The sequence below is a fragment of the Mustela nivalis genome, assembly GCF_964662115.1.
Source record: "Mustela nivalis genome assembly, chromosome: 2".
NCBI lineage: Eukaryota > Metazoa > Chordata > Mammalia > Carnivora > Mustelidae > Mustela > Mustela nivalis.
The window spans coordinates 152560294-153004756 of NC_139021.1; the positions used below are offsets into that span (position 1 = coordinate 152560294).

The 444463-nt window shown below is 39.0% G+C and overlaps 4 protein-coding genes across 30 annotated transcripts; 2 read left to right on the forward strand and 2 right to left on the reverse strand.

Annotated features, from left to right (window-relative positions):
• Nucleotides 1-32933: 32933 nt before the first annotated feature.
• Nucleotides 32934-163313, reverse strand: FGFBP3 (fibroblast growth factor binding protein 3). 6 transcript variants are annotated; one of them, XM_082721973.1, is made up of 3 exons: nt 163096-163313; nt 150589-150662; nt 32934-34137 (listed from the first exon to the last, which is right to left on the reverse strand). In XM_082721973.1, exon 3 carries the CDS (start codon nt 34056-34058, stop codon nt 33306-33308), a length of 753 nt encoding a protein of 250 aa, XP_082578099.1. In that variant the 5' UTR covers nt 34059-34137; nt 150589-150662; nt 163096-163313; the 3' UTR covers nt 32934-33305. The 6 variants fall into 6 exon arrangements, 3 of the variants coding, with proteins under 3 accessions (XP_082578099.1, XP_082578100.1, XP_082578098.1); XR_014309267.1 differs by lacking the exons at nt 32934-34137; nt 150589-150662 and adding exons at nt 155660-155813; nt 162231-162345; XM_082721974.1 differs by lacking the exons at nt 150589-150662; nt 163096-163313 and adding an exon at nt 73403-73563.
• Nucleotides 46199-144656, forward strand: BTAF1 (B-TFIID TATA-box binding protein associated factor 1). The gene is made up of 38 exons (XM_082721929.1): nt 46199-46556; nt 61352-61475; nt 66341-66455; nt 69332-69478; nt 75059-75222; nt 78575-78711; nt 81303-81432; nt 81691-81759; nt 83022-83111; nt 84006-84101; nt 84199-84375; nt 85428-85568; nt 86986-87110; nt 90520-90640; nt 98746-98850; nt 100102-100251; nt 100531-100673; nt 100928-101102; nt 102601-102804; nt 112092-112518; nt 113637-113827; nt 115471-115624; nt 115703-115812; nt 117270-117471; nt 118485-118633; nt 124914-125066; nt 125294-125415; nt 125507-125674; nt 127446-127523; nt 127662-127791; nt 129157-129298; nt 129386-129516; nt 131870-131995; nt 133728-133880; nt 139484-139695; nt 140898-141057; nt 141442-141612; nt 143106-144656. The coding sequence occupies exons 1-38, from the start codon at nt 46543-46545 to the stop codon at nt 143247-143249; spliced, it is 5550 nt and encodes a 1849-aa protein (XP_082578055.1). The 5' UTR covers nt 46199-46542; the 3' UTR covers nt 143250-144656.
• Nucleotides 163314-164270: 957 nt separating the features above from the next.
• Nucleotides 164271-358051, reverse strand: CPEB3 (cytoplasmic polyadenylation element binding protein 3). 21 transcript variants are annotated; one of them, XM_082721964.1, is made up of 13 exons: nt 357821-357951; nt 347455-347563; nt 322294-322407; nt 321067-322079; nt 284529-284688; nt 273671-273727; nt 254908-254931; nt 241419-241586; nt 239624-239713; nt 214942-215060; nt 200647-200761; nt 190584-190765; nt 166174-170033 (listed from the first exon to the last, which is right to left on the reverse strand). In XM_082721964.1, exons 4-13 carry the CDS (start codon nt 322066-322068, stop codon nt 169806-169808), a joined length of 2145 nt encoding a protein of 714 aa, XP_082578090.1. In that variant the 5' UTR covers nt 322069-322079; nt 322294-322407; nt 347455-347563; nt 357821-357951; the 3' UTR covers nt 166174-169805. The 21 variants fall into 21 exon arrangements, 20 of the variants coding, with proteins under 20 accessions (XP_082578090.1, XP_082578089.1, XP_082578078.1 ...); XM_082721963.1 differs by having other exon boundaries at nt 347451-347563; XM_082721952.1 differs by lacking the exons at nt 322294-322407; nt 347455-347563 and adding an exon at nt 357097-357182 and having other exon boundaries at nt 357821-358051.
• MARCHF5 (membrane associated ring-CH-type finger 5) lies at nt 358043-410277 on the forward strand. Of its 2 annotated transcripts, XM_082721969.1 has the most exons (6): nt 358043-358423; nt 377481-377683; nt 400290-400420; nt 406130-406313; nt 406438-406604; nt 407360-410277. In XM_082721969.1, exons 1-6 carry the CDS (start codon nt 358389-358391, stop codon nt 407474-407476), a joined length of 837 nt encoding a protein of 278 aa, XP_082578095.1. In that variant the 5' UTR covers nt 358043-358388; the 3' UTR covers nt 407477-410277. The 2 variants fall into 2 exon arrangements, with proteins under 2 accessions (XP_082578095.1, XP_082578096.1); XM_082721970.1 differs by lacking the exons at nt 358043-358423; nt 377481-377683 and adding an exon at nt 395309-395463.
• Nucleotides 410278-444463: the final 34186 nt, after the last annotated feature.

A 444463-nucleotide genomic window follows, 5' to 3' on the forward strand; every position in this document is an offset into this window, starting at 1 on the left:
TATCTTTAAGAGGAAAGCTTATTTTTAATGACTGCATAGTGAATAAAATATTTTATTTTCATGAAATAATTTTTATTGAATAAAATATCTTACTGATATTTTATTTAGGAATAAAAATCAATAAAATGATATTTTATTGAATAAAATAAGAATAAAATATCTCAGCCTAGGTTGCATTAAAATGATATTTTATTGAATAAAATATCTCAGCCTAGGTTGCATTAGCCCAAGCAGTGTGTTTTACTTCTGGGGACAATGTGCATGAACAAGCATGTGCCACACAAAGAAGATGAACTTTAAGACTCTCCCCCTGAATTTAGCCTGACACTAAAAGGCTTTAGGAAAGGGGGCCTGGGTGGCTCAGTTGTTAAGCGTCTACCTTTGGCTCCGGTCATGATCCCAGAGTCCTGGGATGGAGTCCCACAATGGGTTCCCTACTCAGCTGGGGGCCTGCTTCTCCCTCTCCCTCTGTTCCCCTGCTCCTGCTCTCTCTATCTCAAATGGGTAAAAAAACTTAAAAAAAAAAAAAGGCTATAGGAAATTATATTAGGCTAAAGGATATTCTAAGTCTATAATAATTAAAATATGGGCTATCATTGCAAGAAAAAAACGACTGAAAATTATTGAAATAATAAAAAATGATATTTCAAATCGATTGTGGAAGAATGAATTATATACCGATTCTAATACAAGTAATTAGGGGAAAATTTAAATTAAATGCTTACTTCATATCATATTCTAAAATAAGTTCCGCGGCGCCTGGTTGGCTCAGTGGGTTAAAGCCTCTGCCTTCGGCTCAGGTCATGATCCCAGGGTCCTGGGATGGAGCCCCACATGGCATCGCATTGGGCTCTCTCTCTGCTCAGCAGGGAGCCTGCTTCCTCCCTCTCTCTGCCTGCTTCTCTGCCTACTTGTGATCTCTGTCTGTCAAATAAATAAATAAAATCTTTAAAAATAATAATAATAAAATAAGTTCCAAGTGGGGCACCTGGCTGGCTCAGTTGGAGGAGTATGTGACTCAGTCTCCAAGTAAGAGTTCGAGCCCCACCCACACTGTGTGTAGAGATTACTTAAAAAAATAAAACCTGGGCACCTGGGTGGCTCAGTGGGTTGGGTCGCTGCCTTCGGCTCGGGTCATGATCTTGGGGTCCTGGGATCGAGTCCCGCATCGGGCTCTCTGCTCAGCAGGGAGCCTGCTACCCTCTCTCTCTCTCTGCCTGCCTCTCCATCTACTTGTGATTTCTCTCTGTCAAATAAATAAATAAAATCTTTAAAAATAAATAAATAAATAAAACCTTACAGGGCGCCTAGGTGGCTCAGTCAGTTAAGCCTCTGACTCTTGATTTTGGCTCAGGTCATAATCTCAGGGTCATGATCTGAGCGTCATTGGGCTCTCTCTGTAAAATAAACAAGGGGCCCCTGGGTGGTTCAGTTGGTTAAGCACCCAACTCTTGATTTCGGCTTAGGTCATGATCTTGTGGTTGTGGGATCGAGCCCCATGGTGGGCTCTGTGCTCAGCTTGAGATTCTCTCTTCCTCCCACTCATTCTCTCATTCTCTCTCTCTCAATCTCTCTTTCAAATAAAAAAAATCTTTTGGGGCACCTGGGTGGCTCAGTGGGTTGAGGCCTCTGCCTTCAGCTTGAGTCATGGTGCCTGGGTCCTGGGTTCGGGCCCTGCATCGGGCTCCCTGCTTGGGAGCCTTCTTCCCCATCGCCTACTATGATCTCTCTCTGTCAAATAAATGGATGAAATCTTTAAATAAATAAATCTTTTTAAAACTTAAAAAAAAATAAGTAAATAAATAAAATCTTTAAAAGAAAAAAAAAAAAATACCCTCCCTTCCCTCTACCCCTCATCCCCCGCAAAGAAAATAAAAGGAAATAAAATCTTGGGATGCCTGGCTGGCTCAGTAAGTGGAGTGTGCAATTTGATCTCGGGGTTGTGAGTTCAAGCCGGATACTAGGTGTAGAGATTACTTAAAAAGTAAAATCCAGGGCACCTGGGTGGCTCAGTGGGTTAAGCCTCTGCCTTTCGGCTCAGGTCATGATCTCAGGGTCCTGGGATCGAGACCCATATCGGGCTCTCTGCTCGGCAGGGAGTCTGCTTCCTTCTCTACCTTCTCCTTTCTGCCTACCTCTCTGCATCCTTGTGATCTCTGTATGTCAAATAAATAAATAAAATTTAAAAAACAAAAAAGTAAAATCCAAATAAGTAAAAATAAAATTGGGTGCCTGAGGTCTCAGTTGTTAAGCCTCTGCCTTCGGGCTCAGGTCATGATCCCAGGGTCCTGGGATTGAGTCCCCCATCAGGCTCCCTGCTCAGCAGAAAGCCTGCTTCTCCCTCCCCCACTCCTGCTTGTGTTCCCTCTCTCACTGTCTCTGTCAAATAAATAAATAAAATCTTTAAAAAAAATAAAATAAAATAAAATCTTTAAAAAAAAATAAATTCCAAGTAGATTAAAAGTCAGATATTCTTTTTAAAGATTTATTTATTTATTCGACAAAGAGCACAAGCAAGGGGAGTGGGGGGCAGAGCGAGAAGCAGGCGCCCCACTGAGCAGGGAGTCTGATGTGAGGTAGATGCCAGGACCCCAGGACAAGAGAGGAAGGAACCCACTGAGCTACCCAGACACCCCATATGGCATTTTTTTTTAAAAGAATAATAGTCTGTAGTGATTGTGCTAAAAAATGGGTCCTCTCATACTGCAGGTGGGAGTGTAAATTGGTGGAAGCCCTCTGGAGATCAATCTGTTATATTTAACACCACCCAGTAGATGATATTTGTTACTGTTTCTTTTAATATCTAAAAAGGAGGGCTGGGAAATGCTATTTGAGGATTTCCAGATTGTATAGTGGTTAAAATAGCGAATGCCATTCTATTTTGTAACACTGCTTTATGCATTTGTGGGTTAGCAAACGGCTGGAGAGTATGAGAAGGTCTGGTTGTGACCTGGGAGATTCTCGGTGGTATTGACCATAGGCCAGAGAAGAACACTTCACCTTGTTACAGAGCAGTCATGAGGTGTTTTGAGTCCTAGGTCATATCCAAGACCTAGTTATAAAAGGAATGCCAGTCTGTGCCCTGAAACAAGGAGACCCACCAAGGCAGACCAAATGTGCTCGAGACAGGCAGAATTCCACATACCCAGCAAGATGTTTGATTTTGAAGTTCAGCACAATGTTGTGCCCATTGTAAGAAGGAATTATCAGTATCAGTCGGGGAAAAGAAAATGAGATAGAGAGGTACAACCTTCATTGTCAGTTGAAGAGAAGTTTGAGGTCTTCCATGGGTTCACAGGAATGAGAAGGCATGTTCGCTGGCCCAGTGGATCCCTGTGAGGAAGATACAGGTTTCATGCTTGATATGTGAATCCATGAGGAATGTCCTAATTTTATGGCCATGGGAGAACATAAAACAACCTAGTAGGGTCTCTTCCATTCCGCCTTGTGCGGCTTGCTTGGCTGCATGGTCTGCCAAGTTATTTCTTTTCGATTCCAAAGACACGTCCTTTTGATGTGTGACTTCCAGCCACTCCCCTGCTGTATTAGACTTCCAATCCTTTAAGTAAACCATGTCTTCTGGGTTTACATGAGGGAGGTTGTTAGTAACTGTGAAATCAGGTGTGGGGAGACATGGTCTGGGTATTCATGTAGAGATTAATGAATTAGCCCAGCCTCAAATGAATAATTTATCAGAGCATTATGGTCTTCATCTACTGGTAGGTCTACAGTGAGAAAAGTCTTCCCATATAATAATTCAAAGGGGCTTAGCCGTATTCGTGGTTTTGAGCAATTCTCATTTGGAGACACCGTACTGGTAAAGAATAATCCAATTTTCTTGAGTCTCAATGCCGCGTATAAAGGCTTTTCCTGTATCATTTGTAAACCAGTTATCATTTGTAAACCAGTCTTGGGCATTTATTTATTTATTTTTTAAAGATTTTATTTTTATTTGTCAGAGAGAGAGACAGAGAGCGAGCATAGGCAGACAGAGTGGTAGGCAGAGACAGAGGGAGAAGCAGGCTCCCTGCCGAGCAAGGAGCCCGATGTGGGACTCGATCCCAGGACGCTGGGATCATGACCTGAGCGGAAGGCAGCTGCTCAACCAACTGAGCCACCCAGGTGCCCCAGTCTTGGGCATTAAAAAAAAAAAAAAATCCCTGTTCCCGGGCTCCTCGGATCTCCTGTAGACCAGGGCTGCATCTTGTGCTGGTATCGGGACTAGTGTGAGACACAGGACTTTTGCAGGCCTTGTGCGGCTTGCTTGGCTGCATGGTCTGCCAAGTTATTTCTTTTCGATTCCAAAGACACGTCCTTTTGATGTGTGACTTCCAGCCACCTCCTTAGGGTTGTGTCCAGCCTCTAAAAGGGCTCTTATTCCAGGTGCATATTTAATGGGACAGTCACAACTTGTTAATAACCCTCTTTCCAAATTGCCCCATGCACGTGTAGGACTAGGAAAACATAATTAGAGTCGGTCTAAATATTAATCCCGAGGCCTTCTACCAATTGTAAAGCACGTGGGAGTGCTGTTAACTCCACTTTCTGGACACATGTATTTGCCTGGAGGGTTTTGGCCTCAAGAGTCTGGGTTAGAGGGGCATCTGGGTGGCCCAGTTGGTTAAGCCTCTGCCTTCAGCTCAGGTCATGATCTCAGGGTCCTGGGATCGAGCCCCACATCAGGCTTTCTGCTCTGGGCGGGAGCCTGCTTCTCCCTCTGCTCTCATCTCCTGCTCTCTCTCCTATCTCTTTCTCTCTCTCAAATAAATAAAATATTAAAAAAAGAAAAAAAAAAAAAGAGTGGGTTAGACTGACTAAAGCATACCCAACTTTCCTTATTACCTTTTCCATGAAACCACTGCCAGCAATAAACCAATTTTCATGTGCATTATCAATAGGAGAGTCTTTCAAGCCTGATGTGCTAGCATAAACAACACCAGCAATTTCGAGACAGTTATGTTCTTTGGAAGTACGATGGTCAGGTCCCGGCATAAGGGCAGCTGGGTTTAAAGTCTGACAGATCTTCAAGACCACCTCAGGCATGTCTAAGAGCACAGCCTAAGAGCACAGATCGCAAGGAGGCAGAGAGGGGGAGGCAGGCTCCCTGCTCAGCAGAGAGCCTGATGCGGGGCTCAATCCCAGAACCCTGGGACCATGACCTGAGCCGAAGGCAGAGGCTTTAACCCACTGAGCCACCCAGGTGCCCCACAGCCTGGGATTTAATCAGCCCCACGACCCCTTCTTCCATTGGTACACTTTAGTCTTTAAAACATTTGCAACCAGACGTGACATCATCAGTCAGGGACTGTCCCATAGAAAGTTCCAGAGGCTTCCTCCAGCCAGAGGGCAGTTGCAGCCACTGCTCAAAGACAAGCCGGCATCCCTGTGCTACATCATCAAGTGGCTTTGAAGAAAGAGCTGGTCTTGTTTCATTTCCTGATTTCTCGGTAAGAGCTCCCAAAGCTTGACCCTATTTCTCGGCTACATATAAAGTGAAAGACTTTTCTTTTTCTTTTTCTTTTCTTTTTTTTTTTTTTTTTTTTTTTTTTTAAGTGAAAGACTTTTCTAAATTTGACAGAGCCAAGGCTGGGCTAATAAAAGCTGAGTTCTTACTGTTTGAAGGCCACCTGCCGGCCTTTAGTCCAGAGTAAAGCTTCTTCATCGGGGCATTCAGTTGAATCATAGTGTGGCTTGGCTAAGAGGCCAAATCCAGGAATCCCAGGTGGCAGAAGCCACGCCTCGGAAAGTGTGGAGTTGCTTCTTTGTAGCTGGGGGCTCAAGATCTAGTATAGCTTTTTTTTTTTTTTTCCTGTCAGTAGATAGAGTACAATGACCTGCTGTTATTAGCTCATATCCTAAGTATTATACTTTCTATTTAGATATTTGTGCCTTTTTAGGGGAGATGCAATACACTCTGTCTGCAAAGAAATCAAGGTTATAGCATTGCTGCCAGACATTTCCTTGGTGGGACTACAGATTAAAATATCATCCACAGGGCGCCTGGGTGGTCACTCATTAAGCGTCTGCCTTCAGGTCAGGTCATGATCCCAGGGTCTTGGGATTGAGTCCCATATCAGACTCCCTGCTCCTAGCAGACTGGGGAGTCTGTTTCTCCCTCTATCCCTACCCCCGCTTGTGTGTGCACTCTCTCTGTCAAATAAATAAATAAAATATTTTTCTTTTTGAAGATTTTATTTATTTATTTGACAGAGAGATAGATCACAAGTAGGCAGAGAGGCAGGCAGAGAGGGTGGGGAGAAGCAGGCTCCCTGCCGAGCAGAGAGCCGATGCGGGGCTCAATCCCAAGACCCTAAGATCATGACCTGAGCAGAAGACAGAGGCCTAACCCACTGAGCCAACCAAGCGCCCAAATAAAATCTTTTAAAAAATAAATAAAATATCATCCACATATTAAATGATAGTCCCTTGAGGCAAGGATATGTCAGGTCCTTACTAAGTGTAGTCTCGAAGAGGTGAGGACTGTCTCTAAATCCCTCAGGCGAGACGGTCCAGGTTAGTTGAGCAGCCTGTTGACTCTAAGGTGAGGTCCATTCAAAGGCAAACAGGGGCTGCATCTCTTCACCTGGAGGGATACAAAAGAAAGGGTCTTTTAAATCAAGTGCTGTAAACCAGTTAGCATGACCTGGGTGAGAAGAGTGTATGGACTTGGCGTTCTGGGACGAATATGCCCGCTGCCTCATCTATAGCTCTTATATCTTGTACCGTGCACCGCTCTCCATTTGGCTCTTCTACAGCTGGAGTGTTATAAGGAGATTAACAAGGCCTTAAAATACCATGTTTAAGAAACTCATCAATGTGTGGTTGTACCCCAGGCTTTACCACGAATTTTAAAGGGTATTGTCTTTTTTTTTTTTTTTTTTAAGATTTCATTTATTTATTTGACAGAGAGATAGAGATCACAAGCAGGTAGAGAGAGGTAGAAAGGCAGACAGATAGAGGGGGGAAGCAGGCTCCCCTTTGAGCAGAGATCCCAATGCGGGGCTTTATCCTAAGACCCTGAGATCATGACCTGAGCCAACCCACTGAGCCACCCAGGTGCCCCAAGGGTATTGTCTTTTATGAGGTATAGTAGTTGGGTCCTTTAAGGTCATTTTAACTAGGTGGACTTTATTTTTTTTTAAGATTGTATTTATTAATTTGACAGAGAGAGAGACATCACAAGTAGGCAGAGAGGCAGGCAGAGAGAGAGGAAGGGAAGCAGGCTCCCCCCTGAGCAGAGAGCCCGATGCGGGGCTCTATCCCATGACCCTGAAATCATGACCTGAGTTGAAGGCAGAGGCTTAACCCACTGAGCCACCCAGGTGCCCCCTGGGTGGACTTTAAAAGCCCATCCTGGGACATCACAATTCCAGATCTGTGAATTTTCTTCCCTCCAGACATTAGAAGGGATATCAGAGTAAGGTCTTGGTTCCCCAGTTAAAGAGAACAAGCTGTCCTTTTCTTTAATAAATACAAATCTGCTCCCTAGTTTATACATCAAGTCTCATCCAAGTATTGGAGCGGGACAAGAGGGAAGGACCAGAAACACACAAGTAACCAATCGACTTTTGTGTTTACAAGTCAAAGGCATTGTCTGATGGCACAGTTTAGTTTCTCACTCTATGTATAGTTTTACGGTTAGAAAGACAAGTAGGACCAGGAATGCTGAACAGGGATGGAAAGTGCTCCTGCATCAGAGAGAAAATGAATGAATTTACCTCCTGCTCCAGGGTAACCTGGGGCTCAGTCATTTTGCTGTCAAAGGGACCCAGACCAGCCTCAGGGGCCCGTCATGCCAGATCCTTTGTTCCTGCTCTCAGGTGGGGAAGTGGGGGCCTGACCTCCTGTCTCTCTCTGGAGACAAGGACAGTCTCTCTCTTCCAATGTCCTTCTTGTTTACGCGCAGGACATGGCCCAGAAAGAGAACCTTTATCAGGACGTTTTCTGGTCCATCTGAAACATGGGATCTTACCGGACTTCTCCTCTGCAACTGGCCGTTGCCCCTGCTCAGTCTGGTGGAGAGGGGGGTGGTCCACAATAGGGGCACCCAATACTCCAGCCTATATCTTACCCTATAACTAAGCCCTTCTGTCCTTTTCCCATCTTATTATCATATCTGTGTAATTAAAGATGCCATAGGTACCTCCAGGATGTATTCGGTGGGAGTTTGAGGGCCTTAAGCCATTTTAATTAATTTTTGGCTGATGTCAGGTGCCTACTGATTCATAGAACACATGTTTAAAATAGTTATTCCCCAAGCCTGGCTTGGTTGGAGCAGTGTGGGACGCTTACTCTCAGGGTCGTGAGTTCGAGCCCCACATTGGCTATAGAGATTAGTTAAAATAAATAAATTTTAAAAAATAAATACAATAATTATTCCCTCAGGTGTAGAAAGGTCCAGGTTCACATACTTACAGAAAGCCTCTCTTAAGTGACCCTGAGACAGAGCAGAATTTTCATCAGCTCTTTGAGCAAATAGGTGTTATATTTACCATGATTAAAAATTATTAAAGTATAAAAAGGTATTCAATAAAGTCTCTCTCCTATCCTCATTCCCCACTCACCCCACCTCCCACATTTGGTAAATGCTCTTATGGTTCTAGTGTACCCTACCAGAGATTTTAATGCATACACAAGCAAATATGAATGTCTATCTATGAATGTGTTTTATTCCCCCCCCCTTTAAAATTCATATTATACACACTATTCTACTTTTTCCCTTTTCACTCAATGACTGTCTCGTGGATCTTTCCACATTAGTATATGGACAGCACCCGCAGCTTCTTTACAATGCATGACATTCCCTTTTGTGGATCTGCCACAATCCATGTTACCAGTCTTGTATTGCTAGACAGTGACAAAGTTTCAAATATTTGTCATTAAGAAAGAAAGAAAGAAGGAAGGAAGGAAAGAGAAAGAAAGAAGGAAAGAAAAGAAAAGGGAAGGAAGGAGGCGAGGAAGAAAGAAAGAAAACAAGACTTGTGGGGGTGCCTGGGTGGCTCACTCAATAAAGCCTCCATCATGATCTCAGGGTCCTAGGATGGAGCCCCTCTTCAGGCTGTGTGCTCAGCAGAGAGTCTGCTTGAGATTTTCTCTCCCTCTCCCTCTACCCTACCCCCACCCCATGCTCTTGTTCTCTCTCTCTCCCTCTCTCAAATAATCTTTAAAAAAAGAAAAAAGAACGCTTCAGAACAACTATATGATCACATTTTCCCTGTGTGAGTATATCTGTGGGATGAATTCCCAGAAGTGGAATTATCGATCAAAGGGCCAGAGGGAGTGATGGGAGAAACCAAAGTGCAATTTTAAAAAATAAAATTCATATAATGCAAAATTCAAAAGGCATAAAAGAGTATAGAGGGAAAAGCAAGTCTCCCTCCCACCCCATCCCCTGCCACTCAGTTCCCTTCATAGAAACAGCCAGAATTATTCATTTCCTGTGTATTTCCCCAGAGATTTTGTGCATAATCAAATATATATATATATATATATATATATATATATATATATTCTTCTTTCTTTTATTCTTACTCTTTTAACCCAAAGAGTAGTACACAAGACACCTTGCTTTTTTTTCTTCTGTACACTAAATCTTCAAGACATTTCCATGTCGACATAATGTCACTTCCGTGCAAAGGGGTATTTTCTAGCCATACTCGGTGTGAGGCAGTTGCACATGTTCCTTTTCACTGTGTTTCTCATTCCAGCTAAAAAGCAAGTTAGCTCAAGCCTGAGATTCTCAGAGAGTTGGAAACACTTTTAGACATTACATCTGTTTTAAAGATGTGTGTGATGGGGTGGGGGGGTATTATTTAAATATCCTATTTGCATTTCCGTCTCTGAGCCCTAAGGTGGGAAGAAGGAGGTTTCAGGAGGGCAAACCTGAGATGAAGCCTCATGGATGCTCTGTAGTGTGGGACTTGCCCAGTCCGGGGCACTCCTGGAATCTGTCACTTCAAGCTCCCGCAAGTCTCCCGTCCCGCTCAGCCTTGCCCTGCTTTACGCATTGGTGTTCAGCATACGATTTTGTTCGAAGCAAGGATTTGTGTCTGATACACGCCCGTGGATTTCAGAAGAGGATCGTGAAGCCAAGAGAGATGGTGCAACCTATTCAAGGTCACCCCGCTGGTAAAAGCAGGGTCGAAACCTGAGTCTCCCAAGCAATGCCTACATCCTTTTCCTCTCTCCATGCCAGGATCCTCAGCCACCTTCTCAGGGCAGATTGCGTCCTCACTTGGAGGCAGGGCGTTCAACCAGCTCTTCCAGATGGCTTGTGCGCGTGTCATCACGCACCACCTGAGCCAAAATAACTGCTTGCCCAGCGACGTCCCGGGCGTCCCAGCAGCACTCCAAGGACAGGGGAAGAAGGCCGTAGGCAGATGTCCCGTCCCGAGTCTAATCAGCGCAGGGCCAAAGAAAAGCCAGATCCAAGAGCTCACAAGAACCGGGAAGCACCAGGAGACGCCCCTGGGCCTCGTCCGGACGGGCTGCGGGGTGGTTAACCCATCGCGGCGCTCTCTGCAGAAGCGCCTGGGCAATGCACCGGTTGAAACTCGCTCCCCAGGTGGGCCGCACGGGGTCGCTGCTGGGAGATCCGAGCGCGGCCGGGAGCTCCGACTGTTCCCCGGGCTCGCTGAGCCGTTTCCCAGAGCTGCTGAGTGCTCGGCCCCGAGGGGAGGAAATGCAGGGACTAGAAAGAGCACTCGAGTCGGATCCGGGCTCGGGACAAGACAGCTGCCCCGAGCCTCAGTTTCTCCCAATGTTAAATGCAGAGAGAGAGAGAGAGAGCGTGCATGCCTCGCGGGCTGGCTGTGAGGTTCCGATGAGGTCATGTCTGCGAAAATATTTGGCAAATTATACGCCGCATACAAATGTGGGGAGGCGCTACCTCCCTGTGCCCGAGAGGAAGCTATTTGGAAGAGCCTGGATTAATTTTCAGAGCTCGGCAGCAGCTCTCAGTTATCCTTGGGAAGTCGGCTTGCAAATCCACACTTCTTTCCCCCCCGGAGCGTCCTCTCCTTCCTGGGTCGGCGGGCCGTGCTTGGGGTTTCATTTAAGATCCGCTTCCCCCTCTAGGGTCTTGGCGGGTTGGTTGGTTTCCGAGGCTCGGACGGCTTCTAGCGTCAGGTGTGGGACAAAGAACAGGTCTCTCCCCGCAGACCCATTCCCGGCCCTGCCCCTCAGTGTACCCTGGATTTAGGAGCGACTTTGTGGCTTGAATCTAGGCCCCAGGATCGCCCTTGGGGATCCTACGGGGTCACGGTTGCTCCCAGTGCGTCAGGGGCCGCCGAAACGGAATAAACGCCTGACTTTTGCCTCCCAGCTCCCCCACGGAGAGATGCTCAGGTGCCTAAAGGTTCATCGGATAGAGCCGGCGTGAGGCTGGCTCCCCGGGGCTCTCTCTGAGGACCGTGATGTTGATTCCCAGGTTGTTTAGCGAGGCCTTCAGTGGGTCTCTTAGAATGTCAGATAATAGCCTACGCCCACCCTCCGCCAAAAAACAAACAAACAAACAAAAAAAACAAAAAACAAACAAACAAACAAAAAACCCCGAGTTCCTACTCTGAGGTCTCCCATCTAACGAAAATGCAGCCTGCCCCAGCCTGGATTAAAAGAGACTTTCCTTTTCTCTCTCCCTTTTAAAGAGTCTGTGGGAGGGGCGCCTGGGTGGCTCAGTGGGTTAGGGCCCCTGCCTTCCGCTCAGGTCCTGGTCCCGGAGTTTTGGGATCGAGCCCCACATCGGGCTCGCTGCTCAGCGGGGAGCCTGCTTCCTCCTCTCTCTGCCTGTTTCTCTGCCTACTTGTGATCTCCATCTGTCAAATAAATAAATAAAGTCTTAAAAAAAAAAAAAAAGAGTCTGTAGGCTTGGAACTACCATTTAAAACAAGAGATAAATTGCAGGAGGCCATTTCCTGCCGAGGTAGAGTAGAATCTCAGAAAAGGTTAGTTAGGAGAGGGGGATGGGCAAATGCTTCCCCTCCCACAGGCATAGAAAGTGGCCCTGCGGGGTGGTGGGGGGTGTGCCCTGCGGGGTGGGGGGGGGGGCGCCTAGGTAGCTCAGTGGGTTAAGCCTCTGCTTTCGGCTCAGGTCATGATCTCAGGGTCCTGGGATGGAGCCTGCATTGGGGGTCTCTGCTAGGCGGCGAGCCTGCTTCCCTCTCTCTGCCTGCCTCTCTGCCTACTTGTGCCATCTCTCTGTGGAATAAAAATCTTTAAGGGGGAAAAAAAAAGTGCCCCTGGGCAGGGAGAGCCCTGATTTCCCACCTGCACAGCTGGCCTCAACTGGCATGAAGGACCGTTCCTTCCTGTGGCCTCCTCCGTAGGCTGGCTGTTCTTGACCTTTCAGGACTAATGTACTCATCATTTTGGCAGGTCTTGTAATTTTTTTAACAGAAAAGGGGAAGCCATGTTCATCAGCTGTTGTCTGCAGATGGACAGTTACAGCACACAGCTGAAGATGAAGCAGGAAAACCAAGAAAAGAGTACATTTTCTCCAGTTGTCAAAATGCTGCATTTTACCTTCTCTTTAGGTGAGGACCTGCCAATGCAAGATTTACACCGAATTAATCCACAGTGAGTGTGAAAGGGCTTTTTTTTTTTTTTTTTTTGGAAGACCCAGGTTTTTTGCTTTTTTTTTTTTTTTTTAGATTTATTTATTTATTTGACAGAGAGAGATTACAAGTAGGCAGAGAGGCAGGCAGAGAGAGAGAGAAGGAAGCAGGCTCCCTGCCGAGCAGAGAGCCCGATGTGGGACTCGATCCCAGGACGCTGAGATCATGACCCGAGCTGAAGGCAGTGGCTTAACCCACTGAGCCACCCAGGCGCCCCTACTTTTTTTTTTTTAAAGATTTTATGTATTTATAACAGTGAGAGAGACAATGAGAGAGTGAACACAAACAAGCAGGGGTAGTAGGAGAGAGAGAAACAGGCTTCATACTGAGCAGGGAGCCCAGTGTGGGGCTAATTCCCAGGATCATGACCTGAGCTGAAGGCAGATGACCAGCAACTGAGCTACCCAGGGCCCCTCCCCAGGTGATTCTAATGTTCAGAGTTAGGGAACCACTGGCCTAACTTCTATCTCTTCCTTCAGGAAAACTTCCCTGATTTTCCCCCTCTCTTATCATCATACACATTCATGACCCTGACCCTCTGGGGTAGTTCTCCCATGGGCTCCTGTAGGACCTGCTACTTGGCCTTTCATAATACTGGTCACTTTACTCAATGCTCATCCTTGGGAACACTGGGAGATCCTTGAGGGCAGGACAAGTGTGAATTCCCACAGCAGGGTACATCCTGAGCTCTCTAAATTCTAGTTGAAGGAGTGAATTAATTTTCCTTGTGTGTGTGAATTAATTTTCTGTTGGGATATGTCATTTCACTCATTGTGACCATGCCAATTTACTTTCTGTGGTCATAGATAATACATGTAATTGTGTATTGCCCACTTAATCACACTTGGTCTAATTTTCACGGTCTTTAGATAATGACCATGTAATAAAAATGAAGTGCTTACGGTGTTTTCTCCTTAAGGTATTTTATAAATTATTTGAGGAAATACTGCCAGCTCAAACCATCAAATAAAAGATCCAAAAATGTTGGGCACCTGGGTGGCTCAGTAGGTTAAGCGCTGCCTTTGGCTGATGTCATGATCCTGGATCAGGATGGAATCCCTCGTGGGCTCCCTGCTCATAGGGAGTCTGCTTCTCCCTCTGACCCTCCCCCTTCTCTTGAGCACTCTCTTAAATAAATAAATAAAATCTTTAATTAAAAAAAAAAAAAAACCCCAAATGTAGTTTTTCACAGGAGAAGGTTAAATGATTAGAGTTGATTCAGGAGGGTTACATATCAAAATACGTATTTTTATTTAGGTTTTTGTAGACCTGAAATTTGGTTTTTCCCTTTTATTAAAAAAAAAAAAAAAGTTCACAAGTTACGCTTTACAAAATTAGGCAAAGGCAAATCAGTAAAAATGTCCATTTTGCTCAGTCCATATGGATTTGCTCAGTCCATATGGATTTAATGAAAGGGCGTGCACACACACACACACACACACACACACACTTCAGAAGTTGAACCACGCTTTATTTCCAAAATCAGACAAAGACACAGATCTGCAAACACAGGTCCCCTGTAACATTACGGAAGGCGTCAGATTACACCGCGGGCAGGCGGGGGGCCCTCAGCAGCCCCCGTAATTGTCTCCACGTTCCTGGCCCCGCATTTCCAGATTCTGGGACGCCCGCAGACTCCTTAATGCCCCGCTTTGTCACCCCGCCGGGCCGCGTGAATGGCAGCCAAGGTAACGTGACGGCGCCGCGCGGGGTCGCCCCGGGAGGGGGCCGGGCCGGGCCAGTGGGAAGGTCGGACGCGGAGCGGCGACATCACCCCACCGGCATCAGGCCATCGCCTCCATTCAACAGCGGAATGTCGGAGGGCGGGGGGCGCGGGCCCCTCCGCCTGCGGTTAACCCTGTGTTCGCCCCAGGCTGAGCCCCGCCGGCGCCCGGAGCCCCGGCCGAGTGTACTGGTCCCCACGTGGGCGCGCAGCTCTTTCGGGGTTGTCTTTTTGGGTTTTGATCACTTCCCCTACCACCATATATTCTCGCTGCAGTTCAAATAATTTGGAAAGCATTTTAAGGTCATGGGGGGCGCGGGAAGCCAGTGCAACGTTGGTGGCTTCTCTTTACTGGAAGTCCTGGCACAAGCGCCTGGAAGAGGAGTCGGTGGCCCGGCCCGCTCTTAAAATGCTGCCTCCTCCACACTTGGTACCTGGGAGCAGCATTGAGGGAGAAGCCCGGTCTCTTTCTTTTCCCCCTTCTCTGTAACGTCATTATTTTGCTAAGTAAAGGCGTGCTCATTTTCCAGTGTGGGTTTTTTTTTTTTTTTCAAACTTTTTATTTAGGAAATATTCACATTTACAGAAAAGTTCACAGTATAGTGCTATAATATAAATGAACATTCCTCTATCCATCTAGATTCACCGCTTGGTAGCATTTTGCCTTATTGCCTTTATCATCCATCTCTACAGAGAGATCTCTTCCCCCTGCGTCTTTTCAGAGTAAATGGCTGATCGCATGACATTTTGCACTGAAGTAATTTCCATGCAGCAACTAAAATAACCACGGTCTCCTTCATAACCGCAATTATCACACTTAAAATTAACTCTAGTTAAATAGTATCACTTAAAATACGGGCCACATTTAAATTTTCTCAGTTAAAAAAAAAAGCAAAAAACTTTTAACTAATTTTTTAAAAATCCAGAATCTAGGGATTCCTGAGTGGCTCACTGAGTTAAAACTCCGCCTTCCACTGAGGTCATGATCAGGGTCCTGAGATCCAGTCCCACATCTGGCTCCTTGCCAAGCTTCTCCCTCAGCTTCTCCCTCAGCTACTCCCCTTGTTTGTGTGCTGTCTCTCTGACAAATAAATAAAATACCTTGTGGCTAAGCTTCTGGTACAAATCGTGGGTGTCATATGCAGACCAGTGGGCCTCTCTGCCCTGAGGTCTCACCCAATGCTTACTTGATAACTCTCCCTTTCAGAGACCATTTTCTCCAGAACCAAGTGTCCCCTGGCTCTTAGTCTTTCCATTTTCTCTTACTTCTCCTTTGGATCCCAATGATTTACTTGCCGCTTTACAACAATTCTGATTAAACCCAAATTAAACCATTCTGTTTTCTCTTTTTACACTGACCTTTAAAAACATTTTTGAACTTCCCTAGAGTCCTGTCACTCTTGTCCCATCCTGTCACTCTTGTCCCATGTGTGGACCTCAGAATTAGTTTCCTACAGTCTGTATTGCCTTTCTCTCTTGGCTTAGATACAATGCATGTGTATTGAGTGCTTGTTACATCGAAGATACTATATTAAGGGCTTTATCTGTACCGCACTTAATCTTGAGAGCAGTCTTAGAAAGTTGGCATCATTAATGTTACCTCCATTGTCTTAATATTTTTTTTAAGTAAGCTTAATGCCCAACTTAGAGCTTGAACTCACCACCCTGAGACCAAGACTCTTGTGCTCTACCGACTAAGCCAGCCAGGTGCCCCAATGTTACCTCCACTTTGTATTTATTTATTTATTTATTTATTTATTTATTTATTTTTGAAGTAGGCTCCATGGCCCAGCATGGAGGAGCCCAACATGGGGTCTGAATTCACACCCCAGAGATCAAGACCTGAGCTGAAATCAAGAGTCATATGCTTAGCCGACTGAGCCACTCAGATACCCCTTTTACCCCTATTATATTTTATTTTATTTTATTTTTAAAGATTTTATTTATTTATTTGACAGACAGAGATCACAAGTAGGCAGAGGCAGACAGAGAGAGAGGAGGAAACAGGCTCCCTGCAGAGCAGAGAGCCCGATGCGGGACTCGATCCCAGGACCCTGAGATCATGACCTGAGCCAAAGGAAGAGGCTTAACCCACTGAGCCACCCAGGTGCCCCACCAGGTCACTTTTCTGTGTCACTATTTTCATAAGTCGTTTGGTAGAAATTGGTGGTAGTCATGTACCAGAGCTCTATGTTGAACACAAGGCTAACATTTTAGCAAATGACATTTAGACGGTTCTTATTAGCTAGATTTTGGCTCACTGAGGCCATAGAACACCACTGTGATGCTCCTGGGGTCAGAGAGTGTTAGATCACTGCCTAAGTCAGTGATTTACCAATTTCTGGAATTCAAAGACCATTAAAACGGCCTAACACCTTCTGGGGAAAGACACAAGATTGCCACTTTGCCATGTGAAGACATTAATTTATTTTAATTACCATCTATGATACTAGTATCACTGTTTTATAAAAGAACAGTCATTTATTTATTTATTTATTTATTTTTAAAGATTTTATTTATTTATTTGGCAGAGAGAGAGATATCACAAGTAGGTGGAGAGGCAGGCAGATGGGGGGGACAGAAGGGGAGGGGGAGCAGACCCCTGCTGAGCAGAGAGCTTGGGGGCTCCATCCCAGAACCCTGCCCTGAGATCATGACCTGAGCTGAAGGCAGAGGCTTAACCCACTGAGTCACCCAGACGGCCCTAAAAGAACAGTCATTTTAAACATATTCCCCTCCACCCCTACAAAAAATTTTGCAGTAACTGAGTATTACTACATTTAATTTGTTATTATTACATTTGAGGGGTTATTTATTTATTTTGAGAGAGAGAGAGAGAGAGGGCAAGCAGGGGAAGGGGGCAGAGGGAAAGAGAGAGAGAATCCTAAGCAGGCTCTGCACTCAGCTGGAAACCTGATATGGGGCTCCAGCTCACTAATCTGAGATCACCACCTGAGCCAAAATCAAGAGTCAGACACTTAACTGACTGAGCCAGGTGCCCCCAAAGATTAGTCTCTATTCCCAACATGGGGCTTGAACTCACAACCCTGAGATTAAGAGTTACATGCTCAGTGGATTGAGCCAGCCAGGTGCCTTCCATTTCTTTCTCCTAAGGGGTGCGGGGGTGCCTGGCTGGCTCAGTCGGTTAAGTGACTAACTCGTAATTTCGGCTCAAACCATGAGTCTTGACATCAAGCCCCACTTTCGGTTCTGTGCTCACCTGGGAGTCTGCTTGAGATTTTCTCTCTCCCTCTGCCCCTCCCCCACTCTCTTAAATTCTTAAAAAAAAAAAAAATCCTAAAGCAATAAGACTTCATTTAGACAAGATAGAAGATGTGTGGAGTGCCTGGTTGGCTTAGTTCATGGAGCATGTGACTCTTGATCTCAAGGTTGTGGGTTAGAGTCCCACATTGGGTGTAGAGATTACTTAAAAAAAAATATATATATATATATATATTTCTTTAAAAAAAAAAAAAGAAGGAATGCCTTGGTGGCATAGCCCATTGAATATTTGACTTCTGATTTCAACTCAGGTCATGGATATCAGGGTCATGAGATTGAGCCCGAGCTGGGCTCCAGGCTCAGAGGAGCCTCCTTAAGATTCTCTCCCTTTCGGGCGCCTGGGTGGCTCAGTGGGTTGGGCCGCTGCCTTCGGCTCAGGTCATGATCTCAGGTTCCTGGGATCGAGTCCCGCATCCGGCTCTCTGCTCAGCAGGGAGCCTGCTTCCCTCTCTCTCTCTCTGTCTGCCTCTCCATCTACTTGTGATTTCTCTCTGTCAAATAAATAAATAAATAAAATCTTTAAAAAAAAATAAAAAAAAAAAGATTCTCTCCCTTTCCCTCTGTCCATCAGCTCCCCCCACTTGCATTCTCTCTCTAATAAAATTTTGCAAAAAATAATTAAATAAATAAAGATTTTAAAAAGAACATTCAACTCCTGATCTCTGGGTTGTAAGTTTGAGCCCCATGTTGGTTATAGAGATTACTAAAAAATAAGAAAGAAAAAGTTTCCTTATTTAAAAAATACTTTAGGGGCACATGGGTGGCTCAGTTGGTTAAAGCCTCTGCCTTTGGCTCAGGTCATGATCCCAGGGTCCTGGGATTGAGCCCCAAACTGGGCTCTCTGCTGGGCAGGGAGCAGGCTCCCCACCCCCCCCACACACACCCCTGCCTCTCTGCCTGCTTGTGATCTCTGTCTGTCAAATAAGTAAATAAATGTCTTTAAAAAAATACTAAGAAAAAGAGAAATATTGTATGATTCTAGATACTGCTTTAAGAAATGAAACATTGGGGGGCGCCTGGGTGGCTCAGTCGGTTAAGCATCTGCCTTCAGCTCAGGTCTTGATCCCAGGGTCCTGGGATTGAGTTCAGGCTCCCTGCTGAGCTCCCTGTCTCTCTCTCTCTGCCTTCCACTCCCACTGCTTGCACACTCTCTCTGACAGATAAATAAATAAAATCTTTTTAAAAAATTAATAAATAAGGACACTTGGGTGTCTCAGTCAGTTGAGCATCTGCTTTTGGCTCAGGTCATAATCCCAGGGTCCTGGGATCAAGCCCCATGTCAGGCTCCCTGCTCAGTGGGGATCCTGTTTCTCCCTCTCCCTCTTTAGCATGCTCCCCCTGCTTATGTTCATGTACTCTCTCTCTCTGTGACAAATAAATGATTTTTTTTTTAAAGAGAATCTTTAGAAAGAAAGAAAGAAATGAAACATTGCATTATGGATAAGTGATAGCAATTTATATGATGAAATTAAATTATTTAATATTTTCTGCAATGTCAGCTTATCATATGTAATTCCAATACAGTTCTTGAATATTATCGCCCTCGACGCACAAGGACAAGAAGAAGCCCCAGTTCGGATGCATCTTCTCTCTTTATTTCCTCAAGTCTACACACTTATATACATTTACATGACCAATCAGCGAGCAGGGTACAGGAGGGAGCGAATCAGGCTGTGCACCTAAACGAACAACTTTGCTAGCAACCAACGCTGTTTACTTCCTCTTTGGGCGTTCTGCTTAGTCTCACGAGGCAATCCTAACCTGGCAACTAGCCAAGCGCCATCTTGTAATGGTGGGGACTTTCCCGGGCCGGAGGCGGTCCCCAACAGAAGATAGTATGCAAAACTTAGGGTTCATTTCTGAACTGAAGAAACTTACAGACAAATCCAGTCAGCAGAAGGACAGCTACTGCCTTAGCAGAATGAAGTATCTCAAAATTGGATTGAATAAAAACCATCTAAGAACTATACAGACTCAAAAATTATTCTCTAGGGGTGCCTGGATGGCTCAGTGGGGTAGGCATCTGCCTTGGGCTCAGGTCATGACCCCAGGGTCCTGGGATCAAGCCCTGCATCAGGCTCTCTGCTTAGCAGGGAACCTGCTTCCTCCCCTCTCTGCCTGACTCTCTGCCTACTTGTGATCTCTGTCTGTCAAATAAATCAAATCTTAAAAAAAAATTATTCTCTAATTTGGCATTTCTGGCAATAGACCACAAATTATGCTGTTCTAATCCTAACAGCATAATTAGTAATTTTGCTGAAATGAAGACAAAAAATATACAATAACTTGTGAATTCTGTTTTGCTTTTACTCATCCTACATTCACTGCCCTATCAACAGTACACCAGACATGCACCAATGCACCATAATTATTATATTCCATTGTCTTGGACATTTTGCCAACTTTTACTCATATAAAATCATAGTTTTCATATTTACATTTTAAAAATTTTGTTATTTAAAGGTAGAGTGAAGACAGGATAGAATATATTATAGGCTTTAGTTATGATTATTTAATATGTAGACATATATGTGAACTTCCCTCCATTGGAACTTTCCCCCCAGGCCCTGCAAATGTTGGAGAGAGACCTAAAGGGGCAACTGCTACTTCGTGTGAGGTTTCTGCCTGGTGCTGTGGCACCTGGCATCTGGGCATCTCAGTTGTTTAAACGTCTGACTCTTGATTTCAGCTCAGGTCATGTCCTCAGGTTCATCATGGCACTGAGCCCCACAGTCAGTGGGGAGTCTGCTTGGAATTCTCTCCCTCTCTCTGGCCTTCCCCCTGTGCTTTCTCTCTGTCTCCCTCTCTAAAAATAAATAAATACTTAAAAAAAAAAAAAAAAACCCTCAGTATTGTCCACCCCTATTTCTACAGCTCTGAGACCCTTGCCTCCATGACTTTTCCTGGTGTATTACCCTCTCACTCTTGGGTTTCTAAAGAGACATTAGTGGGACAGAGCTTCTAGGACACATACTCCTCGTTCAATGCAGCCCACTCCTCCCTGAGGACCCAGAACCGTTTATTGGGGGGTTGGACCCCTGTCTGTCTGAGCAACACCACAAAATGTGAGGCACCTTTGATTCCCACAAGCTCTTCTTCTTTTTTTTTTTTTTCTTAAGACTTTATTTATTTATTAGACCCAGAGAGAGAGATCACAAGTAGGCAGAGAGGCAGGCAGAGAGAGGGAGGGAGAAGCAGGCCCCCTGCTGAGCAGAGAGCCCGATGTGGGGCTCGATCCCAGGACCTGAGATCATGACCTGAGCCAAAGGCCGAGGCTTAGCCACTGAGCCACCCAGGTGCCCCCCCCCCCCCACCAGCTCTTCTACATGAGAGGTTAATAGACAGCAACTGCTGCCCAACCATGTGCAGGGCTGGGATTTGGGAATAGGCCCTGGCCAGGCCACAAGCTCAGGGAGTACAGTAAGTTCCCTCCCACACTTAGAGCTCTCCTTTTGGTATTTAGCAAATACTGGGAGGTCTATGAATTTCAATTCAGAACTAATGACAAACATTGAGATAAACAAAATGATAAACAAAGGAGCTTTTAGGTCATTGATATCAAATTCTGTAAAACTGCACTACCAAAATAACACACGGGGCATGCATAAATGGTTTAACAAACTATTTTCAAAATTCAAAGAAGATGCTTTAGACTCTAAACAGTAGTTGTCTGTGGTGGTTCTAGTGGCAAATGGTGGTTCTAGTGGCAAATGGAACTGCATAGCTATTAAGAGACCACCTCATCTGCTATTTTATTTTATTTTACTTTTTAAAAGATTTTATTTATTTATTGGGCAGAGACAGCAAGAGAGCACAAAAAAGGGTAGCAGCAGAGGCAGAAGCAGACTCCTGCTGAATAGGGAGCCCAATGCAAGGGGGGGGGGGGTTGATTCCAGGACCCTGAGATCATGACCTGAGCCAAAGGCTGAGGCTTAACCAACCGAGCCACCCAGGCGCCCCATCTTCTATTTTAAACAAATTTACCACTAAGTAGTTGTCAGATCTTGAGGCTGCTAGGAGTTTAAGACTGCAGCCAAATGCCCCTGCCCGCCACTTTGGCCCCTCCCCTCGGACATCCTCACAACCAGGTGCGAAGCCTTCACAAGGCATAGCCCCCTTCCCCCACCCCCCCACCCCGTCCCCACCCCCTGCCTTCCCCAGGCTCCCCGCTTGCACACGTGGGAGCATGCAGGCTTGCAACGAGGTCCCCCGTCATTCTGGGTGACTCACTTGAAGTTTTTATAACACTGTAGGTGCCAGCCATTCACAGTTACTCAAAGTGGTTTCACCCTCCACATTTTACCAAGGGTTTATGTTGCCGACTTCACAGGGCTTTGCAGGAACATCCAAACCCATCTAAGGAAATGCTTGCATACCCGCAGGTTGAGGCTACTGGGGTGAGCTAAGGAATTAAAGATAGGACTGTCCTCATTATCTTTCCTCTAGACACACTGCTGCTGGTAAGTTTTCAGCATACTCCTATCGTGTGTGTGTGTGTGTGTGTGTGTGTGTGTGTGTGTGTGTGTGTTTGCATGCGCTGTTGTGTTATGTATTGTTTTGCCGTTTTTTTGTCTTTTTTCTTTAAGATTTTATTTCTTTATTTGACAGTAGGCAGAGAGACAGGCAGAAGCAGGCTCTCTGCTGAGCAGAGAGCCCTGATTTGGGGCTCAATCCCTGAGACCAGGACCTGAGCCAAAGGCAGAGACTTAACCCACTGAGCCACCCAGGCACTGCTCCCCACCCCTTTTTTTTGTTTAAAGTGAGAGCATTTCCGAGCCTTGGGGCAGGGAATGGAAGGGATAAGACAATAGGAGGGTAAATAAGTCCCCTAAACGCTGGTAAGTATTTCATCCTGGAGCACTGCGAAGGAATACTTGTTCGTGGTGGAATATAAACTGTGCCATCTCCCCATTCTGGGGATCCCACACTGGCCATCTTCCCTTCACCCCTCGCCCCACGTCATCAAATCAAAGCACAAGGGCCCTCTCCCTGTCTCCATTGGGAGAAGAATCCTTCTCATTGTGATCATTGTGTGTGGGAACAAAAGAACATATGGATCAAAGGTTTAGGGTCTTCAGCACCACCACAATCACATGACCACCCAGCTCAAAGGAGGCAACTGTCAACTGAAGTATTGGTCAGAAGCTTCGGGCTTTTCACGGAGAGTCCCTGTGGTTACCTAGAAACAGTCCGCTCACGTCATTTACATTGTTCTACACTGTGCTGCTAACAGTCCTTGGAAAGACTGTATTTAGTCATTTCAAGTTGTATGCTTAATGAAAGCACCCTTTTTTTTCTTTTTTGATCTCTCTGAAGCATACAGTCCTGCATCCCTCCAGCCCCCAAATTAATTTTGGGTTTCCTTGAGAGCTTTTGAATCAGTGGCTTCATGCTCCCAAATCCTGTTTGTGGTTTTAGTGTCATCATTTTTGCATGAGTAAATATTTTACAGGATCTAAATGTAAATATTGTTTTAAATGAATAGATTATTGACAGGTTGACATTTTTTTAAAATCTTAGGACTTCTTATCTAATAATACACTAAATCCATCTACGTCTTCCTTTATTCAGGTCTTTCTTTTCTGGCCTGGGAAGTGTTTCTGTGTTCCTCATATGGCTCTTGAGAAAGTCCTGAGTTTGTTCTTAAGAATTTTACCTTGTTGGGGCGCCTGGGTGGCTCAGTGGGTTAAAGCCTCTGCCTTCAGCTTGGGGCATGATCTCAGGGTCCTGGGATCGAGCCCTGCATCAGGCTCTCTGCTCAGCGGGGAGCCTGCTTCCTCCTCTCTGCCTGCCTTTCTGCCTACTTGTGACCTCTGTCTGTCAAATAAATAAATAAAATCTTAAAAAAAAAAAGAATTTTACCTTGTATTGCTGTTATTAATAGCACTTTCCTTGATCTTTTCTAACTGCTGTTGTCTGTATAAGATGACCACCCAATAATATTGCTGAAATGGCCTTCTTGCTTTAAAGGAGAGAGGAGGGCTTTGCTCGGCTTTTGTGCCTGCTTTTAAAAATCGAAACAGGAAGAGTTTGAATGTGGTGAGCTAGAGGTCACAGGAGGGACACACTTGGGGTAAGTCCATCAGGGCCCTGCGACTATAAGCATCGGTCAAGGAGTAAGGACAGTGGCTCTTTGAAGTTGTAAGGAAGCTGTGGGGCTGGGAGGTCAACTGTGATTCCCCAAGCCTCCAAGGCCACAACTGTTCTTATCTCTTTTCAGGTCTTCCTCGTGATAGGAGATCTCACATAGCCCCTTGCTTCCACATCGGTGGTGTGAGCCCTGGATATCGTACTCATCAGATACCTCTCTCTTCTACAGCTACACATTTCTTGCATATTTCTTTTTATCCTGTCCTTAGCTAAGGGGAAGGGTTGCTGATCCCTCTTGTGTAAGTGTGTTTGAAGGCTGTAGGTACGCCTCCGATGCTTACACGGGTATGCCGAAGGAAATGGGGGCACTAATGGGGGCATGTTTGCAAAGTGCCAGGAGCTCTGCTTTCCATGAGCATCTCACTTAATTCGCCCAACAACCCTATGAGAAATTACGAGTATCTTCCTCCCTACTCTAAATGAGAGAAAACTGAGGCTCAGAGAGATGAATACATTGTCGAAGGTCACACAGTTGGTAAGTGGGAACCCCAAGATTTGGACCCATGCATAGTGATCTCTGTCACCTAATCGCCTTTTGTGGTAGTGGAAGAAAAAAGACCTAAATTATGCCTCAACCAAACGGAAATTGTTTCTTTTATTAAACTTGTGCAGCAGCTGTGGGGGATCACTGCTCAGATCTCCCCTTAAGTGAGAGCCCGGCATGAGTAGGGTAGTTAGCTGGCCATGTCCAGCAGCAGCGCCTTCAGAATCTACCCCAGTGTTTACACAGAGAGCATGTTCCTCCCAGACCACTGCTGGCTGGTGGCGGTGCCTGCAGGAGAGCTAGAACCAGGCCATTCCTGTCCACTGTGGCGCTCCTCCAGTCTCTGTGTTGGGGCCCTGCACTGGCCTGGCTGAGGTCTCCTCAGACTGCAAGAGCCAAGGCTCTTCCCATCCAATCCTCTTTCCTTCCACTCTCCCTGCCTAGGATTCAGAGGTTTTCCCCAGCATGAAGCTCAAACTCACCTCCTCAGAGATCAAGAGTAGCACTACCTGACTGAGACAGCCAGGTGCCCCTGTAATGTCACTCTTTCCCCTTTTTCTTTGTGTTGGAGTTTACTTTGTTGGATAGTAACCTAGCCCCTTGGGGGTAGGCAGAATAATGGCCCCCAAAGATGTCCATGTCTTAATCCCCAGAATTTGTGAACAAGTTGCGTTCAACAGCTCTAGGGAATTAAGGTTGCAGACAGAATTGAGGCTGCTAATCAACTGGCCTTGAGATGAGGGGACTATCCTGGCCTATTTGGGCAGGCCCAATACAGCCCCAAGGGTCCTTTTTTTGCCAGAGGGGGAGGCTGGAAAGTGAGAGAGCAGGAGATGTGTTAATGAAAGCAGAGGTCAGAGTAAGGTGATGGCTGACTTTGAAGATGGAAGGCAGCCATGAGCCAAGGCATATGGGCAGTCTCCAGAAACTGGAAAGGCCAAGGACATGGATTTGCCATTGTTTCTTTTTTCTCAGGTTGGCCTGACTGCCTACTGCTTCTTCCTTGACCTTTTTGTCAAGGAATCTTGTTTTGTCTTTGAGCCTTGTCCTTTTGAAGTTTACCCTTAGAATTTTCTTTCTGTCATCAGAGTGCTGAAAATTAAGACAGATTTTTCAGGTGACAGTCTGCCCAGGTAATGAGATATGGTTAAAAGTTGGCATTTTGTGGGCCCAATAATATTCCTGTACATATTTGCTTTTTGTATTGAAAATTCAGGGCAGGGGTGCCTGGGTGGCTCAATGGGTTAAAGCCTCTGCCTTCAGCTCTGGTCATGATTCCAGGGTCCTGGGATCGAGCCCCACATCGGGCTCTCTGCTTGGTGGAGAGCCTGCTTCCTCCTCCTCTCTCTCTCTGCCTGCCTCTCTGCCTACTTGTGATCTCTGTCAAATAAATAAATAAAATTAAAAAAAAAAAAAGGAAAAGGAAAAGAAATTGCAGGGCAGACCAATGGAATGCCAAGTATAACATGACTAACCATTTCCCATGGGTGCCAAGCAAAATTACATCTCTAAATATCTCTTTCTAGTTAAATAAAATTGAGAGAGGAAAAAAATTAATCAAAACTGTATCCATAGGAAAAGGGAATATGTTTGTGTATAATAACAAAGGACTGATTTTTTTTCTTTCTTTCTTTATTTTTTATTTATTTTCAGCATAACAGTATTCATTATTTTTTCACCACACCCAGTGCTCCATGCAAGGACTGATTTTTTTTGTGGCAATTGAGGGGGGCAGAGAGGTTTATCACTATATGTAATGGGTTGAATCATGCCCCCCCATTCAGTTAAAGTCCTCATCCCCAGTGCCTCAGAATGTGACCTTATTAGAAATAGAATCATAGCAGTTGCAATTAAGATGAGGTCCTATTACAGGGGAATGGGCTTCTTAACTGGTGTCTTTTAGTAAGCTCTGGTATCTTTATAAAAGGGGACATTTAGGGGAGCCTGAGTGGCTCAGTGGGCTAAGCCTCTGCCTTCAGATCAGGTCATGATTCCCAGGTGCCTGGGATAGAGCCCTGTATTGGGCTCTCTGCTCAGGGAGGAGCCTGTTTCCTCCTCTCTCTTTGCATGCCTCTCTGCCTACTTGTGATCTCTGTCTGTCAAAAAAAAAGTAGACATTTTAAAAAGGGGAGTACATTTAGAGACAGACACTTACAGGGAAAATGCCAGGTGAAGAAGGTAGGAATCTAAAAGCAAAGGAATGTCAAATACCACCAACAAAATGACCAGAAGCTAGGAGAGAAAGATGGAACAGATTAGGTCTTATAGTCTTCAGAGGGACTAAACTTGCTGATACCTTAATCTGGACTTCTAGACTCCAGAATTATGAGACAATAAATTTCTATTGTTTAAGCTACCCAGTTTGTGGTACTCTGTTATGGCTCCCCAAGAAAATGAATGGAATTACTATTTAAAGAAATGTAAGTGTAGAATATAACTTTATGGAAGTACTCAGGTGATTTCATCTTTGGGATCATTTCCTATGAAGCTGAAGAGATTTAGTTTTTGTTTGTTTATTTAAATAACAATTTTTTTTAACAGCTTTTCTTTTTTCTTTTAAGTAATCTCTATACCTACGGTGGGGCTTGAACCCATCACCTGAAGATCTGGAATTGCACACTCCACTGACTGAGCCAGCCAGGGCCTCAAGAGATTTAGTTTTGTTCATGAAGAGGGAAGTGGTTACTATGGAAAACAGTATGGAGATTCCTCAAAAAAAATTAAAAATAGAAATACTATACAATCCAGTAATTTTGTTATTGGATATTTACCCAAAGAAAACAACACTGATTTAAGAAGATCTATACACCCCTATATTTATTGCAGCATTATTTATAAAAGCCAAGATATGGAAGCCAAGATATCTATCGGTGAATGGATAAAGAAGATGTGACATGTTTATACAATTAAATATTACTCAGCCATAAAAAGAATGAGATCTTGACATCTATGACAACTTGGATGGACCTAGAGGGTTTAATGCTAAGTGAAATAAGTCAGACAGTAAAAGACCAATACCATATGATTTCATTTATATGTAGAATCTAAAAAAATAAAACAGAAGAACAAAGCAGAAACAGACCTATAAATACAGAAAACAAACTAGTGGTTGCCTCAGCAGAAGTGTGGGGGGATGGGCAAAATGGTTGAAGGAGCATGGCAGACACACGCTCCCAGTTATGAAATAAGTCACAGGAATAAAAAGTACAACATAGGGAATGTAGTCAGTGATATTGTAATAGAACTGTATGGTGACACATGGTAGCTACACTTGTGGTGAGCATAGCATAACAAAGTTGTTGAATCACTATGTTGTACACTGAAAACCAATGTAATATTGTGTGTCAACAGTACTCCAATAAGAAGAGGGGGGGAGTATTAAGTACAACTATACTTATTTTAAATTCATACTTTGTACTATATACCAATGAAAAAGCCTGAGGTATAATTATATTCACATGTGCTAATTTAGAAACATCTTGAAAGGGGCGCCTGGATGGCTCAGTGGTTAAGCCGCTGCCTTCGGCTCAGGTCATGATCTCAGGGTCCTGGGATCGAGTTCCGCATCGGGCTCTCTGCTCGGCAGGGAGCCTGCTTCCTCCTCTCTCTCTCTCTGCCTGCCTCTCTGCCTACTTGTGATTTCTCTCTGTCAAATAAATAAATAAAATCTTTAAAAAAAAAAAAAAAGAAACATCTTGAAAATAAAACTAAGTGAAAAGGAAATTGTAGCATACTACATATAGCATGAGTCCATTTATGTAAGGAAAAAAACAGTATATTTGTACATACATATATGCACTGATACTGAACAATTTCTGATACTTTACACATACCCTAGGTTAAGAACCCAGGACCACTTCTCAGTGGTCTAAGTATCTATCACATCCAGAGGGGAAAAACAAAACCCTAGCGGTTCCCACCAAACTATAGCAGTTGGTGGTTACTGCTATGAAGAGGAAAGGGAGGAGAGAGACAAGCTGAATAGAGATTTTCACATTTTAGTCTACATCAATATTTTATTTTTATTTTTTATTTTTATTTTTTTATTTATTTATTTTAAAGATTTTATTTATTTGGCAGAGAGAGAGAAATCACAAGTAGGCAGAGAGGCAGGCAGAGAGAGAGAGGGGAGAAAGCAGGCTCCCCGTGGAGCAGAGAGCCCGACACGGGGCTCGATCCCAGGACGCTGGGATCATGACCCGAGCCGAAGGCAGAGGCCTTAACCCACTGAGCCACCCAGGCACCCCAATATTTTATTTTTAAATTATTACTATTTGTTAAGTAGGCTCCCTGCCAAATGTGAGGCTTGAACTCACAACCCTGAGATCAGGAGTTGCCTGTTCCACCAACTGAGCCAACCAGGCACCCCTACACATTTGTAGTTTAGAACATTTCAATGAAAATGTCTTTATCAGAATTTTGTTAGTACAAAGTTACGGAAGGCCTTTGAAAGGTCTCAATACCTTTTAAAGTCCTAAGGGCAGGGTTCCTGGGTGGCTCAATTAGCTGAGCCTCTGACCCTTGCTTTAGGCTGAGGTCGTGGTCTCTGGGTCATGCCCAGTTCGGTACTCTGTGCTCAATGCAGAGTCCACTTGGGATTCTCTGTCCTCTCCTTCTGCCCCTCCCCATGCTCACATGCTCTCTAAATAAATAAATAATTAATTGATTAAAAAAATTAAAGCCCTAAGGGCTTATGTCCTCATGTCCTTAAAGCCACAGATTCCATGTATAATAATTTATCTTTTTTTTTTAAAGATTTTATTTATTTATTTGACAGACAGAGATCACAAGTAGGCAGAGAGGCAGGCAGAGAGAGAGAGAGGAGGAAGCAGGCTCTCCGCGGAGCAGACAGCCTGATGCGGGGCTCTATCCCAGGACCCTGGGATCATGACCTGAGCTGAAGGCAGAGGCTTTAACCCACTGAGCCACCCAGGCGCCCCTATAATAATTTATCTTGCAGGGGTACCTGGGTGGCTCAGTCTTTCGGCGATTGCCTTCAGCTCAGGTCACGATCCCAAGGTCCTGGGATCGAGCCCTGCTTCGGGCTCCCTGCTCAGTGGGAGGCCTGCTTCTCCCTCTCCCCCACTTTCCCTGCTTGTGTTTCTTCTCTCTCTCTCTCTCTCTCTGTGTCAAATAAAATCTTAAAAAAAAAAAAAAAAGAATTTATCTTGCAGATACAATTGCACAGGTGCACAATAAAATAATTTCAAAGTTATTTTTATGTATTTATATTTGTTATCTATTGCTGCATAACAAATTGCCACAGTCTTAGAGGCTTAAATAACACATATTCATTATCTCGCACTCTGGGGGTCAGAGACAGCTCTTTGGCTTCAGAATCTTTCACGAGGCTGCAGTGGAAGTGCCATCCTGGGCCGGAGTCTCAGCTGAGGCTCAGCTGGGGCAGAATGTGCTTCCCAGTTCAGAGCTGTTAGCAGGATTTCGTTTCCTGCAGGTGGCAGATTGAGGGCTTCAGCTCCCTGCTGGCTTTCAGCCATAGTCTGTTTTCAGTTCCTTGCCATGTGGGCTTTTTCTTTGGGGGGCTTACTTCATCAAATTCAGCAACAGAGAATCAATAGAGAGTCTGCTAGCCAGAAAAAAGTTACAGTATTATGTGATGTAGTTATGGAAGTGATACTTCATGTCCTTTGTTGCATTCTATTGAGGCTGGAAGCAAGCCACACGTCCTGCCTGAGCTCAAGGAGAAAGGATGACACACGGATGTGAATCCCAGGAGGTGGGATAAATGTAAGTAAATATATATACTTATATGCTCATACGCAGTCTGCCACAGTATATAGCTCATAAAGTTGATAAAAAATAATATAAACATTTATTCCTATTGGAAGAATTTGGATTTCACTTTGATTTCCTTTAAATAGATTTTATTTTGTTTGTTGATCGTGGTCAGAGGTGTTTAGATTGCAAAGACCAAGAACTTAGTTGTTGTTGGTTTTTTAAAGATTTTATTTATTTGACAGAGAGACACAGTGAGAGAGGGAACACAAGTAGGGGGAGTGGGAGAGGGAGAAGCAGGCTTCCCGCTGAGCAGAGAGCTGGATGTGGGGCTCGATCCCAGGACCCAGGGATCATGACTTGAGCCTAAGGCAGACTCTTAACGACTGAGTCACCCAGGTGCCCCAAATCTTTTGTTTTTTAAGTGACCCCATAGTATTGTATTAAGTTGAACCATATAAAATTGTCATTTTTTATAGGTCAAAGTGGTCCAGTAATAGTTTCATACGTATTCTGTGAAAGTGAAGTGTATACAAAATGACCTCCTGTGGGTGAAAGACCGTAAGAGGGAAAAAAAAAGCCAAGAAGTCCAGTTTGACAACGAATGGCTTATTAGGGGAACTTAACAGAAGCCAAGTCTTGGGCTTTGCAAAACCAGTAGATCTCCTTGATCCCACCTCCCTTAACACCTACTTTTATAGCCCTGGAGGCAGAGAGTACATGTGGGGGATCACCCAGGGGGAAAATGCTTTAAGAATAGGTGAGTGTCATAGTCAGAGCAAGGATGTTATGCCCCTAGGGTGTGCTTAAGGGTGTGGTTAAACAAAAGGAAAGAATGTGGGAGAGAAAGGACCTGTGCTCATGGAGTTTTGAGGTCACAGTACAGTCATTATGGTGGATTTGTCCAAGATGGCTTTAGTTTGGTTCACACAATATGGTTCATCTAACATAAATGAATTGCAACTTCCTTAATCAATTTCCAATTGGTTGCAGTTGTTTCTAATTTTTTGCCAATATAAACAGTGTTTCTTTTTTTTTTTCTTTAAAGATTTTATTTATTTACTTGACAGACAGAGATCACAAGTAGGCAGAGAGGCAGAGAGAGAGGAGGAAGCAGGCTCCCTGCCGAGCAGAGAGCCCCATGTGGGGCTCGATCCCAGGACCCTGGGATCATGACCTGAGCGAAAGCAGAGGCTTTAACCCACTGAGCCACCCAGGTGCCCCTCTTTTTTTTTTTTTTTAAGATTTTATTTATTTATTTGACAGACAGAGATCACAAGTGGACAGAGAGGCAGGCAGAGAAAAAGAGGAGGAAGCAGGCTCCCTGCTGAGCAGAGAGCCCGATGCGGGACTTGATTCCAGGACCTTGGGATCATGACCTGAGCCGAAGGCAGCAGCTTTAACCCACTGAGCCACCCAGGAGCCCATAAACAGTGTTTCTATTAATAACTTTGTATATGTTTCGATGTGTCCTTGTACTAATAAGCCTTAGGATGAAAATAGAGAATTCCCAGGTTAAAGAGTATGGATGTTTAAAATTTTGCTAAAATAAACTGCCAACTTGTCTTCCATTAAGGTTATACCAATTTATACTCCCGGAAGTGTTACCTGAGAGTTCTTGTTTTCTGGAGCCTTCTACCGTGTAGTATACATTTTTTCCTTATGCCATATTGAAGCACAGACATTTTTATGATTTGCCCAGAATGAGATCTAGAGGCAAAGCTGGGAGTTGGCTCAAACATTTCAGATTAATATCATTCTTTTCATCATTTCATTTAGGGTTTCACACATTTTCTACACCTGTTTTTTGAGTTACATCAAAGTTTACCTCAAGCTAACATCTTCCAGGTGGGCTTCCCAGATAACCAGACCTACACTCACCTTTCATCTTTCTAATCTCTTACATGTAGAAGCCTAATTTCTTTGGTTGTTCTCATTGGTTTCTAAGGGTTTCATGGGGTAATCCCAAATCCCAGCTTGTTGAAGGCTACTACTCTGTCAGGGTACCCACTGTGGAGGCCGAGAAAAACCAAGGCCATCCCACCTCAGGTTTAGCTTTAGCATAAGTACAGCCATCTTAGCTCTGGCAGCCATCTCAGACCCCTGTGCCCAAGAGCTGAACTTTCCCCTACTTTACTTTAGTTCTAAGGACCCCCACCCTGCTTTAGTAATAGGAAGCCCCACCCTGCTTTAGTTCCAGAGACCCCCCCACCCTGCTTTAGTAACAGGAACCCATAAATACCCCTGCCTTAACTAAGCTCGGGGTCCAAGTTCCTTCTCCGCTGTGTTGGGTATACTTGGGCCCAAGCTTAAGCTTGTCAAATAAACCCTCGTGTGATTGCATCGGTGTTGGCTCCTTGGTGGTCTCTCGGATGCGAAAACTTGGGCATAACACCCACAGCCCGCTTCCTCAGCCCCAAAGTCCTGGGCACCTGGCCCAGTATCAACAATTATTTGTTTATTGTTTAATTAAGCCATTTTTAAATGTATCATTCTCTAATGGAAGAAGATGTAATAATATTTATTGGGCACCTATTACAATGTAATATGTAAGTAGGTAAATACATACTTAATTTCAGCTATTTTTTAAAAGTGATAAAAAATTTAAAAAATTTAAAAAATATATGATCAAACACAAAGAATTCTTTTTAGAAACCGACCAGAGCACTACCATTCTTAAGAGGTCAATGGGAAAGTTTCAGAACATAAGGCATCCCTGTATTTAAAAATAGCACTTCTAAAAGAATCCAAGGGCAGCCAACCTGAAAATCTTCTAACTGGAGGTAATTTTGATTTCTGAATGGCTTCTAACCCAATAGAGGTCATCTATGACACCAAGCAGTACCCAAGTTCATACTAATGCCAAAAGGTGGGGAGGGGGGGGAAAGGTCGGAATCTTGTCATCTGACTGAGTGGGAAGTCACTAAACAATTCAGTCTGGCTCAGGTTACCAATTGCTGGTGATTACATTTTAATATGTGTGTTAAACAATATACATTGTATCCTGCTTCCCACATGAGACAACATAGCTTTCGTCACTTTTTCCCTCTTATTTTTTTTTTTTTTTCCCCAGCCTTTCTCTGTACTCGCCTCTCTCCCAGTCTACAGTTTTTGTACACTTAAGGTACTTTAGTACCTACTTCTGTTTCCACCATTTCTTCTGCTCTTCATCAGGATCGGACTTTTCAAAAAGTTAAACGTCTTTGCTATCTCAGAGATTCTCCACACCCCTTACACTCCCAACCCAAGGCCCATGCCCTCCCATCCCCCACCCCCAGCCCCCAGCCCCCCACCCACGTTCTTCCCCAGGCTGGCAGCCTCAGCCATTCCAGAAATTGACAAAGAAGTTGCAAAGGGAGTGCCACTTCTCAGCACAGTAGGTCTCCGTGAGCTTCGCGTTCTCGTCCAACCCGTCCGGATCAGGCCGCGTCCCCAGGGGTCGCTCCTCTTCTGGGTCCGAGGTTGCCTTCCTCTTGCCCGCTTTGGTCTTCTCAGAGGGCTTCCCTCTGGGAGACTTGCTCTCGGGAAGTCGGGACCCTCCTGCGGGACCGGGAGCGGGCTCCCGGAGCCGCCCCCGGCTCCTTGCTGGGGGCTCGGGATCCCGGGCGAAGACTGCCGCAGTGGGGCGCACGGGTGAGGACCCGTGGGGCACGAGGCGCAGCTCGGCTCCGTGGCCCTTCTTGCCTGCGCACAGGCGAGCCTTGAGCGGAGCCGGGTCCTGGCACGGCCGCCTCTTCTTGCGCAGCCCGCCCAGCACCTGCTTCCAGTAGTGGGGGCCGCGGGCGACGTAGGCGGCGCAGCGCTCGGGCTCCCCGCGGTAGGCGCACTGCTGGAGCGCCCCGGCCGGGTCCCGGCAGCTCAGCGCCAGCTCGCTCCCCGCCGCGGGCCCTGGGACGCGCGGCAGGAGCTGCCAGCTGCACGCGTGCCGCTCGGGGCTGACGAAGCGGCCGGAAGAGCCGCCCGTGGGACCCGAGGCCAGCTCGGCCGCGCTGCCAGCCGTCCCCTTGGCTCTCCGGGCGGCCACGAGGAGGCAGCCACCCAGCAGCAGCAGCAGCGGCCTCAGAGGACTCATGGTCTGTGCTCAGGTCGGGTCTTCGGGACGCCTGGGCGATTCAGTGGTGCCTGGGCCGGCAGAGCCACATCCCTCGGACCTGGGGACAGAGGCAGAGACTGCTGCTGCAAATGCGTCTTCCCACACCGTCTACCATTCCCACACGCTGGTGTCCAGTAGGCAGCAGCAGCCTGAGAAGAAACTCTCTGAGAAAATCGCTTACTGTCTAAATAACCGTTTAATATCTTTTTGAAACCCGGTGCAAAGACGAAAGCAAAGCGAGGCCTGAAAATCGCCACCTTCACCCCCTCCCTTCTTCACCCTCCAATAAACTACAAAATCATTTCAGATTGTTTTTTGGAAACATGCATTTTTACTGCACTCTGAACTTACCGAGTTCTGGGAGAGGTGGTGGAGTCCTAGCAGGGTAGAGGGAATGACTGCATGAGAGATTAGTCCGTTTTTGCCAGCTCCCAGTGAATGAACATGTAATGAATGGGACAGGAGGGGCCTCCCCCACTCTGCCCCTCCCAGACTTGTCTCCCACTGGGAGATTTCCCACCGCCACCACACGCAAAAACACACGCCCCAAATGTGTGAGAGAAGTGACACTGTGACATGAAATATAAATCTTGTATTTGTTTAAAAGAATCACGCAGATTTTAACAGGTCATTCTTTTCTTTCCAGTTAGGTATTTAATCATACAAACATGAAGTTAAACAGAAAGATCTAAGTTTTTAAGAGTTAAACAAAAAAATTCATATTAGAAACAAAACCACTGTCAATATTCTCAGCCAGGCACTACATTCTCTTCATATCATTCTGAGTTCTGTGTTCTCAGCCAGATGTTGATAGTCTTTCTTATCCTAACAATGTAATTTTAATCCTAATAACTGCTAACAACTAATAAAAATATACCCTCATTTATTAACATACTATAGTGTCCCTCAGTTCATCCAGGGGTGGGCATTCGGGTTTTGGATTATTTTTAGATATTATAAATCAATTATAAACTACTTGCAAAAATTAGAAGTTTAAAAAATAATTTATTTAGATTATAGTTACAAGGTAACATTATCAATTCAAGCGGTATAATCTTTAAGAGTTATTGTGTTCTTGCATCTTGAGAATCTTATATTTAAGCAAAGCATAAAATATTCCATCATCTTTTTAAAAAATGTTCTCAGTAACAAATTTTTTTTCATTTCAAGAGTTTTTATACTGCTTTACAATTGTTTTATACATGTGAGTAATTTCCTAATTACCCAAGATGTCAAGAAGTCTCGTTATATTATTTCCCAATGTTTTCTTGCAGACTATTTTCTATTACTGAGCTCACTTTTAATATTGTATTTGAACAGTTACAATTTGAATACTACTATAAAAACCAAAATATTTCAGAATTAGAACATATTTAAATATATATTAGCATATATTAAATATATAGTAGTGTATATTGACCTAAGAAAGGAAATTTTACTACTCTTGTGAGATTAGAAAGATTAAATGACTTACCAAGGTCACACATCACTTAGTGATAAAGCCATATGCCACCTAACTTTCAGTTATCAATAATCTTTACATTTCAGGGGTGCCTGGGTCGCTCAGTGGGTTAAGCATCTGCCTCTGGCTTAGGTCATGATATCAGGGCCTGGGATGGAGCCCTTCATTGGGCTCCCTGCTTAGCAGGGAGTCTGCTTCTCCCTCTTTCCGATCAAGCACTCTCTCTCTCTCTCTCTCTGTTTCTCGCTCTCTCTCTGTCTCTCAAATAGATAAACAAAATCTTAAAAAAAAAAACACTTTACATTTCAGCTTTGTATTATTACATCGCTATCATTTTCAAATGATACGTTTTTGTTACATCAAACTGATTTATAATGAAAAGCTATTAGTACGTATTAGGTTAATAAATAGTAATGTAAGTTTCATAAACAAGAGTAGTTCACTAATGTTCTTCAAAGATGCAAACCTTCTCCTTCCCAGAAAACTGTATCTGTGGGAGTAAAGCACTGATGAAGAGAGTTAGAGGCTTTTGTCTGCTGCGTTGGCTTTACTTACTGTGATAGCTCCCCAACTGAATTGGAAGAGTTTTCCAGCTAAAGAGTGACATCTTGTGACATTGCATGTTAATTACAATGAAAAAGTTCTTTACCTGGAAAGTCATCATCAAGAGGGAAATTACAGAGACCCAAGTTTTCTGTCAGAAACATTGTTCTCTGAGGAAAGGGGACACACAGATGTGCTTTGCCACATCAGAAAGTGGTATGTCTTACCACAAGGTAAATTTTAAGATTTTACTTATTTATTTTGAGAAAGAACTTGCGAGCGCAATCCAGGGTGGAGGGCAGGGACAGAGGGAGAGAGAGAATACCAAGCCAACTTTCTTCTGAGCACAGAGCCCAATGCAGGCTCAATATCACCACCCTGAGATCGTGACCTGACCTTAAACCAAGAGTCCAGCGCTCAACCCATGGAGCCACCAAGGCGTACCCCTCCAAGTTACTTTTTGAAAACTGTGGTAAAAAATATATATCACAAAATTTGCCATTTTAACCATTCTTCAGTGTGCAGTTCAGTGGCATAAGTACATTCATACTGCTGTGCAACTATTACTACCATCCAGCTCCAGAACATCTTTTATCTTCCAAATGTAGCCATTAAACAGTAACTCCTCATGCCTTGCTTCCTCTACCTCCTGGTAACCATCATTCAACATTCTGTTTCTGAGAACTTAACTGCTCTAGGCATCTCACAGAAGTGGAATCATACAGTTTTTGTCCCTTCATGACCAGCTGATTTCACTCAGCATGATGTCTTCAAGGTTAGTGCATGTTGTAATGTTTGTCAGAATTATCTTCCTATTTAAGGCTGAGTAGTATTCCACTGTATGTATACATCACATGTTGTTTCTCTGTTAATCAGTCAATGGGCTCTGCAGTTGCTTCTGACTTTGGGCTCTTGTGAATAATGTGGCTTGAATATGGCTGTACCAAAACCCGTTTGAGTTCCTGTTTTCAATTCTTTTAGGTATTTACACAGAGTGGAATTAATGGTTCATATTATAATTTTCTTTTTAGCTTTTTAAAGTAAGGATTTTATTTATTTTTTTTAAAGACAGAGTGCACACAAGAGAGCGAGAGCTAGTGAGTGAGAGAGAGAGCAAGCATGGGGGTAGAGGGGCCGAGGGAGAGAGAGAAGCAGACTCCCAAATGAACAAGGAGCCTGATGCTGTGGGGCTAGATCCCCCGACCCTTCGATCATGACCTTAGCTGAAGGCAGATGTTTAACTGACTGAGTCACCCAGGAGCCCCTATGTTTAACTTTTTGAGGAACCCCTGTACTGTTTTCCATAATGCCTGAACCATTTTACCTTCCTGCCAACAGTGCACAAGTGTCCCTATTTCTCCAGATCCTTGCCAATACTTGTTACTGTTTGTTTACTTGCTTGCTTGGTTTTGTTTTCATAATAGCCATCCTGATGGGTGTAACCTGATATCTCATTGTGGGTTTCATTGATATTTCTCTAATGATTACTGATGTTGAGCATGTTTTTTATCTGCTTATTAGTCATTTTTATCTCTTCTTTGTAATATGTCTGTTGAAGTCCTTTGCCCATTTTTCAATCAGGTTGTTTTATTTTTGTTTTTGTTGAGTTATAGGAGTTCATATATATATATATTCTATATATATATTCTAGATACTATATATTCTAGATATTAATCCCTTTAAAATTTTTTTAAAGACTTCATTTTTAAGTAATCGCTACAGCCAACATGGGACTCAAACTCCCAACTCTGAGACCAAGAGCTGCATGCTCTACCGAGTCAGACAAGCATCCCTAAATATTAACCTCTTATGGATATATGATTTGCAATATTTTCTTCTATTCTGTAGGTTGTCTTTCATTCTGTTGACTGTGTCCCTTGATATATAAGAGTTTTAAATTTTGATGTAGTCCAAGGGGAGACATTTTATTTTTTTTTATTTTTATTATTACTATTTTTAAATTTTATTTATTTGACAGACAGAGATCACAAGTAAGCAGAGAGGCAGGCAGAGAGGGAGGAGGAAGCAGGCTCCCTGCTGAGCAGAGTGCCCAACATGGGGCTCGATCCCAGGACCCTGGGATCATGACCCGAGGTGAAGGCAGAGGCCTTAACCCACTGAGCCACCCAGGCGCTCCAGGGGAGACATTTTAAAAAATATTAGGATGTGAGATATGTAAGAAAGCATGAAATGAATATTTCAATATTAACTTAAAAATTAATCCTGGGGGGCGCCTGGGTGGCTCAGTGGGTTAAAGCCTCTGCCTTCCACTCAGGTCATGATCCCAAGGTACTGGGATCGAGCCCCCCGTTGGGCTCTCTGCTCAGCGGAGAGCCTGCTTCCTTCTCTCTCTCTGCCTGTTTCTCTGCCTACTTGTGATCTCTATCTGTCAAATAAATAAATAAAATCTTTAAAAAAAAAGAAAAGAAAAAAATTAATCCTGGGCTGCCTGTGTTAAGCGTCTGCCTTCGGCTCAGGTCATGATTCCAGGGTCTTGGGATTAAGTCCTGCATTGGGCTTCCTGCTCATTGGGGAGCCTGCTTCTCCCTCTGCCTACTGGTCCCCCTGCTTGTGCTTACTCACTCTCTCACTCTCACTCTCTCTCTGACAAATAAATGAAATCTTCTAAAAGAACTCAAAAAATGTTAAAAAAAAAAATCTCGTTTGCACCAACGATCCAACAGCTGTTTGGATTCATACCATATGCTACCTAATAGTTTACAATGAGGTGAATTTCGTGATAATTTAAGTGATTAATTTCTTAGTCCTGCCCTGTGAATAGTAGGAAGGAAATATATTACCATAACAACTATGTTGCACCTCCTTCCCTTCTTCTAGAGAAGGTTAGCTGCAGCACCTGACCCACAAACTTCTATGGTGAATAGGCCTCCTGCCTCTTGGTCTTTCTTTCTTTCTCTTTCTTTCTTCCTTCCTTTCTTTCTATCTCTATCTCTGCACCCATTGTGGAGTTTGAACTCACTCTGAGATCGAGAGTTGCGTGCTCTACTGACTGAGCCACTCAGGTGCCCCAGGTTTCTTAAGACTACATAACTCTTTCTGCATGTAAAATCAGCTTTGCATAGTTCAAGAGTCTAATTTTCCTTGTTTCATCAGTATTTGCCAATTGTGCAAATTATAATGTAAGCTTTTTAGGCAAGGATAACTTTTTTAGTTCTTTTGTAACTAAAAGAACTCTTGTACCTAATACAATGCTCAAGGCAAAAAGCTGGTTGCTTGAACTCTCGCTCACTGCTGGTAGGAGTGTAAAGTGGTGCAATCACTTTAGAAAACTGTTTGACATTCTCTTACGGAGTGAGTTACGTACACTAAGATCCAACCATCCTTCTTCTAGGTATTTACCCAATGCAAATGAAAACTTATGACAACAGCCAGACAGGTAAAAGGATATTTAAAACACTTTATTCATTGTAATAGCCCCAAAGTGGAAACCACTTAATTATCCATCAAGTGGGTGGATAAACAAAGTATAATAAAAATCTGTTTTTTACTTAGCAGTAAAAAGGAATGAACTGCTGCAGCATGCCAAGAGTGTGACTTAATTTCAAAACCACTGTGTTGCTCCAATGAAGCCAGGCACAAAAGAGCCCATATTGTATGACTGAATCTATATGAAGTTCTAGAGCAAATGAAACTAATCAACCGTGGAAAAAAATTAGAATAGAGGTGCCCTTGAGGGATGAGTGCTGCTTTGTGTTACCCAGGAAGGGATATAAAGGAACTTTCTAGGGGTTATGTATGTCTATATATTATATATCTATATTCTAAATTTTCTGTATATTTTATTTTGATAGAGGTTTAGGTTACACCTAAGATTTATACATTTTATTGTATGTCAATTTTACCTAAAAAAGAAGCCAAATAAATAATTATTCAACCCAATTTAATGATATCAATGTTGAGTGTTTAGGGCTGAAGTGTATTGATGTTTGCAACTTGTTTTTTTTTTTTTAAATAAAGATTTATTATTTATTTGACAGACAGAGAGAGAGAGAGACAGATCACAAATAGGCAGAGAGGCAGGCAGAGGGGGAGGAGGAAGCAGGCTCCCCGCTGAGCGGAGAGCCTGATGCAGGGCTCGATCCAAGGACCCTGAGATCATGACCTGAGCTGAAGGCAGAGGCTTAACCCAATGAGCTGCCCAGGCGCCCTGCAACTTGTTTTTAAATGTATAAAAAATCTGGACAATATGAATAGAGGGAAATAAATAGTAGTTATGTTCTAAAGCTAATAGAGTAAAATATTAATTGTAGAATATAGGTCATTGGCATATGGGTGTTCACTGCATATTTTTTCAACTCTCATATTTTTGAAATATTTTACAATAAATGTAAAAAATAGAAAATAACAGAAACAATTTTAAAAATTATATTCCTACAATTAAGAATTAACATATATTAAAATCTTGTTATATTTGTGTTCCACATTTTTTTAAGGAAAAAATGTCACATAACTTTTCCATTTTCATTACCCCTATCAAATCCCATTTTCCTCCTGCCCCACTCCCAGCCAGGATAACCTGCATTTTATCGTAAGTTTGGGGCTTATTCTTTCAATACACTTGTATTTTTAGATTGATTTATGCATGTATATGTAAAGCTCATGTCAAACATACTCATTGCAGGGGCACTTGGCTGGGTTCAGTCTGTAGAGTGGGCAAACTCTTAATCTTGGGGTTGTTAAGTTTAAGCCCCACATTGGGTGTGGAGATTGCTTAAAAATAAAATCTTAAAAAAAAGGATACTCATTTAACTTCATTTATAATAATGTAAAATTGGAAAAACCTAAGTATCAGTCAGTAAAGAATGAATAAATTATGGATTTTCATATAATGGACTAGATCTTGGAAACATAATGTTAATTAATTAACTATGAGCTTATAAATGATACTTTTTGTTCTTTTTTTTTTAAGATTTTATCTATTAATTTGACAGACAGAGATCACAAGTAGGCAGAGAGAGAGAGAGGGAGGGAAGCAGGCTCCCCACTGAGCAGAGAGCCCGATGTGGGGCTCAATGTGGGGCTTGATCCCAGGACCCTGGGAGCCTGACCTGAGCCAAAGGCAGAGGCTTTAACCCACTGAGCCACTCAGGCGCCCCAACTTTTGTTCTTTATGGATACACATATATTAGCAAAATGATAAAAACATGGGACAGGAAGCATATACACAAACTTGATAGGTTATATCTGGGAAGGTAGGGAGGAGAATGGTATTATGGCCTTTTGCACCATATATATTAAGGAAAATTTGAAACAAAAAGAACTTTAGTCAAACTCTCTTCCTCCTCCAGCTTTATTGGATAGTTTAAAATTACATTTCTATTTTCTAGGACTTCAGTTGCTTTTTTCCATCTGACTTTTAAAAACTGAAACACAGTTGTCTAAGTGATATAGTATACAAAAATAACAGCTTGATTTCCGTGAAGATGCATTTCTCTGCAATTCCTGAATAACTCCAACTTATGCTAACTCTGAGCATAAATGTTTACTCTGGGTTTTAGATGTAGTCTTTGAAAAGTGTGTTCTAAACCTTTGCCATCACCTTATGTATATCCAGCCTAATACTGTGATGAAGTTGTTCCTGTTTAAGCCTTTATCCCAATTTTTCTCACACAGCCATTAACACACACATTTGTCTTTTTATTTTGTTTACTCCCACTCAACTGTATATTCTATGTAGGGCCTGATACAGATGTTACTTGATATTATCTAATAACTACCGAGGTCAGATAATCCAGGGCCATTGTTATGCTAAAGTTAAAGTTATTTATGAAAACTCATAGATACTCCATAATTGGTTTACCTTCCTACATGGGAACATATCCAAGAAACCAAAACAGGCTTACTGGTCTGACTCAACTCTTCCCATTCATCAATCCCTATTCACCAGTGGGGGGGGGGAGGGGTTCTTTAACAAAGAATTATACATAACACCTCTAGCAAACTAAACAAACTTTTTTGTTTGTTTGTTTTGTTTTTGGTAGTTAAATGCAGAAGTTGGTTTTTTCCCCATCCTTTCTCTTTTTTTACATGGCAAGTAAAACTCACTGTCCTGGGAGTAGACTCTGCCAACCTTTGGCCAGTGAAGAGGATTCAGAGAAAATAGTGTGACCTTCAATCAGAAAAAGGAGAAGCAACAAAGGAAAATAATTAAGCTGTGACTATAGTCATGCATTCCCGTGCAAGGTCTCCTCACTTGCCACAGTGGTCAAGGTCAACTTCACTTGTTCTCCTGCAGTTGATGGCTATGTAACCAGTCTCACCACACCTATCGCACTCACTTTGGGGCAGTCTTTTTGAATGTGTCCAAACTGTCCACAAGAATAGCGCTTCTGCTCATCCTTATGGTCACGGTCATGAGCCAGATGGCCTGGTCTGCTACAGCTGTAGCAGAATTGCGCTCTCTCTCAGGATCCTGACAGTCCTTGTTTATGTGGCCACGTCTACTGCTATTATAGCCAGGTATCCTCATGAAGACCACAATCATCTGCAAGATAACCAGACTCACCACAGTGATAACAGGTGTCTGGAAGAGATAAGGAACCAAACTGGAAACCTCTATGAAGGTTTCCACCTCTGCCATGGCTTCTTATTCCAAGACCACAGCCTCCACCTGTAGGGCATTCCTGAGCCTCATAGTCAGATCGTCCACACTGGAAACACTCATTACTGCTCATGGCTGTAGTTAGATCTTCAGTATCTGAGCAGGGATGCAGTGGTGGACACTCAGACACAGGACCAGGAAGGCCTGCCATTGATTTTTTGAAACCACTTTTCTGGTGATAAAGTATAATAGCTAATATTTATTTAGCAGTTAGTATTTTTTAAGTGTATCATATCTTGCTCATTTAATCCTTACCATCACTTTACAGAGTATAGGTTCGTAATCCATTATTTACAATTCTGAAACTGGAAAGGGTCTAAAAACCATATTTAAAAAAAATTCATTTGGCAGCAAACCTGATCTGAACTGGCTTGCAACTATTTACAGTCTTTGCTTTATTCCTCTTAGTATGGCTGACTATTCATACCTTTTGCTGTGGAGCTATAAATGTATTTGATTATAGGATGCTGCCCTAGAAGCTGTTGGGGTATGATGTAATACAAGGTATATGAGCTGGATTACTAAATCCAATCAAAACCTAAAATTGAAATCAAAATCTAAAAGAATTCTTGGGGCACCTGGGTGGCTCAGTGGGTTAAAGCCTCTGCCTTCGGCTCGGGTCATGATCCCAGGGTCCTGGGATCGAGCCCCACGTTGGGCTCTCTGCTTCCCTTCCTCTCTCTCTGCCTGCCTCTCTGCCTACTTGTGATCTCTCTCTGTAGAATAAATAAATAAAACCTTTAAAAAAAACAATTATTAATTCAGAAAACCACCTGGTAGGCATTTCAAATACGAATTGTGGACCAACTGATGATCGTAACCATTTTACAGATGAGACACAGAAGTTAAGTCACTCACTCAAGATCATATAGTTAACCAAAAGAAAAATCAATGTAGTTAATAGTATTTTTGCATGCTTATTGTGACAGTCACTTGGTTAAATGCCTTTAATTCATTATCTCATTTAATACTCACTACCACAATAGGAGGTCCTATTATTTTTTAAGATTTTATTTATTCATTTGACAGAGAGAGAGAGAAAGAGAGAGAATCACAAGCAGGCAGAGAGGCAGGCAGAGAGAGAGGGGAAGCAGGCTCCCCACCAAGCAGAGAGCCTGATTCGGTACTCCATCCCAGGACCTTGAGATCATGACCCAAGCCAAAGGCAGAGGCTTAACCCACTGAGCCACCCAGGTGCCCCAGGAGGTGCTATTATTATTCCCATTTCACAGATGAAGGAACTGAAGCTTAAAAGGGTAAAACTCCCTTAACAGCTGTGTTAAATGTGGTGAGGAAGGATTTAAAAACAAGATGGACTGACATCAATATATTTGATTATTACACTACCCTTGCAAACCTATGATACTAGCCATTTCCTGTCTTCTAAATATTATTTTGAACTATATATCTACTTACCTCTGAATATTAAAGAGAAAGATTTCTGATCAGATTATTTTATTCACATGTTAAAGCTCTCCTATGACTTCCTACTGCATCTAAGTAAAATCCAAATTCCTTACAATGGCCTCTATCTTCTAGTTCATCTCTCCACACAGCAGAGTTCCCTTAGGCTTTTACACTTCCTCTACCTGGAATTCTCCCCAGATCTTCACACAGCTGGCTCCCCACTGTTTTTCAGGCCTGAGGTTAAGTGCCTCCTTGGTTTTTCCCTAATTACCCAGTCTAGAGTCTCTAATCATCCTATTTATCCCATCATTCTGCTTTACATGAAATATAAACATGACATTTTCTTGTTTACCTGTTTACTCTTTTTCCTTCCATTAGGATGTAAGTTTAACCAAATGAGTACCCTGAAGCTCCAATCTCTAGTAGAGTTCGGCAAATGGTAGGTATTAATTTTGGTTGAATAAATGAATGTAGTACACAATCAGTTAAGTAGTACCTGCTTTTTTGTTTCATTGGTGGGAAATATATTGAGAAGGTGGGTGTGAGATGACTGTGAAATGTGAAGATACTTGAACATCAGCTTAATTGGATTTTGTCTAACAGTACAAACAGTGCCTAGTGAAGTGTTAGGACACAGAGCGGGTGCCATATATATTTACTGAATGAATGAACAACAGTAAGTATTACTAACTTGGATCGTGGGCAAATTAAACTTTCTGAGCTTAGTTTCCTTACCTCTAAATTAAAGATTAATAGGGTGCTTGGATTGCTCTGTTAGTAGGGCATGTGACTCTTGATCTTGGGGTTGTGAGTTTGAGCCCCATGGTGGGTGTAGAGATTACTTAAATATAAAATCTCAAAAAAAAATAAATTGAAGGTTAAAACTTACTTTACCGGTCGGCCTAGAAATTATAGGAGATAAATCATGCCAAATGCTTACCACATAGCAGGAACTTGTTTGTTTCTTTTCCCTTACATTTATAAACTACTTTATGGTTTACAAAGCTCTTGTAAGCTTTCCTAGATACATGACATCATTTTATTCCCATAACCTTCTATAGTACTTCTCACTAGCTTCATTTTATAGATGAAAAGCAGACTCAGGTGTTGAGACATAGATTCTTCAGGTAATGAGAAGCCAGTGGGCAAATTTTATACGCAGAGTGACATGATAAAAGCAGTGGTTTTGTGTGTGTGTTTTAAAGATTTTATTTATTTATTTGTTAGAGAGCACAAGCAGGGAGAGCGGCAGACAGGGAGAGGAGCAGGCTCTCAGCTAAACAGAAGCCCGAGGTGGGGCTCATTCCCAGGACGCTGGGGTCATGACCCCAGCAGAAGGCAGCCGCTTAATCAGGCACCCCCAAAGCAGGTTTTTCTTTTTCCTTTTTTTTTTTTTTGAATACGGATCTGTTAGCGGCCTCAAGATGGACTTGACTTTAAAAGCTAGAGAAACAATACCTTAGCTACTATCATAAAAATCAAGTTTAAGATGGTAAGGACTTGCACTAAGTGACAGAAGAATGTTTAAAAGACTAATGAGTTAAGCAACTCAATAGCCAGATAAGGCACCAAAAAAAAAAAAAAAAGTCGGGGTGGGCTGGGAATTTTTACACGGGACTGAGAAAATCATCGTTTTTTATCTATAACGTAGACAGCTGAGGAAACAAACTGGGTTTGGCAAAATCGCTGGCAGAAGACCTTCCCTACGATAGCAATGCAGAACTTCTGGCGAATATGGCTAACATTGGAGCCGTGTCCTAAGTGCCCTGGCAGATCTTCCCTGCTTTCACCCCTCCCACTGGCATCGCCCCCCTCGAATAGAACACCTAAGGTCTTCGGGATCGTGTTTCCTCTAGCAGCCTGGTTGGATAAGGACCAGGGCAGTAAGGAATTAGATACAAAGTTTTTCGAATTTCTAGAGGCTTGGCTAAATCGCCTTTCTTTTCTTCTCTAGGAAATAAGGGTACCTTTATTTGTCCTTCCTGTCTGGTTAACGACAGATAGCCACAAACTTTTTCTTTCGGGTGCACACAGCCGAACAGAAACTACCCTCACGCCTTCCCCTCACTCGCACAGAGGAGGCCGTGGCGGGGAGCTGACGTCACTTCCGGCGCGCTGACGCTCAGTTCAGCGTGCCGACGCCTGCGTCAGCAAAGAGCGGGGCTGGGGGCCCCCGGTTTGAAGTCGTGCGGGTCGGAGGACTGCCGCCTCCGCCGCCGCCTCAGACCCTTGCTCCCCGGCCGCGGCGGGGACGAATTCGGGCAGGCGGCGGGGCAGATGTTCAAGGGCTCACGGCGGGACGCCCCGCGCCGCACCGGCCCTCTCCTCTGACCGGGGCCTGGGCCTTCGTCGCTCTGCTCTCTGGAAACTAGCGCCTCAGCGGTGCAGCGCGTAGCTCGCGGCGAGATCCGAACCGCCGGCGCCCGGCCATGGCGGTCTCCAGGTGGGTCTCGTTCATTAAGAGAAGACAGGAAGGTAGCCCAGGCGAGGCATGGTCTCCTCTCGGTGCCCTCACTCCCAGAAAGGAGCGGTTCCCATTGTCACTGGGCTTGGGCGCCTTCTTCCACAGACTTCGGAGTTCGCTTCTCGGTCTCTGAGGGTTTGGGCTTCAGAAACGTCTTTTTCTTGTGCTCTGTGCCACGTTAGAACTAGTTTTTCTCTTTCCTCACCATGCTTCGCTTCTCTGGTTTCTCTTCCCCCTTTCAGTTCTAGAGCCTGTTACCTCTCTTAGTGCTTCTAAGGCTGATCCCTAACCTCCATTTCATGGGAAAACTTGGTAGTAACTGTCGAGGTCTGGGAGATTTGAATTACTATTATCCAAGTGAACTTCTAATTATGTTAGAAATTATTTATGGCTTTAAGGATATGTTCTTTCCTGAGGACTTTTTTCTTAGAGTAGAATTCTTTTGTTTAGCAGTAAACATTCAGTCGTCAGCATTGTAATTTTTGGCAAGTTATTGTATTAGCAACGTCTTTCCTAACTGAGGCGTGAAAGAGATCATAAATCTTGTTATTTTAAAATGTTGCCGATCAAGAGAAACGTCTGGGAAAACTGTAGAAAAGCCAATAAGACGTATAGCTATGGGAGGAAAGTCCTTTCCTCCAATATGACCAGAATCGTGGGAAAACTTTTTGTTTTGATTGATTTTGTAAATGTCAGTAGGGGATGGTCCTTCTGATGTTACCAGTCAGGAATCACCAAGTTCGCTAGAGTTGATGAGGTTAAGTTTTCATGAGAACTGGGTTTTTCTGTCAAATAGACTAAAGGAAGCAATGACAGTTAAGAAAATAAATAGTTTTCATTCATTTTTCACAATAAGTTGAAATTCATTCTCTTGACACAGTAGGTGCTCTAGCAAGCTGTTTTGCAAGCCAAAAGGATAGCCCATTTCTCACAGACTCACTAGATAACTGATGAAATAGCATGTTCCGGGAGAAGTCCATGGGAGTTGGTTTAAGGGGGTTGCTAGATACCTGTAGGAGAGAGCATCTAATTTTTATTTCATACATTAATTGAATCCAGTCATTGTGAGGAAAGTCTTATTTTGTGATATATAAAATTACCTTGAGAGAATAAAGTGGTGGTTTAACTTTTTGTAAATACTGAAAAGTGTATCTTCTCTAATTTGTTACCTTCTATATAAATATATATAGGTTATAAATACATTGATACAGCAACTTAATATGAGATTTGTTTATTAGGATACAGTGTTTAAGAGAATGAGTAGCTCCTGGGACTCCACTTGGTGGAGCATGTGGCTCTTGATCTAGGGGTGGCAGTTCAAGCTCCATGTTGGGTGGAGAGTTTACTTAATAAAAATATTAAAAATCAAGATTAGCTCTTGAAATTCCTCTTAGAGCAGACTGTTTTCACAGTATTGGATATAGCTTTATAGAGACAAAATGAAAGTATTTAAAGAGAAACTAATCTGCTTGGCCTTTGCTAATCTATTTACAGAAGTTTAAGGCATGTAAATTTCTCAGTGAATTCGTGGGTTTTGAAAGCTACTGCCTTTTGTTCTTGACACTGGATTTCAAAGGGTAGTGCTCTTTTTTATGTAGATTTTTTTGCCAAAATAATGTTAAATCCTAAAAAAACAAAACAAAATCTGTCATGGTTTTAGGTAAAAGCTACTCCTGTGTATAATTTAGTAATATCAGGGTCCAAGAAAGACACTTTTGAGACACCTTCTGTGTTTTGGGGGATACGGTCAGTTCTTGCCTTTTTTTCTTTTTCTTTTTCTTTTCTTTTTTTTTTTTTAAGATTTAGTTAGTTATTTGACAGAGACACAACCCAAGAGAGGGAACACAAGCAGGGGGAGTGGGAAAGGAAGAAGCAGGCTTCCCCCTGAGTAGGCAGCTTGATGTAGGGGTCAATCCCAAGACCCAGAGATCATGACCTGAGCTAAAGGCAGCTGCTTAACGACTGAGCCACCCACAAGCCCTAGCTCTTTTTTTTTTTTTAATTTTTTATTAGAAGATTCACTTCGAACAGCAAACTTTAATGTCAAGCTGCTCTTTTCCATACACTCAGCATGTTTCTTTACTAACTGAATTTCCTTTCTTATTGGTGTATGCTTGTAGAATACAGACTTATTTGAATATTTTATGCAGAATAGGTAGAAGATAGCTTAAGAGATAAAAATTATATTTGCCAGAATCAAATCTAAAATATTTTTTTGCACTGTAATATTTTTAGGACCTTGTAAATATTTCCAACAGAAGGGAAATGGTTAGTTAGTACCATCATTCCCTCAATTGCCAGGTTCAGGAATCTGGGAATAATAAATAATTTTTCCCTCTCTCCTCTTCCCGCCAATCCAGCCAGTTACCAAACCCAATCCTGTTAGTCTATTTTTCTAATCTTTCTCTGGCCAGTTGTCTTTCTTTCCATACCAGTTACTGCAATCTTGCTCCATGCCACCATCATCTCTGATCCAAGACATCTGCAACAGCAGCCACTTGTTCTTCCTGCCTCCCATGGCCATCTCTAATTTTTTCTTCACTTCAGCCATATTTTGCTAATATGCAAATGTTAATGTCTTTTTTTTTTTTTTTTTTTTTTTTGCTTAAAACCTTTAGATGTTTTCTTTTGCCTTGGCATATAGTCCAAATTCTGTAACAGACTTATCTTACTAGGTTCTTTGTGATATGGTTTCTGCTTCACCTTGTGTCAGGTTCTCTCCATCTTTCTCCCTTTCATTTTGAATCTGTTCTCACCTTCCATTCTTTACGTCTGGAACATTCCTTTTTTGCCCTCCCACCACTCACCCCAAGTCTGGGTAACCTTAGTTTTGGAGTATAAGTTTATATGTCACTTTGGGAAGCTTTCTCTGGTTTTACCTCATCTGAGTTACTTGCACCAATATGTACTTCTCTCAGTCATTATATATTTCATAATTGCGTAATTGTTCTCCCTGCTTGGATTTAGGTACACTCTGGAGAGAAGGGAGTATGTCTGATCTTTCTCTTCCCAGGAGAGTGCTTGGTTCCTAGTAGATGCTCTACACTCCTTTTTAAGCGAATGAGTGATTTTTGTTTCTTGTTTTAGTAGCTGTCATAATTTTACCATAGTTTATGAATGTAGTAGAATATTCCCAGGGTTTTTTCTGTGAGTCCTTAATAGTTCAGCTATAGTTTTTCCTTAGGAAGACAAACTTTCGCTATACCTTTGAATATTAGCCAGGATTATAATTTTAAAAAACACAATTTTATCAGAACTATTTTTAAAAAGTCTATAGCATATTGAATTCTGTGATAGTGTGGCCTTTTATAATCCAAATTAGATATAATACAACTTTGCACTCTGTGTGTTCAAATTTTTTAGACCCTGCTTATAGTTTTTATAATGGTCTAGTTTTATCATACTTTGAATTGTAAGAATGTGGCAAAATTATCAAATACACGGTCAACTCTTGATTTTTGGGAGAGTTAAATCTTGCAAACAAATAAACTTTGAAACTCTTTAAAATTGCAAATATAGTTATAGCATTTGAAGTTCTGAAAAATGCAGTGAAGTACGACTGAAAAATGTATGACGCCCTTAGACCCTTAATAAGAGACAAATATACAAATGTAGGAGTAGAGAACAATGTTGCCCTTGAGATATGAATGTTGGAAGGTCAGCTTAGTTCATTTACTAGCTACTTACTCCCACAAAACCAACTTCAGCAAAAAGACAAATTATATATACTAACGGTTTTCAGTGTTGCTTGCAAATAATTGAAATAGTAATTGTTAAATATCTTTTAAAATTTATTTTTTTACAATGGTTAGCGAACATATAGCATCGTTAGCTTTTTCTTTTCTTTTTTAAGATTTTATTTGTCAGAGATTAAGAGAGAAAGCACAAGCAGGGGGAATGGCAGAGAAAGGGAGAAGCAGGTTCCCACTGACCAGAGAGCCTGAGGTGAGGCTTGATCCTAGGACCCTGGGATCATGACCTGAACTGAAGGCAGATGCTTAATCAACTGAGCCACCCAGGTGCCCCACTGTTAAATCTTTGAATAATGCTGTCTTGATTTGTGAGCCTTTCTACAGTTGGGGTTGGGCCATCAACAGTAAACACAGCCTTAGAGAAACTGTTAAGATATGTTTATTACAGACGATGGTGAATTTGTGACAGTGTTGAGTACCATGACTTACTACACGTTTGTTTGTGTGTGTGTGTTTAAGATTGTTTTTCATACCTTTGCCAGATTATGCCATAACTGGTTGAGGTGACTTTTGTATATTGATTAGCTAATAGGAACATAGTTTTCCTTTGATCATACAAATTTAAAAATATTCTTCTTCAGTGATCTAAGCTATAGAGGCCATGTCTAAAATGTCTAGACAGTAGTTATGATTTGACTGCATTATTAGAAACTTTCTCAGGTCTGTGACATTTTTGCATTTGAAAATAATGCAATGTTCACAAAGGTTTCTGGAAAAAAGGGAGCACACCCTCTTATGGAAGAAACAAATTGCTACATTTGATCAGAACTTTGCTCAGTTTTGTTAATTCTCTCTGTATTGCTGATACTATAGAGAAACATTGTTTCAATAGCCCTGTTCTACTCAAGTTTCTTGAGGGGGAGGTTCCAGTGGATCCTTCCTGCTGATGGAGAAACCATAAAATGATCTTGCTGATCTCTAGGACAGCTCAGGTTTCTTGTGTTCGTTAGGCCTCTTCCTCTGTTATTGCTAATTTCAATCAATTATAGGATTGATAGAATTGTTACAAATATTAATATGTCAAATATTTCATAATTAAAAGCCAGGAAAGGTAGAAGAGGTATATGGAAGCTTTTACATTTCAGTCTGTATGGCAAATGCTTCCCTATTTCTTTGCTTTATTCCTCAGGGTACTTACATAAAGCATTTTGTTGTTTGGTTTTTAAATTATGCTAAAATACACATAACATAAAATTCACCATTTTAACCATTTTAAAGTGCACAGTTTTGTATGAACTTTTAAAATAACACATATTTCTTTTGAAGAACCTAGATTTTATCTTTAAAGTCATGCAAAAGGCTGTAGCTTGATGGGTGGATCAAGAGTAGAGGTTAGAGGGCGCCTGGGTGGCTAAGTGGGTTAAGCCGCTGCCTTCAGCTCAGGTCATGATCTCGGGGTCCTGGGATCGAGTCCCGCATCGGGCTCTCTGCTCGGCAGGGAGCCTGTTTCCTCCTCTCTCTCTCTCTGCCTGCCTCTCTGCCTACTTGTGATCTCCCTCTGTCAAATAAATAAATAAAATCTTAAAAAAAAAAAAAAAGAGTAGAGGTTAGAAAAAAAATGTCCTAAAGGAAATAACTGTTCGGTTGTACTATTTCAGCATTGATTTAATGACTAGTTATAGAATGCTTTCTATGTTCTAGGTACTAGAGATACAGCAGAGAACAAAGACAGAGTCCCCATTAAAAAAAAAAATTAAAGATTTTATTTGTTTCAGAGAGTGTGAGTGCAAGCGTGATGGGGGGAGGGAGAAGCAGACTTCCTGCTGACCAGGGAGCCCAGTGCTGGGATTGATACCAAGGTCCTGGGATCATGACCTCAGCTGTAGGCAGACACTTAACCGACTGAGCCACCCAGGTGCCCCTAGAGTCCCTGTTTTAAGGAATTAATGTTCTAGTGTGGAAGTAAGGGAATACAGTTTATTCTGGCATGCACCTGGCTTTGCACCTGGCTTTCATGTGGTTTCACATCTTCATACTGATTCTCAGTGTACTGTGTGGTGTCTTACTGTTCCTTGTTGAAAGAATATAACATTAGCATAGTTTCAAATTACCCACAATATAAATTAGAAGGTATACATTTAAAAACATCAGTTTAGAGAATTTCTTTGAAGTTGTTTATTTTGACCATAACTTTCTTACTTAATGATAATATGTGAAACTTACTACAGTGTTTATATTAGATATTTACTTTTTTCTTATTCCCTAAGTCACACAGAAAAGTAAAAATATTCAAATAGTTTCTGTTTTAAATTTTACTGTACTTTTGTTAAATGTAAAAACAAAAGCATTACAAAATGGACAAACTTGACTGATAATTCTTAGTTAAGGTTACATAGCTTTCCTTGTGAAGTGTTCTAGTTGACCTTATACTGTTTTTCGAAGAGATTAAGTTTAAATTTATTCTAAGAATACGGAGGTCGGAAGTAGATAGAAGAAGTTATATTTGTACTTTTTTTTTTTTTAAGATTTTATTTATTTATTTGACAGACAGAGATCACAAGCAGGCAGACAGGCAGGCAGAGAGAGGGAGAGGAGGAAACAGGCTCCCTGCTGAGCAGAGATAGCGATGCGGGACTCGATCCCAGGACCCTGAGATCATGACCTGAGCCGAAGGCAGCGGCTTAACCCACTGAGCCACCCAGGCGCCCCTATATTTGTACTTTTTAAAAAAAGTATTTTTTTTTAAAGTGTTTTTTTTTTTTTTTAAATCTCTGCTCCGCAATGTGGGCTTAAACTCATGATGCTGAGATCATGAGTTGCTTGTTCTAGTGACTGAGCCAGCCAGGCACCCCTATACTTTTTTTTTTTTTTTTTTTTTTTTTAATTTTCAAATGGCTTAGGAATGGAAATCCAGCATGTACTTGTTTGTTAATGATGAAGTAGTAACTTAGGACATAGTTCAAAATGCCTATGATTTATTTTTATATCTTTTTATATGTTTAGTTCATGAATTATCATAATGCAAATAGCTGAAGAGAAGAGGGGTTAGATTGCAGCTGCCAGCATAATCTCTGCAAACTTTCATGTTCTCTTTCCTTTTTCTAGTCAGTCTTTAGAGCAATTGCCTGAAGTCATAGTTTGGTAAACAAAATATGAATCATCTTGTATAATTCTCTCTGAATTAAAATCCAGATTGAAAATGGGCCAGATTTCTTATCAGTAAATTCATAACCAGTAGATATTGTCAAATATAATTGCCTTCTATTCTATTTAAATTATTCTTCCAGTCTTTGGTACCTTTCATACAGCTTGACATCTATTCCCTCTTTCTCCTCCATCTATCTATCCTTCAAAGAATGAAGAATGGTATTTTTTTCCTACTAGCTGTTCTGCAAGAGAAGTTTTAGCCAAAAAGAAGTATTGTGGTAAGTACTGTGTTTCCACAGTTAGCCCTTCTTTTAACTTCCTTTCTCTTCTGACCACCTAGCTTCTGTCACATTCTCCTTCACCAAGGGCCCTACCTGCCCTCCAACATAATTCTGACCTTGTCTCATGCCCTTGCCCTTCCCCCCACCAGTTGCCATACCAGCCTTTTCCTGGTATTGTGTCCTGGCCGTGATGCTTGCCTCATAGCTGGCTGCCTTGGGGTAACAGGACAGATTGCCCTCTTGTCAGACCCTGGTCTGCTCATCCCTTTGTTCTTCCTTTTGTGTGGTGTTTATTCTGCTATTCTGGATAGAGGATGAGAGATCTTCAAAAAACCAAAGACGTATTCTTATATCCCCATTCCTCTATTCAAGGAGGCAAGTTTGGTTACCACCAGCGTGGAAGATGTGAGGATAAATAGGCCTGGATTGGGTGAGAGAGTGGACTAATCTGTTATCCCAAGACAGTTGGCTGCTGGAGGAGCATAGGTTACATGACACGGCATTGGAATAAAAGGCTTTGCATAAAGGAGAGACGAGGAACTGCGTGGTTATGAGACAGGATCAGCATTAGGTTAGAGAGGAGTCAAAAGGCCAGGAGTGTGGCTCTAATGAAGCTGGGTAGCAGGAGACTAAAGGAAAGTTTAGGAAGGGTGGAGATTTTTGAAGGAATACAGTGCCTACTTCATGGTCTCTTTCTCATCTTGCTTTTTGGAGCAGGTATAACTGCCTTGATGTTCTGAATGCTGGAATACTGCTGGGCTGATTTTATCACTTACTGAAACATTACCTTAGCATCAGTTTTGTTTTTTGTTTTTCTTTTTTTAAAAGATTTATTTATGAGAGAGAGACAGAGCTCATGTGAGCAGGGGTGGGTGCAGAGTGGGAGAGAGAATCACAAGTAGACTCCCTGCTGAGTGTGCAGCCCAGGGCTGAGCCTGATCTCATGATCCTGGGATCATGACCTGAGCTGGATGCCTAACTGACTGAACCACCCAGGTACCCCAGTCTCTTATTTTTACAACTTGTATTTATATAATATAGCTATTACAAATTAAGGATGTTTCTCAAAGGAAGCAAAAAAAATTCTAATATAGCTCACTTTTTTTTAGCATACACTTTGTTTACTTAAAAATGATGTATAAACGTGGCCCTAAGAAACTTGCACTTTAATACTAACTAAAGAATTGTTTTAATACTGAGCAAAGAATCTTTGGAGGAAGTGAAGCCTCATGAGCATAAGACATCATGGGATGAATTAGTGTAAGAGATGCCCCCAAAGAGCATAACAAATACCAAAATGGTTATTCAAGATGAGAATTCATGTAGATTTCAGAAGAGGAATTAATCTCTATGATACAGCAACCTGAGATAGTTTCAAGAGGGTAAAGGACTTTAAATCTTGATGGATGGGAGCTAGTTGAAGAATTGAGACAAGAAAAGACATTCCAAGTGGAAAATGGTATAGAAGAAATTGTGAAAATCATAAAGGTCCATGTTGGGGAGGTACTTATTTGTTTTTGATTAGTATCTCTTAGGCAATGATGAGCCATTGACAGTTTTAGAGTAAGGTAATAATTGGATCAAAAGATGCTTTAGGAAGAAATCTGGCAATAAGATCACGTTACCTTGGAGTTAAGTTCACCAGGCAGTTGAAACTGTGTCTCCCATATGGACTAGATTGAGGATGATTTGTGATGTGTTATAGTTCAAACAAGTAACACTATAGTTTCCTCAGGGAACTGGTGAGGTGAGGAGCCAAGGATTGATTATGGGAGAATGTACATATTAAGAGTTAGGGATACCAGAGGAAGAATTGAGAATTCAGATATGAACAGGGTAATATAATGTGAAAACTTGGGTAAAAAAGTATCTTTAAAATGGGGTACTTACTGATATCAGATGTGATAGAAGAATCAAGAAAATAGGACTTAACCAAAAGAAATTGAATTTGGAGTTTACAAGTTCATTAGTGACCATCAGGTGTGCCATTCAATAGAAGAGAAGAATAGAAACTTGACTGATAAGGATTAAATTGTGTGTAGTGAGGAAATAAAATAAGTGATTTTTTCCCCTAGATTTTATTTATTTATTTGAGAGAAAGAGAAAGAGAGAGCATAAGCAGGGGTTAGTGGCAGGCAGAGGGAGAGGGAGAAGCAGGTTCCCCACTGAGCAGGGAGCTTGATGTGGGGCTTCATCCGAGGATCCTGAGATCATGACCTGAGCCGAAGGCAGAGGCTTAATCAACTGAGCCTCCCAGGCACCCAAAAGAAATGATTTTAAACATTTGTTCATGATGCTTGACAATAAAAAAGAAAAAGCATGCTAGAAGATGAAGGTCAAGCAGTTTATTTCCTTTTCAGAGACCTTTGCATATTTGAAGGTAGAAGGGAATGGGTTAATAAGGCAGTGATTTAAGGCATTAAAGAAAGGATAATTGAATGAAGATAGAAGGGGATGGTATCAAGGAAACAGTAGGATAATATCTAAGCCTTGAAGAGGGGTGAGGATAATCTTTCCATTTGAAATAGAGAGGATGAGTGTAAAGAGCAATCTTTGGAGATAGTGAGGGGAAAACTTAAGACAATTTATGTTCCAAAGGCTAGAGATCCACTCAGTGAAGTATGTAGTCCATTCCTTTTTAAGGCATAGGGAATGGTATTTGGGGCTTGAGTAAAGAGGATATGATTGGGGAGAACTTTGGAAACTGTCCATTTTCTTTTAACTTTTTACACACAGATTTATAAACAGTCACTTCCTTACAGTGTTCATTTTGCAGCTAGTTTTGCTTTTGATCAAAAAGGCAGAAGAATCTGGGATACCTGGGTGGCTCAGTTGGTTAAGTATTTGCCTTCAGCTCAGGTCATGATCCCAGTGTCCTGGGATTGAGTCCCACATCAGGCTCCTTGCTTGAAGAGGAGCCTGATTTTCCCTCTGCCTACTGCTCCCCCTGCTTGTGTGCACACTCTCTCTCACACACACACAAATAAATAAATAAAATCTTTAAAAAACAAAACAGAGTCTCTGTAATGGAAAAAGAATTATGTAGTAGTTGAAATCTTTCTAGAGGTGAAGTCTAAGGAACTTGGCATCAAATAAGTCGAAGATACGACAGATGTTATGTTACATAAGAAAAAAAAGTGAAAAAAAAACCCCTCACAATGATGCAGAAGTGTAAAATACACTTAAATTATCTAGTTTTACCCTCCAAAGTAAGAGGTTAAGCGAAGGTAACTTTCTTAAGTCCTCCAACATGTGACAGAAGTAGGACCTCTAAAAGTCTCCTAACTTCTAGAGTAGTTTTCCATTTTGCCCCAGTTTTCTGGAGGAAAGTCCTAAATCTATGTAAACTGTGTCCATATATGAGAGGCCAGTATTGTGATTTTTTTTTTTTTTTTAAAGAGTGGGAGAGAGAGAGGGGTCGGGAGTGGGAGAGGGAGAGAGAATTTCTCTCTCCAGAGATGTCTCTCTAGCCAGAGACGGGGCTAGATCTCACAATCTGGAGATCATGACCTGAGCCGAAATCAGATCACCACCTTGGTGCCCCAAGAGCCTGATACTGTTTTTGTTTTTGTTTTTTTTTTTTTGACAGAGAGAGCACAGGCAGAGGGAGAGGGAGAAGCAGGCTCCCTCCTGAGCTAGGGAGTCTGACACGGGGCTCAATCCCAGGATCCTGGGACCATGACCTAAGATGAAGGCAGATGCTTAAGTGATTGAGCCACCCAGGTGCCCTGAGCCTGATATTGTTATAAAGAATACATGCAGCAAGTCCACTTACAGTAGCATAAACTTGATCTAAGACTAATCTGTTCTTTGTAATAAAACTAACTTAATTTTTTTTTAAAGATTTTATTTATTTATTTGACAGAGAGAGATCACAAGTAGGCAGAGAGGCAGGCAGAGAGAGAGAGGAGGAAGCAGGCTCCCTGCCGAGCAGAGAGCTCAATGCGGGACTCGATCCCAGGACCCTGAGATCATGACCTGAGCCGAAGGCAGTGGCTTAACCCACTGAGCCACCCAGGCGCCCAAACTAACTTAATTTTTGATAATTTTGCCTGCCATATAATATGGAAGATATTTTGGTAAAGATTTTATTTATTTATTTTAGGGAGAGCACAAGCAGCGGGGAGGGGCAGAGGGAGAGGGTGTTGCAGACTCCCTGCTGAGCAGGGAGCCCAATGCAGGGCTTGCTCCCAGGACCCAGGGATCATGACGTGAACTGAAGGCAGATTCTTAACAGACTGAGCCACCCAGGCATCCCAGATGTTTTGAAATTTTTTTTTTTAAGATTTTATTTATATATTTGACACAGATAGAGAGATCACAAGTAGGCAGAGAGGCAGGCAAAAAGAGGGGAAGCAGGGAGCCTGACATGGGGCTCGATCCCAGGACTCAGACCATGACCTGAGCTGAAGATAGAGGATTAACCCACTGAGCCACCCAGTGACACCCCTCTTTTTTTTTTTTTTCAAGATTTTATTTATTTATTTGACAGAAACAACGAGAGGGGGAATACGAACAGGGGGTTTAGGAGAGGGAAAGCAGGCTTCCTGCCAAGCAGGGAACCCGATGTGGGGCTTGATCCCAGGACACTGGGATCATGACATGAACCAAAGGCAGCTGCATAAATACTGAGCCACCCAGGTGTCCCTATCTGAAATTTCTTTTCTGCAAATTTCATGGACAATATCATACAGTCAGAGCAATGTGCAGATGTTTGTTGTGGAGGTTCAGAGATGATCCTCAAGAACTTTAACATCACAAGTTGATTTTTTTTTTAAAGATTTTATTTATTTATTTGACACAGAGAGAGATCACAAGTAGGCAGAGAGAGAGAGAGAGGGAGAAGCAGGCTCCCTGCTGAGCAGAGAGCCCGATGTAGGCCTCAATCCCAGGACCCTGAGATCATGACCTGAGCTGAAGGCAGAGGCTTAACCCACTGAGCCACCTAGGCGTACCAACATCATAACTTGATTTAAAGATGAAAATAATTTAAGGGGAATTCTGAGAGTTATATATGGGATGGGTAAGGGAAATCATTTTATGGGGAAGGGACTTAGTCTTAGAACTTTTAAATAACACCAGCTGTCAAAAAATTTTTTTCTCCCTTTTCTTACTGTCTCTGAGTCACTGTTCACCAAATCCTGTAGCAAAACCTGATGAATGAATGGGTAAAGGCAAGTATTTAGATGGCCTTGAATTAATAAGGAGAAATATTGTGTTAGCAAGTGGGATGTGTCTGTATATATAAAGTAAATTAATTTTTGTATGTCTTACAAAAATTAATTTCTTTATAATCACTCTGTGTGCCATTCAGTATATTGGAAGCAGGAACTGTTATATTACTCTGGTTTATGCCACTGGCTTTTTTATTACCTCACATATTTTTCTTAAAATTTGTCCTTCCTATATACCCTTAACTATAAATTTGAACCTTACCTCTTAGTGTTTTGTTCGGAAGCAGTTAAGAACTTTTTATAATACTTTTGGCCGTTCTTGAACGTTCTTGTATTTTAGTTCTATTTTTTATTAATTACAATGACTTTGTGCTTGTTAGTGACTGGCTAGTTTGATAAATACTATCAGAAAAAAGAAAAGAACAATTCTGTCCATTTCCTCTGCCTCTAAAGCTTTATCTTTTCTTATAAAAGGTTTTCAGAGCTTTGTTGTGTAATTTTTTTTAGCTCTTTGTGATAGAAAAATAATCCCAGAAGTAAAATATGAGCTTCATTGAGACCTTACTTTCTATTTCTTATTAGATAAAATTTGAAAATATATTCACTAAATCTTCCCTCATATAGGATTTAACTTTGCCCCTTGTCATCCTCTATCTTTTAAAAAAATGTTTTTACAAATTTATTTATTTATTTTAGAGAGAGAGTGTGCAAGTGCACAAGTGCAAATGGTGGGGAAGGGCAGAGGGAGAGGAGAAGCAGACTCCCACCTGACTGTGAAACCCGACTCAGACTCCATCTCACCACCCTGAGATTATGACCTGAGCCAAAACTAAGAGTTGGATGCTAAGCTGACTGACCCACTGGACCCCATCCTCCATCTTTTTAAAAGTACCCATTTATTCTATATATGAAGTATGAAGCTGCCTTCTTCTCATTACCTACAGCATTCATTTTGCCTCACTAATTAGTAGTATGATAGGAAAGCTACATTTATGATATGTACATGGTTGGTGGTAATTACTTGTGACTTTGCCCTTCTAAAACCTTAGGATTTTCCGTATTCCAAAATAATAGTAACACAGTGTTCCACTTCTTATTACCTATTTCAGGTATAAGGCATTGTGGCTTTATTCATTGGATAAATGGCAGAATTGGAATTTGAACTGTGGTGTTGTAGCTCTAGAATTGATGCCATTATGCTATATGCCTTTCGAAATATTTTACTCAGAGATCTTATTTATTGCCATATTTGTTGCTTCTATACAAATGGCCCCATATACCTTTATACCTTTAATCTCAACTCTTCCTGAACTTAAGATCTTTATTCCAGCTATCCTTTTTGGTCTCTCCTAGCTATCTTGTCCCTGCCGCTAGTAAACTTACCAGCTTTTCCCATGGTATTTTCTCCACTGTTTCTTCCCATTTTCAAAATGACATCTTTATTTTCTAAGATTCAGAGTTCGAGAGTCCTTTAATTTTCTTGACATTTCGTTATTGTACCATGTGTGTTTACTGTCTGCAGCCTCTCTCTCAATTTCTTCTTTTCTTTAATTTTTAAATTTTATTTATTTATTTGAGAGAGACAGAGAGTGTGCGTGTGAGCAGGGGGAGGGCAGAGGGAGAAGCAGACCCCCCCCCAAGCAGGGAGCCTGATTCCAGGCTGTGTCCCAGGGCCCTGAGATCATGACCTGAGCCAAAGGCAGCTGCTTAACTGACTGAGTCACCCAGGCACCCCACTCCCAACTTCTTTCTAGGCTTCTTGCCTAGATGGTAGTTCAGGTCTGCACTTTTAACCTAAGACTCTCTTAAAGCTTTCTTCCATTATACTTCATGCTTCATACTGCTGCCAGATTAATCTTCCTAAAATAGAGTTCCAGTTCCATTGCTTTCTTGAACGCAAACCTTCATTCATGATCGACCTATTAAGGTCCATCTCTTTTATTTTTTTAAAGATTTTATTTATTTATTTGTCAGAGAGAGAGGAGCGAGAGTGAGCACAGGCAGACAAAGTGGCAGGCATAGGCAGAGGGGGAAGCAGGCTCCCTGCCAAGCAAGGAGCCCGATGTGGGACTTGATCCCAGGACGCTAGGATCATGACCTGAGCTGAAGGCAGCTGCCCAACCAACTGAGCCACCCAGGTGTCCCTAAGGTCCATCTCTTAACACCATTTATTTCATGAAGATATTTCAGTATTACACAGTTGGGGTTATGTAGTATTTATTACCTCTGTTCCCACTCTTCAGAGCACATTTGTACTTCTTTTCTGACACATATGTTACTGTCCCCTGTATTCTAATTATTTGTGTACTTGCCTTCCTGCTTATCCTACCCCCAACTGCAGGTTCCTTAATCATAGAAATTCTCTCACAGCCCTAGAATAGGTCTTCTTCATTCATAAACGCTCAACACATTTATTGACTTAAACTTATACCTATGAGGAAACATGTTTCAGAATAATCATTATATTTTTGTTATTTTAGGCTTGATCGTCTTTTTATCTTACTGGATACTGGCACTACTCCAGTTACAAGAAAAGCTGCTGCACAGCAACTTGGAGAAGTGGTAAAGCTTCATCCCCATGAACTAAACAATCTTTTATCTAAAGTAAGAACTCTTTTTTAATTTTAGTATAAAGCGATTGTAGAAGTTTGTCTGTGGATAGGAGTAGAACAATAGAAATTGTTTTATTTTAGTGGCAATTTGTGGTCTTCCAGTTCCATTAACTATCTTACTATTTCTCCAGATTTTTTTTTTAATTTGGTCTTTCTTTTTTATCACAAGATTTAAATTTTTTTTCTTTTTATACATCAAGTTTAATTATCTTAGGGATTTGACAATATATAACCTTTTGCCTGTGGTACAAATTTGAATCTGACCCAATTTGGTAATGAACTAAGTTGTTAATCTAGTCTGTTAGTGGTCTGACTTGTTCCTAACGGCTAGTAATTATATCATAGTTGACAGTCTTAAAATGGATTGAAACTCATGGGAAATAATGGAAATATATGAGAAACTAGTTACTACATTTTAAGTTATCACCTGTTTGAAAGTGGAGGTTTTCTGCTTTGATGGATCAGTGTTTTCAAAATACTAGCCTATATTCTTTCCCTAAGCAATGACTGTATTTTTACTGAACTCTCTGGGCTTGTAGAAGTGTGCTTGATAATGGTAAGCAACACTTTCCATGTGTTTAATAATTCTCTGACATGCAGGGGCGCCTGGGTGGCTCAGTCAGTTGAGCATCCAAGTGTTGGTTTCAGCTCAGGTCATGATCTTCTGGTTTGTGGGATTGAGCCCCATGTGGGGAGTCTGCTTGAAGACTCTCTCCCTCTGCCCCTGTCCCCAACCCTCCCTCCTCATGTGCATGTTCTCTCTTTATCTCTCTATCTCTCTCTAAAACAAATCTTGAATAAAATCTTTTTCTGGCATACGAAGTAAAAACTGGAGTGCTTTGTGTGTTGGGGGCTTGGATTGGAAAGAGGGTGGGAATAGAGGATAGGGTTGGGATACAATATGGAAATCCCAAGGTCCCTTTCTTCCTGCTGGTCTTATTCCCTCCTTCCTTCCCTTCCACCCACCCACCATTTCTTCCCTCCTCACCCTTTCCCTCCCTCCCTCCCTCTCTTCCTTTCTTTTATTACCTTTATTTACTTATGTAAGAGGGAAAGAACATATGAGCAAGGGTTAAGAGGAAGAAGGAGAAGCAGACTCCCCACCAAGCAGGCAGGGAGCCCAGTGTGGAGCTTGATGCCACAACCTCAGGATCACAACCTGAGCCAAAGGCAGATGCTTAACTGACTGAGCCACCCAGGTGCCCCTTATCCCTTCCTTTCATTCTCATTTGTCCCTTCTTGATTCATATGAGTAAGAGTTCTAAGACCTTTTGAATATACAAATCTCTGTGATATGGTTCCCATCATGAGGGCTGACAGTAACTTTTCCAGTGTATTTACAACTTAGATATTATCAGAACTTTCTAACTAATACGTAGATGAGGAGACAGCGACTTGATTTCCACAGCCTCCATGTTCTCAGAGTGAAGAGGGGCATGTATTAGACACTATTCTACTCATGCATAAGGTAGGGTATAGAGAGGCATACCCATTTCTTCTCACCCTAGGGTTTTCCCCTGAATGATCTGAAACTGGAAACAGCAGAATTAATTTGTGCTGAACTGAGGAAAGGTTTCCAGCCTTCTGAGTTCTGGTCTTCTTAACTTAGATCCTGGCATATTGGCTGTCATCAAAGAATTCCAAAAGAGGCAAAGTTTGTATTTTGTACCTTCTCCCCTCTTACCTTCTCTTCTCTCCCCTCAGTGTTTTCCTGTTGCATTTTGGTTTTGTTTTTAAAACTCCTTGTTGTGTGATTCAGTTGTTTTATCTTACTTGTTTAAAGACTTTTTTAAGTTTTCTTTTAAAGATTTTATTTTCAAGTTATTTATTTTTAAGATTTTATTTTTAGTATAGTGCTTGTATTTACAGTCCCAAGACCAAGAGTCAGATGCTCCACCCACTGAGCCAGCCTGGTGCCCCTCAATAATTTTAGATACGTGCAATCATCACCGCAACGTAATTTTTAAAACATTTTTATTTCCTCAAAAAGAAACCTCATGCTCATTTTAGTAATTCTCCATCACTGTCCCTCCCATATCTACTCCTAGGTAACCCCTCATCTACTTTCTGCCTGTAGATTTGCCAGTTCTGAAAATTTTATATAAATGTGACCAGTTTATTTCACTTAATATTTTTAAGTTTCTTTCATATTGAAGCTTGTTTCATTACTTCATTCCTTTTTATTGCCAAATAATATTCAATTTTATGGATATGATATGAATATATTATGTGGATATATCACATCTTATCTGTTAATCAGTTGATGGACAGTTGAGTTGTTTCCCCTTTTTGGCCTTTGATGAATAATACTGCTATAAAAATTCATGTACAAGTTTTTGTGGGGCATATGTTTTATTTCTCTGGGGTTTATATCTGTGGATAGAATTGCTGGATCATATAGTAACTTTTTTTTTTTTTTAAGATTTTATTTATTTATTTGACAGACAGAGATCACAGTAGGCAGAGAGAGAGGAGGAAGCAGGCTCCCCACTGAGCAGAGAGCCCAATGCAGGGCTCGATCCCAAGATCTTGAGATCATGACCTGGGCCGAAGGCAGAGGCTTTAACCCACTGAGCCACCCAGGCGCCTCTATAGTAACTATTTTTAACTCTATGAGGAACTGCCAGACTGTTTTCCAAGCTGGCTCCATTGTTTACATTCCTAACAGTAGTGTATGAGAGAGCTGATTTTTTTTTTTTTTTTACATCCTTGCCAATGCTTGTTATTAACTGACTTTGTTCCCGTACTAGTGAGTGTGAAGTGATGTGTCATTGTAGTTTTGACTTGCGTTTTTCTGGTGACTAGTGATTTTGAACATCTTTTCACATGTTTATTGACCCTTGGTATATCTTTTTTGGAGAACTCTCTCTTCAGATCCTTCACCCAGTTCTTCTTTTTTGTGGGGGAGGGACAGAGGGAGAGAGAGGGAGAATCTTAAGGCTCCATGCCCAGTGTGGAGCCCAGTGTGGGGCTTGATCTCACAACCCCTGAGATCATGACCTGAACTGAGATCAAGAGGCAGACGCTTTACTATCTAAGTCACCCAGGCTCCTCTAGATCCTTTGCCCATTTTTTTTTTTTTTTTTTTAATTTATTTGACAGAGACAGCGAGAGAGGGAACACAAGCAGGGGGAGTGGGAGAGGGACAAGCAAGCTTCCCGCTGAGCAAGGGAGCCTGATGTGGGGCTTGATTCCAGGACCCTGGGATCATGACCTGAACCAAAGGCAGACACTTAATGACTGAGCCACTCGGGCGCCCCTCCTTTGCCCATTTTTAAGTGGAATATTTGTTCTTTTAATATCGAATTGTAATAGTTCTCTATATATTTTGGATACAAGCTCCTTACGAGGTATTTCATTTGCAGATATGTTCTTCCAGTCTGTGGTTGTCTTTTCACTGTCCTGATGGTACCCTTTGAAGCATAAAAGTTATCAATTTTGATTTAGTTAGATTTATCCCTTTTTTATATCCCTTTTGCTTTTTGGGATCATATCTAAGAAATCTTGCCTAGTCCAAGGTCACAACAATTTACCCCTGTGTTTTCTTCTAAGAATTATATAGTCTTACTTTTAGTCTTTTGGCTCATCCTGAGTTATTTTGTTTATATGTGTGTGGTATTAGGTGTTCACAATAATTATTTTGTTGCCCAAGCACCATTTGTAGAAAAAACTATTCTTTCCACCCATTGAATTATCCTGCCACTCTTGAAAATCAGTTGACCATAGACAGTTTTTTTTCTAGACTCTCAATTCTATTCCATTGGTCTGTGTATCTGTCCTTTTGCCAGTACCACACTGTCTTGATTACTGTTGCTTAGTAGTAAATTTTGAAATCAAGAAGTGTGAGTATACCAACTTTATTATTTTTTTACAAGATTGTTTTGGTGATTCTCGGTCCCTTGCATTTCTATATAAATTTTGGGATCAACTTACTCATTTCTGCAAAAATCTCAGCTAGGATTTTGATAGTAATTTTATTGAATCAGTAGATCAATTGAGGGAGTATTACTTACAACAGTATTAAATTTTTAGATCCACAAACATGAGGGGAGGTGTCCTTGTGTTTGTTTATTTAGATTTTGTTTCATTTCTTTCAATGGTATTTTGATTTTTTTCTGTAGTTTTCAGTATATGAGTCTTGTACTTTGTTAAGTTTACATTTAGATATTTTATGCTTTTTGGTGCTATTATAAATGGGATTTAAAAAATTTTATTTTTAGGGGCGCCTGGGTGGCTCAGTGGGTTAAGCCGCTGCCTTCGGCTCAGGTCATGATCTCGGGGTCCTGGGATCGAGTCCCGCGTCGGGCTCTCTGCTCAGCGGGGAGCCTGCTTCCCTCTCTCTCTCTCTGCCTGCCTCTCCATCTACTTGTGATTTCTGTCAAATAAATAAATAAAATCTTTAAAAAAAAATTTTATTTTTAAATTGTTTATTGAAAGCATTTAGCAAAACAGTTGATTTTTGTATATTGATCTTCTATCTTCCAGTCCTGCTGAACTCACTTGTTCTTTCTGCTAGTTTTTACAACTTAACCCTTTGCATTAAGTAATGGGACTTGATGAAAATAAACCTTTTGTTTTTTACTGTATTAAAAGGTAGGTTATTTTTTTAATGTATTAAGTAATTTTTAACTAAAAGTTTCCTGTTTCCTTTTTTTTAAGGTATAGTGATATTCCTGTGAATGATAGAATTTGTAAATAATATTAATAATTCCAAGATGTTTTATATAAATTTGTATGTAAAGTCCCAATAGCTGCTAAATTATAATTTAATAACAAGTAACTTTGTATTTCTCTGTTCTGGCTACTTTGAACAAACAATATTTTTGGTATAACTATTCTATCTTATAATTTTTTAAGGTGTTGATATATTTAAGGAGTACAAATTGGGATACCCGGATTGCAGCTGGACAAGCTGTTGAAGCTATAGTGAAAAATGTACCTGAATGGAATCCAGTACCAAGAACCAAACAAGGTGCTTTTAAGTGGTAAAAATAGTTTGTAGTAAATATCTACCTATAGAATTAACTATACATTTTATATTTTAATAATTTCAATTTTATTTTAAAGGCTTAATTTTTTCAGATACAGTTTGTCAGTGATTTTCACCATGCATTTTTTTTTTTTTTTTAAAGACTTTGAGACAGAGTGCATGTGAAGGGTGGGAAGGGGCAGAGGGAGAGGGAGAAGCAGACACCCTGCTGAGTGCAGAGCCCCATGTGTGACTCAGTCCTAGGACCCTGAGATCATGACCTGAGCCGAAGGTAGATAGCTGACTGAGCCACCCAGGTGTCTCTTCCACAATGCTTTTAAATAACTACTAGATAAACTATGTTTTCATATATATATATATATTTTTTTTAAATCAATCTTTTATTTATTTATTTTTTATTAACATATAATGTATTATTAGCCTCAGGGGTACAGGGTTTTCATATATATTTTTAAAATTATTAACTATGCAGTATGCTTGATTGATTGATTGATTGATTTTAAGATTTTATTTTTATTTATTTGACAGAGAGAAATCACAAGTAGGCAGAGAGGCAGGCAGAGAGAGAGAGAGAAAGGAGGAAGCAGGTTCCCTGTTGAGCAGAGAGCCCGATGCGGGACTCGATCCCAGGACCCTGAGATCATGACCTGAGCCGAAGGCAGCGGCTTAACCCACTGAGCCACCCAGGCGCCCCCAGTATGCTTGATTTAAAGAGATTATTGCTTCTGTCAGGAATTTATGTCTTTAAAAAAGAATCTAAACCAGTGCAGTGTAAATATTTGAAGCAGTGTTTTTTCTTGTTGCTGGGAGAATAGTGTAATTATTTTCTAAATTTAAGCACATTTATGTATGGGTATTTGGAGGGGTCTTTAGTTTCTAATGTTTCCTTTAGATGTCTTTTAATGGAAATTATATTTCTGACTGCCTGAAATAATATTTAAAAATGAACATATGCTTTTAAAAATTTGTAAAGGTATACATTTTAATTAAACAAAAAAATTTTTTTTAAAGATTTTATTTATTCATTTGTCAGAGAGGGGGTGAGAGCACAAGCAGGGGGAGAGGTAGGCAGAGGGAGAAGCAGGCAGAAGGAGAAATAGGCTTCCACCTGAGCAAGGAGCCCAATGTGGAACTCGATCCCAGGACCCTGGGATCATGACCCGAGCTGAAGGCAGACACTGAACTGACTGAGCCACCCAGACATCCCTAAATGAAAATTGCTTTAAAGATTTCGTTTGTCAGAGAGAAAGAAAGAGAGCACGGGAGGGAGCACAAGTAATTGAGGTGTCAGGCAGAGGGAGAAACAGGCTCCCCCCTGAGCATGGAGCCTGATGTGGGACTTGATCCCAGGACCCTGGGATCATGACCTGAGCTAAAGGCAGACACTTAACCTACTGAGCCACCAAGACATCCCTTAAGTGAAAATTTAATGTGGTGCAACCTGATTTCATTTTCAAGTCATTTTGATAACATCACTTTTATCATACATTTTAGCTTGTCTAAAATTTTTGCTTTAATTATTTGGCACCTGTTATGTTGAGAGACTGTATTAATTTGTTCTCTCTCAAATAAAATATGTAACTAGAAGTTATAACTTGTTTTAAAAAGGAGCTCTTTCTTTTTTAGCTTATTTTCCCTGCTTATTTTGGTATATAGAGATATTAGAACTCAGATTCTTTTTATAAAACATTAAATTAGTTAAACCCGCATTAAAATTTATGGTAAGGTTGCTTGTCATCACTGAAAAAACTAAAATAATTATAGTTTAGTTTAATAAATGGATTATATGCAAGTACTAGCTAAACAAACTGCTAAATGAACAAGGTAATATATTTAAAAATTTATAATGTCATAACATTTTTTGGGGGGAGGAACGCAAAACATTTAATGATACTTTTAGGGATGAATATATAATTTTAGCAATTTACCAGGAGATTTTAATTTGTTCATATTATGAGGAGTCCTCTTGAATGAATAGCTGCTTCATATCATAGATACTCCTTAGGTGTAGGAACAGATGATGCTTATTAGTTTTTATATGAATAAGTCTGCTTGTTTTCCAGATTAGCACTGTGATGAACTCAGTCTGTTACCTTGGTAGTATTTTCAAACAGTTAAACAGTAAATGGGTGGGCGCCTGGGTGGCTCAGTGGGTTAAGCTGCTGCCTTCCGCTCAGGTCATGATTTCAGGGTCCTGAGATAGAGTCCTGCATTGGGCTTTCTGCTCAGCAGGGAGCCTGCTTCCTTCTCTCTCTCTCTCTCTGCCTGCCTCTCTGCCTACTTGTGATCTCTCTCTCTGGGTCTAATAAATAAATAAAAAATCTTAAAAAGTTTTAAACAGTAAATGGAGATAATGTATTATAAAGATTCTATTTATCTATTTGTCAGAGAGAGAGAGAGTGCATGCACACAAGTGGTGAGAGCAGGAGGCTGAGGAAGAAGCAGGCTCCCCACTGAGCAAGGAGTCCGATGCAGGACTTAATTCCAGAACTCTGGGATTGTGATCTGAGCTGAAGGCAGATGCTTAACTGACTAAGCAACCCAGGCGTCCCAATACAATATAATATTTAACAAACATTTCAATATGGGATCCATTTCTTCATAGAATAATGTGCTTTTGTAATGAAAAACAGCTATACATACACCCAGCGACGTTCTCATAGTTTGTACAAGAGGAACCACCAGTTAAATAGTTTATTCATAAATAAGTGCTGATCATAAATAAATCCACAATAGTTTTTCTACTTCCTCTGCCGTTTACTTTCCTTAAAATGTTACATGGCCACCACGGGTGGCTATTTTCTTTCATTCTGCACTTGGTTTTATGATTGAATTAAATATTTTTCAACCTCATTTAGAATCTACTTCAGAAAGTGCTATGGAAGATTCACCTACTACAGATCGATTGAATTTTGACCGATTTGATATATGTAGATTGTTACAGCATGGAGCATCACTTTTGGGATCTGCTGGTGCAGAATTCGAAGTACAAGATGAAAAATCAGGTATGTAGTAGTCTTGTAGAAGAAAGTTTGAAATGTTTGTGTTCAGGCTGGTTTATTACTTTGTATGCTACATATCAGTCATGCAAAATCTTAATAGATGTTACAAAATATAATTTGATAGACATTTGCTGTTGGGGAAGGGGAGGCATAGTGGGTGGAGAAGACAAGCAAAAGTATTTGGTCTAAAACTATACCATATGAATATTTTCCTCCTTTTAAGTGAATATGTGCCATAATTATAAATTGTTAATAAGTTACATATTAGTATTTCAGCAGGCATTTTATTATAGAGAAATTATAAAGTGTACCTCAAGAGACTGGGTCAAATAAATTTTAAAAGCCAGGATTAGTACAGTTTTTGATACTGTTTTCATAATTCTGGACATTTGAGAGGCTTTATGACAGCTTTCTTTTTATCATGTGTTTTAAAAATTTAAATAATTGGATCTCATGCTGGTGACCAGAGCAAACACTAAAAATGAAAAGATAAATCTTGGAAAGGAAATCGTCCTATTGTCTTTAAACTTACTGAATCCATCTGGATATAAAATAAAATTTTTGGCCATTCAGAATTGATGCCTTGAGTAGAAAAAATTGATGTTTTTAATGGGTTTCTGAAAGTAAGTTGCTCTTTTGACTAAAACCAAAACAGAACAGTTTTTGTTGCTAATAAGATTAATTACTCAGACACATCTGTCTAGCTAAATTAATGAAATGATCACTCATTCATCTTAAAAAAAATGTTAAACAGCCATTTACTCTTGCTTAATATAGCTTCTATCGAAGGATTTCTGGTTAACCTCAGAACAACATAGGTTGTTGAAATGTGCAGGTCCACTTATGTGCAAATTTTTTTCGGTAAATTCAGTACGGTACTGTAAATGAATTGTCCTTATGATCTTAATGTTTTCTCTAGCTTAGTTTATTTTAAGAATATAGTGTATAATGTACAGATATGTGTTAATTAACTGTTTATGTTACTGGTTTTTGATCAACAGGAGGCTATTAGTATTTAAGTTTTGGAGGGGTCAAAGTTATACACAGATTTTCAACTGCTTTGGGCGTCAATGTCTCCAATCTCTGTCTTGTCCAAGGGTCAATTGTAGTTTACTTATTTTGGGGAAAGAAGAGGAGAATTTGGTTAAGTTCCAGAAAAGCATAGTTTTTCTAATAAGGGAGGTAGAAGTCATTTCAAAAACTTACTGATTTGAAAAAAATTATCTCTAAACAGTAAATTTTGTTTACTGATTTTACTGTTGTACTCATATGAGAGATCATTGGCCCTTATCCAGGAGTAAAAGTCAGTGTCACCATTGTTACTTAAAAAAAATATGTATTTGGGTCTTATCCTTGAGATTCAGATTTAATAGCTCTGTAGAGAGTTCTAGGACATTGTATTTATTTAATTTTTATTTTAATTAAAAAATTTTTATTTAAAATGAATTTAGTTAACATATAGTATGATAGTTGCCTGTAACACCCAGTGCTCATTATCAAGTGCCTTCCTTAATGCCCGTCATCCAGTTATCCCACCCCCCACCCCAACTCCCTTCCAGAAACCCTGTTTCCTGTGGTTAGAGTCTCTTGTGGTTTGTCTCTCTCTCTGTTTTTATTTTATTTTTCCTTCCCTTCTCCTATATTCATCTGTTTTGTTGTTTAAATTCCACATTGTAAGTGAAAACATGGGATTTGTCTTTTCTCTAACTTAAGTCGCTAACTAGTTCCATCCATATCATTGCAAATGGCAAGATTTCATTCTTTTTTTTTTTTAAAGATTTTTTTTTTTAAGATTTTATTTATTTATTTGACAGAGAGAGAGAGAGAGATCACAAGTAGGCGGAGAGGAAGGCAGAGAGAGAGAGAGGAGGAAGCAGGCTCCCCACTGAGCAGAGATTCCCGATATGGGGCTCGATCCCAGGACCCTGGGATCATGACCCAAGCCGAAGGCAGAGGCTTTAACCCACTGAGCCACCCAGGCGCCCCAAGATTTCATTCTTTTTGATGGTTGAGTAATATTGCATTGTATATATACCACATCTTCTTTACTCATTAATCTGTCGATGGACATCTGGACTCTTTCCATAGTTTGGCTGTTGTGGACACTGCTGCTATAAACATTGGGGTGCAGGTGCCCCTTTGGATCACTGAATTTGTAGCTTCAGGGTAAAAACCTAGTATAGTGCAATTGCTGGGTTGTAGGGTAGGTCTATTTTCAACTTTTTGAGGAACCTTCATACTGTTTTCCAGACTGGCTGCCCCAGCTTGCATTCCCACCAACAGTGTAAGAGGGTTCCCCTTTCTCTTCATCCTTGCCAACCTGTGTTGTTTCCTGACTTCTTAATTTTAGCCATTCTGGCCAGGGTGAGGTGGTATCTCATTGTGGTTTTGATTTGTATTTCCCTGATGTTGAGCACTTTTTCATGTGTCTGTTGGCCATTTGGATGTCTTCTTTGCAAAAATGTATATTCATATCTTCTTGGGCTCTTTCCATATTTTGGCTGTTGTTGACATTGCTGCTATAAACCTTGGGGTGCATGTGCCCCTTCAGATAATTATGTTTGTGTCCCTTGGATAAATATCTAGTAGTACAGTTGCTGTAGGGTAATTGTATTTTTAACTTTTTGAGGAATCTCCATACCTTTTTCCAGAGTGGCTGCATCAATTTACATTCCCACCAGTAGTGTAAGAGGGTACTTTCTCCACATCCTCACTAACATCTGTTGTTTCCTGACTTGTTAATTTTAGCCATTCCGACTGGTCTGAGGTGGTATCTCACTATGGCTTTGATTTTGTATTTCCCTGATGCCAAGTGATGTGGAACATTTTTTCATGTGTCTGTTGGCCATTTGTATGGCCACTGTCTGGAGAAAAGTCTGTTCATTGTTCATGTCTTTGCCCATTTCTTGACTGGATTTTTTGTGGGTTTTTTGGGTTTTGAGTGTGATGAGTTCTTTATAGATCTTGGATATTAGCCCTTTTTCTGTTGTTTGTGAATGTCTTCTCCCATTCCGTAGGTTGCCTTTTGTTTCGTTGACTGTTTACTTTGCTGTGTAGAACCTTTTAATCCTGATGAAGTCTGAGTAGTTCATTTTTGCTTTTGCCTTTAGAGATGTGTCTAGCAGGAAATGGCTGCAGCTTAGGTTGCAAGGGTTACTGCCTGTGTTCTCCTCTGGGATTTCGATGGATTGCTGTCTCACACTGAGGTCTTTCATCCATCTTGACTCTGTTTTTGTTTATGGTATAAGGAAATGGTTCAGTTTCATTCTTCTGCATGTGGCTGTCCAGTTTTCCCAACACCATTTGTTGAAGAGACTGGCTTTTTTCCATTGGATCTTCTTTGTTGCTTTGTTGAATATTAGTTGGCCATAGAGTTGAGAGTCCATTTTTGGGTTCTCTGTTCTGTTTCATTGATCTCTGTGTCTGTTTCTATGCCAGTACTATATTGTCCTGATGATTATGGCATTGTAATACAGCTTGAAGTCTAGGACATTGTATTTAAAAGAAAAAAACCTCTACGGGTAACTAATACATAACAAGGATTGCTGATTAGTGCTCATTTAAAATTCTCTAATTAGATTTTCTTTACATGTCTGTTTATCTGTGTTTGTTTCCTCATACATGAAGGACACATATATTATTAGTATAGGTGCTAGGCTGCTCTTCCTTTGCAGTTGTGTAGGTTATTTCCTCCTTTCCCTGGAATGAGAAGTCTGATTTTGGGTTCTGTGTGCGTGTCATGGACTAGTATTACCAAACCATGTATGTACTATTTCTTCTTATACATACAGAACTATGATAAAACTTAGTTTATAAATTACATGTAAGAGATTGACAACAATAATATAAAATAGAACTATTATAATGATATACTTTAATAAAAATTATATAAATTTCTCTAGAAATGTCTTCCTGTAATATACTTACCCTTCTTGTAATGATGCGAGGTAATAAAATGCCTAGATGATGAGGTGAAGTAAGGTGAACGACATAGAGATCATGGTGTAAGTGTTAGGCTACTATTGTTAGCCTAACGACCTGAGGATATGTCGAAAGCAGGATCATCTGCCTCTGGACTGTTGACTGTGGGTAACAAACCATAGAATGTGAGACCACAGATGAGTGGGGATTACTGTACCCCAGTTCCCATTCCTCCCTCCCTCCAGCCCCTGGCAACCACCATTCTACTTTCTGTCTTTATGAATTTGACTACTCTAGGTACTTCATATAAGTAGAGCCTTAACAGTTTTTGTCCTTTTGTGATTGGGTTGTTTCACTTAACATAATCTCCTCAGCATTCATCTATGTCTTAGTATATGTCAGAATTTCCTTCCTTTTTAAGGCTGAGTAATATTCCAGTGTGTGTTTATACCACATTTTGTATATTCATCCATCAGTAGATACTTGGGTTGCTTCTACTTTTTCGTTATTGTAAACAATGCTGCTATCTTTGAACATGGGTATACAAATATCTTTTTGAATCCCTGCCTTTATTACTTTTGGTTATATACCCAGAAAAGGAATACTGGATCACATTGTATTTCTATTTTTAATTTTTTTAGGAACTGCTATACTGTTTTCCATAGTGGGTATACCATTTTACATTCACACCAGCAGTGGACAAGATTTTCAGTTTCAGGGTGCCTGGGTGGCTCAGTGGGTTAAAGCCTCTGCCTTCGGCTTGGGTCATGATCCCAGCGTCCTGGGATCGAGCCCCGTATTGGACTCTCTGCTTGGCGGGGAGCCTGCTTCTCCCCGACTTCTCTCTGCCTGCCTCTCTGCCTACTTGTGGTCTCTCTCTCTCAAATAAATAAATAAATAAAATCTTTAAAAAAAAAAAAGAAAAGGATTTTCGATTTCTCCATATCCTTGCTATGTTGGGGGCCCATAGGTGGTGTATTAAACTAAGAACATGCAGATTATGACCTGCTGAATGAGAATGTATAAACGACCCACATGGAGTTGGCATGTAGCTCCCCAGCATGGAGTTCCCATTTGGGGAAAGTGAAATACTCAGGTTGTTTTGATTGAAGACATGATTTTAGTTCACTCGCACAAAGGAAACAAAGTCACATTGGGCATGGAGCCTACTTAAGAAAAAATAAATAAAATCGGTTTATTTCTCCAGGAGTGGATCTCATTTTATATATATTTGAAAATTAACAGTATGGGGGGATATGTCAATGAAAAGTCCTAGAGTGTTTTGTTAGCTAGAACACTATTTTTTTTTTTTAAAAGATTTTATTTATCCATTTGACAGAGAGAAATCACAAGTAGACAGAGAGGCAGGCAGAGAGAGAGAGAGGGAAGCAGGCTCCCTCTGAGCAGAGAGCCCGATGCGGGACTCGATCCCAGGACCCTGAGATCATGACCCGAGCCGAAGGCAGTGGCTTAACCCACTGAGCCACCCAGGCGCCCCTAGAATACTATTTTTAAATCATAGTTAGGACTCAAAGAGATTGTGAGTATGGTTTGTTTTGTTGTAATTTTAATAGTTAAAATTTTTAATCAAGTTTGGTCTTCATTTAGTAGAAAACTTCTTAAATGAGATTTAGAGGAAATGCATATCTTTTCTGTTTAAAGGTGAAGTGGATCCTAAAGAGAGGATAGCACGCCAGAGGAAACTATTACAGAAGAAACTTGGTCTTAATATGGGAGAAGCCATTGGAATGAGTACTGAAGAACTCTTCAATGATGAAGATTTGGATTATACCCCAACTTCAGCAGCTCTTGTAAACAAACAACCTGTAGGTAAAATCTTTGGTTGTTCGATTGCAAGTAAAAACACAACGGTTTTGGCTCATATTGCCATTTAATTGCAGTTTAAAAAAAAATGCTGTTCTGCTAATTGCTGCTTGTACCATCATATTTTAGTATCTTCTTAAATGGATTTCTAATACCAGATACTTTTTTTTTTTAAGATTTTATTTATTTATTTGACAGAGATCACAAGTAGGCAGAGAGGCAGGCAGAGAGAGAGGGGGAAGTAGGCTCCCTGCTGAGCAGAGAGCCCGATGATGCACAGGGCTTGATCCCAGGATCCTGGGATCATGACCTGAGACAAAGACAGAGGCTTTAACCCATTGAGCCACCCAGGTGCCCCTAACACCAGATTCTTTTTTTTTTTTTTTTTTTAAAGATTTTATTTATTTATTTGACAGAGAGAAATTACAAGTACACTGAGAGGCAGGCAGAGAGAGAGAGAAGGAAGCAGGCTCCCTGCTGAGCAGAGAGCCCGATGCGGGACTCCATCCCAGGACCCTGAGATCATGACCTGAGCCGAAGGCAGTGGCTTAACCCACTGAGCCACCCAGGCGCCCCTAACACCAGATTCTTAAGAGACAGAAGTTCAACCTACCTTGCAGACTCTGAGTTGACTATGGGAGATCTTTTAGGAGTTACTGCTGTTGAGAGATCCTAGTTGCTTTTTCCTTTGTTTTTTAGTGGAAAAAAAGAATAGTAAAATGCTTTGAGAATGTGGAAGATAGTAAGGGCTAGTATGATGGTACTAAAAATCTTTAGAGCTATGACTTATTCTTTTATTTGAGAAAGTAACAGACATGGTAACAAGGACACTTTCAAACAGTGCAGAAAAGTATACAATATGAAGTAAAAGAAGTTTTCAGTAATTGAATCCCATGTCCTCGTGCCCCACAGACAACCCTTTATAAATTACTTATACATATATACATGAGTATATGTGTCTTTTTAAATCATATTTACCTTTTCCCATTTCATATAGCTGAATGTATCAGCATATACAGATCGATTATACATTTTTTTGATAGCTTCATGCTCTATTGTTGTATTGGCTGTACCATAACTTTGCTCTGCATTCCTCCCTTTTCTCTATTCTTCCAATTTCCACTGGATGCCTACATGCTGCTTCTGCCCTTTTCTTTCTTTCTTTCTTTCTTTCTTTTTTTAATGTCCCAACAGTAAAAGCTATGACTGTCTCCTCAGAAAAATTCATGCAAGTGAAATATTACCATTCGAGCGGTTTGGCATTCTTTCCTCTTGCCCCTGCAGTATCTTTTAGGGTTTTCTAGTCCTTGTTAGAATTCCTGCTTTGTAGTCATGGAACATTTACCTTCTCTTCTTTTGACCTTTGCCTTTGCCTTTATACTGGTTATTCTCCGAACTATCAGATTTTGGTAGCTTTTTAGGGTTAAGGGAGTATGTGTTGATGAATAACTTTTGCAGACAGGAAAATAATTGGAACATTCTAGAGGAAAAAAAGAGTATAAAGAGGCAGAAGGTATAATGACATCAGGAAGGAACAGAGAGAAATGGGGTACAAAGGGAAGCATAAGGTGTAAATAAATAAAGAAGACAATAGAATAAAGGAGGATGAAAATATAGTAATGTGATCACAGTGTGGTAATTGTGTATGATACCAAAAAAAGGTGGGCCAGGTATATTAGAGAAAATAGGCTGTAGACGGAATAGTTGTATATGGAATGGACAACAGCCAATTTGAGGTTTGCAGGATCCAAGTTGGGTTGGTCTTATAAGTCATGGACCTATGGTAGGAGTTGTTTAATGTTGCCCTTTGCCCTAGGTTCATCACTGTTTATATTTATGCCAGTGGTCCCTAGACCAAGACTATAGCAGGGCATCCATATGAGTGACCCTGATTGGTTATCAAAGTGTGAATTTCAGTTGACTCTTAATCTGTTGTTGAGAGCAGAGAGGATTTTTAGGCTTGAGTTCAAAGCATTTCTATCTCATAGCCTTTATAATGTCATGAATGGAAAAGAACAAAAATAGGAGACAGGGGCCCCTGGGTGATGCAATCTGTTGAATGTCCGGTTCTTGGTTTCTGCTCCGGTCATGATCTCAGGATTGTGAGATCTCGAACCTGGTATCGGGCACTGAGCTCAGCAAGGAGTCTGCATAGTTTCTCCATCTCCTCCTACGCTTCCCGTGTGTGCATGGGTGTGCTCTCTCTCTCTTAAGTGAATATATAAATCTTAAAAACTCCAAAAAACACAAAAGCAAAAAACAGTAGATAGTGACTGCTTTAAGAAGAAAGGAGCAAGGGGCGCCTGGGTGGCTCAGTGGGTTAAAGCCTCTGCCTTTGGCTTGGGTCATGATCCCAGGGTCCTGGGATCGAGCCCCAGTTCGGGCTCTCTGTGGAGAGCTTCCCCCCTCCCTCTGCCCGCCTCTCTGCCTATTTGTGATCTCTGTCTGTCAAATTATAAATAAAATCTTTAAAAAAAAAAAAAGAAGAAGAAAGAAGTAATATGGGCTATGTTGACTATAGGATGCTGGGGATCACTTATGGCTGTAATTTTTAGTTCTTTCAACAGATGGTTATTAGTATATTGATCTTTATTATAACTTTTGGGTGGTGTTATGGTTGTTATTCTGTTTTTATTTTAAATCTGGTATAATTTAACATACAGTCTTATATTAGTTTGGGGTGTACAATTTATTGATTCAGCAATTCTGTACATTACTCAGAGCTCATGAAGATAAATGTACTCTTAATCTCCTTCACCTGTTTCACCCATACTTCCATCCACCTCCCCTCTAGTAACTATCAGTTTGTTCTCTATAATTAAGAATTGAGAATTGTTTTTGGTCTGTCTCTCTTTTTTTTTTCTTTGTTTGTTTTGTTTTTTAAGTTCTACATATGAGTGAAATCATATGGTATTTGTCTTTCTGTGACTTACTTTGCTTAGCATTATCCTCTCTAGATCCATCCATGTTACTGGAAATGGCAAGATTTCATTTTTTGTGGCTGAATAATATTCCATTTTATCTATATACTGCATCTTCTTTATTATTGTGGTTATTTTGAAGTATTACCTTTTCTGTGAAAACCCTCTCTGTGGGTTATGATCCTACATTTGTACCACATCTGTGACAATAAAAGTTAAGAACACAAGCATCTTTTGGGAATTGGAAGAATAGGGAAAAATAAAGAAGAGAGTGAAAATATGGTAGAGCCATACAACAAAATAGCATGATACTGTTAAAATGTGGTCAATTTGGATATAGTGAAATTTATAGTCATAGTCCTCTTCTGAGGCTAAGATTGTGGGTATTTTTTTTAACTTCCAAAGTTAAAACAGCATTCTTTTGTTCTTTTAGACTCTCCAGGCAGCTGAATTGATTGACTCAGAATTTCGAGCAGGAATGAGCAATAGACAAAAGAACAAAGCTAAAAGAATGGCCAAGTTATTTGCAAAACAGAGATCCAGGGATGCAGTGGAAACTAACGAGAAGAGGTAGTAATCTTTTTTTGCTTATTCATTTAAAATACTGATGCTTTGTAACTTAAATCTGTGTCTGTTTGATTTTTAAAAACATTTGCTGACATTGTCTTTGGCATGGAATACCATTTGGATTGTTGTGCTCAATTTTCAGAGATTATTTACTAGTTCTAGGGAGGAGGACAGCTGCCCCAGAATAATTTACATATGAAGATTTTTTTTCTTACTAATTGACCTTTGGGTGGAGGCTGAAGCTCTTCCAAGGGAAGTGCATTCCAGGTAGAGAGAACAAGTATAAATGCCTTAATCATAGACTGTTCAAGAAACAGAAAGACAATATGTCTAGGATGAGTAGACAGAAGTGAGGCTAGTACAGTGAAGTCAGAGAGAGATGGTCTAAGGGCCACAAGTTAAGAAAACTATGTGAATACAGAACTGTCCCAGCATTACATCATCTGTTTTCCAGCTTGGGGGCTAAGCCAAATAGCAGGTAATAATAAAGGTTGGTTTACCTAATCTTGTTGTAGGAAAAACTCCAGACAAAATCACTGTCCTCATTTTTTTTAAATGTAGTAATAAAAGTGGTATCTGTGTATGATTTGGAGCAACATTTCTCAGAGTAGTTCAAAACAGCCTTCTTCTGAAGCACTTTGAGGAATGTATTAAAATACTGTTTTTGATGCTCCACTTAGCTGTGTTGAATCAGGATCTTTAGTGGTGGGCTAGAAGTGTTTGAGTAAAGAATAAATTAAATGCTTGAGAACTTAAGTTTTTTTGCAGGTGACAGAACCTTTTGTTTTTTCCATTCATATAAAGCTAAAAAGTAAGTGTCCACGGCATTTATTTAAAGACTAGGCACAAAGGGGGAATAAATAACAAAAATCTACTTGCTATACATTTTTACCTGGGGTTAAATTGTTTTTTTGTTTGGTAGGGGTTTTTTTTAGTATGAAAATTTTATGAAGCCTTATTAAACTATAAAGTTTTTTAAGTGAACAACTCACTAGGATTGTATATAGTAATTAATGTTTCTATTGGCTTTGTTCATATAAGCACATTTACAAATATTTGAATATTGAAATAGTTTGACCTTATTTTTCAGAGTTTAAAATAAATTCATTCCACAAATATTTATGACTGCCTTCTAAGTGCTAGATACTGTTTTAGGCCCTCAGGATGCATTGATGAATAAAATAGATAAGAATTTTGCCTTCATGGAGCTGGTATTCTCTAGAGGGAAAAATAAAGGAGGAAGATGAGGGGCACCCAGCTGGGTCAGTCATTATAGCATGCAACTCTTCATTTCTGGGCTGTAAGTTCCCTACGTTAGGTGTAGAGATTACTTAAAAATCTTTTTTTTTCTTTTTTCAATGATTTTACTTATTTGAGAAAGAGAGCACAAGTGGGGGTCGGGGAAGAGGCCGAGGGAGAGGGAGAAGAAAGCTCCCCAGTGAGCAGGGAGCCCAATGTGGGGCTCAGTCCCAGGACTTTGGGATCATGACCTGAGCTGAAGGCAGATGGTTAGCTTAACCAACTGAGCCACACAGATGCCCCCAAAATAAAATCTTTAAAAAAAATATATAAGTAAGTAAATATACTATATATATGCATATATCATGTTAATGATAAGGGTCAAGAAAGACAAAGGAGAAAAAACAAGGAAGGAACATGTGAAATGTTTTGTGGGGAGTTTGAAATTTTAGGTAGGATGGTCAGAGAGGGATTCACAGAGGTGGCTTTCATTAAAGATCAGAAAGAAGTGAGGATACCAGTCCTATGAATATTTGGAAAAGACATTCTAAGTAGAGGAACAGCAAGGGCAAATGCCTGGAAGGAGAAACATGCCTAACAATTTCAAGGGCAGTATGACGACCAACCAGTGTGGCTAGATTGGAGAGAGCTAGGGGAAGAATAAGAGGGAGTGAATTAGGGGAATAATAATTAGGAATGATATTCAGGAGGGTCAGATTTCTTTCATCACCTTTAGAAAAAATGGTTGGTCAAATAAGTCATTGAGATGGGGAGGATATTTATAGAGAATAATGCTGTGTATACCTTAACTGTGCTAATTTTCCTTTCTGTTAATACTGAATAAAATAGTTTTTATTTACCTTCTCTTTTGTAATGCTTTACTATACTATTTACTGATTTTTTCAAGAACTAGTATGATTATAGTATGTTACTCAGTGTATTAGTTCCTCCAGGGTACAAAAGCCTAGTAAAACTGGGCCAGATTTAGGTTGTTAGACAAAGACAGTTTAAAAAGGAGAAGAGCTGGTTGTTGAGAAGAAGTAAAAAAGACTTGTTAGATTTGAGATTCAGTTTGAAAGCAAGAATTCACAGATCTGTTTTACATTTAGCAGTGAGGGTAGGAAAATATAAATATATATATATATATATATATATATACATATATATATTTTTAGGAGAATATATTTTACTCAAAACTTTTTAAGTGGTTAATCTTATTTGGTATATGAAATTTTAAGCAAACCGTATAAGTAGAATATGGCAAAACATTTGTTCAAATGATGAATTCTCTTACGTTCTTTGTGGTTCACATTATTCCTTATTAACTTTTTTAAATGGTGCCTTTTATTTTTTAGCAATGATAGCACTGATGGGGAACCAGAAGAAAAGAGACGAAAAATAGCAAATGTTGTTATTAATCAGTCTGCAAATGATTCCAAAGTCTTGATTGATAATATTCCAGACAGTTCTTCCTTAATTGAAGAGGTACTATTGAAATGTCCTAAGGTGTCTTTTGAAGTTGTTTTTTTTTCATGCTAATATGTCGGTAGATAGTATTTAATAATCTAGCCATTGACAGAAATTTTATTATAAGTATCTTTACTTCATTAGTAAAAAATTTATTTAAAATTTTAAGGCCTATTATTACTAGATCTACAAATAAATACACTTTATTAAATTACTTAAATTGTTAGCATAAAACAGATCTTTTGGATTAGTAGTAATTCTGTTTTTCTTATTCAGACAAATGAATGGCCTTTAGAAAGCTTTTGTGAAGAACTTTGCAATGACCTTTTTAATCCCTCCTGGGAGGTAAGATTTCTTCATTCCAGCTTCTCTCAGCTCTACTTTTTTTTTTTTTGCTAATAAAGGGAGTCATGTCCAGCACAGTCTGTTTTGTTAGGGCCCCTTTTCTTCCTTGTGTACCTCTCGGAACCACTGACCCAGGCACTTCATATCAATCACCTTCTAAGTAGAAAACTTGAGACAGATTTTTATCTTCCATACACATAATTGTCATATTTCTTTGGTGAATGTTCTTTTCATTTTTTTTTTTAGCTGTAGTATAAGGACTTGCATATCTCTCCTAAATAGTAAAAACTTCTTTTTTACATGGGCAGTTTTGATTAAGAGCAGTAGTTTCCAAACCAGCTTTTTAGTCTCAGAAATACTTCTTTCAGTCTCAGAAATACCTTTTTTTTTTTTTAAGATTTTATTTATTTATTTGACAGAGATCACAAGTAGCAGAGAGGCAGGCAGGTGGGGGGTGGGGAGCAGGCTCCCTGCTGAGCAGAAAGCCTGATGTGAGGCTCAATCCCAGGACCCTGAGATCATGACCTGAGCTGAAGGCAGAGGCTTAACCCACTGAGCCACCCAGGTGCCCCTCAGAAATAAATCTTAATCAGATCCCAATATGTAAAAGAGATGAAAGTGAAGTACCTCTGATTGAAGTTGAGGATTGGTGGTCTCAAAGCATTCTGTCCTGCGTTGGTTGGCTTCTGGGTAATTTAAAAAGCACTGCTTTGGAATACCTTTTAGCATTTCTGTTCCTTGGTGTACTTCTGTTTAAAGTTATTCAGTTCTTAAATTGAGTCTTGAATACGTGAGTGCAGCATCAGTGGCCCATTTCCTTCTTTAGATGACACTTCAGAAGGCCACGGGGTGACAGTGAGGCATTAGTCATGAGACAGTTGAATTATTTTCTTTTCACATTTATCCTGGTAGGTTTGGAACTTAGTTTTAATATATATATTTCTAAAATATCGATGTTGGACTTAGAGGATAATGCTGAATGCAGATAAAGGGTAGGGAAGTGACAGCCAAATAGATTATTATCCCAGAAGGATTTTAGAATAATTGTATTCTTAGTTTGATTTTAGAACAATTTGACATAACCAAATTGTGAAATTAATATATATAATTTTTCTTAGAGAACAGAAGAAAAGCATTTTTTCGAAGTGTTGCTTAAGTTTATTCTGATTTCTTAAAAATGTAATATCCTTTTTCATATGGAAGAAAAGTTAAACTCAGTTTCTTAAGCATTTAGTCTCTGACATTTTTTTCTTTGTTTTTAGGTTCGGCATGGTGCTGGCACTGGACTTAGGGAAATCCTTAAAGCTCATGGAAAAAGTGGTGGTAAAATGGGAGATAGCACTTTAGAAGAGGTAAGTGTAGTAAAGGACTGGTTATTATGAAGTTTCAGTAGTTGGCTTCCTTTTCCCAAGACAGGAAAGTTAACAGAGTTTGGGCCATGACATAGAAGTGATAAATAGTTAATAATAAGAAATATGGAAAGATAAATATGAAGAAGAAAGTAAAAAGGTTAGGAAGAAGTCTGTTTATTAACAGAAAGAATGAGTTCATGGGAAAGATGTTCAGAAACACTGAGTGGAAAAATATGTAGAAACAGGAGTATTTGAGCAGGATATAGTGGACTGGGAAGTAAAGTAAGGAATAAGAGGATAGTTTGGAGGTCACTAAGCAATATGGTGTAGCATGAGACACTGGTAATAGGATAGATAATAGATACATGACAGATAAGACTGAAATCAGCAACTTTGAGTAGTTTCTTAATTTCTTTTGGAGTGCAAGTAACATAATAGAATTCATGAATTTTAAAGATTTTGGTATGGTATGTTTGAACCTAATCAACCAACAAATATGATGTGGTTAATATTAAAGGTAGTAATTGGGACTATGCTATGTTTTGGTTATTGTCAGACTAAAATAGTCTGTCCCAATTTTTTTTTTTTTTTTTTTAAAGATTTTATTTATTTATTTGTCAGAGAGAGAGGGAGAGAGAGCGAGTACAGGCGGATAGAATGGCAGGCAGAGGCAGAGGGAGAAGCAGGCTCCCTGCCGAGCAAGGAGCCCAATGCAGGACTCGATCCCAGGACGCTGGGATCATGACCTGAGCCGAAGGCAGCTGCTTAACCAACTGAGCCACCCAGGCGTCCCTGTCCCAATATTTTAGATTTGATTTTCAACCTGATGTTTCCTCAATCCCCAATGTGAAGTATGATCTTGATCTGTTAACTAAAAAATGTTTGTTTTAACAGATGATTCAGCAGCATCAAGAGTGGTTGGAAGACTTAGTTATTAGACTCCTTTGTGTTTTTGCACTAGACAGATTTGGAGACTTTGTTTCTGATGAAGTAAGTATCACCAAAAGGAGACTTTGCCCAATCAAATTTCAAATTCAGCAGAAAAAGTTTTTTGTAAATATGAGTTTTCTTCCTTTCTCATTCATAGGTTGTGGCTCCAGTTCGTGAAACTTGTGCTCAGACATTAGGTGTTGTGTTAAAACACATGAATGAAACAGGAGTTCATAAGACTGTGGATGTACTGCTTAAGTTACTGACACAAGAACAGTGGGAAGTTAGGCATGGTGGTTTGCTAGGAATAAAGTATGCTTTGGCAGTTCGTCAGGTAAATACTTCAGTTTTTGAAGCATGTATGGGAGAGTTTTTTTCCTCTCTTAGTTTACTTTCATTAATTATATGAAATGCTCCTAGATTCTTTATGTTACAGATAAGCCAGTATTTCAAGATTTGCCTTCTTGAGGTAGTGTCATAGAACTAGGTGGAGCTAATAAGAATTAAAGTACAAATCAAAAGATGGTTTGTTAGGTTTGAAGACCTGTTCCTGTTTTATAGCAAGACCAGTTCTCAGGGAGGTTTTGTAGTGTAGGATCATACGAGTAGCCTGGGTGGGCTAGCTCTTTTGGGGAGATTGAAAAAATAGGTTGGAGTTAGGAGAAGCAGGAAAGGATGACTTTCCTGCCTTCTTCTCTGCCTGCTTTTGGTTATCTTGGTGTTGAATAAGGAATAGAAGCTGAGGTTCCAGCACCTCAATATAGCCTTACCTTGAAAACATGTTCTGATGTTTTAAGCCACATTGAATAATAAAGTACTTGATACTGTTGTAGTCTTTTTCAGACGAGATCGGGCGCGTTCAGGGTGGTATGGCCGTAGACTGTTGTAGTCTTTTTCAAATGGGATTAGTTACACATAAGCTTCTATTAAGTTATTTTTCTTTCTTTTTCTTTTCTTTTTTTTTTTTTTACATTTTTATTTGTTAGAGAGTGAGTGAGTACTAGTGGTCGGGGGAGCCAGAGGGAGAAGCAGACTCCCTGCTGAGCAGGGAGCCTGATGCAGGGCTCAATCCCAGGACCCCAAGATCATGACCTGAGCTGAAGGCAGATGCTTAACTGACTCAGCCACGCAGGTGCCCTATGTGATTCCTTTTTAATAAAGATTGGGATTCATGAGGTGCCTGACAGGCACAGTCAGAAGAGCATGTGACTTATGATATCAGGATCGTGAGTTCGAGCCCTACCTTGGGTGTAGAGATTACTTAAATAAGTTAACTTAAAAAAAAGATTAGGATTTATGCTTTCTTACAGTAAATTTAATAAAAAATGTTTAAGCACAATAATTTAATTACAAAAAATTAATTTATTTTGATGTACTGTTTTACAGGATGTAATTAATACTTTATTGCCTAAAGTTTTAACTAGAATAATTGAAGGACTTCAGGACCTTGATGATGATGTCAGAGCTGTTGCTGCAGCATCGTTAGTACCTGTGGTAGAAAGCCTTGTGTATCTTCAGACACAGAAGGTAAATTAAATATTTTTCCATTTTCTTCTACAGAGCTTGTTTACATTCGGGGTGTAGAGTATTGGGAAAAACTGAGTATTTTTTACTCCTTCATCCTCCTATTTTTTTTTTTTAATTTTATCTTTAAGTAATCTCTATACACAATATGGGGCTCAAACTTACAACTCTGAGGTTTTTTTTTTTTTTTTAAATATTTTATTTATTTATTTGACAGACAGAGATCACAAGTAGGCAGAGAGGCAGGCAGAAAGAGAGAGGAGGAGGAAGGCTCCCTGCTGAGCAGAGAGCCCAACGTGGGGCTCGATCCCAGGACCCTGAGATCATGACCTGAGCTGAAGGCAGAGGCTTTAACCCACTGAGCCACCCAGGTGCCCCACAACTCTGAGTTTGAGAGTGTCATGTTCTACCATCTGAGTCAGCCAGACACCCCATCCTCTTATTTATTTTTTTTTAGATTTTATTTATTTGCTAGAGAGAGAGCAAGAATGAGAGAGTGAGTGAGCACAAGCAGGGGGAGCAGCAGGCAGAGGGAGAAGCAGGCTCCCCACTGAGCAGGGGGCCTGATGTGGGACTCGATCCCAGGACCCTGGGATCATGACCTGAGCTGAAGGCAGATACTTAACCAACTGAGCCACTTAGGCATCCCCCATCCTCTATTTTTCTTATGATAGATTGTGCTCTGATGTGTACAATTTCACTTACATATTATCCTTGAAGGAGTGAACTTTGTCTACTAATCTACTTCCCTTCCGTGTATAGAATATACATAGGGAACATCTTTGAGAATAAAGCAACCCTTTCTTCTTTATTTCACTCCTGGTTTTCAGACATACGGGATTCTTTTTTTTGTTTGTTTTGATTTTGGTTTTGGCTTTAGATTTTTTAAATCTGGTTTCATTTTTTGAAATGGCCTCTTTTACAATCTGTCTGACTTTCTTTTCTATTATTAAAACCAGAATACATATATTTGGAAGTGCAGCAAGCAGTATTTACTTAAGAGCTCAAAAACTAAATTTGTCTTTTCTTGATGATTAGTATTGTTTTAAATAAAGTTACTTTACACAGAGCGTCATGTCTTGTGTGTGTACACTGTATTGTTTTCAGAGTTTGTTTTTTTTACACAAAATAGAGTATTGGCATAAAATGGAGTGTTGGCTATCTTAATTCCTGAATTCTCCCTTCCATTATGAGCCTGGTAAGAAAGGGAAGTGGGAAGTGCCAAAGTAGAGTTGAGTGGCATTTGAAGAGGAATAGAGAATTACTAAAGGCAAATAATGTCTCCTTAATTTTGCTCAAAACTGGTACTGTCAAAGGTATGGGGATTATAAATGTTTTTGAATCATTAGGGGCTACAGTCTGGTGTGGCTTGTGGATATTTTGTGTAAAATAAATGTTTTCTTAATAACTGATCTTATAGGTACCCTTCATTATAAATACATTATGGGATGCTCTTCTGGAACTAGATGATCTTACAGCTTCAACAAATAGTATTATGACTCTTCTTTCATCCTTATTAACTTATCCTCAGGTCCAACAATGCAGGTAATTATTTGTAGTTAGTGGGAGTAAAGTAAAAAGTGTTTACATACATTTCCAGATAATGAAACCTAAAAATGAAAGCCTAGCATCTTTAAGAACAGCACCATAAGTTGGGGATGTCAAAGACTAGTATTTTCAAGCAGCCTTTTCTTTTACTCTCTAACCACCAGTATATTTGGGGCAGGAAGGTAAAACGGTCATATTCTTTACCTTTTGGCTATTTTGGTTATATAATTTTTCATCTTGCTCATCCTATGATAGTTAACTTCAGAAATAGAATCACTGCACATTATCTTCATCTCTAGCCCCAGAATTTAGAGTTTCAGCTTTATTTAGAGACATTTAGCTAAAGAATTATCATTGAATATCAGCATTATATTTTCCAATATTTGCTCCTCTGTGAACTTTTTCTTTTTTTTAATAATGTCTTTTTTTTTTTTTTTAAGATTTTATTTATTTATTTGACAGAGAGAGAGATCACACAAGTAGGCAGAGTGGCAGGCAGAGGCAGAGGGAGAAACAGGCTCCCCACTGAGCAGGGAGCCTGATGTGGGACTCAGTCCCAGGTCACTGGGATCGTGACCTGAGCCGAAGGTAGAGGCTTTAACCCACTGAGCCACCCAGGCGTCCCTGAACTTTTTCTTGTAATGTTCCTTCCAGCTCTTGCTCTTGACTTCAATAATTACTCATCAGGAAGGGAATACATAATAATGTAATATAATGCCAAAGGTAGAGATTGAGTGAGGCCAAACATAAACCAAAAATTTTAAGTGTCACCTGTTTTCTTCTCCTGATAATTGAAATAAAGTTCAGCTCATTAATGTTTTCCCTACCTTTTAGACTGCCACTGAATTATACTGTTACTATTAACAGTATCTTTGGAGAAAAAAAATAGCACACACACACACAAATAGTATCTTTGGAGATATTGAAGAAAAAATTCGTATGCAACTCTAAAAACCAGAGATGAGAAAATTAAGTACTGTTCATTCTTAGCCTAGTGAGGATGTTTCATAAATATTCATATGATTATGATTATAAATGATTTCTGGCTCTTTGAGATGTATTAAAAATATGTACAGAATATTTCAAATAATAACCTTCTGTGAACACTCTGTTAAATTTAGGCCAGTAGGACAGCCTACAAGTTGGGATAGCGAAGTAAGTGCCTATAAAAGCAAAGGAAGAGAAAAAGTGGTAGTGTATATATATGGGATTTTATCATTTTCAGGTACTTTTTTTTTTTTTTTTTTAAGATTTTATTTATTTATCGGTGGGGGGGAGAGCGAGCACAGGCAGACAGAATGGCAGGTAGAGGCAGAGGGAGAAACAGGCTCCCTGCTGAGCAAGGAGCCCGATGTGGGACTCGATCCCAGGACGCTGGGATCATGATCCTGGGATCATGACCCGAGCCGAAGGCAGCTGCTCAACCAACTGAGCCACCCAGGCATCCCAGGTACTTTCAATTAGTAGTGAAAGCTATAGGGATTTTTTTTTTTTTTTAAGATTTTTTAATTTATTTGACAGAGACACAGCAAGAGAGGGAACACAAGCAGGGGGAGTGGGAGAGGGAGACGCAGGTTTCCCGCTGGGCAGGAGCCTGATGTGGGACTTGATCCTAAGACCCTGGGATCATGACCTGAGCCGAACGAAGGCAGATGCTTAACAATTGAGCCACCCAGGCACCCCAGAAACTATAGAGATAAAATGAGTTCATCTATGTGAATGCCCTTTTCAAGCTGCAAAATGCAAAAGTTTTTAATTACCCTACATCAGAAGTTGTCAAACTTTTACTGCAAAAGCCCAAATGGTGGTAGTTTTGATTTTGTAGGCCATATCATCATTGTCAAAACTACTTAGCTATGTCATTGTAGTGCAAAAGCAGCCATAGAGAGTATATAAAGGAGTAAACATGGCTGTGTTCCAGTAAAACTTTATTTAAAAAAAAACAGTGGGTGGAGTGGGTTTGGACTATGAGCCTTTATTAACAGCAGCCCTAAATAAGGACTTAGGACTTAAAAAAAAAAAAGTTTAATAGATAGTGTCAGGAAAGCTAGATAATATAAGAAAATGAAAAATCTGTTAATTCAATGTGAAATAATAAAGGTTTTAATTTTTTTGAAGTTGCATTTTTGGAAAATTTGCTTCATATGTTATGTTTGGCAGATACTTTCCAGCTTATGTAAGAAATGCAGCATGTCTTTGGGAGCATGAGCAGTCATACTATTAAGACCTTGTTATAATGCTTTTACATGGATCAAGTCTGTTTTAGCATCTCTGTGCATGTGTTTAAGTTAGAATTTTATGAGTAAATTTACTAAATGTGTAAGTAAATGTAAGAAGTGATGTTGCATATAAACTGCAAGTAATGAGTATAGTGTTAAAAGATAGGCCTCCTCAGGAACCACAAAAGAATATATAGTTACACTTGCTGTATTTTTTATTCATGCCTTTTTCTACAGAGTTACATATTTCAAATGCTATTTATAGATCATTTTCTAATCTAAGGTAATTTTTATAAATGCTCATGGTTGTGGCAGGAATCCTGTGGTCCAAGTTATTAGCATTGATGTGGCTTTGCATGTTTTTCCACTTAAATTCTAATCTGTGAAGGAAGATATTTGAGGTTTCTTTTCTTTTCTTTTTTTTTTTTTTTTTGAGGTTTCTTAGTAATGCTAAATCAAGATGAAAAATTTCAAAACTATTACCATACCACCGCTTGCTCATTTGATATGTGACAGAGGCGACCCCAAAGAGGGGAATGTAAATTCTGTGCATCTAATGATTACCCATTGGCATTCACCATGGGAAAGAAGGAACAATTAACAATCTTGATTTTGTGTAGCCTGATTGCCAGTTGAGATACATGTCCCATTTTCCTGAGTAAGGACAGATTGAAAATAAGGGCAGTTACATTAGAAAGTTCTTTTTTTTTTTTTTTTTTTTTTTTTAAAGATTTTATTTTTTTATTTGACAGAGAGAGATTACAAGTAGGCAGAGAGGCAGGCAGAGAGAGAGAGGAGGAAGCAGGCTCCCTGTGGAGCAGAGAGCCCGATGCGGGACTCGATCCCAGGACCCTGAGATCATGACCTGAGCCGAAGGCAGTGGCTCAACCCACTGAGCCACCCAGGCGCCCCCATTAGAAAGTTCTTATTTTAAAAAGGTAACTCATGGCATTAGTGCCATAGAACTTAATGTTCATATTTTTTTTTATGACTGTTTGCTCTGGCTACTCTGGTGCTATAGTAACAGTTGTGAATGAGGATTGTAAATGAATGTTCTTATGAAACTTGTATGTTTTTAGAATTTATCCATCAAGAAAGATACTAGGTTCACAAGGACATGTTTCGATAATATACCAACAGAGTTTCAGCTGAGAATGAGTAAGATTAATTTGTGTTTTCTTTATTAGTATTCAGCAGTCACTCACAGTTTTAGTTCCACGTGTCTGGCCTTTTTTGCATCACACTATATCATCAGTTCGAAGAGCAGCTTTGGAGACTCTATTTACCTTATTATCAACACAGGACCAGGTAAGAACTAATAACTATAGTGATCTTGAAATTATATAAAATAAGGCTGTATTTGGAGTTCTATAGTATGACCCCTAAAGACTGATGATGAAATTGCTAGGCACTTGCCTCCTCTTAAGAATTACTTAATCTTGGGCGCCTGGGTGGCTCAGTTGGTTAAGTGTCTGCCTTTGGTTCAGGTTGTGATCCCAGGGTCCTGGGATCACGTCCCGTGTTGGGCAGGAGTCTGCTTTTTCCTCTGCCCTCCTCCCACTGGTTCTGTCATTCTCTCTCATTCTCAAATAAATAAAATCTTTTAAAAAAATTATTTACTTGAGAGAAAGAGAGTGCGCACACAGAAGCAGGGGTTAGGATCAGAGGGAGAGTGAGGAGCAGATTCCCGCTTCATAGGGAACCTGGTGTAGGATTCAATCCCAGGACCCTGGGATCATGACCTGAGCCAAAGGCAAATGCTTAACCACTGAGCCATCCAGGTACCCAAGAATTACTTAATCTTAAGAGCATGGTATTTCCAAGGGTAGTGTGTACTTCAGGAGTCATTTCCCTTTTTATAAGCATTTCCCCTGCTTATAAAACGTCAGATTTCTATTTTAAAAATAACAGTAGGTCAAACAGAATACTAGAATTTGGGGAAATACCATAAGGAATCCATTCTGACATGCTGTTATTAGTGGGTACTACAGTTTGAGCCAGTCATATTTAAAAAGCAGTGGTTAATTATTTATTTTTAGACAATAGATTATAGTATGGGTATATGTCTTTCCTGTTTTCACTAATCATGCATTCTCTGTGAATTAGGAATATTAAAAAAGGTGGGAAGATATTCCATGTGGACTTGCTTTAATCTGCAGCATGGTATTGTGTTGCACTTCTGTGACTTAGTATGTGTAAATTTTGTTTTGCCTTATTTTTTTAATTTTATCTAATCACAGTCTTCTGAGGAAGAACTGTCAGGTTTGTTTTATAATCCTCAGTTGATCAGGCATGACAAAACTGTCATGGGTTTTTCTGAATTTTCACTTCATTTCAGTTTTGTGGTTTTGTCCAAATGTTTTGATGGAAGCATTCTTAAATTTACTTTGGTTATTAGCCCTCTTGAAGTTACCAGATTTCTTCACTTCATGTTGTTCTTTATTATTTTTCTAATAGACTTTACATTTTTTTTTAAGATTTTATTTATTTATTTGACAGACAGAAATCACAAGTAGGCAGAGAGGGAGACAGAGAGAGGAGGGAAGCAGGCTCCCCGCCGAGCAGAGATGTGGGGCTCGATCCTAGCAGGCTGGGATCATGACCCAAGCCGAAGGCAGAGGCTCTAACCCACTGAGCCACCCAGGCACCCCTAATAGACTTAATTTTTTTTTTTTTTTAAAGAATTTATTTGGTTATTTGACAGAGATCACAAGTAGGCAGAGAGGCAGGCGGGGGCGGGGGGAGAAGCAGGCTCCCTGCTGAGCAGAGAGCCTGATGTGGGGCTCCATCCCAGGACCCTGAGATCATGACCTGAGCTGAAGGCAGAGGCTTTAACCCACTGAGCCACCCAGGCGCCCCTAGACTTTACTTTTAAGAGCAGTTTTAAGTTTGCTGAAAAATTGAGCGAAAAGTACATGGTTCTTTTTTTTTTTTTTTTTTTTTCCAAAGTACATAGTTCCTAATATGCCCCTATATGCCTGTACACACACACACAGTGTGTATTGTAGTGTAGTACATTTGTTATACTTGATGAACCAGTATTGATTCATTTAAAAAAATTATTTTGGCAGGGGAGTGCAGAGAGAGAGAAAATCTTAAGCAGGCCCCATGCCCAGCATGGAGCCTGCTGTGGAGCCTGATCTCACAAGTCTGAGATCATGACCTCAGCTGAAATCAAGAGTCACATACTTAACGAGCTGAGCCACCTAGGCACCCCAGTCTTGATCCATTATCACTTAACTAAAGTCCATAGTTTACATCAGAGGTCACTCTTTGTATTGTAGATTCTATGGGTTTTGATAAATGCCGAGTGGTATGTATCCCCCATTACAGTATCATACAAAATAGTTTCATTGCCCTAAAAAAATTCCTTTGCTCCATCTAGGGATCCCTCTTTTCTTCCTCCCAAATTCTTAACAATCACTTCTTTTTTTTTGGTCTCCATAGTTTAGACTTTTCCAGCATTTCAAATAGTTGGAATCATATAATATGTAGCCTTTTGAGATTGGTTTGTTTCATTTAGCCATGTGAAATTAAGGTTTCTTTATGTCTTTTTGTGGTCTGATGACTCATTTATTTTTATCACCAAATATTTTATTGTATGGATGTACCACAGTTCATTTACTTACCTATTGAAGGGTATCTTGGTTACTTCCTGTTTGGGGGAATTATGAATAAAGGTTTTTTTTAAGATTTTATTTTTATGAGAAAGTGTACATGCACACGAGCAGAAGAAAGGGCAGAGGGAGAGGGTGAGAAAGAAGCAGACTTTCCTCTAAGTGAGGAGCCTGATGCAGGGCTGGATCCCAGGGCCCTGGGATCATGACCTGAGCTAAAGTCAGACAATTAATCTACTAAGCCACCTAGGCGCCCATGAATAAAGTTTTAAACATTCACGTGGAGATGTTTGTATGGGCACAAGTTTCAGTGCACTTAGGTAAATACTAAAGAGCACAAGCAGTATGTTTAATTTTATAAAAAAGTGTCTTCCAGGGGCGCCTGGGTGGCTCAGTGGGTTAAAGCCTCTGCCTTTGGCTCAGGTCATGATCCCAGGGTCCTGGGATCAAGCCCCACATCGGGCTACTTGTTATCTCTACCTGTCAAATAAATAAATAAAATCTTTAAAAAAAAAGAGAGAGAGAAAGTGTCTTCCAGAATTGGCTTATCATTTTGAATTACCCTCAGCAGTGTGACTTTCAGTAGAGAGACAATCTGAAGATATAAGCTAGACAGAAATGGGAAATTTTATTAGTGATACCATTAAAAATTTTTAAGGAGAGATAAAGAAGTTAAAGGCATAGATAACTAATACAAAAGGGTATCAGAAACACAACAAACATTAAAACTCAAAAAATAAAGGATCATGCACATACCAGAATAACGAAGAAAAACACAAAAGCAGGATACATCAGTGTTTTATTTTTCAGAGTACAGGTCTTTCATTTCCTTGGTTAATTGTATTTCTAGGTATTTTATTATTTTTGGTGCTGTCGTAAATGGGATTATTTTCTTAATTTCTCTTTCTTTTGCTTCATTATTGCTGTATAGAAATGCAGATTTCTGTATATTGATTTTGTATCCTGTGCCCTTACTGAATTCATTTGTCAGTTCTAGTAAGTTTTTGGTGGAGTCCTTAGAGTTTTCTCCGTATAGTATCATGTGATCTGCAAATAGTTTTATTTTTTCTTTACCTGTTTGGATGCCCTTTGATTCCTTTGATGAGACTATTTGGCACATGGCTCATCACCAGCCCCCTACAATTCCTTCTACACATAGCCAGTGTCCTTCCAGAATATCATCTCCCTTTTTTCCTCTCTCTGTCTTTACTTCAGGGAACAGGTGCTGCAAAATAGTTCTAACTTGTTCAGCTCACTGTGATTTTTTTTCCCCTTTATCTAAAGTCATTAATAAGTGAACACTTAATGGCTTTTGTTACTTCTATGATCTCAGCAACATTATTTGCTTTCTGAGAAAATAGACTAAACCATGTCTGATAGTTCTGTTACTGTATTCTTTGCCACAGCATTTCCTGATGGTTACTCATGTTCTTAAATTTTTTATAAAGATTTTTATATATCTATTTGAGAGAGAGCGAGCATGCACATGAGAGAGGCAGACTGAGAAGCAGACTCCCCCATGAGCAAGGAGCCAGACATGGAGCTCAGTTGCAGGACCTTGAGATCATCATCTGAGCTGAAGGCAGATGGTTTTAGCCATCCAGGCACCCCTCCTGGTGGTTACTGTTGATTGCTTCATAGCTATCTGCAAACTATCTTGTAATACAAGTTCAGTCTCTTATTTGCGGTTTTGAAATCCAAAGATTTTTTGTAAGGTACATAAACTTACAAAACTGCTTATTTGGTGGAAAAACGTGTTCATTCTGAAGAGAGACTGTTCATAAGTCTTTAACCCACTAAATGTGCCCATTCACAAATTTTGCTTCAGAAATATTAACATACTTTGTTTGGGTACTACCTCAGACCCTGTTGAGGATATTATATAACATGCAGCAAATACAACTTCATTATTCTAAAATTTAAAAAACTCTGAATTTAAAAGCATACTTGGCCCCAGAGAATTTGGATGAGAGATGATAGACCTGTGGTGATAAAAATCTGTTCTTACTTTAACTTGCCTTACTTATTCTGAGCTGCTTTCACTATTGTTTCTTTAGTGGTATAATGAAAAGATCGCATAACTAAGTAAAGAATCTGGGTTTTAACCTCAGCTCTACTGTTTGTTAAATTTATGACCTTGGTCAAGTATTTTAAACCTTCTGGTGATAATCTCCATCCAGTCTTTCTCAGAGTTACATGGACTAAGTAAGAGAATATACATGAAAGTGATTTAAGATATTAATGCTATAAAAATATAAATAATAGTACATAGTAAGAACAATAATTACACTTCTGGTTCTGGGAATTCTTTCCGAAACAGTTTGGAATTAAATATCATTCTTATGCCTCATATATAAATGAATGATATTTAATTATAGTAATAATCCAAGTTACTGTTGAGGGCTTAATTTATGCTGTGAAACCTGGTAAGCATGTAACACGGGTGGCTACTGCCATTCCTGTATTGCAGATGAGGGAACTGATGACCAAAAATTAAACTTCCACAAGTTTGTGTACCTACACAACTCATAGTAAGTTATTTGGCTCAGACTCAGGTCCAGTTCTGGCTGACTTTCAGTTTTAAATTTTACGTGGAGACAGAATGGATTAAGTATCTGTTGAATTGCTTTTTCACTTTTATATATGAAGTCATCTTAAGTACAAAGTGAAAAAAATGAACCCATCTTTAAATTACTGGTAGTTCTATTCTGGTTTCATTTTCTAACTTCTCAACCCTTTCCTCTCAATAACTGCAATGTTGAGGCTAAGCCAGGCTATTGCTCAGTGCAACAATACCCCTTAAAGACTGATGCCTTTATTTCCTTGAAAGTATTCTGATTATCTTCAGTGATTTTTTTGTTTTATTTTGCTTTATGAAACCGGAAGATTTTATAACAAAAATGTCCTTAATCTTAAAGTTTATCCCATGGTGAGTATGTATGTAGGCATGTACATCTCTAAAATATCCTTAAATAAAATGACAGTTAATACCATAGCATCTGTGATGTTAACATGTGAAAGTATTGGCAAACTTGGCTTCTTAGGGATCATTAAATAAGAACTTTTAGGCAAACCAAACTAATTAGGGCATAAAATCAAGGTGTAACTTTTTTTGTTAAACTGGCAGTTTGGCAATCAAAGTGAAGGACTTTACCACTTGATTTTTCCTTTCTGTATTGTCTCTTTAGCCTATGACTATGTTTGTACATAAAGAGTATATCTATGAGTCTATATGTCTATCAGTGAACTACTTTACTGGAATATCAGGATAACTAGCATTGTTACCAATAAGTGTTGTAGTTAGAACTTGACTCCTCAATCTAGAAAAATATGTTGGACATCAGTCTTTTGTTCTCTTGACTGGGTCAACTTTTCCGTTCTGCTTGTATCACAGCCAGTTTATGAGACATTCCAAAATTTCAGTTACAATATTGACTTGTTTGAAAGGTATGCTTTAGCATGAAAATTTAGCATGAAAAAATACGTATATGAGATTAAGTTGGAATCTGAGGATCTAGGATGTAAGAAATGTCTCATAAGCATATGTAGAGAGGAAAAGAAAGACCAAAAGAACATATTTAACTAAGATTGGCGTTAGAGAACATTAACATAATTAGGTATTGGCCAGATTTTGCAAAGACATTAAAAGCCAAGAGCAAAGGTTAAATATTTAGCTGACTTTTAGTAAATATTGGTTGGGTAAATGAATAGAACAGGCATTATAAATTATGTAAACACAGAGCTTGGTTCATTTTTGTGTGTGGGTTTTTTTTTTTCTTCTTCTTTTGGCATTGGGCCAAAATGGGATTTCAGACCAAATTAATGAAAGAACTCAGTGTGATTCATCACTTTATGGTATCTTTTTTCCAAATCTCCTCCCTTGCAACTCCAAATCATTTGATATGGAGATAAGAAATGATGATGAATTTGCCTACAGGCAGGAATCAGCTGTTCATGTGAGTGATGATCAGACAGCTGCTTTTTTTCACATCTGACCCTTTTGTTGGAAGGTAAAAGATGGGGTATAGGAAAAGGGTACTGGTAAAAGCTTACTCTGTCTGTCAATTTTGCAAATTAGGGATTTATTACCAACTACAGTTGTGAGAGATTACACATATTACTAACTACTGTCTGACATGGACCATTTCCTATAAGAAATTACGGATTTATTCAACTAATATTTTAGTGCCTACTAGTTGCTTAAAATTCTTTGGATACTGATCAGTGAAAAATAAGGTCTCTGCCCTCTGTAGAGCTTAAAACAGGAAACTAAACAAGATAGGAGAAAAATAGACAACTAGACAAGCTCTAGTAACATAAAGAGGTAAGTACCTGGTAGGGGAAGTAGAGGATGCTGTTGGATCCTATCTAGTGAGGTGAGTGAAGGTTAGGGAAGGTACCCTTCCTGCTAAAAGTGAAGATTAAGCTAAGATCTGAAGAATGAGGAGAATTCCCATAGTAACAGGTGAAGAACAGAGTCAGGAAGGAGCAGGATGTGAAATTCTGGAAGCAAGAGAGTGCATGATGGCACTAAAGAGAAAGTGAAAGGAAATTGGCTGGAGGGTAGTGTGAAGGAGTATAGATGGCTGGAAGTTTCACTTTGATTGTCTAGAACAGTGAACGGTCTGATAGTCCTTTATTTCCGTTTTCATCAACTCTATTCTGAGTTCCAGGAAGGCCGAATACAGCAAGGAACATCATTCTTAATAAAACAATTGGGAAAAAACTACCCCATCTGTGTCATACTCCATAACCATCAGTCATTTTCTTCAATAATTCCCACAAATGCCCCTCTCCCTCATCTGATGCTCCTTACAAAAATGTTGGAGAATACATTTAGTACTAACATGAAGTGCTAGTAATTACTCTGTTAATTATTTAACACAGACCAAAGAAATTTTTTTCAAAAGCCTTGTAAAGCTTAAATTCACTTATGGCTTGAGTAATAGTGTTCCTGATTATAGTTGAACTTGGTCAAGTATACACACTGTGGTAGGAATTTTTCTGTATTTTAGTTTACACTGTGCTAGAATAATGCTAAATTATCATCAGCACTTTGTAGATATTCCCTAAGATTAGGGGGGATATTTTTGATAAGTAGAGTCCTACTTAGTAGCATATAAAAGGCTGTTAACTACTTTTTAAAAAGTTCCAAAGAGAGGAATTTCAAGGAGGACAATTTTTAAAGGATTGATAAATAGTAATACACTCTTCACTGTAACCTGTTCCTTCCCCCACCAATCTAATTAAATAAAGCAACAGCATTAGATCTCCTTCCTCAATAATTGTCTCCTGGAAGACAGGTGCAAAATCATGAAAATAAGTGGGTCGACTTTCAGATTTGCAAGATACAGATTGGCCCTGGATGGTCCAGATTATACCTTGCAGTATTTTAAGATAATACTAATAGTGAGCTAAAGCTCTATTACTTTTTGCAATGATATTGAAAAGGAGATGCTTGCACGTTGTTCAGGTGAAGTGAATTTGGCCTTCAGATGTTTTCCCAGTCTTGTCTTGTATTTTCTACTAAGTAGACTCCATGCTGTGCTACTAGAGAATCTGCATTTTAAAAATACTAGTTCTTATGATACTTAATTTCTCCAGACCATTGGAATAACAAATATGATACGGTTGCTCCAAAATCTTGTAAAAATTTATCACCCAGTCGAACCCTTTTGATAAAGCTATACCTACCATCTTTTTTGGTAACACTTGTATTATTTGACTTGTAGCTCTTCAAATAAGCTAACACCTAAGAATTCTATACTATAGATTTGATGCTGTTTTTATTTTCAGAACTCTTCATCTTGGCTTATACCTATTCTGCCTGATATGCTGCGACACATTTTTCAGTTTTGTGTTTTAGAAAGCAGCCAGGAAATTCTGGACCTCATTCACAAGGTACACAGTGAATATATCGGTATTCTTTTCCCCAGTAACTTAGTAGATTTTTAAATTTTTTCATAATTGCTGTACTGTTGTTGCTCAGAGATTTTAAAAAATTGGAAATCAACACATTTGAAAAGTGGAGATCTATGAGACAAGGAAATAGGATTCTTATGGAGTGAAATAGTTAAGTCTACTAGGCAAGTGTTTTAAGCACTTTTTTCTGATAGCCTCAATACAGAAAATAAAATGAAAAAAAAAACTTTTTTGTATCACTTATTTTGCTGTTTATCTGTATGGTTATTGATTCTGCAAGTATCTTTTGGGATTCATTGGTAATATATATAGAATCTGATTTTTGTGGTTTAGATTTATTTTTTCCCCTTAGCAAGATTGGTTGTATGTGTTAGAATCTTTAAAGAAGAGTAATTTGATATATTTAATAATGTTTATGGAGGGAGATGGTTGTTGTCGCTGAGGCAGCTCATCTTTAATAGCCTTGGATTAACAGTGGTGTTATTTCTTTTTATTTTTAGTTACATTTATGTTTGGCATCAAGAAAGATACCTTATTAAGATCACAAATCAACAACTTTAAGTTGTTCTCTTTATTTATACTAGGATCTTACCACCTCTAACTTTAGCAGAGGTTATATATTAGGAACTGTTATATCTTGAAGTGTGTGTGTGCGTGTATGTTTGTTTTTTTTTTTTTTACATTTATTTATTTGAGAGAGAGAGAACGCATGAGTTGGGGGAGGGGAAGAGGGAGAGGGAGAGGACGACTCCCTGTGAGCAGGGAGCCTAGCCTAGCCTAGGGCTGGATCCCAGGACTGCAAGATCATGACCTGAGCCGAAACCAGATTCTTAACCGACAGAGCCACTCAGGTGCCCCCAAAGCATGTGTGTTGAATATAGGGCTGCATTAGTATCAAGCTTTATGATATATGCAGAGGATTTTAATGACTAGAATTTTGACAATTTTTATTGTTATGGGTATCTTATATTTTAAAATTAAGATTTTCACAAAATATTGAAGGAAATTCTTTCTATTCCTCTCTTTAAAACTTCCTTTTGTGTTTTTTAGTATACAGACCTATCAAGCAATATTTTAAAATGAGCCTTTATACTGACTTCTAAAATTCATCTATGTACTTTCCTTTTTCTTTTTTTTTTTTGCAATTCAGTGTCCCTAAAAATAAGTATTAGGTCTTATTAACCTTCACTCAGAAAATGTCACTTTTCATGTTTCTCTTTCACTCTGTAGGTTTGGATGGAACTGTTGAGCAAGGCTTCAGTTCAGTATGTGGTAGCAGCTGCCTGTCCATGGATGGGAGCTTGGCTTTGCTTAATGATGCAGCCTTCTCATTTACCTATTGATTTAAATATGTTGCTAGAAGTAAAAGCCAGAGCCAAGGTAAGTGTAGAAGACATAATGTATTTATATGTTCAGCTCTAATTAATACGGTAACCATGTAAGAAATTTGTATCTTTATTTTATTTTAATTAATGTACAGAGAAATTATTTTATGAGGAACTTTACAAATGCATAATAATTTTAATGTGTTAAAATTTTGTGAAAAGAACTATATTTTATTGGGAGAACAAATGAGAGTATTTTTGTGTACAGAGGAGAATCGCCTATTAAATTTGATTATTAATTTTTACTTACTCTTTTCCCCCTCTTTCCCTCTAGGAAAAAACAGGTGGTAAGGTTCGCCAAGGCCAAAGCCAAACGAAAGAAGTCCTTCAGGAATACATTGCAGGTGCAGACACCATCATGGAAGACCCCTCCACTAGGGATTTTGTGGTTATGCGGGCCAGAATGATGGCAGCCAAGTGAGTATGCAAAAATTCAGAAGCTTTTTAACCAGAATATTCTTCTGATGTGTTTATCAGTATTTCCTCCAGGACACTGGTTACAGAGTAAGAAGTGTAAGAAAACAGTTTTCATTTTCTTAAAAGTTTGAAATGAGATTTCTGTCTTCTTATGAAGATAATATAGGAGTTAGGTCTTTTTTGGGAAAAGTTATAGCTTCAATAAGGGAAACTTTAAGTAATTTCTGTAGTAACTTCTTTTTTCTCCCTCATAGATTGTTAGGAGCACTTTGTTGCTGTATTTGTGATCCAGGTGTAAATGTGGTAACCCAAGAAATTAAACCAGCTGAATCCCTTGGCCAGTTGCTGCTCTTCCATTTGAACTCCAAATCTGCCTTACAGAGAATTAGCGTTGCTTTGGTAATCTGTGAATGGGCTGCTTTACAAAAGGTAAGATTTTGCCCCAAAGTAATGAAGACAAGTAAACCTTTAGCTGTTAGGATTATTTTCATTGTATTTTACAAACAGAAAAAATTTTTCTCTGTATAAAAATGCAACAGTTACAGAAAAGTATTCTAAATTATAATGTGAAACATAGTCTCTCTTCTACTTGCTTTTAACCTTAGACTTTTTTCTTATGACCCCTAATTTGGTACCTGAGACTACTAACTATGACCATACGTAATGGATGTTTGCTCTTGAAACTACAGTCTGTTAAGAAAATTCCCTCCTAAAAACACATGTTTAGTGTGGAAACAACAACTCTAAAATTTTAGAGTAGTTTGGTCATTCATTCCTTTATATCTCATATGTTCCTGAAAACTATAAAAGATAAGAGGCTTTGAATAATAGAGATCCATTTGTTTTGAGTAGTAGCAAGGGCAGAATTTTGGGTCACAGGAAGAATAAAACCTCCACATTTAAATGAAAATCTTCATGTTTTCAAATAAGCCATTTCCTGCAGCCTCTTTACACCTTTAACTTCTAATAAGATGTGTGATTTTGTGTAAGACTGACTTCTGTAAATCAAAGAAACTTCCTGCTGGCTTTGTTTGTTCCATTAACTGGAATTCTGGAAATTTAACTGTCTGCACTTGCTGTGAGAGTTTCTTGTTACTGCCTCTTAGCAGTTTGTCAAAGCTATAAGCTATGTCTAAAAGTAATTGAGCCATGCTTTGTTGCAACTGAGACCCCAGCTTTGCCTCTGGAAGGAAGCAAGGCTCATCTGTTTTTAGGCAGGACTCGGTGTGCTGGAGAGGCAGTGATGCTGTGTTTTTGTGCCTCTCAGACTCAGCAGCAAGTGTTGACAGTTCGGTTTCTGGACCCTCACAGAGCTTCTCTGGACTTACTCTGTGAAGCCCAGGCTGATCACCCAGATCCCACAGAACCCCTCTTGGCTCACCACTGAGGCCATTCCCCCTCTGGTTGGGGCAGGCAACAACCAGAGAGAGTGGGAAGGGTTAGTTAAATTTGGGGGCAGGTAAGTAGCTTTTAAATTATATATCCATTTCTACAGTATGGCATGTGAAGCTATGGGTTCAGCTGTTAAGAAATCTAATAATGAGTTTTCAAATAACATTTTTAATGCATGCTAAGTGTTCTTTTCTGACTGATTTCTTTTTACAGTTATAGATTTTTTAAAATATGTGCTATATGTATATAAACTTCATGTAAATTCAGAGTAAAGTAGGAGTAATTAGGTGCAAAATGTAATGGAATTGTAACAGTTCCATGTGCATGTTCTGGAGTCATTCATATTAAAATTTTAGAGTAGTTTGGGTGTGATACCTTTTCTCTGTGCAACTAACGATGTTGTTCTGGGAGGTAACAACACAGATTCAGAATGAATAGGAATTTAGAACGTTGTAGTTTGCAAGTGAAGATGTATATATCTCTAGAGTTATGTTTATATATTTGCCCTGAATGTTTTTTGTCTGTTACATTTTAGGAGTGTAAAGCTGTTACCCTAGCTGTGCAGCCACGTTTACTTGATATCCTTTCAGAACATTTGTATTACGATGAAATTGCCGTTCCATTCACGCGAATGCAGAATGAGTGTAAACAGCTTATTTCATCATTAGCTGATGCACATATTGAAGTTGGTAATAGAGTAAACAACAGTGTTTTTACAATAGATCAAGCTAATGACCTGGTGAGTAAAAAAAAATGACCTTCTTAATTTTAGATTGAGCATGAAATAAAGATTAGAAATTTGTCATGTGAGCTAACCGCAGAAACACTAATTGGTTGAATCTGTCTGTGGCCTAATAGCCTGCCATCCATACTTTGTAGAAAAGTTATTTCATTGTATTGACTTTTTTTGAACTTTGGGGATGGGGAAGGAATTTTCTTTAAATCTCTGATTCTGACAAACCAGCATATCTCTATCAGAGAAAGCTGTTCCATTTTTGGGTCATTTCTCAGTTTTGCTTAAAACTGGTGGAGTAGAGGGGTGCCTAAGTGGCTCAGTCGGTTAAGGGTCCAACTCTTGGTTTCGGCTCAGGTCATGATCTCAGGGTCCTGAGGTCAGAGCTGCATCAGGCTCTGCACTCAGCATGTAGACTGCTTGACTCTTTCCTTCTCCCTCCTCCTCTGTCCCCCCTCTGCTTGTGCATGGGCTCTTTCTCTCTCAAATAAATAAAAACCTTAAAAAACAAAACAAACTGTAGTAGTATAGAAAAGACTGCTTCTGTGTAAGTTCCTGAGTGATTCTCCTCACTTCTCTCAACTTAAAATAAAAATACTCCCAACGTAAAGAAAAGGTAAGAAGAGAATTACACAGTGAACATTCATATACTCACCAACTAGATTGCATAGTTAACATTTTAGTAAATTTGCTTTATCACATATATATGCAGCTATTTACTTACCCAGCCATCAGTCCACCTTATTTATTTGATGCATTTCTAAGTAAGTTGCAGATATTGGTATACTTCAGCATGTATATATATCATTAACTAAAATTCAGTATTTGCATTTTGCTTTATTGTGAGGTGAAGTTTATTTACTATGAAGTACACAAATCTTAAACTATTTGATGAATTTCAACAGATGGGTATACCTATGAAACCCAAACCCCTATCAAGTTACAGATACACACACTTCAATTCCTGCCTATCGTGCTCTCAAGTTCTGATTTTTCCTCCACCATAGATTAGTTTTGCTGATTCTAGAATTTCATATAATTGGAATCCTACACTCTGTGCTGTTTGGTATAAGGGTTTTTTTCAGCATTATTATTATTATTATTTTTTAAGATTTTATTTATCCATTTGACAGAGAGAGATCACAAGCAGACAGAGAGGCAGGCAGAGAGGGAGATAGAGGGAAACAGGCTCCCTGCTGAGCAGAGAGCCCAATGCGGGACTCGATCCCAGGACCCCGAGATCATGACCTGAGCCGAAGGCAGCAGCTTAACCCACTGAGCCACCCAGGCGCCCACAGCATGATGTTTTTAAAATTCATCCATGTTGTTATGTGTATTGGTGATTCATTATTTTTTTATTGCCTTTTCTTATCTCTAAATTGTGAAGGTATTCACTACATTTTCTTCTGAAGTTTTGCAGTATTAGCTTTTATATTTAGATTTGTCATCCATATTGAATTAATGTTTATAGTGTGAAGTGCATGTTGAATTTTTAATTCATTTTTTATTTTAATTAATTTATTTTTTAAGATTTTATTTATTTATTTATTTGACAGACAGAGAGAGAGAGAGATCACAAGTAGGCAGAGAGGCAGGCAGAGAGAGGAAGGGAAGCAGGGTTCCCGCTGAGCAGAGAGCCCGATGCAGGGCTCAATCCCAGGACCCCGGGATCATGACCTGAGCCAAAGGCAGAGGCTTTAACCCACTGAGTCACCCAGCTGCCCCTTTAATTTATTTTTTAAAGATTTTATTTATTTATTAGAGAGGGAGAGAGAGACAGAAAGAAGGAGCAGGGGGTGGACAGAGGGAGAGGGAGAAGCAGACTCCCTAGTGAGCAGGGAGCCCGACATTAGGCTCAATCCCAGGACTCCGAAATCATGACTCGAGTGGAAGGCTGATGATTAACTGATTGAGCTACCCTGGCAGGCCTCCTCCTGCCCCGCCTTTTTAAAAGATTTTATTTGAGACAGAGTGTGAGAGAGAGTGAGTGAGCCTGAGTGGTGGGAGGAGCAGAGGGAGAAGCAGACTCCCTGCTGAGGCTGCAAGGAGGTGGGGGGCCGCCCTGGTTGCTGAGGGTGGGCAGTCTGTCCTAGGACTGCTAGGATCACGACCTGAGCCAAAGGCAGACATTTAACTGACTGAACCACTCTGGCACCCCTGCTTTTTAGTTTTGATATAGTCCCACTTGGTTTTTGGTGTTTTTTGTGTGGGGGTTTTTTGTTTGCTTGCTTGCTTTTGTATGGAAATGTTTTCTTTTTAAAGCTGTCAGGGGCACCTGGGTGTCTCCGTTGATTAAGTGTCCAGGTCTTGATTTCAGCTAAGGTCATGATCTCGGGGTCATGGGATCCAGCCCCACTTTGGTCTCTGTGCTCAGCACGAGTCTGCTTCTCCCTCTCCTCCTGCCCCTCCCCCTACTTGAGCACAGGCTAGCTCTCTCTCTTTAAAATTAAAAAAAGGGGCGCCTGGGTTGTTCAGTGGGTTAAGCCGCTGCCTTCGGCTTGGGTCATGATCTCAAGGTCCTGGGATAGAGTCCCGCATCCGGCTCTCTGCTCAGCAGGGAGCCTGCTTCCTCCTCTCTCTCTCTGCCCGCCTCTCTGCCTACTTGTGATCTCTCTCTGTCAAATAAATAAATAAAATCTTTAAAAAAAAAATTAAATATATAAATTAAAGCAAATCTATCAGATGACCCGTTCTTCAAGCTTTTCACTTTTCACTCTTATTCAAACCTTACTCTTTAGTGAAACTACTGTTTCATCAGCTTAATTAGTCCATGGTTTTGACCTGGCACATCAGAATCTCAGAAAGAAAGTATTGAGGGAAGGGCTATTTATTTTACTTTAAAGTTTTTATTTTATGCCTGCATACACAAGAGTACATACTATAAGATTCCATTTATATGATGTTCTACAAAGGCAAAATTAACCTATAGAGATAGAAATTGGGAAACTGGTTGGTTTTTTTGTTTTTGTTTTTGTTTTTTAAGATTTTATTTGTTTGGGGCGCCTGGGTGGCTCAGTGGGTTGCGCCACTGCCTTCGGCTTGGGTCATGATCCCGGCGTCCTGGGATCGAGTCCTGAGTTGGGCTCTCTGCTCAATAAAATGATTTTATTTGTTCATTTGACAGAGAGAGAGATCACAAGTAGGCAGAGAGAGAGGAAGGGAAGCAGGCCCCCCACTGAGCAGAGAGCCCAACTCAGGACTCGATCCCAGGACGCCGGGATCATGACCCAAGCCGAAGGCAGTGGCGCAACCCACTGAGCCACCCAGGCGCCCCAAACAAATAAAATCTTAAAAAACAAAAACAAAAACAAAAAAACCAACCAGTTTCCCAATTTCTATCTCTATAGGTTAATTTTGCCTTTGTAGAACATCATATAAATGGAATCTTATAGTATGTACTCTTGTGTATGCAGGCATAAAATAAAAACTTTAAAGTAAAATAAATAGCCCTTCCCTCAATACTTTCTTTCTGAGATTCTGATGTGCCAGGTCAAAACCATGGACTAATTAAGCTGATGAAACAGTAGTTTCACTAAAGAGTAAGGTTTGAATAAGAGTGAAAAGTGAAAAGCTTGAAGAACGGGTCATCTGATAGATTTGCTTTAATTTATATATTTAATTTTTTTTTTAAAGATTTTATTTATTTATTTGACAGAGAGAGATCACAAGTAGGCAGAGAGGCGGGCAGAGAGAGAGAGGAGGAAGCAGGCTCCCTGCTGAGCAGAGAGCCGGATGCGGGACTCTATCCCAGGACCTTGAGATCATGACCCAAGCCGAAGGCAGCGGCTTAACCCACTGAGCCACCCAGGCGCCCCTTTTTTTAATTTTAAAGAGAGAGAGCTAGCCTGTGCTCAAGTAGGGGGAGGGGCAAATCAAAAAGATTTTATTTGTTCATTTGACAGAGAGAGAGATCACAAGTAGGCAAAGAGACAGAGAGGAGGAAGCGGGCTCCCCGCGAGCAGAGAGCTCAATGGGGGATTCCATCCCAGGACCCCGAGATCATGACCCGAGCCGAAGACAGAGGCTTAACCCACTGAGCCACTCAGGCTCCCCATTGGCATCAGGGAAACTGGTTGGTTCTTAATCAGATGGGGAAAGGTGTTGACTAAAAAGAGGCAGGACTTTCTGGGGAATTAAAATGTTCTGTATTTTGATGAGAGAGGTAGTTACATGGGTGTATCAACAAACTTTACACTTTTGTTTTCTGTAAATTATGTGCAGATCATTCTATATAAATTATATCTGACCTAAAAGTACTGGTAAATAAAAATACTAGTCTTGGCTTACTTAAAAAAAGTTTTTGTTTTAATTTCAGTTAGTTAACACGGTGTTAACATTAGTTTTGGGTTTACAATGTAGTGATTCAGCTTTTTTTTTTTGGTAAAGATTTTATTTGCAAGACGATGAGAGAGGGAATACAAGCAGGGGGTGTAGGAGAGGGAGTAGACTTCTCCTGCCAAGCAGGGAGCCTGATGCAGGGCTTAATCCTAGGACCCTGGGATCATGACCTGAGCCAAAGGCAAATGCTTAGCAACTGAGCCACCCAGGCACCCCATGATTCAGCAGTTCTGTACATCACCTGGTGTTCATCACAAGTGAACTCCTTAATCCCCATCACTTATTTCACCCACCTCCCTGCCCAGGAAGGGCAGTTTTATATTATTTCATTTTTTTTTTTTCAGGAAGGGCAATTTTAAAATGTTAGTCTTAGTCTTGGCTTAGAGCCACTACTTCATTAATCTTTTCATTGACTCCCTATTTTTCTCTTATCTGTCAAAAGCAAGCATTTCCCTAAGATGTTTCTTTGTCACCATTCTCAAAATTTAGTTCTTACCCTTGTACTATGCTCTCTTTCTCTTGATCTTTTGAAGTTCTTCTGTTAGGGATTTTTAGTTGGATAGCTCACTGTCACTTCAGCTTAGCATAACTAAAACTGAAATTTTTTTTTTTAAGATTTTACTTATTTATTTGACAGAGAAACAGCAATAGAGGGAACACAAGCAGGGGGAGTGGGAAAAGGACGAGCAGGCTTCCTGCAGGGAGCCCGATGTGGGGCTCCATCTCAGGATCCTGGGATCATGACCTGAGCCAAAGGCAGATACTTAATGACTGGATCTTTTTTTTTTTTTAAAGATTTTATTTATTTTTTTGCCAGAGAGAGAGAGAGAGTGTGCGAGTGAGCACAGGCAGGCTGAGTGGCAGCAGAGGCAGAGGGAGAAGCAGGCTCCCCGCCAAGCAAGGAGCCCGATTTGGGACTCCATCCCAGGACACTGGGATCATGACCCGAGCCGAAGGCAGCTGCTTAACCAACTGAGCCACCCAGGCATCCCGTGGAATTTTTTTAACAGTAAAATGCCTTTTCCAGTTGCAAATCTTGCTACCATTTCCTTTCAGAAAGCCTCATATGTTTATCTTTTCTCTGATTTCATTGCCACAACCTGAGGACCTTAGTACTTTTATGACTAGGTCCTGAGTCATCTCTAAAGCTCCCCGTGATCTCTGGTCCATTTCATCTCCCCTGTTTTGCTAGGCTTGTAAAGTCCTTTAGTTCCACTCTGAAGGCATCCCTCTTCTACTTAAAAACATTATTTTTGTTTTCCTTGATTTTTTAGTTTTTTCTTTCTTTTCATACCTTCTCTAAATTCCTCATCTCTTTTCATTATTTCTCAAACTTTCGCCCTTTTAGCATAGTTCACATTTTTCTTACAGAAGTCTACCATGCTCACTCACCTTTGGACCTCACTCGTTCTCAGTTCTGAGTCTGAGCTCCTGTTTTGTTTGTCAGGAATTCCCTACCCTCAACCCTCTCTGTGTTTATCCTAGATTCATCTCTTTAACATTCTTCCGTCTGCACCCTATACTCAGGCCATGATTAGCTGTTCTCAGTTCCCTGGACAGTGCCTCACTTTGCACTCACCACCTCACCCTCTTTGCCAAGATGTCCTTACAACTCTGGACTTAACCCATCCGTTAAGAACCATATCACAAGAGGCCACCTGAGTGGCTCACTTGGTTGAGCATCCAAGTCTCGGTTTCTGCTCAAGTTTGGGCTTGAGCTACTTTTCCCTCTCCTTCTGCCCTCTCCCCCTGCTTGCGCTTGCACCCTCTCTCCCTCTCAAATAAATAATTAAAATCTTCAAGAAAAATAAAAATCACAAGTGCTGACTTCATCTTGCAAGCCTCCACTAATCTTACCCTCTGAGAAAAGTTAAGCAACACATGTGTCCCACAGTAACTTGCATTTATCTCAGTTATATGTTGCATTCTCTTTACTTATACATCTTTCTCCTTTATTAGTCTCTGCATTTTTTGAGTGTGTGAAGACATTGGGTCTTACTCATCTTTTAGTATTTTTCAGTAGATACTTGTTGAATGAGTGAATGAATTAATGAATATGGGGTTATTGGAAAGCTTTTCCATAGCTTAGAATAATTGAAAATTGACAGAATCTTAGTATATTTAGGACAGCATTTTCTTTTTTTCTTTTTTTAAATTTTTTAATTTTTTTAAGATTTTATTTATTTATTTGACAGAGAGAGATCACAAGTAGACGGAGAGAGAGATAGAGGGAAGCAGGCTCCCTGCTGAGCAGAGAGCCCGATGGGGGACTCGATCCCAGGACCCTGAGATCATGACCTGAGCCGAAGGCAGCGGCTTAACCCACTGAGCCTCTCAGGCACCCAAGCATTTTCAAACTTTAAGCAGTGAAATCTTGTTTCCAATAAATCTTAGGCAGAACGCAAATAAATAAAACGAAGTAGAAAGTATAAGCTATATTGATTGTGTTTCTTTGTAGTGAGCAAATGGACGAGGTCAAAGCAGATATAGCTCAACTTAAAGAGTTTTGTATTTTATAAGCATAAAAGGAGCTCTTGATGGTGTGCCTGTTTTGTTTTTCATAATAAGAGGACAGTATTATCAGTCTTGTTCATAATAAAATTATTTGTAAGTCTGAAAAATTCTCCATTAAAATTTAAAAATTAAAAAAATAAATTAAAATTTTTTTAAAAATTAAAAATTTAATTTAAAAAATTAGAATAAATTAAATTTAAAAATTTAATTCTCCATTAAAAAAATTTCTTCAATGTTACAGGCTTCTCTAATATTTATCAGACTGGATCTATTTATAGAGCCTCTAAGATTACAGTTACCTATCAAACAAGAAGACTATTTTTGTTATGTAAGCCGTTACACAGTCTTTAGATGTTAATTTAAAAAACATGCTCACACAAAAACTTGTACATGAATCTTCATAGAATCATCATTCAGTATAGTAGCTAAGGGGTGGAAATGTTTTTCAACTAATGAATGGATAAATACAATATAGTGTGGGATATTATTTGGCAAGCAAAGGGAAAGAAATACCACATTCAGGATGCCTGGCTGGCTCAGTTGGTTTAGCATCTGCCTTTGCCTCTGGTCATGATCCCAGGATCCTGGGATAGAGTCCCATGTTGGGCTCCTTGCTCAACAGGGAGCCTGCTTCCTCGCTGGACACTCCCCCTGCTTGTGCACTCACTCTCTCTCACTCTGACAAATAAAATCTTAAAAAAAAAAAAACTATAAAAAAGGAAATCTCACATTCATCTCTACAACACTGATGAACCTTGAAAGCATACTAAATGAAAGGAACCAGTCACAGGAGATTCACACACTGTATTAGTCCATTCATATGAAATGTCCAGAATAGGCAAATCTATAAAGATAGAAAATATATAAGTGGTTGCATAGGGCTGGAAAGAAATGAGGAATGGTTGCTAATCACGTATGAATTTTATATTGGGGATGATGAAAATGTTCTAAAATTGTGATGTGCAACTCTGTGTAGAATAAAAATCGTTGAAAAAAAATCGTTGAATTATACACGTTAAGTGGGTGTATTGTATGTCAAGTATATCTCAAATTGTTAAAGATGTATTGAACAGTCATTTAATGTGGCTTGTAAAGTAGTCTGATATCACAAGGTTATAGCTTTAGGCAACTCTTGGTGAGTAAAACATTCGTGACTGTTGCACTAGTTTCTTTCCCTTTTTTTATGTATTCCCCCAAGCCCCCGGCATTTTCACGAGAAGGGAGGTCAAAGAAAGAATGAAAATAATGCAGTTAATACTTAGCCACTTACCGATAGCTGGCCCAAAAGTTTTTTATTTTTATTTTTTAAGATTTTATTTATTTATTTGACAGAGATCACAAGTAGGCAGAGAGGCAGGCAGAGAGAGAGGGGGAAGCAGGCTCCCTGCTGAGCAGAGAGCCAGATGTGGGGCTCTATCCCAGGACTCTGAGATCATGACCTGAGCCGAATCACCCAGGCGCCCCTGGCCCAAAAGTTTTTAAATTGAGAAGAGTATTTTTCTGTGAAAGGAAGTTGGTGAGATTTGGTATTTCTTTTTTTTTTAAAGATTTTATTTATTTATTTGACAGAGAGAGATCACAAGTAGGCAGAGAGGCAGGCAGAGAGAGAGAGAAGGAAGCAAGCTCCCTGCTGAGCAGAGAGCCGGATGCGGGACTTGATCCCAGGACCCTGAGATCATGACCTGAGCTGAAGGCAGAGGCTTAACCCACTGAGCCACTCAGGCGCCCCAGATTTGCTATTTCTTAATTTAGTTTATATTTGCTGATAGATTTCTCATTTCACCAAACTACTGTGTTGGCATTCTGTGTAATTTTCTATTAAACTTATTCGATATATTTAAAGGATAGGTAATTTTGTTAATTTCCGTAGAGAGAGAGAGAGAAAAAGAGAGAGAGAGAGAGAGAGTGTGTGTGTGTGTGTGTGTGTGTAGTTGACACACCAGTGTTACATTAGTTTCAGGTATATGACGTAGTATAGGCTATGTAGTCAGTGGTATTGTGGTGGTGGTACATGAACACTTATAGAATATGGTGTTATTGTTAAGTCAGATTAAAGTTTAAACTTGGGAGATTTTATTTTATTTTTTATTTTTTTAAGATTCTATTTATTTATTGGACAGAGAGAGAGAGATCACAAGTAGGCAGAGAGGCAGGCAAAGATAGAGGGGGAAGCAGGTTCCCTGCTGAGCAGAGAGCCTGATGTGGGACTCAGTCCCAGGACCCTGAGATCATGACCTGAGCCAAAGGCAGAAGTTTAACCCACTGAGCCACCCAGGAGTCCCTAAACTTGGGAGATTTTAGACATTTAGTTTACTGAATACTAAAATAATACTGGATATTGTGGAACTTAAAATTGAAACAAAGCTTTCTGTTGCCCTTTAGTTTACAGACTATTTAGGATTGATGTCATTAATGATTTTTAATTTCTCTTTTTTTAATAGGTCACTGCTGTTTTTAATGAAGTCACATCATCTTTTGATTTAAATCCTCAAGTGTTACAGCAGTTAGATAGTAAACGACAGCAGGTCCACATGACAGTTACAGAGACCAACCAGGAGTGGCAAGTGCTACAGTTGAGAGTGCATACTTTTGCTGCATGTGCAGTTGTGAGTTTGCAGCAGCTTCCAGAGAAATTAAATCCTGTCATAAAGCCATTAATGGAGACAATTAAAAAAGAAGAGAATACACTAGTACAAAACTATGCAGCTCAGTGCATAGCAAAACTACTTCAGCAGTGTACAACAAGGACACCCTGCCCCAATTCAAAAATTATTAAAAACCTTTGTAGCTCACTTTGTGTGGACCCATATCTAACTCCTTGTGTCACATGTCCAGTACCGACACAAAGTGGCCAGGACAATTCTAAAGGTATATATCTAAACCTACATTTGGGGTAGAGAACCATTTAAATTTGTTTTCATTTACTGTAGGTATCATTTAAGCACAAATCCAGTTTATGTTGGAGTTTTTTTCCCATTTTGCATTTCCTGGTAATCAAGTAACAACCCTCTAAACTCAAACCACTCCTAGAAGACCTAAAAGACTTGATATTTCATATGACTGAAATCTGTGAGATAGGTTTAACCCTACCCTCTCTTTCCAGACCATTATTATAAGAGTTTACTGTTTATGGGACTAGAAAACTTAATTGTATCAAATGTTGAATAAAAATTTCATCGTATAAAACTCTGTTTCTCTAATTTAGTGCATGTCTTATAAATGAACTCTGTTACCTTTAGCAAATAATGTGTAGCCATTCTGGGGGGAAGATGTGTAGCCATTCTGATTTCATCTGGAAAACAAGAATTGCTCTCTGCAGGCTAGTATCAAGGACCAGTGTTTTTTTACATGCCTTAATCCTATGTGATTTATTTTTTGTTTGTTTATAAGATTTTGGAAAAGCAAATTACTCAAAATGTAATAGATTTACAAGTTTGGTGCAGTGTAGGTCATAACAAAATGTAAACAAACTGGAAGAGAGGGTGGCATTTTGAATATCCTCATCTTTAAACTATAATAGGGTAACAATCTCCCTCCCTTCCCCCCTCCAACCCCTAGTATTATTTGAGCCAGTAATATTTTGCACAGTGGTCAATGTTTCTGAATTTATGGTGACCATGGACATTTCTTTAGAACTTGCTTGCAATGTTTTTTGTTTCTTTTTATGCCTAGAAGCAGTCATTTATTTTTTAAAAATTAACATACTTAACTGAAGGCTCAAAATAATTTTTGCATGTCATATTTCTTATTAACATGATTTTATAATTTTATATTAAGTATGGTCCTATGCAAATATTCAAAACATTTAATATTGTAAATTATTGACTGTTTTATTATTATCTCATTGACTAAAGAAAATGTCATCTGCTTATAAAAATTGAGGTTTAAAGACATAGTTTTAAAAATATGTTTTATCTCTTTCGGAGCAGGAAGCATTTGGTCACCTCTATTATGCTTAAAAAGTTATTTAATTTTTTTCCTTTTAGGATCCAACTCTGAAAAAGATGGGATGCACCATACAGTCACCAAACACAGAGGTATAATTACACTCTACAGGCACCAGAAAGCTGCTTTTGCTATCACAAGTAGGCGAGGTCCTACCCCCAAAGCAGTAAAAGCTCAAATAGCAGATCTTCCTGCAGGAAGTAGTGGAAATATCCTTGTTGAACTTGATGAGGTAAATAGTTGTTTTGGGGTTTTCTGATGACTATGCTTTTTAAACAGATATGTTATAGGTTGAGAGCTAAATTGTCATATGAGCATCCATTATTATATTTTTAAGTGATAGAACTGGAATTAACCTTTTGTAGTAATTCCACAACATGATCCAGAAAGACTGCAAACTTCTAGTGCCAGATAATTATCACCTGCTTGACTTTTTAGTCAGCCTGCAATTTATTAAATGTGTGATATGAGGGATCTAAATTTATTTTTCCATATGAATAGCTAGTTATTCCACTGTTGAATCCTTTCCTGCATGGTTTATAATGGCACCTCTGTTATATATCATGTTTTATATATGTGAGTATCTATTGGGCTTTCTTTTCTGTTTCATTGGTGTAGTTGTTTACAGCACAGTCTTCTTTAAGGACAATTAAAAAGTGGTTTTTGAAATGTTTATAGTCACAGTATTAATGGTAGAATGATGCTCTAGGTATCTCCTTTGGTTGGCATGACATAGAAACTTAGTTCAGGGCACCTGGGTGCCTCAGCTGGTTAAGTGACTGCTTTCGGCTCAGGTCATGATCCCGGGATCCTGGGATTGAGTCCCACATCGGGCTCCTCCTGCTTTGTGAAGAGCCTGCTTCTCCCTCTACTTCTGCCTGCTACTCCCCTTCTTGTGCTCTCTCTGTGTCAAATAAAATCTTTAACAAAAACAAACAAACAAAAAACTTAGTTCCGCAATAAACTACCAGTGCTAAAAGACATGTGTCTAATATATTTCTGTAAAATATATTTTAGCTTTCTTTTTAATTTTTTTTTAAAGATTTTATTTATTTGACAGAGAGAGAGGTCATAAGTAGGCAGAGAGGCAGGCAGAGAGAGAGAGCCCGACGCAGGCCTCAATCCTAAGAACCTGAGATCATGGCTTGAGCTGAAAGCAGAGGCTTAACCCACTGAGCCATCCAGGCGCCCTAGGTTTCTTTTTTAAATAAGAAATCTTACCTTCTTACCTGTGTTTCTTTCAAAATATTCTGTATATATCTTTTTCACTGATTCTAATCTTACCATAATAATTTTAATTAAAAAATTTACTGTGATTTTGGTATTTATATCTCTATGGTTTATATAGTTCTTCCTTTACTTAAAAAATAATTGTAAAAATATATGCATCTTTCTGGGGGGATAGTTTTTTTGTATTAGGATGAAATTATTGCCAAGTAAGAGTATATTAATCTTATTATTAGATTCAACAGATGCTTTTATTATATCCTTTAAGTGAATATAAATATAAGGACAGTTTATTTTATCTCCTTCTCCTTGGCTGGTAAGTTTTCTTTGGGGGCAGGGAGCAAGGGAAAAAATTGTCACTTAGGACTGTCTCTAGAAACTGCATATTCTTCTTCTCCTTATTTTTCAGCTCCAAAGGAGTATTTTACTTTGGATGGGAAAATCTAGTTTGGGGTTTTATGCCCATGTAAATTTAATTATTGAAAGACATTTGTAGTGATAAATACGTTTATAATTGCTTAATTGGTGAATGGTAACACCATGAGTTCTTAGATGGTGACTTTTAAATTCTCTTAATAAAATTTCAAACCCATTATGCTTTTTTTTTTTTTTTTTCAAACTCTCTTATCAGCTAATATTTCATTTTAGGCCCAGAAGCCGTACCTGGTACAGCGAAGAGGAGCTGAATTTGCCTTGACAACCATAGTGAAGCATTTTGGTGGTGAAATGGCAGTGAAGTTGCCTCATCTCTGGGATGCTATGGTTGGTCCATTGAGGAATACAATCGACATAAGTAATTTTGGTGTGTACATATTTCTGTGTTGGACTTTAAAATATTATTTGCAAGGTGATACACACTTAAATCGATATATCTTAATAGATGGAAAGTCCCTCTTGGAAAAGGGAGATGGTCCTGCCCAAGAACTGGTGAATTCTCTGCAAGTTTTTGAAACAGCAGCAGCTTCAATGGATTCTGAACTTCATCCCTTGGTAACTAACTAATGCAAGTGTAATTTTCTTCTAATAAAACAAGTGGTTTTATTAAAAAGTCTTAAGGCTTAAAATGTGTAACTTTGATGTCATCCCTAGCAATTGCATTGTCTTTTACGTGGTATAACTAGATTCCTTCTTTATTGACAGCACATTTCTTGTGGGCTTTGAGGCAGAGTTTGGTGCATGAATGTTAGAAAACTTACTCTGGGAGCTTAGAATATGGAGCACTGGGGACAGGGCTCTGATACAGAAGTCTGGTATAAACAAAAAGTTACAGCCCTATTAATTTATGCCATATTTAATAATATAGCTCCAAGAAAGGAAGAACACAGGTAATAAAACTTCTTCCTAAGATAAGTGTAAAGGTAGAGGAAGTTACCTGAGTTGAAGCTGTTCAATGGCAAAGAACATTGGTTTGTGTTTTTTGACTATTAAAATAAATATTTCTTTTTAAAAAATTATGACAGAGGAGAAAAACAGACTAGAGAATTAAATATATGGGTTTTCCATAGAAGGAAGCAGTATTCTTTCCATATAACTGTAGTAGGAACTCTGCAATTTACAGTGCTGTTAAGTGTGCTAGCTCCCATTCCCTATTCATATCTAACAGAAAGGAGTGAATCTAGGAGAAAGAAGAACAAACCTTTTCTGTTTATATTATATAGAGTAATGAAGTTATATCTTTCTACTTGTTAAATTTTGCTGATTTATCATTAGTAGAGAAGGGCAGAATCCATCTGTATGCTCTCACCCTTCTATGATCAGCTTAACATTCATCTAAGGTGTAAGGCTAGTCTGTTCACCATTAAGATTAATCCTGGTATTCTATGCAGCAGGCATTTATTAATGACATATATCATGCTTTTGTGATTATAATGCCTGAGGTAAGCCAGGAAGCTGAAGTGGGAAATACCTACCAAAGGATGGTGCCTAGAACAAATTAGGATCACTTAACCCAGTGAGTAAAAAGTATGTATCTAGGGGTGCCAGGTTGACTCAGTTAGTTGAGTATGTGGCTCTTGATTGGGGTCATGAGTTCAAGCCCCACATTGGGCATCGAGCTTACTTGAAAAAAACAAAAACAAAAAAAAGCATATGTACCTAAACCTAGCCCAGAGCTACCAAATTGGGAAGGGACTGGTGATCACGTGTGGTGTCATTTCTCCAATGTCAGGGGAATTTACAGGTACCTATTTTGTGCACCCTGATACCTTAAGAGAAAAGAAACAGGAGAAGTGATGTACCTTTTCGTTTAAAGAGTTTCAGTTCCTTAGATTGGATTTAGATTAATTTTTTATTGAGGATGTTTTGACAATAATGTTTGAGGAGCTATTGGAGATATTCTTGGATTTGTCATTTAGAATATTAAGAACCTCTGAGTATGGGCTGTAGTAGTTATATTTTAAACAGTAGATCCCCTAATATTCTGATTGTCTTAAACTTTTTGTTTTTAGTTGGTACAGCATTTGACCCATCTTTATACGTGCCTTCAGTATCCCAGCACTGCAGTGAGGCACATGGCTGCTCGTTGTGTAGGCGTCATGAGCAAAATAGCTACCATGGAAACAATGAATATTTTTTTGGAGAAGGTTCTTCCATGGCTAGGAGCAATTGACGATAATATCAAACAAGAGGGTGCAATTGAAGCACTTGCATGTATCCTTTTTTATTTTTAAAACTTTAGAAATTGTATTCATTTTACTTAAGGTTGGCTCTAGTAAAATTCATTAATTCATTTAAATGTTCATAAATAACCTGTCTTGTTCCAAAAAGAAAAATACTCTATTTTGAAGTATCTTTATATTACATTATAAATACATTGCAAATATATTTACATTTTATTTTGAAAATTTTCGCAGAGTTTGAAGAATTACTATTTTAAGAGTTCTTTTTTAATAGGCAAAAATAATTTCAGGTACTTTATAAAATATATTTCTAGTAACTCATCTATTGGTTTATAATCAGTGTTGTATTAGTACTAATCAGACACTGTGTATGTAGTCTGTATTTTATAAACATAGTATGTTTTCAAAGTTCATTATATGGGTGGAAAATGACTAACTGTACTAAATAACTAGAAATACACAGACAAGCTTTTTGCTGTGGGTACAGCATCCATTGGCATTCTTTAACTCGAAGTTACTGAAAGAAATGTGGATGGAGAGCAAATCAGTAGAAACTCTGATTCAGAAATGCTGAAGAATGCAGGAGTACTAAACTTATTGGGCCCTGCTGTGTCCAGTTTATGACTGTCAGGATTTTGGTTGGAAATTTGGAATTAATCTTTGAGTGGCATTGAATTGTGCTCCCTTGCTTGCAGTGTTACTCGTTTTATTTTGGTATTGGAATTCTAGCAACGTATGAGAATTTCTCTATGAGAAAAACCTAATTAAAACTTCCTCCAGCCTCTTTCAGGTGAAAAGCCTGATTTTATAGTCCTTATCAAGAGAAAGTTACATAATACTTACAAAGGAGAACAGTGTACAAATGCAGTTATAATTGAATCATAGATCTCAAGGGATAGTCTGTTCCCTTGTGATGTAGATGAGAAAATGGAGAACCATTTTAGAAGTTAAAATCTTGATATATTTTAATATATCAAAATATATATTTTGTTTGTGAAAACATTAACCTCAGAAGTTTGGAAATTTCCTTAATAACTTACTCAGGTGTAATGGAACAACTGGATGTTGGTATTGTTCCATATATTGTCCTTTTAGTTGTGCCTGTGTTGGGAAGAATGAGTGATCAGACAGACAGTGTAAGATTCATGGCTACACAGTGCTTTGCAACACTAATTAGACTCATGCCACTTGAGGTAAGTTGAAATACTTGGTTTATAGACTTAATGTTTTCTATAATTTCATCTGTAATAACTGTAATTTTTTAAAAACAATGTCAGGTTAAAAACATTGTGAATATATGCTTTTATTTATTTTGAGCCGATGTCTAGAAATGGAATAACTGGATCATATGATGTTGAACTTTTTGAGAAATTGCCAAACTGTTTTCCAAACTGTATCATTTTTGATTCCTACTTCAAAGTATAAGCATAAGTTGGAAAACCTCTTTTAAAATAAAGTTTGCCTATGCCTGCTGAACTTGAAGATTCCCATCCCAATAACCCAGCAAATTCATCCTAGATATATGGCCTAGGGAAATTCATACACATGTAACAAGACCTATCTTTAAGAACATTTATTATAGCATTATTTATTGTAGTCTAAAACCACTTAAATATTCATTATCGGTGGAGTAGATATGTTTAATTGGATGACAATGGTGATGATACTACAATAGAATGAAAATAGAAAAAACAATATTAATCTTTAACATAAGATTCTGTTTTTATGATGTTCAAAAATAGATAAAGGTACATGGGATGCATACTTATGGGGTAAAGGCATAAAGAAAAGTAAGAAACAGGTTGCCGTGAAAGTCAATAAAGTGATTACCTCTTGGGGAAAGGAGAGTGGGTTGTCACTGAGAAGGAGCGTATGGGATCTTCTAGGATTATGGCAGGGCTATTTTTATTGACATGGTAATGGTTATAAAGTTGTTTGTTTTATAAAACTACATTTATTTATATATTCCTCTGTATGGCTTATTCCACAATAAAAAGTATTAAAATAACTACTATGACAAAAAGAAATACTAGACTATGGGTGCCTAGGGTGGCTCAGTCAGTTAAGTGTCTGCCTTCCGCTCAGGTCACGATCCCAGAGTCCTGGGATTGAGCCCCGCATCAGGCTCCTTGCTCAACAGGGAGTCTGCTTCTCCCCCTGCCCTTCACCCTGCTTGTTCTCTCTCTCTCTTTCTCTTTTTCAAGTAAATAAATAAATACTTTTAAAAAAAAGTACTAGGGACGCCTGGGTGGCTCAGTTGGTTAAGTGGCTGCCTTCGGCTCAGGTCATGATCCCAGTGTCCTGGGATCAAGTCCCACATCGGGCTCCTTGCTCGGCAGGGAGCCTGCTTCTCCCTCTGCCTCTAGCCTGCCACTCTGTCTGCCTGTGCTTGCGCTCTGTATCTCTCTCTCTCTCTCTCTCTCTCTCTCTAACAAATAAATAAAAATCTTAAAAAAAAAAAAAAGTACTAGATTACTCTATTGAAAGACACAAGTCATTTCCAGAATAGTTTCCATCTTCTGCTTCCAAGGTGTTACTTGTATTTTTAAATTCTTCATGCTTGCATCCTCCTCTATTTGTAAACTAAATTGTTAGTTCCCTTTGGCCCTTTGTCACTTTGGAATCAATGAGTGATAGGAAACCACCATGTGTTCTTTGAGCAATAGAGGAGATGCTGAAAATGGTGTTTTAGGAAAATTAATCCTAACAGCTGAAAGCAGTTTAATAGTTATTAGGAAAATCAGTTTAATGGCTGTTTATGGATTAGAATGGAAATACCCCCAAACAGTGCCCAGTCCACTGTGAGGTGCTAAAGTCTTTTTTAGAATTTATTTTTAAGTAATCTCCACATCGAACCTGGGGCTTAAACTTATCACACTGAGATCAAGAGTTGCACATTCCTTCACCTGAGCCAGTTGGGCATAGGAGTCTTTTTTTCTTTTCTTTTTTTTAAAGGCAGGGGGGGACTAACAATATTTGGTAGCAGATTGGCAAAGTAAAGAGACTTTGACCTTTAGAGATTGAGAAAAGATTAGTAAAATTCTCTTTGATGTCAGAATTAAAAGAATGTGATCTATGTTTTACTTTTGACCATGACCAAAACACAGGGACCAGGGCACCTGACAGGCTCAGTTGGTGGAACATGCCGCTCTTGATCTTAGAGTTGTAAGTTCAAGTCCCATGTTGGGTGTACAGATTACTTAAAGATAAGATCTGCAAAAGAAAATAGAAAAACCAAATTTATCTTCCTATCTTAACTAGAAGACTAAACAAAATAAATTAAAAAGTGGTTTTCAGGTATTAAACAATAGGCAACAGAGGACAGTGATTCATGAGAGAAGAGAAACAAATGAAGTCGGGCGCCTGGGTGGCTCAGTTGTTAAGTGTCTGCCTTTGGCTCAGGTCATGATCCCAGAGTCCTGGGATCGAGCCCCACATTGGGCTTCCTGCTGGGCGGGGACCCTCTTCTCCCTCTCCCACTCCCTTTGCTTGTGTTCCTTCTCTCTCTGTGTCTCTCTCTGTCAAATTAATGAATTAAATCTTAAAAAGAAAAGAAAAGAAAAGAAAAGAAACAAATGAAGTGTCCTAGCTTGCTGCCTGAAGTGAGTTTCCAAGCCGTAGGATAGGGAAGTGAAACCTAAACAGAGCCTCAAAAGCATTACCAAGTTGAATGGTCAAGACTTCAGAGTGTAGGTAGGACAAGATGGTTAGAATTTGAAAGGCCGAGTACCCAAGAGTAGTACCTACATGGAGAAGAAGCTCCAAAAGTCCACACTAAGGTTCAGTACTCATCTGGGCATATTTATGTTTGAGACTAGAAGAAAAGGATGTTTGAAAGGCATAGGTGGAACAATTCCCAGAGCTCACAAAGGGCTAGGAATAGTTTGTGTTTCCATCAGGCTGAATCAGAAGACCTTCCACCATTTAGAGCATTAACGACGGTCTTTAGAAGTGTATTTCCTGTGTAATGGGATCAAATGAGCCCTTCGCAAAATGCTTATTTGGACCTACCTTAACAAAGCTTTAAAATAAACCTCAAAAGGAGGATTTAAATGATTTTGAGTAACTTAAACTGTATCCTAGAAAATAACTCCGATATTAAAACCAAAAAAATCCAGCACCCAAGAACATAAATGACGTTTGGCACCCACCAAAAAATGACCAAGTATGAAAATATATCCAATAACCATCAGAAAGGTCAGTCAATAGAAACAAACCCTGAAATGACCCAGAGAATAGAAATAGTAGACAAGGACATTAAAATATACCCCATGTGTTCAAGAAGTAGAGGAAAGCATGAATGTAATGAAGAAAGTAAAAGGTAAAAGGACAAACCAAATTGAACTTCTTTTTTTTCTTTTTAAGATTTTATTTACTTATTTTACAGACAGATCACAAGTAGGCAGAGAGGCAGGTGGGGCAGTGGGTGGGGGAAGCAGGCTCCTCACTGAGCAGAGAGCCCAATGTGGGGCTCAATTCCAGGACCCTGGGAGGGTTAAGGCAGAGGCTTTAACCTACTGAGCCACCCAGGTGCCCCCAAATTGAACTATTTAATGAAAAAATGTAATTATAAATAAAAACACTGGATGGGATGGATAGCAGATTAGATACTGCAAAAGAAAAGATTACTGAGTTTGAAGATGTAGCAGTAGGAACAAGAATATCATGCAGGTATATTTCTGTTCCACTGTATCTTGATTTCCTCTCTTACATCTTCATAGGAAGAATGTGTACTTTTCTGAAATACACACTGAGAAGGGTTCAGGGAATATCAACCAGTGATTTTGACAAAAGCTTTAATTCCCTGCACTATTAATAACTGTTGCTGATTTTACAGGAATTGGAATGAGGATGATACTCACAAGAACGATTCCTGGCACTGAGTAGCATTTATGACGCTTGGGCTTAGGGTTTCGTTGTTAGGAAATGGACCTCGTTATACAGCCTTATAGCTGGTTGTCACCTATTAAAAAAATTCCCTGAAGACAGATGTTTGAAAATTTTGTTACTTCTTTAAGAAGCACTGTGCTCATTTTGATAATTATCATTATGCTATTGCTATTAGATGTGCGAAAGTGTTAGTTTCTATCTTACTACATAGAGTTGTTAATTCCAAAACCTTTTGAAAAATATAAGGAACCTATTTTTAAGACTCAGTGTACATACTTTTTTTCTCTGATACTATTTCTCATATTATATGGAATAAATATTTTAATTGACTTTAATTGAATTGTTTCCAGAATTGTACATTTCTTCTCCCCCCCCCCCCCCCCCCCCCCCCCCCCCCGCCTCCAGGATTTTGCATTTCTTAACTTTAGAGACACCACAGGGCAGTAGTTCTCAAACTTTTTTTTCTGAGGATCTCATTACATTCTTAAAATCAAAGACCCCAAAGAGCTTTTATTGTATTTTCTGTAATAGAAATTAAAACTGAGAAATGTAAAAAGGATTTATTAGTTCATTTAATAAACCCATTAGATGTTACCATCGGTAGCATTTTTAAATGAAAAATAACTTTTTTCTAAAATGAAAATAAGTGAGAAGAGTGAAATTGTTTGATATGTTTGCCCTAATAATAGATAACTTGATTCTTGTATTTGGGCATTCACTCTGTTGCAAAAATGCTTCTTGGGTTGAGGGTATATGAAAAAAGTCAAGCCTCAGAGATGGTAGTTGAAAAAGTGAGCAGTATTTTGACAGCCTTTTCAAATAATTGTGGATGTTCTTTTATCTGATAGCATACCAAAACTCAAAAGGAGAAAGCTTATTAAATTTATGTGCAGTGTGGAATCTAAAATCCTATCAATGACTATAAAATCTATGTTAAAATTTATTGGTTTATCTTAGACTTTTCAGTAGCTCTTTTACCCATACATGATTTTTTAAACATAAGCATTGGTCATTTGGAAAACAGTAGTTCACTGAGTTATGTAAATCTTTTAAAGTTGGTATATTTCATCCTAAAATAGCAAAAAATCCGATTCATAATATCACCAACAGAAATTCTTTTTTAAGTATTGGGAAGCTTAGGGGTGCCTGGGTGGCTCAGTGGGTTAAAGCCTCTGCCTTCGGCTCAGGTCATGATCTCAGGGTCCTGGGATCAAGCCCCGCATGGGGCTCTCTGCTCCTCGGAGAGCCTGCTTCCTCCTCTCTCTCTCTGCCTGCCTCTCTGCCTACTTGTAGTCTCTGTCTGTCAAATAAATAAGTATTGGGAAGCTTATACATAAGTTCAGGTTCACAATGCTGTTTCTTTTGAAAGATTGCATTTTATGACTAACAACAAGTTACGTTGTTTTCCTTGAAGTGACAGATTGATTTTTGAGAAAATGTTGGCCCAGTAGTCAAGTCAGAATAATTATAGTTTGTCAGTCCATTCAAGTAAAATTCTGTTCAATAAAAAATGGCTCAGTCAGATCACTATTTAAACAGTCTCACAAGTGTTTTTCCTCATCATATTGTATTTTGATAAACAGCAAAAGTGCTTTATAGGAACTTCACATTTTGTTGCACAGAATGTTAAGATGGGCATTCAAGGGTTGAGGTCTAATAAAATTATTTTTACTACTTTAAGGACACTCTCAAGTGAAACTGGCTTTAAAAAAAAAAAATGCTGGTGCATGGCTGTAACACAGTGCCTTGATTCATTCTGAGACATAAGCAGTTTTGCCCACCATTACTTTTGTGGCATCAGTGTAAATGTCAACACAGTGAAAAAAGCAAACAATGTCTTCCATTTATTTCTTTTATTATGAAATAGTTTTGACCTCAGTGGCCCTTTGAAAAAGTCTTGGGGATCCTGAGGGGTCGGCAGAATACATTTTGAGAACTGATACCCTTGGGGCATCATAACACTAAAATTGAGAAGCTCTAGTATCAGCATTGTATTTAAAATAAGTTACAGGATTCTATCTGCCTGTTTATCAAGTAATGCCTGGTGTGGGAAAAAAGTTGTAACTGTTCTTTAAAAATACCTCAGATGTGTTTATTTAGTAGTCCCATAACACTTTTATTTTTTAAGATTTTATTTATTTATTTGACAGAGATCACAAGTAGGCAGAGAGAGAGAGGGAGAAGCAGGCTCCCTGCTAAGCAGAGAGCCTGATGTGGGGCTGGATCCCAGGACCCTGAGATCATGACCTTAGCTGAAGGCAGAGGCTTATTAACCCACTGAGCCACCCAGTCGCCCCCCCATGGCACTTTTAATACCCGTCAAATTTAAACTCTATTGTCCAGTCTTTAAAAGTATTTATTATTTATTATTGGGGCACACTTCCTCCGCACCCCCATGTGCTCTTTCACATGTTCTCTCAAATAAAATCTTTTAAAAATATTTACTTCTTGTTATTGCTATTTTTGAATCATTTTTTTCTCTACATTTATATTTTAGTAAGATTTGAAATTATCCATAATTTTGAGTATGAAAAAATTAACTTTGGTAAATAGTTTTAATACTCTTTAAAAAAATCACTTCAGGCAGGCATTCCAGACCCTCCAAATATGTCAGAAGAACTAATCCAATTGAAAGCCAAGGAGCGACACTTTTTGGAGCAATTATTAGATGGGAAAAAATTAGAAAATTACAAAATACCAGTACCAATCAATGCTGAACTCAGAAAATATCAGCAGGTAAAGTTTTATTCTTATAAATAGTGATTATCCCTTTCAATGTATTTTGAAGTTTATAAAATTGACTTAGTAAAAGGCTGTATTTAGTGTCTTATACCCATTTATTATTTCTCTTTTGCCTATAAAAATAAAGATTTTTGGTCTGTACGTACGTACATGTTTTACAAGAAAAAAATTTTTATGTTCTGTTCATATCTCTAATTTTCCTCTTTCTCCCAACCTTTCAGGATGGTGTGAACTGGTTAGCATTTCTTAATAAGTATAAACTTCATGGAATTCTGTGTGATGACATGGGCTTAGGAAAAACTTTACAGTCCATCTGCATTCTTGCAGGAGATCACTGTCACAGGTAATTTAAAATACTGTTTTTTAAAAGGAGCTTTCAGATGCTAAGAAATGTAAATAAGCCAGTTAATTCGTTATGTTCTATTGTTGTAAAGGGCCCAGGAATATGCAAGATCAAAATTGGCAGAATGTATGCCACTTCCTTCCTTGGTGGTTTGTCCACCAACATTAACAGGTCACTGGGTGGATGAAGTAGGTAAATTTTGCTCCAAAGAATATCTCAATCCATTACACTATACTGGACCTCCTACTGAAAGAATAAGGTAAGAACTGTACAACAAAAAATGTTTAATCTTTTGCTTGAGAACTTTAGGATAAAATTTATTAAAAATTCTAGTTTTTTTAGTTGTCAGATGAATATACATTATAAAATCAGTGAGACTCATCAAAGTTTAAGGACTTCAACCATTGTTAACAGTCATTTGGGCTTTTTTTTTTTTTTCTTTTCTTTTTTTTAAATTAAATCAGGCTCCCTGAGGAGCGGAGAGCCCGATGCGGGGCTCCATCCCAGAACCCTGGGATCATGACCTGAGCCAAAGGCAGAGGCTTTAACCCACTGAGCCACCCAGGCGCCCCTCATTTGGGCTTTTTAAGTATTTGACCTAGGAACTCTGCCCTTCTTGGGAGCCTTGTGATCATAGCATAGCTTTCTCTAAGAGCTCCCTAATCCCCAAAATACTTTGCTTCATAGTGACTGCTCTGGCTGCCTTGATACCATAGCATTGCTAGAGTTCTGTTAGCTTTACCCTTTCTCTCTTAAACTAGTACATCCTTTATGTTCCTAAATACAAATTTTGAAGAACAGAATTTCATTGATTTCAGTTCATCTTTTAAAGCATGGAGAATCATAGGTTGCTGATTAGTCCATAGATTTGCTGTGTTTCTGTATCTATAAGAGCATTTATTAGCCAGGCATTATTCTTAGTAGTTTCAAATTTATGTAAAATTATGTATTATGTATTTGCACAATCACCATATGAGGTATGGTTATTATTTTTGTTCCCAGTTTACAGATAAAAGTCTAAAAAAGACATGGGGCCTGGGTCCAAGGTCTTAGAACTAATTTAATGGGCAGAGTGAGGATTTGAACACAGGCAAGTCATCAGCTTGCACTTTTAAAAGAATTTACTGTAGTATCTGTCAGAACTTATTAATTTAAAAGTATAGAAGCTCAAACTAGCTTAAACAAATAAATTCATTAATTCACTAAACTGAGAATTTCAGGGGTGAATTATTGCTTCAGGCACATCTAGATTGCTCTCATTTTGTCTCCCCCCCCTCTCCCCCCCATTCACAGCTTGTTTTATTGGTCTCTGCTGTTGGTGGATAAGATGATCATACTTAGGGGCGCCTGGGTGGCTCAGTAGGTTGAGCGTCTGACTCTTAATCTCATCTCAGGTCTTGATCTTCAGGTTGTGAGTTCAAGCCCTGTGTTGGGCTCCGTGCCAGGCATGGAGCCTACTATTTAAAAAAAAACAAAAAAACAACCATAGATAGTCTTAGACCCACATTCTTCTGGCTTGGCAGCTATAGTAAACAGAAATCTTCTCTCTCCCATCATGATTATATCAATACTGGAAATGACTGACAGGCCTTGTTTGGGTCATGCTCCCAAACCAGTCTTTGTGGTCAGGGGATAAAATATTGTGAATGGCTCAACCTGATTTAGTGCTTTATCTCTTTGGTGATTATGGGCACACGTGGCTTCCCCTCATCCCCCAGCACAACGTGGAGTTTGGAAGGAATAGTGCCTTTAAGGAAGAGATGTTAGCAAATAAAGTGTCCACCACGGTTTGAATCAGGTACCAGTCTCTTTCCTAGCTAGACTGAGTTAGGCTAACAGGACCAAGTCAAAAGAAGAATGGTCTTCAAGTGGCAAGGTCATGGATGTAGAACAAGCACAAAGGAATGTTGGGCTCAGTAGGCATATTGAAAACACCCTATAAGATGGTAGCAATAGCATCCACTTCAAAGTTATATTATGGACTTTGCAGGTTCCTTGCTTCCGATTAATTTATTTCTTTTTAAATACAGGTTACAGCATCAAGTAAAAAAACACAATCTGATAGTGGCTTCATATGATGTTGTGAGGAATGACATAGATTTCTTTAGGTAAGAATTAAAATTTTTTTGTTTAGAAAAACAGTATCAAATTTGAAGAGAGTTAATATTTTCCTGCCTGAAAGTCTCTTCGTATAGTTCTTGCCATATACTAAAACACACTATATTTTTTTGCTTATTCTCCCTTAGAAATATTAAATTTAACTACTGTATTCTTGATGAAGGCCATGTCATCAAAAATGGAAAAACAAAATTGTCAAAAGCAGTAAAACAACTGACTGCTAATTATAGGATTATTCTTTCTGGAACACCAATCCAGGTAGTTATTTATTGTGCTGTCTCTGTATGTATTTGCCATGTGGAAAGAAGGCTTGATTTGACATTTGGCAGTGAATTAAAGAAGTATTTTCCTTCTCTTTTCATTTTTTTTTTTTAAGTTTATAGGAATGATAGTTTCCAGTAATTGCATTTTGTAATGGTTCATTTGGTATGTAACAGTATCTGAGCAAACTGGGTTTTAAAAGCAATATGAAGGGTTGCCTTGGTGGCTCAGTTTGTTAAGTATCCGACTCCTGCTGTCCACTTAGGTCATGACCTCAGGGTCATGATGCTTGTGCACGCTCACTCTCTTTCTCTCAAATCTTTTTAAGATTTTATTTATTCGAGGGGCGCCTCAATGGCCCAGTCTTTGAGTGTCTGCCTTCAGCTCAGGTCATGGTCCCAGGGTCCTGAGATCGAGCCCTGCGTCGGGCTTCAGCTCCTGCTTGGTGGGAAGCCTGCTTTTCCCTCTCCATCTCCCTGCCCTGGTTGTGTCTTCCCCACCCCACTCTCTCTCTGTTAATAAATAAAATCTTAAAAGATTTCCTTATTCAAGAGAGAGAGCACAAGCAGGGGGAGGGGCAGAGGGAGAAGCAGACACCACACTAAAGCTCCACGTGGTACCTTAGGATCCACACATATTGGGAATGCATCTAAAATGGAAAAGTGCTGATTTTTTTCCTTCCTTTTTTTAAAATGAAACTTCAGCAGTAGAATTGGAAGGAAACTGTGCCTGTTTCATGGCCCTTGAGTACTGGATAGACTTGACCTATAACAAAATTCTTCTAGGTTTTCCTTAAATTGTGATGTCAGCCAAGTTCTTTAAATCTTGCTGTTAACTTTAGTGTCAAAGATAAAAGATTCAGAAACATTCATCTTTCTGCTCTTCTCTTTATTACTTGATATATGCCACCAGTAGAATTTAAACACCATGGACCAAGGCTTATTTTGATGGAAGAGGCTTGAAAATTCCACCCAGTAGAATAGAATATTTTCACCAAGGATACTGATGTGAATTTTACATATTAAAATACAGACTTACACAATATATATAAAAATGTGATTGATTACCCCTCATCTATGTCATCATAAATGGGCTTTCATTAATATTCCATTTTTCAAGTGTAAGGAAATAATCCCAGTACAAAAGATAACTGACAGGGCGCCTGGGTGGCTCAGGTCAGGATCTCAGGGTCCTGGGATCGAGCCCTGCATTGGGCTCTCTGCTCAGCGGGGAACCTGCTTCCTCCTCTCTCTCTGCCTGCCTGTCTGCCTACTTGTGATCTCTGCCTGTCAAATAAATAAATAAAATCTTTAAAAAAAAAAAAAAAAAGAAAGAAAACTGACATTCCTTTCTTCTATTCAGAACAACGTTTTGGAGCTGTGGTCATTATTTGACTTCCTCATGCCAGGATTTTTGGGGACTGAACGCCAGTTTGCTGCTCGATATGGTAAACCTATATTAGCAAGTAGGGATGCTCGAAGCTCTAGTCGCGAACAAGAAGCAGGTATGAAAAAGATATAATTCTATACCACGCAAGTGACTTTATCTTATTCCTAACTCTTTTGAAGCCGTTTTCTCTTATTGTTAAAAGGTGTTCTTGCGATGGATGCACTGCACCGCCAAGTCCTGCCTTTTCTTTTGAGAAGAATGAAAGAAGATGTTTTGCAGGATCTTCCACCCAAAATTATTCAAGACTACTACTGTACTCTCAGTCCTCTCCAGGTTAGAAATCTGGTGATTGTGGTTGGTGGTGGTATGTTTATTAGGAGAATGCTTTGAATAAGCCATGCAAGTATTGAAATAAAGGGGATTAGACTTTGGTTTTATCACTCAAATTGAGCTTCTACTTTCATAGACTTTAGGAAGATTCTGTTCCAAACATGTAGAGATAGCACCTGAATCAATCTGTTTTGACATGTGGATATACATTTGAATATATGCATTTTGAATATGGCATCAAAATAAAAGCCAGTATCGTAGTTGCTTTCTTACATGTTGAATTAATTGGAAAAGTTGCAAGGTTCAATTGTTAAAGAAATGAGTGAATATTTATAAGGGCCAAAAATCTACTGTAATGTCATCATATTTTCACAACAGCATTATAGGAATTATCAGTCTCCATTTTTGCAAATAAGGAAAGGGGATCTCAGAAACACTAAGTAACTTGCTCAAAGTTATATAGCTAATAAATATCAGGGCTGAGTTTCATACCTGGGAAGTGGACCACATCCCTTTACAAGACCTGAGCTATAGGGCCTCCACATCCCTTTAAAAGTACTTCTGCACTGCCAGTAAATTTTTGGAATAAGACTTGGCTTTTGTACAGTTCTGATTTTATTTAATTAATTAATTAATTAATTAATTTTTTTATTTATTCATTTGACAGATAGAGATCACAAGTAGGCAGAGAGGCAGGCAGAGAGAGAGGTAGAAGCAGGCTTCCCGCTGAGCAGAGAGGCCGATGTGGGGCTTGATCCCAGGACCCCGAGATCATGACCTGAGCTGAAGGCAGAGGCTTTAACCCACTGAGCCACCCAGGCGCCCCTGTACAGTTCTGATTTTATACAGAGACCATTATCAAAGGAATTTATTTTTTTTTAAAGGAATTTTTTGTATGCCTTTCCTTGTGTAGTATTTTGTGAGGAGAAACTATCCCTTGTCTTAGTAAGATATGGCCTATAGTCAGAATTTTCTGTTTTTTAACTTCAGGTTCTAGGTTAGTATGGCATCCATTTATCCATTTCAGTATTACGTGTTTAGTATAATAAAATGAATAAAAGATATACAGACACACTCAGAAACTTGGATTCTTTCCTATCTATACAACTGGAGTTTAGAGCTTAGCAGGACACTAATCTAGAAGCTGAGATCTCTTATGACCATTTATATTACCTACCTCATTTGTCTCGCCTCCATTCCTCATCTGTAAAAATGGGATTGGTATTTCTTGAAAGGAATATTTTAGGAGCAATGAGATGAAGACTTTTTGAAGTAAGTACAATAAAGGAAAGGTGACGCATGAAAAAAATTCATGGTAGGGGCACTTGGTCTGCTCTTTCAGTAGAGCATGCAACTCTGGATCTCAGAGTTGTGCCCCACGTTGGGTGTAGAGATTACTTAAAAATAAAATCCTAAAAAAAAAAAAAAAAAATCCATGGTATGATGGTGGTATAAAACACATTTAAGTAGCCTGAAAGAGGATAGTTGGGAGGGAAGTGACTTTTGGCTTTTCTGTTTCTTGGCACTTCCCTTTCATAGTGTTTTAGCATGTACAAGGCAGGAACCCAGACCCCAAGGTAATGTTTCAACGTTCATGAGTTCTCCTTTTAGGTAGCAGTAGTATTCTCTCCTTTTACCTTTTTAAAAAAGTTTTATTTATTTCAAAAGTAATCTCTGTACACTGCCTGGGCCTCGAACTTACAATTCTGAGATCAGGAGTCACATGTTCAACTAACTGAGCCAGCCAGGTACCCCAGCAATAGTATTCATTTAAAACTTGGGTCTTTCGGAATGTACTTACAGGGTACCACATACCTTAGAGAAAGTTTTCTCACTTGTAGGGGTTCAGGTTCTCTTTTATTGGTAATGTATTTATCTTCCTCAACAGAGTGGAAATACTGAGTCTAGGACTGTTTGACTAGTTTTTAATATTTTAGCAGCTAAGCTTAAAGTGTTATACTTGTTTTCTAAATGTAATTTTTTAAAAAAAGATATTTTTATTTATTTGACAGAGATCACAAGTAGGCAGAGAGGCAGGCAGAGAGAGAGAGGAGGAAGCAGGCTCCCTGCTGAGCAGAGAGCCCGATGTGGGGCTCAATCCCAGGACTCTGGGATCATGACCTGAGCCAAAGGCAGAGGCTTAGCCCTCTGAGCCACCCAGGCACCCCTCTAAATGTAATTTTAAAGGAATTTACCAAGATGCAGTGGGTAATTTGTAATCAGGAGTAAAGCATAGATATCATACTTTCTTTAATGAGGACTGGTCTGAATCACTGCTCTTATTGGCATTTGCTAGCCATGTTTTGAACAGTTGAAAATAAATATACTTACTGCTTTTGGGGGTACAATTTTACAGGTTCAGCTCTATGAGGATTTTGCTAAGTCTCGTGCCAAGTGTGATGTTGATGAAACAGTTTCTTCAGCTGCACTTTCCGAAGAAACTGAAAAACCAAAGCTTAAAGCTACAGGCCATGTATTCCAGGTATAGATTATAGTCTTTTTTAATTCTTAAAGAATCATGTTCTTCAGTACAGCAGTTTTTACATGGAATACTGAAGTATAGATTTATTTACATTTTTTCAATACTGTGTATACATTCTTGAAAATAAAAGTACTAATTTATTTTTATAATTAGAAATAAGTAATTTAATATTAAAATTATACAAAATGTTGGAATTGGAGGAGATTATGCTAAGTAAGTCAAGCAGAGAAAGTCAATTATCAGATGGTTTCACTTATTTGTGAAACAAGGAATAGCACAGAGGACATTAGGAGAAGGAAGGGGAAAATGAAGAGTGGGAAATCAGAAGGGGAGACAAATCATGAGAGACTATGGAGTTTGGGAAACAAACTGAAGGTTTTAGAGATGGAGGGGTGTGGGGGGATGGGTTAGCCTGAGGGGGATGCATATTAAGGAGGGGGCACGTATTGAGTGGAACACTGGGTGTTACATGCAAGCAATGAATCATGGAACATTACATTAGAAACTAATGATGTACTGCATAGTGACTAACATAAAAAAATGAATAAATTATACAAAATGCAATATATTTTTGTATATCACATGAAAAGAGTTTTTAGAGACTCTTTTGCTTTACATTAAAAAAAATTGGAATGCCTGCTACAAGGCAGGAATTTCAGGGGTTAAAGCATTGGAAAAAACAAATTCCTTCCTTTATAGCATTGAAAAAGCAGTAAGTAAAATACATATTATGTAAGAGAAAATGAAGCAGCATATGGTGTTATATAGTATAGGAGTTGTGGTTTTTAGTACAGGGATCAGGAATGGCTTCACTGAGACGGTGACATACAAGCAGAGATCTGGAAGATTGAGGCATGCAGATATGTGGGGGGAAGTGATTCCAGGCAAGGATACCCAAAGTACAGACGTCTTGAGATATTTATGTCTTGTGTGCTCAGGGGAATAGCAAATGAAAAAGAGAAAGTGTCAATTCAGTCTTTCTGTCCCTTTTGAAATTTTCTACCAATATTGCTACCAATAAATTAAATACTGTAAACCTTTTTAAAGATAAAAGACGGGAAGAGGTAGTTGTGAAGGCTAATACCTCTCCTATAGTTTCTATTATAGTGTCCAGAAGTCTCTTGAGCCTTGTCAGTCGAGCTAATTTAAGAAATATCAAGACCCAAATAATAAGCCAAGTAAAAGGCAAGAGAAAGAATGTAGTTGAATTAGAGAAAAGAAAGAAGGACCGTATAGGGTTCTGATTCTTAACCAATTGATATAACTACCTCGTTCCACCTTCCCCTCTCCCTGCTTTGCTGAATTAGAATACTATGTAGGGGAGAGATTTGCAGATCTATAAGGTCCTCAAGAAATTTCTGTACACACTGAAGTTTGAGAAACCCTTAGGAAATCTTTAGAAAATGTTGCCTTATTCCAAAAGCATTTGTAAGCATTATCAGGCACTTTGACTGGGAAAAGGGTCTTTTTGCCATGAGAAGCTCATTATCTAGTGAGGGAGACAGATGTAAACTGTAAAATTTATACAAGCTATAAATGCTCTCATATACTTCACAAGAAGCACTGATGAGGGCATCCCAGATGAGACATTTGAATTAATTTTTGTAGAATGAGTAGGAGTAGCAAGAATAGGAAAAAGGGCATTCTATGGATGGAATAGAATAGGAAAAGATACTGAGACATGACATTTGTGGCATGTATGGACTTGTATATACTTTTTCCCCCCTTGAAGGCATTACAGTACTTACGTAAACTGTGCAATCATCCAGCATTAGTCTTAACACCTCAACATCCAGAGTTCAAAAGTACTACTGAAAAACTGGCAGTTCAGAATTCTTCTCTTCATGACATCCAACATGCCCCTAAACTCTCAGCTTTGAAACAGGTAAGTAGGTCTCATGAGTGTTAGATGTGTGTTACATATTCTTGATTGTAACACTGGGTAAATTTGATTTTCCAAAAGATTACTGATGTGTTTACCATTTCTTTTATTTTTTAATTTGTACCATTTCTGTCTGGTTTAGCTTTTTTTAAAGGGCAAATAGATATAGTATAAGATATGCCATTTTAACCATGTTTAAGTGTACAATTCTATGTCATTAATTACATTTACAATGTTGGGCAGCTATTGCCACTATTTCCAAAATTTTGCTATCACCTAAACAGAAACTGGGTACCCATTAAGCAATAATAACTTCCTGTTCTCCTTTCCTCCAACCCCTGGTGCCCTTTAGTCCACTCGATATCTGTATGAATTTACCTAAATACTTGCGCTAAATATACTTTAGTAAATACTTGCACTAAATACGTTACTATAAATACTTGCACTTTTGTGACTGGCTTATTTCACTTCATTTTTCAAGGTTTATTTGTGTTTGTAGATGTATCAGTACTTCATTTTTATGGCTGAATAATATTCCATTATTATTTATATATCACATTTTATTTATCTGGTCATATGTTGATGGACACTTGGGTTGTTTCCACCTTTTGGCTATTGTGAACGATACTGCAATGAACATGGGCTAATAAGTATCTGTTTAAACAGCCCCTCTTTTCAGTTCTTTTGGATGTAGACCAGGAATGGATTTGCTGGATCATAGAGAAATTCTATGTTTAACTTTTTCAGGGCCTCTCAGATTTTTCCACGGTGGTTGTACTATTTACATTCCCATCAGCAAATATGTTAGTGTTCCATTTTCTCGATATCCTAGCCAACATTTTTTTATTTATTGTAGCCATCCCAGTAGGTATGAAGTGCTATCTCATTGTTGAAAATGCCTTTTAAGTTCTTGGACCATTTTTAAATTGTATAGTCTGTCTTGAGTTTTAAGAGTTCTTTTATATTCTAGATATTAAGCCCTTATCAGATACATGGTTTTGCAAATATGTTCTCCCATTCTGTAGATTATCCTTTCACTTTCTTCAATAATGTCTTCCATGGTTTCTGATGAGAAGTATTGAGATCCCTTTTACATGATGAATTCACCTTTTCTTGCTGCTTTCAGGACTTTCTCTGAATGGTTTGATTGTAATGTGCATCAGTGTGGAGCTCTGAGTTTTATCAGGAGCTGCCTACTCTGCCAATTTGCTCATGTTGCTTTCTGGGTATATAGCTTTCAGAAACAGAATTTTTGAAAATTCTGAGATTTCAAAAGGTTAAACTTTTTTTTTTTTTTTTTTTTTTTACTTATTTATTTGATAGAGATCACAAGTAGGCAGAGGGGCAGGCAGAAAGAGAGGAGGAAGCAGACTCCCGCTAAGCAGAGAGCCCAACTCAGGGCTAGATCCCAGGACCCTGGGATCATGACCAAGGCAGAGGCTTTAACCCACTGAGCCACCCAGGCACCCCCAAAAGGTTAAACTTTTTAAAAGAACCAATTTCAAGCACGAAAATGTTAAGGCTAATACATTTAGTTCTACGTTGTCTTAAAAATTAAGAGCTTAAGGGGGCGTCTGGGTGGCTCAGTGGGTTAAGCCTCTGCCTTCAGCTCAGGTCATGATTTCAGGGTCCTGTGATTAAGCCCCGCATCAGGCTTTCAGCAGGAAGCCTGCTTTCCCCTCTCTCTTTCTGCCTGCCTCTCTGCCTACTTGTGATCTCTGTCAAATAAATAAATACAGTCTTTTAAAAAAAAAAAATTAAGAGCTTAGGGGTACCTAGATGGCTCAGTTGGTTAGGCAGCTGCCTTCAGCTCGGGTCATGATCCCAGGGTACTGGGATTGACCCCCTGCATCGGGCTCTCTTCTTGGCGGGAAGCCTGCTTCTCCCTCTCCCACTCCCTCTGCTTGTGTTCCATCTCTTGCTGTGTCTCCCTCTGTCAAATAAATCTTTAAAAAAAGAAATTAAGAGCTTACTATAAAATCTGGACTTTAGTAATTTAGTAATTGTTCTTTCTGTAGTCATTCTGGCCTAAATTTCATTGAAAATAACTAATGAAAGATTTTTTATTTCACATTGGTTAATATAGAATATGTTAAATAATGACATATGACATCCAGGCATGTATCCTTATATTATTAAATACAAATATAAAAGGATGCATTTTCCATAAAAAGGAAGAATGACTTTTGTGTTTAGGTGGTTTATATATGGAATAGTTTTATTTGACTAAACTAAATTTGTATATGAAGTGTTCACAAATTTCTTAACATAGCTGATACATTTTTTAAAGATTTTATTTATTTGAGAGAGAGATCACGAGTGGGGAGCAGACTGCCCACTGAGTAGGGACCCCAACATGAGACTTGATCCCTGTACCCTGGGATCATGATCTGAGCTGAAGGCAGATGCTTAACTGAGCCATCCAGATCCCCAACATAGCTGATATATTAGATGAAGCTCTAAGATATACTTAGTCAAGGGATCCGCTAATTAGATTTCAAAAAAATGTTGAATTTCATCTACACTTTAATTATAGGCTTGAAATTATTTTTAGTTTATCCTTTTGCACATTATTTTTTTCCCCTGCAGTTATTACTTAAACTGATCTCTCTCTCTCTCTCTCTTTTTTTTTTTTTTTTTTTTTTTTTTGTGAGTAAAGTGACAGAGATTTATTAAGATACTGAAAATGCTCTTAAGAATGAGAAGGGTCTGGACAGCATTCTGATCTCTCACTTTAAAATGATTCTTGTCATTCTGAAGTGTCTGGAATTAAGATGCTTAGGAACTCTGCAGCTTACATATTATTTCTGGCCATACTTATGGAGGGCTTTTCTAGAACCTGACTTTTCTATTTTCCCAGTTCTTTTCAGCCATTTAGAGCAAAGTTTCTGCCTTAGGGGATAGAGAACTAGCTTGCTTTCTTGTTTGCTTTCATCTAAAATATGTCTATTCTCTGAATTAGGGGAGAAGTCATATTTACTTTTTAAAGATCTGGCACTAAGGGATGCCTGGGTGGCTCAGTGGGTTAAAGCCTCTGCCTTCGGCTCAGGTCATGATCCCGGGATTCTGGGATCGAGCCCCGCATCAGGCTCTCTGCTCAGTGGGGAGCCTGCCTCCTCCTCCCTCTCTCTCTGCCTGCTTGTGATCTCTGTCAAATTAATAAAAAATAAAATAAATCTGGCACTAGAAATACAGAAACATGTTTATAAGCAAGTAATAGTGCCAGAATTATCTAATATTGCCAGAATTTTAAAATTTCAGGATACTGGAAGGATAAACTGAAACTATAGGTGAAATTTAATGGAAATAAGCAAAGTCAGTTTTAAAAAACTTACAGATTCTGTCAGACTTGGCAAACATTTCATATAGTGTGAAGTTGCATTTGATTTGATGGTAGGTTCACTATAAACTTGTTGTATGAATTAGTTACTGGTAAGTAAAGCTCATGTGATCTTGGGCAGGATTAATAATAATATAATGGCCAAAATGAGGGCATCACAGTTTCACTGTCTTTTATATCTATCACACCAAATTTTGAGTATCATTTATGGTTCTGGGCCATAAATGAGGAACAGTTTGAAAAACCTGGGTTAATTTAGCTGTACCGAAGTTAGGGCAAGATTAAATTGCTTTCTAGGAAGGCATCTGGCCTCTCCTACACTCCTATCAGGGGTCCTTGGTAACCATTTTCCTAGAGTCTAGTAATCAGCTCTTTAAGGCTGCAAACTAGATTTTGCCAGAATACTTGGATTTCATCAAGCCTCTCAGAGCAAACTCAGGTTATAAGACATTATTGGGAAAACCAGAATATCAGTTCTGCTGCCAGACAAGAATATTTAGTCAAATGATATGTCCATATATCCAGTAAGATAGTGCTACACTGAAAGAATGTATCAGGAAGATTGTATGGTAAATATGAAGTCTTAGATGGATGTTCTTAATATGAATGGTTATCTGTAGGGTTTGATATTGTTGCCTAAGATAATTGAATGTGCATGGCAGACATTCTGATAAATTACTATCTAGAGCTCCTCTTTTATACAAAGAAGCCATGTAGAATTTCCCATTGGTATCACATTCTTTATACTGGATACCGCCTAGTTATAGTCTTTTAAAACACCCCAGATTTTTAAAAACAAAGATCGTAATATGATTGCAGATTTAGAGGCATGGGATAGAGATAATTACATTCATCAGTTTTCCTTATTCCACCTGGAGGAGTTCCTTGGTGTAGTAGACTATGTACTTTATATCAAGGAGGGAGGGAAAGCTTAGGGCAAAAATTTACAATTTAAGGGCTATTAAGGTAGAAGAGAGAGAACATTTGTTTTTCCCCCAGCATCAAATTATGACAGTACATGTGAAATATTACTTAACAGGTGGGCTAATTAGAGACTCAATGCCCAAAGTTTTTATTGGCTCCGATCATGTAGATTCTCTCTGCCTAGTATATACCAAAACTCTAGGCTCCCAGAAAGCAAGCCAGTCTCAGCATAATCATATTGTTTGTATAACAGTTTAAGCACAGTAGGCCATCCTTATCAGGTAGGGAACAATAGAAAGACTCAAAACCCAAATTTCAAGACTTGTTTCAGCCAAGGACAGACCTTGCAAGCTGGACTTTCTAAGAAAAGCATTTCAGGTCTGCTGTGTTAACTTTTTTCTGCATAGTAAGTTTTACACTGAATTTGGAGTTTACCTGGTTGCCCTTTTGGTTATCTTGTCCAGCTGAGCTTTTGGTTTTCTGAGTAACTTTATAGATTAGAAAGGAGAAAGCCTCCTGCATTGAGGTCTTACGTTTTGGGCAGAATTTACTATCTTAAGGTCCTAGGAATGAAGTAGAGTAAATACTGGGTACTTTAGTTTCCCAAACAGATATACACATGATTTTCTTGGATTTTGTTCACTTACTTGGATATTTTTTCATTTGTCATACCTGCTATATGCCAGGCACTAAACCATAATGTAGCAGGAAATACAAAAGATCTATAGCAGCATGGTTCTTGCTGTTAAAGATACTGGTCACTAACTATATTGTAGTAAGCTCAGGAATCCAGATCTCACTAGATGCTTTTGGTTCTCTTTTCTGTAATTTTGATTTCTGCCAGATTTAGCTGCTACGATATGTTTTCTTCATACTGTTCTATCTTTTCTTTCTTTTTTTTTTTTTTTAAATTAAGTACGCTCCATACCCAACATGGAGCTTGAACTCATGACCCTGAGATCAGGAGTCGTGTACTCTACCAACTGAGCCAGCCAGGCACCCCCACTCTGTTCTTTTATAACTTTTCATGAACCATTTGCCTGGAGGTCTTCATTTTCAATAAACATTTATTGAGATTCTACTGAGCCTCAGGTAACTCAGGAAAGGGGAGAGGGGCCTATCAGAGAACCTCCTGAAGAGGTGATGAGGAAATTCTAAGCCTGAACACCTCACAAACTAGTTCCAGAGGCTGCAGGCTAACAGATTACAACCCAGAGTGCCAGTCTGCTTCCCAGGTGACAGATGAGCTTAGCCTTTTCTTACCACAAGAAGTATTTGTCACAGTGAGATTGGTTGCCTCCTTTATTGGACACCTGTGTAACAGCTGATTCTGTTTTTCAAGTTGCTGTTGGACTGTGGTTTGGGAAATGGCAGCACTTCAGAGAGTGGCACAGAGTCTGTTGTGGCCCAGCACAGGATACTGATCTTCTGTCAGCTTAAAAGCATGCTTGATATAGTGGAACATGATCTTCTCAAACCTCACTTACCCTCTGTCACTTACCTGAGATTAGATGGCAGCATACCTCCTGGTCAGAGGCATTCCATTGTTTCACGGTAAGTGGCTTCTAAAACTCTTAGAAAGCAAGTTATAGTCAGTTGTTATTTACATAGAAGTTTGCCTCATGAAACATTTTCGTTGGCTAAATATCTACACATGTGTTTTGTTACGGTATGATTCAGCCCAACTAAACCCATTTTAAAATATAGAACTCCAAAAATAGAATTGATAGTTTTAGTTAAAAAAGAAAAGAAAAAGCATGGCAATATTAGGAAGGCACTCTGAAGGGCATGGAAGAAATTTAAGGCATCAACAGAAGATAGAGACAATGACTTTCCTCCTTATCTTTTTTGGGAGGTTAGGGTAGGAGGACACAAACAAGTGGCTTAGCTAAGATCTCTGACATCCCTGTGTCTCTGCTGAGAACAAATTGGAAGCTGGCCCAGGTAGAAGGCAGAATTGGTGAGTGCAGTGTTTAAGGGTTCTCTGCATTCTCTACTTGAGAAACCTTAGGGGTTTTCTAAAAGTAGGGGTTTCTTTTAAGATTTTACTTATTTATTTGTCAGAGAGAGAGAGAGAGCACATAAACAGAGGCGGAAAAAGAAGCAGGTTCCCTGCCGAGCAATGAGCCTGATGTGGAATTCAATCCCAGGACCCCGGGATCATGACCCGAGCCAAAGACAGCAGCTTAACCGACTGAGGCACCCAGGCATCCCAGGCGTTGGTTTTTTAAATGCAGATTCCTAGGTTTTGTCCCAGACCTGCTGACCATAAGAGTGAGCATTTTTTATAAGCATCTCTAAGAGATTATTAGGCACAAGTTTTAGAGACCCACAAAGAGGCTTTGCAGGTAGAAAAACCCAGGTTTGACTCCTGACTCTAGACATGTTCTGTTGGGCTTATTTATCAAAAATGGTAATATCTATAAGGACAATGATAATATCCTAATAGAGCTATTATAACAACATAATGCACACAAAGTATAAAAGCCCATCGTTTGATTCATGGTGAAAATGGAATAAATGGTAGCTTGGTAATAATGTTAGTTTTTCTTTTTCCTAGAAGCTCTTAGATGTCAGAACTTTTATCAGTATCTTCTAGGATTAGCATAATAGTAGTAACCCCCTCATCCTCTGATTTTCCTGACTGAGCTAGCCTTTCCCCCCAACTCTTCTGTATCTACATGTTAAAGGCCCAGTTTGTTACTGAAACCTTAGAAATATACTAATATATTTTTTTTTAATATCTATACTTTCAGGTTTAACAATGATCCATCCATAGATGTTCTTTTACTTACAACTCATGTTGGCGGCCTGGGGCTTAACTTAACAGGCGCTGACACTGTAGTATTTGTGGAACACGACTGGAATCCTATGCGTGATCTACAAGCCATGGACCGGGCCCATCGCATTGGGCAGGTAAAAAGTCATCACTCACAGGTGTTAACTTGTACCCTGGGAAAAATACTTACCCAAAAAAGCCAGGAAGCCTTGGTTTAAGTTTATTCTCAGAAGCTAAATGTTGTGACCTTAGGCAAGTCACCCAATCTGTGGCACCACCTCCTCATGTATTAAATAAGGTACTTGGGCTAAGGAAACTTGGACACTGTCCTTTCCTAATACTTAATTCTCTGCAAAATGATAAAATTTTAAGCTCATGAAGCCTGTTAAATAAAGAAAATCCAATCCTAATTAGGTTGTTGTTAAGTACTTGGTTCAAGTATGCAAGCCCCCTGACTTGGTGAACCTCAAAGCTTATCAGTTTATTTGTGCTACAGTTGTTTACTTCTTTTTGTCATTCAGAAACGTGTGGTTAACGTGTACCGATTGATAACCAGAGGAACATTGGAAGAGAAAATAATGGGTTTGCAGAAATTCAAGATGAACATAGCAAATACTGTTATCAGCCAAGAGAATTCTAGTTTGCAGAGTATGGGGACAGATCAACTTCTTGATCTGTTTACTCTTGATAAGGTAAAGAACTTATATAATTTGCTATATCTTTAATGTGTTCAGGGACTTCCCAGGACTGCTTGGTGAAAGTATTAAGGTAAGCAGCAAAAGGCATTCACTTTAGTATTATTGAGACAACCCTCTGAGGGATTTTTGATATCCAGATAAAACTCTTAGATTTCTCTCTTTAGTGTCCTGCCTCGAGGTTTCTTAGCCCTTTCCTACTAAAAGACAGCTATCACTGGAGTCAGCTAGATGTGGGTCTGTGTTTCTTGCCCTGCCTCCTATTAATTGATGACCTTTGGCAAATTAACTTGTCTGCTCAGAGACTTCTGTGCCCGTGGGAGGATAAAAATGCTGGTATCACTACATGGTTGTAAAGATAAAGTGAAATAGAATATGTAAGTGCTTAGAAAAGGTACCTAGTATAAATTCTCAAATAGAAGCCATTATCATTATTTTGGATGATGGAACTAAAACATCAGATAACAGTCCATAATCAAAGGATACAACATCTTAGAAATATTGGTGTAATAATGTAAAACCAGTAGGGTTGGATTTAAAGTCCTGCATAGGTTCAGAAAAATCCACTGCAAACTTAGTATAAATTATGGTGAGAAATGGCCTTAGATAATTAAATGAGCTGTAAAGAATTATAATGTCCAAATATGAGAGAGAGTAGTTCCATTGTATTGTGTGTGTGTGTTAAGTCCACATTTAGAATATTGTGTCTGGTGCTGGGTGCTGCGTTTTAAACAGTAATTAGTAAGTAAGTCCCCAAGAGATGGCCCAGTGCGGGAGGTTCTTCAGTCACATCATGTAAGTAAAGTTGAATAAGATACATGTAATCTATAAAAAAGAAGGATCAAAGAAACCTGGATTCCTGTTTTTAAATAGCTTTTATTCTCTTTGAAAGAATATTCTTATGGGTGACTTTTAAGAAGCAGAACTATGCTCAGGAGATACTTCAAGGAAGCAGAAGCCATTGCTGTAAAGGGCCTTATTGTGATATTGACAAAATTTGAATATGGACTACATAGCAGTATTAAGTTTAATTAAAATAAAATTGTTTATAAATAATTATAATTATAAATAAAAATTATAAATATATTAAGTATAAATGAGCATTATACTATGATTATGTAAGAGAACATCCTCGTTCTCAAGAATACCGGCTGATTCCTGTCTAGGGATAAAAAGACATAACATCTACAACTTAACTCTCAAATGGCTTGGGAGAAAAGCTGATTTATATATCTAATATATGTACATACACAATTAATGAGTTCTTTGTAATGTTCTTAAAATTCTTCCTAAATAAACAGGTTAAAATGATAAAACTGTTAGGACTGGGAAAATAGAATTAGGTTATGAGATCACAGATTTATGCATTGCTTGAAGTGTTTACCTGTTGAATGAGTGCAGTGTTAGAAACAAGTATGATATTTTAAAGTAGAATATTATTTCTGAAGTTCATAATTTTTCATTTTGTCTTTCTGCCAATTGTTCTTAAGGATGGCAAAGCAGAAAAAGCTGACACCTCTACTTCCGGAAAAGCAAGTATGAAATCAATTCTTGAAAACCTGAGTGATCTTTGGGATCAAGAGCAATATGATTCAGAGTACAGCCTGGAAAATTTTATGCATTCTCTCAAGTAACTATCAAATATTGTAAATGCAATTGCTGCTAGTTCAGTTACATTTCTGCTGATATTCAGCAAATTTCAAAGTTTATGGTGAACTTTTAGCTCAATGTGTAAATAGATCTGAAGAATATTCAGCATAACGCTGGTTCTTGTTTCACTGGGGGGAACAAGTTATTCTCAAATATTTGCACTGTATTAAATTTAAATGTTAATGTGAAATGGTTTAAATTTTACATGCTGAATAGCTGCAGAGCAGAGGAACCAAACCAGGTTTACATGTGCTACCATGAGGTGTTCTTACTGGGAACGAGCCTCTTATCTTTACATAGTCACTTTGTACAGGATAATATCCATGAGTACTTTAGTGTTCATGTACATTTTTTCTTTTAAATAGAACTTGTTTTTATAAATGATTAAAAATAGGGCTTTTTTTGTATAAAAGCCTTAATGAGCCATAATTTTAAGAATAATGACTGATATTGGTCACTCTTGGAACATGAAAATCTTAGACAATGAATTGAACCTGGCCCTTGGTGAAAACCTTTATATATTTAATGCAGATGCATAGTGTTTTTCAAATCTTTAACATCATTTTGTCAACTTTTAAAATATATCAACTATTCTAAATACAGGTAATGGTCTATTTAAGGCTATCATAACATCCTATTAATAGGGTGTTTTTTTAATTTATCTAATGGCTAGGATATAGCCAGATTCAGAGAACATATGTACTCAATAGGTTTCAATCATATATATATAATATATTTTTTGTAACTATGAACATATACAGTTTTCCAGAAGTAGATTTTACACTGTTTAGAATTCTAAAACCTATGGTGAAAAGACTGTTTATTGTAGTAATGCATGACTGAAGCATAAAAGGGAGAAATAATTCCTTTATATACACAACATACATAAATACACATATCTATATGCACAGACATACCTATCCTGCATCCTGTAGGGTGCTTGGTATTGGCACTAAAATCATGTAGTTATACTGGGCAGCAATAATAATTGGGCATGAAGCTGATTAGTGTTAGAAAAGTGAGCTCAATGGTGAGGGTGGGTATATGTATATAGATATGCATGTATGTGTATGTATATAATTTTATAAATTTCACACATAAATTAATACATGCCTGTGTGCATATTTATGTATGGGATATATTTGTATATACATGTACAGGTAATAAACATCCCCAGGGTTTGTGGCTGGCCATACACATAGGCATCGGTTTAAAAACCATCAGACCTCAACTGTAAAGTAACAACTTTTTTGTTTAAAATCATTAAAGTTATACTGTTCTGCAGCATTTAGACATGGACATTTGTCACATTTCAGTAGCTTTGACAACCATACTGTAACATTAAACCTAGCATTCCACAGAGAATAAAAAGTAAGATTGAAACTGTAAAACATATGCAACTGTGTGTTATTTGTAGGAAATACCACTAGAAAAAGCAAAAGCCTAAAATTATTCAGATATAAGGGTTCTAAAAAAGCTTAACACTTTTTTTTTACTAAGTAGTTATTTCTTCACCGTTTAATTCTTTTTTTTTTTTTTTAAAGATTTTATTTATTTATTTGTCAGAGAGAGAGCGAGCACAGGCAGGCAGAGTCAGAGGGAGAAGCAGGCTCCCTGCAGAGCAAGGAGCCCGATGTGGGACTCGATCCCATGAAGCCAGGATGATGACCTGAGCCAAAGGCAGCTGCTTAACCAACTGAGCCACCCAGGCGTCCCTTCTTCACCGTTTAGTATTTATATTCAGATTGTAGAAGACCAAAAGGAAACTCTTATCTAGAACATCCATCGTAATATCACTGAATAGCTGAATGGGTATACCTGAGTTAAATCTTTATTTGCCCTTAACATAAGCCAGCTAATTAACATACCTCATAATGTCTGATGTTTTCTAAGAATATGTAGGTGACAGTATATAATTAAATAGGAAGGGGGGGGAGAAGAATTCACAAAAGTTAAAGGTCTTTTTCCAATTTGAAAGGTTAGATATTTAGGTAGTTTAAATTCTCAGAGAGTAAAATATTTCTAGTAGCAAGCATAGACAGGAAAATGATTGCCTCTCAATGGAAAAAGACGGGTTGGAGGTCAGGGGAAGACTTAGTGTGACTATAACATTAAAAAAATAACCTTTTGAATTGTATAAAATTAAATCACTCATTCCAGCTTTCCAAATTAAACAGGTAAGAACTAAGTGTTCTCAGTTAATTGACCCATTTAGAGTCACAGCAGTATAGCTTAGGAATAAAGGATACATAGGGAAAACTGAACTGAGGAGTATATAATATTATAGTTAATTCTGTGGATGTGATAAGGATATGGTAGTTAACTTTTTAAAAAAGTGTGCATGTGGGATACAAAACAAGCATCAGAAAATGCTGATAATATTTTTAGCTGAGTAATAGGTTCATGGATAGTCATTGTACTAGTTCCCTTGTAGGTGTTTTTGACTTTTTGAAATTTTCCATAATAATCAGTAGTATTTTCTATAGGAAAATCTTAAATTTTTTAGCATTGAAGAAACATTAAAATTTTGGGTTCTGGGTATAAATTTTGTTACATATATATCCACAAACATGTCTCCAAAACCTATTCTAGTCTCAATAAGAGCTTATTATAATGGTAACAAGGGTAAAAGTCTCTCATGTGGGGACCAATTGAACCAGTATGATATAGCCTTATTCCTTCTGGTTGGTTATATAAGCTTATTCAAAAGTAAACACTTTTAATAACACTCTATCAACTATATAAAATAGAGGCAAAAGTGGGGTAACTATAAGAGTGTAATAGAAATTAGAAATATTTAATCCCAATACAATCTTGTACCTCCTGATTAAAGGTAGACCTCAGTTTCTCAGAATACATACTGGCTCTGGTGGAATCTAAAATGAAATTGATTGTAGAAACATCTATTATCAAATATCAGAGTACTCATTGTGAATCTATAAAGCAAAAACTTGAGTTTTGCCACTTAACAGAAAATGTTTGCTATTCACACAAATCAGTGTCAGTCATCATCTCTAAGGTGACAAAAATTGCCTCCTACTTCAAGACAGAATTCCTGCCAGTGTGTGGTAGATTCCCTCAAATGAGTGAAGTGAAGTTCTATTGAAGAATGTAGGGGCTGAGATCCTATATAGGGACAAGAAACTTGATTTCAGGCTTTAGCAGAAAATGGAGCTATAACTTGATTCCCTTTATAAAGCCTCATAGAGCTCATGTATTCAAATAGGACTTGCATAATTTGTCCATCACCCCAGAAAAAGTCTCGAGAAATCAGAGTCCTAGGCTTGTACCATGGGTAAATTTATGGGTTTATGCTAAGTGTTTACTGTAGGAACCACAAATCAAGAAAACAATTCTGGAACCCTAGCAGAAACAAATACAACAGTTTCAGATTAAGGTCCCATTAGACTACCATGGGGGAAAGATTCTAAAATAGAAGCTTACACAGACAGTCTACAGGAGGCAGTGAACTACTGGGAAGAAAAGTCAGTAGATGCAAATAGAAGATTTAATCTATTACAAATAGAATAATCTGAGTTTTAAAATCTGTTCACCTTTCTCCTTTACTGCCTCTAAGATTCCCATCATCTCAACTCTCTTGAACTGTTGTTTCCTAGCTGGTCTTCCCTGCTTGCCAAATCCTCCAGTAGCTTCCTCTAACACACTGAATGTGAACTCCTTATCATGGTCTACAGGGCTTACAGGTTCTGGCCCTGGCCTCTCTGATTTTCTCTAAATCATATGCCTCCATATTTCCCCCACTCAAGTCAATCTGTCCCCAACATAAAACCAGATGTGTTTCCATATTGGTTGGGTTCTTGCACAACAGTGGTGTGATGGGAAGATATAGAAGGCTAAAAAGGGAGGAAATCTGGGAGAGAAGAAGGATTAGGAAATCAGGAATTGTCTTTTAATCATTAAATTTGGGATTTCTGTTACATACAAGGTAGAAATGATGAGCAGAGTCTAGATTATAGCAGGCTACAGGAATTTAGAGCTCAAAAGGTCAAGACTAGAAACAAATTTGGAAGATAATATTTGAAGGTGTAAGACTGAAAAAGATCTGGGAGTTATTTACATAATGAAATACTATACAGCAGGGAAAAATCAATGTGTAAGAAAACATGGATAAATTTCTAAAATGAGGGTGAATGATAAAATGTATAGTTTGCATCCATTTATATAAAGACAAAAAACAGGCAAAAATGAAACACTGGGAAAATACAAAATTGCCTATATGGCTATCTCACATTTGAAAAATAGAAAATTAAATGGCAGTCATCTGAGTATCATTTTTTCATCATTTTCTACTCTGTGCCAAGCAATGGGAGAAGCTCAAAGACCACTGAGGAGGGAGGATTCCAAGGTCAACAGGTGGTACAGTACATTAATTTCAAAAAAAGTACCCTTCAAGGCAAATGGTATTACTTGTAATAAGAGTATCTCATACTGATGTGATCCAGTTAACCTATTATAACAACTCCAGATTGATACACACCTCAAAATCCAAGATGCAAAAATGGACAAAACTACAAAAAAGTTTGGACCACTCAAAGATAACGGTGAGAGATCTTAACACACCTCCTTCAGTAGAACAAGCAGAGCGGATATAGATAAGTCACAAACATGACTTAGTGGACATATGTAGAAAGAGGTACCCAACAACTCCAGAATACATTTTTTGGAAGCTTCTGTGGAATATTTGCCAAACTGACCATATGCAGAACCATAATGCAAGTCCTAGGCAAATTTCAGGAAATAATTATATTGTGTCTGCTTCTTCCAAGAGAGTATAGTATTGGCATAAGGATAGATCAAAGATATACTTAAGGCCCTACCCAGTGCTGTAAGGCCATTAAAAAAAAACATGATGATGATTATATACATTATATAAAATTCCAGAGACTCTACCCCCCCCCAAAAAAAAAACCACTAGAAGTAAAGGAGTTTAGCAAGTTCGTAGGATACAAAATCAATATACAAAAAGTTGTATGTCTATATACTAGCAATAAAAAATTAGAAATGGAAAATTTTAAACACACTTTATATAATAGCACCAAATCCCATGAAATAGGTATAACTCTTATAAAATCTGTTTTTAAAAAAAAATCTGCTGAAAACTGCAAAATGCTGATGAAAGAAACCAAAAAGACCTTGAAAAATGTAATGGCTTGAAAATTCAGTATTAAATTTTCAGTTCTTCTCCCCAGACTAAACTATAGACAACAAAGTAGTTCCAATCAAAATTCCATCAGGGCATTTTGTAGAAGTCAATAAACAAATTCTAAAATTCATATGGAAAGGCAAAAGAACCAGAGTAACAAAAAAAAAAAAAAAAAAAACTATGAAAAGCTATAGTTGGAAGACCTATATATATATAGATAGACCTATATATATAGATATATATATATATATATAGATAGACCTATATATATATATCTATATTAGTTAGATTTTAAAGTTTATAAACAGGATAGTAATCAAGAGTGTAGTATTGGCATCAAAGATAGATTGATGGGACAGAATTGATTACCTACAAATATACTCACACTTTATATAGTCCATTGATTTTTCTATAAATGTGCCAGAGCAATAATAAAATAGAGAAAGGATAATCTTTTCAAAATGTGGGTATTCATGCTTAAAAAAAAAAAAAACTCAACAGCCCCAGACATACCTTATACCTCATGCAAGATTTAATTCAGAATTAATCATGGATATGCATGATAAAGTTTTGGAAGAAACAATTTCTATAATGTTGCATTGGGCAAAAGATTTCTTAGGATACCAAAAAATCCATAGAGGAAAAAAATATAAATCATACTTTTTAAGAAAAATAAAACTTCCATGATTTGAAACATACTTTAGAAAGAATGAAGGAGCCAGGGAGAAAATATTTCCAAATCACATCTGATAAAAGGCTTGTATCCTGAAGATATCAAGAATATTATAATGAACTCCCAAACCTCAGTAAGTAAACAACCCAAGGTTTTTGTTGTTGTTTTTAAGTAACCTCTGCACCCAGCATGGGCCTCAAACTCACAACCCCAGGATAAAGAGTTGGCATGCTCTTCTAACTGAGCCAGCTCCTAAACAACCCAGTTAAAAAACAAAGATTTGAACAGGCACATCACCAAAGATGATCTCAGGAAGCCAAATAAGCAGGTGAAAAGATGTGTCAGTGTAGTGGTATATCACCACCATTACGTACATATGAGAATAATTCAATAATGTAAAAACTGACAATATAAACTGTTAACAAAGACGCAAAGCAGCTGGAACTTTCATACAGTGCTATGTAGTGTGCAAAATGATACAGCCACTTTGTAACAGTCTGGCAGTTTCTTACTGAGTTCAATATACACTTGGCAGATGTCCCACCAATCCCATTCTTCAGAATTTACCCAAATGTAATAAAAACATGCTCATATAAAAACTTGTACACAGATGTTTATAATAACATTACTTATAAAAGATGTAAAGAATACAAAAAAAAAATCCAAATACTCATTAACTGACTGAAAAACAGAATATGGTATATTCTTACAATGGAGTATTTGGCCACAAAAATTAATAAAGTACCAATTCATGCTACAACATTGATGAATCTTGAAAACACGCTAAGTGAAATAAGTCACAGAAGACCACATATTCCATGATTCCATTCAGATGAAACATCCATAACAGAAATCTACAGAGATGAAAACTAACGATTGCTTAAGGCTGAGAGTGTGGTATAGGGTGGTACAGGGTAGTAGTGGGTGATGGGTGATTTGAGGTGATGAAAATGGTCTAAAATTGGCTGTAGTGATGGTTGCATATGTCTGAAGACATAAAACCCAGTGAATTACACAGTTGAACATGGGTGAATTGTATAGTATGTGACTTATATCTCAGTAATTGTCATTTAAAAAGTTTCTAGGGAAACCCAAAGGCAAGGGGAAGACAAAAACAAGGCATAGAGGAACTTGAAGGCTGCAACACCCACAACTACAGCAAACATTAGAACCTAATGCAGATAAAGTCTTATGCTAAAGGCCCACTGATCATTCATGTCCAACTTGCAACAAAAATTTACAAAACATGCTAAGGCAAAGACACGAAATGAAGAGACAAAGCAAGCAACACTACTCGACACCTATGGCAAAGATTTTGGAATTACCAGAAATTCAGAATAACTGATTAACATGCCATGGGCTTTAATGGAACATACAAACAACATGGAAGATAGATGAGTAATGACCAAGAAACTGAAACCTAAGACAGAATTAAAAGTAAATGCTAAAAATCAAAGCACTATAACAAATGAAAGTACCTAAATACCTTTGATGGGCTCATCAACAGACTTGACACTGAGTCAGCTGAACTTGAAGATACGTCAAAAGAAACTTCACAAACTGAAATCGAGAAAGGGGGAAAAAAAGAATGAAAAAGATGGGACGTCTGGGTGGCTCAGTTGGTTAAGCATCTGCCTTTGGCTCGGGTCATGATTTCAGGATCTTGGGACACAGCTCCACATTAGGCTCCCCGCTCAGTGTGGAGCCTGCTTCTCCCTCCATCTGCTGTTTCCCGCTACTTATGCTCTCTCTCTCTCTGACAAATAAAAATAAAATCTTTTTTTTTATTGTGTTATGTTAGTCACCATAGAATACATCATTAGTTTTTGATGTAGTGTTATGTGATTCACTGTTTGCATATAACACCCAGTGCTCCACACAATCCGTGTCCTCAATATCCGGCACCAGGCTCACCCATCCTCCCAGCCCCTCCCTTCTAAAACTCTCCTGTTTGTTCCCCAGAGTCCACAGTCTCTCGTGGTTCGTCTTCCACTCTGCTCTTCCCCCCCACCTTCATTTTTCCTTTCTAATGTCCTCCATGCTATTCCTTGTGTCTTTAAAAAAGAAAAAGACAATATCCAAGAACCGAGGGACAATTACAGTGTACCATATGCATAATGGAATATCAAAAGAGAAGCAAAAGAAAGATTTTAGAGTAAAAATGACTGAGAGGGTTTTAAAATTAGTGTCAGGAAGCTCAGAGAACAGCAAGCAGAATAAATACCCAAATATACACCTAGGTGTATCATACTTAAACTGCAGAAAGTCAAAGACAACAAATTTTGAAAGAAGCCAGAGGAGGAATACTCCTTACCTATAAAGGAACGATGATAAAGATTTATCAGACTTTTCTTCACAAACCAGGCAAACAAGAAAAGAGTGGAGTGAAATCTTCAGTGGTGAAAGTAAAAACCCCACCAACCTAAAAGTCTGTGTAGAGCAAATTATCCTTTAGAAATAAAGGCGAGAGAAAATGAAGGAGGGGGCGCCTGGGTGGGTGCCTAGGTGGCTCAGTGGGTTAAAGCCTCTGCCTTTGGCTCAGGTCATGATCTCAGGGCCCTGGGATCGAGCTCCTCATTGGGCTCTCTGCTCAGCGGGGAGCCTGCTTCCCTTCCTCTCTCTCTGCCTGCCTCTTTGCCTATTTGTGATCTCTGTTTGTCAAATAAATAATAAAATTTAAAAAAATTCTTCAGGGAGAAGGAAAATGGTAAAAGTCAGAAACTCTGATCTGCATAAAGGGAAAACATGAAAGGGAATAAATGAAGATAAAATAACACCTTTAACTTTTTTTGTGGTTAACTGATCTAATAGAGAACTGTTCAAAATAATACTATTAATACAAAAACCAATTCAAAGGGCTATATGCTCCCCCATGTTTACTGCAGTATTATTTACAACAGCCAAACTATGGAAGTAGCCCAAGTGTCCATCAACAGATGAATGGATAAAGAAGATGTGGGGTGGGGCGCCTGGGTGGCTCAGTGGGTTGAGCTGCTGCCTTCGGCTTAGGTCATGGTCTCCGGGTCCTGGGATCGAGTCCCGCATCGGGCTCTCTGCTCAGCGGGGAGCCTGCTTCCCTCTCTCTCTCTCTGCCTGCCTCTCCATCTACTTGTGTTTTCTCTCTGTCAATAAATAAAAATTTTTAAAAAAATCTTAAAAAAAAAAAGATGTGGTGTGTATAAATAATAGAATATGATTCAGCCATAAAAGAATAAAATTTGCCATTTGCAATGACTTGAATGGAGCCAGAGACTATAATGCTAAGTGAAATAAGTCAGAAAAAGACAAGTAACATACGATATCACTCATAAGTGGAATTTAAGGAAAAAAAAAAAACTAAAGGGGGGACAAAAAGACAAACCAAGAAACAGACTCTACCTAGAGAGAACAAATTGATGATTACCAGAGGGGGGCTGGGTGGCAGGATGGGTGAAACGGGTGACAGGGATTAAGGAGGGCCCTTGTGCACTGCTGGTGGGAAGTAAAATGGTGCCACCACTATGGAAAACAGTATGGTGCTCCCTCAAAAACTGGGAATGTAATTGCTATACAACCCAGCAGGTCTAAGTATCCAATAGAATTGAAAGCAGGATCTTGAAGAGATATTTGCCACACCTATTTTCATAGCAGCATTATCCACTACACCCAAGAGGTAGAAGCAATCAAAGTGCATCAGTGAATAAATGGATAAAGAAAATGTGGTACAGACCAACAGTGAAATATTACCTTTAAAAAGGCAGGAAATTCTGACATAGGTTACAATGTGGATGAACCTTTGAGGATATTAGGCTAACAAATAATCTAGTCATAAAAAGACAAACACACTTTATGATTCCATTTAAATGAAGTATCTAGAGTAGTTAGAGTAAGTAAATTCATAGAAACAAAAAGAATGATAGTTGCCAGGGCCTGAGGAGGAGGAAGTAGGGAGTTGTTTTTTAATGGGTATAGAGTTTCAGTTTTGCAGGATTAAAGAAGTTCTGGAGATTCATTGTACAACAATAAATATACTTAACACTATTGAGCTGTCTACTTAGGAATGGTTAAGATGGTAAATTTTGTGTTATGTGGCTTTAACAATTAAAAATTCAAAAAATTTTAAAGTAAAAAGATGAAGGGATGTCTGCATGGTTCAGATGTCTGCGTGGTTGGTTGAGTGTCCAACTCTTGGTTTCAGTTCAGGTCATGATCTCATGGGTCATGAGATCCCCACGTTGGGGCTCCACACTCAGGGGGGAGTCTGCTTGAAGACTCTCTCCCTCTACCCCTCTCCCCACTGGCACTCTTTTTCTCTAAAACAGTATTTTTTTAAAAAAGTAAGAGATGACGATATACCGTGCTAACATAAATCAAAAGAAAGTTGCAGGGTAGTGAGAGGTGGTGCTGGAGGCTGGATGCAGGGGTGGGAAGGCTGGACTCTTGGGTCTGAGGGAGGAGGGGCAGGGAAACAGGACTCCTGGGCTGAATGAGGACCAAATTTGGAATTCACTCTCAGGTTTAGATGGTATAAGACCTGGAGACTTGGGTTCTTGACAGGGAGTAAGGAGCATCTTTCAACTGACATGATTATAAAAATTTTTTTTTCAAAGATAAAAAATGGGGCGCCTGGGTGGCTCAGTGGGTTAAGCCGCTGCCTTCAGCTCAGGTCATGATCTCAGAGTCCTGGGATCGAGTCCCGCATCGGGCTCTCTGCTCAGCGGAGAGCCTGCTTCCTCCTCTCTCTCTCTCTCTGCCTGCCTCTCCATCTACTTGTGATTTCTCTCTGTCAAATAAATAAATAAAATCTTTAAAAAAAAAAAAAGATAAAAAATGAAGTTTCTAGGGTACCTGAGTGGCTCACATGGTTAAGCATCTGCTTTTAGCTCCAATCATGATCTCAGGGTCCTGGGATCCAGCCCTGCATCTAGCTCCCTGCTCAGCTTCTCCCTCTCCCTCTGCCTCTCCTCACCACTCACCACTCATGCTCTCTGACAAAGGAATAAATAAAATCTTAAAAAAAAAAAAAAAAAAACTACTCCAAAGCCACTCACCGGAATCACCACTGTCAACAACAACAACAAAAGAAAGCTGTATAGTTATATTAATTTTAGACAAAGCAGATCTCAGAACAAGGAAAATTATCAGAGATAAAAAAGGGGCATTACATAATGATAAAAGGATCAGTTCTCCAAGAAGACATAACAGTCCCCAAGATATATGTGCTAACAACACAGCATCCAAATATGTGAGGCAAAAACTGATCGAACTGCAGGAGAAATAGACAAATCCACTATCATACTTGGAGGCATCAGTATATCTTTAGTGGTAATTGACAGATCCAGCGCACAAAAAAGGATATAGTGGTGGGGCGCCTGGCTGGGTCAGTCAGTAGAGCATGGGATTCTTGATCTCGGGTTTTCCAATGTTGGGTGTAGAGATTACTTAAAAATAAAATCTTTAAAGAAAAAAAAAAGGATATAGAAGAACAGAACAGGAGCACCTGGGTGGCTCAGTCATTAAGTGTCTGCCCTCAGCTCAGGTCATGATCCCGAGGTCCTGAGATTGAGCCCCACATTGCGCTCCCTGCTCAACAGGAAGCCTGCTTCTCCCTCTGCCCCTCCCCGTGCTTGAGTTCCCTCTCTCACAGTGTCTCTGTCAAATAAATAAAATCTTAAAAAAAAAAAATAGAACAGAAGAATACCCAACAGCAGAATATACATAATTCTCAAGCTGACATGGAACACTGACCAAGATAGGCCACATCTGGGCCATCAATCACTCCTCATAAACTCAAAAGAACAGAAATCATCCAAAGTATGCTCTCAGACCACAGATTAAACTGGAAATTAAATATGCATAAAAATGCTGAAAAATCCCAAAATATTTGGAGATTAACAACATATTGATTGATGGAGAGGGAGGGAGAGGGGCAGAGGAAGAGGGAAAGAGAATCCCAAGCAGGCTATATGCCCAGCACATGTGGGGCCGGATCCTACAAGCTGGGATCATGATCTGAGCCAAAATCAAGTCAGATGCTCAATTGACTGAGCCACCCAGGTGCCCCGAGATGTTTAAGTAATTTCTATACCCAATGGGACTTAAATTCATGACCCCGAGATTCGGGGTCACGTGCTCTACTTGACAGAGCCAGCAAGGCATCCCAAAGAACACAATTTTAAGTAACATGGGTCAAAGAAGAAATCTCAAGAAAAATTAAAATAATTTTGAATTAAATGAAAATACAACATCAATTTGTGGGATAAAATGAAAAGCACATAGAGGGGAAATGTATAGCATTGAATGTGTACATTACAAATGAAGAAAGATTTCAAATCAAAACCCTAAGCTTCCACTTCAGTGAACTATAGAAAAAAAAGAGTAATATTAAAAAAAATAAAGAATAATATAAACCTAATGCAAGCAGAAAAATAAAAGTTTGAGTAAAAAAATCAATGACATTAAAAACAGGAAAGTGATAGAGGAAAAAAAAATCAATGAAACCAAAAATGTTGGTCTTCAAAAAGATATTTAATAAAATTGTTAAAACTCTGTCTAGCTAGAAAAAAAAAAAAAAAAGAGGGGCGCCTTGGTGGCTCAGTGGGTTAAAGCATCTGCCTTCGGCTCGGGTAGTGATCTCAGGTCCTGGGATCGAGCCCCGCGTCGGGCTCTCTGCTCAGCGGGGAGCCTGCTTCTCCCCCTCTGCCTGTCTTCCTCTCTGCCTACTTGTGGTCTCTGTTAAATAAATAAACAAACAAAATCTTAAAAAAAAAAAAAAAGAAAGAAAAAATAGAAAATAATTATACTATTAGAACTGAAGGGGAAACAGTAGAGGCCACCACTACTGAGCCCATGGACATTAAAAGGATAATAAAGGATTGTGTACAACTCTTTCCACACAAATTTGATAATTTACATGAAACAGATCAATTGTTTGAAAAGTATAATCCACCAAAACTCACACAAGGAGAAATACATACTCTGAATAGCCACATATATATTAAAGAAATTGAATCAGTCATTAATAATTTTCCAAAATAGAAAGCACCAGACCCAGATGGTTTCACTCATGAATTCTACCAAGCACTGAAGAAAAAAATAATACTGATCCTCTACAATGTCTTTTATTTATTTATCTATTTTTTTAAAAGATTTTATTTATTTATTTGACAGAGAGAGATCTTAAGTAGGCAGAGAGGCAGGCAGAGAGAGAGAGAGGAGGAAGCAGGCTCCCTGCTGAGCAGAGAGCCTGATGCGGGACTCGATCCCAGGACCCTGAGATCATGACATGAGCCGAAGGCAGCGGCTTAACCCACTGAGCCACCCAGGCACCCTACAATGTCTTTTAGAAAATAAAAGGAGAATGAACACATCCCAACTCATTCTATGTGGAGAGCACTATGTTCATAGCAGACCAGATGAAGATATTACAAGAAAGGAGGTGCACCTGGGTGGCTCTGTTAAGCCTCCAACTCTTGATTTTAGCTCAGATCATGATCTCAGGGTCATGAGATCAAGCCCCAAGATAAAGGCCCACATGGGGCTCAGCCCAGAGTCTGCTTATTCAGCTCTCTGCTCCTTCCCCACCCCACGCCATCTCTAATAAAATCTTTAAAAAAGTATTCCAAGAAAGGAAAACTACAGATCAGTATCTCTCATGAACACAGATGCAAAAATCCTCAAAATATTAGCAAATTGCATCTATTATACATATATATATCTCCCATATATATATATATATATAAATATATATTTATATATAAATATAAATATTTATAAATATAATATAAATAAATATAAATATAATATATTATATATAATATATATATTCTGCTGTTGGGTATTCTTCTGTTCTATTTTTTTTTTAAGATTTTATTTATTTGACAGAGACACTGAGAGGGAACTCAAATATAAATATTTATATTTATAAATAAATATAAATATAATATAAATATTTAAAAATAAATATATATTTATATTTATATATATAAATATAGAACTCGGCTTCTTAGAATCATGAAATTGATCTCTTAGAATTAATGAAAAATTTCTTGAATAAACAGAAAAGGAACATAAGATATCTGCAATACCAGCTTAGCTATCAGGAGGAAATAGAAAGGCTGTCTGGGAGGGAAAGCACACCTGAACGGTTTTTGGAAACATGGGGCCAAGAGGCTTCAACATCTGAAGGCCGCCCAACAAGTCATCCATAGATATATATATTATATATATATAATCCCACTTGGTCATAATTATACACTATGACCAAGTGGGATTTATTGCAGGCATAAAAGGCTGATTCAGCATTCAAAAATCAATTAATATAATCCATTACGTCAATAAGCTAAAAAGAAAAATCATATGACTAATAGATGAACAAAAACATCTGACAAATCCCAACACCCATTCATTATAAAAACCAGCAAACTAGGAATAGAGGGGGAACTTCAACTTGATAAAGAACAGCTACAAAAAACCTACAGCTAACATCATACTTAACACTAATGACTAGATATCCTAGTTTTCCCCCTAAAACTGGAAACAAGGCAAGGATATCTTGCCTCTCACCACTCTTTCCTAGTCAGTGTTATACTGGAAGTCTCGCTAATATAGTAAGAAAAGCACAGAAGAACCCATGGATTACGAAGGAAGATAAACAGTCTTCATTGGCGGATGACATAGGGTTGTCTGTAGACACTTCCAAAGACTGAGACAAAAAACTCTCCTGGAGATGATTATAGGAGGGTTTTTTATACCAGCTGTTAGCACCCCCAAAATGAAATGCTTAGGGATACATCTAAACAGTAGGTATAGGGGCACCTGGGTCGGTTGGGCGTCTGCCTTCAGCTCTGGTCACGATCTCAGAGTTATACGACTGAGCCCCTTGTTGGGCTCCATGCTCAGTGCAGAGCCAGCTTGGGATTGTTTCTCTTCCCCCTGCCCTTGATTGCACACATGTGTGCACACACACACTTCTCTCTAAAATAAATCTTTTAAAAATACAGGCATCTGATAAAAAGTCTAATGAGAAAATGGGCAAAAAGATTTCACTGAAGAGGAAATGGAGATGACAAATATGCATGTGCACATGAAGAGATAGATGTTCAACATTATTAACCACTAGGGAAATGCAAATTAAAACCACAGTGGTTTTACTGCACACCTAACACAATGGCTCAACTAAAAAGTAGTGATAAAACCAAATGCCAGAGAAGATGCAGATTAACTGGATCATTTACACATGTTGGTCGATACGTAAAAAAGTACACCCCTCTAGAAAACAGTTTGGTAGTTTCCTTAAAAACTAAATATGAGCGGCACCTGGGTGGCTCAGTCAGTTAAGCATCTGCCTTCCGCTCGGGTCATGACCTTGGGATACTGGGATGGAGTCCCGCATCAGGCCACCTCCTCAGTGGGGAGCCTGCTTCTCCCTCTGCCTCTCCCCTAATGCTATCAAATAAATAAAATTATAAAAAAAGATACAAAAGTTCCTTCCTTTAAAAAAATAAATCAAAATAAATTTTAAAAAATAAACACTAAACACAAAACTGCCATATTACCTTGCAATTATACTCCTGGATTATCCCAGAGAAGCTGAACACACATTCACATAAAAACCTGTACACGAATGTTAGTAGCTTCATTTGTAATAGCCCCCAAAGCTAGAGACAAGCCAGATGTTCTTCAACAAGTAAATGGTTAGACAAGTTATGGTACATTAATACCAGGTGGGATAGTACTCGGCAATCAAAAGGAACCAACTATTGATACATACAACAACCGAGATGAATCTGTAGAAAATTATGCTGATTGAAAGAAGCCAACCAGGGGCGCCTGGGTGGCTCAGTGGGTTAAGCCGCTGCCTTCGGCTCAGGTCATGATCTCAGGGTCCTGGGATCGAGTCCCGCATCGGGCTCTCTGCTCAGCAGGGAGCCTGCTTCCTCCTCTCTCTCTGCCTGCCTCTCCATCTACTTGTGATCTCTCTCTGTCAAATAAATAAATAAAATCTTAAAAAAAAAAAAAAAAAAGAAAGAAGCCAACCAGGTTATGTATCATATGTTTTCATTTACATACCATTCCTGAAATACAGCCCTAGAGCTAGGGAACAGGCTAGTCATTGCCAGGGCTTAAGGGGGAGTGGGACGAGTGGGTGCCGCATGAGTGCTATTCCTTGCGGTAATGGAAATGTTCTTTGTAGCAATGTCAGGATTCTGGTTCTGATATTTAATGTAGTTTTGCAAGACGTTAAGGGAAACTGGGTAAAGAATACATGGGATCTCTGCCATTTCTTCACTCTTAGAATCTGAAGCTACAAGTATTTCAAAATAAAGTTTGAAGGTTAAAAAAAAATAAATCGAATTGGAAAAAAAAAACCCAACTCTTTGGAAGTAGGGCCAATAGATCTTGGACAATAAGGCTTTTTTTTTTTTTTTTTTTTTTTTTTTTTATAATAAGGCAGCTGGCACATGCACTGTGAAAGTAACCGGCTTTCAGTGTTTCATGTTCAACCATCCAGTACAGAGATTCATGGATGGGTGTTTGTTTTTTTATACTTCTCTACATATCCCCACAAATTGACTGAATAAAATCAAATCAAACTCTCCCAGATGTTGGTAGGTTTAAGGAAGGGCAGAAAAGAGCCTGGAGAGGAGAAGGGGGAGACTGGGAGCAGGGAAAATGAGGTTTGGGGGATTGGGAAAGCAGGCCAGTCCGGAGGAGCAGCTAGCAGAAATGACCAGTGGAAATCACATCTAGTTATTCAGGAGTATCAAAGTGGATTATAGGGAGGTTGCCTGCAAAGAATTCCATGTTGTCCACACATCAGCTTTTACCTTTCACAGAGCCTTTTTTTTTTTTTAAACTTTATTTATTTGACAGAGTGTGGGAGACACAAGCAGGTAGAACAGCAGAGGGAGAGGGAGAAGTAGGCTCCCCACTGAGCAGGGAGCCCAATGTGGGGCTCAATTCCAGGACCCTGGGATCATGACCTGAGCCGAAGGCAATTGCTTAACTAACTGAGCCACCCAGGTACCCCTACAGAGCCATTAAAAAAAAAAAATAAAAACATTCCATTGAACACAAAAGTGCACAGCTTGCAACATACAGCTCCGTGAATTCTCAAACTGAACACACCTGTGTATTCAACACCCAGATCAAGAAAGTCAACAGCACCCCAAAAGTCGCCATCATGCCCCTTTTCAGTAACTCCTGCACCCATTTATATGGATGGAGTCCTGTGTGATGTACCTCTTTGTGTCTGGCTTATTTGGATCACCGTTAACTTTGTGAGATCCTTCCGTAATGTTGCACAAACTTGTGGGTCTTCTCCCACTGTCAGACAGGATTCCATTTGTGGATCTACCATAACTTCCATTCTAGTGTTGTAGGACATGTGGACAGCTTCCAGTCTGCGGCTATCTGAGTAATGCTATGATCATTTTTGTACATGTCCTTGGGAGCAGGCCACATAGTTCTGGGGGCATATGAATGAAAAAACCCAAATCATAGGATAATTACACATTGGGCCCCTGTGAAACAGATTTCTAGAATGGCTGTGCCACTATCCGTTTCTACCAGGATTTATCTAGAGCCTTCCTAACGCTTGGTATTTTCATTTTTATTCATTCTCATGGGTAAGGATTGGAATTATGTTTTGTTTTGTAAAAGACTTATTTATTTTCGAGATGGGGGGAAGGGCAGAGGGAGAGGGAGAGAGCATCCTAAGCAGACTCCCTGCTGAGCAAGGATCCTGACTCCAGGCTCCATCTCCTAACCCTGAAATCACAACCTGAGCTGAAACCAAGACCTTAATGGACTGTACCCCTAGGTGCCCCAGTTGTGTTTTGGTTTTAATGATGAGTAATGAAACTGAAAGCTGAGGCCATGCACCCAAGACAGCTTCTCATACAGGGACCAAACCCTGAGAGCTAGTCCCCCATTCACCAGTCTCATGGGTTTTGGCAGCACTGAAGGTGACAAGCTGGAAGGTTTCCAATATACTTAACAATTCAGCTCAAGCCATATTATTATTATTTTTTTAAGATTTTTTCTTTATTTTTCTGACAGAGATCACAAGTAGGCAGAGAGGCAGGCAGAGAGAGAGGAGGAAGCAGGCTCCCTGCAGAGCAGAGAGCCCGATGTGGGGCTCGATCCCAGGGCCCTGGGATCATGACCTGAGCCGAAGGCAGAGGCTTAACCCACTGAGCCACCCAGGTGCCCCTCAAGCCATATTATTATTATTATTATTATTATTATTATTATTATTATTGAGGTATAAGTAACATGCTATACTGGTCAGGTGTTGGTCTGTATTGTCACAGGGTCGCCACAGTGAGTCTCTTTACCCTCTGTCCCCTTAGGAAGTCAAGGCAATATTCCCGACAACGTTCCCCGGGCTGTGTGTGACTTCCTCGCGACTTATTTCATAGCTGCAAGTTTGTCCTTTTTAATCCCCTTCAGCCATGTCGTGTCTCCCCTCACCCCCCACTTCCGTCCAGTGACCACCAGTCGGTCCTCCCCATCTGGGAGTCTGGGTTTTGTTTTGCTCCGTGTTTTAGAGTCCACAGGTAAGTGAAATTACAGTTCACACCAACTAAACCAAAGATTTGACCAGTAACAACGAAGAAGAAAATGACAAGCCTTGGGCTGCCCCTGGCGGGGCCGGAAGGAAATGCTGAGGTGGGTGGGTGCGCCCGCGGGCACAAGCCAAGGCCTCTTTCCCGGAACCCCGCAAAGCCCAAAGGCAGCCCACGTCCCACTAGATGGCGGCACGGATAAAGGCTAACTTGCAGTTATCCGTGCTAGTGAGAGCTTCGTTCCAGCCGTTCATCTGTGGGGGCCCCCCTGGGCCCCCAGAGTTGATGGGGAGAGGATTTCCAACCGAAGGCGCTGGAGATTCAGGAGATGCCGAAAGCAGCTTGGTCGGAGCCTCCCTTCTGCGACTGAGGCCGGAACCCCCGGAGCAAGGCTGCGGGCTCCGGCCACGGGGAGCGCACGCGCACCCGCGTAAACCAACTTCATCACCAACCTGCTCACTTCTTCTCCTGAAAACCCACCGTCTCTCCTAAAGAAACCATCTGAAGCTCTGTTCTCCCCTCTCGCTTTCTCCCATGAGGTTAGGTGCTAAACCCCACCCTGAACTCACTCACGCACAGGAACTACCCGGGGCACGGAATATGCTCATCCACACGCAGGAGACTAAGCTCTGCCTCCCCTCCCGCTAATCTGTCTTTTGCCCGTTAATTCGAAGGATCCTCATCACTGGCACCTAAAAGGGTAGAAGAAAGGGTTTTCTCAGCAGCCCCGCGAACAGCAGTGGGACCCGTCAGCCGGGCACCCTCCCCGCCTCCCGGCGCACGGCCCTGTAACGCACAGCCGGTCCAGCTAAACTAGGATGTTGAAAGGGCCGGAGGGACCCGAACCCCATTTCAAAGCCGAGTGTTGGTCCGCGTTTGCGGGTGAGGAGTCCCCGCCCTCGGCGGCACTCAGGCCTGTCCCCTGTCCCGCACATCTGCTCCGCGGAGTTCCTATGGAGCAAGGGTGCTGCTTGGGGCGCCTGCAGACCTAGGCGCGCACCAGGCCCGGCCTCTCGACCTCTGCCCCTGGAGGGGACAGGCTCCTGCTCCCAGAGGCGCCGATCACTCCCCCCAGGCTACCTCCACGCCCAGAGTTAGGGCAGCACAACGCTTTTTGCCAGGGACAAATGGGGGTCCCAAGTCAGCCCAGCATTCTGAAAGTAGGATTCCGTTTGGGGCTTAGCGTAGAACGGTCTATTTTTAGATAAAGCCGAAGTAAAAGGAACTTGAACCTGAACATCCCTCCGCGCATTTTGGAGGCGGCTGCACGAGGGGTCCAGAGCTCCAAACGTCACGCGCGGCCCGACGGCTGGGCTCCGACTCCGGCCTCTCGCGTCGGCGCCGGGCTGTGCGGCGCCCCCCGGGCGCGCAGGCGGAGCCGGGCCGCCCGAGCCGCCCCTCCGGAAGCAGGGGGTGCGGCGGTCCCGCCGGGGTCAGCTTACCTGCGGGGCTGGGCAAGGAGCGAACGGGGGCCTCCTCGGGGGCGGGGCGGCCGTGGGTCCCGGATCCGGGCACGGGCTGCAGGTCGGGGTCCCGGGCAGAAGCTCGGGGGTGGGAGCCGGCCTGCGGGAGCCCGCGACGACGGAGCGTGTGCGCAACCGGGCGCCCCTAGGCCGCGGCCGGAGCTGGACTCCAGGAAGCCTGCGGGCGCCGCTAGCCGCCCCCATCCCCTCCCGGAGCCGAGCACCCTGTATCGCTATCTGCCCCCCCCCCCCGAGGGTGGGGCGGCGGGCGGGTCGCGGCTGGGCCGAGAGCTGCGCCGCCGCGGGTCCCCGCCAGCCCCCGGCGCCCACTCACGGCCCTGGGACTCGGTGGGAGGCCCGGGAGCTTGAAAACACCCGCGCCCGACCCCACCCCAAACCCGTGAAACTAATCTCTGGCGTGGGCCGCCCGCACCTGCAGTTCGTAAAAGCTCTCCATGGGATTCTTTCCTGCAGCGACCAGTGATCCATTTTCTAAAAGGATTAAACTCAGCGCCCAGGAGAGAGCATCTAGCGCGTCCAAAGTCCATACGGGATTTTTAAGACCCATTTTCTGAAATGATCAGAGAGAGTCCAGGGTAAAAAGTAAAAAGAAAGGGGCATACTTATATTTTCATTGACTTTCTTGGTTTTGATTTGGAAAATTGGTTTCAAGTACTGGCATAAAAACCTAACTGCCCCACTACAAACCTTGCATTGAACACACATGCACCGTGTCAACAAATGCCTTACTTTTTCAAATATACCTGTGCTTCTTTGTTTTTAAAGTTTTTATTTATGTATTTAAGAGCGAGAGACAAAGATAGCGAGAGAGAGGAGAGGGAGAAGCAGACTCCCCGCTGAGTAGGGAGCCCCATGCGGGACTTGATGGTAGGACCCTGCGATCAGGACCCTAGCTGAAGACAGACTGTTAATCAGTGGAGCCACCCAGGCGTCCCTATACTTGTGATTTAAAAAAAAAAAAAAAAAAGTGGTGTCAGAGAAAAGGTGAATTTTGCTGTATTTAATCTGCCATCATGTGTCCCCCCGCCCCTCCAAAAAGGCAAATCAAGCAAATCTGAACGTGCAAATGTTCCCAGATGCAATCCGTATACTCCGAGCTATTCCTTAGCAAATGCAAAGGATGACAAGTGTCAGTACTTCATACAACTATATTTAATAAGTTGTTATTACAGAAAAAAAGGAAGTCCAAACTACAAAGTTTAAGCAGTTGTAAGCAATAGCTGCATTGAGCTCCATGGGTAGTCACAGTACTGCAGTTCCATACAAGCAATATTAGTCCAAGCCCCAGAGGCGGAAGCTGAGTCAGGGTTACTAGCAAAAACAATCTAAGAGAACAGGTAATAAAAGATACAATACATTTAAAATTAGTTGTTAGTTGAAAAACAAATACAGAGATCTTAGCTGTGAACACTCTAAAAGTTATGTCCATTATTTTGACAGCAAAAATACAAATACCTAATACTTTATACCCCAACAGAACTATATCCAGAAAAGAGAGAGAGAAGTTTTCCTGTATTAGCACCCGAGTTTTCTACTTGTTGCCATTAACTTGCGTCATACAAATTTAAACATCCCCAAATCCCATATCCACTTCTTGACCCATTTTGGGGTATAAAGTCAACAGCGTTAATTATAAAATACTCTGTGGTAAAATGGAACACTATTGCAGCTGAGATAGAGAAGTTTGGTTATTATTTAAAAAAAAAAACCAAAATGTTAGCTGACATACCATACAAACTGGTGAAAAAGCAACAATCCATACAAATAAGCCAGTTTTAACAAAAAGATACTTTTTTTTTTCACTAATCTGTGACTAATCTTTCACTCAAACCTTGCAAGTAGAGATGTCACAATACTCAAATATTTAGGTAGGAGCTTTACCCAGTTAAATGCCATTTTGTTGCTAATATAATAGATAAAATGAAAACTAGCAGTTACTTGCTAATTGCATAAATGCAGTACACTCTGCATTAGCCCATGCCTCACTAACAAGCTATAAAACACAAGAAATAGGCAGAAATCTAAGCATAATCTTTATACCACTAAGCAAGAATTTTCCAATTTCTTTTCTTCTGTTCCTAATCACTTATTTGTAGTTAATGTAAAATTCCAACCAGTAGTACCCAATTTGAGTTAAAATTTTACATCACGACTTGATCTAATCTATATATTATTTACAAAACTGAATACATAGAGCATACCCAAGAGCCAACTCTGGACACGTTTCTCCGCGTTATTGATAACCTTGCCTCCAAGACCACGGAGCTGGAAGGGGACCATCAAGGACGAGGAGAAACACACCATCCTTCTAGAGCAAGTCATTGAATGTTCTGTTTACGCAACACCAGTTCTGCAGTCCTAGGTACTTTGTTTTCATTTTAGGTGCCGTTACAGGGACGCGCTGCCCTAACGGCACAGCTTCAAGGTGAGGTGAGTGTTGGAAAAGAAGCAGGAGGGCGGACAGATCATGCTCGGAATGGCCAGATGTTGCCACAAGGAGGGACAAACAAGGGGCACCGTAACGGGGTGGAGGAAGACAAAGTCTGAGACTGTCCATATACAGTGGTGACGTCTGAGCGTGCTTCCTCGGCCGCCACCCACGCCAGCGGGAGGGAAGGCAGGAGGGACACTGCAATCCAAGTCACTACACAGAAGGTGGCGTCCCCCTGGCAGCGTCCTTCTGCTCTCGGCCGTCACCACTGTAAATGTTTGGGGAAGATGTGGCCTGGGCGAAAGACACCGTCTCGCACATGGACACCAGTTGGTGGCAGATTCTCTCTCTCTCTCACGCACGCATGCACACACGCACATAATGACAAGTTAGAGGGGGAAAAACAATGAATCATTCTGTTGACCTAGCCGGGTTTTCCACCTGGTGGTATTTCGGTGGGGATGACTCCATTATCAGGGCCCCAGATCTGGCTGCACCTGGTGTTGTATAAATCCACTGTGACATCCCTAGAGAACTGTACTGTGACATCCCTAGTCTTACACTAAACCACTGTAATAAAGGAAAAGGCTTGTCAAAATCTCACATGTTCTGCTCATTCTGTCATTTTATTACCCAATTATCCATTACATTTTCCAATCACTTTACATAACCAACCATGTTCATCGTTGTCACACTATTGTAAACCACATCAGCAAGTTAATACATAAAGCTTTGCATTTCAAAAAACTAGACACTTTAGTAACAATATTACAAAGGTTTTAGCTTCAAAAATAACTGAAAATGAAAAAAATAAACTTTTAAAGAATTAGCATCATAAAATTAATTTATTCCAAGTAAAAATACAAAATAATATTATGACATTGACCAGATATGAAAGTCCCTCCCAGAAACAACTCTATTAATGATTGAGAAAGCACTCCTTAAAGAAAATACGAAATAAAATGAAAAATATGTAAATATGTTTAATTTTTTTCTTAGCAAAAAATCTTTCTAAAAATAACAATGAAAATTTGTCTCAGTACAAAGGCTACATTACTATTGAAAAAATACCAGCATGAAGAAAAGGTACATATTTGACAGTAGAAAAATGATTTCAGTGAATCACAATGTCTAAAGTTTGCAATGAAAATAAATCTGCAATAAAGATTTATGCCTTTTTTCTTTTCTTTTTTTTTTTCTATTTTTTATACAAACAGTACAAACAGTATTGCACATAACAACAAATAGTCGAGGTTAGGTTTTAGCCTTCAAAAAATCGACTAGTTCAAGTGTCACATCAAGGAAAGGCCACAACAGGACCTGTGATACCCAGGGGCTTCCCAGTCAAGTTGCAGGTCAGAACACCTCTTGTGTTTTAAAAAATAATTTTTTTTTTGAAGGACCCTCTCTTTTAATATAACATTAACAACTTGGGGGCACATTTATTTACAAAACAAAAGGGAACATGTTATAATTTAATAAACTAAAAAAGTTCTCTTTAAAAAAATACAAACAGAAGAACTCTTTCACAATCCTGGTCAGTCGTGCACAATCAACGCTTGATTATAAATATACAAATGAAGGGAAAGTAGTTTCCACCATCTATCCACAACTTTCAGCACCAAAGGGAGTTTATTCTTTATTCTTTGTAACCTATTCTTCGTGACCATGGTTTTCACCTCCACATCAGCTTCCCGCTGTACAAGCTTCCAGCTTTTTTTTTTTTTTTTTAAATCTCAGTGTTGTTTTAGTACATGAAAGAGGGGTGCTTCTTCAAAAAGTTTTGCTTCTTTCACATAATTAGGTAGATTTCTGTAGGTTAGATATGATCTTTAATATTATAGTTATAAAGCTCTAACTTCTTCATTTTCAAAAAACACAAATAAGCATGAAAAAAATAAAGTTACCCATCTGTTAAATCATTTTTCTTGCAGAATTAAATTAATATATATTTTTCTGAATAAACTTACTTAGAAAATATCATTTTCTTTCCTATATTTCAAAATTGAGGTATTGCAAAAGATCATGTCAGTCAGAAAGCATGCCTTTTTCCTTAAAAACAAACAAACAAAAAAATCTTCAGCCAACTTTTGAAAACTGTCTAGAATACAAAAAGTAGTAGTGCATAACAAAATTTCTTGTACAGATGAAAGAAACCACAAACATAGAAAAAAAACCAAACAAACAGAAAACCACAGCTGGGCTGGAAAAAAGCAATTATTACCAAAAAGCCCAGAGGTAACCTCAAAGGGGAGGGGGGAGTTCTAATAAGCATTTTTAATCCAGTAAAAAACTATGTTGTTTTTTCCTTTTTGAAAAAAAACTATAGTTTGAGAGCTGGCAATTGCAACTAAACACTGGAGAAACAAAACAAAACAAAACAAAACAAAAACAAGCAGTCTTATTAACTTAAGAGACAGGACAAGGACATCACAGCACATAAAACACAGCGACTTAAATCTATTCTGCAGTGTCATATCCAGTCAGATTGTCCCCAGAATTCCAAAACATAGGAAGAAGATTAAAAAAAAAAAAAAAGATTTACATAGTCTCACAATCATTGTGTGTGTTTATATATTACTATCTGCAGCCCAAGAGTGAATGCTAAAAAAATGTCCACGGTAGTTCTAGCAGGTCTTAGTTCTATTCAAGCTTTACAGGATAAATCCAGGGAATTAAGTAGTTAAATTTCTCACCCAGACAACCAGCCCTGCCCAGGCCATCTTGTTTTGGATAGACATTTCTTTAGCATCACCGCCACGCAACTTTCTTAAAATGTGCCTAGTTTGTCAATCTGACAACTTATCTCTATATACTGTATATATTCCTAGTGTTTGTAAGCTAAGATGAGCTCTTTGGTTTTCTGGACAAGGTCTGAAGCTATGTAAAATGGTGCAAGCACTAGGAGATTGTAGCTAAGAGCTCATGTGTTAGTTAATAATATACCAGTTATGAACTGTCAAGTTCGTTAATGTCTGACACAGAGGCTTTAAACAGTTAAGTTTGATCACAGTTAGACATAATCACTTTACTATATAAAATAAATTGCACAATATATAACAGAGCACCGCAAAGTACTTCATCTACCATCCACAAATTTGCTTTAAGAATATCCTACACCTAGGTTTTATATTGGTTGTAATATAGGTCATTCTGTCAGGGGCTCTTCCTAATGTCAGAAGCATTCCATTTATTGAGGCATGCCTTCCTCCAGTCAATTACCAATTCTTTGAGTGAAAAAAACTCTTTTAAAAAAATCAGTATTTTATAGCTTATATAGATTCTTAATTTGTGCATTGTGGGAAGGTTTTATACTAGACATTGGATATAAAATTTATTGCATGCAGCAACCTGATTAAGTAAACATGCAGTCAGAAATAGTGACCTTCCGTTGAAGCTTTCTGTAGTCTATTCTGATCTCCATTCGGCAGCTGATTCTATCCCTAAATCACAAACGTGTGTTGTTGGGTTTCTTTAAATTGATACCTTAGCCTGAAGAGAGTATTATGGTATTAATAATACCATCTTAATAGCAGCAAAAGCTATTGCAGCATAAATTTACATAACACTAAAAGATCTAACCAAAATCCTCAGCAAAACAAAAATCAAACATGAAGGGAAAATAAAGATTCAGCTTATGAGGTATCCTTACATGTCAAAATAGAAAACTAAAGGCCTATTTTCATTAAGGGTTACTCTTACTCTAAATGACCCCAACTAATGATTGCTGAACTGTTGTGAAGTTTTTGCTACATCTGCCACCTACTCACGAGTATTACCTTTGGTAAGTCTTCTCCTAGGGGCAACTCTCTAAGTTTCTGAAAATAAGTGCATGCTCCAGTTCAAAAACAATCAGAACAACAACAACAACAACAACACAACAACAACAACAACAACAAACAAAAAAAAATCACAGACATCAACCTGATGGCCGCTGATGAGAATGGCAGTCTACGAGTGACAGATCAGGTGTAAGAAATTAAGGTACCAAGCAGACAAAGGTGAGAATCAAAGTGCAAATCAGTACCGTTATACACTCTGCAATTTTGCATTATACTGGACACTGAGTTCAGTAATATGACTGTAAATAATAGTAATAATAAAAAGACCCATTTCTTCTTTAAAAATCGAGAACGAATGCACAGATTTCCAGAACACTGTAAGCCCTGAGGCAGTGCCCTCTCTTTTTCCCTCCTTGTTATCTACTCCAGTACTTGTGGCTGGGTCTGCCCTGGGCTCAGCTCCAGCGGAACGGGACGTGCCGAGGGCGGTCGCCTCCCTCCTTCACCAGCGGTTTGTGGAACTCCCGCCCGGCGCGGGAATGTATGCTCGCCCAGCAGTATTCACAGTAATACTGCAGACACGTGACGTTGGCACAGAAGAACGGGGCAAACTTCCCACCACAGCGCGTGCCCTGGCACTCATCACACATCTGATCGTCCAGCACGTATGGCTTCACTTCCACCTGGACCCAGAGAGGAAAGACAGGAAAACATGTTTAGCAAAGCTTCCTCACGTTTCTTCCCTTGAGGCCTTACAGTAGAGCTTAATGACAGGTGTCGGGCAGACAGAGGCGTGAGTCAAAGCGCAGATCAGGGCTTTGGAACTGCTCCATTTACAGGTGGTGTGATCACAGGCAAATTCCTAACCTCCCTCTGTGCTTCTGTTCGCTTTGTGGGTCTGTAAAGTGTGTATAATTTATACACAGACGTGCACACATATTTGCCTATCTGTAAAATGGGTACAACAACGTCCACCTCCAAGGCTGCGGGGAAGGATTAAGAGAGGCAGTGCGAGTAGAAGCACCTGAGCGGAATCCCGAAGGCCAGGCAGCCCCTGGCCGGGTGGGGTGAGAGAGAGCGTGGGTCAGGGAGAGGGGGCAGCTGGGACAAAGCCCACAAGCAGGCAAAAGCAGGGCGTGTAGGTGGGGAATGGTGTGGCGCGAGCCAGGCCCGAGGGGAAGAGTCACGCTGGCTGGCCAGACAGGATGAGATGTGACATCACGGTGAGGCTCTGGGCCTCCGTGTTTCAGTGACAAGGCTTCCAAAAGTCTATTACCCAAAAGTCTATTATCTATTATTCCAAAAGTCTATATTAAAAGTATATTATTACTGGGATAATAATAATAATAATAATAATAACTGGGATAATAATAATAAATGCTAAGCTACTAATAATTGAGACTTTCTTATTTTTTGGACTTTATTGCCTTAATCTCCCCCTATAACTGGAAGCTTTACAGAGGAGAGCTTTTCTTCACAGCCCTTCGAGGGGGGCATTTCATAACTGAAACAAAGCAAAGCTGTGCATGTGGAAACCAAAAGCAAGGAAGAACAGAGTTACCAGAGTTTCCCCTCGTCCCCTTCCTAGAACCTCAGAAAAGGGACATTATTCATGTTTTCAACTTGAATGTTGGAAATTAGCATGAAGGTGGCAAGTCTGTGATCGGGCCCCTTCCCATGCAGCCCTCCAGAGCCATTCGGGGGAAAAGCAACCGTTGTGGCTAGAGAGACAAGGACCCGGGGCTTTTTGATAGGCCCTAACTCCTGGCGATTCAGGCTGCCTCTGGGTGCAGCCGGGAGGGTCTAGCCGGGCATGAGGCAGGGTACAGGAGAGGGGCAGCAGGGTGGACAGTTGGGGGGGGAGGGAAGGGGGCCTACCTAAGATCAGACACTCCACTTTTCCTGGCTCTCCTCCCCTTTGGAAGGACTCCTGCTGGCCGCCTCTGGGTTCTGTCTCTAGCCATGACTCCAGCCTATAGGACCATGGGCTAGCCGGGTACTCTGACTTGGAAGACCCGCTCGAGAAGACCTGTATCAGCTCTTGGTTACCCGGGGGTAAAGGTCTTCACTCTGGCTCTAGTTCCCTTCTTCCAATTTCCTCCTCCTCAACCTGCGGCTTCCAAAAAAAATCTCTTGCATCGATCTCTGCATCATAACTAGAACTGTTGTGGCTCTGGGGTCACCTGCCTGGGTTCAGATCTAGGCCATGTTAGGAGCCGTTCAACCTTAGGCAAGTTTCTCTCAGGCAAGGCCACTCTGAGCCTGTGTCCCCATCTGTGCACTAGGGGAGAAGAAGAATTCGCACTTGACAGGGTTCCTAGGAGGATTAAATGAGTTAAAGAACAGAAAGCCTCGGAACAGGCTTGGCACAGCCTAAGCACGAAGCATGATTCAGATTCCGGCCGCGTCCCCTCCAGTCCAGGCCGTCCCGGGTGTGTTCAACACCGACAGCCTCCGCGCTGGCTACCAAGCTCCAAGCTTTCCCCGGCTCATTCTCCCATGAACATGCTGACATTTCAACTCATCTACTTCTACAGTGTTCCTGGTCACAAGCCATTCCAATCCTCCGCAAGCCCAGCTGCCTCAGGGACAGGGCGCTCCCCGTCTCCCGTGACTCCGACACAAGCCACAGGCTGCACTGTCTGCCCCAGGCTCCCCGGCGGGGCCCCGTTCACACTACAGGGCCCCCATCTTTGCTTACACTTTCTTCCCACTTTCAATGCTCGGCCCACTCAGTTTTATGTACGCAAAGAGGCCAGGTCTTTCCTTTCTTTTTAACATAAAATTAACAATTTTAAAGTGACCATTCAGTGCCATTTAATACACTCACTGCGCTAGACAGCCACCACCTCTATCTGGTCCCTGAACAGTTTCATCCCCCAAAGAAGGCCCTGTGCCTACTACTAAGCAGTTATCCGCCCTCCCCAACCCGTTAATGGCCAGTCTGCCTTCTCTCCTTCTGGATTTAGCTGTTCTAGATATTCTATATGTATGGCATCACACGAAAGTATGTGACCTTTTGTGTCTGATTTCTTTCACTTATCATCATCATATGCTGTTCAATCCATGCTGTGGCCCGCAGCAGTATTTCATTCCTTTCCATGACTGATAATATTCTAATGTGTGTGTGTGTGTGTGTGTGTGTGTGTGAGAGAGAGAGAGAGAGAGAGAGAGAGACAGAGACAGAGAGAAACAGACAGACAGACACACACACACATTTTATCTATCCATTGGTTCACTGATGGACACTGGGTGGTTTCCACCTTCCAGCCACTGTGAATGATGCTGTTATGAACACATATGTACACATATTTGTTTGAATACCCGTTTTCAATTCTTTTGAGTATATACCTAGAAGGAGAACTTCTGGGCATGTGGCAATTCTGTGTTTAACTTTTTTGAGGAACTGCCAAATTATTTTCCATAGAGGCTGTACCATTTTACACTCCCACCAGCAAAGTGGCAGAGTTCCAATGTCCCTATACACTCATCAAAACTTGTTGTTTTCCATTTTGTGACCTGCCATCCTAGCAGGTGTGAAGAGGTATTTCACTGTGGCTTGATTAGCATTTCTCTATGGACTAATGACATTGAGCATTTTTCATGTGCTTGCTGGCCACATGTAGATCTTCTTTGGAAAAAGGTCTATTCAGTATGAATGTATTAAGTGCTCTAGATTGTTCACTTTAAAATGGTTAATTTTTTATGACTCTAACTTCAATTAAAAAAAAAATTAAGCTCTTAAAAAAACTAGAGGGGGGAAAACTCACATAACCATATTCTATTATAGTTATTTTTGGGACGCCTGGGTGGCTCAGTTGGTTTTTTTATACCTAAACATAAGTAATTTTCTTTAAAAAATACCAAAAAGTCTCTCTGTGCTAAACTTGAATCTCCTTCATTGCTCTTTTCATATTTGTATTGTTTTAAAAATGGCTACTGCCGTTCTTTTTTTATTTTGTTTTTTTAAAGATTTTATTTATTTATTTGATAGACAGAGATCACAAGTAGGCAGAGAGGCAGAGAGGCGGGCAGAGAGAGAGAGATGGGGAAGCAGGCTCCCCGCGGAGCAGAGAGCCCCATACAGGCTCGATCCCAGGACCCTGGGATCATGACCTGAGCCGAAGGTAGAGGCTTTAACCCACTGAGCCACCCAGGTGCCCCGCTATTGCGGGGCATCTTTAAATTGTCTGCCCATCTTTAAATTGTCTTTTTGTTGTTGACTTGTAAAAGTTCTTTATATATGCTAGATACTAGACTTCCATCAGACATATGATTTGCAAATATTTTCTAAATTGTTTTACTTTGTTGACAAGGTCCTTTGACACACAAAAGTTTCATTTTGACAAAGTCCAAATTATCTATTTATTCTTTTGTTGCTCCTCCTTTTGATGTCATATCTAAGAATCCACTACCAACGCAAGATCATAAAGATTTACCAGTCCAGTTTTCTTCTAAGAGTTTTCTGGTTTTAGCTCCTGTATTTAGGTTGATTTTTAGTTAATGTTGTATATAGTGTGAGGCAGGGGTCCAATGTCATTCTTTTGCATGTGGATACTGAGTTACCCCAGCACCATTTGTTGAAGAGAACTCTTCTTTACCCATTGAATGTCAGCCTTGTAAAATATCAGTAACAGGCTTAGCCTTCCTTAACTATTTCAGTCTCACAGGGATCTATTCCATTCTCCTTTGAGCTTAATACTCCATGGTTCTCCTCTGGCATTTCCTCTCTATAGTCCTTCCTTGTCAGCATCTCTCCAGAGCGTCAAGTGACTTGATGATACCTGGTCCAGAGAAGAAGGTGGTCTTCAGAGACTGTGGCTCCTGGAGAAATGGAGCTGCTGCTTATGAGAATGTATCAACTTGGCCTGACCTCCTTGCATCTGAAGCCAAGAAAGTCAAAATGGTGGGATGACCCCCTGCCCTGAAGTTGGAGGACCACTGGCAGACGCAGGGCATTCAGGGAACAGCTTTCCCATCCCCAGTCTGCCGAAGACCACTTTGATTCTGCCACCAGGCAGAGACTATGCTCAGGGGACTCCAGCAACCAGATCAGAGCCTCAATAAGCCTAGATCAGAGAGGTAACTGGTCTGAACAATCAGAATTCATATTCAGTGAAAGAAAGCTGCTGGAGGAGAAAGATAATAGCCATTTATCATACATACAAATATCAAAAGAGCATGTAAGGAAATTCAAGTCTAGCACAAAGGAGACACTCTGGTAATATAATTTTTAAAAAGGTTACTTTTTTTCAGGTATAAAAAAGGTATTGCGGTTATATGGGTTTTTCTTTCCTCTTTTTTTTTTAAGAGCTTAAATTAATTTTTTAAAAAGATTTTATTTATTTATTTGAGAGAGAAACAGAGTGTGAGCAGGAACAGCGGGAGGGGGAGGGAGAAGCAGACTCCCAGCTGAGCAGGGAGCCCAATGTGGTGCTTGATCCCAGGATCCTGGGATCAAGACCTGAGCCAAAGGCAGATGCTTAACTGACTGAGCCACCCAGGCATCCCTTAGATTAATTTTTTTAATTGAGGTTAAGTCATAAAAAGTTAACCATTTTATTTATTTTTATAAAGATTTGAGAGGTAGACACAAAGAGAGACAGAGTGAAGGGGCAGAGAGAGAGAAATCTTCAAGCAGACTTCCCGCCAAGCACAGAGCCCAACAAGGGGTTCGGCCTCACAACCCTGAGATCATGACCTGAGCCAAAATCAAGAGTCAGACGCCTAACCAACGGAGCCATCCAGGCACCCCTGAGATGTTGTACTTGACTATCCAGGTTAATTCTGTTTTTCCCAATACACAGACATGCAGCTATTAAAATAAAAATAAAAATGGGTTTCTCTGTTACCAATAAACTACAACGCACGGAGACACTAACTTATGGGGATCATATTACTGGTTTCCACTTCCATTATTAAAGTCGAAATAGTACAGAGTGTTATGCAAAGCCAGTCATATCATGGAATGGACGTTCTGTTTTAAAGGAACTTGCAGGTACAGGAGCTGAAGACTTCCTAGAGAGACACCTGGATTCATCCCACACGCCTAAAGGCGATGACCATGCCCAAGGCTGCCGACAAACGCATGGAACTTACTGATGAGCTGTGATAACCATTAAGGATAAGGAGGACTGATGTGGATAAGCAGCTGTAAGCTGGATAAAGGGAGTGATATATTTAGAATGATATAAACAAAGAGAAAGCCATACCTAAACTGTTCTCAATGCTGACACTGTTTTGCATCTAACAAGCTAGAGAGAATATTTCTGTCTGCAGTTTTTTTTGATATCAGTCAACAAAATGACCTCCCAGTGTAAAAAAGCAATGACCGAAGAGCTCTTGGTGGCAGAGGGGAGTTACCTAGGGACAACATAAACCATTCCCAGATCCAGAATTCCCCTCTCCTTAGGCCTGAAAGGTTGTAGAAAAGAGGAGGGGGGCATTAGTCAAGGTTAAAGCTCAGTTTGAATGACGTACTAACTGTCCTCTTAAGGACAGCTAAAGAATGGACCCTGCTGCTGTCTGCCCCGTGGTGACAGGAACCACCGAATGAAGTCTGCCAGATATCCAGCCACCCCAAGCAGGTAAGGCATGCTCACAGGGGACTGGAAGTTGAGTAGAAGCAAAGATTTTAGGTAATTGAGTGAGAGTGGACAAGCTGAAGAAAGAGGCCAGGAGGTAATAATTTAATAGGGAAACATGAAGAGTCTTGCTCAGAAGTCAGGTAGGCCATTTCTTATCATCTGCAACAACACGCTTCCCGGACAAACCATTTTATTGGGTGCACTAAAGCTTTTAAACATGATGTGCTCCTAATCTCCTTGGCATGTGTCACAGAGAACATCTATCCATGCCTAAAAACCACAGCAACCTCATTAGCATTCCCACTGAACACGGTGTCTTCACAGTTGCTAAAGCAGGCTCTCTACCAGCAGGCAATACAAAGATTGTTTAGACATAAATTTTTAGTTTTTCAACGGACCATGAACTGGAATCCTGCTGTTTAGAAAGCAGATGACAGATGCCCAAGGCAATTAAAGCAGCGATGCGAAAATGGCTTTTCCTTAGCAACAAAGTTATCCACAACCTTCCAGATATAGCAAATTCACAGTTATTTAATTTTAGAAGCAATCTGGGGGTAGATTAAAAAAAACATACGGGAAATGGTTTGAATTTTCCTTTTACCTTTCAAAGGATGGGACTTACTTTTTTTCATATTCTCAAGTGTGAGGGAAAGAAAGGTTTTAAAGTTGTCCTTGTGCCTTTCCCACAGTTCAGAGCGTGCTCGTGTGTGCTTATGTTGACACCTTTGCCATATGTTTCTGGAGTGCGGAGAGATCTGTGAGCACTCTGCTGCATGGAACCAAGAAGGGCCAGCTGACAGTAGCCCACGCAATCCATGGATTCACCCCTAGTCTAGTTTTCTTCCACGCTGCTTGGGAATGGGGCGGGGGATGAGGATCTGAACCAGCTCCAAACCACGTTCTAGCAGAAGAGTGTACCATGTGGAGAACAAATGGTAAGAAAATCACGACTGCTGTGGCGTCACCACCCTCCCAGAACACAGAAGGGCAGAGCACCCTGGCTCTCTCCACTCACTGGCTGTCACGGTCTTGCAGGCCTCAGTTTCCCCTACCCCGTGAGAGATGTGCACCAGCTCTTCCAAGTGAGAATCAGCACTCACCAACCAACTACTAACTGACTAGTACTCTTGGACTTCTGGGGTTAAAGAACTTGAATGTCCTACTGAGATAACTACTTAGAAAAATGGGAGCGAGCCTTTTCCCATTAGTAGTCTCACAAACAGCCTCTATGCTCAAATACAAGAAGGAAAGAACAACATTTAATCATTCTAAAGAGTCTTCATATTAAGAATTATCCCAATTCCAAGAGAAAATACATAAAAAGAGATAACGGGACAGGAGAGATGAAGGGTCAAGACTAGGAAGGAGAGACAAGACAAAGAGGTTCCACCCTCATCAGAGAGGAGGGACAGCTTTCTTTAGATGACCCAACTCCATTTAAAAAACTATTTCTAGCCAAAGGCTCTGAGATCCCCAGAGCTTCAAAATAAGCCCAGGAAGGATTAGTTCAGACAACATTTGAACTCACTTCTAGGTGCTGCTTCCTCTCAAAGGGTCCAATCAAACATAGCTCTGACTACAGCTGGGAAGTTTTCAAGCCATATCCAGCAGGGCCAAGAGCAGCAGCAGAAGAAAGGCTGGGCTGTCGGAGCCCCGGGCTAAGGCTGGCGGCAGAACTAGGCTGAGAACAGGCCATCAGAACCTGCACACCGCTTGCTATTGAGTCATCGTATATATTCCAGCTGGGGCTGAGGACAAAGCGTAGTATCATCAGCATTTCTGTTCATATGGTTACTGGGTCATATTAATCTCTAAGCAGGCTAAAAATATAAAGCCTTTGATAGTCTATAGCTAAAATTCAGGCCCAACATGTTTCTAGGGAAGAGAGAAAAAAAGATTAAATATGTGAAGTACTTGAAGTGCCTGCAAAGAAACGTGCAATGGATAACATCTCATTAAATAAAAAATGGGTTATTCTGAAGTATGCTATTCAAAGCAAATATTATGCGCTACAGCTTAGCTTTCACAATGTTCCTTAAATAAAAGTATCAGAAAGCCCCACATTAGCTAACTGAAAGGCAGTCTCTCTGGTCCTGTGTTCAGCTAAAACAAAACAGTCAAGGGAACGTTATTTGTCAATGGTATATTGATATTAAAAGTACTGATTTCCTTTCTTATATAGAGACTTGTATGTTACAGAGAGACACTAGATAATCTCAAGTAATCAAAAGACAAAGGACTCTGATTGCTAAAGGGAATTCTTGAGCACACCTTCAGTGTCCCACCACCAGCGTGGCCGTGCCACTGTTCTTCCCCTGGCTCACCCCAGCTCTCTGGAGACAGAAAATAGATGCCCAGAACCCCACTTCTGGCTATTTATTCAAAACAACTGCAATCAGGCCCATGTCCACTGTAGCGTTATTCATAACAACCAAGATGTGGCAGCAACCTGAGTGTCCACAGACCAATGAATGATAAAGAAAATGGGCTCTCTTGGGGCGCCTGGGTGGCTCAGTGGGTTAAGCTTCTGCCTTTAGCTCGGGTCATGACCTCAGAGTCCTAGGATGGAGCACTGCATTGGGAATCTCTGCTCAGCGGGGAGCCTGCTTCTCCCTCTCTCTCTGCCTGCCTCTCTGCCTAGTTGTGATCTCTCTCTCTATCAAATAAAGAAATAAATCTTAAAAAAAGAAAAGAAAAGAAAAAGAAAATGGCTCTATCAACATACAATGTGATATCATTCAGTCTTAGAAAGGAAGGAGGTCCTGACGCCCGTAACAACATGGATGAACCTTCAGGACATTACGCAAAGTGCAGTAAGTCAAACGCAGAAGGACGGATGCTGCAGGAGTTCATTTGTGTTTCCAGGTAGTTGCAACATAAGCATCTTCGCCCCAGGGATTTTTGCTAAAAAGTTTTTTTTTGAGTAACTAATTGGCCATGAGATCATTTCATTATAAAAAATAAAATTACGAGACACTAAAGAGGGACATTCATTAAGAAGGACATAAGAAAACATGAACATGGTAACAAAATTAAAATGACTTTATTGTGAAATACAAAATATTTGAATACATTCAAAATGTGTAGTGTAAATATGGGGCAATACTGCGTAAGTAACTGATTTTATTTTGTGGATTATACCTAAGCACTTGTCTTCAAAGACTTTTGCTCAGAGTATTCAATCTTTTTTCCTTTTTGCTTGTTGATTCATCTCATTTGGCATCACGCTTTTTCTTTTTTTCCACTGAAATTCTTTCCTTCATTAGGAAAGGCTATCAGTTTCCAAATATTAGGATGCATATTTGTGAGTGAGCATAGTATTGCTCTGTGAAAGCCTGGCATGTTGTCACATGTCCACTGACAAACGTCCCAAAGTTCTATGGCAAATGTGAGTTCAAAACTGTGTCACTGTGCAGACCATTAGGAGGGCTAAGATCTATATAACATAAAAACGGGAGTACTGCATCAATGGAGAAGTGAAACCCAATGTTCAACCAGCTGAGGAAACCAAACTGTCAAACCAAACTGCCAGCCAATTATTTTTTTTATCTTTTAGGGCAAAACTGCCTTATGGCCAATTTGTTATGTGGTGAAAATGCTTGTGGCAAAAATAACAACGGCAAAGATGCTTATAGAGGAAAAACTGGACACATCCTTTTATAGGACAGATCTAAAGTAGTAAATGCATAGAAAGCAGGAAGTTGAATGTTGGTTGCCAGGGCTGGGGACAGGGGAAAGTAGGGAGCTGCTGTTCAAAAGGTATCAGCTTTCAGTTATGCAAGATGAAAACCTTTTAGAGATCTACTGTAGACATTGAGCTTATAGTTAACAATACTCTACTGTACACTTAGAAACTATTAAGAAGGTAGATCTCACATGCCTTTTCACCACAATAAGAAAAAAAAAAAGAAAATACATGATGGGTAGGACACACTTGGGGAAAGGGGATTAAGGAAAGGAAAAACAATCACTACTTATGAAAAAGAGAACTACCCATAAGCCAGTAATTACATACTAGGTATCTGCCCAGGGGATACAAAAATACAGATTCAAAGAGGGTAAATGTACCCCGATGATTATAGCAGCACCAAACTATGGAACGAGCCCAATTGTCCATCGACTGATGAATGGATAAAGAAAATGTGGCAGATATACACAAAGGAGTATTATTCAGCCATCAAAAATAATGAAATCTTGCCATTTGCAGTGATGCTGATGGAACTATAGAATATTACACTAAGTGAAATAAGTCAGTCAGAGAAAGGCAAATACCATATGACTTGACTCATATGTGGAATTTGAGAAACAAAACAGATGAATATATGGGAAGGGGGAAAAGAAACAAGCCATAAGAGACTCTAAACAATAGGGACAAACTGAGAGTTGCTGGAGGGGAGGAAGGGAGATGGGATTAATTGGTGCTGGCGATTAAGGAGGGCACTTGTGATAAGCACTGGGTGTTGTATGTAAGTGATGAATCACTAAATTCTACTCCTGAAACCAATATTACACTAATGTTCACTAATTAGAATTTAAATAGAAATTTGAAAAAACAAAACCCCAAACCACCGCTACATACCTATTAAATTTCTGAATTTGAACATGAAGAAGCTGAAAACACAGTATTTTTCTCAAGTAGGTTCCCTAAGACATTATTCCCAAGAAATAACAAATTTCAGAAGAGTTCCATGATCAAAAAATTTGTGAAAAACTGCATATTGTTTCCTTCTTGCATTTTCACAATGAAGATTGGTACATAAAAGATTCTAAGAAGTCCTAGAATAAACTTACCTACTTAACATTCTTCAAAAAAGCATTTCCAAACTCACTTGACTTAGAAAAAAACTTTTTAAAAAATAAAATAGATATTAAAATCAAAAGGGGCTAATATTTGACAGAGAACCATTTAGGAAATGGTCATTTAGGGGAACTAATTTTAGGGACAGATTTTGAGGCAGGCCAGACCTGCCTACTGAGAGCTCCTTCTCCTGTTTCAAAAACTGAGATAACCAACCAATGTTACCCCTGTCTTGCCTGACATATTTAACTCCTTTTATTATGTAAAATTCTTTTTTTAAAAAAAATATTTTATTTATTTATTTGACAGAGAGAGAGATCACAAGTAGGCAGAGAGGCAGGCAGAGAGAGAGGGGGAAGCAGGCTCCCCGCTGAGCAGAGAGCCTGATGTGGGGCTCAATCCCAGGACCCTGAGATCATGACCCAAGCCAAAGGCAGAGGCTCAACGCACTGAGCCACCCAGGCACCTTTGTTATGTGTAATTCTAATTAGATTGTCTAATGAATATCTTCCAGAAGAGTTCAAATAATAGTCAAGGTTTCATATAAATCAAGTATTCTCAGTATCACTGTATACTGACAGAACGCTTTTAAGTTTTTAAAATTGCTTTCATTAACACACACACACTCACACACACACACACACACACACACACACACCCTATCCTTCCTTCAAGTTATACACTAAGTGGTTTAGTGAGGACTAAACTCCAGATTGGCTTATTCTAGCCTATTATCCCTTCTAGTAGTAAAAAGGTCTCTGTGAGCTGAGTTGGCAGACTTAAACAAATGTCTGTTGCATGATGCATTTCAAGTTACAAACACCTAACTTAGAAATTTCGAGGAAGGGACACCAGGTGGCTCAGCTGGTCAGGTGGCCGACTCTTGATTTCAGCTCATGTCATGATCTCAGGGTCATGGGACAGAGAGCCCCACAATGGGCTCCACGCTCAGCATGGAGTCAGCTTGAGATTCTCTCCCTCTTTCCTCTCCCTCTGCCTCTCACACATGCTCTCTCTCTACAATAAATTAATAAATCTTCAAAAAAAAATTTCTAGGAGACAACATGGCAAAGTTGTGCTAAACAATAACTGTGTGGTGGGAGCCCCTCAGATTTTTATTTTTATGTTATTTATTTGTATATTTATTTTTAAAAAGATTTTATTTATTTTTCTAAGAGAGAGAGAGAGAGAGAGCACAAGTAGGCAGAGCAGCAGGCAAAGGGAAAGGGAGAGGCAGGATCTCTGCTGAGCAAGGAGCCCCATGCAGGGCTCCATCCCAGAACCCTGGGATCACGACCTGAGCCAAAGGTAGATGCTTAATGGACTGAGCCACCCAGGCACCCGCCCCTCAGATTTTTATAAAGAAATTATTCCTATTAATCAAATATGCTTTTGTTAGACTAAAGGAGATTCAACTGATTCTATCCTTATAAATATTCTCTGGGCCACACAGAGTAGACAAAAGGGTAGAAAATGGCCATGTAAAAAGATTACCTCTTTTCTAATGATCTCATTTTTCACACTACAAAAATCTTTCAGATGTGAGTGATCTAGCCTTGAGTTACAAAGAAATTTATATTTGAAAGCTCTGAATTTAGCAGAGCTTTCACATCCTAAGTGTTCATTTGGCATCACTTCTAAAAATACCATTAAAACAGACAGAATGAGTACAGGTGCCCTCTTTTGCCCTTATTGTACTTAAATACTTTAAACTGTTCCAGTTTTTCACAGAAATGCTGTTCATGGATTATAAGCAAAATTTAATCCTAACCTATTCAACTTTAGGTTCAAAATCTTTTCATTATTAGAGAAAAGATAGTGCTAAAAATACTTCTTTCTGGACAGGACTTTTTCTTTCTTCAATCCCTTGCCTGGAAAATGCATTTAGGTGTTTACCTCCATAAAAGAGACTTGCCTCTATGTGTGTCTTGACTAATATCCAACCAGCATGTTGGCAGATCAGCAGCTGTGTTAACTCTGTGTGTGTGTTGTTGGGGTCGATTCCACGTTAAAACATGTTAACCCCCTAGGGCCTGCCTGGGCCTACTTAGCCATAGTGACTCCATGTTGCCTAGGTAGACATTTTGTTGTTTAATAAATGCCTCAACAGTTATTGATATCAGTTCCAGGTAACTGTTACTAAAACACACACCTAAAACAAGGCCATTTTGTTTATATTGGTTCCAGGTAACTATTACTAAAACACATACTTAAAACAAGGCCATTTTGTTGTTTAATAAACCCTCCAACAGTTACTAGTATCGGTTCCAGGTAACTGATACTAGTAAAACACACAGGTAAAAGACATCCAATCAGCCAAAGCCACATATGCAGATGTCTGCGGTTGTGCACTATAAAAACTAGCCTGTAAGACCAAGGGGCGTCGCTCTCTTCGGAGGCAGCCCTGGCCAGTCAGTCTGACTTCTAATGCTTGGCATAGAATAAAGCTTTACATAACTTTCACTTTGTCTCAGCCTCGTTCCACTGGCTGGTCAGTCTAACTTCTAATGCTTAGCATAGAATAAGGCTTTGCATAACTTTGTCTCAGTCTCATTCCTTTGATAACGGACCCAACGTGTGTGTGTGTGTGTGTGTGTGTGTGTGAACTTCAACTATTCCATTGTCTCTGTATTAAAGATCCTTGGTTGGGGGGTGCCTGGGTGGCTCAGTGGGTTAAAGCCTCTGCCTTCAGCTCAAGTCATGATCTCAGGGTCCTGGGATCAAGCCCTGCATTGGTCTCTCTGCTCAGCAGGGAGCCTGCTTCCCCTTCTCTCTCTCTGCCTGCCTTTCTGCCTACTTGTGATCTCTGTCAAATAAATAAAATCTTAAAAAAAAAAAAAAAGCTCCTTAGTGGAACTAAGTAGGTGCTTTAAAAGAAAAAAAAAAAAAAAAAAGGAGCAAGAGAGTCAACAATTAGCCTTGAATACATGATTAGGTAACCACACACTTTAAATCAGCTAGGCTCAGCAGTAAAGCAAATCAACATCAGCACAGCCAAATAACTTTCCAAAGCGCTTCTCCATCTGTCATTGTTTATCAGCCCCACAAACTGTAAGACAGCTTGGTCTTCTTACTACTATTGGAAAATAAAATCAATAAAATCAAGCCTCTAAAAAGTGATAAATTATCCAAAGTCACATAACTGGGAGAAGAGCTAGGAGTGTTGACTCAGGCCTCGAACAGAACACTTTTTCACTATGGCCATGTTCTCCGCATGGTAAGGACAGGAGTGGGCCTGGGGTGTACCCCTTCTAAGATACTGATGGCCTTACCCCAGAAATGCCCCACTCTTTAGTGTTCTAGGGAACCTGTTAACCAGAAAAGTGAATCACATGCTCGTGTGTGCCAAGGCAGAAGATCAATGGGAAAACTCATTTATTCATCTAAATACAAATAATTAATGTGTGTCCACTATGTGTCAAATATTAAGTATACAGTAGCTAACAAGAAAGACACCAAGAACTGCTGTGCTGGGCATCACACAACCTTAATATTGTCAACACAGGGACAAATTACCAATTGGCTAATAACTGGTGAATATTAACCATAACATATGCATAATGTAACCTTTAATGTATTTATTTCAAGATGGTAATAATGTTTCCTTGGAAGTAAAAATAAGCATAAATTGTATTTGCGTCATTTAAAACATTTTTATTTTTTTAATTTTCCCCACCCCTTGTGTCATTTATGACAATAATGTTCCATAACAAGGGTCATTATAGCAACTTAAAATGACAAACTTTTCAATCAAATGCTATAATCCAGTGGTGTTGCCCTGGTTCACACTCACTTGTAAAAGGTTTCATGTGAAGACAACGTAAAAGTGAAAATCAAAAGCAAAACAACTAAAAAAGGGCACAGAAAATTTTCCAGTTCATTTTGCTAATGTTAAAAATGACCTACAGACATATCAGAAACTCCTGATAACAAATCCCAGATGTGCTCTGCTCTGTGCAGAATATGTTCACCTGGAAAGTTATGTGAACTACTGAAATGTGCATAAACCCCACAAAAGGACCTATAATCTAACTCAAGACGTTCTGAATCTAAGGTCTGTGGAAAAACGACTTCATGGAAGAAGTGGGCTGAAGAGACATTAATCCCTGGGTTAGCCCAAGGTTCTGGGAAGGAGTCCTGTGAGCAGAGGCAACTCTGCCCTTAATTGACAGGTTTCTTCACAGTCTCCAAAGCTCTGCTAGATTCTCATTTGCTGCAAAATAAAGGAGGTTGGACCACTTCCCATCTAAGGTTAGTAAATCCAGCTTCAATGTCAAAAATACTTTAAATTTCTTTATCACATCAGTGTTTTTTCTTTTTTAAAGATTTAGTTATTTGAGAGAGCGACAGAGAGCTTGCACATGTGTGTGAGCGAGTGAGTGAGCAGGGGGACAGGCAGAGGAAGAGGATCTTAAGCAGACGCCCCCACTGAGCGTGAAGCTCCATGTGGGGCCCATTCCCATGACCCTGAGGTCATGACCTGAGCCCACATCAGGGAGCCACCCAGGGCCCCCACACAAGTGAGTATTCTTAATGAAGTAGAAAAGGAAAGCTGTGCAAAGTGCCCTTTGGCGGGATTGGCCAAAGGTTGCTATCTAAGGGGTTTCATCTGGGCTACTTCTCAGTGAACACTCATTCGATAACTCACTCATTTATTCATCTGAAAACAAATAATTACTGTGTCCATTACATGTCAAGTATTAAGTATACAGCAGCTAACATGAAAGACAGTCATTGCTCTCATAGATTGTATAGTCTAACAGAGTAGATGGACATTAAATGAAGCAATATTTCATTACAGAGGTATTTAAAGCCACAAAGGAATGGTAGATGGTATTATGACAATGATTTATGATGGAGATGTAAGTTCCATGAAGAAAGGATTCCTAAAATACTATAAGTAAGCTGAGATGCAAAGGAAAAGTAGGTATTAGGCAGGCAGAAGAAACAGTACATATAACGACCCTGAAAAAGAGAGAAAAGGTCCAGTTATGATTGGCTCAAGAGGAAGAAGAGAGAGCTAAGGCAAAAGACGTGTGTAGTTTAGTGAAGGGGCATGGGGGAGTATTAATTAAGGATTCTGACCTTTATCCTAATGGCAGTGGAAAATAACCGAAAGGTTTAAAGGAGGACATTAGGATTTTAAAAGGTCACTCGGTTTTATGTAAAGAATGTACTAGAGATTGGCTAAGCTGAATTGGGGAGACCAGTGGGAAGCCTCCTCTAGATATGCAGGTGAGAGATGAGAGTGACTCACTCTAGTATCCCCAAGAGCCTTCTGTGGTCACTTCTGGTCCTTGTTCTCCCATACATCATCCTGATCTATTCTGCACACTTACTGAGCACCCCCCGTGAGCCAAGACCTCTGGGCACATGCGGCAGAGTCAAGATCCTGGCAGTTCTGTAAGGAGGTACCATCAGAAGCCTGTTCCTCCTCTGGGAGTCCTGCCGTTGCTAGCCAGACTGCAGCAAGAAGTTTGATGTGTGGATTTATCAGACGACTCCAACAAGTCACATAGTCTTGGCGGACTCTAATTACACGTAGAGCATGGGTCAGAAGCTTTACATTCATAAAGCCAAAAAGTCTCTGAGACGGTGAGACAAAATAAAACCTACAAAGGTTGTATTTTCTCTGTAGACCACTCCATCTAAAAACTTAGCCAAAGAGCAGCAAGAACAACAAGATAATAATTACAGAAACATCTAAATTCTCAAATGAGAGGTCTTTTTTGATAAAGCTGGTTGAATACAAAAGAGGTGAAAGAGATGCACCAGTCAAATTCTTCTTCATGGACCTCCCACAGTTCACCTAGGAAAGCTGCAACCTGAGAGCACAGCCCACAAACAGTCCGAGAACTTCCAGGGTTCCTGGCATTGCTGCTGTGCCAGGGACCCTCTCCCACTCTCCATATGGAGCAAAAATGAAAGGGCTAAAGGGCTAGGAGCAAGCAAGTGGCCCATAAAATGTTATCTGTAGCGTCTGTCTTGTTTTGGTTCACTGATTACACTATATCTGTATTCATAATGATGCAGACAACAAAGGAAGTTCCTCTGACCGGAAAGGTAAGAAAAGTTGATGCTGTTTAAAATAGTCAAGGTCTTGGTTTAAAGGCAACTGTAGGCTAACATAAGAAAGAGAATAGAACCGTAGCATCTTGGAATTTGCAATAGTAAGGGAAAGGGATTATGGGCATAGGAAGGTATCTGCTCCTGAGTTTTAGGACAGCAAGTTCCAAAACCTTAGCTATGAGACTATTGCTAAAAACTTAGAGGGGTTATTCAGGAAAGAAGGTTGTGCCTAATAAGAAATTCTCTGTAGACAATCAAGAACAGAGCACCCAAGAGATAGAGCATTACTTATGGAAATACTGATGTGCTTCTATATAATGGGGGCTCTCTGGAAAGCTCAAACTTACATTTTAGGAGAAAGAGAAATAAAAACAAAACTGGGGATGAACTTAAAAAGCGTCTAAGAAGGATGCAGTTAACAGAGGCTCAAAATGCCAGAGTCAAAAAAATCAAGCATTGTTGGCTACATTCAAATTAAGAAAAATCTGAGAGGACAGAGCAACAATTTGGGGAAAGGGAGGGTAATGTTCACAGAGGGACAGTGAAAGGGGAGCCTATCTCAGGATGGAAGCTGGCTTGTATCTCTCATAATGAAGAAAATGGTCTCCATATTAGGCAGGGCGAACAAAGAGCATGGGAGGCAGAGGACAGGAGGGGCTGTGCCACTTTGAATCATTTCTAATTCTCTCCCTTAGATGATTCTCAACTCTGGGCACTGCAGAATGGACAGGTCCCTTGTAGACACCATGCGGATGGAGGTGGCCTTCTTGTGACTGTGGCAATAGTCCCACTATACAGTGTGTTATGTTGTATATATTGCTTCCTCTTCCGGGTTTCCCACTGGGCTATTACGACTGCCTTCATTATACACTGAAGCTCAGCATTTAAGTGACCTACCCAAAGTCACACACCCCACAGGGGATAGGACCAGATGTAGACCCTGCTATGTGACCCTGTGCTCTTTTCACTAACCAGGTTGTCTGTTCACTACATCTTCAGCGAGCAATTGATAAAATTCAAGTTACGTAATATTAACAACATAAGTATTAATTGCGTTTGTAGCAAACTGAACACTGTTAACCATCAAGTGCTAGGTACTAAACATCTATCCAAAGGTCATACAGCTCTGGCTGTTCAATGCTCAAATCTCATTTATTCTTCAGACCATCCCCCAGAGGGAGTTACTGATGAGGACCTGAAGCTCCTGGCATTAATTAACTTACTTGGGGTCACCAGTGACTAGTGCAGCAGAGATTTAAAAGTACTGAAATCTATTCTAGCTCGAAACTCCATACTCTTTCCACTACAACTGGCTGCTACTCTAAATGTTTATCAAGGACTACTCTACAAGAGGGAAGATACAGTTAACCCAAATGAAGTAGGCAGAAATAGTCAATGGCTTTCTTGAGTCCTCAGAAGTCTGATGTTCCAAATACATTTTCATAAGCAAGGCCTATGATCGTGGTCACTACCTCTCTCTATTTTACCTAGGTCCAAGTCTTGTGGGAAAAAATACTGAGGGCCTGAATATAGCAGGGGAAGGAGCAGAGGTGGGCAACAAAACAAATAGCATCTGAATTTACTGTGGTTTTAAAATGTGCTCAAAGATTGCCATATTCCCTGGGGCAAGTGTACTTCCCTCCATTAAGGAATAAGCCAGGAGGTTGTTAGCAAAGGGAAAGGGGCAAAGGGAAGAGAGATGCATGGGGAAATGGAGCTTTCTCTATAGTCCCTAGTATGACCCCATCCAGTCACTAGTTCTGGCTGCAGAGAGGAACAAAGAAGGCACACAGAAGAGAATCCAAGGCTCTACAGGTTAAGGTTACGGCTCACCATGACCAGTGGTGAGTGCCATAGCCGTCTAAATGTTTGGTGTCTAAATATCTGGTGTCTTAGACTCACAAAAGTGCAAGCACAAGAAAGTCCACCAGCACCAGCAGCAGTAAAGAAAATCCTCGAAGTATAACCATTTGCCAATTCAACAAGGGTTAATCAAGCACCTACTACTACTTCAGCTACACATCAAGCAATGGGTAAGCAAGCACTGGGAATGAAGCAGAGAATGAGACAGACACCGTGCCTGACTCTGCAGAGTTTACAGTCTGTGGGGGGTGGGGCGGGTGGTTTACTGCTATGAAAGCGGAAGGTCAGGACACTGGGTGCTTGAAAACTAGGAATGGAGCTGAATCTTTATCACACCTCTCCATTAATTCAAAGAGTGTTTCAAAATTCTGAAAAAGAATTGTTGTTCATTTTGATTAAAAAATAAACAAACCACCACTACTTATTTTTAAGGAGCCCAGTAATGTAGCAACTGTTTATTTTAGGCACTGGCTTTTGAAATTTGATCAGATATATGTCTTAATAAAAATATAACTTGCTGAATATCTAAAAATCTACCAACTGAAACTTTCAACTTCTAAGAAGCTTGAGTCAGCTACCCAAAATTAGTCAAAGTCTACCATAGAGAGTAGAGATTAAATATCACAATAGAGGGGCGTCTGGGTGGCTCAGTGGGTTAAAGCCTCTGCTTTCGGCTCAGGTCATGATCCCGGGATCCTGGGATCGAGCCCCGCATCAGGCTCGATCATCAGGGAGCCTGCTTCCTCCTCTCTCTCTGCCTCCCTCTCTGCCTACTTGTGATCTTTGTCTGTCAAATAAATAAAAATAAAATCTTAAAAACAAATCATAATAGAACATATTTGGGGTGCCTAGCTGGTTAAGCACCGCACTCTTGGTTTTGGCTCAGATTGTGATCTCAGGGTCCCGAGACCAAGCCCTGTGTCAGGCTTTGCACTCAGCATAGAGCCTGCCTAAGACTCTCTCTCCCTTACTCTCTCAAGTAAATCTTAAAACAAAAAACAAAAACACCACAATAACATATTTCCTACTTTATTTATTCCAGGTCAACATATGCCCCCCAAACAGCCTTTGCTGGAAGTGTTAACAGCCACTGTACAATTGCAAAGGGAGGTGTTCAATACCTGATCTGTTCTCCTACTTGTTCTATTAATCCATTAACATAGGTCTCAGATGATTTCCTCCTACCACCTTCTATTTCCCCAAACCTCCAAAGAGTGGCAGAGCTGGGATTTCGGGGACTTAGACCTATGCCTGTTCACGAAACCAACTGAGCACACCAGCTCCCTACATTCTGCCATGTGTCCCCTCTTTAGATCAGAGGGAGCAAATCAGGATACCTCTAGGGGCCCGACAGGTAAGACCATGAAGCAGGAGGGCAGGTAAGGCATATGCATATGTGTTATGAACAGGATTACAGGGACTTGGAGGACTATAGGGAATTGGAGGGGACTGAAAGAGACAGCAGTTATCTCGCTCCAATATGTGATCTTGCAATGTTAAGAGAAATCAGAATTTCAAAATTTTATGTATACTCCCTGAACATTAACATTTAGTGTGGGTTCAAAGTGAACTTGTTTTAAGAGCACCACATGGGTCAAACAGGTCACCAGCTGGCAACCTTTGTTAATGCGCTGTTGGCATCACCCTTTAAACAGCACCAGTTGGGTATGCTAAATTCTGCACGGTTATTTTCATAAGCGTAACATCACCCTGGGGATAGGTGAGGCACAGAAGGTTCGTTAACGCCTGGCAAATCGTGGGTACTCTCTTTTTCAGGCAGCCTAGAGGGACTCATGGACTGATACCAAGTAAGGTAAGCTGCTCACTTATGATCATGAGGTGCTTTTCTCCCCAGGGGCCCAGAAAATAAACTTCGTTTCTTTCCCACAGCAGTTATGCCCCAAGCGGTCGCTTACCCGTTTGTCAATGTCATTGTGTTGGAGCTGCACAAAGCGCGCGCTGATGGCTGCTATGTAGCTCTGCTGATTGGAGAACGCCACGCGGCCAGCACCTTTGGGGTACTTCAGCTCCGGGTCCGTGTCGATGCCGGCATAGCAGACACCACCATACAGACGGTCCATGATCATTGCCAGTTCAACTGCAAGAAAATAAACACAATTTGGTATAAATGTTTAGAAGGTACTTTTGCCCAGGAGAAGGAAGAACTATTTAAAGATCATGCAGTATAATTAAGAAAAGGAAAACCCATGTTAGGTATCATGAGGGGTGTCTGCATCCATCTGACAACTCAAGGAAGGGAGCGCCTCATATTTAAAAATAAAATGAAAAAAAAATTAAGAATTTACATAATACACACACAAATTTACATAATCAGAACTTCAGCAACAGTATAAAAGGAATGATCTATCGGCAATCCTCCTGTTCTAATTTCTGTTTAGTCAACTGGAGTGGGCCCTGGGTAGGCAAAGCATTTCAGACAATGCACTTACAATTATAAACAGCCCTATTTACTGACCTCTAAGACTGAAAGCAATTATTAAAGTCATACTGTTATATTAAGATTAAGCTATAGAAAGAATTAATTGCTCATTTTAACTGGAGGCAATATATTTATAACCTTAAGATAAATCTCTACAATGAAAAAAATACTTATTTTTTAGTATATTCTATTCCAACTGAGAAATCTCCACACTGGCCTCTCACACTGAATTCTAAATAATAATAATAATAATAGTAATGATAATAGTAGCAATGAACATTTATTGAGCACTTAAAATAATATACCAGGAAGTATGAAGGCAGTAAAAAGACACACATCCTGTACTCTGCTTAAAATCCAGAGGTCTGTCTAAACTCCTTGCCACATTTTTTCTAAATAAACCTTTATATTGGTATATTTACAAAACACCTATACAGAAGGCATTTGGAAATTGGACCATTCCAAAGGTCTGATATCCTAGAATTATCCTCACCAATGGTGTCAAGGAGAGACAGATAGCAATTACTTACCTGGATCCAAACTGCCTGAAGGTAATTGTTTACTTGATACTGGATGTCACTTCCACCACGTGTGACCATTTCTTTCAGGCTACTCATATGACTTAAGTCCAGAAGACTTAGCCTTAGCCCTGGGGAATGACCTAAGAACCCACATCCCTCAAACACCTACATGTGGTATTTAGAAAGAAGAAGACAGGGTAGGTGGATGATGACCTGGGTTGTAGCCAGTGTGCAAAGACCATCACATCACACAACAGACCTCCATGGGAATCAGTATTTGGGGAGAAGGAAAGCAGCCGAAGCTGGTGGGGTAGGGGAGGAACTTTGTAGCAGATGCAGAGTTGAAGAGCTGAATGGTAAAAAAAAAAAAACAAAAACAAACAAACAAAAAAAAAAACCCACCAGATTTCTTTTTTTTTCTTTTCTTTTTTTTTTTTTTTTTAAGATTTTATTCATTTACTTGACAGAGATCACAAGTAGGCAGAGAGGCAGGCAGAGAGAGAGAGAGAGAGAGAAGAGGAAGCAGGCTCCCTGCTGAGCAGAGAGCCCGATGTGGGGCTTGATCCCAGGATCCTGAGATCATGACCTGAGCCGAAGGCAGAGCCTTTAACCCACTGTGCCACCCAGGCACCGCTCCCCCCCACAACCAGATTTCTATGAACAGAAGGAAAGTCAAGCATTACTGGTTTCTGTAGTATGAAGCTGCTGAGCCAGTAAGAAAAGCTTTGTTGCTAACAGAAAGGATGTCTTTCTACTTAACTTCTTCAAAATTTATCTCCATACCAGACTGCCTAATATTGGTGATTATTTTCTAAGTGCCTGTTTTTAAGAAGATTGATCTGCAACCAACAGGTTCTGGAATTTTCAGAAAATAACAAGTTAGCAATAACTAGGCCCTAGAATAGGTACTACTGAAGACAGAACAGCAGAAAGCCATCCCAATTATCCCATTATGATTAGAATTTCCGAATCATATCAACCAAAGAGCACTGCTCATTACAGCCCAAGTGGACTCTGACTGCAGTCTTAGGGCAGGATCCAGGAATCACATTCATTCAAATTATGCAATAAGAATCATGTACATACCCTGGGTATCAGAGTTCAGTGGGTCCTCATACCTTAGCCCAACAAGCTCTGATGGCTTGAGGACTTCCTCACATGGCTAATAGTATGCCAGTAACAGAGACCAAGACATTGAAAGCAGAAATAATTAAATTCAGTCATTAATGAATTTCCATTATTGGTCAATGGACTTACTAAAATAAACAACCTTAGGAACTGGAAATTAAACCCCAATTTTCTAAAGACCAAGCTTCTCATGGAATGGCATAAGAGAGTAAACACTCCATCAGCCTGGTGAACAGCCAGGAGAAGAATGCTGGCAAGGGGCTAACTGGCACTTGTCTTCCACCCTTAGAAAGGACTCAGGAAAGCATCTGATTTAGAAAGAACGTTTACCACCTGTAAGCTTGAAGCTCCAGCTAAGAAGAGTTACAATAACCACAGGTTCTTCTATAGTATGGTGGCCTCCAAAGGAATTTTAGGGATCCTGGGCTGTCAGAGAAGGTGCCCTCCAGAGCAGAAACATTCTATTACTTCATGAATCTAGCTGCTAGAAAATCATCTTCACATGCCAAAGATGAGGTCATGATTGATGTTGCTAGCAGTTAAGTACTTTCGATAGGAAGCAAACCCTCACTCACTTAAGCTAATTATAAATAAATCATTTCCACTTATAACCTTATATACTGTCATTTTCTTGGCCACCAAAAAGTCTGCAGACATTTGAGCTAATAAAATCTCGCTCATGTGAAGAGCAATTTGTTGGGAAGCTAGAAGAAACCGAGGTGACTGAAGAGTTGTTTTGGGAAAGAGTATGAAGATTTCCCATCTCTCTTTCTACACTAATCCATGTTTTAACTACAGAGGGTCTAAGACTATGATCACCCTTGAAGAAAAGTAAATAACAGTCAAACAACTGCTGTTTATATTTGGTCCTTTACTCAATCAGCAAATCATCACTAAAAGCACACTTTCTGCAAGCTAACCTCATGCTGGGCTCTAACACCAGAATGGTATTATTTAAGTACTAAACAGAGTTTCTAATTATTGAGAAAAGTAGCCATGCTTGGTAAAAACAGCCTTAAAAAGAGACAGAGAGAGACTAATTTAATTCATCCACAACATAGGTGACTAACAGAAACACAGAACAAGCCTTGCTTAAGTCCTAAAAATTTCTAATCTGGAATACTTTTGTGTATGGAACATAAAAATTCACCTTTAGATGTCAAAATGTACAACTAGTTTTAGAGACTAGGTTTGAAAGGATTCTTTAAAGTGAATATCACCACTTAATATAGTAGATACCCATAAGGATTCCCTTCCTCTGAGGTGGGTGAAGCTAAGCCATGAGTAGGGCTACCCACTTTGACTATCTGGGAGGAGGAGAGAAAAATAGAAGAAAGGCAGTAAGGATCTGGCAAAAATCAACTAAAACCTTCATGGATTTTTGTAAGCCTTGTGATCTCAACCTTCCTCATGAAATGTGAGCCTTTGATCAAGGACATGTCTTATTCAGAAAATAGAGTCAAACTGCCTACCAAGCCTCTGATAGTGAATCCTCATTCTAAACCATCCTCTGTAGAAGGGGGGGACAGCATAGCGCCCAGGAGCAGGACATATGGGTAGAGGCTGGGATTCAGACAGATGGAAGTGACAGCAGGCATAGCCAGAGTCCATGTGGAGGCCAGGAGTTTTCAGACCACTTTTTATTTTTTCCTTCCTATCTGGACAGTTTTCTGGTCACCACCATGGGAATGAGCAGGTCCGGTAGCCATATCCAGTGGCATTTTATACTCTGGATGAGACGCTCTGTGCTCTTGAGACAACTCCAGTCTTCTGATGAAAGGTAACAGCAACACTATGACTCTAACCTGCATACCGGCCCTTGTGATGAGCTTTACTGTGCCACAGCTGGAGAGGGAAACAAGAACACTGCAGTTGTGTGTAGCATCTAGAAATCTATAAATTCCTCTTTGTGGGGTTGTGGGGACTATGCCTCTGAAATCGAATCTAAACCCCAATTATGATTCCTTGGATTTGCTTCTGAATCTTCACAGAGAACTGAAAGGGACTTTAGCTCACTAGAGAGAAAATCATGATGACGCTTATATCCTACCCTACACCAGGATCCTGTTCCTATCATTTAATTATATTTCAAAGCCAGCCACAGGCAGTGTCTAAGTCTGAGACACTATGAGAACCAAATGGGGTACAGCACGAATGAGAAGTCTCCAGGGAAATATCAACACATTCATGTTTCCAGATTCTAAACTATGAGTCTAGAAACCACATTTTCTTCCCTTTGGAGATAAGAACAAAGCAGACGGGAAAGAAGTATAAGGCACCTCAGGCGGATGAAGGGGTCTGGACTTCAGAAAGAAAGCACAATTCAACTACAAGCTGGACTGTCTAGGTTTTCCACAATGCTGCATCGGTTCACAGGGCAGTTCAGACATCTTAAGTGGAGGAAATGTGCTCATAAGCTTCCACTCTGCATCAAATGTCGGGAAGTTAAGAATACTTTCAAATAAGTTGTATGAACAACCAACTACGTCAGAGAGATTGAGTGTTGCACTTGATTAAATCAGACTGGTACCAAGTTGACTGTTAATAATGTTACTGAGACAACATTTCAGATCTCAGCTTGATGAAGAAGCTTTGCTCTGTGCAAAGAACATCCATACTTGAAGTCTGGAAATCGGAGTTTAAATCTTGGCATTTTTACTTATTGTGGCCTTGGCCAATCAGCTCCTTGGAACTCTGCTTCTTATCACTAAAGTGAAAAGTCTACCACTTACAACCTCACAAGGTTATCAGAACAATTAAACATACATGAGAGCTCTGAACACACGGCTCAGCAGAGACTGGTGCTCAAATGTTTAGTTTTGCTCAGGGGGTGCTTTTCTCGCTACTCATAAATCTTTGCTTAATATTAACTTGGCCTGGTTTCTGCTCCATAAGCACCAATTCATCCCAGTCTTACTTTGGCTTTATGCTAATGTTACCCAACCTGCCAAGGACATGGCAAAGTTTGACATCAGTTGTGGGTAAGCATTAGCTTTTTTTTTTTTTTTTTTAAAGATTTTATTTATTTATTTGACAGAGAGAAATCACAAGCAGATGGAGAGGCAGGCAGAGAGAGAGAGGGGGAAGCAGGCTCCCTGCTGAGCAGAGAGCCCGATGCGGGACTCGATCCCAGGACCCTGAGATCATGACCTGAGCCGAAGGCAGCGGCTTAACCCACTGAGCCACCCAGGCGCCCCAAGCATTAGCTTTTCAGGGGGAGAAAGAACACAAGCATGTACTAGCATTAGAAAATCCTTAACCATGGGGCGCCTGGGTGGCTCAGTGGGTTAAGCCTCTGCCTTCGGCCCAGGTCATGATCTCAGGGTCCTGGGATTGAGCCCCGCATAGGGCTCTCTGTTCAGCAGGGACCCTGTTTCTCCCTCTCTCTCGGCGAGCTGCTCTGCTTACTTGTGATCTCTCTCTCTCTGTCAAATAAATAAATAAAATCTTAAAAAAAAAAAAAATCCTTAACCCTAAAGGAAATCCAGTCAATAAGGTCAGTGTGCCAAATCTGGAGTTTATCTGGGACAACTTATACTGAACTTGGGACTTGGTGAAAGAAAGAACTCCTACTACTGGGAAACCTGGTATGATTGCTGCCTGCTACCACTTCACAGAACAACAGAAAAAAGGATATGGTTATGATATTCCTATTTCCTAAATCACAAATCAGGATGTGGTTCCTAATACATATGAACTACCAGAATGTTTATACAGAATGTCTGAAATAAGTGCTCTTAGAAAAATTTAGAATGTTCTCTAAGTGTATGTCATATATCACTAAATTTTTACCTCAAAAGTATTTTTTTAAAAAGATTTTTATTTATTTATTTGACAGGGATCACAAGTAGGCAGAGAGGCAGGTTGGGGGGGAGGTGGGAGGTGGGAAGCAGGCTCCCCGCTGACAAAGAGCCCGATGCGGGGCTCAATCCCAGGACCCCAGGATCATGACCTAAGACGAAGGCAGAGGCTTTAACCCACTGAGCCACCCAGGTGCCCCATACCTCAAAAGTTTTTCTATTGTTTTGTTTTCCTCCCAGAAAAGCCATCCTCATAATAGTCGGGGTGGGGGGGAGAGGCAGAGAAGGAAATTTCAGCATCCATCACAGAATATTAGTAGGAGAAAAACAGACAGGAAAGACTTATCAGAGCAATGGGAAAGGCAGGAGACCCAAAGATGATGAGCAAATGTAGGCTCCAGGGACTCAGCTGAACAATCCCTTAAGACTGATCTGTTCTGCAGGACCTGGTTAGATAAACTGTCAAAAGAAAGTCATGAAGTGGAAGAACAGCTCACCTGTTCCTAATGAGAGAGGAAGTCTGAGGGTTTCCCAGGCATGATTAAAGTTGAAAGTAGATGGGTTTCAAAGCTTGATCACTGAGGTGGTCTTCAGATTAGGTATCTAAGCCTCTTGGGGTTAGAGTCTAAACTGGGGTCAGAACACTCATGTTTATAAATTATAATCCTCAAGCCTGGCACTCATTTCCTCTCAGAGCAAAGAGATGCATTTTAGAGAGGTCCTGATGCCGCAGGGAAATACACTAGGGCTATTCCTGTATTGAGATTCAGAAGACCTTCTGTTTACATTACTTGAATGAAGGGTGGTGACACGCTGTTGTACTTTCAGGTGGTAGTAAGTCGAGAACCAGACAAACTACCCCTTTCCTGGTACTGACTCTGAAGAATACATAAACTTTAGCCACATGATGGCATGGTGAGTCTACCTATAGCCTTTCCTAGGATAGGGGTGGGAAGAGGTGAGGATTGGAAGAAGAACAAGACCTGAAAACCACGGAGAGACTCAAGGCAAACCATCCTGGACTTGTCAGTGTCACTGAGGAGCGATGGAAGGGAGGGACAAGAGGCAATAGGAATGTGTATTCAACCTAGAGCAACCAGCAATCAGGCAATCTAACATTAGATAAACATCTAAATTTTCCATTGATATTTTCCCATTTTCAGGTTAATTTTTTTAGGCCTATGATTTTTTTCTCTACAACCTGTATTTTAAAAAGGCAGGCTTGTCAAAAAGACTAGAAGGACCAACTTAAATTTAACCAGGGCAATACTGCTTAAAGCAGCTTGCCTTGTTTCTTTAGAATGGTTTGTGTGTTTCTGATTGGTAGGATAAGGACTATATTTAGAATAATTTATTAGTGATAACAGTTCCTATCTAACAATGGGAAAATATCAAAGAGAAAAAGCCTCACAAGATTGATTCAAAGGAATAATTCTTGAGTGATAATATTTTAAGACACTGTAACATGTTAAAGGATAATTTTTGGCCTACGGTGAGGTGAAAATCAATCTGGACACCTAAAATTCTCACCTGTTGAGTACTATTCAACCATGTCTAGTCTAGGCTCATCCTACATACAGTGCCTAAGATAGTTTTAAGACTTTTCAGAATTCCATGACCATAATACCATCCAGAATTAATAAAAAATGCCCTCAAGTATTTAAAAACCAAATCTGAGAATCACTGTGTTGAAGAATATAATTTAGTATCCAATTACTTCTGAGTTAGAAGTCTATTAATACATTTCTGGTTCTCTTCTGAAACCTCTGATTCTGTAGATGATGACCTGTTCAACACCGACAGAGGGATGTTCATTCAGTTTGGCATGGAGGTATACTGGCTCCGTGCCAGTAACAAGGGATGCTCAATAAATGTTTATTGTTCAAGTCAACTGCATTATATTCAATTCAAGATTGCATAGCAGAGTCAAAATGAATTCCTTTAAAAATAGTCTTCTATTCCAAGGCACAAAGCAGTCCACAAAGCTCAGTGTGTTGCAAAGAAACCCAGTTCTGTGCAAATGGATAAAAGCTGCAGAGGTAAATTCTTTTTTGTTTAGATTACATGGATTCCAATCTGGAAGGCTTGGAGAGGGAGTAAAACGCTGAGATGCTAATATAGATTGCTTAGCCATCTAGAAACTAGCTACACTTATGGGAGGTGTTGGCATGGGGCAACACTCTCACGAGAAGAAGGGAATGTAGATTCCTATCCACTCAAGTGTAAAACAAAACCATTTTAGAACAAAAAGCTTTAACTTAGCTTTAAAAAAAAAGAGAGAGAGAGAGAGAACTTTGAGACTTATAAAAGGTATACTGTCTAGGTAGAGAACACAAAATCCCATTTCTGACTAGACAACTAAATTTAACTCTTGCCTAATCCTAGGATTTGGAGCATCTTGTGAAGAATAGTAAAAAGGGTGAATAATAAAAAAGGGAATTTAGTTTTTAAACTTTTGTGTCTGTGACTTAAAAACAGACATAAAAAGTTAAACCCAGTTCTGTTCTTTTTATAACTATGGGACTTTTTCTTTCAGAATTGTTTTTTCAGATTCCCAACTAGAAAAAAAAGAGAGGGACCAGAATATGAAAACTAATTTGTACTTGTAGTTTGCTGCAAAAAAAAAAAAAGAATAACTAGAATGCTAGCAAGAAATGTCCGTTCTTTTAGAATACATATGTGATTAAAAGACGATCAAAGGGGATTCTTCTCCCTCTCTCCTCCTAAACATAACACCAGTTAGAAAAAGAATATTCCATGCCCCCACCCACGTTTTTTTTCCCTAAACACAAGCAGTTTAGAAACAAAGGGCTACATTTGCCCTCATCTCATGATGCAGTTCACGTTTGTGTTAGCCCTTCCTAGACTCTGTTCTGACAGCTGATAAAAGGGAGGCATCTCTGCCGCTTGGTTTTCTTCCTCTGGACCCAGTTTTCCATTCGAGTGAGAACAAGGCCTAAAAATATTTGACTTTCTGGAAAACTGTAAAATTACAAACTTCATCATCACAATTAATATGTTTTAAAGTCCCTCAAAATGGAAACATGAATATAACTTTAGATAGGCCTACAGTTACCTTTCAGGAGTGTGCTGAAGTTGAGATTTGAATAAATACATTAGAAAAGCTGATGAACATTCAGAACTAAGAGTCATCAAAGTCAGAGACAAATAGCTGTAATTCTTTTTTATAATTCTTGTTATAATTATTTTTTTCACTACTTCATTTTAATGGTCTCTGCTTTTTCTTTTTTAGGTCGGCCTGCTTATGAATAACAGAGAAAACATTGCACTTTTGCAACTACAGGGCAATAGTGACCTTATTTTTTCATTTTACTTTTGAAAAATAAACTCAATTATTTTAAGCATTTTAAGAATTTCGTTCTTACAAATAATTTTATTCTATTCTACTGGTAGAACACTGTTCTGCAACTGATTAGATTTATCTTTGGATTTAAATACTGAAGTCATCGGCTCAGCATCACTTCAAATGCCCCAGTCAGTTAGGATTCTGCCCAATCTCAGCCCATAATTATTTTGTCATTGGAAAGCAACTTAAAAAAGAAAACAAACCAGGGAAGCTTTTAAAAAGTCGTAATAAAGATGCTCGAACATCACTCATTTTTCAAAGTGCATAATAAAGGGGGGGGGGATCTGTTTCACTTGGGAAGAGTTCAGTTTGCTTCCCAGTGACACAATTCCTAAGCAGTGGTTTGGCTTGTCACTGAGGGGTACACAGCTGCGCTGGACAGCTTTCTGATGGGGTGACTTCTTTCTCTGTCACACATAACAATGCTGACTAGCATGAGAATGCACACTGCCAAATGTATTGTTATTATTTTTAAAATATGTGGTTGAGAACACTAAATAGAATTCATCCTTTCAAAATAACAGTTTAATGAAATTGACTCTCGTACCATAGGAAAATAAAGCATTTGGGGAGAAAAAGTTTAATCCTGGAAGAGCTCAGTGAAACTTCTTTTTGGACATTGTGTATAGCTGAGCAGAAACCTAGAAAATATTAAAGACTAAATACAATGGGGATTTTGTTGTTGGTGGTTTTGTTTGTTGTGGTGTTACTATTTCCACTCACCAGCTCGAAGGGGTCGTGGAACTCCCCCAACAAAGATAGTTTTTCTGGGGTCCAAAGGCTGAGAACCATCCATTACAAAGTCACTGTCACTTAGGTTCCATGGTCGAATTTGCACCTGAAAAAAAGTCGTTTACTTGGTCCTTACTTCATTTCCATCAACCCCAAATGAGAATAAGGTGACTAAAGACAAACCCGCTGATTTGTGCATTTTACACATACATAACCCAAACAAAATCCAGTTATTAATTTATGTTATCTGCATTAGGTGCCTTTCACCAGAACTCGGGGGATCTACTTACAGGTACTCTACTCAGCACTCTAAGACATACTATGAAACCTTCAGAAACCACCGTGGTTTTGAAAAAAGGCAGACTTTTAGAGATAGACTTGGGGTTTTGAATCGGATCCATTTTAACACATGATAGACAGTTTATAACCTGTCACAGTTGAGCACTTAGCTTTTTAAGAGCTCACCTATAGAAAGGGAACAGGAATATGAGGAATATGTTCTAAAAATTATCTGTAGGTCTGGCTTTTAATTTTTTTTCAAACCCTAAAATTGAAACATTCATCTTTCAAAAATAGGTTTAACACAGATCAATACTCATCGGGTTAGCATGGAATTACCAGCAATATCAAATACTGAAGCACACAGTGTTATCTATTTTTGATTTACCTGATTTTCTTAAACCAGTTTGGTTAAATAAAGGTGAGCCTAGAAATTGAAGTTATTTTTCAAAGAGTAGAAAAAGAAATCTTTATGGACATACTTCTTTCTATTTGGTACTATCTCTTCAGTGGTACTCTGACTTCCTGCCTACAAAAAATAAGGTATTTCATCAGAATTGTAACCTTAAAACATATTCCTTTCAATCCTTAACTCAGTCATCAAAGAATAACTTAAAACAAAACCACACACACAAAAAAACCCTCCTATACCAAAAGGAGAGCTTCAGTACTGCCTGAGAATCAACCAGTTACTCAGCCGGGCAAGTGCTCTGGGAAAGCAGGTAGGTAGAAGCAGAGAACCAATGTCTATCTTTAGGGAACATATCTCTCCTTTCCCAGTCTCTCTGATAGGATAGGAAAAGTAACAGCTGAGTTTTCATTTCCTTAGTATCAACACAATTTTTCATTTTCCCCATGGCTCAACTGTCAACACTTAATGCAAAAAAACACATACGATGATTTCTTATGTGGCTTGACTGGTATCTAGAAGTACTCTCATTTGAAAGGTAGTACATCTGTCAATTACAGTTTCAAACCATCTTGAATCAACTCTAGAACTGGCATTGCTCAGTTAGAAACAGTCCACAGATTCCTTATGATTGCTAAGTTCAGCCCCTCCCCAACTTTTTGCCATTTATGACACTGTTGCCTTCACTAGTTTGTGAGAAGCAGTAAAATCTCCATTTCTTCCATAGACCCTGAAAACATGGACCTGTTTTCAGTTCTGCTGACGTTTAAGCATTTGCTTCACCTTTATCATGTGGAAAAAAGAAAACAACAACCTTGTTCTTCTCTTGAAATATTTCATCTATTTGACCAAATTACTGTTCCCTTGACATTTATCACACAGGTGGATTCACGAATACCATAAAGCACCACTTTTAAATTCCTTCATGAGGGCCCACTACTAATTTTTAATTAAGAACATAATTTCTTCATAATGTAAGAACAAAGATTCTAATGTCCCCACTAACAAAAACATAGGACATGTGTTTTTCTACACAGAGCCCTATCTTCTTCCAGCCTCATCCTTGATAAATTTAAGGCAGCTTCAGGACCTGGTAAAGGCAATTCCAATCATTTAGTGATGACTGAATTTAATTGTGGGTCACTTTGTTTCACAAATGAAAACAATTCCCTTGTAGTATCCATGGCATTGTGGTTTCATTTAATCAGAAGTACAGAAAATGCAGCCTTCTATAATAGCTGTAGGTTACTGCTGCTCAGAAAAACTCCCCAGAAGATCGCAAACCTTCCCACTGAGAGCTTTCATTACTGCCTCTTCTCCCGCCCACCCTTGCTTTGTTACATCACACAACCCATTCCCTTAGCTATTCTTGTATTATAGATTAGGTAAAAATACAGGAAGAAGACTCAAGAGACAGTAATGATTAAACCCTATTCACAGAACCTGCATTTCCCAGCTGCCACGAGAAAAATAGCTTCTCAGAGCTGCCACCACCACAGAATCAGAGAAAGTCAACATAGGCCAACATCAGCACATTCTACACGCTAAGCAAAAAGTAATATTGTGGTACTGTTTGCACTGGGAAGTTCCATTCACACTCTGTTTTCCCTCTGAAATATAAACTTGCTCTCACATAAGGCATGTTCTCCACCTTCAAAGTTTATTTTCAGCCCTCAGGGCCTGATACCTATATTTTATCTTTCTGACTTACTCTTTGAATATATTTTCTGGTCCTCACTTATATATGTAGGTATTTCTCTACCTTTTAAATACCATGCTTTCTAAACTGACTCAAATATACTGTAGAAAGGGGCAGAATACAAATAAAAGAATGGCTTTTTGATTATCTTCATTTATTTAATAATTATTTTTGAGACTGGATGAAATTAGAGCTCTGTTCTAATTCAATATAAACTTCCCCCAGCAAAACAACCTTTACATATATAGGCATCACTGAGTGTACGTGTGAAACAACTCTTCCAGTATGTTGTCAAATAGGCTATACTCTGGGCGGTAAGAGCCTCAACATCCCGAGGACTGGGAGTTTAGGGACTTCATCAGAGAGGGTGGAGATTCCCTTACATGAGCCTGACAGTGATTCCAACACTCCTTCCTGGAGGAAACTGACCACATTTGCTTAAAAAGTCACTCTAGAAAGAGGCATGGCCCACTGGTCTTCAGCCATGCCATATCCTCATAGTAGGAGTTACGTAAAACCAAATGTCCATAGGGATGGACAGGTAGCTCAGACTTATCAGCCACCAGAACAGTTAGCCGTTAGGCAGGCAAAGACACCCGGGAGTAAAATATTCCTTTTAAAGGAAGCAGACACTTCTCAGCTCCAGCAAGTAATTATTGTTTGTGAATGTGTTGCCAGATTTTTCCATTTTTGAAAAGTAGCTAGAAATTCAGATTTTTATGTGGAACTTCAAGGTTTTAATTTTATGCTGAGAAAGAATTAAAATGTTAAAGCCACTGTACAGCTAAACCAAACTAACGGCAGACCAGATCTATCTTGTGGGCCTCAGACTTGTGATCTCTGACTGAAAGGTTTACTTTCTAGTAAACCCCACAGCTCCTAATGGAATGTTGTCTTTCATAAACAATCATGAGAGAAAAAACAAAAATGGCTTTTCCTTGGCTTCTTTTTTAAGCGTGTATTCCTATGGAAGCTCTGGTGAGGATTGTGAAACCTACTCTTTGGCTGGATTACTTGCTTCTTAATTCTTAAGAATAATCTCAATTAATATCTGAATTAATAATCTTCCTTGAATAATTGCTTATCTCCAAAAGGCAAATCTTTTTAAGGATAAAGACAAAAAACAACATAAAGGTGGTGCTATTAATATATCAATTTGTGCCATAGAGTGTCTCTAACAGACTTCAAGAAGCCTAAAAGTATGTAACATTAATCATATCAACAGTTAGTACTGAAAGCACTCATTTTCCTTTTCAAGGATTCCCAATGTATGTTCTGTGAACAGCAGGTCTGTAGGGTTGTTCTGTCAGACATGCAGTGTTTAGGAAAAGTTACAGGCTCTTCCTTCTTAGAGTTTCATGGCACCCATTGGTGTATTGGTGGGGTTATGGACAAAGGCCCGTGGTGGGGTTATGGACATTGTGGAGGGTATCAGCTACGGTGAGTGATGTGAAGTATGTAAACCTGGCAATTCACAAACCTGTATCTCTGGGGCTAATAATACACTGTATGTTTACTAAAAAATTAAAAAATTATAAAAAAAACCATGTTGGAGTAAATACAAAAAAAAAAGGGGAAAAAAAGGCTCTAAGAAATTCTACAGTAAAGAAATCTATTCAAATATTGTTTAATCCAGCATTTCCAAAATTTTTCTCATAACAACTACTAACATCCACACTTTGGTAATACTGCCCAATTATATCTTACTCTTAGTATGTAACAAAATATGGCATAACAAGGCTGAACCAACTGAACAAAATGTAGAAACCACTCCAATCACGCTTTTTTTCACCTATTTCCTGCTATTGCTCTAAAAGGGTTGTTCTTATAGAAATTAACTTTAAGTGGTTAAGAGCATAGTAAATATAAATAATAGCTCAAAAAATTGAAAGCTTTCTGACTAAACTGCACAAAAGAGATGTTTGGCTATCTTGATACCAATAAAGAATAAAATATTTAATTACAGTCCCATGTAAAAACTGAAGCGTCAGCCTATGTAAAACTAAAAGTCATTCATAAGGATAAGAGCAGGCCAAGTGTTAGGGGAAAAAAATTTAAGAAATAGAGTGTGGGTCACTTATTTTGATAAGAAAATATAAGATCATTTTTTAGAAATTAATTTCATCAAAAATATGCAAAAGCCTCTAAGTAAAAATTCAATATAAAATACATTTTTATTGTATCTTTAATAACTGGGTAAGAGAAAACACATAGCTTTAGTAAGAACAGTTTTTTAACATAAACCGTAGGGCTTTAAGTCTTCACACATGACCAAGCCACCCTATGGCTCTAGAATTCTCTGTTTAGACCACTATTTAGAATTTAGACATTTATCTACTAGTAAATAACAGTATCTTGAGCTTATTGTGAACATCTCACCTATATTTCATGCTCGTCTGATCACCTCTTTAGGTTACAAACATCCAATACAGGAACGTTCCACTGCATAGGGCACTCCTTTTCATCTCTTCATCTCAAGACCACGCCACAAAGCAACGAAACTGTTCAGAGTCAACAGTGCAATCTGGTGGCCAGCACAGGAAACTACCTGATCAAAACCCCTTTCCTGCTGTTTTCTTTCCCTTGAATTTCCCATAAAGTATATGGTGTAGCCTCCCTATCCCCCATTTCCTCTTTCATTTTTCTATACCCTTCAAACTCCTACTCAGGAGGAGGTCTCCATTTTTCTCTCCCTAGTCATATAATCCTTTCAATCTACATGAATCATAAAAGCAATACTGCAGAAACATCAGGACTGCTCTCCCGAGCAACCAGCAACATCGCTGCTCTTCTGATGGCCAGGATGAGTCAGCTAAACTTAGGTCCCCTGACATACAGCTGCAACAGCTCGGCTGCACGGGTAATGAACTCAGGCCCACCCCAGCTGTCAGCAATTCTATTTTAAGCATCACAGATCTCACAGAATGACTGGAGTGCCCCACAGTATCACGAATAAACAAGTTTGTGGTTTGTGAGGCATCTTTATCTCTTCCATTCTGAAAGGGGTTGTTTTATTATTATTATTAACCACCAAAACTAACACCATAACAGCAATAATTACGGTCTGGATTCTCCAAAGAACATTCATATTTGGTATCTCATTTCAACCCAATTTCTTTTTTTTTTTTTAATAATTTTTTTAAAATTTGACACAGAGATCACAAGTAGGCAGAGAGGCAGGCAGAGAGATGGAGAAGCAGGTTCCCTGCTGAGCAGAGAGCCCCGTGTGGGGCTCGATCCCAAGATCCTGAGATCATAACCTGAGCTGAAGGCAGAGGCTTAACCCACTGAGCCACCCAGGCGCCCCAACCCAATTTCTTTTTTAAAAATTAATTAATTAATTTTAAAAAGATTTTATTTATTTATTTGTCAGAGAGCAAGAGAGAGAGCACAAGCAGGGAAAGAGAAATAGGCTCCCTGCTGAGCAAGAAGCTGGTTGCAGGACTCGATCCCAGGGCTTTGGGATCATGACCTGAGCTGAAGGCCGATGCCTAACCAACTGAGCCACCCAGGCGCCCCTCAACCTAATTTCTACCATACAACTCCCTAACAAAAAGGTAAGTCAGTTTCCAGGAGTTTAGATGCTGCTTATTATTTTCAAGTGCTGCTCTCCACCCAATGGAGAGGAGCAGAACCCTCCCTGTATCTTCTGGGGCAAGTGGCCAGAGAGCAACCTAATAGTTCATTGGTTTCACTGCTCTTGATAAGAGTTTTCTACTCTGGTCTGCTCTGGGGCCTCCAATCAGAATCCCACCGGCCCTCTAAGCAGAAAACTAGCTCTCAGACTCCAACTATTTCTCCCACTCCGTACATAGAAACAGATTACAGGCCCCAGAGAGCTTCAACAAAATAGGCAGGATTCTTCCTAGATAGGGAGCTAAAAGTAACCCTGGGAAATTCTCTCATGCCCTCCCAGAATGCTCCAGGTCCACCATCAGGGTCAGGAAACGTGTACAAAAAAGAACTCTCTACCATCTGTACCAAGCTGCACAGCCTGCCTGATGTAGGGAAACCACAGGCTTTCAGTCCTTCAGCTACTTTTGAACAATTCAAATAGCACTCTGCATACTGCTTTCCTAAGAGCACCCAATACTCAAACCAAGCATGCATAAACTGCCCTGATAAACTGCCCTAAAGAGGGTGATCTACATCTTTGCTCTGTGCTTGACTTAGTAAGGCAATTACCAATTAAATGTAGTGATCAATACCCATACTTGTAACTGGAAGAGTCGATGGAAATCTTCTCTCTAAAGGCTTTCCTGACTCCTTCAGGAATATCTGACCACTTTGCCTTTGAGCCCCCACCCTACGGCCACTCCTTATAAAACTTTTCTCATAGCACCTTGGACTCCTTACTTCACTTAATATTTACATATCTATTTCCTTCCCCCGGGCTCTAGGGTCCTCTAAGGGGGAGACCATATCTCTGTGTGGGTCCCAATTGCCTGGCAAAGCACCCAACAGAGTGAGCGCTCTGTGCTCCTCAGCGTTCTGGTGAATTAACAAAGGTTTTCCTGCGGGGCAGGCGTTGATGCCACAAGATGTCCAGCCACTGCCCTTCTACAGCCCCCTGATCACTCTCCTCACTCCACTGAAAGCCACCTGCCCGGGATAGGGAAATACAGTGTGTCTGATCACCAGTGGGAGCCCTGAGGCCTCGCCTAATCAGCACAAATTTCTGATGTCCCTCCACTCCGGTGATCTACTCAGTGATCAGAATTGCCCAGTGCTCATCATCGCTGCTGATACTCCTACATCCTTTAGAAAATATAAGCACGATAGATGATTTCCATTTTTTTTTTGATGATTTCCTTTTGAAAGAAAGAAGGAACTAGCACTTTTGAAGACATATACTACCCCACCGTGCTAGGCATTTGAACACACTGTCACACTTAAACTCACCATAACTTAAACTCACCATAACTTTATGCTAACATTACCCCTACTTTAGAGATAAGGAAACAAGGGCTAAGAAAAGTAAAGTCAAGTCAGAACTGAAACCGACAGTCTATATAGATACTCTTTCCAATGCAATGATGTCCTGTGCCTGCAAGAGTCCTTGTCCTTCACGCTACTTGGCCACCAGCCATGCTTCCTGAGAGTCACCTGAACAAGCCAAAATGCATTTTTATTTGTGAATGATTAATTTCTCTCTTCTTTCTAAGTTCATTCTGCTCCTTTTCAATTAAGGAATGACTGGTAGATTCTTTTTAAACCTACTAACAAAATCAGCAGTTAGAAAAGCTGAAGAAAATGATTTAGCAATGAACTGGCACTGTATTCAGCTATTTTAACTTCCAGGTTCATAGCCTCAAGCAACTGTGCTCTTGCAGCCAGACAATTTTGTCCAATGTCTGCACAAATGTGTATTTCCAGCTCCACGGTACTAGGACAAGGATGTTGTTACTGGCATGCTGATCACTAAAACTCTTGAGAGTAATATACACATAAAAGTTCAAGTTACCTAAGTTTTTCCTGGGAAGAAGCCTATTCTTTGAATGAGCTTCATGGAATACTAATTCCACCAAAACCTTCACATGTATAATCCCCAAACAGGTATATCAAATGCTGGATTAAAAAATATTACACAAATTTATTTACTGCAAGACTTCTCAGAACCTTAATATATCAACTTTTCCCAAATGTTCTTGCCTATGGAATGCTTAATTGAAGGAGAAAATGGTATAAAATGCACAAAATTCCCAACAAATGACATCTATTATTGTTATGAGCAAACCTTTTGGCAATGATGCTCTCAAGAAACAAGTGTCTGATGGACCAGGTGTTCTTCAGAACACACTCTGGAAAATACTAAATATGGTCCCTTAAGGGGACCACTAGAAACTATTTTAGTATATCAAAACTGCAGCATCGGGGCACCTGGGTGGCTCAGTGGGTTAAAGCCTCTGCCTTCGGCTCAGGTCATGATTCCAGGGTCCTGGGATCGAGCCCCGCATCAGGCTCTCTGCTCAGTGGGGAGCCTGCTTCCTCCTCTCTCTCTCTCTCTCTGCCTGCCTCTCTGCCTACTTGTGATCTCTCTCTGTCAAATAAATAAATAAAATTTTAAAAAAACACAAAAAACTGCAGCATCTTATAGACCTCCTAAAAAGGAATATTAGGTCCGAAGATTCAAATACTACGAAACTCTGGACTCAAATGCAAATTCAGAGAGTGGAGAGAGGAGAAGGCTTTATTATGAATAAGAGGTATTTCTCTCATTTTAGAGGAGAAGTTCCTCCTTTGGAGAAATTCCTATGATAGAAGGTGCCCAAACCATGAAATTTAGACCAAAAGGAACAAATAAATAAATAAAGAAGATTAGAAATGCTGAAGATTTCCAAGGAGGGATATGACAAATCTGATTTGACTGAGCCAAGATAAAATTATAGTTATTGTCTTAGGAGGTAATAGGTGGAGAATGAAAGAGTTTAAGTAAATATACCACAAACCCAAGGGCTGAGGCCATCAATCAAGGAGCCCTGTAACTTAGCCCCTACTTATCTTCCTGATTTAATTCCCCCTGCTCCTTTTCATACATTTGTGCTTCATCTAACCAACTTAAATGTTCTCCACTCATTCTACACAGTTTCTCATTTCTGTGTTTATACTTTTGCCTTTCTCTGCAATGTCCATTTCCCACAATTCCATAGCTCCACCTCTCCCCTGGCTAATCTCCAAACCCTTTTCAACTTTCAAGGCCTAGTTCCAATGACACATCATCCAAGAAGCTTTCTTTTTCACTCCAGGTAGGTATAAACACTCCAAAGCACTTAATCTTTATCTTCATGGTATTTGTTATTTTTCCTAATTTGACGAATGTTTGAAAAACTTTTATGTTCCAGGCTCTATAGGTTCATATATTTATATATTTGTTTTATCTACCCATTATACTTTAACTTTCTGAACACAGGATTTTGTCCAATTCATAGTAACCAGCTCTAATGTCTTATCCATAGTTGGCACTCAAACATGGTCTAAAGGAAGGAAGGCACATTACTTTGAAAAGATGGCTGAATGTGGGCTGGAGATAGCTATAATAGTAGGTGTGAGTCACTATAGATGGTGTAGTGATCAGAGAAGGCTTCAGGAAAGAGATGGCATTTGAGAGGCATCTTAAAATAACTGTAGCAATTAGAAATTGAGACAGGAACAGAAATATTTCAGTCAACTGGAATATAGGGTTCAGAAGGAAAGCAGAAAAAAGAAAGGTTGAAAAAAACTTTAAGTCACACTGGGAAGGTTTTAGTCCCAGGCAAAAGGATCTGGACTGTCTGTGTGTCTAAAGAGGAGGGCCTAAAAGTGTTAGCTCATATATTAACAGGAGTAGGAAAGACCAGAATTATAGAGAGATTGGACAGAATTAAAAATTAAAGAACTAAACCAGCCTCCAACTGGTTTCCAGCTTCCTTTGCGCTCAACATTTTTTTTTCAATTTTTCTCAAATTTTGAGTGGATGATCATGTTACCTGAGCAATAACCAAAATTCAGTTTTAAATATACAGTTGACCCGTGAACAACACAGGTTTGAAATGTGCAAGTCCACTTAAATGCATACTTTTTTTGATAAAGGCAGTATGGTACACTTTTCCTCTTCCTTATGATTTTTTAAAAAAGATTTTTATTTATCTATTTGAGAGAGAGAGAAAGAGAGAAATGAGAGAGAGAGAGAGAGAGAGAGAGAGAGTGCGTGAGCATGAGAAGGGGGAGGGGCAGAGGGAGAAGCAGACTCCCTGCGGAGCCGGGAGCCCAATGCAGGACTCGAGCCCAGAACTCTAGGATCATGACCTGAGCCGAAGGCAGTCACTTAACTAACTGAGACACCCAGGTGCCCTTTATGATTTTCTTAGTAACATTCTCTTTTCTCTAGTTTACTTAATTGTAAGAATAAGGTATAAGAGTATATATAACATACAATATGTTTAATCAAGTATATATGTTATTGTTAAGGCTTGTGGCAATAGTAAATATCAGTGGTCAAGTTCCTGGGAAGTCAAAAGTTATATGTGGATTTTTGAACTACATGGGGGTCAGTACCCCTAATACTCCCACCCCACCCCATTGTCCAAGGGTCAACTGTATAGCAAAATCAATCTGTCATATCTCAGGATATTTATAAATTAATGACTATGCTATAAATTGTAAGGAGGGGGAAGCAGGAAACTTCTAGGATACTCCTTCCAAAGTGCCTACTATGCCACATCTCTGGCCAAAGTGTTTTAGAAGGTAAGAACCATAAACATCTCCTTCCACACCCTGTCTTCAAGGTTACTGTTTTTCAGTCCTTATCTCTGTTAGTCTCTGGCATGTTTCCTGCTCTATCAATTTGCTATTTTGAAACTTCAGGTTCAGCCTTTTTATATGTTCAAAAAGTGGAGTCACTTTGACAAGAGAAACCACTGTCACAGTGTCTGTCTGCTTCACTGGAAGTCTGGGCAAGAACATAGCTATCCTTTGGGATGCCTAGAATATCTGAGCAATGGAACTTCTCTTGCTGGAGGAGGGGAAAAAAATCACACAGCTAGGAGCTCTGCAGTAACTCCTGCTCTTAACAATTTGTTTACCCTTCTTTGGGACTGAGAAGTCAATCAAACAAGCTATCAATACAGTGTCTTCTGCCATCTTTCAGGATCAGACCTATACATTGGGTAGGCTGAGTGCTCATAAATGAAAGGTAATCACTGACCAAAAGTATCTTCCTAATACTATCTGAAACCCACTGATTAGGGATTTGAGTTAAAAAACAAACATAATCTTAGAGAGGTGAGAGGGGACCTTGCTATCAGGCTATGTATTAGGAAAACAATCTGATTAACCTAATCCACAAAAAGGGAATGTGGGTTTGACTGGGGGGAAGGGATAAGGGAGAAGGTCAAAGGATAGAAAATCTGTGAGATCATTCTGGAACACTGTATGTTTCCAAAGAGAAATCCAGGGAGGACCAGCGAGAACTAAACAACAGAACGAGGGCACTAGGATCCTGAGAGGTAGCCAAGCTAAGAAGCAGAAAAATCAAGAAAGAACCATAGCTCAGAAGATTTGGTGAACGAGTTCCAAAGGCTGACTTTACATTGAGTTATTGCCAAGGTCCTCATTTACTCCCAATAGTTTAACCCAGCTCTCACTTTCTGTGGGAGCATCCAAAATGAGGTGGAATGTACCGAAACTTGGGTGGGGAAGTGTGGCCAAATGAGTTTGGGAGTGATAGATATGAACTGAAGCCAAGAAAGAGAAGGTTTCAAAAATGGAGCCAAAAGAGCTGGAACCCAAAATGGGATCCAGTTCATTAGTATTACAGGTATTGGGGGACTTTCCTGTTTCCCATCCTATGTTATATTTAAATTATTTTTGCTGGAAATTTTGAGTATGCCTGGGTTAAAGAAATACGTGATCAGCAGCCACCATTCAAAATTCACCAAGCTCCAATAAAACCTCTTCACTTGAGTTCAGAAAATGAAAACTGCAATAAGGCAGAAATTTGTAGAAACACAGTGAAAGTTAGTTGCCCATAAACATTTCCAAAACAGATAATTACACTAATTATTTTCAAAAGTCCTTCAAGCCCAGGGTAATACACGTATTTGGAGGGAAAACAATCAACATACCACAGCCATCTGCAACTGCCACTGCTCATTCCCTTCTCAAAAGATGTCCAGTCCTGGTGAAGCCTTGCCCTGACAAGGCATAATACCCTCCTTCTCCCACAGAGCCAGGAACATGACCCTTCCAAGGTTCACAAGCCCATCTGCTCATCTCCATTCTCCTCTCCTCAATTCAACAGCTGCTTCTTCTTCTTTTTTTTTAAATTAACATATAATGTATTATTTGCTTCAGGGGTACAGGTCTGTGAATCATCAGTCTTACACAACTCACAGCACTAACCATAGCACACACCCTCCCAATGTCCATAACCCAGCCACCCTATCCTTCCCCACCTCACCCCACACCGGCAACCCTCAGTTTGTTTCCTGAGATTTAGAGTCTCTTATGGTTTTTCTCCCTCCCTGGTCCCATCTTGTTTCATTTATTCCCTCCCTTCTCACCCCCCCCCCCCGCCCTGCCTCTCAAATTCCTAATATCAGAGAGATCATATAATTGTCTTTCTCTGATAATTCAACAGCTTCTTAATCTACTTTGGGTGTAATTATCTCTATGCATACCTCTACCCCTCTGCCTTTTTTATGTATAAGTAATTTCAAATCCTCTCCTACAGTGACAGAGACTCTCTGGAGGTTGACCATTTACTTTTCAGACATCTGACCCCACCAGATTGGGATTAGTCTTTCTAATCACATGCTATTCCAAAGAGATTTAGAGAAGTTACCTCAGTGTTCTCATTATTTACTCAGATGAAGCACTGCATACTAGCATACTCCCATCCTAGCCACAAAGCACAGATACTCCATATGGTTTAAATTCAGACTAAAGTTGACAAAGGTTCCTTACTCTTTTTCCTGACCTTATCCATGTTGGTTAACTGCTATAAAAATTTGGTAATGGCCTCAGAATTTGAAAAATATAGGGGCATGGTCACACTTGCTTAAATCCTGCTTTTTCTGCATCGATTATTCTATGACTCAATATCCCCATTCTTTAGTGACTCCTTCTGCTTTCCATGCTGCAGTCTCCCCCTTATAGGTGGACAAGTCCCAGCCATTCTTTCGCAACCAACTGTAAACCCTGTTCTAGAGGTCACCATTCCTTCCAGCAGACCTTACCATGTACATAAACTCTAAACTTGCTCTCCTAACTAAAGCACTATTTGGCACTAGTAGCATCATCCAATTATACTTGTACAAGTCCCAAATACTTTCACATTCATTTTTCTCTTACCTGAGCTGCTCAACATCCCAGAGAGACATCATATTCCTGCCATTTTATAGATAATGAAACCAAGATTCTACAAGTATTAGGTGACTTATTCTGAGCCAAGCAGATAATTTAAATGAGCTGGAGTCAAGATTTCTACTTCTGACCCCAACTCTTTCCCCATGCACATTTCTGAGAATAAATCTAACTGCTAAGCAAGCCACACATGGCTGGTATCAGTCTGACAGGATGTGCTGCAGGCCCTGTGAGAGATACCTGCTTTGGTCCCTTAATCTGTATCACTATTTTTAACCCTATTTCCCACTCCTAGCACCGGTTCTTGATGCACAAATTCATTCCCTCCCAATTTCCCTCCATCCTACTTCTACCATGTTAACCAATTACTTTTTTTGTTGTTATTCTGAATATAGTCTTTCCCTTCTCCACTGATAACCCCTCTCTCAGGAGAAAGGAAGCAGTCTTCTTCTCTTACCCTATGACTTACTCATACTCCTTGGTTCAGAAACTACAAACTCTGTATACACATACATTTATTTATGGTTTTGGGTCCATGTTCTCTGTCCTTGCCTTCTCCTGCCCTGTTCGAAGCTATCCATTTGAGAGTGTAAGCTCCTGGCCCAGAAGGCTCTAGCTAGTCCATTGTGGGTACCATCTAGCACAATGCCTTGCATTCACGGGATCATAAACGCTGCCGATTACGATCTTTTTAAAAAAAATAATAATAAATTATTCCTGTCCTTGATCTGAAATAATGACAGAAACCAGTTGCCAAAACCACTAAGAGCATTGTTTACTTCAATTCAGAGTTACTGAATAGGAATTAGCTTAAAAGAGCTGTAAAGTGAAAGACAAGGACATATTTGTTTACACGCAGTCCCAAAGGGATAAAACGAAATACTGAGTAATTTGTTATTAGTTTCCCATCCACAAGAGTCCAGCTCTACTGCATAGCAAGGTCACCCTGGGTAAGAGGATCCTAGTTACCAGCATTCCCATTACAGAGAGGATGTGATCAGTTATTCCAAATGCATACGTGCTCTCGCAAAGCATCCGCTGGCTGCGTATCGCTTACCGGTTTATCCTTGATGGTGGGGCTGGACACGCACAGGTACAGCTTCCCGTCTTCTTCCAGGCAGGCATCTATCAAGGCTTGCACTGAGCTCTCCTCCTGGAACAGCAGAAAGGCATAGCCTTGGGAGAGCAAAAACAAAAGGATAGAGAGAGAAATCAGTACGTTAAATTCAAAGTACCAAATAAAAATTCACCCGCTGTTTCACTTTGGCAAGTTCTTACTAAAATCCAAAAACTTGAAATGGGACACAAGGAAGTAATAGTCACTGAGACTTTTTCGTATGCTAAGCATTGGGTTGGGTACTCGTAGACATTATCTTGCTTAATTCTCATAAGTACTCAGGGGAGCAAGTTCAGAGCTCCTCTATGGAATTTCCATGAAATACAAACATACCTCATTTTATTGTCCTTCACGTTATTATGCTTTGCAGATACAGCATTTTTTTTTTTTTAAACAAATTGAAAGCCTGTGGCAACCCTACATCAGGTAAATCTTTTGGAACCATTTTTTTTTTTTTTTTAAGATTTTGTTTATTCATTTGACAGGCAGAGATTACAAGTAGGCAGAGAGGCAGGCAGAGAGAGAGAGGAGGAAGCAGGCTCCCCACTGAGCAGAGAGCCCGACGTGGGGCTTGATCCCAGGACCCTGGGATCATGACCTGAGCCGAAGGCAGAGGCTTTAACCCACTGAGCCACCCAGGCGCCCCTGGAACCATTTTTCCAACAGCATTTTCTTACTGTGTGTCACTCTGTCACATTTTGGCAATTCTCACAGTATTTCAAACTTTTTCATCATGATTATTATATTAGTCATGGTGATTTGTGATCAGGGCTTTTTGAGATTACTATTGTGATTGTCCTGGGGAGCCATGAACCAGGCCCATATAAGAAAGTGAACTTCATAGATACTGTGTGTGTTCTGACTGTTCCAGTGACCAGCTATTCCACTGTCTCTCTCCCTCTCCATGGCCTCCCTATTTCCTGAGACATACCATATTGAAAATAGGCCAATTAATAACCCGACAATGGCCTCTAACTCTTCAAGGAAGTGTCACGTTTCTCACTTGAAATCAACAGCTAGAAATGATCAAGCATAGTGCAGAAGACATGCTGAAAGCTGAGAGAGGCTGAAGGCAAGGCCTCTTGAGCCAGTTACTCAAGTTGCAAATGTAAAGGAAAAGTTCTTGAAGGAAATTAAAAGTGCTACTCCAGTGAACACATGAGTGATAAGAAAGCAAAACAGCTTATGGCTGATATGAAAAAAGTTCTAGTGGTCTAGATAGATCAAACCAGCCACAAAATTCCCTTCAACCAAAGCCTAACCCAGAGCAAGGCCTTGACTCTCTGCAATTCTATGAAGGAATGAAGAGAGGTGAGGAAGCTGAAGAAGAAAAGCGGGAAGCTAGCAGAAGCTGATTCATGAAATTTAAAGAAAGAAGCCATCTCTGTGACATAAAAGTGCAAAGTAAAGCAGCAAGTGCTGATATAAAAGCTGTAGCAGGATATCCAGAAGATCTTCTTAAGGTAATTAATGAAGGTGCTTGCATAAACAGCAGCTTTTTCAATGTAGATGAAACAGCTTTCTATTGAAGAAAATGCCATCTAGGACTTTAACAGCTAAAGAGGAGAGGAGAAGTCAATGCCACCTTCAAAGCTTCTAAGGGCAGGTTCACTCTCTTAATAGGCATTAATACAGCTGGTGACTTTATGTTGAAGCCAATGCTCACTGACCATTCTGAAAATCCATAGTCCTTAAGAATTATGATAGATTTACTTTGTGCACTATAAATGGAACAATAAAGCCTAGATGATAGCACATCTGTTTACAAGATAGTTTATTGATGATTTTAGGTCCACTATTGACCTACTGCTCAGGAAAATAGATTCCTTTCAAAATATTATTGCTCATTACAATGTACTAGGTCACCCAAAAGCACAGATGGAGATGTACAATGAAATAAATGTTGTTTTCATGGCTGCTAACACAATGTCCATTCTGCAGCCCATGGATCAAGGAGCCATTTCAACCTTCAGGTTTTACTATTATTTTTTAAAGTTTATTTACTTATTTTAGTAGAGATCTCACACACCAAGATCAAGAGTCACAGGTATCTCCAACTGAAACAACTAGGCGCCCCAGTCTTATTTAAGAAATACATTTCATAAGACAATAGCTACCAGAGATTCCTCTGATGGATCTGGGCAAAGTAAACTGAAAACCTTTTGAAAAAGATCTACCATTCTAGATGTCATTAAGAACGATCATGATCATGGGAAAAGGTCAAAATATCACCATGACAGGAGTTTGGAAGAAGTTGATTCCAACTTAAGGATGACTTTGAGGGGGTCAAGACTTAAGTGCAGATGTGGTAGAAATAGCAAGGGAACTAGAATAAGTATATTTTAAATGAAGATGTAACTGAATGGCTGCAATCTCAGCCAGTTTTAATGACAAAACTTTAACAGATGAGGCGCTGTTTCTCACAGATGAGCAAAGAAATGGTTTCTTGAGAGGCAATCTATTTCCAATGAAGATGCTATGAAGACTGTTGAAATAACAAAAGATTTAGAATATTACATAAACTTGGCTGATAAAGCAGAGGCAGAGTTTGAAAGGATTGACCCCAATTTTGAAAGAAGTTCTACTGTGGGTAAAATGCTATCAAACAGCATCATATGGTATAAAGAAATCATTTGTGAAAGGGGTCAATCAATGTGACAAAGTTAATTGTTGTCTTACTTTAAGAAATTACCACATCCATCCCAAACTTTAGCAACCCCCACCCTGATCTGTCAGCAGCCATGAACACTGAGACAAGATTCTCCACCAACAAAAAGATTACAACTCACCAAAAGCTCAGATAATGGTTAGTGCATTTTAGCAATAAAATAATTTTTAATTAATGTACAGTTTTTTAGATATAATGCAATTGCACACTTAATAGACTACAATATAGTATAAACATAACTTTTTTAAAAAAGATTTTATTTATTTATTTAACAGAGAGAGAGAGATATCACAAGTAGGCAGAGCGGCAGGCAGAGACATAGGGGGAAGCAGGCTCCCTGTTGAGCAGAGAGCCCAATGCGGGGCTTGATCCCTGGACCCTAAGATCATGACCTGAGCTGAAGGCAGAGTCTTAACCCACTGAGCCACCCAGGTGCCCCAGTAAACATAACTTTTATATGCACTGGGAAACTAAAAAATTGGTTTGATTCACTTTATTGAAATATTTGCTTTATTTGGGTGGTATAGAACTGAACCCACAAAATCTCCATGGCATGCCTATAAATCTGGTCATCATGAGAGCAGGCAGATTCATCATTGGCCTGAGCCACAACCACCCGCCAAAAAACCAGCATCATCTGTCCCCCAAACTCTATTAAGCTTTAGGCTTGACACATGCTACAACTTGGATGCACCTTGAAAATATTACGCTAAGTGAAAGAAGCCAGGCACAAATATTGTATGATACCATATATATAAAATGCCAAGAACAGGCAAATCTATAGAGACAAAAAATAGATTATGTTACTTCTGATAATGATGCTTGCTTTCTCCAAGGATACTCTCCTAACTCATGGAAGAGTATACAACTGATAAACATGGATACTAGCTGTAGAATTTCCAGAGAGACAGCTAGCTTTGCTCACTTTGATTCAGTAAGATTTACTGAGCAATTGTTACAAGTGGGACACACTCTATGGATTATGAGAAAATGGAGATGGAGGCGAGTACTTCCTACTAAATAGACATTTAAAGAATTGACTATTTGCTACAAAGCTGAATCAGATACATGGAGACAAAGTGCCTTGGAAGCACAGAGAAGCAAGGACTTTGACTTGAGAGAATGTCAAGTCAACAGATACTCAAGGGACTAATTCTGGCTTCTGCTGCCATACCAGGATTCATGTATCGCAGCTGGGCAAAGGCCCATCATGAGCTAGTCTAAGTTTCACTACTCAACTATTCAACTCCTCTGCAACCCCTCTAGCTTTGCTCAGTCTCTCAGCTGTCACCTCCATTCCCAGTCCTACTACTGACCTCAAAAAAACCACCAATAAATATGGTTCTATCCTGGTATGCTGCATGCCAGAAATGTGTAAATGGTGGAGAATAAGAGCCTCCATATTCAGAGGATTCTCACACATCAAACAAAGACGTTAATCAACTGGCCTAGAAGCAATGCCCTTGGGAGTCCTGGGCAGCACATAATGACAGGAGCAGTAGATAATGAATAATGGGTACTTTTAAAAAATCCTTTTTCTCAATTCCTTGTCTACTACACACAGCACCCAAGCAAATATAGAAGAAGAAGGTTAACCCTACCATCTAAACAAACACAGTAGGAAAAAGATCAACCACTACCTGACACACCAAGAGTGGCCAATCCAAAAGGCAGAAGTCAATGCACAGGGACAACACCAAGCCCACAGAAGTGGGTATGTAGACACAACAGGGAGGTTGCCTACATGGGCGGGGGGGTGCCCAGAGCTGTTTTCTGGGCTCTGTTCCTAGGCTCGATGGGTCAAAAGATTCAGCAGGTGGCTAGGCAAGAAAAATAAAACCTAACAGCAAAACTAGAAAAAATATCATTTCTTCATATCTTCATTTTACTGGAAACAGTATCAAACAATCACCAAGCCCCAAGGAATCTATTAAAAATTCAGTGTTTTCATTTAATGTGAGAACATTAATTCCACTTGCCAAAGTGAATATTAGAGATGAGTGAGTTAAAACAAGCAAATCATAAAGAGGGGGTCTCAGCATGTCCTCTCAAACCTCCTGCCTCACCCTGTTAAACCCTGGTACAGATGGCCCAAAAAGGTCCTAAAGGCACACTGAATATCTTGTTCTTGAAGAGGATCCCATCTGTGTACATTATGCACAGATCCATCAAAAAAGCCTGGGATGGGAAGTCTGGGTTGCTCAGTTGGTTGAGCATCCGACTCAATCTGGTCTTGTGTCTTGATCTCAGGGTCATGAGTTCAGGTCCCGGGCTGAGCTCCATGCTGGCCATGGAGCCTACTTAAAAAACAAACAAACAAACAAACAAACAAAACTGCCTGGGAATGAGGCATGCTCACTGAGCTGGTGATATCTCTAGCTCCTTGCCACCAGAAGGCCACCAGACTGACTACATTTTTCCGGCACATTGTTGCCTACCCTCTGATACCTTCCACGTCAATTCCTGCACTGAGCTCAACCTGTGCATCAGAAGAGGAGAGTATCTCCCCACAGAAGCTGAGTAGCTACCACAAAGACATGTAGATCTTCAACCGGGCCTCTCTCACAGCCATAAATGTTAACATGAGCAGTATACAGAGTAAAAACAATGGGGAGTCAGAAGTAAAAGCTTGCTACCAATACTATTATCAAGAAAAATATCCATAAACAACAACTTCTCCTTTTAAGGAATGGCCCATAATACCTTACCAATTCCTTCAGGATAACTCTTTTACAACAAATAATCTTTTATAATAAATCATTTCTACTCCCTGATCAGCAAGCTGCCACTCTCAGTAATGACAATATTCTCCTAGCATTACAGATAAGGGGTGTGTGACTCCACGTCAACAATTTCCTTCAAACCTACTTCACACCTCAGGCCTTCCAACCAAAACAAAATTCACCAGAAACACCCAAAATCATTATAAATGGAACAACTTTATTGTATCTTCACCTACTAAAAACACCTTCTGACGCCTCAAGATCAACCAAACTCAAAGGAAGAATCTTTCAAATATATTTCCCTTTTGATCTTCAGAAATTTAAGGTCAAATTAAAGTATAAAAAGAGTCCTTCTAGAATAACAAGGTCAATGTGAGATGAAAATTTAAATTAATTATTTATTAAAAGGCAAATTCCACATGGTACTTTTGAAAAGAGTTCTGGACTAGGAGTCAGAAGGTCTAGATTTGGATCCAAGTTCTAACATTTAGTTATGTCTAACATCTAGCTATGTGTAACAATAGCTAACATTTTCTGAGCATCTATTTACTGTGTCCCAGGCACCATTCTAAGTGCTTCCATTCACACCCTGTAAAGTAGGCACTATGTTTAGTTGTTTCACAGTTAAAGAAATCACATAGAGTGATCAGGCAACTTACTCAAGGTAACCCAACAAGTGGTGGAACCATGAATTTGAATATTAACTTAAAGTTTCTGAGTCTTGTCTCTTTTCTCTGTGAAATGAAAAAAGAATTTGTCTTGATTAACTTACAGAGGGGTGGGTTATAAAATAACACATGTAAAGGTGCTTTGTAAACTAAATATTGTGCAAGTGTCAATTTTTCTTTCTGCATTTTCAGTTATTTGTGTGATATGTCAAATGGAGTTTTACATACAGTCTCACAAAAATTGGAGTTCGAATTAAGGATATGTATTTTCTATGTGCATTTTCAAGTGTTTGGTGAATAAAGAGCAGTAATCTAGATACTAAAGGTAAGCCTTAAATTTATTTAAATAATAGACTGAATACTATGGTAAACAAATAATAAAGTGACTGAATTTTTTTTTCATATATAACTAGCCATCTCCACCAGGAAAGAGAATGATCAGATGTGATATTATTTGATGATTCTAATACATTCTTTAAATAAATGCCTATTATTGAGGTACCTGGGTGGCTCAGTCAGCTGAACATCTGACTCTTGATTTTAGCTCAGGTTATGATCTCAGGGTGGTGGTATTGAGCCCTGTGCTGGACTCCACACTTAGTGGGAAGTCTTCTTGGGACTCTACCCTTCCCCCCTACTCTTGCATGGGCTTTCTCTCTCTCAAATAAATAAATTTATCTTCCAAAAAAAAAAAAATAGAAGCCTATCATACTTACAAATAGAGCTCCTCAAACTGTCACTATGAGGGCAGGTTCTTCTGTTAGTATCAAAGGCATATAAAAAAGCTTGGTCAAAAAATTATCAGCTCATTCTTGCCCTCTGAGCCACTAAGAGACAACAGGATCATAAAACTCAGGTTTCACAAATGGTGACTTTGTTTCCCACATACCTAAGGAGTCTGAGAGGGTTTCAGAGATGTGGTGAGCTATGGGAGGCCCTCAGCTCAGAACCAATCTGTGGGTGGAACTATGAGCTCTGGGGGAAGCTACAGGAACTCTAACACTATCACCATCACGACTCTGGGTTGGGCAGAATGGATGGCAGGAAACTGTTTGCTTTCCCACTGGTGCCACATAGGTTGGGGGGTGGGGGAAGGACTTTTAGACAAGCCTGGACTGACCACACTTCTCTGGGGTAAAGAGGAACATGAAGTTGTGGGGTTGGGGGGACTTAATTGGGATAATTCCATTTTATTTGGCCAGGTTTTTACAGGGTAAATTTAATTAAAAAATTTTTTCCTCTTTATACCTGAGAACACATTAAATATAACAACCTCCAAAATGTTCTTGGCTACCTGTCACAAACAACGCTTCCTGAGCTCTTAAATACATAATTTTTCATGTTAGATTTTTTTTATACTTGATCCCTAGTACAAGTAACCATCACCACCAACTTCACCACCACAAGCACAAGTTAAAAAGTGCTTACAGTGTGCCAGGCACTTTGCTAATAATAAATACTTTACATCTGCAATCTCTTTTCGTCCTCACAGTAATTCTATGAGGCAAATACAGTTGTTATTCCCATTTTACAGATGAGGAAACTGAAACTCCAGGGTTAAGGGACACCTCAGACTAAAACCCAGGTCTGCTTACAGAGCCCTCATTCTTCATCCATTCACTTATACTGTCTTGCCTAAAAATGATGAGACAAGAATATCATTATCATTAGCAAATGAGGACTGGCTTGTTTATTATTTATGGTTACTTTTGAGACTGTGATCATTTCACAGTGTTTTAAGTAGCAGAAAGTGGTCACCTATGCTTTAGTACTACAATTTAAGGTCTATGTAGATATATTTGCTCTAAAGTCCACAGACATATATTAAGAAGAACTGAAATGATGAATTTCAAAATCATCAGGAGAAGTTTAGATTTAGTTTTATTAGTCAATCAAAATGTTATATTTAGTAAAGATGCTTACTATCTTTCAATATATGTCTAAGTTATGTATTTATTTTTTAAAGATTGTATTTATTTGTTACTTGAGAGAGAAAGTAAGAGGAGGGAAAGAGAGGAAATCTGAAACAGACATAAGGCTCAATCCCACTGAGCTTAAACCAAGAATCGGATACTCAACCAACTGAGCCACCTAGGCGCCCCATAAGTTATCTATTTAGAAAAAGGCACTTGAGGGAGCGAAGAAGCAGGTATCTCACTAAATTAAATAAGATTTTAATAAAATGAATATCATCATCACAGTAATAATTGACTGAAGCAAGAGTCATCAATGAATTCTAAAACTATTGGGTGAATTTGGGAAGGGGATACAAGATATTTAATATACTCTTAATAAAGTATCACTTCATAGATTAGTCAGTATTTAAAAAGGGAGAAAGAGGCATTTTTAAAATGGAGAAATCTGGCAGACAGCAGTTTAACCAAATGATCACACTTAACATCACCAACCATGGGGTAAATTGACTTAATGTGCCTCCTGTACTATGTCCTTCTCAGTGCAACAGATCATCTGCATACTATTCCTGCTAACAGTGTTTTACCTGAATCTCATTATGAGGAAACAATCAGATAATTCCAAATTAAGTGATATTCTATAAAACCTCTGAAATACACCTATCAAATGATACAAAAGATAAAAAGCCTAGGAAACTGTCTAAATTAAAGGACAGTATAGAGATATGATAACTAAGTGTAAGACTCTATTGGGCTGGGGACACCTGGGTGACTCAGTGGGTTAAGCCTCTGCCTTTGGCTTGGGTCATGATCCCAGGGTCCTGGGATCAAGCCCCACACTGGGCTCTCTGCTCAGCGGGGGGGCCTGCTTCACCCTTTCTCTCTCTGCCTGCTTCTCTACTTACGATCGCTCTTTCTCTCTCTCTGTCAAATAAATAAATAAAATCTAAAAAAAAAAAAAAAAGACTATATTGGGATGTTAAGGCTACCTGTTTAGATCTTGAAGTAAAACAAACAAACAAACAGGGGCACCTGGGTGGCTCAGTGGGTTAAAGTCTCTGCCTTCGGCTCAGGTCATGATCCCAGAGTCCTGGGATCGAGCCGCACATCGGGCTCTCTGCTCAGCAGGAAGCCTGCTTCCCTCTCTCTCTCTGCCTGCCTCTCTGCCTACTTGTGATCTCTGTCTGTCAAATAAATAAAATATTTAAAAAAAAAACAGCTCTAAAGGATATTACTAGAACAATCTGGATATTTCTTGTTCATAGGAGACATCCAGAAGCACTTAGGAGTGAAGAGTCCTTACTTCTACAACTTACTTGCAAATGATAATCACACACTCACACACATACACACACACACACACACACACACACAGGAAAAAGAAAAGAGAATGTGGCAAAATGCTGACAACTGGTGAATCTAGAAAAAGGTTATATAGGTGTTTGTTGCATTTATTCTGATAGATTTTTTGTAGGTTTGAATTGTTTCAATTTTTGTTTAAATCCCAGTCAACATGTAGTGTAATATAGGTTTCAGGAGTAGAATTGAGTGATTCATCACTTACATATAACACTTAGTGCTCATCAAACAAGTGTGCTCCTTACTGCCCATTAGCCTTTAAACCCATCCCTCCATCCTCCTCCCCTCCATCAACCCTCAGTTTTTTCTCTACTGTTTAAGTGTCTTTTATGGTTTGCTTCCCTCTTTTTTTTTTCCTTCCCATATGTTTGCCTGTTATGTTTGTTATATTCCTCATACGAGTGAAGTCACATGGCATTTGCCTTTGTCTGACTGACTTATTTTGCCTAGCATAATGTACTCTAGCTTCACCCATATTATCACAAATGTCAAGAGTTCGTTCTTTTTCATGGCTGAGTAACATTCCATTGGTACATCTGCCACATCTTTATCCATTCATCAGTCGATGGACATTTGGGCTCTTCCCATAGTTTGGCTATTGTAGTTAATGCTACTATAAACACATGAAAAGGTGCATGTACCCTTTCAAATTTGTATTTTTTTATCCTTTGGATGAATACCTAACAGTGCAACTACTGGGTCATAGGGTAGTTCTCTTTTTAACTTTTTGAGGAACCTCCATACTGTTTCCCAGAGTGGCCTTATCAGCTTGCATTCCCATCAATAGTGTAAGAGGGCTCCCCTTTCTCTGCATCCTCACCAACATCTGTTGTTTCCGGTGTTGTTAATTTTAGCCATTCTGACAGGTGTGAGGTGGTATTTCATCATGATTTTGATATGTATTTCTGTAGATTTTAAATATTTGAAAATAAAAATTTGTTGGAAAAAAACCCACAAGGTCTTTCTGGGGAAGAGAGTAATATATTCTCCCCTTCTCTCAAGGACTGTTTGGTATTTTTCAAAAAAGCTTTATTTATTTATTTGACAGAGAGAGACACAGTGAGAGAGGGAACACAAGCAGTGGGAGAGAGAGAAGCAGTTCTCTCTCAGCACTCACTGAGCAGCGAGCCTGATGTGAGGCTTGATCCCAGGACTCTGGGATCATAATCTGAGCCAAAGGCAGATGCTTAATGACAAAGCCACCCAGGGCCCCCATTTAGTATTTTTCTTTTCTTTCTTTCTTTTTTTTTTTTTTTAAGATTTATTTATTTATTTGACAGACAGAAATCACAAGGAGGCAGAGAGTCAGGCAGAGAGAGAGGAGGAAGCAGGCTTCCCGCCGAGCAGAGAGCCCGATGCTGGACTCAATCCCAGGACCCCGGGATCATGACCTGAGCCGAAGGCAGAGGCTTTAACCCACTGAGCCACCCAGGAGTCCCCCCCCCTTTTTTTTTTTTTAAGATTTATTTATTTATTTGAGTATTTTTCAAAGACCCAATAGTTCTTAAAATTAACTAATGCTCTTAGTGATTTAGATGTTTCAAGTATCAACTACAATGGGAAAACAATTCCGGCTTGTAGGGCTATGCCCCAAACCACTGCTACATGCATAGACCAGTAGCTGGCCAAGGGATAGCCAGTTTCTGATTAAGTCTGATTTTCCCCAGAAGGAAAAATCCAGGGTCTGGACACACAGAGAGAGAGAGAGAAAGAGAGGGAGAGAGAGAGACAGAGAGACAGAGAGAGAGCACGCTCTCCTTGCACAGAATCCAGCCTCCCTGATTTCCTGTGACCTTCCTAGACAGAACTGAAGGGCACCTCCCCAGCCAGAGCTGCCTGAGTTCAAACACTTTTTGGCACAGAGGCTGTTCCAAACATTCTCACTAACCTTGGCTCTTGTGTCAGAGGACTTACCTGGTTTGCCTCAGGAGTCTTTGTCTTTGGATTCAATTCAATAGAACCAAAAATATTTATGAGGGACAGGGCATGAAGCTAAGCAATGAAGCTACAAAGATGAAGCAGCTAAGTCCCAGAAAAATCCAACCTATAAATAAATGACTAAGGGACACGATGAAAAGTGTTGTGTTGGGGGTGTGTCCTACAGAACACTGGTGAATGACAAAGAGCAAAGGTGTCCAAACATCTGCAAAAGCCATAGAACAAAGGCCATATATGAGCAGGGCAATAATTAGTCTTCCAGGAAGAAAGAGGATTCCAAGTTCAGGAAAGAGGGCAGGCCCAAGCACAGAAGGTCAGTCAAAGGTTTGGCTCACTTGGAAAAGAGACTAGAGTTCATTAGTTAGAGTATAGGATTGGGGGCAGTGGATGGGAAGAGCTGAAGCACCTCATCAATTTCCTGCCTCCTGCCTGGAGAACACCGTAGTTCTCTGAACTGGATTCCCAATTCATTCCCTATTTATTCATGAAAATAAGTGATTTCCAAAATTTACTGAACACTTACTATGTGCTCTAGGCACTACAGAAGAATACTAACATAAGCCTTTGTTCTTAAGGAAATGGTAAGCTAGTACAAGAAAGTAATGAAGAGTAAGTACATATAGAACCATAATCTAGGAAGAACACATTAAGTATCCCAATTTTTTTTTTTTAAGTATTTGTAGAAACTGGACTTCACAGAAAGAAGACAGATCTTTCAGTGAAGAAGACATGGATAGAGAAATCAGGAAGTCTATCTGTAGGTGATAGCAGATCTTAACGGCATGACTGAATGAAAAAAAAAAATGGAGGCCATTCCAAGTGAAGGAATTAGCCTAAGATAATATGTAGAAATGGCTCTGCAGATACTGTCCAAATCCACGGATTCCTGAACGTTTCCTGTGGGTTCAGAACTAAACATATTTCTTTGACTATATTCACTACATAGGGCTGAGGCTCAAACATTTTGGGCTAGCCTGTTTTGTGTTTTTTTTTACTGCACTAGTAACTGTTTCTTTGTGGACTTCTGGCTTGGCAGGCGGGGGTGGAGGAAGGTAGGAATGGACAAGAAAACAAGTCTGATGGGTAGAACCACCTCAGAGCTGAAAACTGGCAATCTACTTCCTGTGTTCTTAGTAAAGTCCTATAATCCAGGGCAGTGACCTGGGGCATTTGGGCTTAAAACTTGCTCTGTTTATGTAACCTCACATTTCCTACATAAAGAGGTCCTTGTGAAATCGGCCAGTCTGTCAGTTCTAGTCACAGTCAGTTCTAACAAGCACCTGACCATGAAAACTGAGCTCAGACTGAGGGTGTGGGAGGAAACTGGTCAAACTAGTTGGGCAGTTTTATTATTACTGAGCATTACATTTTCATGGGGGGGGCACTAATATTACTTAATACCTATTAAGTCTAAGTACTGTGTTGGTATGAATGTGCCCTATTTCCCATAATCCATTTAATAACCCAATGAGTAGTATTAACATAGATGAGTAAACTGACGTTCAGAGATTAAATGACTTGCTCAGTGTCACACACTAACTACTGCCCAACTCTGAGTCCACAAACACCCAGCTCTTGCCCTACTGGTTGTTATCTCCCTCATTCAGCATCACACAACTTTTAACCTAACAGACACTTCCATGCAGATGAAGTTTTGGTCCAAACTGCTTGTACAGTGCTTGAACTTTGACAATCTAGTTTCTCCTCCTTCCTGCACTTTAATACTCCTCTGATGAATTCCTGATGCTGCTGCCACAGGTTTTCTCTGTGCCACCATTTCTCCTTCACAAGATGAAAGCCTTGACTAAAGCTATCCATCCTATTTTGAAAGACAACCCAAGTCTTTGTTCTCGGCTTTCAAAATTGTTCACCAGATCCTTTCATTTTCCCATTCCAAACCTTTTCAACTGATATATCCTCTCTTGGTCTCACTTGTTCATCCAATTCCTGTCAGCAAGTCCTGTCCCAATCTACACCCTCTGTGAAAACACTCACCCTGCCTCAGCCTGTCAAATTTGCACCTTCCATTTCAGTTCCTGAGAGCTACTCTCTTCCAAAGAACATTCTCATCAGGGGTGGTTTTGATTTCTCTACACTATACAAGCATCTCCCCCACTCCCAGCACTTCGGTCTGGACATAGCATCAGGTATTGCTCTGACAGAGTACTGGGTATCTCCATTATGTATGTGGCTGCTCAGGCCCTATCCTGTTGCCGGCACCTTCCTCTGCCTACTCCTTTCTATACAGTCCCTCAAACAACACGTGCTCTGAAACCAAAGACTCGCTCTTACAGTTCAACTTCAATACAATGCAGAAGAGGTAGGTGTTTAATAAAACAGTTTAAACCGAGGGTGTGCTAAGCTTCTGAAAGCAATAATAAGTCAAAACAAAACGAAAAGACCACTCCTGCTAGCCTGAAGTACAGTTTCCATGTTTTTATAAGAAAATCCTTCTGAGAAAGAAAACTTCAATCAATTAAAATACAGAATTCACTAAAAGGCATGAGTATTATAAACCAGGATCTGCTTTAAAAAAAAAAAAAAAAGGCAAAGTACTACTCAAAAGCTTATAAACTGCAAAAGGTTAGGTACAGGCTAAAACCCTTGAGTTTCCCAACTTGGATCAGTTTATGTAACTCAGAAAGTAGAAAAGCTTGGAATCTGGGCCTAAAACAACAGACTTATTTCCATTCAAGTTATACTACAAGGGAAAAAAATGTGAAATGTGAAAACTTTCCTTTCCAGAGCCAGATTTAGATAAGCTGAAGGAAAAAGAAACAGATGCCACGAATCCAGCCGATGCAGCTTCACAATGACCTATTTTTGTCCATTTAGAGTCCTCTTTCCTGTTCTTCAAACAGGATCTCTGTAGCTGGCTGCCTCAAAGTGAATCTGAAAGCCATGTGGCCTGGCTTGTGCCAGGTTCACAAACTACGCTGGTATTATATACCCTTCCACAATGACATGACCTTGGTCTCAAGGACCAGCAGCCAAGCTAGCCCGTCCAGTGCAGAAGAAATATATGATCGCCCAAACAAACAGCCACTGAGAAGTACACCCTTCACCCAAGGTGGGTGGGAATCATCAGATCGAAAGGCATGAGTTATTCTTGCATAAATCTGCATGCCTGTTACTGTTCCTGCTCACCTGGCTATGCACCTGAAACCTGTCCTCCCTCTCCACCCCCGGACGGCCAGAACTGAAACTGGCTGCTCAAGTGGGCTGAGATGACCTCCTCCGCTCCACTGCCAGCATCACCAACTTCTGAATAAGGTTTCAGAGCCATGTGGTCAATCTCCTGTCCAACATCTGCAGCTGGCTGCTCTCCTTACCTCTGTCCCACAAGTCCCTGCCAACAGCAGTAGTGCAGCTGTACGGACTATCCAGGAGATGCCAGTTCTTTTCTTTTCCCTGGCCCCCGCCCCACCACAAGAGCTCAGACCACTGGCAGTATCGAGAGCAGCTGCTTGTACAGAATGAGGGGAAGGCGGCTCAGGGTGGGCAGAGATTTTTCTGTAGCTCTAGTGATAGCAACTTTGGACACAGGCTAGTCTTCCAAGGAGGTCATGATAAACACACTTATCCTCATAAAAGCTTGTCATGCCCACCTTATCCTCCTAGTAATCACATTCACAGCCCCACGTTCAAGGAAGCAGAACTAATAAGCTGTTTCTTTACCAAGCAGCCAAAAATTCTCCGACCACTGTCTTTAGGATGGCCCTATGTCACAGCTAGGTAGGTTATTAAAAAATGAACTGGGCCAATCAATTCCCTCTTTCTGGAATTTAAGAAATATGAAATATGAAAATAGTTTTCCCACTGGAAGCACAGTCAGAGACGAGCACACGGGCAGAGAAGAGCTGAGTCACGATAATGGTGGAATATTATGATGAAAAATTCACAGTTCCCACTGCTTGGATCCCTGCAGCCTGCCACTCCCTAGCATGATACCTCCATGATATCTGCTTCTACCACAGCTCCTACTTTTGGGGCTTTCCTTGTCACTTTTTACCACATCCCTAACTTGAGGTAGTACAAGAGAACGTCTGAACCTTGTAGTCAAAGAACTCAATTACAAAGCAGTGCACTCATGTCCAGAAATGATGGTATGGCATCACCCAAGAGCTATATGGGATGTAATCCCATGCTCATAGCTACAGCTAAAGGGCATCTCAGACCCACAGCCTCATCCTAAACCAGATCTTGGAAATACCTCCGTTATGTCAGTGTGACTAACAGAACAGAAGAATTTAGGAAAAAGCCCAGGACCACTTCTGTTTTTAAGCTGTGAAAGTGTCCCATGGGTCACACAACTGAAGTTGTTAATTTTTATATAAAATCCAGTCTTGTAAATAACAACATAATATATCAGATTTTCGAGTTTAAACCAATATTCCTTTCCCACAAATGATACACATTAGTCAAACAAATAAAAATAACTTCCTTTATAATTAATTCACCAGATAAAATAGCACAAACTCTTGGTCAGTCAGGTCTAAGCCGTCTGATAAAAACTATATGATCTTAGGAAAAGACAATTCACCTCTTCAAATCTCAGTTTAAAATAAAGATTATATTAAAATGAGATGATCTTTATGGAACTTTCCAGCTTTAAAATGTGATAGACTTCTATTCTCTGAGCAAGTAGTGAACTCATCATTTGCAAAGATAAAATCTATTCATTTAACAAATATCTGAGGGCCAGCCACTGAGGCAGGTATGCAAGGTACTAGGCGTAGAACAGTGAACAAAACATAAAAACACTCTACTCTTATAAAACTTACATTCCAATCTAGAAAACAGAGAAACATGTCAGTTCTTCAGGTCATAGGCACTTTGAAGAAAAATAAAACAAGAGCGAAAAAGAAATAAAATGAGTAAGAGGGTAAGAGGGACAAAGAGCAAGAGAATAGAGGGACTGCCATTTTAGATAAGGAGATCAGGAAAGGGCTCTCTGTTAAGGTAACAGTTGAGGAGAGGTCTGTCTAAGGGAAGAGATGAGCCGTCCACTCAGAAATCTGGGAAAAGAGTTTCAGACAGAAGGAAGTACTAAGGCCCTAAAGGGCCTGAGGAGACCTCAAGGAATAGCAAAGAAGTCAGTGTGACCAGAGTGGGTAAGGGAGAGAATGATAGGAGATTAAGTCAATGAACACCAAAGATTCAACGGATGTGACCCAAGAGGAAAGGTTTAAATGCTTCAAGTAGAAGATTCATACCAATGTGGTTTCTGGCTTTTGTGGGGGTCCATCACATTTCGGATCCACAGGCAAAAGGTAAGTCCACACTGCAATGTACCATCTCTCTAACTTGGAACTAAGCAAAAATGGTGCTGCAGATGTCCAAATTAGCATAAACATCATAGAGAAAATTGCTTTGGGAAGCCATGTGATCTCAAATCTGGACTCATCAAGAATTTCATTTCTTTTTACTCTAGTTAAGCTCCTGCCAATTTATTCTAAAGAGAATCCTATGAAAGAAAAAAAAAAAAACCCCACATACAAGGATATATTAACAGGAAGGAACATCATTTATAATAGCCTAAATAACCAACAAGCCAGTGAATTAAGGTGTAACAACAGGTTAGGCAGACTCTTGAAAAATATGAAAAGTATATAGTAACATGGCAGGGAAGAAGGAGGATAGAAAACTGTATTTCTGCTATAATTATACCCTCCACAAAAAAGGATATATATGAATAGAGACTGGAAGGAAACAAAAAATGATGGTGGCTGGTTCTGCTGGGCAGGCAGGATTATTTTTATTTATAAAATAATACTCATTCAGTGCAAACTTGATTTCTTTGTTCTGGTTTTCCTACTTCAATACAATACTAACATCGAGAATTACGATAACAATAGAAATTCCTGTGATCATGTAGTTGACAAGAAGGCCACACTCATTTCTATTCCATGGCACTCTTTTTTATTTTTTAACATTTTATTTATTTTTTAATTAAATTATTTTTTTCTTAAGTAATCTCCACACCCAACATGGGGCTTGAATTCATGATCCTAAGATGAAGAGTCACACACTCTATTGGCTGAGCCAGGCACATACCCTTCATGGAGACCTTCTCAGTAACCCTATAATATCTGATGGTCCTGATACACTTTTTTGAACCTACTTTCCTTAGCCTCCAAGGTCACAAATATGCTCCTAGTCCTTCACTCATCCACATCTCTACTGACATGTTCTCTTCTTCCTTTTAGTTCCTAACAACATTTACTTATTATTTGTCATTTTCTTCTCTCTCTCCTCTATAAAGACACTCTCAAGAGATGTGGGTCTCCAGCTCCTGTCTCTTCTTTCAAACTACGTAACCACAATCTCAATGGCTATTAGTAATTTCCTCTCAGATCAGATATGAGGACACACCAAACTCTACATGTCTTTAATCAAACTGTCACATCATCAAATTTGTTTTCTCTCAATTGATTTCCCTACGTTCAACAGTACCATGACTCTCCCATTCAGTGGAAGTAATTTTAGCACAACCCTATCATCAAAGTCTACCATCATCATGATCTACTCGTTTAGAACTACTGTTCTATTACTGCCTCTGGTCTAGTAAAATCTCAATGCTAATATCTTAGGTCTTTGTGGTCCTTATTACTGCTTATAAACTGGATTACAGAAAATTCCTAAATAATTTTTCTAACTCTGGCTAAAACAACAAAATCAAGTATAAAAACCTCAATCACCTCTCCCCTGCTTAAAAAAAAAAAAAGGCTTTAAAGATATCTAGGTACTATGAAAGTATTCTCTATACATTTTCTTATTTAATCCTAACAAACTAGAATTAGACACTATATTGTTTCCATTTTGTAGATTAAAAAATAGAGATTTGGGAAAATAATCAGCTCAGGGATACACATATGGTAAGTAGTGGAACAGGAAATCCAACCCAGACAGCTTGCTCCAGAGCCTTTCTTCTTGATCACTGTTTACTTGGCCTTGGTGGGAGGCTTGGCCGTCAGGCTACCACATAATCCTGCCTTAATTAAGCACGCTGCCCACCTCTGGGCCATCCTTACTCCAAAATGAGACTAGTAGAGTGCTATATTTAAGGGCCTTGGATTCTGAGGCCAGCCAGTTCAGGCTCAAATCCCAGCTCTACCATTTAATACATGACCATGGACAAATAGCCCTCCTCTAAATCTGTTTCTTCTTCTGTATAAAAATGGGAATACTAAAGGTGTCTATCTACCTTGTGCAGTTGGGAAGAATAAATATGATTTAGAAAACAGTATCCCAATGCCTGGCTGATGGTAGCTCTTAGTAAAGGTTAGCCATCTTAATTATCCTAACTCTAGCCTCCTGCAATTTCTGCCTATTCTTTTCCTGCCCAGTTTTGAAGATCAAGGTCTTACATAGCCCACAGCAATCTGTTCCTCTTCTGCCTGCACAGAATATTTTTTGCTCACTTGTCATTAAGCATAAGTTGATCTGTATTTTAATAAAAATAACAGTATCATTCAGAATATCTACTGTATGCAGGGACTGCTTTAATCACCCCACATGAACTTACGTACTTGTTTTAATTCTCATCATGACCTTCTGAAGTAGGTACTATCATGATCCTTCTTCTGCAGATGATGAAACGAAGGCACAGTAAGGTTAAACAATAAGCCCAAGGTCATACAATAGGTGGAGGAGCTCAGCACGTCTAGTTCCAGAACCCAAGCTCTTTACCATTACTTAGCATTTCACATCTGTTATTTCCAGGTCTCCTCCAAGAACTGCAAACTGCAACCTTCTCAAAAACAAGAATGGTAAGCTTCTCTAGATCCCCCAAAAGGCCAAAAATGGACTCTTTAACAGATGGACAAGGAACAAACATTGGATGGATTGATATTCCCAATGCTGCATCATCACTTGCATCAGGACCTCAGCCCTCTGCATTTATTCTGTTCTCTCACCATCTTTTTTCAATAACTATCTTAAATTACCTGCATCCAAGCTATTTTTAAAAATTATTTATTTATTTATTTGACAGAGAGAGAGAGAGAGTGCGCACAAGCACAATGAGTGCACATAGAGGGAGAGGAAGAAGCAGGCTCCCCACTGAGCAGGGAGCCCGATGTGGGGCTGGATCCCAGGACCCCAGGATCATGATCTGAGCTGAAGGCAGAAGCTTAACCGACTGAGCCACCCAGGCACCCCCTGTACCCAAGCTATTATAAACATAAGTGACATTGATTACTATTCTGTATGAATGTGGGTTTGGGCTCATGTCCTAAGACTTGGAAGAACCTCTTTCTAAACCTCACAATTGCAACTCTGCTATTCCAGAACTAAGAAGTATGCAAAGATGATCTTGGAAAACTTTTCCTCAATAGTTTGGCTAGAGTTGGATTTCTTTTCATCATCAAGAACTAAATGCAGGAAACGCAAAGCAAGACTTTGCTTCACTTTTATCAATAGCTATTTGAAAGTATTTTAAACTGATATTTCTACTTGACCCAACTCCATTCTTCCACCACCCCAAAGACAAACACCACACAAATGCCTTCATGTCCACCTCTATGGGGGATGAAATTAATTTAGGGAAGAAAAATAAATCCTATTGTTTCAAGTCTCATTCTTTTGCATCATTTTCTCCTAACATTCCAACCACACTTCATTTATTCAAAGGTACTAAAGCCCTTTCATACTCAGTCATTCCCATATGGTACTCCTCTGCTTGGAACCTGCTTCCTTAACTCTCTAGCTAACTCCTCAATTTTCAGATCTGCCTAACTGCCATCTTCTTAGAAAAGCTTTCTCCATATCCGCACTCTAAAATGAGATACTTTTAGAGATACTGCCCCCTTTTCAGAGATACTGCCTCTCTACTTGCCCTTTACAGAAATATCACAATTTGTAATTATGTTTATTTTTTGACTGGTTGACTAATTTCTTACTTCCTCCACAGGACTATAAGTTATGAGGTCTGAGACCAAATTATGAAAACACACATTCCGACTTCCAAGCCTTCCTCCACCTTTCCTTGTTCTCAGTGTTGCTCTGCAGAACGAGCAATCACCTGCTTGTGGCCTACAGATAAACTGGTCCACAGGACTTTGCATATCTTCAAATGCCTGATCAAATACCCCAGTGGTCTTTGTGCTGGAGAGAGCCCCAGATTCCATTATCTCCCATTGTGTTGGCCCAACAACACTTAGAGGGACAACTGATGTGCCTGGTCAGTGCTTCTCTACATGGATTTTAAGCTCTGCACAGTCCATGAAAGGGTCATGGTTTTATAAACTCTACCCTATATTTGTATAGGTAAACCTGCCAGATGAATGAATGTGTATTTCATTAGGCATATACTTTCTGAGAAAAAGGCCAAACAGCTCAATAGGGAGTGGTTCCAAAATGGACAGCCAAACAAACTGTAGGTAATAGCCAATCTAAGGTAACCTAAAGAAAAGTTCACTCAGCATGAAGGGCATTCCCAAGAAGGCGTGGACCTGTATTAAAACCTAAGGAATTTAAGGAAAAGTAGAAACAGAGCAAGGGGGCATTATTAAGAAGGCACAGAACAGTTGCAGTGAACTCCTTAGATGGTCCCAACATTCAAAGCAATGGGCATGGATTCTAAAACTTACTTCAATCTTATAATAACACCAAATCTCTTTAGGTACTCCCTAATCAGGTCAACTTTCAGACTAGCTGAAAGCCAAAACACAAAAAGGAGTCAACAGTATAATCATTATTTCTCTTCCTAACCCCTAATCACAGGGAAGGCAATCCACTCTGCAAGGATGCAAGCCTGTGGACCAGAATTGGGACATCCAGATTTTCCTCTTGGCCTTGCTGTCACTGACCCCTCTCAACACTTAACCTCAGGTATAAAATAAAGGCATCATGTTCTACAGTTTATATTATTATGCTGTTATATAGGAATGGCACCAAAAACCATGGAGTTAACAGAACTGCTAAAATTCGTACTGCTCATACCAAACCAAATGTTTTCTTTTAAATTCTTAGTAACAAATTTAAGTAGGATATTGTAAACATGATAAAACATCACCAAAAAAATGGTGATGTGGAAACCATTAGACATAAGGTACGTCTGAGAGAAGTGAAAATATCTATATTTGAAAAGAGATGACATAAAAAGAAATGAATAATCTTTTAAAGTACGGAGAGACAGATGTCACAATGGTAATTTATTCTATTTTACTTTACAGGACACAATTTATCAATAGGGTAAAGGTTGCAGGGAAGCATTTGACTCCATTGAAAAACAAACTTAAGAATTACCTAGGTCTAGCAAACATATAGACTTCCTCTAAAATAAACTGCCTCCTTTGTCAATGGATGTCTCAGAAGCTACATGAGTAGCTCAAAAGACTATTTTAAAGCAGGAGGCAACAAACTTTCTGCAAAGGGATTTGAGGATCACATATAGTCTCTGCTACATATTCTTCTTGCATGTGTATTTTTACAACTTTTAAAAATATAAAAACCATCCTTAGCTTACAGTCCGTATAAAAACAGGTAGTTTGCAGATTCTCATTCTCGAAGTGCTTTCCAATAGAAAGATGAGTCATATGTATCTTAAAATTTTCAGAAACAAAAAAGTACACAAAAAAGCAGACAAAATTTTTCTAATACCTACGTCTTAAAGATTAAAAGAAACAGGTGAAGTTCATTTTAATGCATTTTCGTTCAATATACCACAAAATTACCAATCTAACATGAAAACAAAAGTACTAGTGAGATATTTTACCTTTTTCTAAAACTATGTCTTCGAAATCCAGTGTATAATTTATACTTATAGCATATCTCAATTTAAATTAGTCACATTTCAAATGCTCATTAGCTACATGTGGCTAGTAGCTATCATTCTGGACAGAGCTGTTCCAGAGAAACTTGTGCACTCCACAGAGAAACAGAAGAGTTAACCTTCCAACCAACACTTATTTTTCTTTCTTATACTTACTTCTTTTTTTTTTTTTAAAGATTTTATTTACTTATTCGACAGAGAGAAATCACAAGTAGGCAGAGAGGCAGGCAGAGAGAGAGAGGAGGAAGCAGACTCCTCCGCCAAGGAGAGAGTCCGATGAGAGGCTTGATTCCAGAACCTGGGATCATGACCTGAGCCGAAGGCAGAGGCTTTAACCCTCTGAGCCACCCAGGTGCCCCCTCTTATACTTATTTCTAATGATCCAAATTGATGAAGAAAAACTGTATTAGTCAATAAATGACTATTGAGATAACTGGCATGCTACTTGGAAAAAGAAAACTGGATCTCTTCTTGTGCATTACTTCGATATGAAGTCAGACAGAAATGAAAAGTCAATCTAAAAAAGTAAAATACATTCAAAGGCAAGTAAAGAGAAAAGAATGCCAAAAAAAGGAAAAGGGGATGTTATTTAAACCATCAGACTGGCAAAGATTGAAAAGGAGTCATTTCCTCAGACTCAATAAAACTGGTTTACAAATCAGATATTACTGGTGGGAACATAAACGTAAATGACCTTTCTTAAGGGAAGCTTTGCAATCTGTATAAATATGTACCTCACTTCTGGAAATTCACCCTAAGAGGTCATGACAAAGAACAAAAAGATGAAGGCACAAGGATATTCACTGAAGCATTACCCATGAGAGGCAACAGCTGGAAGCAACTTAAGAGTCCATCAGTAGGACAGATTAAATAAAATAAGGTCATTAAAATTATGTAGGTCTCTTATAGCAAGATGTTGACATGGCGGAGGGGAAATGAAGGTTACTGAACAACACATACAGTGTGATCCCATTTATGTAAAATGCAAAATTTCATGTAAATGTTCGTATTCATAAAGAGAACAGCAGAAGGAAATTTAATAAAATATATACAGTGATTATATCTGATACAGGTAGGTTTGAGATCATTTTCTTTGGACACAACTATATATGTTTATCTTCATTTTTTATGACCACCTGATACCTTTTATCCTTCACTCACTGAAATAACTCTACTCCAACTCAGGAAATTATTAGCACTCTTAGAAACACTGTTTAAACATGTGTCTTTACATAGCGTCACACATGTCCTATGAAGTTGTGAATACATTCCTTCAGTGGAATAATCAACATGGTGGTTTTTATCTTTTCTGATTAATATAAAACTTTATTTTTTAACTTTAAAAATTTTTGGAGAAGATCAAAAAGGAAATGACTAAAAACTAAACAAAAAGCCTCTATTTAGTGAGTAACTTCTTTTCATAGGTTATAGAGAGACTGGGGAGAAATAATGTCAAAGAAACCTAATAATCAGACATACGAAGAAGCCACCTGCCTTTCCCAGGTTAAGCCATAAATTCATTCCTGTACAAAGCACAGGAAGGGTAAGTATGTTAACTCCACCTTCTTGTGGTGAGCAATGTTATATGATAATACATAACAAAAAAAACAATTCTTTAGAGATGAAAGACATCCTTAAAACATATCTACAGAATATAACACATGAAGAAAGCTTTTTATTTTTAAATTTATTTTATTTCTTTAAAGATTTTATTTATTTATTTGACAGACAGAGATCACAAGTAGGCTGAGAGGCAGGCAGAGAGAGAGAGAGAGGGAAGCAGGCTCCCTGCCGAGCAGAGAGCCCAACTCAGGGCTTGATTCCTGGGATCATGACCTGAGCCGAAGGCAGAGGCTTAACCCACTGAGCCACTCAGGCGCCCCAGAAAACTTCCTTTTTAAAACCCAAAACACTCATCTATATGATTCTAGGAACTTACTCAGAGTTAACATCACTAGAAAAATTCCCTGAATTTTGCGGAAATGGCAAACAATGAAAAAAGTAATATATTTTCATGTCTTTGTAAATTACCAAAATAGCCTACCAAACATAATGGATGAGTTCATGTGAAGAGTTCTTTGCTAGTTTGCCCTCCACCCCTCAGCAAGCTAAGTCACTTAAAATACAGAGGTGAATAAAGGTAATTTCATACAATGTCACTTTTCAGCCACTAGGTTTTCCAAGTTTGGAGTTTACAAGAACTATAAAACCACAGGATTGTGGGATACAAATAAGATTTGATACAAAATAATCTTTTCCTCTCAAATCACTGACATTCTTCAAACCCCTAGATTTTTTTCTCTCAAATGATGAAAATTTAGTACAAGGCTCATTCACAATGGACTCACAGGATCTCACCGTGAGTACAATGGATGCCTGAAACCATCAGTGCTCTCCTGGGGGAAGAGTCTCCAAAAGAAAACAGTATGACACAAAAAGATGATCAGCATTAAAATATTTTCTTCATTAGGGGAAAAACTCCAACTGCTATTTCAAGAATTAAAAGGCTGTCTTTTATTGAACTGTCATGCTAGCTCTCCAACAGGCAAGCACTGGAGACATTTTAAATGCATTACCTTTAGGAGGAAAATACGACTTGCTTTCAGCTTTGTGAGGCCAGTCTACAACGAGAGGTCCAAACCTGCGAAAGCTGGCAGTGATCTCATCTACAAAATAAAGAAGCAATGTTAGAAAGAGAAAAAGAAAATATTGCAAACAGAATAGCATAAAGCATGTCTTTTTATTTAAAAAATACTTTGAAAACTATTTCTAAAGCATTTTTATAGATGTCAAACCTACTAAGTGAAATACAATTGTTTATTGGGTACATTTGGTTATTCACTTTCAACCATGCAGAATAGTGTTTCTAACTATAATTTATTGCTCTTCACCACCAACAAATTTGATATTAGAATTTGGAAGAAAAAAATCTGACATAACCAAGGTGACCTCTCTGTCGGGTTAAAAAAAAAAAAAAGATTCCAAAAATAGAAATGTTCTCTGCTTTTAGAAAAAAGGGAAAAGTACGCAAAATATTTAAAGTATGCTTTCATTTATGTAAAATAATCTCTAAAATATCCAAGATCATTAATATTAGGTTTTGATTATTAGTAATCTAAGATTATCTATAAGATTATTTTAGAAATAGATACAATTCTTTTGGTGAGGAGTAGGAGCAATAAGTAGGTAATTCTATTTGATGATAAAAAGTTAAAACCAATGATCTCTTTCTTTCATACTTACCTATTACATATTCCTATAAAGAAAATGTTTCCAAAGTTATAGCTCAATAAATTTACCTTTTCCTTCTGACTTCTGACTCAAAGCAGAAGGTTATAACTTAGCTCTCACTCAGAATTAAGCTGCTACCCTCTCAGACATGATATAAACTTTGTATTTAAAAAAAAAATCCCATTGATAGATGAGATTAACACTAGTAAAAGAATAGTTTGGAGGGAAATGAGTCTCTAGCTCTAAAGCATTAAGTCTTTAAAGCATTAAGTCTTAAAAAAAACTATTTTTAGACTATGTCTTTCTCATCATGAAAAAAGAAAATCATGATAAGTTGAAGAAATGTCACAACTAGAACAATGCTGACAAAACAACTGTTTTAACAATATTTTTTATAGAAGTTCCATAGCCTACTAGAATTAGAATTGTTGTTTTTTCCCCTTAAGTTAACTGTCACAATTTTACTCCATTCATCTGTACAACAAATATTTATTGATAACCCACTATGTGCTGATTGGGTTTGGGCATTATTGAAAACTCACTTTTGGATTGACAGTATCTCAAAAACATTATTAAGAAAAATTCTAATTAGTCTTTATTCTTTCAAAGGCAAGGGGGGCTTTTAATTAATAGATATCTATATTAAAATATGAGATGGGATAGTGATGAACATGACTGAAAGCACTGGAATTGGACTAATTTTGAATGCCAGCTGCACCATTAGCTACATAACCCTGGACAAACTGTCTGCCTCTAATCCTCAGTTTCCTTATCTATAAAATGGAGTTGGTAGGATTTGCCTTAAAGGATGAATATAAGGGTTAAATGAGATAATATAATGTGAAGCACTTAGCACAATTTTGGGCATATAGAGAGTTTCATAAATACTAACTTTCATTATTATTTTACAGTTTATCCCCAAATTAATGACTGGGAAACATGAAGCTGTTGGGAGGCTGCCCAGTATGAACACAAGAGCAGACCTGAAATGCACCATCTATTACTTCCTCATCTTTTGAATATTTTCATCCTCCAAACACAAAAACAGGAATGTCCCAAACTGCTTGGAGAGGAGAAGCACGGTCAAATCACACAAAGAACAAACCTGGCCTTTATAAGTCCTTAATGAATGCATCGTACCTTCATCAATATCAGGAGGAAGGCCTCCAACAAACACCTTTCTAGAGTAACGTTCTACGCGTTCTCCGTTTTGACAGCGAGTGGGAGAACTTAAGCCAGATGACAAGGATTGATCGCCGTGACTGTCGTCCAGGAAGGCATCTTCAAAGGGAAAGAGAGAAGACCGACCTGAAACAAACGTGGAAGTTTCTAGAGTTAAAATTATTTTCTTGGACAACAAATGCTTTATTAGGAACTAAAGTGTAGAAAAGATGTATCCTGAACTGTGACTTTTACAATAGGGTAAGCAACTGCAGATTGCTGAGCCTAGACAATGCCATCATTTTTGTGTAAAGGTATGCATAGCACAGAAATAAATGGACTGATAGTCAGGAGGAAGAATCTAAAATTACAGCTGCTTCCGCAGCTAAAAATCACCACCTTTTACGCAGAGAGTTCCTATCACTGCCACTAAGAGTATTCAGCAGCTATTTTTCCTTTCCCCAGACATTTCTTAAAATAAATGGAAAAGTAATCTTTATTCAGTAATCTGAATCTTTATTCAAAAGTAATCTTTATTCTTTATTTTATTTGCTCAAAGGTCCAGGCTGGCTGCAGAGGGAATATTACACTGATAACAAAGGCTGATCGCCTCTCTGATAGAAGGACTAAAGATAATCAATTTTTCCCTGCCACTCCGAACTGATCCAATTTAGGAATAAACATCTGCAGTAATCACAGATGGCACAAGTAAATGAGAAGACACAAATTAAGGTGTGGGAGTACAGATGCAGATGTGGTTATGACATTTTTTACCCTACTAATCTAGGCAGTATTTTGTATCACTCAAAAAATTATTTTCATTGTCAACTCTATAGCCAAATAGAGTTTATACAGCAAAAGCATCTACCCATTCCACATGACTGTACGAAAGATGCCAGCAGTTAGAGTCTGTTAATAAACATAACACAATAACGCCATCCGGCATTACAAAATAAAATCTAAGTTTAAAGCAAATATATTTCCTGTTTGAGTCAGTGAGTTCCTGGTAAAACTTTCCATTAGGTTACACTCTAAAAATGAACCATCTTGAATACGCTAACTTTTGAAAAAAAGAATAATTCCCCTTTAAAATATATTCATACACTCTTCAAAAAAAGAACAGTGTCTTCCCCATTTAGTCTATCCTGTCTGTATTTCCCTGAAACCTAGTTTCTGCGTCACTACAGCCAACTCTCTAAAACAGAATATAAATAGCCTTATAAAAATACTGAACATTTATTTCTTTTACCAAAAAATGGCTACTAATATAACTCTGTTTATTTTATGAACAACCCAGGTGGTAGAAGAAAGGCACTATTTTGATGTTGGGAGTTAACAAATAAAAGGAACTAAGAATTTATTGTTCAGCTCTTCCTAGATTAGCTACAAAGAAACAGAATAAAATTTGTCACCTCATGTCACCTAGCTTTCTTAGCCGGGGTGGGGGGGGGGTGTGGAACAAACAATAGGCAGTAAATTCTCATCCTGTGAAGTCTGTTCTGATCACTGGGGGTAAAACAAATAGAGTTGCAGCAACTATAGGCAAAATGACTTTCCCAAAGACATCCAGAGATGTACTTGCACAACTGTCAGATTTGCTTCCCATGGAGTCCACACTCAGTGAATTATGTGCTTACTCTGGGACACGCTCACACCCAAATCAGCATTTCCCACAGAAAACTCCTATCCCCATTTCTTGCCCTCAAACTAGTAACATGAAATGCTCAGAAAACAAAGGCTGCTAGGGGCAGGGAGTGGGGAGACAACTAAATAATATTGGAAAATACTGCACACCTTATGCCCTTCCCAGATTCACAATCCATATCAGAATATAAACGGCTGGGAAAAGTTCTGCAGTAAAATAAATTGACCCAGCAGTACCTGGATTTAAGATTTAAAAAAAAAAAAAAAAAAGTTAACATATGCAACTCAGTGGAAAACACTTGAAGAAATATTTATCTATATTCTAGAATCACCAAACTAATATGAATTATTTGAAAGTTCTTGACAAAGAAATCAAGTCTGGTCAGAGATAGGCAAGTGCATAAGTATAAGACAGAAAAAATTAAGTACTAAGTGAAGACGATACAAGAGCACTATTACTGCCCTATGGGAGATGGGGTGGGTGGTGGAGACCTTTGGAGTGATTTCACACGAAGGCAATCTTGAACAGAATCTTGTGGGGCTGGGGTTTCTAAGGTAAAGAACAAGAATCCACAGAGACAGAACTTTCAAAACAGCTTTGACCTTTCCCTCCAAACCAGGTCCTCTAGCATTCCCTTCAATCTCAATAGAAATGATTCACAGACCTGTACCCCTGGGGATAAAAATATATGTTTATAAAAAATAAAAAATTAAAAAAAAAAAAAGAATTGACTCAATTCAATCCAGAAATCCAGGACTCCCCCTTGACACCTCTTACTCCTTTCTTTCTTTTCTTTCCTTTCTTTCTTTCTTTCTTTCTTTCTTTCTTTCTTTCTTTCTTTCTTTCTTTCTTTCTTTCTCTTGCTTGCTTGCTTGCTTTATTACCCCTCATCTAATTTCTCTCTCACTAGCTTCTATCAATTCAATCTATGAAGTGATTCTTCAATCCATTCATTTCTCCCATCTCCAGTCCTAACATTCTGGGTTCCAGATCGTCATCATCTCTGCCCTGAACTAATGGGTTCCAACAAGTCTATATGACAGCCTATTTAGTCTACTGGTTTCTATCTTGAACCCCATAGGCTTTTTCCACACATCAGCCCAAGTCATCATTTTCAAATATTAATCTGAACATATAACCACACTCCCCACCTTCATCCTTAGAACCCTTCAATAACACCAAACTCTTTTTCAATAAAGTACAAAAACATCACTCTATAAGGCTTATGCAGTCTCCTGCATCACAGTTGTTGCCTCTCTCCTTCTGTCCGGTTCACTAACTTCCAATCACTCAGACCTCCTTTGAATTTCCTGATATTTCCTCCTTGCCTCAGGTACCAAGGACAAGGTGTTTCCCCCTTCTCCCAAATAAATACTCTCCTCCCAACTCCCCACTTTTCTAATTAATTCCCACCAATTCTTCAGGTCTCAACTGAAGAGTCATTTCCTCAGGTAGAACTTTCCTGAACTTCTAGATTAGGTTAGGTTCCTTTTTCTATCCACTCACAGCACTTCCCCTGACAATTTTTCCAATTGCCATTATACTATCATGTGGGGAGTAGTATTTCACTCCCCAGCTCCATTAAATTGTAAGTTCTATTAGGACAGGGACCAATTTAATCTTATTCACCACTGTATCCTAACATCCTAATGAGGGCCAGAAAAGGTATTCAATAAATATTAAAAGTGAGGCAACATCCAGAAAAGGATAACAGTACATGCAAAGACACACTGTTCCAAGTCTATGCTGGAACACAGCACGCAGGTGTGAGAATGGCAAAAGAAGGAACCATGTCCTAGGAAATTGAGACCTTTTCTATTGCTTCTATGTGTCAAACATTATATTCTATACTTTATATTACAAAAGCAATAGGGAATTTCCCCATGTTCCAAGTCAATATTTCCTTCTAATACTAGCTTTAAAAAAAAAAAAAAACTCTCACTTTCTGGAGACTGATACTCCCATCTAATTCATCTTCCATCCTGTCAGAATGACTTTTCTGAGATGCCTATGACCATGTGATTCCCTCTACCTCACATCCTACAATAGCTACCATCACTTTCACCAGCAATTTGCACCCAGGGAAAGAGGAGATAGAGTGAGAGTCTGTAGAAATTTGGGACTGTCCAGACAAGTGATGAGGAAATCTTGAACAAGTGTGGTGAAGGAGGAGAAGTAGATATTCAAGATGTTCCAGAACAAAGAGAACTTTCTTTGTGCATGACCAATATAACCACAGCTTCCCAGAATATTCTGACAAAGAAAATAAAAGCTAGAGTTAAATGTAAAAATTTGGACAGTTTTAAAAATTGGTTATGGGTACTTAAGAAACTTGCCAAGGTTTTAAAACCAAACCTCTTATTAATAGTATTTAGAGTACCATAGACTTTAGTAATTAAGTTGCCCTAGGAAGTGAAACTGCAAAGAATCCATACATACATGATGTTTTCTCTGTGGATAAAAACTAAGACTAAGGGGTAGGGGGAGGTGCCTGGATGGCTCAGTCCATTAGGCATCTACCTTTGGCTGGGTCATGATTCCAGGGTCCTGAGATCAAGCCCCATGTCAGGCTCCCTACTTGTTGGGGAGCCTGCTTCTCCCTCTCCCTCTGCCACTCCCCCTACCTGTGCTCTCTCTCTCTCTGTCAAATTAGTAAATGAAATATTTTTTTTAAAAAAAAGAGGCAGTAAGACAGGCATTCTTTTTTTTTTTAATTTAAAAGATTTTATTTATTTGACAGACAGAGATCACAAGTAGGAAGAGAGGCAGGCAGGGGAGGGGGGAGAAGTAGGCTCCTTGCTGAGCAGAGAGCCCGATGTGAGACTTGATCCCAGGACCCTGGGATCATGACCTGAGCAGAAGGCAGAGGCTTTAACCCACTGAGCCACCCAGGCACCCCAAGACAGGCATTCTTGAGTCAAAACCTCTTTGAGATCGTAGGCAACATAAAAAAAGACAAACCAAACAAACAAAGACTATAGGTCTCAGAGTCCAATCCCCAGATCTACTTAATCTGAATGCATGGGGTTCAAATTTGAAAATCTGCACTTTTAATAAATTTCCCCAGTGATCCTTACATTCAAGTTTAAGAGCAACTAAAATGGAGATTAACTGTCTATAGCAGGCATCCACTGAAAGTGATATTATGTGAAGTATATGGAGCCCTGGGAAACATCCAAGTTCAGTCAAGTTAAAGAACAGAATGTAAAATCTATGATCTAGTCAACCATACCGTAATAAGACTGCCTTAAGTGCTGATGGAACAAAAAGTTAGTCTGTAGGAAGCGTTTAAAAGACAGAAGTGTAGACCAAAAAAAGTTAAGAGAATTTTATCATACTGGTAAGATTACTCCTCTGTGGACAGAATGGTTCATTTGATGTTTCCATAGCCTGAAAACCACCTATTTCCTTATGCTCTAATTATAAGCTCCTAAAGGATTGTTCTAGTAATTAATTTAGTACCTTGCCACTGTGAAGAGGTACCACTGTGACTCCTTAAATAGCAGACAAATAATCAGCCACTAAAACTGTCTTCTGTTACTTTCATCTGCTTAAATTAAAACATTGGTATTCTGGTTTGTCCAGGGTTCCTCATGAGGTTAGTATCTGTGCATTCATTTGGTTGGTATAAATCAATTCCCCCCCCGGACAAATCATCACTGGGAAGACTAGTAAAATTTTAGTTCCCACATATGTTACTAGAAACTGAAACTTGATGAGGCTACACCCAAACTGTGTCCCATGAGGCACGCTATTTCACTAGCCAGCATCTCTCTGACATACTACTTTTCTTTAATAAAAAAATCACCCAGGACCAAAACATTTTAAATAAGCCATGTTACTTCCCCAAAATTAAATTCTTATATACCTCGCATATTAGTATGCTTTAGAATCTAAACTTTCATGTGAAATATTGAGTATTTCAAGAGAAGCAGGAGAATACTTCCCAACAGCTTCAGTTTGGCCATTTGGCTTTCCCTTCCACCAGTGGTCTGGTTTGTGATATCTATTTTCAATTAATAACCAGAATGTAGTTTTTTTGGTGCAGTAATTGAAAAAATAATCTCTGAATGTAGAATAACTTAAAGCTATGCTGAATGCTCTGTAAGAGATAAGAGCCTTGTAAAGAAAGTGCAAAATAAGAAACCCACAAAGCATGAGCTTAGGACAAAGTCTTATTCAAAACTCTTGCTTACTTAGGAGGCTCCCTTTCCTGCAGCTTATGATGGGGAAACAAAAGCCCAATGGCCATGATGGGGTGCCAAAGTGGCTCAGGTCACCCCTCTAAACTCCCACCAAAGACTCTGTGGTCAATCCAGTAGTTCCAGCATACTTCTGGCCCAGTACTTCCATTCCAAGCCTGACCATTTTCAAATCAGTTTTTGCAAGTAGCTCAGAAATTAGTTGCTTCAGGAATTTCGGGGCTTTTGTTTGTTTGTGTTTTTAATGGTTTATGAGGCATGACTTCCCTAAGGAAAAAAAAAAAAACTGCCTGAAAATCAGGACAGTCAGGTCCCAGCTTTACTATGTAACCCTGGACAAAACATCTCACACATCTGAGTCTCATTTACATAATGAGAGATTTGAACTAGATGAACGGTTTTCAAATCTCTGGGAGCAGAATTCCTTTTATTACACAAAAATCTTTCATTAAACCTTAATATACAAATATTAAAGTGCATCTTATGTGGCATTACTATGCGGGAATCTCTTAGACATCACAAACTTAATGTGTTTTTAAATGAACTCTTGACATCCACCTTGAACATATTCTCTCCCAGTCCCATTTCAATACGTGGCATCACAATTCACCCAACTGCTCAAGCTAGAAGCTGAACATCATTTTTGAGTCTTCCTTCTTATTTACTTCTCACATTCAATTCCATTAAAAAAGGTTCATTCTATCCTCTAGGATATATTTTCCACTTGTTCATTTTCTTTCTCTATTGCCATTACTCTATGCTAAAACACCATCTCTTGCCTAGACTACTGCTACCTTCTTTCTGAAGTAGACAGCCCACTTCTCTTCTCACTTCATTTATTTTTTTTAAAAGACTTCATTTATTTATTTGATAGACAGGGATCACAAGTAGGCAGAGAAGCAGGCAGAGAGAGAGGAGAAAGCAGGGTCCCCGCTGAGCAGAGAGCCCAACGTGGGGCTCAATCCCAGGACCCTGGGATCATGACCTGAGCCACCCAGGCGCCCCTCTCGCTTCACTTTAAACAGTAGTAGCCAGAGTCTTCTTTTAAAAACATAAATCTGATCATTTGACTGTACTTTAAAACATTCATAGATTTCCTCTTGTACTTGGCCCACATTCAAAATCCTTACCAGGAGCTAAAGCGCAGCAGGATCGTGTTTCCTTCCGTCCTTCGGCTTCATCTTAATACAGCCTCCTCTTTCTCCTACCAAGCTCAGTCATTCTGGTCTCTATTTCCTCAAATACACAAAGCCCTTTCAGGCCTAAACTATCTCCCAATTTTTAAATAAAAGCTTTATGAAGATATAATTCACCTATCATACAACTTATCCATTTAACCCATTAGCTGCCACTCTCCATTTTCCTTGAACTCTCTCAGGTCTAGGCAAAGGCTAGTCTACTTTCTGTGTCAACAGAAAGGACATTTCATAAAAGTGGACTCATACAATACGCAATCTTTTATAATTGTCTCCTTTCACTTAGTATAATGTTTCCAAAGTTTATCAATGTTGCAGCATCTATCAATACTTTGCCTCAAGCCTCTTAAAATAGCTGTCTTTTAATGTCTGCAATTCCCTTTAAAACATTCTAAGGTGGAGGCAGGGGCGGCGCCTGGGTGGCTCAGTTCATTAAGCGACTGCCTTCGGCTCAGGTCCTAATCCTGGAGTTCCTCAGGTCCTAATCCTGGAGTTCCGAGATAAGTCTGGCAACAGGCTCCTGCTTGGCAGGGAGCCTGCTTCTCCCTCCAACCCTCCCTCTTCTCAATCTCTCTCTCTCTCTTTCTCTCAAATAAATAAATAAAATCTTTAAAAACACACACATACACTAAGGGAGAAAAAAGAAAGAACATATGAAACAAGATTGGCAAAAATGAAGGTAACTGATGGGTAGATAGCTCAATAAACTATTTTATTTTTGTATATGTTTGAAAATTTGCACAATAAAAATTCTCCTTTAAAAATACCTGTCTTTCCATCCTTTGGGTTTCAGTTTAAATATCTTTTCAGAGAAAACCACCGTAGGTTAGAGGGAACCTCCCATTTTTCTTGCCTAGTACTTTCACAATTATTGAATATGGAAATGTATGTTTCACTGATTGTCTCTCTCCTACTAGAATGAACACTATATAGGGAAACAGAACACACCTAGAGTCCAGTACAGCATCTGACCTGATTATAAGCACACAAATTCTTAATATATGAAATTAAGGTGGACAGCCCAGAACCCCTCCATCATTGTTTAAGACCCTCTAGGCCAACTTCTTGCAAAAACAAAAAAGTGTGATCTTATTCTCCCACCATTTCCTATGCTCAAATTTCCGTATTACTATAAGGAGTAACATTTCAGATAATATAGCCATGAACAGTCAGAAATTTCCTCAGCTGTTCACGTTTCATTGAGGGACCAACCATTCCTTTAGACAAGAAAACTCATGTAACTGTGTTTGAATTAGCAGAATGACATGTTTGTATCACAGTCTCACTGATATGTGTGATCCCTCCACCGTTAGGAAGGCTTTTGGCATAAAGGTCCAACATTCAACTTGGCACATAAGTTTGTTTCATTGGATTTTTTGAATCATTGTTATTAAACTAAGATTAATACTCATATCATGTCAATAGATTTTTATGGATTAAATATACACAGAAGTATATGTTTTATGATAGTAACTCTAACCCAACAGTAACTCCAATAGTAAAGTAACTGATCATTCTTTGTATTTCCTCATTTACATTGTTTAAAAAGATCTTTTATATTTTTCTTGCTTTTAAAGCAATTCTACTAAACATCAAGAGCACTGGAACAGCCAACATGCCTACTTATGAACGGAAGTCTCCCAGACACCTTAAGAGCTCATGTGAAATGAAAAACACAACATACATATTAATCAGGTGTAAAATGTGCAGGCAAAGTTCTTTTATGACACTACTTGATAGACTAGTTTCGAATAGGGTCTGCAGTTATACAGAGACGCACATATCAAAGCTTTGAAAGTCAAAATAGTCCAGAAAGAAAATGTTAAAATTATTTGGAGTTATTTCGATTCCATAAGGGAATATGGGAAGAGAAATCAACATTTCTCTAAAGGAACATATCTTTAAATTAAAAGTGGGTATAATAGGAAATATATTTGGCATTTAAATACTTTATATATAAACACTCATTTTCTAATTCAATTCTTACACATCTAATTTTGCTTCCCTACTACTGTTTCTTTTTTAAAAATTTTAATTGATTAATATTAACATATAATGTATTATTTGCCCCAGGGTACAGGTCTGTGAATCATCAGGCTTTCACATTTCACAGCACTCACCATAGCACATACCCTCCCCAATGTCTGAAACCCAGCTACCCTATCCCTGCCGACCCCCAGCAACCTTCAGTTTGTTTCATGAAATTAAGAGTCTGTTATGGTTTGTCTCCCTACTATTGTTTCAACTATACTACTAGAAGTACTTGGATTGCCAAGGTCTACTCTTCAATACTTGTATCTCCAGCTAAGCCTCTAGCTGATGTCCAGGTTCTTTCCTGTTTTTGTCACTTGATCATGAAACTCTCTTTTAAAAGCCTGATATATCTCTGTCTAGGAGTCTACCCTTTTGTTTAAAAAAGGTTCGTTAGGGCAGCTCATTTTCATTGCAAATATCTCTTCTTCAGCTGGCTCCCAATGCATATACTCAGGGATATAAGCAACAAGCATCTGGTCATGCTAATCTCACCTTGAAGCTTTTTTTTTTAAACATTTTAATTTTTTTTTTTTAGATTTTATTTATTTATTTGACAGAGAGAAAGAGATCACAAGTAGGCAGAGAGGCAGGCAGAGAGAGAGGGGGAAAGCAGGCTCCCTGCTGAGCAGAGAGCCCGATGTGGGGCTCAATCCCAGGACCCTGAGATCATGACCTGAGCTGAAGGCAGAAGCTTAACCCATTGAGCCACTGAGGCACCCCAATGCTTTCTTTTTTAAGGTGAATCATATACCTGGTGAAGTCTCCTTCCCACTCCTCTTCCATTATCCAAATAGTTCCTGAAATTCTATCTGTTCCAGGAAGCTTTTCCATGTTTATCAGGAGAAGTGAAAGAGTCCACTAGTCTAATCCTTATTGACAGATCTCAAAACTGTCATAGGTAAGTCCCTTTGGTTTCTATTCCTAAAATATTTACCAACATGTGTATGTGATGTATAGAATATGAGTTACAGGTAACTATTAATAATAAAATAACATACATCAGCAAGTTCGGTTTTTAAATTCTTTATTTAAATTCCAGCCAAGTTCATTTTTTATGTTTTGGGAAAGTCTAAGCTTTGTTTGGAGGAAAGAAGTCAAGCAATAACATAATCCCTGATTATACAAATAAATGAGCATGAGGAAATCTGCCAATTCATCAAGTGTATACTATGCAGTGGCCCAGATGAGTAGGTTTTAGGAAATGAGAGAAAATATGAGGTACTGCTGCCCCATCTCACATGCTATGTCACCATATTTAAGGAAGATGATTTCTTTTTCACCTTTGGGAATAGAAGACTAAATAAATAAATAAATAAATAAGACATGAAACAAAAATCTTCTATCTGTTCTTTTCTCATTACAAAAAGTCAGCCTTCAGCCTTTTAATGTTCTTGCTTGTGCTCTCTCTCTCTCTCTCTCTCACACACACACACACACACACACACACACACACACACTCTCTCTCACTCTCTCATCATTATCTTCTTCATCTGCACTTACAGAACTGCAGACTTAGAGAGAAGAGGGACCAAGTCATTCTAGACTGTGTATAGCCTAATACTTGATGCAAAGATGACCATGCTTGTGAAAACAATTAAGTCAAACTTTACAAATAAATAGGGGTAAAGTAACATGGAAACAGGAAGAGTAATTTTTTTAGGCACTTAGAAATTATTGGTGATCTTAATATTCCTGATGTCTGGTACTTAATATACTATGACTTGTAAAAATAAAATAATTTTTAAAAATATGATGCCTCTGAAAAACAATCTGAGGGTTTTGAAGGGGCGGGAGATGGGAAGTTGTGTGAGCCTGGTGGTGGGTATTATGGAGGGCACGTATTGCATGGAGCACTGGATGTCATGCATAAACAATGAATACTGGTACACTGAAAAGAAATTTAAAAAATTAAAAAAAAATTCCATTGAAGAAAAAAAAATATGATGCCCAGGCACCTGGGTGGCTCAGTTGGTTAAGCATCTGCTTTCAGCTCAGGTCATGATCCCAGGGTCCTGGGATTGATTCCTCCATCAGGCTCCTTGCTCAGTGGGGCGCCTGCTTCTCCCTCTGTGTCTGCCTGCCACTCTGCCTGCTTATGCTTTCTCTTTTTCTCTGACAAATAAATAAATTCTTTAAAAAAATATATATGATGCCAAACTCTGGTCTGCATAGATATAGGATGTTACTTCAAAAACAATAAACATTTAATAAGAGCTAATTATATGTAGGCACAAGATACAACTGTCTTCAATGAACTTATCTCCAGTTGAAGAATCAGAGCATACAGGAAAAACAAGAATTAAAGGCAGTAGAAGCAGAGGAAAAGACTGCCTGCAAAGCCACTGAGCAAGGCTTCATGGGAGAGATAAGGCTTTTTGGCTTAAATGCACAAACCAAGGATAGGCGTTAGGTAAGTAAATGAAAGGAAGGGAGGCCAGTACATGCGTGCAATGGCCAGACTGTGGGAAAGTAGAGAGACTAGTTAGGGGACGGTGAGGTAAGGAAAATAAAGATGATGAGGCCGGTGAAACAGGGAGAAGGCAGACGATGGAGATCCTGAATGGAGGACAACGACTTGGACTAAATAATGTTTCAGAAAGAAAAAAACAAAAGAAGTGAAAAACAACAGAAATGAAAAGGGAAGGATGAGGCCCAAGACACTAAAGGAAAAATTTCGACAAGATGTGGTAACTGATCAGTGTGTAAGAAGACGAGAGGCTAGTCCCTGCTATCTACCTTCCAGATGGTGTCTATTTGCTGTGTAAATCTGTCTATTCCTTACTCCTTCCCAAGAGTAACCAATTTTCTAGCAACATGAAAAATTATATGTATAGTACAAAATGATTTTCAGTAGTAGTATTGCCTATACTTTCAATTAAAAAACAGTAAGGTTAACAATATTAAATGCAATTTTTTCCATAGCTTAAAAATAACCAACTAGGGGCGCCTGGGTGGCTCAGTGGGTTAAGCCGCTGCCTTCGGCTCAGGTCATGATCTCAGGGTCCTGGGATCGAGTCCCGCATCGGGCTCTCTGCTCAGCAGGGGGCCTGCTTCCTTCTCTCTCTCTCTCTGCCTGCCTCTCAGTGTACTTGTAATTTCTCTCTGTCAAATAAATAAATAAAATCTTTAAAAAAAAAAATAACCAACTACACAAATATTTTTTTTCACCATGATTTGAAAACAAAACTGACTATATGATTCCACCATGAAAGAAGTTTTGAGTAGTAATTTGAATACATACTAGATTCTGCCAATTTTCATCCACTCAACAAATATTTATGGTAGAATAAATAAGAAAATACTATGAACTTGGGGTGCCTGGGTGGCTCAGTTGGTTAAGAGTCCAACTCTTGGTTTTGGCTCAGGTCATGGTCTCAGGACTGTCAGATTGAGCCCCACATTAGGCTATGTGCTCAGCACAGAGTCTGCTCATCCCTCCCTCCCTCCCCCTTTACTCCTTCCCCAACTCTCCCTCAAATAAATAAAAATAAAATCTTTTTTAAAAAAGAAATGAAAGTGAGTACTTTCAAAGCAACTTGTGTGGAATGCTTTTAGTGTACATCAATAGGGTTTTCTCTCCCATTTTTTACACTATAATTTCATTAACAATCTTAAAGTTAGACAAGATTGGTTTTACTATTTCATGATTTACACATGATACCAGACAGAAGTAATAAAGCAGTGATTACAACCTAGGTCTTTGATCCTAAGTCTCATATTCCTTTGAAACACTACATTAGGTTTATCCTACTACTTGAAAAAGTTATTTGAATGAACTACAGATACCAAAATGAACAGCATTACACAAATAAAAGCAACATTATTTTGTTCGGGTGTGATCAGGAGAGAATGCAAGTTTTATGGGGCTTAGAGCCTATACATGTTGGGGATCCACATCAAGAAAATGAACACAAAGATAAGGTTAAGAGTTTGGAGGGGGTCCCCTTGAAACTTAGGCTTCTTTAGCTTCAAGGTAAATCTGCCTCTGGATATACCACAGAATTCACCAGTCAACCTATCAAGATCAAGAATTGCCCTCTAAGATCTAACTTTTGCCTTCTAAGTAGCATGAAAAGAACACTGCAGATAAAGGACAAAAATATATGTATGCTTGGCCTTTATTCTCTCAAGATCATTCATAATAAACCATGTAACAAAAATTTCCAGGTAGAAATAATCTTTGTTATGTCTTTATTAGGATTAAAAGAACAAACTACTAACTACCAACAAAAAATAACTATAATAAAAATGAGGAGAATTATTTTGCTAAAATAAGCTAGAACATCATACCATATAATAATTATTGTTTTACACACACACGATATAAACACGCACACACTCATATTTACTCACAATTTGGCAAGTAAAAGATCTCATTAAAAAAAATTTACCTCGTCTCCGCCCATAGCTCCTGGCTGCATGTAAACACAGAAGAAAACCATGGGTATCTGTATCAAAATGGTGAATTTAGAAATAAAAAAAATATTCACATAAACCTTTTCTAAGTATTTTCAGTATTAATTAATCTGGAGATACTGTTCAACTTGATGGCAGAGATACTATATTTTTAAAAAACCTTTATGAAGCACAAGTTAAAACACAATCTTTAAAGAGAAATTCACCTGGATAAGGCAGCCACTGGAAAAGATACAATGGGTGCTTAAGTTATACAGTTTTATAAGGATTTATGTTGTGGTCCATTATCTATATCAAATATAGATAAATAGAGTTCTTTTAAATTTTTTTTCTAATTTATAAATCTTCATTTGTGCTATATATTATCATTAAACATCATTTTAAAGAAAATCCATTCATTCTAAATTCAAAACTGTAGCACGTGGTAGTGATTCTGAATTTCTTCATGCATGCGTGCACACATACCTACACACACACACACCTCATAAGTACAGTCACCTGAAAAACCACATAGAAATTTTATACATAATTAACTCTGGTTTTACAAAATATGTTTGCATGAAAATTTCAATGAAGCTTCTCATGATCTCCCAATTTACTTTCCATACTGTAACACAGATAGGGAGAAAGCAACATCTTTTCACCTAAGAAGTGAACTGAAAAAGTAGAAAGAGATTAAGGTACTAGATACCCAGGTCAGGATGAAAAATAGAGAGAGTGCTTTGAAATATTCTTCCCTTTCAAAACTTAAGGCCCACAGAACACATTATTACATTTAATAGAGTTAGGCTATGGTATCAGACATAAATTGCTAGGAGATCCAGTCATCTAAAATAACTTTCTTTCTTTCTTTTTTTTTTTTTAAGTAACTTTCAAAGTAGAAAGTTTTTTAAAAATTTGAAACCTCAAGATCTATCAAATAAATGAGAACTTGATTTAATTCATTTTTTAAAGCATGACATGTTATAATATTAGCTTAACACAAATCAAAACAAAAAAATAAATTTGTGATGACATATGTATTATAAGGTAGTACTGAAGAAAAATATTTCCCTCCTAGAAAAAGAATTCTGACTTTTCAGTTAGAAAATTGGAATATTAGTTGGCCAATCTCATCTTCTGCTAGTCCGCTCTTTTCTTCAGACAGCATACCCTCACCTACACACATTTGGCCTCTTCACTTTCCCATTACATAAATAATAAAAAGAATTTTCCAGTTCAAGCTCTACTTTCCCCTTAACTCCTTCCATCACTATAATTCTCAATTAAAAAAAACATAATCCCTTCTGAATTTATATAGCAGTACTGTTTACATCACTTACAAAAGGAACATACTACAGAAAAATTAAGGAGCTTTTATACTTTTCATTATGTAGAGCCTGGAATTCATCTCCCCACAGAATGTATAATAAATGGTAGTTGGTTTCCCAGTTTGGCCCCCCAAAAGCTTACTACATTTATAATAATATGAGTGGGTTAATACTAATGGACAACACATAAAAAGAGATTAAGTATGGGGGCGCCTGGGTGGCTCAGTCAGTCGAGCAACTGACTCTTGATTTCAGCTCAGGTATCGACCCTATGTTGGGCTCTGTGCTCAGTACTGAGTCTGCTTAGATTCTCCCCCTCTGCTCCTACCCCTGATTGAGCTTTCTCTCTCTCTTTCTCTCAAATAATACATAAATAAATAAAATCCTTAAAAGGAGAGATTAAGTATGTTGTGATATCATCCCTTTATTTCTCTGTCCCTTCTCCCATTCCCATGCCCAATGATGTCATGCTGCCCAACACCCCCACTGCAAACTTTTTTTAAGAGAGGAAATAAAACATTCTGTATTTCAAAATTACTCATTTCTCTCCCAAACAACAAATTCCCATTCTTTGATTATATCTGATTTTTGTCCAGATGCTCAATGAAAAAGAATCTGATTACAATTCTAAGGTACAAATGACTCATCAGACCTTAATACCCTTAAAAGATAAATGAGAATGCTGTTCAACAGAGTGTTCAACTGCCAAATTTTCAGATAATAGAGAACATGAAGTGAATTGTTCCAGTCTCGGGGGTGAGAAGGAGCATCCTGAGTTGGGGAAGCAAGATTCGCAAAAGACATACTTGGGAGTTTTAGTCAAAGCTTCCTTAAATAGTTCATGATTTTGATGTTTTTTTTTTTCTTTTTCCATTTCTAATTAAATACAGTAAATTGGCTCACATCAGCCTGGTGACTGATATGGGGGCAAGATAACATATGGAATAGGCAGTCAATTTAAAGTGGTGACATGAGATGCTTCAGTTTGCTTTCATCATTCATTGTAGAATTTAATTATGTGCTACCTTGGTTCTAACTTCAGTATTTTATTTATGATCCCTATGGTGATTATTATTATAGCAGCTACCACTTAATGAGTACGTGCTATGTACCAGAGCAGTTTAAATGCTTTACATGTATTAATGCCATTTGATACACCTGATAACTATGGCATAAGAATTCTTATTAGCCTCTTCTTAATAGATGAAGAAAATGGGACACAGAACTAGGTAACTTGCTTAAAATCTTACAGTGAGGAAGTGGTGCATTTGGAATATGAATCTAAGCACTCTGGCCCCAGAGTTCACACTTGCAACCACCTCACTGTACTGTTAAATTCTTAAAGGGCAAGGTCAATATCTTGTATTCCTTTTAATATCCTGTCATGTACCTGGTAGAATGCTCTGTACCAACCCGGTATTCAACAAATGCAGGTTGTTAGCTGAATGTGTAATCAAGGGAAGGAGTAATACACGCCTTTAGAATGTATGACATCTCTGTTGGTGATTAAAAGTTTGCTCATATGAAGGCCACTTGCAAACAGACTAATTAGAGTCAAACTCTGCCATAAGGGAAAGGTAATGAAATGAACACCATGGAGAGAAATTTGGGAGCACAAAGTGCTTTCCCTTGAGAATAAATATAACCTTTTTTTAAAAGATTTTTTAAAAAATTTGTTTGACAGAGAGATCACAAGTAGGCAGAGAGGCAGGCAGAGGGGGAGGGGGGAAGCAGGCTCCCCGCTGAGCAGAGAGCCCGACTTAGGGGCTCAATCCCAGGACCCTGGGATCATGACCTGAGCCGAAGGCAGAGAGGCTTTCACCCACTGAGCCACCCATGTGCCCCAAGAACAAATATAACTTTTAAACAAGAACACTGGGCACATAAACTTCTATGAGTTGGCACAAAATCATTTCACATAAAAAAGGGGGGAGTAAATCTGACTAATTCCATCCGCATAATACATCCTATGCTAATATAGATTTATACCAGATATAAGATATATTTTCAAAGTCCTAAATAGTTCCTCCAAGAACTTTAATTCTTATTTGTCAACCATCATCATCATTACAGATAAAATTCATTTTGCCATTTCATATGTATTACTTTCAGTACTCAAAAAATTACATTTAATTTTTACAAGTCATGGTAATGGTTACCCTTGGGTAGGGGTATTAACCAGAATAACCCTGAGTGGGGGTTCTGGGGTGTTGCTAAGGTTTTGTTCTTGATCTAGGTACAGGTTATATGGGTGTATTCAACTTGTAAGAATACATAAAGTTACATATTTATAATTTGTGCATTGTTTGAAATGTATGTTATAGTTTAATAAAAAACAAAATATCACAAATCTTTTAGATCATTTCACTAAGATAAAAGATTATAAGATTAATGTAGAAAATTCATAATGCTAATATTTACAGTCTTTAAATCATAAATCTGAATTCAAAATTGAAAACATTAAGGATTTTTTCATCCATCACAATAAATATAAAAAGGTATATGTACCAACTATGGAAAGAACAAAGATGCCCTTCAACGGACGAATGGATAAGGAAGATGTGGTCCATATACATCAGAAAGGATGAATACCCAACTTTTGTATCAACATGGATGGGACTGGAGGAGATTATGCTGAGTGAAATAAGTCAAGCAGAGAGAGTCAATTATCATACGGTTTCACTTACTTGTGGAGCATAAGAAATAACACAAAGGACATGGGGAGATGGAGAGGAGAAGGGAGTTGAGGGAAATTGGAGGGGGAGATGAACCATGAGAGACTATGGACTCTGAAAAACAATCTGAGGGTTTTGAAGGGGCTAGATTTCTTACTGTGACAAGTTACAACGCGGGGGTGGGGGGGGAAGTTGGGTAGGCCTGGTGGTGGGTATTATGGAGGGCACATATCGCATGGAGAACTGGGTGTGGTGCTTAAACAATGAATTCTGGTACACTGAAAAGAAATTTAAAAAATTAAAAAAATTTTTAAAAAGGTATATGTAGTTTACAGTGCAATATGCAGAGGTATTCTAAAAATAAGTTTACATGATCAATGGCTAGTACATTGTGAATGATACTTTCACATAAATGTTATGGTTTATTAGGCATATGAGGCAACAAAATAAAATGGATCATCTGTTACTCTTTACGGCTTGGCCTACACTGGGTCTTAAATGGCTGTACTCAATACATGTGATTCCTTAAGAGCACGTTATGATCTGATTTTAAAATCTAAACTAATTCTTCAGCTACATGGATTCAAGCAGATTTCCTAAAGTTTCTCTCAGCAAAGTAACAACATAAACAGATTCTACCACAGAAGCTCGAAAATGACAGAAGGAGAGAGAGACAGAGAGAGGGGAGAGAGGGAAAAGGAAGAGGGACAGAGAAAGATCTCTATTCTACTGTGTATTAAAGTAGCTTGCAACATTTCAGAAACTTAAGCAGAGTTCCTGGGATGCTGTATGGATGTAAAACAAGTGAACAAGATATAAAGACCTTAGTACAACATTTTACTAACTGGCTTGGAAATACCTGCCAAGACTGTTAAAAGTCAACTGGAGGAACAAATTGTTAACTACTTTTCTTGTATAAAATCAGTTTCTTAAAAACACCTTGTAAACTTGGGGCACTTGGGTGGCACAGTCAGTTAAGTGTCTGACTCTTGATTTCGACTCAGGTCATGATCTCAGGGTTGTAGGATCAAGCCCCATATCAGGATCCACATGGGGCATGGAGCCTGCTTAAGATACTCTCTCCCTCTGCCCTTCCACACCCCCCTTAAAAACAAAAACAAAAAATAAAACCTTGTAAACTTATGTTTTTGAATACCATTTCAGTATACAAAATTAAATTCTATTCAAACCTCTAATGGTCCCTTTCAGTTTCCATCTAAGTATTAGTCATGCAAAAAATTCCACCAAAGGGGCACCTGAGTGGCTCAGACACTTAAGCATCTGACTCTTGGTTTCAGCTCAGGTCATGATCTCAGGGTCATGAGATCACACCCTGAGTTGGGTCCTGCACTCAGCACAGACTCTGCTTGAGATTCTCTCTCTTTCTCCCTCTGCCCCTCCCTCTGCCTTTCTCTAAAAGAAAGGAAGGAAAGAAGGAACAATGAAAGGAAGGAAGGGGAGGGAGGAAGGGAGAGAGTGAAGGAAGTAGGTCTTAAAAGAAATTCCTCCTAAGATGGGTTAAGATCTTAAAATTAGTGCAAAAATACCCCCAATCCCTGATTAGATTATCTTCCAAAGAGCAGGAGTGATGGAGTTTGTCCCATAAATACTCCTCCTCTATCTTTGTCTTTATAATGGCGGGGAAGACACTTTTCGCCCAGTAATTCCCAAATATGGCAAATTATAATTGAAAAGTGATCAATTTTTCTACAAATATAAACTTAATGAGTAAAGATGATTCTTGAAAAGATGGGATATATTTCCAACTGTTATATTCACATAAAGTGAATATAAGGAACACAGGAACACAAAAAGGCCATGGAAGGTAACAGCAAGAAGGCATCCTTCCACCAATCAAGGAGAGAGGCCTCAGGAGAAGCCAACCCTGCCAGCACCTTGATCTTGGATATCCAGCCTCCAGACTGTGAGAAAATAAATTTCTGTTGTTTAAACCATACAGCCTATGCTATTTTGTTATGGCAGCCCTAGTAAAGTAACACATCAGTCCATGGACACTTGGAAACCTCTTACTCTTAATTTAGCAAGACTGAAGAGCCAGTATTTCAAACCTATAAAGTCCCTGAAAGTATTTAGAAATTCCCTTTAGAATTTCTACAATTTTGTCATCCTTTAAGGAACTTCTCCAATTTTTTTTTCTTTTATTTCATTATGACTACCACAGCACTATTGTTTTCTATAAATCTTTATACTGCTATTTTATAATTAAAATCAGTATTTTTAATAGGCATTTTTGTGGATAGGTCAGAAAAATTTCATTGTCATTAATAGCATATGAAACTGTATCCTACATCCTAAACAACTAAACTTTTGCAATGTTCTGCTCCACTGCTTACAAAATCTTATAGGAAACCTACAGATTTTAATATTGCAATCTCACAAACAAAACAGGAATTCCTTCTTTAACCAATACAAAGGTGTTCTACCTAGTTCAACTAGAATACCTTAAAATCAAGAGTTAAAAGACTAAGGAGACTCACTTCAGCCTCTTCCAGTCATTTTTTTTTTTTTAAATGCAGAACTCTCTCCTCCAAAAGCTGGGCCCCAACAGATGTGAGATATTTGTTCCCCAAAGCATTACAACCTGTCACGTATCTTTCCCCCACAATGGCCTTTAAAGTACCTCCTTGGATGTTGGGTTTCCACAGAACATGATTAGAAAACTAAAGATCTACACTCTATGGTAGGACCATTCTTACTAGGTAGAAAGTTCTTCCTAAAATGTACCTCTCTACTATCCTTAACCACAGATCCCAGCCTAATCCTACTTTTATTTGAGGGTCATTGCTTTATCTCCTTTCAGTTTTCTCTTTTCTATAAAGAAAATATATTTAGCTACTCTCCATAAGAAATTGTTTTCCATAACCCATATCATCTTGAACATTCTCCCTTGGATAAACTGAATTTTCCAATAACACAACACTTGTCTTTCCCAAGCTTCTCATGGGAGATATCCAAGAACCTTCACCATCTGACCCCTAACTACTTTTAGATCCTCATTCCTATTTTTTTATAAGCCTTTTATTTTTTTTAATTTTTAATTTTTTTCCCATTTTATTTCTTTTCAGTGCTCCAAAATTCATTGTTTATGCACCACACCCAGTGTTTATGCACCACACCCAGTGCTCCATATACCCATCACCAGGTTCACCCATTCCCCACCCCCACCCCTCCAAAACCCTCAGTTTGTTTCTCAGAGTCCACAGTCTCTCATGGTTTGTCTCCCGCTCCGATTTCCCCCATCTCACTTCTCCTCTCCACCTCCCAATGTTCAAATTCTCATTCCTATTATTCTACAAATCAGACCTATATATTCCAGTCACACCAATTCAACCCACTCTTCCCATAGTATCAATAAAATGTAAGGACTTTTCTGTTCAGCATAAGAATCTAGATATTCATGTCTTGACACATATTCTTCTCTGAACGTAAGAAACCCCTAACCCCCTGGTCCATTTCCACCCACTATTATTTTTCTCCCATCTTGTTCAAAATATAAATTTAATTCTTCTCTATACCATCTTGCAAGATCCATGCATACTGAGTATTAAGTTAGTTTCCAAAGTATATTTACCATATAGGTTACTTATAGAATCTCAAATGTGATGTGTTATCAAAGTAATCACTTTAGAATTTCTAAGCCCATTTCCTAAATTCCTCATGAAAACAGAAAAAAATAAATCAAAATCTGTTTGTCTAACAAGACTTCTCTGGAAATAAACCTAAAGAATCTCTGCATTATACTGCTATCCCTGCTTGGAGAAAGTGGGGCATCGACCTCTACTCACATCAGGTAATGTTCATGCACCTTCACATCTGTAGCCTAATAGCATTCCACTGTGAGTAACAACCACCTCACTTTCAGTAGAACTTTACTCAATGATAGAATAAATGCCCCCCCACCAACCAAAAGAGGGAAGAAATCAAGAAAAGTCCTGAGAATTCTAATCACATGACACAGTATTTTGTATTTTACACAGATCAATCTGTCCAAATCAGGTCAGGCCTCCTATAGAAGTATGCACCCAAATATTTGGCATATGTTCGCAAAATCCATTGTCTCTGAACCACTCTGTCAAAATCTGATGAGGTTTCTTCAAACTTTATAGAAAACTCAATTTCTAGACTGTTCAGGATAAGTAATACTTGTTAATCCTACATTTTTGAACTCCAAAATAATGTATGGAACTAAAGAGAAAAAAGGAAGTGTGAATAAAATGGGTACTAATGTGCTCAGGAGCCTAAGCAGAACCAAAGACCCAGCCCCTTGGTCACTATTCCTTGTGTTCTCCTTATGAACAAGGCTTTACTCATGTGGGAAGGAGGGTTCCTTCATGGAAGAAAATTATGGAAAGGAAATAACTTGAGAATTTGGGAAGAGCTCCAGCAACATGGAATGCTGCTCATTCAACTCACCCCTGCCTTGACCTTCGCTTCCTTGAGCTTCCTTTTCTGACCTGGACTTGGGAAAACCTCAGTGAACAATAAAGGCAGAGCATGCTCCAAGAGGGAAGAAAGAATAGAAGGGAATGCAGAGCATAGTCCTTATGCTACTTGATTCCTTCATGCTCAGATAAAGACAGATGTCGGCAAGGAGGAGTGGCACTGAATGTCCCAAGAGGTAATTTTTTTTTTAAGATTTTATTTATTTGACAGACAGAGATCACAAGTAGGCACAGAGGCAGGCAGAGAGAGAGGGAGAGAAGCAGGCTCCCCACTGAGCAGAGAGCCCAATGTGGGGCTCGGTCCCAGAACCCTGGAATCATGACCTGAGCCGAAGGCAGAGGCTTTAACCCACTGAGCCACCCAGGTGGCCCCCAAGAGTTAATTTTTAATTGTTCTTTTCCATCCACCCCTTGCTCACTGCTCACAGCCAAGTTTCATCCCAAATCAATTAAATTACAGTCTCTGGTGTGATGTCAGAGGTATTTTCTATTTTTTTTTTTTAAGATTTATTTATTTATTTATTTGACAGTCAGAGATCACAAGTAGGCAAAGAGGCAGGCAGAGAGAGAGAGAGAGAGGAGGAAGCAGGCTCTCTGCAGAGCAGAGAGCCCGATGCGGGGCTTGATCCCAGAACCCTGGGATCATGACCTGAGCCGAAGGCAGAGGCTTTAACCCACTGAGCCACCCAGGCACCCCGGTATTTTCTATTTTTATTCCCATTTTGACTGTATAGCTGGGATTAAGAATTACTATTAACTCTTAAATTTCACATGACTGAAATCATATGGTATTTGTCTTTCTCTGACTGATTTGTTTCACTTAGCATATCCTCTATTTCTAGCCATGTCATTGCAAATGCAAGATTTCATTCTTTTTGATGGCTGAGGAATATCCATTGTGCACATACATGTATATGTATATGTATATGTATATGTATATGTATATGTATATATATCTCCAACATCTTTATCCATTCATCTGTCAATGGACATCTGGGCTCTCTCCATATTTTGGCTACTGTGGACATTGCTGCTATAAACATTGGGGTACATGTGCCCCTTCAAATCACTATGTTTATATCCTTTGGATAAATACCCAGTAATAAAACAGATGAACATAGAGGAAGGGAAGGAAAAATAAAATAAGATGAAAATTGAGAGGGAGGAAAACTGTAAGAGACTCTTAACTCTAGGAAACAAACTGAGGATTACTGGAGGGGATGTGGGTGGTGGGATGGGGCAACTGGGTGATGGACACAAAGGAGGGCGCATGATGTAATGAGGACTGGGCGTTACATGCAACTGATGAATCACTAAATTCTATCTTTGAAACTAATTAAAAAAGAAAAAGAATTTCTGCTAACTCAAAAAGGAAAAAAGGGAGACTAGGGGGTTAAGAGAAAAAAAGCAGAGCCTAACATTTGTTAGGTGTGTACTTCTTGCCAGATCTGGGAACAGAAGCATTGCAACCTTCACCTTACTATTTGTAAAGAAGGAGTTAATAACTACATTTAAAATAAAAGACACAGGTAACTTGTCTAAGGTCACAGAGCAAGTAAGTGATGGATCTAGGATTTACATTCAGATTGTTTACCCACCACCCACTGCCCCCCACAAACTTCATTATTTCCACTTACATTAGGGAAAAAAAAACCCTTTGGTTAGATATAAAAGGTGTAAGTATGCAGAGGATAACAGAGAAGACAAAGTTTCACCTACTTAACTTTACTCAGGGGTCATCTGTATACTAAGTTTTTGTTCAAGTCTCAGACTCCCTGTTGGCACATACTAAAAGTCTGATTGGAAGGGTGGTTAAATTCCTGCCCTTGACAAGGGAGACTATGTTCTGAAAGTAAAACTGATCACTCTTGGAAATGCACTCATTCTCCACAATCAATAAAGAATTATTTAGCTAATGTTACTAAAGAAGCTAAATGAAACCTAAGTGATTACTTAGGAAAATCCAAAAGAGTAGAAGTCATACTAGAGTAAGGGGCTGGGTGGCAGAATAATCTTTATGTCCAAGCCATAGACATATGGTTGGTTGGAGGAAATCAGCAAGTTCTTTCACCTTATTCAGAAAATGAAGATACTGCCATGTTTTAAACAAGGCTGCAATAAAGATGAAATGAATGACTGTGATTCTCAACTTTTCTATCAAAGTGCCCCCAAAGCAGAGGGAAATAAATCACACAGCATTCTTAAATCTCATTAAGATCTCAGGATACCCTTTGAAGTTGTCAGCTTTATCTTAAAAATTGTCTATCAATTTCATATATGACTCTATCACATAACCCATGTTTTGTTTGGATAAGAGAAGAATCCTGGGTTGGCACTGCACTTGAAGCCAGTGAGGAGCTGTGAGTAGAAGCTAGTCTCAGCTCTCTTGAGGCACACATATTAAAGATAAACATTAAATAGTACAACTGTGGGGGTGCCTGGGTGGCTCAGTGGGTTAAGCCGCTGCCTTCGGCTCAGGTCATGATCTCAGGGTCCTGGGATCGAGTCCCACATCGGGCTCTCTGCTCAGCAGGGAGCCTGCTTCTCTCTCTCTCTCTCTCTCTCTCTCTGCCTGCCTCTCTGTCTACTTGTGATCTCTGTCTGTCAAATAAACAAATAAAATATTTAAAGAGTACAACTGTGGAGAGTGCCATAAATGGGAAGTCCAGGTTCTATGGCCTACACAAGTAGAGAAGCAAACATGGAGGTCTGCAGAGGAAAGTAGGTGTAACTTTTTAGTTTCCTGTGTATTATTGGGTTGGAAGCACCCAATTCCTAGCACTTTAGACATATTCACACACACAAGGAACTTCTTCCAAAATCCAATTAATAAGTCAAGAATATTTCAGACTACACTTATTTACAACATTCAATGTCAGACCATGTAGACCAGGTTTATCACTCTATTTTTCAGGAAAAGAGGCTTTATGAAGCAATCAGAGCATAAGCAAGGTGCCAAGTAACATTAGAAAAACAATCTTCCCTAGGACAATGAATTTGTGTGTTTGTGATAAACTAGTATAAAAATAATACAACCACTCTTAACAATTAAGTATTTAAAGCAAAGGTTATCACCCTCACCCTGGAGGCAAAAGGTTCTGCTTCTTCCTCACTCGTCACCCTACCCAATTCGCATAGTCTCTGGAACCTCAGCTTCCCCATCTATAAATGAGAAGGCCAAAACAGAAACAGCAATGCCCTCGGGTCCCCTATCATGTTCCTATACAGCATCCACTTAATATGGTTTAAAACTTCAGTACGTAAAAGATATAGAACATTACATATCCCTATAATTACTATTTTCATTTTTAAATTAGCCATCTTTTACAATATATTCATAGCCACAACTGTATACTAATTTTACTCCTAAGTCTGCTCATATGGAAACAATAGCACTAGATCTTGTCTCGAAAAGTTCAAAATACTCAGAGATGACGTCTTTAATCTGAGAATATCAAAATAATTCCTTCAGTATCTCATTACTCTGTAAAAAAATTGTTTATTTATATCCACTCATGGTGAGCAGAAATACAACGTACTCTTCAAATTTTGGAAAATTCCATTGGAATTCTAGCAAACCTGGCTCTCTCCCCATTTTGGCATAAAAGCATCATGTGTTCTGCTCCCTCTCTGCCACTTCCTCTCAGCTGAGCCTTTCCCCAAGGAGCTCACTCCCAGCAGAAAGAAAAGGGGGAGGAAGAGGAAGCTCTGGAAGCACACAGGAGTCTCTCCCCAACTTGAAAGTTCAAAGAAAAACCCTTTCACATTTCCTCTTTTGACTCAACAAATGCTCTAGCAGAACCACAGTTCAACAGAAATATAAGCAAAATCTTCCAAAATATTTTCAAGAGGAAAAAAGTAGAAGATGCCATAAAGTAAAGCTTCAAGTTTCCTGGTGCATCAGCTATGCACAAGTTATTTAACAGCCAATGACCTCAGAGTTTCTCAAGCAGGTGAATGTCTTTGTGCTTTTTATAAGATATTAAAAATTTAGGTCTTTACCTCCTGTAACTTAGAATAGACTCTAGTTACAAACTGAAAGATACCAGAAAACAAATGCCAAGAGAGTTTTTAATTTAAATAAAATTGAAACACTGTTACATTACAAAACTATTATCTTAAAAAAAAAAAAAAGTCATTCTCTGGCATATCTTCTCTGAATAAGGCTATGCCCCCTACTTTCCAAAGGTAGCAATATTGATACCTTACATGTACATGTACATGTACCTAGCCTCATCCAAATCTCACAAAATGGGGGCTCCTGGGTGGCTTAGTTGTCAAGCATCTGCCTTGGTCTCAGGTCATGATCCCAGGGTCCTGGGATCAAGCCCTCATTGGGCTCCTTGCTCAGCAGAGAGTCTGCATCTCCCTCTCCCTCTGCCCCTCCCCGTGCTTGAGTTCCCTCTCTTGCTGCCTCTCTCTGTCAAAAAAATAAAATCTTTAAAATCATTCAAATCAATCTCACAAAACAATGAGGTAGCATATCTTAACTGTCCTTTCATAGGCTCTTAAAAAGGAGAGACTTATGAGATGCAGAGACTTGCTCAGCCAGTTGCCATCCTTATCACATGACTCCTCCAAGCTCTAAGCCCTTATATTTGTCCTCTGAAAAAAGGGAGACAATATTACTTCAAAATATCCTTGAAGCTGTCATATTTTTGTCACTCTATATTAGTTGACATTTCCTAGAATTTTATATTAATGGAATCATCTAGAACATACTCTTTGTCCAGCTTTTCAACTCAGCATAATTATTTTGAGTCATTCATGTTGTTACGTTTCAATAGTTCACTTCCTTTTATGGCTGAAAATATTTCATTGTTTCAATGTACCACAATTTGTTTATCCATTCTCCAGTTGAGAAGCATCTGGGTTATTTACAATTTTGGAAATCATGGGTAATGCTGCTCTGAACATGTGCGTACAATCTTTACATGGACACACATTTTCATTTTTGCTCTTAAGTAAACTCCTAGGAATAGAACTGCGGCATCATATGGTAGGTGTATGTTTAACTTTGTGCGTGTGTATGTTTAACTTTTTAAGAAATTGCCAAAATGTTGTCCAAAATGACTATACCATTTTACATTAGAAACGTTAAAGTATGGCACCTTTAAAGGTGCCAAACATCACCGGAGATGGAGCACCTCTAGGCCCCAAAGAAGATGCATGTCCCAAATTTAGGGGACAGAGGCAGAAGGCATTTCATACAGAAAAAAAGATTCATTAAAAAAAAGTGACATTGCAATTGGAGAAAGACAACTATCATATGATCTCCCTGATATGAGGAAGTGGAGATGCAACATGGGGGGTTAAGGGGGTAGGAGAAGAATAAATGAAACAAGATGGGATCGGGAGGGAGATAAACCATAAGTGACTGTTAATCTCACAAAACAAACTGAGGGTTGCTGGGGGGAGGGGGTTTGGGAGAAGGGGAGGTGGGGTTATGGACATTGGGGAGGGTATGTGCTATGGTGAGTGCTGTGAAGTGTGTAAACCTGGTGATCCACAGACCTGTACCCCTGGGGATAAAAATATATTATATGTTTATAAAAAAAAAAAGTGACATTGTACCCTGGTACAGTCATTGTAGCTTATAAGCCACTTGTAGGTCTGCTGCCTTAAATCACATCAGGAAAACACCTATTTTTTTAAAAAAAGATTTTATTTATTAAAAACAAAAAGATTTATTTATTCACTTGGCAGTCAGAGATCACAAGTAGGCAGACAGGCAGGCAGAGAGAGAGAAGGAAACAGGCTCCCCGCAAAGCAGAGAGCCTGATGTGGGGTTCGATCCCAGGAAAACACCTATTTTAAAGCAACCAATATAATATAGACTCAAGTTTGGAAAGTCACACGCAAGGGAGAAAAAAAAAAATCTTTAAAAGGCAGCAATAAAGCTGATGCAAGCAATCACAATAGCAGCTCACCAGAACATTATCTCCTAGTCAGGTACTATGCTAAACTTCATGAGATTTATATAAGGCCACTTCAGTGGTCACTATCTCCACTTTCCAGGGAAGAAACCAGAGGCAGAGGAGTTAAGAATGTGGCCCTTAGGTCATATGGCTAATAAGGCACAGAAGGAGAACTGCCGGGCTCTAGACAATGTTTTCCATGGCTATGCTGATTTACTGCTTCGTCCTCAGGTTCTACATGCCTTCCAGCCTGCTGGAGGATGCCTTCTTGAAGCTGAATGATCCTACCCCTTCAGCAACACTTCTCCCTGTTTCCAATTTCATACTCATCAAACAACTTTCTGATATTAAACTGGTTTTCCAAGCCCAATCTCTACTTGGAAAAAGAAGAGCTGACCAGTCAAGAAACAATGTGCATACACTTGGCAGTGATTATCTCTTAGAGTAAATTACCAGACCAGGCATTTTAGTTTTGAATGTTAATTTGACCATAAATTTGGTTCACCTGACTAATCATGGAGGTACTAAACATCCTTTTCAGAAATCATCATAATAGAGGAAATATCTACTACGTCAGGTATCAATGCTATACAGGCCCACAACTGCTAATAACCTCAACTCAATACCTAAGAGTTTAACAAAACAAAAACAAAACCAAAGGCTACTGCTGGTATTAGAAAAAATCTGGCTGACAGATACTACATATATAGCTGGAAGCATTCTCAATAGCCTCCTTCTTCCTCCAGCAGGAAAAATAAAAATACATTATGCAAACTTTTAGTGTTTTTGGTATAAATGTGAAGAGATGAAAGGACAGAATTATTACAAAGTTAAGAAAAATATATTTCCAGTTTAAATGGGACTTATCATTTCAAAACTGACTTTATTTTGGAAATACCAGACAAGTGGCAGTTCTTACTAATGGATCAGAATTTCTTTACCCAATCTTCCCATCCATACTCTATAATGCTTGAGGACCTCATATTTTGGGGACAAGTCAAGATGGGGCCTTAATTTCCTCCCTGAAGGCTGGCCTGCTAATTCTCACTAGATTCATGGTCTTGAATAGGAAAAATCAATAGATTCTTTGGTTTCACACAAAGCTTATTGTTCTTCCATACCCTACATATCTATAGGATTACTGTTTTCTAAAGTTAGAATCCTATCTTCCACACCCATTTTCTGTCTTCTAGATGACATCGGTGGCAGTGATTCTCAGAGGAAAGAATAACTGGAAGGCAAGCTCTAAGAAAACCAAAACATGGAAAACTGGCCCATTCAAAGCTGGGAAGTAGTACTGAGAAGGGAGAATGCTCAGCATGGCACCTCTGTTATCCTCCTCAAGTCAGGAGAGGTTAGAGCATGGTGTCTTCAGAAGAGATTTCGGTTTGGTAAGGTCAAGGAAATAAAATAAGGATGGAAGTTTTTTGAAGACATAATGAATGGCAGCATTATGCACAGAATTAGGAAGCATGGATTTTATAAAGCAAAAAAGGGTAACAAAGAAGGAATTATAATTGACATTTTAAAAAAATGTTTTTAGCTTGATTCAATTCTCTTTAATTTTCTTAGCCAGTCCCTTGTTGTCTGAAAATACAATTCAACCCAGTTGCTTTCAATAAGCAACAATAAAGTTTCAGTGATTTCAGCTATGTCTATATGAAGGCTGAGGGGAAGGAAGGACCAGCAAGTCACAGGACAATAACCATGGGGCTGACAAATGGTAGATAAAAGAGGAAAGACAGGGACGCCTGGGTGGCTCAGTTGGTTAAGCAGCTGCCTTCGGCTCAGGTCATGATCCCAGCGTCCTGGGATTGAGTCCCACATCGGGCTCCTTGCTCAGCGGGGAGCCTGCTTCTCCCTCTGCCTCTGCCTGCCATTCTGTCTGCCTGTGCTTGCTCTCCCTCTCTCTCTCTGATAAATAAATAAAATCTTTTAAAAAAAAAAAAGAGGAAAGACAATACATAGATGTGCTTGTGCATGTGTCACATACATAAGTCACTGGATGAGTTAGGTTCAACCACACAGAAGGGAAGAAAAGCTTCATCACACCAAGTCTGTCAAAATCTGTAGGTCTCACAAGTATCTTCCAAGGAGGATATTCTGTTTATTCTGATCATTTCAAGTTGGAGTCAACTTTGAAAGAAAACTGACAGTATTGCAAATGTCAAATTCTGGTTGTTTTTATGGTTTACTTTGAGGTGCCCGCTAGGCAGTACCCAGAGTCATTTGAAGATAGATATACTCTCATATCTGCCATAATGTAGCAAATATGCACCATTCATCAACATTTGATATAGATACTGGCAAACTGACCCTTTGGTGCTTTAAGAAAATATCATATGGGGTGACTGGCTGGCTCAGTTGGTAGGGCATGTGACTCTTGATCTCAGAGTCGTGAGTTCAAGCCCCAAGCTGGGTGGGTGTAGAGCTTCCTTTAAAAAAAAAAAAAAGAACAGTAAAAATAGGAAGTAAAAATAAGAAAATCAAAAAATATTACAGACTCACAGAATCTTCATTCTGAAACAATCATTAAAGATGACCTATTTCAGTCCCCTTCTCTTACAGATGAGGAAATTTAGATGCTAAAAGGGGGATTTAAGCATCATGCACAAACTGGAAAGAACATAAACAAAACTGTATTTAAAAGCAGAGAATTAAAGAGAATCAAATCGAAGAGAATCAAAACCTTTTAAAAAGAAAAGTGTCTTCTGGCTTCATTTTGTACACAGAACAATGGTAAATTATATCCTCTCCCTCTTGCAGAAGAGGACTCACACCACAGCAAATCAGGTCTTTTCTAAAATACACATTCATACCTTCAGGCAGACACACTACCGTACTGTTTTTTTCCATTAACATTCAATTCTAGATCCCATCACCTAAGTGAAGTGTTTCCACAAAGTTTCACAAAATTGCTGAAGCTCAGCAAGTTAAGCATGTTTATTAATCCTCACCCCAAAGTACCTGCTTCTGGGGGTGGGGGGAAGAGTTGCCTTAAACTAAAGATAAAGTGACCTTTCTTTTAGAAATTAGAAAATAGAGGTGGATAGTCTGGAATTTTTATGGTTTCCAAGACCCTCCAAAAGAGGGGATACCAGCTATTTAGAACAAAATACACATGCAGTGGATTAGGACCTGCATCACCAAGTTCTGCCAGTGGTTCTCAGCAGTGGCGGCTGTGAAGTAGAAAACATGTCGGAACCAAAAGAAACGTGGAATATGTATTTTAGAGATAACTTAGGTAAAATCTACTCTAAGGAAATACAATGGTAGGAAGGAAAGGAGTAATACTGTACACAGCCCTAGAATTACCCAGTATGTCTCCTATGGGTACCCATAGTCCGGTTGTGTATCTGGGAGGATGACAGGGAACAAATTGATGTCACTCATTTAATAGAGGAAAAAACCCAAGTCCTGAGAGATTCAATGGCTTTTATGATAGTGACAATGGACAATTTCTATTTAGAGACTGTTTTGCAAAGCTATTTGGTCCACAGACACTAGGAAGGAGAACTGATGCCAGCCAGACATTTTTCCCAGAATTAACTAATACAATGACTTTCTGGTTAATTAGGTTTTGATGCTCCAGAACTCAATCCAACAATTATACCGATAAAACCATTTATAACCTGCAAAGCTGCTGACCAGACCACCTGTACCACACAAATTCCACTAATGGGAGATCCCTGATGTCCAGTTTGAAGCACCTGTTGGCTATCTACCAAAATGAGAGAAGTCTGAGTTATATATGAATAAACTGATCTATTCATTCATATTCGCTATCCTACTCCCTCTCTCTCTCTTCACCTGCTTCCTTTCTTCCTCTCCTCCTTCCTTCTCCCACCCCAATGGTATGTAGCAGGGGTCTGCAAACTTCTCTGTAAAGGGCCAGACAGCAAATAGTTCAGGCTTTTTGGGCTCCACCACTGTGGCACAAAAATAGCTAGAGATAATCCATAAATGAATGGGCGTAGCTGTGTTTCAATAAAACTATAAAACCAGACAATGGGCCACAGTTGGCTCAAAGGGCTGTAGTCTGTCAATCCCTAGTATAGAGAAGCAGTTCTCAACTTTTAGGGTGCAACAGAATCACCTATAATTTGTTAATACCCAGATTTCTCAGCCCCAGCCTTAAAGTTTCTGATGCAGAAGTCTTTAGTGGGTCCTGAGATCTTGCATTTTTACTAAGTTCCCAAATGATGCTGATGCTGCTGGTCCAGGGACCCCACTTCGAGAACCACAGGAATAGAATAATGGTCTATCCCACACTAAGTGGAAGGTTGAAATGTAATGAACAATTAAGAAAGTGGAAATCACATGCTGTAACCTTGACTGCTAATTTCATAGAATATTTCATATGAAAACTTACTGTTAAGTGCCATAATATTATCTGTTCCTGGATGATGGAAATTTATTCCCATGCGTCCTAAAAAAGAAAATAATTTTATTTTAAGCACAAAGAAAAGAATGCTTAATATAATTTCAAATACATTGTAAAAGATAAACATTACAAAAAGCTAAAACAGATTAATCTATAACAATACTATAATCTATAACAAGGCCATAGCAGTTACAAGTTTTTAAATCAAGTCATAAAACATACAAATGAAAAAAATATTAAAAACAAAGCCAAAATATCATTAACAACAAATAAATAAAATAAAACAAAATGTAAAAGAAGCTTTCCTTATAATATACTGAAATTTTAAAGCATCTCTCGCATTCCAACTTAAACATGCCAACTGGACTAAGCATTTTATTTAAATAACCATTCATACTGCCCTTCAGATTCAAGCCACAAAAAAATGAATTCAAAGAAGTATATAAACTTGATGTTTAGAGGGAATAAAAGCTAAATGTTTCACAGTGGCTCAAAAATGCAACATAATTATCAGAATGGCTACCAGAAGAAAGACGGTAAAATTTATACAACAGCTATAGTGGGGAACAAAGACTGGCCTAAAAATCTAGGGTTCTTATGCTTTCCCTACCACTAACTAGTTACACAACCTTGGGGATAATGCTTATCTCCAGACCTTCATCCTTATAGTAACGGGTTTCAAATGTCTGCCCACACTGACTGGCTGCCTGTTTTTGTACACCTAAGAGCTAAGAATCATTTTTACATTTTTTAAGGGCTGTAAAAATAAAAACTAAAAAAACAAAGAATAATATGTGACAGAGACCATATGAACCAGAGGCCTAAAATATTTCCTCTCTGGCCCTTTACAGACAAAAGGTTGCCAACCTCTGGCCTGTAAGATGTAAGTCTGAAACAGATGTTTTAATGGATAGCCTCCAGGGTTAAGAGTGGAAGACGTAGACAACTGGTATGTTTTTCATGAATTATTTGGGAAAAGAAAGTGGATATATTAAAAGAATAATGAAACAGAGAGTCTTATATGGAAAAAAATGTATTTAAGTTTTCTTGACCAAGCTTTCCAACAAAATAATTATTGATACAGTGCTTCTGTGTAAAGCTATTATACATATGACCTTGGTTCTGCAAAGGTCTTCGTGTCCAGTTAGGTGAAAGGTTATCGTGAAATTCTCAGAAAAATGTCAATTTTATGTGATTACTACTGTTAAATAAATGCCAACAGTATGGGGGGGTGGTAGAGAGAATGCTGGAGATATGTAAAAGTGATGACTTTTACAACAAATACAGTGTTATAAATAATTGCAAAAGGTCAATCATCATTTGGTATTAATCTCCACTGTGGGGTACTGAAGGCAAACAGCATTATTAGCTCTTCTGACCCAAAAGAGAAGAATCACAGTGGACAAAACAGAGCATTTGCTTCAAATAAAAAGGCAGAAAAATGAACTGCCAGCCAAATCAATTTTTTGCCTAGACAAGGCCAACCTTGTCTCTTAAAAAACCCTCAGGTGATAGTAATTATTGGAATGTCATTTGTCATTAAAGGATAAGGAAAAAATAAAACTCTCATAAGTGTAATGTTACTTGTACTGCTGGATGCATGTGTGTGTGTATGAGAAAGAAAGTAATTAAGAATGTAAAACTCATCAATAATTGATGGATTCTAAGGAGATTATTCTAATTTTACCATGAAGTATTATAGGACTTTCACTAAAAATTATTTTTAGTTTTTACCATTTAAACTTATTAGGAGGAAGATATTACATATATCTAACTCTAATTTTATGGAAATATTTTGCTAGCATTTATATTACAGTGCAATTATTTTTTAGAATATATTTTAATGTTTTCTAGAGAAAAAATCACCCTATTAGTAAAGAACCATTTTTTAAATAATAGAATTACCTGTTTTATTTTGTACTGATTCCATAGATCTTTTCATATCTACTAGAAACTAACCATTGTTTAAAGACACATTTAACAGTATCTATATATGTAATAACTCTGTCTTATGTTTCTCCAGCTCCTAAGTCATCTTAGAGTCTCTAAACATATTGTCTACCCCATACACAATGAGTGCTACCTCGTACCACCACCTGATCAGAATCTGTAATAGGAAAATTTGTCATGAGAATAAGGCTTGCGGCTTGGCAGGGAGAATTTACATTCTGGTTTTAGTTAGCTGTATCAATATTCTATAATTTTCAGATAATCAAGACCTTATTTGGATTCATTACCACCAAATACTAACATCCATAATAACTAGATGTTATTTACTCATTGTATTCTGACATATCCAAATTTAACAGTAAATAGACAGTCACTGGAAAGTATGCCTACAAACCAGAGTTGAGTTCAAAATCACTGCAGAACCTAAGGAAATTGTATATAGAGATGGTCTCCTCAATCTCTGACCAAGGAACATTCAGACATGGGTTTGGTTCCTAAAAAGCCAGGGGTATTCCCTAAAATAATAAGGGGTTATCAAGAAAACTAAGCAAGTCTTGGGACACGTGGGTGGCTCAACGGGCTGGGCATCCAACTCTTGATTTCGGCTCAGGTCATGATCTCAGGGTCGTGAGATCAAGTTCCACATCTGGATCTGTGCTCAGCATGGAGCCTGCTTGGAGTTCTCTCTCTCCCTCTTCCTCTGCACTTCCTACTCCCTCTAAAACAAAAACAAAACCCAAGCAAGCCCAGATTTAATTGGTTCTCATTAGACTTCCTGTATTTCCTGTGCTACAATCATTTATGGTAAGAATTATGTGGTCTTAAAATTGCTACATCAAGTAATAGTTTTTATATGTTTCTGGAACCATTGCTGTTCCCACACTTAAAGGGTGCTCTCTCTGCTGTCCTCCAGAAGCTGGGTCCTTTTTGGGCTCTTTCCAGATCTTAGGACTTTTCAGCTTGAAAAGATGAAACTGAAAGGAAGCTCGGTAATTTTCTGATTTTCATCCCCAGCACACACTGATGACTTCCAATTTAATCTTTCTAAAGATGCAGGGGGGAAAAAAAGCCTTAGGCAATGTTTTGTAGATGAAGGCATCAGGATTTGCTGAAAAGCAAAAAACTTTTTGCCTTTCTTGGTATCCTCCCTGATTCTGTTGGTCTGTCAGACTTCAGTAGATCTCTGCATCAAAATCACCCACAAAAAGTTTTATAAGAAACTCTGTGTCATGCCAGACCCAACAGAACCAATTATTTAAATATAATCTAACCGTTTCCCAACTAAATGCAAACTCTTTCTAGTAAAACCACTTACAGCTTCTTTAAGCTACTTTCTTTACCTCTACAAAAATTAATATTTAGATTATAAAATGCAGTATCTTTTCATTGAAGAAAAATGGGAACCTCAATATTCCATGCATTTAAAAAAATGCAAAAAATAAGGTCACCAATTAAAGACAAGCTCTATTAACATTTTGATTTATAGTCTTTCAGTTGAAGGAGTGTTTACGTGTAACAGTTCTTTTCTAAAAGGAGAATTATTTTATGTTTTTTCTTAATATATTTTGCATCTTAAATTTTATAGTTATTATGAGATTTTAAAGGAGAAAATATATAACAGCAAAAGAAAAACTAATTCCAAATACAGATGAGGCCATTTCTTTTTTCTTCCTTTTAACCAACAAATACTGCTGTTTAATCAGCTGTGAAAATAGAATCAAGTGTGTGACGTCTGGTGATTTTTGTTAATGCAGTCTGGTGTTGCCAGTGTGACATTTTGTCACCTGTCCATGGGATGCTATTTTTAAATTGTTCTTGTCAGCCAGCTATCTTTTAAGTATAGTGTAAAATATAAGGTTTCGAAAACTGAAAGGCATACTTGGTTTTACGGAGTTAAATGATGCTGTGGAAATCTCAGACTGTCCCACTTTCCCCACTGCACAGGGCTTGATAAATGGGGGGTGAGGGGATGGAGGGAGAGGTTAGAGAATAGGGTTACATATGTTTATCCGACTCTGAAAATCGCAGTCTCATAAGCTCAAGTCAAATTCATATTTAAAAGGCTAGTTATAAAAAAAATGACCTCTACTGTTATTCAAAGTTTCAGAGTCCAACCAACCCATATTTTTATATGTCCAAGATAAAACTTGGAATTTTCATGAATTCATAATTATGAAAGTCACCTCTTCATTTCCGCAATATGTTACAAGATAGGGAATAACTATCTTCCTCTAATCATCCCTATCTGCTCTAAAAAGTCAAGTCTTTCAGAGACCTTCACATACTAGAATTTTAATGCTGTATTTTAGAAAAGGTTATAAGAAAAATGCATATTCTGCTTGGTTGTATTTTCCACCAATTTTCTCTATAAAACTGAAAATACCTTCCTTCAGAAAAAATATCCACAAGATGAAATAATATATTATGTAAGAATATAATAAAATGGTGTTTTAAAGTCCTTTTAAGGAAAAATGATAAAATTTTGGCACTAAAGTATTCTAAATCTGTTTCAAAGAATCAAGAAGCAAAAGCTATGAGCTTAGACTTGAGGTCAAATTCTAGTTTCTTTTCATAGCAGCAGTGGATAATTTCTGGCATGCTTTCAATTCCTTTGTTCCTATGTTTCCTCATTTCAGGCTATACTCTAAAATACTTAAATCATTCTTTTAAAACTCTCAGATATGGGCACTTGGGTGGCTCAGTGGGTTAAGCATCCAATTCTTGATTTTGGCTCTGGTCAAGATCGCAGGGTCCTGGGACAGCAGGTGTGTTGGGCTCTGCACTCAGCAGGGGGTCTGTATGAGGGATTCTCTCCCCTCTCTCTCTGCCCCTCCCCCTGCTCACATTCTCTCTAAAATGAATAAATAAATCTTAAAAAAAAAAAAACCCTCTCAGGTGACTACACTACTATATAGAAAGGACCACTGGAAAAATAAATGGGAGATATTTATTTTTAAAAAATCATTCAACTTGTATTTATTGTCCCCTTCTTGAATAGAAACAAAACAATCACTTCTTGCTTACTCAGAAACTGCCCCAAACAATTGTAAACTCTGCTAACTTTTATGCAAGACAAACTTCTATGGGCCAAAGGTATGTAGCACAAAAATAGAACTGGAGCAACAATGCAAGTAAAGAGACAGCATATTTTTCTGGAACAAACTAAATGTAATGAAGATGCACTTTTTCTGAAACAAGGGAACCTCAATATTCCATAAAAGGGTCCAATTTTGTGAAAGGCTATATAATACTAAATTTAAATTATGATGAATAAAGAAAATTGCTTCCATAACACCCAAAAGGTGTGGCATTTATTTCTTCCAAGTTTCTCTCAATTTAAATATTTTAAAGCGCTATTATCAGAAGACAGCTCCTCTCCACCCCAGATTCAGTACACATTTGAAAAGCAAACCCTTAAAAAAAAAAAAAAAAAAAAGCAAACCCTTCAATATCAGTTCTCAACTGACACCTGCTCTTTTCATTTTTCAAATTTCAGTTCCATGAATAGTGAGGAAAAAGAAAATTCAAATACACAGAAATGTTTCATCAGGTACTACACCCAAGTAGTCAACCAGCTCTATTCTTCTGTTGTAAGAGGGAGACTACATGGGATGACAGAAAGGGGACCCTTTTCCAAGATTATTTGCTATCCTGTGCTACCCAACCAGGGGATGGACCTTGCTGCACAATGTCACCTACACTGCCCAACACTCTGTGGTTGGTATTTCCCTATTATTCCTCCTGTCATCACTTTGTACTCTTTGAATGTTAATCCTCAGGGAGGCTGGGATTAACCAAACCTAATGACCCTGGGTTTTCATTGGGGTTCCCCTGTGGCTAGGTAAACTTTCATCATTAGTAGCAAGCTGGGAACACCTATAAGAAGAGTACAGAGATTAATCTTTTTCCCTATTTTACAGCAAATAATTTTTTTACAGCAAACAATTTTTTAAAAAGATTCTATTTGTTGGGGTGCGTGGGTAGCTTTTTCTTTAAAAAGATTTTTATTTATTTATTTGAGAGAGAGAGCATGAGTGGGGAGAAGGGGCAGAGGGAGAGGGAAAAGTAGACTCTACTGAGCAGGGAGCCTCATACCAGGCTTGATCCCAGGACCCTGAGATCATGACCTGAGCTGAAGGCAGATGCTTAACTGACAGCCACCCAGGTGCCCACTTTCCCTATCTTTAATCCCACCTCTCCCAATGCCAGAAATCCCTTTAACCCTCATAGTTATAAGGAAAGTTGTGGATTTCCTTCCCTTCAGCCCACCTGAAAAGAGGGCAGAGAATAATTCCTCTCACTTAGATGTTACTCTCTACTAACCCAAGGATTTCTGCACTTAGAAAAGAAATAAGGGAGAGTGTTCATTAGTTAATCATCCTTCTCAAAACCACCCTTCTCATTTCTTGGAGGCATTCTCTCAAATAAACAATAGGAAAAGTCATATGTAATATGGTAAGAGACAACTGATAATTATGTTATTCTGTTATAATCAAGTAGTTTGATATCTTTAAGAAGCCAACAAAATTAGTCTAATTTTTATTTAAATAAGGGTGCTGTGATCTGATCAGTATCACTAACCACATTCCTCAGGTGCTGTGAAGAAAGCTCAATTCAACTTTTCCTCTACATTACTTGACATTTTTATCACAGGGGAGGAGGTAGAGACCTTTTAATATTGCCTACAAACATCTTCAAGTCTGACTTGGTTTTACTGAGTATAAGTATAAATGTGACTGAAAAACTGTTAAAATTCTTTACTAGGGGCCCCTGGGTGGCCAAGTTGGTTAAGCCACTGCCTTGGGCTCAGGTCTTGATCTAGTGGGCTTCCTCCTCAGCAGGGAGTCTGTTTCTATCTCTCCCTCCCTCTGTTTCTCCCACCTACTTGTTCTCTTGCTCTCTCTCAAAGAAACAAATAAAATCTCTAAAAAAATACAAAGTTCTTTACTAAAACAGAAGTCTTATTACTTTCTGAACTTCCTATTCTGTCATTTCTCCCTTTAATCAAGAGAACAGTTGAATAAAGGGATTTCTCATTGCATGGGTTTTTTGTTTTGTTTTGTTTTTTTTAGATTTTACTTATTTGTTTGAGAGACAGAGAGTGGGAGGGAGAGGGAGATAGAAACTGAAGCGGACTCCATGCTAGCTCAGAGCCAGATGTGGGGCTCGATCCCACATTGTGAGATCATGACCTGAACTGAAACCAAGAGTTGGACACTTAACCAACTGAGCCACCCAGGTGCCCCTCATTGCATACATCTCTAAGATGAAATATTGCTGAGAACATATTTCATTACGTTCACTTTAAATTCATCATGAAGTACTTTATCACATCATGAATGAGATATCCTATGATATTTTCTTTCTTTTTCATATTATTTAGATATATAATTCTGGAAAGCCAATGTAACTTAAGAGGATTATTTTCCTTTCTCCTTCAGGTGATTTTTTTTTTTTTTTAAGATTTTATTTACTTGACCGAGAGAGAGATCACAAGCAGATCGGGAGGCAGGCAGAAAGACAGGGGGAAGCAGGCTCCCTGCTGAGCAGAGAGCCCGAGTTGGGGCTCCATTCCAGGACCCTGAGACCATGACCTGAGCCAAAGTCAGATGCTTAACCCACTGAGCCACCCAGGTGCTCCTTACGGTGATTTTTTATGAAAACAAAGTGTTTATCCTTCAATAATCACTACTTATCTATGACAAATACAAAATTTTTACAACTTGCATTTGAAAGCTTTTAATATTTAGCTACAGTCTAGCTAGAAAGAAGTAAATATTGTAGCAATTACCCAGGCCAGGCAGTAAGTAGCACAGCACTACCACCGCCAGCCCAAAAAGAAAAAAAAAAAGGTTAACATCTGAGCAGTTTCTAGTCTCAGGAACTTTGACTAACCTTTTCAGCCAGTCCATGAAGTGGGTACTTTATTTCAATGATGAGGAAACTAAGTCTTTGAATTCAAAGAGGTTAACTGATTTATCTAGATCAACAGCCAACTAGAGGCAGAGTCAGGATTCAAACCCATGCTTCAATGACTGGAAAGTCAGAAAGGCTGATCTGAAATTTAATCTCCTACTAAGAGAATATAAAATGCCTGGAAAAATGTTAATAAAAATGATAATCTTTGCTATCTCTAGCTAGTAAGCCTCAGATTATATTTTCACTTTTCTTTTCTTTTTTTTTTTTTTTTTTGAATGTATTATTTGAAATTCCTACACTGAGTAAAAAAGTTTTTCTTTTCCCAAAGAAAGTCAAGCTTCAGGAAAAAAACAAAACAAGCATACAAAAAAACCCATGATTCTGTAACTTGAGTTTTGAGACACTCAAAAAAGTATTCCCATGGTCAAGTGGGAGACGAAGATATTAAAGGTAGGAGGAAGAACAGGATGGAGTAGAAGAAATGTTTTTAGACAGGGAAGCCACATGGTAAGTCCCCTAGCCTACCACCTTTCTCTTAAAGGTCTGTTCACCTAGATGTCTACATTTTTGGACCCAGAGATCTTCTCTATGAATTTACCTTAAGGAAAAGCTATGTGCAAGAACTCATCCATGGCAGCATCACCATTATGGAGAAAAAGCTGGAAACAATCTAAGAGTCCACAGTTAAGGCCTATTAATAAATTATAAAGATCAGATAAAAATGTGGACAACATTTATTAAATAAGGTATATAAAAATAGGGGAGACTGGGTGGCTCAGCCAGTTAAGCGTCTGCCTTAGGCTCAGGTCATGATCCCAGAGTCTTGGGATCATGCCCCACATTAGGCTCCCTGCTCAGTGGAGAGCCTGCTTCTCCCTCTCCCTCTGCCTGACGCTCTGCCTCCCTGTACACTCTATCTCTCTGTCAAATAAAAAAATAAAATCTTAAAAAAAATACATATATATATATATATATATACACACACATATATATATATGGATATACTATCACATTTATTTTTTGGTTATATTTTTGTTATAATTTTCTCCATTTTTAAAGGAAAAAATTACTTAAATTTTTTCCTTTAAAATGCCAGCATCATAATTATATTATTAGAAGTAATAAGGATCAAATACATGGTGCCATAAACCAGATCTAAAAGTCTCCCAGCTGGAAAAGGAAGCAGGAAGCTTAAACACTCTACCCAAAGGACAATGACACGGTGATGTAACTGACCATGGGAAGTAGTCCATTCATAGGACATCAAGGTGGGCGGTATGATGAACAGAGAAGTTGCAAGCATATTAAGGCTGTAAAAATGTACATATTACGTGCTTTCCAACTTATTAGGACATATTATAAGTACAATGCAAAAGACTCTTAAAGATGAAACCTCACATTTGCAAGTGTGGTAGAGAAATATATGCAGAGGTGGTTGGACATGCATTAAAAAAGAGGCCACTAAAAATGGAGTAAGGCATTTACATTACCCACAGTGAAGTTCCCTTTTTATACTTTGCCACTACTACTCTCAGCAGGGCACAATAGGTCCTGTGTAAACAACAGTCACAAAACTGTGGGAAATTATTTATAGACTATAATGTAAGAGCTTTCCATAATATTTTATTGCTAGAAGAAAAAAATACAGACCAAAATAAAACAGGTATGCATAAAGAACAAGGGTTGACTATTTTAGAATAATTGGGAGAGGCTTATAGCTGTTTTTGGTAGAGAAGGAAGACAAATGCATCCTTAGAAGATACTAAAAACACAAACAGTCTGTGAATATCATTTTTTTTAAACACCATTCTCACTTCTAAGTGAAATATGCTCTAAATTACCATATACCTAATCTTTCAACTGAGCAAAGTCGTGGTAATGGTGACTAAATATAACGATGAATAAATGAGAGATCTTTTTTCCTACTTCTGAAGGCCTTAAAATATAGCTTTTCTCAAATCCCTTATTTTCTTCATAGCCTGTTATCCACTTTCTTTTCACTGGAAATTGAAAAAAGCAGCAGAAAATCATGAGTGTGGCAAGAAAATGATGAAATGGATTTCTGAGGTGGCTTGAGGAAATGAATATCAGGTGTTCATAGTCAGTCACACCCTATATAAAAGCCTGGAGAAAACCAGAGGGGATCAAATTCCTCACAGCTCTGGAGAACATAAGGATTCAAATGAAATGGGCATCCTTGTGGCCAACTCTTCGCACTTTTCAGATATTTAGGTTCTAAACCCAAGTGGATATTTCCACAGGAAATTTCCATTACAGTATTTTAAAATATCGCAGCGCCCCTAAAAAGTCCTATAACACATAAAAAGAACTATCTGTAATTAGAAATGTAACATCAACCACTAACCTGAATTTACATTGGTTCTAAAAATAGGAAGTCCTAATACTGCTGACCTTGGGACTTTCTGCCTTCTATTTAACCCAAAACGTTTGCACACTTTAAGACATGTTCTTTCTGTTCTAGCTTTAAAGAATGCAAAGAATCACTGGCTGCTCTTAAGACTGTGTAGTGATACTTCCTATTCGACGAAAGTGATTCTATTTTAATAAAATGGAACTCTTTTCTACGAAGTTTTCTGAAGCAGTCTTTGTGAGATTGGTTTACTAAATCTCATTATTTCCTTGCAGAATACTTTGACTTAAATGAATTACCCAGGTTCAGCTGAGGATTCCAAATGCATCAAGCCCAGAAAACTTGACTTCTGGTCTCATGCTACCCAACACATGCTTCTGCCAAACATTATGATTAAAGCAATCAACCTTGATTACTGTAGGTAGCTGAACCCAGGTTAAAAAAAGAAAATCAATTTTAAATACATTCCACAATGCTTTACAGAAGCAAACAAAAACGGAAAAAAAACCAAACCAAAACAGAAATGAAAAAAAAAATCACAATTATTAAAAAGCTGATTTTTGTTTAAAACACCAAGCAAGGAATGGACATATGAATATTCCTAACCTGCAAAATGATTCCTCCACATTATATCAGCGAAACTCATTGGTGGGCCACTGGGAGGGTAGTGTTTACCTTTCAGAGGCTCATGATCAGTCCTTATCATATCCATTAAGGAGTTCTCCAACGAGTGCAAGTTAAAAGTGTCATAGGGCCTACTCCGGTCCTAAAAATAAAAACACAGAATAAGACAATACATAAAATTACTTCATAAAACTAATACTATATCATTTGTTTCTTGCCATGGATTGACGACATGAATCAAAGTTCCAGATTGTTTTAAGAACACATATTCATTTCATTAAGAAAAATGATTTGGCAACATTAAGCTTAATACAAGTTTCTATAATTAACTGCATCCTTTTCCCCAATATTCTTTAATGTATATGTCTCACTACTTCAGACTTTCTCTCAAAAGAACTTAAGAAAGTAAATTCAAAGGAAAGAGTCAAGTCAACTGACTTTGCCCTCAGCCCTTCACCCCAGCCTCCAATGTCAAAGAAACATTCTATTCAAATGAACAGGGAATTTTTTATCTAGAGGAAGTTCATAATTAAGAATTCTCAGTCTACAAACAGAATCACTTTCCTGAAAAAGCAAAAGGTGAGTGTAGTTTCAATCTAATTTTATCAGGTAACTTTAATATTTATTACTGATAAGTTCCATACATGAGATATACCCTATAAAACTTAAAATGTGTCCAAAGTTTTATGAAAATTAACTTTTGAAAACCACTCACATGAAAAAACTTTAACCCAAGACAGTGTTTCCATGATGCTAGAGGCAAAAACATTTTGAAAATAGAGAGCTAACACAAACTAAGTGAAGAATATCATTGTTCCACCACATTTCACTTGAGTCCATGAGAGACTATCATGTACAAATTGTTTTTACTAGCCTGAGCTAAAGGGAAGCACAACTCATGGCTTAACTTAACATTAGAGAATACATTACATTACAGACTTAGTTTGCTTTTGTTTAAGAAAAGCAAAATAGGGGCTCCTGGGTGGCTTTGGTTGTATCTGACTCTCAATTTCGGTTCAGGTTGTGATCTCAAGGTCTTGAAATTGAGCTCTGCGTGGGGCTCTGGGCTCAGTGCAGGGTCTGCTTGAGATTCACTTTCCCTCTCCCATGACCCCTGCACACTCACATGGACGCTTCTCTCTCTCAAATAAATAAATCTTTAAAAAAAAAAAAAAAGCAGAACACACATCTCAACCACCACACCAAATCAAACGACAGCAATGAGAGGTTATTTTCAGGGTCCTGAACAGTTTCCCCAGACCTGCAAATAATCACTTAGCGTCTCCAATGAACGACAGTTAAGTAATTGTCTGGATGAGCAAAAAAGGGATACAATAGGTTAAAAACCTCAACTTCAGTGACTATCTTCTAGCTTAAGTCTTAACTCTTGGGAAGCTGTTTTTCTTCTAGTTTCTGGAAAGCATGGCTGTATACCTATCTATTCAGGAAGCCAGAAAGGAAAGTGGCATTTCTGCAGCACTGAGCATAAAGGAAGAATCAGAGGGTTACTAACTGAATGAAAGCAGTATGCATACATGCAGATCCTAAGAAGAGCCCTCAACTGCGCACCAGGAGGCAAGAGTGCTAGAATAACTACTATCAATTGCGGTCTTTGGGTACATCATGATCTACCTCTCCAGTCAGTGCCTGAAATTCCTCCCTTTATACAAACGAGAGGACTGAGCTAGAGTATTTCTAATATCCCTTACAATTCTATACTTTTTTTTTTTTTAACTCAAAAGATGAGGAGTAGCGGTGGAGGGTGCAGATGTTTTCAAATGCCAGAGACAGAAATTCCATTTTTACAAACTTTTAATGCACAGGTCAAGGGTCAACTCCTATACTAGTCCCTGGTGATAGAGATGAATGTTGCAACCCAGTCCCTATGTATAAAGTAACTAGTAAAAGAAGAGAGACATAACCAATTAAAATAAGAGAATAACAGGTATTTTGTCAGGGAACTATACAATAGAAATTAGAACATCTGTTTCCTTTTTTTTTTTTTAAGATTTTTTATTATTTATTTTTTTGACAGATAGAGATCACAAGTAGGCAGAGAGGCAGGCAGAGAGAGAGGAAGGGAAGCAGGCTCCCCGCTGAGCAGAGAGCCCAATGCGGGTGCTCGATCCCAGGACCCCAGGATCATGACCCGAGCTGAAGGCAGAGGCCCAACCCACTGAGCCACCCAGGTGCCCCAGAACATGTTTCTTTCTTTTTTTTTTTTTAAAGATTTTATTTATTTATTTGACAGAGAGAGATCACAAGCAGGCAGAGAGGCAGGCAGAGAGAGAGGAGGAAGCAGGCTCCCTGCTGAGCAGAAAGCCCGATGCGGGGCTCGATCCCAGGACCCTGGGATCATGACCCGAGCCGAAGGCAGCGGCTTAACCCACTGAGCCACCCAGGTGCCCCAGAACATCTGTTTCTTAAAGAATGTGTATGTATTATAATTTTTGAAAAAATCACATTCTGAAAAGTCCCAGGTCTCCTCAGTCTGGACCTGCCATCTGACCAGGTATGAGGCTTGCCTTAGTTATTCTCAATGGTCTTCAGTATTCTCATTGGTGAAACGGGATCTAACCTGTGAAAATTAGGTTGAATATTTAAATATTACTTAAATATTTATTTTACTTCACATTGTGTTTGCCAAAGAACAAGCATTCAACATTTCTTAGTTCACTGCCACTGCCACTGCCTCCTCTCACTTGCTACCTCCACCCCATTTCTTGAGAAAGAGCATGGGTAGGAGGGGTAATTCCACGCTGGGCTTGGAGCCTAATGAGAGGCTCAATCTCATGACCCTGAGAGATCATGACCTGAGCCAAAATCAAGAGTTGGACACTTAATGGACTGAACCATCCAGGCGCTCACTCATCAATTGTCTTAACACTCATCAATTGTCTGTCTACCGTTGGATAAGAAAGAGACATGGAGTATTTTCTTTGGTTCTCCATTTTGGTCTCTATATAATTGAAGAAGGACTTTTCTTTCACCTTTAAGGTCTTCCTGCAGATCATTTGTTTTGTGCTGGGTTCAAGTTATCAGTGGAAACTCCAATTACTTAAGGAGTAAAACTGAATTTTCAGAAATGTAGGCTTCTCTGTCTCTGTAAGAGGTATCATATTCTTTGTCCAGAGGAAAAGCCACAGGTGAAAAAAAAAAAAGGAGTGTACGGATGAGAAGTCAAAATGACAACCTATTTCTGGCACTGACAATCCTGGAATGGATGTCTAGGAGACTTATATATATACTATATATATATATATATATATATACACACACACACTCTCTCTCTCTCTCTCTCTCTCTCTCTCTCTCTCTCTATATATATATATATATATATACCTTATATATACCTTATGTATATACCCTAATATATATATTAGAAGGCTCCTAGACATCCATTCCAGATATCTGTATCTATATCTATATACATATCTCCACACTTCTAACTAGAGCCCTGCAGGCATGGGACTGTTTCAAAAAAGGCTGATAAGGTGAAGGGACTATAAGAAATGCCTGTTTGAAGGCATTCATGAATCTTCCCAGTCAGGACAGTTTATTTTTTTCATTTAGTTCTTGATATAATCCTTCAATGTAGATAACAACACACTCATTTCACACATGAGGAAGATGAGGTTCAGAGAAGTTTCCAGCCTAGATCTAACCTCAAAGCCAGTATCTAAGGATTACAGACACAAAGCCTGAAGAAACTGATCTGGTCCATACAAGTCAGTAAATGAAAGCTCTATAGAAGCACAGCCTTGCATCTAATTACCAATGAAATAACCTTCATGGCAAGATGGCAGTCAGTCGCCATCAGAAGACAATATTGGATTATTAGATGACTACCTGTGAGGAAAATGGAGGGGCTATTTGGGTGGGGACTCATGCATCTGAAGTGGTACTCAGAACTGTCAGATTGTCAAAATCACTTGTAGAATGGTTAAAATGCAGGTTCCTGAGCTCCAGTGAAAACCAACTTAGTCAAAATTTTAAAAGAAATAAGTGTCCCAGGTGACTCTTTTGACTAGCTAGATTTGAGAGCCACTAGACTGGACGATTCTTCAAGCTAAGACTTTAAAATGGGATGGTAAAGTGAGGGAGGAACTAGAAAGATAGCAGCAGGAAAGAAACAATTCTGGCCACTTTGCCAAGGGTCAGCTTTGCAGTCTTCTGTTGATTGTGGGTGAGGAAAGCAGTTAATGGTCTGGCATTTAAAAGTACACACTCTGGGGCACCTGGGTGGCTCACTGGATTAAAGCCTCTGTCTTCAGCTTGGGTCATGACCCCGGGGTCCTGGGATTGAGCCCAACATTGGGCTCTCTGCTCAACATGGAGCCTGCTTCCCTCTCTCTCTACTTGTGATCTCTGTCAAATAAATAAATAAAATCTTAAAAAAAAATTTTTTTTAAAAAGTACACACTCTGAAATCAGCCAACTGATTTTCAAATTCTGGCTCTGCCAGTTGCTGACATGTCACTCTGAACAAGTTTCTAAACCTTGGTTCACCTATAAAATTATAATTTTCCCTACGGTTATTTTCAGTACTAAATGACAGAATGTAGAACAAGGCATCTGGGGGTGCCTAGGTGGCTCAGTGGGTTAAAGCCTCTGCCTTTCACTCAGGTTGTGATTCCAGTGTCCTGGGATCAAGCCCTGCATTGGGCTCTCTGCTCAGCAGGGAGCCTGCTTCCCTTCCTCTCTCTGCCTGCCTCTCTGCCTACCTGTGATCTCTGTCAAATAAATAAAATTAAAAAAAAAAAAAAAAAAGAACAAGGCATCTGTACAGTGGTGGCTACTGGAATATCAGGGAGAACAAAAAGAAACTTTTACGATGCCACCTTAGAGTACTGGAACATATATTTAAAATCCCAGAGGTTCACTAGTGCTCAACAGATGAAAAGATGACAGATGAAATGCAGGACAAAGTTTGCACAGCCTTCTTAATTGAATGAATTTCAATGCAGAGGCTTATTTTCTCATTAAAATTTATTTATCTATGCCTCACTGATATATATTTAAAGCATATTATTCATCCTTTTTGTTTTATAAGTAGTAAACATTGCTAAAAGCAACTGATTAACCAGGAAGCCCGCAAGAAACAACAAAAAGGACAGAAAAAAGTACAAAATTTGCAGTGAAATTCAAGCAGAAATCATACATGGATAAAACCAGACCACAATTTATCATTCAACAACAAAAGTTAGAAGTGGCAACTAACCTTTCAAGGATTTTTTTTTTTAATAAGTTTTGGTTCTTAATATAGGGAAAACAAGGAAAAGATCTTTTTTTTTCATTTGTTTTTAATAAGCAAATACATCAGGAAGTATTAGAACATTTATAAATAATGCATCCCATTATTGACTCTTTCTTGGAAGATAACCAATGACAAATGCTATCAGTTAGCTGTACATAGAGGGAGCCCACTCCGATTGTACAGTTCACTAGCCCTGCTTTATTTTCTTCCCTCAGCTTGACTTAATATTAGTAAATTTATCAGGTATTTAAAATATGCCTGACACTATTCTAAGCATGCTAAATGCATCCCCTCACAACTCTATTTTATAAACTAAGCAATTAAATCTTGGACAGATTAAGTAACTGGCCCAATATTCACAGGGCAGGGCAGTAAGCAACAGAGTCAAGGCTCCAATCTACTCAAATCCAGACTGTGTTCTTAAGGAGTCTCACTCTACTGCCTCCCTGACTTCCTCCTACTCCCTCTACCTTAAATCCTTTCACAAACATTCCCTCAACCTAATCCTAACACATTCAGAGAGGGGCTTCTTTGACAACCACCCTACCACATAGGCAACCTAATTTGCCCTTAGTCATTTACTCTTATTCAAATGACAGTTAAACTCAATAAGTAGCTTGATGTACCCTCTAGCATTGCCACAGGCTCACCTCTACCAGCCCTATCCCACTCACCTGCCTTTTTCTTGGGAGAGAAATCTAGGACCATTTTCTATCCTTTCTGGCTTATTCCCATATTGTCTCCTAGAGATACAAGATAGAACGCTGCAAGGGTCCAACAACATCTGAGAAAAAAAGCAGCTCCAGAACCAAAGATAAAATTAATCATAGGGGATGCCTGGGTGGCTCAGTGGGTTGAGCCGCTGCCTTCGGCTCAGGTCATGATCTCAGGGTCCTGGGATCGAGTCCCGCATCGGGCTCTCTGCTCAGAGGGAGCCTGCTTCCCTCTCTCTCTCTCTGCCTGCCTGTCTACTTGTGATTTCTCTCTGTCAAATAAATAAATAAAATCTCAAAAAAAAAAATTAATCATGGTGTTTTGCATGATAGGAACTGTGCTAAATGCTTTATAGCCATGATCTCCATCCTCACCACAACCCTATAGGGTCAGCATTATCTCCATCTCACAGAAGAGAAAACTGAGGCTCTCAAAGCTTATATATATAACTGCTCAAAGTCACAAAGCTAGGCATATATCAGGATGTGAACCCCCATCTATGACTTTCAAGTCTATGCCAGTAATGTTCCAAAACTTCTACACTGATCAGTTGCTTTGTGTCCCATAGACAATGGGACTTGGCTAGCAAAAACAGAAGCACAGACAGGATCAAAAATCAAATAGTGGGTAGATGTTTGAAAAGGCTAGGAAAGGATAACTGGGGTTGTCAAATAATACAGAAAAACAGGAGGAATTTTTTTTTAAAAGATTCATTTATTTGACAGAGAGAGAGAAAGAGAGAGAGAGAGAGATATCACAAGCAGGCAGAGAGAAGAGAGAGAGGGGGAAGCAGGCTCTCCGCTGAGGCGAGCCCGACAAGGGGCTCAATCCCAGGACCCTGAGATCATGACCTGAGCCAAAGGCAGACGCTTAACCCACTGAGCCACCCAGGCTCCCCAACGGGAGGAATTCTTAAAGGAAGATTTTTACATTTATCATATGGTTTCAACATAGGTATGGGTAAAACATTTCAAAGTTAAATGCATTGAACACATAAGGGAGGATTAACTCACAAAACAAGTGATTTCCAAATTTCTGCTCTACTGCTCTTATTTTCTAAAAATTTTTTTATTGGGGATGGAGGGGCAGAGGGAGAGAGAAAATCTCAATCAGGCACCACATCCAGCACAGAGCCCAACACGGGGCTCAATCCCATGACCCCAAGATCACGACCTGAGCCCAAAACAAGAGTTGGACACTTAACTAACTGAGCCACCCAGGTGCCCCTCCATTCTTATTTTCTAATGAGTTAACATTATTTGAAACTATCTCAGCTCCCTATCTACACTATAAATACTGTTTAGTGGTAACTAATATGCTTTATTTATTTTAAATGAATATTTAACCACCCATCTAACACATAAATCCATTCTTCCTGAACACACACAAACAGAAGACTATGACAGAAAAAGCAAAGTCTCCAATCCTGCCTTCTTACATTCTTCAGTCTGCTACACAAATTTGGCATGTATTCTTTCAGATGTTAAAAAAAAAAAAAAATATATATATATATATATATATACCCACAGAAAAATGTTTTATGTTATTTCTTCCCCTAAACATAGAAGTATGCATACTGTTCTGCAATTTGCTTTCTTTGACCAATATTGCCCTTCTGAGATAGGTCTCTTTTTTAAAATTTAATTTAATTTTATTTCTTTTCAGTGTTCCAGAATTCATTGTTTTGCACCACACCCAGTGCTCCATGCAATACATGCCCTCCATAATACCAGGCTTATCCCCCGAACCTTCTTCCCCTCCAGAACCCTCAGTTTGTTTCTCAGAGTCCACAGTCTCTCATGGTTTGTCTCCCCCTCCAATTTCCCCCCAATCTCCTCTCCAAGAGATAGGTCCCTTTGAATAGGTATGTTCTTGCCTCTCCCCAACCCAACCATATACATCTCTTTCCTACAAAGTAAATGCATAATGACTATATTAAAAGAATCAAGTAAACACTTTCATATGCATTCTATAAAATAACTTCTGATTTTGAGATTTCTTTCTCATCCTCTAGTTTTCTCAAAATTTCTGTTCTGACCTTTTAACTCCATCTCCTCCATGCTTGGTCTACTTTAGCACAATGATTTTTTTTATCCCTAGTTTCTATGAAAGGCTCTACTAATAATGAAACATAAGAACTGATAGAACTTATCAGTCCTGAGTAAAAATCAAAGCTCCAATACATCCAAAAGTTCAACATGTAGTGATTTCAAGCATAGAATCTGCTTAAGAGTACCCTAAAGACTAGACAGGACATCTAATAATGAATACTCGACAGGGGCATCAAACAATTAGAGGAGTAGTACTATAAAAGTCCTATGTATGACAAAATAGAAGTCTAGGAATTTATAGTTCTAAACCAATTATTGTTATTATTTGTAAGAACCTGTCAAAAACTGAGGTTCCTATTTCAAATTGAACTTTACTATAGTATTGAGCTGCTTGACATGCATTTTCCCTAAGATTAAAACCTTTCCTAAATAAAGGAAAACCTGTCACTCATGTGACAGAAAGGGGAAAAAAAAAACTTTTCAAATGAAGGTTTTCATCCCATCTTCAGTAAATATCAAGTCCTTCAGTCTGTGGTCAATTTTAACCATCCCAAATGAGACTATGACATTTGTAGCCCTCTGGAAAACATGATGATAGATTCTCCTTATCACTCAACAACAAGCAGATAATGCTCCTTATAGTTAACCTAAAGTCCTTATTAAGTTGAAATCTTTCTCCCTTCTCTAGTCTAAGAAAAGAAATAACGATCAGCACCTGCTGTGAATTTTAATATTCTTTAAGATTATTGTTCAACCCAGTCTTCCATACAGACATTCTCAAGAACCTTCAATACAGCCTGGGATAAATTAGGGCATACAAAGAAATTACAACTTCTTAAATAAATAAAATCTTTAAAAAAAAAAAAGAAATTACAACTTCCTCATTTTTTTCTTCTTGAGGTTGACTAGTTCCAGTTACTTTAACCTTTTTTTTCTAATCAGATTATATTTTTTCTTGCTGTTAACAGCAAACCAAACTAAACAAGTTCTTGAGAAGTCTAAAAAAAAAAGAAAGAAAGAAAAAGAAAAATCAAGAGGTTAGTTTCATTCGACAATCAAATGAGCATGACAACCAGCAATTTTCATCTAGCCTCTTCCAGCTCCCAGCCAACCCCAACCTTCCTTCACAGCTCTTCTCACTGGTTTGCTACCCAGACCAGATAAGAAGCCCTATTTATCAGACATTGAGAAACATGGCTTTTGGATTCACCTTATTCACTTGGAATAACTTACATATTAAGGCCAAATCTAGCTGGGCAAAGGGTAAAGAGGTGAACTGGACAAAAAGTACAAATGCCTATTGCTACCACTTCTGACTATGGTAAACAACTATGCACTTTAAAAAGGAACAGGAGTACAGTTTAGCAGTGTGTTACGTAAAAGGCAGAAAGCCAGACCTAGGAAGGATACAAAAAGGGAGAAAACTAAATACAATGGTCAAAAGAGAGGGCTTCGGGGCGCCTGGGTGGCTCAGTGGGTTAAGCCGCTGCCTTCGGCTCAGGTCATGATCCCAGGGTCCTGGGATCGAGCCCCGCATCGGGCTCTCTGCTCAGCAGGGAGCCTGCTTTCTCCTCTCTCTCTGCCTGCCTCTCTGCCTGCTTGTGATCTCTCTCTGTCAAATAAATAAATAAAATCTTTAAAAAAAAAAAAAAAAAGAGAGGGCTTCAAGAAACTACAAAAATCAGAGTTGCCTCCTTCCTTGATTATTGGGCATATGTGACTGGTGTTGCCCCAAATCACTAGGCGGTTAGCAAGCTGAATATCATCCCAAGCAGCTTATTAGGCATTGGTTTATTAGGCATGATAATGCAGGGGGAGGCTTGACCTTTGCAACCAAAATCTACTATAGAACATTAGGCAAAAGAACATGTAGCTCTTCAGATTGTTATCTTTTCACTGATCACAAATGTCAAAATCCATCCACAAAACTAATTCTAGGTATAGTTGTGACTCTCCTTCCCCACCCCAATATTTTCGCTCCAAGTAATTAACATTAACTCAATATATTGTTATTACTTCCTTACATGTCTACCATTATCAATAAATTGCAAATTCTGTGGGAGCAGAGATGTGTCTTACTTGTATTCACATAACAGAGGGCCTAGCACATCATAGGCATTCAGTAAATGCTTTTTTTGGGCTTAAATCATCCTTCAGATGGTTTCATAGTACATGATTTTCATGTAAAACAAAGAACTGCATACCTATTAGAATGACTAAAAAACAAAGAAAACCCCTGACAATTACAAATGTTGATTAGAATACAGAATAACTAGAACTCTCATAAATTACTGGTGGGGATGCAAAATGGTACAGCCACTTTGGAAAAACAACTTGTGAGTTGCTTAAAAAGTTAAACATACCCTAAGCGGTACAACCTAGCAACCCTAACTCCTAAGTATTTACTCAAGATAAATAAAAACATGTGTCCATATGAAAACCTGTAAACAAATGTTTATAACAACTTTATTCATAATTTCCCCAAACCAGAAACTACCCAAATGCCCATCAACTGGTTAATGGATAAACAAATTGTGGTACCTCGACATAAGGGAATATTATTCATCAATAAAAATTAAATGAAGTGTTGATATGTGCTATAACACGGATAAGCTTTGAAAACACTATGAGAAGCCAGTCACAAAGAATCACATGTTGTATAATTCCAATTACATGAAATACCCACAATAGGTAAATTAACCAAAGAGACAGAAAGTAGACTGGTCATTGCCTCTGGGATAGTCAAGAGGGAAACTGAAATTAACTGCTAGTGGTTATGGGATTTCTTTTTGGGGGTGAAAAAGTGTTTTAGAATTAGATGGTGATTATTGACACACAATTTCATAAATATGCTAAAAACCACAGCATTTAAATAAAACTTTAAAAGGCGAATGAACTCCATGGTATGTTAATTATATATTAACATAGGTATTATTATTTTTTAAGTTTTTATAATGTTTTATTTTTTATTTTTAAGATTTTATTTATTTATTTGACAGACAGAAATCACAAGTAGGCAGAGAGGCAGGCAGAGAGAGAGAGGAGGAAGCAGGCTCCCTGCTGAGCAGAGAGCCGGATGCAGGGCTCAATCCCAGGACCCGGGGATCATGACCTGAGCCAAAGGTAGAGGCTTTAACCCACTGGGCCACCCAGGTGCCCCAAGTTTTTCTAATGTTTTAATAGGAACCATGATACTACCTGCAATCTGTCTATTTTAGGTATAGGACATGAGAATTGATAAGTTTCTTCAGCTATGACGGAAGGAGGGGAGAGTCTAGACTGTAGCTGTTCCATTCAACAGCCACAACAGGCCTCAGGTAATAAAACCTTAACCAGACAACAGAAAGCTCAAAAGGCAAACATATTGCCAGTCAAATAACTAATGTCATCCATTGTCACAATGTATCACTGACATTTCTAAGGATGTCTTCAACAAGACCTACTAGAAGTTATTGACCATATTACCCACAAACAGCACCTTCTCATGTCTCCCATTGTTTCTAAGGTTTTTTTTTTTTTTAAATTCCAGAGATTCCAGTCTTAGAGTGATGTGTTGTGTCCTTCAGAGATCCAGCTCATTCCGTATGTAACCAGGGCACATTTAAAAAATGATATGCTCCGGTGGCGCCTGGGTGGCTCAGTGGGTAAGCCGCTGCCTTCGGCTCAGGTCATGATCTCAGAGTCCTGGGATCGAGCCCCGCATCGGGCTCTCTGCTCAGCAGGGAGCCTGCTTCCTCCTCTCTCTCTGCCTGCCTCTCTGCCTGCTTGTGATCTCTCTCTGTCAAATAAATAAATAAAATCTTAAAAAAAAAAAATGATATGCTCCAACTTCTATCTAGAATTATCACTAGACCATAAAAGATAACCACATCCATAAACACCAAAGTCAGCCCTGCTCCTGTTCATTTCAATTGTTGTTTGACTTGAATGGATAAATGAGGAGATACACAGCAGAATTCGCAGATTCACCAGAATCTGACAGGGGCCGCGACGTGAACGCTTCTGCTGTGGCCCCCTGTTATCCTCGGATTCTTGTATTTAAAAACTGGGCAGCAAAACACAGCAGCTTTATGCAAATAGTCCTGGGGCACCTGGGTGGTTCAGTTGGTTAAGTGTTGGACTCTTAATTGTGACTCATGATCTCAGGGTCAGGAAATCAACCTATTCATTGGGCTCCATGCTTGGCATGGAGCCTGCTTAAGATTCTCTTTCCCTTTCCCTATTTCCTTCCCCTCTCCTTCTCTTAAAAAAAAAAAAAAAAAAGAAAAATGTCCTGTGACAATGAAAGCAATTAAGCAAAACTGTTCCAATTTGACCTAGCTTCTAAGGATCTTTTTTTTCTTTTCAGCTTTTTATTTAAGTTCTAGTTAGTTGGGCAACCCTCTCAGGTCTTCTCCCTCTTTGAAAGCATTGTATTCTATCATTCAATAAACTTTACTATTGCTCAAAAAAAAAAAATTCTAATTAGTTAACATACAGTATAATATTAGTTTCAGGAGAATTCAGTGGTTCACCACTTACATACAACACCTACTGCTTATAGAGCAGTTCTACTTTTAACTTTTTGAGGAACCTCCATACTGTTTTCCATAGTGGCTGCACCAGCCTGCATTCCCACCAACATTTTTGCCAGAGGGTTCCCTTTCTCCACATCCTCACCAATACCTGTTGTTTTTTTTTCTGTTGTTGATTTTAGCTATTCTGACTGGTGTGAGGTGTTATCTCATAGTAGTTCTGATCTGTCTTTCCCTGATGATAAGTGATGTTGAGCAACTTTTCATGTGTGTGTTATAGTAGCTGTAGCAGTTAAGGTTCTTCCCCCTTTCAGAAACTAAGGTGATGCCATGCCCAGTGTACACACAGATTAAGAGCTATGGACTAGTGTTCTTCACTGTCACTCCCCTGCCACCAGTGAAGAGGTCACCAATGTACATGAGTGTTTATTTTTAAGCAGGGAACCTGGTAAGTACCCAAAAAATTCACTCCGAGCTGACGGACTGAGACCAGAAGAAGAGAAGCACATTAATTTTTCTGTTTTTGAACCATTCTCTTCTAATAGAAGGAAAAAGGAAAACAAACAAAAAGCCCACATCTCAAGTTTATTATACAATTCTGATTCCAGATGAGACCAGTAATAAAAATAAATTAAGTAACAAAACAAATATAATAGGATAGTTTGGTCAAAAGTGCTGTCTTAACCATTTTTAAAGCTTCATTATTTCTGAATTTGAGCAGGGCTTACTCCCTAGCACCCTTTATGCCCAACCCATCTCTGATATAAGATAATGCATGTTTATAAAAACATCAATCTACCTCTATCTATTTGCCTCTGGGAAGAGAGAAATGGATATGTATACTGCTTTTTATAACAAGCCTTCTAGAATTTGTTGTCATAGTTACCATATAAGGATTAATAGACCCCTAGAACATGTGCTGAGTACTTCACTTAGATTAATTTACTTAATCTTTACATCTTTAATATTTACAACTATGCTATAGGATAGATATTACAATCTCTATTTTACAGATGAGGAAACTAAATATTAAATTCAGTTCTTAATATAGATCAGGTGCCCTTGAAGGCAGCTATCCTCATACAAATTATTTGTTATATAAGCATTCCAGGAAGAAAAGAACATTTATAAACCCTTAAGCCAATCTTCAATTTAAATGGGGTTAAGCATCTGGCTCTTGGTTTTAGTTCAGGTCACGATCTCATGGGTCAGGGTATCTAGCCCCTATTGAGCTCTGTGCTCAGTGGGGAGTCTGCTTTAGGATTCTCTCCCTCTGCTCCTCCCCTACTTGCACACACTCTTGTTCACACACTCACTCTCTCTCGAAAAAAAAATGGATCTTAAAAAAAGAAGTATATCAACCATTCCAATTAAAAAAAAAAAGATAAGGGATGCCTGGGTGGCTCAGTTGGTTAAGCAGCTGCCTTCGGCTCAGGTCATGATCCCAGCGTCCTGGGATCGAGTCCCACATCGGGCTCCTTGCTCAGCAGGGAGCCTGCTTCTCCCTCTGCCTCTGCCTGCCATTCTGTCTGCCTGTGCTCGCTCTCTCCCCCGACCCAATAAATAAATTTTAAAAATCTTAAAAATAAATAAATAAAAAGATAAACATATTAAAGCATCTAAAATGCAAAGCATCTATACTTATTAAAATTTGGCATGTGGAAGACTTAAAAAATTTATTTTAAAATAAAGCCTGTATAATTCCAGTAATGCTACTTTAAGGTACTTTAGAGATCATTACATAAAATGAAGTAATATAATTAAGGGAAATTGAGTCAGAATTTCCAAAATGTCCACATCACCAAATATTTTTTAGAAGAACAATTTTCTCGGGGTGCATGGCTGGCTCAGTTGGTGGAATATGCGACTCTTCATTTTGGGGTTGTGAGTTCACACCCCCATGTTGGGTGGAGAGTACTTAAAAATAAAGTCTTAAAAAAAGAAAAACAACAGCTTTAAAGACTTATTTATTTGAAAGGGAGAGAAAGAGAGTGAAAACACATGCATGGGCATACACACACACATACACGAGCACACATCAGTGGGGGTTAGGGCAGAGGGAGAGGGAGAAGCAGACTCTCCAATGAGCAGGGAGCCCAAAGCAGGGCTCAATCCCAAGACCTAGTGATTATAACCTGAGCTGAAGGCAGAAGCTTAACCACCTGAGCCATTCAGGCACTCTGAAGAACAGCTTTTTTTATTTCAAATGTTAGTGCTAACAAATTTGCCATGGGTGCTGAGGGCTGTTTTACTCTTTCTTCATTTATTCCACTTAGATTTGTTGGGAATTTTAATATACCCGGCATTAAAGATTAAGAAGTTCAGTGAGGCACAGTCTCCATCCACAGAAGCCAGCTGTCTAGTTTATAGATAATTACTACATAATGAGGTAAATGCAGTGACAGAGCTATGTGCTTGGAATTATGGGAGCACAAATGACGGAAAGATCCTTCCAGAAAAGGAAAGCCAGAGGCAGAGTTACTTGCACAGACATCTGGGCCCAATTTCCTCAAGAAATTTGGAAGAACCCAAGAAGAGAGTCTCCAGAGGAGATATAAGGTAGATATAGGCTACAAATAGATAATACTTTTTGGTGAATACAGTAACATTAAGGTTGTAGTTTAGCAAATCCTTTCTACAGGATAGTATCCGTTAACTTATATATAAATAAGCACAATTTCAGCATAATATTCTAACACAAAAGAGTCCAACTTTATTTCAAAGACTTTTGTGTGTATATGAGGCCTTAAATCTTTTTCCTGGTATTCAACTTTGGGGACCTAGAGGGGAACACTACCATTATCTATTGAGCTAGATCTGAGAACATTCACTCTACAGCATACTAAGACTATAAACAACCTAATTTCTTCCTATTACTTTTTATTTTAGATTTTATTTATTTATTTGAGAGAGAGAGAACAAGCAGAAGTAATTGCAGAGAAAGGGAGAAGCTGGCTCCCTGCTGAGCAGACAGCCTGATGTGGGGCTGGATCTCAGGACTCTGGGATCATGACCTGAACTGAAGGCAGACACAACTGACTGAGGCACCCGGGTGCCCCTCTTCCTATTACCTTTTATTTATAGAGTATTTTACATCTCATAAAGCATTTTCACACACACCTTTGCTCATATGAATCTCATGAAGGTGCTCTTTTGAGCCTTATTTAGCATGCTCTATCCCACTCTGACATATCCCAGAATCTTCCTCCTATTAAACAAACAACAGAGCTATCAAAAACTCCCAGAATTAAATAATAGCAGAACTGATCCATATTGGCTATGTGCCTGGTACTGTTCTAAGCACTTTACAGGTTTTATCTCATTTCCTCCTCACAAAAGTCTATGGAAGTAAATACTATTATCATTCCATTTTAACAAATGAGAAAACTGAGGCACAAAGCTAACACACAGAAAGTATGTGAGACAGGAATCAAACCCAGGCAATTCAGAGCCATAAAATCGTTGTGCTCTTCTACCGTTCAGTTGAGAATCATCCCTAGTTAATAATTCTCATATCTGTTATTGTCTAACCTTTATTTTTCCATTCATCCTGGTGTTGTGGGGGGCTGGGCTATGAAAGAGAAATGTATCTTCTTATATATTATTGCTTATTCATTAAGCTGAATTGCAGATCTATTAAAGAACTGAAAAAGACTTACTATTTTACTTAAATTTGTGTGTCAAACTCTATTTGGGGGGAAATAATTTAATGAAAAACATGAAGTAATAATTTTCTTCTGAAAAGTAATTAAAGGGGTGCCTAGGTGGCTCATTCAGTTAAATGTCGGACTTTTGGTTTCAGCTCCAGGTCATGATCTCAGGGTCGTGGGATGGAGCCTCATGGTAGACTCATGCTCAGTGCAGAGTCTGCTTAAGATTCTCTCTCCTTGGGGTGCCCGGGTGGCTCCATCGTTAAGGGTCTACCTTCGGCTCAGGTCATGACCCTAGGGTCCCAGGATAGAGCCCAGCGTGGGGCTCCCTGCTCAGTGGAAGCCTCCTTCTCCCTCTCCCACTCCTTCTGCTTGTGTTCCCTCTCTTGTTGTCTCTCTGTCAAACAAATAAAATCTTTTAAGAAAAAAAAAAAGGTTCTTTCTCCATCTCACTTCCTCTGCCTCTCCCCCGTGCAGTCTCTTTCTCAAATAAATAAATCAATCTTCAAAAAACAAAAAGGTGGGGGCACCTGGGTGGCTCAGTGGGTTAAAGCCTCTGCCTTCAGCTCAGGTCATGATCCCAGGGTCCTGGGATCGAGCCCCGCATCTGGCTCTTTGCTCAGCAGGGAGCCTGCTTCCTCCCCTCTCTCTCTGCCTGCCTCTCTGCCTACTTATAATCTCTGTCTGTCAATAAAATAAATAAAACCTTTAAGAAAAAAAAAAAAGGAAAGTAATTAAACAGGATCTCCTTTTAAGGTACAGCTATTTAGAGGTTCTTAAAACTGATTCAATTTACAAATTTAATTTTATTCCCCAAATGTTGTGGAAACATTTACTCCCTAAAAAGTGAAATGCCAATGTAAAAAAAAAAAGTTACGATTTTATTTATTTGACAGAGAGAGAGAGAGAACAAGCAGGGGGAGAAGCAGGCAGAAGGAGAGAGAGAAGCAGGTCTCCCACCAAGCAGGGAGCCTGACATGGGGCTCAATCCCAGGACTCTGGGATCATGACCTAAGCTGAAGGCAGACACTTAACTGAATGAGCTACCCAGATGCCCCCCAATGTAAAAAATTTTATATATAAACATAAATATATGTTTATGTATAAATACACATATATTACTCTTACCATGGACTCTATCATTGCTGGAATATATTATGCCTTCTGGAGGCGGAGGTTAAAAACAAGTTGACTGGCAGTGTTATGATTACTCTCATTCAGTGAAACTATAGAGTATATATAACATTCTAAAGATTTTTTTTTTAAATTATTTATTTATTTATTTATTTATTTATTTATTTATTTATTTGACAGAGAGAGATCACAAGTAGGTAGAGAGGCAGGCAGAGACAAAGAGAGGGAAGCAGGCTCCCCGCTGAGCAAAGATTTATTTATTTAAAAGAGAAAGAGACAGAACACGCATGTGTGCACATGGGGTGTGGGGCAGAGGGAGAGAGAGAGAATCTCAAGGAGCTCCCCGCTGAGCCTGATGCAGGGCTGGTCCTATGACCTGAGTCAAAACCAAGAGTCTGATCCTAAACCAACTGAGCCACCCAGGTGCCCCTCCCTCTTTTTCTTTTCTTTTTTTTTTTTTTAAGATTTATTTATTATTTTAGAGAGAGAGAGGGATATATATGATATTCCAAAAGCAAAGACTAAAAAGAGGAATTTCAAGGCAAGGAAATTTGAGGAAGAAAAAAGGAGAGAAAAGCTATGAAAATATAAAAAGGAAAAAGCAGACAGAACTCACTATTTGCACAATTGTATACACAAGACAATCAGTCTCTTCACTGGGATGACCAGTGGTAGCCAGAATGATTATTAATACTCTGTTGCTCTGCATTATGTAAAAGATAGTAAATCACAGCATAGCAAAGCACTCAAATTTCAGTAGAAGTGGACAATTTTACTCAATCTCCCTGTGAATCAATTTCCTCATATGTGAATAACAATAAAAATGTGGATAACAATAATACCTACTTCACATGGATGTTACAATACTATTTGTAAAGCACTTAGTACACTATGTAGCATAAAGCAAGCACCAAATAAGTGTTAAGTAAAATAAGCAAATTAAGACCAATCTTCTCTATCATTGGGCAGGAAGGTAGTAAGGTGGTTATATACCATGGCATGGGAGTCCAGAATGAACCTTAATTCTGTTTTCACGAAATAATAATGAACCAACATAAAAGCCAGGCTTGACTTACAGGCTGAAAACTATGGAACTGTGAAAGATGCAAGTGGCAAATAAATTACATTCAACTACACACATTCAATGGAACTGAATATACAGAAGGCATAAGAAAAATCTACAGCCATTATTTTGAAATAATGGAAGATGGGAAAGTTGTGAAGACCAAAAAAAGGAAGGAAAATATTATACACACATACACACTTTAAGGAGTGATATCTAAATTACTGAACAATCTGTAGCCACTTAGAAAAACTGTAGGTACGAACAAAGCTTCAGTGGATATACAGTGCTTTTTAAAATGCTTTTTGCTTGAAAAATGTTATGATTTTGTTGACAACAATTTTATTCAAAATGTAAACATAAAAACTCAAAGATGGGGCGCCCGGGTGGCTCAGTTGTTAAGCATCTGCCTTCGGCTCAGGTCATGATCCCAGGGTCCTGGGATCAAGCCCCATGTTGGCGCTCAATGGGAAGCCTGCTTGTCCCTCTCCCACTCCCCCTGCTTATGTTCCCTCTCTTGCTCAAATAAATTAAAAAAAAAAAACTCAAAGATAGTAAACTAGGGATACCTTTAGTGATAAACAACGAAAACACCCTTAAACTGTAAAGAAAGCAGTACATAAAATTAATAGAAACAGTTGCAGTATATTATACGTATTTATCCATTTCTGGGTAACAGTTGTTGTTCCAAAAACTCAATAGCTTCAGAAAATGTGAATTTGAGAGTGAAATGAGAATGTTTAGAAACATTCTGCCTACTAGCCGCAAAGGCTTAATCTAATAGTCTGTCAAGTATACAAGAAAACTCTTACACTCTCTTTGTAAATTACATATTATATCTCTCTATATAACATGTTTCATTAATGTCATGCTAATGGAAGCCCACAGATCTATGCATAAAAGTATAAAATGAAACAGAAACCATAAATTATAAAACTATATTATGACTTCCAGTACAGATAAACTGTGCTAAATCATGACATGGAACATAAACTATCAAAGATCAAATTATTTTACTATCAGCTCATTCAGACCCATTTGTTCAAAACATCTTCACTGTCCAATATAGTAACTACTACCGACGTATGGCTATTGAGTAACTGAAATATCACTAGAACAAACTGAGATGTACTGTAGGTATCAAATACACCCTAGATTTCAAAGACTCAGTAGGAAAAAAAACCCTGGGTGGCTCAGAGGGTTAAGCCGCTGCCTTCGGCTCAGGTCATGATCTCAGGGTCCTGGGATCGACAGACAGACAGACAGACAGACAGAGCTCACAAGGAGGCAGAGAGGTAGGCAGAGAGAGAGGAGGAAGCAGGCTCCCTGCTGAGCAGAGAGCCTGATGCGGGGCTCGATCCCAGGACCCTGGGATCATGACCTGAGCCGAAGGCAGAGGCTTTAATCCACCGAGCCACCCAGGTGCCTCTATGATTTTCTTAATAACATTTTCTTTTCTCTAGCTTACTTTATTCTAAGAATATAGTATATAAAACATACAACATGGAAAACATGTGTTAATCAATTGTAGTATCAGTAAGGCTTCTGGTCAACAGTAGGCTATTAAGTTTTCAGGGAATCAAAAGTTATATGTGGATTTTTGAATGTGCAGAGTGGGCGGGTCGGTCAGTGACCTTAAGCCTTGTATTGTTCAAAGGTCAAATGTATGTATAAGTTGTCCTAAGTGATTTAAATTACCTAAATTAAAATTCACACTAGTAGCACTACCTTATTTTGTAAGGGTGAAAGAACAAATCACGTGTGCCCTAAGGTTCCTGCCCGTATCAGGCTCCCAGTTCCATGGGGAGTTTGCTTCTCCCTCTGACCTTCTCCCCTCTCATGCTCTCTCTCTCAAATAAATAAATACAATCTTAAAAAAAAAAAAAAAAGAAAGAAAAAAAGGAAGAAGACGACCCTCTTATGAATTCTATGGAGGAAGAGCAGAAGTTGTTCTAAGGAACACTATTGCATGAAAAGATGCTCTCGTAACACTCCCAGGGCCTGAGCTTATATCCCAATCCCCCATTTTGAATTGCATGCATGCTGTTCATTCTCATCTGAATACTCCTCAGTGCCATAACTCTCAGCCTATTATGGAGACAGAGATTCAAGAAGTGGAAATATCCTTATCCATAGTTTAAGAATGAGAATTAGAAACTGCAGTTTTGACTTCCTGAACTTCAAATGATAAAATTGAGAAAACAATGGTCTGATGTTCTGAAAGTATCAAAAAAAGAAAGGGAGGGCTGTATTCTTCTCTTCTTCCTCAAACCTTTTAATGGATAGGGACCTCTACAAAGAATGGTGTGAGCGACATAGTGTCACGAAGTTTTAGCTGGGGCAAAACAGTGTAAGGAAAGAGAAAGATTTAAAAAAAAAAAAAAGCCTTAGATACGATTTAAGTATAACAGCTCAGAATGACCTTGTTCTTCACATCCTCTACTCCATCAGCCAGCGCTTGTGACATACTTTCCTTTGAAAGGTTTCTCACAGTTTTACCTTCCTAGACTTGTGCTAAACCCAAGATAACTATCGTGCCTTCTTTCTGACCCTGGGCTGTACTGTGGCAGACACACACATTTCTCCAATCTACCTGCTTGGTCTTTCTAAATACATGTTTCTATTGTCCCAGTGCTCTGATCTCAGTCCTTCAGGGTTCCCGTTGTCTGTAGCAGAATCCACATCTCTAAACCAGATACTGAAGACTGTCACTATCACGATAAGCATCATCAGTATTAGTCTAATTCTGGACTCCATTCTGCATTCCCTACTCTTACTTCACTTTTACCTCATCTTTCTCATCTACTTCTAACCTATGTTCTCTTGTGGTATAGTATATACAAACACATCTTAAGTGCTTTTTTAAACCAAGTATGATCTGGCAAATAAAAATGTATTGGTTTTTTTTTTTAATTAAAAAAATTTCAATCCATCCTCACCTCCCCGTAAGATCTAAAAGTTCCCCACCTAGTCAGGAAGTTCTACTCAATAACCCCACTTATTGCTCACTTTTCTTTCCTTATTTTGGATTCCCATTCTCTATAGCCAAATCCTATCTATCCTACAAAGTGAAGCTACAAGGACCTTTTCTATCACTTTTTTTTTTTTTAAACCATTCTAGGACAAATTCTTGCCTGTCCTTGACTGTTCATGACAACTAACACATCTCACCATCTGGTACTTGCTTTTATATAATGCTCTGTTGCATAGATGTCAATTCCTAAGGACAAGATTCAGATAATTTGTGTCATCCACAATACCTAACACCAGTCCAAGAACATAGTACATAACTTGTAAATCCTGAAATCAAACTCTGGTTAACAGCATTGCCACATATAATGCATGTGAATTTCTGTGGATTTAAAATAAGGAGATAATATGCAAAGACTATATAAGAATTTTGCACAGCATGATGGTTTATATAGCTATCTCTATGGAACATAAATCTACAGAATATTTCTTTTCTATATAGGTTGTCTTTTTATAATAACTGAGTACTGTAAGAAGTCATCAGACTCGATCATTAAATAATATACACAATGCAGATTATGCTGAACACATGGTCTTTGATGGTTTAGAACAAACATGAAGTGTCTTAGGGGCATCATAAATATTATGATCATGCCACAGGAGATTAAAAGATTGGGTTTTGAACTTGCTTATGATATTCTCTAGAAGAAACTTCTTAATATAAATCCCTGATGTCAGCGTACTTGCCTATGGCTTGCTTGCATAAAACTAGAATATCAAATGAGCGATTGCTTAACTTCCCGGACAGTATAAAATGGCTGCCTTTTTGAATATTTAATTACTGTAACAAAAGCTGAAGCATCCTTTTACCTAGCTTTGTCCTCTTTGTTGAAATCTTCTTCATGTCTTTCAATGTTCTCTGACGTCTCAGCATTCAATACATTCTCTATTATTTATGTTCCTCTAACAGAATGTGTCACTCCAACTCCCCTGTCTGCTTCAGCCCTCCATTACGTCCCGCAGTGTGAAGCAATATATTCACTATCAAAAGATTTTTCTTCCTTTCCTCCTCACTCAGGTCTTACATTTTTGATATTAAGCTATTATTTTCCTTAAGTCTCTGTGTTTCACATTTAACAAAATCTAGGCCTAAATTAGAATATCAAATATCCCATTGTATTTTAAAATGAAAATCATGTGTTACACTTGCATGATTCACCAACTTTAATTCTGCTCAATAACTTTAAAATAGCTACAATGGAATAACATCTCATGTGCTAGATCACACCAGCTGATAAGTCAAATAGGATCATCTATATGGACAAATAAGTAGAAAGTACGCAGTAAGCTCTAAAATGTGAAAAAATTTTGTTACCTTCAGATGAGCTCATATCTTTGGAATGTTGAGGAATTCAACGTCAAAATATGATAAAATCAATCTTCTCACCCAGTCTCAGATCTTCTAAAATGCTAAACTCATAAGGCCTTTGAAAGTGGGAATTTAAAATTTTCCATTCATCGAGGTTTTACTGTGCAATAGCTGAAGCATTAACACACTTCATCTGCTTTTATTCTACTTAAAATCAATACAAAGTTTAATCTGACCAACACTGCCAAATAAAGTTTCATCAGCATTATAAAATGGTTCAAAGTATTTAGATTGTGTTTTTGCTTAAGGACCAACTATTTTTAACAAGATTTGACTATTGTGATGCTGTCATTACATAGATTTGAATAATAAAGTCTTTTTCTTTCTCTGGAAAATTTTTGAGCATGATAGCAATGAAGAGCCTGGTAAAGCTTTAACTTAAACTACCAATTAAAAAACAGCAACTACCTCCAGCAAACAAACAAAACAGGGTCTCTTTTAATCTAGGTATATGCAAAACATGATGCTGGAAAATGTTAAGAACTGGCAAAAGTCTGGCCAGTTGTTCTTACTGGGACTTGATATCACATATCTTACCCTGTATCCCGAAATGCTCTGTTGTTAAAATGCTCTTTACCAATAGAAATTAGTAAATACATGACGGATAGGTTTCCACACTAGCTTATAAGTAGTTAATTGGTTACAAAGCTAAACAAAAAAACCCCTCAATCAGCAGTCAACATCGTTACCATGTGAAACTTCAAGGTCTAATGCACTTCTCTTCAGTGAGTTACAGGTCAATCACAGAGATCTAGGCCAACTGCCCCCACAGCACAAATCCCCAACTTCTACCCCCTCCCCAAGTTCTACTCTCTACTCTCTTCATTAAGTTACAGTTATAGGAGTGGGTCTTCTAAGATCATAGCAATGACAAAGAAGCCAATGGGAGAGTGTAAATGTTCCTCTGAGATCCTTTGTATATTAGCAATTTCTTTTTTTTTTTTTTTAAAGATTTTTTTTTTTTTTTTTTTTTTGACAGAGAGAGATCACAAGTAGGCAGAGAGGCAGGCAGAGAGAGAGAGGAGGAAGCAGGCTCCCTGTGGAGCAGAGAGCCTGATGCGGGACTCGATCCCAGGACCCTGAGATCATGACCTGAGCCGAAGGCAGTCGCTTAACCCACTGAGCCACCCAGGCGCCCCCTGTATATTAGCAATTTCTTAAAGTCAGTATTTCTAAGCAGTACTTCCTACACCAAAATTAAACAACATCCCTCTCTTGAGTCAGAATTTGCTGGCCCATTTATTTATTAAAATACAGAAGCATCTACAGTTGAAGCTTTGCTTAATTGACTTTCCAGATTAAGCCATGAGTTCTATCTTCCTTATATAAAATGCCCATAGCATACTCAACACCTGTAATGGGAATTAACCCATTAATTTCTGTCCTGTCAGATAAGCCACAAGCTTACCTAGAGGTGGTGGGTTTGTGCCCAAGCCTTTTTAATGCTTGTGTTACTGTAATTACATGATTTAATTTACTATACATAAACCAATGAACTGAATGTCAAAAAATTATTTGCATAATTAAAAGTATTTTTTAATATTCTAGAAAAAGCTAGATAAAAAAGGAGTTGGGACCATTTTATTTAGAAAGTTCTCAAATTAAAGTTAGGCAGAATCTGTGGAAATAGGAAGAGGGAGAAAAATTTATGAAACAACTAAGTTTTTCAAAAATTTTTAAAGGTTTATTGGGTGCCACGTAGCAGTGCTTTTACTCTAAATCTAGGATTCTTGACCATTTTTGAGTTAGGGGCCCTTTTGGAAATTTAATGAATTCCACCCTTCTCTCTAGAAATACACATGAATAAACAACATAGAATTCTGGTGGGTCCTACACCCTGGCCTCATTTCCTTTTCCCTCCATCCTCCCCCAAAACACATCTCCTTATGGCTCTGTGGATCCTAAGCTTCTAAACATTTTACCATGCTTATAACCATTAAAAAACTAAGCACCATATTAGTGTAGCCAACTAAATTCCATAAGGTTGAATCTTAACTTTGTTAAGACCTTAATGATATTTCAGATGGGTAATATTATCCATTACCTCTCAAGAGATTTTATTCAACTTAAAAATAACAGATTCCTGGTTTCATTTCTCTTATTGCCTGTGATCCTCCCATATGATTGATTGGTTAGCAATTCCTTGTAGTTCTTTGCAATGCCAGGCTGTAACTCATAAACAAGATGACTAATCAGCCAACATACACTCTGATTCTCAGGGTACAATAAAAAAAAAATCATGCTAGAATAAAAAAAAAAGCTCTTGTCTTAGAATGGTAGTTATTTCTTCTCTCAGATTTACTGTTCTAATAAGTAGTCCACGAAGTAATCTATCTTAATAAGGTTTTCCTTCCCACACATTAAGAGTCACACAAAAGCATGGGTGGATAAGAGATGTCAAATCACTTGTTCAAATATTCCCAACACATAGCTTTGCCTTCTGAAGTTCCTCCACTCTAAACCCACCTGGCTTATGAGTCATGAAAATTCTAATCTGCCACTATTGAGCGTTTTCACCTCTAGATCATTTTCCCCAGCTGCCTTAACCAAAACCTAGGAGTCATTCTGAATTCCTCCTACTCCTCTCTTCCCCACATCTAAGCAATCACCAGTCCTTCCAGTCAGCCTCCTGATTTATTTCTCCAGTCTGTCTTTTCCTCTGGATAGCTTTAGGTCCTTACATGTTAACTGGCTTCCCTGCCTGTGTTTGGTCCCTGACAATCTATATCCCAGAATAATCTTTCTAAAACAAAGATGTGATCACCTCACTCATCAATTTCAAAGCCTTAAAATGGCTATTTTTCTCAGCTTAAAAATCTTTCAATGTCCCCATTGGACAAAGTTGAAGGCAAAGAATATTGGAATGTCCTTGTGATCTGGCACCTTCTGCTTCTTCAGCGTCATTGCTCATTGCCTCACCCCAATCTTGAATCATCTGCTCTCTCAGCACACCTTGTTCTTACCTGTACACCTGCTGTTCTCTCTGCTTAAAACAAATCTTTTGGCTCAAACTCCTACCCCGTCCCCTGGTCTGCCTATGGAACCCTACCCATTCAGCTCTAAATAAAACATTAAAAGGCCCAAAGTCTCTGAGATAGTATTACGTTTAATAGTTAAAAATTGGAGACATCTAGGTGCACAATTTGTTAAGCAACTGGCTCTTCATTTCAGCTCAGGTGGTGATCCCAGGGTCATGGGATGGAGCCCCAGGTTGGGCTCAGCACTTTATATTCTCTTCCACTCTAACTGTGCCCCTCTAGCTTGTATGTACATGTTCCTCTCCCTCTCTCTCAAATAAATAAATCTTTAAAAAAATAGTTAAAAACTAAAAACAGGGGTGCCTGGGTGCTCAGTTGGTTAAGTCTCTGCCTTTGGCTCAGGTCATGATCCCAGGGTACTGGGATCGAGTCCTGCATGGGGCTCCTTGCTCAGCAGGGAACCTGCTTCTCCTTCTACTTGCTCTGCCTGCCACTTACCCTGTTTGTGCTTTCTCTCAGACAAATAAATAAATAAAATCTTTAAAAAATAAATGAAAACAACTTAAATCCTCCAAACATAAAAATGATTTGTTAAATTAAAATGGATTCCCATGATGGAATATTACACAGTAATAAAAAATGTTTATAAATTTAATGATATGAAAAGCTAAAAAATATGGCTATAAAATTGTTCACACAGAATCATCTCAACCGTATAAAGTATATTATACATTCACATAAAAAAGAGATAACTGGCAGAAATGCACCAAAACAACAATACTTATCTCTGGGTAATAGGGTTATAAGCGATTTTTTCCCCTCCAGTTTTAAATGGTAAACATGTATTACTTCCAAAATCAGAAAAACTGAAAATATTTTAAACTGTGATGACTTTCCCGGAGACTTCTCAACCCACAAATACACACACACATGCACAAAAACTTAATCATTCCCTCTGATTCAAGTACACACTCTTTTTTGTGTATATCACACATGATTTTAAAACTTAACCTTCTATATTTTAATTCACATTCATCAGGGAGATGTCTGACAGGATTTGGTTCAGCTTTAATCCCTACTGCCTGGTCTCTAGTAGAGGTCAGTTAAATGTCTATAAAATGAAATTACTTTTACACTGCATGCACTTATTTCATAGAGTGACAAGTATTACAAAGACAATGTGGCATGAGGGGAATCAGGGAAGATCTGGGGAAAGAGTGCAAAATCAAAGGCATATTAAAAGATGGTGCGTGACAAGAGGCAAGCAGGAAGAGTAGAATAGAAGAACTGGACATGGGGCGCCTGGGTGGCTCAGTGGATTAAGCCGCTGCCTTCGGCTCAGGTCATGATCAAAGGGTCCTGGGATGGAGTCCCACATTGGACTCTCTGCTCAGCGGGGAGCCTGCTTCCCTCTCTCTCTCTCTCTGCCTGCCTCTCCGACTACTTGTGATCTCTCTGTCAAATAAATAAATAAAATCTTTAAAAAAAAAAAAAGAAGAAGAAGAACTGGACATGGAGTCAAAAGACCTAAGTTTCCATTACTGCTTTGTCACCTACGAGTCAGGTAATTTTCTGAGTCTCAATATTTCTAAATTAGGAATAATAGTCCCTAATTTACAAGAACACATGAGGATTAAATAAGATAATTTACATGAAAAGGGTAAGGCCTGTACTTGCCATTCAGGGCTCCTTGTGTGTTTTTAGCTGTACCTATTTGGAGAAGGACATCAAAAATAATACAACACCCAAAAGCTGGAGTACATGGATTATGACTGTGACTGAATATGTCAAAAGAAACTCAACAATGTGAATCTCATCCTTTTGATCAGAGAATTCTATAACAGATTTGTAGTTCATAAAAATAGGGCATACGCTATCCTTCTTAGCTATATATATATTTTTAAAGATTTTATTTATTAATTTGACAGAGAGAAATCACAAGTAGACAGAGAGGCAGCCAGAGAGAGAGAGAGAGAGAGGGAAGCAGGCTCCCTGCTGAGCAGAGAGCCCGATGTGGGACTCGATCCCAGGACCCTGAGATCATGACCTGAGCCGAAGGCAGCGGCCTAATCCACTGAGCCACCCAGGCGCCCCTTCTTAGCTATATTCTACTATTAATTACAATGGCTTTAGCAACAATGTGGCAAAGTGTTGAATAATCTACCCACAAAATCAAATGCAAATACATAAAAACAGAGTCATATCTAAAAATTTTCTTTCAGCCTTTCCCCACAATCTCATAAACATTACCGATCTTCACTATTTTTTTTTAAGATTTTATTTATTTATTTATTTGACAGACAGATCACAAGTAGGCAGAAAAACAGGCAGAGAGAGAGGAGGAGGAAGCAGGTTACCTGCTAAGCAGAGAGCCCAATGCGGGGCTTGATCCCAGAACCCTGGGATCATGACCTGAGCCGAAGGCAGAGGCTTTAACCCACTGAGCCACCCAGGCGCCCCCGATCTTCACTATTTTTAATCTCCTACAAACCTCAGTTATATTTCTCTGGTCCAAAAGAGGAAAGGAAATTTTCCACAGCAGATTGCAAAAGAGAGGTGCTGGGCACATTTACTTCCTGTCCTTTTTAACTGCTGTGTATCTGAAACCCAAGAGCCAGGTCTCCTGGACTTGGAGTAAGGGTTAAATTGTCAGATCATGAAAATGTTTCCTCTGAAGTATTTCAATCCCTAATTAGTCCCCAAACTCTACCATATATTTAAGATAGAAAGCCTTTTGCCTTTTACCTCTCTGCTTTCCAATCTCACATTCTTCAAATGACCGACTGACTGAAATGGGCTACTACAACCTACTCTTTGTCAACCTCTTAGAACAAAGAATTCTCTCTCTCTCTCTCTCTTTTTTTTCCCCCCCAAAGAATTCCCTTCTTAACATTTTTAAGTGCTATCGTCAGAATTATTCAGACCTTCGTTCTGGTCAGTTTAAGTATTAATAACTTGATTTGAGATGTCAGGAACAAAACAGATTACCATGACAGGATAAATTAACTCCACAAGAATGAGTTGATTAACAGTGAGTAGGTAAAGAAAAATTTAAGTCGTTAGATGCAAGCTACTGTTCCCATCTACTGGCTGCCAAAATCTTTTATATCAAAACAAGAACTCTGCTTGCTTTTTGGCCTACCAAACCTGCAAACAGAACCATAGCCCAGAAACTATCAGATGTCCATTAAGTCTGGGAACACAGATAATATCTTCTATTTTTACAAATTGAAGTTACCCTTTATGACATTACATACATTCATGTTTCCATATTCCATAGACATTTTAGAGAAAAATGGTACAATGGCAAATCTGTCTCAAAAATATTAAATATACTATATTGTAGAATAAACAAAACTATAGCACCTTGTGTTTAAATGTTTATTCAGTCATTTAATGAGCAGCTACTGAGTGTCAGCTCTTTGTGAGTTTCTAGACACTGGTTCATTTGTTGTCACTGATCATTAATTGCATTGAGTTACTAAGGAGAGTGTTATTTTTTTCCTCTTGTACTTGATCCTGACTTTGAAGTAAGTCTGAATGCTTAAGAAATAAAGATATTTGGCTGCACAAGTCTTACCCACACAAAATTAGTACACAATGTTTCCTTCCCTTCCTGTGTATTAATTCTATGATCATCTCAAATGATATAAAGGCTGTTTGATGCCCATTTCTGTTTCTCTCCTCTTAAGTATCCTTACAAGAGTTCATATCATATATTCATTATTTCTGAGACTTATGTAATAAAACTTCTGGGGAAAGAAAAGTAGGCTTGATTCCAAGGTAATAATTTATGGTATTATTTTCATTTAGTAGTACCTTTCTATTTCAAATTAAGTCAAAAGGCAAATATTAGAATGGTTTCACATTAAGAAGTTTACATGGCCAGCATCTGTAAAGAACACTAAAGGATAGGAAAACTAAATGTAATAGAACCAAAACATAGAAGAAACTGCATACAAGCCATTTACAAGGAATAAGGACAAGCTGTGGAAACTTCCTTGTTAGGCTGGATACTACTGCAAATCTCTCCAGAAAAGCCCCCTTGGAAGTGGTGGCTATATTCCCCAACTCTCAATATTCAAACTTGTGACTCTATATGGAATTCTATCTCTGCCAACCACACTGGCCCCTACAGAAGCCCAGGTATCATCTTCCAGAAAGTGGTGGTAAGGAGCTTCAAATTAGAGCCTTTGTAGCTCCAGAACTACCAAAATCAACACTGGTAGCAGTTGGGAAATTAAAAGTTTAAGCATTTCTCCCATCACCAATCAAATGTTCACAGAGCAAGGAAAATGCTTATACTCACATTGATGAGTCAACCATAATCAGAAGCAGGTAGTTACAGAAAGCAGGTAGTTACTGCCTTTCTAGGTCAGGCATCCACAAAGAACCTTTCATTGCTCTTCCATTGCTGCTGGACACATCTTTACAGCCCCTCTTCATTTCCAGATGCCATCAACTAGTGTTTAACTCTGGACTATTGATTAACAACAATACTCCCTCTATTAAACTCGGACTATAATTAGAGGTAGTTAGACAGGCATCTAAGAACCTTAACAGTATCTAATTATCTGAACACTTTGTATACATTCTCTCAAAAGCAAACGCAGAAGATGGGTGCTCTCTCTCCATTTTTTGTAGACCAGGAAAAAGAATCATTTGATAAATGATGTGACCAATCACCAGTGACAGAGCTGTGGCTTTGACCATGTCTTTCTCATTCCAAGCTTCATAGGTTATCCACTATTCTATGCTCCTTTCCATCTCTCTCCTCAGTAAAATCCACACATCTTTTTTTTTTTTTTTCCTCAAAGATTTTATTTATTTATTTGACAGAGAGAGATCACAAGTAGACAGAGAGGCAGGCAGAGAGAGAGAGGGAAGCAGGCTCCCTGCTGAGCAGAGAGCCCGATGCGGGCCTTGATTCCCAGGACCCTGAGATCATGACCAGAGCCGAAGGCAGCGGCTTAATCCTCTGAGCCACCCAGGCACCCAAATCCACACATCTTAATCAAACTTTTCATATTGTAGAAAACAAAGCCATAATCTTCTGACACTTGTGAATCAAAACACTGTAAAACTCACCTAAGCAATGACAAGTTTCAAATGGACAAGTATTGTGCCTTATGTAGCCCTTGAGAAATAGCAAAACAGACCAACCAATGGAGAAAATTATTTAAGTAGAAAATTGTGTTTTACAGAATATCTAAAACATTACATTTAGGGCACGTGGGTGGCTTAGTGGGCTAAGCCTCTGCCTTTGGCTCAGGTCATGATCTCAGGGTCCTGGAATTGAGACCTGCATCTGGCTCTCTGCTCAGCAGGGAGCCTGCTTCCCCCTCTTTCTATGCCTGCCTCTCTGCCTACTTGTGATCTCTCTCTCTCTGTGTCAAATAAATAAATAAATAAATAAATAAATAAATTTAAAAACATTACGTTTATAAGGGTGTATTTTTGTACTGCAAGGTCATGAAAATTTTAAAGCTAACTACTTTTCAATACGCAATTTTTAAGTATACAGGCTATAGGCTATATTATTAGTTTTTAGTAGCATAGAAAACCTTCTAAAATTTTCTAACCAATCTGTCTTTTAAATAGAATATAGATAACGTGGCTTTGTTGGCATTCACAGTAACCATGCCATAATAGGCTCTGAAACAGTTTGTGGGGTTGGGAGGACCTTAAGTGGTTTTGCATTAGAGCAGTAGTTAAGAAACCAACTACAGAAGAGTCTCCAGTTTTAAATCTAGATCATACTATCCTTGGTCAAAAGTAAGCATAAACTAGACAATTTATACTATTTCCTAAAAAGATGGATTACACAACACACACGCACACACACACACACACACACACACACACACAAAGGAGCATAGACTGGATGAAGATTTTACTGGTTCCTTAAAATTTATTATGAATAGGTGTATTTATTTTTTAAAATAATCTGTATTCCTGGGGCGCTTTGGCAGCTCAGTAGGTTAAACATCTGACTCTCAATTTTGGCTCAGGTCATGAGCTCAGGGTTCTGAGATCCAGCCCCATGTCAGGCTCCAAGATAAACATAAAGCTTACTTAAAGATTCTCTCTCCCTCTACTTTTGCCTTTCCCCATTCTCCTTTCCCCATGCTCTCTATCTAAAAAAATATATATATGTATGTATATAAAATATTATATATAATATATATTGACATTAAGTCATGTAAACAATTTGGTCCTCTGTTATATATAATCCCCTAGCAAAATTAACACTAAATTACAATTAACTAGATTTAGGCCAGAAAATATAAAATCTATAGAATTACTCTCAATTTGGGGTGAGGGAAGAAGAGAGAGATAAAGGCAGAGATGCAGAAAAAAAGCAAAACATAATTTGAATTTTTTTCCAAAAATATAATATTCAAAAATACATAAATTTCAGTAAATAAATAAATAGGAGGATATATTAACTATTGTTGCAAATAAGTGGTAGTAAATGTTTGGGCACTATATTTTTCTTTCTCCATTTCCAACAGCACAAAATTTTTAAAAGCACTATTTCTAGGGTATATCATAAGGTTAAGTGCAGATCAGCCCAGTCTCCTGCTTCTACACTACAATGTTAACTGATGTCCTAGAGTTATTATACTCAAGGTGTTACAGTGGTGTCTTGGCTCTGGAGGCAGATTGTCTGGGTTTAAATCCCAACTCTGCCAGTTACCGGCTGTGTGATCTTGAGCAAATAAAGTAAATGTATTAACTCTCAGTTTCTCTGTCAGTATAATGAGGGTTATAATAGTCCTGAACCTCAAAGGAGTTCCAATGAGGAATTATAACAAAGTGTTTAGCACAGGGCCTGGCCCATAAGTAAATTGTGGGTCATCAAATTGTTACAGTAACCAAAGGATACCTTCACACAGAAAAAAAAAAAAAGAAGCCCAAATAACATTATACAAAAGTGTACAGTTATTCAGACTGCACTGTATGAAAAATCAGTAATCCATACTATAAAATCATGCAGAATCTCCAGTTGCCATTACAGCAACAATAATTATAGTCCAGCGTTCATGTAGTACTTTACTATGGACCAAGCACTGTGCTAATATGCAATTCCTCACCTGAACACATATGAAGCAAGAATTATTATTACTCCCATTTTACAGATAAGAGTCAAGATGTATACATAATTTGTTCAAGATTATAAAGCAAGTAACTGGCAGAGTTGAGATGTGAACCTAGACAATCTACCCCAAAGCCTGCTTCTGACAGAAACTACCCACCCAAACTTAGGCAAGGGCTTTCATATATTGGGATTTCAATTTCCTTCTTTAGAAATGAATAGAGTGGGGAAGCCTGGGTGGCTCAGTTGGTTAAGCATCTGCCTTCGGCTCAGGTCATGATCCCAGAGTCCTGGGATCAAGTCCCACATCAGGCTCCCTGCTCAGCGGGGTGTCTGCTTCCCCTTCTGCCTTCTGCTTCCCCTGCTTGTGCGTTCTCTTTCTCTCTCTGACAAATAAATAAATAAAATCTTGAAAGAAAGAAAGAAAAAGAAAATGGTGGAACAGGTATTCTTAAAAGTCTTCTAAACTCCTCTAGACAAAAATGCTATTTAAACCCAAATTCACTACATATAGGAAATATGCTCTGGTCCTTTTACATACCTAGCCTTCCCTGTCTTATATAAATACAGAATATTTATAATTCCCCCAATGCAGTGTCTCACTGTTCCTGAGCCCATTAATGGGAGGTCCATCATCTCCATCTCTATCTCCATCTTTGTAGACTGGGAAAAAGAATCATTTGATAAATGATATGACCCAATCACCAGTGACAAAGCTTGTGCTTCTGTCAGCCAGAGAACCTCACTAGATAGTTCTATAACTGAGTCCCTTTGATTGGAGCCCAAAGAGAACCTGACTTAAAATGAATCCTATCTGACACCACTAGTGCTATAGGGAAGTTAAGGACACACATCAACAAACTAGCCAAACCCCTAGAACTGGAGTTATGTCACTCTAACTTAGGACCTCCATTTCCTTGTTTACAGATAAGAAGCTGTATTTAGATACAAGTAAACCTGAAGGAAGCAGCCACCCCAACTCAGGGAAGCCAATCAACTTTGTGAGAATTGAGAGAAAGGGGTAAGGATATGTACAGTTTGGAAAACCACATTTAAATAAGGTTATCACTTTTACAATATAAACCACAGAAGTAAAAACTCCAAAATGATCTACCATGTTGGGTGGCAAAAGAGAGTGAAACAACACTGAGTGGATACGTATTTTACAAATACATATTAAGATACATTAGAGTAGATCACTGTTGCAAGCCCCGTTTAGCTCAGAGTCTGAAAATACTCTCTAGGACAACTTAAGATATTTCTTCCCTTTCATAGAAAAGTGATTTAAATAAATGCACAAACATGTAAAATTCTAAACACAAGACTCAAGGTATTTTATTTTTGTTTCTTAACAAATGTGATATACTTAACACAAAGTCTTAAAATATTCTAACCCCAAACTAAAACACAAGGTTACTTCTAATCTGGTTCTAATACTGCTTCAAAACCCTGAAGCTCCATTTTTAAGTGAGACAAAGAAGTGAGACATAAAGTCCATGTAATTTTTCCTGAGGCTAAATATATAAAGCTCAATTTTTAATAAAATCTATCATTGCACAAGTCTTTTGGCCATCTTTGCCTACTTAATAGCACCACCAGGGGATGAAAAGACAAGAAACCAAACTCAACCCCTTCTGTCTGGCTCTCATTAGCATTGCTGGTAAATGGTTTGCTGAGAAACAATGGGCAATCCCCATACTACTTGTCAATATCAGTTTGGGGGAAGTTTCATGGATTCAATGTCTCCCCAGCCCTCACTTCCAGAGACAATTAATTGAAAGCTAGCTGTATTCAGATTTAGTGCCTAGAAAAAGATAACTGATGTCTACACCATCAGCTCTCACCCTAAAACTCCCACTCAGATTTTAGGTTATCTTCTAAGACTGGACTTGAATAGGGAGCACCAGAATAATAAGAGGAACCGTTGGAAAAAAAGGCCTCTCCTACCAAATGCAGCCTCACTATTCTATCCCCTCACCACAAAAATAAGCCCATGGAGAAATTTCAGAAAGCAGATTCCTCTTTTTCCCTACCAAACTAATCCCATCTTGCAATGCCTCTTCATTTTATCAAGACAGACTTTAGAATGGAAAGAAATACACGTTAATATTAAAATCTCCCATTCCTAAAGGACCCCTGTGAAAATGTGTTAAGATCCTCTCTCATGAAAAACTCTCATACACACAATTTACAAGTTTCATGGAGCACCCCCAACCCCAACCTGTCAAGGTTAAAAATCCTTGCTGTAGCCTAGAGAATCATGTGCTTCTCTATAACCCTATCTCCTTCTTCACGGATGGGAGCCATCCCAAACATCACATTTGAAATGTAAAGAACAACAAAATGAAGGTTCCAAATTGCACCTGATACTTTAAACTAATTCTGTCAAATTTCGGTTCTGCCATTTTTCAGCAATGCTCAAAAGATTTATTTCATTTCCTTGACCACCCCAACTGGGTCTTATCCAAAGCCCTCCTCTCTCCTTCCTTTCTTCTCTTTTAACTGATCCTAGAAGCTTAGAGCCAAATCAAATTGTAAGTGAAGGAAAAATGTTTGCCTGAGAACAAAAGCCCCCAGTGAACACTCACCCTCACCACCCCTTTCCAACTCAAGATGTTCAGGACACTGCCAACCGATGTGGCCCTGGGCTGGATCAGAAAACAAGAACAGAATAAGGACACTCCATTCAACCTTTTTGTCTGGGGCACTTCCTGGGCTTTTCACTGGTATTTAACACCAAGACACAAGGCTCATTTTTCATTAAAGTTGCAAGACTTTCACTTTGCCCAGTTTCAAATGGTGTAATTGATCTGCATTGTCTTCTTAAATAACCCATCTGAAGGACACTGCAGCTTTAAATATTTCAGTGCTAGCTAGCAAATAGACTCCATTGCAATATGGCTCTGAAGGTCACGTCCTATTGTCTCTTTGCTCTAGAAAAAAAACAATGTCTTAGTCCTTCTTTTAGGTAACATAGGAAGGGTTGCCCCTAGAATTTCCACTCTTCCAACTTGTTCCCTGAAGGAGCTTGGGAGTTTATTGGAATCTCACACTCATAATTTTCCCAGTAGGGGCAATATGCTGATTGCTATTAATGATGCCAGCACCTTAGCGAGACATAAACACATGTGTTCACATTAGTTTAATTGAGCATATGCAACTGTCTGAAATAGCACCACTCATGGGCTGTTAACCTCTTTAAGAGTAGGCCCAGGGTAGTTTGGGAGTGGATGGCTTTCAGGAGGCACTCTGAACCCAGGATTGCATAACCTGAAATGTGTAGCTACTTCAAATGACAGGAATCTCAGCCTACTCATCCTGGGACCAACCCAGCACCTTGCCATACATTTGCTCCTTTACTTGTCAAAGAAGGTCAAAACAAGAGGTACACACACTGTGAAAGAAAAATATACCAAAAGAAAAAGGCCCTTTTTCTGTCTTATCAGGGTGCTTAAATACGGTTCTTCAGTCACAATGTTCCCCCCCAACCTTGTCCTAGGTACTGGCGCAGCCCCGGTAAATGGAGGCTTTTGAAGAGGACAGGGGGCATGGACATCGCTGCCTTTCTTAACAAAAATCAGTGGACGATTAAATGGCAGGGAAGAAGGGGCAAAGGGAGCAGGGTAGACGGAAGGTATGTGCAGGTGCACTGGAGCATTACCTGAAATGGCAACAGATTGTTACCATTATCCGTCCGGAAAGCGTTATCCTCCATCCAGGACTTGGAGGTGAGCGGGGCCGCACGGGGGAACTTGGGCGGCGCGATCACATTGCTGGAGAAGGGCTTTTTGAGCGGCGAGATGGGGTTGAGTGGTGAGGGCACCCCGACACCTACGCCCACGCCCACGCCGACAGCCCGGCGAGGGTCCCGGCCCGCCGGCAGGCCGCCCCACGGGTTGGACGGCGCACTCCAGGCGGCGTTCACACTCTGGTGCGTGTTCCAGCTGGACGAGGCGGACGAAGCGGCAGCTGCGGCCGCGGCGGCTACTGCAGCCGAGGACGAGGACGGCTTGCTGGTCATGATGGGCTGGTGGCCGTACGCCGCGGCGGCACTCCTCTGCGCGTAGGGCGCCTGGCTGGGACTGGCGGGCGATCGGCGCTGCTGCGGGGGCTGCGCCTGTGGGGGCTGTGCGGGCTGCGCTGGCTGCGGCGCTGGCGGCGGCGGCTGCTGGTGGTGCTGGGTCTGCGCCAGGCCGATCTGCGGAGAGAAGGTGCCTCCGAAGACTGGGTTGACGTGGTGCGGGAAGTTCTGGAAGAGCATGGTCCCGTTGACTGGGGTGATCCCCTGGAAGAAGCTGTCCTCCACCGCGTTCGTGGTGCCTGTGGACCAGGTGCTGCCGAAGGACGGAGACAGCGACGCGCCCGGGGCCGCGGGCTCCTGCGGCGGCGGCGGCTGCTGAGGGGGCTGGTGGAAACTCAAGCCCGGCAGGAGCGGCGATTCCATCTGCATCTTGTCGGGGCCGTTGGGGGCCGGCGGGGCCGCGGCGGGGCTGAGGGCCGGCACTGCGCTGCTGTCCTCCGGCTTGGGGGTCTCTGAAGAGAGGGGCGTGGACGGGGCTTCGGCTGCGCTGGGTTCGGGCTGGGGCTGCTGCTGCTGCTGCTGCCGCTGCTGCTGGGGCTGGGGCTGGGTTTTGCTTTTGTCCATCAGTAAATCATCCTGCATGGTTTGCGCAGCTGAAACGGGAAAAAAGAGAGACGTGTTATTGTCAATGTGATCGTTAATGCCCCCCGCTAAAGCGGGCGGGTGTTTTACTTGAGAAAATCCAGTGCCAGCGCTACTAGCCAATTGCAATGCAAATCCATAATCTCCCATTTAGAAGAGCAGGTCGGGCTGGGGTTGGGGGGGGCGCGTGCAAGGTCTCTAAAAATACTGTGAGAGCGTCTTCACCCTTTCTGATGTCTTGGTTCCTTTTCTGTTTTAAGGAGAGATGTGCTTATAAGACAGAAAGACAGCAATTTCGCCACGTCTCTTTTCCCTTCACCGGAACTCAGAGCGTTCACCCTGCAATGAGAAACTGATTCTGGTTCCTGTTTTTTCCCAAGCACCACCCTCCCCCAGTTATTTGCATACGTCAATAAATACTGCTGCGTCCTTCAGCAAGGTTAAAAAGACACCGCACACGACCCTTTCTTCCCCCTTCCCTGCTCGGCACTTTTAAAGAAACAGCAGTCTTATCCCTCTTGATTAGCAAACTGCCTTCTTGCGTTGATAATTGTTTCATTTAGCAGCGGCGAACCACGAGGGAGGAAATCCTTGGCATTTGTTAGGAGGAGGACTCAGCTGCACAATCATTCTCTGGCCTCCCAGAAGCTGCAGCTACTCCATTTTGTTAGGAGACATTAAAAAAAAAAAAACCACCCACACCGTTTTTAAAGAGGTAAAAATCTACTGAAACGTTTGTAACCGCTTGCTTCTAGTTACACTCTTAAGGATTAGGGCTTTTCTGCTTATTCTCCGGTCTTCTTGTCTCCAATTCTGCCATACAAGAAATGTCTTGGCTTCTCAGCGGTTCAGGTCTCAACAGGAGCCTGAGAATTTCTCTGCAGCGTGGAGAAATGTTCTGGTTGGATTTGAGGTCAGAGAGAGCCAAAGACAGAGAAAGGCTGACTGTGAGATGGGGTGGGGGCGGAGCTTTAAAAAAAAATCCCCCTGAGATTTAAGTAGAAAGTCAAGATACTTTTGGGGTTGCCAGATTTTCATTTTTGAATCCTCCTGATGCTGCCTTGGTCATAAGACTTTGGCAAATTTAGAATCCATTCTCTTATCACTGGTATTAGCAATGAAAGATTATGGTTGGAAGACCCTGAATTACCATATGCTAGCAAAAGTGTTAAAAATAGCATAGTACAAAGTCCCAAATTCTCATACATTGTAATTATAGTGCACTGCCATCACTGCTTCATTTAGCCATATAAGGAGCGTATGGTATTTTCCATCTCTCATAGAAGGGCTATATTCACCTCTGCCATACAGCCTGTTTTCTCATTCAAGGATGAAAATAGTAATCACTCAAAATCGGGAGATTTCCATACACATAGTTATCACTGAGTTACCTTGTCCTTTAGAACATGTTAATTGTTTTAAATATATGAATATTACAGTGCTGAGACCCTAAAAGCAAATATTTTGAGATGTTAAAGGAGCATATGACCAAACATATAATTATTTTTAGATGATGATTCAGTATAATTGCAACAAAGTTATTAATATATTTAATGCAGTTACTTAATTAACTCAGATACTTGGAGAAGCATCTTTCCCAGAACACTTGCAAAAGGACATTCAGAATCACACAGAAGCTCTGCCTTTGGACATCCTCACGATAACTGTTATAAAATAAATGTATTGGAAAATGGAGATGCCATCACTCTTAACTACTAAGCAAAATATGTCAGATCAAGAAATGGGATTAAATAGTATTATTTTATTAAAGACAATCTTTAAAATGGTTAATCTTTAATATTAAAGTTTCCTACACAAAATAGTGGGCTCAAGCAAATGCTTAATAGCCACCTCGCTCTCTTCTCTTCCCACCCCTTTTACCCGTCCCCAAACCCAGCCCAGTATACCTCACAAATTGCCAGCTATTACCAATAAAACCTAAATAAGATTGATTTTAGTTTCCTCAGTTCCCTTGGTCTAAAACAATGGCTTTGATCAGTATTGAAAATATGACACAAAGAGGCAAGCAGAGCTTGAATTCACAACAGCACAAAGTTCTATCGCTGCCAAAGGAAATGGTCATAAAAAGAGACATTTTCATACTTGGTTTAAGCAGTGCTGCAGTAAACCATTATAATCTGGGATCTGAGTTGCTTCCAGTGGGCTAGAATTATCTTTACAATAGCCATATCATCATGGCTGAAATATGTACCTGATTATAATTTTAATATCACTCAGCTTTCCCAATGCTTGTATCAATGCTTTTTGTTAATGCCTTCAGTTTAAACTACATGCTCTTGATGGAAAAATTAATGCTCTACTATGGCAAAAAAGCTAAAAAGTAAGCTGGACTCAATCTTTTATGAAGGCTATAATTAGTATATTTACTGAATTTTAAAAATTTTATCATACCAGGAACACCCATTTCTCTTCTCAACACTGCTTAAAGACATAAATTTCACTTTCTGCATAAATTCACTCTGTCAAGGTCAAGCCCATCTTTTAATAAATAAGACCCTTTAAAACAAAAGGAAAGCAAAAGATTAAGATAATATTTACAATGTTAAAATGCAATGTCTCTCGGTAACTGCTTGTATAGTTTGTTTGGGTGTGTTTCTTTTTTTTTTTTTTTTCCTTTTTCTTTTTTCTTATTTACAGCAAAGTCCGAGAAATAGATACCTCCTTCCCCTCCCCCCACCACACACACAATAGATCTTCCTTTGCATGCAATCACCCAATCTCAAGTAACAAATTCTTAGCAGCAGTTACCTTTGAGTGTCCAGTTTTTAAGGATCGATAAAATTAAAAACTGTACAGTATTTTATTTTCTTCTTTCAGGTTGATTATGTGACCGCTCTGGCAAAAGCACTTTGACAACTGTAAGAAGAGAGGGCATGCGCACACAGGGAACTGTGGGGGCTGAAGTCCTTCACTAGGTACTCTGCCTGACTTAAGCACGTTCAGCCAAGGAAAGAAGGAAGCCTCGCAAATACGGATTCCAAGGGGAAGATGTTGCGCCCAGATTACATTATATTTTCCTACCAATCTGAATCACGAATTTTTGAAATGAGAAAAACAAACGGGTTTATCGGCTTGATTTAGGAATCCAGATTAAAAGAGAAACTGGATTGAAGGACTCAAAATAAATAAACCCAGCAGAGCTACCTTAAATGGTATTAGAATGGTAGTGACTGGGTAGCCAGCAATAGGAACCCTACGGGAGCAAAAAGAGATTGGGGTGGGGAGGGATTAGAAAAGGAGGGAGAACAAGGAAAAGATAAATACTTAAAATCTGACAATCCCTAAAAGAAACATTTGTAGTATTACAGAATGAAAAATGCCTTAATATTAAATGTGATATCAAATGTGGAGATCAGGTGAAAACAGGCTTCAGTCACAAATTTCTGACATCTTATCCACCAAGATTTCTTTGTATTTGAGTTTTCAATGAAGGCACAAATCACTTAAGATTCTACTTGCTTTGCTCTGAATCAACTCACCTCCTTATTTTACTTGTCAAAATGAAAGTTTACTTTGCATTATTCATACAATGATCAATCAAATAAAATTCAACTCTTTTAAGCTAAAATAATATTTGGTGAAATATTAAAAAATAATTTGACATTTAGTTTTCATTGCATAGGACAGTGACTTCTTTATTCAACACAAAAAGTAAATACAGTTTCTATTTTTCAAAAAAAATTTTTTTGTATATTGTGTATTGTATATTTTGTATATTGCATATTTTTCCTATCTTAACCTCATGACTCCAAAGCTGGAATCTCACAACATATTAGCATCAACTCTTACTATCCATAGCTTCTACTAGTTTGCTCATGTAGGTAGAAGATATTGTTTCTTGTGGGATTCGGTTCAATGCCATTCACCCAAGGGGTTCAGAGTAAATGTCAGTTGATGACTATGCTGACTGAACTTGGAAGAAAAATGTTAACCAACATTTAAAACTGTCTTAATTCTCTATTTCCTTTTTTCGCCAATTAGAATTAAAGTATCACCAGAGACTACCAATTTGCATTGTTAGTGGTCTTTTTTTCTAGTTATTTCTAAGGAAAAAAAAAAAAAAACAAACAATTTATGAGGAAAAAAAATTGTGAATCAACCTGTGAAACATTCTTTTTAAAAGAACTAAAATCACCTTCTTATTCCTACTGTGAACTTATTTTATATTCCCCATTTTTTTCTCTTCCTCTGCTCTCCTAAAGAAAGCTTCATTTCTGCCAATGTGCTGTACTTATCATTTGTATTCCAGAGTCTGTCTGTCAGGATCACTCAAGGTTAATTTTGTTCCTGAAGACTTCCCTAACCTACCAAACTTCTACATTTTCAAATATATCAATTAGGTTTAAAAAAAAAAATCCCGGGACGCCTGGGTGGCTCAGTTGGTTAAGCAGCTGCCTTCGGCTCAGGTCATGATCCCAGCGTCCTGGGATCGAGTCCCACATTGGGCTCCTTGCTCCGCAGGGAGCCTGCTTCTCCCTCTGACTCTGCCTTCCACTCTGTCTGCCTGTGCTCGCTTTCACTCACGCTCTCTCTCTGACAAATAAATAAATAAAAATCTTAAAAAAAAAAAAATCCCTCATAAAATCCTTACAAAGACTTGGGTATCTATCTATCTATCTATCTATCTATTTATTAGAGAGAGTGAGAGCAAGGGGACTCAGCACTGAGCAGGGAGCCCAACGTGGGGCTTGATCCCAGGACCTGGAGATCATGACCTGAGCTCAAGGCAAAGCTTAACTGACTGAGCCACCCATGCACCCTCAAAGACTTGTTTTTAAAAAATAGATTTTTAAAATTATTTATAATTAACATGTCAAGGGGTTTTTTTTGTTTGTTTTAATTTTTTATTTATTTGACAGACAGAGATCACAAGTAGGTAGTGAGGCAGGCAGAGAGGAGGAGGCAGGCTCCCCGCTGAGCAGAGGGCCCAATATGGGGCTTGATTCCAGGACGCTGAGATCATGACCCGAGCCGAAGGCAGAGGCTTTAACCCACTTAGTCACCCAGGCACCCCAACATGTCAAGGTCTTACTGATAGAAATTATCAAGTTATTCAAGTGTGCTTGAAAATGGTTTACTTGGGCACTTCTTTATCCACCTGACCCCAAGTACAGGTCTAATAATAATTCGCACAATAAAGAAAAATAAACTTTGGCCCTGATCCATGATAAATGGCAATCAGTAATTAGCACTGCCCATATTTAATTTTACTGTGTCTGAAAATGAAGTAATTTTCCCTCTTTCTTTCCTGAAATGAGCATTCAAATATAAAAAGAAAATGACTCAGGGCACCTGGGTGGCTCAATCAGTTAAGTTTCTGCCTTTGGCTTGGGTCATGATCCCAGGGTTCTGGGATGGAGTCCTGAGTTGGGCATTGAGCCCTGCTCAATGGGGAATCTGCTCCTCCCTCTCCTTCTATTCCTCCCCCACCTCATGCTCTCTCTCTCTCTCAAATAAATAAAATCTTTTTAAAAAGTAAAAAAGGATAAAAGAATGACTCAAACATAAATACCAAGGTGTAAATAAATAAGCAGACAATAAATTATAGGATGACCACCAACAAGGATAATGACCTCTACTTAAATTCTGTTTTTTATTTAACCAGAAAGGAAGAACTTTCTAAAATTTTGTCTTCAGGTCACAGAGCTTAACTATATATCTTTTGGAATAGTCATGGAGAGCTGTAAAAACAGACACTGCAGAGTTAACTCATTGGGATACACATGGGTCAAATACATCTTTCTAGGCTTCCTTCCATTCCTTCCCTAATTATATCTCTAGCACAATGTTTATGACTCCTGGTTAATTGGTGGTTGCTCCACAGATGTTTGCTGAATGAATGAATAGATGCATGAATAAATGAATGGATGGGTAGATGGATGAAATATAGTTTTGGATTATCTAAAACAGCCAAGTTTTGAATAAGTTAAAATTATTCTCCATTTAGAAGAATAATTACTTTTTCATCAGCTTCATGAATGCATATGAAAGGGAGTGGTATAAAACAGAAAGCCATTTTTGGTTTTGACCCTTATCATGGGAAACACTATATAGATCATTTGGTTATCATCATGAAATAATAGAAACCCAGCACTAACTGAGCAGGGAACTTTGTTCCCATCTAAGAGTTTACAGTCTAATAAAGACACCCCTAAAACTGCTTAAGTTCACAACAGCACCTAGAGCTAAATCCAGTGGATGTTTTGTCAGTCTTTATCTTGCTTGATCTTGCAGGAACACTGACATAACTGACCACACCTTCTAGATATACTTTCCCTTTGCTTCTTTCATGGTGTCCTTTCTTCTTGTTGTTGTTGTTTTTCACATTTGGGGTTACGTGCCCTCTGGCATGCTGTTGCTCTCTCTCCTTAGTTTTCAGTCTTCTATGCTAACTTTAAATATTGAGGCTATTTTCTCACCTCAGTCTATGTGAGTGGCTTTTCCAACTTTAAGGAAAGGAGGCCTATCATATTAATAGCTATATTCCCAATATCTATCACTGCCTAACACATAAGAACTAGGTATCCAGTAATATTTGTTGTACCAAAGTTACATTTATGTGCAAAGGGCCAAGAATGCCAAGGCAATCTAGATGGCAAAAAATAATAAACCTAGAGGACTTACATTACTAGATATCAAGACCTATTATAAAGCTATAGTAATTAGGCTGTGGTTATTGGCACAATGATAAGCAAATATACACATGGAATAAAATTAAAAGTCCATAAAAAGATCCAAATATGTATGGCCACCAGATTTATGAAAATAGTAATACTACAGTAGCAAAAGATTTTTTAAAATAAAGCATATTGAAGTCAACTGAATATCTACATGCCAAAAAAGACTTTTACCCTTGCCATGCCATACACAAAAATCAATTCCAGATGGATTGTAGGTCTAAATGTAAAAGGTAAACAATAAAGCCTTTAAAAAAACATAGAAGAATATTTTCATGACATTGGCCAAGGCAACAATTTCAACAGGTCACAAAACCATTAAGAGTACAGAAAAAATTTAATAAATGAAACAAATTAAATTAAGAACATCTGTTTACCAAAAGGACAGAATTAAAGGTGAAAACTCATAGAATGAGAGAAATATATGCAATATGTACATTTTTCAACAAAAGACTTGTAATCAGAATAGATAAAGGACCCTTACAAATTAATAGTAACTATCCCAAAGAAAAAGACAAGTGACTTCAACTAAAGATAATCAAATGCTCAAAAGCATATGGGGAAAAAAGCATATGATCACCTCACTAATCATCAAAGAAATACAAAATAAAACCAAAAATGCTAAACTGGAAAAGGCAGGTAATACATATATTAGCAAAGATGTGGGAGCACCTCATTCTCAAATACTGCTGATGGAAGAATAATACAATTATACAAGCCCATTACAAAACTATTTAGCAGGATCTATTAAAGCAAACATTCAGGGGCATCTGGGTAGTACAGTTAGTTGAGCATCCCACTCTTGGTTTGGGCTCCAGTCTGGCTTAGGTCGTTATCATGGTGTGGTGGCATCAAGCCCCATGGCATGCATGCTCTTTTTTTTTTTTTTAAAGATTTTATTTATTTGTCAGAGAGAGTGAGCGAGAGCGAGCATAGGCAGACAGAGTGGAAGGCAGAGTCAGACGGAGAAGCAGGCTCCCTGCGGAGCAAGGAGCCCGATGTGGGACTCGATCCCAGGACGCTGGGATCATGACCTGAGCCAAAGGCAGCTGCTTAACCAACTGAGCCACCCAGGCGTCCCCCATGGCATGCTCTTGCTTATATTCTTTCTCCCTCTCCCCTGGCCCCTCCCTGCTCCTGCTTGTGCAGGCACAAGTGTGCATGCACTCTCTCTCTCTCTCTCTCTCAAATAAATATTTTTTTATTGTTTTTAAAAATCTTTTATTTTTTTAATTAACATATAATGTATTATTAGCCCTAGGGGTACAGGTCTGTACCCCTAATGCCGGGTTTACACACTTCACAGCACTCACCATAGCATATACTTTCCCCAATGTTCAAATAAATAGATTTTTTTAAGATTTTATTTATTTATTTGACCGATAGAGGTCACAAGTAGGCAGAAAGGCAGACAGAGAGAGGGGAGGAAGCAGGTTCCCTGCCGAGCAGAGAGCCTGATGCAGGGCTCCATCCCAGGACTCTGGGACCATGACCTGAGCCGAAGGCAGAGGCTTTAACCCACTGAGCCACCCGGGCACCCCCAAATAAATATTTTTTTTATAAAGCAACATTCAGGGGTGCCTGGGTGGCTCAGTAGATTAAAGCCTCTGCCTTTGGCTCGGGTCATGATCCCAGGGTCCTGGAGTGAGCACCACATTGGGCTCTCTGCTCGGCAGACTGCCTTCTTCTTCCTCTCTCTCTCTCTGCCTGCCTGTCTGCCTACTTGTGATCTCTGTCTGTCAAATAAATAAATAAAATATTTTAAAAAAAGCAACATTCATACTCCAGATGATCCAGCAATTCTGCATCTAGATATATACCCATCAGAATGCAAACGTGTTCACCAAAAGATGTATTCAAAGCAGCATTAATCAGAAATAGTCCACACCTGGAAACAACCCAAATATCCATCCACAATCAAATGGATAAGTAAATTTCTGATAGATTCATATAATGGGATATCATAAGGCAAAGATAATCAAGAGATTCTTACTGTATAGAACAACATAGATGAACTGCATGAATACAATGGTGAGTGAAGCCCAACAGCGCAGAGAACATACTATATGATTCGATTTATATAATGTTCTAATAAAACTAATTTATGGGTTAGAATTCACCATAGTGGTTAGCTCTGCAGAGAAATAATGATTGGCAGGGGACTTATAAAAGGGGACTGCAGGGATGCTGTTGATATATTCTATTTCTTAAACTGGATGCTATTACACAGGTATATTTACTTTGAAATTTCAAAAAACTGAACACTTAATTTATGTACTTTTCTGTATTTTTGTTATATTTACATTAAATTTCTAAAACTTACATATATATTTACTTACTTTATACATACCTATACATACACACATATGTATTACATACATAAAGCTTACAAGATTGACTATCTTCTGTATGATAAAGAGAAAAAATAGCACAATCTGGCCAAGTGAAAAGAGGAGCCCTAAGTCTAGGTCATGAAGCTAGAGAAATAAATGGGGGGGGGGGGTTCTAAATGCCAAGCCTGTGTTACATGCAAAGATGAAAAAAGCCAAAGTCCCTTGACTTCAAATACCTCGCAATCTAAGGAAGTAAAAATAATTGTGGTCATCTATGGTAAATTAGGTATCCCCTAGGTAACCTAGAAAGCTTTTAAGATTGTTAAAACCTAAGGCAATTTACAAGTAGGAAATCCACATCCTCTAAGTGAGGACCTATTAAGTAATTCTAGATCAGACTAAGTTTGAGAACATAACAAGAGGAAAGGGAACAAAAAGGGAACCAGATGAGTCAAATGCGGTTTGGTGGGCAATCTGGAGAACACCTGAAGTTCTTCATGTTTCTTGCCTCTCCATAAGCTTTGAGTTCATTCATTCATTCAATAATTTTATGAAAGGCCACCTAGCCACAAAGCCACAATTCTAAAACTTCACCTGTTTTTTTATTGACCTTGCCTCCAACCTGTTAAGAGAAAACTGAGGCTATTAGACAGAAATGCCCTCAATTTTTCAGCTGCCTATCAGCAAGTCCCCCTTACAAACTTATCTGTAAACCCTACAATACTTCTTTCCCTTCTATCTCAGAGGAAGTTGAGTTCCCCTACAGGTCCATAATTAATCACTCTATCTATAGTCTAGAGTTCATAGTTTCCTGGAGACCTAGTTCATCAATTACTCCCAGCATTCTCCTTCTCATTCCAGACAGGAAGTTTGAAAGAAACCTCTAGGTCCTAGTTCTATTTTCATTTCCAGTTGACTCCCAAACTTAACTGCATGCGGTTTCTGCCCCTACCATCCTTGCTAAAAGAGCTGATCTTACTAAAGTCATCAATGACCAACTAACACTTCTCAATTCTTATTTTATTTTGTTTGCCATTTATCCTTCATAAAACACTTACAGTAAGCAGAATTCTAAGATGGTCCTCCAAGATTCCAGGCTAGAAAGACAACACGAACCTTAGTTCTATAACTGCAATTCTGCCAACAAGACTGAGCTTGAAAGCAAATCTGACAATCTAAACAGAGAACCCAGTCATGCTGCATCAGACTTCTGATCCCCAAAACTGTTAAGTCATAAATGAGTATTGTTTTAAGACATTAAGCTTGGGATAATTTGTTACACAGCAGTAGCAAACTAACACAATGCTATTCTATTTTCTTTGAAGACACTGCTTTCTTGGTTCTTTTGAAGTTACTTTGGTCTCCTGGCTCCTACACAGGGCTTTCCCCAGTGTTCTCCTAATTCCACACTCTCCCTGAACAATGTTATATTCATGACCTGGGAAACTGAGTTCACTACCATCTAGGTTTCCAGATTAAATCTTTTTCCTAAGCTCTAAACCACTATTAAGCTAACAACTTCTCTGTCTGAGGATCCTATAGCACCTCTTTTCCCACATGTGCTTCTGCCTTTATTTCTGGTCTACTTATCTTTATCCTATGTAATGGGACTATCGTCCATCTAGTCACTCAATGTAGGAATCAGGAAATGGTTTTGTCTTCTCCCTTCTCTTTCATTGAGGGTCAAGTCCAGTTGGTAACTCAAACTTAAATCAGCCTCCTAAATTTCTGCCTGACATCCCCTCCTCTTCATTTGCAGCCAGTTTTACACTTCAACTGGACTATGGTAGTAACACCCTAATGTCTCTCATCTAGTACAATTTAAAATGTGGCCTCCACACTAAAGCCCAAGTAATCATTCAAATACAGTTTTTTTTTAAAGATTTTACTTATTTATTTGACAGACAGAGATCACAAGTAGGCAGAGAGGCAGGCAGAGAGAGAGGAGGAAGCAGAGAGCCTGATGTGGGACTCGATCCCAGGACCCTGGGACCATGACCTGAGCCGAAAGCAGAGGCTTTAACCCACTGAGCCACCCAGGCGTCCCTCAAATACAGTTTTACTATGGTATGCCCCTTCCTAAAACTTTTATTTTTCCCCTGCCAAGAGGAGAAAATACAAATTTAACTCTTCTTCTCTTCTTCCCAGCCATATCTAACTACTACAGGTCCCTGGAGGGACCATGTACATACTGCACATACCAAACATGTACAGTATGCCTCTGCACATACTACTTCTCCCTGAAATACCTTTCTACCTCTTTTTTTTTTTTAAGATTTTATTTATTTATTTGACAGAGATCACAAGTAGGCAGAGAAGCAGGCAGAGAGAGAGAGGGAAGCAGGCCCTCTGCTGAGAAGAGATCCTGATGCGGGGCTCGATCCCAAGACCCTGAGATCATGACCTGAGCCAGAGGCAGAGGCTTAACCCACTGAGCCACCCAGGCACCTCCACCTTTCTATCTCTTAATAAGCTACTGTTACACACCCAATAAAACCCAGTTCAAATCATCAAAATCCCTGGCTATGTAAGCAGAATTATCCATTCCCTCCTTTACATCCCCCGGTAATACAAACATACCTCTATTACAGTATTCTTGATACTTTAGTGTAATGATCTGTTTATACACCTATCTTTCCTAGAAAAGCTCCAGGATCAGGACTGTATTCATCTTTGTAACCCGGGCACTGGGCCTGAAATTCAGAGATAAAATAAAAGTTTGCTGACCAAATCAAAGAAAAAGTTTTTAACCTTAAATTATAGAGGCTGAGAGCACTTCTTTGACGTTAGGTGAAGAGAAATTCTCTTTGCTATCAAAAACATTATGTTTACTGATGCTGTAGTTAATGTTTATAGATCTTTTTTTTTTAAAGATTTCATTTATTTATTTGACAGAGATCACAAGTAGGCAGAGAGACAGGCAGAGAGAGAGAGGAGGAAGCAGGCTCCCTACTGAGCAGAGAGCCCGATGCAGAGCTCGATTCCAGGACCCTGAGATCATGACCTGAGCTGAAGGCAGTGGCTTTAACCTACTGAGTCACCCAGGTGCCCCTGTAGTTAATGTTTAATGAAAATATTCCACACTAAAATTTGGTGGAATTAATCCTATCACAGGACATTAATCTCCTATCACAGGACGTTTAATTTGTTTACACATTTTCACTATTTTCCAAACTGAATTTTCTTTAAGCCATATTTTAAAGAAAAAGTTACTTGGTTGAAAGGCATAACTTTAAGGCCTTAGATACATATTAACACAAATTAGATACAAATTGTTTTTAAAAGGTTACAGCAAGGGCACCTGAGTGGCTCAGTTGGTTAAGCCTTCTGCCGTTGGCTCAGATCTTGATCCCAGGGTCCTGAGATAGGGATCAAATCCAGCATCAGGCTCCTTGCTCAGTGGGGAGTCTGCTTCTCCCTCTCCTTCTGCCCTGCCCCTGCACACAAGTACGCGTGTGTTCTCTCTCTCTCTCGCAAATAAATTAATTAAATATTTTAAAAATAAATAAATAAAAGGTTGTAGCAGTTTACAGTTACTGCAGGCATTAACTTTTAATATGAAAATGATGCATGATTAGTGTATATAACAAAGAATAATATAGTTACTGTACTGATAACAACCTAATGTAAAAAAGTATCTATTCTTTTGATATGCCAAATAAAATTAAGTCTCTTTTCAACATCCTAATATATTCAGTACTTCTGTCATTCTTCATCATACCTTCATGTGATAAGGAGATACTACAGATAAGTTTGTATACTTATAGGCACATACATTAACTGGAGATTCCATTTCAAATGACATGCCAATGTGTATATGTGTGTATTCCATAAAATATGAAAATAATGAAAAAATATGAACACACTTATCTATGTTTTCTATGTTTCTAGACTTCAATTGTAATTAATCTTATTTTTTAAAATTTTTTATTTTTTTAAAGATTTTATTTATTTGACAAAGAGAGCAGAAGCAGGAGGAGCTACAGGTAGAGGGAGAAGGGGAAGCAGGCTCCCCACTGAGCAAGGAGCCCAATGTGGGGCTCAATACCAGGACCCTGGGAACATGACCTGAGCCAAAGGCAGATGCTTAACCAACTGAACCACCAAAGCACCCCAGTAATTAATTTTAAAAACCAAATATTCATGAAGGTACAAATTTCTAGTTATAAAATAAGTCCTGGGGCTGTAATGTACAACATGGTGACTATAGTTAATAATACTGTATTGCATATTTGGAAGCTAAGAGAATAGACATTAAAAGTTTTTATCACAAGAAAAAAAAATTGTAGGGGCGCCTGGGTGGTTCAGTGGGTTAAGCCTCTGCCTTCTGCTCAGGTCATAAGCTCAGGGTCCTGGGATGGAACCGCATCAGGCTCTCTGCTCAGCAGGGAGCCTGCTTCCCTCTGTCTCTGTCTGCCTCTCTGCCTACTTGTGATCTCTCTCTCTCTCTCTGCCAAATAAATAAATAAAAATCTTTTTAAAAAATTGTAACTATGGGGGCGCTTGGGTGGCTCAGTTGGTTGGACGACTGCCTTCGGCTCAGGTCATGATCCTGGAGTCCCGGGATCGAGTCCCACATCAGGCTCCCAGCTCCATGGGGTGTCTGCTTCTCCCTCTGACCTTCTCCTCGCTCATGTTCTCTCTCACTGTCTCTCTCTCAAATAAATAAATAAAATCTTAAAAAAAAAAAAAATTGTAACTATGTATGGTAATAGATGTTAACTTATTGTGGTGATCATTTTGCAATATATACAAATATTGATCACGTTGTACACCTGAAACTAATATAAACATCTATGTCATTTATACCTCAATTTTAAAATATCCATATATATTTTATGTATTCATCTTGGACCTAAATAATGCACAGTGGCCCAGATATTTTTATATAAAAAGTTTTACACATCAAAAATTTGTGAACTTAATGTGCTTGGCTAGCTTAGTCAGGAAAGCATGTGACCCTTGACCTTGGGGTTTTAAGTTCAAGCCCCATATTAGATGTAGAGATTACTTAAAAATAAAATCTTTAAAATAAAAATTTGTGAACTTATAGAGTTCCTAAATTTGTACTCTTAAAAAAAGTGTCCTGGGGTGTCTGGGTGGTTCAGTTGGCTAAGTCTGCCTTTGGCTCAGGTCCTGATCTCAGGGTCCTGGGATGAGCCATGTTGGGCTCCCTGCTAAGCTGGGAGTCTGCTTCTCCCTCTCCCTCTAGCCCCTGCTTATGCTCTCTCTCTCTTGTTCACTCTCTCAAGTAATTAAAATCTTAAAAAATAAATAAATTTGCTGATTTGATAAAGCATACCTCCCTTTACTAGATCTTATTATTTTCCTACTCTAATCATGTAACTCAGTCATAAGAACCTTCTCAAGAATGGAAAAATCGCAGAATAATTTCAGAAAATACAGTTAAGCATTTTTAAATGGGTCATTTTTCTTCCCTTATACTAATTCCGCTTTATATTTTAAATTTCCATTAAAAAATTATTCTGAGAGACCATGTGTTTTTTCAGAAGACTTCAGAGAAGCAAACTCTACCCAGTTAACATTTTAAGTTGTCTTCAAATCTCCTGACAGTTTTACCATTTCATTTTTTTTTTAAAGATTTTATTTATTTATTTGAGAGAGAGACAGTGAGAGAGAGCATGAGAGGCGAGAAGGTCAGAGGGAGAAGCAGACTCCCCATGGAGCTGGGAGCCTGATGTGGGATTCGATCTGGGGACTCCAGGATGGTGACCTGAGCCGAAGGCAGTTGCTTAACCAACTGAGCCACCCAGGCGCCCTTTACCATTTCATTTTAAATGCTATTCGAAAGCTGCCCTCACTAAATTGGAATCAACAGGCACTACTCAGGGAGCTGGCTTGAGAGGTATCACCAGCTTCCACAGTTTCAACTTCTATTCCCAAAGTTTTAGCTGTGGCTATGAACATTTTCCTAAGAGCTTTCCAACTACCTACTAGACATTTCCATACACAAGGCTCATTGTGTCATTTATCATTATCTATAGACAAGAGTCAACCACTTACCTTAATATTTAAGGCTCTACCCTTCTAATCCTAACCCATGTTCCCAGACAATATTATCCCTACTTCTCCAGGCAAGTTGGTGTACTCAGGGTCTGAAGCTTGCCAATGTTAGTGATCCCATATGGAATGCCCTCCTCATCCTTTCTTCTTATCCTAATCTCACCTTTCTTCAGAGCCTCCTTCAAACATCAGTTCCTAACAATAGCATCTATCTGTATCATGCATTTATTGCTTTGCATTTCTATTTATCTTTTCTCTAAGCTTCTTGGGAAGGCACAACAAAGTTTGGCAGAGTATTTTGCAGAGAGCTCACTAATCAAAGCTAACGTTTCTGGAACACATACTGTGCGCTAGACAAAATGCCAAGTGCTTTCCACATATTAGTTCATTTAATCCATGTAAAAAACCCATGAGATAAATACTGTTACCATCCTTAATTCCAGATGACAAAATGGAAACTTAGAAAGATAATTACTTGTCCAAGTTACAAAACTAGTAAATGCCAGATCTAGGACCCAATTTCAGGTTTGTCTAATTCTAAAGCTGTCTTTTCACTTGTGACTCATACAAACAGATCCTCTTGTCCTACTTGATCCATACAGCCTACGACACAGCTTGGGCTTCAAAGGTATGAAAAGAGGGAAAACTGTGGCTCAGCAACTTTTCTTTCTCCCATTGATACAAAGCTTTTATACAATGACCTTTGCCTGAAAACCAGAGATAAGCTCTAACCAAAGGATTCCAAATTCCACCCATGGGCAAGACCCAATCCCATTCCAGAGTGTTCTAAAAACAACATGTCTTCGAGAGAATGAATCATCAAAAGAACTGAGTTTAGTCTTCAAGGATCTTAAGAGCAAGACTGGTCCAGGCCTGAAAGTGATGGAGAGAACCTTTCTTTGCCATAATCTGCTTTAACAGCCTGTAATTTATAGGTGCTGTAGAAGTTAGGTACCAGAGGAATCATCAGAACAAAAGGAAGAGCAACGGTCAGTATGTCTACCCAGGTAGCCCTTAGGTCCTAGTATTTGAAATCAAATGGTGTTTGTGTAATATCAGGGCCTTACATTCACAGAGATCAGCCTTTACCAAACTCTTTCACTTTTATTATCTCACTTGATGTTGAATAGCCCTGTGCAGTGGATAGACAGCATAGGGCCCTCACATTCACTTAAGCAGATTATGCAATGCACCAGAAGGCTAGCCCCTAAGGCTAGTGGAGAATGAAATCTAACACATGTTCTGCTCATCAAGCTCATGAACCTTAATGGAGAGCTGTATCTACTTGGGGAAAAAGGCACCTTTTCCCAATTTCCACAAAGGGACTATATGAACAGGTAACAGTCACAAGGATAACTGCTGGGATCCCCACTTTAAAGATGTGGATGTCAATTATGCCTAAATAAAGCTAAAAAAATAAAAAATAAAGATGTGGAAACCCAGGTTCAAGGATGTTTGAAAATATAGTTAATAAGTAGTAAATCTAGGATTAGAATTCAGGTCTTCCAACTCACTAGGTAACACACTTTTTCAATTACCCCACAAGTCTCCCATTGGTTCAGTTTAATGCAGGCTTTCTCTGTCTTCTCATGTGGCAGACCAGGATTTTCAACACTTTGCTACAAACAGCTGAACCAAAATCCAGAGCTTTTTGGTGTAGCTCTGTCCTGAGGCCATAACTGTTCTCTCATTGAGGAAACTGAGATATGCATGCCAACTGTACCAAGAGGAATACTTTAGATGGATCTCTTATCACTTTGGGAAAAACAAATTGGGTCACCTGCCCTAATGTTAATGGATCATACATCACAGTGGCAGGGAATCAACATTATTAGTATTATGGGAGGTGGTATGTAGAAAGGACATTGAATATGAAATGCAATAATCTGAATTTAGATATAAGCATTACCACTTATTAGCTGCCTGGCCCTGGGAGATAACAAAAACAAATATTTATTAAGTACATACTATTTACTTTGTCATGCACTTTATTTACATGATGAATAACTGCACACAACCCTGAGAGGTTATGTACCTTCATTATCCCCATTTCACAGATGAAAATATTGAGGCTCTGAGAAGTCCAGATAACTTACCCTATATCACACTGTTGGTAAGTGGAGAAGCCAAGATTTAAACCCTCCAATATGATTCTAAAACCCATGTTCTCAATTTCTCAGTCTTTGTTTCCTCTAGAATAAAATAGAGATTATAATAACAGCTGCCCGACCTACATCAGAATTATATTAGCGTGTATGAGGGTATCTTTAATAAACTATAAAGCAGTAAAGGTCAATGTATGAAATCCAAAGCTAATACTGACAGGCAGATATATTTATCTGGAAGGTGGACATTCAAGTATAGATTTCCTTGTCTCCTTTCTACTTAACATTGGAAGTCAAATGACCTATGTTAAGCCCATGCTTCTTAGAGCAACAATGATCTTGCTATCCAGACGTTCCTTATCCTACCTCTTTCTATATCCTGTTCCCTACTATGGTAGCAGAGTGCAGTGGGACATATCCTTAAAGTGCCACAGGACATAGATTTTATTATTAGCTTCAAAATCAGTGGATTGAGAGAATTTCTTCATCATCTGCTGATGACAATGATAATGATATTCATACTAACTGATCACTTAGTCTATGTAGGCATCTAGTTAAGCCTTTTATATGCCTTATCAGTTAATCCTCATAATAACTCTAAAGAGACAGAAGCTATCATTCTCATTTTTCACTAAGGAAACCAGGGCTTAGAAATGCTAAATAATTTGCCCAAGGTGATGTAACTTGTGAGTGAATAAGCTCAGGTCTATTTTGACTCCAAAACTCAAGCTCTAAAGCCTAACTCTCATCCCTTACCTCCTGCCACGCCCAAGCACAACCCAGAGGACTTACAACAGTGCCCACATTTTCTTCCTTCCATTAGGCTTCTGCTTCCCACTCTTTCTTACTTTAGTGACCATATATTTTCCAAACAAAAGTAAAAATATGTTGTTTGACAATCTTTAATAAACTCCAGAAAAATCTGGGACCTGTGGTTGTTTATCTTTCTCCTCTATATCTGATCACTGAGAACAAGCCCTATTCAGAGCATTCTTGGTTTTTCTTTTAGTCCAGGCCTGGCGTTTTAAATCCATCTGCACCAAAAAGCCTGAGAGTTTCTTAGAGAATGAGAGCTCAATTAGTGTTATTATTCTGAAAGACTCCTCTCTCAAAAGAAAAATATGAAAGGAAGAAAGATTTTCCCTCTTTTTTTTTTTTTTAAATAAGTTCTTGAGACATCTCTTTGAAACATCCCACTCTTCTAGAAATGGTTTCTCCCGGGGAGAGGAGAGAAGGGGAAAAAAGAAGTATATCTGCTCTCTTAAGGGAGAGACATTGTTTCACCTCTCCTTTTCATTTTTAAAAATTTATTTATTTATGTGATCTCTACACCCAATGTGGGCTTGAACTCAAGATGCCAAGATCAAGAGTCACATGCCCTTCCAACTAAGCCAGACAGGTGCCCCTGCCTCTTCTTTATAAAGTGGCTCTACATTGCTATTTGCACGGTAGGTCCTCCCTACAAAAGAGAGAACAAAAAGAAAGCACAAACCCTAAATTTCATTTACTGAAATAACCTGCAAATTCCTTTATTCAACATTTATTGAGCACCTACTATGCAACAGGCTCCCAACATTCACTATTGCTCTCTTCCACCCAAATTCAAGATCAAGAACACTCAAAAGTAATAAACAAGAAAAAAAAAGTTCTTCCTACATGTGGGGGAGGGAGGAATGGTTGTTGGAAAAATAAATATAATAAGAAAGTACCAGATAAATGTAAGTGCTACAAAGAACAAAAGAGTGATGTGACTGGGAGAATCTGGTAGGGTAGATTAGGTGATCATTAAAGATCTAATGACACCTGAATTAAGCTCACTCCTGAATTAAAGGATCCATCCATGCAAAGACTAGTGTGCAGGATGCAAAGGGAACAGCTAATGAACAGATCCTAACAGAGGAAGAATAAGCCTTTAGAGCAGAGGTTGGCACACTTTTTCTGTAAAAGAGTCACATAGTCAGTATTATAGGCTTTGCAAGTCACATAAGTTCTCTTGAATATAACTGTTTTTGTTCTTGTTGTTGTAGTTGTTTTACAATCCTATAGAAATGTAAAAATCACTCTTAGTCCTCTGGCAGTATAAAAATAGGCTTCTGGCAAAATTTGGTCCCGCCTTAGCTTTCTGACCCATTTTAGAGGAACACTTAATCTACTGTAGCTAGAGAGCAAGTAAACAATGAGGAAATTGGTACAAGATGAGATCTGGAAGGTAGGCAGGAACCAAATCGTGTAGAGCCTTTTAGGCTAAGTTAAGATTTTGGATTTTTTTCTGTGTGATGGAATCCCCTGGAGAGCCTTAAGCAAAACAGTGACATGGTCTGCTTTAAGCTTTCAAAAGACCATTGTGGTTCTCTGTGGAGAACAGACTGTAGTTGGGGTAAGAGTGGAAGCAGAGTTGACTAGAAGGCCAGCTATTGTATCATCCAGGCCAGAAAAGATGAAGGTGGTGGTGGTAGAGACAGAAGTGAACTGAACACCCTCAGTGAAAAGCTATGTTTATCAGTGAGGATCAAAATCATGGATGGATTCTTGAAATTCTACCTTAAAATCAAAACAGTAGGATAAAGAGCTTAGGTTGAGCTATAAATAGTATTAAGTTTGATTCACAGGAAAATCTTGGTTACTCAAATTTTTAGCAATATTTTGACATTTTTGATTTATAGCTATTTGACTTTCGGGAAGATCTTTTTCTTTCTCTTCCTAGTGAAAAGATTCACAGTATCTCTGCTGGTTCCTCATCACATTATTTTCCCCTTTTCACCTCAATTTTTATAGACTTAGAATGCTCCTCTCGCTTCAAAGTGCACCACAGTCAACCAAAAGATAACTACTCTTTTAAAATCTGAGAAACTTCCAACTTCCCTTGGTCATACACCCCTCTCTCTGAAAATTTCCACCATCAGGAAGTTGTACATATAAGTGGTTCTCACATTGTCCAAAATCAGTTCCTTGTTCTCTTTCACAAAAGTACTGCAGAGGGGCTCCAGGATGGCTCAGTCAGTTAAAAGTCTGCCTTCAGCTCAGATCATGATCTCAGGGTCCTGGGATTCAGGCCCGGGTCGGGCTCCCTGCTTGGTGGGAGGCCTGCTTCTTCCTCTCCTTCTGCCCCAAACCCCGCACCCCGTGGTTCATGCACTCTCCCTCTCTGTCTCAAGTAAATAAATAAAATCTTTAAAAAAACTACTGCCAAGTTTTGAAAATTCATCAAGTTGTACATTTACTTTGGGCACTTTTTTGGTATATATCTTACGATTTTTTTTAAAGTTGTTTGTTGGTGTGGAATACACACACACACACACACACACACACACACAGGTTCCAGTGATCACAGCCTTTAGAGGGTAGTCAGATTAGACCATGTCATACGTTGACTTCCTTGGAAGCAGTTTCTGAGACTAAGTTTTGCACGCAAATGTTTTATTGCATATAGGACACAACTGGCAAGTACATTTACAATGAAATGAAGAAGGCAGGAAAAGTCAAGAGTTATATTGACACTCCCCCCTCCTAAAGGTGGTTACAACTGAGTACTCAGCTGATCTTGTGATGAGCTCTGGAGCTGAAATGGCCCTCAGGCTTGCCTCAAATAAGGCAAGGAAGCTAAATCTTTGCATCTTAAATCAGCCAGTCACTGACTATAGGCTCCCGGGAACATAACCTGAAGTGAGGCTAAAGCAGTGGCCAGTAAAAACAAAGCTTCACATTCCACCATCAGGAGCCAGTATCTCCATCAGCTACGGGATGAGCACTTTAGCGAGAAGAGAGGATCTAGTTGAAGCATCATGGCAGCCACTACAGAGGGGTATTTAGGTATTCTCATAGAGTCAGTTTTACCGTTTAAGGTTCATCATGGTGCATGGTATTTTACTATGGGTATACAGCATTTTAATTAAAATACTCTAGTAAAATTTAGGATATCAAATATACTAACTAGTATGCTAATTAGTATTTTCACTAAAACATTTAGTTTTACTATGTAACATAGTATCTTACAATAAGCATACTGCATTTTATTAAAAATAAACAGACTTCATGTTCAAATATTCAGGAACACACTTTTTAAAAAAATACTGCTGGAGGGGCGCCTGGGTGGCTCAGTGGGTTAAAGCCTCTGCCTTCAGCTCAGGTCATGATCCCAGGGTCCTGGGATCGAGCCCCGCATCGGGCTCTCTGCTCAGCAGGGAGCCTGCTTCCTCCTCTCTCTCTCTCTGCCTGCCTCTCTGTCTACTTGTGATCTCTATCTGTCAAATAAATAAAATCTTTAAAAAAAATAAAAAAATACTGCTGGAAAAGTGACTCAAGTGCCATTTCAACTGTGCACCTTTATGCAACTGATGATTAAACCTGAGCCATTTTTTACTCTTCCTTCTCTTCTCTCAAGTCATATGGCCCCTTCTGGGATAAGACTCCTCTATCCTCTTCTGTCATTGCCACCAATTCAGGTCTGCACCTTCATCTCCTCAAACCTAAAATGTCTCCTATGTTCAATGTCACCCAAGTTTTTTCTTTTTTTCTTTTTAATCTGTCAGAGAGAGAGAGAGTACAAGCAGGGAGTTCAGCAGGCAGAGGGAGCCTGATGTGGGACTTGATCCCAAGACCCTGGGATCATGACCTGGGCCAAAGGCAGGCATTTAACCAACGAGCCACCCAGGCATCCGTCACCCAAGTTGTTACAGAGATTAGAGTAATGCTCCACTGCATGCCTTGCATTAATTCCTCAAATAGTCATTGAAAGCCTGTATAAGGCTTTAGGGAAATAACTTTGGGCAAGAAGACACAATCCTTCCAACTCTTATAAACACTAATTTCCAGTGAGTAAGGTCTTAGTCAATATCATGATAAATAATTTCGTAGAAATTGTGATAAAAATGCTTGAAGAAGTACCAGATGTACGAAACCGTATGATGTCAGGATCTGGATTAAGAGGTCAGAATGTTTTCTAAAGTAAGCAAAATGAGCCTTAAAGAACAAAAGGATAAAGTTCAAAGGAAGATTGTTCTATGCAAAGAGAATGGCATACTTCTGGCTACCTTAAGGCTCTGGAGAGGAGGTAGCACAGTGTGCCCAGGGAATTAAAGAAGAAAGCCGGTAGCCACATTCTGGAGCTTGTAAGTAAGGAAACTGGTAAGCAAGCAAGGGCATTATAAAGCCATTAGAAGTAGGATTTTATTTTGCTTTTTAAAAAATCTTTTCATTTGGAGATAAGTTCAGAATTGGAAAATTATAAAAAAGAATCTCCCTGTACTTTTCAACCACATTCTCCAAATGTTAACAACTTAAATGACCACAGTAGGGTCATCAAAATCAATTGATTCAATACTTACTACCTAATTTACAGACCTTATTTTACCAACTGCTCCACTAATATCCCTTTTAAGATTCCAATCCAGAATCATGCATTGCTTTCATTGTCATGTCTCCTTAGTTTCCTTTAATATGGGATAGTCCTCAGTGTTTATCTTTCATGGCCTTGACTCTTTTGAATAGCACTGGCCAGTTATTAGGTAAAATGTACCTCAATTATCGTTTGTCTAATGTTTCCTCATGATCAAATTCAGGTTATATATTTTTGGCAATAATACCACAAAAGTGATGTTGTGTCCTTCTCGGTGCATCATTTCAGAGTGAACATGATAGTGTCTGTCAGATTTCTTCACTGTAAAACTATTCACTTTTTACGTAACTATCTTTGGGAAGTTTGGGGTTTTTTTTTTTTAAGATTTACTTCTTCAAGAGAGAGTCAGGGGAGGGACGGAGGAAGAGAATCTTCAAGCAGACTCCCCACTGAGCTAAGAGTCTGTTGCAGGGCTTGATCTCATGATCCATGAGATCATGACCTGTGAGATCACAACCCATGAGATCACAACATGAGCTGAAATCAAGAGTCGGACATTTAACCAACTGAGCCATCCAAGCATCCCGTCTTTGGGAAGATATTTTCTATTGAATATTCTGTTTCTCAACATACATTATCTAATAATTTTCACATCCATTAATGATTCTTACCCGCATCAATTATTTCTGTGGTATTTGCAAATGGTGATCTGCTTTTTTCATCAACTCATCTACATTAGCTGTAATGCTGCTCTAAGGAAGATTTTTTTCCTTCTCTCCTGATTTATTCATTTATTTTTTATCAACAATAACTCATGAATTCATATTTTATTCCAGGAGTTGTAATTCATTACTATTATTATTTTGTTACTCAAAATGTCTCCTGTCTCATTGGAATCCCTTCAGGTTGACTGCCAGGTCTTTTCTTTGAGCCATCCCTACTTTCTGGCACTGCAGATGTTCCAGCTCATGTACTTTTCCTGCCCCGATTTGGAATTAGCAAAGAGATAATTTCTCTAGAAAGAGCCTGGTTTGAGATACCACTTGATATATTCACTGGGGTGTCATCATTTTAGGTTCTCTCAACAGAGCTAAAACGCATATTTATGCATACATCTGTGTTTATATCTACAGAATCATGAGTTTGTATCAATGCCTCCAATTCCAATAAAATATTACAGGGTTCACTATAGCCTTAGAAGTGTCCTTTATTTTTTGGGAGACAGTGCATGCATGTGCACACCCACCCCCTGTAAGTGGGGGGGGTGGGAGACAGGGAGAGAGATGGAAAGAGAATCTTGAGCAGACTCCACACTGAGTACAGAGTCGATCATGAGGTTCCGTCTCATGATCCTGAGATCCTGACCTAAGCTGAAACCAAGAGTAGTACATTTAACCCACTGAGCCACCCAGGCACCCCAGAAGAGGTGGGTTTTGTTTTGTTTTGTTTTGTTTTGTTTTTTACTTCAATAAACATTTACTGAACACCTGCCATTGGCCAGCCTCTGTGCTAGATATTGAGGATATAGTATTGAACAAAACCAGTATGGTTTCTTGGTCCCTGTCCCTGCCCTTATGAAGTTTAGATTCTGGAGGTACAGTTTATTAACTATTCCCTTTTTCTCCAAAATGGCTAAATTTAAATTTATGCTTTTTACTGGCTCTTTCTCAACAGGATTTAAATGGGCCACAGAAGGATTTTAAGCAGATAACATAATCAGTTCTACATTTCTTTTCCTTTTTAGTTCTACATTTCTTAAAAGGTCAGTCTACTGGAGAATCAAAGGAAGAAAAGAGCAGACTGGAAAGCCAATTTTCAAATCAGTTGGGGAGGGGTGAAAGCAAATGTGGGGAGGCCATTTTGAGGCTGTTAAGTAATTCAAGGAAGAGATGACAGTCAAGTGGACTGAGGTGAAGGCAAGAAGAAAGGAAAAAACTGTATTTGAGAAATACTTAGGAGATAAATGGACCATTTTGGTGACTGACTGAAAGTTAGGAGGATGAGCTAAGGAAGAAAAATTACTCAAGAAGACTCCTGGGTTTCTCAGAGTAGATACAAAAAGATTGGTTCACATTTCCATATATTATAAATACAACTACATGTCTCTTGCATGAAATTGTAAGCAACCTGATGACCAGAACAGTGTAACCGTGTATGGTTCATATCTTTGTATCCCCAGTATCTCCTACAGTGTCTGGTACAAAGTTGGAGCTCCAGAAATGTTGAACAAATGACTGAATGGATGACCTTCCTCAGAATTACCAAGTTGAGATTTCAGCTGTAGAGAATCAAATTAGATAAAACACCCTCATAAAGGCTTCAAACCCCCTAAGCAGAGGAAAAGTACATATGCTGAATATCTATTCTCCCAGAAGGGTATATCCTGGTTTATTAGTTTATTATGTATACTTTCTCTTGTATCATTAATTCAACCTACCCAAGACAGAAGCTATAAAATAGAGGTAAGTGTTTGGCTGTAACAGTGAATTTCACTTTGCACCTAATAGACAGCCAATTACTATGCCTGTTAATTGCCTGTCCCTGGCAGGGGGTGGAGGTAAGAAAAGGCCTCTGTTTTCTCAACTCTTAAATGAGGCTATGGGGTTTAGATGAGAAGTTTCCAGTCTGAAGCAGGCATTCCATAAAAGCTGACACTCTTTGTCTTCATGTATCTATATACTCCTTCAAGACACAAGACACAAGACACAAAACCACTTCCCCAATTAGGAAGCCTGCCCAGACCACCAGTATGCAGCAATCTCTTTTTCCTTCTCTGAGCTCCTGGAATACTTATCTAATAAAATTCTTCAAAAATTAATCAAGGCTAGTCCTGTGACTGCTCTTGTAATAAATTGTTTTCTTTTTTACTTGTTATTTAACTACTCACATACTCATACACTGTTCTCCAGTGAAGTCAGATACGTCTTCATACGTGAATGTGAAGTCAGCTATGCCACTTATCTGCTATGACTTCATCTTCCCAGTTTTCAGTGTTCTCATCTGTAAAACGGGAGACATAGATACCTCTCTGGTAAGGTTGTTGTTAGGATTTGAAGTAATGTGTGTAGAGGGTTCAGTGCATGCCGCATATCTGGTATTCAACAAATAGATGCCAAGAAGCACCAGTGAGGGCAGTTGTCAGATCTGTTCCAAATTTCAATCCTGTCCCAGATATAGCACTTCACAGAGTATCTCACACATGGCTGCTTCTTGATATTTAGTTTATTTTTACTCCATCTTTTCCAAAAAAGATTTAAGGCAGCTAGGTGTTCAACAAATATTTGCTAAATGATGACAGGCCATACATTCCAGTCAGATGTTCTTTCTTCCTTTCAGTTCTTTCCATAATAAGCAAAACACCCCAATACTGTGACTTTTTAAACATTTTTAATCATCCTTCACTTGCACCAAGGATTTCTTCTGTTACTTTTTAATCTAATAAATGAAAAAAATTTTAACTATAAAATACATGCTCATGGTGAAATGAAAACATTATGAGGTAATCAAATGAAAAGTATGCTCTTCTCCCCATATTCAGTCTTAGCATCTGGATGTAATATTTTTTATTTTTTTTTAAAGATTTTATTTATTTATTCGATAGACAGAGGTCACAAGTAGGAAGAGAGACAGGCCGAGAGAGAGGAGGGGGGAAACAGAGGCTCCCTGATCAGCAGAGAGCCCAATGCAGGGCTTGATCCCAGGACCCTGAGATCATGACCTGAGCTGAAGGCAGAGGCTTAACCCACTGAGCCACCCAGGCGCCCCTGGAGGTAATATTTTTTATTTTTTATTTTTATTTATTTTTTTTAAAGATTTTATTTATTTATTTGACAGAGATCATAAGTAGGCAGAGAGGCAGGCAGAGAGAGAGAGAGAGAGGAGGAAGCAGGCTCTCCGCGGAGCAGACAGCCCGATGCGGGGCTCGATCCCAGGGTCCTGGGATCATGACCTGAGCCGAAGGCAGAGGCTTTAACCCACTGAGCCACCCAGGCACCCCCCCTTTTTTTTTTTTTTAAAAGATTTTATTTGTTTATTTGACAGATAGAGATCATAAGTAGGCAGAGAGGCAGGCAGAGAGAGAAAGAGAGAGGAGGATGGAGGTAATATTTTTTAAAAAACAATTTCCTATATATCCTTCCACAAATCTTTGTACATTTACATCCTGAAGTTAAAATAAAATAAAATATAATAAAACAAGTAAATGGGATTATATATACATATATATGTGTGTGTGTGTGTATTTGCATACACACATACTATCAGCTACCTGCCTTTTTCACTTCATATGTACTTAGTGTTTACTGGTTTTGGTTTGGCAACTATCCTACCTTTAGTTATTAATAAAAGATTTGCCATGATTTAGTGTCTTATTAATATAGGTTCCAAAAGGGTCTTTTCATCTTTTTTGCTGTACTCTATCCCCAGTACCTAAATAAAACCTGAAACATAAACATATAGTCAATAAATACTTGCTATGAATGTACTTCCTTCTGAGGAACTGCCTTCATTCATTCAAGGTATACTGCCCACTCTTAGCTAAGTGACAGGAAAGACTGATTAGATGCCTCATCCTTAAATTCTGAACTGTGAGTAGAATAAAAACAATGCTGAATTCCAGTGATGAACCCATTTAAGCATGAGGAATGTCCCTGCTAACAATATTCTCTGGGGTGGCTGCTACTTCATGGTTCTAGCCTGGTTCTGCCTTACCTCCAATTTTGTGAACTAACCCATATCTTCCCAATGAATTGCCCTTTGGTTGTTCAGCATTTCTCAACCTTAGCACGACTGATAAATTTTTTTAAGGCTTTCTTTTTTTTAAGTAAGCTCTACACCCCATGTGGGGCTCACAACCCTGAGATTAAGAGTCCTACACTCCACCAACCGAGCCAGTCAGGTGCCCCAGCACTAATGACATTTTGAGCTACATAATTCTTTGTTCTGAGGGGCTGTTCTGTGCATTGCAGAATTTTTAGCAGCACTGCTGGTTTCTACCCACCAGTAGCTTTCCCTGCGTAACAATCAAAAATGTCTCCAGACATTAACAAATGTCCCCTAAAGGGATTGAATTAGCTAGTTGATTTCTATGGAATAACAACAACAAAAATCCTAACTGATGGCTACTATATTTTTGGCAACTTTTCCTTACGGCTTGTATAGAAATATCTCATTCGTTTAAATAGCTCAGTTATATCATATTATATAGGTGTGTCATACATTATTAAAATAGTCTACTAATAATGGATTTCAAGGTCTTCTCTGGTGTTATAATATTTTTAAAGATTTTATTTTTAAGGAATCTGTACACCCAACATGAGCTTGCATTCACAACCCCAAGATCAAGATTCACTTGTTCCAACAACTGAACCAGCCAGGTGCCTTACCTGGTATTATTTTATTTTATTTTTTTTTAATTTTTTTTTTAAAGATTTTATTTATTTATTTGTCAGAGAGAAAGAGAGCGAGCGAGAGCGAGCACAGGCAGACAGAGTGGAAGGCAGAGGCAGAGGGAGAAGCAGGCTCCCTGCGGAGCAAGGAGCCCGATGTGGGACTCGATCCCAGGACGCTGGGATAATGACCTGAGCCGAAGGCAGCTGCTTAACCAACTGAGCCACCCAGGCATCCCTTACCTGGTATTATTTTAAATAGCAGCTTTATAGAAATATAATTCAAAACACCATATAATTCATCCATTGAAAGTCTACAATTCAATGGCTCTTAGTACACTCAGAGTTGCAATTCTCACTGTAATCAATTTTAGAACAATTTCATCTCCTCAAAAAGAAACTTCTGCACACCTTAATTGTCACCACAACCAAAGCCCTGTCTGCCACAGCCCTAAGCAACCATTAATCTATTTTCTATCTCTGCACACTTACCTATTCTTAATATTTCATGAAATGGAATCCTAGAACATGTGCTCTTTGGAATTATTTCACTTAAGTGTAATGCTTTCAAGGTTCATCCATGTTGTAGCACGTATCAGTACTTCATTCTTTTTGGTTGTTGAACAATATTCCATTGCATGTACATACCAAATTTCATCTCTCCATTCATTATTTGATGCACATTGGGTTGCTCCACTTTTTGTCTATTATGAATAATGCTTTTATGACTATTCATCTACAGTTTTTATGTAGATATGTTTTCACTTCTCTTGGGTATAACTTGGAGGTAGAACTGCTAGGTCATTTGGAAACTTTATGTTTTACCTTCTGAGGAGCTACCTATTTTCCAAAGTGGCCGCTCCATTTTACCTTCCCAACAGCAGTGTACTAGAGTTCCAATTTCTTCACATTCTTCCTAACATTTGTCCTTTTTTGATTTGCATCTCCCTGATGGTTAATGTTGGTGAGTATCTCTTCATGTACTTACTGGCCATTTGTGTATCATTGGAGAAATGTCTATTCAGATCCTTTGTCCATTTTTTAATTGGGTTAATTGCCTTCCTACTACAGAGTTGTAATAAATCTTCATATATTCTAGATACAAATCCCCTTTCAGACACATGATTTCCAAAATTTCTTTCCCACTCTGTGGGATGTCCTTTCACTTTCTCAACAGTATCCTTTACAGCACAAAAATTTAAATTTTTTGGCAATCTTTCAGGTAAAAGTAGTGTGCCATGAGCAGCCAGTTGTTTGTACATAAATCATGTGCATGTGCTTCTCTGAGACAACTGTCATATTTGGATGCAAATGTGAACACGTTTCCCATTTCACCACACTGAATATTAAAAATGTGTGTATGTAAGGGTCAAGATTTGATGAAGTATTTTTTTACTGCTTACTCAAGAACAATCTTTTTTTTTTTTTTTTTTTTTGAGAGAGAGAGAGAAAGAGCACAGCACGCTGAAGAGGTGGAGAGGGGCAGAGAAAGAATCTTAAGCAGGCTCGATACCCAGCGTGGAGCCCAACATGGGGCTTGATCTCACAACCCTGAGATCATGACCTGAGCCAAAAATCAAGAGTTGGATGCTTAACAACTGAGCCACCCAGGCACCCAAATCAAGAACATTCTTAAGTGAACCTCTGTTTTGCTTTTACTGCATATGCATGGTGCTGAAAAGTATATAACATTAGTATAGTTTAGTGCCAATGCCTTTAATAGTGCAAAGGTACTAGAAGTTTCATCCATCATTGCTTGTGCCATCAATGTAAATGCCAATGTAGTGAAAAGGGCAAATAATGTTTTAGTTTTGTGAAAATAATCTTGACCTGACATACTCCTGGAAATGTTCTCCAGGAGCCCTAGGGGTCTGCTAGACCACATTCTGAGAACTGCTACTCTATGATATTCATGTTTATTTGAAAAGGAAAAAAAAAAATCCTTGTATGTACATTTTCTAATAAACTGATGCTCCAGGAACAAGATACAAGAGGGAATATGTGACATGTTGTCTTCTGATTTTTGCCTACCTTTGACATACCATTGCATATCCAGAGAAAGGAATTTAAGCAAGGATAATGAAACATAATGGGTCTTCTACCATATTTATGAGGAGGAGGAGAAGGCAAGTTACTGGATAATGATAATATATAAAACTGTCAATATATTTTTTAAGATTTTACTTATTTATTTGACAGAGAGAGACACGGCGAGAGAGGCAACACAAGCAGGGGTGTGAGAGAGGGAGAAGCAGGCTTCCCACCAAGCAGGGAGCCCCATACAGGGCTCCAGGACATGACCTGAGCCGAAGGCAGCCCCTTAATAACTGAGCTATCCAGCAACCCACCACCTTTTTTTTTTTTTAAGTATGAAAAATTACTTACCCTCTGTAAATATCTACTGCATTAGAGTGGATATAAGCTGTTAGGTCTATTCTCTAAGTAGCAAATAAAGACAGACAGGTCTTAGACTGTCCTCTATAAGGCCAGTGAAGCCTCTGTCCAGAATTAAGCAAAGTCAATTCAAAGTAATCCTACAGATCCTAAGCCAGTAAAATGTACTCTGGAGACCAAACTCTCCCCATAAAAGTTCTTTAGAGATGAGGAGCCTATCTACTTAAGAACTACTTAGCCTATCTAAGGATCTTCAAGCATTAATAGCTGTGTCTAAGCAAACTTGAAAACAGTTACAGATCATGGCCAAGTTACTGAGATCTAACTTATCTTTATTTCTAATCCATCCTGCATACCACTTCAGAGTTAATCCCTCTAAATCACTCTCACCTTTATTCAAGAACTTTGAGTAATAATTAGAAGCTAACACTAATGGAGCTCTAAACCATGTGTCCAGGACTATACTGAACAATTTAAATGAATTTTCTAATTTAATCCTCCCAGTAATCCAATGAAGTAAACTCTATAGTTCTTTCCCTGAAGATGAGGAAACTTGGCTTAAATGGATTTAATAACCTGCCCAAAGTTGCTGAGCTTCTGAGTGGTAATACTAAGACTCAAACCCAAGCTCTTGACTACTACGGTATTTCCGCAGAGATACAACTGGTCTAATAATCACTTAGGGAACTTGTTTAAAACAAAAACAAAAACACAAACAAACAGCTAATTGGGCACAATGACAAGGCACACACATCAGAATTTCCAGGGTGAGTCTCTGACTCACACCAGGTTTAGGAACCACAAGTAACTTCCCATTTCCTAGAGAATGGAATGTATTTCCTATGTCTAATCTACTTCTCACAGCAGGATTCTAGGATAAGGGCAAAATTCCTTAAATTGGCCTACAAAGTTCTTCATTGTCTGTCACTTGATTGACCTTTTTTGGTCCAGTCTTGCCGCAAGTTCCCTTTTTGTTTCAGTCTCCCCTATTCATCACAGGGCTTTCCTTCATGGGATATTTGCACATGCTATTCTTCGGTCTAGAATGCTCATTCCTGCTCCCCTTGTCTAGTTAACTCTTGAGCTTCTTCAGGCTTCAGCATAATGGACACTTCCTGAGAGAAACTTTCCTGACTTCCTTCTCTAGGTCGAATCCCTAGTTATAATGTCTCATAACACTATGGACTACATTTACAAATTTAAAAAAATTTATGTGATAATCTCTCATTATAAACTATGAAAAGGTAGGTAATATACTTGTTTTTGCTCATTATTGTATTCCCAGTGCCTAGCTTAGTGCCTGTTGCATAAATACTGCCTGTTCAATAAATATTTATTGAAGGAATAGATTCAAGGCCTTTTAAACTATTCCTTATTTAACCAACCAAATGTATTTTTCACTTACTCGACAAAGACCTATAGTTCTAGTAACAGATTAACTCTTCTTTGTACATCTTTTCATCCTTATCCTGACCCAAGATCTTTCTCCACCTCCTCACCTATATACACTTACAATTTACCTATTCACTTACAATTCCTCCTACCTCCTAAATTTCCTTTCTTTCACAAAGTTCTCTTTAATATATCAGCCCCTAACAAATGCCTCTAAACTTCTAAATCACTTTGTATTTCCATGCCATTCATTTGGTACTTCATATGCTGTATTAAGTAATATTTCATATGTAATTACCTTGTTTTATTTTTTTGATGATTTATTTATCTTTAAAGAGTGCATGAGCCCAGAAGCAGGGGGAGGGGCAGTGGAAGAGGAAAAGAGAAAATCCTCAGGCAGACTCCCCACTGAGTATAAAACCTGATGTGGGGCTTGATCCCACAAATCTGAGATTATGACAATCAAGAGCTGGACACCTAACCAACTGAACCACCCAGGTGCCCCTGTTATTTATTTTTGTTTTTTTTTAATATAATCACTGTTAGGGAGTTTGTATGTTCTTAAACAATAGTTTAATTTTTGATACTGGAGTACCCAGGCATGTCCTAAGTCCACTGTAAACATTTGTAGAATGAATTATTGAAGAACTTTCTGCAACCTGGAATGTGTCAGCCTGCAGTTATCAATAAGTTTAGCAAATGACAATTCTCTTTGTAGGGCACCTGTTTATTTTATACTATGTAATACTTCTAGGGGTCGTTTTGGCAGACAGTTCAAAACAAGCATGATGGAAGAATATTAAAGTAAGATACTATTTTAAATTTCCTGACATATTAGAGTGGTTCTGTACTCGGATTTCTAAATCCATTAAAAAATTATTAATATATTTCACAAATCTCCAGAATTCCATAACTCTCTTGGCTGAATGAATATCATTCACAACAAACCTTTAACCCTACGTAAAATGCAGCACATTTCAAATTATTTCCCCCTTTGGTGAGATTAAGATCTAAGTAATTAAGACTTTGTTTCTTTGAAGATCAGAAAGTAAATTATAATCCCAATTATCTGATTTATTATAATTCCAATTATCTTATTTATTTTAGAGAGAGTACATGTGCAGGGGAGAGGGGCAGAGGTAAAGGGGAGAGAGTCACAAGCCAAGCCAACTCCATGCTGAGCTCCAAGCCTGATACAGGAGTTGATTTCAAAACCCTGAGATCACCACCTGAGTCTAAACCAAGAGTTGGATGCTCAGTCAGCTGGGCCAAACAGTGCCCTATGTCTTATTTTTATTATTTTTTTTAAAAGATTTTATTTATTTATTTGACAAAAAAAGAGAGCACAAGCAGGAGGAACAGCAGAGGGAGAGGGAGAAGCAGGCTCCCAATGAGCAGGGAGACCGATGCAGGTGCTTGATTCGCGGACCCTGGGATCATGACCTGAGGTGAAGGCAGTAGCTTAATGTAATGAGCCACCGAAGTGCCCCCTGAGTTTTATTTTTAAATGCAAGAGCTGAGGACAACAAAGTCGAAAGATAATATTAAAATTCGGCTATATGTGTCACCCATTTTAAATGCAAGGAATTAATTTATTTCATGAGTTTTATCAGCCATGATTTTTTTTTTTAAGATTTTATTTATTTAACAAACAGAGATCACAAGTAGGCAGAGAGGCAGGCAGAGAGAGAGAGAGAGGAGGAAGCAGGCTCTCCGCGGAGCAGACAGCCCGATGCAGGGCTCAATCCCAGGACCCTGGGATCATGACCTGAGCCGAAGGCAGAGGCTTTAACCCACTGAGCCACCCAAGTGCCCCTATCAGTCATGATTTTTGTCCATACTAGTTAAAATATTTAAAACTTAAAGTTTGATAATAAAGAATTATGAGTTATCTATTTATCCATTTCTCTTTGGATGTCCTTATGAACATTTTATATGGAGCTAATTAATTGCTCTTTTACCAGCTTTATTGAGATATAATTTACATACCATAAAATTCACCCATACTAAGTGTACAATTCAATTTTTTTAGTATATTTAAAGAGCGGTGCCACCACTAGAATCTAATTTGGTTTTACACTATTTTTTTTAATTGCGATATAATGGACAACATTGTATAAGTATTACCACTCTAATTCTGGAACATTTTCTTCACCCCTAAAAGAAACCTTGTACTCATTAGCAATCTCTCCCCTTTTCTCTCTTACCCCTCCACCCCTAGGCAATCACTAATGAATTTTTAATATTTAATATTTAATAATATTTAATATAATAATATTTAATATAAATGGAATCATACAACAAATATGTGGTTTTTGTGACTGGCTTCTCTCAGCATATTTTCAAGACTTACCAATGTTGTTGCATGTATCAGAACTTCATTCCCTGTTATCTAATAATAGTCTATTGTACAGATGTACCACATCTGATTTATCCTTTCATTAGTTGATGGATATTTAGGTTGTTTCCACTTTTGGGGCTATTAGGGATAATGCTGTTATGAACATTTGTATACATGTTTTGTCTAGACATATTTTATTTCTCTTGGGTAAAAAACAAGGAGTGGAATTGCGAGATCAGGTGCTAATCACTGTTACGATAAATAACATATATTTTTTTTCTATTTCAAAATATTTTTGACAAAGCCAGGAAACAGACTTTTCATGAAAATCTAATATAAATTCTTTTTTTTTTAAATAAGGTTATCTACACAGCTTCTCTATCAACAAAACTGCATATTACTTTCCAATTTGGGGTTCAAACAGGAATTATAAAATGAGGTGAGAACCTTTAGTATAAGTCATAAAACTAGATGAAGTTTGCACTAGCCTATTTAATCAATATGCTGGGATCAAATTATATTTTTTGAGCAGGATGTATATATTCATCTCCTTAATAAACAACTACTTTAGAGATAAATACACAGTAAGGGAAGGCTTACCCAGTAGGAGGAGCAATAAATAAGAATTTAAAATATCAAACACCCTGAGTAAACTAAATTCTTATTTCCCTCCACTAGCGGGGGCCTGTTCTACGTTTCCTGAGAAAAAAGGTGAATCGTTACTTATAATTAGTCATATAAATTCCCAAAGGCTTTCATAAAAGCATCTTGCAGAAATTGGAGCCCAAATAAACTTCTGTTCACATGTTTTCTTTCTTTTTTTTTTTTTCTGGCAATGTACACTCTAGTTCAAATATATTCAGGAAGCAAACTTTAAACAGAGAATTAGGAGCTGATTGTAAAATTCCACTTTTAAAAAAAGAGCAAAAAGACACATTTTAATTTTAATTTTAAAGAAAAATCAAACACCTTGCAGCAGAAATGAGGCATAATCAAGGGAAAACTACCAGACGTCCTACCAATTACAGCACTGGAGAACGCCACAGGTCGTCCAAAAGACGCATTCGTTTTAGCCAACAGCTCTTTCCTCCCGCCAAAGCTGTCCCTAGACCGTCAAAGAATAACCCAAAGAGTGATCGATGATTTTTCCCTTTTGATTCCCCTCCACCCCCCCCCCACATCCACCTGCTTGGAGGTGTCAAAGCGACTGGAAATGGTTAACAGGGACCAGCAGCAGAGAGAGAAACAAACACCCCTGACAACCCACAGCTGAGTAAGCAAGAACTGTTTATTCACGAACATGTTCCATTTGGAGACTGTCGGCGAGCCCTTGAAAGACCAGGCACATTTTAGAAAGCTCCTACAGAGGGAGAGAATAATCTTTTCTCCCCCGCCACTCCCCCAAAACACACACTGAGAAGCTCCGGTGGGAACCATCTGGTCTAAGGGAGCCTCCCCCACCCTCCCCGACCCTGTAGGAATAACCTCCCGCACCAGTGCATCCGACCCCTTGCGCGGGTTGTGTAACTCCCCAAAATGAGCTCAGACGCGGCAGAGGCTGGCCCCAGCCCGAGGGCTTCTGAAGGCGCTTCTGCCACCTCCACCCCCGCCACGGCCCGCCCCGACGCCGCGACCGGGGCTGGGGACCCTGAAGAGAAATGGCCCTTCAGCTCCCTTCCCTCACCTGGCTCGGTCCCACCTGAGGGCAAAAACTGAGAAAAGAAACAAGCAGGAGGGGCTGACCTTGTAGCTACTGACAGTGGAGCGGCACATCCTGCAGCTTCCTGGAAAGCGGCCCGAAGGACATATTTCCCCCTGGAGGAAGGAAACGGGAGGGCGCCGGCCGGGCGGCGGCGGGCGCGGCGGCGGTGGTCAGGGCGGGCTGTGCAGCCTCTAGCGGGGACGGTCCGAGGACTACATCTCCCAGGCTGCTCTGGGCCGCCTTGCGTCGTGACCCCGGCGCGCACGGAGGCGGTGACTCTTACCTCACAGAGGTAGCTCCTCCGCCGGCAGCAACTCGGCGCCCGCGGTCCATGGACCGGAACCCCGGGCCGACGGGCAGGAACCCGGGCCGCTTTCGCCGCCTCCCCTCCCCAGACTCCTCCTCCTCGCTCTCCACCGCCTCCTCCGGACGCCCGCAGGACGCGCACCGCCACCTCCGGGCTCGCGGAGCCACCCCAGGAGGCTGGGCGGCGGGTTCGCGGCTGTCGGAGGACTGAGGCCTACTCCGCCGCCTCTCAGTGCTATTGTCCCTGGGCCGGGCCCTGACCAGGTCCACTGGGGAGGGCCGAGTGCGCCGGCTCCGCGGAAGATGCCGGACCAAGCCCTACAGCAGATGCTGGACAGGTACGGTCAGCTTTGGGGAAGAACGCGAGCCGCGGGTCCTCGCTCTTACTCTGGCCCTTCCCGAGCCCGGCCTCGAGCCTCTCCATAAGCGGAGCCCGGCGTGCCGGGAGGAGTTCCACGCCTGGGGGGCGGTGTGAGGGGCGGAAAGTTTGGAGTTGGTGCTGGGGGAGGATAGAGAGGGTGCACGGGTGCTTCGACTTAAAGCGAAACTTAGGGAGTGGCGACTAGTTTTGTTGGAACGCTCTTTTGAAGTGAGAGGGGCTTGGGTTAGTCCACAGAGTTAGTTTCTTTTTCGGTTTCCTACACTCCTCCCCTCCCCCAAAACTATGTTGTAACGTGTTTGTCAGCGATGTCACTGGCAAGAACAACCGGACTATCTTTTAGGAGAGTGATCCCCTGCAGTTTTAAGACTCCAAAAACCAAGGGTAAGCATTCTTTTGGGAAGCCCGAGATTCTGATTTCATTCCTCCTTACCCCCTCCCGTCCTATCCCCACCCCCAAACTGTAAGGTCAAACCTATTCACAAGGGAGCTTTAACGGTCAGACCAGAGTAGAGGTTATGGAAAACAGCCACATGAGTCCCACGCTGAACAGTTACCATATTTTATGATTCATTGAGTTCACTGAAAAAGTTTTGCCTTATACTGAGGCTACTGGCCCATTTCTGGGGGGCTCCTGTCTGTGAAACTCTTGTTGTGAAGTCGGTTGCACCGCCCTCTGCTGTTCAGATTCTAGTTCATGGGTTCTACCGTGAGTTTTGGAGACCGAGTCTGCATTTCTCCCTAGCCAGGTCTTAAATTCCTGGCATAGCCAGTGTGATGTTTGTGGTTACTGAAATTGTCGGCCAACCACTTGCCACCTTGTTAAGCAGGTGGTATATTTCTTTATGTTGAGTAAAGATCCAACTGTAAGAAGTTAAATGAAAAGCTTCCCTGAACTGAGATTATACCCAGATAAAAGCTGTTTGGGTCAGCCACACCCTGAACACAAATCACCCAAGAGTACATCTCCTCCCAGAGTGACAGACGTTTCCTCTGGAGCTTAGAATTTTGAGACACCCAGGTTGGTAAAAATCATGTTACTTACTTTATTCAGTTGGGATGACCCAGTCCTTAATCCAGCCGCTGTTTGAGGTCAGCATTCAGGTCAGGTTGTATTGACTACCCCCTTTTTAATGTAAGTAACTCATAAGCTCCTAAAAGATAGAAACTTCCTAATTATTTATCTTAAATCCTAGAACAGAGCCTGGTACTGAATAGATCATCAGTAAGTATTTGATGAACAAATGTATAACTTTTTTGGTCATTTTCCCCAGTTGTCTAGGGGTCTGATAAGTTAGGAGGTTTTTCCTTCATTATTATTTAGCATATTGGCAAATTACAAAGGACTATGAATGCCTAAAGGAGACCTTCTCATTCCACTGCCATTTCCAATCAAATGAGACCCTATTCTGTTGCAGGATATATTGTAATTAGATTTTTTTTTTTCTTCCTTTGAGTGTCTGCTGCTTTCAGTTTTACATAGATGACTTTTGGAAGGGTTTTTGTGTCTAAAAGATGACCTGGCTTTCCTATGTTCTTTGGAGATTTCCATAAAAATAAAAAGCCAAGGATTTCTGAGGCACTTAACAACTTCTCAATAGAACCTTGGAAATTCTGTGTTTACTAAACTGATGGCTATAATATTGAGTAAGCCTCATCTTTTGTACCTTTTTGACATATCTCGACATAGATTCTTAAGATAACATTCAAAGACTTTTTTTATTTTTATTTTTTGATAATTGCATTTTTTTATTTTTTTGAGAGTTAGGGTTTTTTTGTTTTTTTTTATAAACATATAATGTATTTTTATCCTCAGTGGTACAGGTCTGTGAATCGCCAGGTTTACACACTTCACAGCACTCACCATAGCACATACCCTCCCCAATGTCCATAACCCCACCCTTTTCTTTTTTAAAGAGAGAGAGCACAGAGGGAGAAGCAGACTCCCCGCTGAGCAGGGAGTGCAATGCGGGGCTCCATCCCGGGACCCTGAGTTCATGATCTGAGCCGAAGGCAGACGTTTAATGGACTGAGCCACCCAGGCACCCCTCAAAGACTTTTATTATCTTAGTAGTTTGCAACCTGCCTTCACATTAGAATCACCTGGAGAGCATTTTAAAAATATGCATGGATGAAACCTGGGTGGCTCAGTTGGTTAAGCATCCGACTCTTGATTTTGGCTCAGATCATAATCTCAGGGTCTTAAGATCAACTACTCCCCGCCCCCGCCCCTTAGGCTCCACACACTACTGGGAATCAGCTTGGGATTTTCTCTCCCTCACTTGCCCCTCCCCTCCCCCATACACACACACTTTCTCAAATAAATAAGTTTTTAAAGATTTTTAATTTACTTGAGAGAGTAAGAGAGCGCATGAGCAGAGGGAGAGGGAGTAGCAGATTCCCCTGCTGAAACAGGGAGCCCAACCCAGGGAATCATGACCTTAGCCCCAAGGCAGACACTGTGTTGGTTAAAACACTGCCACCCAGGCCCGCCTAAATAAGTACATCTTTAAAAAAATACATGGATGAATGCCTGGCTCTGCCCAAGACCAGTAAGACCACAAATTTCTAGAAGGATGAGGCCTGAAATAAGGGATTATTTCATGATAAGAGTACAGATTCATGAGAAAAGTTTGGGCTTTAGAGACCATAACTGTGAAATTTTCATTTTACCTCTAGTAAGCAGCAAAATGTGATTTTGGACTTAAATTCTGAGGCTATCCATTCTCATTTATAAAATGAGAATATCCAGGGTCCCTGGGTGGCTCAGTCAGTTCAGCATCTGCCTTCAGTTCTGGTTGTGATCTTGGGGTCCTGGGATGGAGCCCCCTGTCAGGCTCTCTGCTCAACAGGGAGTCTGCTTTTCCCTCTCCCACTCCCTCTGTGCTCTCTCTCCCTCTCTCTCAGACAAATAAATCTTTTTTAAGAAAATGAGAATATCCTACCTTGCAGGCTTATATCAAATGAGAGCACATGTAAGCACTTTATTTTTTTATTTTTGTTTTTAAGATTTTTTTTTTTTACAGAGATCACAAGTAGGCAGAGAGGCAGTCAGAGAGAAAGAGAGGGAAGCAGGCTCACTGCTGAGCAGAGAGCTGATCTGGGGCTCCATCACAGGACCCTGAGACCATGACCTGAGCTGAAGGCAGAGGCTTAACCCGCTGAGCCACTCAGGTGCCCCATGTAAGCACTTTATAAACAAAATGCTATTCATGTGTTAGGCATATAGAAAATACTTAAGATTCTCCTGTAATCAACCGGTGTGGCAATACTCCCCCTGTACCGCCAAAACCTTCATATTTACTGTCATCTTAATGTGGGTTGGCCCTGCATACAAATCGAACACAAAGATACTTGATTGATTCATTGGAGGAATATGGATAAGCCCAACAGATTAAAATGTGTCAGCCTACTAGGGTTCATAGTTCTTGCAATGAATTTGGCTTCTCCCTAATTAGTTTTTAGGTGGCAGTTTTTGAGGGATAGAATTTAGCTCAGAAACCTGCCCATATGTTTATTTCTCTGATGAAGGTTTTATCCTTGAGAAGATTAAGGAAGTATGTGTAACACATATATTTTTCTGTTGCTTCTAGGTTTAAAGTTGGGTATTTGGTAGTGAATAAGTATTTGTATTTATTGAATTTGTATGGTAAATATTGACTGCCTCCATATATCCAGTACCATTCTAGGTCCTTGGTATCTATAGTGAGCATAACCAAAAATGCTCATATGGAGCTTAAATTCTAGTGGAGATTGTGTTTAATTATAAAATGGATTGTGTGCATAGTCTATACTACTTATTCTTTCAGAATATTCTTATTCTTAATGGCAGCATATTAATAGCTGAAGTCGAATTGCCTTGTCCTTTGTGGATAAATTGGTTTAGCAATTGTTCGTTTATCTTGATGAATTTTATTGCAGTATTTGTAGGTGGAAAGTATATATATAATGTTTTGATTGCCTTTCATTCTTAAACTTATTCAAACCTTTTTAATTGCTGTGGGTAAACAGTTTCTGAGAGTAGTGGGAAAGGGGGTTGATTTTCTATTTTCATGAGTGATTTGAGATCACAAATCATTGCCCTGAAATTATAAGCATTTATAAACTCAGACGCTTTATATCATTATTCCGTCACCATCTATTTTCTTGATTTCGCTTATGTTGGATTATGTAGGATTAAATGTATGGAGAATACAGAGAATATTGTAACAAACTGCAGGAATGGGCTTTATGTTTGAAACCTGGTCCTGCTGAGTTTTGCTTCTGGAAATTTGACTTATGTCTGTAAGTCTTACAGTAAACACTCGGGAATTTCTTGAGGTTGTTTTGCATCACTTGCTTGTACCTGGGAGTAGGCAAGGCACTTAGCCAGTGTTCCAGAACAGTCATATGGGAGGGAAAACGGAGAGAAGAATCTCTTCCTGCTCATCTCCTGCAGTGGCAAAGTGAGTTAGAATCCTCACTCTGTGTTACCAACCACAGATGCACTTCCCTTTGGAGGATGTAGACTATTCTGATTGGAACATATACCATATTATCTTCAGATTTATACAATCATTTCTTAGTTTCCATTAAAGCAGTTTCTCATTTTGTTAGTTGGCATCTTTTCCTCGGTGACATCAGTATCCCATTTTGACAACTACAGACCAATACCTAGAATTAAAAACCATAGCAATTAATTATATTTACTTCTATTTGTATGTTAAAAGTGGAAACATTATAGAAAAAGTCCCCTTTGAGCATACTCATTAGTTCCATATCTTCTCTCCATCCCTATGGCACCATCGTAAATGGATTTAACTTCTTCCCGTCTCCTTTGTTTAATGCTTTTATGTATAGCGTATATATAAAATAGTTTTGTTTTTTTCTAAAATTTAAATATATCAGCTACAATTTGCTTTTTAAAATACTGAGTTCTGTGATACTCAAGAGAACATATATATATACTGTGATACTCAAGGAATATATAATATTCATTGGATTGACATATTTTTTCATCTATTCCCCTGGTTATGATACTTAGGTCCTTATTTTCTCTTTATCAGCTCTCCTTATAATTTGACTTTGATTCCATTTTATTGTCCTTAGCTCTACTAAAAATATACTAAAGGTCACTAATAATTTATTTTTCCTTTAAGATTTTATTTTAGAGTGAGAGCTGGGCGGGTGGGGGACAGAGGGAGAGGGAGACTATTAAGCAGGCTCCTCGCTGAGCATGGAGCCCAGTGTGGGGCTTGATCTCACGTCCCTGAGATCATGACTTGAGTGGAAATCAAGAGTTGGAAGCTTAATCAACTGAGCCACCCAGGTGCCCTGTAAAGGTCACCAGTAATTTCTTAACCAGTAAAGCTAATGCCTTTTTTGCTTGGTCCTCATATCCGTGACATATATTTCATGAAGATGAAGCTGATGATTGCCACCCCCTACGTTCTTGAAAATATATTACACCATACTATTTCTCGATCTTTGGCTTTTCTCCCTCTCATATATTACCTTACCTTTACTCCCTTCAATCATGTAAGTATGGGTTAAGCCTCAGCACTTAACATTTCTCTGAGTGTACCCACTTTCTATTTCACTTTATTTTTTTTTATTTTTTTTTAAGATTTTTATTTGTCAGAGAGAGCAAGCAAGCACAGGCAGACAGAGTGGCAGGCAGAGGGAGAAGCAGGCTCCCTGCCGAGCAAGGAGCCCCATGTGGGACTTGATCCCAGGACGCTAGGATCATGACCTGAGCCTAAGGCAGCTGCTTAAGCAACTGAGCCACCTACGTGTCCCTCTGTTTCACTTTCACCTCTATTTGAATAACTCCCAGATGTGTGTCTTTATTCCTGACCACATTCCCATTTTTCACTGTCTCTTTCCTAGCTGGCTAATAGACATTTCCATTTTGTATATACATGGTATTATTAACACCCTAACATATCTAAAACTAAACTGATATTTCCCTGGTTTTTACTTTTCTTTTGGATTTTGATTAGACCATCCTGAAGTCCACCAACCATGAAATTTTTTTTTTCTTTTTCCCTCCAAATTCACTCATCGAATATTACAGATTCTTTTTTTCTCTGGTTGTACTTTTTCTCTTCCAGTTTGACTTATAGTACCAGAATTGGCCAAGGCATGATTTTAATCATCCCGTTATTCACTATTATGTTTATAATCATCCCATTTCCATTGCCAGTCTGTACATCACCTATAGGATAAAATATAAACTTTCAAGACTTTAATTAAGGGAATTATATCTATTAACGTAATTCATCCTCAACCTACCTTAATCATACTCCTCTGCATTCCACTACATTGCCCTCTGGATATATCCTGTGCTTTCTTTTTAAAGATTTTATTTATTTAGAGAGATCATGTGTGCATGCGCGTAGAGGAAGAGGGAGAGAAGAGACCCTCAAGCCGACTCCCTGCCGAGCACAGAGCGCCATCTGGACCTTGATCCCAGAACCCTTAGATCATGTCCTGAGCTGAAACCAAGAATTAGATTGCTTAATTGACTGAGCCACTCAGACACCCTGATATCCTATGCTTTCTTTTCCTTATTTTTGTTTTAGGTGACTTCCTCCCTTTTAACACCTGGCTAATTCTTTTTTTTTTTTTTTTTTTTAAGATTTTATTTATTTATTTGACAGAGAGAGAGAGAGATCACAAGTAGGCAGAGAGGCAGGCAGAGGGGGGGGGGGAGCAGGCTCACTGCTGAGCAGAGAGCTCAGTGTGGGGCTCGATCCCAGGACCCTGAGATCATGACCTGAGCTGAAGGCAGGGGCTTAACCCACTGAGCCACCTAGGCGCCCCAACATCTGGCTAATTCTTAACCAATCTTAAGAATTCAGCTCAGATGTCACCTTGAAGCATTACATAGCCCCTTTGGACAGAATGAGTTGCTCCCCTCCTATGTTTCCATAGAATCTTTATACATTTATCATAGTAAATCACACTGTATTATAAATTTATAAATGCACCTGTCCCATGTCTCAGAGTCTTTTGCACAAACTCGTTACCACCACCACCATGCGCATTCACCTGGAAGTTCATTGAGAACAGAAACTGTTCCCTATTCCTTTTACCCACAAGAGCCTTGGAGTACATTGGAGACACTGTTGAATCTGTGCCTTTCTTTACATCCCTTATTACATATCAGTGCTTAGAATAATCTTGCAAAAACCATTTCAGACACAGAGTATGACTAGCACCAACTATCTTTTTAAAACTTTTCCTTTAAGAATGAGAACATAAATATCGGTTGCCCAGGACAAACTGATTTGTTCTCTGTCCTCTGAGCACAAAATGTTCTTTTTAGCATCTTGCCTTTCAAAGTTAAACCCATTCTTGACCCACTTCAGGTTCTGCCTCATTTACAAAACTTTTCTGGACATTTTAGGCAGAAATATTTTCCCCCTCTTCTCCAGACTTATGTAGCGATCCTTTACATGCCCTACATACATACATGACTCCTAACTCTTACATGATGAAAGTTTATAGGTTGATGAAAGATTGTAATATTTTTATGGCACAGTGGAATAGACTGGAAGGAATGTAAATCTCTGGTGAAAGCTCCTTATGACTGCTTAAAAGTACCTTAGCAAAAATGAAACAATTTCTTATACCAGTTCTAATGTCCTATGAAATAAATGGAAAATTTCTTGGAATTCACTATACATATGGCAGCATGGTATAGTGAAAATGCCAGTGTTTTGGTATTGAGGCCTAGGTTGCATCTGTACCTCTCTATGAGACATTGGGCAGATCACTTAACCTTTTGGGCTTTTGTTTACTTATTTAAAATGGAAATAATTATGCTTGCAGAATTATGAAGATCAGAGACAAAGTATATATGGCATGAATATATGCTTGATTGCTTTCATTGTGGTGTATATCCCTTCAGTTTTACCCTTTGGTAATGTGTCATGATTGTGGTTATATCTTTGTGAGGAATCTAGATAATTTTTTTTTTTAAGATTTCATTTATTTATTTGACAGGGAGAGAAATCACAAGTAGGCAGAGAGGCAGGCAGAGAGAGAGAGAGAAGGAAGCAGGCTCCCTGCTGAGCAGAGAGCCCGATGCGGGACTCGATCCCAGGACCCTGAAATCATGACCTGCATGGAAGGCAGAGGCTTAACCCACTGAGCCACCGAGGCGCCCAGAATCTAGATACTTTTAACTTCCATTCCACTTGGGTGAAGAGACATATAAAGGGATGAACAGACATAGAAAGGGATTTTTAGTTTTCTTCATGGTATAGTTCCTGTTCCAGAATACATGAGATGTGACACTTTTTTAATCCTGAGACAAAACAAGCAGCGTGCAGTTCTTCCCATTGCTAAATGGGGCCTTTTTTACATTAACCAGAGAATGGATCTCTAAAGCATATCCTGAATTAAGGAGTGCTTGTTCTCTTTACTTAAAACAGTCCTGCAAATACATTGTTAAGGCGCCATATATAATACAACAGCAGTAATTTAGAGCTTGTTTCATTGTTCTCTCTCCTGCCTCCCGGATTTCTTCTACTCTGATGCACCCGTTTTCATCAAAGTGGTCTCTTAAGACAGGAGCCTACCATCTCCCCCACCTTTCTAATAATCCAAATAGACACCTGTATTTGAATCTGTAAAGATAGACTTTACTGCCAGTTGTTTTATTAGATAGCCATACATATCTTATTTGGTAAATTTATGTGCTATTGAGAGACTATTTTATTGATAATTAAAGTTTCTTCCCCTTTAAAAAAATACTTTAAAAAAATAATCAGTGGATGACTCACAAATGAGCCCTATAAAATGAGGTTACATTTATCATCCATCCTTTTCTAACTGGTTTATAATATCTATATAGTATTTATGTAATAGGTTTATCTTAAAACCTGCTCCAACCATGTTGGTCTTCTTATTGGCCATGACCATATGCTCACTTCTGTCTCTAAGCTTGTTTATGCTGTTTTTCTTATTTAGAATACCCTTTTTATTCCCAGTTCACCTTGAATTCTCATTCTTTTTTCATGAAACATCTCAGCTCTTTCATCCTGTGTTTCTTATTGTCATCATCACATTTCTGTATTACGGTGTCTGACATATTTTCTTGGCACTTAGGGTATTCCTTGTGGCATCAGATAACAAATATACTTAGTTGATACTCATGTTGATTTAAGAGGAGACATTAAGGCTATACATTTATGTTAAGGAATAAGTAATATTCTTTGGATTCATCTAGTTCTTTTTTCTTATCTTCATTTTATAGTAATAGTGGTTTGTTCCTTTAACTTCTGAGCCAGTTGTGATAATTCCCAGATTTCCATTTACTTTATAAAGTAATGTGCCCCATCTTGGCAGCTGGGAAGGTGTGGAAGTAAACAGTGTGTATATCAGCCAGCAGGAGGCATTTAGAGAAGCTAGTAAGGGGCACCTGAGTGGCTCAGTCAGTTAAGCATCTGCCTTTGGCTCAGGTCATGATCTTGGGGTCTTACCAGGGAGTCTGCTTGTCTCTCTCCCTCTGGCCCTTCCCTCACAACACATGCTTGCTTTCTCCTCTCTCTCTCATAAATGGGTAAAACTTTAAAAAAAGAAAAGAAAAGCTAGTAGAAAGAAAAGACAGTGGAAGAAAATGAATTGAGAGGACTTAAAGGAGTATCTTAAGCAATGGTGGTGGCCTGTTGAAAAATTTGGGAGGATGATTAGGAATCCAGGACTTTTTCAACTGAATAAGAGGGTGCCAGGCAGGATTGCTATATGTGCAAAAAAAAAAAAAAAAATTTTTTTTTAAAGATTTTATTTATTTATTTGACAGACAGAGATCACAAGTAGGCAGAGAGGCAGGCAGGGAGAGAGAGGAGGAAGCAGGCTCCCCTCTGAGCAGAGAGCCCGATTCGGGGCTTGATCCACCTGAGCCAAAGGCAGAGGCTTTAACCCGCTGAGCCACCCAGGCACCCCTATATGTGCAAATTTAAGTAACAGAGTGTATCCATAAAATCTAGCTAGGCATAGATGTAAAGGTGACACCACCTTTCTCTTCTTTATCAGTGCCATTATTGCTATGTTCATTTGGTCAATTGGAGAGGTGCAGAGGGAGAGAGAGAAACTTCAGTAGAAGTTTCAGCACAGAGTGGGATCCCCCCAAACCCCATCCCTCCCAGGGGCTTGCTGTCAAAACCTAGAGAACATGACCTGAGGTGAAATTAAGAGTCAGAAGCTTAACTGCTGCCAGGCAATTCTTAAGCAGTTTCATGATAACTTGTTTAATCCTTTACAGTAAGGGATCTTAACATTAAACCTTTTTTATGCAGAGAACTATTTTGGCAGACTGTGGGTTCCTGCTCAGAATGTTTTGAAAGAATGAAACAAAATAATATAGTATCAGAAATGAAACCAGTTATGTTGAACTGTAGCAGATCGACATATTAAAAATCTGACGTAGTAATATGAGCTTTAACAGCTTAAAATACAAGCTCTGTTGGTTGGTCTGAGAACTAAATTTAAATTAGCAATGAGCTAAATGTTCTTTTGAGATATGCACATCTAGCTATAAAGTAATATGAAAATTTCTGGTCACTGTACTAATTTCTAGTTGCTGTACTGCTAGTATTACTCTGGTTTGCTTACATTTATCATTGGAAGAAATTAAATTTTATTTAGAGGTTAGCAAAAACCATATGTAATTTCTTTCCGCATCCAAATTTGCCAAACTCCGTAAATTTTCATGGACCTCAGATTAAGAACCCCTGCTTTATAATACAAGAGATTCTGTCATTACACCTATAGTAAGTGATGAGCAGGAATTTGAACTCCAGCAGTCTGGCTCCAAAGTCCAGGTTCTTTACTCAGAACATCCTGAAATCACGTAGTCTTTCCCCCAAATTTAGCTAGCTCTTTCGGGGGGGGGGGGGAGTGCTGCTTAAGCATTTTATTTACTATTTAAATTAAAAACAAAATAATTTTAAAAGTTTGCATTGAGTGTAAAATGGAATTTTATTTCTGTATTATGGTAAGTCGAGGAGGTTTACAAAGGAAATAAAGAAGGAAAAAGGAAAGAAGGATGGCTAGAGCAGATTCTCCAACTTGAGGTATTGTGATCACTTATCAGCAGGTGGTCAAAAACTAAAATGTCAACAGTTCCTCAAAAAAATCAAAAATAGAAATACCATATATAATCCATAGTGCCACTTATGGTTGTATATACCTCAAAAAATTGAAAGCAGTATCTCAAAGAAATGTTTGTATACCCATGTTCATAGCAGCTAAATATGGAAGCAACCCAAGTATCTGTTGACCAGTGAACAGATAAGAACAATGGAATATTATTCAGCTTTAAAAAGGAAGGATATTCTGCAATATGCTACAACTTGGATAAACCTTGAGGACAATATGCTAAGTGAAATAAGCCAGTCACAAGACAAATACTGGATGATTCCATTTATATGAGGTACTTAGAATAGTCAAAACCATAAAGACACTCTAATGGTGGTCGAGGGGAAGAGAGTGGGGAGTTGTTTAACAGGTACAGAATTTCAGTTTTATAAGATGAAAAGAGCTAGAAGATGGATGAATATGATGATTGCACAACACTGTGAATGTATTTTTTCTTAAGATTTTATTTATTTGACAGAGAAAAGGAGAGAGAGCACAAGTAGGGGGAGTGGCAGAGGGAGAGGGAGAAACAGACTCCCTGTTGAGCAGGGAGCCCAATGAGGGACTTGATCCCAGGACCCTGAGATCATGACCTAAGCCGAAGGCAGATGTTTAACCTACAGAGCCACCCAGGCACCTAAACATATCTAATACCACTAAACTATACACTTAAAAATGGTTAAGATGTAAATTTTATATGTATTTTACCACACTAAAAAAGAAAAATAATTAAGCTTTTTTTGGGGGGAGAACAAAATTTTAAAATGTAATTTCAAGTCCTACTCCCAAAAGTTTCTGATTCTGTATGGTCTTCAGTAGGACCTGAGAATTTGCATTTCTAATAAGTTCTCAGATGACATTTGTGCATCACATTGAGCAGATTGGAGGATGGAAGGGGGACCGGGGATCACTTAAAGAGAAACTTAGAGTTTGGTCAGAAATTATAACCTCTGGGGTGCCTGGGTGGCTCAGTGGATTAAAGCCTCTGCCTTCAGCTCAGGTCATGATCTCAGGGTCCTGGGATGGAACCCCGCATCGGGCTTTCTGCTCTGCGGGGAGCCTGCTTCCTCTTCTCTCTCTGCCTGCCTCTCTGCCTACTTGTGATCTCTGTCTGTCAAATAAATAAGTAAAATCTTAAAAAAAAAAAATTATAACCTCTTCTTGAGTATGGACTTTGAAACGTTTTTAGCTTTGTTCTTTGAAATGGGAAACAGCCAGTTATTCTCACTTATTAGGATATTCAGAATACATCCCATAAATTACAACATTAAAATTATAGTAACCTGACGGGACGCCTGGGTGGCTCAGTTGGTTAAGCAGCTGCCTTCGGCTCAGGTCATGATCCCAGCGTCCTGGGATCGAGTCCCACATCAGGCTCCTTGCTCAGCAGGGAGCCTGCTTCTCCCTCTGCCTCTGCCTGCCATTCTGTCTGTCTGTGCTTGCTCTCTCCCCCTCTCTCTCTGAGGGGGAGAATAAAATCTAAAAAAAAAAAAAAAAATTTATAAAATCTAAAAATTTATAATTATAAAATCTTAAAAAATATTATAGTAACTTGAATTAAAGTGGAATTGTTATATTGACCCTAAAATGCAAATATTATGGCATCATCAGTAAAAATCTTTAATTTCAAAATCTTGGGGTTTATCTTTGTTGTTTGTTTTTATCTAAGAAAAGCTTGAAAACTCAAAGTACTTGCAGTGGGAATTAGGTTTATTTAAGACTTTTCTGTCCAAGTTTTAGTCAATAGGAAACAAAGCTGTTGACGAAAAATACTGTGTGTACTTATAAAAGCTGTTCGGAGTTCACATCATATGATTGTTCTGGGGCTGTCTCTTATATCTAGTTTTTCACACTCGATCAAGTTTGGGTTGTACATGGTGGGGAATGTGCCCCAAACTGACTAAACTTGAAAAGAAAAAAAAAGAAACAAGTATAGGTTTATGTAAGTGAACAGTGCAGAAGTATATTTAGCTTTAAGCACAGCTTGATCCCTGTCTCAAAACAATCAGTTTCTATCTTTCAGCTTCCTCTGGGTTCTTTAGGCTCCACGTGGTGGTTCTCCTGGCAGTAATAGCCTTACACTTTCGTTTAGCTTCACACTTTTTCCTTCAAGCTCATTAGAAAAAAGAAAGTCTGTTTACCAGCTTTCCCAGCAAAAATTCCAAGATTCATTCTGGTAAAACCAGCTTCATGGGCCAAATCTTCAATCACTGTAATTTGGGGGTGGGATATGCCCTTAAACCAATCTAAGGATTACTTTTCCTGGAGCTGGGGATGGGGGAGGACTAACTGCCTAAACCACATACAGGACTGATATTAGAGGGAAGGGTGGTTTTTCCATGAAAAGCATGGGATACTGTTTGTTCTTAGAAGGGAAGAGAAATCGTGGTGTTCATTAAACCCCAAGTTTCTTCTCTGTCCTCCATTATGAGATCTTGAGAAACTGTAAACCCATCATTTCCAGTCACCTCTTTCTCTCTAAAAGGAGGGAAGTGGGGAATTAGGGAATAAATAGCCCAAATAGATGGCACCAACAGGGGAGTAGGGTATGGGGAAGGAAAGAGGGAGAGCATAATTATAAGGCCTTCTCAGCTGATGTCCCTGGTCATTCTCTCAGAAGTTTTTAAAAAATGAGGGAAGAAAGGATTCATAAACTTATATATTTTGTTCCCTCCCCTGTTTTCCAGCCCTGAAGACTAGTAACTCTGTCTTATAGGCTCTTTGCCTAAAAATATTTATTTGACCATTTTTATATGCTTTAAATTAATTTGCCATGTGCTTGGCCCTTTTATCAAAGACTAACGTTCTTTACATATTAGGTAGATTAAACTCATTTATCTAGTAAGGTTGTAACCAGGTAATAAATTCTTTAAAACTTAACATTTTCTGTACTGATACTTATATTTTTTTTAAAAAATAGCAGTTATTTCTAACTTAAACACATCCAGTAAACGTCTCCTTCATACGTTTTTTATAAGATTTTTATTTATTTCATTATTTATTTTGAGAGAGCGAGAGAGACAGATTGAGAGAGAGCATGAGAGGGAAGGTCAGAGGGAGAAGCAGACTCCCCAGAGAGCTGGGAGCCCGATGCGGGACTCGATCCCAGGACTCTGGGACGGTGACCTGAGCCGAAGGCAGTTGTTCAACCAACTGAGCCACCCAGGTGCCCTCCTTCATACATTTTGCTTTCACCAACCTCTACTTTTTTTTTTTCCACCTGCCATTTTTCTTTTTCTTTTTTTTAAAGAATTTATTTCATTATTAGAGAGGACCTGTGAGCCAGTGGGAGGAAGGGCAGATGGGAGAGAGAGGGATAAGCAGAGTTGATGCTGAGCATGGAGCCCTACACGGGGCTCTATCTTACAACCCTAAATCTCGACCTGAGCCCAAACCAGGAGTGGGATGCTTAACCGAATGAGCCACCCAGGTACCCCTCACCTACCAGTTTTCTATACCAGCTGTTCTCAGACTTTACCTCAGGATCACCTTCACAGAAATCAAGGCACTCCTCCAGAGTTTGTGATTCACTAGCTCTGGGGTTGAATTAGAGAATTGCAGGATACCAACTGATGCTGAAGCTGCTGGTCCAGGAAACATTGTTTCAAGAATCTCTGTCATCAGGGGCGCCTGGGTGGCTCAGTGGGTTAAATCCTCTGCTTTCGGCTCAGGTCATGATCCCAGGGTCCTGGGATCTAGCCCCGCATCGGGCTCTCTGCTCTGCCTGCCTCTCTGCCTACTTGTGATCTCTGTCTGTCAAATAAATAAATAAAATCTTAAAAAAAAAATCTCTGTAATCACCTGCCCCTGACTCTGCTCATTTCTATCACTCCTCTCGGAAGCCTTCTCTAGTCTATCCAAATTGATCCCTCAACTTCTTAAAATGGATATACCTATGGTAATTTCACTGGATCCTTAAATCTGTTATCTCCTAGATGTGGCCCTAATTAAGTTACAGGATTTTCCAAATAGATACAATGATCCCTTTATTTTATTTGTGCAACAACATGGACCCAGCGAATAGTCAGTAAATGTTGCTGGCAACATGTGTACTATTAGAAAATTCTATTACATATTTATCATATCTAAACTGTAATTTTTAGATGAAGTAATTTGGTGTTGTCAGAAGTTTAATTTTTTTTTTAAGATTTTATTTATTTATTTGACAGAGAGAAATCACAAGTAGATGGAGAGGCAGGCAGAGAGAGAGAGGGAAGCAGGCTCCCTGCTGAGCAGAGAGCCCAATGCGGGACTCGATCCCAGGACCCTGAGATCATGACCTGAGCCGAAGGCAGCAGCTTAACCCACTGAGCCACCCAGGCGCCCCAGAAGTTTAATATTTGATCTCAAATGACTGTCATCAGATTAACGTGTAATGATGAATAAAGAGAAAATGGATATGCTAAATTGGTGGATTTGAGAATATTGCTATCAATAAGGTTTCTTTTAGTATTTCTTCTATAAGATAATTTCAGTTAATCTGTAATGAGCATTAGCTTCAAAACCCAAATTTGTAAACTGTATACTATCACTGTGAATCAAACAATGAAAGCAAGGTTATTTGTATTAGCCTTTTTTTTTTTTAAGATTTTATTTATTTGACAGAAATACAGTGAGAGAGGGAACACAAGCCATGGGAGAGGGAGAAGAGAAGCAGGCTTCCTGCTTAGCAGGGAGACTGATGGGGGCCTCAATCCTAGGACCCTGGGATCATGACCTGAGCAGAAGGGAGACACTTAAGAACTGAGCCACCCAGGTGCCTTGTATTAGCACTTCTTATTGGACTTAACTCCTAGTAAGTTTCCATAAAAATCATATGGAAAATAAATAACCATTCAACTATCTTACCTGCCGTAGTTGTGAAATTAGAAGAAATACCTAAAATGCTTTAAATGTCAGTTGAGTACCTTCTAAAAAGTAAAACTATAGGGGCGCCTGGGTGGCTCAGTGGGCTAAAGCCTCTGCCTTCGGCTCAGGTCATGATCTCAGGGTCCTGGGATCGAGTCCCGCATCGGGCTCTCCGCTTAGCGGGGAGCCTGCTTCCTCCTCTCCCTCTCTGTGCCTGCCTCTCAGCCTACTTGTCATCTCTGTCTGTCAAATAAATAAATAAAATCTTTAAAAAAAAAAAAAAAGTAAAACTATAAAAAGCGTTCAGGGGTATACTGATGTTACCTTTGAAATGAATCAAAAAAGAAAATGGATTGATGAAAGAATATGTAGTAAAGTACATACAAAGCAAAATGACAAGAATTACAGAATTTTAGATATTGAGAATACGGGTAGTCACTGAACATGCTTTCAGCTTTTTTCTTGAAAGTTTGAAATTTTTCATAATAAAATTTTGCGAAAAATAACCTTAATACTGACTAGAATTTATGGGGAATATAGCTTTACAAGTATTTGCATTAGATTGAAATATGAAACTGCCATTTACATAAGTTAAAAACAGACAAATACAGGCAATTTCATTTGGTTCAACCTAGTTAAAGTTATTCTGAGTAGATATATTTTTACAGTTAATTTTTTTCCTGATGACTAAAATTAACTTTATTCAGTTCACCTTAATACTGACTAGTAATGCTAACCTAGACATACTTAGCTACATATGCTCATTGTTGAAATGAAAAACTTAGAACCTAGAAAGTGTCTAGGTATTCTGCTTATATATTGTTACCAAAACTATATATCTCATATCCCAGAGGTATACAAATACATTTACAAAATTACCTCATTTGTGGGTCACATATATACTAAGACTTAAGTTAACTAAGTCTGTTTGCTCTCTACTTTGCCAATTCAAGTTTTGTGGATATCTTCATAGATTATTTAGTTATATACCAGTCATACCATGGATGGTGATGATGGTTGCACAGCAATATGAATGCACTTCATGCTACTGAACTACTCTTAAAAATGGTTAAAGTAGTAAATTTTAAGATTTAAAAGATGAAGAGGAGGAGGGGACACTTGGATAACCATAGGATAGTATGAGAGCCCAGACAGCTTGGCTGAGGTGGGTCAGAGTGCTAAAGAAACCTACCTACCTACCTACTTACCTACCTGCCTACCTACTGGCTTTACCTAAGTCATATGAAACCTGACTGAATTTGAAAGCTGAGTAATTCACAATTTTGGATGTTGTTACTATGAATTCAGTTAAGCTTTTTTCCCTGTTCTGATGGGAAAATCTCAGTTGGAACACACAATTAAAATTTATGTTGTTCGGGGCGCCTGGGTGGCTTTAAGCCGCTGGGTTAAGTGGGTTAAGCCGCTGCCTTCGGCTCAGATCATGATCTCAGGGTCCTGGGATCGAGTCCTGCATCGGGCTCTCTGCTCAGCAGGGAGCCTATTCCCTCTCTCTCTCTCTGCCTGCCTCTCCGTCTGCTTGTGATTTCTCTCTGTCAAATAAATAAATAAAATCTTTAAAAAAAAAAAATTTATGTTGTTCTACAAGGACTGGAGACTTCGAGTATCTATAGTACCTGATTATATAGTCTTTCCCATTGAGCATAGTTAAGCTGGTTGTTCTAACAGAAGCCACTTATCTAATTAAATGAAAAATACACAGTAGGTAACAGGCTTTAATTAGCAGTTTCCAGTTGTACAAACTTTAATAGAGGGGAGAGTGAATGGTCTCACTGAGTTAAATTGGATTTGCCCTAGTGGAGATTAGTGTCATACCTTTTGTCACTTGGGAGAAAAAAATAAAGAACTGGAACCTAATCCCACAAGAACAATTTAGACTTCGTGAGGCACTTTTTTTTTTTTTTCTTTTAGGGTTTCCTGGGTGGCTCAGGACTTGATTTCATCTTAGGGTTGTGGGATCAAGTCCCTTATCGGGATCTGTGCTCAGTAGGGAGTCTGCTGGAGATTCCCTTTCTCTGGGAGGGGGAAGGAGAATGAGTGTGTGTACAGGTGGGAGGGGGGTGGAAAGAGGAAGAGGGAAAGCATCTTAAGCAAACTTCCCACTGAGCACTGAGCCAAATCAAGAGTTAGATGGTTAACCAACTGAACCATCCAGGTGTCCCTATGAAGTACTCTTAAAAGCAAAATGGGAAAAATGTTTTAAAATTAACCATCTCAATAGAATTTTAATATAAGCAGTGAAGATTTTTAATATAAGAGTTGAGACTTCTAGATTTCAAATATAATACAATTCCACAGAAAAGGATAACCACTCATACCTGTAATGGAAACATTCAGGCCCAAATGTACCATAGCACTATACTAAAATAGTTGATCCTGATGTCTTCATTCCTTCCCTTTGTGCTCTTTTCAAAAACTTAATAATCTTTCTCTCTTCTCATAATTACTCTTTACCAGAAAGAGAAATGTTTTTTTTTCCTCAGTTGAAAATGGAATGAGACCATAGTGAAATTATTTGTGTGGTTGAAAATGGAATGAGACCATAGTGAAATTATTTGTGTAATACTTGAGTTTTCCACATTGAAGAGGTTAAGAGGTTAATGCATTGAAATGGGGAAAATTCTGAATTTCACATATTCCTATGCTTACCATTCCTCAAAGAATGATTAGGTCTTATAAAACAAAAGCAGCTTGAGGGTTGTCATTTTGGGCTCTGATTCATAAGAGAGTGAAGAATTATTAGAAAGATGGAGGAAATTACATAAAAGCAAAATTCAGAAAACAATAGATTCTTCAGAAGAATACCAGAAAAAGCAGAAAAAGAAGAAACTGCTCTATTGGAAATGTATTGATTGTTTTGCCTCCTTAGTAATGTATTGATTGTTTTGCCTCCTTTGGTATTTAAATGTAAAGTAGAGTTTCTATAATATAAAATAGTAGGCTCATCCCATTAAGTTAGAGCTACAGTGGAAAGAAGACTGGGGTCTTAAAAGTAACATCATTATTTCTCTTTTAATTTACAGAAGTTGCTGGGTGTGTTTTGCCACTGATGAAGACGATAGAACAGCTGAATGGGTGAGACCATGCAGGTGCAGAGGATCTACAAAATGGGTTCACCAGGCTTGTCTGCAGCGCTGGGTAGATGAAAAACAAAGAGGAAACAGTACAGCCAGAGTGGCATGTCCTCAGTGCAATGCTGAATACTTAATAGTTTTTCCAAAGTTGGGTAAGCACCTTAAAAACAACAGATATATGTGATGTTATTTTACATAACTATGGTCTCAGATTTATTTTAAAGTGACCCATCTGTTTGCTTCTTTGTAAATTTCTTTTTTTGTTTTCTCTCTAATTGTTATTTTTTTAACAGTTTACATTATCTTTAATATATCCTCAAATCCACCCATTTGTGTGTTAAATGTTTTTATTTTGGTTGAGTGGCTAAGAAACTTGGACATCTGATTCAGTGGATAAAATCAAAAAACAAAGCTATAATAAAAAAGCTGACCAAAAGAGCCTTATTCTGTGGCAACCATTGATGTAGGAGAAAGAAAACAACAATGTGTTCTTCTGATATTTATTCTTAATTCTTCTATTAAGGAATAAAAGTAGGAAAGTTAAAGACTTAATAGTGTTAATCTCATCTTTGGAATCCAATTTATGTGGTTGTCCTTCATGAAAACTGCTTTCTTCTTTCAGCAACTTGGCAGGCAAGGAATAACCAAAGATCTTTTAGAATGGAGCTAGCATTAAAAAAAAAGTAGAGCACACTGTTTAAAGGAAGCTGTAACTAAGAATGATACTTAGTTACCGTGTTCTATTATAGCCATGTGATTATGAACTGGTGTCTGTTTGGTGTTTATGCCATACCAGTTGTTAAACATTTTTAATGCCACCCTTGACTATAATCAAGAGATCTTTGAAGGCACTTTGGTTTCTGGGAAGGTCAAAGAATGACTTTCATAGGGAAGAGAGTTCAAGGAGAAATTTGAAATAATTATTAGATGTATGTTTTCTAGGTGCTATACTGAAATGAGCCCTCTTTTAAAAAAAAAAAAAAAGCTACATAAATGCAGATAATGAAGTGCTTTTCTAATGTGAGACAGTTAATAATAAGGGCAAACAAAATTTCCTTTGTCCATATTTCTCTAGCATAATTCATAAGGAATATGAAAGAAGAAATAATAGCTTCTTGGGAAAGTAGAGAAAGTACTATTTCTCAAATATTTAGAATTTGTGGACCACATGATGGGTCTTCATGTACACCACGGATTTTAGATAAAGACAAAGTAATCCAAAAGTTGACCCTTGAACAACATAGTGGTTAGGGACACTGATGACCACCCCCCCCCGCCCACACAGTTAAAATTTCACCTACAGCGGGTTGCCTGGATGGCTCAGTTAAGCATCTGACTCTTGATTTCCACTCAAGTCATCCTCTCAGGGTTGTGAAATTGAGCCCTTTGTCTGCTCCATGCTGAGCAGGGAGCCTTTTTGAGATTCTCTCCACCCTCCGCCCCTCCCCACTTGTGTGGGCTCACTGTCTCTTAAAAAATAAAAATATTAAAAATTCACTTATAGTTTTTGACCCCCCCTAAAACTTATCTACTAATAGCCTTACCACTAATATAAATGTTGATTCATACATAGTTTATATATTATATTATGATATACTGTATTCTTACAATAAGGTAAGCTAGAAAAATGAAAATGTTAAAATCATAAGAGAGGGGCCCCTGGGTGGCTCAGTCAATTAAGTGTCTGCCTTTGGCTCAAGTCATGATCTCAGGGTCCTGGGATTGAGCCCCACATCAGGCTCCCTATTCGGCAGGGATTCTGCTTCTTCCTCTCCCTCTCTCCCCTGCTCCTGCTCTTGCTCATGCTTTCTCTCCCTCTCAAGTATAATAAAATCTTTTTTAAAAATCGTAAGAGAAAATACATTTATAGCTCTGTACTGATTTTTTTTTAAAGATTTTATTTATTCATTTATTTGTCAGAGAGAGAGCAAGCGAGCGCACGAGCAGGCAGAGTGGCAGGCAGAGGCTGAGAGAGAAGCAGGCTCCCTGCCAAGCAAGGAGCCTGATGCGGGTCTCGATGCCAGGACCATGGGATCATGACCTGAGCTGAAGGCAGTGGCTTAACCGACTGAGCCACCCAGGCATCCCAATAATACGATACTGATATTATTTTTTTAAAAATCCACATATAAGTAGAGCCACACAGATCAAACCATGTTGTCGAAGAGTCAACTATAATATTAAAGCAGTATTCTAAAATAATTTAAACATGAGGAAAAGCAATTACTGCTGCATTCTTTCACCACACTAATACCTAGCTCATTAAAGTCAAAGGTTTCCTATTTAACTGCTTCTTTTCCTACCCTTTAATTCCACTGATAATTCAACTTTTCAGCTGTAGGTTTTTGAGAATAGCAGCAAGTACAAGATGATTAGACATTTTTATATGTTTAAATGGATGCATACAGAAATTACTGCAAGAATTCTCACTGAAAATTACATACATTGTTAGATGAGGCACTGAGTTGACAAATGAATTGCACTCAACAGTGAGGCTGAATATTTCATTTTGGAAGATGGCAGTGGGTAAATCTGTCCTTTTGGTTTTCAGTTCTAGGAAATAAATTTTTAGGTTTAGTGTGGTATTATGATTTTTAGGTATACCTAATACTAAGACATTGTGGTTTTTGTTTTTGTTTTTAGCAAAGGAAGAAAATGGGTTGGTGTTGAAAAGGTCAGACTATTTGGTTAAGCCATTTATATCATGATTTGGTCTTTATATTTTATCTTTTTTTTTTTTTTTAAGATTTTATTCATTTTAGAGAATGTGCATGTGCTTGTGAGCAGGGAGGAGGGACAGAGGGAGGAGGAAGAGAATCTTAGGCAGACACCACACCCATCATGGAGCCCGACACAGGGCTCTATCTTACAAACCTGAGATCATGACCTGACCCGAAATGAAGATTCAGGTGAGCCTCGTAGGCATCCCTTCCAAGCAGTTTTTAACACTGACTCAAGAACACAAAACTTATTGTCAAATGCCAGCTGTTGTCTGTAGATGAAACCATGTGTGAGTTAGCTTTCAGGTACTATACTCTTTCTTATAACACAAATGGCTAGTGCTCTTGGCCCTGATCCCAGTATACCTTTTCAAATCAAGTTCAAAAGTAATTGTTGGTTAAAAGGAAATCCCTTCTCTATAGCATGGTTTCACTGATGATCAGTTAAAAGTTGCATGTATTTCTTGATTTACATATTATGTAAATGCCAAGAGTTGATTCATACTCCTTAGACATAGGATGTACTGCGATGTCATTTGATGATAGACTTTTGCAAGCAGATTGTTCTATTTTAGCATATTCATGATTAATTTTGCACTGGCCATTTATACCTGTTTTTTTAAAAATAAGTTGAAGCTTCTTTGACTCAGTTTTTAATCTTTGTTTTCAGACAAAATTCATAATTCAGGCTTTGATTGCAGGCTGGAGTGGTTGAAAATTTTGTGAACGCTTCAGTGGCTTGTCCCTGTTTTATAAAATTTCAGTCCCTGTTTAATAATGTGTTACAGTACAGTAGGAACAAGGAGGTGCAAACTAATCCTAATTCACTGGTCACAGCCCATTTCTAGATCACACTATTTTCACTCTGATACACCATTTATCATTTAAGACATTCTGAATTAAAAGTGTTCCTAGAACTTTCAGTCTTCAGTGAACATTTGAGGCATTGATTATCTTTCTTAAGTTTAGGATTTAACACATGATAGTATTAACAAAATATGTGTTTAACCAATGTAAACAACTCACATGATATGAAGGTTTATTGGCTGAAACAGAGTCCCCTGTTAACTATTCTTGTAGAGTTATGTGTGACCCTGGAAACATAACAATTAACTTAAAAGGATTTTCTGGAAATTCATTATTTTACTTTTCAAATTTGGGAAATGTTTGTGATCAAAATTTTTATTACGTTTTCATCAAATTGTTTGCATAGAGCAGTTACTAGATTGCCAGGGACTACCTTTGGTCTCCAGACAACACATGAGAGACACTGGCTAAACAAAGGAATACAAGATAAGAGCATATCCAGAGAGGAAGAGGTGATGGTTAACATTCAGTGGGATGATCTCTGTGTAGCAAATATTTTAAGTTTTATATGGATTTAAACTCAGTCTGGTTTAGTAGCTGCCAAATCTGAGTCTTTTCTAGTACTTAATAGGGTCAGAACGGAGGGGTGGTGTTTGTTAATTATTGATAGGGAATATATTGTGCTCAGTTAGGAAAAACTTAGTGGACTCTTCAGATTTTCATTCTTCTCACTTTGTCACCCATCTTAGTGTTTGTTTTCTTCTTTCTGCTAGAGAGTTAGGCCAGTTGCATGTATGCAACTAATTAAAAAACTCAGTGTCCTCTAAGGACCAGCAGCATTGGAATCATCTGAGAACTGTTAGGAAGGAAAAACTTTAACCCCTCCTCCCATCCCCTGTTTAAATCAAAATCTGTTTTTTTGTGAGATCATCAGATAAGTTATATACATGTTAAATTTAAGAAGCATTGCTTTAAAACATGAAGAGAATACCATCTGGAAAACATATGTCTTTTATTAAAAATAAAGCATTTTCATGAAGTTTAAGATCAGATAGTAGCCTTGGTTAACCAAACAGAAGAATTCAAAGGAGAAAGTCTCAAGGACAGAGTTCTTGATTCCCAAGAGTAGCAGGGACTGATTCTCATTAGCTTTTTTTTCTTTAATTTCTTTCAGCCATATTTTGTAGTTTTCAATGAATAGGTCTTTTGCTTTGTTAAATTTATTCCTAAGTATTTCACTTTTTTTCTACTTTTTGTAAATGGATTTTTTTCATAATTTTATTTTTAGATTGCTTTATTGTGAGTATATACTACACAATTGATTTTTGTATTTTTTTTACTTTATTTTTATTTATTTTTTATTTTTTTAATTTTAATTTTTTATTTTTTATAAACATATATTTTTATCCCCAGGGGTATGATTTTTGTATTTTAATCTCATGTCCTGAAACTATGCTGAACTCTTTTAATGGTTCTGATAGTTTTTAAGGATTTTCTATATACAGGATCATGTTATCTGTCAATGTAGTTTTACTTCCTCTTTCCTGGTCTTGACGCTTTTATTTCATTCTCTTGCCTAATTGCTCTGGCTGTAACCACCAGTCCATCAATGGAAGTAGTTAAGACAGACATCCTTGTCTTTTTTTTTTTTTTTTTTTTTAAGATTTTATTTATTTATTTGACAGAGAGAGATCACAGTAGACAGAGAGGCAGGCAGAGAGAGAGAGAGAGAGGGAAGCAGGGCTCCCTGCTGAGCAGAGAGCCCGATGCGGGACTCGATCCCAGGACCCTGAGATCATGACCTGAGCCGAAGGCAGCGGCTTAACCCACTGAGCCAACCCAGGTGCCCTCCTTGTCTTATTTTAATCTTAGGAGAAAAACTGTCATTTGCTATTATGTTATCTCTGAGTTTTTGATATGGCTTTTATCAGGTTGAGAATGTTTCCTTTGTTACTCTTTTGTTGAGTGTTTTTACATACAAGAATAAATACTTTTTCTCAATCTATTGAGATGATCATGTGGTTTTTGTTCATTATTATGGTGTGTTACACTGATTTTCATATGTTAAACCAACTTTACATTCATGGGACACATTCCATTTAACCATGGTATTTAATACATTTTAGATGTTGCTGGATTTGGTTTGCTAGTACTTTGTTGAGGATTTTTCTGTCGGTAGTCATAATGGATATTGGCCAGTGGTTTTCTTGTGATTTTTTTCACTGGTTTTGGTATTGGGGTAATAACTGGCCTCATAGATTGAGTTGGGAAGTGATCTGTCTTTTTTTTTTTTTTTTGGAAAGAGTTTGTAAATGATTGGTTGTTAATTCTTTAAATGTTTGGTGGCATTGAAGCTGTATGGTCCTGGTATTATAGGAAATTTTTGGAGTAATTATTCAATCTTTTTACTTGTTATAAAGGTCTGTTCAGATTTTCTGTTACTTCTTGAGTCAGTTTCAGTAGTTTGTGTCTTTTAACAAATTTGCTGATTTCATCTAGATTATCTAATTTGCTGGCCTATGATTGTAGTAGTCCCTTATAATACTTTTTATTCCTATATGGTTAGTATTAATTTGCCCACTTTCATTCATAATTTTAGTAATTTGAATCTTTTTTTTTCTTTTTTCTTGGTCAGTCTAGCTAAAGGTTTGTCAGTTTTGATCTTTTTAAAGACCCAAATTTTGGCTTCATTGATTTCTTTTTCTTCATTTTTCCATTTTATATTTCATTTATTTCCACACTAGTCTTTATTATTTCCTTCTTTCTGCTTGGTTTGGATTTAGTTTGCTTTTCTTTTCTAGTTTCCTAAGGTAGAAGGTTAGGTTATTGGTTTGAGTTTTTGTTTTTTTTAGTAGACTTTTGAAAAATATATTTTATTAATTTATGACAGAGAGAGATAGCAAGAGAGGGAACACAGCTTGGGAGAGCTGAAGACAGAGAAGCAGTCTCAGGGAGCCTGATATGGGGCTCAATCCCAGGTCACTGGAATCATGACCTGAGCTGAAGGCAGACGCTTAATAGCTGAGCCACCCAGGTGCCCAAGTTTTAGATTTTAGAGCAGTTTTAGGTTCACAGCAAAATTGAGAGGAAGGTACAGAAATAGCCTGTATAGTCCCTGCTTAATCATATGCATAGCCTTCTCCATTATCAACATCCTTCACTAAAGTGATAGATTTGTCATAATTGATGAACTTATGTTGACACGTCATTATCATCCAAAGTCCGTAGTTTACATTAGGATTCAGTCATTGGTTGTATATTCTATGGATATAGACAAATGTATAATGACATAATCCACCATTATAGTATAACACATAGTATTTTTATTCCACTGAAAATCCTCTGCGCTCCACATATTCATCCCTATGAATGACCTGTCAACCTAACCCTTCCTAACCCCTGTCAACCACTGATCTTTGTACTACCTAACCCCTGTCAACCACTTTGTACTATCTTTGTACTATCTCCATATTTTTGCCTTTTTCAGAATGCTATATAATTGTAATTATACAAAATGCAGTGTTTTCAGATTGGGGCTTTTTTCACTTAGTAATATATGTATGTATATAAAATATTTATAGAATTTCTCCATGTCTTTCATGCCTTGATAGTTCATTTCGTTTTAACACTGAGGAATCTTCCACTCTCTGGATATACACAATTTATTTATCCATTCACCTTCTAAAGCAAGTTTTTGTGTAGACATGGATTTTCATTTTTTTTTTTAGGTAAATACCAAGGAGCATAATTGCTAGATCATATGGTAAGAGTATGTTTAGTTTTATAAGAAACTGCCAAACTGTCTTTCAAAGTGGCTGAAATTTTGCCTTCCCACAGCAATGAATTCCTCTTCTGCATCCTTGTCAGCATTTGATGTTGTCAGTGTTTTGGATTTTAGCTATTCTAATAGAGGTTTTCGTGATATCTCATTGTTTCAATTGACAGTTCCCTAATGGCAAATGTAGAGCATCTTTTCATGTGTTTATTTGTAATTTGATGTCTTTGGTGAAGTGTCTGTTAGATCTTTTGATAATTTTAAAAATCAGATTGTTTTCTTACTGTTGAGTTTTAAGTGTTCTGTATATTGTGGATCAAATTCCTTTAACAGATTGTCTTTTGCAAATGTTTGTTCTCAGTCTGTAAGTTGTCTTTTCATTCTCTTGCTCATCTTTTTTAATGAAGTCACTTACTTCATTCTTCTAAACGCTGCTGAGATTTCTTTGACCTGTTAATTTAGAAGTGTGTTTAATTTTCACATACTTGTAGATTTGCCAGATGTCCTTCTGTTACTGATTCCTAATTTTATTCCATTGTGATCCAAGACCATACTTTGATTTCTATCTTTTTAAATGTATTAAGGCTTGTTTTGTGGCCTAACATGGTTTAGTCTGACAAATGTTCTACATACACTTGAGAAAAATGAGTATTCTGTAAATATCTAGTTGGTTTAGAGTGTTTTCAAACCTTCTCTATTTCCTTGTTGATCTTTTACCTATCCTTCATTGAAAGTACAATATTGAAGTCTCCAAATATTGTTGAATTGTCTGTTTCTCCAGTTCTGTCCATTTTTGCTTCATTTATGGGCTTTATTGTTAGCTGCATATGTGTTCTTAATTGCTAATTAAGCAGTTCTTAATTGCTCTTAATTGCAATTAAGGTCATCCTTTTTGCCATTATAAAATGCCTTTAAAAAAAAACAAAACAAAACAATTTTATTTATTTATTTGAGAGAGAGAGCATGAGTGGGGAGCAGAGGGAGAGGGAGCCTGACGTGGGGCTCAATCCCAGCACTCCAAGATGTTACCTGAGCCGAAGACAGACAGTTAACTGACTGAACCACCCAGGTGCTCCAAACTGTCCTTTATTTCTAAGAGTTTTTGTCTTAAAGTTGATTTTAACTGATATTAATGTAGCCACTTGTGCTCTTTTATGTCTTCATAGACTATTGGTGTATGCTTAGATTAGTTTTTTTTTTTTTTTTCTTTTTTTTGGAAGTAGGCTCAACAGCCCTGAGATTAAAAGTCACATGTTCTACCAGCTGAGCTAGTCAGGTGCCCCCTTAGATTACTTTCAAGTTAAATTTTTCTATTACAATTTTGATTTTATTTCTTGTTATTCTCAAGTAAACATTAATTCAAATTTCTGTGTAAAGTTGAAGATAACCATCACCCTCAAAAACTGGTTATCAGGGGTGCCTAGCTGGCTCAGTCAGTAGAACATGTGACTCTTGATCTTGGGGTGGTAAGTTAGGGCCCCACCCTGGATATAGAGGTTACTTAAAAATAAAAAATCTTAAAAATAAAAAAAGTGGTTATCAAATGTTGAGTGTAAAACTTAGAAGAGAAAAATACTCACTAGGTTAAGAGGAGTGACTCCTGGGAGAAATCTTTCCTAGAGAATCTAGCAAATAAAATTTATTTTGTAATTTTATCTTTTTTTTGTAATGTTATCTTTTTTTTTTTTTAAATAATACTAACAGTGATATCAATAGCTATTATTTATTAACAGGCTCCTCCTATTTGCCAGATACTATGTGGGTCACTTTGCCTATGCTATTTTATTTAAACCTCTCAAAAGCTCTGCACGGTTAGATACTGTCCTTATTTTACAGATAAGAAAACAGATTCAGTAAATTTATTTAATGGAATCCCATGGGCTTCTAGCAAGTAAGTGAAGGAGCCAGGATTTTAAACTGCTGAATTTCTTGTTACTGTCACTCAGTGAGTCAGCTGCCTGGCCACATATAGATAAGAAGTAGTTTCCAGGTACTGTAAGAATTAATAGGGATGTTGTGAATTTGAATTTTTTTGAGATACTGTTAGTAAATTATGTGTATGATTATAAATAAAAATTTTCAGTGATTTGATGCTATTAGAATTGAAGGAGAGACATAGCCAAGAAGCAAAATGATGGCTAGGGGCTTGCACCAACAAATGGTCTTTTCTCTATTTTGTTTGTGTCCATATTTGCCCTGCTGGACATGGCGAGGAATAGCAAATGTTCGAAAGAGAAGATGCCACAACTACATTATCTCTTAGTATTTTTTTTGTCTCTTTTAAGTGTTTGAGTTTACTTTATATATTTTTCCCTCTAGATAATACATTCACATGGACCAATTTCAAAAGATATTGAATATATCAGGGTGTTCAATGAAAGTCTTTTTACCATGTCCACGAGCTATAATGCCAAGTAAGTTTCTTACTTGGAGGCAACCATTGTTAGAGGTTTCATTGTTTTATTCCAGGATGTTTCTCTTTTTCTCCCTCCTGTTCTTTTTTCCCTCTTCTCTCTCCCAAACCCTGAAAAGCTATAAATATTAGGGTAGAGTTAAAGGAATAAACAAGGGACAGGAAAATACCCAGCAATCAGCAACTGTATGAGATCATTTCCATTCCTAGGCCTGAAAATGCATGGGAAGGGATCTATTAACAGAACTTGACAAAAGCTTTATTAGCAGGAGAGAGGCTGTTTAACAGGGTCTGTGGTTTTAGAGAAAGAAATCCCAAATACCTATAGTGAGGGAACCCAGGTGGATGGAGGGGACACTTTTACCACCCTCTGATTATCTAGCCATCCCATTCATTGTTTGAACACATCAGAAGCTAGAGGGCAAGGTTGCCTGGAAGACACATGTTAGGCAAATTGTGCACAAAGCAGGATAGAGAAAGACAAGCAGTAAACCTGGAGAAGCAAGCAAGGTATTGAGCACAACTAGGTTATATGTCAAAATACTACAGACAAGTATACCATAGATCATGTTCTATATTTGCTTTTTTTTCCCCTCAGCAATATATAGTAGATACCATTTTATATTAGTGTAAAAAGAGCTTTTTTTCTTTATAGTTACATAATATTCCATTACACAGATGTATGTATCATTCTTTTTTATTTTTTTTAATTAAAGATTTTATTTATTCATTTGACAGAGATCACAAGTAGGCAGAGAGGCAGGCAGAGGGAGGAGGAAGTAGGCTCCCTGCTGAGCAGAGAGCCTAATGCGGGGCTCAATCCCAGGACTCCAGGATCATGACCTGAGCCGAAGGCAGAGGCTTTAACCCACTGAGCCACTCAGGTGCCCCTGTATCATTCTTTCTGTAACCAGTCTTGTTAATGGTCATAAAGGCTGTTTCTAATCTTTCGCTACTACAAACAGTGCTGTCAAAAACAACTGTGTAAAATAATTTTATGCACATGCACAAATATATCTTTAAGATAAATGCCTGGAGTAGAATTCCTGGGTCAAAGAGTGTGTGCATTTATAACATTAATAGATATCATTAGATTGGCTATTGTAGAGATTATACCTATTTAATCTTCCCAATAGTGTATTGGCGTGCCTGCTTTTCCATTGCCTTTGCCAGCATGCTGCATCAGTATACAGAACTAATTCTATCTACTGCCTTAACATTGATCAAAGCTCAGAAGAATGAATGTTCACTCAGGTTTTTTTTCTCTGTTATTATAAAATATTTGTTGAAAAAGAATATATCGTAACTACATATGAGGAATAAAGACTAATAAACCATCACTTGCTGACCTACCCTTTTGGTTAGAAGTGAGTTCAATAATTTATCATTAAGTAATGACTATTTTATCCACAATAGTACTTTTTTGTCTTAAACTTGTATATAATATAGACACAATAATATAGAATGGACATAATATAGCTACACCATCTTTTTAAAAATTTTTTTAAGATTTTATTTATTTATTAGCACAAGCAGAGGGAGGAGGAGAGGGAGAAGCAGGCTTCCTGCTGAACAGGGAGCCTAATGTGGGATTTGATCCCAGGACTCTGTGATCATGACCTGAGCCAAGGGTTAAGTGGATGCTTATCTGGCTGAGCCACCCAGGCTCCTCTACCCCATCTTTTAATTTTTTTTATATTTTCATTTTTTACAAAACGATTTTATTTATTTATTTGACAGAGAGAGCAGAAGCAGGGGGAGCAGCAGAGGGAGAGGGAGAAGCAGGCTCCCTGCCGAGCAGGGAGTCCAATGCAGGACTCCATCCCAGGACGCTGGGATCATGACCTGAGCCAAAAGCAGAGGCCCAACCATCTGAGCCACCCAGGTGCCCTACACCATCTTTTTTTAAATCAACTTTTTGTTTTGGGACAATTTCTGATTAACAGAAAAATTACAAAAATACCACAGAGAGTTCCCATATATCCCATATCCAGTTTCCTCTGATGTTAAACATTTTCTTAGTGTGGTACATTTGTTAAAATTAACCAGTGTTGTTTTTATTTTATTCAGATTTCTTTCATTTTTACCTCATGTCTTAATTCTGTTTCAGGGTGTACCATATTACGTTTAGTCATGTTGTCTTGGGCTTCTCTTGACTGTAACAGTTCCTTAGACTTTTCCTTGTTTCTGATGACTTTGACAGTTTTGAGGAGTAATGGTCAGATCTTTTGTAGAATGTCCCCGAGTTTGGATTTGTGTAATGTTTTTCCCATTATCTATTGGGGTTACGAGTTTTAGGGAGCAAGACCACAGAGGTGAAGTGCCATTTTCATCATAACACATCAACAACAAATACTGTCAACATTACTTATCACTGGTGATACCGACCTTGATCATCTGTCTAAGGTAGTGTTTGTCAGATATCCCCACTTTAAAGGTACTCTTTTCCTCCTTTATATCAGCTTTTATTGATAATGTTGTATTTGCCTGTTCATCTTTTCTCATCCTTTTTAGTTCTTCAGAGTTATTTTACTCTGTGTTTATTGTGATGCTGATATAGTTGGGCTTTTATTGTCAAATTTTGTATGTTCTCTTTGTACCACTTTTTCCTCCCCTCCCCCTTTCCTTGGGTATCTTCTGGGTTGAAGTGTTTTTTCCTCTGGTACTGTATTTTCCACTTTGTTAATTTTTAAGTTTTAGACTTTTTTCCCTATTTAAATGGCTATCCTTGAAAAGTCTTAGCTTTTTTGTTGTTGTTGTTAAAGTCTTAGCTTTTATCTCTTCAAATACTGCTCCTCCCCCATCCTAGAACTCTAATTAGAGTTATGTTAGACATTTTCATTTTCTTTCATGTCTCTTAACTTTTATGGATTTTCATCTTTGGTCTCTGTGCTGCTGCATTATAATTTCTTCTTAACTGTTACCTGGTTCTCAGATTCTCTCTTCAAGCAATGTCTAATCTGCAAGGGATTTTGTTTTCTATAAATTCTAGTTTTTTCTTAAATTTGCCTGGTAATTATTTATAGTCTTCCATTTTGTTCATTTATAAGTTATCTTGTATTTTATTACATCATTTTTATGATTGGGTTGATAATTCCATTATCTAAAGTCTTTGGTAGCCTAAGGCTGTTGTTTTTCTTCTGGTTCTTCTTCGTGATGCTTTATTTCTCTTGAGTTTGGGGATAACATTCACATTTGTGTTCATATTTGTGAGCTATGGATATCCTGAAGGTGAAAGAACAGATTTGCATCTGGGATTTCTCCTTTAGTACAGTTGGATTTCTAACCTGAAATCAGCATGCCAGTTGAGTATAGTTATAAATTTTTAGAGGAAACTATCCTCATCATCCTATTTTTCTTCTTGAAGATAAGACAGTTTTCCTTGTTGGCTTACTTTGTTGTCATGTGGATTTTTTTTTTTTTCCTGGCTTACCCTTTTACTGATGGTTCAGACAGCCTTTCTGAGGGTCTCCTGAGTCAGCTCTCTAGTTATGTATGGACCTAAAACCTAGCATGACTTGTAAACCCCAGTATTTAAGCTTTTCTCCTTGTAATTTTTTCATTAGATGAAAGGATCATTTGTCATCATAGGATTTCCCATTTTCCGGGTTTTTTTATTACTCACAACCAACCCAAGAGTACTTGGGTAATATGTTGCTCTAGGGACTTCGTTTCCTATCATGGTGGTTAGATCTCACCAGTGAAGTTATATCTGATTTTTTTTTTTAAGATTGTATTTATTTCAGACAGAGAGTGAGTGAGAGAGCATGAGCAGGGCTGGGCATGGGGGAGCAGAGAGAGAAGCAGACTCCCTGCTGAGCAGGGAGCCTGATGCAGGGTTCAGTCCCAGGTGCAGATGCTTAACAGACTGAGCCACCCAGGTGCCCCTATGATTTTTTTTTTTTCCCAAAGATATTCCATAGTTCTTTGTACTTCTTACTATAATATGAGGCATATAATGTGTAGTGTTTTCAAAGGAAACACATTACAACTGACATCTCAGAAATACAAAGGACCATAAGAGACTTATGTGAATAATAGTATCCAACAATCTGGATAACCTAGAAGTAAAGGATAAATTTCTAGAAACATACTACATATCAAGACTAACTCATGAAGAAATAGAAAATGTGAACACACCAACAGCAAGGAAATATAAATCTCCCAATAAAGAAAAACCCAGAACCAAATTGTTTCGGTGGAGAATTCTACTAAATATTTAAGAAAGAATCAATGCCAGTGCTTCTTGAATTCTTCCCTGCCCCCCGCCCCGCAAAAAAAGAATTCTTCCCAAAAATTGAAAAGGAAGAAAATTCCCAAACTCTTTTTATGCAGCCAGCATTTTCCTGCTATCAAAGCCATATAAAGACACTGTAAGAAAAGAAAATCACAAGCCAGTATCTCAGTGAATATAGATTCAGCAATTCCCAACAAAGTACTAGCAAACCAAATTCAGCAGCACATTAAAAGGGACCTACGCCATGACCTGGTTGTATTTGTCCCTGGAATGGTGCAACATCTGCAAATCATTCACTGTGATACGCCACATTAATGAAATGAAAGATAAAAATCATATGATTATCTCAGTAGATGCAGAAAAAAGCATTTGACAGAATTCAACATCCTTTCCTGATAAAAACTCCCACAAAATTTTGTGTGGAAGGAACATACTCTAACATAATAAAGGCTGTATGTGACAAACCCACAGCTAACATCATACTTAACATTGAAAGGCTTTGAAAGCTATCCCATTAAGATCAAGAAGACAAGGGTGCCCATTCTCACCACTCCTATTCAACATAATACTGGAATCCTTGGAATCCTAACCAAAGCAATTAGGCAAGAAAAAAAAAAAATAAAAGGCATCCAAATCAGAAAGAAAGAAGTAAAGTTGTCTGTTTACAGATGATGTCATACATGGAAAATTCTAAAGACTACCCCCAAAAAATGTTAAAATAAATAAATTCAGTAGAATTGCAGGATACAAAATCAACATACAAAACTCAGTCCATTTCTGTACACTAACAAAAAATTATCTGAAAAAGAAAGAAAATCCCTTTTATAATATCAAAAGTAATTAAGTACTTATGACTAGAACTGAAAATTATAAGACATTGATGTAAGAAGTTGAAGACACAAATAAATGATAAGATTTTATGTTCATGGATTGAAAGAATTAGTATTGTTTAAAATGCCCATACTACCAAAGTCATATATAGTGTTCAGTGTAATTCCTGTCAAAATCCCAATGGCATCTTTTACAGAGGCAGAAAAAATAATCTTGACATTTGTATAGAACCACACATGACCCCAAATACCAAAGCAGTCCTGAGAAAGGACAAAGTGGGAAGCATGACATTTCCGGATTTCAAACTTTATTATGAAGCTGTGGTAATCAAAACAATATGGTATTGGCATAAAAAGAGACACATAGGCTAATGGAACAGAATCGAGAGCTCAGAAATAAACCCATGCATATTATGTTCAACCAGTATTTGACAAAAGGAGCCAAGAATACTTGATGGGGAAAGAATGGTCCCTTCGATAAATGGTGTGGGGAAAACTGGATATTCACATGCAAACAAATGAAATTGGACCCTATCTTATACCACTTACAAAAATTAATTTGAAATGGATTAAAGGCTTCAGTACAAAACCTGAAATTATAAAACTAGAAGAAAAAGGGGTTTTCTAATTCAAAGTCTCTTACATTAAGTTTTTCTGGATTCATAACTACTTTCTCTTTCTCTGTACTTGTTTTGGATACAAAGTCTTGTGGATTTTATTCTAGTTTATTCTGACTTTAATCTGTTATAAAATTAGTTTTCCTAAATATGGTTTTCATTTTAGCATGTCTCTCAGGGACTTCCTACATACTGGGTCAAAGATCTAGTCAAGGCTTCTGTCAGTTAACCCTGATCCTAGTGGTATACCAGCTTTAAAAAGAAAAACATGTAAACCTGTTGAAGAGTCTTTTGCCTCAGAAGTTCTCTTAGAATGCCCCCTTTTCAGATCATAAAGACTTCAGTCTAGGTCAAGATTCACTTCTGTTAATCAGTAAGTTCATATGTGCATTCATCAGTTAAAAAACTCTTTGTATCCTTATCCCCCTATAATCTTTACTTAAAATTTAATTAACACATATCTGTTAAGTTTGTACCATATTACTGTACATATACTAAATTTGCCTTAAAGTTTTTCAATTGTTGGGGTCCCTGGGTGGCACAGTTGGTTTAGTGGCTGACTCTTGATTTCAGCTCAGGTCGTGGTCTCAGGGTAATGGGATTGAGGCCCACAAGGGACTCAGCATGAAATCTTCTTAAGATTCTCTCTCCCTGGGGCACCTGGGTAGCTCAGTGGGTTAAAGCCTCCTTTTGGCTCAGGTCATGATTCCAGGGTCATGGGATCAAGCCCGGCATTGGGCTCTCTGCTCGGCAGGGAGCCTGCTTCCCTTCCTCCCTCTCTGCCTGCTTCTCTGACTTGTGATCTCAGTCAAATAAATAAATAAAATCTTTAAAAAAAAAAAAAAAAAGATTCTCTCTCCCTGCGGGGCACCTGGGTGGCTCAGTGAGTTAAGCCTCTGCCTTTGGCTCAGGTCATGGTGTCAGGGTCCTGAGATGGAGCCCGAATTGGGCTGTCTGCTCAGCAGGGAGCCTGCTTCCCTTCCTCGCTCTCTGCCTACTTGTGATCTCTGTCAAATAAATAAATAAATAATTTAAAAAAAAAAAAATTCTCCCTGAGGTACCTGGGTGGCTCAGCATGGTCTCAGGGTCCTGGGATCAAGCCCCGCATCTTAGTCCTCTCTCTCAACCTGCCTCTCTGCCTACTTGTGATCTCTCTCTGTCAAGTAAATAAATAAAATCTTTAAAAAAAAAAAAAGATTCTCTCTCCCTCTCCCTTTGCCCCTCCCCCTGGTGCTCACTCTCTCTTAAATAAATCTTGGGGAGTGGGGAAGAGCCTTCTAGTTTTCTCTTTAAAAAAAAAAAAAAGTGTCTCAGTTGTTTAATGTGCATTTATTGCTTGTCCTTAACTAGATTGGAAGCTCCTTGGAGGCAGAGGCTGGTGTATTAAATTTTATTTACATTTATTTTAATTTAAAGTAAAAATGCTATGTGTACAGTAGGTGCTTAATAGGTACTTAGTAGTTGACCTTATAGTCCACAGATATTCTTTGGGCTGTTCTATTCTATGAGGTAAATTAAGCTTTGCTTTGGCACAAACTATGTAATAAAGAATTACTGTGATGATCTTTAGTTACTGTTCATGGTAATATGCTCTATATACACATGGAGGAATGGTACTCATCTGCTTTGACTCTGGATCTTTTTTTATTCCTCAGGGTTGTTTTGTTTTGTTTTGAGGGCTTTGGGTTAGTTATCTAAAAAATTGCCCAACCAAATATTTTTTCTTCTCTGTTTATAATTTAATGTCTAACTTCTTGTTATTAAGCAAAGCAGTTTATAGCCTGAGTTTGCAGGATATTTATTCTTACATAAAATTGGTAAAACCCCAACCTACAAGCAGAGCAATCAAGGATGACATTTACATAAGCTTGTCTGAGGTTCTTCAACCTGGCCTCTGAAGTCTAGTGTTTAAAGTAGTGATGAATGCTAGAGAAAGAGTTAAAACTCTTTACTGTCCCATTAGGAGTTCCACATACTTTTAACTTATGAGATGGTTGTTGTGATATTATTTCATGTCTTCAATAAATTCCACATTTGTTGACTTGGAACGATATACTTTTTTTTAAGATTTTATTTTTAAGTAATCTCTGCTCCTAATATGGGGCTCAAACTCATAACCCTAAGATCAGGAGTTACATAGGCCCATGTTAAAGGTCCCTTTTTAACAAATGGGTTGAGTCAAATACTTGCCACAGAGTGCTACAGCTAGGTCCTATGCCATTATATTCTAATGTCCTGCAGAACAGGCCAAAGTACCCCAGTGTACTGCCAAGTACCATGTGCTAAGATAGCTGTGGCCTACAGAGTCCCTGAGAGTGATGCCAATCATCATCAAAAGCATTTTTTTAAGCACCTATCTATACATGGTTCTATCCTAGGCACTGTACAAAACGAGTTAAACAGACTTGGCCCCTGCCCCCTGGGAATTTTCAATCTAAGATGATGCTGACATGGACAGACATAAGGATATTGAGACAACTGAACAAACATTGAACAAGAACATAAAGTACTAACATTATGCACAAGCAAAGGGGTAAGTGCATTTTGTGGGATAGTATTAAAGGAAGCCTCATGGGACATGAACAGGGTGGGGTAGAGCAATCTCTATCAGGTTAGATTAGTTTTCATTGGGAAATCGGGTTTTCATACAGACTTCAAGTAGGGGCCAGACATTCCAGAAATAAAACACAATGAAAAGAAGACTTGGAGCAAAGAGAGAAGTTTAGAACTATATTGTTGGACTCCTCATGTTGTCCAAAACTGTAATTCTGGATGGTTCTGAATCTGAAAGTGGGGTTGATGTTTTGGCTTATTAGCAGGTTGGCATTAAAGTTGGGTCTAAATCCAAACTAGTTCAATGCAGAGCAAAAAGCAAACCAAGAAAACCTGGAAACTTGCATAGCTTTTACAAACAGTCTGTTTTGCTTATTAAAACTTATAAACCATTGGTTACTTAACTGGAGCAGTTATTGTCTCAGGAACATACACACGGTTGTCTTGTGAAGCACACCTATTTTTGCTTATTAAATTGTGTTCTGTGTTAGAAACGTTAGCATTCTGGCAACATACAGAAATGATTTCTCAAGAATTGGTGAGAGGTTTTTTGTTTTGTTTTGTTTTGTTTTTAAGGTATCTTTCTATCCCAGAGAAAGGTCGTAGGAATTCTGGTTGTTACAGTAAGCAGTACACATAGATGTTGAGCCCTAAATATCACCTGCCCTTAAGTCATTAATTTCTTTTCTTCCAAGATGTGCCTTTAATACCATGCATACATAAATTTGAATTTAAATCACAGCTGCAACAAATCTACTTTCACAGTGTGTATGCCAGATAAAACTGATTACTTTTTCAGTAGACACAGGCTTAGGAGTTTCCCCAATAGTTCTCAGCTCGCTGTTTGATGTCATTCACATCTGAAATGTGAAAATTTGAATTTACCCAGAGTATTGGAGTGTATTTTCTTTACAAAGGTTCTTTATTGTACAAAAGAATTCACAATAGATTTTTTTTAATTGCAAGATTCCCTAGTGCCCTTTAAATTATTGGGTTTTCAAAACTTATATATTTATACAGAGCTTCTTCAATTGCTGTCCATTGTGTAAATACAGTACATTGAAAATGTAAGTGGTGAACCCCACTGAGACATTAAAAATTCAATAATGCCTTTTTAAAATATTGAAGCCTTTTTATGCCCTTAGGTATTTGACTTGTGTGATGTGCACTTATTCATATTTCTGCCTCCTCATTAGAACTGGGGTTTTATAGGGCTAGTCTTGTCTTTCCTCATTTTCCATAACTCTTTGTGCTGTAATATAACAGTAAGAAGAATCTAGTAACTTGCTATTTTTCTTTTGACCCCAAGTCACGGGATAGTGGTACATGGTAAGCTTCCTAATACAAAGAGTATGATTTAGGGATTGCCATCCATAGAAATCCAGTGATTGTTTTAACTCATTACATAGCTTGCCTAGGTAATCTTTAGCTTTAAGAAATACCTCCCTGGGGTGACAGTTTATTCTCATGGTATGCTTACTACTAAACATTTATCTTTTCTTTTAAATATTAAACTATTCTTGGACTAGACTATCTGAAAGAGCCTGGAGAGGTTTAGGCAAAATAAAGACAGAGGTATAGACAAAATTATTTCAGAATAACTGGAAATAGGAACTATAAAATCTAGCCAGTGTCTTCATTTAATCTAGTGCATCTTTAGTATATGATTCAAGGAATAGGTAGAAAATTTCCAAAAGTGTACAGATTTTTTGTTTTTGCATGCACAAAAAGAATTCACACCCACTGATTCAGGAAGGAAACTGAAAATTGAGTTCATTATATTAGAACCATCTGAGATGTTTAAAGGAAAAACAATTCAGACATCTCTAGATAGCCCATGTTCATGATATATAAAAATGGTAGTGATGGTTTTTTTGGGAGTTGTATTGCTTCACTCCATCAGTAGATAGTTCCAAGTACCCTGTTGAAAGGAGAGAGGGAAGAAGGTACATTGGAAGCATGTAAAATACATTCTTTCCTTTCCAGTTTTTATTCTGAATGGGTTAGGAAATAGTCTTGTAGTTAACTTGGGCTTGGTATAGAATAGTGAAAAAGAAACACCTGTAGATTTTCAAATCATAGTTTTAAATAAGTACCTCAGTAGAGAATTCAGCAAATATTTGAGAGTCACAGGAACTTGGGATTCATCAATAAGCAAAACAAAACCGTTATTTTTCCCATTGAAGCTTGTGTTCTAGTTCAGAAGTCAGCAGACTTTTTTGTTAAAAACCAGAAAGTATTTTAGGTTTTGCGTGTGGCCATGTTCCATATAAAACTTTATTTACAAAAGCGAGCAGCCGGCTGGATATGGTCAATGGCCCATAGTTTCCTAACCCATATTCTTATAGGTAGAAACAGAATGAGTAAATTAGAGTATGATGGGGGGTGATAAGTACTTTGGGAAAAAGAAAAATAGTTCAGAATAATTTAAATAGGGAGTATCATGAGGCAGGAGTTGGCAGGGTGAGTCTCACTGAGTTCAAGAGGAGGAGGAACCAAGAAAGACTGAAAAGTTACTGATTGGTGATGGAAAAAAAAAAACAATGGTGATGTCCTAGAAATACAACGAAGAACCATATATTGGGAAGAAGAAAGGAACATCTGTGTGAGATGTTGCTTCTAGGCCAGATAGGAAGGCTGAGATTACACCATTGAATTTAACTAATCTTGGGTTATTAGTGACCAGTCTGAGTAGTTTTCATGGAGAGAATTGAAGGAGAGAGTGAAAACAGGTAAGTCTTTTGAGGAATTTTGTTGTAAATAAAGCAGAGATGGAGCAGTGAGGGAAGAAGGACCAAGAGAAGAATTTGGTGGTGGTGGTTGTTGTTGTTTTAATATTTTATTTATTTATTTACTTGACAGACAGAGATCATAGGTAGGCAGAGAGGCAGGCAGAGAGAGAGAGAGGAGGAAGCAGGTTCCCTGCTGAGCAGAGATCCCAGGACCCTGGGATCATGACCCGAGCTGAAGGCAGAGGCTTTAACCCACTAAACCACCCAGGTGCCCCAGAATTTGTTTTTTTTTTTTTTTTAAGATAGAAGAAATAATGACCTGTCTGATGGAAATAATCCAGTAAAGAGTAGAGAGGAAATGATGTGGGAGACTGTTGCTGGAGCTGGAGCTTTGAGTTGGCAAGGGAATGGGGTTTGGTGTGTCGGTAGAGGGATTAACTTCAGGTAGGTGTGATGTTGGTAGGTGGGTATGTGTGCCATGGAAAGTCTGGATTTGTCTTGTAGCTTCAATTTTCTGATTAAAGAATTATCAGTAGAGAATATGAAAGTTGAAGTATGGAGGTTTTATATATACCTATGGTTTATGACTTTTAGTACAAGCATTTGAGAGATCTTTGGTGACTCATTAAAATGACTTTTATTGTACCCTCTGAGGGAATTTTAAACTTAACCTAGCAAATACGTATTATTTTAAGGATTAAACCCTACATCATGGGATTGAATAATGATGCATGTAATTCTTGTGGCACAGCAACTGGTATCCTGTAGACACTCAAGAGGTGCTAACTATTATTAGAGGACATAGTAAATATGCTAAATTGAAATCATAGATCCTTTGACGTCCCTCCTGATGTTCTTTCTACTTCACAGTGTGGTCTTTCTTTATACAGTGACTAGTGATATTACTGGCCCCATTGATCAGGGGCTGCATAGATGGATGCTTGTTCTTATGCATCTTAATTATTTTATCATGCTATATTAATTTCTTTGTACAGTAAAAGTGGTTTTTGTATAAAGCATCCTGCTATAGATTGTAATCCTCCAGAAGGTAGGTAATAATTTTTACACATTTCCAAGAAAATGTCTAAAGTAGTAGTTTCAAATATGTAGAGAATATTCAACAGATGTGGTGATTAGTAGATCAGTGTTTCATATTTCTGTGACTAAACTTAGGTACTCAGTTCTTTAGAACTTTCTCTAATTCAAACCTGAGACCATTCCACTATTCTGAAAAATTATGGAGCTAAATTATATTGGACTTTAGCAGTTAGAAAACCTCCAAATATAGCTATTCTAAATACCCTTCGAAGAAAAGTAGTAGCCAGATTTAACAGTAAGCATATAATAATAGAAGTATAATTGGCACACACAGCTATTGGAATGCCATAAAAAACGGCATTGTGATCATTAAAAGAAGTTTGTTAGATGGGTATTTTACGTAAGCGATGAATCACTAAATTCTACTCCTAAAACTAATAGTGTGCTATATGTTAGCTAACTGTAATTAATATACAAATGTGGGGGGGGGAAGATGTTAGAAAATAATACTCAACTATTCCATATTGAAAATCAAAGTAAGATAAATTGACTTTGTATAACTACAAGAAAATAGCCTTGGTTACCTTGACATACTGCACCAAGAAAGTAATGAGTGAAGTCAAGAAGTGATTTTTGCTAAGTACTAGAGAATCTAACCGTAGGCAAGAACTGTTTGGGAAGAGCAAGGTGAAATGGCCATTTCGTTCTTCAGTAGCCAGTGTGAATAGAAGAAGTAAGAATCTATTTTCTTCATAAAAGGAGCTGTGTTCGAACCTTTAATCTTAGGTTTGCTGATAAAGATAAAAAATTTGAAGCTGTTTCCAAGAATTTAGGAAGTGAAACTTGGCTATTTTTGCAGACAACTGAGAAATTCTAACTTTAGTCAAATAGGTTCCCATCCCATCTATAATAGTTACCTCTAAAGCATCAGAACATTCAACTTCATAAAAATATTTAGATCAATGGAAAATATTGAGTAAGTCATTTTCTAAAAATCTGTCTTGTGTTGAAACATTACTTTCTTTTTTTATTATAGGTCCAGTTGTTTACGTCTTGGATCTTGCGGATAGACTGATCTCAAAAGCTTGTCCATTTGCTGCAGCAGGAATAATGGTTGGCTCTATCTATTGGACAGCTGTGACTTATGGAGCAGTGACAGTGATGCAGGTTCACTATTTTACTGTGTTCAGTGATAATATTTTTTATGTGAAGATCTATTAAATAGATTTTTATTAGAGTTTTAAAAATTATTACTGTTATTTTGAACAAGTAATAACCTTCTCATAACTTAAAAATAAGAAACAAATAAGAAATTTATCCCATGAAAAGTCATCTTACTCCTGCCCGTTTGCCCAGATTCCTCCTCACTTCTCCAGCTAGCCACTATTATTAGTACATAATATTCTTCTAGACTTTCTTTGTGCATGTGCAAGAAAAAATAAATTTGTTCTCCCACACACATACCTTTCCCCCCTTAAAGGAAGCAAATTAGAACTGTACCTCCCTTTTTTTTCCACAGTAAACTTTGGATATCTTTTCATATAAGTATGCAGAAATCTTCATAGCATTCTATGTGTGGAATTAGAACAATTAACTAACCAGTCTGTTGTTGATTAGAGGATTAGTTGCTTCCTGTTTTTTGCTACAATCAGTAACTGTTGGTGAAGATTATTGGACTTAAATTTCAAGATTTAGTCCCAGACCTTTGACTTCTCTTTATATTTCTTCTATAAAGATTCCCAGCTATCATCTCTGTGCTTTTTGTGCTCATCTATGTCTTGGCCCTAATTTCTCCTCAAATCCAGTCCTACAGTCATAGTTTGACCCCCTCTTCTTAAATGACCTCTTACGATTTCACACTCAATATTATTGAAATCAGATTTGTTTTTTCCTCAATTTGAAACATCAGTTTATTCCCCATCATAATCTTTCTATACCTTTGATAGCTACTGTTCTTTCCCATCTAATCAGTCTGTATTGTACATTCTTAGGATTACCTTTAGCTCTTTCTACTTCATAGACCTTTATCATGCCACTGACTGCAAGTCCAAGCAATTTTCATTTTTATATTGTTTATATATCTGTAGCTTCTTTTCCACAGTCTTAACCACCTGACTTCTTGTCACTCCCCCATCATACCTGTGGGCTAAAGGAGTCTCTTGATTGGTTTCTCTTAATTTCATTCTCTTCTATCAGTCCATCCTTCTAAATCAGTCTTCCTAAATAATACCTCCAACATCTACTCCAACCTCACCATCTCCTCTGTTACATTATTATATAAACAAATATGAAGAGTACAGACAGAAGACTACACAAACAATATTTTAATTCAGTAAAATGGAAGATCATTTGAAACTACGAAAAAAGTCTTGAGCTGACTTTTGAAGACAGTAATTTGGAATTGTAGAGGGGAAGAAATGATACAAGCAAGGAGACAAAAATGAACGTGTTGGTTAATGGTGACAGTAAAGAAGACCTAAAATTATGATGATACATATATATTGCCATTTAGAAATAATTACCATTTAGAAATGATCTTCACATATACTATCTCACTTGAAAAGATTTTTTAAGCATGGAGTGAAAGAGATTACCTGTGACAGTAGGTAGGTATTGTATGATTTAAGAGTATTGGGAAGACTTTTACTTATCTGAATATATGTAATAGAAAATGTGCCCCACTCTACCATCAGCAGTATTTAGGGGTTTCTTTCTTAACCCTTGAGTGTTCTTTTTCCTTTTGTTCTCTGACTACTCTGAAGTACAAGTAAATCAGATTAAAGAATCAGACCACTATTATTCTTTTTAAGATTTTATTTATTTATTTATGTTAGAGGGAGAGAGGAAATCTCAAGCAGACTCTCCCATTGAACACAGAGCCAAACTTGGGACTCACTCCTTGACCCTGAGATCATGACCTAAGCCAAAATCAAGAGTCAGATGGTCAATCCATTGAACTGCCCAGATGCCCCTAGACCACTATTCTTTTCCCACTTCTCCAGGAACCAATTTTAGGTTCAATCCCTGTTAGTTGTGAAGAATTTGAATGAGACCTTCTGCTTACATTTTTATTGAGAAAACAATAGATAACTTTTTTCCCAGCACCGGGCCAAACACCTTTCTAACATTGTAACAGTCTTGTGATCTAGATACTATCAATTATTCCTAGTTTACAGATTTGGCGAGTTTACATGTCACTACCGCACAGCAAGAAAGAAGCATTAGGACCCCCATCCCTCTTCCTAATCTGGGGCTCCTTAGGTGAAACCTGGTTCCAAAGGCAGTGGGATCGTTTTACCCTGGAACAATAAGACCTTAATGTCCAGTCTAGTTCTACTTTTGTCTCTAGTGTAAAAGATAACCCCCATAAGCATTGCCCTTTCTAAACTTATACTACTGTAAATTATCCTTAATACTGACTAAGAAAACCTATTAGTTCACCACTTTTTTAAAAAGCAGGCTTTTAAAAGGAAGTGCTTTATAAGATCAGGCCTTAGTTAAAACTCTTAGCCATTTAGTCTTGGATATGAAGATCTAGCTTTCAGCTCTTAAGCAGAAAAACCTTTATCTAAACCCACAATTCCTAGGCCTTTATTGTATACACAGTTAACAAACTCTTAGAGAAGATGTTCTCTGGTTCCTGAATCTCACCCCAAAATTGAAGTCTTAAAAATAATCGTTTTAAATCTTGGGGCATAAAACCAGAGTGTACATGATCATGCACAATTCGCTGGATTTGCATTGACCAAAGTTAAATCACCCCCATTACTTAATTCAGCTTTCATTTTCTGCCCTTGAGTCTGACTATAGTAGCAGGTAATAAACTACAGTTGTACTATTCTGTTTCCTTTGCAGCATTTATACTTGTGTGCTTGTTTGGTTTGATTTGATTTTCTCTCACCTCCAAAAGACATCTATTTAGCTTACCGTTTTATCCACAACACCTTGGCTTGTGTCTGGCACATAATCAGTATTCAGTTGAATACATGCATAGTGAGCCCAGCGCATCTCTCTCCACTTCAGATATAATAAGTCGGACAGTGGGTCTCTTGCTACTGTCTATTCTATTTATTTCCTTTTTTGTTTCCTTATTCTTAGACACCAGCTTGTAAGGTTTTTACTGCTACCCATGAGGAATAAACTTTCTCTTACTATAGTTTGTACCTGAATATTCACTCTGCTTTATATTTCTAAACCCCAAATTCTAAAAAGAATAATGTAACCCAACAGGAATTTTTGAAATTTCTGAATTTATTTGCTAATACTTTGATAATATTTTGATAATACTTTGATAATATTGCTAATACTTTGATAATATTTAAATCACATTTAGTTGTAACTTTATAAATGATCATTATATTGAAAATAATAAAATGATATTAAAAACAATGTCCTGAAAAGGCATAGGTGGAGACATAATCTCTGGGCCAGTCCACTTTTGCCACTAGTATGGGATTAGGGTTTATGAAATACAGTGGACCATTGAACAACATGGGGATTAGTTAAATCACCCACATTGCTTAATTAAGCTTTTATTTTACATTGATAACCCCCCTCATGCAGTAGAGAATCCATGGATAAGTTCTGATTCCCCAAAAGCTTTACTACTGATCTCCTGCTGTGACCAGAAGCCTTACTGATAACATAAAGTCAACTAACACACATTTTTGTAAATGTACTATATGCTATGTTACAGTAAAGCAAGCTAGAGAAAAGCAAATGTTATTAAGGAAATCATAAAGAAGAGAAAATAACAGTACTGTACAGTAACTATCAGTAGTACATATATAAGGACCAGTACAGTTCAAACCCATGCCGTTCAAAGGTCACCTGTTCGTGAACCAGACTATTTCGCTTTAGGGCAACTCAGAACTATTATCCTTCACATACAAGGCACTAGGTTTCTCTGTGGAAACACAAGAATATTAGGTACCTATACCATAGTTTTTCATCACTTAGAAGGGGTTAGCCTCCTGCCTTGAATATTACATTGTATTTAGGTAAATTACTGAAGCATAAGCCTGGACTGTATCCCTAGTCAGATTTTAAAAGCATCCATTTTGCTTCTTCCCACATACTTATAAAATTTTTTACCTGAATTGAGTGTGTTGTTTAGAATTTTGGTTTGCTTTGACCATTCTCAGCTTTACCTGATTTCACTTAGAGTAGTCCACCTAAAAAAAGATCTGCTATGGTAGTTTGACATAAAGAGCATCTCTTTATTTATTTATTTATTTATTTATTTATTTATCAAAGACCCCATATACTTTTTCATGAGCTTGTTTTCCTCAGTGTCTCCGGCAGCTTTTAGTTTTCCCTATCTTATTTCTTCCCTTTCCTCCATGCCTGTCCTTCCTTCCTGTCACCTCCTCCCTATCAAAGATAGAAATGAGATTCTTCCCAATCCTTTCTTCCTGGTTTACACCTCAAGTATGATCAGAAAAACTATATGGAGTCTTTCTAGTAGTTCCTCCCAGCTAGCTGTCCACTGTGTGATACCTTGGTGGGTATAAGCCCAAGATTCAGAAATCATCTCCTTCACCTGTCATAACTGCCAGAAATAATCATTCAGAGAAATAGGTTTAATTTGGAAGCAGTTGAGACTCTGGCTACAGGGAAGATCACTTGAGACCTTTGAAAGAGAATTTTCAGGGAAAATCTCCAGTTAAAAATACCAAGTGGGACTCCTGGGTGGCTCAGTCGGTGAAGCGTCTGTGTTTGGCTCAGATGTTCCTGGGGTCCTAGGATCAAGTGTCACATCTCGAGCCTGCTTCTCCCTTTACCCCTCCCCCTGCTTGTGTTCATGGACTCTCTGTCTCTCTCTCTCAAAAATTAAGACTTAAAAAAAAAAAAGTTAAGAAGCTCATCAGTAAAATGGAGATGTTGAGAGAAGTATAAGGCCAAGATTGATCCAGTAATAAGGATTTTCCTGCAGGGGAAGTATGGAGATTCACAAATAAGAATTATTCGTGTCCTTCTTGCCCTCTGGAATCTAATCCAATTGAGAAATAGCCCCAAGACCCAGATAAGAAAGCAAGGATTGTTTTAGCTTCATTACCCAATAGATAGGACACCCTAGGGTTCCTAGACTGGAAAAATGACTGGAACTTGTAGCAAAAGCTACTTCAGTAGACCTTGGAATTGCCTTTTAGCCAAGTTAGGTCTGTAGAACAAGCATTTGGCCAGCCAGAAAAATCATTTTATCCCAGACACCACTGATATGGAGAAAGAACCAAAGAGAAGTGAGCTTTCAGGCCATCTCCCTGAAGGCTGGTCCTGCCCCTTGGCTGTGCTTACCCTAGTAGGAAGATCAGGAAAAGAGATGCTCTGCTGGAGGACAAATAGGACTTAAAATTGTAGTCCAATCTAATCAAATCAGGTAAGAGGAATTAAAAAACCAGAAGTCTGCTCCCCTCTACTGAATTGTAATCACTGTGGCTCAACCATTTTTAAAAGCTTTTATTCCAATATAATAGGAAATGGCTTAGGAGCTTTTCTTCCCTTGAATGAGAGACATGTATAAATAAATCAGGACTGGTAGCTTTCCAGCTTATTTAAAAAAAATTTTTTTTCTGAAATTTTTTAGAAGATTTTATTTATTTATTTGGCAGAGAGAGAAACCGCCAGAGAGGGAACACAAGCACAGGGAGTGGGAGAGGGAGAAGCAGACTTCCTGCAGAACAGGGAGCCTGACGTGGGGCTCCATCCCAGGACCCTGGGATCATGACCTGAGCCAAAGGCAGACGCTTAATGACTGAGCCATCCAGGCACCCCTTTTCTGTATTCTTTTGAAATTAAGCATTTCCTCTAAAATGAATTCATACAACCCTTGATGAGATAAGGAAGTAATTCTAGCAAATGCTGTCTGTTTCACAGGTTGTAGGCCATAAAGAAGGTCTGGATGTTATGGAGAGAGCTGATCCTTTGTTCCTTTTAATTGGACTTCCTACTATTCCTGTCATGCTGATATTAGGCAAGATGATACGCTGGGAAGACTACGTGCTTAGACTATGGCGGAAATACTCAAATAAACTACAAATTTTGAACAGTATATTTCCAGGTAAGGCCCTGAATTGTGGCTATAATGAGCGCACCAAATTAGTGTTTGTGAAAGAATCTTAGTAAGCATAGATATTTTAATCTAATTCATTAGCAGTAATATCCTGCATTTTCTTTTTCTCTAGGCATTGGTTGTCCTGTTCCTCGAATTCCAGCTGAGGCTAATCCTTTAGCAGATCATGTCTCTGCCACCCGAATTTTGTGTGGAGCCCTTGTCTTTCCTACTATTGCGACAATAGTTGGTAAACTGATGTTCAGTAGTGTTAACTCTAATTTACAAAGGACAATCTTGGTAAGATGGGTTTTTTTTTCAAGTGACTATACAAAAAAGAATGAAGTGTGTATTTGTTCAAAAAAACCCCAGTAGGACTATATAAATAGTCCTTTTGTGGCTTCTGTGCTTTAAGGTTCTGTTTGATCCCCACTTATTGTCCAAAAGCAAGAAGAGAGGAGGATCCATTACGTCTAGCCTTCCAGAACAGTGCTGTGGGTGATTTCTCTCCTAGAACAGGCGTGAATTATCACGCCCATCCCTCTTGACAACAAAGATTATGGTGAAGAGCTTCTGCTCTAGGGTCAGACTGCCTGATTTATATCCTGTCACAGATATGGCTTTGCTGAAAAACCGAAATCAAATTTCTTGACTTCTCTGTGCCTATAAAATACAGATCGAATTCCCAGGTATATCAGGATTACTGGGAGGATTAAATGAGGTAATTCATTTGAAGTGCTAGCACATAGTCAACCCTTGTGTTGATGTCATTATTCTCCACCTATCACCTGCACATGTGCCCAGGCCTTTTCCCTGTTCTATCAGAATGGACGGAAAGCTAAGTGGAGAGATTACCTAATAGGAGAACAGGGAAGGTGTCTCTGTTAGATGTAGTGTCTCCGCCTGTCATACTCCCAATAGAAAAAAGAACTGTTTCTTTGCATTCATCTGAATTAGCTGCAATGGCTCTCTTTTGTGATCTAAGTAAAATTATTTTTAGTATTATGTTTCTCTAAATCTGTATGTTAAAAAGCTAATTTTCCTTTTTATTTTAGGGTGGAATTGCTTTTGTTGCCATAAAAGGAGCATTCAAGGTTTACTTCAAACAACAGCAATATTTACGTCAGGCACATCGCAAAATTCTAAATTATCCAGAGCAAGAAGAAGCATAAAACTGTGACTTCTAGTTGTTCTGCAGTCCTCTCATCCTTATGAGTCTGTTGTGTTGTTCTGATTCCATCATTAATGCACAGTAGTGGAGACTTATGATAAGCTGCTGCTCATATTTTTAAGAAATATAATAAAGCACTTAGGGCAGGGGAAATCCTCTCAGTAATCACGGAACCTGAAGTTGTGATTTGTTTTCATTGTTTTGTATGTAATTCTTTTATGGCAGTCATCTGAACCATTATCTTAGCATGGTAAACCTGGATTTTGTTCATATTTTCTCCAAATAGAAATGTAAAGATCAAACTGTGCAAATATTTAAAAATGCACATGCTGTTTAATTCAAATGCCTCTTTTGTACATGTTCATGTTCAGTGTTTTCTTAGAATCAGCAACTCAATGAAGGTACTATGAGGATTTTTTTTCACTGACATAATTTGATTACATGCTAAATAGGAGTATATGTTAATATGAGGAAATGTAAATTAGTTATAAAATAATAACCAAAAATGTATGTAAACATTCAAATGATTATCTGAACAAATGAGATTTTGTTGTGTTTTTCTTAACCCATGTGACATCCTCAAATGTGTAGGGTAAAAATTCACAGGGCTTCCAAATCACTTTTTCACTATTAAATTTTATTTATATAATATTGACATCTCATAGTTCATAATGTAATTTTGACTCATGCAGTCATAATTACTGTGTGTGTGTGTGTGTGTGTGTATGTGTGTGTGTGTGTGAGAGAGAGAGGGAGAGAGGCATAAGGACCTTCAATCACTGGAGTAAGGTTTTTAAATCCGTATTTCTAGAAATTAGAGCTGCCAGTTTCTAGTAGTTTGAGCACAGAACGACTTGCAAAAAAAAATCAATAAAGTTATTTTACTCTTCTCTTTCATTGATTCAGTTATTCAGGTGTTTGTTGATCACCTATTTGCCCAGGCATTATACAAAGTGCTGTGGGACACAGTGGTGAACACGACAGACTTGGTTCCTGCTTTTATGCAGTTTACTGTCTAGTTTCAGCAGATTGAAAACCAGCAGTGAGTAAACCAAGGTGAGGCCTTGAGCTCTTTGTTTTTATACCAGTCAGTGAGGAGATAATTATGAAAATAAGTATTGAGTAAATATTGAGGTTTTTGGCTTAAGTCAAGCTATTATTAAAACCAGTACTAATGTTTTTAGATTTTAATTGCTTGTCATATCAAGGCTAGCACCTTAATCACTGTATAACTAGTTTTAATGTTCATTTTTAAAAAGCAATTATTTATTTTAAGCCATTTTTAATAGTGGCCCTTTTAATGTTGTTTGGCAGTCTGAATGGTCTCACAGTTATTTTCATTAATTAAAATTAAATTTTTAAAAAATAGTTCCAAAAACCTTATTTATTTTCTTGTTCACAGTATCTAATGCATGACAACAATAAATATTTCCCTTACTGATAAGTGGCCATTTCTCTTTAGGAATGTAGCAAATATAGATTGAGCTATGTTAGATTGCAATAATGTATGCTAACTTTAGTAATTTAAGACTGGTACCTTTCTATAGTATGAATGTCTTAATTCTGTTATAAAGTTTAATGTGAATGGCTGTTGAACATTCAGAGTTGTAATTATTTTGGGAGGAAGGGAATATTTGACTGACAGTGAGCCTTATTAAGAACACTGCTACAGTTCTGAAGGGGAAATATAAAATCTATGATTATATATAAAAATAACATTATATAGCTGTAATTATAAAATATATTGGCTTTTCTTTAATTTTCAATATAAAAGGCATAGTAGGTATTTCTGCATAATTTTGTTACATGGAACAGCTTTTAGGCAACCTTTAATAAAATTATACAAGCACACCGTTCCCCAGTTACTACTTTGATGCCCAAGATGGGGGGAGTAAGTAGCTGCTTGCGTCTGTTGGTATCAGGGCTCATGAAGCCAGGAAAACAACTCTAATCCTTTGGGGGCAGCAGTGAGGAGTTTTTAGGGATGTGGGGAGGGAATTGCAAGTGCCTGGAAACCAGATTGTCCTCTAGCCCTGGAACTGAACACTTTTAAGTCTAAAAAACCTTAGCTCCGAAAGTACCATGTACCAGTCTTCAGAATGGTACCTGTACCACCATGAACAACAAAAGAGCATGGGCTGACCAAAGTTGATAGACCTGGGTTCCAATCCTAATTCTGCTTTTAATAACCAGATGTATGACCTGACTGAGTGGTTTTCTCTCAGCTACAGTGTTTGTCATCTCTGAAATGCAAGTAATACTTCTATCTCAGAAGACCATTTCTAGGCTTAACCGAGAAATTAAAGGAACAAAGGCACTTTAGGCTCAAGACAGCCCTTACAGAGCAGTAGCTGTTTCTTAATTGTTAAATAGTCTGTTTGTGCTCTAGGGAAAGGGAATGAAGAAGTAAGAGAATGGTGTTAGGGGACAGATTAAAAGGATGTTGTAGACTTTTGGGATGGGTTGGGTATATTCTGTGTTTTCCAGTTTATTTTCACATTGCTTTATTGTGTTATTTCGATAAACTCTAATGTTTTAAACCTCTTTTATAAAATTCAGTGACAACAAGTAAAATTCTCTCCATTGCAGAAGTTTAACTTATCTCCAAAGTGGCTGAAAATATTGTTCATCATTACATGATTATCAAGTGACTGTGAAGAATATAAAATTAAACTTAGTGACTTAATTAGTCACTGCCTTGCTAACTGTGCTGTAATTTTTTTAAACGTCTTGTTTTTTAACATAGCAGACTATCTCAGTACTGGCTGGATTAGGTTAAATAAAGAATTTTTATGTCCTCTAGGTGTACTTTGTCTGTTGAACAACTCCCAAAACATAATTTGTTCTTTTTTTTTAAATCCTAGTTATTGGGATCCTAGATGTATCTGAAATTTAAAAAAAAAAAAAAAAAACTAAAAAATTATCTTAATAATACAGGTAGGCTGGCCTAAACTCTAACCCATTCTGGTTTTTAAAATGTATACCCCATCAGCCACTTGGACTATGACTAGATAACCACACACAAGATCTGTGGGTGGTCTCATGCTACAGGGTATCTTGAAGTATATTCAAGTAGGTTAGGAACACATTTAAGGGAAAAAAAAAAGTTACTTCCTCAGATACTAATTTTTAAGTTTCTGAAGATTAGTCAAAACACTAATTTTTAAGTTTCTGAAGAATGAGTACATCAAATAAAGGCCCTTCCATCCATGGGGATTGTATTTTTTCTAGTTTATTTCATTACCCCCATCAGAGAGACTAGCAGAGGAGAAGTGGCATAGAGTCAGTCCTGGATGCATATTCTGATATTATTTGTAGGACAATTTACTTTCTCAGACCCTTAGTTTCCTCATCAGTAAAATTGATTATAAAACTATCTCCCTGGTTATTATGAGAATTAAGTGAGGAAACATTCTACAACAGTTTGATAAAGAGAAAAACTAAATCTGTGCCAATTTAAGTAGACATTTGTTTTCCCATAGCCTTCCCCTGGTCCCCTGGGATCTCAAGGTTGCCTCTTCGCTGCTACCAGCCACCCCATACACCCATGAGAAATGGTAGAGTAATAAAATGTCATATTTAACTGCCTTCCTGGAACAAAGATTCTGAGCAAATGGAAGAGAGGGTTTGTAGCTGAATGGCTGTAGAAGCTCTGGACATGCAACAGAGGTGAGGCTATCATCCTGGTCAACCTTTGCAGATTTATGTAATCACCTGCCTAGGTTACTATATGTCAGCAATATGTACTTCACCAGGTGTTTGTTGAGCACCTGTATGAGCCAGACACTGCCAAGTCCTGGGGTAAAATGAGGAATAAGCCTGCTTTGAAATATTTATTCTTATAAAAGTACACTTTAAACTCTGGAATACTTTGAACCCTTAGAAGATGTGCCCTGCTTAAATATAGACACTAGTTTAAAATTGGCAAGAAACTATAACAGGAACTAAAAGATTGTTCATGATCTTTTAATAATACGCATTTATCAGTGTATTAATTCAGATAATTGACACCAAAAATAGACATAAAAAAGTACATAATTTTTAAGTATAAGTCGATGAATTTTGGTAAAATGATCACATGTCCTATCAGTGTCCATTCAGGAGATACAAATCAGCTATTTGGACAAGGAAGATAAATTCTTAGCTGGTAGAAAGTAAATGATAACAGTCTTTAAAGAAAAGCAGGAGCAAAAAAAACAGTTACAGTACTAGGCTGAAGGAGGGTAGACATTAAGGGATTTAGGACTTAGAGGTAGGTCTTCCTAAAAGGCTGAGATTCAGACACTTGAAAAGGGTGCAGCTATCACAGCAGTCCTGTCAAGGGCTGGTAGATTTGCCAGAGGGCAGGCTGGAGGTGGTGTGTTGAACGAGCTGGTGGGACGAGAGGCCTAGGGACGCAACCTGAGATGTGTCTAGGCTGCTGAGTTTCAGTGCTTAAAATGTTATCAAGGAGGCTGAAATGGAAGGAAGGTGTCTTCCTGACACAATAGCCTTGTGGTGTCACTCCTGTGCCTTTTGTTGAAAAAGCCTAATGTTCCAAAGGGAATATGTTTGCAGGATCCAGTACAACGTCACAAAGTTGGGCAAAGAAGGGTGGGTTTATAACTGAGACAGTAAGTTGGCAATGTAACCAGCACCCCTTTGTGACCCTTCCTTATAATCTCTAATGCCCCATCCCACTCCGGCCGCAAGGAAACCTAACCCTAATATACTTGATTCACAGGAAGGGCCCTAGATGACTTAATATCATAACATACAGATGATAAATGGGCCATTTTCGTATATTTTGGTAAGGGTATAAATTGGTATGGAAGGTAATCAGTATCTGTTAAGATTACAAATGCATGTACCCTTGACCCAGCATTCCAGTTCCAGGAATTTATCTTAAATACTTGTACTTGAGTGCAGTAATACATCTATAAAGTTATTTGTTGTCACAGTATGTTTAATAATAAGAGACTGGAATCAAATGTCTGTTAGTATGGAATTGGTTAAATTGTGGTACATCCATAATGGAATACTACTACAAGCTATTAAAAAGAAAAAAGAATAAAGTTATTTACCTACTGATGTGAAAATATTTCTAAGCTACATTATTTTTTAAATCCTCAAGCTGTAGAACAGATCTCATAGTGTGTTACCACTAGTGGAAAACTGGGGATGGGAAATTAAACATCGGTTTAGGCCTTAAATCCTTGGAAGGACACATAAGAAAACTGTAGTTGTCTAGAGGAAGTTTGAGAACTGGGAGGATGCAGGTTGGTGTAGGAGGGATATTCTTTACTGTTAACCTTTTATACTTTTTTTCCTAACCATGTAGAAAAATAATTTTTGAAGTAAGAAAGAATTAAACTTCCCCACTGAGGACAGTACTGAAAATCAAAGGGGAATGTTTTTTTTTTTTTGAGGATAGCAATATTTGAACTGTATGACAGTACTTTATCCTTTCTAAAGACTGATGGGTTTTGAGACAAAGCTATCCAACCTGTAAAAATGGATATTGGAATTCATTAAAGCAGGGATATAACATATCTTAAAGGTTTATTGCTTATTCATGTATTTAGGCATTCATTCATTTGTTGAGTCAACATTTCTTGATAACTCAGTATCTATCTGATAGTATGCTAGGCACAGAAAACAAAATAATACTAATACCTTGTAGTATCCAATTATTTACTGCATGCTTACGATATGCCAGGTACTGATCCAGATAGGAGTATTAACTCATTTAAGCCTCTAACAAACCAAGCACAGTTTTTGTATTATAAATCACAGTATACTACAAACAAGGCAAATGAGGCACCCTCTTTCAGGTTTTGTTTTTTAAGCAAATTACCCAGGGTTACATTTCCTCTACCCTCATAGAACTCACACTCTAGAAGGGAGGACAGGAAGGAAATCAATTCCAGTTACAGTGTGAAAAGTGTAAAGAAAAAAAGTATAATGCACAGAAGAGGTACAGATGTAGCAAGGGAGTCGAGCTCCTTAAAGGTGGATCTTGGAAGGTAAGTATGAACTTGACGGGTGGGAAGAAAGGGACATAATGTCTTGAGGAAAATTCTGAAAAAACAGTGATGTACTAGCATCATATACTCAAATACATTGAAAGGGAGAACATTTAAACCTGAGATACTGTCATATAAATGAACAAAACACTGGAAAGAAACACACACACACACATACACACACACTGGAGAGACTAGCAGTCCTAAAATAGACCCAAAAATAAATGGGTATTTTGTATATAAAAAAAGTAGCATTTAAATCAGTGAAAATGAAGATGGATTAATCAGGATATAGTCTTGGAGCAACTGGTAGCCATCTGGAAATTCCCTTTACCAAAATAAACTCCAGATGGAACAAAAATTTAAGCAAGAAAATCTTAACCATTTAAACACAAATGGGAGAAACTATTTTTTCTGCTGAGACATGTATCTGATAAAGGACTTGTATCCAAAATACACAAATAACTCTTAAAACTCAATGATTAAAAAAAAAAAACTGGGCAAAAGATCTGAAAATATCCCTCACTTAAAAAGATCTACAGATGGCAAAGAAAAAAAAAATACGAAAAAGACACTTAGCAACATATATCATTAGGGAGCTGTAAATTAAAATAACAATGAGATATCACTACACAGCTAGAGAATGGCTAAAACCCCAAATCCTAACAATTACCAAATGCTGGGAAATAATGTAGAATGAGACGAACTTTCACTTATTCTGGTAGAAATGCAAAATGATACAATCACTTTGGAGGTTAGGTAGTTTCTTCCCATGTCCTCCAATAGTCACGCTAAGATATTTACTCAAATGAACTGAAAACTTAGGGTCACAGGAAAACCTGCATACAAGTGTTTATAGTAGCTTATTCTTATTTGTCAAAAACTAGAAGCAGCTGAGATGTCCTTCAAGTTGAATGGATAAACTGTGGTATATATGTACAGTGGATTATTATTCAGCAGGGAAAGAAAAATGAGCTATAAATCTAAAAACAAAACAAAAAAACCATGAAGGAATCCTAAATGCATATTCCTAAGTAAAGAACCAGTATTGAAAAGCTGTAATGAGTTCAACTATATAGCATTCTGGACAAAACTATAGAGACAAAATTTAAAAATCAGTTTTTTACCAGGAGTTGGAGCAGGAGGTAAAGGATAAGGATAACAATTAGGTGAAGCACAGGAATTTTAGGGCAGTAAAAATATTCTATATGATAATGACAACATGTTAATGGTAAATACATGACATTATGTATTTGGCAAAATCCATAGAGTTGTGTAACACAAAGAATTAACCTTAATGTAAACTGCAGATTTTAGTTAACAATTATGTATCGATATTGGTTCATTCACTGTAACAAATGTAACAAGCTAACGTAAGCTGTTAATGATAAGGGCAACTAGGTGATGGGGGACAAAACTGTTTTGTACTATCTGCTCAATTTTTCTGTAAATCTAAAACTGTTCTTAAATAAAATCTCAATATAAAAAATTTTAATACTACACAAAAACAGAATTGTACTTATTTTTTTATTGTATTTTTTAAAAGATTTTTCTTTTTAATCTCTGTTCCTAATGTGGGACTAGAACCCACAATCCTAAGTCACATGCTCCACTGACTGAGCCAATCAGGCACCCCCAAAATTTTATTTTGAATAAGGTCACAGCATAAGAAATTTTAAGAAATCATAAAGCACATGAAAAGATGATCATCACTAACCATCAGGGAAATGAAAATCAAAACCACAATTAAATTCCACATCTCACCCATGAGAATGGCTATTATCAAAAAGATAAGAAATATCATTTATTCTTTTTTTTGAAGATTTTATTTATTCATTTGTAAGAGAGCACAGGCAGGGGTAGCAGCAGGCAGAGGGAGAAGCAGGGTCTCTGTCAAGCGAGGACCCCAATATGGGACTCCATTCCAGGACACTGAGATCATGACCTAAGCCAAAGGCAGATGCTTAACCAACTGAGCCACTCAGGCTTCCTAAGAAACACTATTTATGATTTTTTTTTTAAAAAGTACATTTAGTTAGAACATACTTCAACATAATATTATATATGAAAAACTTGCAACATCATACTCAATGGGGGAAAACTTAGAGCTTTCCCCTAATATCAGGAACAAGACAAAGATGTCCACTCTCACCATTTTTATTCAATGTAGTACTGGAAGTTCTAGCCAAAGCAATCAGACAAGAAAAAGAAAGAAACTGTCTAAATTGGTAAGGAAGAAGTAAAATGTTCATTCTTTGCAGTTAACATAATACTATAGGTGGAAAACCCTAAAAATCCACCAAAAAAACTACTAGAATTACAAATGGATCAACCAGTTTGCAGGATACAAAAATCCATTGCATTCTTTTTTTTTTTTTAAGCTTGTATTTATTTTTGCAAGAGGAGAGAGGGCATGAGTGGGGTGGGGGGGCAGAGGGAGAAGCAGACTCCCTGCTGAGCAGGGAGCCTGATACAGGACTTGATCCCAGGACTCTGCGATCATGACCTGAGCCAAAGGCAAAGGCTTTTTTTTTTTTTTTAAGATTTTATTTATTTATTTGACAGACAGATATCACAAGTAGGCAGAGAGGCAGGCAGAGAGAGAGAGGAGGAAGCAGGCTCCCCACCGAGCAGAGAGCCCGATGCGGGGCTCGATCCCAGGACTCTGGGATCATGACCTGAGCCGAAGGCAGAGGCTTTAACCCACTGAGCCACCTAGGTACCTCTTCTGTTAAGTTTTAAATTTTAATTCCAACATAATTAACATAAACTCTTTTATTTATTTTTAAAGATTTGTTTAGTTTAAAGAGGTAGGAGAGGGGCACAGGAAGAAGGAGAGAGACTCTCAAGCTGACTCCATGCTGAACTAGAGCCTGAGTCAGCTTTCAGTCTCGTGACCCTGAGACCACGACCTGAGCCAAAACTAAGAGTTGGATGTTCATCTGACTGAGCCACCCAGTTGCCTCTTTATGTTTTTTGATGTTTTGTTGTTTTTTTTTAATTGAAGAATAAATGACATACAATATTATATTGTATATGTACAACATAGGGTTCAATATTTTTATGTATTGTGAAATGGTCACCATCATAATTCTAGTTAACATCTCTCACCATACAAATTTGTGACAATATTTTTTTTTAGATTTTATTTATTTATTTGACAGAGATCACAAGTAGGCAGAGAGGTAGGCAGAGAGAGAGAGAGAGAGAGGAGAAGCCAGGCTCCCTGCTGAGCAGAGAGTCCGATGTGGGGCTTGATCCCAGGACCCTGGGATCATGACCTGAGCCAAAGGCAGAGGCTTTAACCCACTGAGCCACCCAGGCGCCCCTTGTGACAATATTTGTGACTATATTCCCTATGCTGTACATTCCTTCCCCATGTCTTATTTATTTTATACCTGTCCCTCTTAATCCCCTCCACCTATTTCACCCATTCCTTTACCCTTCTGGCACACCAGTTTGATTTCTGTATTTATGAGTCTTTTCCATTTTGTTTATTCTTTGCTTTGTGTTTTAGATTCCACATAAAAGTAGAGCCATATGATATTTGTCTTTCTCTGTTTGACTTATTTCACTAAGCATAATACCTTCTACATCCATTCATGCTGTTGCAAATGGCAAGATTTCATTCTTTCCTATGCCTGAGTAAAATTCCAGTGGGTATAGGTGTACATTTTCTTTATCCATTCATTTATTTATGGACACCTAATTTGCTTCCACATCTTAGCTATTGTAAATAACACTACAGTGGACATAGGGGTGCCTGTGTCTTTTTCAATTAGTGCTTTCATTTCTTAGGATAAATAGAAGTGGAATTGTTGGGTTTATGGTAGTTCTATTTTTAATGTTTTGAGGAACCTTCATACTGTCTTACATAGTTGCTTCACCGAATCACATTCCCTCCGATAGTGCACAAGTTTTCCCTTTTCTCTACATCCTTACCAACGCTTGTTATTTCTTGTCTTTTTATTTTTTTAGGGGTGGGGAGGGAGAGAGAGAACCCCAGTCAGGCTCCATGCCCCATGTGGAGCCCAATGCGGGGCTCAATCTCACAACCCTGAGATCACAACCTGAGCTGAAATCAGGAGTCAGACGCTTAACTGACTGAGTCACTCAGGTGCCCGTATTTCTTGTCTTTGTTCATTTAGTTTCAATGGTTTTATTTATTTATTTGAGAGAGAAAGAAAAGCATGAATGAGGTGGGGGAGGGGTTGAGGACGAGGGAGGAGTAGACTCCTGGCTGAGCAGGGAGCCCAGACCAGGACCCTAGGGTCATGACCTGAGCCAAAGGCAGATGTTTAATCGATGGAGCCACCCAGGTCCCCCATTTCTTGTCTTTTTGAAAATCTCCTGGTAAGAATGCAGTCATTCTTGCTAATCACTAAACTTGGTTTTGCTGAATTATCTGCGAATATAGCTTATTTTTAAATTTATTTTAATTCCAGTGTAGTTAATAAACAAACTACAAGTATATAATACAGTGATTCAGTGGTTCTGTAGATTCCTCAGTGTTCTCGCCATCGCTTTCACCTATTTCACCCATCCTGCCCGGCACTTCCCTCTGATAACCATGAGTTTGTTCTCTGTAAAGAGTCTGTTCCCTGGTTTGTCTTTTTTTTTTTTTTTTTGCTCACTTGTTTTGTGTCTTAAATTTCACATATGAATGAAATCATATGGTATTTGTCTTTCTCTGACTGACTTATTTCACTTAGCATTATACTCTCTAGCTCCATCCAGATTGTTGCAAATGGCAAGATGTCATTTTTTTATAACTGAATAATATTACAGTGTAGATATATTCATTATGCTTTATTCACTTGTGCTGCTCTCATAATTTGGCTATTGTAAATGATGCTGCTATAAACATTAGGAATACATGTATCTTTTTGAATTCATGTTTTCATATTCCTTGGGCAAATACCAAGTAGTGGAATTACTGGATCATATGGTAATTCTATTTTTAATTTTTTTGAGGTTTTTCATGCTGTTTTTCACGGTGGCTACACCAGTTTGCATTCCCATTAATAGTGCACGAGGGTTCCTTTTTCTCCAGATCCTCACTAACGCTTTTTGTCTCTTGCGCATATTATCATTATTTTTTAAAGTTTTATTCAAACATCAGTTAACATACAGTGTAATATTAGTTTCAGGTGTAGTGTTTTGATTTTAGCTATTCTGATATTTGTGAGGTGATATCTCATTGTGATTTTGACTGGCATTTTTCCTGATGGTGAGTGATGTTGAGTACTTTCATGTACCTGTTTGTCATCTGTATGTCTTCTTTGGAGAAATGTCTGTTCAGGTCTTCTGCCCATTTTTAAATTGGATTATTTGGGGTTTTGTGTGTTGAGTTGTAGAAGTTCTTAAATATTTTGGATACTAATACTTTATAGGACATGTTATTTGGAAATTTCTTCTCCCATTCAGTGGGTTGCCTTTTAGTTTTGTTATTGTTTCCTTTGCTGTGTAGAAGTTTTATATTTTGACATAGTCCCAACAGTTTATTTTTGCTTTTGTTTCCCTTGCCTCAAGAGACCTATCTAGACATATCTGCTAAAGCGGATGTCAGAGAAATTACTGTCTATGGTCTCTTCTAAGATTTTGTATGGTTTCAGGCCTCACACTGAGGTGCTTAACCCATTTTATTTTGGGGTATAGTATAAGAAAGTGGTCCAGTTTCATTCCTCTGAATGTGGCTGTCCAGTTTTCCCATTGCTATTTGTTAAAGAAACTGTCTTTTCTTCATTGCATGTTCTTGCCTCCTTTGTTGAAGAGTAATTGACCATATACTTACGGGTTTATTTCTGGGTTCTCTGTTCTGTTGATCCATGTGTCTATTTGTGTGCCAGTGACATACTGTTTTGATTACTTTAGCTTTGTAATACACCTTGAAATCTGGGATTGTGATACCTCTAGTTTTTTTTTTTTCTTTTTCAATATTTCTTTGGCTATTTGGGGTCTTCTATGGTTCCATTAATATTTTAGGATTCTTTTAGGATTATTTAGGATTCTGGTTCTGTGGAAAATGCTTTTGGTTAAGTGGCTGCCTTTAGCTCAGGTCATGATCCCAGTGTCCTGGGATCAAGTCCCACATTGGACTGTTTGCTCAGCGGGGAGCCTGATTCTCCTTCTGCCTGCTACTTCCCCTGTTTGTGCCCTCTCTCTCCCACAGGCAAATAAATAAAATCTTTTTAAAAATCTATAGATTGCTTTGGATAGTGCAGACATTTTAGCAATATTTGTTCTTCCAATCCATGACCGTGAAATATCTTCCCATTTGTGTCCTCTTCGATTTCTTTCATTGGTGTTTTATAGTTTTCAAAGTATAGGTCTTTCACCTCTTTATTGGTAAAGTTAATCCTAGGTATTTTATTATTTTTGGTGCAATTGTAAATGAGACTATTTTCTTAATTACTCTTTCTGCTACTTCATTGTTAGTATATAGAAATGCAATGAATTTGGATACCTGGGTGGCTCATTCGGTTAAGCATCTGCCTTTGGCTCAGGTCATGATCCCAGAGTCCTGGGATCAAGTCCTGTATCAGGTTCCCTGCTCAGCTGGAAGTCTGCTTCTCCCTCTGCCCCCAACCCCACTCATGCCCTCTCTCCTTCTCTTGCAAAAATAAATACAAGCTTAAAAAAAAAAAAAAGAGGGGCGCCTGGGTGGCTCAGTGGGTTAAAGCCTCTGCCTTCAGCTCAGATCATGATCCCAGGGTCCTGGGATCGAGCCCCGCATCGTGCTCTCTGCTCAGCGGGGAGCCTGCTTCCTCCTCTCTCTCTGCCTGCCTCTCAGCCTACTTGTAATCTCTGCCTATCAAATGAATAAATAAAATCTTTAAAAAAAAAAAAGAAAAAAAAAAAAGAAAAGAAACGCAATGGATTTGATTTTGTATCCTGCAAACTGGTTGATCCATTTGTCATTCCTAGTAGTTTTTTTGGTGGATTTTTAGGGTTTTCCACCTATAGTATCATATAGTATCTCTGCTCAGCAGGGAGCCTGCTTCCCCTCCTCTCTCTCTGCCTGCCTCTCTGCCTACTTGTGATCTCTGTCTGTCAAATAAATAAATGAAATCTTTGAAAAAAAATAAATAAAACTTAACAAAAAAATAAATTTAAAAAAAAGACTAAAAACTCAAAGTTAAGTTAAACATTGCATAAAATAACATCAAGTTAAATGCAAAAAGGAAAAAAATCACATTTCATTATACAAAATGAATTTCCTTTACATATAAAAGTCTCTTCAAATCAATAAAGAGGGGCACCTCGGTGGCTCAGTCAGGTAAGCATCAGAGTCCTGATTTCAGCTCAGATTATGATCTCATGGGTCATGAGATGGAGCCCTGCATTGCGCTTTGCACTCAGCCAAGGAGTCCGCTTGAGATTCTCTCTCTCTCTCTCTCTCCTGTACTTTCGCCAACTTGCACTCTCTCTCTCCCTCAAATAAATAAATCTTTAAAAAATAGTAATAAAAAGAGGGGTGCCTGGGTGGCTTAGTCAGTTAAGCATCTGCCTTCAGCTCCAGTCATGATCTTGGGCTCTTGGGATGGAGCCCCACATCAGGCCCTCTGTTCAGTGAGAATCTGCTTCCTCCTTTCACTCTCCCTCTGTACTCTTTCTCAAATAAATAAATAAAGTATTTATTTTTTTAAGGTAATAATAATAATAAATCAATAAACCAAGGACTAATTCTTTGAGAGAGTGGGGGAGGGGCAAAGGGAGTGGGGAAGAAAATCTTTCGTTTTTGAATATTTATTTATTTATTTATTTACTTACTTGCTTACTTACTTATTTGAGGGGTGGGGGGGAGAAAAAGGAGAGAAACAGACTCCCCGCTGAGCACAGAGCCTGATGCAGGGCTCGATCCCAGGACCCTGGGATCATGACCTGAGCTGAAATCAAGAGTCAGACACTTAACTTACTGAACAACCCAGGTGCACCTGTCCAATTTAAAAAAAAATAGTCAAAGGATGTAATAAGTTTACAAAAAAAAAAAAAAGTGGCACTAAAAAATATGAAAATGGTTAGCTTAATTCATAAGAAATATCCAAATTACAATTTTAATCAGATGCTGTTTTTCACCTGTCATCTTAGCCAATAGTAAGAATTTTTGGGCACATGCTCTGTGTCAAGTGGTATTCAAAATCCTTTATGTGTATTAGTCCATTTTAAATTCACAACATGAGTCAATTCAAAATTCTTGCTATCCAAGAGTATGGGTCAGGATGTAAGGAAAAGGAGCTCTCTCATAATTGCCTGTTGATTCAACATCTCACAACCAGTAAATGACCCCTTCACACTTGCTTTTCTCTCTTCAAATCTCTAACACCTCCTTGCCCATCTTTACTCTCCACTGATGACCTTGCTTCTTGCTTCCTGCTTCACCGAGAGATCAGAAGCAGTCAGAAGAAAACCCATAAACTCCTCCAAATCCCTCACAACTACAGACATATGTACCTACATTCATCGACACTCATCCATATACAGTACATATCTACACACAACTACACTATAACTACACTCAGCCCGTGTGGTACTAGCTACCTTTCCTCTTCTTACATTGGACAAACTGTAAGGTCACCTGTATAAGAAATTTTTCCCTTTTGAGGGCTCCTGGGTGACTCAGTCTGTTAAGCAGCTGTCTTTGGCTCAGGTCATGACCTCAAGGTCCTGGGATTGAGCCCCACCTGGGCTCTCTACTTGGCAGGGAGTTTGGTCCTCCCTCTCTTTCTGCCTGCCACTCCCCTTGCTTGTGCTCTCTGCCAAATAAATAAAATCTTTTTAAAATTTTCCTTTTCAAATGAAACATTAACACACACACACACACACACACACACACACACACACACATACACACACCTTTCATCTAAAAAAAAAAAAAGAAAAGAAAGAAGAAAAAAGAAGAAAAAAACCCATTCCTCTTCTAGATACTGTCATTTCTCTATTTTCCTTACAACAAAGCTCCTCAAAACCTCAAAAGTGTTGTTTATGTCTTAACAATCTCTCCTCTCATTCTCTTTTTAAATTTTTTAAATGACATACAATTTATATAACAAAATTTGTCATTTAAATGTGTACAATTCAGGGGTTTATACAGAAGTATATAGTATTTTCATGGAGTTCTGCAACCACTACCACTATCTAATTCCAGAACATTTCTATTACCCCTAAAAACACCTATACCTAACAGTGGTCAGTCCCAAATTCCCCTTCCTCCAATCCCTGGAAACTATCAATATACCTTCTATCTGGAAATGCCTATTCTGGACATTTCATTTAAATGAATGACAAAATATGTGGCCATTTGGATCTGGCTTCTGTCACTTAGCATGTTTTCATGGTTCATCAAGGTCATAAAATGTTTCAATACTTCATTCCTTTTTATGGCTGAATAATATAGTCCACTGTATGAATAGACTGCATTTTATCTATCCATGCTTTCACTCCCCACATCCCATACTTCACCAAAACTACTCTAATCAAGGTCCTGGGTTACCTCATTGGTAAATCTAACAGTCAGTTCCTAGTCTTCACCTTACTTAATTTAAATGAAATGTTGACAAAGTCATAGCTTCATTCCTGAAACATTTTCTCCATTTGGCTTTGGGAGTGCCACACCTGATTCTCCTCTCACCTCATCGGCTGCTCATTTCTGGGTTCTTTTGTTGGACCTTCTTTATCTTTCCAACCTCGAAGTGTTGAAGAGCCCCACGGTAGGCTCCTGGGACTTCTCTGTTTAAGTGAACTCATCTGGACTCCTGACTATCTGTCAGATAATCGGTCACTTAAAATTTGATAGTAATTCCCAAGTTTATATCTCCAGCCCAAATTGCTCCCTTAAATTCTCAACTTAAGTATTTCCTGTTCAACATCTTCATATATATATGAACAGGTATCTCACACTTATCCCAAGCTATGTCGAGAATCTGGGGAAGGTGAGATGCTCCATGGAGAGAGAGGGGATGAGGGAGAACAAGGAACACTGAGGTGACAGATGTGTGAGCTTTGGAGCCATTCTGGAAATTGATCTTCCAGTCCTACCTGCCCCAACCAGTCCCAGTTAATACTATATGGATCAGAGCCAATAGACATGACTGGGTCCTCCTGAATTCCTGAAACACAAAACTGCCAACAAAATAAAAGGGTAGTTTTTCTATGCAGCAATAAATGAGACACAGAGTGACAGCCATTGGTCACTTGTCGGGGACCGCCTCCGGCCGGGAAAATCCCCGCCATTACAAGATGGCGCTTGGCTCACTGCCAGCAAAATACACTGCAAGTAAACAACGAACTTTCTGGTGAAGCCCGCCTAAAGGAGGACATAGTCATTGGCTGTTTCAAATTTAATCAGCATAGTAACAAGACTCTCATTGGCTCTCCCCATTGCTTGGCCCCTTATTGGTCACCCTGCTGCATATAAGCTAAGGAAGTTGACGAAATAAAAGAGGAATGAAGCATTAACATCATACCAGCCTTCTTGTTGTCCTTGCGGGTCGAGGACGATAGTCACTGATGTGAGGCATCTTAGAGGTGGACCTCAAGTGTTTCTGGTTCCATTGTTAACTTCCCTGAAGCTTCTCAATCAAAAGGATGGCAAAGGAGAATGTCTTCCCAGTTCCAGTCTGTGCTTGTGCAATTAAGTCCTTTCCACTATAGCCGTGATGAAATGTCTTTGCTTGTATAGAAATAGGAAAGTCACCCCATGGACTGTGAACAAATTAACCATGTTATTTGACACTGCAGTTCTTAAAATCTTAGCCATGCTTCTGGTCCTGCAGAATGAAGGAATCCTACCTTCTGCTCAATATCTACAAAGTCAGGGGGCACCTGGGTGGCTCAGTGTGTTAAAGCCTCTGCCTTCAGCTCAGGTCATGGTCCTGGGGTCCTGGGATTGAGCCCAACATTGGGATCTCTGCTCAACAGGGAGCCTGCTTCCCCTCCTCTCTCTCTGCCTGCCTCTCTGCCTGACTGTGATCTCTGTCTGTCAAATAAATAAATCCTTTTAAAAAAATCTACAAAGTCAGGTTCTAGTGTATTTGATAGTGAAGAATCCACTAGACTGACAAATATCAACAAACTTTAAAACACCAAATTAGAATAAATATTAAGAGTTTAGTCACTTGTCATGAAATCTCATCTGTAGATCAAGAGAAACCCCCAGATCAGGTGCTCTGCAGTCCAGACTATGCCACATCTGATTCAGAAAACACCTGCTCAAGCATCTGTGACTAACTAGCCCATTCACCAGCACACTGCCAGGCTGAGTGCTGGACAAGGCTGGTATCATGAAGAGATGTCTCACCAAGCAGGGGAGGGTAAAAAGAAAATAAGAACATGGTATGAACCATTTATTTGCACCAGTGCAAACAAGGGTCCTCACACTTCTGAATACACATAGTGGTTTGAATAAAGTTGAACCACCTATTTAAGAGGCAGTAAGGTGGGGCGCCTGGGTGGCTCAGTGGGTGAAGCGTCTGCCTTCAGCACAGGTCATGATCCCAAGGTCCTGGGATCAAGTCCTGCATCAGAGCCCACATCATCGTGTTCCCTGCTCAGAGGGGAACCTGTTTCTCCCTCACCCTCTGCCCCTCCGCCCCCATTTGTGTTCTGTCTCTCACTTTCTTTCTCTCAAATAGATAAAATCTTAAAAAGAGGTGGGCAGCAAAGTCATCACTAGCACAGTCCTTTACTGTACATATGGATCTACTTCATTATATGGCTGCATATATTGTCCTTTATCTCAACAAAACAGAGGAGTGTTTCCAAATAGATATTTTAACATTATACAGTATTTCTAAAAATATTACCTTTGAGAAGTTTAACAGTCTGTTCAGATACTAGAAAATGAGAGAAAGCTCCTTCTTTTTGTTCCACAGATATTTCCTATCAAGCAAAGAGCCACAGAAGGAAATCAGTAACTCCACCCCTACTGGTAATCATTGAGAAGCCTTCTGAGAAAGAAACAAAAGAATAAATTCTAAAACATCCCTTGTAAACCAACCAAAAAGCTACAGAAATTAGTAGGTAAATCAAGATCCAGAAAGAAAATATGTCATAATCATCTATAAAACACTAAGAAAGAAAAAATCTGTACCACATATATACTGTGTATATGCTATGCATGGCTGCTGAAGGCAGATTCAGTTTCAACTAGGAACTATTCTGCTGCCATCCCATACCAACAATATACAGGAGTCCCCCCTTACCTACAGGGGATTTGTTCTAGAACCCTCTGCGGGTACCTAAGACTATCAGGAGTATGGAGCATTTATATATAGTATGTGTTTTCCTATATGTACCCCTGAAAAATTTATAAATTGGACACAGAAAGAGATAAACAACACCAATAATAGAACGATTATAACAGTATACCATAATAAAAATTACGGGACTGTGGTCTCTCTCAGTGTATCTTCCTGTACTGCCTTCACCCTTCTTGGGGTGACAAGAGCTGATAAAATGCCTAAATGATGAGAGGACATGAGGTGAAGGACACAGGCATCGTGACAGCGATAGCGGCAGGCTTCTATTAACGCTTTTTGACAATGTGTCAGGAGGAGAATCATCTGCACTTGAACACGGTTGATAGGGAGTAACTGAAACCTGGAAAGCCCATGCCTGGTTGGCTCAGTTGGCTCAGCATCTGACTCTTGATCAGCTCAGGTCCTGGTTTCAGGGTCATGGGATCAAGCCCCATCTCCAGCTCTGGGCTCAGCATAGAGTTGACTTGAGAGTCCCTCTCTCCCTCTACAGCTACCCTGCCCTGCTCATGATCTGTCTGTATCTCTCTCTGAAATAAATGAAACCCTCAAAAAGAAGGAGGGGAGGAGAGGGGACGGGGAGGGGAAGGCATGAGGACCCCTCAGCTGAGGCTAATACACTTGGAGTTATCCATCTCTTCTTGCTCTGATGCCAGGTCCACCAGACAAACTCCCGGAGGCTTGCCGAGACCAGCCTAAAGGAGCCGCTGCCCACCTCTTGGGTGTCCCATCCTGCCCTTGATGACAGCTCTGGTGAACTAAGAAAATGATCTCTTTGTCTTTCCTGTAGCTTGGTCTCTAGGCCAGAAAGTGCTGATTATGAGGCCACAAGGGTACAGGTCTGTCCATATGAGAACCTCAGTTCTCATTGTAACTCCACAAATGGGCATTCTGAAATATGCCTCCTTCTTACAGAAGCTTTTCTCTGAGCTGGACTTTAAGGACAGGAGAACAGGGTTTAGGTCTTCCAAGCAGAAGATGTTTCAACTGTTTTTTGCTTAGATGACTCATTTATGAGCCAATTACTGATGTACCTGTCTTCTATTAGTTTCTACACTCTTTATTCTCCCTGCTGAGCAAAAGGGAACGTGGAGGTTAAGCTCTTCGAATGCCCCGCTCTCTTCCCTCTGCCTGTTCTATTTGTTCATTCCTCAAGAAATCTACCAACTGTGATTTTTAATTTGAGGCCATCTTTTATTGTTATAATTATGTATAATAAAATGCACCAATTTTTAAAGGTAACAAGCCAATGGCTTTTTTTAAAAAGATCTTTATTTATTTGGCAGATGGAGCCAGAGATCACAAGGGCAGGGAGCAGCAGAGGGAGAGGGAGAAGCAGTCTTCCCCATGAGCAGGAACCCAACTCAGGGCTCAACCCCAGGACCCTGGGATCATGACATGAGCTGAACGCAGATGCTTAGGAGGCTGAGCTACCCAGGTGCCCCCAGTTCAGTGGATTTGTATACATGTATAAGTTCTGTGTGACCATCATCCACTCCATATAGAACATTTCTACCTCCACAGAAAAAGCCCTCTTCCTGGTTAATACATCCCTCACCCAGAGACAACCCTACTCTGACATCAATCAATGGCCTTTTTAATTTTAGCCATGTTGGGGCATATACAGGAGTAGTATCTCATTACAGTGATGTAATTTTTAACAGAAGTTGTTCAGGTTACAACTAATGTGCTACGTCAGGCTTCAGACTGCTACAAAAGAGGGTTAGTAAGTGGCAAAGATTTGATTGCTTTGGCTAAATAATCAAGAAACCCCAATTTAAAAAATTATTTATATGGTAATAATTCAAATTATAACCCCAATTATTTCCTCACTTCTATATAAAAAGGAACCTATTGATATATGTACAATTAGGATCCTGTAGAGTTATTACTAACTCAAAAAAAAAATAGCATTTGGAGCAAATACTGTATGCCATTCATTCCACAATTATTATGTGGCTTTCCTGCATGCTGCAGCAGACAAATGAGACATGACAAGACTTTGTCCTCAGGGAGCTTGTGGTCTGCTTTTATAAGAAACCTCTAACTTTAAGTTAATACAGCCATTAATTTAATTTACCTATTTGACAGACTTCCAAGAGGCTTTGAAGGCTTTGATGTATCTTCTTCTTTTACCAGCAACTGCTGGTCCTAATTTGGTTGATTGTTCACACCAGTGTTATTATTTGTCAGTAAATGGTACTTTCTCTCCTTCTTACAATAATTAATCAAAACATGCACTTTGTGACCAAATCTTGTTTAATCAGTTCGATACTCCTCTTTTATCATTTCCTTTCCAAGTTCCTTGCCAAATTACCCCCACAGGTCCTCTAAATTTGACTTTTTTCATTGTAGTTTTTAAAAAAACACTTACCATCTTAACCCCAAAATGAGTTCTTAATGTCCTAAACTGACTTGTCTTTTTAAAAGTTTTCCTTCCTTTATACATTACTCAGTAATGCCCCATTTATCATTTTTACCTAATACAAACAATTTTGTAAGTCCTTAGACGACTCCCTAGGGTGATTTTTAAACCAATAGTCAACTAGGTTATGGGTTAAAGTAGATTTTATGGGCTTCCCCCAAGGCTGAAAAACTAATTAAATGAAAGAAGTAGGACTAAACCCTAGCCAGCGAATCTCTCTTGCAGCTTGTAAACATGTGGATTTGCTAATGGGGGAATTTGGACACCCAGTGGCCCATAGGAGTCCTCTACAGTCCCAAGAAGTACTGAGCTTTCAAAAAGTGGAAGGCATGAAGCATGGGTGCCAAGGACCAATTTCTGTTAATGTGTTATTTGCCTAAAGCCCCGGGGACAGGAACTGCATTGAGTTTGGCCTGACAATCCTAGGTCCTAACTTCGATAAAGATATTCCCAGGTACTTCTTACCACATGCAATTATTTCATATCTGGACCTGGAAATAATTTTTTTTCTGGAAATCAATTTTTAACTTATTTTTTTAAAGATTTTATTTATTTACTTGAGAGAGAAAAAGGGAGAGAGAGTGAGAGAGCACAAGTGGGGGTCAGAGAGAGGGAGAAACAGACTCCCCACGAAACAGGGAGCTGGATGATGCAGGGTTGATCCCAGGACTCCAGGATCAAAACACTTAGCTGACGGAGCCACCCAGTTGCCCCAGATTTGAGAGAGAGAGAGAGAGAACACAGAGGGGGCAGGAGAGGAGCAGAAGGAGAAAGAGAATCTCAGGCAGACTCCTTGCTGAATGTGGAGCCTGATGCAGGGCTTGAGCTCACAACCCTGTGATCATGACCTGAGCCAAAATCAAGAGCCAGGTGCTTACCAGCTGAGCCACCCAGGAGCCTCTAAGATTAGTTTTTATTAGCATCAAAGTAATACATAGTTGTATTTATAAAAATAACAAATCTCCAAGTCTCACTCCCCTAAGGGAAATACTCAACAGTTTCTGCTACTTCCCCTGGCATCGATCTCCCCATTTCTAAATAATATACAGCCATTTCTTGCTTTATCTTTTTTTAAAAACCATTATCTATTGACTTCTCACCCTGGTGCATAGGAATTACCTCACTCAAAGACCAAGAACTTATTTTCCCTTCTCCTCATTCCCCCAATATACGGTTATATGACACTATCATGACTACATAAATTTATTAAAGCACACCTTGTTTCTGTTATCCCTTTATTTTTTCCTATAGTTCACAATTGCCTTTTTTTCCATTTGCTTAGCCCTGTATGTGCTTAATAAAAATTTTACCCAGTCCAAAATAGTCAAACTAAGGAAAGAACCCAGATGTCCATCAACAGATGAATGGATAAAGAAGATGTGGTACACACACACACACACACACACACACACACACACACAGGAATATTATGCAGCCATCAAAAACCATGAAATCTTGCTTTGCAAAGAGATGGATGGGACTAGAGGGTATTATGTTAAGTGAAATAAGTCAATCAGAGAAAGACAATTATCATATGATCTCACTGATATGTGGAATTTAAGAAACAAGGCAGAGATTATAGGGAAAGAGAAAAAAATGAAACAAGATGAAGGAGACAAACCATAAGAAATTCTTTTTTTTTTTTGTAAGATTTTATTTATTTATTTGACAGACAGAGATCACAAGCAGGCAGAGAGGCAGGCAGAGAGAGAGGAGGAAGCAGGCTCCCTGCTGAGCAGGCCCCTGGGATCATGACCTGAGCTGAAGGAAGAGGCCTTAACCCACTGAGCCACCCAGGTGCCCCAAGAAATTCTTAATCATTGGAAACAAACTGAGGGTTGCCAGAGGGGAGAGGAGGTGGAAGGATGGGGTAACTGGGTGATGGACATTGGGGAGGGTATGTGTTGCAATGAACACTGGGTATCATATAAGACCCATGAATCAGACCCATACCCCTAAAATAAATATGTTATATGTTAATTAATTGAATTTAAATTTTAAAAGAGGGGAAATTTTACCCAAATTCTATACTACTTGTCACATGCCTATCAGTAAAATTTTCCATTCTTTCAAATATATTATTTTCATTTTTTCTCCCTAGATAATTTTCTGCTGGAGACTTTGTCTTTCTGCTCCAAACTGGAAGACTTGTCATCTTCGCTTGCCACAGTTGAAATCCTAGGATTTCACTCTCCGTATTGGTAGAGCTACCTCATTTTGTGCCCAGCGGAGGGGGCAATGAAATTTAGTTCATCCTTAGCTTATCAAAGAGTTGCATCCTGGCAGTTGCAACTGGCTAGAGAGAACTCTTCCTGTAATTCATCCTTACAGAAGGGGACTTGTTTTACAGTTCATACAAAAGCACCATTGAGGCAGCCCTTGTATTAGATTCCTGTTTCCTTGATCTGTTGATATCCTCTTTTCATTATCTCTTATATATATATATATATATTTTTAAGTGGAGTACATCAGGTACAAAGAAAGTTTTTTGAAACTTTGTAGGTTTTTAAACATCTTTGCTCTTACACTTGACTGAATGAATTCTGGCTCAGTCTTCAGCTCAGGTCATGATCCTAGGTCTAGAATTGAGTGCCATGTGGGGCTCCTTGCTCAATGGGGAGCCTGCTTCTCCCCCTCCTTGTGCTGTCTCTCTCTCCCTGACAAATAAATAAGTGAGATCTTCAAAAAAATAAAGATGAGCGGGCACCTAGGTGGCTCAGTGGGTTAAGCCTCTGCCTTCGGCTCAGGTCATGATCTCAGGGTCCTGGGATCGAGTCCTGTACCAGGCTCTCTGCTTGGCAGGGAGCCTGCTTCCTCCTCTCTCTCTCTCTCTCTCTCTCTCTACCTACTTGCGATCTCTCTGTCAAATAAATAAATAAAATCTTTTTTAAAAAATAAAATAAATTTAAAAATAAAGATGAAGAATAAAAGACATCTCCTCCCCAAACCTTGTAAATCACTCTAGAACAAAATAAAACAAAAACAATGAACAAGGGGCGCCTGGGTGGCTCAGTGGGTTGAAGCCTCTGCCTTCGGCTCAGGTCATGATCCCAGGGTCCTGGGATCGAGTCCCACATCGGGCTCTCTGCTCAGCGGGGAGCCTGCTTCCTCCTCTCTCTCTGCCTGCCTCTCTGCCTACTTGTGATCTCTGCCTGTCAAATAAATAAATAAAATCTTTAAAAAAAAAAAAACAATGAACAAAAACACAAATCGCATCTTTGAAGAAATTGTAAATCCAACTACTCCATAAGAGAACAGAAAGCTGATAATGGAGTGGTAACTGAATTAACAGGGTAAAGGAAAGTTAAAAATATAAGCACCCGAAGAAGGGAAAACTAATGAGAGAGACTCTAGACAACAGCACATAAGACAAGGATGAAAAAAAGTTAATTTGAGTCTTTACAAAAACCATTTACACCCGCACCACTTCAAGCAGTAAGACGTCTCCCCCTGTTCGTTCGTTTTCTTTCGTCTTCGTCTTCTTCGTCTTCTTTGTCTTCGTCTTCTTCTTCTTGTTATTGTTTTTAAGATTTTATTTATTTATTTGTCAGAGAAGGAGAGACAGCACACAAGCAAGGGGAACAGCAGGCAGAGGGAGAAGCAGGCTCCCAATGAGCAGGGAGCCTGATGCAGGACTCCATCCCAGGACCCTGAGATCATGACCCGAGCCCAAGGCAGATGCTCAAACGACCAAGCCACCCAGGTGTCCCTATTTTATTTTAATTCCAGTTAACATACAGAGTTGCATTAGTTTCATATGTACAATAAAATAATTCAAGACTTCTATACATTTTGTTTTGATTGTTGTATTTTGGAGTCTGGGCCCCAGAAGGGCTTCCAGTTGAAGAAATGTCCAATCCCTGCAGTCTGAACACAGTTCATCTCAGCTTTAGGGTGATTTTTAGCAAATGAAATATCACCTTCATTTGAGTAACAGTAATACATGGGAATAAAGAATTGTGCTGCAGAGGGAAATACAATTACAATTCTCAAAGCAAGATGCAATGGATTTCTTACCAAGTCTCCTTACCAAGGCAAAATACCTTTTGTAAAATATATATATTTATTGTGGCTTTCACCTTGTAAAATTAATACATTCCCCTTGTATAAATGTTAACATTACAGAAATATATAATAGAAAATAAAAATCATCCCACTCTCCAGCCCCTAGAAATGACAATTAATAGTTTGGGGTACATTCTCCCAGGGTGGTGGTTGTTTTTTCTATAGAGTAAAAAAAATTTTTTTCTTAACTTCCTAAATATTATGTGCTTGCTGTAAAAAAAAAAAATTCAATGGATATAGAAGCATATCAAAATGCTAAGCAAAAGTGTTCACCCTTCCACATCCTAATTCATAAAGTTAATTTGGTATGTACCTTAATTTCCAGACCTTTTTCTACATCTATACAAAGACATCTATATATTTTGGGTCTTTTGAAAACATAATGAGCTTATTCTGTAACATATTTTTTTCACCAACAATACATCTTAGATCTCTTTCTATGCCTGCTCATGTAGGTTTCTCTTGGCTGTTTAATAGTTGCACAGTGTTCTATGGTACTGGATACATCCAGTCCTATTGACTCAACCCATTTTGGTTGCTTCCTTTTCACACATTTGTGCAAGCACATCTAGAGTCCAGCATACTAGTTGTCTAGACTAGTATGCACTCTGGAGTCTAAACTGCATGGGTTGAAAATACCAATTCCAACTCTGCCATTTTGTAATCTTGGTCAAGTTGCCAAATTTTTTTGTGCTTCGATTTCCCCAGCTGTAAAATGGGAATCCTAACAGATCTTGGTTCATAGGGCGTATTGTAAGAATTAAAGGACACAGATTCTATAAACTTAAGCTTAGCTCATTACTTGGCACACCTAACAATCATTAAACATTAGCTCCTAATTTTTATTATCAATAAATTAATAAATAGCCTGTATTATGATTATCATTACTTTTTAAGAAAGCAAAACAGGGTAAATTGAGTAAGTATAATTAGTTAAAAAAATTCTTTCATTACCACCTGGAGACAGGTCAGTTAATGGACGTACATTTTCATACGTGAAGAATTCTACTTTAAACTGTTTACATGAGAAAATCCAAACAATTTGTATTTTATTTTATTCTATTTTATATTTTTTATTATTTTTTAAAGATTTTATTTATTTATTTATTTGACAGATCACAAGTAGGCAGAGAGGCAGGCAGAGAGAGAGAGGAGGAAGTAGGCTGCCCACTGAGCAGAGAGCCCAGTACCCTGGGATCTTGACCTGAGCCGAAGGCAAAGGCTTTAACCCACTGAGCCATCCAGGTGCCTGCAAACAATTTGTATTTTAAATAAGAGTGAACAGGCCTTCTGAGGCCCAAAAGGAAAAAGATTAACTGGTAATTAGAAAAATCAATCCCTTAGCTGAAAGTTTTAATAGCATCCTTTGTTCTTTTATCCTCATGTTTTACCTGGCCCTAAGCAGAGCCTAGAGGGACGGCAGGGCCATGAAGGCTCCTGGCAGAGCCCCCACTTAGAACCTCATGGAGACCAGCAGCACCTCAGGGCAGGGCCTACATCTAGGTCATTTAAATATTATGAATATCTTCTCTCTAGGGATTTATAGCTTGGGAAACTATAAGGAAGCTAATAGCTTGGGAAATTTTACAGCTTAGAAACTGAGGCTCAGAGACTGTATCATATAGGATTTTTGGTTCACATCCTTCAGAATCTAAGGCTGGCTGACTGAAGGGAAGGGGATTTTTAGGCCAGGATATTTGGAGCTCACAGTGTGGGAGGGGTGGCAGGACAGCCTGGAGCAGAAGTAGACAGGATCCTGCCATTGACAAGGGAGAGAGGCAGGAACCAAGTCTAAGAGCAGGAAGGTCTGGCCTGGGATCTCCCAAGCTTTTCAACACTCAGCTCAGATTCTAATTCCAGAATCTGGAACCATCTGACTACCAAGTGCTTGAGAATGGGTACTTGGGCCAGCAGCTTCAGCATCACTCGGGAGCTTGTTACAAATGCCGAATCTCAGTCCCCACCCTGGGTTTCCTGTATCATGATCCGTATTTCAACAGACTGCCCAGATCTGTGCATGCCACAAGGGAAACACTGGACAGAGCCCCTAAAGAACATCTCATCTCTGATCAATTTCCCCATGGGGAAGAGGTGATTTCTCAATAGGAAACTTGGGGTGCTGCTTGCAGAAGGATGAGGAATGGTCTCTAGTAGATCCATAAAAGTCACCCCCGGAATTCCAGCACCTACTGGTCTCCACACATTGACTCCTCCTATCTATCCTCAGGACGTGTGGACGGAAATTTCCTGGTGGCAGTAGGGCAGGATTTTCATTCTAGCTTGGCTTTCTTGGGGGCTTCCAACATCTGAGGGATCTGAGAGAGGCCTCTGTGCTGCCACCCTTCATCTTTTTAAACTGATGAATGTTCAAACCTTTGTCCCACTCTTACACAACCTTTTGGACAAAGATGGATTGTTAAACCGACAGCTGCATTTTCGTTTTCTCAGTGGTGCCTCTTTCACAAGGGGGAAGGAAACAGATTTATTGCTGTATTAAGGGAATGATAAAGATTAAAGTTTTGTAAGGCCTTGAATCCAGGAGCCAAGGGGCAAAGCAAGCACTGGGCTTTGCCAGCACAAAGGCTCTGAACAGTAAAAGCAAGATCTGAATGGCAAAAAAGACCAGTTTCATATCCCTTCATCCGGTGTTGCCTTAATAAGGGGCTTTTACAGGGGAGGCCCTCTTTGGAGATTCTCTTCCCCTCCTGGAGCCCTGCCCCTCTTTTCCCCAGGTCTCTCCTGGATGAAGCGAGCAGACCCGCTATGGTCTGTCAGGAACAGGGCCTGTGGACCGCTATCCTTGGTCCTGAACCAACATTATGAATTGCAGCAGTGATTCACAATAAAGTACTGATGGCAACGCCCCATCCCCAGATGTTCTGACTCAGTAGGTCTCTGCATCAAACAAAACAAAACAAGCAAGAGCACAGGTGGATATGATAGCTGTCCCATGGATTACAGTTTCAAAATCACTCTCCTAGAGTAGGCTTATTGTTTCTAAGCCTTTGCAGTGGGCATCTGTTGCTTTTTTCCTGTTAGCTTCATTCCCGCATCTTCTGAAAATGTACCCTGGTTCTTACTAGGAGAGCCATTCCTCTCCATTCTCAGGTTTCAGCAAGTCTGGCTCAGCTCTAGGGCATCTAACCCATCTCAACTTCCTGACCACATTTACTGACTGTAAGATGACCCAGTGTGAACCAAGGATGGAGTTGGGAGATGTGAGGTGAGGTTCTTCATTTTATTTTTTTTAAGATTTTATTTATTTATTTGACAGACGGAAATCACAAGTGGGCAGAGAGGCAGGCAGAGAGAGAGGAGGAAGCAGGCTTCCAGCTGAGCAGAAAGCCCAATGCAGGGCTCAATCCCAGGACCCTCGGATCATGACCTGAGCCAAAGGCAGAAGCTTTAACCCACTGAGCCACCCAGGCGCCCCAAGGTCCTTCATTTTAATAGGGCCAACACAGAGGCAGGTAGAGCTGAGAGTCAGAGGGAAGCCAGATTCAAATGACCTTGTTTGAGCCTCTGAATCAAATGGCTTTGAAGTCAGAAATATCCCTGGACTTTTCAAATAGGTGAACCAATACATTCCCTTTGTTGCCTAAACCAGTTTGGGTTGGATTTCTGTTATGTATACCCAAATATGACTACCTTTCTTGGGACTCTGGGGACCCTTATGCCTCCCCTCCTAAGAATTCTCTTCTATAGATTCTGAACCCAGCAGGAGAAGAGGCAGTGTAGAGGAGAAGAAATGGGGTCAGTGTGAAAACAAGGAAAAGAAGCTGAAGGTTTGACAGGGAAGAATGGCTTAATTTGGACACTGTTTTCAAATAATCAGCTAATAAGAATGAAACCTCAACCCACCATAGTCTAAAGATCACTTGACAAAAGAAGAGTTAAAAGTATGGATGGGTCCAGGGGACCTGCCAGGACCAATCTGATACACCACTAACAGAAATGTCCTGGGTTCCTAGGTTGAGTGTCACCAAAGTGTTAAGAGATTTCCTTGGTTTTATTTTCTCTCTGAAATAGTTACTTTTACTCTGTCCCTGATATTTTTAAATTTACGCTACATGGTTTCCATGGCTGATTTCACTGCAGCTTTTTGTGTGACATTTACAATATTTGTCCTCTCTGAGTTGCTGGGACAATGTGAACCCCTCCATCAGCACACTCAGCTCCATTTGCTACCTCCTATGGCACTGCAGGGTAGTGAATGTATAGGATATTTACACTCCCAGGAGTATTAGATCCATAATAAAAAAAATACTGAAAGATCAAAAGGACTTCAGGACTGGAGGTAATAACCCCCAGTGGTATAATTCCAGAGCATCATTTCTCCAAGTAGGAGGTCCATATGGGAGTAGGAAAGCATGACAAAAAAATGCCTGTACTCTTTCCATGTGGTCTTGAGAGTATCCCTGTCCGGCTAGGGTAGGAAAAAAGTTCTAATTAGTGGATGTTGAAGTGGGTTAATGTTTACATTACGGGAGAAGGGAGAATTGCCTGGCAGAGATAGTGGGACAGAGGTAATTAGAGAAGGAGTAAGGGCCCAGATGAGAGACCTCTAGGGAGATCAGAAAAGCCAGGATAAGACATTAAAAAAAAAAAAAAGGTATTTTTAGGCATGCAAGATAAGATTGCAGGACAAGCAGATCTAGGCACCTAGGAACGATCATTAAAAATGGCTTGAAAGCCAGTGAGTCTAAGCAGGAAAGTGTTAAGGCAAAGTTATGGTGCTTGAATGACTGTGAAGAGATGTGCAATTTTTAACAAATTCTGAGGATCAGATACCTCAGAGCTATATGCAAAGCCCAGGAAAATTATCTGTCCCTTTTTGGACAAATGTTGCTTCTCTAATATGGTGCAAAGTCATTAGATAATGAACATCTTTATTATACTGACCTTTTAAGATGTTGTATCTGTAAGTCTAGAGCAGAGAGGGAGACACAGCAGATTCTGGGGGCTGCTTTTTGTCTGATTCTTGGCTTGAGAAGTTGTTATAAGAGAGCTCACCTTTGATTATTTGTTAAACTATACATTGGTGTTATTTGGATTTTTTCATATATTTCAAAATAAAACAGTAAAAACATATTCAAGTGATAAGGGAAAATAGTCTGAGTCATTGAGACATATTGAGGATCAGGGAAGAGGAAGCATTCTTCAGGGAGATGTTATTATATGGCCATTAGAAATAGTGTCTGAAAAGTTCTTATATGAGGTAATATTAATGATATGGGGTTAAGTAAGGAGGCTCTGTATATGCAGGTATAATAATATCTATAAAAACATAAAATATGTATATGTACCTGGAAAAGATTGGAAACAGATGTGCTATCACCACACCACTTACAACTAGTCCTTAAATTAAGGAAGGTTCCTTTGGTAGGGTACTGGCTTGTTCTGGCACAAAAAGTACAGTGTATTAGTTAAGAGGATGCTTAAAGCTTTGGAGATCCCACCTACTAGTTGGGTCCCTTGGACAAACTGCTTAACCTCTATTATATTAGCTGTTATAATAATGCTGTTGGGGAAATGGGTTCCAGGCAATATGTACAGGCAGTCTACTTAAAATCTCCCGACCCTGCCACCATGGCTTAGGAAGATCTGATTTATTAGGCCCACTCCATCCCAACTTGGAGGACGTTTTCAACAATCTGAACCTTTTTCCTTACTTTGTATGAGGCTAGAGAGGATTGTGAAGGGTTCTGATCCTCCTTGTATCATGGCTTGCTGTTCTCATCTCGTTTGTTTTGTAATGATGTCATTTGGTTTTATGGGGGACTTGGGGGGGTGAGTTGGGGCTCATGCCATGCCCTGGGACATTAAGATACACCTCACTGGAGCCTGCCTACCCAGCTCCCTGTCCCACGAGCATCAGGGCTGGTTGGCAAGGAGCAAATTCCACTGACTTTGATCCTACTGAGGGAGACAATCTTTGGCAATCCCAGCAATCAAAACATTTCTCTTGGCAGATCACCAGTATAAAAATATTTTAGACCTATCAATTTGTTAAAAGATTATTTATTTGAAAGTGAGAGAGAGCATGAGCAGGGGGGGAAAGCAGATGGAGAGGGAGAGGCAGAATCTCCTCTGAGCAGAGAGCTGGATGTGGGGCTCGATCCCAAGACCCTGGCATCACGACCGGAGCCAAAAGCAGTTGCCTAACTGACTGAGGACCCAGGTGCCCCAGACCTTATCAAATCTTTAAAACCATTTTTTTCTCTCTGAACCTTGATAATTAACATGATCCATGGTTGTGTTTTGGAAGTAAAGAATTTAGCAAAGGAAAATTCCCAGAGCATCCCAAGTTAGAGGAGCACAATCAGAACTTTAAAAGTATTCTAAAATACCACCTTTGGAAGTTGTCTTGGAGATTTGCTGAGAACAGAGCAGCAGTCTGGGACTTGGGTTCTAGTGCGGTAGCCAACCATCTGTGGAATTCAGGACATACTCAAGGCCTGGCTTTCCACTTTAGAATGGGTTTGTTCTAGACCACAATCTTCTAGATATAAAAAAAGTCAAGGTTTATTCAAGTCATACCAGGCCAAATGTGCGTGTGCAGATAGGAGTGGGAAGGTGGAGACATCACACAGAAGCCACGCACGGGAAGTGAGGTAAAGCAGGGCTTCGTGGGAACATTTTCTGTCTCTCTTGGGGGCAGTGTGAGCATGTCTCTTGGACAGTTTGTGCTCCTCCCTGCGTTCTTCCATTTCTTTTCTCTCAGAGCCCCTCATCTTCCAACTAACTATATTGCTTTCAGTCTCTTAAATTACTCCACAGCAGAACAGTTGATTGTTTTGTGTCCATCAGGGAAAGGATATAATAAGGTATTAAATATTAGCTGGTCTTTGAAATAGCTATTTGAGTAAAGTATCCATCCGTAATCCAGTGGACTGTGTTTGGGGGTAGATGGATTCAGATCCGAGGTAAGGTTTGCTTGGCATAGGCAGTTAATTCTATCTCATGCTGAAATGATAGAGCCCCCTCTGACAAGGATCATATGACATAATTGTGAAATTGCTTTAGAAATTGTCAAGCGTAGGGGCACCTGGGTGGCTCAGGTGGTTAAGCTCCCACCTCTTGGTTTTGGCTCATGTCATGAATCTCAGGGCTATAAGATCAAGCCTGGCATGAGGCTCTGCACTCAGCAGGAGTCTCTCCCTCTGCCCCTCCCCCAGCTTGTGCTCACTCCCTCTCTCGCTTTCTCTCTATAAAAAATAAATACACCTTTAGAAAATTGTCAAGTGTACATTTAAGGTATTTTAATTATTATTCTAAATTATTAGGGGACTGAAAACAGAACAAAGAAAGAGTCAGAAGTTGACTTGAAGGAGCTCCCAATGGCCAAATCTAGTATCATTTGAGCAATGAAATTAATAACAAGAGTGGTGGATTATTGCTTACAGTAAAATATAAGTCCTGGTTGATATAGTGGGATAAACTTTAAATTGCAGGAAAAGTAAAAGTTTTTCCATAGACTTTCAGTTAAAAAATGTACAGGGATGATTAAAATAGAAAATTACCACTTGGCAAATACCATAGTAATAACTGTTGCAAGCAAGGATTATCAATGGGTGCTAAAATCTGTGGATAAATGTATGATAGAAACAGAATATTTACATAGTCTTAAAGTATCTTTCTACAAGATACTTATTAATTGCAAATGGGAAAATAGTCACTTTACAGTGGAGCAATCTGGCAGAGACCACTTAATTAACAGCTCAAAGTGAGCATCACTAGTAATGGTTCTGATAGGATTCACTGAGGAGGACACAAAGTGACTTCTGTGGTATTCTTTTTTAAAAAATGTGTAAACTGAATGTAACCATGAGGAAACATCAAATAAACTCAAATTGAAAGATAATCCTATAAATCATTGGACAGGGCTTTTGAAAAATGTCAAGGTCATGAAAGCCAAAAAAAAAGTCTGAGAAATTCTTCAAGACTGGAGAAAATAAGGAGACATGAAAACTAAATGCAATATATAATCCTGAATTTGATCCTGGGCCAGAAAAATATAATTCAAGAAGTCATCTGAAACACTTAAATAAGGTCAGATTATGAATAGTGTTGTGTCAATACTAATTTCCTGGTTTTGATCATTGTTTTGTGGTTATAAATGATATTAGCATATAGGGGAGCCATAGAAAGGGTATGCAGGAATTTTTGTATTACTTACATTATTTTTTAAGATTTTTTAAATCAATCTCTACACCCACTGTGGGGCTCAAACTTACACCCTGAGATCAAGAGTTGCACATTCCACCGACTAAGCCAGTTAGACAACCCTACAATTTTATTTGTAAGCCTGAAATTGTTTCAAAATTCAAAGATGTTCAAAGTTTTTAAAAAAGTTACTTCTTGTGCAAAAAAAGGGTTACATACACTCAATTCTTGAATCTACAGAGAATTTGTTTTAAAGAAAATGCAAAAATTGGTAAGCTGGGTTGCCACTGGATTGGGGAACAGGGAACCTGACAGGGTTGGAAGAAAGACTCTTTACAATATACATTCATTTTGGGGGTATTGTTTGAGATTTTTGAAGTTATTATGTGTGCATTATCACTAAAATATCATTAAACTACCAAAATCAGTTTGTCCTGTGAAATCTGGATTCATTTCACCAAAGCTTAGTTGGACCAGATATGCCCTTTTCAAAATGCTTCTTACCCACTGTCCCTATCTCTTTAAGCTAAGGACATAAGCTGATGTGATTAGATTTCTTCCCAAACCCAAACCCGTATCCCCATGGAAATTGAGGAGATACAGACAAAGTGGGGAGGGAGCAAAGAAAGAAGCGAAGAATATTTATATGCAATCATCTGAAACTCTTTAGGTCACTTTTCAATTTCTCTTTATGCTCCATGAAGGTTTCAAAAAAAAAAAAAAGTGCTAAATGGATGACTTAATTCTGCATTAAAGAGCACAAGTTTTACTACTAAAATCAAATAAAAAGCCCCCATTAGTGTTAGTCAGCCTCTGGATAGCTAGGACCAATATAAAATGTAAAAGTCTATCCTTTTGTGCTTTAAAATCTTCCTGGTGGAAGCAAAGCCTTTTTGAGAGAAGTTTGACCACGGGTATTAAAAACTTGAAAATGTGCAGAAGTGAGATTTCCAGCTAGGACAGTATGAAGAAGTACACAAATCTTCCCTCCCAAAACTGACTGGACAAAATTATCAAAATCAAATCATGCCAAGGCTGTGGAGACCATCCAAATGCAAACAGTGAAGAGTGAAAGTTTTACAAGTTCCAGGATGCCTCGGTGGCTCAGTCAGTTAAGCATGTGCCTTCAGCTCAGGTCATGATCCCAGAGTCCTGGGATCATGCCCCCTGGGATCCAGCCCCCTGGGATCGAGCTCCCTGCTTAGCAGGAGTTGGTTTCTTGCTCTCCCTCTATATATATATATAATTAGAGGCTAAAACTAAGAATGAAAACACTGAATACATCATCGGTGGCTGTATGCTGTATGCTGTAAGGAAAACAGATTCTGCAGATTAATTCCAAGCAAGTAACTAAAACCAAACCAAAACAAAACACAACAAAGAAATAAACTAAAAGAAGTGCTCAGGAGGCGCACCTGGCTGGCTCCATCAGTGGAGCAAGCGACTCTTTTTTCCCCCCAATATTTTATTTACTTATTTGGGAGAAAGCAAGAGCGAGACAGCTCACAGAGGGAGAGGGAGACAGAGGCTTCCTACTGAGTGGGGAGCCTGAGGCAGGGCTCCACCCCAAGACCTTGAGATCATGACCTGAGCAGAAGGCAGACACTTAGCTGACTGGACTGAGCCATGCAGATGCCCCAGCATGTGACTCTTGATCTTGGGGTCATGTGTTCAAACCCCACATTGGGCATGGAACCTACTTAAAATAAAATTTAAAAAAAAATTTTTTTTAATTTAAAAAAGCATTTAAAAGAAGTGCCCAGGGAGAAAAAAAATCAGCATCTCTAAGTGTTATAATATATTAAATGTTCTTTAGCTTTTAATGAGAGAGAGAGACATAGAGAAACAGGGAAATGCACTCCACACTAAGAAAAGAAAAGTTCTCAATAGAAACTCTGAATAAGCCCAAATGTTGATAATAGCAAACAAAGATGTCAAAGCAAGGATTTTAAATATGCTCAAAGTATTAAAGGAGACTATTTAAAGAATTAAAAGAAAATATAAAGACATTAATTCAGGGAACAGGGACTATCAATCAAAAATATCAACTAGATTAAAACAAAACAAATGGAAATTCTAGAGTTGAAAAGTAAAATAACCAAAAATTTTGTGGTTCAATGGATAGGTTCAACAATAGATTTGAGAGGGCAGGAGGAAGAATCCGTGAACCGAAAGATAGATCAATAAAAACTATCCAAACTGATGAACAAAGATGGGGCAGGGAGGATGAAGAAACATGAATGGAGCCTCAAGGACCTGCAGGAAAAACTCCAAACAAACCAACGTATGGGTAATGAGAGTGCCAGCAGGGGTGGAGAGAAAGACATAAAAAATTTTTGAAGAAATAATTACCAAAATTATTCCAAATTTTATGAAAAGTTTAACAAACCTCAAAATAAACAAAAAATCCATATCTACACCCATCATAGTCAAATTGTTCAAAGCCAAAACAAAGAGAAAATGTTGAAAGTAACAAAAGGAAAAAGACTATGTACAGAGGAACAATACATCATCAGAAACAAGGTCAAAAGGCAGTGAGGTACCATAAAGTACTAAAAAGAAGTCAACAAATTTAGAGATTTGGCAAAATTGTTCTTTAAAAATGAAAACAGGGACGCCTGGGTGGCTCAGTTGGTTAAGCAGCTGCCTTCGGCTCAGGTCATGATCCCAGCGTCCTGGGATCGAGTCCCACGTCGGGCTCCTTGCTCAGCGGGGAGCCTGCTTCTCCCTCTGCCTCTGCCTGCCACTCTGTCTGCCTGTGCTCGCTCTCTCCCCCTCTCTCTCTCTGATAAAAAAAAAAAAAAAAAAAAAATGAAAACAAAAGGAAGATATTCCCAAAGAGAGAACATTCGGGAGAATTTGTTGCTGGTAGACCTGCTTTTTAAGAAATATAAAAGGAAGTCCTTCAGGCTGACAGGACATCACACAGGTAGTAACTTGAATCCACAAGAGCAAATAAAGAGCTCCCAAAATGGTAAATATATGGGCAAATTTAAAAGAGTGTATACATATAAATGCTTTTCTGTTCTCCTCTTAATTTCTTATAAAATGATTACATAATTTAAAAACCATTGAATTATATACTTTGAACATGAAAACTTCATGGGACATAAATTATACCTCAATAAAATTATCCAAGCAATATAAAAATATGTTAAAAATACATAAATAAGGGGTGCCTGGGTGGCTCAGTGGTTGAAGCCTCTGCCTTCAGCACAGATCATGATCTTAGGGTCCTGGGATGGAGCCCCGCATCAGGCTTTCTGCTCAGCAGGGAGCCTGCTTCCCCTTCCCCCCCTGCCTGCCTCTCTGCCTACTTGTGATCTGTCAAATAAAGAAATAAAATCCTTAAAAATACATAAATAAAAATAAAAACACCGTATTGTTGGATTCATAATACAGATTTATATTAAAAATGACAATAGCACAAAGTAGGGAGAGGAAATGGAGCTTTACTGGAATAAAGTTTATTTATTTATTTGGCAGAGAGATAAAGAGCGTGAGCATAAGCAGGGGGAGCAGGAGAGGAAGAAGCAGGGTCCCCGCGGGGCTCGATCCCAGGATCCCAGGATCATGACCTGAGCAGAAGGCAGATGCTTAACTGATGAAGACACCCGGGCATCCCTGGAATAAACTTTCTATATTTTGCCAGAATTAAGTCAGTATTGATTATAAGTAGATTGTGATACATTAAGATATGTATTGTAGTTGTTGGCATGATTGACATTTCGGGCCAGATAATTTTTCCTTTGTGGTAGGCTGTTCTTTGCACTGTAAGACATTTAGCATCATCCGTGCCTCCTCCTGCTAGTAGCATTCTCCCATTCCCCTCCCCCAGTCGTGACAAATAAAAAGGTCTCTAGATATTTCCAAATGTCCAGGTTGAGAGAGGAAACCACCCCTAGCTGGGAAACCATTGTCCTAGAGCAACTAGATTTTAAAAACTGAAAGGAAAGGGCCGCCTGTGTGGCTCAGTGGGTTAAGCCTCTGCCTTCAGCTCAGGTCATGATCTCAGGGTCCTGAAATTAAGCTCCACATCAGGCTCTCTGCTCAGCAGGCAGCCTGCCTCC

Coding starts and splice junctions, on each gene's coding strand:
- FGFBP3 (XM_082721973.1), bottom strand. CDS start 34,058: ATGAGTCCTCTGAGGCCGCTGCTGCTGCTGCTGGGTGGCTGCCTCCTC.
- BTAF1 (XM_082721929.1), top strand. Junction 78,712..81,302: donor GTGGAAACTAACGAGAAGAG/GTAGTAATCTTT, acceptor TTTATTTTTTAG/CAATGATAGCACTGATGGGG. Junction 129,299..129,385: donor TAGTCGCGAACAAGAAGCAG/GTATGAAAAAGA, acceptor TATTGTTAAAAG/GTGTTCTTGCGATGGATGCA.
- CPEB3 (XM_082721958.1), bottom strand. Junction 239,714..241,418: donor TCCTCCTGATATTGATGAAG/GTACGATGCATT, acceptor TTTATTTTGTAG/ATGAGATCACTGCCAGCTTT. Junction 200,762..214,941: donor CCACCATCAAGGATAAACCG/GTAAGCGATACG, acceptor ACTTTTTTTCAG/GTGCAAATTCGACCATGGAA.
- MARCHF5 (XM_082721969.1), top strand. CDS start 358,389: ATGCCGGACCAAGCCCTACAGCAGATGCTGGACAG. Junction 400,421..406,129: donor GAGCAGTGACAGTGATGCAG/GTTCACTATTTT, acceptor TCTGTTTCACAG/GTTGTAGGCCATAAAGAAGG. Junction 406,605..407,359: donor ATTTACAAAGGACAATCTTG/GTAAGATGGGTT, acceptor TTTTTATTTTAG/GGTGGAATTGCTTTTGTTGC.